The 444542-nt window shown below is 37.5% G+C and overlaps 12 protein-coding genes, 3 long non-coding RNA genes and 1 other non-coding gene across 36 annotated transcripts; 7 read left to right on the plus strand and 9 right to left on the minus strand.

Annotated features, from left to right (window-relative positions):
• Nucleotides 1–4148: 4148 nt before the first annotated feature.
• Nucleotides 4149–6903, minus strand: LOC101739597 (BPTI/Kunitz domain-containing protein). Of its 2 annotated transcripts, none has more exons than XM_021348935.3 (5): nucleotides 6484–6903; nucleotides 6330–6420; nucleotides 6145–6254; nucleotides 5382–5472; nucleotides 4149–4359 (listed from the first exon to the last, which is right to left on the minus strand). In XM_021348935.3, the coding sequence occupies exons 1-5, from the start codon at nucleotides 6674–6676 to the stop codon at nucleotides 4236–4238; spliced, it is 609 nt and encodes a 202-aa protein (XP_021204610.1). In that variant the 5' UTR covers nucleotides 6677–6903; the 3' UTR covers nucleotides 4149–4235. The 2 variants fall into 2 exon arrangements, with proteins under 2 accessions (XP_021204610.1, XP_021204611.1); XM_021348936.3 differs by having other exon boundaries at nucleotides 6330–6408; nucleotides 6484–6902.
• Nucleotides 6904–13485: 6582 nt separating this feature from the next.
• On the minus strand, nucleotides 13486–40189 carry LOC101739310 (ubiquitin carboxyl-terminal hydrolase 7). 7 transcript variants are annotated; one of them, XM_062673320.1, is made up of 23 exons: nucleotides 39741–40189; nucleotides 39517–39646; nucleotides 37643–37758; nucleotides 35210–35538; nucleotides 33758–33921; nucleotides 33214–33331; nucleotides 31472–31613; nucleotides 29214–29388; nucleotides 28165–28357; nucleotides 27357–27510; nucleotides 26045–26181; nucleotides 25284–25380; nucleotides 24412–24648; nucleotides 23825–24098; nucleotides 23061–23152; nucleotides 22112–22257; nucleotides 21566–21673; nucleotides 21023–21185; nucleotides 20589–20710; nucleotides 19606–19741; nucleotides 18718–18876; nucleotides 17697–17790; nucleotides 13486–17547 (listed from the first exon to the last, which is right to left on the minus strand). In XM_062673320.1, the coding sequence occupies exons 2-23, from the start codon at nucleotides 39593–39595 to the stop codon at nucleotides 17447–17449; spliced, it is 3336 nt and encodes a 1111-aa protein (XP_062529304.1). In that variant the 5' UTR covers nucleotides 39596–39646; nucleotides 39741–40189; the 3' UTR covers nucleotides 13486–17446. The 7 variants fall into 7 exon arrangements, with proteins under 7 accessions (XP_062529304.1, XP_062529303.1, XP_012547028.1 ...); XM_062673319.1 differs by having other exon boundaries at nucleotides 13486–17562; XM_012691574.4 differs by having other exon boundaries at nucleotides 13486–17562; nucleotides 21023–21188.
• A 3799-nt stretch (nucleotides 40190–43988) lies between these two features.
• Nucleotides 43989–44848, minus strand: LOC134200427 (uncharacterized). Its single transcript, XR_009975351.1, has 2 exons — nucleotides 44708–44848; nucleotides 43989–44275 (listed from the first exon to the last, which is right to left on the minus strand). It is a non-coding gene; the product is annotated as an uncharacterized LOC134200427 (long non-coding RNA).
• A 78-nt stretch (nucleotides 44849–44926) lies between these two features.
• On the plus strand, nucleotides 44927–57177 carry LOC101739738 (protein asunder). Its single transcript, XM_038016930.2, has 13 exons — nucleotides 44927–45341; nucleotides 46037–46111; nucleotides 46847–46992; nucleotides 47070–47219; nucleotides 47754–47844; nucleotides 48125–48253; nucleotides 48695–48805; nucleotides 49594–49754; nucleotides 50868–51008; nucleotides 51720–51870; nucleotides 52620–52762; nucleotides 53676–53827; nucleotides 55517–57177. Exons 1-13 carry the CDS (start codon nucleotides 45117–45119, stop codon nucleotides 55756–55758), a joined length of 1917 nt encoding a protein of 638 aa, XP_037872858.1. The 5' UTR covers nucleotides 44927–45116; the 3' UTR covers nucleotides 55759–57177.
• A 1082-nt stretch (nucleotides 57178–58259) lies between these two features.
• Nucleotides 58260–73523, minus strand: LOC101735385 (uncharacterized). 2 transcript variants are annotated; one of them, XM_012691552.4, is made up of 6 exons: nucleotides 72757–73523; nucleotides 70388–70484; nucleotides 66342–66653; nucleotides 65652–65841; nucleotides 60485–60647; nucleotides 58260–59355 (listed from the first exon to the last, which is right to left on the minus strand). In XM_012691552.4, exons 1-6 carry the CDS (start codon nucleotides 72903–72905, stop codon nucleotides 59253–59255), a joined length of 1014 nt encoding a protein of 337 aa, XP_012547006.1. In that variant the 5' UTR covers nucleotides 72906–73523; the 3' UTR covers nucleotides 58260–59252. The 2 variants fall into 2 exon arrangements, with proteins under 2 accessions (XP_012547006.1, XP_004927592.1); XM_004927535.5 differs by having other exon boundaries at nucleotides 65658–65841; nucleotides 72757–73521.
• A 7978-nt stretch (nucleotides 73524–81501) lies between these two features.
• On the plus strand, nucleotides 81502–121642 carry LOC101735608 (mitochondrial uncoupling protein 4). 8 transcript variants are annotated; one of them, XM_038016962.2, is made up of 7 exons: nucleotides 81502–81623; nucleotides 110152–110296; nucleotides 113517–113593; nucleotides 114655–114850; nucleotides 117176–117352; nucleotides 118408–118630; nucleotides 119864–121642. In XM_038016962.2, the coding sequence occupies exons 2-7, from the start codon at nucleotides 110194–110196 to the stop codon at nucleotides 120036–120038; spliced, it is 951 nt and encodes a 316-aa protein (XP_037872890.1). In that variant the 5' UTR covers nucleotides 81502–81623; nucleotides 110152–110193; the 3' UTR covers nucleotides 120039–121642. The 8 variants fall into 8 exon arrangements, with proteins under 8 accessions (XP_037872890.1, XP_062529312.1, XP_037872885.1 ...); XM_062673328.1 differs by lacking the exon at nucleotides 81502–81623 and adding an exon at nucleotides 81781–81894; XM_038016957.2 differs by lacking the exon at nucleotides 81502–81623 and adding an exon at nucleotides 94788–95054.
• A 2735-nt stretch (nucleotides 121643–124377) lies between these two features.
• DRK (protein) lies at nucleotides 124378–147587 on the minus strand. Its single transcript, NM_001256991.1, has 6 exons — nucleotides 147510–147587; nucleotides 147334–147431; nucleotides 145831–145950; nucleotides 130512–130677; nucleotides 125365–125475; nucleotides 124378–124443 (listed from the first exon to the last, which is right to left on the minus strand). The coding sequence occupies exons 1-6, from the start codon at nucleotides 147585–147587 to the stop codon at nucleotides 124378–124380; spliced, it is 639 nt and encodes a 212-aa protein (NP_001243920.1).
• A 1990-nt stretch (nucleotides 147588–149577) lies between these two features.
• On the plus strand, nucleotides 149578–153289 carry RpSA (ribosomal protein SA). Of its 2 annotated transcripts, none has more exons than XM_021348876.2 (7): nucleotides 149578–149695; nucleotides 149780–149907; nucleotides 150094–150327; nucleotides 150890–151054; nucleotides 151427–151588; nucleotides 152193–152357; nucleotides 153157–153289. In XM_021348876.2, the coding sequence occupies exons 2-7, from the start codon at nucleotides 149809–149811 to the stop codon at nucleotides 153250–153252; spliced, it is 921 nt and encodes a 306-aa protein (XP_021204551.1). In that variant the 5' UTR covers nucleotides 149578–149695; nucleotides 149780–149808; the 3' UTR covers nucleotides 153253–153289.
• Nucleotides 153290–154191: 902 nt separating this feature from the next.
• On the minus strand, nucleotides 154192–172427 carry LOC105841842 (sperm-associated antigen 4 protein). Its single transcript, XM_012691489.4, has 8 exons — nucleotides 172170–172427; nucleotides 161002–161232; nucleotides 160087–160167; nucleotides 159796–159886; nucleotides 157498–157550; nucleotides 156237–156420; nucleotides 155043–155160; nucleotides 154192–154422 (listed from the first exon to the last, which is right to left on the minus strand). Exons 1-8 carry the CDS (start codon nucleotides 172261–172263, stop codon nucleotides 154228–154230), a joined length of 1047 nt encoding a protein of 348 aa, XP_012546943.2. The 5' UTR covers nucleotides 172264–172427; the 3' UTR covers nucleotides 154192–154227.
• A 1601-nt stretch (nucleotides 172428–174028) lies between these two features.
• Nucleotides 174029–174990, plus strand: LOC692581 (vitelline membrane associated protein P30). The gene is given in 1 exon segment (NM_001043564.1): nucleotides 174029–174990. A coding segment is annotated over 1 exon segment (819 nt). The 5' UTR covers nucleotides 174029–174056; the 3' UTR covers nucleotides 174876–174990.
• Nucleotides 174991–189072: 14082 nt separating this feature from the next.
• LOC101738568 (inactive rhomboid protein 1) lies at nucleotides 189073–366014 on the plus strand. 4 transcript variants are annotated; one of them, XM_038016742.2, is made up of 12 exons: nucleotides 189073–190138; nucleotides 327722–328105; nucleotides 334959–335133; nucleotides 342063–342241; nucleotides 346044–346208; nucleotides 352390–352603; nucleotides 355488–355694; nucleotides 356362–356382; nucleotides 356458–356546; nucleotides 356848–357103; nucleotides 359368–359622; nucleotides 360049–366014. In XM_038016742.2, exons 1-12 carry the CDS (start codon nucleotides 189633–189635, stop codon nucleotides 360478–360480), a joined length of 2883 nt encoding a protein of 960 aa, XP_037872670.1. In that variant the 5' UTR covers nucleotides 189073–189632; the 3' UTR covers nucleotides 360481–366014. The 4 variants fall into 4 exon arrangements, with proteins under 4 accessions (XP_037872670.1, XP_037872671.1, XP_062529314.1 ...); XM_062673330.1 differs by lacking the exon at nucleotides 189073–190138 and adding an exon at nucleotides 192610–192772; XM_038016743.2 differs by lacking the exon at nucleotides 356362–356382.
• Nucleotides 195324–195458, minus strand: Mir3212 (microRNA mir-3212). Its single transcript, NR_107496.1, has one exon. It is a non-coding gene; the product is annotated as a microRNA mir-3212 (primary transcript).
• Nucleotides 239674–240773, minus strand: LOC134200518 (uncharacterized). The gene is made up of 2 exons (XR_009975473.1): nucleotides 240642–240773; nucleotides 239674–240171 (listed from the first exon to the last, which is right to left on the minus strand). It is a non-coding gene; the product is annotated as an uncharacterized LOC134200518 (long non-coding RNA).
• Nucleotides 325822–327097, minus strand: LOC134200431 (uncharacterized). Its single transcript, XR_009975355.1, has 2 exons — nucleotides 326113–327097; nucleotides 325822–326033 (listed from the first exon to the last, which is right to left on the minus strand). It is a non-coding gene; the product is annotated as an uncharacterized LOC134200431 (long non-coding RNA).
• Nucleotides 366015–369444: 3430 nt separating the features above from the next.
• LOC101744119 (putative inorganic phosphate cotransporter) lies at nucleotides 369445–405530 on the plus strand. 2 transcript variants are annotated; one of them, XM_012690135.4, is made up of 9 exons: nucleotides 369445–369786; nucleotides 395440–395486; nucleotides 401061–401281; nucleotides 402985–403221; nucleotides 403479–403685; nucleotides 403784–403957; nucleotides 404204–404420; nucleotides 404646–404884; nucleotides 405221–405530. In XM_012690135.4, exons 2-9 carry the CDS (start codon nucleotides 395453–395455, stop codon nucleotides 405437–405439), a joined length of 1548 nt encoding a protein of 515 aa, XP_012545589.1. In that variant the 5' UTR covers nucleotides 369445–369786; nucleotides 395440–395452; the 3' UTR covers nucleotides 405440–405530. The 2 variants fall into 2 exon arrangements, with proteins under 2 accessions (XP_012545589.1, XP_012545590.1); XM_012690136.4 differs by lacking the exon at nucleotides 369445–369786 and adding an exon at nucleotides 391007–391331.
• A 9660-nt stretch (nucleotides 405531–415190) lies between these two features.
• Nucleotides 415191–436753, plus strand: LOC101738703 (putative inorganic phosphate cotransporter). Its single transcript, XM_004925842.5, has 8 exons — nucleotides 415191–415429; nucleotides 416023–416243; nucleotides 416482–416721; nucleotides 426830–427039; nucleotides 427623–427790; nucleotides 428376–428592; nucleotides 429248–429486; nucleotides 436495–436753. Exons 1-8 carry the CDS (start codon nucleotides 415393–415395, stop codon nucleotides 436723–436725), a joined length of 1563 nt encoding a protein of 520 aa, XP_004925899.1. The 5' UTR covers nucleotides 415191–415392; the 3' UTR covers nucleotides 436726–436753.
• The last annotated feature ends 7789 nt before the right edge of the window (nucleotides 436754–444542 follow it).

Here is a 444542-nt window from a genome sequence, read left to right on the forward strand (position 1 = left end):
CTCAATTGAATGAATGAATAGAACGTTATATTTTCCCGCGATAAAGGACTCTTCGGTCCATAAATTACCAGGCGATTTGTAGCCCCGCTGATACGTAAACCCCCGAAACAGCGAGAGCGCACTGTCGTGTTTACATAGATATATCTGTTACAATAATAAATACTATGGTAACCTATAGTAAATACTATTATTGGTACATAAAGGTACTATAATAACTTTAAGTACCAACTCAATGCAGTCTCACTTCCAGTAAGCCTTTAAGAAAGATTAGATATTATTATTATAAGATATTTTGTCTACATTCTGTCAGGTTACGGTTTTGTTACTAACACTGGCTTAAACAAAGTTTGAGTTAAAATGGCTGCGATCTGAACAATTGAATTTATATTCAATGTTCAATGCGACAAAAACTGGCGGACGCACCAAGTTCTCTGTCATATGAAATAATCTATTTTTAATTTGTAGTACATTGCGTGTTGTTTAAAAATCGTTAGGTAGAAATAATTTTTCGAATGCAAATTCTTAAGCAGTGTAACATCAGGTTTTACTCGGTCAAGCCATCAACGTTATCTCGTCTTCGTTTCCAAGTAGTAGGCAGCGGCTTGGCTCTGCTCCTGGCATTGCTGAAGTCTATGGGCGACGGTAACCACTTACCATCAGGTGATCCGTACGCTCGTCTGCCTACAAAGGCAATAAAAATATCCCATACAATTTATTATTTATAAGTATTTTTCAAATCGATAGCATAGACATCAATAAAGAGTCTTCGAAGTGCTTAATGTCCAAAATATTTTATAAATATTACATAAAGCTATTGTAACGTGACCGATGAAAATATTACAATAACATTAGTCCACCAATTAATTATATTACGCAATTACTCGTCGAGTGCTCTCGAATTCATGCTCAACTTTCAAGCTCAATGAAAATGAATTACAGTCAAGCAAAGCACGCGACGAACGATCCAAATATTCGAAACCAGCCCATTACCTTTAAACGACACCCGCTCAATTATTAATCTACACAAATGAACCTCATATTTCTTTTTTTTTTATCCGGCCAAAGCCGTTTAGTTATTTTGTTAAAAAATAACCTCGCTTTATCCCTGGGCTATAAATCTCGAGTGGACGGCCCATGTATTAATGTCCGCTCACTGAATACGCACAGTATTGTGTTGATAAGCCATTGTTTACGTTTACACAACAAACGTTTTGAACTCGTGAGTATGTTTTTAATATAATTCAGGTGAAAATTTATTAAGTTTAAAATTTATATTTAAAAAAAACAAGCAGGAAACGCGGTTAATATTCTTATTAGTGAACCTATCAATCATTTGTATAATAGATGCTTTATACCATAGATAATGCACATAAATTAGTTATAGATAGGCAACTCAAGAATTCAACAAAAATGTTTTTTATTTATTTATTGATGCACAAAACAAATTACAATAATTACAGTCCCTCCTCCTCCGTGCGTCGTATTCCTCAGTTCTGAGGGTAATAATTACAGTACATATTAGCTAAATCGTACAAGTAGTTTATGTTTATGGGCGTCGGCCACTAGATGGCTTCGCTTCCATTTTATTTTTAATGAAGGATTTCGTATACTTTCAGAAACCACAAATTGTTAAATTTAATCAATTTGTCTATAACAAATAGATTTGTAAGTTTTTTTCTGTGTTTATTTAAACACAGAAAAAAATGAAATGCCTTAACTTTAACAGCATATAAGTTTAGGGGCATCTGCTACAAGATCTCGCTAGTTTCCGTACAAAAAATATTTGTCTTAAAGTATCGCAGTTTCAGAGCCCTGCTTTATAACCCTCGTAACCATACCGTATGAACAAGATGCAGTTTTGTAAGTAGGTAAAGCACATCAAAATATAACTTTCTTTTTTGGTTTGCCCATCGCTTTTTGTATTATTATATCTATAAAATATTTTAAATATTCCTAACAGAAAAATACTGAGAGAACCCTGTTGTTAAACCTACGTTAAAATTAGATAAATAATGTCCACTACCATTTCCATACACCTCCTAGTCACGTGCATCTTCTCTACGCATCACATGTCCATACCGCGCTAACCGTCCGCTCTTTAATTTGTCAATCACCTGGGCTACTTTCACACTTCCTCTAATATACTTATTCCTTATCTTGTCCATTCTTGTCACTCCACAAATCCATCTCAACATTCGCATCTCTGCCACATGCATTCCTCTTTCATGCTTTACTTTCGTCGCCCAACATTCAGATCCATACAGAACGACAGGTATAATGATCGTTTTGTAAATTTTCCCCTTGAGCTTAAGGGGCATTCTACGATCGCAAAATGTTGCATAAACCTGTCGCCATTTCACGCAACCAGGTTTATTCGGCTCGCTACGTCACTGTCTATGTTGCCATCGTTCTGGAGTATAGAGCCGAAGTGCAGACTGGCAGGGACACCATATAAGACGATTGGCGTCAAATCAAAAAAACTGCTCTGAGGAATTGTTCGAGATGATACCGGCATCTCGCTTTTACCATCGCACCGCCCGCCACCGGAGTGGAGTTCATCTATACTACCTGGAGCCACTGCGGTCATCCACAGTGCGTTTCCAGAGATCTTTTTTGCCACGTACCATCCGGCTATGAAATGAGCTCCCCTCCACGGTGTTTCCCGAGCGCTAAGACATGTCCTTCTTCAAACGAGGCTTGTAGAGAGTATTAACAATGTCGTCGGCGAACATTTGCGGCGAACGTTTCCATTTTATGTCTTGCAAACATTCCATTATTATCCTTCGTTTCTTACTTACATCCACTTTTTCTCTTGCCCTTCCAGTCATCGTCCCTACATTCCAACTAGCATACCTCATTCTTACTTCACGAACTCTCTTCTTACGTCGTACCCGTCCCTGATGCGACAACCCTAGCCCGTTTCCCACAGATACTGGGTGCTGCACGTGCGCGACGTCTGCGTGGTACGCCCCAGTAGGTACTATCGCTTTCATCATATTTTATGGTCTCTTATTCATCGCTGTGATGCCTGCCTTAACGTCAACTGTCGTTGGAAATGCTTTTGTTGGTAGATTACCCGCTACCAGTCGGGTAAGGCGCTAGATTTTTGCGCTTAAATCTCCGTCACCTTTTATGACACACCTGGGAAGATAAGGGGGCGAAACTATTCTTAGCCGGATCCGCACGCATAAGTGACAATAATTGACCAATATAATATTTGTCTATTTTTTGTGTTGTTAGCGTTAATTATGTGCGGAAAAATGTATCGAGCATCGGAATACTACTAAAAATAGTCCGGGAAAAAGACAATAAAACAGAATATGTACTGAAGTTCAGACTGGCACTAAATCTCTAGATCCCAGCTAATGAATCCAGAAGCTGCGCTATTAATTAGGAGAGGTTTTTCTTTGTCAGGACGAGGATCAGTCGCACGAGATTCTATGTGCTTAAGCTACTTTTTATTATTACTTTACGATACTATAAATTTTCTTGGCACTTTTTTATTTCTGAGTAATATACTGTTGTAAAGTAATTGTAATCTAGAGCCAGTAAGTTATGAGAATATTATTTATTGTCTATAAATCTTCGCAAAATACTGCTAGTTCGACTAGCACAGTTAATTTAGGGTATTCAAATGTTATTCCTTGGGCCCGCGGCTGGCTCCAAGCAATAGATCGTCAAGTACCACATACCACGTGTAATCCCTAGGTTAGATATTTATTTGATAACGTGAATCGCCAGAACAACACTGACATTGGAATTTCTTCTTCTTTGTCGTTTCCTCATTACTGAGGGTCGTGACCACCTTGGTCCAGTTTTTGCACCAGCTTCCTCCAATGTTGCCTGCATTCGGCCTGCTTAATGGCGCCCGGGACGCTGGTGTTTGTGGCCTCCTTGATAATGTCCGTCCACCGGGTTGGCAATCTTCCTCGACTTCTCTTTCCTTCGATAATTTGTTCGATGTACGATTTAGACAGAAACCCATTTTTATTTTTATATGATTTGGTATACGAAATTTAACTGGGTAATCCATTTATTCCATCCATTTCAATGTTACCTGTGTCATCAATGAAACTAATAAAACATTCGCATTACAATTTTTGTAAATACAATTTGATTATACTCTGTACACCGTAAAAGAAAAAAAGTTTTATGTTTGAAAAATATTTATTAAAATGTTAATTTACACTTATGGGGAGATAAACTATGTTAGAAGTATCCTATACGGGAACGAGTCACTCAAAGTTAGTCTGACACTCTCGCGAGCACTTTCTCATAGTTTCAAAGTTATTTTGGTTGCCGCCGCAGCCTCCGTACGTGAATTCTTTACATGTTGCTTCGTTAACATCATAGTAATATCTTAAAAGAGTTAAAAACTATATTAATTTTACGTTAAAAATATTATGGTAGGTTTTTATAACCATTTGTCCAAAAATACCGAAATGTTTTACAACCTAAAACTTAATATCAGAATCTGACTAAATCTTACAAATTTTAATTATTTACAAGTAAGTCTCGTCTTAAAACAAAAAAAAAAGGTTTTTTTAATCTCTCCTTCCGCCTTTTGTGTACGTTATGTGAAACGTCATGTTTGTAGCAGAAAAAAGCAGCTTAGCCAAATTATTATTAGATATGAAGTCTTTTTTTAGTGGCTTCATTTTTGATCTGACGTTGGTCAGGTCTTTGTATTGTGGTAACCTCACGACCAATTTATTTTTATTTATTTATGTACACACAAAAAAGAATTCATAGTACAGAGTAATAGGAAAAATATGTACAAAGGCACTGCTTATTTCTTCAAGAAATCTCTTCCAGCAGACCTGCGAGAGGAATAAGCGAACAATAATTAAAAGTGATGAGTGTGTGTAGAACAGCTAAAATAACAAATACAATATGAGGATTATAGTAATGCACATACACATAGCAAATATTGTTAAACTTGAATACAAAATATTATAAGTAACACAGTATATACGAAGAGTATAGAACAATGACCATTCGGTTGATGAGAGATAGAATTGTTTGACCTTGTATTTTAAAACAGAAACAGACTTGCAAACTCGGATGTCAGCCGGCAATGAATTCCACAGTCTGACCGCGTGCACAGTAAAGGAATGAGAATAGAAATTTATCTCAATTGGTTGCAAAAAAAAACTCAAACCACGACATCTATTGGCTAATCCGGAACCACTTAAAACCTAGTAGGCCTCACGCCTCACATCGAGTGCAATAAATCAAAATTAATAAAACGTAGTAGATAATGAGCGTCATATTTCTTATTTCCGCTACGACACGGGCCCGTTCAATGCGACATCTCAATATATTCTGACTTTGACATCAGCTACTTTTTACTTCCGGAACATCGATTAGTTATAACTCACCTCCGTAGCAGCCCCAAGCAATATCCAGCATTTACTTGCAGAGAACAATATGTGATCGGAGCACTTTCTCTGATCATCATCAAAGATGCTCCTGTAACATAATTACTATATTTTTTTCGCCTTCCTGGAGCTTATAAAAGTTAAGCAAACACTAGGTAACTTTTTTAAGTCGTCGTGGCCTAAAGGATAAGACGTCCGGTGCATTCGTATGTAGCGATGCACCGGTGTTCGAATCCCGCAGGCGGGTACCAATTTTTCTAATCAAATACGTACTCAACAAATGTTCACGATTGACTTCCACGGTGAAGGAATAACATTGTATAATAAAAATCAAACCCGCAAAAATTATAATTTACGTAATCACTGGTGGTAGGACCTATTGGGAGTCCGCACGGGTAGGTACCACCACCCCGCCTATTTCCGCCGTGAAGCAGTAATGCGTTTCGGTTCGAAGTGTGGGGCAGCCGTTGTAACTATACTGAGACCTTAGAACGAGGTGGGTGGCGCATTTACGTTGTAGATGTCTATGGGCTCCAGTAACCACTTAACACCAGGTAGGCTGTGAGCTCGTCCATCCACCTAAGCAATAAAAAATATATATATACATATATTTACAAACCAGAATCAACTGTCATATGATAGACTTACGTTCGTAATTGTCGAGGCTAGTGTTAGTATGAGCCCCAAGGAAACTTTTCATAGTATTAACGTTAATTATCCTACCCAGATCGGTTTCACTAATTTTCAACTTCAATATACGAACCTTTACATCGCCCCTCGCAATCTGCTTGCGTATGAAATTTATTTAAATTACCCTGACATCCAGTGTATTCGAACGTTAAACACTGATCTAAATCCGCGTTATAATAATATCTGCAAGAAAGCAAAGTCTGTATCATTAGTTTCAGAATTTAAAATCAATTCCGGATCATGAAATAATACGCTCACTTCAGTACGTTCTCAGAACAATTTCCTTTTTTGGGCTGTAATTGACACCAAATATCCCAATCCCACAGAGTCGGACCACCTAAAATTTTAACTTTGATTTTACGTCTATATAGCCATCATCAAGTCTGATTAGGTATGATTATGTATTACCAACTTCTTCTCGCGTTATGAATTATATTTTTGCTATGAATCGTGTTACTGCTCTCATTATAAATCCTTCGATAGATCACCGTTGGCTTAGCAGATGTACTGGCACGTATTGTTGCAGTAGTTAATGTTGTTTCGCTACCTCCGTTACTGGGCAATGAAATAAACATTGAGACTAATAGCATAAACAATTTGAGCATTTCAAATTTTCTCGTAAAGCCCTCAACGAACAACACTGACCGCGAATATAATAAAAATTTACAATATAAACTTTACAACACCATAAAAGTTACGACCATTCAAATTCAAGAATTTACGTTTCGCTCAACGTTATTCCTACTGCTTTATGAAAAATTCGATGTGATAAAATTTTACAGGATTTTATTTCAAAGAGCTATCAACTCGTTTGAAAACAGTTTATATGTGAGAAAAAAAATTTCTGTCTATTCTCATAACAAAAGTTTGAGAAAAAAGTATTTGCTCAGATGTATAAGTAACGGTAATTCCGATTTGCATCTAAATTTCTAATCTTGCTCATATGCGAGATATATGCATACGCGTGCCGAAAGATCGAATGGATGGAATGTTCTAGTGCTGAACTGTGCTCCAATGCCCGAATCGGATTAATGCTAACGACGCAGCATTCTACACGGACACTGCAGATAGCCGCATTCTCGCTCTGTATACCGCACAGACAGTTAACAGAGACGGAACTGTTAATTATTTACAAAATAATATTTATGTCTTATTATAGATTTTCCTGTCTTTTTTATTGCCCGTGTAGGCAGATGAGCATAAGGCCGACCTGATGGTCGTCGCCCGTGGACGCCAGCAATGGCAGGGGTAGAGCCAAGCCGCTGCCTTAGTCTTAAATGCCACTTCATTTGAGAAACCAATATAGGTTTATAGTTTATACCATAAGAAATTTATAGTTTATATCAATACAGGTTATAAAGAATTTCACAATATCATCTAGTTATTGAGATACCTAGTAATGATGATATATAAGTAAGAACTAAACGATGGAAAACTATCAACGTACAAAATTTCCATCCCCGAGAGACATCTAATCAGAAACGTTATTCCGAGGAAGGGAATAATAGCTCTTTACAAAGCTTTTTAAATGTACAATTCCAAGCTGCAGCATTAATTACTAGTTTTTGTTTTTATTTATTCCGTCTAGCCGCTCGTCGAGCGACAGAAGCCGGAGATTATAAGGATTCTGCCGAGCTCGATAAATAATTAATTGACATCGTGGTTATGCCCGCTAAGCCAATTGCATTTTAATTGGTAAGCGAAGGAAAATAAACAGTAAACCTCGTTGTCGACGAACGAAACAAAACTTAATTATCCGTCCGCATTCTCTTTGAGAACAGACGTTAAATGTAAGCAATAAGTAAAATAAAAGCGAAATATCTTGGCAGCATAAAAATTCAATCATTTCAAAAGCTTCCAAGATTTGTAGGCTGGGGGAATGAAATTACGCCATTGTTTCGATGACGAATGAACTTGGCGTATGAATTTACATATTATTATTACCTATTATATATTTTTATGGTAAATCTTAATTTTTTTTTCCTTTTACTTTTGGTGTTATTTCGTCTTAAGGTGGAATTAATTTTATTAAGAATTAGCATGTTTAAGAGTAATAATGATAATGAAAAGACATTAAACAGCATTTTAATGGGGCTAGGCGCATTTTTATTGCCCTTGTGGGCAGCCGAGCCTACGGCTCACCCTATGGTGAGTGCTTACCGTCGCTAATAGGCACAGCCAAGCATTTAAAATTAGACTTATATTGGATGGCGGTGTTCATTTTATTTTAACACGTTTTTATTAGCTTAGTCTGTAGATATCTACGTCTATTTACGGAATCTTTAAACGTGATTTTCACCCACCTTAAAGTATCGGATTGAATTGAATATTCACACACTTATCAAGGACCAATAATAATACAGTAAATTATTATTATTATTATATAATTACTATTACATAAATATAATAATTATTATTATTATTATATATAAAACTATACATACAATTGACCAATTATCTTAATCAGTAATGTATTGATAATTGAAAAACGGGAGTGTCTTGCATCACGTACTAAGACAAACCCTCTTGCCTTCCTTGCATAAGATAAACATTTCTCAGCCTAAGTCCGGGACCGAAGCCTAATTCCACCATAGAATTTCTAAAATTTTATTTTTTATTTTTTAGATAGGTGGACGAGTTCATAACCCACCTGGTGTTAAGTGGTTACTGGAGCCTATAGACCTCTACAACGTAAATGCGCCACCGACCTTGAGATATAAGTTCTAAGGTCTCAAGTATAGTTACAACGGCTGCCCCACACTTCAAACTGAAACGCATAACTGCTTCACGGCAGAAATAGGCGGGGTGATGGTACCTACCCGTGCGGACTTACAAAAGGTCTTACGCACCAGTAATTACGCAAATTATAATTTTGCGGGTTTGATTTTTATTACACGATGTTATTCCTTCACCGTGGAAGTCAATGGTGAACATTTGTTAAGTACGTATTTCATTAGAAAAATTGGTACCCGCCTGCGGGATTCAAACACTGTTGCATCTCTAGATACGAATGCATCGGACGTCTTATCCTTTAGGGCACGACTACAATAAATGGTACAATGGTGAATTTAGGAGTCTGCTTACAAACATGTTTCTTTTAAATACCTTTTTTCAGTAGACGGCCCATCTGATCACCGTTATTTGTGGAGGTCAGAGGTGACAAGTACACAAACGCACTTAACCACGACAATTTAACAATTTCGACGATAACCACTCACCATCAGGTGGGCCGTATGATAGTCTGCATACAAGGGCAATAAAAAAAAAACGCACACACACAGGCATTACTTGGTACAACCAAGCTGCTACTTACCCCTGAGTACTTTTTTTATGAAAGAAGAATTACTAGTGGTCCGGAGGCCTTTCCAGTTTCACCTGGACTGGTACACAGACTAACGTGTGAGTTATGTTGCACGTCGAACTTTTTGCAGAGTTGGACCAGTAAAGTTACCAGAGTTCCTAAGCCTGCTCCTAGTGTTTGAGCTAAAGGTATCTAATGCAAGAGTTATTGGATCGGATCCGTAAAGACGTGTCTAGGGCGCCGAGGGTGACTGGTTTCTGCGTGAGCAGGAGTCAAGGAGTAGTCAGTGGCGGCAACGATAAGGCGATTATCATGACGCATAGGCTTACCGAAGTAGCGTTAAGAACTATCCTCTAGCATCGTTTGAAGGACATGTTATAGGCTTCCCGTGGAGGGATGTTTATTCCGAAGCTACTGTAGCACTGGTTTCTATGTTAAAAGTTCTAGAAAGCGATGTTAAATAGGAAATGACGGAACATCTCAAACAATTCCTCAGAGCATAGAGCATCCAATGTCAAAACAAGCTTTAATTAATAGTAAACATTCATATAATAGTATAGCAATAATCGTATATATAGTAACAGTAAACATAGTTTTAAAAGGTTTTTTTACTCATGCATCTTTAAAGAAAAACACATGTCGGACACAGATATTAAGAGACTGTCGTATCGAGTATTGCAATACGAATATTATGAAATTCCCTTATCAAAAATCAATTTTAATATGAAGCCTTCTAGACTACAATATCATTCTATAAAAAACAACACCCTTATAAGTATGTATGAAAAAGATGTAACATGCTTTCAAGACACGAGAAACAAGTACGAACTTGAACCAACCATATAAAACTTTTTTCATCAGTCTCAAAACAAGACAATAATGGACATCGTGTTTCCTACAATATCACATTATTGATGGCTGAAACTAGATACAACTACATACGGTCCACATTGTAAAAGATTTATTTTTACAAGCAGCAACAGCTCCATAGCTACATAAACCAATCGCAATGTTATAACACCAGATAAAATCGTGTGAGCAATAATTATGTATTAATATGAATAATAATTTATATATTGGCTGAAAATATCGAAGAATAATTCTGGAATCATCTACAGACTTGTCAATTATCAATTCAACTGCGTTCGCCCGGTGCATTCGTATGTAGCGATGCACCGGTGTTCGAATCCCGCAGGCGGGTACCAATTTTTCTAATGAAATACGTACTCAACAAATGTTCACGATTGACTTCCACGGTGAAGGAATAACATCGTGTAATAAAAATCAAACCCGCAAAATTATAATTTGCGTAATCACTGGTGGTAGGACCTCTTGTGAGTCCGCATGGGTAGGTACCACCACTCCGCCTATTTCCGCCCTGAAGCAGTAATGCGTTTCGGTCTGAAGGGTAAGGGCAACCGTTGTAACTGTACTGAGATCTTAGAACTTATATCTCAAGGTGGGTGGCGCGTTTACGTCGTAGATGTCTATGGGCTCCAGTAACCACTTAACATCAGGTGGGCTGTGAGCTCGTCCATCCATATAAGCAATAAAAAAAAAAACGCTTTACCAAACAAGCATTAACGCTATCATCCGCGAGATTCAAGAAGGATAAGAAAATGTCAAGTACTGTTCTTTGCTAAAAATTTTAGTACAAAAGGTGAAATTATATTAAAATTTACATTTATATACAGGAAAAGTTTAGTAACAAAATGAAGTTTAATTTTAATATTTTGTCCGGGGTTCGCAAAGGCTTTAAATGGCGCCTTAACAACAAATTTCGTCTTGTTTAACAAGGAATAGACAAATAACCATATTTATCTATTCCGTGTTGTTTAACCTGACATGATATTTTATATTTCATTCTCTCACAGGCTTAATTAAATCACAGGCACTAAAAAGAAAGATTTATAGCTTAGCTTTGTTTTTAGTGGCATTTCCGGTTCGTCGAAATGCGTCGTTTCCGTTTCTAATTTCAAATTACTGCCATGATAATGTTTTTACTACAAAAGACAAGCCAACAGCTATGCACTATTTTGAATGAGGTCACTTTTATTGGTGACACTCATTCCACTTAAATTCCGAAGCGTTTGGATTGATTTTGAATAAGGAACTCTTTTGCAATCTCAAATTTATTTTACGCGCACGTCTTACATAACATGTACCATAGTACAATAGCAGATACAAAAGACAGATCTGAGTTTATATCTCCGGTTATGCTCAACCGACAGCGATTTTTAAACTTCTGTAAATTTTAAAAATGACTATGTTCAATACCAATTTTGTGACGTTTTCAATACAAACTTATACACAGTATTGGAATCTTTCCCTGTGGGGTCATTAGGACTTACGTATGCACAACGCTTGAGTACATATTATTGGTGGTAGGGAGTCTTGTGAGCTCGACGGAGTAGGTACCACCACTCTGCCTATTTTTAACGTGATGCTTTTTGGTTTGAAGGATGAGACAGTCGTTGCACTGTAAACTGAATCCGAGACCTAATGTCTCAAGGTGGTTGGCGGCATTTACATTGTTGATGCCTATGGGCTGCAGTAACCAATTTACTCCATGTGGGCCTTGAGCTCGTCGACCCATCTAAGCAATAGAAAAAACTTGTTTTGGTCGCATTGAACCAGGACTTTAAATAGGCATAGTAAATTTAATATTGACTAGTATGCGTTTCAACCCATCGTCGCGAAAATGCTGGCATCCCTATACAACGGTAATCACTTCCTATTACTATTTAAGCAAAATAAGTAAAAGATTCTTACTTAAAATTTAGTGCCTGTGTATTATGAGAGTAAAACGAGTAGGTACAGTGTGCTGGGTGCACAGATAACCCCCAATAGATTCCGCATACAGAGCCAGAAATGTTCACAGCACATTAGTGATTTAGCTAATATATGAAGTGACGCTAAGAATCACGAAATCAGTGTCGACCAAGCTTAAGACCCGTAAACACGCCGAGTTCTTGCCAATATTTAAATATAGTTTTAAATTCAAATAATATTATAAATGGCTTCCTGCGCAATAAAATGGTGTGACAAGTCATCTTGGGGGTTATCTGTGCCTTAGTGCGAGTCTTTTAACGTTCTCGATAGCGTAAAAGTTAACTCAAATTTACATGCAGTTGGAACAGCGCCCCTAGCGGCAAACGCAGGCAAACGTTCCAACTCCATACAAATTAGAGTTAACTTTTACGCTATCGATAACGTTAGAAAACTCGCATTAAGCACACTGTACTTACTATACGACTAAAGAAGATAGACAGATTTGAAGTCGTCGTGGCCTAAAGGATAAGACGTCCGGTGCATTCGTATGAAGCGATGCACCAGTGTTCGAATCCCGCAGGCGGGTACCAATTTTTCTAATGAAATACGTACTCAACAAATGTTCACGATTTACTTCCACGGTGAAGGAATAACATCGTGTAATAACAATCAAACCCGCAAAATTATAATTTGCGTAATCACTGGTGGTAGGACCTCTTGGGAGTCCGCACGGGCAGGTACCACCACCCTGCCTATTTCCGCCGTGAAGCAGTAATGCGTTTCGGTTCGAAGGGTAGGGTAGCCGTTGTAACTATACTGAGACCTTAAAACTTATATCTCGAGGTGGGTGGCGCATTTACGTTGTAGATGTCTATGGGCTCCAGTAACCACTTAACATCAGGTGGGCTGTGAGCTCGTCCATCCATCTAAGCAATAAAAAAAAAAAAAAAAAAAAAAACATAGTATGTGGTGCTCATAAAATTTGTGCAAATTTCAAAGTTATCAAAGCAGTCTTCATGTGAACGAAGGTCGCGTTTATTATTCATTTTATAAACATAACATTAGAATCGAAACATTTTTTGATGGGTGGACGAGCTCACAACATAAGTTCTAAGGTCTCAATGCAGTTACAACGGCTGCCCCCTTACTCCAAAACGAAATGCCTTACTGCTTCACGGCAGAAATAGACAGGGCGGTGGTACCTACCCGTGCGGACTCACAAGACGTCCTACCACCGGTAAGAGGTATCCTAGGAATCGTATCGTAGTCGCAGGAATCGAGTATCGCAATCGTATAAAACTGATCCATTGGCGAAGGTTGCGTGCACAAAACAAACTAATATAACAAATATAGGATTATATTCAGAGAAACATTCAAATCCAAGATAACAGTGGAAACGACATGTGTTCGCGCAAGCTGTGTACAATATTTTGGGCCCCCGGAGGGTTGCTGCGCTGATTCGGATATATTTATTCAGGTAAATCAACTAATAGACTATATAATCCCATTTGCCACAATTTTGCATCGTGTATTTTACTATAAACTAATGTTCCTAAATATCTCAAATAACCACAAAACATGTTAATGATAATAAGTTCAATCGACACACAATGTTAAATAAACAGAGTTAAACAAAATTATAGTAGGTAGTAGATATTTTAAATGTGTGTTTGAAATCAATTAAATAAATAAAAGTTCTTCCGTCGACAATAAATAAATCAGTTACTGCGTTATATTATTAAACAGCAATAAATGAGAAGAAGAACAGGTGCAAACTATATTAAAATAAAAATACTCGCGTCGGTTCTCATTAGGTTTACACGTCTAAGGCATCGCGTTACGAAAGCTTATTGTATCTCCTTTCCTTAATTTAAATACATCATATATACACAAATATATAATATAAATATACATAATTTCGGAAAAAAAAAAACACGTTTATTTGAATTACAAAGAAACATCCTTCGAGTATAAGTGTAAAACAATGACCCTTATAAACGATTCCAAATCGACAGGGCTTTAAGCCAGATTCATTTAACAATAAGTTTACATCTATTTAGTGCAATCAAAACCGTTTGTGTATATTCGAAGCGAAGCGAAGCGGACATCAACCGTTAGAGTACTCGAGGGACTCCGCTTCAAACATTACACGTTTTGGTAATTCGACAATCTTTCAAACATCAACAAAGTCTTGTATTAATTCTATTAATCAATAGAGATATATTCAATTAAGATTTGTAATCAATGTTCATGTATAAATATATTCACTAATTAGTACTTCAAGTCTACGTATTATAATTTGATTAAGACCTCCCCCGAATCCATTCAATATGTACAAACCTCACTATATTTTATTTGACTATCACATTTCAATTGTATTTTTATCCATCTCATTTCCTAACGTTGAATTTAAAAATTACCGTTTATTATTTACCTTCCATTTACAAAAAAAAATTAAAATTAATATACCTACACATTTTTTTTTTTTTAATATTATTAAGTAACGCCTTTAAGTAAGTCTCTAATTAAACTTACGATTTAATCATCAAATCAAATTTACGAAATGCAATGAATATAATGCAAGTAAAAATGTGATCCGAAAAAAAATATACAACCAAAATTACAGTGAGATAAAGGCGGGTAGTTTTTAATTAAGTTCGTATTGGCTTATGGCTTTTTGACAGATTTAACATCTAATAGTTAATTTACCTGTTTTTTTTATTTATTTCAATGCAAAATATGTAATCTTTTTATTATCATTATTACATAGGCCACTTAAACAAACAAGCGTCCTTGACAGGCACATTCGATTGTACAGAATTATAACGTCTATTTTTTTTTTTTTTTAATATATATATTTATCTCATACATTTCTTTAGTAAAACTAATTGATTACGATGAAAATGTTTAACTCATGCCGAATCACCAAAAACGAATTATTTCTAACAGGTTGGCACAGCACGGGGCGTGTACGTAAGTTAGTTAAACTCAGTTTAGTTAGAAACTGAAAGCTAACCAGAGACAGAAAGTCAACTGAGAATGCGTAAAAAAGACACTGCTAAAACAAACAAAAAAAAAACAAATCGGTTCTAATGGTCTTTGCAAATGAAAATATATCCTATATACAATAAGAATTGAGTGAATATGTTAATAAACAATTATTATACTTCTTTATCTTCACAAAATCTGAAGCGTTCTGTGTGCTTAGTGCGAGTTTTTTAACGTTCTCTCGATAGCGTAAAAGTTAAGCCAATTTTGTATGCAATTGGAACAGCGCCCCTAGCGGCAAACGCACGCAAACGATCCCATTCCATACAAATATGAGCTAACTTTTACGCTATAGAAAAAGTTTAAAAAATTCGCACTAAGCACAATGATGTCACGGAGAGCTTACACGTCCGCAGTCCGGTAGCGATTCAACGCATCACCGCAAATACCATTTCAAATAACAATGAACAACTTATGATTTATTCATTTCACACCAGCACAGAAATAACAAGAGTATATTAATAATATTATTAATTCATTAAATCATTACTCATTTTTCGTACGAAAACTACTATTCAGAATTGAGAAACATAACCACAATCAATTATTACGTTCTGTATGTACAAATTTGATAAGATAAAAATTAGTAGCTACTAATGTAAAATTTAAGATGTTTTAACATGTTCACATTCCTAGTAGACGCAAATTTTGACAATAAACTTACAGGGGGGTCAATCAAGTTTGTCGGGAGCACAATCAAAAGTCAGTTTGCTAAATTTTAACTCTATAATTGACTATTATTGAGAAATTGTGCCAAAAATATTTCTCAGCAAAATTATGAAAAAAATCAACAATTTTCTGTAAAACAGTGTTATAGGTCGCACACAATCCCACAAATTACATTTAACGACCTCACAAAACGAAAGTGCGTTGCGTATAGAAAACGGAATACGGACATTTAAAACATCTTAGGTTTAAAAAAAAAGCTACAGACCAGCAGCAGAGTTCCTTTACAAACATATTACTCAATTGTTGTTTTTGCAAGAAGAAACAAGGTAACTAAAAATTAAAATATGTTGCCATACTAACTAATCGAAACTTTTATTTCAAAAATAGAATTAACATGCAAAAAATATTTTTAGTGTCTGGCAATATACGAATGAATATGCTACTTCATATTTACAAATCATTATGATTTTTACTCTTCTTTTTTTTTCCTTCAAAATATCACATCACAAATGCTGGTGCAAATATTAGAACATTGGAACATGAATTGTACTAGCTGAACCTACTACTTGAAAAATCAATAAACATTTACATGTACGACGGCACGGTTAGGAAATACAATTGATGTTGACGTAAATACATAGGACTATTTATTGATCTCATGCCCGACAGTAACGCGGTATCACACTACGTAATCCAATACAATTACATCCAAATATGATATAGTATTCAGGACACAAAATACTTAACGTTTTTTATTCCGTTCCCATCATTGAAAGTCTGCATGCGACAATCAAATCACAGTCGTGGTCTACATAGCGCGGCTAGGATCTTTATGAAAACAAATGCAATTTTTGAGGAAGGCGAATACATATATCTTTAAGTTTAATATAATATTTAACTTATTTGTATTATGTAAAATGCAGAGAGCCTAATCTACTCAAGAAATCAATAATTAATCGACTAAAATACATTAACTTCAATCATTGCAGTCGATATATTATTATTTAGTTATTTTACAACAGAAAACTTAATATGCTCCGCTGCATTTGTGATAATGCAGAATATCTATATTTTAGATCATTGTGGCACTGTATATTTCATTTAAGATACCACATCTTACATTACAGTGAAATAAATGAGTATCTCAATATTTTTCATGAAGTTTTTGGCATTTAAACGAACGTGAGTTTACTTACTGGCGGTAAGGACCTCTTGTGAGTCCTCGCACGGATAGGTACCACCACCCTGCCGTGAAGCAGTAATGCGTTTCGGTTTGAAGGATAGGAGCGACCGTTGTAAGTATACTGAGACCCTAGAACTCACATCTCAAGGTAGATTGCATTTACGTTGTAAATGTCTATGGGCTCCGGTAACCATTTAACGCCAGGTGGGCTGTGAGCTCGTCCACCCGTCTATGCAATCAAAAATAAAAAGTGTTTCACAAAATTACAGCGCGTACTCGTTTCAGCCGCGTTCATAATGATCCTGGTCGCTTTACAAGTGAATATGGGCGGTGCCGTGTCCCGGGCTGTGAGCGGAGTAGGTGCGGCGTTACGGCGGGGAGACGCGGCGCGCGGCGACCGGCTCAGTTGTATATTTTGATGGCCTTCTCCAAGTAGTTGACGCGGGATCGCTTCGGCGTCTTGTTGATGTGCTCGAGCCCGAACCAGGGCCGCGCCGTTGCGTCTGGGTGCGACAGATCTATATTAAATTTCAGTACGAATTCTTTTTAGAATACGGTTCTATGCCTTCAAAAATTTTATAATCATAAAGTAAAATATTTTCGGGTAAATTCTTTCAGTGGTCGATTTTGATACAAAAAAAAACATACTCACTCGTATTACTACTTAGTCTGAAATCGTTGATATTCACTGTCGCTCCTTCGCTTATGTAATTAGGTCTGCCGTTTGTCACTACAGCAAAGTTGTACTGAAACAAAGACGTCTAGCTGTTACGAACATTGTATTAATTTATATTTACAATTTAAGTAGCACCTGATATTATTTTGTCATTTTTAAATTTTCATAAATAATCTTTGGGTTAACTCATTTTTATGGGAACCAAATGATTATTTTATTTTGTAAACTGTCAACGTATCTTCTTATATGTGAATATTGAAATAAAGCACAATCTAATCGTAGATGGTTAATGCAGAACGATTAGCTACATGTGACAGCCTGTATTGTCATTCGTTTTTATGCTTGATGTCAAAGACAGATAACAAACATTCGAATTATTGAGATTAATTTTATTTGAAATGTACTTTCCAAAAGTGCGATATAAATTTTATATAATAATATGTATTTAATAATCATCCTACCATTTTTATATAATTTTTTTTTTATTGCTTAGATGGTTGGACGAGCTCACAGCCCACCTGGTGTTAAGTGGTTACCGGAGCCCATAGACATCCACAACGGCTGCCCCACCCTTCAAACCGAAACGCATTACTGCTTCACGGCAGAAACAGGCAGGGTGGTGGTACCCACCCGCGCGGACTCACAAGAGGTCCTACCACCAGTAATTACGCAAATTATAATTTTGCGGGTTTATTTTTATTATACGATGTTATTCCTTCACCGTGGAAGTCAATCGTGAACATTTGTTGAGTACGTATTTCATTAGAAAAATTGGTACCCGCCTGCGGGATTCGAACACCGGTGCATCGCTTAAACACGAATGCACCGGACGTCTTATCCGTTAGGCCACGACGACTACGATTATATAAAATGATTAGAGATACCCACCTACTAATTTCCAAAATTACTCAAATTACACAGTTAAAGCAATCACACTAGGTTAAACGTAGAACATTTTTTCAATGGTGTTACAAAGTCAGCACTTAAGCTGCATTACCTTTTCCCATTCTTTGTCGGGTATGTCGAGTTTCTTCTGTAGGCGATCTTTGACAGCTTCGAACGGTTCGTTGTGTTTGAAACGCGCGTAAAACGGAATTCCGAACGTCGCGTATACTTGCTTGTAGAAATGCGCACACGGAACCAGCATCTCATCCTCCTGTTTAGAATAATTACAAAAATTAAAAAAAATAATGTAAAATTAGATGTTATTGGAGAGAAGTATTCTTCTATATCGTTCCCTCAGTGTTCGGTCATGGGTGGCATGGACCGCATAATACAAAATACCACCAAGTGCTTGCCTTACTAGATCTGACCATCTGGCTGCCCACGGCGCGCTTGCCCTCTATGTGACCCGAAGTATTAGAAGAGCTTTTTTTTTTTAAGATTTCTTACTAATCACCCGTGTCCTCGATTACACAATATGAATTTAACATATACAAATTGACTACATATTGCATGAACAAATCCAATTTTTTTATTAATCTTACATCTTACAATGGCTTCGAATGACAACATTCAGAAGCCCTTAAGCTCATCATTTACTGGTGGTAGGACTTCATGTGAGTCCGCGCGGGTAGGTACCACCGCCCTGCCTATTTCTGCCGTGAAACAGTAATGCTTTTCGGTTTGAAGGGTGGGGCAGCTGTTGTAACTATACTAAGATTTTATTACTCATACCTCATGGTGGGTGGCGGCATTTACATCGTAATGTCTATAGGTTCCAGTAACTACTTAACACCAGGTGAGCTGCGAGCTCGTCCACCCATCTAAGCAATAAAAAAAAGCTCAATCGCTAACTCCTGCTTTTCTTCAATATTTGAATGTAAATCTGTCAGGCACCTTAATGTGAGAGTGGTTAATTGGTAAAAAATACGATCATTCTTACTTGTAAATTCAGTTCGTCTCTAGGTATCTCCTCTATTCTGTAGAGTCTGGGCGGCGATATGGTGACCTGGTCGAGTGTGAGCTCGGGGTCCGGACCCGGTAGCACTTTGTGACACGACACCTCCACGATCCTTAGCCTGGGGACAGAATTTTATCATGTCAATTGAAGCTTTTTGACTTTTTTAATAGAGAGGTCATTGACCAGATGGTGTTAAAAGAACATCGCTGGTCATTGACACTTGCTATTCCAGGGGCACATTCAAACCGCTTTTCCGAGTTATCTTATCTATACATACTATTCTAATTAAGATCGTTTCTACTTTTCTACAAGCCTTTTTGGAATAAACTTCCTATGTAATTGAGATTCGTATTCATCGAGCATAAACTGTGGAGAAATTAATTATAAAATAATCCAACAATTTATATTTTAAATGGATATATGGAAGAACAAATCCCGGATGCATTATGGTGACAACTGAAACAGATTTAGGTGATTTAAATGTAGTGGATTTAGATTCCTTTTCATTATATTATTATGTCTGTATGTTTGTACAGTTCTAAGGCACTGTATGTTATTCTTGCCAATTACATTCCAATGACATCTCTAAACGAGGTTACAGATAATTATAGTAGTCAATGAACAGAACTTATTATACATAATTGAAGACTTGAGTGGATGAAGGGGTTAAGTACCATTTTTAAGATTTTTTTTAGTTTTTACATTGAATGAAGGTGTTATGTGCCTTTAAGCCATATTAGACCTTAAAACTTTAGGTTTAAAGGCTATTTTTAGAAATTGCATGTGATGAAGGGGTTATCTGCGAAGAAAAAGTACAAGTAACAAAAGTTTGTTGCCTGTTTTCTCAAAATTAACAAATTGTATCATATCCCCTTTATCCACTCATGTATTCAATTACGAATTCAATGATTATTTACACTGTTATTATGAAAATGATTAAATGTAAGATTGAAAACAATACAAACCTGCCTGAGCCCTCGGTTGACATCTCGACTACTTTAGCTGCCTCTTCTAAAATGTCCGACACTTTACCACCTTTATTTGGATACAAAATTAATTCTTTATCCTCTTTGTAATTTGGACCAACCTAAAAATAAACAAAATAATTACTACACCTATTATTTTTACTGAATATTTGCATTCCATAGCAATCCGAAGTTGAATAATTAAATATTTAATTTTTATGTGTAATTTCAAGGCATTAAAATAGGTTGTGTTTTTTTTATTACGTTGGGAGGGAGATATACAATACTTAGAGACCACCACTGCCCATTCTCCAGTGAATCCCTTAGTCACGTTTTACCTCACCCACGGGGCGGGTAGGGCGATGCAGTAATAACCCGACAGACAGTCAAACATTAAAATCCTGTCACAATAAATGTCCTTAATAAACACTTACCCATAGACATTTGAATTGCTTCTTGTTGTCCAATTCGTTTACTTTAATAGATAATATCTGATAGAATAATTTCTTAGGGCATTTTGGTTTGCAGTACACTAATAAGTCCTTAAGTATTCCGTCGTATGAGTATCTCAAAGGTAGTCCTGGGGTGTCCTTGTAGCTACAACAAGTGGACACGAAATATGACATTCAGTAGTAAATCAGACAAACGAAATAATGTCACCCTTAGAAATCATATCACATTAAGAATTGTAATATTACTTTTTTATTATTATTTTTGTAGTCATGTAATTAAACTTAATCGTCTTCAACGAATTGCCTAAATGGGATTGAGTGAATACTGCAAAAAGATATTTAATAGTACAATTACATAGTTCAATTTTAATAAAGAATCACTTTTGTTGTATGTTTACAATATTGCCAAGGTGACGTTACGGAGCCAAGCGAGTCTGCACTGATTGTCTGATTATTTGTAGTTGTTATTATATTAAGTTAATTATTTACTAGTGGGCATTCAGTAGTTGTTACATCGATACTTACTTTTGACACTTAAAGAACTGTATTAAGTAAGGGTCCACGTTGAGCCTCTGGCCGACCGCCCGCGCCATCTGATCATAACGCATTTGCATCGATAGCTCCATTGTGAATCTGTTGAAAATTTATCAAGAAGCTTTTAATAATCAGGCCATGCAGTTACACGACCCTAGCATTGAAATTCAACATTATTCTTAGAATACTCAAAAACCTTTTTTTTTTTTATTGCTTAAGACGGGTGGACGAGCTCACAGCCCACCTGGTGTTAAGTGGTTAATATAGCCCATAGACATCCACAACGTAAATGCGCCACCCACCTTGAGATATAAGTTCTAAGGTCTCAAGTATAGTTACAACGGCTGCCCCACCCTTCAAACCAAAACGCATTACTGCTTCACGTCAGAAATAGGGATGGTGGTGGAACCCACCCGCGCGGACTCACAAGACGTCCTACCACCAGTGAACCGTTTTGTCCTTGAACTTTGAGTCGCTATGTGAGCCCCTAAATTTTGTGCGTGATCAAATGTAGTTGTGGATCAGAAACGAACTCACCCCGGATCATTGGGCACCGTTTTATCGACGAACTGCACCTCGACCTTGTAGAAGATGTACTTGAAGTAGTCCTGGCAGGTGGGCAGCTCCAGCTCGTCGTGTCGGTTGTCGGCACGTTCGAACACAATGATGTCGCCGTCCATCAGCTCGTCCAATACCTGGTCGCGTGCACACGACTCAATCCGAGGGTAGGCCGGGCCGCTCAGGGCCGACACGGTCCGATACCTTGCACAAACACACACCGATCTGTGTGTTCGTGCATTGTACTTAATGGCCCAATGTCTATGTCGGATTTGGTACTGATAGTAAGCTAAAAGTCCTGATATGAATGAAAAGCTGGTACTAAGGGAGAGTGGTGAAATCGCTGGGTTCCATTCCAGACTATTTACCCCGCATGAAACAAGACATGTCAGTGATGGGATCTAAGAAAATTTATTCTAGAGCTTAACAATACATGGTAAAAACGGTCTCTGGGAATTTACTATAGATGGTGCAGTGGAAATACAATTAAAACCTTCTCTTTTTCATTTAACAAACACTATCTGAGACTACTCATCTATAAATAAAATAAGTATGTATTACAAAAATGATAAATGATATAATTCTAAAACAAAGTCATGTAAGATACCAAACAATTGCATTCTTTCTTGGAAGAAAAATGCTTAACAAATTATGCATTTCCATTTCATTAAACCAATTTTAATTTAGCTTATTGATTTGGCTATGTCTATGGTTAGCTTATAAATACCTATCAGTTAACACATAGAATCATTTTATAATATAAAAAATGTACTATTAATTTAATATCATTTATGTATTCATGTTCATGGAAATGGTACTTTATAAATTATAATCATTCTGTAATATTGGAAAAAGTTTGGTTCTTACATCAGTTCTAATTCAATTTATCAAATTTGATGAATTGTAATAAAAAACTAATAAATAATACCTTTTCTAGAGGTTCGTTGTAATTACTGATTTTTTCAACAAAGTCTGGTTTGATTTCTTCATACAGAACTAGTGGAGTGTCTGGTGGGAATCCTGAAAAATATGGTTAATTTTAGATTAATTGTATGCTTGTGCTTTTAGCTTCTTACAGATAAAAATACAGATGTAGATAATATTGCTAATAAAAGTATTATAATATGCCTAGGAAAACAGTGTTAGAATTTAAGCTAGAAAACAGATTATGATTCTGAACATTATCATGTCAGTCTGATTATATTAACAACATGAGATAGCTAGATTTAGAAACCCATCAGTCGACCCATTAACTATTGTTATCTTTATATAATGTAACTCTCTTCTGAATCCGACTTTGATGTAATTGAAATTCTATTTATAAAAGAATGAAAGATGAAAGGATTACTATACTAAGTTCTCTAATGCTGACATGTTTTGTTTGTCACTTGTAGCTTATAGAAAGGCTATTTTGGAATATTTATTCTTGGTGATTTAGTCCGATGTGTATTATTAAATTTTGTAGTGTAAGTTGATGTGTGTGAGAATAATATGTGCGTATTGTGTTGCTTTTTTTTGTTTTTTTTTTTGTGTAAACTTAAATATCTAAATTTCTCTCTTTTTTTCTTTTTTTCACTCTCTATTTAAATGTTATTTGGATGGTGGAAACATGTTTGGTTATTGTTTTGCTATTTTTTTAAATATATGTTTATTTTCCCAAATAAATAAATAAATAACAAATACGATTCATACCTGCACGTTGATTGAGTATAGGTAGAAGATCGGCAGGTTTGCTTGCGATGGGCAAATAATGGTGTCCGCAGTAGTGTATGCGCTTCTGTTTAGGATCATAATACTTAAAAAACAGGACCACGTCGTTCTTCTTATCGAACCAAGGCAATGATGTGAGACCAGAATCTGGAGGCAGCATCTCGAGGAATATGTTCCATGGGTTCATGTTCTCAGAAACGTCAGCTACAGTCTTGAGTTGATCGTTAAAAATGTCTAGGCAGGTCGGTCTGCATGTCTGAGAACAAAATATTTTATGCTTTATCTATTCCTTTACAATAAATTAACTTGTAAGCGTGTTGTATAATTAACATACATATGTGCCCATAATTATGAAAGCGATCAAAGTCATATATTTTTTGTGTCTAGATATTTAATAAATTGCATTGCATAAATAAATAAAAATATTAATGTCCTATACATTATATGACATTTTAATTTTTAATTTTGATATCTTTATAATATAGGTTTTAATATATCATTTTCCAAAGGTTTGTGTGTAAAATGTCATAAATTCACAGTTGCAGATCTATTTACAAACTATACGTTACCTGATTAGAGCGTGCGCTAAATGGCCAGGGTCGGAGCTGCTGCAGTGGATACTTAAAGTTCTCTGACAATATCTCCATGAGTTCAGAGACGGTGGCCTGCTTCCTGACGCGGAACACGCGGTAGTGCGCGCGCTCCGGGTCGTACAGATCGTTCCCTTGATGACCGTCGAAAGCTTCCTCCAATACTACATTCACGTTCATATACAGGTGGGCTTCGTTCCGCTCTTTGCGACGAATCTGGAAAGCGAAGAATAATAACTTGAGGAATATTGTAGGACCGCATTGTAAAAACTTGCCTACTAATTGCGATTTGATTACACAATAATTACACCAATTATTACTTTTTTTTTATCCTACCTAAGCTGATAGCCTGGAGAGGCTATTTCAGCGTAACCTTAACTAGTAGATGAGCTCACGGGGCTCAAACCGGAGTGATGCTAACACTGACCCTAGCAAGAGCCGTGCTTCGCAGAATCTACCACCGGATCGGAAACGCGACCCACTGAGAAGATCGGACGAGAAACTCAGTGCGCTGTGTCTATGGGTTAATTCGCTCGTCGAACCCTTCGTCGCAAGCGACGGGTTCGACGAGGACGGTGACCGGAATTATTACTGTAAGGCAGTTGATATTACAGCCTCATGTTTTAGGCGAGGACTTGCATGTTGCGATGTGTATGAACTTCAGTAATCGATTGCTTGTGCGTTCGTTCGCCTAACGATAGATCGTAGGCCAATAAATAAATAAAAAAAAATAAGAAATACCGTAAAAGATATTCGCTTTAGATTTAAAATTTTAATTTATTTATGAATAGTGAAAAGGATTTTTTTTTCGATAGAATAACTTTGTAGATTAAATAAGACAAAATATTTACGGTTTCGATTCTCTTCTCTTCAGCTAATCTCTCACTCAACTCAGTAGGTATGTCTGCTTGTGTTACTTCTTGTAGAACAGTCTTCAACTGTGAATCCCTACAAATTGACCAAAATGACGTCTAATTTAATCCTTCATAGACAACCTTCAAGGTAGAACCTTCATTTACAAATGGTTTCATTAACGAAAATTTAAAAACATCTGTTTAACTATATAGCTAAACTGCATTTGTATAGTTAATAAATGTAATCCTGTAATATTTTATTGTTTTTCTATTATAACTAAAACGTTTGAACTTATTTATATTTTAATATTATTTCTAAACTATAACATAAATATTTTCAAGCTTGATAACAAAATTTATCATCTATTTGGTCTCATCAGTCAAACCACCCTCGAACCTTAAATGTCATGTCTGTCAATAGGTTTTCATGAAATTTCTGTGAACCAAATTCATTTCATGACCTCAAAGTTATCAGTGTCAGGATTGGAAGGAGAAAGCCCTGAATAAAGCAGTCTGGAGAGACATACTGGACCAGGCTAAAGCCCACTGGGCTGTAAGGCCTATGAACATGATGAAATTCATTTCATAAGTTTTAAGTACTGTCCTTACATTACTCATTACCCCAGTGGTTTAGCTTAAAACAGTAATGCAAGTTATTAATTTTCCACGCTCAGTTCTAATGTGTAAAGAACTAAAATTCAAAAATTTTATTAAGTTCTTACTAGGAGTTATTAGCGATTACAATGTGCATATAGTACCTGATATAAACCAACATATAGGCGTTAGTGCAGTGGCGAACGGTCAACGTCATGTCCTCGTCGTGACCGCCGTAGTTGTATTCGATGGCCTCCTGTTTCGTGCACCGGGACACCACGTCGTCGTCGAACTTACACCACTGAACAAAACCAATAATAATTAAATTATTTAAGGGATTTTATGACCTGGTAACTAAGACCTTTAAGTCATGTCTTATTTTAATTTATTTTCTAATTTTTATGAAAAATGATAAAATGAAATCAAGATGATTAATTTGAGACATTAATCAACTGGGATGAAATCAAATGAAATGAGATGAGATGATATGGGATGAAATATAATCTCAGTAAAATTGTGGTCATCTACTGAGACTTTTTCATTGGACTTTTTGGAGGATCCCCAGAAGTGATGTCCAACGGCTTTGTTTCATTTTCCCACATTTGTGCACTTTCACACATATTAAAAGGTGAATAAACCACCATTATTACACATTTAAACCTGAAGAATCACTAAATAGACAAAATAAAACAAATCACACAACTTTACTCCTCGCGTTCCCGCCAAAAAGTCCATAATAATTAAATATTGCCTTCACTGCAACTGCCGTCAGTTGTATGCATGAGACGCACTGGTTGAAGCGCCACCTTGTGTAAGGTGATGGTACTGAGACAGACGAATGAAAAAAAAACCTGCTAAAACTACTTCAATCGAACGAACAATACGATAAGTCAAGCGAATTATTATTTTATAGCTTCATAACTAAGTTCCATTGTTTTTAACGAATACCTTTATAGTTTATCTGACAATTATATCAAATTTGCTTAAAGCTACCTTTCTAAAGAGTCGTAACGACAAACAGTCAAAAGCATCATGTTTTAAGCAAAAACATGTTATGTATATTTAAAGACACACAAACCATTTTAAATTCGTGAAACTAAAGTTAGTCTAGTGTGTATTTTCCAAGGCTATCAAAAAGAAAATAAATTAATGTTTTGTTTCATTCATTAACAAACAACAGAAAAATATCATCATTTGAATTGAATTGAATTTGTTTGTAAAAACAGCGTCGAGATCAGTTTTAAAATGATTACATCAGCGATTAGTTTACAGAGAAAGAAAAGTGAATAGGTAGAGAACATATCACTATCTCTTTTGTACACCCACACCTTAACGACAGTGATGTCACCTAAAAAATATGTCTATAAGCTATATTATTTATTCATTATTTAATAAAAAAAAGTACGAAAAAATAAGACAACATTCTTTTGAAACAGTGAACATTTTCTTTCTTTATCAATATGATTTGCATCATACCTTTCCGTCACCTTTCGGATTGATAAAGACCACATAATGCCCCCCGTGGTTGTCTCCCGAGTGAACTAATACCGCATGGAGGGTGTAGTCAGCCGGTGTTTCTGGTTTCTCCTGTAGATATGCATCTAAATTGATACGTTCGTAGAATTCAAATCTAAAAACCAAAATACAATTTTCATCAAGTAATTGTAAATTATTTCAACTAATAAAAAAAGTGCTATCATATAAGTTATAAGTAATATCAAGTAACATAAGTACTATCAATAGTAAGTAAAGTACTTTAAAGTACTGTAAAAATAACTTCATATTTAAAAATATTAAAATTGAATTAAATTGTTCTGTATTAGGCATTACATGCAGAGTCAAAATTTGTGGGTACTTTTATGTGTTTATATCACAGATATGAGTCAATTCTGGATATTTTTTTGTCCTTCTTTGTGTAGTTTTAACTTCTTTTTTTTTATTGCCCTTGTAGGCAGACGAGCATACGGCCCACCTGATGGTGAGTGGTTACCGTCGCCCATGTACTTCAGCAATGCCAGGGGCAGAGCCAAGCCGCTTAATACTCTCCACAAGCCTCGTTTGAAGAAGGACATGTCATAGCGCTCGGGAAACACCGTGGAAGGGAGCTCATTCCATAACCGGATGGTACGTGGCAAAAAAGACCTCTGGAAACGCACTGTCGATGACCGCAGTGGCTCCAGGTAGTATGGATGAACTCTACTCCGGTGGCGGGCGGTGCGATGGTAAAAACGAAATGCCGGTATCATCTCGAACAATTCCTCAGAATGTAGGACTTTGGACTAACCTGTCATTAAACTTGACCGAACTGTCGGTAATGGGATCGTATTGGAATCTCATCAAGTGTAAATGTAACACGGGCGGGAACGTGGCAAATATGACGCCTTTCTCGGCTTCCTGGAGACCGTGCTCGCCAGCGTCGTACTTATTCTCGCCGTCTAGCGTTTCTGTGCTTATGTAATCTTTGAACGATTCGTAGACTGTAAAATATATCGTGTTAGGATACTTCACTCATATGTACACTTTAAATCAATTTAATAGCTATTGTTAACAACTAATTTCAAAAATTTGGTATATATAGAATTATAGTTAATTAGGTTATAAAATTCAGACTATGATTATGAAGCTGATGAGCTTATAGTCCACCCGATGGTGAGTGATTGTAGTTGCTCGTGGAAATCTTGCTATAGATACTATCATAATCTTCTTTTAATACTAGTACCTTATAATTAATAGCCTTATTCTACTTATTTCCATTTCTATACAAAATTGTCGTTTTATGTTGGTATTCAAATTATCCCTGCTCCTCTAAAAAGCGCTACAGTTCTTTTGGCGTTAGATTGTTGGTAGGGGCAAGATGTTATTTTCCAGTGGCTCAATTGGACACCGAATAATTTAAGTAACGTCAATAGTTTTTTTACTTGGTTATTACATATTATACAAAATTTATACGTTTGCATTTCGTTAAATTTCGATATCAATAATTATAAAATCCCATCTAAGTATTTTAGATGCTAGACGTCACGTCTTGGTTTTTGATCAATTTTAATTGAATATGCAATTTCGAAAAGGGCACATCTCTGAAAATGTAAAATGTTCAGGAAATGAAAAAAAAAACTGAATATTTTCTAAAGTAGTGTAAAATTTAAAATATTAACTTTTGAGATATATTTTAGTGTTAATTAGCAATTGAAAATTACTGGAATTATTATAAAATGAGTGTAGGTAAGCCTCAAAGCTACATGTATATGAAAAAACGTATTTGACCGAATATGCGACATGTGCCCTTTTCGAAATTGCACATTTAATTAGAAAATCAATATTATAAACACTCACTATTTTTCTTCCCTTTTATATTGAGTTGGATATCGTAGAATGTTTCCACTCGGGTACTTGAAACGTTAACGTTCTTACACTTAATGTATGATGTCATCTTGCCCTCGAACAGTCGAGGAACCGTGCCCTCCACGCATGTGCCCTTCATTTTACTTTCTAATTTATCCAATAAAACCTGTGCATCAAAAAAACAAAATTATTATTTAATTTCATGATTTAAATTTACTTTACTTAATTAGTAAAGTAAAATAAAATAAATTGGTTTACTAAGAAACCCGTAATCTGGGTGAAGTACTTTTTTTTCATTATTAAATTTTCCATTAACGTTAGTGTTGACATCACGAGTTAAACGAAAACTAGATATAAATATCTAATTGTTAGCTTCGTAGTCGACGACAATAGGTACTCCAGAATGACGAAACTGATTGGTAATTAATGTTATATGTGTTATTGAAATGTATCACTTGATAAGACTCTTGTACCTTTGTTGAAATCAAGAACAATTCTTAAGACACAAATTCTTGAAAGAACATGACTCTGGTTTAATAATTGTTGAAACTGAGATATTTATACCAAACAGGTCATAAATCATTTCGAGTTTCAATGAATAGTTTAAAAGTTAGAAGGTAAAAAAATCAGGATGCAATAAAAAAAAGTTTTAAACCAACTTCAGAAAAAGTAGGAGAATATCAATTTGACTGGTTTTTTATGCGTGTTATAATAGCCGGCAAACTTCTTGAGCATTTGTTGACGTAGTGGGGGTAAGTTTGCGCATGGTACACTCACGTGCAAAAACATTATTTACTCTGCGTCATAATGCAATTAAATTATTAAAATCAACATATGTATTTATTTATATATTTATTAGAACATCAACAAAAAATATAGGTTAATAATTGTAATAATTTAATCTTGGGGTAAAATAGATATTCCTTCTATTAAGTCAAAACTAGAGCTGTTGCCAGGTCTTCGTTCAGTTGAAGCGAAGCTGGTATTTGTAATTTTTTTTTCGTTATCATAATCTTGATAATTATCATCATCACTGTTTTCATCACCCGAGTCGCCATCATCGTGATAAGTCGACATAGGGCTCATCGGTGTAGTTTACGACTCGGTCGGTTCGATCTTCTTTTTTGTCTATAATTAATTATTTTTTGAAGATATTCGATTCGTAGTAATAGAACGTTACTTTTTTCAATTACCAGCTTCCGATTATTTTCTGTTTTTTTTTTCCATCTGAAGCCTAGCTCTTTCATAATTCGTCGTAACCTTCATTCCGAGCCATTAAAATGTATATCTTCTTTGAATTTTTCGAAGCCTTTCTACGATACGGAGTTTCGCTGCTTGTTATGTAGTTATTATGATTACGTATTTTTATTACAGATTGAACGAAACTATCCATTCCGGTAACTTTCTTCTTCCCTGATCTTTTCTTACCCGGAGTCCCAAACACGGCCAGCAAGCCAGAGCCTTTAGCTTCGTTAATAATGGACCTAACAGTGCCCAATGATGTTTTTGTTGCTTCCGAAGTCTGTTTTACTTTTTCAATATCATTTTTCCCCTGTTTTATAATGAAGCAATATACGTCGTACACAATTTTTCTACCCTTTCTTTTGAATACTACACCAGTTTGTCGCGGCATAGTGTATTTTTTATAAAAAATCAACAAACTCTCAACAAATAGCAATGGCAACAAAGTCAACAAGCAATTATAACAAATAACTTAACGATTAATAACGATAGACTTTTCACTGTACGCAAGCGTACTTTTGGGAGCAAGCGGAACGAGGGCGCGGTGCGGGACGCAAGGTTCGACTGATCTACCAATAACGCGCTCGATACGATTTCCCCTGCCGTCGCGCCTCACCCTCACCACCAAAGTGATCTAAAATTCGGTTCTGCGCAGTCAAGGTCATTTGCTCACGATGTTTGCCGGTTACTATACCTAATAACTGTTTTCTTGGACCCCGACTATGAGGATTCTTTTTTATGTATGAAATGTTATCAAAATATGACCAGTAGTTTTTAGTCAATCAAATCAAATCAAAAAATTTTTATTCAACATAAATGAAAGTACATACTTGTTGAACGTCAAAAAAACTACCTACTACTACTAGTATCGTTATTAATGCATATTTAATGGACATATCTACATAAATATCCTCATTTTGTTTGTTCTTTATTTTATTGAAGTAGGTTTTATTTTCTGGTTTATATACTCTTTAAATTAGTTTACTAAAAAAACTATAATTTCTTACCCTAAGGAACTCTTGTACGTCGTGTTGCATGAAAGAATCAAGGGTTTCCCAACCAAAGCTCTTGGTCAACTTCTTTGTACCAACTGGTTTATCACAGAACTGTAACTCGTAGAATACTCTTTGCAAAGCCAAAGCCACCGATCTACAAAGGAATGTTTCTGTTATATTGTTACCAATCTTGTTTTAATATTAATATTTTTTTTTTCATTTCATGAACGCAAATTCATTGCTTAAGCATGTGTGTGTAAAACAACACTTATATTATTTATTTGAATGCTTCGTTTCAAATGCTTCATTTTTCTTAAATACGGGTGAATAGGTTTTGAAAATAATAGTTTTATTTGATATCTTCGAAGTAATGGGTCATTGAACTGCTCATACCTAGATACTGAGTAAACGTTTGAAAATAAATTTAATTGGAACGTGCCTTATTTAAGTCATTAAAATATTTTAACATTTCCTTCACATGTATTGTGTTTATTATTGTAATTTTAAAGTCCTAAGATATTACAATGTTAGGTGCAGTCAGATTTACATCATATACAAAAATAAACAAGACACTCTTCAACTCGACATTCAACGACCTGAAGTTAATGTTTTCTCAAGTGATATGTTAACTGAAAGGTCACATAACCTAAGCCCTGGAAACGATATATATGCCGCAAAGATGCTGGCTATGGCCAACTATCAAACATGGACCTTGTGATATAGTTTCACGAATCACTTGCTAAATGATGCAGTAAAAGCTTCATTAATTTAGAATTTACTTTTGATCGTTTCCAATTAGATAACACTTTATGAATTCTAGCATGCTTAAAAAAAATTGGTCTTTTGATCTCGGAATCGTAAAAACTACATCGGTAATTGAATTTCCTCAATACCATTTAAGATTAAATCAATGCTAAGACTACCTAAAATGGAAGCAATGTTAATCTGAGTGTCAATGCTAATTCATATTAATTTTCAATGCAAAACAACAACACATACTGCTCAGCCCCGATACAGTACAACCGTTAGCTATATACACATAATGCTTGTATTACAAATACTAAAAATGTTTACACAATATTTTTATTGTATAGATTGTCGCATTTTATTTGCTTACGACAAACAATGCGCTGGTTACAGATGCATTGCATGTTCGAAACAAGAACTCAGTAAAATATAATTTCATAATTTTAAGAGGCTATTTATGCGACACTTTCATTCACTGTCACTTATATCTCACACTTATATCACTTATATGACAGTGAGTCATTTAATTATGTACATAACACAGTAATCCCTATAACACGGTAGATTGGTTCCACGTTCTAGGAAACGCGTTGTAAGAATATTCTCGCATAACGTGCTTTGTACATAACGCGTTATATGACCCATATAACGCGTTATGTAAATATACATTACATACGTAACACAAAATAACATTTTTTTTACAATTCAAATACTAGGAGCACAAATTTAATAAATTATTTAATTTAATTAATTTCATAACAACACAATTGACATAATGTGCACAGGTGCGCGAAATCAATTATGAACGGTACAAATCATTATAAATTGCACAGTAGTACGGAAATATAACGTATGAAATCCCCGCGTTATATGGGGGAATACCCGTGTTATACGAGGGACTGACATCGCGTAGTATGAAAATGCGCTATAAGAGGAATTACTGTACCTTGCAATAGTTTTAATTTAATTTAAAAATATTGTTTAAATAGCAATATCTTTTTACTAACCTAGTACTATCGTCCGATTCTGTAGGCATCTTGTACACAGCTTTGCGGAGTTGATTCGTGAAATAAAGTGTTTGAAGTAACGAGTTCATATAACAAGTTGCACCTTGATTCTTCAGACCTGAATACATTTAAAATGCATCTATAAAACAAACTAAGTAGTTTATGTAGGCATATTTAAATCATTACGTATGAAGTACTATAAAATACTTGTGTTTTGGTGTATTGTGAGATTCCAGGTATACTTGTGAAGTATAATGAAATGAAAATACACACCCTGTATCTAATACAATGTAGAATTCGACCTCTTCTCTCAAAGTGAGTGCGAGCATTTACCTTTCTACATTGTCATTTCTATAAACTCCAAAAACGAATTGTAACTAACACGAGTATTAGCAAGTAATTTTTTTTTATGAGTGTGAAATTTATTGTGTTATTTGACGTTTTCATTCAGGACAGCGATTACCCATGAATATTTAAAGTATCCTCAATAGCACAACTGAGAGTTCCACTTTAATTTTCCTACAGTGACACTGTTATGTCTTACCAACATATCCTGTATGCTTCTTAGAATCCCAAGATACGCCGTGGGGTGCTTCGGCGGTGACGTGAACTTCCAGAGTGATCGCGTCGTCTTTAATGTAGCCCTTCTCGGGGTCTAACACGTCGTTCCACGTCATGAAGTGAGAAAAGCCCCAGTCGTTTTCTTTGCTGATAACAATAAATAAAAAAAATTAAGCTTATTTTCCTCATATTTTTCTTATTTTCCTTTTAAGCTTATTCTCCTTATATCATCATAATCATCATCTCAGCCTGTCCACTGCTAAACATAGACCTTTCCAAGTGATCTCCAGTGCGGCCGGTCCGTTGCATCCAATGTGACCCAGCGATTCTAGGTTGCCGGTAGGTGGCCGTCCCACACTTAAATATATAGAATCCTAATAAGCTATATATTAATATGTGAAGCAAAAACTTTGTATAGCCCTTTTTAAGAAAATTGCGCAGACGGACGCGTATTAAATTTGCCACACTTATAGAGAATATAGAGGAGTGCAGAATTTTATATTTTTTTAAATGATCGTAAAACCTATGATGTACGTATATGGCAACTTTGGCAACCACTCAAGACTAAGCAGTTGGGAGCACGTTCAACCAGTGAAAACAAAGATAAGCAGGCCTTATTGTAGGTACCCCTTCGTCCTTACTCTGTGTAACGAGTCTAGCATTCGAAAGCTAGATAAGATGACGTAGTATATACGTCATTATTTAGCTTCATTTGTTTTTTCAAGGAGTATAAGCATTCGACTTTGTTTATATTTAAAATGGGCGAGGCAAGGTTTTGCTATACTACTAAATCATTTACTGTGGTTTTATATCTATAATAACCATGATAAATGAGATAGTTTGTATATTACGCTAACATCTTAACTACTCCATAGATCATCATAAAGTTTTGCATATATCTTTCAGAGGTACAGAAAGAGATGCCAAACCCAAAGAATATTATGATGTTTCCTTAGTATATTGACGTCAGCAGTGCCACATGTACTAATTAATAAGTGTCAAGTTGTAGAATTTTTCCGTACTTAGTATAACTTTAGTGTTTTTTTCTATCTTGAAAATTTTATAGTCATGTTTTGACGCGAGCCCGAACCTAGACTTTATTTACAGTAAATATAAGTTCCAAAGAAAACGCAATAACATATCTATAGATAAGTTTTTTTTTACTGCTTAGATGGGTGAACGACCTCACAGCCCAACTGATTTTAAGTGGTTACTGGAGCCCATAGACATCTACAACGTAAATGCGACACCCACCTTGAGATATAAGTTCTAAGGTCTCAAGTATAGTTACGACGGCTGCCCCACCCTTCAAACCGAAACGAATTATTGCCTCACGCCAGAAATAGGTAGGGCAGTGGTACCTACCCGCGTGGACTCACAAGAGGTCCTACCACCTTAAAAAGTAACATCTAGTAGTAGTTCCAATAGCACAAACCTGTAAAATAAATGTTGAATTTTCCTTAGGAAAGGTTCGGTGTCCGGCTTGTGGGATATGAGTCTCAGTTCCGCCATCGCATAACAAGACCAGCTGGATGATTCACTTTCCCCGTTGCACTGTAGGAAGAAGCCCAGAGACTTTTGCTGTTGCCGATCGGGCGAAGGCGCTTGCCGCGGCATAACCATTATCTTCCACGGCAGATTGCGCACGTAGCACGGCGGCGACAGCATCGAGTCTTTCAAATTCTTAAAGTTGTGGACCGTGAATCGGAACGTTGCCTCTGAACGCGCTTCGTCGTCTTCCATTTCAGCGTCAAGACAGGCGAGCTATGAATGTTAAAAACAATGTCATATGAAATTTATTTCGAAAATAAAGTTTACATTTTCTTCGTAATATAATTTAAGGATTTGCTGTCAACGACAAGAAATAACCAAAATCAATAGCAACAACAATAGTACTACAATGCAACATGGTACCGGTCATCGCTCTCGTCGAACCCGTCGCTTGCGACGAAGGGCTCGACGAGTAAATTAACCCTCAGACACAGCCCACTGAGTTTCTCACCAGCTCTGCTCAGTGGGTGGCGTTTCCGGTCCGGTGGTAGATTCTGCGAAGCACGGCTCTTGCTAGGATTCGTGATAGAAAGGTCGTCAGGTTTGAGCCCCGTGAGCTCACCTACTAGTTAAGGTTAAGCTGAAACAGCCTCTCAAGGCTTTAAACAAGCTTAGGTACGAAAAAAAAAAAGAAACATGGTTTCATCCAGACATCATTATGGCTACAAAGAGTTTTTGCACGAATTCCCCTCCAGATTTCCCGACATACGCTCTTTTTTTTAAAGAAATTTGACGTCCTTTACAATAAACCGAGACTTGGCTACGCTCCTCATCTAGGCTTTATTTTATTGTTTAGATGGGAGAACCTCTTAAACGCTGAGTACAAGTGGTTACTACGTGAGTTTAGTCTCAATTCCATACTATAACTAAACCAGAGCGCATCACTGCTTCGCGACATAATTAGGCAGAATGGTGGTACCGACCCGTGCGAGCTCATAAGACACCCTACAACCAGTACCAGAGATTACATTCATTCCAAAACACATCATTTAATACTTTTCCTATTTTGTAATTATAAGCTGATCTTTATTATAGCGTAAATTTATTTTGGGAGTATCAACAAATTGTTTTGAAAAAGTCTTCACAGATTTATTTAGTGTGAGACAAAGAAAAAGATCAATAAATATAGACATCTTTGTTGCCTTATCTGACGTCTCGGATTCAAAGTATTGTTTATGATTGGAACTTAATGCAGTGTATAATGGTTATAAGGTATGGAATATAGACAACTCAACATTAATAAATATTAGATATTGGATTCATAGATGTTCATGAGCTTCAGATGAACATAATTTACTTGCTTAATGTGCTTTTAAAATACAGAAGGGTATGTCGGACAACAGACAACAAAGTGTTATGATGTCAACATTTGTTTTAGAAGTTCATTTTCTAATTTAATCTCAAAACTAGTCCACAAAATTTATTGAACCCTACTTTTGTTGAAAACTTTCTTTGTTTATATCTATTAATTTCAGTTTTATTCTTTGACATGATTTTTATTCAAAAATAAGATTTTTTATCTATTTAAGTAAAAAATTTACTTTTGTAGTCTGTAAACATGTCCAAATAGCTTTTTGCTGTCAATTAATAGATTTCCAATAAATCAAAGTTACATTTCAAAACCTATAAATTTGCATTCGTGCAAATAATAATAATATCGAAACTACCTATTAATGCTAAAAAATCACTATTCAGCAAAAGGTTCGTGATGTGACACACTTTATTTGTAAATATAATAAGATTTACAACTGAAAATATTTTATCTCCTGTCAACTAATTTATCATATGATTTTATCTGATAAAAAAAGGAATGCTACTTTTTATGCTTTTACCTAGTCTCACTTTTAGTATCCTCGTGTCTATCTTAGGACTTTATAAATAGCGGGCAAGAATCAGAAGGGAGAAGTACAATGCACTGGACAGACCAGATCAATCTCAACATCAGTCACAAAGTGGTATCTCTTGCTGAAAATCTGAATCAATAGAGGAATACTGTTAGGGATAAATTGATGCCCTAATAGGCCATGACACCCAGAAGTGTGGAATACACCCATGGAAGAGGACTTTACACTCTTTTATAAATATCGGGATAATATCAACTAAATGTGTATTCAACATAAGTATTTGTTGTTTAAAATATCAAATAATAACAAGACATGACTCTTACAAAGCTTTCAATTAAGCTCTGTATTCATTTTAATTTTATAATTTCTGTAACTATTATGACATACCATGATATCACAGATCACATTAAAAAAATTAAGGATTGCAACCTAACTCTACATATTGTGGGTATTTTACTTATTGTGTAACTTACGGGCATCTCAGCTGAGGCAGTCTCCTGTGTCTTCATAACATCAGCCATGACAACCTCACCATTAGGACCCTTCATCATTTCTTCATTCCAGGTTTTTTCAGTGGTAATTGTTTCAACTGGAACCCAATACTTAACTATTTAATATCTGTACAAAGAATTAACCAAAAAATATAGGGAGTTGAATAAATTTTAACATTTCAAAAGTATTATGTTGACTTATTGTCATTTGTCATTCAATCATTTATAAAAATGACTACACAATTCATAAAAATATTATTCTCTCAATATTTCTAACTAATTTTGTAGTGTTGGTTTAGTAATGGCATTTTGAAATGTTTATTCAAAAACTTATTCACACATTTCTAAGCACTTTAATTTTTCTATTTGCTTAGAACTTGCTTGCTTATTTACCTAGTAACAAAATAATATATATAAATCACCTGAATAAATTTTATGGAACAAGAAAAATGGTTTGACATTTGTTGTCAAAATGTCAGATACTAAAATAGGAATTTGTAATGATACCATTCTTCAAAAAGTTTTTAGATACATATAATTTAAAAGAAAAAGAGGGAAATTTGGAGATCCTTAAAGACAATATCTTAATGTTCAGCAATATCATTAACTCAAATTATAAGGAGTCTACATAGTACCTAGTATTGATCTTTATTACCACCTCTTACTTTTAATACATTTATGAACATTACTGCAATTTTGAGTATTTGACTGACTTGTTCATTGATTTTGTGTTTTATATATTTTTAATTTTGTATGTTATTGGGACACAGATAACATTAACATTTTTATATTGAACTTGATTCTTAAAAACCCTTCCCACTTATATAATATTAATTGTGTAAAGGGGATGGTAGCTCCTCTCAGAGCTTTTGTGTAAATAATTTTCTTTGACCAGTAATCACTTATCCAATTGTTCTCATCACATCACAAAGGATAATGGTTGACTTTTGCAATTGATATTGTTTTAAACTTGTACCGATATAGTATTATTATGGTTCCAGCATTAGTTGGTTGATAAAAATGATTCTGTATAATAATTTAAGTTTATTGCCTGAGTGATTTTAATTCTATAGGAAACCTAATACTAACACTTGCGTTTTCTATTAAAATAACATTTTAAAAGTGGTTCAAATTAGTTCTTTTCAAAGATAATGCACCATTTGTAAGTTGCTATTTTAATGCATTGCATACTTTAAAAATGCAATAATCTCATTGTAATATTCATTGACATGATACAATAGCATTTTTCTTGATAATTTAAAATGAATAAAAACTTGTAATTCACAAGAAATATATAACATATACATTGACCTTGAGATTTTATTTCTTATGTCTCATTATGCCAGTAAACACCTAACCATCTTATTTAATATTTTAATGTTACAAATTTACAGAAAACTTTCCACTTTCCAATATTGTAATTAAAACAGAAGATAAAAATGTTAAATATCAATACTTTTAAATGCATTCAATTTTAGTTCTATATTTAGAGAATGCAATATTAACAACTTGCACTTTTAGAACAAAGAAAATATGTAAAATATTATTGAACTTATTGAATGCACAATATAATAAGTTTAGTACATATTCGTTTATTGTCTGCTATGACAGGTATTTTAAAATAAACTAACATCTAATAGTTAAAAAACAATAACAATTTCATTTATAGGTTACTTTACATTGTCAGTCTGTACTTTACCACTACATAATATACACTTAGTAATATATTATTATTTCTAACACGACAGTACTTAATAGAATGCTAATAATCATTTTTATAAAATCCATTTCAAAGCAAAAAATTTTCGAATGATATTTTAATTGGGCGAAAAGGTTATTGTGATGTCATCACTTACCGTCCTGAGTCTCCATCTCCACGACCTGGTTAACATTGGAGTCGTGCTGCTGCCTGTCAGGTGCAGGCGTGTGATTCATGTTAGCCGGGCGCGCCACGGGGGACTTTCGCCCAAAGCTCTTCGATATTTCCTAAACAAACCGTTCACCTTAGCAATATTTTGACATGACCTTCTAAGCCAAAATCACAACTTCACGTTATCCACAATCAAATCACTTCACATACCTTTAAAGCCAAGGGATTACTCCCTTTACACTTGCCGAAAATTCGTTGAACGAATTTCAACGAACCTTTCTCATCGACGCGATTACCCTGGGCGTTAGGGATTTTGTTTTTCTTCGAAGGTTGGGAGTTAATTTTCAAAGAATGTTTACTAGCGGCGCGGCCGATGTCTGCAAATTTCAATACAAGGGCCGACAACGAATGAGTACGCTAATAGCACATTCCTAATCCTACAATCATTGCCAGAATCGCTTTGTCACTACGAAGGATGGTGGCAGGCGAATATATTATAATTTAGCCGGGTACAGTCGTATAAACGCGAAAATAAACAAAATGGTGGATGTTAATTTAATTTCTGACTTCGGATGTATGGCCCGGTTTGATCGACGAATGCACCATTTTATCATTCTTTCACATTTGCCCACATTCACCCTAGTGTTGATGGTTTACTGAAGGTTCCGGTTTATTACAACCCAACATAGTTTCAAAATCCACTAAAAACGAAATTCATTATCACTAAAAAAATTGATTCAGTAACAGGATAAATCCCAACAATAACCAACACTTAGAATAAAATGAGTTTACATTTTTATAGTTTTTAATGTCATCATTAATATAAAATCTTGAAATATTTACACTAAAATGGGACCTATTCCTGTAACTAAATCCTTTTAAGCTGCAACTTCCAACCAAAAATGCTTGAATTTTTCTTATAATAAGAGTTCCGCTATCAAAAATTGACAGTAAAATTAAATAAAAATCGACTAAAACATCGGTTTTCGAAAATTTCAAACCTTGTTCGATATAGAACACTGAAAAGACTCTTAAGATGCTTCGCCTAAGACTTAAATACTTTCTATTTTATGCAATGCTCAAACTGCGAAAAAAAATTCTCAACTAATATGCATTGGAAAAAATTTCAACAGGCAATCCCCAACAAATGATAAGTAGTAAAATTATTATCTTGGAAGAATGGTAAAAAGATATATCAGAAGGGCGCGAGGCATAATTAATCTGAGATACACTGATGATTGCACAGCCTGAGAAGTCATGGAAAATCTACTGACTCATCTAGAAACTACCGGCCTTAAATTCGGATATAATGTTAACCGAGACCAAGCGAAGATGATAATAATTGATCGGCCTGAATGAAATGTCACCGACGTACAAAATATAATAAAACTGTGAACTATCTCGAGCACTGGAGGATGTGGTGACGAAATCACACGACGGTGCATCATCACCAGGTCGGCCGTAGAACGATTGGGAAAGATTTGAAAGGCTTCAAAGTTCTTTGGTCACATATCTACATAAAAAGACTCGATGGAGGGAGTAGTGGTTTAAGGTCAGGTGGAAGACAAGAAATCACGCGGCCAATCACCAACATACACTAACAATGGAACCCTTTTGTCGACATTTCTTGATAGCGATGACATCGCGGCTTTCTTGTAACGACACAGTTCAAAGATGTCCGTCACATAAATTTACTCATACAGTAAGCGTGAATTAATATATGTCATTTACTTCATCGAACGCACAAAAACCACGACCACTGCTCGCGGTGGTGGCGCTTAGCCCTGCGTCACCACTACACGCTACACCACCCCGTAGTTAAACATCCAGACTCTAAATTTTACACTCGCGCTTTTTTAGACTAGCCATCAATGCCTCATGGTACGTGAACAAAGATTGTCATGAAATGTCTATAGGAACGCCTAATTCAATCGTAATGTAATTTTAAAAATACATCAACATGTCAGTCGCTGATACTATTTTAATAATAGCCTAAAGAGTCTGTGTGAAATGAAACAATTACAATAATATTTCTCTGAGCCCTTTTGTACCAACCACATAAAGAATTAAATCGTCGGTCAGTGTTGGCAAAATCGATTGAAAATAGATTTTATAACACAATTGTTTTATATTATTCTCGATTTTTTTCGATGTAGCACCCCAGCTTGTCTGAATCATATGTTGGTGATTATCTATGCTTGAGTATGACATTTCATGACAGGACTTTTGGCGGGAACGCGAGGAGTGAAGTTGTGTGATTTGTTTTATTTTGTCTATTTAGTGTTTCTTCAGGTTTAAATTTGTAATAACGGTGGTTTATTAACTGTTTAATATCTGTGAAAGTGTATAAATGTGGGAAAATCACACAAAGACGCTTGACGGAACTTCTCGGGATCCTCCAAAAAGTCCATTGAAAAAATCTTAGTAAATGATAACCATTTTACTGAGATTATATTTCATCCCATAACATCTCATCTCATTTTATTTAATTTCATCCCAGTTGATTAATGTGTCAAGTTAATCATCTTCATTTGAGTTAATTTCACTATGATTATCATTTTTCATAAAAATAAGAATATTAATAAAAAAAGGTATGACTTAAAAGTTTTAGTTACCAGGTCATAAAATCCCTTATTTTTTTTTATGAGAACTTTGATTAAAGCAGATTATATTAACTTTGTACCAGTGGTCTCGAACCTACCGATTTTTCGGTATTTCTACCGATATGGGCTCTGTCTAACGAAACACCGAAATTACACGATTTTTCTACGATTTCAGAGTAAACATGGAAATTCTCCCGATTTTACACTTTCAGACATCATTGATACAAAAAATGTTCAAATTGGCAAGACTGCGTCGACAGTTCATAAGAGTAGGCTCTTTCCCAATATTGTTCAGAGCAATGATTGCCAGGAAATTGATACAGAGTGGCGCATTTTAAGAAATTGTGAACAAATCAAAACATTTCCTGATGATTTTTTTTTTATTGCTTAGTTCGGTGGACAATCTCACAGCCCACCTGGTGTTAAGTAGTTACTGGAACCCATAGACATCTACAACGTAAATGCGCCACCCACCTTGAGATATAAGTTCTAAGGTCTCAGTATAGTTACAACGGTTGCCCCACCTTTCAAGCCGTAACGCATTACTGCTTCACGGCAGAAATAGGCGGGGTGGTGGTACCTACCCGTGCGGACTCATAAGAGGTCCTACCACCAGTGATTACACAAATAATAATTTTGCGGGTTTCATTTTTATTACACGATGTTATTCCTTCACCGTGGAAATCAATTGTGCACATTTGTTAAGTACGTATTTCATCAGAAAAATTTATACTCGCCTGCGGGATTCGAACACCGGTACATCGCTGCATACGAATGCACCGGACGTCTTATCCTTTAGGCCACGACGACTTCTAAATGTAGATGTCTTCTTGATGATATAGAACTTTTGGGATGAAGTAACTTTACTAAAGCGTGGCGATGAAACTCAAATGTTTCCTTTGTTGTCTAATTTCATTTTTAATATTTTATCACTTCCCCATTCATCCACTAACGTTGAACACATATTTTCACATATTAATCTTTTGAAAACAAAACAGCGAAATAGGCTGTCTACTGAACCAATCACTGGTCTATTACATGTAAAACTACAGCAAATTGTTATAATTTTGAAATTAATTCGAAGATGACTGCGGCTATGGCCAAAAAAAATTGGTATAAAAAATAATTATTCTTAAATATGATTGTTATAAATTACCCTGTAATTTTTTTTTTCAATAAATAAACGAATTTGATTGAATATTGTATTTTTTTGTCAAAAACCGATTTTGGGTACCTACAAATAAATGTACCGATTTTAGCTGGCAATTCTACCGATCTCGTTGACGTTCGAGATTACTGCTTGCTTTGTACAATATTGTACCGTACAATGGGGTAAATAGGGACAAAATCGACCTTCAGATTGAATTTTAAAATAGTTCCAATTAAATAGTCACTGCTCAACCAAAGAAATAAGTTGAGTCTTGAACGTACCTAGGTGATAAAAACCGTTACATAATTTTAATTATTCATTTTAAAGAAATAATCGGTAAAATAATGGCCGTCCCAATTTACCCAGCGTCCGGGGTAAATTGACACGGTTAAGGGTTAAATTGGGATATTTGTAAGGGTTGTCAACTCGCAGTACTGCGATATATAGGTAGGTGCCATATAATTATTTATATGGACCGAAATGATGAATACAATCCATAATTTAAGCACAATACACAACATAGTGTAAATTAAGCTGGTTTCTATTCCGAAGCGATGTGACGTGAATGATAATCAACAATACAATGATCAAAAAAGTATGTGCATGTTATATTTTAGAAAATTATTCTTTAATTTCCTTAAAAATCACAACTCTGAAACAAAATGATAAAATAGAATAAAAAATAGAAAACAAAAGGACTGGAAATGCAATAATACAATTTTATTTAATCAACATTTTCAAAATAATCTTTGAGCAAGAGTAAGATATCAGGTGAATAAGATAAAAAAACAGCTTTATCTGATTACTGCCAATAATAACAAAAATAAAAGAAATTCTTTCTAAGCTAAATAACTAAACTCAATTAATTCACTCACTCATAATTGGATATCTCGGATTTTTAATTAATGTTACATTTAAAATCTGAGGCCTGTTTTTATTTGTGTGTGCGTTTTGAATGTTAACAAAATCATGATTCGACGCGTGAATAGATTCTGAAATAACAAAAGTTTTGATTCGTTTGAGTTCTTTTAACTTTTAATTTTTTTTATTGCTATAAAGAACATACGACCGGGCAGATATTACAAGGTAAATGTCGCGAAAAAAAAGTAATTATATATATACTTTTCTTTTACCTATAATACTTACATAAACTAACTGATAAACACATTAACCTTCTTTACATCACGCAATTAAGTGATAGTATAGGCTAAAAAATCTATTATAAGATATCAGTGACAACCCTAACAAGCCATCCCTATTTTGTCTTTTGGCGTTCCAATTTTGTGTTTTCTCGTCCCTAATTTTTCCAGTCTCGTTCCCAATTACCCTACATACGTCCCAATTTTCCCCAAAAAGAAAGGAAAAAATATACATTTTTTATTTTGTCGAAATATTGTATTTAAAATAAGAATATTGCAACTTACCGTTTGTTGTGGTATTTCCAGGTGTATTAAAAACTTATATAAACTGTGATCTTATTGAAAAAACAACGATAATATTACTTTTTTTAAAAGTTCTTTAAGCTGTTTTAAAACGCACTTTTCAACCACTATTTTCAATTTAATTTGACGAATTTTTGGGACCAACTTAACTCATATTTAGTACTTCCATAGTTAACTTGGTTTTTCTTCTATGCATTGATAAATATTAACATAAACAAAATTAGGTAGATTCCGTGCTACAGGTACTTTGAGAATCTTTCGCAGGTTTGTCCCAATTTACCCCAGGATCCCAATTTACCCCATGTCATGGTACACAAAACTGAGAATTTAAGATGTAAACATTGTTGTGGGTTATGCATAATTATCCAAAAATCTTTTTGACGCATTCATAATGAATTCCCTTTTCCCTGTAAATCATAAAACAATATTTGTTCTTGATCACACACCGTACTTTGGAATATCTTCAGAATACCCAATAGATTTTGATGTATCGAAAGGCCGAGGTACCGGTCAGGTTCCTTTACCTCCAATCTGTAAATCATTGTGGACTTGCAGTGTGGAAGCTGCGGTAGAGTACTGTCGTATAGTGTGGGATTTATTTCCTGAAAGCAAATTAGTGAGTATTGAATTTAGATAATGAAATGATATTATTTTGATCCCTGGACTTGGAAGCACATGGACATGGACATGGTCAATAATAAATATTAGTAGTTGTTAGCGCTACTGTTAACTATTATAATATAGGCGATTTTAAGGTATGCTGTGTTTTGTCTGACCAAAACTTGAACTTAATTTAATTTTTTTATGATCAATTGTGATAAAAGAGATTAATTGGTCTTTTCTAAAACCAAATAAGCCACAAATCATAAAGAACATTCAAATAATTCATGACATAATAATTCATGACAATTTTCAAGTACTCTTTTAGCGTTAATATTCATTATATTTACAATAATTTTACATATCTGTATAATTATTATAAATTAATAATTATATTGCATAACAAAAAACACTAAATAATGATAAATAACAATAATGTTTTTATTAATTTCAATAAAACAGCCAGTCTTAATTAAAATAAGAATACACAATACAATTAAATATAATTGAGAATTTACCTTCTATCTTAATGAGGGTAGCAGAAACTTAGTTTGAGATAGCCTGTGACCTTTTTCACTTATCATTAAATTATTAAAATACCTAAATCTGATCTATTTTGTTATTGGAACAAATAAAAAATTTAACAACTAACAACAACAATTAAACACAAACAAACAATTAAATTTATGACTAACTTTAAAATTATTCCAGGTGAAATTTGTAGTGAGTGATTCTGTAGCGCATATATTAAACACTTGGGCGGCATTACAACAAAATTTAACTCATGTGAGTATTTTATTATATTGTAAATTACTAGTAGTGTAAGTAAATCGTGTAATTAATAATTATATCATATTTTTTTTATCAAATAGAGTTAATCACATCATTAACTTCAAATGCATATTTGTTTTGTAAGTCATATTTATATGTTGGTTTTGGAGGTGGGTGTTTAAATCGATTCTCTTGATTGCAATAATATGATTCAGTTTGAACCTCTGATCCTTGATGAATATCAAATGAAATCTACAAAATCTCAAACTTGCATAGGCAAATCATTGCAAGTTCAAGATGTTTAATCAATTAAACTTGCATCATAAGTTGCAAGTCTAATTCTGCAAACATAAAAAAAAAAAGTATATAGCAATAGAGATGTTTGGCTTAGAATAATCGAAAATATATTGATTGTTGAGTAAGAGTGGAAGATAATTCTGGAATTGCAGTTTTACATGTATTTTCATTATCCTGAACTCACTCACTCACTCAGCAACTGTTTACTAGATGAAAAAGATCTCCTACCCTTGGTATTTCCATCTTTAACTCATATCGTCTCAGTTAAGCTTAAATTTAGATTACAATTTTTTTTTTATTGCCCTTGTAGGCATACGAGCATACGGCCCTCCTGATAGTGAGTGGTTACCGTCGCCCATGGACTTCAGCAATGCCAGGGGCAGAGCCAAGCCGCTGCCTACCTTAGTAAGGATCTGATAAAGTTAAGTTAATAGTAAAACAATAAAATTTTAGGTCCTGAATGGGTTGTGTCTTGTTGGACCAGTACGTCGTGGTGCTGGAGGGGATGTTGTCGGACTCTGTGCAGCCATCGAAGCACTGGGTGAAGCATCACCAGAGCAGATATCACGCACATCAACCGATAGACATTTTCAAAATAGGTATGACTTATACATTATTATTTTCTTTCAATATTCTCCCAATTAGATAACCATATATGTAAAATTGATATTTCCAGAGGACGGATAATATGTATTACAAGTGCAAGAGATGATGATTCAATAAGGAGCTTAGCAGAAATAGCTTTAAACACTTTGATTCAACAAAACAAAAAAGCTTCCATAGTCCAACCAAACAGCAGTAGAGATTCTCCTAATGCAACACCTCAGTGAGTATTTCAGACACAAAAAAAAATGTTTTTGGTGAACAGATGTTTTTTCTCAATATTTCTTAATTCTTTTAATGTTTTTTTGGGTAGTTATAGTCGGTAAGCAGCGGCTTGGCTCTGCCCTTGCCATTGCTCAAGTAACTGTTCGCCATCATTGAAATGGGTACTTAAACTAGTAGGTCCTATGACTTTTCTCTAAACAAATGAGGTTGTAATCTATTAAACAAATAAAATATTAGATCTTAAAACTTTTAAACATTTAGAAAATATTGTTGGGTAATTTTTTTTCAATCTTTACACTTAAATTCTTATGATATACCACACAGAACTATATTATTATGAAATTTCCAAACTTTAGTTGGGTTGCAGTATCGTATAGTTGTATTCTAAATGATGTTAAAGGCTTCAAAATGTTTTTGTATAGTACATGTGTACTGTTGAGTTTGATTTGCACAATTGTAAATGTATGATATTAAATGATTATATACTCAAATATGTTAAGATATCCCTATATAACTGAAATTACACTTACAGATTATTAGTAACACATTACTGCCATCTAATCATCATAAATGTCACACCAGAGAAAGCTGAAACCAGAGTTAACAATCAACAGCTCACAGAGGTTAGTGTAGTTTGTCTATATTTTACCTAAGAGGTGCCTAATGTCTATGAAAAGTATTCAATACTTCAATTGTCCAATATTTATTTATTTAGGTTTTTCAACCAAGGATATATTGCTGTTGTTGCATTCCTAGGGTACCCTACTGGTACATAGGGCCCTCATAAGTTGTCTTCACTCAGCGGGTCGCGATTCCGATCCGGTAGTAGATTGATTCGCGAAGCAGCTACTTAAAATATATAGTCCACGCTCATTTACCACAACGCATCATTGTTTTCAACAGATGGGCGGTGGTCTGATGGGCGTCGAAGTAATAGTATCACGAGCTAGCGCATTAGCTAGCTTGTTGGGTCGTCTGGTACTACCGCATTACAAATTATCAACTACCACAGTTACTGGAATTCCCATGAAGGTAATGTCATTTTGTCGATGCTACCAAGCCAGTAAACTCGCCGGAGATAACAACAGAAACTGTATAAAGTATCAAATTATTTAGTTTTAAAGCTTGTAACATTCAGAAAAAAATCAAAAGATATATTTAATACTAGCTGTACCCGACTGCTTCGCTGAGCATTTAAAATTAACATTATTATTTCTCACCCCCACAAACATTCTCATCATTACCTAACGGCCCCGCAACTGGGGCAGGGAGTCCAACACTCATATAAATATTAGCTTATCCATTAAGTAAATGTATTTTCTACATAGATACCAAGTTTCAAGTCAATCGGATGCATGGTTCAGTAGTTATAACGGAGCATCCGTAAAAGCCACTCTAAATTTATATATTAGTATAGATATGAAAATGAACATCAATAAATACAGAATTTTAACTTGTCTTTATCGTTTTCAGGAAGAACAAAACGCTAGTTCCAGTGCTAATTACGATGTAGAAATTGTCCATTCCATCGATGCTCATGCTGGCTTGCGAGCTTCACAAACTGCTGCCGAAGCCGCTGAGTCTGTTAGTATAGTAGCTTATTGTAATAGCTAGTACTAGCTAATGCTTCAACCATACTAAATGTACCATGAGAATTTATTGCGTTAAGTGAATAGACGAACTTACAGTTTCTCATGTTTAACCGGAGCCCAAAGACATCTCGAGAGATGAGGTCATAGACTCAATTGTAAACTAAAACAGCTGTCTCAACCTTTAAATTGGAACCTATGTACGTACTTCGCGGCAAATAAACGTTTGATGATGACACCTACTCGTTTGGTCTCAGACTACGATAACTTTTTTCCCTACCTAAGCTGATGGTCTTGAGAAACCATTTCATCGTAACCCTAACAAGTAGGGTTACGTTAGGTTCACGGGGCTCAAACCTAACGACATTGTTAACACTAACCCTAGCAAGAGGTTTCGCAGAATTATATTACTGGTGGTAGGACGTTTTGTGAGTCCGCACGGGTAGGTATCACCACTGCCTGTTTCTGCCGTGAAGCAGTAATGCGTTTCGGTTTGAAGGGCGAGGCAGCAGTTGTACTGTTAAAAGTGAGACCTTACAACTCATGTCTCGAGGTGGGTGGCGGCATTTACGTTGTAAATGTCTATGTGCTCCGGTAACAACTTAACACCATGGGGCCGTGAGCTTATCAAAAAAATGTTTATCATCGGATCGGAAACGCGACCCACTGAGAAGATCCAGCGAGAAACTCAGTGGGCTGTGTCTGTGGGTTAATTTACTCGCCGAGTCCTTCGTCGCAACGGGTTCGACGAGAACGATGGAGTAAGTTGTATCGGTATTGCAGGTGGTGCTACGTTGGTGGACGCCGCGCGGCGCGGAGGGGGGCGCGGGCGGCTGCACGGGTCCGCTGTGGCGCGTCACGCCCGCCGACGTCGCCAGCCGCCCCTCCGCCTGTCTCGTCAACTTCCTGCTCAACGGGCGGTCGGTCACGCTCGAAGTGCCCAGGTTACTACAACTTACTACTTACTAACTTACTACTATTACTACTACCTTACTACTTACTACTATTACTACTAACTTACTACTTATACTAGCGACATGACCGCGCTCTACTGAGTCATTCGAGAAACAGTTACTCTTGAGTTGTTAGGTCTCCTTTGGAGGCGCTCGGGTAGCTGTTAGCAAATTTAATCCCGCCCCTTCTGGTCGAGCCCTTGCTCTCCCACCTGTCCTGGTGAAACTGGAAAGGTTACTGAAAGCATCGTTATACCATATAGAATATTAAATACATTTGTCGGTAGCATGTGTACCATAAAATGCCAACTTAACTTCTCAATTGCTGCGCAAACTTTCCATTACTTGAACTGAACCTTGGTGTGTGACGTCATTTGGGGCCAAAATAAGCAAAGCGCTAACAATAGACCGTACACGAATACGTAACGATTTATAAAAAAATATTATAACGTCGTGTGTTTGGATTGATGTTTAAAATATTTTAATTAGTAGGTTGTGTTACTAACAAAACCGCTCATGTATATTTGATTAATGTAATTGAAGACATGAGTGAATGAAGGGGATATGATACAAAATGTTAATTTTGAGAAAACGGACAACAAACTTTTGTTACTTGTACTTTTTCTTCGTACATAACTCCTTCATTACATGCAATTTCTAAAAATAGCCTTTAAGCCCGGAGTTTTAAGATCTAATATGGTTTATAGGCATAACATAAACCTTCATTCAATGTAAAAACTCAAAAATCTTAAAAATAGTACTTAACCTTTTTATCTACTCATGTATTCAATTAAATCAGACTTGCTTTGCCTCGCTCGATTCGAAGCGCTAAATAGATGAAAAGTCCTCATAAGTTAAAATGATTGAGCCATTCACTGTCAAATATAATATTACTATATCAGTAACAGAATAGTTCCAATAACCACTCTCGCTGGGTCGAATGCATGACATATGAACAAAAGCCTAATAGATATATGTATATAAATTAAATATTAGTTTCTAATCCTCCTTAAGCTCTTAGCTCCTACTAATTGGCCGAAAAATATAGCCTTCCCTTTGAATTTATAATTGAAAAAAATATTGACTTGGATGTAATTTGAATAGGAAAGGTGGGGGTAGATCAGCGTCGCACGTGCTGGCGGCCCAGGGGGGCGAGCTGTGGATCGGCGCCCTGGGGGGTCGGACCACGTACGACGATCCCCCCGCGCTCTCCGAGGGAGCCGGTGGACGCGTCACAGACTACAGGCGAGCACACAATTCAATCCATATTTATAAATAACTAGCTGACCCGGCACATTTTGTAGTGCCTCGATCGATAAATAAAAGACCTGTACTTTTGTATAAAATAAACTTAAAACGACGAGGGACACATCAAAGGAAAATCAAAATTGTTATTTTTATTTAATTCTGAGCATTTCTATATTTATCTTACCTTTTAAACCGTCTCTGGACTTCCACAAATAATTTAAGACCAAAATTAGCCAAATCGGTCCAGCCGTTCTCGAGTTTTAGCGAGACTAACGAACAGCAAACCATTTTTATATATATAGATAATAGATAATTCATAGACCATAATTAACTTAAATTATAATTTGCGTAATTACTGGTGATAGGACCTCATGTGAGTCCGCACGGGTAGGTACTATCGTCCTACCTATTTCTGCCGTGAAGCAGTTATGCGTTTCGGTTTAAAGGGTTCACAACACCATGCAGATCGTTGAGTCACACATACGCGCTTAAGGGGCGCGCGTGGACCTCGTAGGAGGTTCGGCCCCCGGCCCGAAAAATGTAACTATACTGAGACCTTAGAACTCATATCTCAAGGTGGATGGCGGCGTTTACGTTGTAGATATCTATGGGCTCCGGTAACCATTTAACACCAGGTGGGCTGTGAGCTCGTCCACCCATCTAAGCAATTAAAAAAAAAACGCTATGTTCGTTTTTATTAATTTACAGAATAAAAGAGTTTGGCGCACTGATGCAGCAAAATAAGCTGCACCCACTCCGCGGGGCGGGGTCCAACGCACGCGCGAGGTCTCGGCTGCAAAGGCACACGACATATTGGCCCCTGACGATATCCTCAACGCTCATATTCAATTTAGGATCAGTAAGTCGAATGCGTATTAATATCACTCGTGTCATTGTTAAAGAAGTCGTCGTGGTCTAAAGGATAAGACGCCTGGTGTACTGATGCGATAGTGCCTGTGTTCGAATCCCGCAAACGATCAACAATATTTTTTGTGTAATTTTTTAACGTACTTCAATCATGTTCGCAATTGATTTCCACGGTGAAGGAATAAGTTCGGGTAATATAATTTTCGTAATACCTCGTGATAGGTACCACCACCAACCCGTTGTATTTTGAACAAGCAGCAATGCGTTCCGGTTTGAAGGGTTGGACAACTGTTGTACTATCGAATTGAGACTTAGAACGCTTTTTTCAAGGTGGATGGCGGTATATACGTTGTTGATATCTATGGGTTCCGTGGGGAGGCGTGAGCTTCATCAATCTTAAACCTGCTTAAATTTTTATCAGCAATATTTAAGCTAACCGGTTCAACTCTAATAGCTTCTTACTGCTATTGTTAACCTAACACTATCAATGATGTGTCATGAAGTCGATTGTTATGTAACACCAACCAGTGATCTTCTCAGTGGGTCGCGTTTCCGATCCGGTGCCAGATTCTGCGAAGCACTGCTCTTGCTAGGCCCAGTGTTAGCAGCACTCCGGTTTGAGTCCCGTGAGCTCACCTACACGTTAGGGTGAAGCTGAAACAGCCTCTCAAGGCTATCAGCGTAGGTAGGGAAAAAAACAGTGACCCTACAAAGATTTGTCATAATTTTGTGATTTTGAAGGTGATGGAACCGTTAACGAGGCTGGTCGTGCAAGAATCATTAACTGACGAAGAGGTGGATCAGTGTCGTAGCGTCCTGCTGTCGTTATTAAGTATGGAATCTCGCCATGAATTCCCGGCCGCGCAGCTGCCTTCGAATCTAAGGTAATGTTTAAACTATAAAACCTTTTCATATACCGTTGAAGCTAATAATAATAATTTGATTGGTTTATTGGTGGTACGACGACTTGTGAGTCCGCACGGGTAGGTACCACCACTCTGCCTATTTCTGCCGTGAAGCAGTAATGCGTTTCGGTTTGAAGGGTGGGGCATACTTGAGACCTTAGAACTTATATCTCTACGTTGTAGATGTCTATGGGCTCCAGTGACCATTTAACACCAGGTGGGCTGTGAGCTCGACCACCCATCTAAGCAATAAAAAATAAAAAAATGTCTGCCGTCCCATCCTTTATATGAGAGTCCGGTAGAACCTACCGAGTAACTCCTTGTTCTATCCGTACGGCTATGCGATTCGAAATACCTGTATTTTGTACCGTATGTTCCATGGGGAGTGCTCTGAGAAAAAAAAGGTGGGTGGCGCATTTACGTTGTAGATGTCTATGGGCTCCAGTAACCACTTAACACCAGGTGGGCTGTGAGCTCGTCCATCCATGTAAGCAATAAAAAAAAAAAAAACTCGTTTTTACCATCGCACCGCCCGCCACCGGAGTAGAGTTCATTGATACTACCTGGAGCCACTGCGGTCATCGACAGTGCGTTTCCAGAGGTCTTTTTTGCCACGTACCATCCGGCTATGGAATGGGCTCCCAGCGGTAGGCAGCGGCTTGGCTCTGCCCCTGGTATTGCTGAAGTCCATGGGCGACGGTAACCCCTCACCATCAAGTGGGCCGTGTGCTCGTCTGCCTATAAGGGTAATAAAAAAAACCATCTTCGGCCTCCTACAATTCCCGTTAGCAAAGGATAGTGATGTTAGTCTCTTATCGACTGTAACGACAATTCATGTTTAACTTAATTATTAATTTAGTTTATTTTAATTTAATTATTATTGTTATAAAAGGGGCAAATCGAGCGGTCGTCGCGAAGAACAATGGCGTCAAGTTTGGGGTGAATTGGAAGCGTTATTACGAGCGTATTCGAACTCCTCCGCCCATAGAACGCTACTGAGAGTCCTGCTAGAATGTCGGGCACACAATAACCACGGCGCAGACGGTGAGTCACATCAATCAGAATACAGGGTTTTTTATATATTTTTTTATTGCTAAGATGGGTGGACGAGCCACAGCCCACCTGGTGTTAAGTGGTTACTGGAGCCCAATAGACATCTACGACGTAAATGCACCACCCACCTTGAGATATAAGTTCTAAGGTCTCAAGTATAGTTACAGCGGCTGCCCCACCCTTCAGGCCGAAACGCATTACTGCTTCACGGCAGAAATAGGCAGGGTGGTGGTACCCACCCGCGCGGACTCACAAAAGATCCTACCACCAGTATTGTCGGGCATGCCATCGTCCGGGTGACATATTATTTCTGGCTGTTCTCGTTTTGCTAATGGCGAGTGGCTAGGAATATCCATCAACAACTTGCTCTGAAATATGGTTCTCTTGATTCTGCTGTAATTACGCAAATTATAATTTTGCGAGTTTGATTTTTATTACACATTATCCTTCACCGTGGAAATCAATCGTGAACATTTTGTTGGGTACGTATTTCATTAGAAAAATTGGTACCCGCCTGAGATTCGAACACCGGTGCATCGCTCAACGCGAATGCACCGGACGTCTTATCCGTTAGGCCACGACGACTTCAAAGGGTGGAAATATAATTACCAAAATCGAAACGATAATAAAAAAACTGTCAGTCATAATGCAATATCCACCTATAAATAAATAGGCAAAGACCAAACAGTTGAGTACCATCATCTTTATAAACAAAATCGTGTTCTTCTATCACGACGAAAGTTTGACAAGCGCATATAAGAAGCGCTCGCGTATTATTAAATAAATTCATTGTTCTCGAAGTTGAAACCGCAATAGTTACTCATAACATTATTTTACTTTTTTATAAATATACTAGCGGTCCCGACAGACATTGTCCTGCAAAAATTTATTTAAGTCAGTCCAGCCGCTTAGGAGTTCAGTGACATACACACGTACAGTAGAATTATATTTTAAATATATATACATATATACATCTTGTTTGGTAAAATAATAATAGTATATCGGATGATTTTCGAGTTTTTAGGAAATACTAGTGGTCCCCCGGTAGTCGAATTTCGACTATAATTAATTGAAATTATAAGCTTGGACATTATTATGGCTCTACTGTCAAAGACTATTATACTTCTATAATCACAGATTTCGCCAAGACTACACTATAGACAAATAATATTAAAGATAAACAATATTAACCTATTTTCAATTTGATCACAGAATATAAGAAATAAGAAAAGTTTGACAATAAACAAATAGTATGCATGCGTGTGTGTGTCAAATACATGGTAGTGTGTATGATGTTTTTTTTAATGATTTAATGTATTATTAATGCATGATATAAAAAAAATATTAACATTCTGCACTCCTTCTCTATATTCTCTATAAGTGATAATAATAGCTAAAGCTCTTTCTTCGAATATCAAATAAAAATGAGAACAATTACGAATAAATAGTATAGTGAACGTTGTAGGAAATTTTAGGCCCGGTAGTTGGATCACAGGTAGAATGTAATTTTTCTTAGCTCATCAACAATGCGGTTAAAGTTAACAAAGAATCCCAGAGACATATCTGGTGGATATCGGATATCTAATTATCGAATCTCAGTTGCATGAATTACTATTATTTATTGTATGCACCTATTGTATTGTGTGAGAATAATTATATCTTTATTGATTAATTATGTAGGTGAATCTCGAGCAACGGTGATCCGAGCGACCACCGACTCCCCACTGTCGCCGGTGGGCGCAGGTAATGGCAGCGCCAGTAGTGCAAGTGGAGACGTCTGGGCTCCCAGGAACGTTCTGGACGCGTTACTGGGGGCGCCGCGTCCCGCGCGCAGACTCGACTTCGCCGGCAGGATGGCGGCCGGAAACAGGGTGGCCATCTTGTACCCGCAGCTGCAGCAGGACGTGGAAACCCAACACTGATTGTGAGCGGCGAAAAGTAATTGGAATCTGAACCTTATGATGAAACGTTATAAGTTCCATTTTGTGCGTTGTGAATGTTGATGACGATGTTTTTTTTTAACTTGTTTTGTATGAGTTCATAGATAGGCGTACAGTAATAAAGTGTTATATTCACTAGAAATAATTATATTTGCAGAAACTGATATCCTTTTTTTTTTCATGTGAAGCTCAGAGGGAGGACCTGAATTTTAAGTTTAAAGGACAATGCCCAAAAGTGGGCCAACTTTGTGTCAAAATTATTTGTACTTGAAAAACTATGCCTTATTTGTTCACGTTTTTTAGTTTATGTTTCAACATTTCTTTCACCCTGGCATTGTTTTACAAAAAAATAAATTACTTATATGATAACATCCGAAAACTGAGTACATCATTCATAGTTTTTAAATTCGCCAATAGGCAGACAAAGGGCTTAGCCCATACAGCCTTATAGTAAACCTAAATGCTGCTAAACGAAAGAGTTGTCTGTGATTTGAATAACAAATAAAAAAAAAAATGTTAATGGTTATAATTCACAGACTTTTTTAGTTTATTTTTGTTCGATTCAATATTTATATATTGTAATAATAATTATTACTTAAAACCATGAATTAATTAATATTTTTAGACATTAATGATTCCATTAGTAAAAATCTCAATGGCCCACCATTACTTATTCTTATTATCTATGGTCAGAGAGTTTTGGCAGCAACCCGAGTGAAGCGTCACTTGAAGTTTTATTTTAATGTTTTTTTAATATTTTATTGTGATATATAAAGTGGGTGTTGTTTTGTGTATTAAACGTCACTGAATAAAACTATGGCTAACATAGCAGTGACTGTTTTGTTCGTAAAAAGAGATACCCCGGCTTTTTATTGACATGAAAATAATATAACTACGACAGACTAGGCTGTATAGACTACGCTCTTTGCCTGCCTATTGACGAATTTAAAAACCAAACAACAACAATATCGTTGCCGGCTTCCGGATTTTCATTTCCGAAAGAAGGGTCAATGAAGTCAATGAATATTAATATTATGAGGATATAATTATAATAAAATGTACATAAGGGCTTATTTCTAGCAACATTAACCACAATTAACTTATTTAACACTGTAACTAATTATGAGAGCGATTATTGATTTCGAAGAAAACAATTAACCACTTAATTTTAGCTGCAGAAAAAAAACAGATTTCTTTTGAACCTGGGTGAGAATATACAAATCGTTTTCTGAATATGAAACGATATTTCTTTGTCTATCAAATTAAGTTAAAACCATCATGTAACGATAATTTTTTTAGGGGCCCAAACGCCCAAAGAAAATGGGCATTGTCCTTTAGATATTTAATATCAATGTAACGATATTATTTTAAAATTACATATTTTTATATGCAAAATTTAAATGGATTCTTATTTATTATTTTCCTTTACATATTTTTTATTGCTATTTGGGTGGACGAGTTTACGGCCCAACTCGTGTTAAATGGTCACCAGAGCCAACATTAACAACGTAAATGCCACCTTGGGACATGAGTTTTATCTCAGTTTTAACAGTACAACGGCTGCCCCACCCTTCAAACCGAAACGCATTACTGCTTCACGGCAGAAATAGGCAGGGTGGTGGTACCTACCCACGCGGACTCACAAGACGTCGTATACGGCTAAAATATTTTGTTACGACACTCGAATCTGGATATGTAATTGTGGTATTGTTTTTTATCAGATTTATGTACTGATGCCAGTGAGACAACTAAAATTGATATATTGGGATATCATGGCCAGTTCGTCCGAAAATATCGACACTGTCCATGAAGTTTGAATGTTTTTTGCAAACCATTGAAGTACTGACTTATGTTATTATTACTCTAGCACAATATCTTGGTTATTTTCCTAACAAATTTCCTGCTGGTTATTATTTTCTCATATGTAATAATCATTGAGAATTTTGAAAACTCTAATGGATATATCAGCATTTTTCTTTTTTTTTTGCCGCGAAGCCACCGTGGGAAAGCGGTTCTATTATGGCAATTAAGAGCTGGGCTGGGTGGCAAGTTTCTTACTGTAGCGTCATAACAATATCGGTAACCAATTAATTCACAATTATAACATATATTTATACATAATTATAATTTTATACATAATTATAACATATATTTATATATGAGTCGTCTATTATCAAAGGTGGCAATCTGTGCATTTGGACAAAAATCTTTTATTGATATTTCAATACAGATTGATTTGAATATAATCGCCTCCTTCAAAGAATACGGTTCAAAATCTGCATTAAAGGTTAATACTTAACCTGTTATTTATCTAACATGTCGTTCAGAAGAGTTTTGTGACTGCCAATGGAATACAAAGTCAATAATTCGTTTTTCTGATTTACCAATAATTATCCAAAAGTCACATTGCCGGCTTTGATACTAGTCGACTCATATATTATATACAAAGCAAGGGAAGGGATACGTGTAAATAAAAATGCGACTTTATAAAATTAATATCTTATATTTGTTCATTAAAAACTACATTGTGGGCCCGTGTGCCCGGGACCCGGGTAACACGACCTTTGTATTCTCTTGTTGCATATAAACTCTGCGGGCAGACTGTGTCATAAGGCAATGGTGTGAGTGTGACGACCTTCTGGTCGATTAGGCTTCCTGACCTCGGATGGAGTCGCCAATCTTACGGCCATCTACATAAGGACGGTTCTTGAATACCAGCAATCGAGAATATCGGGGTTAATTTTATTTGAAATACCCTTTATATGATAAAAAAAAAACAGCGTATTGGCTGATTGTCTTAAAATTTATTCACCGCGTTCATCAGCGTTTTCACATTAGAGGAGGGCAGACTATTGAATAATGACGTCACTATTTACGTGCCCTACATAAATTGATCGTGTTGAGCAAAAATATTCTCGCTCTGCTCGTATTCTAGTAACTTTTCATGTGAATTATAGTCTTATAAAGTACTAGGACCGTGCTTGCTTCCAAAAAATATATGAACCTTTTCGATAGAAACTGAAGATTGACGAGACCATTCGAACACAAACCGGAACTCGGTAACGGCGGAGGACCCTCGCCGCCGAAATATCACTTTTACAATTAGTGGAATGTCTCGCGCGTTACGAACTTTTCATACATTCAAAAAAAAAAACGAAACATTACAAACGTAAACTAACGCTGGGCTCTCAGTCGCGAGCCACGACTACACTCACGTCTTTATAATATATTGTACAATCTCATACTCTCGAAGGAGACGCCCGACGAGCCATCGAAACACATCCGAAAAACATTTAATTAGTATTCAATTAATCAATTATCAATTAATACCCTATAAAACTTACAAAAACCGACCGGTATTCGTTAACTTAGTTCTAAGTTAAAATTTAACGGAATCGAAAATAAATTACCTAGGTACAATATTTAAGTCTATGAAGTTATTTACGAGGGGTTTGGTGGGGGACCGCGCGCGGGTGTCAGTGTGTGGCTTTCCTTAGTTTCTTTGCGATGTTAGGTAGCGTGGCCTCAGACGAGTCTCCCAGTGAGTTTTCTTCCGCCGAACTACCTTCCTCCAATTGTCTGGAACAATGCAATCGATGTGTAAGTTAATCACACGTTTTTTATTTTTTATTGCTTACATGGGTAGACGAGCTCACGGCCCACCTTTTTTTTGTTTTTATTTTTATTTTTTATTGCTTGTATGGGTGGACGAGCTCGCAGCCCCCTGGTGTTAAGTGGTTACTGGAGCTCATAGACATCTAAAATGTGTAAATGCGTCACCCACCTTGAGATATAAGTTCTAAGGTCTCAGTATAGTTACAAAGCCCCACCCTTCAAACCGAATGAAGAATAGTACTAACCGTTCAAGGAACTCTATAAGGAGTCTTTGTATCCTCCAATAAATAAATACATATCGTATCGTTGTCAAACCAAAATCTGCTATGTGCACTTTTTGAGATTTTTACTTTTTGACCTTTTCGTATAGTTCACAGCTCTATCTGTATCTACTGTATAAAATAAACTTATGTGTCATAGCTTTAATATTTATGTATAGCTTTCATTTGATATAGTTCTTAAAAATTCACCTTCATATAAAATTTTATAAGAAAATGTTTTTACTTGTTAGTTCAAAATAGAGTTTTTGCACATAGCAGATTTTGGTTTCATAGCGATGATATATCGTTTTTTTTTACTTTTGTTCTGGTAGCGTTCTAAAATAGTCGCTTCTGTTGTGTAACAACAACATACAACTTCGTCTGGGTGTTTATTATCTATATATGTATAAATTTAAACGAATATAAGTATGTATGTCAGTCTCTGGTACCCATAACACAAGGACTCCTAAATTGGGGCCGGATGACCGTGCGTGATTCGTTTCCAGTCATTTATTTATTTACTAACTGACCCGGCAGACTTCGTAGTGCCTCAATCGATAAATAAAAGGTTTAAAATTTTGTATAAAATAAACTTAAAACAATCAAAAGGAATCCGTCCGACGGGGGACACATCAAAGGAAAAACAAAATTGTAATTTTTATTTAATTCCGAGCATTTTTATATTTATCTACCTTTTAAGCCTTCTCTGGATTTCCACAAATAACTCAAGACCAAAATTAGCCAAATCGGTCCAGCCGTTCTCGAATTTTAGCGAGACTAACGAACAGCAATTCATTTTTATATATAGAGATTACATTATGGAAGAAATGTACCTTTTAGTTCGTGGCGTGCTGACTGCAGAGTCTGAGTTGTCTGAGGGTGACGCTGGAGTGGCAGGGGTAGCGGGGGTGGAGGGTGATGCGGCTTTCGCGTCCATCGAGTCTTCTGTGCACGACGTCGTGGTATCCTCATTCACGCAGTCCGTTACGAGTTTACCTGTAACAAAGATAACGGCATTATGTCTTAGGCATACAACAGGAATTAGGTATTTTACAAAAGGCATTGAAACTTAGGGTTGTCACCTTTTGTGTTCTAAGTTCGCAGTAATAAATATTATATTCGTACTTTCATGTACTTTATAAACAGCTTGGTAAAGACCTTAAGGCCAGTCACTGATTTCATATACCGTATATAAGTCAACTGAATTCATAAAAATTGTAACGTACCTAATAAGTTATGACAAAGGTATACGGTAAGCCTAAACGAGTAGAAACTACCGTCCTGTTTATTTTTTCCATATTATAGTCACGTTTTCCCCTTTGACAGTTACCTATATCTATACTAATATATAAATCTACAGTGGTTGTTACGGACGTTCCGTTATAACTACTGAACCATGCATCCTATTGATTTGAAACTTGGTATCCATGTAGAAAATACATGTACTTAATGGATAGGCCAATATTTATATGAGTGTTGGTTTCCCTACACCAGTTGGGGGGGCTTTAATGATGAGAATGTTTGTGGGGGTGAGAAATAATAATGTTAATTTTAAATGCCCAGCGAAGCGGTCGGGTACAGCTAATACTATGTACAATTGAAACATTGGTCGCTTTCATATTGCGGTATCTTTGTCACCGCTTTTTTATGCAATAAAATGTGGGCATACAACCGATTGTACAACCAAGTGTGCAATTGTGCAACAAAGGTGCATTGACCTGGTCAAAATAGCTGGTAGGGATTGGATGGGAACGGCAAGAGACCGAAAAGAATGGAGTGCGTATAAAGAGACCTACATTCAGCATTGGGTGGTCACAGGTTGAAGAAGAGAAGAAAAAATGCAGAAAAAAAATTAAAACTGGTAAAGTTTTAGTGATTTCAGGTGTTTTTTTTAAAATTTTACTTGAATAAGGTTCTTTGGACTACACGCAATGTAAAGGTTATAGGTCAGTGACACCATTTTAACGTGACTGATAAACATGTGACAGGGATAATTTACTTTACATCGCCGGTTCACGATACCTCGTGAAGAGATTAAGATTTAGCAAATGAATGTCGTTTTTTTATTACGTTACTTTATTTTGTACAGTTTTAAATTCTATTGTATCTGATTTTTATGTGTTTGTGGTCTGCTGGAAGAAAACTCAGATCTGATTGTGATTTAAGTTTGCTACACTTTTTCGTTCTACACGCAGTAATATACAGAATTCGCATAGTTAAATTTATTCCAATGTCTCACAAGTTGTCATTTATAAGAGTAAATGTTTTTTTTTTTTTTTTTTTTTTTTTTTTTTTTTTTTTTTTTTTTTTTTTTTTTTTTTTTTTTTTTTTTTTTTATTGCTTAGATGTGTGGACGAGCTCACAGCCCACCTGATGTTAAGTGGTTACTGGAGCCCATAGACATCTACAACGCAAATGCGCCACACACCTTGAGATATAGTTCTAAGGTCTCAGTATAGTCACAACGGCTGCCCCACCCTTCAAACCGAAACGCATTACTGCTTCACGGCAGAAATAGGCGGAGCGGTGGTACCTACCCGTGCGGACTCACAAGAGGTCCTACCACCAGTAATTTATTGCTTAGATGTGTGGACGAGCTCACAGCCCACCTGATGTTAAGTGGTTACTGGAGCCCATAGACATCTACAACGCAAATGCGCCACACACCTTGAGATATAGTTCTAAGGTCTCAGTATAGTCACAACGGCTGCCCCACCCTTCAAACCGAAACGCATTACTGCTTCACGGCAGAAATAGGCGGAGCGGTGGTACCTACCCGTGCGGACTCACAAGAGGTCCTACCACCAGTAAAAATGTTTGTAAGCTACCATTTATAATAATAAATCGGCGCTTCGAAGAGTAAATACGGACGTTTTTCTTGTATGTCGTACTATTTGTCCATCATTTGTTATATACGGAATATAGGAATTGTTTGGGATTACCAATAACTGAGTAAAAACACTCCAATAAATTTTCATAACATTTCCGTATTTTGATTTTCTTGTTTAAGAACTATCCATGATGATACAACGGGAAATGACTATCAGAAATAAAATCTTCAACTAGTAGTTAGTTAAATGTTAAAACATAAAATTCTGCTGTGAGCGTTTCTTCAGTTATCATATCGTAAATCGCGTCTCATGAAGTAACGAGAAAGCACATCACAACTCAATCATAGGCAGAGGCGTAATTTCGCTTCTCGCCTTAAAAATTTTACTTCAAAAATACGTTCACAAAATTACTTATCGTTTAATATCAGTCTTTGAACGTATTCTGTTACTTGACTTTAAACCATAATTAAGTGACATTAAAGAAGTAAATAATAATATTTGTAATATAATGACATAACTCTTTGATGGTTAAAGGACTAATAACTAGGTTTAGAGTTAGGTCAGTACCGTCACTCTAGCGCGCTGGCACCAGGAGGACGGGACGGCGCGTCGGCGGCTGCGGACTGCGATGCGGTCCGCATTTTCGTCGTCGCTGTCGTCGCCGAACATACTGTTGAAGAGCAACCCGGTCGGCGGTGTATCGCGTTCCGACCCGGCAGGCTGGTTCTGGCCCAGCGGGGTATCCCGGAACACCAGCGGCACCGCCCGGGCGGCCTGGTAGGGCCGCCGTACCGCGGAGACCGACGTCGTTGGTCGTCGACTATCGCCTCGACGACCCGTCGGTCGGGCGTCCTCGGGGTGGCGCCGCGTGTCTGGTTGTAGTGTTGACCGCGGGAACCCCCCTACTCTGAACGGGTTCTGACCCCGGACGGAGATCGGACGTCGGGTGTAAGAGTGCAGGGGAGTCGTTTAGTGGGTGGGCCCTAAAATCCTTGGGCCCGCGATCTGCTCTCAACACCTGCAGATCGTTGAGTCTCACATACCCCGCGCGCCCCCTAGGCGCGGGGACCTCGTAGGAGGTTCGGCCCCCGGCCCGAAAAAAAAAAAAAAAAAAAAAAAAAAAAAGTGCTGATTCTTGTTATGTATATTTTCACTATTTATCTTGTTCTTTGGTATTCAATATGTTTAGCAATCAGCGAAAAACCTATGCAGTGACGTCACGCGAGAAAGCCCCGTACAAAATAGAAAAAAATAAGGAAAGTTCACAATGCACTATTGAAAGACGAATTACTGAGTTTTTCGATGTTAAGGCATTATTGTGATTCGAAGTCGTCGTGGCCTAAAGGATAAGACGTCCGGTGCATTCGTGTTGAGCGACGAAGCGGTCTTCAAATCCCACAGGCGGGTACCATTTTTTCTAATGAAATACGTACTCAACAGATGTTCACGATTGACTTCCACGGTGAAGGAATAACATCGTCTAATAAAAATCATACCCGCAAAATTATAATTTGCGTAATTACTGGTGGTAGGACCTCTTGTGAGTCCGCGCGGGTAGGTATCACCACTCTGACTGTTTCTGCCGTGAAGCAGTAATGCGTTTCGGTTTGAAGGGTGGGGCAGCCGTTGTAACTATACTTGAAGCCTTAGACCTTATATCTCAAGGTGGGTGGCGCATTTACGTTGTAAATGTCTATGGGCTCCAGTAAGCACTTAACACCAGGTGGGCTGTGTTAAGCGATTATAAAAACCTATTTATAAAGTATCTATAGTAATTAACATGTTTGTATAAGCTCGAAGTGAAAACATTGTAGTAAGCGATAACTTTATTTGTCCTAGGTATAAGCTTAAATGTTAGTAAATTCAGTTTGCATACAAAGGCGCGTCCTTGACCTAGTTTAGAGTCGGGAACACAGTTCGTGAACTGGGTGACCTGTATCAACTAGCGCGCAATTCCATAGTTTTTATCATGATCCTTAGTAACCAATTTTTCTGATAGGCTAAAGAGAAGAACTGTCTGTTTGTTGTATAAGTTAATAAATGCAACATATATTTTTTTTATTGGATAAATGTGTGGACGAGCTCACAGCTCGCCTGGTGTTAAGTGGTCACCGGAGCCCATAGACATCTACAACGTAAATGCCGCCACCCACCTTGAGATATGAGTTCTAAGGTCTCAGCATAGTTACAATAGATTACAATACAATAGATATTGCAGAACTAGAGATACGTAGGGATCATTTTAGGTGCTTTTAGCTTCACGCACTGATCTCCGTCCTCGTCGAACTCAGAGATTACGACGAAGAGTTCGACGAGCTAACTAACCCATAGACAACCCACTGAGTTTCTCGCCCGATCTTCTCAGTGAGTCGCGATTCCGATCCGGTGGTAGATTCAGCGAAGCACCGCTCTTGTTAGGGCTAGTGTTAGCAAATTCTCTCAGGTTGTGCCCGTGAGTTCGCCTACCTGTCCGCGCGTAGCTGGAATAGTCCCTTAGGCTACCAGTGAATAGGTAGGGATTTTTTTTTCCTACCTAAGCTGATGGTCTAGAGAGACCATATCAGCGTAAGCTTAACTAGTAGGTGAGCTCACGGGGCTCAAACCTGATGCTGCTTTGAACTTTAGCAAGAACCGTGCTTCGCAGAATCTACTAACGGATCGGAAACGTGACCGACTGAGAAGATCCGGCGAGAAACTCAGTGGGCTGTATCTATAGGTTATTTTACTCGTCGAGCCCTTCGTCGCAAATGACGGGTTCGACGAGAACGATGACCGGTAGGTAAGGATAAAAGGTCACTCGAATATAATTTACAGCGTTTTAGAACGCAGAACAATCAACAGCGCAATTCAATTTCCCAATAGAACTAGTTTTATTGCGTGCTTTTGTGTCGTGAATGGCCGCTAATTGTGAAAATCTCGACTGCACGCTTTGTGAGCAACATTGTTTTAACATTCCCGATACAACCTTAAAATAATGTCAACCTTAACCGTTTGTGTTTAGCGTACAATTTTCACAGACATGTAAAGAGCATTTTGTACTGTTTGTACCGCCAATTGTACTTTTTTGTATTTAATGTATCGAATTGTTTATTTATTTTTTTGGTGTACAATAAAGAATACTCTCCCTCTCCCTCTCTCTCTCTCTCTCTCACTCATTTTCGTAACTTATCGTTACCGTTTGTCGCTGGGGGCTCTAAGTTGCTCTCGTCACTGGGAAGGGGGGAGCCGCCGTTTGCAGCCGGACGGTTGTTGGGCTCTTTCCCTAATAACTGTGGTTGTAAGTCCGATACAATGTTGTGCGTCCAGAGGGCCAGCTCTACCATGTGTGGAAACCATTTCTTGCCGCAGCCGTTTTGTTCCTACAAAATACAGAAGGTTTAGGGATCCGCGGCGGTAGATTCGTTGAAGCACTGCTCTAGCTAAGTCTAGTTGTAGCGCGTCCTCCCAGGGTGAGCCCCGTGTAGTCGGAATAGCCACTCGGACTACCAATAATTAATAAGGGAAAAAACACGGCTTTGACTATAATTAATTTAAAAACTACTCATCATCAACTATATACGATTTGAACTGAACTTGGGCTCATATATGAAATTCATTTGAAATCAACACTTAACGGATAACGGATAACTACGCACGGGTAGGTACCACCACCCCGCCTATTTCCCCCGTGAAGCAGTAATGCGTTTCGGTTCGAAGGGTGGGGTAGACGTTGTAACTATACTGAGACCTTAGAACTTATATCTCAAGGTGGGTGGCGCATTTACGTTGTAGATGTCTATGGGCTCAAGTAACCACTTAACACCAGGTGGGCTGTGAGCTCGACCACCCATCTAAGCAATAAAAAAAAAAAGAAACTCACCTCGTTTAACCTATCACAGACGTTTCGTATGTGGCTTACGAAATTGAGGTATTCCCTTGCTGTGTAATCGCTGCCTTCCATTTCGGGGATCGCCTGGACGCATTCGTCAGCCATAAACGGTGCTATTTCTGGACTAGCGGCAGCTAATAACGCTGATGCTGTGGCCGTTCCCACGCCTTTGAGATTGCTTAGAGCGGTCATCGCGGATTCGATATTGGGCAGTTTGCGGAAGGCCTTTTTCGTCTCTTGCATCACAGCTCGTGGCGTGTTCACTTTTATCAGATACGACAACTGCGGGTAGAATTTTCCTCTCTGCGAAAAGAAATTTTGATTTACAAGGCATTGTTCGCGCTTTAATTATACCTCGTATTGTCTGCGCGTTGTTTATTATATACTACTGGCCCGAGTGCATGTTATTACAACATTCATGTTTCGTGTTCTGGCAACGTGACTTGAGAAATTTGTGGTGAACAAATTTTCAAAGGAAATTATGTGACTGCATTTGTCCTCTATACTAATATATAAATCTACAGTGGTTTTTACGGATGTTCCGTTATAACTACTGAACCATGCATCCGATTGGCTTGAAACTTGGTATCCATGTAGAAAATACATGTACTGGATAGGCTAATATTTATATGAGTGTTGGACTCCCTACACCAGTTGCGGGGGCGTTAATGATGAGAATTTTTTGAGAAATAATAATGTTAATTTTAAATGCTTAGCGAAGCGGACGGGTAGGTACCTACAGCTAGTTAATATTATAAAAGTTGTTTTATGTGACTTGTACCACGGAGTCCCGCCGGCTTTGGTTCCCCGTCTTTGTCAATATCTTTGGTAAAGAAAATAATTATTCGAGGTCTGGCTTTAGGTAACCTACTCTTGTATGCGTGTGTCCGTTACTAATAATTTACAAGAATGTTTAAGTTTAGGGCCGCTTATAGTGAATCTTTTAAAAACATACTTTAATATATTATACATTATTGTTTGAATTATCTTTGATGATCTCAAGTTACTATTTGTTCGTTTTATGTGAAATTAATAGTAAAAGTCTAGAAATATTTTTTTATAGAAAAATAGAGGGTAGTTATTACAATATTCAAATGACCACGAAAACAAGAAAAGTATTCGAAACATTAGAATTAACAAAAGCAAAAATAGTTTTAACTATACTATATTTAAGTTCTGCAAAAAAGGTAGATATTCTATTTGTGCAAGTCGCTCGTATACTTTATTTTTTCTAATTAATCATGGTCACGCTCCGGGCTGAGATTATCGCTAATATGAAAACAATCGATTTCATGGGTCCACTCGCGCGCCACCTACCGTACGTTAATGATACTAAAATATAAACCTTCCTCGGAGGGTCATGTATCCAGTTTTAGCATAATTGGATGTTGGCAATTCCAATATTTTAGTATGGAAAAAAAATCATATGACTGGCAACATTGTTGGTGTCCTTTTCTTTTTTTTTTTACTTTTCACCGCAAGCTGACGTGTTTATTATATTCATAAAGTGTCAAATGTTTTAACATAGAAATATACATTTACTACATTACTGTAATTACTGTAATACATTTACATGTATTACAGCACAAGTTTTCTTTATCATCAGCAACCGGGCCATACAGCCCGCACTAAATAAAACATCGGATAAATCGACTTTGGTTTTTTTCGTACCTATACTGATAGCTTTGAGAGCCTATATCAGCTTCGCCCTAACGTGTAGGTGAGCTCACGGGGCTCAAACCGGAGTGGTACTAACACTGGCCCTAGCAAGAGCAGTGCTTCGCAGAATCTACTACCGGATCGGAAACGCGACCAACTGAGAAGATCTGGCGAGAAACTCAGTGGGCTGTGACTGTGGGTTTCGACTTAGGAACGCACAGAGCCCAATATACAATTATTTGTATGTAGTTTTACAAATTAACTACTTAAGCATAAAAAAGTGTTAAAAGGTCATTATGTATTTGTTCCACTTTGCTCGAAGATTCTTAGTAACGAATTTACTAGTCAAACGTTTAGTACGTTTGACTAGTAAATTCGTACAGTAGTTTACCGTCGCTTCTATTCCTAACACAATACGCGTGTTTTTGTAAACGTTGCGAATTGTATTCATCGATCGATATACAATTAACAATTGTGATGGAGTTGTATCGCAATTGCTGATTTCATTATTAAAAAATCTTTTGATTAAGTATCTTAATAGAATGTTAGGAATGAGATTAACATTACAGTGATTCTTTTGCGAATCCTACATTGAACATTTTATATGCATCGTAGAATCAAAATTGAATACTTTTTGTCCAAAAACGTTTGAGTGTGCGATGGTATTAAAGAGAAACAGCGTTTTGAAATAACTCCGAAACGATTTGTACGTATTTTCAGTTTTTTTATTAGCTAATCGTTACTAGGCTAATGGTCTATTCTAGCTGCGGACGTACTAGTAAGTGAAGTCACGGGCTCAACGAGAGGACTTTACTAATACTAGCCCTAATCAGAGAAGTGTTTGGCAAAATCTACCACCGGAGCCGACCCACTGAGAAGATCCGGCGAGAAACTCAGTAGGCTGTGTCTATGGGCTAGTTCGTATGTCGAATTCTTTATTGATATGAAAATAGCATTGTCATATAACATTTGTTTTGAATTGTACCTGATCCATGGGCGAATTTATACCACACCCATGCCTTAAAAGGTTTTCGTCGTTCCCGATGTTTGAAACTCTAACCTTGTTTGTGATCGTTAATTTCATTAAATAAATAAAATAAATAGTCTTTCTGTATTGGTATTTTCAAGTTGATCACGTGACTGAACACGTTTCAAATTTTATCTGTGTAAAATGCATATAATTATATCTAGTAGTAGTACTACTAATTTAAATTAAGAACCACAATCAAAATGAACTGCAAAAAAAAAAGAATCGTAAGTTTTTAGTTTTAAATAAAACCTCATTAGCATAATGGTAATTAATTGTGTGTGAATAAAAAGGTGAACCCGATATAGGTATAACAAGTATCGTAAGAGCTTAATTTAAATTCGTCCACATTGAAAAGTGAGAACAGAAAAAATGTTGCATAATTTCGGAATTTGTACGGAATTCAAAATAGTTAATGAATAATTTAAATTATAGTTAACAAATAGTGGATTGTGCAATAATTAGTCTTCCATTTTCTTAGCGAACTTGAAACAGCGGTGGCGGAATAATAAAGGGATGTGGTCGGACCAAATAGCGGAGGAACTGAAAATACCTGTCAGCGATGCACTCCAGCAAGCTACAGAACGGGATCGATGGAGTCTGCTAGTTAACAGAATCGGACGGAGTCACGATCCTCAGCAATGAGGGACCGATTGAAGAGACAAAGAGAGAGAATGGCCGGTCCACATTTATGCGAGATTCGCCCGCGTACTATCAACTTTTTTATTTCTACCTATACTGATAACCTTGAGAGGCTATTTCACCTTCGCCCTAACATGTAGGTGAGCTCACGGGGCTCAAACCGGAAGTGTTGCTAACATTGGCCCTAGCAAGAGCAGTGCTTCGCAGAATCTACCACCGTATCGGAAACGCGACCCACTGAGAAGATCCGGCGAGAAACTCAGTGGGCAATATCAATAATATCATTTTTATTGTTGTTCGGTTGCCTATTCGACGATTTCTTTGAGTTTACGTTCGAGGGAATTCTCAGACGAACACCGTAATCTTAAATCACTTTAAGCCTAAATTATATTTAAATCGTTTTTTTTTACAATTCTTATATATCGACGAATTATTTATCAATAGCGGTTGTGTGTGTGTGTGTGTGTGAGCGTATGTATGTATGTACATATATATAGTAATATATATGGTACACAAGGTATTTAGGCATCTGTTCAGTTGTTATATTAAATATTTATACTTGTAATTTCTATGATTGTAATTTATTTTGTGCATCAATAAAGGAAAAAAACAAAATAGAGAATGTCAACAACAGAGCGTTTACTCGCTATCGAGTATTATCGATTAGTATAGATATCTTATCGTTTTTATCGAACCGTGATATACTTACGGCCTGTTTCCATTTCATGAGCTGGACAAGTTCTTCGTGGATCATGTGCGCATCTTTACCCCGCGATTTGATCTTCTTGGGAAGTTCATTTTGATACCTGAAAAATAAATCGTTTTTCTTTATATATGATAAGTCAGTCTATGAATTCACCATGTTTGATGTTAATCAAATTTAAATTTTGAAATCATTGATCTTAATCTTCCTAGAAGTTTAATGAACGCTTATACATTCTTCGAATTAAATACACCTTAAAGACGTCCCTTTGTGATGTTAATCTTGTACTTTCTTAATCAATTGTCTGAAGTCGTCGTCGCCTAAAGGATCAGACGCCTGATTTACTCGCATCAAGCGATACCAGTGCTCGAATTCAACAGACAACCACGATGAAGTAATAACAGTAATTTGTGCAATTACTGCTGATACGGGCTATTGTAAGCCGGTAGGTACTACCGCCCTGCATATTTTTAGCGCGAAGTATTAAGGTACAGCCGTTCTAGTATACAATTAGAAATTAGGCATCATGCTTCAAGTTGAGAGGCATTCATGATGCCTATGTGCTTCGGAAGTCAACTAAATCCAAGTGTACTATGCGAAAGTTGATCCATCTATGAAATAAACAAAAACCCGTGCTTAACGATTCGAAGTAAATATTGAACAAGTGCAAGAGCATTTACAACATTATTTACATTATATAGTACAACATTATCCCGCCTTAGCACATGTATGTACCTAGAGGCACGAAACATCTGGTGTTTTAACGCAGTATAGCGACAATGTGTCTTTTAATACACAGTTTTAACAGACTTGCAAGAGTTCTGAATACGGACAGTCTGTTTTTATTATTTAGTAATTCTGTTCAGCTCTCCGTGTTTATTTATTGAGGTCCTTCATTAATTTCGATGTATAGAAAAAATATTTGCACGTGTGTGAATAAACTTTATAGTCTTTACTTCAAATATGCTCTGATTAAAATTACCTGCCTGATGATCTATCTATATAAGGCAATCTTTTAATGTAGTTTTTTCCAGCTTTAAGAAATCCGATAAACTTGGAAATTTGCACGCGTAATAAGGACTGATGATATTACAATAATTTTATAACATTGTTCTAATATTTTGATAATTAATAATTGTTTGATTGTTGCTTTTTAGTTTAATTTTAAATGGGGTTTTTTTAAACTAATAATAATATTAAAATTGTGAATTTTTTTTCTTTATGGCAATAGTTTTAAATTTAAGCCGGTTTCAACTAAAAAAAATTTGTGATTTGGTATTTGGTGAATTCGTTGTTCCATTCGAACTTTAAAATCAAATCAAAATTTAAATAAGTTCTTTTCAGAACAATCCATAACTAAAAAATATAAATTTTTTGGGTAACTTAATAAAAAGGAGCAATGCAAATTTAAATGAAGCTCTTTGGTGCTAATTTATAAAATGTACCTAATTAAATATCCATGCAGTAATTTTTGGCAAAGCTATAAATTATATTAAAATTCCTGACTAGTAAAACATGAATCTGGTAGGATATAATCTTATTTATGGTTTTATTGGTATTATATTATTAATCCATTATGGTTGACGATCGTTTAGCGTCCAGTAAACCATATGAAGTTATTAAAGGTTAGTTTTAAAAAAATTAAAAAATTGTCATGTTAATTGCACACAGAAAAAGGTCCTGTCATTACATAAACCAAATTATGTTTTTTATTAATTAAACAATGATAGGCTTGCAGTTTTCTGTAAATAGCTTAAGTTATGCTTCAATGAGTCATTTGTTTCTGAATGACGCTTAAACTTTTTAAATTAAATACTAACATTATGTATGAAAACATGGTAAAGTATCATTATTGAAATTTCAGACAGTCCCTTAAATATATTATAGTCAAAAATCATTAATAAAGCTAACAAAGTTAAAAGCAAGTCACCATTTTGAACGGATGTGACTTGTTCAGTAGTTAACAAAGCATTGTAATTATCAGTAGAATTTTGAGTGTTTATTTTTCGTAGTATTCACATTATAACGAATGCTATTTAATAAGAGAATTTAAACGTATTATTGAGAAAACGCTCGTAAACGTGATCGTAAATGCATTAAAACGAGTCATGAAACGTAAAGGACAGCCACCATTTTATAACGCCTGAGCGCGGCGATAATTTCCCCCACACTGGCTTCAGGAAAAACGATCGTGTCAATTTGACATCGATCCCACGTGACGCAGTGGTTTTAATGAGCCGTCCGCGGACTAGAGATGCAGTCCGCGAGGGAGGTAGCTATCAAATCAGTTTGCACGGATACACATTACACACACAATACAAGTTCATTGACACGCCACGGCCGCATTTTCTCCTTTCAAAGACGTTTGTACTTACCAATTGTCCAATTTTATGAGCTCATCTGGTCTTTTTGTTTTACGTTCAGCTTTTAGTTTAATCGCCTGAGGATACAACTTTAATACACTATCGAATTCTTTTGCATTTGCCTCCAGAAAGAAAGTAGACGTGTCTTTCGCGGTAGCCATTGTGAACGTTCTAAATGTACAACACTGCGTATTTAGTTTGACTACAGCGCCGAACTCGACGCGGCGGCAGCACCTGGCCAACTGGGCGCCCTCTCCCCACTCGCCGCCATCTTGTCGACTGAACCTCGCTATGACGTTCAATAATAATATTCGAAATACGCTTGGGACCGATATATTTGACCAAAATGTACGAATTTACAACAGATATAACTGATTATTTAATGATAAATCTAATTTTAATTTGCGTTTACACTGTTTTTGCATTCATGACGTTCGAGTATTAGTACAAAAAATATACTCACTTGGCGTCACAAGGTTATGTCGGTCGCGTGGCGTGTTGAACATCGGACATTTGTCTGGCCTCCACCCACAAGGAGGAACGGGATGGGATAAAATAAATTTCATTTTGATTGTAAATCACAGCACCACACTTAAATACGAATTAGAGAAATGAAAATTTAATCACAAATGAACACAAGAAGCGAAAATGTTAGTCACGTCGACCTCGGCGCACTATCAATTTCCTTAAACGTGACGCAACACACGACACCGTTCTACCGAAACGACTTTGGTAAACACGCATATTTTCCGTTGCATTGCAGTACACACTGAGCTCAGAGTAGTCATGAAGTAGTAACTAGCGGTGTACATAAGGCATTTAGGTAGTAGGACGTACATATCACCGGGGTGAAACGTCACACCAATCGGCTTTGTTGTTTTGATAGATAGATCGCCTTGTGCTCTGATCCCTCTTAAATTTAGGTGTATTTTTGTATACTGTGTAGAAATTGTAAGTTTGGCGCCGTCATTATCGCCGCAGATCGCTATAGATTTATTACAAATTATTTACTATGTTCTATAGCATTCTCTGTTGAAAAATCGATGCCTATCCCGATCGATTTAGGGTTATTACGTTTGGTTAAAGACACTATTAATTAGGTAATAGAGTATTCCGGATTCTAATATTGATATTAAATTACCTAATATTCAATTTCGATTTATTGGTCTTTTACTTTTATTACCAGGTGCTTAACCACGTAGGTACCTCATTGTGGTATTTTAAATCGATCAGAAAAGACTTATTTTTTCTTCTAGCTTTTCTGTTAGCCTATTCTTTCCCAAAATACGTGATCCCGTATTGGACTGTTGTAAGTAAACAATTAGACACCAAAGTAGTACAGACCGCTTCTACATTTATTTATTCTACTATACATTAAAAACCTATTTATAGTAAAGCAACAATTTGACCATTGCCGATGTCCGTGGGCCGCCGGAGTCACTCTTTACTGTATGAGTTCGTCTAAATTTATTGACAACAACAAAATATTTCTACTACCAGTACAGTATTAAACATTACTACTAGGTTTTCCAAACCGAAGGCTAATTATCAATTGGTGTCTACGTTATAAGCACACAATATGTAGGTTTATGAAAAAAATAAAGGGAAATTCTAACTATCTTGGGCATCAAGACCTTACAGACGTCATTTTCCTTCAGCTTTATCTATTTATACATCATTAATTAATTACAAAACTAGATGAATAACAAAAATAAGTGCATTAGTTAACTATTTACATCGTAGAGATACTTATAAACGACCCAGTTATAAATATAATAATAGTTACATTTTTCATCAGTAGGTAGTTAAATCGAGATTAATCTGGGTAAATAACGAAAGGAACTTAATTTTAATCTTTTTTTTTTTATTGCTTAGATGGATGGACGAGCTCACAGCCCACCTGGTGTTAAGTGGTTACTGGAGCCCATAGACATCTACAACGTAAATGCGCCACCCACCTTGAGATATAAGTTCTAAGATCTCAGTATGGTTACAACGAATACCCTACCCTTCAGACCGAAACGCATTACTGCTTCACGGCAGAAATAGGCAGGGCGGTGGTACCTACCCGCGCGGACTCACAAGAGGTTCTACCACCAGTAGAATCTTTGAAGACTTTTTTGAAAACAAATCCGTTTCTAGATGAATTCGATAATTACGATGAGATAATTTATGAGTATATACAATAGTTAAATGTTATTTGAATTATATCAATAAACATAATATAACCAATGCTGTCTTGATTTAGAAAGTTTTATAAATTGTAAATAAATAGTTTTTTTTTAATCTGTTTTGATGCTACAGACAAAGAATGGAAAGAGCGCGGACTAGGTACCATGAAGTTGCTTATGCACAAAGAAAATACCCAAAGAGTATGATTACTAATGAGACGAGAACAAACTATGATGAAAGAATGTTGCAAAATTTAGTAACAAAATTTATGATATTCCAAAAAAATGCAGAATATAGAGAAAGCAGTTACGTGGTGCGCTAAAGACTTTTCAGAAGGGAGAACTGATAACACAAACATTTATACAACTAACCTTTTTGTGTCTGAGGGCTATAATATCATTTATTAATATAATATACTAGCCGTACTCGCCCGCTTCCCTAGACATTTAAAATTAACATTATTATTTATTGTCATTATTATTAGGAAGTCCAACACTCATATAAATATTAGCCTATCCATTAAGTACATGTATTTTCTACATGGATTCCAAGTTTCAAGTCAATCGGATGCATGGTTCAGTAGTTATATATAAGTATATTAGTTAGAACATCCGTAAAAACCACTGTAGATTTATATAAGTATAGATATAAATTAAACGTATATATTACTACATATATCAAACTTTCGTAATACAGGGAAAAATTAGTTTAGGGCCAAATAGGCGTGTGTGATTGGTCCTCTATTAGGTATATATCATATATTTTTGCGACATATTTATGAGTGAAGAAGGGCAGTGATCAAAACCTACACTATAGCGGCTGCCGGATCCTACAGACACCCAACATTAATGATCACACACGTATTCGAAGTCTCAACACACATATTGTTCGGCGGTAATTGTACACCGCATGCGACACAATGAGCGATATTATATTCTATTAAATTAGACAACAATAATGTCGCCCGACGTCTAATGAAGATCGAAGATGAGACAGTTCGAGAAGATACTTGCCGTCTGTAATTAATCTACAATTATAATGGTACAAAAGCATTCGGGTTCAAGAGGAACCCTACCTTAATTACTTTAGATGAAAATTAGGGAAAGATTTTTAAGAAATTTAGTTGTGGTAATACTACAGCCGACTGTCGATATTTTAAAACTCAAGGGACCGCGGCGAAAATTTTTAAATTACCAAGAGTTCAAAAAAAACCGTGTTTGAAATAAACAAGAGGGAAGGAGGAATAAAATTAATTCGACCAGTGTTTATTGCATGTTGACGGGCAACATTGTTGCTTCAACCTCTAATTATCGAGGAGACCAATGGATATTGATTTTGTTAAATTTAACGACAATTTTAATGGGACCCCGAAAACCTATAGGCTTACGGGAAATTCAAATTAACTCGCGTCAAATTATTGAGAGTCGACTGTAATACTCGTACGTGGGAACGGAGTAGAAGTCGGGACGCATCTCCGTTTGCTGACTAATGTCATAACGAAAGGTCCTCTGGCTCGAAATCAAGAAGGCCTTTTATAATCACAGCTAGTGTATAATAATACCCAGATAGTGTATAATAATACCCCAAAGATAATAATAAGCAATCTATCAACTGAAATAATGTGTAAATATAAATTGACTATGCCTACATGTTCAGTTATAGCAGATATGAGAATAACGTTATGATCCAGGTTATTGAACCCTTATGTATCCGTCCGTCAGGATATCAGGTTTCTGGGTCATGAGAGCGACCTCCGTTTTAAATGGGTCAAGGCGATTAGTTCGTGTCATCTCAAATAGGTCATTCATATTGACCTAAATAGGTATGCAGGTCTCATAAAAGTGATCCTAGTTCATTGACGTATAGTTAATACAAAGAACTACCACCAGCTCGGTCAGGTATTAATTTCAAATTTAAAATGGCAATAAAACTGAATCCCTATTGTGGGATTGCTTCACCAGTAGGCACTATTTGATTTGAATTTGAAACGTCCGTAAGGGGTAAGACATCTGATATTCTCGCGACAGATGATATGGCTATTCCATACCCCAAATCCTGTGGGCAGGGCAGGGATCATCTTCTAAATGCAAATTTTTACTTGATATGCATTCGCTAATTACTTCCACGATGAAGGAAATTATTCCTTTTGACATCTATTAAGATGCAAAAAAAAAGTAAGTCGATAAGTTCCAGAAATCTTTATTTATCGTGATAGTAATTATTGGAATAAGCTATGTGCCTTACTGGTGACAGCGTCAAGGAGGAATTCCTTGACCTATTTTACGGTAGAGACCGGCCGAACCATTATACAATCCGGAAATCTTCTATAGACGGATGTATTGTTTATAATGTTGGTATCAGGAACTCCTTGATTTGTATATTGCTGATTGTAATCTGATATATTTGATATTAATTCGAAAAAAATACTTCCGAAAAAATTAATTGAGAATATTATTATTTCCTCCTCGAATTACAAAATGAGATGTTTGAAAAATAAGCTTGCTCAACTAAGGGTGGATAGTGAATTAAAGTTTTTTTTTTATAATTATTCTTACGTAATAATATGACGAGCTCTTCATATTATTATTACTATTATACGAGATATTATTTAGATACTTATTAAATATACCCTTAAAAATTAGTAGAAAAATCATTACAAAGTAAAAAGGAACAGCAGTAAATAATTTATTTCGGTTTGGAGTTAAGTTAGTCTAAAATAATTTCTGATTTCTGACATACAGATACAAGGTACCTAGTTATCAATTTAAAAAGGTCTAAAGGGTAGTGTAGATATACGGAATTTTAAATCGAAATTCGTATTTAACTAAGACACAATACGAAATAAACGAACAGAACAGAACAAAAACCTTAAATCATTCACGAAACAAAAACACATTGTTCGTAGTTAATAATTCGCAGATAACGTAACAGTCTCGGTCCGTATTTGTTTTGCTCTGCTCACAAACGAAGCGATAACGAGTAACGTTCTATAGTTCCCGTTTACGACGTTAAATTTCCAACAGAAAATACATAATATAATAGGGTGCCAGTTGTTGAATGCGGACAGGGCCCTGAGTTAGGTTGTTCCGAGGGATCGTAACACAAAAACGAAGGGAACAAGCACCGCGAGGGTTCGGGTTTAATTTTTTTTACGTCAGTGCCGGGCGGGGATGTTCGTTGGTGCTTATAGAACACGTCCGTCGGTTAAGGTGAATTTACATTACGAAATTAGTGGCATGAAATTAATTTCGTGACATTAGTTTTACCAACAGTTTCACGTGTAATTTAATACTTTCGTAATGCATTGCTTTAATTTCATGCATGCAATTTAGTTTCGTGCCTTGCGCGATTTTTTGGTGAAATTAGTGTCATGCAACTAATTTCAGTGTAGACGCGACCTTAGTCCCGCAGGCAAAAATGTATGTTGATGATGGCTGACGCGCATAGGGGCCTGCTCAATTCCATCGTTTTTATTTTACGATATAAGGTACAACTTCACCAGCAATGATGACATACGTATTTTTTTAATTTGAAATTAAAATATATAATCTATGTTCGTTTAGATTTTTTTTAAATATGTAACGATATGGTATCGTTTAATAAAATGAATGATAGATATTCTAAATAAGAGATAAAACAAAAAAAATCGTAATCACAATCATACGAAGTTACATTCTGTAATTCATATTAGCGCATAGCGCACTGCTAATTATATGATTAATTTGATGTATTTTAGCTTACAGAAAGTCTGGTGCGTTGTTACAGGAGGTCGTATGAAAAACAATATATTATTATGTAGGTATTTTTATTTATTTCACTCAACTGTGAATTCGTTTGTTGAATGCCAAAATATTAGATTTAAGGCAATGGTTCCAAAATGAAGATGATCTTGAAAAGAGCTGGCGAATTAAACTCAAAGGGCTTTTGTTTATCAAGCGAAACTTTCTTTAGCTGCCTTGTGATTAGAAGTTTGATGAAACGAAAAAGCGACACTAAAAAGAGACAAAGAATTAGCTTACGAGTGAGAATAAAAGGGTTCGCTTCTGCACATGTTTTTTATTACCGTCGCGTTTGTTTTTTGTTACAATCATAAATGTTATGTTACTACTATTCAGTTATAAAAAATATTACGTAAACAAAAACGTTGAAATATTTTGGAGACACGCTCATAATTTTTATACATAATGAGACTTCGGAAACTTCAAACATGTTATTTGTACTGTGAAATGATAGCCTAAGTTATACCACATTTGTTATAGGTATTATTAAGGCTAGTGTATTTTAAATAAATAAAAAAATCAGAAATTGTACGAAGTTAAATTAAATTTAAATACCTACGTAAAGCAGTCTTACCTTTTTTTTATTTGGGTTAATTAGAATTCAACGCGCTCATGGCATAGCGGCATAAAGCGTGGCTCGCGTACTAGAAGGTCACAGAATCGACATCGTATATGTCCCTGTATATTTTTGTGTTTGTGTATCATACTATCAATGTAATGTGAAATATGTTATTGAGCATACCAAGTTTTATCTTTCATTATCATTATCGTACAATTCAATATTATCATCGGTGTAAGGACATTTTTTTACGTACCTAATCCCCGGTAGCGTAGTGGGACTGTTCCGATTTCACCGGGTCAGTAAGCAAGCTCACGGGGCTCAGTCTGAGCGAAATCGCTAATCTACCCCCAACAAAAGCAGTGCTTCGATGGATCTAAGACCGGATCGGAATCGTGACCAACTGAAGAGATCCGGCGAGAAACTCAGTGGGTGGCACAATGCGATCGCTAACCGGTAATTGTGGTAGGGGTATTGTTAGCACATACTGTACCAAGACCTACCTATTTCTGTGGCAAAACCTAAATGCATCCCATTTAGGGCGGAGCAGTAGTTAGATAGAGACAAGCTTATGTTTCAATGTGGGTGGCGGCATTTTCATTGTAATGTCTATGGGATCGAGAGGCCACTGAATACAAATGAGTAGGGCCGCGAATTCTTCTAAAAAAAAAAAGACGAACCGCCAAACTTAAAATTAAATATTGAGCTATTTAGCTTGTGCCTATATAGGGTAACGTACAATCCATTTTGTACAAGCAATTTAGTACTGATGTGCTTTTTTTTTTGGTCGCATTATAATATTTTGTTGTTTGTAATTTCGCGAGGAGCAGTTCTATTTTAAGCGCGTTCTACGTCGCGACAAAGTCTCGTATTTAATTATTTTTTTAACGATTTTATTAATAAATGAAAGTATTATTTATACGAACTTAGTTTGCGACAACTAAACAAACATAGAACGATGAATTGCGGGTAATGAAATGCGGCCCGCGGTGCGGTGCGTCACTATGAATGTGTTGACAAGGTTTCTCGGAAAGCGCGGTGAATGTTATCCAGTCACCTGGCAGTGCGGGTTTCGTTTCGACATTGCATTTCGTGCTCAACTTTGAAAAGCACGTGTTATTAAGTCTATTATAATGAATTAGCTTATGCTAAGCTTAATGTTCGCGCACACACCTGAAATGTTTACATAATAATTCAGTACGAAGCGTTTTATTATAATAAAAACTATTGGTGGCGTTACTCGAAATTGGCTATTATAATTCTTTGATATTATTAGAAGTTTGCACACTATTATGATTATATTGTCAAAGACTATTTTTACTATTATAGTTCTATAATCACAGACTTCGCCAAGACTACACTTAGACATATATTAATAAAGACAAACAATATTTAATCTATTCTCAATTTGACCACAGATTTTATGCAATAAGAAAAGTTTGACAATAAATAAATAGTATTCATGCGTATGTGTGTCAAATAGTTGGTGGTGTGTATAATGATTTTTTTTTAATCGATTTAATGTATTTTTTATGCATAATAAAAAAAAATAGCGTTCTGCACTCCTTCACTATATTCTCTATATTATATACCTAATAAGTATGGGAAATTTTATAATCCTCCGTCCGCGCAATTTTCGTAAAATGGGGTGCAAAGTTTTTGCTTCACGTATTAATAGGTACCTATATAGATAAAAAAGCTTTTCTTTCCAATGTCGTCGTCGCTCCAAAGCAAAAATCTTTAGGATGCATTCATAAATATCAATGTCATATTTCGTATTAAGATTGTACTATACACTTCTTTAGAATCTATGTACCGTGATGTAATAAATAATAAAGAGTATATTATCTATCTATCTGACTAGTTTAATATAGTCGAAGTAGAATAAAGTCGAAGTTTCCATTGTTTTGTAGCGGCATATCCGATTTACAAATCCGTAACGCAGCTATGCCTCAAATTAATAACTAAACCCTTATAGCAATAAAATATCATTCGAATAAAGATAATAAAAAAGCTAAAACCCAATTTGCGTATAAAACTAAACTTCTAAGAACGTGCTTCGCCTTATTAATATGGACGAAGTTAGAAAAAACCCGCACTTGGAATTAGTATCGTTTCTCCTTTTTGCCTCAAGGTCAGTGAGTTGTGATAATCACAGAGCTCTCGGGCCTCGGCCGAGCGATACGAAGAAGCACGACGATATTTTTAAAACAGAATGCGTCCGTACCACTAGCGACATCTATCGTTCCTTAATCGAACTATAGAGTTGTTCCAAGCAGGTATAATTTTGTGTGCAGAATTATTTCGGGTCTATTTTTCTTTTATCGTTTATTTTTGCCCGTCACATAATATAACCTGATATTTGAAAGGTAAGCTGGCCTCAATTTAGATGAAGACAACAGATTTAGCGGTAGGCTCGGGGAATTATATTTTAAATTATTCAATACAAAACTGGTACAGATACTACAGACTTAGGAAATAATGATAAAAATAACACAATGTCTGCTAATAGACAACCGATATTCTTTTTGTAAATCTTCTAAATGTATAAACTAAGTATCATTTTGCCGTCGAAGTATATTTGCGTCCATTTTATTATCATTATAAATCGCAGTTTTTTATTCATATAAAATTTTTAAGGTAATTTGTTATTTAAGTATACGAAAGCATAAAGCCAGTGTTGGTTACTTACGTTTCTGCTCTACCTGCTCATGAATCATGCTTTTTTTTTTTAATTTATTTATTTAAGGTCGCTTTTTAACAACTAGGGTCATTAACGACCACAGTTTACAGTATCATTTTAAGTTACATTGACTTCGAAATCATACTAAATTATACAAACCAATGATCTTTAAAAAACTAAGGGTCTGCTTATACCCATCTTGAGTCAGACAGTCTGTTAAATTATCAGGGAGTTTACAAAATTGTCTTTCTATGTCATATGCTTTACATTCAATTAACAAGTGTACCACAGTTTGATCCAAACCACACTTACATTTGTTTTTATCTGTTTTGGTAATAAGATGTATGTGAGTTAAATTTGTGTGTCCAATCCGCAATCTTGTAAGAACCACTTGGTCTTTTCTTTTAGTTAAGGAAAAGGAAAGCTTATCAAAAATTGAATTTCTAATTTTAAATAAAAATGATGTGTTCTCAAATTTCCAGTGATGATCCCAAAGAGTTTTAATTTTGAACTTGAGATGTTTTTGAACATCTGATGCAGTGGAAATGATTAGCTGTACCTCTTCAAAATCACTTGTTGCATTTTTGGCTTCCTGGTCAGCCTTTTCATTACCGGCTATTCCTTGGTGACTTGGAATCCATATAATTTCAAATTTGTAACCATCTTTTAATAGATCTACCATTTTTTGTTTAATTTCTAAAATAAGATTATTTAAGTTGTTTAGGTTTTTTAACGCTGTCAAACATGATTTCGAATCAGTGTATATTATGTATTTGTCTGTATTAGGTTGACTGTGTATTAATTCTAAGGCCTTAAGGATAGCTATTCCCTCACAACTGAATATAGAATTAAAATTTACTAGTCTATACCTGTAGTAATTATTAGCAGATACTACTGAACAACCTGAATGTCCATCTTTTACAGAACCATCTGTGTAATAAATTTTGTAACCTCTATATCTATCATTAATTTCACAAAATAAGTTTTTATATATACACTGAGGGGTATCACCTTTTTTATAGTTGGCTAATTCAAGGTTAACTGGCAATTCTAAGTTTTCCCATGGACCAGAAGTAAGTAGTTTTTTTGTAAATAATTTTGGAATTTTAAGATTCAATTCATCTAAGTATTTGACTGCTCTGATTCGTAAGGGTTGAGGTAAATTAGGTTTGAGTTCATATTCAGTGTCAACTGCTGTTACTTTAGTGTAATAATGGTAGGTGGGATTTTCAGGTTGAGTTAATATATTTGTTACATATGTAAGTATAAGTTGTTTCCTTCTCAATTCTAATGGCATTTCACCAGCTTCAACTAGGATACATTTAATGGGGCTTGTTCTAAAACCACCAATACTTAGACGAAGAGCAGTATTTTGGATACTTTCTAAGGAATTTAGTGTTCGTTTTTTGGCGGAATCATAAATAATGCAGCCATAATCTATTTTCTGCCTGATCAGAGTACGATATATATTAATTAAGCAACTTTTTTCTGACCCCCATCCAGTGGATGATAAGGACTTTATTATGTTTAGTCTTTTATAACATTCTGATTTAAGGTTATTTATGTGTGTATTCCATGACAGTTTTTTATCAAATATCAAACCTAAAATTTTTAAATTGCTTACTTCTTTAATTCTATGATTATTTAAGGTTAATTGTGTGTTTCTAAATACTTTTCTTTTATTTGTAAATATCATAAATTCCGTTTTTGTTTTAGAAAATTTAAATCCAACTCTTTCTGACCATTCCTGTAAATTATTAAGTGTATTTTGAATAAGCTTCAAGGTAGGGCATAATGTTCCGCCACTACAAATTATTGTAAGGTCATCGGCAAATAGGAAACCCTTCACTGGTTTTTCAATATTATTAAGAACGTCATTTATGGCCACTAAAAATAAAATAACACTTAGTACTGAACCTTGGGGTAGTCCATTTTCTATAGGGACAGGATCAGACATGTAGTCGTTAATTCTGACTTTCATCGTTCTACTTGAGAGAAAGTTCCTGATAAAAGCTAAAGTATTGCCAACAATGTTAATATTCTGTAATAACTTCAGAACTCTGTGCTTCCACACCATTTCATATGCCTTTTCGATATCTAAGGCTACTACCACTGAATAATTACTATTTGCAAAACTATCGAGTATTTCACTTTCAATATTGATCAAATAGTCAGTTGTTGATCTGTATTGCCGAAAACCATACTGAAACGCTGAAAGATATTTATTGGTTTCCACATACCACCTGATTCTTTTGCTGATTATTTTTTCCAGTATTTTACACATATTGCATGTCAAAGATATGGGTCTATAGCTGGATTGCAAACTTGGTATTTTGCCTGGTTTTAAAATTGGAATAACCAAAGCTTCTCTCCAACTGTCTGGGAATACTTGTTTTTTATATACAAAATTATAAAGTTGAAGTAAATATTCTAATGCCCTCGCAGGTAAATGCTTAATTATAATGTTTGGTATATTATCTGGTCCAGGGCTGGAGTTTTTGGATTGAGTAATTACTTGTATCAATTCATGTAACGTTATGTCATCATTAATTGGGTTAGAGTTTTCAGTAATATTAAAGTTTGAATATGTCTCTTGATAGTTTTTGTTATCAAGGAATTTTGGATCATAATTTTCAGAGCTAGAATTTGTAGCAAATGTTTTCGCCAATAAGTTAGAAATTTCCACAGGATTAGATGTAAATGATCCATTATTTTTTTCTAGAACTATATTATTAAATTTAGTGTTTCGATGACTAAGTTTTTGTATCTTTTTCCATATATCACCCACAAGAGTATTATTATTTATAGATGAGACCCAATTTTCCCAATATTTTTTTCTATTTTCTTTAACTAGTCTTCTGCAATAAGCTCGTTTTTTTTTATAATCAATTTTGTAATTTGAATTAGGTTCATTTCTGGCATATCGCTTAAACAGTTTAAATGCTTTTTTAGTTTCTTTAGTTGCAGTTTTACATTCATCTGTCCACCAAGGTAAGTTATTTTTTCTTAATATCCCGAACGTTTTAGGTATAGATTTTTGTGCTGCTTTAAGAATAACTTCAGTAAATTTTTCAAGGTATTCATTGACAGAATATTTAGGCGTATCTATATTTAAAGCAGGTAATTCTGTAATATATTTATTAATCTCTTCACTAAACATAATCCAATTGGCTTTATCAGTCTTCCATTTTTGTGGTACTTTCATATTTTCTGGGACATTATCATTAGAGATTTGAGATTTAATTAAAATTGGAAAATGGTCACTATCATATAAATCATCTAAGGCATTCCATTCAAAATATGACATTATATTTTGTGAAGCCATTGAGAGGTCTATATTACTAGTGCGACCAGTATTACTATCAAAATGGGTGGGTTGTCCATTATTTAATAAAGCAACATTATCATTTTCATCGAGCCATTCTGCTATTATTTTACCTCTACTATCACATTTGTTCGAGCCCCAATAAAAATGATGGCTGTTAAAATCACCTAAAATTATATAGGGTTTTGGTAGTTGCTCAATGAGCTTATTAAATTCTTGTTTATCTAATCGATGACTATTCGGTATATATATGTTACACATTGTAATTGAAAATGGAAATTTAATTTTTATTGCTATTGCTTCAAGGTTTGTGTTTAATTTTATTTCCTCAGGAATTGTATGAGGTTTAATATAAATGACTACTCCACCACTAGCCCTACCACTCTGTGTTCGATTTCTATAAAACTTTTCATATCCTGACATAAAAGCGCAATAGTTGGAGCTAAAATTAGTTTCTTGAAAACAGATACATGTTGGCCATGTATGATTTACCAATAATTTAATATTTTCAAGTCTCTTGAAATAGCCATTGATATTCCACTGCAAAATATCCATTCTAATCAGATATAGAAATTTATATTAATTATTTTAGTATATAGTTTGTTATAGTGTGTATAAATATATATTGTTGTTGTGTGTATAAATTATTTCCTATTTGTGTGAAAATAAAGTTTTTTATTCGTCTCTGTCTGACATCAAGATAGGGTTAGGGTTTAGCAATTCATGTAGTTTCCTAGATAGGCGTGAACATCTATTTTTCAAACTTTTGTTCATTTTACTATGTAGTTTGTTGCACATTTTTATGAGATCTTTAACATTATCTGTATATGAAAATACTAATTCTCTAACATTTTGTTTTCCACTTGAGTTTTCTAATAAACTGATAAATTGGTCTAAATTGATAGGGAAGGAATTTTCTTTAATTAAATCTGTCATATTTTCACGAATATTGTCCCAAATTTCCTCATTAGTCCGGGTGTCAGTTTTCTTTAATTTTTTTTGTGTTTTCTTGTTTATGTCAACATTATCTTCTATTGAGATATTGCTTCCTGTTTCATCAGTCTCAAATTCCATCTTATCTGATTCATCATTTTGTAGTTCTTCATTGATTCCAGTTTTTGAAGATTCGGTTATGGTAGGTGAGTGAATTCGTTTTTTTCCTTTTAATGGGGTCGGTAAGGAGAAACCTTGTAACTCATTGAAAGATTCAGTTATTTCATTGTCAGTTTCTTTTTCTAAGTTTTGTTCATTTTGTGTGCAATTCTTGGCTAAATGACCTAATGAATTACAAGAAAAACATTTCAAAGCATCGGTAGAAGTATAAATCCAATAGTTGGTTCCTTCGAATGTTACTTGAAAAGATTCTGGCAGGTGAATTTCGTCCTCGGGACTAATAAAAAGTTGTCGCCTAAAACTCAAAATGTGTGAGAAGCCTGGGTCACTCACACCAATTTTCATGAAGGTTATAGGTGACATAATCTTTATGCGTAGTTCTTCAAATTTTTGTTCTATAATATGATTAGGAATGACTGGACAGACGTTAGATAGGACGATTCTTTTATTTCTTGTAATTAACGGTTTTATTTCGAGTGCGTTGGATTTTATGTTAACTTTTACTTTTTTATCGATTAAGTTGTCGGCCGTTTTCTTAGAGTCTAAATAAATGCATATTCTAGCATTCGATATGCGTGATATAAAACGAATGTTTGCGGCTGGTGTTATAGCTGATAAGGCAACAAGATACTCTTTAAGGGTTATTCCGTCAATAGAATCCAATATTATGGCTTGATCTTTTTTTGGAAAACATGTTGAAGACGTTACGTTGGCATAACTTGATGGTTTGGGTGTTGATGGCATCATTGTGGGTTGTGACGTTGTTGGTTTTTGGGACGTTGGGTGACTAAACATTATTTTTGTAGGGGCTCCTGTTTCCAGGAGTAGCCCTATTTAAATACACTATGATCACAATTAATGTAGGGTACTTCACTAACTCGTAAGTAGACAAAACACGACTCCGACTGAACGACGTGCGGCACGCGCATCCACTGTGACTACTCGAATGAGACTGCCGAATCATGCTTTTGTTTAACTTTGAAGTTGAGAAATGAATGTTATTTTTCTTATCGACATTGTATTTAGTTACGGAAGAGTATTTTTTGAAATAAAACTACATAATAAGTTGCTATTTCATCTTAAGGCCATTGCTTATTTTCTTTGAGTTTGGGTTTTTGTTGGGTGATTAAGAACAGTAGTCAATCATATGCTTTTTGGTAGTAAAATATATGTATTTATTTTAACATAGACTCATCTGTATATTTCCTATTAGGACCGTTGCGAGAAGAGCAACTTAGACAAAATCAAGAAGTGGGTTGCCCACAGATTCTCGCCGAATCTTCTCAGTGGGTCGCGATTCCGATCCTGTGGTAGATTCAGCGAAGCATCGCTCTAGCTTGAGCACATCTTAGCAAAGTTTTTCAGCTCGCCCATCAGTCCCGATGAAGCCAGAGGAGCTTCCACGCTTGAAATCAGATCTACTTTTACGAAAGCTCCCTGCTTTAGAAAATGTGTTAGTGCATTTTCATTATATTACTTAGGTATACATACTTAAATTTTGTATGATGTATGTAAGACCTTTTTTTTCTATATTTTATGTGACTTTAGGAGTTATTTTAGTAGTGGCCAATAATAGTTCAGGGCGTTGTCGGAAGTGAGATAATTAAATAACACAACTGGTTAATCGAAGCGTTTATTCACGACTGAACTTAAAAAGTAAAAAGCAAAGAAACTTACGGGCGCACCCGCATGTTATGACTACGAACAATTTTGTTTACATAACAAACTGTGTCCCTTACGTTAGACGGTGAGCTTGGTTAATGTTCCACTGAATTCGATCTTCATTAGTTAGGTCGTTTGGGTGTTCAAGGGTGGAACAGCTGGAATACGCTTCGGTTGCGACTTCGGCCTCATGTCTCAAGGAAGGTTTTTTTTTAATTTTTTATTGCATAAGTGGAGGGACGTTCGCACGGCCCACCTGGTGTTAAGTGGTTACTGGAGCCCATAGACATCTACAACGTAAATGCCGTCACTTACCTTGAGATATGAGTTCTAAGATCTCAGTATAGTGCAACGGCTGCCCCACCCTTCAAACCGAAACGCATTACTGCTTCACGGCAGAAATAGGCAGGGCGGTGGTACCCACCCGCGCGGACTCACAAGACGTCCTATTAGTGTTTAGGCTGTGAGTTAAACGTTTGACACCGAATCAACCACGACATCGTCGGTAAACATATACAAACAAAAAACATGACAATTTTATTTGATTTAGACTCTCCGATTCGTACGTAAAATGTACCGTTCGTTTCTTAATAAAGACGATAGTCTTTTCATTGAATTGTACAATTACTGAATACTAAAATCATGAACACACAATGCTATGCGATGTATTGTATGTAAAACAACACTATTTATGTTTCACAAAACGGTTCACAAAACCTCTTTAGAAGTACAAGAGGTGACAACTAAATTAAAAAAAAAACACATTTCTCGATACTACTCGAAAAGAGGTCGGGTAATAAAAGTTTGTAATATTAAACGTAAGTAGGATGTATAATAACCGGCAAACTTCTTGAGCATTTGTTGACGTAGTGGGGGTAAGTTTGCGCATGGTACACTCACGTGCAAAAACATTACTTACTCTGCGTCATAATGCTATTAAATTATTAAAATCAACATATGTATTTATTTATATATTTATTAGAACATCAACAAAACATATAGGTTAATAATTGTAATATTTTAATCTTGGGGTAAAATAGATATTCCTTCTATTAAGTCAAAACTAGAGCTGTTGCCAGGTCTTGGTTCAGTTAAAGCGAAGCTGGTATTTGTAATTTTTTTTTCGTTATCATAATCTTGACCATCATCATCATCACTGTTTTCATCACCCGAGTCGCTATCATCGTGACGAGTCGACATAGGGCTCATCGGCGTAGTTTACAACTCTGTCGATTCGGTCTTCTTTTTTGTCTATAATTAATTATTTTTTGAAGATATTCGATTCGTAGTAATCGAATGTTACTTTTTTCATTTACCAGCTTCCGATTATTTTGTGTTCTTTTTTTCCATCTGAAGCCTAGCTCTTTCATAATTCGTCGTAAGCTTCATTCCGAGCCATTAAAATGTATATCTTCTTTAAATTCTTCGAAGCCTTTCTACGGTACGGAGTTTCGCTGCTTGTTATGTAGTTATTATGATTACATCTTTTTATTACAGATTGAACGAAACTATCCATTCCGGTAACTTTCTTCTTCCCTGATCTTTTCTTACCCGGAGTCCGAAACACTGCGAGCAAGCCAGAGCCTTTAGCTTCGTTAATAATGCACCTAACAGTACTCACTGATGTTTTTGTTGCTTCCGAAGTCTGTTTTAATTTTTCCATATCATTCTTCCCCTGTTTTATAATGAAGCAATATACGTCGTACACAAATTTTCTACCCTTTCTTTTAAGTACTACACCAGTTTGTCACGGCATAGTGTATGTTTTATAAAAAATCAACAAACACTCAACAAATAGCAATGGCAACAAAGTCCACAAGCAATTATAACAAATAACTTAACGATTAATAACGATAGACTTTCCACTGTACGCAAGCGTACTTTTGGGAGCAAGCGGAATGAGGGCGCGGTGCGGGACGCAAGGTTCGACTGATCTACCAATAACGCGCTCGATACGATTTCCCCTGCCGTCGCGCCTCACCCTCACCACCAAAGTGACCTAAAATTCGGTTCTGCGCAGTCAAGGTCATTTGCTCAAGAAGTTTGCCGATTACTATACTGTTAGAAGATGATGATGACATTGGAGGCGTGGCCTAAGTGACGTCAAGGATGGTGTGATGTCGGGAGGGCGCGTGGCGAGATGTTGTTGGAGGGGCGCGTTTGTGCTCGAGGCGCGTTGGCGCAAGGCATCGCTCTCTTTTGCTTGCGACAGTCGGGACGGACGGACGTTCACATCGTTGCACAATCGTTGTATTTTATTATTCAAAGTTATTATTGTCAAAGTTTAGTTGTTGTCAAGATTTAGTTGCATTTTGTTAACCTTAGTTAATTTACATTGTTGGTTACAATTAAAGTGATTTCTGTCTAGGTTATATCGTTTATATTTTTTTTAATAGTAAAGTTAGTGTGTTGATAATATCAGAAGTGGGATACGCATAAAGTTTTCATATCTTTGTGTGTATCCTTAAGCCTACTGTGTGCTATTCTGAAACATTGTTCTAAAACAAAGTCGAAATGTCAAAGTCAAGTACAGGTAGAGGTAAAAATAATAAAACCACGTGATTTTGAAATATGACGGGACGTCGATCTTGAAATCTAGCGTGATCATTCTCATCGACGCTGTCATGACCGCTCGAATTCTCGATTTAGGAGTGTGTTGCATTAATCATCGTCGCGATCGTGCTGTGTGTAGGAAGAGCAAGACACCTACGCCGCAGGATGTCTCCTGGCATAGTTCCGTGGAACCGTTGTTTAGAACATAATTGTACTCGTGAGATCGTGAGATTAATGACCACTTTACCGGTACCGTCTAATCGCAATACGCTGTCGCACTCTTGTACCGAACGCCACGCGCAGTTATTTTTGCCACCAGCAGCAATGGTTTCCGTCGAAGGGGGTGACTCATGTGCACCTGAGTACCCTGGAACAGCGTCATGCAAATCGGCGGGTGTGTGTAGCAGTGCTGGTCAGCAGATGGACGGCGTGACGAACAGGATTATTGGAGCATTGCAGGTGCTATCTAAACTTTGACAATGGAAGCGCCTTCTGTCTGATTTGTTCACAGACGCAGGGCGTTGTCGCTGACGTGTGAGGTCACTAGCGAGTCGGCGCCGTGCTCCAGCAGGAGAGCGCAGAGCCGTGCAGACTGCACGTGTTGCTCGCGTGCCGCTGCCTGCGCGCGTTCGCCTACTTCTGGCGTGCAGACTGCGCGCACTGCTCGCGTACCGCTGGCTGCGCGCGCTCGCCTGCTTCAGACGTGCATACTGCACGTGTTGCTCGCGTGCCGCTGCATGCGCGCGCTCACCTACTTCTGACGTGCATACCGCACGTGTGGCTCGCATGCCGCCGACTGCACGGTGCTGTACGACTGGCAGTGACGCAGAGGGCGATGTCGCTTAGTCTGCGGCCTGCTGCTGCGGACTACCCAACGGATTATCTATCAGGACGGTCGAGCGGGACGCCCGCCACACGTGGTGCAGCCTCGCATCGTGGGAGCAGACTGGAGCTGGGACGGCTGCCCTGCTTCCACATCATCCTTACGAGTGGACCCCGGTGACATGCAGCCTTTTCTTCGAAATTAATATGTGAAGGTCGAGGTGGGCACTTCGGTGCTTTACTTCCCATTTTTGAGGTTGAGGTGGGCACGACGGTGCTTTACTTCCCGTTTATTTTTTGAGCAGTATGGTTAGATGCGGATTCGGCCGGATGTGTGCACCGCATTTTTCGAGTGTGAGCATAATTTGTAACAGTAATTGGGTTTGTTTCTTTTTGTCATTTAACTGGCATAAATGAAGCCGGTCTTTACTACTTGTTGGTCATCCTGAGGGCTCTGACAACTGTTTTATTTTGAGATATACTGCGGTCACTGTCTCGGGCAACCTGAGGGCTCTGCCACTGTATACAATAAGACATTAACTTATTTTGAGATATACTGCGGTCACTGTCTCGGGCAACCTGAGGGCTCTGCCACTGCATAAATTAACTTATTTTGAGATATACTGCGGTCACTGTCTCGGGCAACCTGAGGGCTCTGCCACTGGAAGAATTTGTGAAGACATGCTACGGAAATTGTCACTGAACAACAACTTCCCAACGGTCAGCAACATAATATTGCATTTCTGTGTGTCATTTTTAATGCAAACAATCTATTTTTAGGTGATGAGAATAGCTCTGAGGAAGGTATTGTCGCCGGTCCATCACACCACCATGACGACATAGTACCTCTAGACGGACCTATTAATGCGGGCGAGGACGCTCCGCCGTCAGGAGAGGCCGTGTTAGAAGATGATGATGACATTGGAGGCGTGGCCTAAGTGACGTCAAGGATGGTGTGATGTCGGGAGGGCGCGTGGCGAGATGTTGTTGGAGGGGCGCGTTTGTGCTCGAGGCGCGTTGGCGCAAGGCATCGCTCTCTTTTGCTTGCGACAGTCGGGACGGACGGACGTTCACATCGTTGCACAATCGTTGTATTTTATTATTCAAAGTTATTATTGTCAAAGTTTAGTTGTTGTCAAGATTTAGTTGCATTTTGTTAACCTTAGTTAATTTACATTGTTGGTTACAATTAAAGTGATTTCTGTCTAGGTTATATCGTTTATATTTTTTTTAATAGTAAAGTTAGTGTGTTGATAATAATACCTACTTAAACAAAAGGTACTCGAGTGTTCCCAGAATTTATTTTTGAGGATCCTGTGGTTAGGTTAAAGGGTATAATTATATGGGCTATAATATATTAGGGTATCTATATATTAATACGTGAAGCAAAAACTTTGTATCCCTTTTTACGAAAATTGCGCGGACGGAGGCGGCTGAAATTTTCCACACTTACTCATAGAGAATATAGAGAAGGAGTGCACAATGCTAATATTTTTTTAAAATAATGCATAAAAGATACATTAAATCAATAAAGAAAACATTACACACACCACATACCATGTATTTGAGGCACACACGCATGCATACTATTTATTGTCAAACTTTTGTTCTTGACGTCTGTGGTCAAATTGAGAATAGATTAAATATTGTTTGTTTTTATTAATATTTTTTTATAGTGCAGCCTTGGCGAAATTTGAGATTATAGTATGTGTACAAACTTAGAATTCCAATTAATTATAGTCGAATTTCGACTACTGTGGGACCTCTAGTATACATAATTGTACAACCAGAGGGCTACGGTAGAGGACAAATAACTCTATAAATAATTTTTTTATTAAGGATTATCAAAGTTAAAGGCTGATCACATAAACGTTTCTTGACGACTTTAAAACAATTTTTTAGAGAGTTTAACACTCGAATAAATATATATTTGACTTCATTGTGTGCTGACTATTGTATTATTATTATTTTATGGATTTTTTCTGAAATAAATGTTTTTATTATTATTATTATTTTACAGTAACAAAATTCAGCAGATTTATTTAAGGGAAATTATTATTATTATTTATTTATTTTATTGCATAGATAGGCGGACGAGCTCACAACCCACCTAGTGTTAAGTGGTTACCGAAGCCCATAGACACGTATGACGTAAATGCCGTCACCCACCTTGAGATATGAGTTCTAAGATCTCAATATAGTTACAACGGCTGCCCCCACCCTTCAAACCGAAACGTATTATTGTTAAAATCGATTTAACTTATTTGAAATCATTACATCCAAATCTATGTTTATCTTTCGTTCCGTTGATTACAGTGGACCATATGATAGTCATCACAATGTGAATGCCGCTACTCATATTAAAACAGGACAGTTAATAGAATCGAATTAAAAAAATATATATATCGATATTTACTGTGATATAACACGTTTCTTTTAAAAGATATAAACTAACATTTACATTCCAGCGTTGTGAATTCGATTATGCAGGTAAACTGTAATAGGTGGGTGTGTGTGTTCATTGAAGTTTTCACTGTACCGGTTCTTGAATGGCGTGACGTCACGACGTAGTACGTACACCGTTGCTATACATTCCAGCCGTTTGTATACATAACTTATATAGATCATTGGGTCTTTCTTTTACGTCAGCTGATGCCCGGAGGTCAATTCTGCATAAATAAGTTAATATATATATTTTTTTAAGAAGTCGTTAAATTTTCAGTTATCACTTTGCCATTTAAACAGTAAATACTTTGTAAAATTGAACCACGTGATAATAAAACTAAATGAGATTTAGTTTGAATGTGATAGGAAGTAATATGTAATATCTATGTAATTAGTGAAATTTCAATGGACCGAAGTATCTAATATTTCACGAATATATAATTAATACTGCTTTAAAAAATTAACTTATCGTCGGAAATAACTTGATGATAAAAAACACTCGAGATACGATTTACGTACTTCTTCTTCTTCCAGTGCCTCTTCAATCCTGAAGGTTGGCCGTTAGCTTTCTGTATTCCTTTCTGTCAGTAGCCAGCCGGAACAGCTGTGCGATGGAGGCAATACCGGTCCACTCCCGGATATTCCGGAGCCATGACTTTTTTCTTCGCCCAGCACGTCTCTTTCCGTCCACTTTACCATTTACGTACAAATCGTGGGAAAAAAAGCGCGTATGGACTTCACGATCGTAACTGTTATTCGAATCTCAATCCCAGTACATACAATTTGAATATGTATTTATATTTTAAGAACAATTTAATTGTTCAATTATTTGTAGTTCAAAATAACAAAAGAATGTTAAACGTACAATAATAATTGTCTCCAAGAATAACCCTGTTGGGAAACAGCAAGAGCAGAGCATTCAGAATAACATAGTCACAACTCGGTAGCGATGTGAGACGGACGCAAACCCTCTTTCGCTACTCGCCTCTAGACTCACCAAACCGCGAACCGCGAATTTGGGGCAGCTCTAATCCAACCGTCTCTTTTACGCTAATCAGGAAACGCATGCGTCCCTTTCTAACGCGTTCGCTCACTGCAGTTTCTACATATTCAATGTTTACATTCTGCTATCAGGTGATGAATGAAAACATTAGCAGTTGCTTTGATAACTCATTCGTGTCGCACGTGTGCTGTTAGGTGAGATTATTTTAATGTAAACTCTCCGTTAACTTCGTTCGTTTATATTAATTGGACAATAACGATTTTTTATGTCATTCAAGTCTTTTTTTTCACTTCGTAATAAAACTAAAAGAGTTGATTACTTTTTTCTGCTTTCACTCATATCAATTTATCAAGATAACTTGTTACATATATACCTACCGAATATGCGTTATACTTAAATCATTTAATTACTCTGCTTATGTCACGATGGAGATATTTAAATGCTATATGGATTATATATTATACACGCTTATAAAACCTAGCATTGAATAATTTCCGAAAATTCATTATGACAAGTCATAGTCAAGGTAGAATCGTGTGGACTTTGGCCAATTGTTTATTAAATTTGTATGCGCGTTTATATGGTTGGACAAAAATAATAATTTCGCGTGGATTTTTTTTGTTCTTTATATGATAACTAGGTCACGGCCAATCCAATGTCAAGTAGCTACTGGATCTTATAGAAATCATGTCGTGAGTCTCGTCATGTATCTTGAGATATGAGGTCGATGTCTCAATGTGTAATGGGCTTTCCCGCCCTATTAACCGAACCGAATGACTGCTTCGTGGTTAGAATGAGCAGGACGATGGTACTGACCCGCGCGGACTCGCATGTCTCCTAGTATAAAATCACACAAAACATTTTATAGTCAATTAAAAATTACTTTCTAACCAATTTATAGACATTATACCTAACTGAAAATATTTTCAGTCTGCAACAAAATGCACGTTGTACCAGAAATATATGTATTCGTAAAAGTATTCCTAAAATTTACCCAAACAATAGTATAATAAAAATTAAATGTAACTACTGCAATATAGTTTCGCATTGGTACGGAATAATTCGGTCATCACACACAATCCACCACATGCAACAATAATTGAAAGATACATACAAGATCCACAACTCAAAGAGACACACTCAAAATCACTGTGAAGGAAGTTATCGCGTCTGTGTATTTAAAAAAAAAAATTATACCTCAGACGTTTAATTAGATATCAAGCTTCATAAAACAGTTTTGATTTGTGGTTGTCATCTTCCTTAATAGTCCAGAAATAAAGAGCGTAGTTTAAAATTTGAAATACGCGCTTATATTTTTTATTTATTGCCCGTGTAGGCAGACGAGTATGCGGCCCACCTGATGGTGAGTGATTACTGTCGGTCATGGACATCAGCAATACCAGAGGCAGAGCCAAGCCGCTGCCTACCGTCAGTAACTTGCTTAAATAGCAAATTGCACTAACAATTAATGGTACCTTTTTATATCTTATTGATACTAATCGTATTAAAGATATTATCGTATTGTAGTAGTAGTTGCATGCAGCAGAGATGCGAATGTTGCGATGGATGTGTGGAGTAACGAAAATTAATAGAATACGGAATCAATACGTTGTAGAAAGTCTGAAAGTGGCACCTGTGACAGAGAAGCTGAGAAGTGCGCTTTGAAATGGTATGGACATGTGATGAGACTAAATGAAAATGAGGTTATTATGAGAGTGTTAACCATGAATGTAGAAGGATACAGAGGAAGAGGTAGACCTAAGAAGAAATGGATGGATTGCGTGAAAGATATAGGTAAGAGGGGAGTGAGCGAAGAAATGGTATATGATTGAAGAGTATGGAAGGAGAAAACATGTTGCGCCGACCCCAGGTGACTGGGAGAAGGGCATGAGAATGATGATGATAGTATTTTAGTAGTATATTATAGTATTGACCTCGGTCTTTGATACGTGTTGAATTTTTTCAAGTCAATCGGGATGTCTTGTAATGGATAAAAATTACATTCAATAATTCCGTTTCAAATATACGTCATACTTACCTACATGCATAAATACAAAGTTAGAAACAGTGTGTTAAAAATTAGTGTAGGTACTTTATTACACAATGTTACAAATTCAACAACAATACAGCAGACAACCTTGCTTGACCTTGTTCTTGTTTGACCTACAAATATCGATCTCAGCTTCGAGTTTTTTTTTTGGAAAAGTGTCTCAATATTACATAACATTGAGCGAGGCCTAAAAGAGTGGACATTCGTATTCACTAAAAGGGTACAATTCTAAGTAAAATTCGGATCGTAAAAATGAGTATTTTAGGTAATAATAGTATTACTAGAGACGTCTATTATTATATTATACTATATGGTATTTTGCTTTAACTACAAACTAGATGATGACCGAGCTTTGCTCTTTTTTTTTTTATAGCGCCCTCTTGTTGTGTCTTTAAAGCGGTTAGTTGCCCTCAATTAGTAAAATTGTATTATTATTCGTCAATAGATGTCGGGATGAGTTGATTATTGAAAACACGAATAAAACAACATTTTCTGAAAACAAATCGTAGCCAAACCGATTTATCGCCCCCGAAATCCCCTGTATACTAAATTTTATGAAAATCGTTGGAGCCGTTTCCGAGATTCAGATGATATATATATTAATATACAAGAATTGCTCGTTTAAAGGTATAAGATACAGACTACGACACTGATATTGTAAGACTAATCGAAAATACATCGGCCTCGACTCAGTCGAGGGAGGATACATTTAAGATCTCCTCAAGAATCTTTCAAATATGTTCATAATATTATTTCGATGGTCGGTTGTACTCGACTTTATGGCTAAGCATTTGCTAGCCCAGTTGTCCTGGTAAAACTGGAAAAGTCTCCGGGCAACCAGTAATTCTTCCTATAAAAAAAAATTGAATTTTTCATTTAAACCCTTGAGAAAATATTTCTACTGCTACATACGAAAAGAGAACCACTTATTTTAAAAGAGCTATGATGAACAAGAAAATAATAACGTAACGTTTCCTCTTACACCATGAAGTACGTTTCGAAGTACCTTGAGTTTGACAATTCCTCACCGCGACTGAAGAAAAATATCAATCGGTGCCAAGTCAAACATTTTTTTTGTAACTAAGAGAACTGATTTCCTTAAATTTGGTCGAGCGGGTCGAGCAAATTTCGAGGTACTAGAAAACTGGTATGAGAGAGTGGGTTGACCGCTTTCTCGATAGTTATAATAATATGTTCAAGCAACATATACTTGTTCTGTAACATGCATTCTAGCGTCAGTATCATATATTTTTTTAGCAGAAAATCAAAATAAGTTTGAGTTATGGTTTGGCAAAGGATGTAAGCGTCGTTGTGCCAAGTTTGGTTAATGGAACCCTGACTGAAACCGACGGGCATGAAGAGACCCTTTTTTTATTCTGTACCTTTTACCAGTATAATAATTGGATTGTGAATTTGAATTTTAAAAAAATATTCCGTCTAGATTTTTCGCGTGTCCTAAAACATATAATTCCCGGTGTATTCTTATTAAGTGATGCGGTTGTGATAGTGTCCAAATTCAGTAGGACATTTTTTAAAAAAGAAATAACTACTTAGCTTACTTAATGTATTGGTGAACTTTCGCGATGAAAGAATCAAACATAGTGTAATAAAAAACGAACGTGAAAAATGTAATTACGGGTAAGTCGTAATGAAAATCTTTAGGGCACCAGATCATGCATTTTTCTGATGAGGGCATGCGTCTTGAAGAACGAGACAAGCCGTCAAATATTACTTCGGCCCACTATCTCAATGCCGATGTCGGCTTTGACCACCTAAAGTCAGGATAGTGTTTCCATAGACAGCCTACTTATAATAATAATATTTTCCTCGGTTTTCACGAGTCGTAGAAATAATGAAAATTATTTTCACGGATAAATCTCGTGATTTTTTATTCTCGCATTAAATTATTTCCGAAGTTTCGAATACTTTAGACCTCTGTATTAATATAGAACCGTAAAGAATAGTATCAATTATGTATGTACTTATCATCATTTTACATAAATGCAAAAGTTTTACGTCTACTAAATACTCAATATTCACATACAACAACAATGTAAATACCGCTAATCCTGGAGGCATGCATAAAGAACATATGATTATTTACATTCATTATCTAAGCCTAAACAACAGTGGAATATCTGCGTTTCCAGACTTAAATTAGGAACGCGTTATTGCTTGCCAAAGAAACGGCAGTACCAAATCGAAACACAATAATTAAAAAATAAACAAGTAACATAACCCTGCGTTTTCGTCATTCAGCTTTGAAAGGCTTCAATTGATTACAAGGCGGTTGCTCTTCCTAAGAAGTCGTTCCTTCGAACACAATGAATAATTTTGAAAATTCTGCTTTAACTTGACCATGTATTCTGTGATTCCAAACGAAAATCTATATATATAAACATGAATTGCTGTTCGTTAGTCTCGCTAAAACTCGAGAACGGCTGGTCCGATTTGGCTAATTTTGGTATTAAATTATTTGTGGAAGTCCAGAGAAGGTTTAAAAGGTAGATATTTATGAAAATGCTCGGAATTAAATAAAAATAACAATTTTGTTTTCCTTCGATGTGTGCCCCGTCGGACGGATTCCTTTTGTTTGTTTTAAGTTTATTATATACAAAAGCTTAGGTCTTTTATTTATCGATTGAGGCACTACGAAGTCTGCCGGGTCAGCAAGTCATATATAAATTTACCATGATGCAAATTTTAAGATTCAATATTTCATTTACTCAGAAGACGGGAGTCGCCATGTTTGAAAACAAAAACAACTCGTTTTCTATTCTGTAGTTGGGTGAAAGAGCCCACGGTCTACCTGATGGTATAAGATTACCGCAGCCCATAGATATTATATCGTGAATGCAGCCACCCACCTTGAAAGATTATATTGAAGTCTCGTATAACAACTCTCCCACCTTTTAATACAGAACGCATGACTGGTTCGCCGGGCCCACCCTTGCGAGCTTACAATACTTCTTAAGGTCAATATTCCGGCGAAGCATTCATGCGATTTGCTTGTAAATTAAAACAGTAAAGTAATAGTCATTGTGGTCTATATAACGAACCGAATAGGTCGTGAGCCCGTCTTTTCGTTTACAGCAAAAGTCCAAATGCAAGTAAAATCATTATTAATCCCGAAAAAATGTTGATTAGACTTGTTTGCTTAGTGCGAGTTTTTTAACGTTCTCGATGGCGTAAAAGTTAGCTCATTTTTTTTTAATTGCCTTTGTAGGCAGAGGAGCATATGGCCCACCTGATGGTGAGTGGTTACCGTCGCCCATGGACTCCAGCAATGCCAGGGGCAGAGCCAAGCCGCTGCCTACCACTTAATACTCTCCACAAGCCTCATTTGAAGAAGAACATTTCATAGCGCTCGGGAAACACCCTGGAGGGGAGCTCATTCCATAGCCGGATGGTATGTGGCAAAAAAGGCTACTGGAAACCCATATTCCTATGGGATGGGATCGTTTGCCGTTAGGGACGCTGTTCCGACTGCATGTTACTGGTGGTAGGACCTCTTGTGAGTCCGCACGGGTAGGTACCACCGCCCCGCTTATTTCTGCCGTGAAGCAGTAATGCGTTTCGGTTTGAAGGGTGGGGCAGCCGTTGTGACTATACTGAGACCTTAGAAGTTATATCTCAAGGTGTGTGGCGCATTTACGTTGTAGATGTCTATGGGCTCCAGTAACCACTTAACACCAGGTGGGCTGTGAGCTCGTCCACACATCTAAGCAATAAAAAAAAAAATACAAAATTGGGTTAACTTTTACGCTATCGAGAACGCTAAAAAAACTCACTCGCACTAAATACACAATTGATCACAATCATAAAACTCATTACTCGTATTACCGAAACGCTTACCCGTATCTCGAAACTAGTTGAAATTTTCACGGCTTTTTGTGGTGCGTGCCGCGTACATAAGGAATTAATTTAACGAGCTCTATGTGTTCATTTCGTTAAACGTGACCATTCAATTTGGGAGTGTGGCTAAATGAATTGTTACACACATAACTGTTCGGATCGCCCTCGCCGTTTCGTTTTGTTCTGTTACTGAGTTGATTTTTTTTTTGTTTCTCATCTCTTCAAGTTTTGTGAGTACAAATTTTTACGTTAATATTGTAAAAGTGTTTTTTTTTTGTAAGTAAAAATACATGTATTTTTTTTTGCGTATCGTATATCATAAAAGGGTTAATAATGATTAACTAATATAAATAAATATTAGCTAAGTTATTGAAAGTAATGTAAATATAATCAAATGAGAAAACGCTATGTTTTTACTCAATTATTGTTTTAATAAAATATACAATCTTTAACTTTCTTCTTTTAACTATAATAGTTTTTGAGTTTTCTCAGAGAATTACATTGAAATTCGTTTAAAAATAATTTCTAATAAATTAATGATTTCAAGATAGAAAATATAAAACGTGTTGCCGGATTTTAACTAGTCAAATAAATTAAAAGATTATTTCTTCTTCCTATTCGTACACTCTTGACAGAGTGGTCGTGGTCATGCATCAGGTCATGCAAAAGATTATTTACCGGAGTTTAAACTGTCACAGAAATCTTGACCTTAGAATCTGTATTGGCTAAATCAAAAAAAAATGAAGGCCAAAACCAGCCTGAGCGCAAAGTGCAGTATAAATTATATCGATTGAGTGCAAGTATCAAATTCCAAAGTTCATATGAGTCGCCATTTCAATACTTGCTTTACGAAGCGACTTTGCTCGTGAAATAAAATAAACATTAAATATAGTTGTTTCAATTCAGTTAAGATCACATAGTATTATTATGGACAAAGTAGTAATTCTTCATCAGTTCTGAGGTACGTTATTGAATTGGAATAGTCAATAAAATCCAACCAAAAAAAACCGGTGTTTTATTGCTACTATGATAATGATACATACAGGTCGTACTAATATAATATTAGTTATCAATGTTACGGAATAAAAATTTGAAGCTAAGAATTTACATAGTATACATATACTACATGTTTATTATTTCTCAATCAAAAATGACTTTATGCCGGGAACGCGATGAGTGAAGTTGTGTGATTTGTTTTATTTTGTCTATTTAGTGTATCTTCAGGTTTAAATGTGAAATAATGGTGGTTTATTAACTGTTTAATATCTGTGAAAGTGCACAAATCTGGGAAAATTAAACAAACCAGCCGCTGGATGTAACTTTTCGGGATCCTCCAAAAGTCCACTGAAAAAATCTTAGTAAATGACCACCATTTTACTGAGATTATATTTCATCCCATATCATCTCATTTCATTTCATTTAATTTCATCCCAGTTGTTTAATGTCTCAAATTAATCATCTTCATTTCATTTCACTCCATAATATCATTTTCCATAAAAATATGAATGTAAATTAAAATAAGACATGACTTAAAGGTCTCAGTTACCATGCCATAAAATCTCTTAAAAAAATCAATCAATAATATGATCAATCAATCAATAAATGAATAAAAATGTTATTCACTCACTTCGAAAAAAAAGCAGTCTTGTAGATGGCGCGTATTTCAACAATGCAATAAATACTATATATGATGCATGACTGTGTTCCTTAATCATAGATTCAATCATAGAACCCTCACGTTTTCGGGTGTTCAAGACTGGGTTCTCATCGTCCCTTCATGCTCCCCTAAGGAATTCGTCGATAAGAGATGGCCTCAATCATTCGACCCTAATAATTCATAACAGAATATCAGTAGCAGGAGTTTTAAGTTAGGAGAAGTTTAGAAAATAGTAGTTCTATTTTCCTCTTCAACAATACTTATAACTGAGCTATGAATCGTAATTTTGTCAATACATTATTATACTTTGATGTATTAAAAACCTTATATGTCCCATCGGTATTATTACATTTGTCTTGTGAGTATGTTTCAATTGGCCAATATCTAAATAAAAAAATATTGTGTAATTTTTTCCTTATTTTTAATTAAAAATATTTTTTTGTTCTAAAATTACAAAAAAAAAGTAGTACATAGTGTTTAAAAAAAACAACAATCACAATATCTTTTTAAAATTGTAGAGGGATAATAATTAAAAAAGATCAAGAATGCAGTGGTTTGTGACGTTTTAAGTTTGCGCGCGAGTGAAAGAGATAGCGCATTATTATATACACTTATACAGTTGTCCGTTACGCAATTAATTTAGATTCTGTTATCAAAGTCACATTTATTATAATATTAAATGCGGTTAAGAAATCTTAACCAAACGAAATAAAAGACATTCGCTGTCTGACTTTTCTTATAATTATTTCGGTTTATTTATCAGAAGTGGTTATCGGAGCCTATAAAAATCATCATCACATCGTTTTCACGCAACTATACACCTTATGACATGAGGATGAAGTATGAATTGTATTTTTACCACGACTGTATCACTTTCCAACCAGAATGCTTTGCGGCAGAAACAGATAGAGGATGACAGTACCTAAAACTGAGAATCTAGTAAAATAGAACTCACTACCTAGAATCAATCTACCTAGCACTACCTAGAACCTAGAATGAAACGTAGAAAGCATTATTTTCAATTGTAGCAAAATATTTCTTCTTTTTTTTCTCCACCTTATCCCACTAGGTGGGGTCGGCACAGCAAATTTTTCTCTTCCATTCTCTTCTATCAGCCGTCATCTCAACACTCACTCCTCTCTCTCTCTCTCATATCGTCATTCACACACTCCAGTCATGTCTTCTTCGGTCGACCTCTTCCCCCTCTACGTTGCACTACCATTTCCATACATCTCCTAGTCACATGTATTTTTTATCTACGCATCACATGTCCATACCACGCTAGCCGTCCAGTCTTTAATTTGTTGCTTACCGAGGCTACTTTCACACTTCCAAAAATATAAAAAAATTGATAATTGCAACGAACAAACAGATAACTACACGTACGTGTGTATGTTGACTTGCGTTTTGCATTAATATGCGTGATTTATCAGCAATTCAGTAGCGTTTCATTCTTCACCTGACGCGGACTTAAATCGTGATAAATTGTATAAGGTGAGCAGTATAGCAATGTAATTAAGATAACAAGATTAATTGACCGATATTGTTTCTAAAAAAAAATTCTTGTCGATATTTATAGTAGCACACGTTAATGCAACGTCATTTTGTTCACATTTTTTTTGTTCTTTTACAAATTTTTAGTTAGTGTGTACTTTTAGTGTTTACACTAAGGAATCGTTAAAGATGATCTTGGAAAATCAGTTTTATCGCCGAATCCGCTATCAGACCAAACTCTATCCTGCTGGAAGATGTCGTTCTTCAAACGAGGTTTTAGAACCATGTCCAAGAAATGGCCATGAGCATCGGTTACCATTCACCCTCAGATTAGCTCTATATTTAGCTGCCTGACTGAGGCAATAAAAAATATCATCAATTGTCAACAGTACAATATCGCTTATATAATATTATCTTATAGAAATTAGTTAATTAAACATTCTGATTATAATACATTAAGTTATTCATGAGTTTTCCTTAACAAAAAATAACGAATATCCTTTATGATTCATTGACGGGTTCGAGATTGGAAACATACCTTAAGTTATCCCTTTTTCAAAGCCACTCGCTCATCTGACGTTTAATAACTAAAATAATAAAAAGCGAAATTATTTTTAACTCTGTATACAAAGTCTGGTAACATATCGACGCTTGAAAGGCAAACGTGACTAAGCGACAATGCGTGAACTTTACAGTAGACTAATTTAAAGTTGAAATACCTGAAAAAAAATCTATTTTAACGAATCTAGCTGTAGGATTGAAATGATTTTAATAAGCCTAGAAATATATTTTTTTTTGCGCATCGAATATGGTTATTGCCTATCATTTATGTACAAAGCAGTTATTGTTGCTTAGTCACGTTTGCCTTTCAAGCGTCGATATACATATAGGCATTAATAATCTCAAAATACACGATTTCGCCAACAACTTTATATGTGTACATATCTAGACGTTGGAAATATGATTGGCTGAATTCCAAAATACGTTTCCTTCCTCCAGCATTCCCGTGCCAGTATATCTATGAACATTTTCAATTATTTTCATTTTGGATCATTACAAAAACGCTTCGCCTTATTTATCTAGTTGGTTAGTTACGCTTACTACATATTTTAAAATATAGTGTGTGCTATATGTAATAAAAAATAGTGATCTGCATTCAATTTAAAAGACAATAAAGAAATCAAATAAAGATTCTAATGATCAAACCAGTATGCAATTCGGTTTATTTTGCCCGATGAATACGGAAAAATATTACGTGTATTTTGAGCGTATGTACCTATATTAATATTATGTTTTTTTTTTATTGCTTAGAATTAATTATGTATGGGTATACGAGCTCACAGCCCACCTGGTGTTAAGTGGTTACTGGAGCCCATAGACATCTACGACGTAAATGCGCCACCTTGAGATATAAGTTCTAAGGTCTCAGTATAGTTACAACGGCTACCCCACCCTTCAAACCGAAACGCATTACCGCTTCACGGCAGAAATAGGTGGGATGGTGGTACCTACCCGTGCGGACTCACAAGAGGTCCTACCACCAGTAATTACACAAATTATAATTTTGCGGGTTTGATTTTTATTACACGATGTTATTCCTTCACCGTGAAAGTCAATCGTGAACACTTGTTAAGTACGTATTTCATTAGAAAAATTGGTACCCGCCTGCGGGATTCGAACACCGTAGCATCGCTCGATACGACTGCACCGGACGTCTTATCCTTTAGGCCACGACGACTTCAGTCAGTATGTGCGTCTATTTTTGGTTACGTACTCTCTGTACTCCCAATGGAGTCTCCTAATATTGAGAGTTCGCACGGTTAAATGACAATCCTGCTTATATTTGCCATAATACTTGCCTATTTCTGCCGTGGAGCAGTAACGTATTTCGGTTTGAAGTGTGAGGCAGCCGTTGTAAAAACTGAGACCTTAGAACTCATGTTTCGAGGTGGGTGGCAGCATTTACATACGTTGTAGGTGTCTATGGGCTCCAGTAACCACTCAACACCAGGTGGGTCATGAGCTCGTCCACCCATCTAAGCCATAAAAAGTTTGTAGTCTAGTCTGATTGTATGACATTCATATTAAAGTCAGCAGCTCAATAAGGACATAAAAGGCAAAAAAACATTTGAATTTTGATTTAATAACCCATATTGTTAGATTTGCCTTAATTTTAATATGGGAAGGAAGTAGTAGTGTCCTCGTAAATTATTAAATCAATATCGCATTTGACATTTTGAAAATAATAATACAAAAAATGCGCTCCTAATTTAAAATGCTTGCTACTTTTTTATTGATTGCCGTTAAAAAAATGCAGGTCACGTATTTTCTTTGTCGCGCATTTAAATTCTGCTGTTCAAATAAATCACTACTGATTGACGTTACAAACGTGTAATAGTTTGATAACACAAAATACGTTTTAAACGATAAGACCGTTCCAAGCAATTAATATGTACTACACTAGTCATCATTTAATTATTAGTAATGAGCATTTCAATAACAATCTATTTCCGGAAATTCGCAACAGCATAAAAATAGTAATAAAAAAAACAATATGCAAGTGAAATTTATAATCTCTAAAATATTCGTAATTTTTTTAATAGATATTCGTTTAATTTAAATCTATTAACGGTTTAATGTCACAACAAAAAAAAACCTTATTATATTATTTCAGACTTTTCATATACTGCACAGTTTTCGTGGGCGTGGCGTACTATAATTTCCAATTTTAGGCAATCAATAAATGTTATAAATTTGAGATTTTCAAACTAAAATTTATAAAATACGATAATTTTCACAGAAGATAAACATTAACGACTTTTACCGTCTCGTTTAGATATTTTAAAAGGCTCACGGGTGACCCTCATGGCCCGAATGGTTTAGTACGATAAGGCTCACCGTTGAGCATTGTTGCCTGAATGAAAACACGCGATTTTCCATATGGCGATCAATGTATTAATGTCGTTATAATAACAACTGATCGATTTTTAATTTCAAACTATCATTACATTCAAAGCTATACATGAAACAAGCAGATTCCATCATAGACAATGTTATATGTGAGTTAGTAATTTCGAGAATATTAAGTACCATCGTGTGTTCATGTCGTTACGTAACTTCATGGAAACTTTATCGATCTTTAAACGGCTCGTCTTTCTAGACTGTTGCCAAGAATATATCACAGCACACGTGTCCAATAGGAAGTCCAAGTTCGTAGTAAGACTAGCATGTTAGTGTTTTTCATTACGAATACAGTTCGAAATTGGTTTTATTAAATGGCGTTGGTCTATGGTCGATCGACGCGCCTTTGAAATTAATTGTGGTTATTTTGCTGTAGCGTTTGTTTGTTATCGTTTGTGTCTATGGATCGATGTGAGTTTGATTGTGTTTCATGTTTAAAATTATTATTTTTTTTGTAATAAATTTCATAAACAAATTAAGATTACTAGGAATAAAATGCCATGAATATTTTCTATTTTCTATCTTAATTTTACACTAGTGACCTATTTTCATTAAGATTATTTAACAAGAAAATGTAAGTATCGTTATTATGGTAAATCTTATAATTTCGTCGTGATCTAATGAATAAGACACCCGTTTTATTCGTATCGAGCAATGCGACTTTTCGAATCCCACAAACAGGAATCATTTTTTTCCAAATGAAATACGTACGTAACTCATGTTGGTTGTCTTGGCTGATTTTTACGATGAAAGAATCATTTTTTTTTTATTGCTTAGATGAGTGGACGAGCTCATAGCCCACCTGGTGTTAAGTGGTTACTGGAGCCCATAGAAATCTACAACGTAAATGCGCCACCCACCTTGAGATACAAGTTCTAAAGTCTCAGTATAGTTACAACGGCTGCCCCACCCTTCAAACCGAAACGCAATACTGCTTCACGGCAGAAATAGGCAGGGCGGTGGTACCTACCCGCGCGGACTCACAAGTGGTCCTACCACCAGTAAATAATATTGTAATAAAAATCAAACTCGCGAAAATTATAATCATTGAACGTAAGCCGTCTTGTGAACCGAGCGCAGTGTGATCTAGTTCAAATGTTTAAGCGTTAAAAAAACTCATAATAATATAAACAATTTTGAAATAAGTGTGCATTTAAAAATACTTATATTTATCATGGCTGATAAACTTCAATATGAAAGCGGTGCACCACATATTTCTATTTTTGTTATAAGCTATAGGCATGTAATGTTTATAATCTTTGATATTTGTACCTTGATCTTCTGTTTATCAGTCAATACGATAATAAAACATTTATGGACATTTACTTGTTGCTACTCTATATCATATTACATACAATAAGATTTTATAAAAATAAAAAAACGGGTTACTTAGATAAGAACCGAATATTAATGCGCTTTAAGTTTTTGGTCGGCATTGAGAACGGAATACTGTCTCTTTTCAACAAATCCACTGATTACGGAATTCTCGTAGACCGCACTAATATTTGGGTCATATGTGACTATAGTGCTATCCTTTTCTAACGAACCATAACAATGCCTATCACTTGTTACTGAAGTGTTTCAAATGTTTGTTTCCTTTATGCGGTTCCATTTGTAGACTGTATTTTTTTAGATCCCATATATAAATATGGGCTATCGTTATTTTGACGTTTTATTTACCAATCGATCGCGTTTATAATATTGAGGTGAGTAGATACTGCGCCACATGCCTTATCTCTATTTTTATGGGTTCTGTAATATCTTATACCTTTAAATATATAATCTGAATCTCGGAAACGGCTCCAATGATTTTCATAAAATTTAGTATACAGGGGATTTCGGGGGCGATAAATCGATCTAGCTACGATTTATTTTCAGAAAATGTTGTTTTATTCCTGTTTTCAATAATCAACTTTATCGATAATCAACTTTATGACTCTTCCCGACATCTATTGGTGAATAATAACACTATTTTTCTTAATTGAGGGCAACTAACCGCTTTAAAGAAACAACAAGGTGACGTTATAAAAAAAAAAAAACGAGCTAAGCTCGGTCATCATCTAGTTACAAAATAATATATACTAGTGCCCAGGGTGCCAATTTAAAATACCTACATAAGTAAAAGCCATTTTATAGCCCTGAATGTTTTCGTTTCCGGCCTATGTTTATAGATGGAATGCGGACAATATTTTATCTCGGGATTTCACGTAATATATGTGATTGCTAAGTACATTACTGATGACCTTTTATGATTATCAGTCAATGAGATTTTATTGGTATTTTACTTCCGTTACAATCGCAAATAGATGTAAACATTAACAGTACAGATGTTACTCCTACTTCCATATTTCCAGTTAACTCTAATAATGACAACGCGCCTCCACAATGAAACCGTTTATAGTAATGGCGAACGCTAATTAAAATGATGTAAATTGTGTACATATTTTTCCTGTAATTGGTATAAGGCATATGTATGTAACTGTTTCAGAAAAATTATTCGTTACATAGCGGACGAAAGATGGCCGTCATATACTACATAGTTTCGAAGGTTATGTCATTCTAAACTGAACGTTTAGTCTGAGGTTTTAGTTCTGTTATTCGATTATAACAATATAGAGGCCGCTCCATTAGAACATCGTTTTCTTAGGCAACCAAACCTTAACCGATTGCCTAATGGCCGAAAAGCTAGGCAATCATTATTTTTGTAACAGTGTTAGATGTTTTTCAGTTTTTGCGTTACATTCCCGATCTTGCGGACCGAATGGAAAGCAGCCGACGTCACCCAAAGCACGTCATTTCGGATCCTCCCGATCCACTAACGGTGCTATTAGGTACCTCAAGCACCGGTCATCGTTTTCGTCGAACCTGTCGCTTGCTCGAAGGGCTCGACAATTAAATTAACCCACAGACACAGCCCACTGAGTTTCTCGCCGGATCTTCTCAGTGGATCGCGTTTCCGATCCGGTGGTAGATTCTGCGAAGCACGGCTCTCGCTAGGGTTCGTGTTAGCAACGTCGTCAGGCTTGAGCCCCGTGAGCTCACCTACAAGCTCAGCGAATCTAGAATAACCCCTCGAGGTTACTAGAATAGATAGGATAATATATAAAAAATGGCGTTATTTTAGTGAACAAAAAAAAACTATGACTACAGTGATCGTTTTGTGGATAATTAGATCCTGGTAATTTTATTTACTTTGCCACTGCCTTACGTTCTAGTTATAATGCATAATATCGTTAATGTCTACTATATTTTCAATTCACGGTTTTTTCATTAGGCATGCAGAATATAGTCACGTACAGGTGACAAGTCCTCCACGATGCCTGTACTACGCAATGCTGATCATCCCGCTGTCAAAACACCTGACTCAGTGGCAGCGAGGTATGCGGTCGCTGTGCTCGGGTCGTGGGCGGCCGAAACTGGTATGACATAATACTATTATATTTAAAACAACGATTTTTCTTTCAGGTAATTCTAAAATAAATAAAAACCTCGGATATCGCTTAGGTGGATTCTTAACAATCTAACCGGTCACGGTTGTTGTCGACTTCGTCAATTAACCCGAGCTGTAACCTAGCCCAGAGATACAAAACCCGGTTCGTCGCCGGATTTTCTCAGTAGGTAGCAATTCCGATCCGGTGGTAGATTCCGCGAAGCACTGCTCTTGCTAGGGCTTGTGTTAGCCGGTCTTCCGTGGATAAGCCCCGTGAAATCGTAGATAGAATAGCCCCTTAGGCTACCAATGATTAGGTATGCTATTTGTAAATTTTTTTCCATTCATTATTTCCACAGTCAAAATGAGTAAAGTATATTGATACTGTATATGACTGTGATTACTTGTATCGATCCAGGTTTCCACGAACCTATCAGAATGAGTCACTGATTACTAATATCGTTGTAAGGGAAATCAAACGGTAAGATAAAATTTAATGTTAGGTTGCTTTAAAGTAGCTTTTCCCAAAGTGGGCGATAGCAGCCCCTTGTGGGTGCTGCAGGCTTAGTTGGCCACTGCCAGGGTCGATAAAAGACCCAGAAAAAAAATGGCGGCCTTGTGTAGAAGCTTGGCAGGCGATTTTTAATTTCATTTAGGAAGACTCTTAGACACCGACTGAGCTCTCGCTATAGTGGATTTTAAGTAGGTGAAAAAATGGGGACGCTAAAAAAATATTTATTCTCAAAGTAGGTAGTAGACAAAATAGGTTTGGGAGCCCTGCTTTAAAGTATAAAGTAATAGAACGCGATATGTTTTAATTGGAAGAAATCCGTTTTTAGGAAAACATTTCGATGAAAGATCTGTTAAGACTTCGTTAAAGCATACGATTAAAAATCCGTATAAATGTAATTGTGTATTTGAAAAATCTGGAGTATCAAAGACAATCAAATAATTACCTAAAGAAATTCCTAATTTTCAATCAAGTAGGTATTTCAATTAATTTCTATTTTCAAAAATTTCTACGACTGGATATCCGTACATTTTTTGTTTATAGAATAAATCGGTGAACTAGCTCAAGACCAAACTGATGTTGAGTGATTACTAGAGTTCATAGACGTCGTCACAACGTAAATGCGGTAACCTTCCTCCAGACACCAAATCGAAGTCTCAATTGTTTTGTTTACTTCACTTCGTGGCAGCAAAAGGCGGCATGGTAGTGCCTGCCCGTTCAAGCTTACAATAAGGTCTTAGGGCCTGTGCACACCACGTTTCCAAAACGCGCGTCGACGCGACGGCGCGCTTTTATCCTACAGAGCGGTTTGTTGTCGTCTGTATCGATACAAACACGATGTTAACGCGCATGTGTATCGATACAAATGCGCGTTAGCATCGCGTCTGTATCGCTACAAACACGCGTCGACGACGCGTTTTTATCCCACAGAATGGTTTCTTGTCGTTTGTATCGATACAAACGCGCGTTAGCATCGCGTCTGAATCGATTCAAACGCGTATTTGAATTTATACAGGTGTGCAAAGGTCTACAGGCTGCGTCTGATAGGAGTGGGTAATATCGGTTTTGCCGCGTATCGAATCGTATCTATATATCGACTATCAATATCGGATATTGAATCTATATATTTTCTGAATCTATATATTGATGGATGCTAGTAGATTTTCTTGATTCATGATATTTGAGATTTGAAACGATACGCTGATATAATATCGTAGTAGATATAGATTTAAGTCAACGTTATACGGTTGGTTTTCTGATATCAACTTATAATATGATTTTAAAGTAACTAGAGGTCCCGCAGTAGTCGAAATTCGACTATAATTAATTGGGATTGTAAGTTTGTACACTATTATGATTGTATTTTATACTTCTATAATCACAAATTTCGCCAAGACTACATTATAAAAAATATAAACAAAGGCAAACAATATTTAATCTATTCTCAATTTGACAACAGACGTCAAGAACAAAAGTTTGACAATAAATAGTAGGCATGCGTGTGTGCGTCAAATACATGGTATGTAGTGTGTGTAATGTTTTCTTTATTGATTTAATGTATCTTTTATGCATTATTTTAAAAAAATATTAGCATTGTGCACTTCTTCTCTATATTCTCTATAAGTGTGGAAAATTTCATACTCCTCCGTCCGCGCAATTTTCGTAAAAAGGAATACAAAGTTTTTGCTTCACGTATTAATATATAAAGTAATAAAAAGAACATGAAAATAAAAATATCAAAAAAACTTTCCTTCATGCTTTTATCATTAGCTTAGGCCTAGCTTAGGCTTAGAACTGGCTACATTATTTTCAGTTTTTAGTATTTTGTGTCTTAATTTTAAATTACAAAATATACCAAAAGAGTGTAGATTTCAAAAGTTTAATACAAACACAAGAAATAAACACAATTATTTGGATTCAACTAAAAATAGAAAAATGTGTACTTTAAAAATCAAACACAAAAAACTTTTAAGTATTTATAAACACTTGTCAAAAAATTCTAGTTCAAGGTCAAAGCGCGTGAAATTAAATTCAACGATGCAAATAGGCTATACTGCATTCAAGTTAGGGTCGAAAGTTGAAACTTCTTTCCTAAATTGTATCCTGCTGATACGCTAAGAATAATCTACAGACATATGGACTTAAATATAAGGTTTTCAATTGTATGGATAATGCCTGTTTCTGTTTCATTCATCACATGATATCCCTATCGTGCGCTCACTCACTCGCTCGCTCACTCACTCTGGCCGATTCGATACGAACCAAACGAATATTGCTGATATTTACGAATCGGTCGATATGCTGATGCGCATCACATCGAGCAATATCGTGTATCGGCTGATATCGAAATATAGATTTCGATTCACGAATCGGTACGATATGCCGATGCGCATCACATCGAGCAATATCGTGTATCGGCTGATATCGATATATAGATTTCGTGCGGGGCGATATCGGATTCAACGATATTGCTGCGATATATAGATATTGAATCTAGATACGATTTATATCACCCACTCCTAGCGTCTGACTTGCGTGCGTATCGCGTCTGTATCGCTACGAACACGCGTCGACGGCGCATTTAAAAAACGTGGTGTGCACAGACCCTAAATAATGATGTTAATAACCAACATACTTAGCTGTTAGTTGTAAATATACAATGTTCACGCTAATCTTGTACATTTAAAACTGTTTCCAGCGACATACCCGTTCGACTTGACCAAGACAAGGCTACAAATACAATCGGAAGTGGCAGCCGCTAAACACGGTTACAAGGTGACCATCAGCACACATTCTTGTGTTCTATTTTACTTTGTTTATTTCAAAATTAACTTTTCTTATATGTATTCCTAAAGCGTTCAAAGTCGAACGTGATTGACAACAAACTCGTGTTTGAAGTTTTTTTTTTTTGTATTGCTTATATGGGTGGACGAGACCACCTGGTGTTAAGTGGTTACTGGAGCCCATAAACATCTACGACGTAAATGCGCTACCCACCTTGAGATATAAGTTCTAAGGTCTCAAGTATAGTTACAACGGCTGCCCCACCCTTCAAACCGAAACGCGTTACTGCTTTACGGCAGAAAAGGCGGGGTGGTGGTACCCACCCGCGCGGACTCGCAAGAGGTCCTACCACCACTAATAAAAGTTTTTTTTGGTATTGTATTGGTTACGAAATTAAATAGTATTTTTTTATAATATGGTATCAATGGTAATCATAGTCTCAAAACATAATGCCACCACCCACATGGACAAATAAAGTTGAAGTCTTTAATTGCATTGAACACAACTATCTACACAGCCCTTCAAATTGAAACGCATAACTTCAGCAATGCGTATTATTTGAAAAAAGACGATTTCGTATAAGTTAGACTATAACACTATGCAGAAGTAGGTATACGAGTAATGCTTCGAGGTAGAAATATGCAGGATTAAGTGGGCTTATAATACCATGCCCTTACCATCAATAACTAGGCAAATTATAAATTGCCGCATGACTTTTGCGTACATAAAAAAGAAAGAAAAAATTGATAAATTTGAATTAAAAATAGTGTAAGAAAAAATGATTTTATTGTAAAAAATCGTGGGGTGCTTTTCAGGTTATTATCAAAATAACCCTTCTACTCATATCTGTTCATAAAATATTTATAACTACTGATACCATGTTTTTTCTTTAATATTGAATTGTCATCGGTCCTTAATAAGTATACCAAATTTCGAGTTAATCCGACGTTTTGAAGGGGGTCAAAATCATGCTCAAACATTCCGTTACAAACATACTAACACACATACATCTGAAGCTAATAAAAGCGTATTAAAAACCAATATTTTTTTAGCTGGAAAATCACGGTATGATCAAAACAGCAGTGGGTATCGCCAAACAAGAGGGAATTCTGAAATTATGGAGCGGTCTCATGCCGATGTTCCAACGGCACGCGATTTACTCCGGATGCCGTCTCATCTTCTACGAACATTTCCGGAACATGATGAAAGATGAAAACGGAAAGGCTTCCCTGGGTGCTGCTTCATTGGGTGAGAACTATTTAAAGTTGAACCAGAAAACTGTTGGCACATGATACTGTCTTAACAATACCACCAGCTTGGATATTGCTGTATTTATTTAAAACCACCCAACCCACGCTTCGCTGTGGCTATCACTAATTCTATAAAAAACTTATCGTGGTTTAACAACAAAATATTTTAAGCAAACCTTCAGCTGTTCACGAACGCAACGAAAAATAAATTAGCTAAGCCGGTCGAGCTGTTCTCGAGTCGCTTCGTACACGAGCCATTGTCACTGTCAAATAAATATAAGAACTTGACTCCGGGTCTCTTGATTTTAATACGCTTTTATTAGCTTCAGACGTATGTATGTTTGTAACGGAATCTTTGAACATGATTTTGACCCCCTTCAAAACGTTCGATTATCTCGAAATTCGGTATACTTATTAAGAACCGATGACAATTCAAATATAAAAAAATATTGAAAAAATTGAAATTCGACTAAAAAATGAAAAATAAATAATAGTTTAAAAAAACTAACAAAATACGCTTTTATAGAAAATCCATCTAAAAAACAGAAAATAAATTTTAATAAATTTTAGTTATTAGTGTAAGAAAAAAATATTTTATTGTAAAAAAAGCATGGGGTGCATGGTATCAGTAGTTATAAATATTTTATGAACAGATATGAGTAGAAGGGTTATTTTGATAGTATCCTGAAAAGCACCCCACGCTTTTTTTAGTTTTTTTAAACTATTATTTATTTAGTATTTGACATAGCGCATAGCTACTTGAAATTCAATTTAAATATCTGTCAGGAATTAACAGCTTCGTTGTTGAAGTATTTAGAAATACAGGGTGTTTCGAACATACATTCAGTATTGTATTCTTTTTTTTTAGTACACGATCTAATGTCGAGACCTTGCCCAACACCTTGACCTATCATAGATATCGACATGGGCGTCGCTGAGTCATAGCGTGAAGAAATGCCCTTTGTTCATAAATAGAATTTCCTACTATGATAAAATTATTTGTTTCGAAGCAGCGTCATTACCTAATGACATCGTTACAAGAATCATTATTAGGTCCTTCTCTATTACATTTTATCTATATTTGAGGCAAGCAGGTCCCGCAGTAGTCACCATCGCGGGAATGGTTGAAGGTTAAGATACATAGTATCATAATAATACTATTTCATATCGCTAACTCTAATAAATATCGTGTAATAGAAAAAATATTTAGCAAATAATAAATATTAAATATTAGCCTATCCATTAAGTACATGTATTTTCTACATGGATACCAAGTTTCAAGTCAATCGGATGCATGGTTCAGTAGTTATAACGGAACATCCGTAAAAACCACTGTAGATTTATATATTAGTATAGATATAGATTTGATAAGTGGAAACGTAAAAACTACTTGATATGTGCCCCGTCGTCCTTATTACTTAGCTTAAATAAATCCTAAAATTGATCATATTATTTCTAACGCAAACACAAATATAGTCGTAATACGTCACCCACTGTGCGTGAAATACAATTAGAGCAATAAATTTCACGCGAACAACTCAGAAAGGAAATTGTTCATTGTGTTCATTAATTAAATTCTGCAGTACATTTCGCTACACTGTTTTTCTACCAAGGACTTTACTAAATCATATTGGAACCGGTCCAGCGTAGAAGCACAATAAGATGTTAATTCCCTTTGTTAGTTAATTTTTAATGGGATAACAGAATTTCGGATGTGCTTTTAAGATGGAATCTTATTAAATTATAATAATATGATCAATTACACAAATCGCAAAGGGTGGACGTAACCGAAGGGAATGGCAATACCAAAATTAGTTACAATATTTATAAAATATCAAAGTGTTGCTAGGTATTATGAGCTATTTTTGTAAAAGTGCAACATGACAGATGAAGTTTTTTTTTTTTTTTTTCTTTATTAGAGCCTAACCTATTAGGTTAAGTTTAAATCAAAAAATCAAAATGAGTTATCGGAGATTAATAAGACTGAAAATACCTAAATGTTCATAACCTCACTCATTATGAACTTTAAATTACTCAATAATAGTGATGAGCTACAATTTTCCTTGCGTTGTATAATACCTATATAAAATAGTATATAAAATAATATTTACGACGCTACGTCATTAATCTGCATGATAGGTAATTGACCTGTCTCACTCACGACAGAATGCCAATCTTAATCTACAATCCGACATTGGTCTACATTTAAAAAGTATCATAATCTGAATAATACCGATTGCCAGTGGAAATTACCATCAACTTATGTCAGTCAACGTGTTCAATTTGTATAATGACATAACGTAATCGTCTCGAAGTCCGGCAGGTGGTTTGGCGGCTGGTTCGCTGGCACAGCTGATCGCTTCCCCCACGGATCTCGTCAAGGTGCAAATGCAAGCCGAAGGCAGAAACGTATTGCAGGGTAAAACGCCACGTTTCAAGAACTGTAGACAAGTTTACGCAATGCTGTATGCTGAAAGCGGGATTTTGGGATTCTGGAGAGGTACGTTTTTACTGGTGGTAGGACCACTTGTGAGGCCGCGCGGATAGGTACCACCGCCCTGCCTATTTCTGCCGTGAAGCAGTAATGCGTTTCGGTTTGAAGGGTGGGGCAGCCGTTGTAACTATACTGAGACTTTAGAACTTGTATCTCAATGTGGGTGGGCGCATTTACGTTGTAGATGTCTATGGGCTCCAGTAACCACTTAACACCAGGTGGGCTGTGAGCTCGTCCACCCATCTAAGCAATAATAAAAAAAAAACGTGTCTAAAGTCAGTTTTAGCCCCCTGAGTTTTTCGCTGGATCTTCTCAGTGGGTCGCGATTCCAATCCGGTGGTAGATTCTGCGAAGCACTACTCTTGCTAAGACTAGTGCTAGCATATTCTCTCAGGTTGATCCCGTGAGCTCACCTACCCGTCCGGGCGTAGCTTAGAATAAATTACCGGAGTTAATAGATATCAATAACGTTAAGCCGGCACCCATCTTGAGACACGAGTTCTAAATGTCAGTTTTATAGTACAACGGCTGTTCCACCCTTCAAACCGAAACGCATTACTACAACCTATCCCTGCGGGTTCACAAGACGCCATACAAACACTAAATAAAATTGTGTACTCAATGTCTATTTCAACTAATAGATCACGTACTATGAAGTAGTTCATAACGCCCATAAGCAGTACAAAATGAATAGCTTCGTTCAATTTCAAACACAAGGCGTATCTTAATTGTGTATGGCTCTGACGAAATTTACTCTACGAACCTCAGACATTTAGGTCTTTCCGCTACTCGTGCTGAGTCACTATAATTTCACAATTATCTACCAGTAATTAGGTACGCATTTATGTTTACACTTAAATTATCTTTTTAGGCTTTAAACTTAGTGTTTTCACGAAGTATCTGACCTCATTTTATTATTTGTTAAATGCATCACTTACTTTGCTACACTTACTTATAAAAGTTTTAGGTATACAAAATTGTTTAATAATATTAAAGTACAGTTATTAGGCATATTATATATTCAGAATTATAGTAATAAAAATTTATGAATATATATATAGGTGCAATACCAAACGTACAACGCGCAGCATTGGTCAATATGGGAGATTTAGCATCATACGACTATACCAAGCAGTTCCTAATGCGTGAATTCGGCATGGCTGACACCATGCTGGTGCACGCGGCGGCTGCCTTCAATGCGGGATTTGTGGCAGCCGTTCTAGGAACACCTGCCGACGTACTTAAAACTCGATTGATGAATCAACCCGTTGGGCCGGATGGAAGGTTGGTATTTTTGAAGTTGTATACTGATACATATGACAGTGCATTTTGTTCATGTGGTCTTCATATTTAACAACGCTATGTCGCCTAGTGTTCATCTATCTATCTATATAGATAAAAATGAATTGCCGTTCGTTAGTCACGCTAAAACTCGAGAACGGATGGACCGATTTGGCTAATTTTGGTCTTGAATTATTTGTGGAAGTCCAGAGAAGGTTTAAAGGGTAGATAAATGAGAAAATGCTCGGAATTAAATAAAAATAACAATTTAGTTTTCCCCTTGATGTGTCCCCCGTTGGACAGATTCCTTTTGTTTGTTTTAAGTTTATTTTATACAAAAGTTTAGGTCTTTTATTTATCGATTGCGGCACTACAAAATCAGCCAGGTCAGCTAGTTTAAAATAAAAGAGCGTTTTTGTATATTAACAAATACGGAATGTTTTCCAAATTAATGTAGCTTAGTTACGTTAGCAGTATTAACTGTTTATGTTTCTTTCGAATATTTCAGTATTAGTAAATATAGTAGAAAATTGATGAAGATAATACCTATACAATACCCAGTAATATTAACTAGCTTTTAAATATGTAATTAAATAGATCTGTGCGAAATTTGTAACCATTTGAAAAGATTAACTACCTACAAATAAAGTGTGCAGTATTATGCGTATTGTCTATGGCGTGATTTCACTTGCATTCAAATGTCATATTAGTGAGACGTCATTTTATTTCCCTTTAGAGAAAATAAAATTAGCGTGGCACTATCGCGATTCCCACCATCAACTTTGTCGTTTTGTCTATGGATTCCATCAACCGCTTTAGTTTAGCCTGTAAATGAGACTCAAATATTTACAAAAAAACGTTTCTCTATACATTCTTAACAACAAAGTAGATTAGGTACTAATTCCAACTTTCTTATAATGACGTAATTCTATGGTAGAAGGGGCCTTGCCTCTGACTGTCTTCAAGAAATATTATGATTTCGCTAAACATTATGAACTTATCAAAACGAAAATTTATGCTCTGGCTTTATTAATACTTACTTACTTAATTACTGTATTCAGTAATATTTTTAATCACAGTCATTAAAGCAGTTTAATTCTATTAGAAAAGGAAACAGTCGCCCTCCACCTTCAGAATTTTAAGAATTCCATCAGCCTTCAAATGTCATTAAATTATGAATTGAATTTGGAACGTAAAATTAATAATGTTTAATAATATGAAATGTTTTCATTACAGAGGAACGCTGTATCGTGGTATGATTGATTGTCTCCAACAGTCTGTGAGAAACGAAGGGGTGCTATCACTGTACAAAGGGTTCTTACCCCTGTGGATGCGACTCGGCCCTTGGGCGCTTATAAATTGGATTGCGTTTGAAAACATCATGCTTGCTATAGGAGGAAAAACGTTCTAGAACGTTCGTTTATCTTATGTTCCGTGCACTATATTTTAAATTGAAATAGTGACGTAGGTGCTTTGTTTATTAGATGTGTAGTATAGCTAATTAGCCAATGCTTAGCTAACCTTAAATTACTTGAGGTTAGGGAAAAGGACTTAATATGCCATTTTACCTTGAGAAAATGGTTATTTATTCGATCCGATGTTTCTTTTTTATATTCGCTCCGAAATTCGGAATCTTTGTATTTTAGGAAAAAAAATTAGGGCAGATCTCGCCATTAGAGGTTTGTCTTGTGATATTGTCGTCGGTTTTAATTTATTATAAACACATATTCGATATTTTATAGGATATGTTTTTATTTATTTATTGTCTTGTTGAACGAGCTTACGAAGCATCCGGTGTTAAATGTTTATCGAATTCAATGGACATCACAACGTAATGACACTTCTCACCTTGAGAAATGAGGACATTTATGTCATTTATAACATAAATTTGATTAAAACAGGTGAGATTTATATAATATTTAATTACGATTCAATTTTGAAAACAAAATTTTACATATTTTTTCTTTACCTCCTCTGCAATGTTCAGTAATATAAACAAAAGGAAGGAATTTATCATGACAATATCAATTTTGTATGAATATTAAATACATTGTTAAAAGAAATTTAATTAATCACATAGATTGCTTTGTATGCATAGATATTATTCACATGATATGTCGTTTTTGGCAATATTTTTCTTGTATACCTTTATTAAAAAACAAATATTCACACAGTTTATTGGAGTCGTTGTCGTAAACGAAGCTTGCCATTCCAACTATAAAGCGACGTTCGGAAAATTGTACCAGATTAATTTCATTACTATTTTTCACACTGCACGCAATGTAACACAAACAAGTCAAGTGTCGCACATGACTCGGTCCTTTACGTTCCATTGCGGCTTTGCCAATCCGCTAAAGCGGTTAAATCTTTGAATGAATGAATACTTTTTTTTACGTTGTATTTTATAGTAATAACTACTATACTACAAATCATGTTTTATATCCAATTCTATGAATTTTCATATTTTGAACTTCAAACAAAACAAACGGGCAAACGGGCCACTAGTTGGTAAATCGACGCCGATAATGGACATTAGCAATGCCAGGAACCAAATTACTATCAATATTATTTCTATATACATACATGTTACTTTATATTATAAAGCAATCGATTGTTACCAAAGATTTTGAATATGTTGTTTCGTGAATTTTTAACATCGAATCAAAAATAATGGTGCTAAAATATATAATTAAATTTGTTGATTACGCCTTAAACAATTTATTTTTACGAACCGAATTTTGTTAATTTCAATAAAAAAATTAATAAAAATTACAATAATAGGTACTAGCGAAAGATTTACTATTATACATTTTATACATTAACAGTGCTTTTAGCAATTATATTTACACAAATACAAACTGTGATTCAATCATTGTTGATGATAGCGTATCGTTTATTTAGTTGTAAGCAGATATATTTTATTTATAGACATTTAGGTCAGTGGTAATTGTTGAAATGTTTACGTTCAAGAGCTGTAATGGTTAAATAAATGTTCAAATAAACTATTAATATAGATTCCGTATTTCATTTTCCTGGAAAACCAAAACCAAATCAACATACGGATACAATCGAATCGACGAGAGGAACTATTGCGGGGATAAAATAAAACAACAAAACTACAATATTAAATTTATTAGTAAAAAATATTATACATCTTCCACAATATTGGAGAAACGATAACTTAAATTCTTTGAATATTTCTGATTATAGATTACACAGCGCTCCCGATATAATGAATAATCGCCACAAACTCGCAATACGTGTCACTACAGCGAACAAGCATATTAAAGTTATAAAATTCTCACTCGATTTCATATCGAGATGCGTTCCCTATTTTTTTTTTTAATACACACATAAATGCTTCGTGGGACATTTAAAATGATAAGAAATAAAAATAAAAACATATTCTCGACATCAGTGCCAAAAGACTCGGTTCCTCGGGCTTTTCAAATCACATTAGACGCTGAATTGAATAAATTATGAAATAAATATTTATAGATATGTAATAAATTGGGGTTATTAAAAAAAAATTACCAGTACAAAAAATGTTTTTTTTTTAAACATGCAAGCTATCTTTTGGCACTGACGTCGAGACATTACGTTACGGATAATAATCGAGATGTCGCTCTTACACCTAACGATCACCTAATTCGTTCGATTACTATTTTAAAAAATAAAAGAAAAGGAAAATCTAATTCAATTACGCCTCTATAAATATATGTATTAGATATATAGTAATTTTGGGTACATTACAATAACAAAAATAATTATCTACATTGGATCAACGGGCGCTCTCATTTCCTCTTCTCGAGTCTTGACTAAATGTTTACATACGCTAACTAAGTACAAAGCTGTATTAGCCCGAAAATGTTTGTCGACCCCATCGTTAGGACATTATCAATCCTGGCTCCACAGATAGACATAATGTACCGAGCGCTCAGATATTCACTATCGGAAGATATATATACTTTTTTTAATTAATATATCGACGCTTGAAAGGCAAACGTGACTAAGCGACAATGCGTGAACTTTACGGTAGACTAATTTAAAGTTGAAATACCTGAAAAAAATTATATTTTAACGAATCTAGCTGTAGGATTGAAATGATTTTAATAGACCTAGAATTTTTTTTTTTGCGCGTCGTTTATGCTTATTGCCTATCATTTATGTACAAAGCAGTTATTGTAGCTTAGTCACGTTTGCCTTTCAAGCGTCGATATACATTATTTTAATTAATATATATATTTATATTATGTATTTTTCTCGTCAACATTAGTCGTTCTACCAACTATCTTAGTTTCGTTACCTTACGATTAGAATCTGAATTATATTTATGTTTAACATTTTATATGTAATATATTTTTAATAAATTTTTTTTAATTTAAATTTCCGTTTGACAAATAAAAAACCAAAAACAGGTAACGAACCCGCATCGAGCATTGAAAGCGATAAAAAGCTTGGTGTTACTTTTTTCATTTTCATTTATCATTAAAATTATTATCGTGTCATTGGACAATCCATTCCGTCACAATCCGTCAATTAATAAAATAATCGAATTAAAATAATATGTATATTCATATATATATAATTGTAAATATTAAAACGTAATGTGGGAGTATTATAATTTTGTGCGTAAACAGAAAACGTATAGAGCCGATTTATACTTAGTACATTCGGACATTGTCAATTGCTAAAGCTGAACTAATATAAAAGTAGCAGTACAAAATATTTTACGTAATTCAAAATAAAACATACATTTAAAATCGATAAAGCGAAACTAACAATTAAATCGCCCATCTAAATTACAAACGATAAATATTTTTTTTTTTTAATGAACATTAGAAACTAATAATGGTTAAATAGCGTCGAAACATTTAAAATCACATCGAATTAAACATAATAAAAATTAAAAGAAATCTACATTACATACGCGGATGGGGAGACACCAGCAATAACTGGGTAGCATTAGCTCCCTATTATTATATTTCTATTACTAAAAAAAATACATTTCAAAAAACTACAAAATAACATAATTCTGGCACGTTACCGAGGATATAAAAATCACTCTAATATTATTATTTTGTAAATTGTCAAAATCAGATTTAAAAAAAAAAAAGTTACCGAATACATTAAAATCGATACGAAACACGACACAAAAATACCAATAAACTTTTTGTACTACCGAATTATTCTTACACTGCGATGCAAGAAATTATATAAATAAGGCAGCTTACTCTCTCTTTTCAAAAAACACGATTAAAAAACAATGGACCGACGACGTAAATCTCTCGCAAAATTACTATTACAAAATACGCATTAAAAAAATTTTATTCATAATTTTCACGATACGCTGTAGAGTACACGAAAGCACCAAAATACTCACGAAATATTACACAAAAACCGAAATCTCTCTTGAGGGGGCCGGGGGGTTGGGGGGCGGGACACCGGCGCCGTCCCCGTCACTTCGGGCGGTCTTTCCCCGTTCGCAGCTCAAACATATCCGATTTTAGTATGACTAATATTTAAAAAAAACGCACGTTTCTAATAATATTTCGATGTAATAATAATATCTGAATCGGCCGACGAACGATACGATACAATGTACTTACTAGATACAGCAGTGGACGTTGTTTAGCGGGCGTCGATGTGCGGCCTTCGTACGTGCCTGGGTCCGGTCCGACGGGTGTGAGGGAACGCGGGGCGGCGGCGGCGGTAGAGAGGCGGGGGGAGGGGGATGAGGCGCGCGCCCACTATGACGAGTGGTACGCCGTCACGTACGAAGCCGGGAACAACCCGCGGCGGTGAGCTATCTCGCCCTGCGACAAACGAAATCAACGCTTTGTAATTATTATTTTTCCTACATATTCTAGTAACATCAAGGGGTTATTCTAGATTCACAGAACTAGTAGGTGAGCTCGCGGGGCTCAACCCTGAAGTGTTGCTAACACTGGCGCTAGCAAGAGTCGTGCTTCGCAGAATCTACCACCGGATCGGAAACGCGACCCACTGAGAAGGTCCCGCGTCATCTGTTGTAACAACGAACAAAGCTACGCTAATGAGTCTGAAATACATTAGCTTTTTATTTATTGCTTAGATGGGTGGATGAGCTCACAGCCCACCTGGCGTAAATGCCACTAACCACCTTGAGATATGAGTTCTAACGTCTCAGTAGTTACAACGGCTTCCCCACCCGTCAAACCGAAACGCATTAAGCCGCTGTCAGACTACGCTACAATATAATAGCATATAGTTTATAGCTCATAGCACAACAATATCGCACATCATACATTGCTATGGACACGTTCACACTGTACTATACTATAAATTATTGGCTAACTATAGGCTGCTAAACTATATGGCACTATACCGTAGTCTGAAAGCAGCTTTACTGCTTCACGGCAGAAATAGGCAGGTTGGTGGTACCTACCCGTACGGATTCAGAAGACGTCCTACCACCCGTCACAGACACAGCCTACTGAATTTCTCGCCGGATCTTGTCAATGGGTCGCGTTTCCGATCCGCGGTAGATTCTGCGAAGCACATCTCTTGCTAGGGTTCGTGTTAGCAACGTCGTCAGGTTTGAGCCCCGTGAGCTCACTTACTAGTAAAGGTTACGCTGAAATAGCCTCTTAAGCCCCTCAGCTAAGTAGGAAAAAAAACCTACCACCAGTAAATTTGGCTCGATAAGTAAAATCAAATAATCTCTGGCCTTAAATTGTAATGTGTTTTCACTTTACCTGCCACCAGTGCTGGTCGGAGCGATCTGTCACGGTTATGACGTCACCGCGTCTAAACTCCAACTCGCCAGCCTCTTGTGGGGTGAAGTCGTATAGAGCCTGCACCAACATCTGAAATCAAATCGTATTACAAATTAAAATGTGAAACAATTTCATTCGTTATTGTTAATAGTAGGTTACATCTACATCTGTTACCGTAGATTGGGGGTAATCGGGACCCAACACAAATTTTCAATGTTTTTTTCTTAGGGTAATACCAATAAAATTGAGATTATATCATTATACATGTTCATTAGAAAACAAACACAAAAACTGAAAAAAAACTAGCTTGACCCGATTCACTTTGACTTTGGGGTGAATCAGCTTACGTATGGGGACAATAGTTTTTTGATAGGGGTGGCATTATTAGTTGTTAGGTAGGTACTTAACTTTAGGTAATTAACTTTTTAATATCTTTAATGAGTTACAAAACTTTGATGACTAATTTAAACTATTTAATATTATTAAACACTAAATAAAAGTCATTTTCAGTTCAACTGCCTATTTCTGCCGTGAAGCAGTAATGCGTTTCGGTTTGAAGGGTGGGGCAGCCGTTGTAACTATACTGAGATCTTAGAACTTATATCTCAAGGTGGGTGGCGCATTTACGTCGTAGATGTCTATGGGCTCCAGTAACCACTTAACACCAGGTGGGCTGTGAGCTCGTCCACCCATCTAAGCAATAAAAAAAAATAAAAAAACTAAGTTTAATCTAACAACTAAACAAAAGTATTGTTGTGACATGCCAGATTTGTCCCTATTCTAATTCTAGTCTCTATTCCCTCCAATATACTGTACTACTATTTATTTATTATACAAATTTTTGTTTTATATTCAGCAATTTTAAATGGGACAAATAAATATCGGCTGTAAAAGGAGCAGCATAAGGATAATTAATTATATTATATATATTTAAACTTTTCGAATTGTGCTCTTCAAGATACAGTAACTGGTTCGTCGATTATTTTATTCAATTTTTTTTAGGGTAGTCTTTCACGAAATTGATGATCTAAAAAGTGATTACGAGGGCGGCACTGAAAATTTCGGGAATTAACAAAGTGACACAACATTACTATTTAAAAATGTATTTATTGCTTTTCGAAGTATTCTCCGCGAAATTTGACACATTTTTCCATACGATGGAACCAATCATTGAAGCAACCATTCCATTCGGAAGTTGGGGTCTCCAAAATGGCCGTTTTGTAGGCGTTCACAGCTTCTTCAGGTGATGAAAATCTCCGTCCACGCAATTTATTCTTTATTTTAGGGAAAGTATAGAAATCATTAGGGCTTAGGTCGGGGTTGTACGACGGATGGTCTAATAATTCTATGTTTTCTTGCTCTAAAAACTCTTTTGTTCTGTGCGCGGTGTGAGAACTCGCATTGTCGTGATGGAGGATGATGCGGCGGTTGCAGTTCTCTTTACGGCGTTCAGAAACGACCTGTGGCAAACAAATGCTAGCATACCATTCTGCATTAACCGTTCTTTGTCCCTTAAGAGGAATAGTCGTAACATGGCCGGTTTTGGAGACAAACGTGGCCACCATTTTTTTTTGCAACACTCCGTGAACGAACAATTTTTGTTGGCTTTAACTCATTTTCGAACACCCAAACTCGTGACTTGTTTTTTGTTTCGGGTTCGTACGCGTATATCCAGGATTCGTCACCTGATACAATGTTGTATACAGCATTTGAGGATCCTGCGTGGAATCTTTCGAGAGTTCTGACGCACCAAGTAACGCAAGCCGCTTTTTGCTCTTCACAGAGCGAATGCGGTATCCATCGGGAAAACAACTTTTTTACACCTAATTGTTCATGCAAGATTATTTGTATTTGACTCATGCCAATCTAAAGTTACCTGAATTTCGCGGTATGTCACATGTCGATCTTCCTCAATCAGCTTACGCACAGCATCAACGTTTTCTTGGGTGACTGCAGTTTTTGGACGACCTTGACGGGGATCATCACTGAACTTGACACGTCCACGTTGAAACTCAGCAAACCAGCGATAAATTGTGATTTTGGATGCGGCTTCATCACCAAATGCAGAAATCATCCGGTCAACACACTGTTTTTGTGTTAAACCACTTCGAAAGTCATAATAAATCATCGCTCTTGAATTTTCTTGAGTCAATTCCATTTTCTCAACGACTAAACAAGTTTGACAAAACCTCGTGACAAGACCGAGAATCTTTTTTTAAATAAATAAATGGTATTCGATTTTTAAAACCAAGGAGTTTTCAATTAAAAAGATTTTAATATGACAGGAACAGTTGAAATATTTCAATTCCCGATAATTTTAGTGCAGCCTAGTAAATAAATTTATTTGTTTATTCACTACTACACGAAGCAATAACTTCGTTTTAAAAATTGTTTGTATAAACTTTATAGATACGTATCTCTTTATTTTTTTTATTGCCCTTGTAGGCAGACGAGCATACGGCCCACCTGATGGTGAGTGGTTACCGTCGCCCATGGACTTCAGCAATGCCAGGGGCAGAGCCAAGCCGCTGCCTACCGTTATGTTATGTATGTTACATATATATAGATATATTGGTAATCGCTATTAGGATTTCTGATACTATAGTTACATCATTGCATATACACCGAGCGTCAAATTTATATATAAAAATAAAACACAGCGTAAACTAACGTAACGAAACTCATCAGAATATTAATTTGAATGTTCAATAGAATAAATTCCCTATATGCCAGTATCGAGTTTACCAATTCAGAATTCTACATTGTTAATTTTATTTCATAATTATTCTATACTGCTGCTCTTCTCACACTTCTCTCTTCTTTCTTTCTCTTCTCGTTTTCTCTTTCGTTCTCTTCACATTCTTAAAATTTGTATTTCTAAAATGGCAAAGGAGTTATAATTTCGGACGAAAGATTGTTTGCGTCAGTGACCACCGATTAAATTGAAAGAATATAAAAATCCAACTATTACATTTTGACATATTTATTATATATAGTAGTTAGTTTTGATTTGTAAATACATACTTTAAAAAAAGAACACGAATCTAGTTATATCGATAATCTATTCAGTTCTATCTGTTATTGTGAAGGAAAACCAAGAATAGTACACGCACACACATAATTCTGTATAAATCGCTCAATACCAAACAATTACATCATATTGTGAGTTTTACTTTCAATACGATCGTGTCACGGTATCGTCCTGTTATTCAAACCAGAAACTCAATGATGGCGGCATTATTTTCATAATTTATTGAAACATCGCGTTTCACACCATAAAAAAATCGAATTGCCTTTCGTTTCATTAATCAATCGTTAATTTTAACAAGATAATATAATTTGATGCAAGTAATGTGTGTGTGTGTGTGTGCTGCACACCAACCGTAGTTTATAGGAATACAATACTGACCGGGTTATTTTTGTTGGTTCATCAGGGTCAGAGCGCGGCCCGAATATTTACGCGAACACGCCTATGAGGAGTACACACGGAATGTAATAAGTACCTAACACGTTTTTCAGGAGTTTACGACATTACGTAACAGTGAAGCCTACTACTATCGTTGTGACTAAATACGAACTATATTCTGTGGTCACTGAACAAACAGTATTAATGATTTTACTAAATAATTTTAATAATCAGTCGATTAGGATCGAGCTTTAAGGTTTCATTAACTTTATTCGTGAATTTTACTTGAAAATACTCAACCTCTAATCTTCACGTTGAATGAAATTTGTTTAAAATTTATATTGTTCATATTTTTAAAGTTATTATTATTTATTTGAAGAACTTCCCTAAAATACTAAAAACAGCACAAAGCGAACGCTTAGCAAACAAAACGAACAAAATTCTACACATATTAGTTTTATATAGACAGAATAAAAAAAAAAAAAGAAACTGAACCCAGCCAAACGCGTTCAAAAGAATGCTTCATTTAATTTTCCGGAGCTCATTATAATAAGCAATGAACACGAAACCGCAGATATGAAAATTTAATTTATAAACAAAATTCGTCATTCCAAGCAGTTTTCATTTAATTATTATAACACAAAATTTGAAATGAGAATACAAAAAAAAAAATACTCATAATCCAAATTTACTTGATTTACGTTGTCAGATTAAAATCTAGAACGTCAAAAGAGGTCAGAAGTTCGTGTGTCCAAAATAAAACGAAATTACTTTTTCGTTTCGGGTTATCGACTTTAAAAAGAAGACTTCATTAATTATTTTGATTATAATTGAGTTTGATGATGATCCTTCTATGCTGACGTAGATACTAATTTAGTTAAAAATGGCAGAGCAGCTGATTAATGAAGTATATATTTTTTAAAGCTTACGACGGATAGAGTTCATAGGGGCCCACAAAAGAGAAAACAAAATTTATGTCGCCACACATATTGATATAATTAAGTTGAAGTTTCGTTTGCAATGTCATTATAACTATCCCGTCGGTCTGAATAAAACGGGTGGTCACTTCGGGGTTAAAAGGTCTTACGCCCCTAAGACACGAGGGGATGGGAGTTCAAGGTCATAAACGTCTAATACTGGATCTGATTAAAACTCGGACACACATTATTAGAAGTGCCTTGTGGTCCTCTGACGTCCTCCTCCTCGCGTCGTTTCCTTCCTCACTGCTGAGGGTCGTGACCATTATATGTCGACAGGATTTTGCTCCTTGTAATGTCCCGCCAACGCCTCCGATCATTGGCCGCATGAAGGGCGTCATGGAATGGGATCTCTAGTGTGGTGCAGATTTGTTCGAACCACCTTGTCGGACTGCGCCCGCGCGGTCTCTTTCCCTCGATCTTCCCTGTCACGAATAGTCTCTCTAAGCTATCCGGTGTTTTCCGAGCAATATGATCGAAGTACTCGAGTGCGCGGCGAAAGCAGAGAGTGGACAGTCTAGTCTTGATCTGCAGTTGATCTAAGATAGACAGATTGCTTCTCTTCACTGTCCAAGGTATTCGGAGCATTCTTCTCCAGCAAGCACCACATCTCAAAAGCATCCATGCGTTTGCGATCAGCCGCTGTAAGGGTTCAGGTCTCCGCTCCGTATAGAAAAATGGAAAAGACCAGAGTTGAGACCTCTGATGTTGGTGATAAGAAATAAAGATAGCACGGTACTTACTTCTTCGGGGACGACGTCGCGCAGTTTAACGTCTTGAAGGCGACTGACAGACGCGGTACGATGATAATCAACTAGTTCGTTGAGCGAATTGAACTTGACGACCCAAAGGAAGAACTTGCTCGAGGCGTCTCTTAATACTTTGAAGTGCTGGACACCGTCCGGACATCTGAAGAGAACGATAAACACACATTCATTATTTTTTTTTTTTTTTTATTGCTTAGATGGTTGGACGAGCTCACAACCCACTTGGTGTTAAGTCGTTACTGGAGCCCATAGACATCTACAACGTAAATGCGCCACCCACCTTGAGATATAAGTTCTAAGGTCTCAAGTATAGTTACAACGGCTGCCTAACCCTTCAAACCGAAACGCATTACTGCTTCACGGCAGAAATAGGCGGGGTGGTGATATCTACCCGCGCGGACTCACAAGTGGTCCTACCACCAGTAATTACGCAAATTATAATTTTGCGGGTTTGATTTTTATTACACGATGTTATTCCTTCATCGTGGAAGTCAATCGTGAACATTTGGTGAGTACGTATTTCATTAGAAAAATTGGTACCCGCCTGGGATTCGAACACCGGTGCAATACGAATGCGCCGGACGTCTTATCCTTTAGGCCACGACGATTTCAAGTTGCAGAGTATTTTAGTTATAATAGCCGGCAAACTTCTTGAGCATTTGTTGACGTAGTGGGGGTAAGTTTGCGCATGGTACACTCACGTGCAAAAACATTATTTACTCTGCGTCATAATGCAATTAAATTATTAAAATCAACATATGTATTTATTTATATATTTATTAGAACATCAACAAAAAATATAGGTTAATAATTCTAATAATTTAATCTTGGGGTAAAATAGATATTCCTTCTATTAAGTCAAAACTAGAGCTGTTGCCAGGTCTTCGTTCAGTTGAAGCGAAGCTGGTATTTGTAATTTTTTTTCGTTATCATAATCTTGACCATTATCATCATCCTGTTTTCATCACCCGAGTCGCCATCATCGTGATAACTCGACATAGGGCTCATCGGTGTAGTTTACGACTCGGTCGGTTCGATCTTCTTTTTTGTCTATAATTAATTATTTTTTGAAGATATTCGATTCGTAGTAATCGAATGTTACTTTTTTCAATTACCAGCTTCCGATTATTTTCTGTTTTTTTTTTTCATCTGAAGCCTAGCTCTTTCATAATTCGTCGTAAACTTCATTCCGAGCCATTAAAATGTATATCTTCTTTAAAATTTTCGAAGCCTTTCTACGGTACGGAGTTTCGCTGCTTGTTATGTAGTTATTATGATTACATCTTTTTATTACAGATTGAACGAAACTATCCATTCCGGTAACTTTCTTCTTCCCTGATCTTTTCTTACCCGGAGTCCCAAGCACGATGAGCAAGCCAGAGCCTTTAGCTTCGTTAATAATGCACCTAACAGTACTCACTGATGTTTTTGTTGCTTCCGAAGTCTGTTTTACTTTTTCCATAATATCATTCTTCCCCTGTTTTATAATGAAGCAATATACGTCGTACACAATTTTTCTACCCTTTCTTTTGAATACTACACCAGTTTGTCGCGGCATAGTGTATTTTTTATAAAAAATCAACAAACACTCAACAAATAGCAATGGCAACAAAGTCAACAAGCAATTATAACAAAATATAACTTAATGATTAATAACGATAGACTTTTCACTGTACGCAAGCGTACTTTTGGGAGCAAGCGGAACGAAGGCGCGGTGCGGGACGCAAGGTTCGACTGATCTACCAATAACGCGCTCGATACGATTTCCCCTGCCGTCGCGCCTCACCCTCACCACCAAAGTGATCTAAAATTCGGTTCTGCGCAGTCAAGGTCATTTGCTCACGATGTTTGCCGGTTACTATACAGAGACCGATATCCGAGACCCACATCGGGTAGCCGTGATGCCGACGGCATTGTGTTTATACAAAATAGTGGCATGCGATATTGCGGTATGAATAATGTGTTTTAATCTGTATTGATAAGGGTGATTTATGCTGAAAAAATAATAAAACGTTATTGAAATAACAACGACGCCATTAACAAGGTCAACGGAATACACCTCACGGTAAAAACATATAAGTAGAAAGGTCTAGATCTTCTCAATCTGCCCAACAGATCTATGCAATAATACCCGAGACTTTAGGCCTAGTTCAATGAAAAATAGCGAATTACACATAACTTTTCGGTAAAAGTATAAGTTATATTTGTGGACCGCGAAGTGGTATACGTATTCCCTCGGCCAGATGGAGCGACGATTTACAAAAGACCGGAAAGTGGAGAACGGGAACGTGGCTAAGGGAGCAAACTTGAAGCCTATGTCCAGCAGTGGACGAGTGTGGGCTAATGATGATCACGATCGAAAACGCGTAAAAGCCCATTTCTAGAAGCTCATAGTGAATGTTTGGTTAAGTTTATCGAAAATAATAAAAAAAATTCAAAATAAAGACTATCGTTTGGTACTGAAGTCAGAGACAGTCAATTTGAAAACTTATATTATAACATGTATTATGTAGGTTTTTTGAGCAAAGCATTGAACAAATAGCTCTATACATTCGAGTTCGTCGGGTTTTTGTTCGTTTATTTCAAGGAGAAAACGAACCACGAGTGACTAATATATTTTTTTATTGATTTACTAGCTGACCCGGCAGACTTCGACCTAAAGCGATAAAAGACCTAAACTTTTGTATAAAATAAACTTAAAACAAAAAAAAGACGGGGGACACATCAAAGGAAAAACAAAATTGTTATTTTTATTTAATTCCGAGCATTTTATTATTTATTTACCTTTTAAACCTTCTCTGGACTTCCACAAATAATTAAAGACCAAAATTAGCCAAATCGATCCAGCCGTTCTCGAGTTTTAGCGAGACTAACGAACAGCAATTCATTTTTATATATAGAGATTCGAGTTAAAGGAGCTCAAAATTCACACGGCGTTAACTGGTTATCGGAGTCTATGGACATCACAACATGAATGCCGTCTCCCATCTTGAGACATGAGGTCGAACTCTGTGTTTGTTCAACGGCTGTTCCTTCTCTACAAAGCAAAATGTTCTCTTTCGCTACAGAAAAAGGTCGGATCGTAGTACCTACCCGTGAATGATTAAAATACGACCCACCACCGGTAAATCCTTTAGACGCCTATTAAAACTTCCACGGAAAGAGATAAGGCGGTGCTGTCGTATATACGACGTACACAATATATTCAGATCATCAAATATTTATTGGAATATATACACATCAGAACGAGGTTTTCTGACGAAACATTTTCCTTTTCGCCCGTACCGTTAAAAGTTATAGTTTGAATAAATACATTTGAAATGAAGTGAGGTTCGTACAATTAATTAGATTAGAAACGCTTGTAAGCCCAATCTAACAAGTGGATGTCTTACAATTAATTACAAAATACAAAATATTCTTATTAATTAAAGAAAGCAAAACAATTGTTCACTACAAAAGTATACGGAAGACGATTATAATGAATGGTATTATAATAATATATACAACAATTGCATCATTTAGTAAATTTCTAGATCATTAACGATCGAAAATAGGTAAAATTTAAAATAAATAAAATATAATTTATTTATCCATTGCATAGTACAAGAAAACAATAATTTTATTAAGGTGTATATTTATTAGAGCATTTAACATATTAACAGAATGAATAATATAATTATCATTTCTCACTGACAGATATTTAATTAATAAATATATGTTAATAGAAAACTTCAAATCTTAATTTTACTTTACACATAAATTCGCATTTTTTACTGATTATATTGAATTGCAAATTAAGTTATTTTAATTTGCTTACTTTTATTAACAGTTAGGGTATGTGGTACATACTTTTAAAATCAATTAAGTTAATCTCTAGCACTAGCGAATAATTATAACGTTTTCAAACAGAAATGAGGCCCCGACAATATCTATATCTTGAAACTGGTTTCGGTACGATCTTCTTACATTCTGATTCATACATTTCGAAGGAACTGGTTCGCATTATCCAAAAGCAATAAAGCAACGAATGCAAGTGTCAAAGTTCTATACAACGAGCGCTGCGGGTAATTGGATTCGAAGCGACGAAACATTATATAATAGCTTCTAGTGTTAACAAACTTGCATTTCAAGGGTAAGTCTAAGTTTAATACTTCGTCAATCATCAACATGATATACGAAAATCGCACTTAAATCAATGTACTTTAGATAATATTTGAGATACAAGGGAACTAACAAACGACTCCAAAACTGGCACTCTCATATTAAACAGAAAATCGAACATATATTCGTAACAGCATTTGTTCAACCATTAAATGACTAATATCCGTAGGACTCAAATATTTGGTAAGACGGCTGGCGAGTTATTAATCGTTATGAACCGATTTCAATCAATTCTATGAATCACAACTAAGATCCAGTGCGAGAATCTAAAGAAATATTAACAACGATCAGAAGAGACAAATGTTAATGAACTTTAATATATTATAATGAGCGAATAACAACACTATAGTCACACGATAATATTTATATTAAATTTACGATGTTATCATTAATTTCTAGTACTATCTATCGTCTTTGGTCAATTTAGGATATACTACTAAACATTATTTATCCAGTGTGAATAAACAAAGGTGTGTAATAAAATCAAGTACACAATATTAATTTATATCGTGATAGAACGCATTTAACTTGCATGGATGGGAATCACAGTCTTGCCTATTTTTGCCGCGAACCATTCATACGTTGTAAAGGTTGAAATTGCCTTTGTACAGTGCAATACAATTTCGAGACTTCGATAGGTGACAGTTTTTATGTAGTGATGTGTAATCGGTAAACATTCAATACCCGATAAGCCGTAAAACTTAACTGTATACATATATACATTTAGAAAACATTAAAAAACCAAATAGCTCATAAAATTTCGCACACGTAGCGATATAACGTTTAATAATAATGAAAATAAAATTATCGGTCACACAATTCCTCAGAGAGAGGGACAAATAAAAATAAAAAAATTAAGCTGTTACAAGAGTGAATCACACAGCGCTTCGAGATGATTTTTATTCTTTATTAACAATGTAAGTACCAATTTAAACCCATGCAATGTTGTTGGGTGTTTCATTGCTGACTTATATGGCATCCGACAATTTAGTTATCGATTATACGTAATATATATGCTGTTAGGGAATTTGATTTAAGAATAATTAAATTACGAGGTGATGTCATCGGAATTCGTTTTCATGTCACATTCATTGCGTGCTAATTTCTGTTAGTTAATGATTTAAGTAAGTAAAACAGAGTTTTTATATTTTAGGAATTTGATCAGTACATACGTGTGTGTACTTTGAATTCATAATTTAACAAGCCACAAAATAAAATTAAAATAGTAAACTTGAAACGGCAAAAGTAGTGTTTAATTATATTTACGACTTGCGAAAATCGAAGAAAATATATTTCCAATTTTTCTTTCCTCCACGATGCCTCCAATTTCGTTGTATTATTACACGCAATCCTTGTTTAAACGAAGTTTTAAAAGTTTTATTAGCAATAAACAATGACTGCTCATGAGTGACAGTGACCATTTCGGATCAGCAGACTAGACGTCTTTGGCGGTACTAAAATATATATTTTTTCAATTTTCTGAGATAATTTAATGGTGTTTAAATTATTTATATCTGATGGTGCGATGTGTATTGCGGTTTTCCCTGCGTGATATTCAATTCAATTTTCAATGTATATTTAAATTTGGTGCTACGTTTTGTGTAATTTTCCGTCCAAGTTATCTAATTTTTCTTTAGCGAAAAGTTGATTCAGAAAACTAGCTAAAACATTTACAGAACTGGTCTCAAGGGACGCGATTTCCAACGAATGGCAAATTGATTTGATTTCTATGAAGATAGATTCGATAATAAATAGGTCTATGTAATAAATTGATGCGTATGATTTTACGAAGTGTCAATCAACGGTCAACAACGAACAGAAAATCGTCAATCTGTTGCTACGCGAGACAAGTGCTACCTACTATTAAGCAATAAACACACTTTCACATTTGACTTATTGTCGTTCTGATTATAATTTTAGTAGCGAAACGAAAAACTTTTAAAACACGCACGTATTTATTAAACACATTGATTATTATTTATATAGTTTACTACATTAAACTAAGCTTTATTTTTAGTAAGCGCGCTCTCAAGGCAGCTTTACTAAGATAAAGTGGATGAGCTCGGCGACTCAGCCAGGAGGGACTATTATAATGATTGCCCATTCGAAAAGTCGCTGAATGGAGACTGGGCACGTATCACACTTTTTATTTCATATAAATTTTATTTATTTATCTATGCGTCACTAGATGTACATTGTCGAACTCATTGACCGCGTGACGTAAAGCGGTTACCGGAGCTTGAGAACACGGAAATCCGAATGCCCATCTTGAGACCTGTGTGCTTAGTGAGAGTCGAGCTTGTTGTTCGGAAGAGTTAGAAGAGTTAGAGAAGTTAACCATTATTCAATCGCGACCTCAGTGCGCTTAGTGCGAGTTCTTTAACGTTCTCGATAGCGTAAAAGTTAACTCAAATTTGTATGGAGTGGGAACAGCGCCTCTAGCGGCAAAACGTAGGCAAACGTTCCAACTCCATACAAATTTCAATTAACTGTTACGCTATCGAGAACGTTAAAGAACTCGCACTAAGCGCACTGAGGTCGCGATTGAATAATGGTTAACTTCTCTAACTCTTCTAACTCTTCCGAACAACAAGCTCGACTGCTTCGGACCGCAAATAGTCTTATTAAATTCAAATACTACAATTACTTCGAATTTTAGTGACGGTAGCGCGTTTTGTGAGGCCGCAGGGGTAGTTACCGCCACGCGACCCACTGAGAAGATCCGGCGAGAAACTCAGTGAAAGTAAACGGGTAAACTCGCGTCCTGTCTGGTGTGTAATTGGTTACTGGAATTCATAGAAATTAAACAACGGGAATACTGCCTTTTAAAGACATGCAATTCAAGGCCCAATTGTACCAATCAATCAATCAATCAAAAAATTTTTATTCAACATAAATGAAAGTACATACTTGTTGAACGTCAAAAGAACTACCGCCAATTCACAAGAACTAGCCTCCGTCCTGAGAAGAATTGGCAAGAAACTCAGCGGGCATGTCTTTTTTTTTTTACATATAAAATTATTATTTATTTATTTTTTAATATTTTTTTTTTTTTTTTATAATGAATTTTTTACACTGAGTATTATAACGTAACAATTACTACAATATTGAAATGCCTGGAGCGAGCAACTCATTCCCACTTTGTGCAATCTTCTAGATAATCATTGACTTTATAGTAAGCTTTATTGCACAGATGTTCTTTAATAGTTTTCTTAAACCTATGTATATGTAGGTTCTGAACATCATGTGGGATTTTGTTGTACAGGCGCACAGACAAACACCCGAATGAATTTCGTATCTTATGTAACCTACTCATCGGCACAACAAGCTTGTGTTTGTTCCTAGTATTTCTATTATGTATGTCCGACTGTTTAGGAAACTCCTCAATATGTTTACGAACATACATCAAATTTTCAAAAATGTACTGGGATGGCATAGTGAGAACTTTAATTTCTTTAAATTTCTCCCTCAGGGATTCCCTTGAGTGCATGTTATAAATAGCACGTATAGCTCTTTTCTGCAGAATAAATATCATTTCTACATCGGCCGCATTGCCCCATAGCAAAATGCCATAGGACATGACACTGTGGAAGTAACTAAAGTAAACTAAACGAGCCGTGTCCGCGTTTGTTAACATTCTAATTTTTTTTTTTGCGTATGCTGCAGAGCTGAGCTTACTCGCCAATTTATGAATATGAGGTCCCCACTGCAGTTTGGAGTCCACTGTTATACCAAGAAATACGGTTGACTCAACAAGCTCCAATGATTCCTCAGAAACAATTACATCACTATCCACTTGTCTCACATTTAAAGATGGTTTAATACATTTTAAAGTAAATTTAATACATTTAGTTTTCTTACTATTCAATAATAGGTTATTGATACGGAACCAATGAACCACACACGAAATCGCATCATTCACTTCGTCATAGACTTGTAGTTGTCGTTTAATTTTAAATAATAAAGATGTATCATCTGCGAATAATACGACCTCGTGTCGGGACTCAATAAAACTAGGTAAATCGTTTATATATATTAGAAATAAAAAAGGACCCAAAATGGAACCCTGAGGTACACCCATTTTCAACAAGGTGCCTGAAGATCTATTACCTTTCACATCTACTGTTTGTATCCGTCCTGATAAATAGGAAGTAATAAGTTCCAATGCACCATCCCTAATACCATAGTGATGTAGTTTCCTCACCAATGTTTCATGTTCAACACAGTCAAATGCTTTGGATAAGTCACAGAAAATTCCAAGACAATCATGCGATTCCTCCCAAGATTTAAAAATATTTTTGACTAGATAAGCACCTGCATCAGTTGTAGAGCGACCCCTGGTAAACCCGAATTGTTTATTATGAAGCAGGTTATTTGAATTAAAATGTTCTAAAAGTTGGGTCAAAATAATTTTTTCAAAAATTTTACTCAACGTAGGGAGTACTGAAATAGGTCTATAGTTAGAGGGGTCATCAGTACTACCAGATTTAAAAAGAGGAATCACTTTACTATGTTTCATTAAGTCAGGAAATACACCACACCTAATACAATCATTAAAAATACTAACAAGATGAGGAGCAATAATGTCTATTACAGACTTCAAAATCTTTACTGATATTCCCCACAAGTCAGCTGTATTTTTTACATTAAGGCTATTAAAACTTTTTATTACACTGCTTGAATTAATTTCCTTAAATTTAAAAATTTCATTACATTTGTTGACATGTTTATGCAATAATATTTCAGCTGCTGTGGGGGATGAATTTAGAGAAGTGGTAGTTGAAACTGGAATGTCAGAGAAAATTAGCGGCTATTCCACCCTTGCAACCGGAATGCATTACTGCTTCACGGCAGAAATAGGCGGGGCGGTGGTACCTACCCGTGCGGACTCACAAGCGGTTCTACCACCAGTAATTACGCAAATTATAATTTTGCGGGTTTGATTTTTATTGCATGATGTTATTCCTTAACCGTGGAAGTCAATCGTGAGCATTTGTTAAGTACGTATTTCATTAGAAAAATTGTTACCCGCCTGCGGGATTCGAACACCGGTGCAACACGAATGCACCGGACGTCTTATCCTTTAGGCCACGACGACTTCTTAATTATTACGACGGATGAAAGGCTATTTGCTTTAAACGACATTTTTGTTAATACGCGACATTTATATTTGTAATTAAAGGTCCGATTTATTCTGTATCAGTATCAACAATTCGGTGTTTTTAACAGAACTTCAATTATGTTTACAACATTCACATAGCCGAAGAAGTTTTTTTGTCATGTATTTTTTCCAAATTTTAAACTTTAAGTGTCTCTCCTGCAAAGTTGCAAAAATATTGCTTGAATCCAAATAGCTTTTCACCTGTCCATTACTTTATGCTAACAGGCCTACAAGTGGTTGATTTTCCGAGTAACCAGCCACTTACCGATTTCAACAATGCCAAGAGAATGTAACATATGAGAAAACGCGAATGGTACATAGATACCAATTATTATGAACAAGTCTCGGTGCGTGTTCAATTGAAAACCCACGAGCCCGTGATTACAAGGCGCGCGTGTGACTGCCAGGCCACGAGCACGGTAAAACGTGAGGGTCCAATGTTCCACATTTAAGGCGCTGTTCAATCACAGTCTGAAATAAGTTTTGTAGCGACTAACCGGCATTAAAACAAAGAAGTTCGCACTTCATATTTGATGATATCGGAAATTGTATTGGATCTTAATGGTTCGTTGTTGTTATGGAAATTAATGGTACCTAATCTACAAATTCATTTTAAAAATTAAGTGACTTCAATCTTAAAGTATTAAATAAACAAAAATATTTTTATTCCATATTATCACTACATATAGTGGCAGCGGCTTGGCTCTGCTCCTGGCATTGCTGAAGTCCATGGGCGACGGTAACCACTTACCATCAGGTGGGCCGTAAGCTCGTCTGCCTACAAAGACAATAAAAAAAAAAAGAAAAAACATAGTATAAAACAAAATCGCTTTCTCTGTCCCTATATATATATATATATATTTTTTTTTTTTATTGCTTATATGGGTGGACGAGCTCACAGCCCACCTGGTGTTAACTGGTTACTTGAGCCCATGTACATCTACAACGTAAATGCGCCACCCACCTTGAGATATAAGTTCTAAGGTCTCAGTATAGTTACAACCGCTACCCCACCCTTCAAACCGAAACGCATTACTGTGTACTGTACTATATCCCTATGTATGCTTAAATCTTTAAAACTACGCAACGGATTTTGATGCGATTTTTTTTAATAGATAGAGTGATTGAATGGGAAGGTTTATATGTATAATAACATCCATTAAATAGTGGAGAAATCAATAATAAATTACAGTTTCCGAAGCGAAGCGAGGGCGGGTCGCTAGTTACTAATAATCTTCACTACCCGTAATATTTTTCCAATTAACTATGTAACTTCGTCACATAAATCGAAGCCATCTTAAATACTTGTTTCGTTAATTTCGTGACAGAATAGTGCTCTATCAGGTTAGTTAGTTTATAGTTTACACGTAACATAGACCAGTTACTATTTAATGGATCTTCGCCAGGGCTGCAAGGATGCATCGAATTGCCTGAAGTGGTACGTGTGGCCTGTGGCCATCGAATAATTGAAATGCCGTTAGGAGTGCGCTAATATAGCCTCATAAAATTATATAATAAAATCGATATGTTATGGTTAATTAACTTAAAAAAAAGTTTGATATCGTAGCGCCGATAAGGACATTTTTTGCAAAAATACGGCACTTGACGTTTTAATCAGGTCTCCCAACCATCACTAGCAGTCGCTAGGTTGAGCCCGTGAGCTCACCTAACCGTTCGCGTGAAACTGGAATAGCTTCTTAGGCTACTAGAGAATTCCCCGCGGCCCGAAAAAAAACTAGCGAATAAGCGGTAATAAGTTGCAGTTGTAGTTACTGGCAGCGCGGATTGGAAACCTTTTTTTTATTGCTTAGATGGGTGGACGAGCTCACAGCCCAACTGGTGATAAGTGGTTACTGGAGCCCATAGACATCTACGACGTAAATGCGCCACCCACTTTGAGATATCAGTTCTAAGGTTAGTTACAACGGCTGCCCCGCTCTTCAAACCGAAACGCATTACTGCTTCACGGCAGAAATAGGCAGGGTGGTGGGTACCTACCCGCGCGGACTCACAAGAGGTCCTACCACCAGTAATTATTCAGGGGAATTGTTGCTTTCTGCCGCTTAACAGGTGTGTTTTTTTTTTATTGCTCTTGTAGGCAGACGAGCATACGGCCCACCTGATGGTGAGTGGTTACCGTCTCCCATGGACTTCAGCAATGCCAGGGGCAGAGCCAAGCCGCTGCCTACCGCTGACCTACCTACCGTGTGTGCTTTTGCTTTGTTCGAAAAGTGGGACTTACATGCTTCATGTCTCAACTTGACAGAATTAGCTTTATGATGTCATGTGGACTCCGATAATCACTTAACCCTGAGTGGACCCGCCTGCGTATCAAGAGCAAATACACTGACATATTGATTGATTGTTACATAGTTAACACAAATTACATATTGTGTAAAAATATGACTAAGATATTAACAGCGTGGACATGAATCAATTTCGTATTTCTTAGAAATATTTATTGCAATATTGCATGAGAAAAGTTCGACAAAAGAAATTACAAGTTCTTTTTCAGTAAGGATTAAACTTCTTCTTATCAGCCCATGGACGTCCACTGATGGACATAGGCCTCCCCAAGCCTCGCCACAAAGACCGGTCCTGCGCTGATGTATAAACTGATGTACAATAATAGACTAAATACATGGATTGATTCAGTTCTCTAAACTAAATTTCCAGACGAAATCTAAACAATTTCGAGGCAGCTTCAGCACGTGTTGATGCAATAACGTATCGTGGGTGTGAAATTGTAAACGGTATGTACCGCCACCGATACAGGTGTGCAAAATTATTCTTAATACTACTTGTTTGGAAATATTTATGTATCCATTTGATCAGAAGATACACTGATCATTATTAGAAACAACTTTTTTGGCAGCCAATTGGCAAAAAAAACGTGGCTTTTATTATTTCGTCATGTCTGTCTGCATTTAATAGCAATTTTGTTCGGCAACTACTACACATTTTACGTGGACTAAGTATAGTAAGGCCAAATACAAAAACATAAAATGAACATTGAATAAAGTTTATAAAACATGTAAGTTTCAAACAAAATGATAGTAGATAGTGCCTGAAAATTTGACATTTATCTCCAAAATTTACTCAAAAATGACATCTTGTGAATAGATATTAATATACGTTAATTAATAGTGATCATATATTTAAAGGAACTAGAGGTCCCACAGTAGTCGAAATTCGACTATAATTAACTGGAATTGTAAGTTTGTACACATACTATAATCATAAACTTCGCCAAGGCTACACTATAAAAAAATATTAATAAAGACAAACAATATTTAATCTATTCTCAATTTGAATTTTGAAGTCGTTGTGGCCTAAAGGATAAGACGTCCGGTGCATTCGTATGTAGCGATGCACCGGTGTTCGAATCCCGCAGGCGGGTACCAATTTTTCTAATGAAATACGTACTCAACAAATGTTCACGATTGACTTCCACGGTGAAGGAATAACATCGTGTAATAAAAATCAAACCCGCAAAATTATAATTTGCGTAATCACTGGTGGTAGGACCTCTTGGGAGTCCGCACGGGTAGGTACCACCACCCCGCCTATTTCCGCCGTGAAGCAGCAATGCGTTTCGGTTCGAGGGGTGGGGTAGCCGTTGTAACTATACTGAGATCTTAGAACTTATATCTCGAGGTGGGTGGCGCATTTACGTTGTAGATGTCTATGGGCTCCAGTAACCACTTAACACCAGGTGGCCTGTGAGCTCGTCCATCCATCAAAAAGCAATAAAAAAAAATAAAAAAATTTGACCAAAGACGTCAAGAACAAAAGTTTGACAATATAGTATGCATGCGTGTGTGCGTCAAATACATGGTATGTGGTGTGTGTAATGTTTTCTTTATTGATTTAATGTATCTTTTATGCATTAGTTTTAAAAAATATTAGCATTGTGCACTTCTTCTCTATATTCTCTATAAGTGTGGATAATTTCAGTCTCCTCCGTCAGCGCAATTTTCGTAAAAAGGGATACAAAATTTTTGCTTCACGTATTAATATATAGATAATGTGATGTAAAGGCAAACTGCCTGAAAAATTGCAATGTTTTCATTGCTGTAGTAGATAAGTAGGAATTCGTAACTTAGCGTAGATTTTTTACTTTCGAAATTAGTTTCCATTAATATAAAAGCCGAGTTTAGAAATTTGCGACTTGTAAACGATTACATGCTATTGTATTTACTTTATACTTTATAGGTAGATCGTCACTCATGGATGTCAGCAATGCCAGGAGCATTTTATCAGTCGTCGTGGCCTAAAAGATAAGACGTCCGGTGCATTCGTGTTGACCGATGCACCGGTGTTCGAATCTCAGGCGGGTACCAAGTTTTCTAATGAAATACGTACTCAACAAATGTTCACGATTGACTTCCACGGTGAAGGAATAACATCGTGTAATAAAAATCAAACCCGCAAAATTATAATTTGCGTAATTACTGGTGGTACAACCCCTTGTGAGCCCGCGCGGGTAGATACCACCACCCCACCAATTTCTGCCGTGAAGCAGCGAGGCGTTTCGGTTTGAAGGGTGGGGCAGCCGTTGTAACTGTACTTGAGACCTTAGAAACTCTTGTCTCGAGGTGAGTGGGGGGGCATTTACGTTGTAGATGTCTATGGGCTCTGGTAACCACTTAACTCTAGGAGGGCTGTGAGTTCGTCCATGCAAATAAACAATAAATATCCATCTCCATAGCACACACAGTACAAACACAGAAAGAGCCGTCTATCCAAATGGATCTGTGACATAATTTTAAAACAATTATTTATTACAACAACAATTTATTTTAGCTGAACAGATGGGTGAACAGATTCACGGCCCATCTGGTGTTAAGTGATTACAGAAGCCTACAGAAACTCAACAGAACTAGTTCACATGATGAATATGAGGTAAATTTTACAGCTTTACAAGTAAAATGAGTAGTATTGTATTTGTCATAGTTTGTTTTTTTTCTTTATTGTTGACTGTAGAAGGAAATAAAGTTTAGTCATTCTAGAAAATTTGATAAGGATGGAATGTATTTATTTGTACGTATTTCAGATGGTGTATTTTTCTTATTATTGAGATAAGAAAAATTCTGAATTTATCAAGTTCTCTATCTATCTTATGACCAACCTTCCATGAATAGATAAAATGTTTTAATATTCACTCAGTTTTAGAATTCGCACACATGGTTAAAACTACATTTACAAAGTATTTATTTACACATTACATTTTCTGACGTCCTAAATACATTTATCTTATAATGGTTTTTCAATGTTAAATTGCATAAGACTATAGATGGTTCTTTTTACTCTTCATTTACTTTATTTATACTGCAGTGACCCGTGGATGCAAATGCTGGTCATTCACCTGAACTTAAAATGTAAATGTTATTGTGATTCCAATATATATTTTTAGATAGCATTGCTATAATGTATTTTTCTGTTAAGACAAAGACAATTTTCCCTTAGTTATAAGCTGTAATATACTATATACATACAATATTAGTTTTATAAGTATTACATAAGGGAGCTTTTTATTTTATTACTAATAGACTCTATTGATAAAACATTTAGAGAAACACTAAGTTATTTACATGCAAACATACAGAAAACATTCCATCCAGATAAAATTGTTTATTTAAATAATAATAATGAACGGTCTTCTGTTGGAATGATAACTACTGATATCTACTTAAATGATAACACCTAATGATCTCTCAACACTTAGTCTGCGACATCTGTTCATGACTTAACCTAGCCTAATCTATCCTAAGAAGCAGGGAGCCTGGAGATCAGTAATACAGGTCTTTGAACCTAGTACAGACTGCAGTTCTTTCAAAGGCTAACAAAATAAATTGTAAGGTTAATCTCTATTTGTATTTGTACTATAACTTTAAAAGAGAAATAATAAATAATGATTATTATTACTGTGAAAAATAATAAACATTACATGTAAAAATACAAAGGACTTACTTGACTGATAAGGAGAAGTCGCCAGGGCTTGATTCGCTGATCCTTATCAAGAAGCCACCTTCAGGTTTGTTTGCTAAGAGTTTTTCTGCATCTGCTCTTGTAATACGCCCATAATACCAACTGAAAAAGAGAGGTTATGTAGGCACACCTTTAAAATACAAATACTTACTATTTTCAAATTAATAATTACTTAAAAATTATGGTTTTTTTTTAATATGTCCCAAGACAGTTTTTAATCCTTAAAACTGGTGGATAGTGAGAATTTACACCGTAATATCTATAAGCTCCTGTAACTACTTGACACAAGGTGGTTTGTGACCTCATTCTGACATCCAATTCATTAAGTCGATGCACTGGATGTGCTTAGATTTCTCTTCCAGTCTAGCTGATACAATATACACCACACAATACACCAGTAAGGTATAAACAAAAAATAAGTAAATGTTCTACAAATATTTAGAATTTTTATTACTATTATTACTAATAGTAGTTTTTGGTGGTCAGGTATGCTGTAAGCATACACTGTATGTGTGTCTCTGTATACCATATTTGTCTTGCAGCAATTGTGCCTTTAGGTTTGAACCTTAGGACAGTTATTATCACAATGCAATTGATACTGCATCTCACATCTCAAATTAGGTGGTCATGGTAGTATGTTCTGCATTCATATTATAGTACTACTCAACACTATGAATTAAAGGAGCATTTGTATCACTTCAGGCATAGCCTTCACATTAATTTTATTGCTTGGCAAAGCATTAGCACTTACAAAATCAACAGGTTTATTTCTGATGTATAATCAGATTCTAGTTGAAGAGACCATTCTCTTTAATATATGTTTAATAACTACCTTCTATCTATTCAAATCTTTTCTCATTGAGAATCATGAAATAAAGTTTAGTACTCAAATAAAAAAAGCACTTTTCGTAATTCTTAATTGTGTAATAAAAAATACACCAAATTTATAATTTACTTTGAAATCAAATATTGTTTTCTCCTTTCAAAATACACTTCATATGTTTAAAGACACTTTGGCTTTTATTATTACAATTGGTAATGTAAACAAACATTTGTTGATTAGTTTAGTGGCAGCTGGTAAGTTACATGAAATTTCTGTTGTGTATCTATAAATAACATTCATTTTGTATGTTCTTCTTCTAAAGAATAATGAAATGACTTTGTAGATTAGGTTTGGCAACACTCTCCGGATACCATAGTAGTTAAATGTAAATAAAAATGAGTAGACCAGCCCAAGTTTAATTATAAACAAACAATGTTTACATTATCAGTTTTCTTCAGCAAATGTTTGGAATGAAATGAAAACATTCTTTTTCTAAATTTTATCTGAGATCTCTACATAGCTACACAAGAGCAATATCTTCTTGCTTTCACAAATAAAACCTAAGTCAAAAATAAACTGGTTATTTTAATTAAGAATATTTTAAAATCGTTATAAGTATCAGTTATAATTTTAAGACTAGAAATATTAGATATCCCACTTACCTGTGATTTTTCATTTGTATGTAATTACTAGGAATGAGCCCTTCTTTCCCGTCTAATTCAGCTCTGTACCAGTTCATATCGTCCTCCATGTTTAGAATCTGCAATAGGAACCATTCTAGAAAGAACTATCGCTAGGTATTAAACAAAACAAAAAGTTAAATAAATATTTAACTTACTTTTAATACTTGATTTTTTCTAAAACTGAGCTCATCATCTGCGGTTGCAGTAAAATCGTGTTTTGCTAGAGCCTCCATGATCAAATTAGGCACTTCACTGAAATGTCACCGAATTCTTAAAAATAACTCTTAAAGTACACAAACTTTCCAAAATGTCTAATGTCAAGGAAGTAAAATAATCATAATGCACGTATTGTCTCACAATGTTGAATAAAAAAGATGCGTTTTAGTTACAAATTTAGAAAAACCCAATCGGAATCCGTCTGTACTCAACACATCACTCACTTTACAAATTGACAAAAAAATCAAAATGTTGCCACTTTGCAGCTGTGTTTTTAGCTCGAAAATTTACTTGCATTCATGTGTGTTTTTGATACTGGCAAGGAACATAACATCAACTTTACCTGTAAAGACTAAAAACAAATTCATTCTACATTTGAATTGGATCTCACTTATAAGAATCGTCTACTATAAGGATTCGTAAAACATGTAGATGAATTTAAAAACCTAATTCATTATGAAAATATTGAAATTGACTAAAAGATTTAGATTCAGACGCCCCAACTAAGTTTAAGAGACGAATTGCCATCAAAACTTAGGTCTAAATTTAAACTTTTCAGCAGAATGTAGACTAGAAGGACGACTATGGACGAAGGACGACTTGCCATTAAAGACCACAAAATGATATTGCCTGAATGGTAACTTGGCTAATTTTTTTTCACTTTCAGCATATACATATTTCTCATTAAGGAAGACCGAGAGTGAGAAAATAGACAGAGCGTCTCATGAACCACTCGACCGTGGAGAGAGGGAAAGGACAAAGTGAGCTAGATAGTTTATCTTATATATAGCATTCCTTATTAATGGGGAAATTTGATTTAAAGATGAAAAATGAAGAAAACCACAATACTACACACCACAAAAGAAGTTTCCCTTTTTTCACGTGCACCAAGTTGTACACGCACCATATTTTTTTTAAATATTGTGGTTGTGATGAAATATTCTTTAACTTCATCGATATTATCTTACAAATAATCACTATTTTACATTTCGTTACTGTTGTGTTTATTTTTGCTATTTATTTGCTTGAACGCGTGAGCGAGATCAAAGCCCGCCTAGTTTGATGTGGTTACCGAAGCTCATAGACATCAAAACATGAATGCCAAATTATGACATGAGGTTCAAACTAGCAATTGGATTCTAGTAATAACTGCCTTTGCCTTTCTAGCCGGCATCAAGTTTAATATGATACAAAAGTTCCGATACGTGAAATAATTACCACTTAAATGGAGGACTATAATCAGTAAATTGTAACATATTTTTGCCAAACAGAAACAGTTTATTGCTATCCAAAAAAATAAGGGCAATAGCATGTACTTAATTTTATTTACAACTGCAAAATTAATTTTGAAAAATTCATAATAAAAAATCTGCTTACAAAAATACAATTTTGCTAATTCTCCTTTCTTAATTTGAAAGCAAATAAATACATAAAACCAAAAAAATGTATAATAAAATTAGAAAAGTTTGATTAAAAATATAATAACGTTATATTACGCAGCTGACATTCTTTAAAATAAATTGATTTTAAAAGATAACTATGTACATAATTTGGGAAACAAAAAATCGCAAGCTAAGTCATTTCTACTTATTTTCCGTTAAAGTAAAAATAAAACTAAGTTAAAATAGTAAACTATTATTTTATTTATTGAAGTATAATTTCAAAAATTCGTTTATCTGGGATACATAACACGTCAAACGTACACGTTGTATTTTATCTTTTAACCTCCTCAACCTCTCTTCTTTTTTGTGTATTATTACTATCAAACTTTATGGACATTACAATAAGAATTCAGACGACAAATTAATTAATTTCAATTAAACGATAACCTTTGAAAATCCATGATATTATTATTCATAATCTGAAGGAAAGCTAATTTAGACAAAATTCTTTAGTTTTTGCTGAAGAGGTATGGCTTCGATTTTTGTGTATAGTATAAGCTTTATTTTCTTTGCTTGTTTGAATTCTAGTCCAAGGACAACTTTGACAACTAGTTTTCATTGACATATTTGACACTTCTTTAAGTCCATTTCGCCTCCCAGTGGCATTATACGCGTAAGTAATAAATCGAAAAATTGTTTTTACATCGTTTAATAGAACTTTTAATGTGTTGTGTGATCAAAATGTATGTTTAATAAACAAGAGTAAATTATCAGTATTTGATCACTGAATACGAACATTGTCAATTAATCGTGTGGTGATTTTTCAGGTTTAGTCGTAACTCAAATAAGCGCAACGATGTCGGGAGGATTAGACGTGCTCGCCCTCAACGAGGAAGATGTCACCAAAATGCTTGCTGCAACCACCCATCTTGGGGCAGAAAATGTTAACTTCCAGGTAAATACATACAAAAATATTCAAATCTGTTATAAACATAACCTAACAAAACCATGATGATAAGAGAATCCGTTCCATTTTATTCTGATTATTGTATGACGATTAATTCTCCCAACTGAGCTTCAATTACTTAATAATAAGCTCTGCTTTAAATGAGTGGTATTTGAAGAAAATGTTGCAAAACAGATGGAGACCTATGTCTACAAACGACGTGCTGATGGTACCCATGTGATCAACTTGCGTCGTACCTGGGAAAAACTTGTTCTGGCTGCTCGTGCTGTCGTAGCCATCGAGAACCCCGCTGATGTGTTCGTCATCTCATCACGGCCCTTCGGTCAGCGTGCTGTACTGAAGTTTGCCGCGCACACCGGTGCTACGCCTATTGCGGGACGTTTCACACCAGGTGCTTTTACTAACCAGGTAATAAACCATTAAACTATTTGTTACTATGTAATGACATTTAATTATTTATTGAGTGTACTTCATCTACAACCCAAGTATGTTAGGTTTTCATGAGTCAAATGGGAATATTAAGTAAATTATAATATTGATACATTTATTTTTATAATTATTTCTTAAAAAATAATGTGACACATTGAAAGTAACTAGAAATTAATAAATAGAAAAACATATGTATTAAGGTCTTTGTAGTTTTGTAAGGTTGTTACTTGGCAGATGCTGCCTTTAGAGTGAATTATCGTTTTTTTTTTTTGTGTGATATGTAAATTGCCACCTTTTTAAAGTAGATTAGGTACTGTACAAGCTGTTAGGCACACATTTTAATTCTCAATACATTGATCTGTTTTCATGTATTAAACACATATAAACTTACTATATTATGATGACAAACAAACTAAGGAACCACTGATTGCATTAATGCAAGCATGATTAAATTATTTCTGAAATCTTGGAAAGTAGATCTTAGCAATCTAAATTAGTTTACTCTTGAATTTACCCCCATTCATTTGAATTTTCTCAACAGATCCAAGCTGCATTCCGTGAACCTCGTCTCTTGATTGTATTGGACCCTGCACAAGACCATCAACCCATTACTGAAGCTTCATATGTCAACATTCCTGTGATTGCTTTGTGCAACACAGACTCCCCACTAAGATTTGTGGACATTGCTATCCCATGCAACACCAAGGTAATTTTTTTATCAACTACAAATCAAGCAAGGTTTATTTTTTCAAATGTATTTTGCTATAATGACAGATCTAATCAGAACTGGTAGTAGCACATCTTGTGAGTCTGCACCAGTAGCTACCACCTCCCTTCCTATTTCTGCCATGAAGCAGTAATGCATTTCGGTTTGAAGGCTGGGTGGGGCAGCCATTGTACTGTAAAACCTGAGACTTAGAACTCACGTCTCAAGGTGCGTGGCAGCATTTACGTAGATGTCTATGGGCTCTGGTAACCACTTAACACTAGGTGGGCCGTGAGCTTGTCCTCCCATCGAGGCAACCAAAATAAAATCATAGTTTTCAACTGAGTTTTGCAATATTTGGTTTATTTTTAGTCTTCCCACTCTATTGGTTTGATGTGGTGGTTGTTGGCACGTGAAGTGCTGAGGCTTCGTGGTGTGCTTCCCCGTGACCAGCGCTGGGATGTTGTGGTTGATTTGTTCTTCTACCGTGACCCTGAAGAAAGTGAAAAGGATGAACAACAAGCCAAGGAACAGGTACAACAATTTTCTTGTTAATAATGACCTTATGAATTTAAATGACTTATGTTATCCTTTATCTTGGAATTGGCAAGGGGTGCCATAAGCAACTCATCAGTCACTAACCTCCAAATACTAATTCTTTGTCCAGCTCTAATTCTGCATAAACTAGACTTCTACATATCTTTGAATAGATTTTCTTAACTTAAGGTCAGGGTCTGCTCAGTGAAGAGAAAATCATTTGTTGCATAAGTATATGGATAAACAGTTATTGTATGGTGATTGGTTTCTTTTGGATATGATATGCAAACTGGATAGTTGTAAATACTGAGCTTGTATATATGTGCTTATGCAACTTAGTGTCTTATTAGGGCTGTTACTCGAGCTGTGCTGCTGACCTTGCGGAATAAGATTGATGTTTCAATTGCAGTGCTTATTTAGTACATGAACAATATTTCATGATATTAATGAATTTTTTGTTAGAAACATGGGCAAACAGAGTTCAATCAAAGAAATGTTGAGGAGTAATCTTACTATAATTTTTATTTCATTCCCTTATTGAGTCTAATAGGTTTTGTCCATAAAATGCCAATGTAAAACTGAAGTACAATAAATTTTCCAGGCTGTGGTACCAGCTAAACCAGAAGTAGTTGCTCCTGTCCATGAAGACTGGAATGAAACACTGGAGCCAGTGGCTTCATGGGCTGAAGATACCGCCCCGCCTGCTGCACCCGCTGCAGCTCCTGCTTTTGGAGCACCCCCTGCTCAAGAAGAATGGTCTGCCCAGGTAATTAACTTATCTCGTAAAAAAATATATTTATTCATTTCAAAGGTTTACGATAAAGGGAAGATCTTCCACTGAGCGGTTGTAATTGCTCGGTAGACCAACGGACTGAATATTGTTGTTCGGGAATTTTATATATGCAAACTTATCTTGAAATTGTCGTAAGCGAGACCCAGGCATCTGTAAATATCTTGTTTTGCAAGGTGGTGTCCCGCCACATTCATTTATTAAATAGGTGGTGATCTTGTGGTAGTGATGAAATATCAGGAATTCTATACTGAAAATTTTGCAGTCACTAAACATTTTATATAACTTTATATCTGTTACACCTTCTATAAGGACTTCATTTCATTTTAAGGTTCCAGTATTCACAAGTAATGAGATTGTCAACATGTAGTATTTCATTTAGATCAGCCTTTCCCAAAGTGGGCGATAACGCCCCCTTGTGGTCGTTGCAGGCATAAAGGGTGACGGTAAGAGACCCAGAAAAAAGATGGGGCGTTGTGTAGAGGCTTGGAGACAATTTGTAATTTTATCTAGGAAGTCTTGACACTGACTGAGGTCTCGCTATTGTGGTTTTTAAGTAGGTGAAAAAATGGGGGCCCAAAAAGAATTTATCATTTAAAGTGGGCAGCAGACAAAATAAGTTTGGGAACCCCTGTTTTAGATATATAAAATAAACTACATAAAAAATGCGTTTTTTTTCTTTAGCTTTAACTTTAGTTAAAATATTAAATATTATTGCTCTTTGCCGCAAAACTTCTAAAACATTAGTTAAATATGAAATGTTTTTTTTTCACAGGTACAAGATGAGTGGAGCACAACTGCCGCCGCACCAGCCGCCGCCACCGCAGCGCCCTCGTGGGGTGGATCCGCTCAAGACTGGAGTGCTGCATAAATACTCTGCACTGGTTAATAATATTACATGAAAGCCATTTGTTTTGTTTTATTTAAACAAATTCCTCACAATGAAATATAATTTATTTACCTAAAACATAAAATTAAGACTATTGAAGAGCCACAAGATTGCTCGTTCACTGACAGTTTCAAATATTCAGGGAGAAGTTGCACAATCCTGTACTTTTGCTTTAGTAAAATTCGACGTTGAAATGAGTCAATTATTTAGTGCTGCAGCTGTCCCCCTTATCAAACTGGAATGAAGGTCCACTTCGCAACTCAAATAGGTGGTACCTACCTTACCATAATTAAATCACAGTTAAAGATTGCAGCTTGACGCCGTTTAATTATTTTTATTGCTTAGATGGCTGGACGAGCTCGCAGCCCACATGATGTTAAGTGGTTATTGGAGCTCAAAGACATCTACAACGTAACTAAATGCGCCACCAACCTTGAGATATAAGTTCTAAGGTAATGTATAGTTACAACGGCTACCCCACCCTTCAAACCGAAACGCATTACTGCTTCACGGCAGAAATAGGCAGGGCGGTGGTACACCTACTCGTGCGAACTTACAAGAGCTCTTACCACCAGTGATTACGCAAATTATAATTTTGCGGATTTTATTTTTAATACACGATGCTATTTCTTCACCGTGGAAGTCAATCGTGAACATTTGTTAAGTAGGTACGTATTTCATTAGAAAAATTGGTACCCGCCTGCGGGATTTGAACACCGCTGCATCGCTGGATACAAATGCACCGGACGTCTTATCCTTTACGCCAGGACCACTTGTAAAGAGCTGGGGTGGCGCCATTCTAGGACAGTTTTTTTTTAAATTATATGTAATTGGTATCAGGACCTCGGCAGGTGTATTATATGCTTAATGAAAACCTTTAGTGTAAACATTTATGCTGATTTTTTTTAAAATAAAATAATAGATATTTTAAATTTTTATTAGAAGTAAAGTTTGAAATTAAGATCTTTTGTAACTGTACAAGTGCACCCTATAAATACATGTATACTTTGGATTTCCGTGATTACTGCTAACTTGGAAAATTACTCTTTTTACTTGTACATTTTTCTTGACATGGAAAAATTGTTTTGCTGCTCCACTGCTCCTGTATTCGTCGCGTAACATTACAGTCCAAGTATCGTTATGTTGGATACCCTGCGTAGAACTGCGCTTTAATATGGGCTTATTATATAACATTTTCAGAAAACAAGTAAGCATATTTGATTCTTATTTATATCTCAACATGAAAACAAATATAGCTTTGTACAGGTACATACCATCTCTATATTGGAGGAATGTTACAATTTAGATTTTATAAGCGATTTTATTTTAAGTTATATCACAATATTAGCGATTGAATGATCGTTTTAATGCTATCTACATTAAAACCATCAAACCCTTTAATATTTTAATTTAAAGCCGATATTTTTGTCTGTAAAACGATATAATTAAAGTCAATTACTACATATTTATAGATTCGTGTTATTTTGATGCAAACAAAGAAATATTCTATATGTAGGTACTTTATGAAGGTCATATAATATTGGGTAATATTTTTATATTGTACAGCTATCAGTGGGCAGACGTTACATAGAATTAGAGCCAATGTTGGCAGCGGGATCACCTATACGAGCTATACCTAGCTCTAGCCTGTTTAAAGTGTAAGCCACATGATAAAAGGTCCTATTTACTATGGTGATGGTAAATAAGCTTAGTTTTCTAAAAAGGCATTCATTTAAAAAATAGAATCCATGGCTCTAAAGAAATTCACTCACGTATACAACGAAATGCTTTGGTGCACTTCGAGCGATGTCAGGCCGGACGTGCTCGATGCTCAAACGATCAACCCATTGTGTATGCGCTAAGTGTATCTCTACTTCGCCCTCAGATCCGCTGAAAGTGTACAATTCAGTGCGTGTCGGAGTCATTAACTCCTTTCGAAGATTTTTAACTTCGTAGTGTTATATTCTAAATGTCTCGCTCCTCATGATAGACATCACAACGAAAGTGCACAGTTTTCCAATTTAAGACTCAATTGCGATTATAAGGTTGGTAGGATGGCGGTACCGACCATAGGCCCCGCCGCCACAGTATCACGAGTAAAAATGTACATGTTGCTAACTAGCTAGCTAGGTACTAATTGGAATTGTGGAGGTGTGATGCCAAGTGAGTGTTAGATGCACATAATAAAATAACACAAAAAGCAAAGGTTTCATATTTAGACCCAAGCTAAGATTTCCTGTTTTATGGGTGTTGAAAACATACTAAGCAAATATCTTAATAAAGAAACTGACTAATCGGAAAAATAACATAAAATGGGGTCACAATTACAGTATCGGAATAAACTTTTGTCCATGGTACTAAGGCAGATCCGTTTTAAAACGTGGCTTGAGAACATTACACTCCGGAAGGCGACGGTTTGGTTCTACTGTCGTCCATGAGCGATGGTTACTGCTCACCATTTGGTAGGTTGGGTACTAAATGCTAATGCAAATGCATTAGAAATATCAGCGAGGTGATCACTAAATCTTTTTTGTTATTACTGAAATGGGTGGACGACCCTCCTGGTGTTTACCGCCATTCACCTAGACATGTAACTTTTAAGTCTCGATTTTACAGTACAAAGGCTGTTCCATCTTTCAAATCGACATCCATTACTACTTCAGGGCAGAAATAGGCAGAGTGGTGGTACCTACCTACTCGCGCGCACTTAGACACCCCTACCACCAGTTATTACGCAAATTATAATTTTTGCGGGCTTAATTTTTACTTCACGATGTTATTCCTTCACCATAGAAGTTTTCGTGATCATTTTTTAAGTACGTATTTCATCAGAAAAGTTGATAGCTGTCTGCAGGATTCGAACACCGGGACAGCCGCATCGCTAGATACGAACGCACTGGGCGTCTTACCCTTTAGGGCAGGACGACTGAAACGAAATATTAAATAAAAATAGTGTATTGAATTACCTAAATGGCCAACAGTCAGATGGCATTACTTTTCGTAATGCCAGTATAGTACCTGGCGGTGGCGACGCTCGCCATAGAGGTATTACACCCCAGAGAGCAATCCTACCCCCCCATTCTTCAGTCTTACTGCCTTTTGTTACTGTTGCCCCTTCAATCTGGTTCAAACTACTGTCAATATGCATTTCTGTATGAAAATAAAATGTTCAGTAGGAAAAAAAAGGTAGGTACTTGTGCGGCCAAGTAACATACAGAGATCTTTAAGTATAAGCGAAATACCACCAGTGTCTCACGAGATGTCCGTCATATAGATTCAATTTTGTAAATATATTAATTATGTGATTACTATCCAGATAGGATTTTTCATTTACCATATCATACATAATAAGACTGCATACGCAAAAGCTGTCATGTTAACGTATACTCTAGGATCGGTAGTTTATGGACCAGATTGGTGGTATTACTAGTAGTAGTAGTAGTAGTAGTCTATGACACAAGAAACTCTTTATACTGGGAAAAATGAATCGTTTTGGATTCTTTTTGAACATTGATATACAAAATTTCTGAATAACTAATTTAGCGTGGGGCAAGCCGCGGGGCGTATCTATTCATGTATTTAAAAGACATATTATTTCAAATTGGCTTAAGGTGAAAGTTCAATAAACGCAGTAACAAATACCCAATAATATAAAAATAAAATAAAATAAAATAAGTTATGGGTGAATGGTTATCCGCAAATGATTGGAAGCTCGGAAATTCCTTGTGGAATGGCTTTAATAAAAGGAAATTCGTAGGTTAATTTTAGTACCGTTTTAAAAATGTATAACTTTATTTATTGAGGTACTTATAAAAATAACACGTTTTGCTAAGAGGTTGACTTGTGCTAATAAGACTTGCAACAATAATTGTCTCTCAGTTTTTATTTGTTTTTGTATCTTTGTTGCTCTATGTATCTTTACTTTTTGTATATTTTATTCTATGTATCTTTTATGCAATCATGGGCTCCGTCAAACTGCAAAATGAGCAAAAGTTGGTCGGTAAGCAGCGGCTTGGCTTTGCCCCTGGCATTGCTGAAGTCCATGGGCGACGTTAACTACTCACCATGAGGTGGGCCGTATGCTCGTCTGCCTACACGGGCATTAAAAAAAACACTAAAGAAAAACTGCTTTTAAAAATCTTTCCACCTTTAATCAATTAATTTAAATTTATTATTTAATCATAATCCCTAGACTTAGTGAAGGGCATGAAATATAATCGTACTCACCTTCAATAGATCTCGACGTCAACATTAAATTATAACGTATTCGATGCAAAGCCCTGTAAATGTAGACGAATTTAAATTGTTTGATTGTAGATATACATATACAATGCCATATGACAAAAATAATAATTATTTTAAATTCATCGAATGAACCAATTGAATACGAAATAATATTCTCATTAATTTTGATTTGATTTGATTTGATTTGAAGGGTGAGCCCGTGCCTATGAATTTGCTAGCAACTATCTGAGCATCTCCAAAGGAGACCTAACAATTCAATCTATTACCGGACTGAAATCGCGACTTGCTCAGAAGATCCGGCGAGAAATTCAGCGGGCTAATGCTTAGGTTAGGTTGGGCGTCGATCTCTTTGTCGAGTTCGACGAGTATGATTAGGTTATCAGAGTGCCTAATTCCGCTCCTAGTGCTAGAGCTGAAGGAGTCTAATGCAACAGTTATAGGATCTGATGGATCCGTAAGGACGTACCTAGGGCGTCGACGGTGACTGGCATTAAGTGCATAAATGTAATTGTTATGTTAGTCTTTTTCATACATATTATGAAAACCGAATAAAAATATATACATATAAAATACACAGAACAAATATATACATATATCTATATATTAATACGTGAAGCAAAAACTTTGTATCCCTTTTTACGAAAATTGCGCGGACGGAGGATTATGAAATTTTCCACACTTATAGAGAATATGGAGAAGAAGTGCACAATGCTAATTTTTTTTAAATAATGCATAAAAGATACATTAAATTAATAAAGAAAACATTACACACACTACATACCATGTATTTGACGCACACACATATGCATACTATTTATTGTCAAAATTTTGTTCTTGAAGTCTGTTGTCAAATTGAGATTAAATATTGTTTGTCTTTGTTAATATTTTTTATAGTATAGTCTTGGCGAAATTTGGGATTGTAGAAGTATAAAATACAATCATAATAGTGTACAAACTTACAATTCCAATCATTTATAGTCGAATTTCGACTACTGCGGGACCACTAGAAATGCTATCCTAAGTAAAATTTAATAATAATGATTTCTTTACCCAAATCATTTAAAGTAATTTACGGGTGCCTTGTTGTGCGCAACGCGATAATAACATAAAAAAATATGATAAGGATTTCCAAGGCTTTCTTATTTGAACTTTCGAAATGCCTCTAAGATAGTTTCGAATTTTTATTAGTTTGCCGGGTACTATAGAGCGTGCTTTAGGAAGTACTTATGCGAATAAAAATGCAAATACATATTTACATACAAGTAAATGTACAAAAGTTATGAAGAATTTTTTTATTTATTGCTTAAATGGGTGGACGAGCTCACATCCCACCTGGTGTTAAGTGGAGCTGGAGCCCATAGACATCTACGACATAAATGCGTCATAAAAGTGGGTACCTTGAGATATAAGTTCTAGGGTCTCAAGTATAGTTTCAGCGGCTGCCCCACCCTTCAAACCGAAATGCATTACTGCTTCACGGCAGAAATACGCAAGGTGGTGGTACCTACCCGTGTGGACTCACAAGAGGTCCTACCACCAGTAAGTAAGGAGGACAATATTGTGAAATATTATTATCGGATATTTGGCGACCACTCACTTCTGTTACTATGAGCCCTATTGTAACCAGTACTGATCATACGACAATTCAGAACTTGAGGTTGACGGAAAGAGATCTTGGATCCCGTAACGAATTTAATCAGAAAGCTTGAAAATTTTCTGGATTGATTCTATGGAAGTTTCTAGCAATTGCCTCAAGATCTGTATAATAAATGACATCAGATTCGATGTCGTTCTTAAACAAGGTTTTAACATATCAACGCGATCATCCTGCCGGAGATTGCATTCTCACAGGATGGGATGAGCTGTCTGCTCGTATTTATGCGCGTGTTATTGAACAATCTCAGAACGGTGACATTAAATTTCAGTGGAAAAAAAAATTGAGAGACTGTGATCTCACTGTGATTATAGATTTTATTTTGAAACACTAAATAAAATCTAGTATTTCTAACGTTTTTTAATTCCAATCACAACGCATTGTGTTAAATGTGGCTAAATAGCCATCATCATCATTGTAGTGTCTATAGTAGTAGTTGTAGTCTATGGTTAACTCTTTGCTTATTTTGGACAGGAATGACGTCACACGCTCAACCGTGTTTTGTACAGTTTGCGCGGCAAAGATTTGTACGAACTGTTAATCATTTAAGATTTAAATTTAAAAAAAAAACGCTTGAGATCTTTATAAAGAAAGAAGGTTATGAATACCAATTATCTTTATTTTACCTGACCGAATTTTCTGATTTGGACAGTTCCTTGGTTAAGTACTTTAGTCTGTTGCAGCACTCTTCATTTACTGTAGCTGAGCACAATCCATCTAGATACATAATTATGTTTTCATTAATTTAATTCATTGATAGACAGATGACCTAATAGTTCATATATTAACTATGTACTATCAAAACATTTACACCTTCATTAAGGAATAATATTTAAAAAATTAACTGATTGTATAGCTTGTTAGTCAATTTTCACCTTAAAAACCATAGTTGATGTACGCAAATGAGTGTTACTCACGTAATGTCATGAACTTCGTTCTCGGTACAACCCCAGTAATTAAGTCCGCTTTCAGCATCTCATTAGGCATCCAGAGAGACACTGAAATAGAGTCAATTAAACTTCCTCAAGTAATCAAACGAGAGAGTATTAATCCACTTTGTCACAAGGCTTGTCCGTCTTTAAGCATATACATAAATATAAAAAAAAATCAAGATAATCTTTATCAAGGTACTGATTGTCTTAATAATGTTCTATAGCTATAGTTTCTATATAAATCGGCGCTTAACTCAGGGTCTATTTTATTTAAAATATATTGTAATCTTAATATTAACAGTACAAAAATAGATGATCATAATGTTAAAATACATGTGAGCTTTGCATTCACCGTAAAAGTGACTTCCAGAAAAATCTATTTTATTCTCGCGCGTGTTAACTTATACAATACATGTTTATTATCTTTTTCTATTTTAGTATCATTTCCGTTTCATTGAATTTTCTCATTTCTGGTATCAATGCTTCCATTTCCTAGTAATTATTAAAAAAAAGATGCGTGGTGTCGTGGGACACCGGATAGGAACGAAGTTCCTTATTATAAAAATATTAATTTTAAGTTCTATTCGAGGTATAAAGAAAATAAAACTGGAGGTTTCGCAACAACCCACGGTCATTCGGTAACGTGCGAACTTATTGTGGTACACTTCATTCACGGTCGTAAGAGTTAGTGTATTGCGCAAACGTACGCTCCGAGATCGTGGTCAATGAATGATAAAAAAATGTTATTACATTTTTTGTACGTTATTACAAAGTTAAGTCGTACACTGTGTGCATTACTAATAAAAATCTTACGTCACGGACGTTTTTCTCCGGTTAGGGTACCCCTCCGCGTCGTCCCATAAGGAACTTCGTTATAAAAAAAAAAAAACATAGACTAACCCAAAAATCCCAAGCAGATAGATATCACCATAATAACTCCAATAGCTGTATTACAGCGATACCTCACCAGCGATTCACGTTTGCTAGTCTTTACTTTAGTACGTTTCAACTTCTCATTGTTATTCTCATACAGATACTCGTATTTCCAGATGTTTCCCCGTTCAGGATACGTTGAACGTATTTCCCTGTTCGTGGAAACTCGCCTCGGTTTCCTCCTTTCGCAAACTTTTCCTGCGGAAATGTGGGGTGAATTGGCGTTACCCGAGTAATCTAATTTGCTTAGCTTGTGTAACGCTGTTGCAGTTAATTAATGATGTTAACGCCGAGGGTGACTATAGTAGAATTAGGAAGAACTTTCACAATAACCTATTTTCGGAGTATGTGAGGAACTATAACATTATTAGCGCGACATTTTACTTATTTCGGTAAACCAAAAAAAGTCATTGGTAGCATCATGCTACGGTTTTCAGATAACGTGGAATGTTATAGTAAAATCTGCTTTTAGTCTTGTGAAAATTTCAGCACCATGTACCATGCCTATAATTCATGAATGTATAAAAAGATAATATTAATATAAAGAAAGCATAAAACAACTTTTACTGGTGGTAGGACCTCTTGTGAGTCCGCACGAGTAGGTACCACCACCCCGCCTATTTCTGCCGTGAAGCAGAAATGCGTTTCGGTTTGAAGGATGGGGCAGCCGTTGTAACTATACTTGAAACCTTAGAACTTCAGCCCGCTGAGTTTCTCGCCGGATCTCAGGGGGTCGCGATTCCGATCCGGTAGTAGATTCATTCGCGAAGCAGTTGCTCTTGAGTTGTACTCGCCTCGAGCGAAACGAGTAGGCCGGTGCTAAAATCGTCAGTCAGCTACCACTTTTTGTAATAAAATATGTTTTCAATAGATGTTAACGAATGTCTTCACGATTAAGGAATGACGTCATGTAATTTAAGAAAATCAAACTCATAAAATTTGTAAGTTAGCGTAATTGTTAAAGGTAGAGCGTATTGTAATCCGTTATACTTATATAGAATCCACCGTGGGTTCAGATTTATGACAAATTTGAGGATCTGATAATCATTTAGCACCGTGTGTTCTATACGGTGAAGTGTACCCATGTAATCCAGTTAAAACAGATAGACTTACAAAAATCTAGAATAAAATATAGTGGCCGTATGAGACAACACTAAAACTACAAACGAATTTGTATGAAAGTGATTTTTTCAAATAGTAGTAGATCTGTCCGTTTCTAATGCCGAGATTTTAGTTTCTATATTTATGTTACATATTTTTAGGGTTGACGTTATTGAAATTATTAAATCATATTTTATAATCAATAGCCAAAGATTGAACGAAACGATTTATTTGGTGTCGTAAATATGTCATACTAGCCGTACTCGCCCACTTCGCTGGGCATTCCGATAGAGGCACCCGTCACGCGCGGACGTGCTCATCGACCACTCGATCGCCCGGCCTTTGTTCGCCCGGCTTTTGTTAGCCCGGCCATTGTTCGCGCGGCCTGTGTTCGTGGTACATCTGCCGACTAAGTGCTCTTCCTGGAAGTTTTTATTTGTTTTGTTTCCTTTTGTTATTTCTGTGTTCGTGGTACATCTGCCGACAAACTGTCTTCCTGGAAGTGTTTAATTGGTTTGTTTCTTTTTGCTATTTCCGTTTTGTTGTGATTTTTCTTTGTCCTGCAGTAATCGTGCCGCATCGCCACCTGTGTTCAATAGAACCGCTCAGGTCCGAGAAGTTGGGGCCTCGCCGCAAGGCGAGTGTTTTCTAAGACCCAGGGTAGCCCCACCTGGGCACGTAGACATCATGGACGCTGTATTTGCGGAATTTCTCCGGCTTCGCTACCCAAAGCTCACTTCCGAGTTTCAGGCCTTCAAGGCCGATCACACTGCGAGCCCTCTCGTGGACTCCACCGAGCTCGCTGCTCCTGCGTCGCCTGTACCTGCGTGCAAAGCTTCTGCATCGAGCACCGCAGCCTCCGTCGTGCCTGCCGTTCCCGCGTCGCCTATACTGGCGAGTAAAACTGCTGCGTCGTCCGCCGTGGTCACCGTTCCAGCAGCGCGATCATCCGCTGCCTCCGTCGCGCCGTCCAAAACACCTACTCGTAGGTCACCTGCGCCCGCCTCCTCGTCCTCCGACTCTGACTCGGAGATGGAGGTCGACCTCGCTCCCGCCTCATCGACGGATGGATTCACCCTAGTGCAAAAGGGTAAGAAGCGTGCCGCGGAGTCTCGAGCTCCCGCGGCCGCTAAAATTAGCAAAGCCGCGAACGCGTCGCGCCCCCGCCCTCAGACTCCCGTTGCGCCTCCAGCCCGTGCCACTCCGTCGCCGCGTCCGGTGGCACAAAATAAAGCCCAGACCCCTCCCCCGGTAATCCTTCAAGAGAAGGCAGCTTGGGAACGAGTTTCCCTGGCCCTTAAGGCCAAAAATATCAATTTTACGAATGCCCGTAACCTCGCGAACGGCATTCAAATTAAGGTTCGAACATCCGACGACCATAGGGCCCTCTCTTCTTACCTCCGTAAGGAGCGTATAAGTTTCCACACATATACGCTCCAGGAGGAGCGCGAACTCCGTGCCGTTATACGTGGCATCCCTAAAGAGTTGGATGCCGAGCTCGTCAAGGCCGACCTTCTCGAACAAGGCCTACCGGTTAACTCCGTACACCGCATGCACACAGGCCGCGGAAGGGAGCCATATAATATGGTTCTCGTCGCCCTCCAGCCTACCCCCGAGGGTAAGCAAATATTCAACATCCGAACGGTCTGTAGCCTTTCCGGAATCGCAGTCGAAACCCCACACAAGAAAGGCACACCTAGCCAGTGCCATAACTGCCAATTATACGGGCATTCTTCCCGTAACTGTCACGCGCGCCCCCGATGCGTCAAGTGCTTAGGCGATCACGCCACGGCCCTATGCACTCGCGATCAAAAAACCGCGACAGAACCGCCTAGCTGCGTCCTGTGTCGAACACAGGGTCACCCCGCAAATTACCGCGGATGCCCCCGAGCCCCGAAAATAAATCGCCGTGTCGCCCGCCAAAACCGCCTCCGAGCTTCCGGCCCAGACATCAAAGCCTCGGCACCCTCTGTGTCGCAGGCTAAGCCAGCGTTCGTTCCGGCGCCGGTGCCCAGTGTCTCGGCCTGGGCGAAACCGCTGCCGTACATGAACACGGCTACAACTCCCTCCTCCGCGATTCGTCCCGCCCCCGCGACTCGTCCCTCTCCCGCGACTTGCCCTCCGACCGCGTCCGACAATCTCGCTTTAGCGATCGACTTCTTTCAGTCGATCAACTTTGAGCGCGTTAACGCTTTGGGCGACGCCATTCGCTCTGCCTCCACTGCACAACACTTTATCGCCGTTGTGCAAGAATACGCCGACGTATACGCGTCATTAAATACGTACGTCCTCCCCTCACTCCGCCGGTAATCAATGGCGTATATAAGTAGAATAAAGCCCCTATCCGTAACGATAGGATTTTTTAACGCTTACGGTCTCGCAAATCAGCGTGATCAGGTTTCTGACTTTTTGCGTGACCATCAAATTGATATCTTTTTAGTGCAGGAGACCCTACTTAAGCCCGCGCGCCGTGACCCTAAAATCGCGAACTATAACATGGTCAGGAACGACAGGCTCTCTGCTCGTGGTGGTGGTACCGTCATTTACTATAGAAGAGCCCTGCATTGCGTCCCGCTCGATCCTCCCGCGCTCGCTAATATCGAAGCATCAGTGTGCCGAATCTCACTGACGGGACACGCGCCGATCGTTATCGCGTCCGTTTATCTTCCACCGGATAAGATCGTTCTAAGCAGTGATATCGAGGCGCTGCTCGGCATAGGGAGCTCTGTCATTCTGGCGGGCGACCTAAATTGTAAACACATCAGGTGGAACTCACACACCACAACCCCGAATGGCAGGCGGCTTGACGCGTTAGTCGATAATCTCGCCTTCGATATCGTCGCTCCGCTAATCCCGACTCACTACCCGCTAAATATCGCGCATCGCCCGGATATACTCGACATAGCGTTATTAAAAAACGTAACTCTGCGCTTACACTCGATCGAAGTAGTTTCAGAGTTAGATTCAGACCACCGTCCCGTCGTTATGAAGCTCGGTCGCGCTCCCGATTCCGTTCCCGTCACGAGGACTGTGGTGGATTGGCACACGCTGGGCATCAGCCTGGCTGAATCTGATCCACCATCGCTACCGTTTAGCCCGGACTCTACCCCGTCTCCTCAGGATACCGCTGAAGCCATAGACATCTTAACGTCACACATCACCTCGACAATAGATAGGTCATCGAAACAAGTTGTAGCGGAGGACTTCCTTCACCGCTTCAAATTGTCCGACGATATTAGGGAACTCCTTAGAGCTAAGAACGCCTCGATACGCGCCTACGACAGGTATCCTACCGCGGAAAATCGTATTCGAATGCGTGCCCTACAACGCGACGTAAAGTCTCGCATCGCCGAAGTCCGAGATGCCAGATGGTCTGATTTCTTAGAAGGACTCGCGCCCTCCCAAAGGTCTTACTACCGCTTAGCTCGTACTCTCAAATCGGATACGGTAGTAACTATGCCCCCCCTCGTAGGCCCCTCAGGCCGACTCACGGCGTTCGATGATGACGAAAAAGCAGAGCTGCTGGCCGATACATTGCAAACCCAGTGCACGCCCAGCACTCAATCCGTGGACCCTGTGCATGTAGAATTAGTAGACAGTGAGGTAGAACGCAGAGCCTCCTTGCCACCCTCTGATGTGTTACCACCCGTCACCCCGATGGAAGTTAAAGACTTGATCAAAGACCTACGTCCTCGCAAGGCTCCCGGTTCCGACGGTATATCCAACCGCGTTATTAAACTTCTACCCGTCCAACTCATCGTGATGTTGGCATCTATTTTCAATGCCGCTATGGCGAACTGTATCTTTCCCGCGGTGTGGAAAGAAGCGGACGTTATCGGCATACATAAACCCGGTAAACCAAAAAATCATCCGACGAGCTACCGCCCGATTAGCCTCCTCATGTCTCTAGGCAAACTGTATGAGCGTCTGCTCTACAAACGCCTCAGAGACTTCGTCTCATCCAAGGGCATTCTCATCGATGAACAATTCGGATTCCGTACAAATCACTCATGCGTTCAACAGGTGCACCGCCTCACGGAGCACATTCTTGTGGGGCTTAATCGACCAAAACCGTTATACACGGGAGCTCTCTTCTTCGACGTCGCAAAAGCGTTCGACAAAGTCTGGCACAACGGTTTGATTTTCAAACTATTCAACATGGGTGTGCCGGATAGTCTCGTGCTCATCATACGGGACTTCTTGTCGAACCGCTCTTTTCGATATCGAGTCGAGGGAACCCGCTCCTCCCCACGACCTCTCACAGCTGGAGTCCCGCAAGGCTCTGTCCTCTCACCCCTCCTATTTAGCTTATTCGTTAACGATATTCCCCGGTCGCCGCCGACCCATTTAGCTTTATTCGCCGACGACACGACTGTTTACTATTCCAGTAGAAACAAGTCCCTAATCGCGAAGAAGCTTCAGAGCGCAGCCCTAGCCCTAGGACAGTGGTTCCGAAAATGGCGCATAGACATCAACCCAGCGAAAAGTACTACGGTGCTCTTTCAGAGGGGAAGCTCCACACGGATTTCCTCCCGTATTAGGAGGAGGAATCTCACACCCCCGATTACTCTCTTTAGTCAATCCATACCCTGGGCCAGGAAGGTCAAGTACCTGGGCGTTACCCTGGATGCATCGATGACATTCCGCCCGCATATAAAATCAGTCCGTGACCGTGCCGCGTTTATTCTCGGTAGACTCTACCCCATGATTTGTAAGCGGAGTAAAATGTCCCTTCGGAACAAGGTGACACTTTACAAAACTTGCATAAGGCCCGTCATGACTTACGCGAGTGTGGTGTTCGCTCACGCGGCCCGCACGCACATAGACACCCTTCAATCTCTACAATCCCGCTTTTGCAGGTTAGCCGTCGGAGCTCCGTGGTTCGTGAGGAACGTTGACCTACACGACGACCTGGGCCTCGAATCTATACAGAAATACATGAAGTCAGCGTCGGAACGGTACTTCGATAAGGCTATGCGTCATGATAATCGCCTTATCGTAGCCGCCGCTGACTACTCCCCGAATCCTGATCATGCAGGAGCCAGTCACCGTCGACGCCCTAGACACGTCCTTACGGATCCATCAGATCCAATAACCTTCGCACTAGACGCCTTCAGCTCTAGGAGCAGGCTTAGGGACCTCGGTAACCGTACTCGTCGAACTCGACAAAGAGTTCGCCGTGCAACCTAACCCATGAATCAGCTCGCTGAGTTTCTCGCCGGATCTTCTCAGCGGGTCGCGATTCCGATCCGGTAGTAGATTCATTCGCGAAACAGCTGCTCTTGAGCTGTTAGGTCTCCTTCGGAGGCGCTCGGGTAGCTGTTAGCAAATCCCACCCCTCCTGGCTGAGCCTTTGCTCGCCCACCTGTCCTGGTGAAACTGGAAAGGCCTCCGGGCCACCAGTAATCCTTCAATCATAAAAAAAAAAAAAAAAAAAAAAAAAACTTCGCTGGGCATTCAAAATTAACATTATTATTTATTGTCATTATTATTAGGGAGCCCAACACTCATATAAATGGCGTCTGGTGTAGTGGTAAGTGACATGGTCACTACACAAGGGGGTCGCGGGTTCGAATCCCGCCAAGGGAAGATATTTGTATGATAAATATAAATGTCTTTTCCAGGGTTATGGATGTATATTAAATATATGTACGTGTATAATAAAAATCTTACATTTATTTCCGTTATCTGGTACCTGTAACACAAGTTCTGTACGAACTTAGCACGGGACCAGTTAACGTGGCGTGATTGTTATTAAATATTTATTAAAAAAAAATATATATATATATATATATTAGCCTATCCATTAAGTACATGTATTTTCTACATGGATACCAAGTTTCAAGTCAATTGGATGCATGGTTCAGTAGTTATAACGGAACAACCGTAAAAAACACTAGATTTATCTATTAGTGTAGAAGTATAGATAGATATACTAAGATAGATAGATATACTAGAAGATAGATATACTAAGACAAACTGTTGTTGATTCATATAAAATAAATTAGAAGAAAAGCGAAAACGTATTGTAATTTAGAACACGCTTACGTAGCTAGAATACAACATTCAACAATAATAGTAATATAGTTATAAAATGAAATGTAACTATACTTAACTATACTTAATGTAACTATACTTGAGACCTTAGAACTTATATCTCAAGGTGGATGGCGCATTTACATCGTGGATGTTTATGGGCTCCAGTAACCACTTAACACCAGGTGAGCTGTGAGCTAGTCCACCCATCTAGGTAATAAAAAAAAATTAAATTAAAAAGCGCGCAACATTAAAACCCAGGTATTTTTTATTAGGCCTAATAAAAATTAACATTCGCAATAATGTGTTTGTTAGGTTGAGCCTGAACCGCAGTAGTCTTAGAAAATGCAGCTCCCTCGAGATATTGCTTCTCCAACATTTTAATCACAGTAACATCTCATACAATTCATACTATAATAATTTGTTACCTAAACATACCCAAGAGTAGATAAAGTACTTGCGTAACGCGAGCCTAGTTCAAAGTAATCATTAGCTCTAGTTTGAAATATGGCGTAGTTGATAGGCAAATATAATGGAGATTTCAATCTTATATCTCAAAGTAGACAGCGTAGCGTAGGAGTGTAGGCGTTTGCGCAATGCTGCACATGGGCTTCAGTATCAATTTAATAATACGATGCGTGCCTGTAAGGTTATTTACCCTCTGCGCCCAAAATCAAATGAAGATCATAAGTCAAAAGAAAGTGATAGTTGTAATCCAAATGTACATTCAATTTTCGTAAAATAGCTTTTCAAAATTGAAGCCGTATTTGCTTTCCCGACTAAAGATAAAAAAGTTTGAGGCTCGTTTTTCATTGGAGTATCTATTTGTCTGATAAGTCGGTGTTTGTATTTTATTTCGCAGTTGTTAATTCACTTTTTTTTTCAGAAAGACAATAAAAGTATATTTCTCAGAATTGTAAGACTATTCAGTAAACAGTTTAGGTAATTTCAATGAATTTATTTTCCTTGTTTGTGAAACTTATATTTTTGTAAGTGAAAACCTTACTCATTTTATACAGCTTTGATATTTAAACGGTAAGAATATGAAGCGTAATTTGTTGAGGGATAAATAGACTTGTGTTAAGAAATCTAGACTATGTTACAGCTTAATGACGAATATAATCTTCGATTAACAAAACAGTATAGGCAAAGTTTCGGCTAAGGTGCGTAGTGCATGGCACCGGATCCATCAGATCCAATAACCCTTGCATTAGACGCCTTCAGCTCTAACATTAGTGTTAGAACCTACATAATAATTATTTTTGATATAACAGTATTCAGAATGAAGTAGAAATTAATGTTAATAAGATTAGAATATAAGTCTTTCGGCGCTCGTGCATGGACGCATACTATCATTTTTTGGACATGTCCGGCGAGGAAATGACTCCATAGAGCGCCTTGTCGTTCAGGGCAAAGGCACCAGACCGCGTGGAAGTTTGCCCATGCGATGGACCGACCAGATCAAGTCGGCACTCGGCGGCTGTTTGCATGAGTGTACCAGGCTCACCACAAACCGGGAGGAGTGGCGATTGCTCGTGAGGCGCATAACATCTGCCCACAGCAATGATGCTGAATAAAGACCACGACCGCTCTGACAAGAGTGACACGACAAAGGAAAGGAAGAACCTCCCTAAGAACCTCCCTATAATCGCACTCTCAAAGTTAGACTACTTTTATCTGATTGCCTTAATATATATGTATCCATCTATCTTTTAGCCCACAGATGTTCATTGCTGGACTTAGGTCCCCCCAAGTCTGGCCTCAACGACCGGTTCTGCGCTGCTTGCAACCAGCGTATTCCTGCAACCTTCAACAGGTCGTCAGTCTGCCTACCCCGACTACGTTTTTCGATATGCGGTGGTCACTCGAGCACTTCTCGGCGCTAGGGCCATCTTTCCTACAAGCCGTAGCGTGCCGTAAAAGCGTTTACGTTATATTACTGGTGGTAGGACCTCTTTGCTGGTGGTAGGACCTCTTGTGAGTTCGCACGGGTAGGTACAACCACCCTGCCTATTTCTGCCGTGAATCAGTAATGCGTTTCGGTTTTGTAACTATACTGAGACCTTAGAACTTATAGCTCAAGGTGGGTTGCGCATTTACGTTGTAGATGTCTATGGGCTCCAGTAACCACTTAACACCAGGTGGGCTGTGAGCTCGTCCAACCATCTAAGCAATAAAAAAAAAGATGTTATACATTTCCATTTTTGATTTAGTATAATGAAAATTTTCAGCCATTGCAATAATAACAGTTGGCGTCAAAATAATTAATAACACGAATATTTACCAAGTAACTGTTACTTAGTCAGTCAATAACTGTAATAGGAGTCGTTATCACCACATGCTCATTTACCAGGCTAAAGTAGACCACCCTGAAGTATATGCGGTTATTTTATTCATCCGAAACCAACGATTTTAACAACATAACAACGTTTGAAATAATATAATAACATTAAAATACGTGAGATAAATCGAAAAAGTAAGAAGAGATGGGCAAGGCGCCAGTCTTTACAACTGCTGCTATAGTGTTTTCTGAAATAAACTAAACCAGTGTACGCTAAGTCAATTTCTTATTTCCAAATTCCTCTCACCCACCTCCCTAATTTTACATCTACATTTGAAACGTGATCACATTTAGAACAGCACTATAAAGTTTTGGAATGAGGTAAACATTTGGGTTATTATTCACTTTAATGTCGGTGGGGAGAGCCACTAATTTCGTAGCGTAACGAAATTTTGGTACCTATTATCCAAATTTTAGGTAATTACATTACGAAAATATACACAAAGGTATACAGATGCATAAACTTTATGTTGTATCAAATTATTTAACGTTAAACTTGTATATATATATTCGTATACATTAGATTTTATACGGTTCGATGTATCGTATCGTTTTATGTAGGGACGTGTCTCGAAATAAATATCATATCGATTTATTGTCACTCAGCTGTATCTGCCGTTTAGCAGGTTCTCTCATAATATTAATGTTGTATGTGGCTTATATAATGCTGAGAAAATTACCATAACCCGTTCTATGATATGCAATATATAACTTTTAACATTAAATAGCACTACTAATTGTCGCCGTTACGTAGTGATTGTCGCTAAATTTACAAAAAAAAATACGCCCCTTCGTTGAAACTATTTGCCGACTACCCCTGCTATACATCCTTGAATAGCCGTCAACAAACATGGGAAGCTTAAACTTAATTTGTTAGAGGGCATGCCAATGCATGAAACAAAAAAGCAAAGAAACGGATTGAAGAAGTCTCTATACAGCTATATCGTATTTACCGTGTTTTATAACAAATAAACCACAATTTATTTTTGGCAAAAGAAAATACATATAGAACAAAAATAATCAATTGCTATCTGAGATATGCATGACGCCATGGGTGTGTCGATGCATGGTCCTTACATAGCGACAATTTCCAGATCTGATATCTTCAGGCTGAGCAAAAAACTATAGCGATGTATTATTTTATTATTACTTTTATCTGTTTACTTGCGATACGTAATCATTATTAGTATTAAGCTAGGATTGTAATGAAATAAAAACAATAAAAAAAAGTCTGTTAAACTTTTTCAACGGAACATTAAAACAGCATGTTGGTATTAATTTCAAAATGTGTATATTATTTTTTTATGTTAAAATCAGTCGTCATGGAATATCTAAGGTTTTGAAATAATTTATAACGTTGCGTGGGAAATTTAGAGACGAATGATTTCTTAAAAAAATACTACTTTTTGAATTTTAAAATGGCTTCGATAACGTTTTTTTTCTACATACTTAAAACAATGTGTTGTTTTTAAGACGGATCATTCAAATATCAATCGCAGGAGCTATTATTACATATTTATGTATGCGAATAAATGAATTTCAAAAAACACATGAAACCATTTTAATAGGTTTGATTTTACAATTCTTGTCGTCGTGATTTCGGTTTTATTACTAAAAGTACATAACTATTTTTATCATAAGACCAAACAAGACTTACGTGAAGAACACCAAGGTAGTCTAATTCTTTTCTGAGAAACTTCACTGTCACTGAGGCTTTCTTGTAAGCGCTTGTGAGCATTAACATATGCCATTTCGGATATTTCAAATTCCAACAAAATTGTTTAGTTGCCAACTTTTCCTATTAAATATTTCAGTAAACACTGCACCGGCGTGTTTGGAGCATAGATGATACAATATACGAAGATGTTTTGAGCTATAATGTGATTTTCCCGCCAGATTGCCAAAATATTGTTTTGTTTCATTTGTTCAGTTAGATAGGCAAAGGGGACATAGTCACTACAGGCAAATTCTTTTGTAACAAAAGACCGTGGCCAATTTACACAGAATGGAATAGAATTACTTGAATTTGGTAATGAAATGAAATGAAATAAAAGATTCAGAAGTATGGGCAGCTGATATTCTCGGAGTATTAAACCACCATACTTTGATTGCTCATCGGTGTTCAGACTTGTGCACTTACATAGATCCTGACACGTTAATAAGACTCAATTACTATATGTTTAAATCTGAAGAAACATTGAGCTGAATAAAAATGTTTGATTGCCATTTAATTTAATATTAAAATCAAACTTCGACTTCATAGGCGGGCACAAGGCAGGTGATGGCATTAAATTTCTAATTTGTATGGGCTCTAATTACAATTTAATATCAAGTACTTAAGTTTGTTTACGTAACGAGTGCAATAAAAATAGCATTGAATTGTTACATTTTATGTCACTCAGTTCTTATTAACATTTTGTTAATAACTGTCGGCGAACGTATCTAGGCTCCGATTTATGAAAGTATGAGTGAATAAATTACAGGTAGACTATATGAGATACTATGGTTTTCTGTTAAAAGGTCGCAAAAGCGTGCTCCATTTTCTTTGAGGTTGTCGTAAAAATGTAACAATAGCAACGTAAAAAAGGGACTCCGATTATTATCTCGTTCTAAAAATGAAATGACCTGATGTCCCTTGGTACCGTTGTTTCAATTACACAGATAATTATTTACGGCCGCATATTAAATCTTGAAATTATAATTTCACGCGCGAAGTTTTAAATAAAACAAAACGGTTGAAGTGGAACAGTTCATAAACTATGTTTGTGGTATTCGGTATTCTTTTTATTGTTTCACAATTTCGTGTCGGTGCTCAAGACCAGAGGATGAGTGCAGTTGCTACAGAACCACCACCACTACCGTTTCTCGACTTATTTGCTGGAGCGTCACACAATTACCCGGAGCCAATTCGAAAGACATATTCAGATTCGAACTACTATGTTTCGTGCCCAAAGTCTGATGCTCTTTCGTCGTTCGCAAATGTATTGGGAAGCGCCGCCAAGATTATGTTGTCGGGTGCAGTTATTGTCACACTAAAACTGTTAGCAGGAAAACTAGTTTTGTTACCGATCCTTTTCATTCTATTCGTTAAATTAGGCTTAAAAGCTTTTCTTCTTTGGCCTATGATATCGAAAATGATGAAATATATGAAAAAGAAAAAACGACACACTTCGAGAACGATAAGCGATTGCTCGCAAAGAATAGCTTGTGTGATACAAAGGGCGTCACGGAGCTGGAGCAGTAATATAGGAGCTGCGGCGGCATTCTCGCTAATCGATGACCTGGAAGAAGATAGCTCATTCGCCAAAAGTATGTTGACTATTTTCGCCGGCGATAAAGTGGCGCGGTGTATGTCACTAGATTGCAATTCCGGTATCGATATAAGCTGACGTTCTAATGTTTAGTAACATCTGCGTATGTAGGACAATCTTGGTCGTTTGCCGTGGCCTAGTTATTATTGCGAATCTTGCAATTAGGATTTTCTTTTTATAAACACATGTCATGTACGACTTTATTCATAATCATAATTACGGTATAATGAAAAATGGAACTGCTCTGTAAGGTTGTGCTGTTGTGTGTGTCAGTAAAACTGATAGATTGCGTGACAGGCGATCCATTTCAAGTGAATATGGGTTATCAGCCGATACAGGGGCGAACTTCGAACACTTTCCCGGTCATGGCTCAGTTTCCGACCTACAGGAATTTCATACCAAAGGAGACAAATCAACCTTTGTTACATATCGCAAATGGACCCAACACAAATTCAAACGCTATGCCAGAGAACAGGCAAACAAGTGGCAACGAGCTGACCTTTGACGACTTTTTGGATACATGGGACGATCACTTTCTGGATGATCGTGAACAGTTTCGCGCGGCGGCTGGTCGAGATGAACAAACGTATCCATATCCAAACCCACCTGCATACGGCTACCCGTCTGGACATAATTATGGACCTTCGAAGCCGACAGCCTATACACATCCAGCGAATTCAGCCACACCGAAAATCTCTTTATTGAAGCCAGACCTTACAGAACTAGTAAGACCTGTTACCTCAAAAGTGATAAGCAAAGTGAACGGCTTGCTTGGTTTTATATTGGCATTATTATCAGGAACCGTTCCACAAGGTCTCCAATTACAAGGGATGAAAGATTTGCTCATAAACGGCGTCCTACAACCCTTGTTGGCTGCGAAGATTGGTATAAAATCTTTGATTGCAAAATTAATAGTTCCAGTTATAGCTTTGATATTGATTAACGTGGAAGTACTCGTCACTGTTTGGTGGTTGTGGGAGGAATGTCCACAGAGTCCACCACCCGCTCAAGAGACCCAAACTAAACCTCCTCAGTATAACTCATATAGATAGAAACAGGAACGTCAACATTGGCCCAGTTTTTAATTTAAGTTATTATTAAATGTGATTTTAGTACTATTTATTAGTTAATGTAAGTAAGACTGTATACAATGATTAAAGAGTAAATGAAAAAAATTACTATTGTAAAATTTTTTGTTTCATTTCAAATGATTCTACGAATATGTCATTTTAAGTATTAATCATTCGATAAACAATAGTAAAAAGAAACTATTTTGATTAGATAGATTACTTATTTATTCTATTTAAATTTTGTAATAAATTTTTTAGCATCTAAATATAATCAAATCAGATAAAAGTATCGTCTTCAAACGAAATTGTTCCAGCCATTCAAGTGAGATCTTAAATTTTACTCATTATTTTATAGGAACGGTACTTACAGTAGGTACTTTTTTACGTTCGTTATCTTTACTAAATCTGAGGGATTTTTACGAATGGATTATAGCTGCTTTTTTATGAGTGTTCAAATTGATATCATTATAGCGCATTCTCTTCGGGTTTTGCGAGTCGTAGGTAATAATATAATTAAACCTACTATTACAGTTTATAGATTTATTTATTGCTTAGATGGATGGACGAGCTCACAGCCCACCTGGTGTTAAGTGGTTACTGGAGCCCATAGACGTCTACAACGTAAATGCGCCACCCACCTTGAGATATAAGTTCTAAAGATCTCAGTATAGTTACAACGGCTGCCCTACCCTTCAGACCGAAACGCATTACTGCTTCACGGCAGAAATAGGTAGGGCGGTGGTACCTACCCGCGCGGACTCACAAGAGGTCCTACCACCAGTAAGAAATCGTCCATAATGGACGGTAGTGAGCATAATATTGAAATGCCGACGCATCAGTCGCCCGTGACCACGAAAACTCAAAAGTATTCGAAGCGTCCAAAATACTACATATGTTTTTAGCTAAGCGGGATTACGCTTGCCTCTCGTGCGACAGGTCCCAATAGTGTGTTCTCTAGTGATCACGGTAGTTAATTTTAGGGTGCGTTCCACTAAGCGCCCACAACGGTCAAAATACTCCTTTAGTCGTTCCACATAACGACCGCGGTCGTTGTGGTCGCGGCGAAAACGTCACTTATGACGTCATGACTTATGCTCACGCGAAGCCCACGACGACCCATCTAAAAAGGTGGGTCGAAGTTATCGTTGAGAAAATTAGCGGCGTTTTCAAAATTCAAAGCATCAAAAATGGCGACCGTTAAGCTTACGTTATTTTATGCGGAAAGAGATACTATCTGACATAAAAGACATTTTAATTACATTTGAACGTAAATTAATTAAATACACCACTAATATTAAATATAAAAGATTAAATTATAAATGTTTTCAACAATAATTAAATAAGTTTATTTTCAAGGCTTACAGATTATAACCTAACTCGCCGTTTGTATTATTTACCTCCACGCTAAAAACGCTCTATAAATCCATTCCACTTGAGTTTACGACAGTAACGCTCACAAGCAAGTGGAACTGGAAAAATTGCGGTCGTGAGCGTGATCGTTGTGAACGCTTAGTGGAACGCACCCTTATAAGGTTGTTAATGACTTGTATGACAGTTGCGTTTAAATTGCTTGCTCATCTCTAATAACAAAGACCATTCCTATAACCCCACCTGGCTGAGCCCTTGCTCGCCTACCTGTCCTGGTAAAACTGTAAAGGCACCACCAGTAATCTCTCAAACATAAAAAAAAAACATTCCTCTGACCTATTAAAAACATATTATATGTATCATGTATTAATATTATTTAAACGATTGATTGTGTTAATTGATTGAACTTGTATATTTGTAAACTTATCTTGAAGATGTCGTTAGTGAGATTCAGGCATATGTTAAATATCTTGTGTTCTATGATGGCTACCCGCAACATCGGTAGGCAGCGGCTTGGCTCTGCCCCTGGCATTGCTGAAGTCCATGGGCGACGGTAACCACTCACCATCAGGTGGGCCGTATGCTCGTCTGCCTACAAGGGCAATAAAAAAAAAAAACATCAAGTTTAAAAAAAAACGACCGTGAGTTCATCTGAACGTTTGTATCAGGAGAAAACAAAAATCGCCATTATTTTATCTTATACCTTTAAACGAGCAATTCTTGTATATTAATATATAATTATATAATCTGAATCTCGGAAACGGATCCAACGATTTTCATAAAATTTAGTATACAGTACAGTGTACAGCGCGCTGCATGACGCCGTGGACAGGGGAAAGTGGAAAAAGATCCTAAGATTGAAGCTCATGGGTGATGGTGGTCACGACCCTCAGACATGAGGAACACGACTCGAGGAGGAGGAGTATACAGGGGATTTCGGGGGCGATAAATCGATCTAGCTACGATTTATTTTCAGAAAATGTTGTTTTATTCGTGTTCTCAATAATCAACTCTTCCCGACATCTATTGGTGAATAATAATACTATTTTTTTTGTTAATTGAGGGCAACTAACCGCTTTAAAGACACAACAAGATGGCGTTATCAAAAAAAAACCGGTCATCGTCTAGTAATATTTCTAACTATGAACATACCCTTTGGAAAATACAGTCAAAACTGATGAAATTACACGTGTCGCCTCGTTAATACCTCCCCCGTTTCAGAGCTTCATTAACATTATCTAATTGTTCGGACTTGGACCGGCTTTTGTTCATGTTCATTAGTCTCGCATTTGTTTTATTGTTTTTCAAATAATCAGGGGCTTATATACTCTCAAATAGATAGGGATTTATTAGGCGTGAGATTAAAACTTCAGCACGTAATTGTAGATCAAACGGGGTAACCGGTCGTTGGACTCTCTGGGCAAGTGAACTCTGATTTGTGAAACACGATCAGCGAATTTTCGAGTTGAATAAAATCTGTAAAACGAAAACGTAGTACCTAATTATTTTGAAAATTTCTCACCTGCGAAATTATTGTGAGAGCGGTCGATAAAAACTTAATATTTAAACTCTATATTGTTTCGAGAAAAAGTATGATTAAATGAAAATATAATTTAGCAATTCTGTAAGTTTAATGTGACTTGATCGTTATTAATGAGATATTTAGCACGAAGTGAAAGCATGAGAATCTATTTCGATTAATCCGCACGGCTTACGAGAAACTATGGTAATCGACCGTTTTCGGGTCAATTATTTCAAGTATTTGATGAATAGAACAATGAGATGTCGACCATCGAGCTATGCGCAAGCAAATTGCTTTTTATTAACATTTTAAAGGGCGGTATTTGAAAGCTTCTCCCAATTATACTATCTAGGGAAAAAACTGGTCTTTGAAATTTAGAATTCATTCGCAAAGTAAAATTTAGGGTTGTTTAATTTGGTTCTTTGCGGGATTACCTTAGTGAAACTTTCCACTGTGAATTTTTCCATAGAATTCGGAAGGAAAAACTAACTACGTTAATTTGATGTTCAGCGGTTATTGTAACCTCAAACCACACGACTTAATACCACTCTGCCAATTTCTGCCGCGAAACTGTAGTGCATGAACACCTATCTAGTAGGTGTTTTAAATTTTGGTACCTGAATAAGCGAATGGAACCCTGGAACAGTCTATTTGTTTGATGCGTGTACACCGGAGATCTTATTCTTTAGGCCACGAGGGCTTCTTTTGTGGGGTGAAAAATTATGATATATATTTTAATAAGCGAAACAGATATAATTTTAAATTATACTTAATGTTAATTTTTGATTTAGCCACCCTTCTACGTTGTGAGACTTCTTGAATATATTATAACATAAAGGATAATGAAGTCGGTATTCTAAAGCACCTATTGTAAACTCAATTAAACTGGAAGCCAGCTACTATAAAATACATGAACTTTTTATAATTCAATGAGAATTTCGTGTATGATGGTCTGCTTATTCAAAACAGTAACAAAAACGTATTTTTATTTTAAATAATTGCGGGTTGTCAGGTTTCAATTTTAATATCGGTACTGAAAACTTTTTTATTCTTTTTTTTATAATAATAAATAAATATTTACTAACAATCACGCCACGTTAACTGGTCCCGTGATAAGTTCGTAAAGAACTTGTGTTACAGGTACCAGATAACGGATATAAATGTAAGATTTTTATTATACACATACATATATTTAATATACATCCATAACCCTGGAAGAGACATTTATATTTATCATACAAATATCTTCCCTTGGCGGGATTCGAACCCGCGACCCCCTTGTGTAGTCACCATGTCACTTACCACTACACCAGACGGCCGCAAAACTTGATAATGCTAAAATTGTTTCTAACGCCCTGATGTTCAATCTATCCTATTTAGACTAGAACTCTGTCCGTGATCTGAATTTGTTTATCAAATTCGGTTTTCGATGGTAAAGTAACAAAGCCACTTAACTAACAAGGACGACGGTCAATGAAAACGTTTAAGACATTCACGAACTTCCGCAAACTTAGTTGGATCTTTCGGAATATATCTGGAAGTTAACAAGTTAAACCTCGAAGAATGAAAAAATAATAATTGTGAAATGTGTAAAAAATATTTCACAATACAGTACTTAACACATTCACTGCCATGTAGGTCACCGGTGACCAACGCGGCGCACTGAAGTAATTATGTCGATTTCTGTTACTAAGCGCCTGGATTGCCTAACCTCACCTTCTTTTGTTTGTTAATGTATGTTTTAGTCTTTTAGGTCTGTTAGAAATAGATTCATTGTCAGTATCGTTCGGATTCGTCTTCCCCAGAGTCTACTAGATATTCGGACGCCTTAGTAAGAAGAACAAAGAGATAAATCGACATAGTTACTTCAGTGCGCCGCGTAGGGCACCGGTGAACTACGTGGCAGTCAACGTGTTAAGTAAAAATTTAAGTTTTAAGAAAATTAAAAAAAATGTCATTTCCGCTAATTTCTTTTTGTTTAACTTGCTAACTATGTTTGTTTCTATGAAGTTTTGTAAGCTAAATTAGACCAAATTTCTCATATAAGTAAACTCAATTAAGGGGCACATAGCTTCGAACACTTAAGCGAAGGTTTTTTTTTTATTGCTTAGATGGTTGGACGAGCTCACAGCCCACCTGGTGTTAAATGGTTACTGGAGCCCATAGACATCCACAACGTAAATGCGCCACGACTTTGCGCCGAGTTCTAAGGGTCTCAAGTATAGGTGTCGTGGTGAGGACTGAGTTCCATCAGGCTGTATCAAATATGACGGTACGGTTCGATCAGGGTATCGGAGCGAGCTCATTGTATTATTACCTCTTACTTTTCTAAACGAAGCTTGGAGTGGATCGGCGGATTCGGTCTCATTCTTTTTGAACTAGTCCGTAATAAATTAACGTAAATTAGGTGAATTACAGACTTCGAAAGATGTTGAGCGGTCACTATAAAATAAATTCATGGCCAAGACACATTTTTAAAGATTTTTTTTTTGTGTTGCTTAGATGCGTGGACGAGCTCACATCCCACCTGGTGTTAAGTAGTTACTGGAGCCCATAGACATCTACAACGTAAATGCGCCACCCACCTTGAGATGTAAGTTCTAAGGTCTCAGTATAGTTACGACGGCTGCCCCACCCTTCAAACCGAAACGCATAACTGCTTCGCGGCAGAAATAGGCAGGGTGGTGGTACCTACCCGTGCGGACTCACAAGAGGTCCTACCACCAGTAAAGCTCCATCAACAAGTTCTTATTATAAATGCTAGTTAAAATCAAAACAAAAATGTAACTTCATAAAACGTCAAATAAATTCTTCGCGCGAGATATAACTATGTATGTAAATGAACTAGAATAAAATGTATAAACTTGTGATAAGCAATATACACACACAAATAATATCTATTTTTAACAAGAAAGAAAACTGAGCTTGACAAAATAAAATCAGATATCATCTATGTATTCGAGGTCAATGAAATAAGCTTTATTAAGGTTATTATTAATTCTTTTTAATTAAAAAACTACTGGTCGGATCTCGTTAAAATTTGCATGGGACCACACGAGAATCACCTTTCAAAATAAAAATTCATCAAAATTGGTTCACCTAGAAAAAAGCTTACTAAGCACACATAAAAAAGTCGAGTTAAGAACCTTTTTATTTTTAAAAGTCAGTTTAAAACAAATGTGTGTTTTTTATTAATTTTTCAAGTCATCTGGCTCCAAATTATGAATCCCTGTGTCATGGGTACCAGAGACTGACATACAGGCTTATATATCTTATTTTAGGCAGCAGCTTGTCTCTGCCCCTGGCATTGCTGAAGTCCATGGGCGACGGTAACTACTCACCATCAGGTGGGCCGTATGCTCGTCTGCCTACAAGGGCAATAAAAAAACAACGTTTTAAATATGTACATATGTAATGAGTACTTCAGAATGAATAAGCAATAAAATACTTAATTGCGTTTTCTGTTATACTCGTATGATAAGAAAACAACATTTAAATCCTTTAAATCTCTTTTAAAATTAATATTAAAAACTTAATAGTAAACAGTATTATTAATAAACTACACAAAATTGAACTCTCTTTTTACTGAATGACAGACTTCACTGAATGACAGACTTCACTGAATGACACTGAAGAAAAAAAATCTTTTTTAAAAACTGAAGAGTTCTAAATAATAAAGCTAAAAAGGTTTTTCTTTACACATCTACCTATATATATTAATACGTGAAGCAAAAACTTTGTACCCCTTTTTACGAAAATTGCGCGGTCGGAGGAGTATGAAATTTCCAACATTTATAGAGAATATATAGAAGGAGTGCAGAATGCTAATATTTTTTTTTAATTATGCATACTTAATATATTAAATCAGTAAAAAGAAGATTACACAGACAACCAAGTATTTGACACATACACACACATACAACCAAGTATTTGACACACACACACACACACACACATTATAATATTAATATTAATTATAGTCGAATTTCGTCTACTGCGGGACCACTAGTATATACCTAGTCAGATCATAAATTCTGTCACATGTTTAATGTAAAATAATTGAAACAAGTTTATTCATTATGTAACCATTCATATACCAAAATGAACTTAACAAAACATAGATTCTTATGACACTAAAGTTTATTCAAAATGACCTCCGTGATTTTGAATACAAGCCTTCAATCTGCGCGGCCAGTCGTCTATCGCAGCACGAACGAGGTCCATGTCAATATCGGCGGCTGCCTTAATCAAGGATGTCTTGAGTGACTCCAAATTGGGATGAGGCTTTGAGCACGCCTTTTCCTCCAAGTGTTGCCATATCTTGTAATCTAACGGATTCAAATCTGGACTGGAGGAGGGCCAGTCTTCGTGCCGGATGAAGTCGATTTCACGCGCCGCCAGCCAGTCTTGTGTGCTCTTCGCTCTATGAGCTGGCGCCGAATCTTGTTGGAATACCCAGTGCCTGTTATTGAACATGGTATGAGAAACAGGTTCCATAAGGTTCGTCAGGACAGTATTTTGATACACAACTGCATTTGTTTTCACACCTTTCTTACAAAAATGTACCTCTGTTAAGCCCCAATAAGAAACTCCCAACCATACCATGAGCGAGGATGGAAAATGACCTCGTTGGACACGCGGAATACGGTTGCTCGCTTCTTCACTACTGTGTGCGTACACCTTATCATTTTGTTTGTTGTAGCTCTCTTCTACGGTAAAAATTTTTTCATCCGAAAAAAGAATTTCCCAATATTTTTTTCACGCGCACCGCTTCAACAAAGCGCGGCATCTCTTCATTCTCAGGTCCATTAGACGACCATTCAAACGATGTCCTGTTTTTCTTCGATATGCCCGAAGCCCTAAGTCTTCATTTAACACCCTACCCCATCTGAAGGGCCAACAGTTTCTGCTTACGTTTGGGATTTCTTTGAATTCGCGCCTTCACAGCTTTTATCACTGCTGGAGTCCTAACAGACCGAGAGCGACCACTTCTTGACTTGTCATCTACACTAGAGTCTTCATTGTATCGTTTGATGGTACGATAAACGAATCTTTTGGTTATATTCAAATTTTTCAGTATGTTAAAAAATTGAATTGGCGCGTAACCGCAACGATGCAACGCAATAACTGCAACACGGTCTTCTTTAAGCGTCCACTCCATATTTAAAAATGAATAAAATTATAAAAGTATACATTTTTATTTTCATGAACAATTCGAAATTCGAATTCAATAAACTTTTTTGTGGCCAGCATTCTAAAAGAAAAGTTTTTACTGTGTGACAATACTTATGACCTGACTAGGTAGTTATTAAACACCTAGATAAAGAGCAAACAAACTTGTCCATCGCACAATGTTTGGCGAATGCGGGAATCGAACCCACGACCCTCGGCGCTAACGACTGCACCACCGAGCCAGTGAGTATGTAATAATAGGGAAAAAGTCTTTCGCTTTATAGTATGTATGAACTTGTAATAAAATCGCTTTGGCTATACTATTTCTACCTGGCTCGTTTTGGTATCATTAAAAGGTTAAATTTTAAAGAAGATAATTCAAAATTTAAATTAGGAAAATGTGTGATTTTTATTTATTTTTCGTACTGTCAAGATTAGTGAATCGAATGAAGAAATTCGATACATTTTCAAATTTTTCACTACAAAAAAGGTAAAAATGCAACGCAAGCCGCGAAAAAAATGCTTATGGATCTAGTGAACCATGTACTCATTTGTGAGTCTTTACTACGACGTAATGAAACCGAACCATTTTTGAAGACGCTGATAACTGGTGATGAAAATGGATCACATACGACAAGAACGTGCGAAAAAGGTCGTGGTCAAAGGCCGGTCAGGCTTCACAGATTTTTTTTTTCTTTTTTTTTATTGCTTAGATGGGTGGACGAGCTCACAGCCCACCTGGTCTTAAGTGGTTACTGGAGCCCATAGACGTCTACGACGTAAATGCGCAACCCACCTTGAGATATAAGTTCTAAGGTCTCAGTATAGTTACGACGGCTGCCCTACCCTTCAAACCGAAACGAACTCAAACAACTCACAAAACGTCCTACCACCAGTAAACTGTGGTAGGACGACCTGTGTTAACCAGACTGCGGCAAAACCCAGGTTAACTCGCAACAAGGTAATGCTGTGTGTGTGGTGGAATTGGAAGGGCATTATTCATTATGAGCTGCTACCCATAGGCAGGACCATCGATTCTGAACTCTACTGCGAACAACTGATGAGATTAAAGCAAGAAGTTGAAAACCGTCTTCACCGACGGGTTGTCGCTTGGAACGAAGGTCTCGACGAGTAAATTAACCCATAGACAGAGTCCATTAAGTTTCTCGCCTGATCTTCTCAGCTACTGGTGGTTGATTCTGCGAAGCACTGTTCTTGCCAGGACCAGTGTTAGCAACACTCCGGTTTGAGCCCCGTGAGCTCACCTACACGTTAAGAAGCTGAAATGGCCTCTCAAGGCTATCAGCATAGGTAGGAAAAAAGAAAAAGCTACCACCAACAAATAATAGAAAGTATGTCAATTTGTTGTCTATATACATGGATTGAAGAGGTTGTAATATCCGAGTGGTTATCTTGAGATTGCCGCACCTTCATGCGGCACATTTCTCATCTCAGTCAGACTTCGATGCGGAGACGCGTTCTCGAACAAGTTCTGAATAATACATAACACGTTTGCATAGCAAGTGAGGTGTTTGTTAGGTTATTGCCTAACGAGATTTTACTTTATATAATAAAGTATATGTTCCCTTTGGTAATTTTCCATTGTTCATATTTGAATGCTTTGTCAGAATTAATTTAAGAAATAAATATTTTAAAGTTCAAGCGAGAAAAGGGAAAAGACGGTATTAAAAGGCTTTTTTTTATTGCTGTCTCAGTATAGTTACAACGGCTGCCCCACCCTTCAAACCGAAACGCATTACTGCTTCACGGCAGAAATAGGCAAGGCGGTGGTACCTACTCGCGCGGACTCACAAGAGGTCCTACCACCAGGCTAACATATTATTAAATTAATACACCAAAAATTGGCCATATAAAGTAGAGAAGTATAATAAGAAAGTACATTTTTATTATTTAGTTCAAATTTAAAGAGGGCAGAATCGCAGGAGGCTTTTGGTTTCAAATAAAATCGTCTAAGCATTTATTGCTGAAAGCATCGGTATAATAAATAAATTAAATAATAATGGAAAGGTTCTCAAATATTAGGATATAGTTTGCTAAATTTTGATTAATTTTGCTATTAAATCTCAATAAAATAAACCAACCCTCACGATATCATTGTGTAACTTAAATATTTCTTATTTTACATAGGGCTCAAAAACGGAGCGATTTAAGTAAACATAAAAGAATTTATGTTTATTTTGGGAGAAGCCTCGCGTTTTTGTCTTACAAAATAGTATATTTTTAGAGTCATAGGGATGTTTCCAAAGATTGGTTCCAAACTTAGAAACTTGCACACATATCGAGGATCGATGACAATACATTAATTTAATTACTTTAGCCTAATATCTTGATCAGAAAAAAAACGTATACTTTAATTTTTATTTCGGGTTGCTGAAACTAAAACTGTAATACTATTATGATAGAAAACAGTTTTGGATTTTTATTTAGTAGCTGGGTTTGTGTAAATCTAATTATTATGTTTCTATAGGCGATAGTGTCTAGTTCAAAACTAAACAATGCACTTACTTACGTTATGCAGAGTGTGTTAAAAGACACTTGCATAAGTTGTAATAATAAATAATAGTTAATAATAATAAAATCCTATAACCTCTCTTACTCAATGCTAAGCTTATAAATAGCTCTGGAATGTACTTTCCCTACTGTGGGAGTGTTACAATGTTTCTTCTTTCTAGAGAGGCTTAGGAAAATTACTGTACAGTTTTGAAAATAATAAAAGACGTTTTCGAGGATTTTTCTTTTCTGGAAATTTGTATAACATTTAGTTTATATATTATAGCATGCAAGCTAATATCTTTGTTTTTGTTTGACCCGTAAACTTCTGTAGGCTCGACAGCCCTGTCGAACTCGGCGGCGCCTAATAAGTGAAGACAATTTTTTTATATTATGTTCTTTACTATCTAATTTAAAACATAAAAACATAAACTGTTCTAAGCTACGGTCTCGAAGGAAGTTAGTGGGCGGCATCTAGCTGCTGCTATGGTATTAGGGATTCACGATTTTTATGCCCTTGAAGACAGACGATCATACGGACACCTGATACTAAGTGATTAGCGTTGCTCATGGACCTTACATATGTCAGGGGCACAGCCAAGCTTCTGCCGTCGGCTCAACGCTCACTGCAATCCTCGTTTGAAAAATGACATGACATAGCGCTCAAGATACACCATGGAAGGAAGTTTATTACAATGGCAGATAGTGCTGTTTTTTACTAGTGGTAGGACCTCTTGTGATTTCGCACGGTTAGGTACCACCACCCTGCCTATTTCTGCCATGAAGCAGTAATGCGTTTCGGTTTAAAGGGTGGGGAAGCCGTTGTAACTATATTGAGACCTAAGAACTTACACCTCAAGATGGGTGGCGCATTTACGCTGTAGATGTCTATGGGCTCCAGTAACCACTTAACACCAGGTGAGCTGTGAGCTCGTCCACCCATGCAAGCGATAAAAAGAAAATAGTGCAAATTATCTCTTGAAATGGATGTATGGACTATGGATGAACGCAGTGGTTCTATTTTTTTATTTTTTTTTTATTTAATTTACTTCAGATTTTACATCCATATTACATGTCTTCATTTCATTTCTATGTAATATGGTAATTTACTAAAAATACGAGTATTATGATTAGCCAAGTGAATCGATAATGTTTTCCGTTCACATTAGGCCTAGAGTTTTTTTCTGTATCGACTTAGATCCGGTGCAAGAAAAAAATTCAATCCTACCAAAAAAATCCATAATAATTTAGCTGCGAAACTCTCAAACGCCGTCTATAAAATAACATAGCATATCGTAGCATAAACTATTTAAATACGTGAAAGTTATTTAAAGACTGTGGTTTCAGCACTATGCTGTCATGAAAATTCGATGAGCCTAGTTTTTATAATAGAAACGTTCTACTTAAGTAAAATTGGGTCAATATTCATGGATAAACAGAGGGTGCACGAACAGTTTATCCCAAAAACTGTGTAATGGTACGGAATAGGTCCTTAACCTATTTCGATGGAGATACAGCGTTCAGGGGACGACGACAACCGTTTTAACCCTTCGATAATATTAAAAAACAGATTGTAAGAAAATTAAATAATAATATTCGAGGTTTTTAGTCTTAGACTTTAATCTTTTTAAGATCTATTTTATTGCTTTTACAAGATCGCTTTTGTTTTCAAGAACGACTAAGTTTTTTTTTTACTAAATGAATTCGAGCATCGCGTCAATGAGTGCTTTTAATAATAATATGTTTAGGTTTCTTCGTACTGAAATAAGAACAATGGACTTCGCTTAGTCGTCGTGGCCAGTACAAGATATCGAGCGATGACATTTCGCTAGGATACAAATAGCGGTTCCAAATTTTTTTATTTAAGTCATAGATTCCTAGTGTTCACAGAGATCACGACGAAACAATAAAATTTCTTTAAAATTAATTAATTGGCGTGGTTACTGTTGTGATGTATTTTGAGGACCACAGAGGTATCAGAACTCTGCCTATTTTTGCATTGAAGTATTTGAAAAGACAGCCGAGAGAAATTGAAAGCGAGACTCGACTAGACTCGATTAGTTCCGGTAAACATTTAACACTAATTGGGTCAAGAACTCTGCGCCCATCAAGTTTTATAAATAAATAAAAAATGTGTGGTGTCGTGAGACACCGGATAGGAACGAAGTTCCTTATTATAAAAATATTAATTTTAAGTTCTATTGGAGGTATAAATAAAATAAAACTGGAGGTTTCGCAACAACCCACGGTCATTCGGTAACGTGCGAACTTATTGTGGTACACTTCATTTGCGGTTGTTTGCATAAGAGCTAGTGTATTGCGCAAACGAACGCTCTGAGATCGTGGTCAATGAATGATAAAAAAATATGTAATTTTTTGTACGTTATTACAAAGTTAAGTTGTACACTGTGTGCATTACTAATAAAAATCTTACGTTACGGACGTTTTTTCCCGGTTAGGGTACCCTCCGCATCGTCCCATAAGGAACTTCGTTCCAAAAAGAATTCTGCTCATTACTGCCTATTCCTGTAACGAAGAATCTCTAAGGATTTGTATGATGGGACAGTTATATAACACAATTGAGACTTGGATTTCGTGTCTCAAGACGGTTGGCGGCATTGAAGCTGTGACACTGTGATTTTGCAGTACCTGAAGTATTACCACGCTAGTTGATTTGGTGGTATTACCCGTTACCAGCCAACTAGGTCGGAGTTTGAGCGCTGGAGTCTTCTGGTCAGGGGATTAATTCAATTGATTACACCCTAATTCGTGTGCTACGAATTTGGGTTCGATTCTAATTCTAGTTGTCTTCACAACATCTTTGTTTATGAAATCTAGTTTTATGTCTAGTAATGTATTTCCAGTAGCCCTAACATAAGAGAAACCTAGGGATTCTTGAATATTGCAAAGAGGAATGAAATTGCAAAGTTTTTTTAAATTTAAACAGTAGTTTAGTTCAGCTCCGATATTTAGCGAATGCCAGTTCTTACGACGTCTGCTCGTCCACTGCAAGACGCTCTAGGGTACTGCAAGGTTAGGGGAATCCTGTACTAATGTTGTATTAGGTATAAGCTGTACTATCAAATACGAATCTGAAGGTATCTCAATCAAGAAAAAAAAATTATGAAAATAAGAACTTGTTGTAGCATGTTGTTTTATCCTACTCGATTGTAATTATTTAATTGTAGCAGTCGTAGGCGTTAAGTTATTACCTCTATTTTAATTAACCTATAATCAATAAACCCTAAAGTATTTAAGCAGTCTATTAATAATGATGCTCTTCACATATAAATTGTGTAAGTCACTGGTGAAATACATAAAGCCTCCTGAAAACGAGCGATGATTTTTACGAGTTTCGAGTTCACTGCCAAATTGGATATTGAGGTTATTTCAATAAAATTCAACCAAATTATGGCTTTGTGTGAACAGGATGCTGAAGGTAAAAGTGGGCTATATGTGCGGTTCGTTTTGCAGTATTATGCTTGTGTTTGTACGTTGTGAAGGCAGATACAGGAAGGGTGAGCGAGCAGAAGGCGCAGCGGGTCGGCGTCGATCGGCGCACTGGTCTGACGTAGGCGCGGGCCGGCGCACTCAGCACCACTTCTGCCCCGTGACGGAGCGCCGCCGCGACGCACGTCACCCTCGCAACCCTTCAACACTCGTATTGATATCTACAACACGAACGAATATTTACAAACTGCATAGTGACTGTTCAAAGTGCAAACGTTTTTAAAGTTAAAGTGTCATGCGGACATATTTAAATTAAAAAACTCTTGAATATAAACACATAACGGGGAGAATTAGCGCAGGCGCGCCTTCACGCGGACATGTCTACAGCGGCCATCTTGACAGAGGACGCACTTTCGCCTCGCCCTAGCTCAAGATTTTGATCTAAAGCCCCTGAAATTACACAGGGTACAAAGGATGCGTAACGTTCGAAGTTTTACAGCGGGCGCCCTGTGAGGCTGCAGCGCGCCGGTATCGATCCGGTGGCGTTATGGCGTTCGCGAAGTGAATGCGGATATCGGGACCTCGCAGTATCCCTCGTGAGCGAGAGGAGCGTCGGGCCAGTGACAGTGCTAGAGTGGTCGAACGGTATGTGAGAAAGAGTGTCAGCGCGGCTGGGAGCGCGGCCGGGCGGCGGCGGGCCAGGCTGACCGCACGCCATGGGCGAGGAGTACGCGCGCTCTCCGTGCGAACGCTTCCCGACGGCGGGCGCGTTCAGCGTGGCGCCGCCGGAGCGTCTGAGCCCGCCGCCGCCCGCGCCGCTGCCGGACCGATTCTCGGCTTCACCCCGGCGAGTGCGCCGGTGTGCGGAAGCAGAGCGCGCGCGAAGACCGCGTTACGTGCCACCAGCGGCACACGTGCCCGTCGAGAGATACGTACCAAGGCCGCCGGCTCCGCTGCGTCCGCCGCCACCGGTCTACTGCGGGCTGGCGTGTCGGCCTCCGCCACCAACGACCAGAAAGTGTTGTGGGCCCGTGTGTCGCGAAGATATCGCCGGTTCACCACCACCATCACGATACGTGGAATACGTTGGAGCGGCTGCAGCGCGAAGACTAGCGTGCACACCTCCGCCTCCACCGCCCCCGGCTCTTCAGTTGCCGTGCGAGCCTCAAGAGCCACCGTGCTGCGTGCAGGCTCGCAGGCGACCCCAACCACCACATGATTGGTAAGTGATATGTTTTTAAGTACCTTATCAAATTATTCTAACATTAGTCCCTAATGGATTTTTCAGACATTAATCTAGTGGTGAAATATACAATTATAAATTAATTTAATCAAGTCTTCTTTCACTATCATACTTTGATGATTTGGAATATATTAACATTTCAGACCAAATTTAAATACAGAACTTAACTCAAAATTATTATAATATATTGGCCATAAAAATCGCATAATTTAGTTAGTTTTAACCACGAATTAGCGCGATTTGATTGAATTGAAGCGTATGGTTATGTATAACTCCTTTTCTATTATTAGCGACACGGGTGGCCGATTCTAAAAGGGTTTTTAATAATTCACGGCGGAGCCTAAAGGCTATCGTTATAATTGGTTAATGCCTACATGTATTGTGGATGGAATTGATATCGTGTGATTGATGGAGGTTCAGCTAACGATGGCGTAACGGGTTCGCGTTACGTGCGAACTGATTAGTTTGTACATGTTAGCGATGTTCCCAAATAAATGCTGCCTTAACATTTAGTTGTAATATTTGAGAATGATTTTTAACTGATTTAAGAAAGGACGACATCCTCATTTCGACTATATTTTTTGTATGTTAACTCAGAAACTTATCAAGATCTGATCAGAAGTTTTTTGTGTTATTACTACATAGTATAAAACAAAGTCGCTTTCTCTGTACCTACATCTGTCTGTCCCTATGTATGCTTAAATCTTTAAAACTACGTAACGGATTTTGATGCGGTTTTTTTTAATAGATAGAGTGATTAACGATGAAGGTTTATATTATCTATAATAACATCCATTAAATAGTGGAAAAATCAATAGTAAATTACAGTTTCCGAAGCGAAGCGACGACTGGTCGCTAGTCCTAAATATATTAATTAACTTCGACTACATTTATCATATTATCATTTTATTTTGCAGATATCAGTATCATTTTTTGTTAAATATTGTATTATTCAGTTTCTAAATATCATTTATTTAATTAACTAGAACACTGATTTTACTGTCTGATTCATTAAAAATATTATAATTTTACGGAATAAATCCACTTTTCAATCGATCTCTTTGTGTCTATAAACTAATTAAGAACATTTTGAGTCAGGCAAGGTCATAGTTTAATTTGGGAGACCAACCGGATAATTATATTTAATTCTATTTACGATTCGTAAAAACTTTTTAAGTACCTATGTATAATACTACTTTAACTAGTTTAGTTATTGAATGTAGGACTTCGACTTGGACTCAAAGACGGAAGCACTCACATTGTGATGTCTATGAGCTTTTTTATTAGTTTTTAGAGGAAAATGATAAAGACATTGTGTTTTCTCGTGCGAATTCTCAAATGATTAAAGCAGCTCTCAGCAATCGATCATTCAAGTATTCGGACTTCAAATCATTTGTTCCCCAATGGTCTTGTGGTAAACTCAAATTGGCATTGCATGTTCATGGCACATAATACATACGACTCTTCTTAATGGCTCATATCGATACGATAATTTTGTTTAGTAAAATTTTCTCCTCGCGTCGTTTCCTCACTGCTGAGGGTCGTGACCATTATACGTTGACAGGATTTTGCTCTTTGTAATGTCCCGCCAGCGCCTCCGATCATTGGCCGCATGAAGGGTGTCATGGAATGGGATCTCTAGTGTGGTGCGGATTTGGTCGAACCACCTTGTCAGACTGCGCCCGCGCGGTCTCTTTCCCACGATCTTATCTGTCACGAATAGTCTCTCTAAGCTATCCGGAGTAAAATTTATGAGTACCTTATTTCTCACGTGATCAGGGTACTACTTCTAATCATCATCGTCATCATCATCAGCCTATAGCAATCCACTGGTAGACACAGGCCTCTCTAATTGCACGTCACTTAGCACGACCCTCGGCTTTTCTCATCCAGCTCTTAACAGCCACCTTACTAATAGACTACATTAAATTCTGACTTGGTTTTATACGAAGTTAAAATCTCAGTAGATTTTTTTATAGCTTAGATGGGTGGATGACCTCACAGCCCACCTAGTGTTAAGTGGTTACTAGAGCCCATAGACATTTACAACGTAAATGCGCTACCCGCCTTGAGATATAAGTTCTAAGGTCTCAGTATAGTTACAACGGCTGCCCCACTCTTTAAACCGAAACGCATTACTGCTTCACGGCAGAAAATAGCCAGTGTGGTGATACCTTCCCGTGCAGACTCAGAAGAGGTCCTACAACCAGTAAAAAAAAATAATAATGTAATTAGTATATGGGCTCCAGTTTTTACCCATAATTACCAAACTTAAAGTAGGCCGCTAGCTCCTCAAACTATCCACGTAAATGAAAATATCTGTGTTAGATCAATAAGGCATTAAGACTGTTGTTAACAATAGTAACGTCTCTTATCACTGATGTAAATTCCCCCGTAATCGCGTATCGCTCTGATAAGAAACAGGCTTGGTCACTGAATTGATTCACAATGTATAATAGTTCCGCGGTTGTTAAGTCACTACTAAAAATTATGTGGTTTTTCGGTATCAAAACGTGTGGTTATTGTTTTTGATTTTGAGTGGTTTAAGTGTTCTTTGTTCAGTGTTTTTGTTTGTTAGTAATTTCGTTGTGCTATGGAGAAAATACATAAAAAGTAAGTCAGATATCCGTTGATTGAGTCATTAAATTTTCACATAGTTAATGCTTCAAATAGCACTTACCTTGACCTACTGTTTCCTATCGTATTCATAAAAAGTACTTTTGTTTCGTAAATTATGGTCCTAATCTAGTTTCGGGGAACGAAAATTAAATACCTTATCAAACTACTTTTACGGTTCCATCTCGCATTTTTTATTGTCATATTATTTCCCAAGTTTCGAATACATTATAGTTTTCGTAGTCGCGGTTACGAGTAAGGTAAACGAGAACAGTAAAGTATTTTTAATTACTAGTGGTCGCCCGGTAGTCGAGATTAGACTATAATTAATTGAAATTATAAGTTTGTACACTATTATGATTCTATTTTCAAAGATTTACACTTCTATAATCACAAATTTCGCCAAGACTACACTATAGAAAAATGGCACCTGATAGTGGCACCTGTGACAGAGAAGCTGAGGAGTGTGCGTTTGGGATGGTATGGACATGTGATGAGACGAAATGAAAATGAGGTTGGTAAGAGAGTGTTAACTATGAATGTGGAAGGATATAGAGGAAGAGGTAGACCTAAGAAGAAATGGATGGATTGTGTGAAAGACGATATGGGTAAGAGGGGAGTGAGCGAAGAAATGGTATATGATAGAAGAGTATGGAAGAAGAAAACATGTTGCGCCGACCCCTGGTGATTGGGAGAAGGGCAGGATAATGATGACTACACTATAGAAAAATATTAATAAAGACAAACAATATTTAATCTAATCTCAATTTGACCACATACTTCAAGAATAAAAGTTTGACAATAAATAAATAGTATGCATGCGTTTGTGCGTTAAATACATGGTAGTGTGTGTAATCTTTATTGATGTATTGTATATATTATGCATTATTTAAAAAAAAAAAATAGCTTTGGCACTTCTTCTCTATATTCTCTATAAGTATGGAAAATTTCATACTCTTCCGTCCGCGAAATTTTCATAAAAAGGGATACAAAGTTTTTGCTTCACGTATTAATATAACTCGTCAGGTCATAAGTATTGTCACACAGTAAAAACTTTTCTTTTAGAATGCTGGCCACAAAAAAGTTTATTGAATTCGAATTTCGAATTGTTCATGAAAATAAAAATGTATACTTTTAGAATTTTACTCATTTTTAAATATGGAGTGGACGCTTAAAGAAGACCGTGTTGCAGTTATTGCGTTGCATCGTTGCGGTTACGCGCCAATTCAATTTTTTAACATACTGAAAATTTTGAATATAACCAAAAGATTCGTTTATCGTACCATCAAACGATACAATGAAGACTCTAGTGTAGATGACAGGTCAAGAAGTGGTCGCCCTCGGTCTGTTAGGACTCCAGCAGTGATAAAAGCTGTGAAGGCGCGAATTCAAAGAAATCCCAAACGTAAGCAGAAACTGTTGGCCCTTCAGATGGGGTTAAGCAGAACCACGGTGAAAAGGGTGTTAAATGAAGACTTAGGGCTTCGGGCATATCGAAGAAAAACAGGACATCGTTTGAATGCTCGTCTAATGGACCTGAGACTGAAGAGATGCCGCGCTTTGTTGAAGCGGTACGCGGGAAAAAAATATCGGGAAATTCTTTTTTCGGATGAAAACATTTTTACCGTAGAAGAGAGCTACAACAAACAAAATGATAAGGTGTACGCACACAGTAGTGAAGAAGCGAGCAACCGTATTTCGCGTGTCCAACGAGGTCATTTTCCATCCTCGCTCATGGTATGGTTGGGAGTTTCTTATTGGGGCTTAACAGAGGTACATTTTTGTGAGAAAGGTGTAAAAACGAATGCAGTTGTGTATCAAAATACAGTCCTGACGAACCTTGTGGAACCTGTTTCTCATACCGTGTTCATTAACAGGCACTGGGTATTCCAACAAAATTCGGCGCCAGCTCATAGAGCGAAGAGCACACAAGACTGGCTGGCGGCGCGTGAAATCAACTTCATCCGGCACGAAGACTGGCCCTCCTCCAGTCCAGATTTGAATCCGTTAGATTACAAGATATGGCAACACTTGGAGGAAAAGGCGTGCTCAAAGCCTCATCCCAATTTGGAGTCACTCAAGACATCCTTGATTAAGGCAGCCGCCGATATTGACATGGACCTCGTTCGTACTGCGATAGACGACTGGCCGCGCAGATTGAAGGCCTGTATTCAAAATCACGGAGGTCATTTTGAATAAACTTTAGTGTCATAAGAATCTATGTTTTGTTAAGTTCATTTTGGTATATGAATGGTTACATAATGAATAAACTTGTTTCAATTATTTTACATTAAACATGTGACAGAATTTATGACCTGACTAGGTATAGATATCTACGGCCCACGAAATCGAAGATAATATTACTATAAAAGCTGTTATTAGTTTCTCCACAGTCACTAAATAGCAATGATAGTATGAACATATACATATTTGATACGCATATAAAAGTTTACCAAATAATAATGTTATGCATACAGTTGGTTCTATAAAGATGTTCAAGATACCATCTGCAGTAGACTATGAGTAACATGGAATTAGTAAATAAGGAATCAGAACATAAAAAAATACTTAAAAAGTACCTTAAGAAAGACAGTGAAATAAATTAAAATAACTTTCATTTTTTTATTCGATGCGATCTCTTTCAAAGACAAAAGACATTTTCATGAACGAAGAGTGACCTGAATTTCAAGTCAAATCTTTTGGTCATTTAGTGCTTAGTGAAAGTTTAGGGATAGTTGCGAGTTTTTTTGACATTTTCCATTACACTAAGGAATTTGGGTTCCCGACGATAGTGGGTCGAAAAGTTCCATGCAAAATTGTTCCTTCCCAGAAGGTATTTTCGTAAACTAGATAACTTAGTTCGACTGTGCTGTGTTCATGATTTTTTGTTACGTTTATCTGTCAGAAGAAGTTTACTTTTGCTTGTTTGTACGATCGTTTTTTTTTGAGTCCTTAATTTTGCTACATAATAAGTAACGGCAATGTGGAGTTTCTGTTTTATTGTGGAGCTAAATTATCACGTGGATATTAAAAGAATTAATAGCTGTAATAGCTGTTATGAATTTGTAGATTTCAACATCGGTTTTCTTGTACACAACCTTTTAAATTTTACATAATTATCCTTTTATATTGTTCGACGAGCAGGTTATTATTATTAGTGATCGTCGTAGGTTATTATTAGTGAATACATGTACACAGTATGTTGTACAAACGCAATTTATTCCTTCTTAAAACTTTGGGGATTTTAACTTTATCAAACGATGTTACTATTAAATTGCGGAGTTTGCTAATGAACACCCGTTGGGTACGTATTATCTGGAGAAAATTGGTACTCGCGAGATTTGAGCCTTAGAAGTGTGGCATCGCTCGATACATACATATATACAGGGTGTCTTATTCATTAGCCCATGTGCGATTCGAAAATTAATTCATTTCAATCCAAAATAACAGTGATATAAATTAGGTAATAAATATTCGAGGTGTCTATAAAAATACAAATGGCTTTTCGGACAAAAGAGGTCTTGGAGGTTAAAGAAATTATCCTTATCCAGGTAAGGAGGCAAAGTGCGTGATTTATTGATAATCGTACTGAAAATGTAGCTCCGTAGCAGAACAAGCGAATAAGGAAGATAAATGAATTACTCACATTTTCATCCATTTGTGTTGAACGTTAACTGAGCGTTTCTTTGGTCGTTGCTTAAAGCGTTGTTACTTTAGTAATAATTCTTTTTTAGCGCTGCGATACACACATACGATAGAAGCGTTCAATGAATTTTGATATTTCTAATAATCTAAGCACATCACGTGTTGTATCGAATGAAATACTTTTAACTTTGTAATTCACAAATCTTATAATTGCAATAAGAGAGAAGTCACACACATTCATCCCGTCCCAAACTAGGACAACCAGTGCTTTGGAAACCAGAGACTGAAATACGATTAAAGAAATACATATTTAGATATTAATTAACCAGATTAACACCGAGACAAAGAGCAATCAGACTTGTTTATCACACGAATGTTTTGCCCGATTTGGGAAATAAACTTACGACTCTAGCCCAGAAGAAATAGGCAGGTATTTTGTGCGCCAGTGGCGAGACACGCTGTAAAGTTGGGGACGACTTCATGCAAGTCGTCTCACTTTAGGTCTGGATACTATGCGTGCGTTTGAAGGTTGGGACTGCCGAGTGTCGATATCCATGCCCCTGGCGCTATTGATGTCCATGAACCGCGGTCATTATTTAGCATCGGGTGTGCCGTGTGTTCCTACTCTTTTTAAGTTTATAATAAAAGTCTGACTTGTCACAAGCCACATTCACTGGTACCTACATATATTCGCATAGTCCAGAGTTTTGTGATTCAGACTGCAGGTCCAGTTTCGATTTCTGGTCGGAGGTAGTAACTTACTGGAACATATTTGATATTTAGATATTGCTGATAATGTTCTGACACCCTTATCAAAGATGGAGAAAATTCTACCCTGGGCTAAAAATAATATGACAAGCATTAAAGCATTATTATGCTAGCGAAAATGGAAGAAAAATGTAAGATGAACTAAATAAATTTGTAATAACACAACGTTGTTGCCTACAAGTCTAAGAAATTGGAGTAGAAGAAAATAGGACACATTTATCGCCTAGGTCACAGTGGGGCCTTACCTTTATAATAAGATTGCTTAAGGATGTAAACGACCGCGCTTCGGTAAGCGATAAAAATGTTAGATTATATATGATATTGACTCGTATAAGTTTATTCATGTTTTGAATGAATTATGGCAACATTTTCGAAAAATATTTTTTTTTGTAATCATTTTGTATTCCTGTCACACTTTACGATTGAATTTTCACTTTAATAGAATAATATCGTATCGTATTAAATAACCAAACATATTTTAAATTCACATAATTACTTGACACGTAGGATGTACTGTGGACGGATAGGTACTACCATCCAATCAATTTTCGATGCGAATCACTGTTCCGGCTTGAAAAGTAATCATTGAAATGCATCTGAGATATAATTGATATGAGATTTAATTGAAAATATATTTTAAATTCAAAAATCAAAAAGAATTATAGTCATTTATTTGATGTCTCCAACATGACTAGGGACATTTTCACACCATGAAAATCTTGGTATAGATCCTCGTCCGAAGTATTCAAAACTTTTTAACTTTTTACAATGAGAGCTCGAACGAAGAATTTAAAGTACAAAATACTTTCCGTCATGATAATCGCCTTATCGTTGCCGCCGCTGACTGCTCCCCGAATCCCGATCACGCAGAAGCCAGTCATCGTCGTCGCCCTAGACACGTCCTTACGAATCCATCGGATTCAATAACCTTTGCATTAGACGCCTTCAGTTCTAACACTAGGAGCAGGCTAAGGGACCCCGGTAACCGTACTGGTCGAGCTCGGCAAAGAGTTCGACGTGCAACCTAACCCATGCATCAGCCCGCTGAGTTTCTCCCCGGATCTTCTCGGCGAGTCGCGATTCCGAATTTGTAGTAGATTCATTCGCGAAGCAGCTGCTCTTGAGTTGTTAGGGCGACGGTAACCACTCACCATCAGGTGGGCCGTAAGCTCGTGTGCCTACAAGGACAATAAAAAAAATTACTTAAATTATTGGTTCAAAATTTAAAATATTTCCAAAATTATAGCTTCTCTTTAGGTAAGGCTGTGGTAATTTTCTTTTTCTCTGTTACGTTAGTTTTTGCCAAAAGAAATGAGAGTATACGGGCGGGTAATTAAGTTAGGTCAGATATTGATCTTGGATCTTGTGTGTTTGTTATTTGGGCTGGGTTGTAGGGCTTATTAGACTTTCTAAGCTTCAATACAATGATAATAAGAGGTTCAGTGAGACATTAAATCGGAAGACTTAAAAGATAGTAAATTGATTAGACTGTTAGACCATTTTTCGAATGCTTTCACAGATACAGTAGATAGTTTAGGTTTTAATTTAATTTTGAAAATGAAATAGTATTTTTTAAGTTTTTTAATTTGAAATCATAGTTAAGTCTCTAATGTCGAGGAATTATTTATTCTCTTTAGAATTCTACGCATCACAAATATTTTTATTAACAATAGAGACACCTATAATATAATTCTGTTCGTCTATTAAAAAATTGCGTATGATTTTAATGCGCCAAACTTTGTATGGTGTAGACCAAGTTATTGGCATGTTATGTCTCAATGTTCTACAATGTTCTTTTATACCAAAAAATATTCACAAACGTTTTTAACAAAGATACTGTAAATAGCAGCTTGGCAAAGTTGATATGAGCGACAGTGAAATTACTCATCGTATGGGTCGGTTGTTAGTTTACCGTAGACAACAAAAATAAACCGTTAATTTTATTTTTTTATGGCAGAATACCTTGTCATAAGTAGCTTTACTGGCTTATGGAAATCAGAAGTGCCAGAAACAGCGAAGGTTTTCTTTACCCTCCGGGACTTTTTCTAACCTCGTTTCACATGTCAAAGCAGTTTAATACAATGGAAGAGGGTATATCTTACATAGTTGTTAAAAACATAAAATCTTCTTCTTCTTCTTAGTCGAATACTTCATTGCTGAAGGTCGTGTCCTTGAAAGCCCTTCGTGGCTCTTTGTACCCTCAGCTTCTATTTGCTTCGGTTTTCGGCTTCTCTCAGGGCGTTCGCAACAGAGAGTCCAGTGAGCGCAGTTATCTGATCCGACCAACGGTTTGGTGGCCGGCCGGCGGGTCTTTTCCCTTCTACCTTGCCCACCACAATCAATCTTTCAAGGTTGTCAGGTGGCCGCCGAGCAATACGACCAAAGTAACCCAGAACCTTCTGGTAGCAAATCGTTGACAGTCTCGTTTCTATACGAAGTTGCTCGAGGACAGATTTGTTTGTTCTCTTGGCGGTCCACGGTATGCGGAAACATAAAATCAATTATATCGAATTGATTCAGCTCCGATAATGATGTGAAAAAAGTTACTGAGACAGTAAATTAAATTAGGAATCATATTACGACCGTAATAGTAATGCTTTGAAGCATTCTGAATCGAAATCCACCTGAACTATGCATGACACTGCTATTATAGAAATGTATATGGAATAGATATATGTTATGGTCCATTATAAGCGCTTAGACGGAGAATACAAAGCCAAATGGGACGGCTTGTATGTCAGGTACTCGGTAATTTGGCCTGTTGTGTGAGATACCAATGTGTGCTTCGATTAATATTGAATGTACTGAAGAAGTTTTGTATAAGGAAAATAGTTTCATAGTGTTAACGCCTACGAAATTTTACTGAGCAATATTGAAATTTTATTTATGTTCACCGACACAATTTTAAGACACTTCAAAATGGCCGTGCCAAGCTAACTTGTTCGCAACGTATTAAATTAACAAAAACCTGTATAAAGGAAATACAAGCACAAAATCGATTGTGGAAGTTTTATTGAAGAAACCCAAGCGTCCAACACATAGATATTTTTTTGTGAATTAGCAATGTAAAAAGTACAAAATTTTTAAGTCAAGAATTTACTTAGTCAACCTCATATTTACCGAATAAATGCGCTTTAAGCTTGTTTTTAGGATATGTAAATATAGTCTGTATATATACATATGTAATGCTTAGTCTAATTTTAAGTACTTTCAGTAGTTTTATATTCGTATTCGCGAGTATAAGACATAATAAAAACTACTTTTACGGCTTAATCTCGCTTTTATTAACATTTTATTATTTCCGACTTGTCGATGGCTTGATACTTTAGGAATACTTTACTAACAAACTAATAACTCGTATATTACTAGAGAGCGTTCGTGCAACGAATGAAAAGCAACCGTTAATCACTGATTCTCGAATATTTTATTTTATTTGAGTCGACTAGTATGAAAGCCGGCAATGTGACTTTTGGACAATTATTGGTAAATCAGAAAAAACGAATTATTGACTTTGTATTCCATTGGCAGCCACAAAACTCTTCTGAACGACATCTTAGATAAATAACAGGTTAAGTATTAACCTTTATTTAATGCAGGTTTTGAACCGTATTCTTTGAAGAAGACGATTATATTCAAATCAATCTGTATTGACATATCAATAACATTTTTTTGTTCAAATGCACAGATTGCCACCTTTCATTTTATGTGTTATATCTTCACCTTTGACATGTTGAATAAAAAACATCAATATTTCCAACAAATTAGTTGAAAATTCACGTTAATACCTCCTTCTTTCACAAGGTGGACCGACGACCTATTGAGGTTTGCGAAAATCCGCTGGATTCAAGCAACGCAGGACCAATCGTTGTGGCGAAGCTTGGGAGTGGCCTATGTCTAGCAGTGGACGTCTGTGGGCTGATAGATAGACAGTATGAAACAAAACAGAACAAAATATCGTTTGATAAACAGAGTAGAAATAGGTACTAAATATTTTGTCTTTGCCTTTTTAAGCTATATGCTACTATTATTTCTTTTTTCAAAAAAGCGTTTTAAAAAGTTAATGCACGTCATTTAATCTCTTAGATTATTGTTTTTAATCGGATGATTAGCGATGGATCGCTCTTAGCGATAAGACCGCTTTCATGCTTTGTATGTTTTGTATTTATTTTTGTTTTTTAACCGACTCCAAAAAAGGAGGAGGTTCTCAATTCGATTGTGTTTTTTTTAATGTTTGTTACCTCATAACTTTTGACTGGGTGAATAGATTTTGATGATTCTTTTTTTGTTAGAAAGCTGACGCTTCCCGTGGGGTTTTAATTAAATTAGTCCAGTTCTGATAATGACATCCACGAAAAAACCACATAAGTCTTAAATTTGCATTAAGTACGTTTTATTTTTATTCCTTAGATGGGTGGACGAGCTCACAGGCCACCTGGTGTTAAGTGGTTACTGGAGCCCATATACATCTACAACATAAATGCGCCACCCACCTTGAGATATAAGTTCTAAGGTCTCAGTATAGTTACAACGGCTGCCCGACCCTTCAAACCGAAACGCATTACTGCTTCACGGCATAAATAGGCGGGGTGGTGGCGCCTACCCGTGCGGATTCACAAGAGCTCCTCTACCAACAGTAAAAGTTTATAAGTTTTATTAGTTATCGGGTCTAATACTACATTTTAAGCAAATTTTCATCATCTCGTACATTTAAAACATCTAAGCATCGAATTTTGTGAATATCTTCAATCAAACTTACATTTAATTAACAATATTTTACATTTTCGTTAGAGCATTGCGCAGTTTGGTACCGACCGCGAACTCCGTAACATGACGTATTTCCATATTTGAAGTGGTCTAGTGAATTTCATGAGGTTAAACGTTACAAATGAAACCACTTAATCTGATTACAGTTGATTTATTACGATTGTATTGTGGTTGGGTCGAATTCGTAAAATAAAACTAAAATAATTTGATCCAAGATGGCGATGAAAAGGAACGTTTTGCGTAAATTTTGACCTTACTAAATTAAAGTACAATATATAATTCATTAATCGATTTTTTAAATGGATCTCAACTATAACCTGTTTTACCTACTTTTTACAGTCTGCTTGCAGCTTTGGCTACATAGAAACATTCGCTATCAACTACTCAGAATCACAAGATTATCACTTAACATGATCGTTGTCATCAGAATGTGTATGATTTCAATAAAAATGTCTGTCTTACAATTCGTTTTTTATTGCACAGACGGGTGAAAGAGCCAACGAACTACCTGGTATTATGTGGTTACCGGAGATTCCAGGCTCAGTTTGAGCTTGCCCACCCGTTCTGCGGAAACAGGCCGCCAGAATTCTCGCCATGCAAAAAAGGATCGTTAAATCAAGAACGCCGCAGAAATAGGCAGGATGGGGGGGGGGGTATCTACCCGTGAGGGATCACGATTTGAACTATCAGTAAATGCGATCTCATTATGCTGGATCTGAGTATTAGTAAATACTCGCTCCTGCCCTTTCTCCGATTAATCCTGCGAATCCTTGGTTGTCTTTTTGGAAGAGACGAGCTGATGCTATTTTACGCGGACACTAAGGTCTGGTACATTTTAAGCCGACACCAATCGGTCAATTTAAAAAAAAAAGATTAGCAGTTACCCGATATGTTGAGATAAGGTTCGTTCACTTTTTCATTATCATCATAATTATACGTGACATGAAGCGATATTGAAGCCCGACATTGACAAATTATCAACACATCCACCCCGAGCCATTACCAAATTGATCGTCATTTCTCAAATGCCCATGGATGTTGTCCGCTTGCTGTCAGATTACCTTCTTCACGAGGTACAAAAATTACTCCAAATGTTTATAGAGATGTTTTTAAATCTCCGATAACATTAAAACTTTCAACAATAACGTAATCAATTATTGTGTAATAAATTAGCGTTTAGTAAAAGGTTTATACATAGGTTTGGCTTCAATTTAGAAATAGGCAGCAATATACCATGGACGGATTACTTTCAATTATATGATTGCAAATGAAAATGGAACGGAAATTGAATTTGGGTAGCGAAACAGTGAAAATAAAACGTTATGAAAACGATAAAATTGCTCTTTATTTATAGAATTAACTTTATGAAATATATATTTCTGAAGTAATGGTTATTCACTAGTAATTAATTTACAATGACGCCCACGGAAACAAAACTTCTCAGAAATACGCATTGTTAAATGTACTTGTACCCATTTCTTTTTAATTATTGTTCAGTTCAATTATTGTTGTATGAAGCTATTTTCAGAATTCGCCTAATATGCCGAACATGCACGAGTACATTAGAGTTCTGTATTTTTTTCTAAATTAAATAATTGACATTTGAGAATAATAACATGTAATCGTACTAGTGGTCCCCCGTAGTCGAAATTCGGCTATAATTAACTGAAATTATAACTTTGTATATTATTATGGTTCTATTGTCAAATACTATATATTATGCTTCTATAATCACAGATTTCGCCAAGACTACACTTTAGACAAATAATATTAAAGACAAACAATATTGGTCTTTTTTTTTTTTATGACCTGGTGACAGAGACCTTTAGGTCATATCTTATTTGGAAAATGTTCATTTCTTTGGGGTCACTACACTTCACTTCACTAAATTTTGTCATTTAAATTGACAAACAATATTGGTCTATTCTCAATTTGACCACTGACTATAAACAATAAGAAAAGTTTGACAATAAACAAAGAGTATGCGTGTGTGTGTCAAAACTTTAATAACGACATTGAATTTACAAAGCAGCCGATAGTGTGAGGCTTTCAACGAATCACAATGTGCTCCACTCCATCCAACCTTACCAAAGAATTGTTACGTGTCTCCGAGCGTTACGCGTTTTTCTTGGTGCCCCACTCCCAAGGGTTCCTCTGACCCTTTCAAGATGTCGTTCAAGGCTATTTTCGTAAAAGGTTTCCCTCTTCTCGACAGCTTCCTGTATATAAATAGCGTTTGAACTGAACTGGTGTAACTAAGTTCGTTTAAGATTGTACTTAAAGCAAATTGGAGCACGATCTTCCAGTTTACTTTGGACAAGATGTTAATGTTTCGTTTCTGCAAAAAAAAAAAATTTTTTATTCAAACGATAGTCGAAATCGAATTAAGCAGGGCGAATGCAGGCAGCATTGGAGGAAGCTGATGCAAAAACTGGACCAAGGTGGTCACGACCCTCAGTAATGAGGGAAAGACAAAGAAGAAGAAGAAGACGAAGTCGGCAAATATCGTTTTATTACAACTATTTCCCATTGTTATTGTGAGTGTAATTCAGAAAGATTCCGTTTGAACCGAACTTTTTCATTCGCAAAGAGAAACGGTTAAAATATATATACATCGTTGAAGTCAAGCTATAGAAGTATATGAAGTTGAAGTCAATTACAATATAATAACATTATGAGAAAAAAAATCTAAATTTCTAAAGCGGCTTTTTTTTCCTACCTATGCTGATAGCCTTGAGAGGCTATATCAGCTTCGCCCTAACGTGTAGGCGAGCTCACGGTGCTCAAACCGGAGTGGTGCTAAGACTGGCCTTACCAAGAGCAGTGCTTCGGAGAATCTACCATCGGATCAGAAACACGACCCACTGAGAAGATCCGGCGAGAAACTCAGGGGGCTGTGTCTGTGGGAAAAGCAGCTATAAACTTGATACAGTTAGTGCTTACTAATCTACTTAGTGAGTTGGACTACAATATATGAAATGCAATTAAACTCAGATTCGGATAGGACGCTGCGTCTGCCACATTAGTTTAACTGAGCTCTGTCCCGGTTTATTTAATTTAGGTCAGTACTTTCTTGTGTTGTAAATAAACTTGTAACAAGGCAAATGAACAATGGACTTAAATAAATGCATAATCTAACAGTATCGTATTATTTACTTACAGTTAATAGCATGAAGTGCCAATATGAAAATGTAGTCGTGGGAGTAAAGAATATATCTTATACTAGCCTAGCCTACTACTACCACTAGTATAAATAAGATATTTTCTTTAGAGTATGAAGGATTGATCGCCACAGCGAATATCAAACAGGTCTTTACTATATACACAATTTTTTTTCTATTTTGGTGAGGCGTGTGGTGTAATAAGATTTAAGACAGAAATAAATAAGTATTTGAATATCAAACACGTCTTTACTATTCAAATACTTATTTATTTCTGTCTTAAATCTTATTACACCACAAGAGGTGGTAGAGAAAGTTGTGAGAGCTCGTCTGTATTTATAGAGCAATAAAAGAAAATATCGGTAGTATTGAATGTGGTTCATAGTATTATTTACAATACGAGAAAAATCATTTGTTTTACAAACATTAGCGAAAAATGTTAATGTTACTTGAACTCCTTAAGTTGCAGAGTCTACTGAGCTGTAATTTATGCCAGTTGGAGTATTAATAATTTTAAATTTACTTGAGTAAACTCAAGCAAGTTTCCAAGTAGCATCTTAGAGAACTGGTGGGTTAGAAATATGGATAAATATTCGTGACAAACTAGAACCACGCTCAAGTCATACCTACTACCTATCCCAGTAAATTAATATTTTTGCCATTAGAATGACAAAATGTTTGATGTATTTTTTAATTGAGTATTTTAATTACGTTAAAATTAATTCTACTCTTTGTAAACGATATTTTTCAGATGAATTTATTTTTTAAATTGAAGAAATCTTATTAAGTTTTTTCCTAAAATTTTTAGAAATTTTAGCGACTTGAGCCTCCGAAGAACTTTATTTTTTTTTAAATATAAATTATTACCTTAAATATTGATTAAATAAACAGCATTCATCGCCCAATAAGTATTTTGTTTGATTGATGAGAATATAATATATTTATCGAATAAAGCGCCTATAACTAAATTCGAACTCTTTGGTATGTATTCAATTTCCCAAGTAGTGTAGTTAAATATGAATCTTTCCATGTCACAGGACACGAACACTAAAATCATGTAGGAAGGATTAAGCGAAACCGAACAAAAAAAATGCTTAAAAATAGTAAAATCAATCCCTCTACTTTTGTTGCAGTAAGTGTATCAATTATCACCTAAATTACTCCTTTCTCTGTACACTAACTCTTTACCTCAATATGCAGTACATACTTTGTTATTTAACTAATTTTATTTTTGAAGTTATGAGAAACAAAGCAGCCCTGTTGGCGTTTTTTTTTTGTCATTAATATTCTCTATCTCCTAATCTTCTCGGTCATTCATTATCAAGGAAATGACAGTTGGTCTTCTCTTCACAGCTGACGGGTCGCGAAATGACGCTCTCTTCGTATCATTGTTTTTGAAGGTCTTACAGTATTTTGATCTCATATAAAAACATATTATGTATATACAATACAATTTACTAGTTCTTTACTTTGATAGAAGATTTATTTGTTATTATTTTAGAACTTCACGCAACAGAAAAAGCATGAATGTATGCAGATGTATGTAGTGGTTCCGCCCATATCTCTGTAATTCAAAGTTTTTAAACACTTTTCTTCGTCGAGCTCATTATCTTTTTGAGTTTCTCCGTTATTGCTTCAACTTTCAAATTTATGGTGCAGTGTTTTCGTATGATTGTTTGATGTCATGTTTTTTACATTACAGAGTATACCATACAATTATTAAAAGCTTTCTATAATTACACCTAACAAGTTGTAAAAATAACGTCGATTGAAACATTAAGTTTTACATTCAAAACGAACAAATCACGAGGTAATTAATTCAAATTACAATATTGAAATGTAAATGGGGTTCTTGAATAAAAAAACTGATTAAAATCAGTGCTCTTTTGGCTGTGTCGTGTTGTCAGCGTTCTTCAAAAGCGGAGGAAGGGTTCAAGGGAGATGAGTGTTGCGAGACAGATGGAATAACGAATATTCTGCGCATTCAGTGAAAATTAAAATTTTGCGAAACCCACGTTCTGCTATCAAGGATGATAATATAATTATTTTACCTTTGTGATTTTAATACATATTAGTTAACTAATAAATGGTCTTAGAATCAGTGAAAGTTTTGATTTGTATTTTATAACATATTTATTTGGAGGGGAGTGTCGTAAATCGTGCATGGCCCTCCCCAGCCACAGAAAAGATTGTAGTTTTACTTAAGGTCTTATTAAGGCAGCGGGGTTTTCTTAGAACTAAAATTTTATTCAATTTACAGATTTATTCCTCACCTACGTGGGTTGTAAAGAAGAGTGACTCTGTAAAATAATTACAACTCAACACAGTGACTGTGTTATCAAAGACAGATTGCTTGTACTATCCGTTTTACAAATAATCTTAGGGACACTCAATTAGGACACTTTCATTATGGCCCGTCATCATGATAACTGACAACCCCGAGACAGAAAGCTTTTAGCTTATATTAACATAAATTGTAATGTTGGAAATATATATAATTGCCCAAGAAAAACTCCTATTTGCTTTTGTTATCATATTTATCAGTCACTATACATACTAAATCCGAAGTTCGAAGTAATCCTGAAATAATTCGCTCATTAGTAATTATGTTACTGTTTATTTTGCGTATCAAGCCGAAATATAGTAATGAACAAAAGAAAACCTCTTACTTAATTAACAGTCAAAAATTTTTTCATTGATTTATTCCTGGCAACCCTAATCGGAGGCCTATGTATTTTTCTAATTCCCAACAGATGCTTAAGAAGGCAACGTTTACTTTAAAATGGCGCACATAATTTCCATGAAATTTAATTTCCATAATATTCAGCTGTAAGTATTTAATTTTTTCTCTTGCATCTGAGATAGTGAATCAAATTATTAGAATGCATTGGTGAGTTCATTTATTTATAAGCTTTTTTAAACTCGAGGACACTTGAAAATTAATCTTGCTCTCACTTCGACACTTTTTTACTAGCTCATTCGTGAGATCATAGTATTTCTTTGTGATATTTATGTTTATTTGTTTCTCACGGAACAGTAAACTCTGCTAATACTGTATGTCTGATTTTCCTAGAAATGTCAAATATGTTCGATTTGGAATACAAAACTCCGGCATCTGCGAGTATTCTATAGTTTAGGATTTTAATACAATAATTTTATTAATGAAAATTAAAACAAAAAGTTAAAAAAGCTACGGCTACAGTAAATGTGTACGACACAAATCAATTACCTTATTCATTATTAATATTATTATTGTTATATTACGAAGTTATTTAAAAACACACTTAATTGTACGTAAGTTTAAAACAAAACCCGTTACAAAATGAATTTTGGCAAGCGAAAAACCCCTTTCAGCTTAATATTACTGTCTCGAACATTAACCTTCATATTCTGCTGGAGCAGTTAAAATTATTGCATAGTCGTTACGTAGAATATCTTAAGACTTCTTTCCACGTCCTACGATAAACTCTCGGCTTTGTCGAGTGTTTGGCTTTTGCCCAAATCGCCTTGTGCCCTTGGCAGCTGTCTCACCGTTTAACAATGACGTATACTTGACCCAAGACGTGATTATTACCAAATACTTAGTGTGAATACACTGTCCGTATTTTTTAATATGAGTATTGCTCCTAAAGCTAAAGTATCTTTATTCTAAAAACCGGAACGATAATGTACTAATACTTTAACTGGTAAAACATTAAAAAGAATTTATTCACAAAAAAAAAGTTAGGGTGTCGTTTTATTATGTTTTTATATTACGTAAACCCGTAATGAATATCGAAGTTAGCTTGCGGATGTTCGCTGGTACACTGGTGTTCTATTGAGATCGATAATCTCGCGCATTAGCTGATTTAATGCTGAGATTGAAGACGTCGTGGCCTAAAGTATAAATTATGTTATCGAAGGAAAAAACATATTTAATACGTGTTTACAAATTAATTTTACAACGAAGCGATATCGCTGTGTAAAAAATCAAACACGCAAAATTGCTAAGTATTATTTTATTGCTTAGATGAGTGGACGAGCTCACAGCCCACCTAATGTTAAGTGGTTAGTGGAACCCATAGACATCTATAACGTAATACCGCCACCCACCTTGAGATATGAGTTCTAAGGTCTCAGTATAGTTACAACGGCTACCCCACTCCTCAAACCGAAACGCATTACTGCTTCACGGCAGAAATAGGCGGGGTGGTGGTACCTACCCGTGCGGACTCACAAGAGGTCCTACCACTAGGTTCTAAGTGCCTACTGCAATGTCTATTAATTAATGAAAGAGAAATATTATTTGTAAAATTATAATATACGTAAACATGTTTAGTTGAACATATTCCATATTCTTCAGATGAAAACAAAAAAAAAAATTTGAATTAGTCATGACATTATCATATTTCTATTAATTACTATTTGTTTACTTTTTAATTGAGAACTGTTCTCTTATATTCCATTAGATTAATATTAATTTCATGTTTGTGGGAGGTTATTAAACAGCCTGCTTAATAATTTAAAACATTATATTACATTGTAGGGTTGAAAAAGTTTATTTTGACAACATGTGCACGCTTAATTACGTCCTACTTAAAATTTATTCAAGAACTAATGAAATGCTTCACGAAATTAGTATATGTAATGGTAACTAACATATTTTTTCGACATCAAGTTTGGATATTAAACTTTTTTTTATATGATACATTTTTAATTTGGTTCTAATTTCTGCTAAAGAATAATAGACGTCCTCGCAAAGTTTTTATAATGATAATTTTTTTGTTGCTTATATGGGTGGACGAGCTGACAGCCCACCTGGTGTTAAGTGGTTACTGGAGCCCATAGACATCTACAACGTAATGCCGCCACCCACCTTGAGATATAAGTTCTAAGGTCTCAAGTATAGTTACAACGGCTGCCCCACCCTTCAAAACGAAACGCATTACTGCTTCACGGCAGAAATAGGCAGGGTGGTGGTACCTACCCGTGCGGACTCACAAGAGGTCCTACCACCAGTGGTACGCCCAAGTGGTACATCGCGACTTTACCGATGTTAAATTTCTTATTCGGTAAGAATGAAAAACTTTGCATTTTCCCGACATAGACAGTAATTTACGTCATATATAAAACTACTAGTCGCAGTGGATCCGTTGGTATACAAAATCACGAACCAACGAACTAGCTTTATCGTATTTATTAAAGCAATTATGCCCGGCGTTGCTCGGGTCGTGTTATGGTAAGCCATGATAAAAAAATATAGACCAGTATATATTATGTATTTCTCTTTAAATAATTCATTTAAGAAATGTAGATTGGAGGTCGTGTCCCTGAGAGAAAGATAACAAACCACACACGTATATTATGGGTTACGTATCTTTGTATGAATTAGATCGAATTTTAAAGTTTTCTATCTTGGATATATGCGTATATATCATGTATATATTTAATACGTACATATGTAATCCAGTCTCTTAGCGTTAGCTGTGGTACGTGGAGAGTTCACATAGAGATCACAACGAATGTTTTTTTCCGAGCCGGGGCCTATTATTCACTCCTATGCCACTACCTTGAGACAAGAGGTCAAACTCAATGTCAATTGTATTATATACCACTTGTCCTACCTTTTAAGCCGGAACGTATGACTCGCGGCAGAATTTGGTAGCAAGGTGGAATTAGCAAGCTCACAATACGCATTAGCACCAGTAATATATTTATGTAATAGCTAGTACTAGTGGTCCCGCAGTAGTCGAAGTCCGACTATAATTAATTGAAATTATAACTTTGAACATTATTAAGGTTCTATTGTCAAAGACTATTATTATATTTCTATAATCACAGAATTCGCTAAGACTACGCTATAAACAAATAATATTAAAGACAAACAATACTAATTTATTTTCAATTTGACCACAGACTTTAAACAATAACCAAAGTTTGACAATAAACAAAAGAGTATAAATGCGTGTATGTATGTGTGTGTATCAAATACATGATAGTGTGTGTAATGTTTTTGTAATGATTTAAAGTATTTTTATGCATAATTAAAAATATATTAGCATTCTGCACTCCTTCTCTATATTCTCTGTAAGTGTGAGAAATTTCCTACTCCTCCGTTCGCGCAATTTTCGTAAAAAGGAGTACAAAGTTTTTGCTTCACGTATTAATAACTAGTATACCCGGTCACGCCTCGGTTTGATTGGCTAATTATGTGAAACACAAAGATTTCTTGAAAATATTCACTCGCCATCTATTATACCTTGATGTTACTATGATGAAAACCTTCCTTGAGGCGCCAACCAATAATACCGTTTTGGAACTTAGAGATGACGAACATTTCTATTGTAGCATAGATCAAACATATAGTCTTTCAATACAATGCCATGTGTTAGATACATACCCAACCCGGACACTATGGAAGCATATCGATAAGCTAACTAGCACCGTTACCTGTTAGAAACATTGACAGCTAACAGATATGTAGTTAATAACCCTTTGTCATAATTTAAACATAATTTGCAATTAAAAAAAAAATATATATATTCAGATAAAAACTACGCCGTCTTTAAAATTGAAACAAGACACATATTTTAAGAAAAAAACATTTAAATGGGATAGTTATTTTGGGGGCTCATCCCGGACATTAATCGTGATATTTGATATTATAGATTAATAAAGGGATATGATATGGCCAAAAGATAACAATTTCTCCTGTGTTATGGTTGCTGGAATCACATAAAATACAAGCTGCAAAACAAAAACTGGTTTAGTCTGTCCCCGAAAAACCAAATGTCGACCCCAATTTAGCTTGTATTGATTTGAATTCATATTGTATATATAAAGGAGCTATGACTAAACTCACTAGGATATGGAAAGACCGCAATATATTCCGTAAAACCAAAGTGAGGATGGTACGTACATTGGTCTTCTTAAATTTTATTTATGGCGCCGAATCCTGGAAGATAAGACAAAGTGAGAGGGCAAAGATCGACGCTTTTGTAATGTGATGTTGGAGACGGATGTTGCGAATTCCATGGAAAGCACGCCGGACCAACCTGTCCATTCTGAAGGAGCTCGGTATAGCAACAAGGCTGTCCGCTATCTGCTTCTAACGTATTCTCGCGTACTTCGGCCAAATCGCTCGTAGAGACCCCGATAACTTGGAGAAGCTGATGGGAGTTGATCAGGCTGACGGGACAAGATCACGCGGACGCTCACCTACCCGCTGGTCTGATCTGCTTAAGACGCTCACCGGACTGCCAACAACAGAGGCTATAAAGACCGCCGAGGACAGTAAGACGTGGGGAAGCATTGTGCATCGAGTGGTCCACATTTCAGATTAGACACGACCTTCAGCAATGAAGAGACCGACTCAGAAGAAGACTTGTATTCGAGACAGTTTGATTTCAATCTTAACTTAGGTCTCAGCTTTGATTTGAGTTTAACTTGTGCTGAGGTTTTTGCGGTTTCAATTTTAATTGAGACAGTTCAAGGTTAAATTTAAATGAAAGTCAACAATTGCGTTCGTTTATAATTTGAACTTGAAGAAGTTCTGAAACGATTTGTCAAAAGGTCACATTGAATAATTTTCTTAGGTAGGTTCGCGGTTCAATCCACGGTTCATTTGATTTTAAGTGATTCCCAGAGTCCATAAACAAGATATATGAATGCAGAGTTATAATTAAAATAAAATAGTGTCATAAAATCATGGCTATGCGTATTCGAATAAAAGCATCTTGATTTTAGAATTTCCTTCGGGTTTCGCGAATCGTAGACATAATAATTAAAAAAGGGTGCGTGTACTTATGTACGCGCGTAAGAAGCTATACTTTATTTTTATTAAATTTATTTCTTTTTTTATTTAAATATGAAATAATTAATAATTTAATAATATTTAGTATGAATTATATTAAATAATAATTTTGTCATCTATATTACTAAAAAATGAATGCTAATAACACTTTTTTTTATACGAGTGTACATGCGCGAAAGTTCACCTTCGGCTATATTCAGACTCGCCAAGTTACGTCGGTCGTATTGTAATGAGCGATTTAGTGGGCAACTTCATTCTGTTAATTTTGTGTCACAGTGCGCGCGCATCGTAAAATTTCACTCTCATCAATTTTTCATAACGCGCCTAAAGAAGTATAACTTCAAAAACTTTATACTTTTACAGTTTACACAAAAAACTGCAAAGAGTACGAAACGTCGCAAATCTATACTAATATTATAAAGAGGAAAGATTTGTTTGTTTGTTTGTTTCGAATAGACTCCGAAACTACTGGACCGATTTGAAAAATTCTTTTTCCATTAGAAGCCGACATTGTCCCTGATGAACATAGGCTACTTTTTTTTTTTTTTTTTATTATTTTTTTTTTGTTTCATATTTGTTTTAATATTTCCGAAGCGAAGCGAGGGCGGGTCGCTAGTAATATAATATAGCGAAAAAACGCGAGATAAAACCGTAAAAGTATTTTCAATTTTAGTTTTGATTGATATCATGCAATTGAATCTTCTATGTCATGTATCAAGGCAGGATTCGCAGATATGTAAAAAAAAGGATTGACGGTATGTAGTCTATAAGTGTCAATAACCACTTAACACTAGGTTGCTGCAGCTGTTTAACTATTGCAACATTTTTTTATTTTCTTTAGTATTTTAAACGTTAAAAATCTGACCTTTACTTTCTTTGGTGAGTTGGGCTGCGGCATTCATGTTATCAATTTTTTTCATAGCCCTTTAGCTCTTGGTAGACCGCGAATTATCTCCATAAAATCTAAGAACTAAACTTTATCTTTAAATATACTTCATAAATACCCCAGTCACCATCTGTCTAGGCAAAAGGACTTAATACTACCCGAATCAAATCTCTAAGCTCATTGTGGAACTAAAAGCAGCTTAGTCTAATCTAAAGACTGAGAGCGAATAATATCAAAGTACAGGAAACTAAGAGAGCTTTCAACTGGACATTGTATTGAAATAGTACAGATTGAAGAGTAAAATTTATCTAATAGTGGGTGATAGTTGTCTAGTTGTTAGACCAAGTTTGTGTCTATGAAGTTTAATGTATTAACATTTTGATGTTGATTTTCATTTATTGTAGCTGTTTATGTAAATATTTAATTGAAATGTTATACCTTTTAATGGGCTTTGATGGACCAATGAACATAACAAGACCGGGCTTTTTATAATGAGACTTTTTTAACATTTAAAAATTGTATAAGTAGTTTGAACTTTTTGCTGTTGTCCGTCGTAATCACGATTACTAATAAGAGCTCGAAGTGTGGAAAACAATAAGTTTAAAGTAATAAACACGAGACTAAGCCGTAAACCTTGAGATTAATTAAATGTGCGTCTCCTTAAAACCCACCTGAACCCGAGAGAAACAATACGCAAATATTGCAAAATGCAACGTCTTTCACTCCAATCAATAACAAATTAGAGACGAAGCTGCGGGTAGTTACAATATAAAATTAATTTTAAAAAAAAATCGGTTGTCTGTAAAGTCGGTTTACTGACGATAGTTGAACGTGACAACGTCATAAGAAAATACTGATGGAATGGTTTCATTTTTCAAAAGAAAATTTTAATTTTATTTGTTTGATAGATATTTTGTATGGACAATTGACACCACATTCACTTTTCACTGAACTTCATACTTGACGAAAACATGTTAAATGTATTATTGTATAGCAGCTGTCCACGCGGATGCATCACTCACTCAAGTAGGAGAGAGACAGATGTCGAACGCTGCCGAACGCGGAGGCCGATTGTGCCTCTTTGTCGCTCTCTTGCGCGCTCTCTCTTGCACTTCAAGCCTTAAATGGAACGCCTCAATGAGTCATGTTTTTTCGTGCGTGCAGCCGGCTCCATCGAATTATAAGACGTTGTCACGTCAAAATGTTTTAAAAAAAATAATGCTATATATTAATTTGGTCTAATTAACTACCGCTAGCTACATAATGAATAAATAATAGACTTCAATCATAGTTCAGAAAGATGTGCATAAAACGGAAGCATCCACAATAGTGAATGTTCATTTTCAAAGTTTTTATGCACTAGTGCGGAACCTGCAGGAATTTCTTTTGTCGTTAAACTTCATGAGCCCTTAAACTTCAGTCATTTACAGTTTTCGCGTTGGGTTTACATAGAGAGGTTTTAATTCTATTTTAGTACTTCATTTCAGGTGTGTTAGATTTTGTGTGTTTTCACTAATATAAATTATTTGACCGAATTAGCTCCTTTCGATAAAAGATGGTGTATGCTCTGAATGATGATGTACCATACATTAAATGATTTTTTTTTATTTCTTCATTGGCTTAGTAATTAGTAATTCTGACTTATGTATCACTGCATTGGAGTCAATCCTTTATTGACATTTGATATTCGGTGGCCTGATGTATTTGTTGTTGCCATGTGTATGCTTCCAAAGAAAATCCTAGTCGCTTAATCTGGATAAAAAAAAAAGACAGTATCCGCTCATTCGAGTGCAGAGAATCTTGCAGGGGTTATCAATAAAGGAGTCGGTTAAGCGTAAGATTTCAAAATTTCTCGAGCTGCAACTGAAATTTCTCCATTGTTTTTTCATATGTAATGGTGTTTTTAATGATTTTTTTCCTAATTTGCATTCGATTCGAAGTGTTACGAATTCAAAGGAGATAGTACCATCGTCTTTTTCTTTTGATGCAGCGACTAGCTGTTATTGTAATTCCGACTATGACTTTGCAGACATTAGTCTGTCAACGGCTAATTAACATTATTGTGTGAAAGGGTTCTCATAACAACAGATAGGAGACGGCTCTCAGTGGCCTGGTTGCGTCAGGCTTTGTCCCGGGATGAGTTAAAAATTGCATTAAATATAGGGCTGGTGCCGAAAATGAATTAACCGAATGGAACTTTAGAGAAAAAACGAACTGCCTGTCCATTACAATACTGAAAACAGATCTTAAGATCAAGGTAATTTGTTCAATTTCTTATGGTATTAATTAATGAAAGGTGAATACTGTTATTATTGTTATCTGTATATTAATACGTGAAGCAAAAACTTTATACCCCTTTTTACGAAAATTGGGCGGACGCAGGAGTATGAAATTTCCCACACTTATAGAGAACATAGAGAAGAAGTGCATGATGCTAATCTTTTTTTTAAATTATGCATAAAAAATACATTAAATCAATAAAGAAAACGTTACACACACTACCATGCATTTGACAGAACACATACGTATAAATATACTCTTTGTATATTGTCAATTGTGAAACTTTTGTTATTGTTTAAAGTCTGTGGTCAATTCGAGAATATATTAATATTGTTTGTCTTTATTAATATTTATCTACAGTGTAGTTTTGGCGAAATCTGTATTATATAGAATATATTAATATCTGTATTATTTTAGAAGTATAATAGTGTTTGACAATACAACCATAATAATGTTTAAACTTTTAATTTAAATTAACTATAGTCGAATTTCAACTACTGCGGGGACCACTAGTTGAAATAAAAATGCATCGGTTGTTATTTTATTCGTACATTTCTCGATCTATTTCAAGCTGTAAATAGCACTTAGAGGCGATATTTGGTTAACGGTCAGTCGTCTTCGAATTAATATCTGAAAATCTTGTATACTTAAAGAGGAATTAGAGCTCGCTGACAAAAGCGGATAGTATTACGGTCGTCCAAATCTAAAACTTTTGATACACATAAATGATGAAAGACGCATTTCTCAGTAGGCTCAAATTCAAGTTTCCCGAATGAATTCCTTTGCTAGTGACACACCGTTTTAGGTCGAGAGTTGACCCAGTTGGTTGCAGCCTACGTCGATATGCTGTCACAGCATTTTATGTATTACTTTTGTATATCAACTCTACGTTATTGGAATAAAGAATAGTGTTGCTTGACAAACACTTCTGTATTTCTAAACTGGTCACCGGAGTCGCGTGTCCAGTTTTAACAATTTGACGCTTATGTTGCATTTCCGTGTTGCTCGTAAAAATTGCAGCGCCAGATGTTTTATGTGACCTCAATACCGTGTATTAGAATATTTATGTATATGATGCAGAATTACATCCACCTTTTCGACGTCATAACTATTAAATGGGTGTTTTCCGGGCGCTATGACCAAACGAGGCTTGTGGAGAGTGTTAAGCGGTAGGCAGCGGCTTGGCTCTGCTCCTGGCATTGCTGAAGTCCATGGGCGACGGTAACCACTCACCATCAGGTGGGCCACATGCTCGTCTGCTTATAAGGGCAAAAAATAGGAAAAAATACATGAAATTATGGAATTATAAGTAAAAGTCAATTTAAGCGAAAGCATGGTCAGATTTCTGATTTTAAATGTTTCATAAATTAACGATTCCAATGTTCCAGAAAATAAATGAGATTTATGACTTGGTGTCTGTGAGTTTTGGAAATTGATTGATATTTGGGCCGTGAGAGACAGAGAAAAAAAGAGAGAGAGAATATTTTATTGTACACCAAAACATAATTATGTATGTTAGGTATGATTGTAAAATAGGCAGTTTTATCGTTAAAAACGATCTCTTCCAGACGACTGTTTTATATAGAGCAATTCTGAGAAAAATACAGCAGGTATGTTGCGGGGTGCACTATTATTAACAATATTTAGATAGATAGAACAAACATTTACGCACATTTTTGAAGAAAATACATATCGAGGGGTGAAAGACTATTTATTCGGCTTAAGCGACATTTCGCTTAATACGCGATATTTATCTTTTGTAATTAAAGGTTCGTTTTATGAAATTCAATTAAGTTTAACCTATTCAAATAGCTGAAGAAGTTTTTTGTTATTATATTTATTCCAAATTTTAAACTTTAAATGTCTCTCCTGTAATTTTGAAAACATGTCGCCTAAGCCAAATAACCTTTTACCCCTCAATATTATCAATAAATATATAATATCAACAATATGCATAATATGAATAGCCCAATATATGATCACTATCAATATATGATTTACATATCAATATACTTAAATATACAGAGTAAATCAGTAGTATGGAAAATTGAGCTTGTTTGCCGATCATCTATATTAATCTCTTTATAATTTTATCATATATCCATAGACTGAATTTTTGTCGCTCAATCACCCCAAAAATCTCATGATGTTAATTTTCACTCAAACAATGTTGATAAATTGTAGTAAAAAATATGATATTTACATGGTAAATTAGACGTGCTGGCAACGCTGGGTTTATCTGGTGTAATAACTACGACAGAGTATACGCTGTTTCGTAATTTTACGTAAGATTGGTAGGTAGTCTATGAGCCAGTGTGAATGATATAAGCAATTTTTTACTCCGAAAAAATTCAACATGTTTCATTATTTCTGAAGTACTAATAACGCGGGTGAAATTAGGGCTCTGGTTAGTAGGTAATAAATAATCCAATAGAGTACTCGACTGATGTTTATACCTATATAGTATACTAGTTATTAAAATTACGATTAATTTGGTAAATTTAATACGTTTTTTGAGAAAATAAATTAAATGAGTAAATGAGTAAATGATTAAATGAGTCATGGTATGTATGTACCCTGTAAATCAATGTATGTAACCGATTACATTTTTGTGGGGATTAAAATGGCACATTCAATGCGTGACGTCATGTTTGACAACAATGCTCTCTCTCTCTCTCTAATGTAAAATTGAAGTTTGAAATAAATTTTCGATCTCTTAATGCGTTATGGTTAAATAACAAACTTGGACACCATCGATGTTAATGCCATGTGCCATCAATATCTACTTACCACATACATACACACCACAGTGTGGTGTAGATACAATGGGTTTATAAAATAATAAAATTAATTATATGTATTACTAAAGAAAGGTATAATTTTATTCAATATTATAAAATACACAAATACGCAGAGATACCACTAATTAATCGATATATTTAATTGAGATACATATATTTAAGACAGTGATTTTTTCTGTTCCGATCTACTTCGTAATATATTATTTATTGTTAGAATGATTATTAGAGAGTACAAATCAGTCAACTATTCTGAGCTGTCATCCTAGAGCTTACTTAAAATTATAAAGAAAATATATTTTAATATGCATATACTCGTACATGCATTTTATCATATAGGTATATATGCATGTATACTTATAAGATGGGACTCAATTTAAAATCACTCAGGAGAGTCATAGCGCCTAACACGAAGATCGTGATATGCGCTCGTTTAGCGAGCTTTTGGCGATCGCCCAGAAAATAGTCTTACAGGTATATGTGGATCATATTATCATGTTTTTTTAATGCTTAGATTGGTGGATAAGCTCACAGCCCCCCTGGTGTTAAGTGGTTACTGGAGCCCATAGACATCTACAACGTAAATGCGCCACCCACCTTGAGATATAAGTTCTAAGGTTTCATGTATAGTTACAACGGCTGCCGCGCCCTTCAAACCGAAACGCATTACTGCTTCACGGCAGAAATACGCAGGGTGGTGGTACCTATCCGCGCGGACTCACAAGAGGTCCTACCACCGGTAATTACGCAAATTATAATTTTGCGGGTTTGATTTTTATTACACGATGTTATTCCTTCATCGTGGAAGTCAATCGTGAACATTTATTGAGTACGTATTTCATTACAAAAATTTGACTTCATGTCACTAATATGTGTTATTTTTGATAGTGTAGGTACGTTAATAAGTTAGACCTACGTTCGTTGTTTTAATTATCAAAATTTATTCAGAAATTTGACATGTAATGTTTCATGAGGAATTGAGAGGTTTGAGAGAATTGAGAACTCTTTGAGGAATTGTTTGAGATAATCCTATCATCTAGATTTTATCATTGCACCGCCTGCCACTGGAGTAGAGTTCATCGACACTATTCGCTTAGGTAGGTAGTATCCACAGTGCATATCCAGTGTTTCCCGAGCGCTACGATATGCCCTTCTTCAAACGAGGCTTGTGAAGAGTGCTTAACGGCAGGCTTAACGGCAGGCTTGGTTTTTTTTCTGGTACTGTTGACGTCCATGGATGACGGTAACCATCATCAGGTAGACTGTATGCTCGTTAACCTACAAGGGAAATAAAAAAGGAAATTTTGGAAATTAACCACGAAGGTTTCACTGGTCTCAATGTTACTTTATGCTTTCTGATATCTTTTTTCTTTCGGAACGGCACACTTCAGAAACTTCCATGGAAATACGTATTTAATATGTTCTCCTCCTAATTTCCATGTTGAAGGAATATTGGATGTCGTGTAATGAAATGAAATTTTCGTAATTACTGGTGGTAGGACGTAGCGACGCGGATGGGTGTCTATTTCTGATGCGAAGCACTTGTACGTTCCGAGTTTAAATCTAGGACAGCTGTTATTTATTAAAATAGTAATTTTGAGTTTCTATTGCATTAAATAAATAAAACAAGTCACACTATCCTGTCTATATCTTAGTACAGATTCGTTATATTGCTAACGGGCTTCCAATTATAATTTTTTATTGTAATAGACGGGAAGGCCAGCTATTTAATTTTAATAATTAGTTACCTAAGATCATTTTATTGCCCGCCTGTAGATCTGCTTCTTCTCCGTATGCTACATTATGTGGGGTCGGCGTCGCATATCCTCTTTTTCCACCCAGATCTGTCATATGTCATTTCTAGACTAACACCCTTTTCTCTCATATCCTGTTTCTCCAAATTCAAGATGCAGATGGGAAATATTGAGGAATTGCTACCACCAGCTAATTGCTATCACCAGCTAAATTAGGGATACAATTTAGGGTGTTAATAGATTATTTACGACTAGTTGTCGTTACACGATCAAACCATCAATGCAATCCAAACTAAATAGCAGGAGCTGCAGCCCATCTAAGCAAAATTAAAAAATATATTCACTTAGTTGAATCGGAAGTTCGCACAACGCTGAAGTTCATAATGATGCGACAATTCGTATTAAAAAAACTGTCTTATAGGACAAGACAAGCTACGAAAATAATTTAAATTATTGGGGACCAAAATTGTTCAATCATGCAATGTCTATATTAAAAACAAACAGTCGAGTGCGGATTCGTGTTTGACTTTTATTCAATTTTGATATGGATGGAATCCACTTTCAGAGATGAGGTCAAATTGTATTGGCTTTTTTACCGCCATCAAGTAGATACAGGTGCTTGGAGGCTAGAAGTATCAGAAGCACAACTAAGAAATTGCATAGCATATTTAAATGTCATTTGAAAATGTTATGTCATATTTTGAACGTCGACTTGTTCTAATAGTCTCAGATTAGTTGTGTAAGATACAAGTTGACATAATCACAGTGCGTAAGTAATATTGTAACGCGCTGGGTTTCGGGATAAATAAAATTCCACCAAAGTACAACTAAAACTGTATTCAACACTTAGAACACTTAAAACACTTCACAAACACTTTGAAATTCTCAATTCGGTTCTTCCGCTTCGCTTCAGGTGATTCGTTCGCTGTTTCGCTTCGAGTAGATCCGATTACTAACTAACTGCGTGCCATCTCTGCAACGGTTTTATAGCCGATACCACATCCTTAGAATTATCGAGAATATTTCACACATTTCTAGTATTGTGTTTCCGCTATCTGAAAATAGATGGCGTTGTACTTCTCGAGCGTTCTAGGTGCTACTAGATCCTTCGAGACTCGTTCGGCTATTCGGCGATAGATGGCGTTACTCTTACCGTCGTAAAATATCATCGCTGGGCTTGATTGTATTAATTTAATAATTTAAATTTACCACACATAATTTGTGTATGCCTGAGACATGTCATGTCATTTCATGTCAGGTCATCTTACGCACATACAATAACAAATAACTACGTATAATGCAGATTTTAATACAAGAGGGGAGCGACCACTTCGCTTAACACTAAAAAATGATTTTTTATTTCACAGTAATTATACAAATTAATGAACTTGATCAATTCAATTTTTTTAGATATTCCTTCGAATTGGAAATCGTTCGTCGAGTCGGGTCGAGTCGTCGAGTCGGTCGAGAGCTATCTTAATACACTAATTATCTCAGATTCAAATCTTCGTATAATGGCCCATGTACGATCACAGCAGATGTCTTACTTATTGAGCCAAGGATTCCATGCTTGAAACATTTCATTAAGGCTAAATATGTAGCGCCGCTTGCAAAATAGCTGATCAGCTAATGTTTGATTCAACGTGAACGGTGTTTAATGTTTGGAACAAAAAGGCTCGCAGACATGTGCTAACTTGTTCAGCACACATGCCGGGTAACATTGGATCACTTAAATATCGATCGCGTGTAACTAACTGCCTTCTGATTTAGCGAGCAGCTTGGAGTGTACGAATCAGTCTTATACTCAGCATTGTTTGAGTTTTGCTAAATCTAAAGGAATTATTTTTGGTCGTTGTGCTGTTTTTACACGTTTTAATAACTTGGTATCTATGTATACATTGCACGGAACGATGGTAGCAATCTCGAGAGGCTCATCGTGACTGGTAATATAGATGGGAAAAGACCTCGGGGGCGCAGCCCAATACGTTGGTCCGACCAGATCCACACCGCTCTTGATTCCACGTTTCACAACGCCCTCCACACCGCCAGAGACAAGAATGGACGGAGAAAGATCGTGCGTGCGAAGGTGATATAAAAGTGTGGTCACGACCCTCAGCAATGAGGAATACGACACAAGGAGGAGGATCTATGTATATTTGTTTATATGTAATGGAATCTTTGAATGTAATTTTGACCGACTTGAAGACGCCATATTAACTTGGAAATTTATATAACTCTAATATCCTCGACCAGTAGTATCAATAGGATAAAAAAGAATTACTTACATTAATTATTAATTCGGTTTGCTATTTCAGTATATTTTTTAGTCCTTGAACTTAAAATATACTTCATAATATATTGATAATGTTTTCGATATTATTATTATTCTGAGCCTCTTTATTAATGTATAACTATAATTATTGTTAAATAATAAGTGTATTCATAAGAATTAATTTACTTCCACCTGGGAAAGTTTTTCTTTTTTAATTCTAGTTTCTTTATGAAAGTGTATAATTTTTTGGTACCATTAAAAAGCTCTTTAGCTTACTTACGTTAAAACTTTCTATAAATCAAATTTGCCTCTTATAGTAAAAGTTGCTTTGTAACATAATTGCTATTATCCACCTTCATACAAAATCAATATCTTAATCGTATTATGTAACGGCTGTTTGAGTTGTTAAGCGCATGAAGGCTCACACTACGCTCAATAAAATATTATTTCTTCATCACGAATGTGACTCGTGAACACCAATTGATTATTTAGCAACATAAATGCGTTTTAGTTACAAAAAACTCTCCTAATACAACATTATCTACGATATAAGATTTTGATTTCTCGGTCGAAATAAAAATACATTCGATAAGTTAAGTTTATTTCAATTGACTGATGAATACAAACTTATCTCATCAAAACTTAGGTTATACCCGTAAATCAATAGATTTCTATTTAAAAAGAAAGGGAGAGTATAAACAAGTCATGAAGGCAATTAAAAGTTTTCAAATTTATTTAAAGTTTTCATAAATACAATCTGAATCGTTTTGAGGTAAAAATAGCTTATAAATAAGGTAAGATAAATATGACTATATATAAGATCTCTTTGAAAATAATAATTGAATGAAGAGTACGACTTTGTACTTTGAAATATTTTATAATAAATACATTTATGTATACAAAAACGTTCAGAACGCGAACTTATAATATCTTTGCTTGTTTTATTTAAAAGTAGCAGTTTTAAAAACAAGTCTGTTGTATATTTCAATATTTTCAATATTTCAATGGAAACTGCTACATTTATTACTACGCTAGCGGCCCTTTATTATATTTTTGAATCGCTTCCAGACGTCGCTTAAGTCGATTTTGTCAGTGTCTTGTATTTAAAATCAGTTATCATCAAGGATTTTTACAACCAACGAACAGTCCTTGTTGACCGTAGACCACTCAGCCCTCGTCGCCGATAACACGGTCGTTTACTACTCTAGTAGGAATAGAAGGGACTAATGGCGCGATGGCCAAGAAACTTCAGACCGCAGCCTCAATTCTCGGACATTGGTCAGGAGAACGTAGTAGATCGAGATCATCTGCAAAATGCACAGCCTTGCTCTTCGATTCGAATCTCATCTCTATATAGACGTAAGAATTTAAGCCCATCACCCTTTTAATAGTCTATATGGTCCTGAAGGGTCAAATATCTGGCAGTCATCCGACACAGTTACATGAATTTCCGTCCTAGGTCTATCTGTGGCCACGCCGCGTTTTTCCTCTGCGGACTTTATCTCATGATCGGCAAGCGGAGTAAGCTGTGCCTTCGTAAGCATACTTGTCGAACCCGTCGAAGAGACGTAATTCGTAGCTCGCGTAAGCCCGTTGAGTTTCTTGTCGGATATTATCAACGGATTCCGATTCGGTCGTAGATGCATTCGCGAAGCAGTTAATTTTGAGCTGGTTCTTTCTCCCGTCTCCATTAGAGATGCTCACGCAGCTGTTGGCAAATCTTACCTCTCCTGGCTTAGCCTGCGCTCGTTTACCTGGTGAAACTGGAAAAGCCTTCGCGCCACAAGTAATCCATTCTTCTTAAAAAATACTCTTGCAGCCGTCCAATGTATTTTTATTCTAGGTTTTATTTTAAAAGCATATACGAGTAGCTATTTCGTGACACTAGAGAATTAAGGTCGGTCTCGATTTCAATTTTTAAAATTGAATTCTTGCGCCAATCCACTATCCTCCGTTTTAAGTGGGTTTCATGCGTTATATCTAAAAAAGCAGGATTGTCTCATATATTGTTAATGGTAGCCGTTTTTCATCATTCAATCATTTTTCGCAGATTCGAGTTGATTATAAACCTTAGTGCGATTTCAGCATTTCACTTTCGAACAGGTGATACGTTTTAATCAGTTATTTTATATTGGTTATTTTGTTTTTAAAACGGTTCATACAATACGCGATAATTTTGAAAGTGCTCACTGATTATATTTAAATATGTAGCGGTCTAAGATATGCTAATTTTTTGTGTAAGAATTATTAATGAAGGATAAAGATGGTACTTACATTGAACATTTTATGTTCGACACGACCAAACTCAGGACAAATTGTTTTTAAATAATCGACATGAAGATTAGCTTATAATATAGAAACCAATAACCAATCTATAAAATTAGATGCTTAAGTTATGCATCCACTTTCCGTGCTCGCTTTCGTGCATCAGGGATAAATTTTAGATCAATCGGTAGAAAAAATTATCGCCTTATGCAATTCAGAGCATTTAAGATAAAAATAGGAAAAATAAAATTAAATAAGCAAAAAATTAGAATCTGACATTGACAACAAGCCCAGTGGAAGGTTTTAAGAACCACCTACGTCATCGCAAATGTGTATTGACACTGCTAACAAGCTATGGGACACTAACGACTGTCATCTTACGTGAGTAGGTAGTTTTGCGTTACAATAGCAAATGAATTGTCAACTACTTGATTGATATGTATCAGAGGTTTATGAATCTTTTATTTATTTAAATTTATTAGAAAACACATTATACTTACTTGTAAATAAATAGCTAATCGGATTATGTAGATATCATAATTTGAATTCGGCTCTTTTGCGTTCGCTCAGTTTTGGCCCACGAAGTCTTGATAGTTAAATATTCAAACACTAAAGCCACTTTAGTGTGCCACATCCTACGCTAATTTAGTCTTGTTTTGTGCCTTCTGGGAGCATATATAAAAGAGGCAAGAACAAGTTAGTGCTCTTAAAGCCCAAATGCCAAAATTCGATATTAGAGGCAAATATCTCATATCGGTCCCAGGTCTGGGTGTGCTTGTTTGTGTGTATTGGTGCTTCTACTACCTCTATCAAATGAAAGCATCCTGGTCCTTAAATGTGAAATGCAAGGAAGAGTGTATACATATCAGATGCGGTAGAAGCGAAACCTCGAGAATTCTATATCATTCTCCTTTTCTGTCTAATTATCTCGCAAGCTTAATCCTATAGATGTTTTTGTCCCTTTTTAGTGCCGCTTTTTCATTTCATATGCTTAATTTACTACTATACTTGTAATTTAATGAAATACTAGAGGTCCCGCAGTAGTCGAAATTCCACTATAATTAATTGGTATTGTAAGTTTGTACACTACTATGATTGTATTTTATACTTCTATAATCACAAATTTCGCCAAGACTACACTATAAAAAATATTAACAAACACAAACAATATTTAATCTATTCTCAATTTGACAACAGACGTCAAGAACAAAAGTTTGACAATAAATAGTATGCATGCGTGTGTGCGTCAAATACATGGTATGTAGTGTGTGTAATGTTTTCTTTATTGATTTAATGTATCTTTTATGCATTATTTAAAAAAAAAATTAGCATTGTGCACTTCTTCTCTATATTCTCTATAAGTGTGGAAAATTTCATACTCCTCCGTCCGCGCAATTTTCATAAAAAGGGATACAAACTTTTTGCTTCACGTATTAATATATAGATGACTTATTTATGACTAAAACACGACGCACCATAGGATTTAAAGAAAAACAAACCTGTAATAGAAGTCGTATCAGTCAAGATAATAATGTTCTGCTTTCCTCATTAGCGTATTTTGCAGCTAAATTCGATATTAATTCTATTATGTGCTCATTATTTCGTTTTTAATGATGACTGTTTGTATTAGAAAATAATGATAGATTTTAATTAGAAGTCTGGTATATTATATGCATTTTCGGAATAAGTTATGTCAATTTATTTTTATTGACGCATCATCAATTCTCTGTGACTGCAAATGTTAAAATAAATGTGGTTTTTAAGCAAAGAATTTCAAATATCTTTCTTCGATAAATGTTGTATGGACAAATAAAAAATATATATTTTAAGGCGCAGGTTTGATACAGTATGGAGGGATTCCCTGAAGGCGGAATAGCCACTGTGAATATACCGGAAGGGTCGATACAGGTTTCCCTGACCTGAATTGTTTAGTGGGTTCAATTCCTACATACCTACTCGGTAGTCTCAATATAAAGAAAGATACGGCAATTCAAAATTCTACTCAAAAAATATTTGTCGTGTACTCAAATGAAGCACCAATAAAATATTTGTCTTTTGGCACGTACTCTAAGTACACTCTCAATTTAGTTTACGTGAATGCGTTCTTTGTTGACAAAAGTCTGCACTTTGAATTTTAAAAAAACCTTTGCACATTCATCGGTCTCAACTTACGATCTGTTTCGATAGATGGTAGAAAGGAATGAGAGAATAGAACCCGACATCCTCGAAATTAAAATAAGAAGAAATAATTTAAAATCACTTAAGAACGAACAGGGTCAACGAACTCGCGTGAGTGTCCGTCAGCTGTTTACGCTTTATATTGAGAGTTTACGAAGTATGAACTTGTAACTCAACTATGATAGTACTCTTTTATATTCATACAGAAACAAATTATATTTCCACTTCTGGAAATATTTGCTTACAATTTATTCTAGTAATACTTAAAACTCATTTTAGCCGAGCTTAAAAGCCAGCGGATGATAGTGGCTCATTAAATCGAAAATAGGATATTTTACCCTTTACGCATCAGTATGGTGGTGGTAAGTTGTGTTCAGTTTGCTTATGTTTTTATTATTTACCTTGATTGAATGAAATATTTTAGTAAAACTCGCCAATTAAATTTGTTTAATAGTCTATTATAGTAGCTAGTAAAAGGCCCCCACACAACGTGGTCTCGCCTTGTCGCGGCGGTGGGGCTTAAGTGTGCACCCCGATACCGTGGAGCAGCGTTGTCTGCACAGGGGTGCCGCGAACTAAGAAGACTGCACACGGTGTTCCCTTTTCCCACCTTTGCTGGACAAAGGGTGCGTGAAGCGGGAGAGGGCTCCCTTCTGGAGACCTCTTGGACGCTAGGCCATGTCCCCGGCAGCTCTTTGGCTGCTAAAGGGGAAGGCCCTCCAGAGGAGGGTACCGGTACGCCGGCGTGGCCACGTCGTGGTCAGACGTGTGGGTCTGTCAGTAATGGTAGACCCCACGTGGATGAGAAGTGAACCGGAGGGCACTCCCTTCCGGTCGCTGGTTGCCATGTCCCCGGCTGCCTCTTGGCGGCTACAGGGGAAGGCCCTCCAGAGGGGGGTACCGGATTACCGGCGTGGCTTCGTAGAAGCATACCGTAATCCCTACCGAGTAGGGGACGGGGGCCGCTGCCTAGCAGGGGCCGCGAGGATGTGTACCTCTATAAAAAATGCCCTAATCTTAAGCCTGTGACGTGCCCGGTGATGAGATGAGTGGCTGGAGGGAGTCCAGTCGTAAGGGCCGTCCCAGGGGACCGACCCCTGGTTAAATAACAAAGGACCAAAAAAAAATGATGGCACACTTTAAAACAAAATTACCCCAGGAGGGTACCACCCTAGGTGGAGAATCCCTCCGTGCTTCCACCTCGGTGGAAGCATGCTGCCCCGCGTATTCTGGGGGGGGCAAAGCATGCCACGGTGAAGGGGGCTGTGCGACGGGCAGCGGAAAACCCGTCGAACCGAGGTGTGACAGCGCTGGCTCGACGCGCTCTGCGCTCGTCAGCGAAGGCGAGGCGGCAGGTCCGAAAGGGACAACCGCCAAGAAGATGAGGCGGAAGAGGAAGTCTTGGCGAGCTTCCTCTCGTGAGGGGGTAGGGGAGCCAGCGTCATCCTCTGGCGCAGATGCCCCGCCGGAAAAGGTGTTGGTAATCTCCGATGCAGCCTCTGCTGCGGAGGAGATGCCGCCCCCTAGAGGGAGACCCGCCCGGAAAAGGGGCGCGCCGTCACCGGCGCCATCATCAGTCTCAATGTCTGTCGCCTCGTTGGATGGGCAGACGACAGAGGAGGAAGAGAGCGGCCTTCAGGATCCTGCCATGGTCATAGACAGGGCCATGAAGACCGTGAAATCATACGCGGCCAATGGCACCAAGACCAAAGTCGCTGGCCGTAAACTGCGAGAAGTGGTCTCGCAGGTCTCGAAAGTTCTGCCATCAGTTGCTTCTGCCAATGACCGGGTGGTACAGCTGATGGCGGAGAATTCGAGACTTCGAGCACAGCTCCAAGCTCGGCAACGGCCCGATGATGGAGCAGCGACGTCCTGGGTCGCTGGAGCCCCTCGGAGCTCCCGTCTCCCGGCGCTGACTGGTGATCAGTGGCCTGTGCTGCCACCACCGCGTGCGGCACAGGAGCGTCCGCGTCTCCCGTCGCCGCGCTCTAGAGAGACGACCGCCGCCGAGCGGCAGCAAGCACTCGCGGGGCCACGGATGCTGGCTCCGCCAGAACCGAAGGCCTTCAGCCTGGACGAGGTCATCAACCGCACCGTCCAGGCTGTAGTAGAAAAGCTGGGCGGCAGGCTAGCGGCTCTCGAGGCGAGAGTGACTGCTTCGGCCGACGTTAGACAACCGGCGGTGTCGGGTGCTTTGGCCACCCGTTCCGCTCCCGTACGGGCTCCGGCCACCAGGTCGGGCCCGGGACGAGATCGAACCAAACAAGGGGGTGGCGCTAACGCGAAGCCTCCATCACAAGCACCCCAGTCCCGTCCGCTGCCTCCGCCCCCGTCAAACATGGACGAGGGGTGGAACGTGGTGGCCCGGCGGGGTGCCAAAAAGGCTTCACTGGGAGCTCCCCAAATGGGTAGAGCGTTAGTGGCCATGGCGGCTCAGGCTGCACCCCAACAGGGTCGAGCACCTGTAGCCGTCAAGAAAAAGAAAAAAACTAAAAAAGGGAAGAAGTCGCCGCGGGCGCCGCGATCAGCGGCAGTGGTTATAACTTTACTGCCTGCCGCTGAGGCCAAGGGCATGACATATAATAATGTGATGGCCCGGGCGCGTGAAGCAATCAACCTGGACGAGATTGGGGCGGAGGAAGGCCTCCGCAGCAGGCAGACGGCCAATGGGGCCAAGCTGTTAGAATGTCCCGGTGCCGATAGTCCCGGCATCGCGGAGCGTCTGGCGGCGAAGCTCCGTATGGTCTTGCCTGAGGAGGAGGTGCGGGTGCACAGGCCGGTAAAAATGGCGGAATTAAGAGTGACCGGCCTGGACGACTGCACCACCAGGGATGAGGTGAGAGCAGCCGTCGCTACCCAGGGCAACTGTGCACCGGAGAATGTGACCGTGGGTGAGCTGCGCCGTGGTTATACCGGGGCCAGCTCAGTGTGGGTGCGTTGCCCGTTGGAGACGGCTGCCTCCCTGGCTGCTCCTCCGCCCGGGGGACCGTCGGGGAATCCAGGCAGGCTGCGCGTGGGCTGGATGGCGGCCCATGTGCGCCTGCTTGAACCACGCGCCTGGCGATGCCTCCGGTGCTTTAGCACCGGACACGGTCTCGCCAGGTGCACTAGCTCGGTTGACCGCAGCGATCTGTGTTTCCGCTGCGGCCAGCCGGGCCATAAAGCGGCGTCCTGCGCGGCCGCCCCGCACTGCGCTTTGTGCGCTGCGGCCGGGCGCGGGGCTAACCACCGAGCGGGAGGAAAGGCGTGCCTCCCGTCCGGTGATAACACCGAACGCAACCGGCACCGGAAGTCAAAGCGCCGGCAGAAGAGAAAGTTGGCCAGAGGAGCACTGGCCAACGCTGTAATCCCCGCTGCGGCGCCGGTGCCGGAGGGTGGGGGCAGCGGTGAAGGGGAGGGAGCGATGGATGTGGTCCAACAGTAATGGACCGCACCTATCGCTTCCTCCAAGGAAACCTGAACCACTCCGCCAGAGCTCAGGACATGCTGTCTCAGAGTATGGCGGAGTGGTCTATAGATGTGGCTGTGGTCGCCGAGCCATATTTCGTTCCCCCGGCAAATGATTGCTGGTTCGGGGACGATGGCGGCCTGGCGGCCATAGCCATAAGAAGAGACGCGGCGATCCCCCCCCTGGCGATGGTGACCAGGGGCCAAGGGTTCGTCGCGGTGCAGTTGGAAGGGACCGTCGTGATCGGGGCGTACTTCTCTCCGAACAGGCCTACTGTCGAGTTCGGGCATTTCCTGGGCGGGATCGGGGCGATTGCTCGCCGCCTCGCTCCCCGTCCAGTGATTCTCGCGGGGGATCTCAACGCGAAGTCTGTCGCATGGGGCTCCCCCCGCTCGGACGCTCGTGGTAGGCTACTGGAGAGGTGGGCGAACGCGGCCGGCCTCTGTTTGTTGAATAGAGGTTCGGTTGCGACGTGCGTGCGGTGGCAGGGCGAGTCTATTGTGGACGTTACGTTCGCGAGTCCAGCCATCGCGCGCCGTATCTGCGACTGGAAGGTTTTGGAGGGGGCGGAGACGCTGTCAGATCACCGATATATTCGGTTTGATCTCTCCGCCCGCTCCACAGTCGCAGACGTCCACGGGGACCACCCCCGTAGTGCGTCTCGGTCATTCCCCAAGTGGGCACTGAAGCGCCTGAATAAGGAGCTCCTGATGGAAGCCTCTATAGTGGCGGCGTGGGCGCCCATGCGTCCACACCCGGTCGAGGTCGAGAGCGAGGCGGGGTGGTTCCGGGACACGATGCGTCGCATTTGTGATGCGTCGATGCCCCGGATCGGCCCTCGACTTCCTAATCGCCAGGCGTACTGGTGGTCGCCCGAAATTGCGCAACTCCGCGTGGAGTGCGTTCGGGCGAGGCGCGAGTGCGCCAGACATCGCCGCCGCCGCCTGCCGCGGCGCAACGATCCGGTTGCGTTCGCGGCAGCAGAGGCCCGGCTGCACGGCGCATTTCGCGTCGCGCAGAGGGCATTGCAGCTGGCCATCAGAAGAGCCAAGAACCAACACATGGAGGGTCTCTTGGAGACGCTGGATGAGGATCCGTGGGGGCGGCCCTATCATATGGTGCGCAATAAAATGCGCCCATGGGCCCCCCCGATCACGGAGCGTCTCCAGCCTCAGCAGCTGCGGGACATCGTCTCGGCGCTGTTCCCGCAGGAGCGGGAGGGATTTGTCGCTCCCGCTATGGACGCGCCGCCGGACTACGACGGCGAAGCCCCTGCTGAGGTGCCCCGTATAACGGGGGCGGAGCTCCGTGTGGCCGTTCGCAAAATGTGCGCGAAGGACACTGCACCCGGCCCGGATGGTGTCCATGGCCGGGTTTGGGCCTTGGCTCTTGGTGCCCTAGGGGACCGACTCTTGAGACTTTACAACTCCTGCCTCGAGTCGGGACGGTTTCCTTCATCGTGGAGGACGGGCAGACTCGTGCTGTTGAGAAAGGAGGGGCGCCCGGCGGATACTGCCGCCGGGTACCGTCCCATCGTGTTGCTGGATGAGGTGGGCAAGCTGCTGGAACGCATTCTGGCAGCCCGCATCATCCAGCATCTAGTCGGGGTGGGACCCGATCTGTCGGCGGAGCAGTATGGCTTCCGAGAGGGCCGCTCAACGGTAGACGCGATCCTTCGCGTGCGGGCCCTCTCGGAGGAGGCCGTCTCCAGGGGTGGGGTGGCTTTGGCGGTGTCGCTCGATATCGCCAATGCGTTTAACACCCTGCCCTGGTCCGTGATAGGGGGGGCGCTGGAACGACATAGAGTGCCCCCCTACCTTCGCCGGCTGGTGGGTTCCTACTTAGAGGACAGATCGGTCACGTGTACCGGACACGGTGGGATCCTGCACCGGTTCCCGGTCGTGCGCGGTGTTCCACAGGGGTCGGTGCTCGGCCCCCTTTTGTGGAATATCGGGTATGACTGGGTGCTGAGAGGTGCCCTCCTCCCGGGCCTGAGCGTTATCTGTTACGCAGACGACACGTTGGTCGTGGCCCGGGGGGGGAGTTTTGCTGAGTCTGCCCGTCTTGCTACGGCTGGGGTGGCGCATGTCGTCGGCAAAATTAGGAGATTGGGCCTCGACGTGGCGCTCAGTAAATCCGAGGCCATGTGGTTCCACAGGCCCCGGAGAGTGCCACCTGTCGATGCCCATATCGTGGTTGGAGGCGTCCATATCGGGGTCGGGGTGCAGTTGAAGTACCTCGGCCTCATTCTGGACAGTCGTTGGACCTTCCGTGCTCACTTTCAGAACCTGGTCCCTCGTTTGTTGGGGGTGGCCGGCGCGTTAAGCCGGCTTCTGCCCAACGTCGGGGGGCCTGACCAGGTGACGCGCCGTCTCTATACGGGGGTGGTGCGATCAATGGCCCTATACGGGGCGCCCGTGTGGGGCCAGTCCCTGGCCGTGGGGGTGGCGAAGCTGCTGCAACGGCCGCAACGCACCATCGCGGTCAGGGTCATCCGTGGTTATCGCACCATCTCCTTTGAGGCGGCGTGTGTACTGGCTGGGACGCCGCCTTGGGTTCTGGAAGCGGAGGCGCTCGCCGCTGACTATAAGTGGCGGGCTGACCTTCGTGCCCGGGGCGTGGCGCGTCCCAGCCCCAGTGTGGTCAGAGCGCGGAGGGGCCAATCTCGGCGGTCCGTGCTGGAGTCATGGTCCAGACGGCTGGCCGATCCTTCGGCTGGTCGTAGGACCGTCGAGGCGATTCGCCCGGTCCTTGTGGATTGGGTGAATCGTGACAGAGGACGCCTCACTTTCCGGCTCACGCAGGTGCTCACTGGGCATGGTTGTTTCGGTGAGTTCCTGCACCGGATCGGAGCCGAGCCGACGGCAGAGTGCCACCATTGTGGTTGCGACTTGGACACGGCAGAGCATACGCTCGTCGCCTGCCCCGCATGGGAGGGGTGGCGCCGTGTCCTCGTCGCAAAAATAGGAACCGACTTGTCGTTGCCGAGTGTTGTGGCATCGATGCTCGGCGACGACGAGTCGTGGAAGGCGATGCTCGACTTCTGCGAGTGCACCATCTCGCAGAAGGAGGCGGCGGGGCGCGTGAGAGACGCACAATCCCGCCGCCGTCGAGCGGGGGCCAGGGAGGCGGATCTCGCCCAAGCCCTGGCCCTCTAAGTGTTTCGGGTCCCCCTCACATGTCGGTCTGGGGACCGGCGAGGGGGGCCTAAGAAGACGACGTGCAAGCTGCTCTGCACGCGTTTTACGCAAGAGCATCCGGGTGATGGAAGGCCGGCTATCCTCGACCCATGCTGGTTCTGGCCCAGCGGGGTATTCCGTAGGGTAACCCACTCTAACCGGCGCCATCTAGGCGGGCTTCGGACAGTCTGCCGACCGAGAGGGCTGGTGGTCGTGGCGCCGACGACCGCCAGTCCGGCGTCCCGAGGGGGAGGGTGATGGGAGAGATGTGCTCCGCACTAAACACTTCACTTTCCCCCCTTTGCCTTTTCATGAGTTCTGTCTCATGCGAGGTTTGGACGTTGGTTGTTGAGCGACAGGAGGTTTTAGTCAGTTCGACTCTGACATACCCCGCCCAGTATCCCCAGAAAAGGGCGGAAGTCCGGCGATTTCCTCCTGACCAAAAAAAAAAAAAAAAAAGCTAGTAAAAGGCATGTTTTCATTTAAGGCGATACCGTCGTCCTCGTCGTGTATAATTCATAAGAAATCAAATATTGTATGTCCGGCCGTAGGTCCGGAATCCCTATTTAAAATTTATTGGCTATAGTCATTTTAAAAAGAGAATCGAATAGATAAAAGCCGTTACATACTAACTTGTAAGATTTCATACAATGTAAGTGACTAGTGCGCAATTTAATGTAAGACGCAATATATTTTTATCACATTCTATTGCGAAGAGCAGCTCTAGCTGATAGGGATCAATCACTCGATGCCGGTAGCCGCGTTACGTTACCACTAATTGTGATCCCGTTTCTAACAAAGTAAAGCTCCTTCGCCTCTCCCCGCGTGTATCGATCGAGTGTGTTGCCAGGGTATCTCCAAAATAAATTAAATCGGGAAAACGTCAAAATAAGCTTGATGAAAGAAGCATAATGATTCGAAGTGAATGTGCAGAGTCACCATCTTGGTTTTATTCCTACGGGATATTGTGTCGTTATTTTGTTATTGTAAATGCATTGTTTTTTTACCATCATTGACATATCTATATTATTATATATATATATATAATATTATAAAGAGAAAAGATTTGTTTGTTTGTTTGTATTGAATAGGCTCCGAAACTACTGAACCGATTTAAAAAAATCTTTCACTGTTGGAAAGCTACGCTATCCCCGGGTGACATAGGCTATATTTATTATATTTTCAAAAAAATTAGGGATCCTTACTGAAACTCCAATAATGTAACCCAACGTGTAAAAAAATTACCTAAAATTCTTTACATCGCGTGCGCTATTTCCCAAGCGAAGCCGGGGCGAGCCGCTAGTAATAAAATAATTTGAATACTTTTACTCGAAATATTTCCGGAAACACACAGCGAAAGCCAATACGATTCGTTCTCTTCAGAGTTTTACATTGAAGTGAAAATTCTCTCGCAGCTGGCGTCGCTTGTCACGAACGCCGTAATAGTGACGGTGCTTTGCCAAAGTCCCCACGCGGTAGGGTTGCGGGAAAAGATCCGGAAAGTAGGTCGCCTCCCCCCGAGTGACTCCAAATACATCTGATTGAGATAAACCCTAATTATATTGTTCTGAATTCGCATTTTTCATTAAGTTTTTTTAATAAAATTCACTGTTTTTTGCGGATACACAATCTATTTTTAACGAAAAACGCTTTTTAGTTTGAAGGGGCTGCGTTTGATTTGAATTCTAGGTAAGAGCACCTCCCGGCGTCCCTTAGAGAATAAATTTATCGTAATATGAAACAATTGATATTTGGGCTTCCTGACTCAAAATGGATCACTTCAATAAAAAATAAATAGTGGATATCCAAAAATAATTTTCAGAAGATACTTACGTATCGTCGTATCTATAGGTCTTACATAATTCTCCGTTTATGACTGAAACCTTGATACCAAGTAAAGCCTAGGATCACCTAAATCGGATCCTAGACACATTCGCGTTCACAATGTAGATAAGAATATTTCGGAGACGTTTCCGATGTGAGGCTTACTCAAGTAATATTGTTTGAAGGCGGATTTTGCGTGAAGAAATTTTCTCTTCTTACATTATTATGAACTGGCTGGAGCGAAAAATGGTTTTCTAATCTATATGGTAGAAGAACAGTTTTTTGAAATTGTGTTACATACATTCCCTCACAAATTCAATATTTGGACCATTTATAGGGTCCTAATTTACTCTTCTTTTTACCGGTATATATTACGAGTATTAAGATAACCGCCTATATATATTATGAATATAAATCAATGAGATCCGCATTTATTAAATTAACTATAGTGCTATCTATCTTATAGAAAAGCTTGAAGTCTTGTCTCGTTAAAAAAATCATTACTAATCTGTTTCAATAATAAAATCAACTTTAGTGCATCCAAGTTGTTTGATTGATAAGAGTAATGACACAATGTATTACTTCTTCTGTTATTTATTTTTGACGTGACAACGTCTTATAATTCGATGATGCCGGCTGAACGCACGAAAAGACATGACTCATTGAGGCGTTCCATTTAAGGCTTGAAGTGCAAGCGAGAGCGCGCAAGAGAGCGACAAAGAGGCACAATCGGCCTCCGCGTTCGGCAGCGTTCGACATCTGTCTCTCTCCTACTTGAGTGAGCGATGCATCCGCGTGGACAGCTGCTATACAATAATACATTTAAATGTTTTCGTCAAATATGAAGTTCAGTGAAAAGTGAATGTGGTGTTAATTGTTTATAGCAACGATAATTGCGATAATTGAAAAATGAAACCATTCCATCAGTATTTTCTTATGACGTCGTCACGTTCAACTATCGTTAGTAAACTGGCTTTACAGACAACCGATTTTATTTATTTATTATCCTTATAGGCAGACGAACACCATCTGATGGTGAGTGGCAGAGCCAAACCGCTACGTACCACGGAAATACTTCGATATTCGTAATATGTGATAATTGTGACAATCATAATGTCGATCAGATGTAATTCAAATTAACTGCGAGTACGTCGCAAAAGGAAACAAAAATAATATATGTAATGTCGTATTCACGCACTCAAAAACGAAATACATTTTCCTTTAAAGTAAAATAGCGGAGTGGTATTAAATTTATATGAGAAAATGTAACTGTTTCGATGCTTCATATAACCGAGTAACGACTTCCGTTTTTATGTGTACTTAGTTGTATGGGTTGCGTCAATGTCCCGGTTTTGTTGGATCAGAATATCTAATGCATTGGTCGTACAAGTGTTTTGTTTAAAGGCATAGGAATACTTAGGAGCAGCCTACTGAGTTTCTCGCCGGATCTTCTCAGTGGGTCGTGATATTGATCAAGTGGTAGTTTTTTTTTTATTGCTTAGATGGGTGGACGAGCTTACAACCCACCTGGTGTTAAGTGGTTACTGGAGCCCATAGACATCTACAACGTAAATGCGCCACTACCTTGATATATAAGTTCGAAGGTCTCAAGTATAGTTACAATGGCTGCTCCACCTTCAAACCGAAACGCATTACTGCTTCGCGGCAGAAATAGGCAGGGCGGTGGTACCTACCCGCGTGGACTCACAAGAAGTCCTACCACCAGTAAACAAGAGGACCTCAGTAAGGAGATTCTGCGAAGCACCGCTCTTGCTAGGGCTAATGTTAGCAAATTCTCTCAGGTTGAACCTGTGAACTCACCTACACATCCGGTCGTAGCTAGCATAGCCCCTCAGGCTACCAGCGAATAGGTAGGAAAGAAATATTCAGGAATTTAAATTGTAGTTTTTTAGCATTTAATTTTTGTCCTTAGTTGACAAATTAAATAAAGTTTTAAATACTAAAGAAAAGGTATAATCGATGTGGGTTTGAAACTGTAATCAACTCATTTAGCTATGAAATAATACTAGAGGTCCCGCAGTAGTCGAAATTCGACTATAATTAATTGGAATTGTAAGTTTGTACACTATTATGATTGTATTTTATACTTACTTCTATAATCACAAATTTCGCCAAGGCTACACTATAAAAAAATATTAATAAAGACACACACTATTTAATCTATTCTCAATTTGACCACAAACGTCAAGAACAAAAGTTTAACAATAAATAGTATGCATGCGTGTGTGCGTCAAATACATGGTATGTAGTGTGTGTAATGTTTTCTTTATTGATTTAATGTATCTTTTATGCATTATTTTAAGAAAATATTAGCATTATGCACTTCTTCTCTATATTCTCTATAAGTGTGGAAAATTTTATACTCCTCCGTCCGCGCAATTTTCATAAAAAGGGATACAAAGTTTTTGCTTCACGTATTAATATATACATAAGGGCTTCGTATTCAAAATTAAATAAGCAATACGAATTTATTTAGTACGCCTCGCTGTTTGCACAATAAACACAATATAATTAATTTAAAACAAATTAAGACGAAAAGATGGGATATTCCGCAGTAGTGTTGTGACTCAAACATTAATCGTGAATTCGTGACGTACCAAGCACATCCTCCATTTTAAACATGTATGCTTCATTCAACTCATTTTACATGTAATTATTGTCCTCGCTTTCTGAACGTGACCAGAGGCTGAGTCTTTTTGTTCGTTCTTTTTGTCACTTTTGTCACTTAAGTATCTTATTTACTATGTTTTTGTGCCGTTAATTAATCTAGGTTTCTTCCTGCTATTCGTAGGGAAATGTATATGGCCAATGCCATTGTTGTCAAGTAATGTAGGCTAGGTAATAAGAACGGCTTTGTAACAAAGAGACGAAGTGATTTCTTTGGAATCGATAGGGATTGCGTTATCATGGAGCAATAATGGTGAGGATCGATTCACGAGTCGGGGCTGCTTCACTGTAAGTTTTGCTGTCATTGTTCGGAGTTCGGCACAGTAGATATTTGCCGTTATTGCTTGACCAGATCGGAGAAAGCTATAGTCAATAACACCATGCTGAGACCACCAAACAGTTACCATTACCTTTTTATTGGTCAGCTTTGCTTTAGGACACTGTTGCGGCGTTTGATCTAGGGTCAGCCATTGCATTTTCCGCTTACGATTATCGTAAAGAATCCATTTTTCATCTCATGTCACAATTTGACCCAATATTCCTACATTTCTGCATCGATTCAACAAAGCAACTCAAGTTTCAACGAGCGTTTCTTTCTGCAGATCAGTCAAATTATGAGGCACCCATTTTTCATATTTTTTTATTTTATTGTTTTGACGCAAATGAATCAATATTGTTGGTAACGTAATGTTAAACCATGCCGCTAATTTCTGGGTAGTTTGGCTCGGATCGGCTTCCACCATCTCTTTCAATTCACTTTTATTCACATGTGTGGGCAGTCCTCCACGTGGTTCGTTCTTGAAATCAAAATTTCCATCACGAAATCGTTTAAACCAAAATCGCACGGTGCGTTCATTAGCAGTCCCCTCTCCAAGCGCAACATTGATATTGCGAGCTGATCCTGCAGAATTAGTCCCGCAATGGAATTCGTATGCAAAAATCACTCGAATTTTCGAAGTATTTATTTTTCTTGTCTAAGCTGAACAAAAAAAACCCAACTGAAAGTCGATAATCGAATGTTGCAAATTTTTTAAAAGAAGAACCTCATAGGTACCATTTAAAAAAAGTTTCACTCGAAAATCTCAAACTATGAAGGTTCTATGTCAACTCGAAGTACCTTTTACAATAAAATGGCAATTTCATACTTTAATCCCTATTATTAATCCTGTCTATATGGCTTCATAAAATAAAATACCTTGTAGAAGGTAGGTTTTTATTTGGTCATTACATAGAAAAGGATTTTAAAGCCTTTTTTGTAGTTAATAATGCTCTGCATTCTATTAACGTATCATTTGTTAACTTCAAAGGAACCCTCTCCGGCCTCGTTAGAGCAAAAAATACAAATTCAATGAACAATGCACAAACATAATGTCGAGTACCAGGGAGAGGGGAGTAGGGAGAGAAATGGGCTCGATGTTAGGGTTGTACGATGAAAGAGATGGGAATACTTGATTATATAAAAAATGAATTTGAATTTATTGGATTTTTCGGTATTAAGTACTGATATTTTTAACGTTATATCTTCTTTTTTTAAAGTTTTAACTGGACTTCTCAAATTATTCCCTCTTTTTATTTTGAAACGTACCACTGCTTAATGGTAGATATAAGTAGGATGGTGCGATTAATGTTCATAGCTTGCGAAACCTGTTAAAGCTTTACCTAAAAAAGACTAAAGTCCAGTTTATCGACTGTTCCTGTAAAGTAGACAACCCTGAATTAATTGTGACATGGACTAAGTTAGAAGTCAGGTTGAATTTACTAAGCCTGTTCAAAGCTCAAAAACAATTAAGTCGATTCGTTTTGGATTCGGAAGATAGAGTCCATTGAAATGTCGATTGAAATCAGTTAATATTTTAAGTACACCTCACGTATTTTTCACTATAAATTTGAAAAAAATCTCTTCCTCACTTCTTCTTTCATTTATAATTTCTAAAGTTATTTCTATAGTATCGGCCTTTGTGTTTTTTTCATCCAATTTAGTTGAGATTTTGGGGAAAATTTCTTATTGACTTCGATAGTAGACGTGCTTACAGCCCCCTGCTGTTAGTTTGTAAGTGGGTACCATCGCTCATGAACATCAGTAATATCAGGGACACAGTTTAGCTCTTGGCTATCATTCTTTGCCAATAACGTTCCAATAAGCAGAATTAGAAGTCACACTCACCGGTAAATGCTATAAGAAGTTCATTACACAGCAAAATATAGGTATCTCTGCAAAACCTAGCATAGAGCAATTACGTGGTGCAACGATATTAAAAAGAATTTTATTGGTGAACTTCAGATGGCGAATGACAACCTGCTGGAAATGACGTTTATGACAACGCAGACATTTGCTGACGTAGTCACTGAACTTTCATAAAGTCTAGACGAATTTTATCATTTCGCTATCAGAGTAGAACGAATGAATTTCATTTATATTGTAAAATTTACGAGTATGTAGAAACAAATATCATGAGTTCGAACGAGATCATGAGATGGAATGAGCTCACGGTTCACCTGGTGAGTCGTTACCGGAGCCCATAGATATCACCACCCGAATACTGTACCCATATTTAGACATGAGACATAAGTCTCAGTCGTATATAATGACTGTCCAAAAATTTTACAATTGAGCAACATTTTAACAAACAAACTGACCGTATTTATGCTCAAAGCTCTAAGGAAGCTTCCCAATCAGTCGACAGAGTGCAACGTGGGCACTATCCGACTTCAGTGATGGTTTGGTATTAGCTATGAAGGAGTGACTGAGCCATACTTTTGTGAAAAAGGTATCAAAACATCGGCACAAGTGTATCAAGATACCATTCTTGAGAAGGTAGTGAAGCCCCTTAACAACACCATGTTCAATAATTAAGAATGGTCCTTCCAGCAAGACTCGGCGCCAGGTTATAAAGCAGGGTCTACGCAGTCTTGATTGGAAACGAACGTTTCGGACTTCATCAGAGCTGAAGACTGGCCGTCGTCTAGTCCCGATATTAATCCGCTGGATTTTGATTTATGGTCAGTTTTAGAGAGTACGGCTTGCTCTAAACGCCATGATAATTTGAAGTCCCTAAAACAATCCGTATGATTGGCAGTGAAACAATTTTCCCATGGAAAGAGTGCGTGCTTCTATTGATAACTGGCCTCAACGTTTAAAGGACTGTATTGCAGCCAATGGAGACCACTTCGAATAAGCTTTTTGTACTTTAAATTGTTTAATATTTATGTATTAAACTAACACATTGTAAAAGTGATAAATCTTATTTGCCATAGATTTTTTTTTTGTTTTCCTTTGTAACAGTATTTATGGCCAGACTAAGTATTTGTCATGTCTGATTGAAAAAATTGTTTCTGTGAAATATTCCATAGCCTCTACACATTAATATTATAGATCAGCATAGAAAGAAGATGCAGGTGGTATGCATAGCGATATTAGAACGAAATGCGGCACTATTCACGCGTTTGTTGCCCTTAGAACTTCAGGGATGAGGGTGCAACGACCTCACAAAGCTACAGTCGAATACATAAGTATTTTCTTTACTCGAGAGCTGAGCATCGCGAATATCAAGACAAAACCTTTTCATGCTAAGGGCTTTATTTTTATAGTCATTTGCTTATTTCTAGTTCGTTACAAAAGACGGTTCAATTTTTCCAGAATAACAATAAATTCATTTCCATTGTTGTAGTCTCGTCGAATTTAAATGTCGTATATACATATTATTCGATAGATGGTATTGCGAAGGTATTGGTAGAAGGTATTGAAAGAAGGTTTTAATTGTAAGGGATTTCTGTTAAATGTTATTTGTTATATTTTTTTCTTCGGTTTTCGCAAATCGGTTTTAATCTATCTATCTATATATAAATGAATTGCTGTTCGTTAGTCTCGCTAAAACTCGAGAACGGCTGGACCGATTTGGGTAATTTTTGGTCTTGAATTATTTGTCGAAGTCCAGAGAAGGTTTAAAAGATATATAAATATGAAAATGCTTGGAATTGAATAAAAATAACATATTTGTTTTTTCTTTAATGCGTCCCCCGTCGGACGGATTCTTTTTGTTTGTTTTAAGTTTATTTTATACAAAAGTTTAGGTTATTTATCGATTGAGGCACTACGAAGTCTGTCGGGTCAGCTAGTTATACATAAAAATTATTACATAAAACATGACATTGGACACATTTGTAAGATCTAGTTTCAACAATCGCTTTCGTATTCAAACAATTCTTGTTAATTTTATGCTGCGTTTAAACAACAAACTCGCGTTCATGCAAATTTGCTTGTTCTCTCGATTCTATGTCAGCAGTGCGTTATGAAGTGCTAATTAAATGTCAAACGAAAGTTTGTCAGCATGATAATAGTGAGGTTGACTCGACAGCATATTCTTATTTAAATATGCCAGCGTTTCTATTCCTCTGCTGAACATTAAATTTATTCATATTTGATGTTTAGCCTGCATATAAAAAAAATAAAAATAGTCATTTTACTTTGCTCAGAATTCATTAATGTGGTCGATTAACGATTACAAAGGATAACTCAAAACGTCGTCTCAAAACTCTCGTCGGTCAGAGCTTGATGAAATTAAAATGGGATTATATAAGAAGCACCAACTTTTAAATTAAAAAACTAATGGCACTCGGGGACTGCCGCGGTAAAGCTATTGCATAGCATTTTTATCAACTTATGCAATTATAATTAAACAATAATAGTTTAATATTAAAACAATAATAAAATAAGACCACGCTTTATTTATAAATATTAACAAAAGCAAAACATTAACTGTCCCCTTCACACTCATAAGCTAGACCCCGCTAGAGGGAGATGGGCAGACTTTTCATGATGCGGATGCAGTGCGACGTCACGCCATGCGCAACATGTGAATGTATTGAACGCGAGCTATATGGTAGGCGGAGTGGGGAGTGTTAAATTTTATTTTCGTTACGGAATTTCTGAATTCGGTCGCCACGCTCAAAGCCCGCGATAAAAGCTATGCAATAGCTTAAAACATAATCATCATCGGTTCATCTAGAAAAAGTTCTGAGATAACACACAAAAAAATGTGAGAACCTAATTTTGAAATCGGTTGGCTGATACATTAGATTATCTTTGAAATTAGTTTTAATTAAAAAAGCAAATTTCGATGATGTGAGTTGCTGGGAGGGCAAAAAAAATTAATCTTTGCTAATAATTGGAGAGCGTTGAGAAGGGCTATCAATTAAAAAAATAATTGTATTTCTTCGAAGCGCCTTACTAATTTTTTTTCGCTTTTTTCTTTACAAATACATGTTGCTCTATAAGTTTGAAAGGTGCCCTTTTGAGCCCTTGGTTGCTTTCAGAAATTTAGTTCAGATATTCTCAAGCAGATGCTTTAAAAAAAAGTTCCACTTTAAAGTTGAAGAGGCAAAAACAAGAATCAACGTACCTAATCGGCTCATAGTATGTTCTATGGTTTTTTGCGGATCATAGACATAATTAAAAGTACTTTTACGGCTTAATTTCGTTTTTTTATCGTCATAATGTTATTTATAACTTTTCGAATACTTTATAGCTTTCTTGTCGTGAAGATAAAACCCAAATCAAACGAACTGCACGACCACAATATACTGTTACATCGTTTTGTTTGAAATGAAACGAAAAGTTTAGATTTTTTTCTAAATAATATACGGCGGTACTTAGTACAATATTCAAATGTCGATGCATAACACTTTAGTTATCCTTGAAAACGAAAACTGTAAAGTAACGGCCCACTTGGTGTAAAGTGGTTACTGGAGCCTATAGACATCTACAACGTAAATGCGCCACCCATCTTGAGATATATTATAAGTTGTAAGGTCTCAGTATGGTTACAACGGCTGCCCCGCCCTTCATACTGAAACGCATTACTGTTTCACGGCAGAAATAGGCAGGGTGGTGGCACCTACCCGTGCGGACTCACAAGAGGACCTACCACCGGTAAATCGTTACTTACCAAGTTATAACCGAGAAATGAAAAGAAATACTTCAAAAAAATGGGAACAATTTATTTCGGTTTCAGAGTCGTCTCCTTTTTGGAAGTCGAATAAAAAGTGATTTTGAATTCAATCATATTCTTATTACCATTGTATCAATTACTGGCGACCCGCAATCGCTTCGCTTCGGAAACTGTAATTTATTATTGATTTCTCGACTATTTAATGGATGTTATTATACATATAAACCTTCCTCTTCAATCACTCTATCTATTAAAAAAAACCGCATCAAAATCCGTTGCGTAGTTTTAAAGATTTAAGCATACATAGTGATATAGGGACAGAGAAAGCGACTTTGTTTTATACTATGTAGTGGTTTTTTAAATTCATTCAAGTCGCTTAAGTCTGTTTAAAATGTCTATTAAAATAGTTTCGTAAATTGTATGACCGCGAAAGACGGTTTCACGCCTTAAATGACCAAGGTACGGATCCATTAACCTTTTTGACTTTCACTTTAGTGACGAAGTTGACAAATTACATTTAGAACTACCTGAGTGAACTCGCCCATGTTAATGCAATGACGTACACAATTGATTAACTATGAAGTATGTTAAAGTTGTTGTGTATCCGATCTCGGGTTCTCAAACTTTGACCGCGGAAGGACTAAATGACCCATCTATTTGTGAGTGTTATCAGCACAAAATCTATGCATTTGCGTAATTATATAGCAACTAGCTTTTGCCCGCGACTTCGTCCGCGTGGAATAGTTACTTTGGCGTAACTCTAAATTTTACCCGCCTCTTCATTTACGTAGAAAGTGAAAATATTTTTGAATAATAGAACGTTAAAGAGTTATTTAGGTACCAAAATCATGATTTTTAACCGAGTTTAAAAGAGACTCTCATACATTAGACCAGTGATTCTCAACCTTTTTTTTGTTGCGGCACATATTTAACGATTTCAAAATTTGGCGGCCCACAAAAAAAAAAGAAAAATTATTTACTTACTACAACACACTGCATAAATAGTTTATCAAAAAATTTTAATGTACGAAATAAGCTAAAATATACTATAATTTTTTTTTGTGGATTTAAATATATATTCATGTTTAAAATATTTTTCTTTTCAAATGATATAATTTAATGATATTAACATTATATATTCGCAAAATTTTTCTTCACACTTTTGAAATTTAGCGGCACACAAAAGTGCCGCGGAACAGTGGTTGAGAATCACTGCATTAGACAGATACAGATACAGAGAAGACTCTCATACATGACTTTAGCGAAACTTGAACCGTTTCCGCAGCGTACGCAGTAGAAGCTCTCAAACCTCAGGGATTAAAACCCTGATTTTCAAACATTCTTTATTGGTGCTTCGCTTGCATTGGTCTTAGCGTGATGTTGTATAGCCTTCCTCGATAAATGGGCTATCTAACACTGAAAGATTTTTTAAATCGGACCAGTAGTTCCTGAGATTACTCTTCAGCTTTATAATATTAGTATAGATTAGAATGTATTGTGAGCTTAGACAGAAGCCTAGACGCGTTCCGGTTTGAAGGGCGGGGCGGTTATTATACTATAGAACTGAGATTTCGATCCCATGTCTGAAGAGGGCGTTATTCGTACTGTGATATCAGTGGTCTCCTATAACTAGGAAAGGGTTAAGAAAAAGTTTTATTGAAAGTCCAGAAGATATTTGGTCCATTTTCGTTTGAAACAAATCATAAATGAACTCTGAACGAGATAGGTCACCAGATATAAATACAAAAAAATTAAATTACTTGATCTCAACGTAAATTATCTGTTCGGCTGTTAATCTTAATATTAGCGGGCTAGCTTTGACGCCAGCATCGTTGATAAGCAATAGCAAGCAAGCACCCTTAAATCGATCGATGTTCGTCTGTGTCCAAAAGCAACAAAAAAAGCTACGGGCCGCTAATGGCATGCTCTTTTTTGAGATACGTTCGTTATGCTGTGACTGTAATAAGCAATCGTGCGTTTTTGTTTGATAAGTAGAATGGCACTTGTACAAATACAATTAAGACTTAATTTTATATAGGCAGCGGCATAATATTCTTATTTCTATGGGCTCCGGTACCGGTCTACACAAATTTGTAACTATTTTATTTTTACTTTTATTGCTTAGGTGGGTGGACGAGCTCACGGCCCACCTGGTGTTAAGTAGTTACCGGAGCCCATAGACATTTACAACGTGAATACCGCCACCCACCTCGAGACATGAGTTCTTAAGTTTCAGTTTTTACAGTACAACGGCTTGGGTGGGCCTTCAAACCGAAACGCATTACCGCTTCACGGCAGAAATAGGTAGGGTGGTGGAACCTACCCAATACGCCCTACCAACAGTAAAAAAATAACCAGTAACTAATTGCCTTACACATAAAGTTTAAATTTGACAAAGATAAACCAAATAATAGCTTGAAACGTTAAATAGAAGTCTGGAACATTTATTAGAAAAAAAGATAATCGGACAATTGACTAGGAAAAGGTCACAGTAAATACGGTAATACGCAGATAAGTAACGTAAGTATATCAAAGTTCAAACAGACAGTATCAAGAATACAAGAACCTTAACCATTTCGTTTCATATTAAATTAAGATAAGACAGCCTTATTAAATTTAAACACTTAATTTTCACTAGATGATGACCGAGCTTTGCTTGTTTTTTTTTTGATAACGCCATCTTGTTGTGTCTTTAAAGCGGTTAGTTGCCCTCAATTAAGAAAAATAGTATTATTATTCGCCAATAGATGTCGGGAAGAGTTGATTATTGAAAACACGAATAAAACAACATTTTCGGAAAATAAATCGTAGCTAGATCGATTTATCGCCCCCGAAATCCCCGTTTATGAAAATCGTTGGAGCCGTTTCCGAGATTCAGATTATATACATATATATTAATATACAAGAGTTGCTCGTTTCAAGGTATAAGATAATAATCTGTATTAGTTCGTCTCGTTTTACTGAGCTCAAAAGCCTTTTTATTTTCGTACAGAACACAGCCGCAATTTTGTGCCCGTTGATGTTGTTGTTGTTGTTGTTGTTGTAGTCCTAGGGTACCCCGCTGGTACATAGAGCGCTCACAAGTTGTCTCCACTTGACCTTGATATCAATCTAGGTCATGACGGCAGTCCTCATCTTTTGTACCAGAACACGATTGAAATTATTGTGCATAACCAGAAACATCAAGACGTCCTATATAGTTTCAAAATGAAGTTTTATTTCATACTAGCTGACCCGGCAGACTTCATAGTGCCTTAGTCTATAAATAAAATACCTAACTTTTGTATAAAATAAACTTAAAACAAACAAAAGGAATCCGTCCGATGGGGGACACATCAAAGGGAAAACAAAACTGTTATTATTATTTAATTCTGAGCATTTTCATATTTATTCAAGGCCAAAATTAGCCAAATCGGTCCAGCCGTTCTCTAGTTTTAGCGAGACTAAAGAATAGCAATTCATTTTTAAGTTAAGTATAGATATGTACAGAACTCACATGCTGCCTACGAGATCCATAGACAACACAGAATGTATTCCACCGCCCAAAATGAGTCACGAGTTATTCTCAATAACTTTGTAGTAATGACTGTAATAAACTGCATGACTTATTCGCGAATTGAGGTTTCATTGAGTTATGATTGGGATTTATGTCCACTTGGATTTCGAACTCCTTATAAACGTGTTTGGATTGATGTCAATAATAATGATAATGACTATATTAGGTGGGCGTACGATTAAAAAAAGTTCTAAATTTTCGTGCCGAGACGCAAAAAAATCTCTGGTTTTCTTTTCTTCTTCTGAGTCGGTCTCTTCATTGATGAAAGTCGTGTCTAATCTAAAATATGGACCATTTGATGCGCAATGCTTCCCCACGTCTGTATGCAGATGTGGGGAGCGTAGAAATAAACAAATATAAAATAAAGTAATAAGAAAAAAATAAACAAAAGAAACAAAACTAATAAATCTATTGCTATTTCTAGATTTTAATTAAGTTTTCTGTATCCACATACATACTTGTAGTTCAATGTTAATTTTAGTTAATTTTAAAACTAAAGAATGGAAATTGCGTTTATGAAACCCCACTAAGAAAATTTAAGAAAAACGGCTTTACTGTTCGTTTTCATTTAAAATGAATATTAAATTTAAATCATTATAGACGCAGTGAATATTTTTAACCTCTTTTATGAATTATTAACGTACTTTAAGCACATGATATCTATTTGGTATGCAGAATCACGCGCGTCGCGCGATTTAAATTGAGCATTGATGTGTTTTCTCATTAATTTTTTCATCATGTCTTTTATGATCCCTTTTACGCTTGTATTTTATTTTCTTTAAACGTACATCGTTAAGAGCGAACGCATTGTAAGAAGATCTAAGATTAGTCCCGTGTTTTTATGTAAAGTATTCGCTGAATTAATTCCAAAGTAATGAGCTTTATTACTCTTAAACAAAATCACCAGAGATTAAGCTTTAGAGCTATAAGCTACACTAACATTAAAATTTGTATTAAATTATACTAAATAATAATATGTTGGCTGTCTGAAAATTTCAGAGTAAAAATATTTTAATAGGATTCTGATTTCTTTTATAAGACGATTTAAAAGATAAATTATCTTTTTGACAGCGAAACGTTAAAATAGCCGCATGAGCCGCAGAACTCGTTTTCTCGGAAAAATATCTGACATTTAATTATCTTAAGGATTCGTTTATTTATTTGCCATTTAAAAATAATCTAATAACAGTTTTAAAAAGACATCATACATGCCCGAAAAACGTATTTTCTTTTGCGATGGAAATACATTTTTTTTTCTTAACTCACACTGAGAGCCCAGTAATTTACTTTGGGTATCTTGAATAAGCCCAATCAAATCCTTTGCTCCAAAAACGTCGAGTAAATATGTTAAATACGACAAATGTCCTTACAGCGAATCCTTGTATCAAGTACTTAATACTGACATATTTCGTATTGTCGTTTCCAATAAATTAAAGAGTAAGGCAAGTGATCTGTTATGTCACGTGATTTACTGAGCATTATCCGTAGACGTTTCTCGATAAAACGCTATATTATGTACTCGGCGCATGTCGTGATCCTGTCATAAAAAAATGTAACAAACAAAACGGTAAACAATATTTTACGTCTCCCGAAGAAATATCGGGACATACTTAATGTAATGTTATTTCTTAATTTCAAAGTTGGACGAGCTCACAGCCCACCTGATGTTAAGTGGTTACTGGAGCCCATAGACATCTACGACGTAAATGCGCCACCCACTTGAGATATAAGTTCTAAGGTATCAAGTATAGTTACAACGGCTGCCCCACCCTTCAAACCGAAACGCATTACTGCTTCACGGCAGAAATAGGCAGGGCGGTGGTACCCACCCGCGCGGACTCACAAGAGGTCCTACCACCAGTAATTACGCAAATTATAATTTTGCGGGTTTCATTTTTATTACACGATATTAATTCCTTCACCGTGGAAGTCAATCGTGAACATTTCATTAGAAAAATTGGTACCCGCCTGAGATTCGAACACCGGTGCATCGCTCAACACGAATGCACCGGACGTCTTATCCCTTAGGCCACGACGACTTCATCGACTATCTCTGAATGTAAACCATAAACACATTTAGTTTGAATGGCAATTACACGTAATTTATCAATCATTAATGTCCGGTATTGAAAGTGAATTAAGAATATCTACAGTTTCAACTGAAACAAATAAAAGATGCGTCAGTGCCGTAGAACGGATACAAGCATTCTACCTATCAGAATTTTTAATAAATTTATTGTTAGAAAATACAAACGAAAATTGTCTTTGAAATATTTTTAGCGCTCAAAACATTGTAGTACAATGAAAGTTGTTTAAAAAAAAACACCCTGAGACATTTATTTAATTAACATCACAATCAAAATTAACATCAACAACTATCTGATGAGTCTGTCTCCATTTTTGAATTATTTTGGAGCTTTGGAACCTTTAATACCTCATATCGACATTTACAATCATTATCATCAGCCCACAGATGTCCATGACACAGGTCTCTCCAAGGTTCGCCATAATGATCGATCCGGCGCAGCCTAATCCGACGTATTTTCGGAGCCTTTAGTAGGTCGTAGGTTAATTTTGTGGGAGTTCTACTCATACTTACATCTTCCGATCACCACTCGAGAACTTTTGTGCTCTACCCCCTATCACTTCAATCTGGCAAACATTCTATGATGCGCTATGTCAGTTACCTTGGTTCTTTTGTGAATCTCCTCATACCTGATCCGATTTGGCACCGTAACTCCGAGCATAGCCCTCTGCATTGCTCTTTTAGTGACCTTGAGCCTTTTGATAAGGCCAATTTTCAGTGAGCACGTCTCGTTGCCGTATGTCATCACTGACAAGAGACACGATATCGACATTAAAATAATTAAAATATTAAATGTTACTCCATCATAATAGTGTTTAAACCTGAAAGTAAAAGAGAAAGGGTTGAGAAAAACTTTTATTGAAAGTCTTAGAAGAAAGAAATATTTGGTCCATGTTCGTTTGAAACAAATCATAAATTAATACTTTGAACGAGATAGGTCACCAGATATTGAGCAGACTGACCTAAAAAAAGGAAAGGTTTTAACGGATTTTTGGAATTGTAGGATCGTTTCGAAGTCTGGGATCTCGCTACGTCTCCGTTTTTATATAATTCGGGCAATCCATCTTAGTTCCGACAGTGGCCCAAGTAATTGCCTGCTAAAACTTTTCTCCAGCAAGTTGAGTCGCGTGAAATCGATAAAGCATTTCTGTAGATTTATTGCAACTTATTTTAGATGATATCAGTTGGAGACCTTACATTGCGATTCTTATTGCAGCTGAGCTAAGATGATGTTTGGTGTAATAAACTAATTGGATGATTATACTGAATTAACTTTAATTATAAACATTGGAGTATTATAGATGAAATGGTACAGGTGGCTTCTTAAGCGCTGCCTAAGTTAGACTCAGTTGCCAATATTTTTTCCCAAAAAATCGATCTAGTTCTATTAGGTTTCCATTCGAACAGAAGAACTCGAACGCTAAGGATGATGCATACTACCCGTACTATGTAAACTCTGTCCACAAGAATAGCTATGTAGATAGAACGTTACACAAACACACTTGATCTCCCTTTGTAATTCACTTCATTTCGCACTATTATATTTTCGGCTTAAAGCGCGTGTTGTTGTATATTTGCCGAGTATAGTCACGATTATGATACTATAGTCCATGATACTATGATGCTATATAGTCACGATTATATGGTGTAGGTAGTCAGAATTCTTCTTTCGTATATCCTATCTTAGCATCCATATTAGATGCAATTGGCTGATCTTTTTGTGACGTTCTTAATGGTGTGGGTTTGCTTAATAAGAATATCAAGCTGAATGTAAGTGCAGTAAAAAGTTTGATAGAGAGATTACAGAGACAGAGAAATTATTGGAATATCAAAAGGAGAATTGTTTACTGTTCGTAGAATGTTTTTAAATTGGGGGTCACTATTATTTCAAAAAGACCGAGAAGAACCAAGAAATGGCTCGATAAACCAGTGGTGAATATCTGTTGTCTCGAAATTATTTTTTGACACACTGTGGAGAAATGCTACTCAGAAGAATGTCTTTGAAAATTAGACACATTGTTCAGTATTCACTGAATATTTAAAGGACCACTGTATAATATGTACAGTGTAGTATGAAATGCGAGATTTAATATTCTGTTATATTGCCAATTTAGCTGATTGATGGATTTTTCCATTCAACGCTGCTGCCTTACGATATCTTGCTTTTCAATTAAATTATACTCGTACTAAAATTGTTTGTGCTTGAATTGTGTTCTTTTTGTGTTTTAGTGAGCAAAAAAAATGTATTGTATTCTAATCTGTATTTTAAAGAAGAATTGACGAAGCATGTTGCGGATAATAACATGTACTTTTAGGTTAGGAATATTGTGTTCTTTTTTTTATAATAAATAAATGGAATATTTTTAACAAGCATTAATTAAAAAGATTCATAGTGTAGAATTTATAGAATAACTGATTGAAGTTTTTTATCACTTTTAATAACAAATTGATTTTGAATGTACTAACCAATTTGGCAATAAATTTTAAAGACTAGTCGTCCAACTCTCTAGAACTTTTCGAATTTGTTAATTTTATTGTATTTATTGGGTGAACGACCTCATGGCTTTCTTGGTGCTAAGTGACACATCATCACACGTTATTGCAATCACCCACTTGTGACATGAGGTCAAATACGCAATTGTAGTTTATGCTGACAGTACCATCCTTGAAATCTGAATGCTTTTCAATTTCGCGGCAGAAAAAGAAAGATACAGATAGCTACCCAGGCATACAATACGCCCAACTATTACTAAAAAATCCTAGAAAGAAAGAAGAGATTATTTAACGGTAGGCAGCGGCTTGGCTCTGCCCCTGGCTTTGCTGAAGTCCATGAGTCACGGTAATCACTCTCACCATGAGATGGGCCGTATGTATGCTCGTCTGCCTACAAGGGCAATAAAAAAAATAGCAATATAGGGTTATATGTAATTTATATCAACGACTACTCCCAAACTTGACTCAAATTGTTCCTACAGGCTTCAAATAAAGTATCGATACCATTAATACTTAGATTGGCTATTTCGAATCACAAATTGAAGAACACTTTACAACATATCTTTTTTGAACTTTGGGAACCTCTAATTTGTGTTTAAACGAAGTAAGACTTTAGAAAGCATAATAAGTTTTTGAACAAAACCTCTTCGAAATAATAAAAATTCTTTTTACACTTTCTATATTTTGAAGTAAAAATGTATGTCGCTACGAAATATGTGCGCACAAATAACGTCACAAGAGTCGAGACGAAATAAAAGAGCGAGTTGAATGAACACAAACAAGCCTTTGGATTCTTTGAAGGCAGTTTTGGATTTCTTAGAAATGTCGCATTGAAATAAAATCATTTCCCAAATTAACGACTTCTGGTATGGAGTAGGTGGAACCCGATTTGGCTTGCTGATGTTATTTGTGATGTAATAATTTTGTTGACACTACTAATTAAGTTTTAATTGAATTTTATATTTTCCAAAAGTGCTAACATAATTGGCGATTTATAGTTTAGGTATATAAATTGATAAAAGTGAATGTTAGAATGATATTTCTCAAATATTATATTATTATAATAACCTTAAATGATTAATTTATTTATTCATTCAACTTTTTATATTATACTTTATAATCATTTATTGTTTTTAAGATTATGAAAGACATAAGTTGTGGTTTATTTTTATTTTTTCTATTGTCACTTTCCTCCTAAATCGGAAATATGTGCTGATGAAATATCTCACATAACACATTCCTAATTAAAATAATAATGATTGAAATTAACATATATAAAGAATAAATTATTTTAAACATGACTTTCTTTCAATTACATTGCCCATTGGCCCAATTCCCGAAGGTCCCATTTTTTCCATGAAAAATTTCGTACCAGCAATTATGCAAATTATTTTGACTGTTCACTGATGACTGTGATTTTAATTAAAGAAAATAATTGTGTTTTCTTTTTTGCAGGTACGTATAACGAGATTAGACCAGAAAAGGTGGTATGGCAGCTAGATAATATAAATGTATTGTATATTCGATATCTGAGAAAGTATTTAGTTAGATTATATCTTTAGTAATGTAGAAAGGTGAAAAAAACGCTTGTTTGTGAATATTTTATGTATCATTTCTCAGTTGGAGGGATTTATCTCCTCTTGAAAGATTTATATCGAGTGAGATCTCGAGAATTTACGGTCGGCGTTTAAATGTCCCAATATATTTCTAGAGACGGTATGCAATATTTACGCGAGTGCATTGCGAGCTTGCGGGATAAAATCTGAATCTGGCGAGCGATGAGCTGGCACGAAACCCTCCAATCGGCAAACACTTCAATATTTACGGTGTATGCAAATCCCTCCATATTTACGTATGGTAGACGAAAAATTTACTGGTAGGGCTATTTTTTTTTCCTACCTATTTTAGTAACTTCGAGGGGTTATTCTAGATTCACCGAATTAGTATGTGATTTCACGGGACTCAAACCTGACGACGTTGCTAACATTAACCGTAGTAAGAGCAGTGCTTCGCAGAATCTACTACCGGATCGGAAACGGGACCCACTGATAAGATCCGGCGAGAAACGGCTGAGAAGATCAGTGGGCTGTGTCTGTGGGTTAATTTACTCGCCGAGTCCTTCGTCGCAAGTGGCGGGTTCGACGAGAACGATGATTGGTGCTAGAGGTACCTAAAAGCACTTTTAGTGGATCGGGACTATTCGGGACGATCTGAAATGATGTGTTTTGGGCGACGTCGACTGTTTACCATTGCACTGATGCCGATTGTTATAGTACTTACTGATGGATTTTCGACATGGAGGTCCGAGTTCCTTACGTATCACGGAGCTCCGATGGCCATCTTGACAAAAACAGGATTATCTGATTTGAAGGGGTTTCAAGATAGTGCGCGTGAGCGATCACTACAATTTGCTAAGGTTTTGACCGGACGTATGCAAGTTTTGTAGGATGTCACCTTATTACGAAGGACGATTTATTTCCCATAAGTACTTAAGTGCTTGACCGTTGAGGCCCACGGTATGGGCTGGTCAAATATAGTGATGGGCCGAATGGCGGAGGTGTTTACGCGCCTATTAGGGAGAAAGCTGCTCGAAGTAGTATTCGAAGGGCTACCACTTTTGAAGAGCACTGCTGTGCTTTTCATGGGATTGATGTCGATACGCCACTTCCGGAACCATTGCCCCATAGTGCCAGACAGGCAGTTGTGCCAGACTTCGTTGAACGTTTTCGCGATATCGAAGAAGAGGGCTCGGGTCGGTCGGGATGGGTTTCCGCCTATTCAGCCCTTTTAAGATTTGGGCTATTACTGGTACCACTGCTATTTATGTCATAAAGCATCTATACAGCTAGATTAAAACGCCCCAAGGATTCTAATTTTTCTGAAAAATGGTAAATGAATCACATTATACGTATCAGACAAAATGGTTATTGGAAAATACCTTTTATAGATTTGGATTTTAAATAATATATTTTTTTGATATATTTTTATCTATTATATAAGAAATAAGCTTGTTTCACTCAAAGGAATGATTTAACCAACATCAAAGGCAACAAGCAGCAGGTTAAGAATTAAAAGAAAGATATAAAATTTGTTTTTTCGAAGACTTCGAGAAAGTCATCTAAATTATATTTACATTATTTGGCATCGAACGTCGAACAAAAATAGAAACAAACTTAGTTGTTAATTCCCTGATTATCTATTGAACTATTTATCAAGCAAATACAATATTGATTCTTTCTTGGTATGTTTACATTCGTGTATATTCGTTCATAACACTAATACCAAGGATACGAGGCGACGTTCCAACTGTCTGGTTATTTGATTAGCCCCTAATATCGGATTGGTGTGTGTGTGTGTGCACCGTGTTAATGAAATATATGGTGTTCTGTTTGTTTACTAATACAACTAAATGATTGCTTTATCAAATCAAAATAATGTGCCGGTGTTACGAAACATCGTAATACGTTTTAGTTCTATAAGTGCCCAGTTTATTATTACATTTTTGTAGGTGACATATTTTTATTTACTAGAGGTCCCGCAGTAGTCAAAATTCGACTATAGTTAATTGGAATTGTAAGTTTGTACACTATTATGATTGTATTTTATACTTATATAATCACAAATTTCGCAAAGACGACACTATAAAAATATTAACAAAGACAAACAATATTTAATCTATATTTATAAAATATAAAATATATTAGCATTGTGCACTTCTTCTCTATATTCTCAATAAGTGTGGAAAATTTCATACTCCTCCGTCCGCGCAATTTTCGTAAAAAGGGATACAAAGTTTTTGCTTCACGTATTAATATATAGATTTACGTAATGTACCAAAATCTAGGTGCGGCACAGTACTAGGAATACAATTCAACTCACTAATGCTAATAGGTTTTAATTTCAATTTAACGTTAACTACTATTTTGACTGATGTCTCTAAGAATAAAGTCCACTGATCTTACTTAGTGTCTATTAAGGCTAAACACTTTATTCATGTATTCTTTAATTACGTTACTATCACTGTAACACTATTTCGAATTAACACTACATGATGACAAATGATGAGTATTCTCAGGATTTTCTAAGCTGATTTAATATACGTTATACGTTGAAGCCTGTAGGTACCTTTACAATATGTATTACGATCATCATTAACCTGCCCTTCTCCCAGTTACCTGGGGTCGGCGCAACATGTTTTCTCCTTCCATACTCTTCTATCATAGTCCATTTCTTCGCTCACTCCCCTCTTACCCATATCGTCTTTCACGCAATCCGTCCATTTCTTCTTAGGTCTACCTCTTCCTCTATATCCTTCCATATTCCATTACGACCTAAAATCGACATTCACGTGTATTGGAAAAAGTATGAATGTGAAAATTTCTCTTTTCGCTTTTGAGAATCGACTAATACAGGAGCGACCTTTATTCGAAACTCCGATGAAGAAACTGCCTAAAACGTTAGGGTGTGACATTAAGTGAGAACTTAATTATCTAGTAAAAGTAGAATTATGTTAATTGCCAGGGACGTTCTGCTCTAAAGGTGCCTCACGTGAAAGATGAAATTATTAAATTCGCTGACCTATTTTGGAGGCAACCGAGCCTCGTCTCACCGTGTGCCTTTAATATTTAATGTCCATTTTTAATGTAAATATTTATAATAGATTTTATTAGATGTACTATTTTATACATCTACCAACTACTGCTAATCAGATACTATTTTATAGACTCACCAATATAAAGTACAAAACTCCTTCTTTCTTCGCATTTCAGTTCATTCGTCAACAGATTCTGATGAATGCTAAATAAATTCAAGTCGAATCTTATCAAGAATTCTGGTTAATAACAATTACGAATTTCCACAGTATACAAAAAAGCGAGTAAGTAAAACATGTTAAAATTTGACCTAAAATCGGTTGCTCGAAATTTAATTTGTTTTTCAAATTTGGAATTCGTTATTGGTTTTTGTTTTTCAAATTTGGAATTCGTTGGTGTTGTCTCGTTATTGACAGTTACTGTTGTTCTTCATAGTCTTTTTTGTTGTCAAAGATAGACGAATAGAATGAAGACGAACAGATCGCACCGAATAAAAAATATACAATTTGACGATAGCCGATATTAGTGATTACGAGTTTATCCAGATAACATGTTATTTGAATACAACAACATGTTTATATGTTATTGAGGTGGTATTTACACAGTGTATCTATAAAATCTGCGACTCCACTAAGCTTTTCTTTGAACTTTTGAATATTGATTATGTATCATTGAAATTATTGTGTGACGTCGTTAGAAACATATTATATTTGCTGAAATTATTCTCACAAATCTGTACAATTTTGATGATGATTTGTCAAACCTTAAAGGTGCCTATACCACTATAGGTACCTCAAAGGTTTGATTTGTTTCATGTTTCAAATCGAGCTGGTAAACGATTCGCGAATGTATGTTAGACGATCAAACAGATGCTCTATTTTTTATATGATACAAATAGGAAATTGTAAAGTGGATATTATGTTCCCATTAAGAATGGAATAGAATGTCCAGTGAGAATATCATAATCTTTGTTGTCCGTTGATATAAAAAATAGGTTACATGAGTCGATCCAGAGACGTTGATAAATCGACTGTTTCATTTGCGGTATCGAAGAGTTCTACTGAAATTAGAATGTTTTCCAGAACCATGCCGTCAGGTCGAGACCTTAAGAACTCTGTCATTATATTCCTGTAATGAATTTCGCGAAGTTCGCAAGCGGGCTCAACGCAACTTTCCCCATATCTGTAATGGGTTTTGACAATGACAACGCGTTGTTCTTTTGTTGTTCATTCCATTTCCAATAATCCGAACAATTATAGAAGACAGTTGTCAAATTTTAGAATTGTCATGTACACTCAAAAAGAAATAAATAAAATTGAAATGTTGTCCTTTTATAGTGATTTATTGTATGGTATAATCAATAAAACAGATGCTGTACTTCCGAAGAATGTTAGAGATGGGTGGCGGCGTTTATGTTGTGAAAATTTTAAGCTATTGCATAGATTTTATCGCGGGCCTTGAGTGCGGCTTGAGAGCGGAATCATGAAATTCCGTAACGAAAAAAACCTTCCACCCCTCACTACGCCTACTATGTAGCTCGCGTTCAACACATTCACACGTTGCGCTTGTGTAGTGTTTAAAGTAAGAAGTCTAAACACCGAATTATGTACTTTCAAAATATGTGATATAATTTCGTGGGTAACACAACGATATCGCGATTCAGCTTTTGCGTCAAGCGCCATCTATCGACGACAAACGGAATTATAAAATAGAAAATTATATCACATTACAATACGTTGGGCGTGTCATTTTCTATCGCTTAGTCGAAGAATTTTATTACTACTCCTACTACTCATTCAGTGATTAGAGTGGCATTAAAAATAAATTAGCTAAGCCATTGATTCTGGGCGAATGTGTAGCGCCCTCTAGTGAGTGCGCGGTCAAAATGGAATACTCACGATGTAGCAGATTCATTGAAAGTTAGCCCACTGAGTTTCTCGCCGGATCTTATTTTATTGTTGTTTTAATATTAAATTATTATTGTCGATTTATAATTGCATAAGTTGATAAAAAATGCTATGCAATAGCTTTACCGCGGCAGTCTCCGAGTGCCACACGTCTTTTCCTATCTATTCTAGTAACCTCGAGGGGTTATTCTAGATTCGCCCAAACGGTGCTCAAGCCGGGAATGTTGCTAACACTGGCCCTAGCAAGAGCAGTGCTTCGCAGAATCTACCACCGGATCGTAAACGCGACTCACTGAGAAGATACAGCGAGAAACTCAGTGGGCCGTGTCTATGGGTCAATTTACTCGTCGAGCTCTTCGTCGCAAGCGACGGGCTCGGCGAGGACCGTGACTGCTGTTTGCGGTACCTAAAGCCACCGTTAATGGATCGGGAGGATCCGTAATGACGTGTTTAAGGCGACGTCGACTGTTTACCATTCGGTCCACAGGATCGGGTATGTAATTACCGTGATATCTATGGGCCATTTTATACTTTATACCAGAGAGGCCGTAAGTTTATATTCTAAAAAAAAAGGAAGTTGCTCGAACAGGCTCGAATCCGTATTCCGTGATTTGGGATTTGGATATTTTCGTGTTCACCATGATTAAGCAGTTGAGTTTCAACGTAAAATTAACTCACACGCACACAATCACTTTTCATTTTTGAAATGTACCGAATTGAAAACACACACACAGAGTCGTGACTTGATTCTAAGTTCTGTATTTGCGTTGTGTTGAACTAGAATTTCTTTTGTTCATTGTTGCATGTTACAAAGTTGAGATTAAATTAAATTTTTTTTTTTTGGAATTTCTTTTACAGACTATAAATATTAAAAGTAGTGAAATGAATTAAAGCTAATGCCGGCAAGGCTTAAAAATATTTGAAACGTAAAGGTTTATCAACTTTTTGGAACCGAATGTTGTTTCGCCTTTTGGTATGTCAGCGGAAGTATGCTTCCCATCGTAATAGCTAACTCAATTTAACACCACGCTTTAATAAATAATAGTCTATGAAAATAATATAAGAGTAGGTAGATTTAAAACTTAAAAAAAAAACTTAAAAAACGTACCGAACTAACAATTAATTTCAGCTTTACTTATCCTGCTGGTACTGGTATCCAGCAGTGGACGACTGTGGGCTGTTGATGATGATGATGATGATGATGATGATATGTTATTTTTTTATTGCCTTTGTAGGCAGACGAGCATACGGCCCACCTGATGGTAAGTGGTCACCGTCGCTCATGCACGTCAGCAATGCCAGGGGCAGAGCCAAGCTGCTGCCTACCATAAGGCAACGGTACATACTTAAGTACATACATATATATGTATAATACACAATATATTAAAAAGGAATGCGTTCCTGAACCATACATTCGATTGTAATGAAACTTGGTACAGGTGTTGTTTGCATTCTGCGGAAAGTTATAGTACAATAAATGTATGATAGTTGGGAGCGCAATTTAGTTATACGGTTAAAATATTTATACTGGAAACTTTATTTTATACTTTGCGTTATCACTAGCGTACATATCTTTTTCTTTTTATTGCTACGATGGATGGACGAGCTCACGGCCCACCTGGTGTTAAGTGTTCTTCTTAGTCCATATACATAAACCAAGTTAATACCGCCACCCACCTTGAGACATGAGTTTTAAATCTCAGTTTTTACAGTACAACGGCTGCCTCATTTTTCAAACCGAAACTCATTCCTGCTTCACGACAAAAATAAGCAGGAGGGTGGTACCTACCCGTGCGGGCTCACAAGACGCCCTGCCATCAGTCATTACGTATATTATAATTTTTCTGGGTTGATTTTTGTTACCCGATGCTATTCCTTCACCATGATCATTTGTTAAGTACGTATTTCATTAGAAAAATTGGTACCTGTCTGCGGGATTCGAACACCGACAGACCGTCGCATCGTTTGAGACGAATGCACCGGGCGCCTTATCTTTTAAGCTATGTCAACTCAATATTTCTATAGTATTCCAACTGCGATGCAAACACGGGTTCAATGTTTACAGGCGGAATAGCTGTTTTTCTACTACTATTGAGACGTCCATCTTTCATCGATATTTGACGTTAGGTATGTATTCGCTTAGATAAGGTAAAAGCTCCTAATACGGCGGTAGTCAAAATCGCTTCCTATTACGGTGGTATTTCTATTTTCGAGATTTATTCTTGTTTTATTCAGTTTAAACTCACCAAAACGGAATCTATTTATTCTAAATCTATTACTTCATAACTTAACTGATGTTGTCAAGTGTAGCATATAAACAACACTACAAGATATATCAGTTTGTATCACGGCATCAACGTGAGAGTAGTTTCCATACAAACGCGGAACAAAAAAATAAGTACACTAATATTTAGAAACTAAGTTTTTTGTATTAATAAGTCGTTCAACTTTGTTAATGTGTTATTTATAGCATTTTCCTACTATTATACTTACTTTTTAAATAACTTGTTTCATATATGTAACTCATTTTTTACTCAAAAAATAAGAAACAAAATACCGCCGTAATACGGTACGAATTTTATAGATTAATCCTAATACGGTGGTATAACTCCGAAATAGGGAATATACTGGGCATATTTAATTGTTTATAACTTTCAATTTATTAACTTATTGAATTAGTTCCAAGTTCAGTTGGAATAATTATTAATCTTGTAAATTAGAAACCATATTCTGCGGTATGTATTGTTCATTAAAAATCTAGTTAAATATGAAAACTGTCGAGTGCAAAATGTTGGTTTCTTAGAAGGGGTCAAAATAGGAAGGTGTATTTTAATTAATCACAAATCATTTGTTTTGTATAACTGTTGACTTGAGTTTTACACATCTGTGCCAAAAAACTGTTATCGTTTGATTAAGTATTTACATTCTTTGTTTATCGAAATTTTGATGGGTCAGAATTAGGATTAAAAAATACGAGTAGTTTTCCTATTACGGTGGCAGTTATTTCCAGGTAACTCTGTGTTAGGTTCTATGATCTTCTATTACGGTCATATTCATAGAACATAAAATTACAAGTTTTAGGATGCCATAGAAATAATAGAAAGGTTATTTGTTTATACTTATTTTACACAAAAAGATAATACAATAAAAACAGATTTAAAGAATGTCTAAATACTATGTACAAAGGCGAGCTTAACTCTTCATGAGTTTTCTTCCAGCAAACCCTTTTCAGAGAGAAATACGACGTATAAGAGGGGAATAGTGTACAAGTGAAAGGTTATTAAAATATATTAAATACAGTGGATTTCATTAATAACGACCTCGGTTACAGCGACGTCAAACTTATGTCCCTTGAATTTAAAGCATACTTTCCTAAGAAATTCATTCGGTAAGAGCGACTTTGGATACTATAGCGTCAATTTCGGGTAGGTATAGCGATTTGTTTTTATGAACCATTTATGACAGATTCCCAGAAATCCCGTACGGATATTTCTATTGAGTCAGCAAAGGCACAAAGACTCATTCATAAAACTATTAAACTTTCTTATCTTTTGTTTACATTCACAGATGGTCAAGCAAATGCTTTGTTTGTTTGTTCCTAAGCAGTCCTCAATAAATTTACCATTAAGTAATTCTATTTTGTTCATCTTAAATATGTATAGCTCTATTCAGACAGCAGTGGCAGCGGCCACCGCATCAGCCACCGAACAGTTTTATCCTTTCAAGCGATACTGCTCTATAAAACAATGTAGATAAAGCTTAAAATTCTTTCAAAGCTGAAAGTGCCCTTCGCACCTTTTTTTTCTCCTACCAATGCTGATAGCCTTGGCAGGCTATTTCAGCTTCCCCTTGACGTGTGACTCAAACCGGAGAGTTGCTAACACTGACCCTAGCAAGAGCAGTGCTTCGAAGAATCTACCACTGGATCGGAAACGCGACCAACTGAAAAGATCCGGTGAGAAACTCAGTGGGCTGCGTCTATAGGTTGATTTCTTCTTCGAGTTCTTCATCGCAAGCGACGGGTTCAGGACGGTAACCGGTGCTTGAAGTACCTAAAAGCACTGTTAATGGATCGGGAAGATCCGTAATGACGTGCTTAGGGCGACGTCGACTGTTTACCATTCGGTCTACAAGATCGGGTAGGCCTTCGCATCGCTGCCGGCCGTTGCCACCGATGTCTGAATTGAGCCGAAAACTTCACTTACCTTAAGTTTAAGTCTAAAAAACCTTAGTTACTCCTTATATCATCAGCTATCTATTAGTGAACGTCTCGTCAAAATCGGTCCAGTCGTTCCAGAGATTAGCCGGAACAAACAGACAGACAGACAAAAATTGTAAAAAATGTTATTTTGGTGTATGTACCGTATATATATTTATATGCATGTGGTAAAAAGCGGTTATTTCAATATTACAAACAGACACTCCAATTTTATTTATGTGTATAATTCTCATGTTAAAATACAATCCAAATCACTTTTAAACGCGGTAAAAATGTACTCTTCTTTCCGAGCCGATCTGTGTGAATGCACGGTTATATTACATTTGTATTATAAATTTCATTATATGTGGTCAATTAATGCAAAACTTACAATTTAAGTTCTTCACATTATATTATTTACTTAATAAATATATATACTATATTATAAAATAATGTTCGGAACTTAATAAATATAATTTCTGACCCTCTGTATTAGGAACCGTCTACCGCAGTAATAGGCTCTGACCTCAATCATACCTCCGTATTAGGGAAAATCGACCCGGCTATTTAAAACATTTTTTAAAATAAGTAATTTCTAGAAAAGAAACATAGACTCAACAGTAATACGAAATTTAAATTCCATTTTTGACGATGAAAATTTTTTCCACCTTTAGAAATACTTACAAATGCTTATTTTTCTTTCTTACTTTCAAATTTTGCGAAATACCTCCGTAATAGGTGCTTTTACCTTAACTTAGTTGAATTATAAGTTTATTTACTCTCATCTAAGTTAACAAAGATCTTGGTTGTCTGATGTGGTTGCAACAACTGATCGACATCGTCATCGGAACTTATTGCTTTTTTTCCAGATGTTGCTTTCGCCATCTTACAATTTTATTTAGGTAGGTACTAATGAATTTACAAATTAATTTGTTTAAAACACAATTTACGAATTAGTAGAATGTTATAAAATACGAATAATCAAACAACAAATATTAAAAGAAATTCTACCAAGTAAAATTGTAACACAAAACAATATTAATTATTAATTAATTAATATTCGAAGACAATACTATGGTTAAAAACTATTTAATCCGACAAAATTACATTGATATAGAAAAGAAGTTGGAACGCGATCTGAATTTAAAATTTATTCGTGAGTACGAAAATCTTGGTGGACACAAGAGCCACGTAGGCGCGGTACAAAACGTGGATTCGATATTTATCATCCCGCATCTTTGTATTTTGTGGCTTTCTAGTACAAAAGCCCCTATCCGTAACGATAGGATTTTTTAACGCTTACGGTCTCGCAAATCAACGTGATCAGGTTTCTGACTTTTTGCGTGACCACCAAATTGATATCTTTTTAGTGCAGGAGACCCTACTTAAGCCCGCGCGCCGTGACCCTAAAATCGCGAACTATAACATGGTCAGGAACGACAGGCTCTCTGCCCGTGGTGGTGGTACCGTCATTTACTATAGAAGAGCCCTGCATTGCGTCCCGCTCGATCCTCCCGCGCTCGCTAATATCGAAGCATCAGTGTGCCGAATCTCACTGACGGGACACGCGCCGATCGTTATCGCGTCCGTTTATCTTCCACCGGATAAGATCGTTCTAAGCAGTGATATCGAGGCACTGCTCGGTATGGGGAGCTCTGTCATTCTGGCGGGCGACCTAAATTGTAAACACATCAGGTGGAACTCACACACCACAACCCCGAATGGCAGGCGGCTTGACGCGTTAGTCGATGATCTCGCCTTCGATATCGTCGCTCCGCTAACCCCGACTCACTACCCGCTAAATATCGCGCATCGCCCGGATATACTCGACATAGCGTTATTAAAAAACGTAACTCTGCGCTTACACTCGATCGAAGTAGTTTCAGAGTTAGATTCAGACCACCGTCCCGTCGTTATGAAGCTCGGTCGCGCTCCCGATTCCGTTCCCGTCACGAGGACTGTGGTGGATTGGCACACGCTGGGCATCAGCCTGGCTGAATCTGATCCACCATCGCTCCCGTTTAACCCGGACTCTATCCCGTCTCCTCAGGATACCGCTGAAGCCATAGACATCTTAACGTCACACATCACCTCGACATTAGATAGGTCATCGAAACAAGTTGTAGCGGAGGACTTCCTTCACCGCTTCAAATTGTCCGACGATATTAGGGAACTCCTTAGAGCTAAGAACGCCTCGATACGCGCCTACGACAGGTATCCTACCGCGGAAAATCGTATTCGAATGCGTGCCCTACAACGCGACGTAAAGTCTCGCATCGCCGAAGTCCGAGATGCCAGATGGTCTGATTTCTTAGAAGGACTCGCGCCCTCCCAAAGGTCTTACTACCGCTTAGCTCGTACTCTCAAATCGGATACGGTAGTAACTATGCCCCCCCTCGTAGGCCCCTCAGGTCGACTCGCGGCGTTCGATGATGACGAAAAAGCAGAGCTGCTGGCCGATACATTGCAAACCCAGTGCACGCCCAGCACTCAATCCGTGGACCCTGTTCATGTAGAATTAGTAGACAGTGAGGTAGAACGCAGAGCCTCCTTGCCACCCTCTGATGCGTTACCACCCGTCACCCCGATGGAAGTTAAAGACTTGATCAAAGACCTACGTCCTCGCAAGGCTCCCGGTTCCGACGGTATATCCAACCGCGTTATTAAACTTCTACCCGTCCAACTCATCGTGATGTTGGCATCTATTTTCAATGCCGCTATGGCGAACTGTATCTTTCCCGCGGTGTGGAAAGAAGCGGACGTTATCGGCATACATAAACCCGGTAAACCAAAAAATCATCCGACGAGCTACCGCCCGATTAGCCTCCTCATGTCTCTAGGCAAACTGTATGAGCGTCTGCTCTACAAACGCCTCAGAGACTTCGTCTCATCCAAGGGCATTCTTTATTCGCTCAGATAACATCTTAACAATAGTTGAGTCATAAGTTCATTTACTATCTATCATTCAAGTTCATAAAGACTCTTAACAATTATTCAATTCATTATGATTTGTATATTCAATTTAAAGCTATGAATTGTGGAATTCAAATACAAGACAGTAAAATGTATCTTACAATAAAACGGTAAGGTATGAATTCGCATGAAATTGTATATTAAATTTTCCGAGCCTTGACTAATAAGACTATTAACCTTTATGCTATCACTCCCATCTGCTGGGGACCAAACTGAAATTACACTAATTGTCGTTTTTGTAACACTTTTGTGATACAAATCTAGAACAATATGTGGCTGTTTCAAATTAATTGTAATCATTTAATAAATTTTGTAATCGTGAAAGTGATTTATTTGCTACATTTTCTTGAAATATTTCATGTTAAGGCTAGTTATTGTTCATTTTTAGGGATCTGTAGCTTGATGGAAAAAAATTATAACAATAACTAATAACTAGAAACAAATCACACACGATCATCCGATCCCAAATTAGGATTCCCTTTATGTGTACTAAAGGCTGTCATACATAATTATATATGTTTAAATATATACATACATAGATAATAAGCACTCAAGAGCAAACAATCCTGTTCATCACGCGAATGTGTGCTCAGTGTGGGAATCGAACTCACGACCCTCGGCGCAATATTTAATCCTTTACAACAATAATTAATTACTGTACCACCGAATCAGTCAAAAGAAAGACTTATAGTTTGTACCTATATTCTCTACCTATGTCTACCACTATATTATATAACATGTCGTCTATTATAATAAATAAGTTTGAGTTTATAAGAACTATGTAAATTTTACTCGAACCGTGTGGGCCTTCTGTGAACTACTATAGAGATTGTGTATCGAATTTGAAAAAAAAAAACCAAGAAATGATGAAATTAGATCTCCGATAAACACTTATGATCAGGTGGGCTTGTTACCCATCAATAACAAAAGAAAAGTATTCTCCTTACGTACATTTTTATTCAACACAGTGTTAATAAATACGTTAATGTTAATATTAAATTTTAGCTACAGACTTACGAAAATTACGTTATTGGAGCATAATGGGGCTGCGGGACGGAGCTTAGCGAAAGCTCTCCGGTGTTCATTTTCACTAAGCAGCGCCAGCGGTTTCACTTGCTCTAAATTTAATTGTTATAAAAATGAAATAGATACACAGATAAAAACGTAGCTTATTTTACTCTCCAAGTATGAATAAGATGTCTATTCGCAAAATTTATGTTATTATTGCTGTTGCAAGGTAATACTTATGTATTGTCACATTGACATTCTGTTGTTGACAAATATTTTTCCAGTGTATGTATGATTTGTTTATATCACGTTTTTATTAATTTAGTACGTAGGTATGTTTGTTTGTATGTAATATAGAGTTTTTGAATGTTATTTTCACCAACTTCAAGATTTTTCGGTAAATTTGTACATACATTAAGAACCGATGACAGTACAATTATTTCAATAATATCCTGACCAGTCTCATTAATAGGATAAAAAAGGTGATGTTCTTTTTAGTTTTTAAACTACATATATTTATTGCGAAATAAGTGTCGTACATAGTTAGTGGATCATCTGTTGCCAGCGACTCGAAAGATCAACTGTGTGCTTAGCTTAGTGCGAGTTTTTTAACGTTCTCGATAACGTAAAAGTTAACTCAAATTTGTTCGCAATTGGAACAGCGCCCTTAGCGACAAACGTTCCAATTCCATACAAATTTGAGTTAACTTTTACGCTATCGAGAACGTTAGAAAACTCGCACTAAGCACACTGATTGTAATGAATGATTTGATGCGAACAGCCCGAGTCATGTAAATGGATACATTATACAATGTTGTTGTGATACAAAGGCACGTCACTCGGCAAAGCGTTCGTGGAGTGGTCTGCGGGAGTCGGAGCTATCGATTTTCCGCAGTGTGAGGGTCGCGGGAGGGGGATCTCAGCTGGCAGCCTTCCCCCGCCCCCTGTAAACATAAACACAGTCCCAGTCTCCGCAGATCGACATCCGCCGAGGTGAAATAACGACACTGAATATTTATGAAGCCCTCGTATCAGGGATTAAGATTCGACTTTTCTAGGTCATCAATTCCAAAAGGTATCCGAGCCGGGACGAATTTACGTTTTCCGTTATTATTTTTGATACAATCTAAAATATTAAAGGGAGCTTCGTTTGGATTTTAGCTTAAATAGTGTTCCGGGACAAAGCTCTAATCAGTTTAAGCAAGACTTCATTAGCTTCAATTGTAAGCAAATCTTCGAAGTCAATTTTATGGTACTAAAAATTCGTAGTATCTATTGGAGCGTTTGTAATATAGATATTGATATTATAAAACCGTATCATAAGCATAAAGTTTTATGAATCACACGAATAAGCTACATAGTCTACATAGAATAGTTTAGAATTTAGAAATAGAGCTCATTAGCTCATTAGCATTGGGGATTGTCTTTACGAGTAACATTCACAAGAATCGATTATCTAAGTTTTATAAATTATTCCATGGGCATAGCGCATGTCAGAGTGCCATAAATTTAAATATTTTTTGACATAACTAGAACTATTACTATTTAATCCAGCGTTGGTTGTATTCATTTTATTATTCACGACGTTTTGAGTATTTGACTTTATGTGTTTATTACGAAAACTGTAAAAGCAGCATTAGGTAAAATCTATCGCCAAAGTTTGGGAAAATTCTATATTTTCAAAAAAAAGAATACTACACAGTTTTTGTTATTATAATATTTCATTTAAACTGAACGAAACGAAGTTGAATGTCTACATCACTCTTTGTTTAAGTTACTTCACTACATAGTATAAAACAAAGTCGCTTTCTCTGTCCCTATATCTGTCTGTCCCTATGTATGCTTAAATCTTTAAAATTACGCAACTAATTTTGATGCGGTTTTTTTTAATAGATAGAGTGATTAAAGAGGAAGGTTCATATGTATAATAACATCCATTAAATAGTAGAGAACTCAATAATAAATTACAGTTTCCGAAGCGAAGCGAGGGCGGGTCGCTAGTATTGTATATTTCAAATGCTAACATATTCACTTACAACGACAAAAGTTGTTCGCTTCAACGAAAAAATGATACGGCTCTTATGAGCCCGAACAATACGACTGTGTGAGAAAGGTCCATTTTGTTTGTAAATGTAATTGTCGTTATTTATTCAGTGCCGAGACTCTTCCCGGAAAACTTTACCTAGTCAGAGGCTGGATAAAAATTTCAAAGATGAAACAACTCGTACATAATTTCAGAGCAATCTGGTGGATTGAATGCGCGTTCTTTTTCTTTTATCCATCCATCCGAAGTTCCGATAACTGAATGACAATAATTCCCATCGAACGCGAGAACGAATTTTAATTAGAACTGTCATGCTGTCACTTTGATTCGAGTATGGAGTGTGCGAATAATGAAACGTCACAATTGATATGTCGATATTTAATTTGAAAGCATCTTCGAATTGTGATTATAAAAGCGCTGAAAGATTGTTTTGACAAGATAGATCGAGTGTACTTTTGATTGCTTCCTTTAATTTTAACTAGTGGTCCCACAGTAGTCGAAATTCGATTATTATTAATTGAAAATATAAGTTTGTACATTATTATGGCACTATTTTTAAAGACTATTAAACTTCTATAAACACAGATTTCGCCAAGACCACACTATAGACAAATAATATTAAAGACAAACAATATTAATCTATTCTCAATTTGACCACAGACTATAAACAATAAGAGCATAATAATATGCGTGTGCGTGTCAAATACATGGTAGTGTGCGTAATGTTTTTTTTATCGATTTATTGTGTCAATAATGCATAATTAAAAACAATTTTAACATTCTACACTCCTCTATATTCTCTATAAGTGTGGGAAGTTTCACACTCCTCCGTCAGCGCAATTTTCGTAAAAAGGGGTACAAAGTTTTTGCTTCACGTATTAATATATAGATATGAAAAATGAGATAGCCTTTTTTTTAAAGTTTATTCGTAAGGCCTTTAATCTAGTATTTTATTCGGTTCCCGTGAGTTGTAGCTGTAATTAATACTGCTTTTACGATTAAATTAACTACGAGAAAAAAGTCTAGCCGTTGTTTACCTAAGCCGAGGTAACTGCCGGTAACAGATTATCATCATAAGAGCCCATTTGTTTTGTAGGTAAATAAAAAAAAAACACAACCACACCTTATTTATATGCCAACAAGAGATATTTATTATCCACGGCCTAAAAACACATGACAGCGAGTGGATTCGTCACTTATCTTCATTACACTAGGATAGTTGAATGTTCGTCACAAATTGTATGCTGCAACTGATAAATGCAAGCCTTATAAATCAATGTAGCTTTTCATGAAATAAATAAATAAATATTTATTAACAATCACGCCACGTTAACTGGTCCCGTGATAAGTTCGTAAAGAACTTGTGTTACAGGTACCAGATAACGGAAATAAATGTAAGATTTTTATTATACACATACATATATTTAATATACATCCATAACCCTGGAAAAGTCATTTATATTTATCATAAAAATATCTTCCCTTGGCGGGATTCGAACCCGCGACCCCCTTATGTAGGGACAATGTCACTTACCACTACACCAGACGGCCGTTATTAAAATGACAAAGACGCCCTTAAATCTTCTTCATTCATATCATTCTTCTTATCAGCTATATGCTGACGCTTGTCTCTTCGCATCATAGTATAACGTTAACAAATTTTGTTAACGGTTTTGAAAGAACACAATTTTGTGGGTTGTTGTCGTGGCTGGGACTTTCTTCTGGAAATTGTATGTCAACAATAACAAGCTCGTTAAAATGACACGATGGCTCCATAGTAGACAATCAAAGTTCATAGCGAACTCAGAGCAACTTTTCCGACTAATTAGTTACTTGATTTTTAATTTATCAACGAGAATGGAATGGTTCAGTTGATTTTTCATAAGATTTATACACTAGTTATTGTTTATTACAATAGAAAATAATTCGTGTAATTAAATCGCAGAGTGAAAAAAGTCATAAGAATAGTGAAAAGAAAGTCTATGGTCTCTTTAATCAAGCAATCCTATGATTAAATGTATAAAAAATGGTGTCGTTTTTTATTGCCTTTTAAGGCAGACGAGCGTACGACCCTCCTGACGGTAAGTGGTTACCGTCGCCCATGGACTTCAGCAATGCCAGGAGCAGAGCCAAGCCGCTGCCTACCGCAAATATATATTATGAATAGTAAGCAAAACATTCAAAGTAATAAATTTTATACTACAAAGTAAAGTCAAGCCTTTGTTATTTTTTGGTAGGTATATAGATAATATAATCTGTAGATATGATTCCCCCCATGTGAGATGATTTCACAAGGAATCATATTTCTCGGTGAATAATTTTGCCTTTTGAAAGTAACGACGAGTGATAACTTCATTTCAGAATATTAGCTCCCATGTAACAGATTTGGGAAAACTTCGAAGTGTTACGACCAAGTTTCACCTCTAGGACCAAAGGCTGTTCAAGGAAAATCCTGCTTTATATTCTGAAGAAAGGTCAGACATCAAATTTCGTAAAGAAAATACTTTGTCAGAGTTTTTCTAAAGGATTTTTTTCACGCGATTTGAAGTGTACTTGATAAAATTTTAACTCGACTAAAAGAATAAGGTAGCGATAGAATTTTGAAACACCTAATTTTGTTCAGAATCTGTTATTTTTTTTGTTGAAGGCGTGCTGAATTTTTTTATTATATTAGCACAAAAAATGTATTAGGCGTTGATTCAGAGAAGGAATGAAAATAAAGTTAACTTAAAACTTGTTTTCTAGATCCAGACGAAAGCGACCCACCTGGGCTTAATTTGTTTCCGAAAGACTTATACGTATATATAATTTACGTTTCAATAGAATTGTGTAAGGGTAGTGTCAACCTTCGAACTCATGACTGCTTAGCGAGAGAAACAGGCAGAGTACATGCACGGATTCTTCATAAGCTAAACCACTAAATACTAAAACTTATTATTTTTGAGTGATTGATTTTTTGGCCACTTCATTTGACTCAAAACTCGAAAAAACACGGTGAGCCAAGTACTAAACTAAGCAAAACTAAATTAAGTATGTTATATGCGTTTTACGAAAGATTTGACATCTCGTCATTTAGCAAAAACTTCACCAATCCAATTTTCAATTTGGGTTTTACAGTTTTGTTCAACGTTTCTTATGTTTTCACACGAAAATGTATATGAGATACTATTCAAGTTGCAGAACATTTCAGTGGATTGCGTTGCCAAGACAAAACCGCTGTGCTATCCTTATGACGCCCATATAAATGGAAATTGTTGCGATTTAAGTTCTCCGGACTCTAGTATCGCGAACTGCTTTCGGAAATGACAGACGAGACAGCTAAGCGTGTCTCTGGAGCTTCATTTTCATTGCTTGTTTCTGTTCATTACGTTTCCTTAATACCGGATTCATGTTTGGATTAAATATTTGAATTATTTTATTTATTTATTCAACTGTATGCACAAAGTTTAAGATTTCATACCATAATAACGTTATTATTTATCAGTAAACTAAGGATACTGTTTTAATTGTATTAATGATAAATTCTTTAATTCATTAATCGATAAATGGTGCGTAAGTTTTTTCAATAACATATTTATGTTGTGACCAACCATCATTTGCATGAATGATATACAATTGTGAAATTACGGGGATAATTTTATAATTAATTAACGACTATATTCGGAAAAACAAACTTGTTATTGTATAACAACTGATTCACTCTTAGAATCACTCTTAGATTCGTTATAGAAACGGGTAAGAAGTTGGTATTATGCCTTGTGGAAGCTCACCATACACTTTTTATGAGTATTTAAATTAGTTTAGTATTTATTTAGAATAAAAACAAGTCCGTCTTTGTCGCTGCTGCTATCAAATAAAGCCTCTACACTGCATCGCCCGACAGGAATTTTTTCAAAATCTTGTTCACTAATCACTACATAGTATAAAACAAAGTCGCTTTCTCTGTCCCTATGTATGCTTAAATCTTTAAAACTACGCAACGGATTTCAATGCGGTTTTTTTTAATAGATAGAGTGATTGAAGAGGAAGGTTTATATGTTTAATAAAATCCATTAAATAGTGGAGAAATCAATAATAAATTACAGTTTCCGAAGCGAAACGAGGGCGGGTCACTAGTACTTAATGTAGCAGAAATATTTTAATACTCCAATTTAAATGCTCGGACTTTGGTTGGAAACAAGGCATGGCGGAGCAGCGTCGCGACACACAAAGTTCGCGATGGGTTGGATGACAATTTCGCAAGTGCATTGAGCTCGGTTGTTCTGCTAGAGTTTGTACCGCATTATTTATTGTTTTGAATTTTAATAACACGGAAATGAAACCATAAATACTTGAATGAAGATCTATGTTCTTTGAGATTAGGGCTGTGCCAGTGCACTGCTTGGTTATTGTTTGTGATCTTGTAGGGAAGCACATTATTCTGAGTGTTTTATTTACGAATGTATGAATTACATCAAGTTTTTTAATAGGTCTTTCTCACGTAATTCATTTCCGCATAAAAAATTATGAAATTTCATATATATAGTGGCCGCATTAAGCTTCCGACCGCTGATATAGCCTCTCAAGGCTATCAGCTTAGGTAGGGAAAAAAAAAATTTCCTAAATGAAATTTCCGGGTTGCAATAAACAATGCCTAGGAGCTCGAAAGATTCTTATGACACTAAAGTTTATTCAAAACGACCTCCGTGATTTTGAATACAGGCCTTTCAATCTGCGCGGCCAGTCGTCTATCGCAGCACGAACGAGGTCCATGTCAATATCGGCGGCTGCCTTAATCAAGGATGTCTTGAGTGACTCCAAATTGGGATGAGGCTTTGAGTACGCCTTTTCCTCCAAGTGTTGCCATATCTTGTAATCTAACGGATTCAAATCTGGACTGGAGGAGGGCCAGTCTTCGTGCCGGATGAAGTCGATTTCACGCGCCGCCAGCCAGTCTTGTGTGCTCTTCGCTCTATGAGCTGGCGCCGAATCTTGTTGGAATACCCAGTGCCTGTTATTGAACATGGTATGAGAAACAGGTTCCACAAGGTTCGTCAGGGCTGTATTTTGATACACAACTGCATTCGTTTTTACACCTTTCTCACAAAAATGTACCTCTGTTAAGCCCCAATAAGAAACTCCCAACCATACCATGAGCGAGGATGGAAAATGACCTCGTTGGACACGCGGAATACAGTTGCTCGCTTCTTCACTACTGTGTGCGTACACCGTAGTGAAGAAGCGAGCGTTTTGTTTGTTGTAGCTCTCTTCTACGGTAAAAATTTTTTCATCCGAAAAACGAATTTCCCGATATTTTTTTCCCGCGTACCGCTTCAACAAAGCGCGGCATCTCTTCAGTCTCAGGTCCATTAGACGAGCATTCAAACGATGTCCTGTTTTTCTTCGATATGCCCGAAGCCCCAAGTCTTCATTTAACACCCTTTTCACCGTGGTTCTGCTTAACCCCATCTGAAGGGCCAACAGTTTCTGCTTACGTTTGGGATTTCTTTGAATTCGCGCCTTCACAGCTTTTATCAGTGCTGAAGTCCTAACAGACCGAGGGCGACCACTTCTTGACCTGTCATCTACACTAGAGTCTTCATTGTATCGTTTGATGGTACGATAAACGAATCTTTTGGTTATATTCAAATTTTTCGTATGTTAAAAATTTGAATTGGCGCGTAACCGCAACGATGCAACGTAATAACTGCAACACGGTCTTCTTTAAGCGTCCACTCCATATTTAAAAATGAGTAAAATTCTAAAAGTATACATTTTTATTTTCATGAACAATTCGAAATTCGAATTCAATAAACTTTTTTGTGGCCAGCATTCTAAAAGAAAAGTTTTTACTGTGTGACAATACTTATGACCTGACTAGTTATATTAATATACAGGAATTGCTGGTTTAAAGGTATAAGATAAGATACCTTTAGGAAGCAACCGCATGCTGATAAAAACCACACGCTTGTCTGTCAGCGTTAAGTAATAAAACTATACCGAACTGTAAACACAGTGGGGTACTTCAATAAGCTAAGTGAAAAAGAAATGAAATCAAACATTTTGTCACGATAAGTTGATATTTCATCACGTTAAAAACTTTGATATTTCTTTTAATTTACTACATTACTTTCAGTAATGACTGTGTTGAGGGGTTAAAAAGTGTTTCGTGTTAAGGACGTTGTACTACTGAAATTGAGATGGCAATATTATGTCTATTTCAGGTGTACAGTAAAAGTTATCTAGTTGTACCTGTGGACTATCCTAACTGCTTAAGACTAGCAGAGCAAACCAAAGTCACGCCTTGTTGTTTAAACGAATTATAAAAAAAAACAATTTAGGTATACAGTTTTTTGGTACTCCCGTCTTAAATTAGGAGTTGCATACTTACTTCAGTTAAATGTGGGCAGTGGGACCAGTCCCAGTCAGCTCAATCAATGAATTCCGCTTTGCTTAATAACAATGAAAAACAACGAATAAAAGAATTTGACGAGGTTTTTATAAAACTTAAGTTAATGCAAACTTACTAACATACCATTGAAACTCGAAAATTCACGAGGTACGTCGCTTATTTTACAGCGGTGTAAGATAAATTCGTGACGGTCGTAAGAGTCTCATTTACATTGTGAACAGTTTATGTACTTTGTCCAAGGCCCAGAGTCCCTCGGGCCCCCATTTGCATGGTATAACAATTAGTTTTTACAAGTTCACTAATTTTCTCTGGAAAGACAAATTGGAGGCTTGTGCCGTTCAAAATATTTGAGAGCACATTGAGTGTTTGTTTTGAGTGGACATTTCATCTTTTTATCTATGGCGCTTCCTGAACGTTTCAAGATGTTTTGCTGTAAGCCTAAATGAATTAGAGATACATATTAGATTGCCTCGTTAGTATTGTAATAGGTGAAAGCGGCCTCAGTTTAACGGAACCCGGGTACGGATATTTATCGAAGTTAGTAATGTCTGTATTAAAGACTAGCGACCCGCCCTCGCTTCGCTTCGGAAACATTAAAACACACATGAAACCAAAAAAAAAATTAAAAAAAAATTAAAAAAAGTAGCCTATGTTCATCAGGGACAATGTCGGCTTCTAATGGAAAAAGAATTTTTCAAATCGGTCCAGTAGTTTCGGAGCCTATTCGAAACAAACAAACAAACAAATCTTTCCTCTTTATAATATTAGTATAGATTAGTATAGATATTGGGTAATAGTAGTCAGGGAATCGTTGCTGTTGATCTTTCTGAGCTTTGGTAGACAGCCATTCAAAATTATTTAAAAATCAATTTCAGTCGTTATTGAGAATTCATTCGGACTTTTTCGCGGGAACGCGAAGAGTGAAGTTGTATGATTTGTTTTATTTTGTCTATTTAGTGTTTTTTCACGTTTAAATGTGTAATAACGGTGGTTTATTAACTGTTTAATATCTGTGAAAGTGCACAAATGTGGGAGAATGAAACGAAGTCGCTGGACGTAGCTTCTAGGAATCCTCCAAAAAGTCCACTGAAAAAGTCTCAGTAAATAACCACCATTTTACTAAGAATATGTTTCATCCTATTATTTCATTTCATTTAATTGGATGCGGAAGGCGGAGGACCGCATTATGTGGAAGGCATTGGGGAAGGCCTATGTCCAGCAGTGGGCAGACAAAGGCTGGTGATGATGATGATGATGATGATGATGATGTATCTCAGTTGATTAATTTGGGTTTCCTTCGTTTTTTATTATTCAAAACTGTAAATAATTAAACGACGAATTATAAAAATCTTATTTCTTGACGCTGGCTAATGCACAAACCGTGCCGGTGCCAAAATATAAAGAAGAAGAAGAGAATTCATTCACTGGCGTTAATTTAAAAACATATTGGTGCATTTTTTCATTGTTATACGACTAATAGTCTCACAGTCTCAAAGGTAAAACTTAATTATGTGAAAGACTTTGTTATTTTGGTTATACGAGTATGTATAAACAATTGCGATAGCGTGGACGAAGATTACGCTTAGACCTTGTTCACCAGCTTACGTATTGTCTAAGCTGCATTTAAATATTTAATATAAAAACAATTTTCAAATACATAAATATGAAGCAATATTTGTAGTTGTAAATAAGGTAGGTGGCGAATTTACGTTGTGGATGTCTATGGGCTCCAGTAACCACTTAACACCAGGTGGGCTGTGAGCTCGTCCATCCATCTAAGCAACGAAAAAAGAAACACAGACCTCTTTGCCCTTTTTTTTTTTTTTTTTAACTCTGGGGAATCCATTTACGGATACCCGGTCCGGGGGGTAACGAACCGGGTTATGTCGGACTCCGGCGCCTCCTGAGAGGAAGAGGGGGACGAGAAGGTCCTCCACCTCCCCGAATTCCTCGCAAGAGACTACGCCTTGAAAAAGGCGCGCGAAGCACTTGCCCCGCAGAACCACTACCGACTAAACCCCATCGAGCTCCACCACACCGGCTACACCAGACATACGGTACCGCAGTGCGCGCCGAAAGTCTGCCTTCGCCGGTACCCGTCCTGATGATAAAACGGGATTTCATCTCCGGGAAAATCCCGAAGAGACCTCTTTGCCCTAACGTTTGTTCTACAGCTATCCGTTTATGATATTTCAGATATTTAGCCTCCATATTTTTTTATTTTTTTATAACTTCATATTCTAAAAAGTATAAAGGCGGACTTAATACATAAACATATAAGTATGATGAAATTTTAGATACATATACTCCAAAACTGGTGTTTAATTCACGGAAAAGATAAGATTCATCTTTTATAGGGAATCAAAAGGTAAACGTAATTAGAGTAGCTTCCATACGAAATAGATATTAAAGGATCTGTTAACATATCGAAAAGGTTTATTTAATTTTATTCTCAGTTAAATATGTTATGTCGATTAGGGATTAATCACATGCTTTGAATGAATTCAATGGTTTCTTCCTGTATTCCTGTAAGTTACGTATTACATGAACTCGAAAAAAAGTAAATAGTCTCTCACTCTATACTTAAAATTAGTATTCTATACTAATATTATAAAGAGGAAAGATTTGTTTGTTTGTTTCGAATAGGCTCCGAAACTACTGGACCGATTTGAAAAATTCTTTTTCCATTAGAAGCCGACATTAGCCCTGATGAACATAGGCTACTTTTTTTAAAATTTTTTTTTTTGGTTTCATGTGTGTTTTAATGTTTCCGAAGCGAAGCGAGGGCGGGTCGCTAGTAATTAATAATGTAGTGCGTGATGTCTTTTAAGTAATCTTGACAAATTCGGAATGCAGCTTAATCACTGGGAATAATTGACAAGAAAGGTATTACCGAATGTAGGATTGAACGACGCTTCCAAAGTTACTGCGCAGTGTGACCATACTAAGTTCTACAGTATTTTGGTTACATAGCGCGTTTTTATTCTTTATTTTTTTTATTGCTTAGATGAGTGGACGAGCTCACAGCCCAACTGGTGTTAAGTGGTTACTGGAGCCCATAGGCATCCACAACTAAGTTCTAAGGTTTCAGTATAGTTACAACGGCTGCCCAACTCTTCAAACCGAAACGCATTACTGGTTTACGGCAGAAATAGGAAGGGTGATGGTACCTGCCCGTGCGGACTCACAAGAGGTCCTACCAGCAGTAAAGTTGTTTACTGGTGGTAGGACCTCGGTTTTATTATTATCTATTTTCTATCCGCTTTGAAATATCAGGTCGAAGCCTTCATTTTTTCTGCGTAACGGTCTCATCCATCAACCGGGACACAAAAATGCTTTGCGGTGAAAACAAGCAGGATGCCAGTAATTGCCCACACTGACTTCTTTGCCCTAACATTTGTTCTACAGCTATCCGTTTATGATATTTCAGATATTTATACTCCGTATTTGTATCGCCTACTCTTAATTTATAAACTTATTTAATAATAACCTCCTTTTAGTCACTAAAAACAATTTTATATGTGACGAAGCGCACCGCGTAATTGTCAGTAGGGTTCTAGATAAACCGTTTTGTTAGGCGCCTTCAGCAAAAGGTACGTACATACAAAATGTAGAATTTAGGTCGCTACCTGCCACTAAGGTCGTCGAAGGACGGCCGCCCTTTGGAATGGCTAGGCTTATTCGTTCTAAATCGAAATTTTATAGTTGACTTAAAACAAAAAGGTAGACTAATGTATCACCAAAACTATTGTTATAATTGTTTTTTTTGGACTAACAAGAACTAACTAACTAACAAGAATGGCATTTATTTTATTTCTGTTCTAATTACGGCGCCAAGGTGGATAGTTCAGGAAATAATCGATGCTAAGTACTGTTTGGAGTGTATTAAAAATAATCGCGAATTTCAAAGGGAACGAATTATGGTTTTGGGATAGAAATTGTGTAATCGTGCCTACCAGTACTGACGCAGACCAATTAGATGGGGAGACACAGAAAAATAAATGGAAGAAACAACCTTAGTAGCTATAATTCTCGTTGATATTTTTTTGCCTAATCAATTTAATTAAAAATGAGGTCAAAACAAAATATAGGTCGTGAGTTCACCAATAAATGTAGATTAATTCAAATTCAGAATTCTTGTCCTGATTACGTAATTAAGTTAATATTAAATAAAATTGATTTAGATCTGTTTTTTTGGGTTAAATAATATTTAATCATTAAATTGAAATATATACATATATATTACATATTAGTACTGGTAGCCTAATCTTGCGTTTCGATGTATTTATAATCAGTTGGAACGAAATCAGCGTAGGTTCAATCTCACGAGAAGTACTGCTCATATTTCTGGGTCGGGGATCCTAAGTACCGATTACCTTCTATTTTACTGCATACAGAGAAGGAATGAAATTACCTATAGTCTGAATGGCACGAAACCCCAGTTTAGAGCGTTTAAGTCGACGTAGATATTTTGGTCGATGCATTGATTTACAATGAATTTCCATAGCACATTTTTGATATGATGAGCTCTAGAATATGTGCCTTTACTCCCGTTAAGGTTCACATTATACTTTTCCAATAATAAAAACGATTCTCTTACCTGGTATACCAATCATCTAAGTACAATTCGTTTACCATCGAATCATTTTCAATGCGTTACAAATTGATATTTCGGTTTCGTTTATATTATACTAGCGACCCGCCCTCGCTTCGCTTCGGAAACTGTAATTTATTATTGATTTCTACAGTATTTAATGGATGTTATTATACATATAAACCTTTTTCTTCAATCACTCTGTGGCGGGTAGCCATCATACAACGCAAGATAATTGACAGATGCCTGAATCTCGCTTACGACATTTTCAAGATAAGCTTGCATATATACAAGTTCCGAACAACAACATTTGGACCGTCGGTCTACCGAGCAATATCACCCGCTCGGTGGAAGATCTTCCCTTTGTCGTATATCTCTCCAACTATTAAAAAAAACCGCATCAAAATCCGTTGGGTAGTTTTAAAGATATAAGCATACATAGAGATATAGGGTCAGAGAAAGCGACTTTGTTTTATACTATGTAGTGATGAGTGACAGGCGACAACGACAAGCCAACTGCGTAAGGTAACATCAACTTTCTCATCAACTCATGTTCGAAGGCTCTTATTGAAAAACTTGCTTGTGTAAGTGTCGGTCGTTTCTGGGTCGGGGGATCTTTAGCGTAACTTTCGAAATGACAAACTTTTCCTTTGTGATTTAGATGGAAGGCTGTTGACTTACACTTTAAAAGGCAGGAAATTGTGCTGGGGCAGACGCTGGTGAGTTTTGAATTGTTTTTTTTTTTTTTTGCTCATTTGAGCTCGTGCATTACCTGATGTTTTTTTTTTTTTTTTGCTTATATGGATGGACGATCTTACAGCCCGCCTGGTGTTAAGTGGTTAGTGGAGCTCATAGACATTTACAACATAAATGCGCCACCCACTTTGAGATATAAGTTCTAAGGTCTCAGTATAGTTACAGCAGCTGCCTCACCCTTCAAACCGAAACGCATTACTGCTTCACGGCAGAAATAGGCAGGGTGGTGGTACCTACCCGTGCGGACTCACATTACCCATGGAATTGCTGACTTCCAGCGACGACGGTAACCACTCACCAATTGGCGGGTCGTGTGCTTGTCTGTCTACAAGGGCAAATAAAAAAACCTGATGCCCAATATATAAGTCAAACCTGGATAAGCGAGAGTTCAAGGGAGCACAATCTCATTCTCGCTTATAGAGGTTTCTCACTAACCCGAGTTTCTCGCTAGTGCACCCTCTGAATTTCATTTCGCGATTCAAACGCATTTACTATTTTAAGTTTATCACTTAATGACAGTTTTTTAATTTTCGGTTTTGACATGATGCAGAACAGAACTTTCTTTCGCAATTGATTAACGATAAACTGAGTAAGTCCCACAAACAGGACGGTACACAGGGACACGTGTCCATTCGAAAAGAATGCGATAAAATAACAACGTTATTTAGTTCCACGAAATAGAATAGGTTCAATATTGACGAGAAAACAATACAAAAACAATGGTAGGAAGTTCCACGAAAGTTAAGAATGAGTCATAAAATAGCAGATGTTAAATTTGTAATTTGTTTTGTCATTTGTTCCTCCTAAATAATATAAATAAATAAAGCTCGACTGTTACTTTTAGAGGTATAAAGTAGCAGTCTCACTTACGGAGGTCCATGAGGGAAAAACGATTCTCTCTTACAGAGGTTTCTGTTTCTCGCTAATAGAGGTTTTGGGAGCTTAAAATGACGGGTCCTGGCTATTACTCTCACTTATAGAGTTTTCTCACTTAACCAGGTTTGACTGTAGTTAGATCCCATAATAATAAAATAATGACAATGTTGTCGGCTATATGTTTACCATACTTCAAATTGACTGGCATAATGAGATAAGGAAGATACATCTACCCACACAAATCAACGAATAGATCTTTTATACCTTGAGCTCTTGTATGAGGATGGATGCCATATGTTGTGATGTTTAGGTGATATAGAGTAAATTGTTAGCTAAGTGTGTCTCTATAGAGCAACTAGCCGCACCCGCCCGCTTCGCTGGGTATTTCAAATTAACATTATTATTTATTGTCAGTATTATTAAGGAGCCCAACACTCATATAAATATTAGCCTATCCATTAAGTACATGTATTTTCTACATGGATACCAAGTTTCAAGTCAATCGAATGCATGGTTCAGTAGCTATAACAGAACATCCTTAAAAACCACTGTAGATATTTATATATTAGTATAGATTAGTAGCATCAAGAATAATAAAAAAACCCGATAAACGGATTGGGTGTGAGATCTTTGGGTATTTTATTTTTAATTACCTTTTAGAATTAATTATTATACCAATGAGATTGAAAATGACATTAAGCATTCGATCGATTGATCTAGACAATGCTATAGCTACAAAATTATTAATTAGTAAAGTTTGTACGCACGACGGATTGACAATCTACGAATAAATAATTAGATTCGTAGTTGACAATATAAATATTAATATGACCGTTAAATGTATTACGTAATTGGTTTCTCTCAACTACGTTAACCTTTATGTAGCCTTTAAAATAAAATTGTCAGTGAAACTTCATTTTATTAAAAAGTAATTCTCAAGATAATTAAAGTCTCAGTGCTGACGCTTAGTACGGCTTAAAGAAAACGAAGTTTTATAACAACTTTGATTGCTTTTGAATCCTGCAGTCCAGTACTTAAATCTCTGTTAAGTTTGATCTTGAGTTCAAACCATATTTCTAGTTACGTTCGTTTTAACTTTAACAGAAAGCTGAATCGTTTAGTTAATTTAAAAATATAGAAAACAAAAAAATAATTTAGTCATTATAAATTATGATCTCTATACTCTGTCAAATTTAGGATGATCATTTTGACAGATCATTCTCAAAATGAAGTTTCATATTGTATTTGTAAGATGCGAAATCGTCTTTGATGAAGGGGTTTTATGGTCATGTTAAGAAATTATTAATTTAATAGAAAAAAATAATAATATTATGTTTTGTACTATAATCTAACAATACAGCTCAATCATGCAACTATCGATTTGTTCTAATAATGTTATCGGTCTAATAGGTTCTAAGACGTTCATTAACAATTATAAAATATCTCATCCTTATTGTATGCTGAAAGAATTATCATACTAAAACGTGGTAAAATTTAATCCACAACAAAAAATCGGAATAAATTTTTTACCTGTAATTAGTCTCAATAGATTAATGCTGAAATTTAGAATGGACTCGTGCAAAAAGAAATACAGTTGTTCTTTTTATTTCATATAAAATAAATGTGTTCACGGTCAATCTAGTGTTAAGTGGGTACCGGAGCCTATAGACAAAATAACATGAATGCGATTATCTACCTTGAAAGATTAACTCAAAATGTACGAACTTTTCACGCGAGATTAGATTAAAAATAGTCACTTTGTACATTGTTATGCAAATGTACATTCGTTTGGTTCACGTTGTACATTTTATAACATTTAAAAAAGTATACTCATGACTCTTTTCCGTTTTTTAATTGTTAGTAATTAAAGCTTAAAAAGATGGATGACGAAAGAGCGCGTGGATGTGCCGCCCAGTGAAGGTCACAGGGCGACCTGATGGGGTTGAGATCTTGCGGCGCGCTACCAGCACTGTAGCTCACTGCCATGGAGTAATTAATATTTTCTAGATTAAAAGAACAACCGGTTGGCGGTGTTTCGTGCCCCACCCGGCAGGCTAGTTCTGTTCCAGCGGGGTATTCCGGGACACCAGCGGCATCGTCTGGGCCGCCCGACGGGCTGCCGTACCGAGACAGCTGACGTTTCAGAACCTTCGAATCGTCTTGAAGGCTCCGTCAACCCGGTGTCCTTGGGATGAGCTGCGCCGTCTGGTTGTAGTGAACGCGGTAACCCCTTTACCTCATCCGGGTTCCGACCTCGGAGGGGAACAAAAAAAATAAACGAGCGCATGACTATCCTAAGCACTTGGAAGCTAGGTATCGGAATCCAGAAGAACTAGAGTTTAAAAATCAAATTAACCTAACAATGTACTTATTTAGTTTGGAAATTCAAATAGATAATCTAAAAGAGATAGAAATAAAAATCTATTCACACAGTGACGTGTTTAGTACATAATCGCGAAAGCAGGTACAAACAAAAAAAAATCATAAAAAGGAAAATATGCTTCTAGTGTTGGTCGGGGCAGGATAACTCGAGCCCCCGGGGCGGCTTTAATAAAGATGGCTAGCACATTTTTATGATTTCCTCGTGTACACTCGCTGTATCCTTATAATCCGATACTTGTTTTTGTTTAGCTTTTGTAACGAGGTCAGTTGTTAAAATACTTGTTGATGAAAAATTCAATAACAGACCTACGGATAGATCTCTACTAATACGGATTAGTATTTCGAGCAGGAACAGTAAGTAAGTAGGCCTTAATTAAAAAAAAAGTTATATAAAATTTAAGAAACAATTTACTATCAATATTTTCTATGAGTCGTTAAGACGATACGCACAATATCTCTCTTTAACGCGATTATTAGAAGTGATAGAAGTGAACCAATTATATGTAAGATTTCTTACAGCCTCACTTTCTCGCAAGAGTTTCATAATTTATACGCATAGAGTATCACTAAAATATATTTTGTAGTTGCGAGCGTAAAAGTAAACTTATTCTTTTTTTTAATAAGTGCATTTTCCCTTGGTTGTCTTTTTCCATCGAATTAGAGGTAGACTGGCTGAATACTAGGTTTGTTAATTTCGTTTTCTCTTAGATAATATTTTGTGAAATGCGAGTGTGATCAGTGTTTGGACTCAGACTCAGGAGCTGATGCGGGGTCACCGACCTGCGTATTTTAGCTATGAATCAATAATATTGCGTTTCAGTTAATACAGCTGGTATACGGAACAATTGAGACTTAGACCTCATGTCCCACGGTGGACGGCCATATTCACGTTTACACAGTCTATGGGATCCGGCAGTACGTAACTTCAGGTGGACAGTGAGCTTCCTTAACCCGTATATGCCAAAAAAAAGTAACGGAGTTTATCAGAGAAGAAACAAATGTGATAATATTTATTTCGATAAAAGTAATATATCTCTTTTACTTTTCTCTAAGCACGTATAATATCTGAAATGTTTTAAACATACAATTTTTAAATTCAAATCAACGTAACTGAAAACACGAGAGTGTGCGAACTAATTCCTCTCAAACTTTTTTTTTTTTTTTTTTTTTTTTTCGGGGGGAAATCCTCATGGACTACCTTCGCCTAGGGAAAAGCGAAGGGGCGTGCCGGACTCCTACCGGCTAAAACCACCCCGGTGTCCACCCACACGTGCGCGCAGGGCCGCGGGAATCCAAAATTCTTCCGCAGCCCCACACCAGTGCTGGCCCGGTCTATCCAGGCCTCGTCTCCTGCACGGAGTAGTGAGGCGTTCAGCTACTCCGTGCATCGCCTCAGAGGCACGCGCCGACACCCGCATGCGCCTCCGTCTCAGGTCCATCGAATAGGGGGCGAGGGCTTTCCCAAGTCCCTCGCCCCTGGACCCATTCATGGGGGGCGGAAAAGGGCATTGTCCGCCCTTGTCCTGCGCCCGGTGCGCCTTCTGCGGCCGGGAAAGGGAGTCGAGATCTCCCTCTCCCGTTCTGCAGTTTCCTTCTGCGACATCACGTCCTCGCAGAAGGACACCACCGCGTCCCACGACTCTGCGCTGCCGACCATCCTCCGCACTACGGCCGGCAGCGACAGATCGCTTCCTACTTCATTTGTGAGGACACGGCGCTGCTCCTCCCAAGCTACACACTCGGCGAGCGTGTGTTGCGCCGTGTCCTCCCCGCAGTGGACGCAGTGGTGGCACCGAGCGTCCGGCTCCCTGTCTATGCGGCACAGGTACTTGCCGAAGCAACCGTGCCCCGACAGCACCTGTGTCACCCTAAACGACAGGGATCCGTGCCTTCTCCCGAGCCAGTCGTCGAGTACTGGCCGGATCGCCTCGACGGTTGCGAGGCCGGCGGTAGGGCGCAGAAGCCTTTGCCGCCATTCCGCCACCAAGGCCAGACGGAGCTCCTCTCGGCGCAGCGCGATCTGCCGCTGCACCAGCCTCGAGCCCCGTGCCCGCTCTTCCTCGCGCCATCGATATAATGACGCGAGTACTTTCGCCTCTAGGTCCCAGGGCGGGGATCCGGCCAGGACGCAAGCCGCCTCGTAGGAAATCGTGCGGTACCCGCGGATGACTCTGACGGCCATCACCCTCTGCGGCTTACGCAGAATGGCGAGTATTCCTCTCAAACTTACCTCAACGTTTCTTGAAACGAGATAAGAGCTATAAAGTGAAACTAGATGATTTTTTTTGATAACGCCATCTTGTTGTGTTTTTAAAGCGGTTAGTTGCCCTCAATTAAGAAAAATAGTATTATTATTCGCCAATAGATGTCGGGACTAGTTGATTATTAAAAACACGAATAAAACAACATTTTCTGAAAATAAATCGTAGCTAGATCGATTTATCGCCCCCGAAATTCCCTGTATACTAAATTTTATGAAAATCGTTGGAGCCGTTTCCGAGATTCAGATTATATATATACAAGAATTGTTCGTTTAAAGGTATAAGATAAGATTAAATGGCAAGCTTACGTTACATATTTTAAATTAAATCGAATAGATCTCCATTGTAACTGTGGTGTCCTAGATATTACGTCTCCAACATTAAGTTATGAACTGATTGCGACCGGGAAAGAGGACGAGTTACGCACGCACCGCTCCCAGAGCACTGTTAACGTGGTCATTATAAATTTTAATTTAGTCGTGTAATACCGTGGCGGCACCGTCCAGGTACAGTCTAATTTCACGGCGGATTTTTACTTAATCTTTTCAAGGCTGCGTCTATTAAATGTGCCGTTGATTAAATTGGAAACAAGATTTTTACAGAAAACGGACTTTTTAAGGTGACTTTTTCGTTAATGATATTTTGATTGAAGTTTTTGCGTTCACTGCTTAGATATTGGATTTTCAGTAATACTTTCCTGTGCCTGTATCTACCGTGAACCAGTCATGTTTATTGAAGAAAGGGTTCACTCGGTATACAAATCTGGATAACTTTACTTTTTACTTTTTTACTGGTGGTAGGATCTATTGTGAGTTCGCACGGGTAAGTACCACCGCCCTGACTATTTCTACCGTGAAGCAGTAATGCGTTTCGGTTTGAAGGGCGGGGCAGCCGTTGTAACTATACTGAGACCTTAGAACTCATATCTCAAGGTGGGTGGAGGCATTTACTTTGTAGTTGGGCTTCGGTAACCACTTAACACCATGTGGGCTGTGAGCTCGTTCACTCATCTATGCAATAAATAAATAAAAACTTTCTAGGGAATTTAATAGTATTAATCATATATACCACGTCTTAATTTCGCGATTTCTATAGGTTCCGATAAATGCTACAGATATTATTTTGTAACTACGCCAAGATTTTGAAATTAACAGTTTTATAAGTTGAATAATAAAAGCCTAAGTATACGGGCACGAAATTTGCGATGGCTGAGCGATGGCGGCAGCGGGGCGACGCGACACGGAGCGGGTAGGCAGCGATATCTCGCGCGGGCACGAAACAAGCTGGCGGGCAGTAGCGCTTGAGCAGTGTTGTGCGAATCATGAGTTTACGTCGAAGAGAACTATTGGAGCCTAGTCTCCTATTGAGAGAATTATTATTACCTAGAGATGGTGTTCATCCAATAAATCAACGAAGACGCAATTTGGGAGAATTTTCTACGCTTTATTACGAGCTAAGGTGTCATTCAATGAAATTTTAAATTCCTTGTTAAATTATAAATTCCTCATTATCAATTTCCATTACTAAAATAATAACTGAACACAACACTGTGTACCCGCGCAAGCGACGAAACCAAAGTAGTTTGTTCTCGTCGCTTCCGCGTCGCCGTCGCCCCATCATCGCCCGTACATCGCTCGATCGCCCCGCTCCGCCATCGCCCGTTTCGTGCCCGTCCCCATACTGTGCAATGCTTTTGTATACATCGCCGTCGCGCCGCTGTCGCCATCGCTCGGCCATCGCAAGCCTCGTGTCCGTAGACTTAAATGCATTACCTGAGAACGGGTGAACATATTTAATTTTAGTTTTAAGAATTTGTATCTATGTTAGAATCACATTTATTTTGCAAAAAAACAAAAGTTGGAAGACATCCCAAAAATTAATAGAAAGCGTTATTGTAATTCGACCAACAAACTAGTCATTACCAAATTTTTTTTTTACCTGAATTTCGTAATGGCCTTATGAAAATATCGAATTATTTCATTAATCCATCAAAGGTTGCTTGCGTACAACCGACCTAGATAGTGACAGCATTAAGAATATGTTACGGCGGGTAATAAACTCAATTTAATCGCAAAATGAATATCCTCGGTGATGCTGACCTAAATTTTCTCCTTCTGACGGAAATATAGCTATTAAGATGACAATTTGTGAATGTATTTTATGTACCTATTTCGAAAAAATAAAAGATAATTAATTCGGTCCTAAAACTATTATTAATTTAGATCACTTGTTTTTTATTGAATTGTAAAATCGCACAATGCGATAGATTAGGCTTGTGCCTAAGTATAGTACTCGAATAAGTGTGACACTATAATCAGACTACAGAACTCTGGTTTGAAACTAAATCGATATTATTTTGTAAAAGAAATTGTTGACGTAAAATTGTTAAAATCATCTTTAAAAGATTCATTTGCATACATTTGTGGGCGTGTTTATGATATGTGAAAATTGATATCAGCTAAAGTTTGAAAAGTCATTAATGTTTCATAAACGATCGAGTGTATAATCACATGTCCCGAACTGGCTAATGAAAATCATTTCACACGCAACGTATGCATTTTTTTTTTACTATTTTTTATTTTTATTTTTTTTATATTGTTTAGATATTAGATGCAAATAAAAGTATATGCTTAGATAGTGAGATATCAATTCTAATCTATGAATTATTATAGCTTTTAGATAGTAATTTAACGTCGGTAAAAACTGCGTTACACGGCATTATTAATAGTTATTATTGAAATTTGAAAAAAGATGTGTGGTGTCGTGAGACACCGGATAGGAACAAAGTTCCTTATTATAAAAATGTTAATTTTAAGTTCTATTCGAGGTATAAACAAAATAATTATTCGGGTATACATTTTTATTATGATTTTTTATCGATAAAAAAAATTAAAAAAATACTTTACAAAGTTATCAACTTTATTTTATTCACAATGATTTATAAAAAATATATTATAATAAAAATATGTTATTTTTTGTACGTTATTACAAAGCTAAGTCGTACACTGTGTGCATTACTAATAAAAATCTTACGTTACGGACGTTTTTTCCCGGTTAGGGTACCCCTCCGCATCGTCCCATAAGGAACTTCGTTCCAAAACTTCCTTCCAAAAATAATAAATATGAAAAAGAAATTCAATTGAATAGTTTTAATCGAAAGCCCGATTTATTTACTGAACAAATGAGCCGCGATCATTGCGCGTAGCACGTTCGACAGGAAATGCAGAAATCGAATCGAGAATCGAATCGATGAGACGAAGTAGCGATAGTCATCTGCTTCCTGCGACGTTCCAGAATACGAGATATCGTTCATTTCCTTACTTATTTTTGCTTTGATCATTTCAACGATTATTATTTTTAATATTTAAACGAAAAAATATAACTTTGTAGTCGTTCGTCAAAGCGGTATTTAAACATACATCCGTCTATCTATAAATTACAGGCTAATTCAAATAGGTATTAAAGGTATCGTATTTAAAGCCGTTTTTGTTTGAAGAAAGCTATTTAAACGTTTTTCGATCGATATCGCTATGCAATTATGCGATAATTTTATTCTATTGTTTCCTAAAGGTAGGTAATTTGAATATGAATATATTTCTGTAGTTATTTCGAATGATTCACGCGAAACCACCATTTATATGTATACATTAGAATATGTAGTTCTTGACATAAGTACTATCGACTCGTATCGATTTTTTAATGTTTTTTTTTTATTGCTTAGATGGATGGACGAACTCACAGCCCACCTGGTGTTAAGTGGTTACTGGAGCCCATAGACATCTACAACGTAAATGCGCCACCCACCTCGAGATATAAGTTCTAAGACCTCAGTATAGTTACAACGGCTACCCCACCCTTCGAACCGAAACGCATAACTGCTTCACGGCGGAAATAGGCGGGGTGGTGGTACCTACCCGTGCGGACTCCCAAGAGGTCCTACCACCAGTGATTACGCAAATAATAATTTTGCGGGTTTGATTTTTATTACACGATGTTATTCCTTCACCGTGGAAGTCAATCGTGAACATTTGTTGAGTACGTATTTCATTAGAAAAATTGGTACCCGTCTGCGGGATTCGAACACCGGTGCATCGCTACATACGAATGCACCGGACGTTTTATCCTTTAGGCCACAACGACTTCAAAATCATTAATATTCCATAAAAGTTATGTTTGGATGGCGGTTCTATTATTCGTGTGCAGTTGCCTGTTTTCGCGTTAAAACATTGCAAACTAAAAACAAAACAATCGATGCTCGTAAGCTATTCCGAGTACTTTGCCTGTACATAGTGTTTTTGGGATAGAATTACATAAAAAGACACAACAAGTCTAATAAGATACCGTCCTAAGACGATCTCGTGAAAAATTCAACAAAAGAACCCTAATACATACCACTTTAGGTGGAGGTGAACTTCATCACTCATTACGAATATGGAACAAGGACGATGTGACATAAAAATTCGGAAAGAATATTTTTTCCGCCTCACATGTTTTCTCAGGAGCATTTCATTTTATAATAAACGATTGCTATTTCACTCTCAGTAAGATTAATAGGCGTATCTTGTTGCAATAATCGGGTTGTGGTCGTAATGATTAATCTATATATGTATATAAAAATGAATTGTTGTTCATTAGTCTCGCTAAAACTCTAGAACGGCTGGACCGATTTGGCTAGTTTTGGTCTTGAATTATTTGTGGAAGTCCAGAGAAGGTTTAAAAGGTAGACAAATATGAAAATGTTCGGAATTAAATAAAAATAACAATTTTGTTTTCCCTTTGATGTCTCCCCCGTCGGACGGATTCCTTTTGTTTGTTTCAACTTTATTTTATACAAAAGTTTAGGTCTTTTATTTATCGATTGAAGCAGGCACTACGAAGTCTGCCGGGTCAGCTAGTTATTAATATATTATTAACTACCTTTTGCCCGCGACTTCGTCCGCGTGGAATAGTTGCTTTGGCATAGCTTTTTTTATAAAAGAGCATGATATAGACTTTTCTAAAACTTTTAAAGGGGAATAATAATTTTTTCATACATTATTTTAGCGTAACTTTAACCGTTTCCGCAGCGTACGCAGCGGAAGCTCTCAAAAGGGAAAAATTCCCCGATTTTAAAACATTATTTATTGGTGCTCCGCTTGCATTGGTCTTAGCGTGATGTTATATAGTCTTTAGCCTTCCTCAATAAATGAGCTATCGGACCTTGAAATCTTTTTTTAAATCGGACCAGTAGTTCCTGAGATTAGCGCGTTCAAACAAACAAACTCTTCAGCTTTATAATATTAGTATAGATATCGTTTAATTATTAATTATTGAGCGCACCTTTCATTATCATTATTAATGAGTTGAATTCAGAGTTGGTTACGGTAATAACTCGCATAGCTGCTGATTCTTAAATGACTACTACCACGTCTTCTTCGTAATCTGTCTATATAATACTAACTAACTCGATTCGCAGCCGCGAAACAATTGTGTGATACGTTCTGAATTTAAGTGGAACTGAAACTTTAACCAAATTCTTTTGTTTAGCGGTAGGCAGCGGACGTCAGCAATGGCTGAACCCTTGGCATTGCTGACGTCCATGAGCGACGATAACCACTCAAAATCAAGTGGTCCATTTGCTCGTTTATCAGCTATACGGGCAATAAAACAAAAAAGTGTTTCGTTATTATAATACGAGCCAGCAATTCCTCCATCCAAAAAAATCGCTGTTAACCACTTATATCTGCAGCAACGGAAAAATTGTCTTTTAATTTGCTTTAATCACGTACGTAGTATGAACATATCGAAAGTCAGCAGAGGTGACGGTATAAAGCTTCACAACGCATGAAATATGAGTGTTATTTATTTATTTATTTATCGTATGGCATTCGTTTACACTGCGTGGTTATAATTTAAATTTACAGTTTGTGAAATAATCGATAGCTTCTTCTGTTAAATTTTTGAGATCTTCCACTTGGCCTGCGAATTTCGTTAGTGGGCATTTCATGACAATGTGGCGCATAGTTTGCTCTGGGCATCCGCATTCACAGCTTTCGTTTTCCGTCCAGCCCCATCTCTAGGCATCATCTAGGCAGCGGACGTCAGCAATGGCTGTACCCTTAGCATTGCTGACGTCCATGAGCGACGATAACCACTCAAACTCAAGTGGTCCATTTGCTCGTTTATCAGCTATACGGGCAATAAAACAAAAAAGTGTTTCGTTATTATAATACGAGCCAGCAATTCCTCCATCCGAAAAAATCGCTGTTAACCACTTATATCTGCAGCAACGGAAAAATTGTCTTTTAATTTGCTTTAATCACGTACGTAGTATGAACATATGGAAAGTCAGCAGAGGTGACGGTATAAAGCTTCGCAACGCATGAAATATGAGTGTTATTTGTTTATTTATTTATCGTATGGCATTCGTTTACACTGCGTGGTTATAATTTAAATTTACAGTTTGTGAAATAATCGATAGCTTCTTCTGTTAAATTTTTGAGATCTTCCACTTGGCCTGCGAATTTCGTTAGTGGGCATTTCATGACAATGTGGCGCATAGTTTGCTCTGGGCATCCGCATTCACAGCTTTCGTTTTCCGTCCAGCCCCATCTCTTCCGCAGCTGGTTACAGTGACCAACTCCCGTTCTCAGGTGGTTAAGCATGCACCAGATTGGGCGTTTTTCTCTGAAACCAGGTGGGCGGGAGTGTGGAGAGTGTAATCAAATATGATTCGTTTGGTTGCGAGGGTCACAGGTCTTACGTCGGCATCATCCTGGAATATGAAATTTTAATGATCATGTTTTCACGCAAACAGCTTTAGAACTGAGATGTTTTATATTAATCAATTTGTAGTCCAGGGATATTCGATTTAACTGTACGTCCGAATGTTGAGCTGAAGATGCGGGTCTCCGGATCCAAACCCTTTGAGTTTTTCCTATCATTTCCCCATTATTTTACCAAAACAATCTCAAGTTTTTATTTATTTATTGCGTCGATGGATGGACGATCTCACAGCCCACCTGGTGGTAAGTGGTTACTGGAGTCCATAGACATCTACAACGTAAATGCGCCACCCACCTTGAGATATAAGTTTTAAGATCTCAGTATGGTTACAACGGCTGCCCTACCCTTCAAACCGAAACGCATTACTGCTTCACGGCAGAAATAGGCAGGGCGGTGGAACCTACCCACGCGGACTCACAAGAGTTCCTACCACCAGTAATTATATTACTAATACTCGTACGCTTGGAACGTCAACGTGTCTATATAAATTTCAAATAACAGTTTGTTATGAGTCATCGTTCCATTTACATCCGCAAACGCGGTCGTTTCTATTTACGACAAGAGTAATTAAATTCTCGTCTGTCTTTATCTTTGGAGAAAATGATCGCAAAAATTCGGTGTTCTCAACTTTTATTAGATTATCTTTTTCCGTGATTTTCAACATATTTGTGATATTATTTCTTGTTTTAATAATGACAAATACAAAATGAAAATACGGAATACGTAATACTTCAATATATTTCCTGAATCATGAAATAGATTTTTTAATATTAAATTAAAAATTAAATACTAAATTAATGATATGAAAATGATATTAATAATATTAAATAAAAAATAATAAAAATAATAATTTAATAACTAAAATATATTATTAAAAGGTCCCTTTAGGCAAGGTTTCGAAGATACTGGCAGCGTTCCCCCTTTGAATAGCTAGACTAATTATTATTCTTTGTCCAAGGTAGCTGCCAGCTCTTCGGTCTCCTGTGGTGTCGACTAACCTTTTTGCTATTTCCTTAAAAAGCCTTATAGCGCTAGAACCCCACGGACCAAGGGTCTCGACACCGAATGGTTTTTTTTAATAATTTTACGACTTTAATTGGTTTGATTTTTATTATACTTCCGCATTATCGTAGAAGTCGAAAGTCGGGATATCGATGAATATATTTTTGTATTTTCTTAGGAAAATTAGTGCTTGCCTGTGGGATGTTCACATAGTTGCATCGCTTGAGAGGAGCGAACCGGGTATTTTTTCCTAAGTCGTAAAATTTCAAAATTAATTTGAAATAATAAAATTGACGAAGAACAACATTGAATGTCGTCCGAACTGCATTTTACATAGGAATTTTAGGTTATCTGAGTATTAGTCAGGCCTAGAACTTCTACCCAGTAGAAGTTCGGGCCGCGAAAGATTACGATTTTCTTTTCTTTATTTTCTTTTCGTCTACCCGTTGATAGTAGTCTCGAGGGGTTATGCTGGCTTCACACAATATGTAGGCGAGCTCACGGGCTCAGCCTCGAAGACTTTGCTAACATCTAACCTAGCAAGAGCGATGATTCGCTGAATCTACCAGCGGATGGAGTTGCGACCTGCTAAGAAGATTCGGTGAGAAGCTCAGTGGGCTGTGTCTATGGGTTAAGTTGCACGACAAGCCCTTTGTCACATACGAATGCTTAAAAGCAGCGAGAGCGGATGGATAGGATACGAAATGACATGCTTAGAGCGACGGCGACAGTTTATTATTTGGTCGTCTGGATAGAGTATGTAATTTGAGGCGGTCACCATAATAGCGTTATCGTGTCACGCCGCTTTTTCGAAGAAGCTAAGATTACGAGAGCTGCTTCCGTAGCCTTCTGTAGAGCTTTGAAGTCGTCGTGGCCTGAAAGATAAGACATCCGGTGCATTCGTATCTAGTGATGCACCGGTGTTCGAATCCCGCAGGCGGGTACCAATTATTCTAATGAAATACGTACTCAACAAATGTTCACGATTGACGTCCGCGGTGAAGGAATAAAATCATGTAATAGAAATCAAACCCGCAAAATTATAAATTGCGTTATTACTGGTGGTAGGACCTCTTGTGAGCCCGCACGGGTAGGTACCACCGCCCTGCTTATTTCTGCCGGGAAACAGTAATGCGTTTCGGTTTGAAGGGTGGGGCAGTCGTTGTAACTAACTAGACTTGAGAACCTAGTACTTATACTTCAAGGTGTATTGCCAAGAGAATGCTTAGTGAGTGCCTACTTCTACACTATCTACTGTCGTCTAGGTATGTCGATTTGTTTTTTCCGCCAGTCAAAATAAAAAGCGATTTCTGTATTGAGTGTTACATTTGAAAAAGCAATTGCTTGCTGTGTGTTGCTTGCAAGTGCGTGTGAAACTAGTTAAAAAAATTCAGGTTGTCGGATATCTAATTCTCTTTATATGTATTATTCAATCATCCTAATGTGAAGCTGATCTTTTTTTTTTTTTTATAACAATCACGCCACGTTAACTGGTCCCGTGCTAAGTTCGTAAAGAACTTGTGTTACAAGTACCAGATAACGGAAATAAATATAATATTTTTATTATACACATACATATATTTAATATACACCCATAACCCTGGAAAGACATTTATATTTATCATACAAATATCTTCCCTTGGCGGGATTCGAACCCGCGATCCCCTTGTGTAGTGACCATGTCACTTACCACTACACCAGACGGCCGTTATAATTTTGAATACTTTATAACGGCAACAAACAACGATACGAGTTGAAAAATATAAAAATATCGGTTAGTATTGCGTAGTTAATATGGATTACTAAAATTCTTCAAGACAGACAGAAAGAATTACATGAAAGAATATCGATTCACTCCTAATAGTTATGTAGCCTTGTTTTCTCGAAAAAATAAAACTCTAGATACAAAGGCTCTGTAAGTTAATTAGTTGCAATTAGCATCAGTGTCTTATCGTTTGCTATCGGGAGACTTAAGCCTTCAGTTTGTGTTTTCTTAATACGGAATTTTCGGAGACTTTCACGTATCTCTGGTCTACAAAGGCCGTTATGAGCGATTCCATTTCTTTCTATTAACTTGTTTTATCGGATGCGATGTTATCTGAGCACTGTTAAACTAAAATCTACCTCTGTCGTGTTTTTTTCATTGCTTAGGTGGGTGGACGAGCTCACAGCCCACCTGGTATTAAGTGCTTACTGGAGCCCATAAACAAACCCTTCAAACCGAAACGCATTACTGCTTCACGGCTGAAATAGACAGGGCGGTGGTACCTATCCGTGCGGACTCACAAGAGGTCCTACTACACGTAATTACGCAAAATTCTTCTGATAGTTCACTTAATTCCCAGACTACTGTTGTGCTTCCCGCGCTCTGAGATATTCTTCTTTAAACTAGGCTTGTAGAGAATACTTTACGGTAGGCAGCAGTTTGACTCTGCCCCTGGTATTGTTGACGTCTATTGTGGCGGTAGCTAGTCACCATCAAGTGGACCGTGTACTAATCTGCCAACTATAAAAAAAACTATAAAAAAACTTGGACAGTCAGCTCATCCAACCATATATGTAATAAAAAATGGTTCAAAGTGTCAGTTGCATAATACAATCTGCCTTATCCTTAAAACTGGAACGCAAGACTTCATTGTAGCAACAAGAAGTTGTTTACTGCCCACGCTTATAGTAGTTTTTACCACGAGTTTCTTATTCCAACATCAACGATATCTTTACAACGGAGATAGGCCGTATCGTTAATGTGTTGTGTATTATTAATACTCTAGATGTCTTAATGGAAATAGTTGCAGATGTTCAGCAAAAATAAGCAAGGGCAAAAGTGAAATTGCCCTGGGATCTAAACGTAGGCGGGTGAGATCTAATTACTAAACGTTATTAACTAGAACAGAACTTGTTTGTTCAGTGTTGTAAAATTTAATATTTTCTTACGGTGCGCACGCAACTTATTATTTTGTGAAAGTATTTTGGGAGAGAGAGAGAATTTATAAGCTAAGCTTCGTTTTTTGCATCACACAAGCTATAATATCAAAGGATTCAATAATAACTCCAGGGAAATAACGTGATTGAGAGAGACTAAAACAGTATGGCTTTGTAACAATCTAAGTGTGACCCGAGTTAATAATACAAAAAAAATATATTTATCTTCGAAGGATTTAACCTTTGCCGTTTTTATTATGTTTGAATCTCCATAATAAACGATCTTACAATTTACCAGTTGTTCTTCAGTAAGAGCAGACTGAAGAATTCAAATTGGTACAAGTTAAAGTATTTGTGCAAAGCCTACATTCATTCATCTGAACTATACAATACAGCGTATTTACTTCGACAGGAAAATAAATCATATTTAATTATTAAATGCCTAGCCTCCCGTCTAGACTAGTTTGGCAAAGAGCCCGTGAAATTATTGTTTTGTGTTCTTACAGCCGAACGTACTGTTCGTTTTTGAATAGCTCATTCAGATAAAGTAACTATTATTTTCCTACGAACAAACTTTGCAAGTAAATTGAGAATTAATGTAGAATTTATGGGAACAAATAATATGATTGTATTGATTTGTTAAAGCCATACAATATTCAGGCTGAATTCAGAGGTGATCACACCCAGTGGTAATACCTAGAATAAAGGTAATTTTTACATAAAATAATATAAAAATTCTTTAATTTTATTTTAATAATTACTGATTAACAAAAATCCACATGGAGTTAAAAATCAACACGACGTCGTCGATCGTGAAATAAAAACAGTTGCGGTTTGTTGTTTCAAAATCATTTTGCTTATTAACAGGCCTTAACGCATCTTCATCTGTATATGTATAGTAAATACAAAATACCCGCTGTAATTTATTTATTTTAAGAGCAAGCAGGAGTTTCGATGCTAATATTTTTATTGCCTCTGTAGGCAGACAAGCATACGGCCCACCTGATAATGAGTGCTTACGCTAGCAATACGAGGGTCAGATCCCAGCCGCTACGTTTTCTTCTACAAGCCTTCTATAGTCTGCTATAAAAAAATGTCTGTTTTACAAATTACGATTTATTAATATTTCATACTAGCGACCCGCCCGCGCTTCGCTTCGGCAACATTAAATTTTATTATTGACTAGCTGACCCGGCAGACTTCGTAGTGCCTCAATCGATAAATAAAAGACCTAAACTTTAGTATAAAATAGACTTAAAATAAACAAAAGGAATCCGACGGGCGGGGGACACATCAAATGGAAAACAAAATTGTTATTTTTATTTAATTCCGAGCATTTTCTTATTTATCCACCTTTTAAACCCTCTCTAGACTTCCACAAATAATTCAAGACCAAAATTAGCCAAATCAGTCTAGCCGTTCTCGAGTTTTAGCGAGACTAACGAACAGCAATTCATTTTTATGTATAGATATTAAGTCTAGCCCACTTTGCTCGTTGATATTTGAATTGAATTTGATCGGATCGCTGCTAAGCTTGACAAGATTATTCGCTGGATTAATCTAAAGATTTTCTGAAGATTTCATCGAAATCTGTCTAGCCTGTTCGAAGTCTATATAACATACACACATCGAATTTTATATTATTGTTGTGAACTGTGTGAACTTGTGATCTTTGTTGCTCGGTGATTCTTTCTATTTATATATCTTATACATTTAAACGAGGAATTCTTGTATATGAACTTATATATACATATAATCTGAATCTCGGAAACGGCTCCAACGATTTTCATAAAATTTAGTATACAGGGGATTTCGGGGGCGATAAATCGATCTAGCTACGATTTATTTTCAGAAAATGTTGTTTTATTCGTGTTTTCAATAATAAACTCTTCCTGACATCTATTGGCGAATAATAATACTATTTTTCTTAATTGAGGGCAACTAACCGCTTTAAAAACACAACAAGATGGTGTTATCAAAAAAAAAAAAAACTGAGCAAAGCTCGGTCATCATCTAGTCAATTGTAAATGCCTAAATGTTCACTTTAGATCTTATTTTTCAACTTTTGTTTTGAAATCAGATGGCTTGGTTTGTTTGATCACATCGTGGGGTGAAAAGCTATTTATTATAGTTTAAGCGATATTTTAGCAACCGTATAGGAGAGCCACTTTAAGTTTAAAATTTGGTAAAAAATGTCATAACAAAAAAACTTTTTCAGCTATTTCAATGCAGTAAACTTAATTGAAGTTCAACTAAAAACATCGAACTGTTGATGCTAATACCAAATAAAACACACCTTTAATTACAAAGATAAATGTCGCGTTGAAAACGAAATATCGCTTAAACAATAATGCTTTGAACCTATCGATGTTATTATTACTTTTTCTTTTCACAAGAAAACACTAAAAAGTGTATGTGTGTCGCCTTCATTGTTCCTATTTCTGACTCCCGATCCACTAACGGTGCTTTTAGGCACCTCAAGCACCGGTCACCGTTCTCGTCGAACCCGTCGCTTGCAACGAAGGGCTCGACGAGTAAATTAACCGTCAGAAACAGCCCACTGAGTTTCTCGCCGAATCTTCTCAGTGGGTCGCGTTTCCGATCTGGTGGTAGATTCTGCGAAGCACGGCTCTTGCTAGGGTTCGTGTTAGCAACGTCGTCAGGTTTGAGCCCCGTGAGCTCACCTATTAGTTAAGGTTCCGCTGATATAGCCTCTCAAGGCTATCAGCTTAGGTAGAGAAAAAAAAAGTTCCTATTTTGAAAATTTTTTTTTAGCTTTTTTTTAACTAATACCTTTGCATATTATATGACAGTGTGACAGTAAATTATTCCATTAATTGGCAGCGTTTCGTGACGAGCCCTCCGTTCTCGATTTTGGATACGAAGCGAGATCGGCAAATGACTCCGATCAGAATTTAGATTGAACGCATTACGGAAATCATGATGTGAAATGTGAAAATCCAAATTGACTATTAACGTTTTACATATTTGTTTGAATTTGCTTTTACTTCTACTAACTACATACTCACTTGAGCTATACAATTTTATTCTCACTTTATCGAAACAAAATTTTTTTTAGTTCGTACTCGAAATCCAAAAATCTCATTATTATCTTATACCTTTAAACGAGCAATTCTTGTATATAATATAATAATATAATCTGAATCTCGGAAACGGCTCCAACGATTTTTATAAAATTTAGTATACAGGGGATTTCGGGAGCGATAAATCGATCTAGCTACGATTTATTTTCAGAAAATTTTGTTTTATCCGTGTTTTCAGTAATCAACTTTATCGATAATCAACTTAAACATCAACTTTTTTTTTATTGACAGAAAATAACAAATAATATAATAGAATATCAATATGTAATTAGTATTTAAATAGAATTTCTAAAAAACACAATTTATCAAAAAAGAAAAATACCGAGCAAAGCTCGGTCATCCTCTAGTACATACCTATACAATATGTATTGCTTGTTATTTCACAGTCTTGGGTTTCTACATGCTGCTCATAACATTATAGGACATTGAACTCTCACTCACAAAGATAAAGATAAAGAAGCCATTATTAACAACCTTAATTCATATTTAGGTACATATTATTCTTTTTTTTTTCTTTAAATTTAATTTTATCTTTTATTTAACAGAGAAGTAGTAGAGTACGAGTACCTTTGAAAATGTTTATTCATTGTACAGCATTAAGTGTTAACTGAATAAAAAAGTGTGTATTTTCTCTAAAAAAACTGCAATTCTATTTCAATTTCTAAGAAACAAAGTGCCTCACTGCGAGCTATAATGTTCTAAATTAACACATCAAATGCTCAATGACCTTTATTGGGGTGAATTATGTATAAAGTCTGGTCAGACGTTCTTACAACCTATTTCACGTTTTGGTGGAGATCAAAGGAAAGGAGAGCCATGGTTTCCTTTGAATTTGAAGGATATAGTTCACATACACCATAAAACAGTACAACTACATAAAGCTGTTAAACCTTTCAAATATTTTTCACTTAGCCCAGCAAGTTATGGCTGTTTTTTGTTTGTTTGACGGATATGGGCATGAAGAGCACGGGCACAATATTTTCACTTATAATTTAGGAAAGCTCTCTGCCCACACATTTGCGTTATATTGCGCTGTTTATCGGAACTATAATTAGCAAGTCTTAGTGTCTCCGTTATTTTAGGAAATATTGCATCATTTTTACTGTTGCTTTCTTTGTATGCCTATTTTGAGTATTGAATGGACCCCTTATTAAAAACTGCGTTATGTAATACACAACTACGAATAGTTAATGTATTATAATTATAAGTACTTTTACGGTTTAATCTCTTGTGTATTATTTGAAACGATCTCGATGACTATAGGCGTTATTTAATGAAGAATATTACTAACTAATGAAAACATCGGGTATACCTTTTTTTTTTTTTAACGCTGGGGAATCCATTTACGGATACCCGGTCGAGAGGGGTAATAGACCGGGTTATGTCGGACTCCGGCGCCTCCAGAGAAGAACAGGGAGAAGAAGAAGGGTCCTCCTCTTCTCCCAATCCCTGCCGGGAGACTACGCCTTGAGAAAGGCGCGCGAGGCACTGCACGGCGTCAGCCACCAAGAGCTACCCCGCAAAACCGACTACCAACTAAACCCCATCGAGCCCCACCACTCCAACTCCACGAAACCCACGGTACCGCACAGTGCGCGCCGAAGGCATCGGGTATACCTAGTAAAATGAAAATCAGAATAAACAGCAAAACTAGTTTTAATTATGTGTACCATTCTTGAAATCAAGAATTCAAGTGAATTCAAGCGCTAAGGAATAAGTAAGTACTCTTAGTCTTTAGTCTCTAGGGGCCCAGGGGTATTTGAGTACCTGTAAAATAACAATTCGAAAAGCATTAATGAGAAGATTGCCTTTTCCGTGAATTCTTGAGCTAAGGTCTAAAATACTGCTCGTCGGTTGGAAAGTAACTGGATAGATTTTTAGAATTCTTGTTATTAATAAGATTTTTACAGAAACATCAATTCACAATGATCACTAAAGCTTGGACAGGGCAATTTCGGTATAGTCAGCTGGTTAATACATACAAACTTTAATCTTATCTCGAATTAATTTAGAGTAATATTCTATCAACACTGCGGCACTCATAATACCTTGACTTATAGCCGTAGCTGACATTAAAACGGGTCCTTATGGCGTCGTAAATCCTTCCTGGCACTTACGAGTTATGATTAGCGCAAGTAAGTAGGATATACGTTTTATATTTATGTAATTGTTGTTTTATTATGACGTGTTTTATGTCTACCGGGGGGAGGGGGGTGACTTTGTACCATAATTCCGTATGTTTCGCCGTTTTCAGCTGGAATGGAACACTGCCGTAATTGTAGGGTGATTTTGTTGTCCCACACGCATTTATTTTGAGTAGATAATAATAGTTGATTCAGTTAGAGGGTGCGGTAAGACCACACGCGCTACCTAGAGCGTTATTTAATTATAATAAACTTAATTTGTTTTAATGCTCTGTGATTCTCCGCAGTTCTCAACGCATTACGCATTTTTACTGATGGTAGGAACTCTTGTGAGTCCGCACGGGTAGGTACCACCTACCTGCTTATTTTGCCGTGAAGCAGTAACGCGTTTCGGTTCGAAGGTTAGGGTAGCCGTTGTAACTATACTGAAACCTTAGAAGTTATATCTCAAGGTAGGTGCCGGTTACGTTGTACATGTCTATGTGCTCCAGTAACAGCTTAATACCAGGTGGGCCGTGAGCTCAACCACCCACCTAAGCAATAAATAAAAAAAAGTTCACCTGTTTTACTTTTAACTGGACGTGCCTAGTGGTGACCAAAAATAATGAAATACGTTGCATTTTGTCAAGATAAAGAAATGATTGTGTCGAGCTCTGTTCCATAAGCTATCATTCGATTGGTAGATTCGTTTGTACGTAAATTCCATAACCAGTGAAAACACTGTCGCATTATAGCAATATGTATACCCGATGTAGCCAGTAAGTCATGTCTTTAACCATAAAAAAGAATCAAATTATTAGAATGAAAAACAAAAAATTGAGCTGTATTAAAAAAATTGTATTTTGTTGATAGATTTACAAAAAAAGAGAAAGATCTAACTAATTTTGTCGTCGTCGTGGCCTAAAGGATAAGACGTCCGGTGCATTCGTATCTAGCGATGCACCGGTGTTCGAATCCCGCAGGCGGGTACCAATTTTTCTAATGAAATACGTACTTAACAAAATGTTCACGATTGACTTCCACAGTGAAGGAATAGCATCGTGTAATAAAAATCAAAACCCGCAAAATTATAATTTGCGTAATTACTGGTGGTAGGACCTCTTGTGAGTCCCCACGGGTAGGTACCACCGCCCCGCCTATTTCTGGCGTGAAGCAATAATGCGTTTCGGTTTGAAGGGTGGGGCAGCCGTTGTAATTATACTGAGATCTTAGAACTTATATCTCAATGTGTGTGGCGCATTTACGCTGTAGATGTCTATGGGCTCCACTAACCACTTAACACCAGGTGGGCTGTGAGCTCGTCCACATATCTAAGCAATAAAAAAATTAACAAAAAATTTGCTTAATTTGCTAGTATAACATTGTATTTGAAAGAAACATTCACTTTTAAATCAATCGAGTGCTCATCTTTTAATAGTTTACATCTGCTAGACAGTACCGCGATCTTCGTCAGTTTGGGTATCATAGATTAATTAATACGTGAAACTCCTTAGCTATCCTGTTAACTATAACAATCCCGTTAGTGTCAGATGGCTTCCATACACCGCTCGTTATTGGCAGCATGTCTCCGTTGATGAACTTGGCTAGTTTAAGCTAACTACCTAACGAAGATTTCATGGTTAATTTTAGGTATGATAACATTAATCTAGGACTTGTGTTTTTGTGAAAATATATATTTTTATTGTTTTATGTAATCGATGGAATTTACAGACAGACAGATCTTAATACTATAATATATGATGATATTAAAGTTCGTTCATACTTGTTAATTTAAAAAAAAAAGATGTGTTGTGTCGTGGGACACCGGATAGGAACGAAGTTCCTTATTATAAAAATATTAATTTTAAGTTCTATTCGAGGTATAAAGAAAATAATTATTCGGGTATACAGTTCTTATTATGATTTTTTGTTGATAAAAAAAAACTACTTTACAAAGTTATCAACTTTATTTTATTCACAATGATTTATAAAAAAATACATTATAATAATATACAAAGAAACAGTTATTTATATGAATAATAAAAATAACCGTCATCACGTAAACTATACATTGGACACTGTATAGCCATCATTCTAAGACTACATAAATAATAAAAATCTTACGTTACGGACGTTTTTTTACATGTACTTAATGTATAGGTTAATATTTATATGAGTGTTGGACTCCATACACCAATTTCGGGCATTAATGATGAGAATCTTTGTGGGGGTGAGAAATAATACTGTTAATTTGAAATGCCCAGCGAAGCGGACGGGTACACCTAGTACTATATGAATGTGACTTCGACCACGTGTTTCAAGGTAAGCAGCGACATTACAAGCTGACGCCGATCGTTCGAATTCACCTGGGCTGTGACCGAATTAATATTATTTCGTTTCCAAGTCTCAAATATTGGCAGCGAAATCTTTTAGTGTCTTTAAAATTTAGAAAACTGTGACTTGCTTACAATATGTCTTTTTTTACGTTTAGTTCATCAAATGAAAAGTTTTTTTAATTAAAATTTTTATTATTTTATTGATGCTTTAGCACATAACGTACAAGCATAGCTGTGCGCAAATCAGTACAAGATTTAGTTTCAGAAATAATTTCGCCATCCCCTATCCTCTATCATCATATTTATCGCTTCCTCTATTATTAGATAGAATATATGGTGTGTCAAGCGACATACTATTACTAACTTTCTCACTTGACTGTCAGTTCAAGTGAAATACTAAACTTCGTTATACTGTCCAAGTTTATGTGTCATGCACTTCAGACATGCCAGGGGTTTGTGCATCGCTTTCTGGCGACTCGGAGACTGCGACACACTTAGAAACTCTTAGCAGGGTTGAAAGGCTTTGTTACAGAGAAATAAATGATTTGTGATTATGTAAGTTGCTGCCTCACAAGCTATATGTGAGCGTGGCGTCAGTGTGATGAAAAGTGGTTAACTCCACACGCAGCAAACTAATAAAGTAAATATTTTGTTTCCAGGAAAAAAATACAGTTCAGTGAAATCTATCTATATATAAGTATATAAAAATGAATTGCTGTTCGTTAGTCTCGCTAAAACTCAAGAACGGCGGTACCGATTTGGCTAATTTTGGTCTTGAATTATTTGTGGAAGTCCAGAGAAGGTTTAAAAGGTAGATAAATATGAAAATGCTTGGAATTAAATAAAAATAACAATTTTGTTTTTCCTTTGATGTGTCCCCCCCCGTCGGACGGATTTCTTTTGTTTGTTTTAAGTTTATACAAAACTTTAGGTCTTTCATTTATCGATTGAGGCACTACGAAGTCTGCCGGGCAGCTAGTTGTTTATAAAATACATAATATTTTTTTATTCGCTCGTTTTATAAGTCACATAAATTAAATGGGATGGCCCATCTCATATATGCAGCGGTGTTCGTATTTATATCTCGTATATCCGTCACGTATAAGGCGAACGTTTGTCGATCGGTCGGGAATTACCACGTTCAAGCGAGGGAGGAGCCAAAAGACTTCATAGACGTAAAGCATAGTCTACATTCGAAGATTTTTTTAAACGTGTCAAGGCATATACAATATTTCATTATAGTGCAACGGTCTCAATTATTTCTACTTGGGTATTGTACTTAATAATTGTAAAAATGTCTGATGAAATTATCTGAAAATCACGCTAGATGTGGGAAAATTTCAGGTTAGTAGTAGTCCCGCAGTAGTCGAAATTCGACTATAATGAATTGAAATTATAAGTTTGAACATTACTAAGGTTCCATTGTCAAAGACTAATGGTACTTCTATAATCACAGATTTCGCCAAAACTACACTATAGATAAATAATATTAAAGATAAACAATATTAACTTATTCTCAATTTGACGACAGACTTTAAGCAATAACCAAGTTTGACAATAAACAAATAGTATGCATGCGTGTGTGTGTCAAACACATGGTAGTGTGTGTAATGTTTTCTTTATTGATTTAATCTATTTTTTATGCATTATTTAAAAAAAATGTTAGCATTGTGCACTGCTTCTCTATATTCTCTAGAAGTGTGGAAAATGTCATACTCCTCCGTCCGCGCAATTTTCGTAAAAAAGGGTACAAAGTTTTTGCTTCACGTATTAATATATAGATAAATAAAGTTATACTTTAAAATGATATTTTCATTTTCTAGTTAAGTTTCCAACAACTGTGAATCGATAGTAATTTCATGTGGAACCGCGTGCGTGTTTCAATGAGAGAACTACATTGTTTCAATTGAAATATTAATCACGACGTAAATCCTTCAGTGAGATTTCGTTTAAAACGTTTCAAACTATTCTGTGTGTACCGGTTGAGTCTCGCCTCGCTCCGCTTCGAGCTACTGAATTATTAATGTGCTCGCGCATAGACATGATACTTTGCGATATCGGCGCGTTCATCTAACTGTATATGTATACATATACATATTATTATGTATACGACTATACGAGCCAAAATATCTTTGATACATTAATTTTACTTCAATTACAACACTGAAAGTATTTAATTTTTTACCAACCTATTCCATTTAGTATGTTTATCGACGTTACAAAATATGATTTATAATAGATAGGCCCACGATAAGGCCTAAAGGATAGGACGTCCGGTGCATTCGTATATAATGATGCAACGGTGTTCGAATCCGGCAGGCGGGTACCAATTTTTCTAATGAAATACGTACTTAACAATTGATCACGATTAACTTCCACGGTGAAGGAATAACATCGTGTAATAAAAATCAAACCCGCAAAATTATAATTTGCGTAATTACTCGTGGTAGGATCTCTTGTGAGTCCGCACGGGTAGATACCACCACCTTGCCTATTTCTGCCGTGAAGCAGTAATGCGTTTCGGTTTGAAGGGTGGGGCAGCCGTTGTAACTATACTGAGAGACCTTAGAACTTATATCTCAAGGTGTGTGGCGCATTTACGTTGTAGATGTCTATGGGTTCCAGTAACCACTTAACACCAGGTGGGCAGTGAACACGCCCACACATCTAGGTAATAAAATAAAAAATAAAATAATATTTTCTATTGAAAAGAAAATAGAAATAATACAGTTATTTAAGAAAACACACATAAGCAAAACTGGTTATCTCATTATAAGCGATTTCTTCCAGATAATTTAACAGTTGTGGCGTACCAAGATTTGTATTTTTTTCCTTTTCTGTATCATTAACGAATCTCAATATTGAAAATCGTTTAAATTTAATTTGATGGTAAAATTTAGTTGTTATCCCGAGATTAGAGCATTTTTTGCAACATTGCATCACACTTGAGAATTTTATAGAATATTTTTTATTATTGTCTGAAGAAGTACAAGCCAAATGTTCGTATAGAAAAACAGAAGAAAATTTAAAATATAATCCGCATGGGCTCGCTGAAGGCCGTAATAACCCTTTAATTAAATAATAAACCTTTGAATTATAATTTTCGACGGGTTCACTAAATTATGACTCAAAACAAAATATAAAAAAAAACGTGAAGATCCGAATTATCATATTCTTATCTCCAAACGTTACTAACTGTCGTTAAAAGTTTACGAATAATACTCGGAAAAGATAAGGAATATTTTCAAAACTTCACTCACTCACTAACCGCACGGCTTAAGAGACGAAAGTTTGTGTTTGGTAAACATGAGACGGTTCACTTCGGGTGGAATGATGCCGCGATAAGCCAGCCCTCAGGTAGATTGCAGCGTGACACGCCAAATCACGCTAACGTGGAATTCGAAGCAATCGAGTGTGCTTTATAAAGCTTATTATTCAATCAAGCGGATTTTTTTTCATTAACTATATTGTAACATTTAATCCCAAAAGCTAATCTTATGAATGTTTTTTTTTTCATCGAAACTATTAATATGGAACTATGAAATTCATACAATGTACATGTTGGAAACCCAACAAATTGGTATAAAACCTTTTTTATTGTTGTCGTTGTGGTTTTTGACATTACATTTGAATTTTGAATTTTGGAATGTCTTAGTTTTGTCATTCTCTTTTTTCCGTGTTATTGTACGCGAATTATAAAATTTCTAATATATGCAAATTTTATACGTACAATCCTCGCGAGTTTATTTATCAAGTTCCTTGCCCATCCTAATCATACAGTCCACTACAGTACTTAATTTTACGTAATTTTTAATATCCTTACGTTTTCTAGGAACGGCTTTTATTTTTTGATTTTCCGTACTTGCAGTGAAATAACTAAGGCAAGAGCGCGATTTTTCTTCACATAATGAGCAATATGGTGGAGACTATCATTCTGTGTTTGCATTGTTCTTGGCCATGTTGAGAGATGCTCAGTAAAATTCCAATTTTATTTTGTAAGAGGAATTTTGATGTACAGTTTTCTCTGAAAAATATATTATTGTAAATAGTTCTAAAACAGAAATAAAATCATATTTTCGAAAATGAGAAAGTTACAAAATTTTAAAGTAAAAAATCTCGTATTGCCTTGAGTATTATCAAATAATAAAAAAAGATGCACTCAGCATGACGTCAATGACACGACATGATTTGAAGCCTAAAGAACGTCCTAAGACGTCCAGTGAACTCATATTAAGCGATGCGACACATACATATGTAAATATTAAAATGTGTAATTTTTATCTATGAAATACGTAATTAACACATTTTGACGAAATACTTCCAAGATAAAAGAATAACATCGTGTAATAAAAAAAGTTTACGATTCGTTGGTAGATTCTGTGACGCACTGCTCTTGCTAGGGTTAGTGTTCGCAACGTCATCAGGCTGATTCCCCGTGAGCTCACCTACTAGTTCGGTGAATCTAGAATAACTTCTCGAGGTTACTAGAATAGGTAGAAAAAACATAATTAACCCTATAAAATTATAATTTGTATCACCACCCTGCCTATTTTTACCTCCAAGCAGTGAGTGGATCCGGTTAGAAAACCCTTAAATTTGTAATTTCTACGTATTATATGTATATACTTATCTCAATTTAGAGAACATTGACTTGTACTGTAGATGGGCTTCTAATTCCATTTAGTATGATGATCTAGCGTGGTCCATTTACGCATCAAGCAATAAAAATATATCAATCATCATCATCAATCATCAACAGTCCACAGTCGTCCACTGCTGGACATAGGCCTCTCCCAATCCACACCACTGAGCCCGGTCTGCGGCTCTCCTCATCCACTTCTTGCCGGCCACCGTGCGGAGGTCATCGCACCACCTAGCCAAGTATATATCCACCATATATCCGCATGTCAAATTTTAAACTTAGTTTAACGCGTTGTTAATTTATGTCGAACGTTGAACTGTGTTTAAACTGAATGACTTACCCCAAATATCTTCTAATTTTTGGGGTTGGTTAGACGTTCTCGACGTTCGATAATGTTCGAGGGTACTCGTTTTAAGTGTTCTCCAAAATGAGAAGATTCGAGGTAAGAATTCCTTAAATAGGTAAGATTAGTCTTGGAATTCAAGCCCCTTCTTGTTCTGTAGTCAACAGTGCAATAAAATCGGAAGTATTTCGTTCAGCTTAGATAAAACAGAGCGTTGGATCTGTGTCGGGGTTTTGTAAAGACTTAAGTGTCGGCGTGTGTTGGGTGTGTTTTTTGATCTTTCAGAGTTTTTAAGTGTAGCCCGATATGAAGACTTTCAATGTAATGTCGCCCCTTTAGAACATGAAACTAAATTGTCAATTACTTTATAAAATATGAGATGCTCAGATTCATTAGACACAGAGGATACATTAATATATTCATTTCAATATTTTTTGTTAATTGTTATATTTTTAAGCTCCCTATTGTCACTTTTAAGCAATCCATGAATTTCAGTTAAATTTTTGTCTATTAATTTTCTATTTTTGTATATCTGAAGGAAAGCTGTTGTATTATTTGAGATACAGGTTTTATCATCTAGTTCAAGCATATATGCAAATCTTCTATGTTAACGATAATAAAAAAAAGGTCCTCGAACTGAAATTGATGATCGCTTCCCGAAAGAAATAGGTACATTCAAGGTACTAGCCCAAAGTGGGGATCAATATTCCGTTGGTGATGGGAAGAGATGTGTAGCACAATAAACACTTTTTCCTTCCGATAGGGTGCGGACCCGACTTTTTGAATAAGAGAAGGCTTTAGTCTATTGAACTTCAACATACCTCTCGCCAATTTCAGTGCTAGAGCGTTGTGTCGACATATTGGATATAATTTTTTTGAAAACGCAGTGAGTATGTTTTCGTGTTGGCAGGAAAATTGTATTGTATTCCCTGCTAAGCCAGGGGAGTATTGAATCCAACTCATTAGGCGTTGTTACCATCGCTCAAGGACATTGACAATACTGTGGGTACAGCGAAGTTATTGCTTACCTATAAGAACTCATTTTAGTATAAAATTTATTTTATTCAATTCGTGTTTTGACACAAAGTTTAAAGTACTTATAATCTAACCTCCTTAAACTCGCCCAATGTAACTGTGTATTCAAAACGTCTGTGATAATTTTACGACAAAAATAAGAAACGCGAGATTACGCTGTAAAAGTTTTTTCGAATGTAATGAAGGATAATTTTGAAAGATAAATAAAAATGTTTAGAAACCAAAGAACCATATCTACATCATATCATAGCAAGCAAAATTAAACTTAGAATAATATTTTAATATAAGTACCAAAGATTGTTGTTTGTCATCGGTCCGTGTCGAAATTTTCAATGTAATCGATTGAATGAGAAACACGATAAAAAAATCCGTTTACATAGATATGTATTTCTCAACAAATCAAACTAAAAAAAAGCAGAGATTAAAAAAATGACCACGTAATGAAAGAGCTCAGAATACCGCGATTGTTATTACATTTTAATCACCTTTGTTACGATAATTGTTAATTAAACGAAGTAATCTTACTTTGCATACTGTACATTAATGAATGGGCTCATCATATAATTTCCCTGCTGGGGTAGGCGTAACATGTGAATAATTAATATTTCGACGGCGCTGACTTCGCGTTGGTGACGGAATTCTGTTTATATTATACCTTCTTTTTTTTTTAAATGTTAAATCAAAAACTTGTTATGGAGCGTATTACAAGCATATTATTGGCTATTTCTGCCGCAAAGCATTCACTACCATTTGAACAGTGGGGGAACAGGGCAGATACCAGTTGAGACTTTAATCTCGTGTTCCCAGATGGTTAGTAGTATTCACGTTGTGATACCTATGAGTTTCGAAAACGAGATGCACCATTAAAGCTTTCTGTCCATTCAGAGATAAATATACTTTTTAATAACACCAGTGATTATTAAAGTTATAAATGTGGGTGGGTGGTGTGGTGGGCTGAAGCTTTGGAGAGCAAGGGCGAGGCTCTTGCTGTGAGCCTTGATATTGCGAAGGCCTTCGACAGGGTCTGGCATAGGGCACTTCTGTCGAAGCTACTATCTTACGGAATCCCCGAGGGTCTCTGCAAGTGGATCGCTAGCTTTTTGGATGGGCGGAGCATCACGGTCGTTGTAGACGGTGACTGTTCTGATACCATGACCATTAACGCTGGCGTTCCACAAGGTTCGGTGCTCTCCCCCACGCTTTTCATCCTGTATATCAATGACATGCTGTCTATTGATGGCATGCATTGTTATGCGGATGACAGCACGGGGGATGCGCGATATATCGGCCATCAGAGTCTCTCTCGGAGCGTGGTGCAAGAGAGACGATCAAAACTTGTGTCTGAAGTGGAGAACTCTCTGGGGCGAGTCTCCAAATGGGGTGAATTGAACTTGGTTCAATTCAACCCGTTAAAGACACAAGTTTGCGAGTTCACTGCGAAGAAGGACCCCTTTGTCATGGCGCCGCAATTCCAAGGAGTATCCCTGCAACCTTCCGAGAGTATCGGGATACTTGGGGTCGACATTTCGAGCGATGTCCAGTTTCGGAGTCATTTGGAAGGCAAAGCCAAGTTGGCGTCCAAAATGCTGGGAGTCCTCAACAGAGCGAAGCGGTACTTCACGCCTGGACAACGGCTTTTGCTTTATAAAGCACAAGTCCGGCCTCGCGTGGAGTACTGCTCCCATCTCTGGGCCGGGGCTCCCAAATACCAGCCTCTTCCATTTGACTCCATACAGAGGAGGGCCGTTCGGATTGTCGATAATTCTCACGGATCGTTTGGAACCTCTGGGTCTACGGAGGGACTTCGGTTCCCTCTGTATTTTGTACCGTATGTTCCATGGGGAGTGCTCTGAGGAATTATTCGAGATGATACCGGCATCTCGTTTTTACCATCGCACCGCCCGCCACTGGAGTAGAGTTCATCCATACTACCTGGAGCCACTGCGGTCATCCACAGTGCGTTTTCAGAGATCTTTTTTGCCACGTACCATCCGGCTATGGAATGAGCTCCCCTCCACGGAGTTTCCCGAGCGCTATGACATGTCTTCAAACGAGGCTTGTGGAGAGTATTAAGCGGTAGGCAGCGGCTTGGCTCTGCCCCTGGCATTGCTGAAGTCTATGGGCGACGGTAACCACTCACCATCAGGTGGGCCGTATGCTCGTCTGCATACAAGGGCAATAAAAAAAAAAATTGTGATTTTGATTTATATTACACGGTGTTGTAATTTCATTGAGAAAGACGCTTGCAAACACGTGTAAAGTGTTATAATAATTCCTAATAAAATAAAATAAATAAAATAAAGAATAATGTGTTTCTTTAGAAAACGTGGTACCTACGTGGTACTTACAGAATGAATATCGAAGTTGTCGCATTTCCTGATAAAAGTAGACCGGCCGTCCGGGTATGTAATTTTGATGAAACATCTCAAGAGTAATTAATTAATATGAGGTAGAATGCGAAGCTCAAATTTTTTTTTAAATATGACTTTAAATAATTTTTTTCTCTGTTAAATAGTAATTATAATTTAGATTCCTGTAATTTTTTTTGTAATGTTAATTAGAAAACGTTGTGATGTAAATACTATATAAACGTATCGGGTGCAACCACAGTATGCAGAATAATGTCGTAAAAACCCACGTTATTTATCACGACTTTATAATAAGTTCTCGTGCTTCCAGTCCGGTAGAGCTTGAGTTATTTAGCTCGAGTCGCGCATTACAAATTAGGGTGCTACGGCGTAGCACGTTCGTAGATGTCTACGGTAAATAAGTCGAAAAAGTTACTCAAGTTTATTTCCATTGTTACTCTATATTCGGCTACAAATAATTCTGGTTTTTAATTTTCTGTTTTAAGTCAATAATCTCAATAAACCGCTTTTGATAGATTAAACTTTTTTCGTCGTTATAACAGTAAGCCTTTTGCTATAGATAGGCTGAAGAGCTGATAAACGTCACTTGGTATTGGATATTATAACATGAATGCCATCATCGTCAACTTCGGAATAGGATATCAAACTTTTTATTAAAATGGAGATGAATGTCAAAGTGAAAATATTTGAGCAGATTTATTTAAAAAAAAACTTATTATGAGATTTAGGACGGCTTAACTAAAATATTATATAATGTATTACATTAGACTTCTTAAGCTGATAAGTATTTATTCTGATACTTAAAATTACTTATTACGTTTTTTTATGTTTTTTTTTGTCTGTGTGTTGGTTTTCAGGAAGTTTTCACATTAACCTCCCTTTGTACTTTCGCCTAAGTTTATTTCTCTTAATCCAATATACAAATATCTCTAATAAAGACCTTTGGACTAAATGTGACCAAAATCCCATCGCGCAAGACATTGCTCATCGGAAATGGCGTTGGATAGGACACACTACGGCGCAGCGGAGTCAACGCAGCATCAATCGCGTTTGAGTGGCAACCGCTTGGCAGGAGAAGACCTGGTCGCCCTGTACACACTTGGCGACGCACCGTAGAGAGTGCGATGAGGACTGCCAACGTGACCTGGAGTGATGTCAGGAGCAAGCGCAAGACAGGGTAAAGTGGAGACAACTTGTGAGGGCCTTATGTACCAGCAGGGTACCCTAGGACTACAACAACAACAAAACAAAGAACAACAAATCCAATATACTTGTATATGACGGAGAAACGAAAGCTTAATACAACAAGAAATTACATTTAAATAGAGTTATTACAATTATCCTCCTTTTCGAAGGCCGTTAGGCGAAGATTCTAACTTCCAATAGTAATTAAGATTAGGATGTCATTCCTACGGGAATTACGTTGATTACATGTATCCCGGAAACACTCAATATTCCCTAACTTAAAGTGATCACTTGTAGTTTGGGTTTCTGAGTAACGTTTATCTGAATTATATTATTTTGTTGTTACGGAAAGTTTTATTTGGTTTGATTTTCTGATCTTTATCCGTATTTTTTGAGCTGTTACAGTAAAAGCTGAGTTCGCTTTATCTGCTCAGTTTTGATTAATGACAGGACAGATAATTATCTCAATTAAAATATATTTTTTACTTATAATTTTCCATTAGGAGTTTTGATTTGGATTTCAATATTAAGGCCAGCTGCTTGATTCATGTTATTTGTTCATAGAAATGGTAGGTTTAGACATAAATCTGTATTAGAATAGGGGTAGGGTTCATGCCTTTTGTTGCTATGACGCAATCACGCGTTCCGCTTTCAAGATTTGGGGCCATTGGCGTTGTCATATTTATGTGCTCGGATAAATAGTAGACCATGAGCTCATCTGACTGTTCAGACAAAAAACGGAAAAAAGTTCACTTTAGAACATAACGTATTACGACCCATTACATAAGTCTATTGTATGTAATCACAAATATTGAGTTTTAGATTAGATTATTAGACAAATTTTTTGTAAGGATTTATGTTTTAATAAAACCCTAAATAAGGTAGGTAATAGCATTTTTTTCATTAGTGCTTAAAGCAATAAATAAAACAGCACGCAAAATAGTCGTAATTTAATATGATTTACGGAACACGAGATAGCTTTACATGTAAATGTGTTATTTTTAAGTTATTATATGTAATATCTTTTTTAAGTCCTTGTACAAGGGCTATCTGTTCTCTGATATTAGAATCTACGATAGGAAAAATAAAATGAATTAAACAAGTGTTAGTCAGTTCATATTCTGGGAATCGGAAATGTAACATAAAACAGCTTGTACACGCACCCCGCGCTCTAACAAGACCGTATGTTTCGTGCGTCAGTTTGACTTTTGTTGTTTTACATTTTTTATTTCTTAGATGGGTGGACGAGATCCATAGACCCAGAGAGATCCCATAGACTTCTATAACAAGTTCTAAGGTCTCAGTATAGTTAAAACGGCTGCCCCACCCTTCAAACAGAAACGCATTACTGCTTCACGACAGAAATAGGCGGGGCGGTGGTACCTACCCGCGCGGACTCGCAAGAGGTCCCACCACCAGTAAAACATATTACATTGAACATACTTGAAATTGATTTAGTAAATAATGAGTTTTAGATATTTATTTTATTTATATTGTATTCGCCCAACAGCCTGTATTCGTTTGAGGTATCTTCAGATACACCCTGTATATGAGCTTGTCACTCATACAGTTTTGCTACGGACTAACGCTCAAGTTCGTTCACGGGCTTAGTTATATGCGAGTAAAATTCGTCTCTGTCACATACTGTTTTTACTCAGAATCATGCAATATTTAGGATTCCCAAAATTTATCATTTCATGGCGTTGCTAAGGTGGTGGTTAGTGATTGATTACGGACCTGAATTCAATCCCTGGTGTAACTAATCGGATTTCTGACTGTCTGTGCGCGTTTTCTGTGTACAATAATTTCTGGTAGGACAAAATACAAAAACGAAATATTTTTTCCTTATTCATGGCATTCACTACAAAAAATGCATTTTTTTTCTAATTCAAGGCATTCGCGACAAATGAGCTAATTTAAAAATCGATCGCTGTCGTTTTTTTTATTAGCGAATGAGTAAATTAGCCAATTTGAGGTTAAGTTACCGGGGCTTAATATTACAGAACCATCAAATCTTCTTTCAGCTTGTGGTGTTTAGTTGAAAATTGAAGACTATGTAGTTCTGCTACAAAATAATACAGACAATGGTGTTATTATTAGTATGTAATGAAGGTATCATAATACTCATACAAATCCTACAGTCGATACTCATATCAAATGAATTAAAGCATTAAATTAATTAAAATTTCCTCAAGTAGTGCTCCTTTAGTTTGAGAGTTGTGACCACGCGCATCCGTCTCATCTTGTCTTCGGTTACTTGGAGAGCATCGTAGATGGTGTAATCAAGGGTGGTGCTGATCTAGTTGGATTAAGGCGTTGGGCTGCGCTCCCGGGATCTTTTCTTTTCACTTTAACAGTTTTTCAAGTTTGCTTCCTTTCCTAGCAATGTGTCCAAAGTACTCTAGTGAATCGAATGAAATTCTAGAAAACATTGTTTTGATTTTGGACCTTTGCGAGTATCGATGCGTTGGTCCGATATACAGTTCACGTATAATATACTATCCAACGAAAAATACAGTCGAGAGCACTTGATTACCCTTTTACAAAAACGACGGTGAATATTAACTAATAGCCCTGAAAACGTATTCACCAGTATGTCTGAAACCCAATGAAACTTATGTACACGGGGTATTACAAGTTTCTAGGTCAAACAGCTCACAGAGGTCAGCGCCTTAACACCTTATGAATCCACGTAATATTAAAATAAAGTGAACAATGTTCACAAGGTTGTAAATAAGTGTAGAGCATCTACTAAGTAACTTTCTTATTTATTACTAAATAGTGTAGTCGAAATTCGACCATAAACACTGATAATTTAGATTTCATTTTTCATTTCTTTTGTTTTGTCGTTGTTATGTTTTTCTTGTAGTTATACTACACGAACCAGATAATAATATACAAACTTATTATATTACATAGAAACAAATACACAATATCTCAAATATATTCTATACTTATTATTTTTTTAAGCGATATTTTGTGATTTATAGTTAATTATACAGCTGTTTTCTATGTTACGGCGCTCGTCGGTTTAAGTTTCTATAAAAGAGATTGTTTGGATAGCGATGTCATTGCTCTAAAAAGGTTATAGGTAAAATTAGAATTTTTTTAACATTTCTCCATCATCCTCAATAAGAGGTAAAATTGATAAAATGCCTTATATTATATATGAAACTTTTTCAACGTACAAAGTATCTTACAGTGGTGGTAAGAGTAGTAATGTAAATTTATACAATTTACCTGGACTCGAAACCTAAAAATGTTCTTATACCTTTTACTTGTTAATAAACTAATAATAGTAATATTAATAATAAAAAGTTAATAAAAAAATAAAAAATATAATAGTTGAGAAGATCCAAAATATTGTAAGCGGAATTAAATTTAGTCGGTTTAATCAATTAATAATTCGAGAACACGTAATTTGTGTACATTATATATATGTATATGTACATACATATATACACATAATGCCCATACACTTAACTTCCAAATCATACGAGGTCATCGACTGGCGCACTGATCGTTTGGTTCTTAATTGTCATACATTGTGTGGATTTTCGAAACATGATTAAAATTTGTTTTTCAATTGTAATCTATTAAAAACATCACTAGTACTCAGGCGTCTTTGCTTTCGAAGATGGCGCCCCGCATAAGGCAATAATAAACTAAATAACCAACCTAATGCACATTCACATGTTTTGAAAGAAGAAATTGACTATAATTTTTTATTATGTCATCTAAAGAAAATTCTTTTAAAATATACTCAGAGCGTACAGTCTTCTTATAATTTGAATTTCTCACTTATACCCAACGATATTGCACAAGTGTTAAGAATAGTAATCAGTTTCTAGCCCGGATAGCAACTAAGTATCCGTATTATTGATAGGATTACGTGAGGAAATATCTAACGGAAAATTATTATGTTTATGAAAGTACTTTTGACGTGTCGTGAATTTATTTTTAGATTTAAATATAAAATAACTACCAGGAAGGTAGGGCGTTAAAGCTAAGAAAATATTAGTAAAGAAATTGTATCACCATCTTGCCTATTTCTGCCGCGAAGTAGTCATTTGTTCAGGTTTGATAGATGAGACAGACGTTAAACGATTCAATGGAGTCTTCGACCTCATGTCTCAAGGTAGGTGACGGCGTTCACGCTATGATATCTGTGGTCTCCGATAGCCACTTCGTAACACACGAGCTCGTTTCATAAGGACCTAATTTACAACCCCAATCAGGTTTTTTTTTTTATACTTAGTTGGGTGGACGAGCTCACAGCCCACCTGGTGTTACGTGGTTACTGGAGCCCATAGACATCTACAATGTAAATGCGCCACCCACCTTGAGATATAAGTTCTAAGGTCTCAGTATAGTTACAACGCCTACCCCACCCTTCAAACCGAAATGCATTACTGCTTCACGGCAGAAATAGGCGGGGTGGTGGTACCTAACCGTGCGGACATTTAGACAATCACATTCGAAAATTTTGTGAATTGCTTTTAAAAAATTGATAGTACACATTATAATTATAATTAGACTAATACCTTACTAAGAAATTCTTTCCGTCAATGTTGGCCTGTTATTAATCGTAAAACTTAAAACTATGTCAGTTAAACATTACGTATGTATTAACAATAACAAAGGTCAAACACTGCACGAGATGTTTAAGCAAGCCACGTTCTTCGCACGCGACATAATAATAAAGAATATTTGTCAAAGACATTGCTTAGTACGGAGCGTTATATCATGATTTACGTACAGACTGCGCTGCGTGCAAATTACAGCGCGCTCGCATTACCACCTGTGACTCGAGATCTAGCACAATACAATGCTGCGACAATCTATGACGACTATTATTAATAGCTTTGCTTAAGAGGCAACTGGGATCGCGTTTAGTACATACGACATATTCATCAGTTTCTTTTTTAAGGCAAATTATTTTTTTTATACCGCACGATTTATTTCTGTCGTCTACTAATCGTCGTCTTGCGACTGATTACGGAAATCACCTATTAAACCTAAGGTTTTAAGAATTTCTGTAGTATTTTTTTCTATGTACCCTTTATTTTTTTAAATGAAGTATCTATATTAAGTACTTACGTATTCTTATTTAAATTAAGTAAAACAATTCTTGAGAAGGTATGTCATTTATTTCAAAAACTTACCTTTACCTAGGAGTTTTGTTTAACCAATCAGCATGCATTTTGCGTTTCGTTATACGCAAAAACACAATCTGCCGGCTGGTCATGGTAAATTTATAAACCTACGAAAATGTAAGCGTCAGATTGTACATTTAAGTGACGGTTTACAATCTGTTGACACTTTATAATCTCACTAGATTAATTATATAATAAGTTAACGGTTCGTACAATTATCCGGTGACACATACAACGATCCTACTTTATGAGTAAAGTAAAACATAAAGTCATAAAAATGCATTTTTAAATTTAGTTTTCTGATTTCATTAAGGAAAGTTAAGGAAACGTATTCCTTCAGTTTTGGGGATGAGGAGTCAATGAAATAACATTCGTTCATTTCGATGAAAATTCGACGTAGTAATAACAAATAAAACAATTAGTTAATTGTAGTTTTTTAGATACTGTGTTGTAAACATTGATGGGTTGTAATTATTTTTAAATTGTGTCGTATTACTTTATTAGTCTCATATACTAATTTTCCTGTTTCCTATTTGAGTTGCCTTTTGAGTTGAGCCCTTTTTTATCTCTAAATATTTTAATTAAGTATTTAATAATAATTGTAGTTACTTAGTTATTAGTAGTTATTAGTAATTACTTATTTTCTGGAAGAGCCTTTCCTTCAGTTCCAAGTTTTGTGTTATAATAATTGTAATTGTAATATTATTCGTCTTTGATTCAAGTAAAACTATTATCTATTGTAATCTTCAAATTTTTCGGCACCTGCGATTGCTTAAAGTACGTTGTGGGCCTTGATTGAACTGGCAACGATCAGTAAATTAAAAGTTTTGGTTTATAGCAAATAGATAATTTAATTTAATTATTTTCTTTAGCATATCCCATTCTACTCTATTCAAGTGACTTTATCAGCCCTTTTACAGTAATTAAAAATAGCTTTCCAACCAATATTAAAGCGAACGAGTTCATGTTTCACGTGAATATATTAGAAACCCAAGGCATTAGAGAGGTAATTTGAGAAATTTTCGTTAAATTTCGTAGCGCTTGATTTCAGATAACATTTGATCTAGATAACGTAGATCTGAGAATTTATTGAGGTACGCAAATCAAAGGTCCAATTTTAGATAGTCTTTGTAAAATACTTGAATTTACAAGTCGTAAATTGAATTCCATAACACTTACATAGTAAATAAGACGCACTTCGTATAGTAAATATTGGTTGTTAAAATTTGAATAATGTATTATTTAAATTTAAATTATTTTAGTTCTTCTTCTTCTTAGTCGAATACTTCATTGCTGAAGGTCGTGTCCTTGAAAGCCCTTCGTGGCTCTTTGTACCCTCAGCGTCCATTTGCTTCGGTTTTCGGCTTCTCTCAGGGCGTTCGTAACAGAGAGTCTAGTGAGCGCAGTTATCTGATCCTACTAACGGTTTGGTGGCCGGCCGGCGGGTCTTTTCCCTTCTACCTTGCCCACCACAATCAATCTTTCAAGGTTGTCTGGTGGCCGCCGAGCAATATGACCAAAGTAACCAAGAACCTTCTGGTAGCAAATCGTCGACAGTCTCGTTTCTATACGAAGTTGCTCGAGGACAGATATGTTTCTTCTCTTGGCGGTCCACGGTATGCGGAGCATTCTTCGCCATTATTTTAGTTAGGAAGGTAATAAATTAATATGTACATATTATGACAAAATACAAATTTTTTAAATGAAATTACTTGGAAGATTTATTTTTCAAATTTATCTTATGCGATATATTTCACGCATACAAAATTTGTCTCTGCTACAAAAGCAATTGCTTCATTCAATGATTCTACTTATTGTGCAGTAAAACAATCGCATGCTCGCATTTACAATAACAATTAGATTAATTCGTGCCAGAATTCAACTGCCGAATGTTTTCAATAGCAAACTAACCGAGTGTAGATAGATCAATTTGCAACGGAATTGCAACGGGAAATGCCGAATCAATCCGGCCAATTTGCCGATGACTGTCCGGCTCGGGGACTTTGAATTCCGTAGCTTCTCATTTGTTAGACGCCATCGGCTATGTTGTTCGGTAGGCATTCCGTTTGGTATTTAGGCGGGTGCCAGTTTTAAAGGTATGTTTGATATGAAGTGTAATAGTGTTTTCATAAAAAAAATACTTACAAAAGCGACCAGTGATTATTAATAAAAATAATAATTGTATGGTATTATAGTAATTTGGGTACATTATGGACTTGTTTCGTCGTGAATTGTGGAGAATCGAACGAAAATTTTACTTCGACCCGGTTGTTTGCTTATTATTATTATATATTATTTATAGTACCTAGAAACAGATTCTTGCACTAGACTAATTGGGAAAAAAATCTCGTATTTACCTTTTTATTTATTTATTGCTTAGATATGTGAACGAGCTCACACCCCACCTGTTGTTAAGTGGTTACTGGAGCCCATAGACATCTACGACGTAAATGCGCCACCCAGCTTGATATATAAGTTCTAAAGTCTCAACTATAGTTAGTTACAACGGCTGTCCCACCCTTCAAACCGAAACGCATTACTGCTTCACGGCAGAAGTAGGCAGGGTGGTGGTACCTACCCGCGTGGATTCCAAAGAAGGTCCTACCACCAGTAATAAACCTCTCTCGAGGCACTGGTAGATAAGTAGGCATAAAAAGTATTTATTACAGACATTGTGAAATTATTACTGATTTTTAGCATTGATTGACATGAGATAATGCAACTTAGCAGATTCTTCTTCTTCTTTTTCTCCACCTTATCTCACTAGGTGGGGTCGGCACAGCTAATTTTTCTCTTCCATTCTCTTCTATCAGCCGTCAACACTCACTCCTCTCTCTCTCATATCGTCATTCACACACTCCATCCATGTCTTCCTCGGTCGACCTCTTCCCCCTCTACCTTGCACTACCATTTCCATACATCTTCTAGTCACATGCATCTTCTCTCTACGCATCACATGATGATGAGAACGATAGGACTAGGGCGTACCCTGTAGGCGACGCGCAGGTGCAGCACCCGGCACCTGTGGGAAATGGGTTAGGGTTGTCGCATCAGGAACGGGTGCGACGTAAGACGCGAGTTTGTGAAGTAAGAATGAGGTATGCTAGTTGGAATGTAGGGACGATGACTGGAAGAGCAAGAGAAATAGCGGATGTATGTAAGAAACGAAGGATAAATGTGGCGTGTTTGCAAGAGACGAAATGGAAAGGAACACGAGCTAGAGAGATTAGTGAAGGATGTAAACTCTTATATAGTGGGAGTGGTGGAAGAAAGAATGGAGTTGGAATTGTGCCAGATAGTGAGTTGAAAAAATATGTGACGGGTGTAAGACGAGTGAATGATAGGCTGATGCTAGTGAAATTAATAAAAGATGATTTCATTATTAATGTTGTTAGTGCATATGCCCCACAATCTGGATGTGATAGAAGTATGAAAAAGAAGTTTTGGGTTGAATTTGACTTGCTGATGATGGATATTCCTGACTCAGAAGAGATATATGTGGGTGCAGACTTCGATGAGCATGTAGGACAAAGGAATGATAGATATGAAAGAGTGCATGGAGGATATGGGTTTGGTACTAGAAATGAGGAAGGTGAAATGTTGTTGGAAGCTGCTTTGGTGTTTGATCTAGCAATAGCTAACACATTTTTCACTAAACGCAAGGAACATCTTATAACATACAAAAGTGGAAACTGCAACACCCAGGTGGATTATTTTTTGATCCGACGACATAAAATTACTTCTGTTAAAAACTGCGAAATTATCCCGGGTGAATCCTTAGCTCCTCAACACCGTTTATTAGTATTGGACTCTAAGCATTACATACGCAAACAAACAAGCAATTCCAAACCGGTCCCGAGAATAAAATGGCATATGATTGGGAACACAGAATGTGGTGAAAATTTTTGAAAACAAGTAGTAGATAAAATGATAGAAATGAAAGATTTGAGTGGACGAACGGTGAATGAATGTTGGAATGAAATGGCTGAGTGCATAAGGAATCTGGCAAAAAGTGTGTTTGGAATGTCAACGGGAAAGAAAATTAAAGATAAAGAAACTTGGTGGTGGAGCGACGACGTTCAAAAAGCGCTTAAAGAAAAGAAAAAGACCTTTAAGGAATTCCAGAACACAGATTTCCCAGATTTGGTGACGAAAGAGAAGTTAAAAACAGCATATAAAGAGTGCAAGAAGGCAGCAGGCTGTAGCTATTGTCAGGGCCAAGGCACAGGATGCATTGTATGAGTCACTAGAAAGACCTGAAGGACAAAAACACATTTATAGGATAGCCAAAGCAAGAGAGAAGGATGGAAGAGATTTTAACCACATTAAGTGCGTGAAAGATAGTGCTGGAAGAGTGTTAACAAATGATGAGGAAATAAGAGATAGATGGAAGAGGTATTTTGAAAGGTTGATGAATGAAGAGAATTACTGGAGTGGTGAACTGCAAAATGTTCCGATAAATACTGGTGTAGTAAGGGAAATAAGTATGCAAGAAGTACGAAAGGCTGTACAAGATATGAAGAATGGAAAATCTACTGCACCAGATGGTATTCCAATAGAAGTGTGGAAACTTCTGAAAGCGGATGGATGCACGTGGCTGACTTTATTCTTCAATAAATTGTTTCAAGAAGAGGCCATGCCTGACGAGTGGTGCAAAAGTTCACTCGTGCCTGTATTTAAGAGCAAATGTGACATACAGGTATGCGAAAATTATAGAGGAATAAAGCTCATGTCACATAGTATGAAAGCTTGGGAAAAAGTGCTAGCGAGAAGAATGAGAGATGAGAGTGAGGTATCACAGAACTAATTCGGGTTCATGCCGGGACGCAGTACAACGGACGCCATTTTTTCCCTGCGCCAATTGTGCGAAAAATATCGGCGTGCAAGTAAAAATGTGCACATGGTGTTTGTTGATTTAGAAAAAGCGTATGATAGGGTTCCCCGTAAGGTTTTGTGGTGGAGCATGAAAGTGAAAGGAGTGCCAGGGAAATACCAACGGCTTGTTCGAGCTATGTACGGTAGAGCTAGTACGTACGTACGCTCCGCAGCTGGCGATAGCGACGAGTTCAGTGTGGCGGTAGGCTTACACCAGGGATCAGCTTTAAGCCCTTACCTGTTCATCCTAATAATGGATGCCCTAACATCGGACATACAGGAAGAGGCGCCTTGGTGTATGCTGTTCGCCGACGACATTGTTCTCGTTGGAGAGGAAGGGCCTGAGATACAGAGGAGATTGGCAAAATGGAAAGAAAGGTTGGAAAACGTGGGTTTGAAGATCAGTCGACAAACCGAGCACATGTTTTGTGATTTTGGTGGTTCTTCAGACTTCACGCAAATCGCCTTAGATGGTGTATCCCTGCCAGTCTGCTCCGACTTCAAGTACCTCGGCTCTATACTCCAGAACGACGGCAACATAGACCGGGACGTCACAAATCGATTAAAGGCTGGTTGGATGAAATGGCGACAGGTCTCTGCAACAGCATGTGATCGTAGAATGCCCCTTCAGCTCAAGGGAAAAATTTACAAAACGATCATTAGACCTGTCGTGCTGTATGGATCTGAGTGTTGGATTATTGCAACTTAGCAGATTATTATATTAAATAAGAGACAGAATATAAATAATAATGAAATTAGAAATACTGAACCGTAAATTTATTAATTCAATGAAACCGTCTAGAATTGAAAACACGCATAGCAGTATTTGATTAAAATGAGTCAATATCGCCCACAAAACCCTGTGAATGCCACTAAATTTATACTTTTTTTGTATTCGTATAGAGCAAGAGCCCGCGACAGCCAGACCTTCGTTATTTTATAAAAGCTGAAAGTTTCTCTGTGTATGTCTCCAGCACAGGTAAGAACGACCCCCGACTATAGAGTTCCGATTGTGGTTACTTGGGCAGGTAACAGGCAGTAAAGGTATATAAAATAGTACCTTAAATTCGTTAAAGTATAAAGTTATTTTTTTTTATTAATTACTCCAGAATATCTTTAGAAATCACGATATCTATTGCCGGACACTTTTTACAGTTGCTACCCCCTGCCGGACACCCCTAAACTTTAATAAATTTTAATTATACTTTCGTTATACTATAAAAGCTGAATTTTATATATGTTACTTAGGGACTTATAAAAATATGTTACCCCAATAGCCAGACAGTTTTAATGGTTCTTACATCTTGCCGGACACATTGAGAGCCCGCTGTGCGAGCGCGAGGTAGCAACTGTTCATGCGGGTGTGAGTGAGATAGAGTGCTTAGTCTATTGTGATCTTTTAAGATAGCCAATAAAAAATAATTTTATTACGTTCATAGCAATGTTATAGAAAGTAAAAAATGTTATTTTAATATTATAAAGTACAAACAAAATATTATTACATGTCAAAGAAAAATATTTAATCGTTCTTATAATTTTCCTCATTGTCGTCGATATTTTCGTTATCTTCATCGTCGCTACTACAGTTACTCTAGTCTATTGTCACCAATATCCAATACCTTATCCATCAGTTCCTAAAAAAAATTAAGAAAAAGTATACAATTTGAATAATTAAAAAATTATGTGCAATAATTTGTCATAATAATTACATACCTGATTGAGTTTTGAGCGAATCTCCAACATAACTTGGTATTTGTCATCTTTCAATACCCTGCCATTATTATCCGGGTTGATATGAGGTTGGATTTTTTAGATGAGCACTATTCCAAATTTTATATATATAATTTGATCGCAAAAATTGCTGCAATAGCTCGCTTTTACAAGTTGGTAGATTGCTAACGTAAAAAATTCGCAATTTCTTTCGGTCAAAAGCTTCGTTTACATCAGAGACTGTATACGAGTCGATGAATATTTGAAGTCGAGCAGCATCAACATCAATTACATTACGGACATTGTAAACATTGCATATAAATCTGAATGATATTATAGATGTTTTGTTGTTGATCTAAATTTTCAATTGATTCGCTGTTACGGAAATTCTTGAAAGCTTCCTGGTACTTTGGATATTTTTTTAATGTTTTACTTGGTTTTAATTTTCCTTTCCTGAAGAATGCACGATAAATCCCAGAAATGACAGCTGATGTGCAGTAAAAGATCACAATAGACTAAGCACTCTGTCTCACTCACACCCGCATGAACAGTTGCTACCTCGCGCTCGCACAGCGGGCTCTCAATGTGTCCGGCAAGATGTAAGAACCATTAAAACTGTCTGGCTATTGGGGTAACATATTTTTATAAGTCCCTAAGTAATATATATAAAATTCAGCTTTTATAGTTTAACGAAAGTATAATTAAAACTTATTAAAGTTTAGGGGTGTCCGGCAGGGGGTAGCAACTGTAAAAAGTGTCCGGCAATGGATATCGTGATTTCTAAAGATATTCTGGAGTAATTAATAAAAAAAAATAACTTTATACTTTAACGAATTTAAGGTACTATTTTATATACCTTTACTGCCTGTTACCTGCCCAAGCAACCACAATCGGAACTCTATAGTCGGGGGTCGTTCTTACCTGTGCTGGAGACATACACAGAGAAACTTTCAGCTTTTATAAAATAACGAAGGTCTGGCTGTCGCGGGCTCTTGCTCTATAATGTAATGGGTCGATCGCGCTTTGAAGGTTCCACAACATTATTATTTTTATAAGTGTACCAACGAATATATTTTGTTTCAACTCAACCGAATAGACCAGACGAGAATATTGCGAATGCGTAATTTTTTAAAAATTTTTTTTATTGCTTTAATGGGTGGACGAGCTCACAGCCCACCTGGTGTTAAGTGGTTACTGGAGCCCATATATATCCACAACGTAAATGCGCCAACCACCTTAAGATATAAGTTCTAAGGTCTCAAGTATAGTTACAACGGCTGCCCCACCCTTCAAACCGAAACGCATTACTGCTTCACGGCAGAAATAGGCAGGGTGGTGGTTCCTACCCCATGCCAAGAGGTCCTACTACCAGTAATTACGCAAATTATAATTTTGCGGGTTTGATTTTTATTACACGATGTTATTCCTTCACCGTGGAAGTCAATCGTGAACATTTGTTGAGTACGTATTTCATTAGAAAAAATTGGTAACCGCCTGGGATTCGAACACCGGTCCATCGCTCAACACGAATGCACCGGACGTCTTATCCTTTCCCTTAGGCCACGACGACGTCGAGAGAGAGAACTATAATTTTTCTTTTTCTTTGTTTTAGGCGATCGAGTACAGGGTTGCTGGCTCCGCAGTTAACGTGTCAATCGTCAGCGGCGGCGACTGCAGCGGCTACAGCACCCCACCCAGCGCCAGCCTCGCCACCGCGCGTGGTCTCCGCGCCCCCCGTACCTATCGTTCAACCTCCACCCGAACCATTACCACCGCCCACTCAAGACGATGGCGTCAGATTGCGAAGAGTTCACACTGTCGCTGTACGGGATTACCTTAAGAGAGAAACGCAAACGTTTTTTGGCGTACAAAGAGATAATGAGAGGGAGCAAAGAAGGCTGTGGTTTGAAAGGCGGAGGAGGCACGCGGCGCGGGCGCTGGGTGACCTCCGGCTTGACCTACCACCGGACCATCATCCTGATGACGATGATATTAGGTAAGTAATATTATTATATTTAAAAAGAATATTATCCGTATTAGAATATTCAGAAAGAAAGATTTCGTGGAAGAATGTTTTATAGTTTTGTTTACATAACTGAAACATGAAAAATCTAGACTGGCCATTTGTTAGTTAGTTATTTTTTACTCTTTCGTTAAAACGCGAACTAAGTTCAACGAACTCATATAATGGAGTCTATTATTCAATGCATATAAATGGAGCTTAATTTTTGCCATTCTAGTTCTTTGAAAAATTATTCGTACTTAAACTATACGATTAACGTCTCACTGAATTTCAGATTCAAGCTTCGTTTTGTTTTAATGTTTGTCAATTGATTTAATTTATTATTTAATTGTGAACTTAGCGATGGTCCGTTTCGGATTTTGTATTTCTTTTTGAGTTAGAATTGTGCTTTATTTCGAAAAAGAGTATCTTTGATTATTGAAACATACATTATTGAATTATTAGAATTAATGATATGAATTTTACTATACGACTTAGCTTACTTATCGGTTCGAGTTTACATTACGTCCCATAATTAGGAACTATTCAATAAATAAAATTTGGACTGTCCGATTTTTATAACACGATGCATTTCTTCATCGTAATTCAAGATCAATTTCGATAAGGTAATTCTAAAGGTAGGCTAGGGCAGGGTACCCTCAAAAGCCCCATTACATACTCCGATATTATCCAGTCATATGAAAATGCATCAAAGCATTCATATCTGCATGAACAAATCTTATCAAAAATGTTAATATAAGTTTTATACTTTTTCGTATGCAGATATAGACGAGAACAGATTTCAAATAATCGCTGAATGGTATATAAGAAGTGAGCGTAGCTTGCTCGTGATAAACTTGTGTAACAATAAAGAAAGATACGACGATACAATGAAACAAACAGAATTAAAATAACCGCATTTACAAAGCAACGGAATAGTTAATTAGAATAATTAAAATTAGCACTGTTTACCCAATGGACCCATTTATGATGTGGACATTGGAAATTCGATTTCTGGTAGTCGTGGTAGTCAATCATAATAAAGTATGACGTCACGGAATATTGCAAGAATTTTTCGTTGATTATTATTAAGCTTGTTGTATTCGAACCCTGTTCGTTTAATAGAAATGCATACAGGTATGTAAGGTTTATGATTATTTATATTAATATGATTATATAAAGTCCTATAGATATCAAGAATTATTATTAATTATGAGATTTGTATTGCAAATCATTTAAATATTATTGTTTATTAGTTGCTCAATTGACTGCTTTTAAAGTCACGTGACTAAGCCACGTGACCAGTCAAGAGGGGATAGCCGGCTGAGACATATTTAAAAGAGAATGCAGGCGGTCAGAACACATTCGATGACGATGACAAGGCAGAGTTGCTGGCCGATGCACTGCAAGAGCAGTGCACCACCAGCACTCAATACGCGGACCCCGAACACTCCGAGGCAGTCGACAGGGAGGTCGAGCGCAGAGCTTCCCTGCCACCCTCGGACGCGTTACCCCCCATTACCTCTGACGAAGTTAGAGAAGTAATAGATAACCTTCAACCTAAGAAGGCACCCGGCTCCGACGGCATCCGCAACCGCGCGTTAAAACTCTTACCAGTCCAACTGATAACAATGTTGGCTACCATCTTAAATGCCGCTATGACGCACTGCATCTTTCCGGCGGTATGGAAAGAAGCGGACGTTATCGGTATACACAAGCCGGGCAAACCGAATAATGAAACCGCTAGTTACCGTCCGATTAGTCTCCTCCCAGCGATAGGCAAAATTTACGAACGACTCCTTCGGAAACGCCTCTGAGACTTCGTTACCGCGAATAAAATTCTAATAGACGAGCAGTTTGGATTCCGCGCCAAACACTCGTGCGTACAACAAGTGCACCGCCTCACGGAGCACATCTTAATAGGGCTAAATAGGCGTAAACAAATCCCGACCGGCGCCCTCTTCTTCGATGTAGCGAAGGCGTTCGACAAAGTCTGGCACAACGGTTTGATCTACAAACTGTACAACATGGGAGTGCCAGACAGACTCGTGCTCATCATACGAGACTTCTTGTCGAACCGTTCGTTTCGATATCGAGTAGAGGGAACTCGTTCTCGTCCCCGTCATCTGACTGCCGGAGTCCCGCAAGGCTCCGCACTCTCCCCGTTACTATTTAGTTTGTATATCAACGATATACCTCGGTCTCCGGAGACCCATCTAGCGCTCTTCGCCGATGACACGGCTATCTACTACTCGTGTAGGAAGATGTCGTTGCTTCATCGGCGACTCCAGACCGCAGTAACCACCATGGGACAGTGGTTCCGGAAGTGGCGAATTGACATCAACCCCACGAAAAGCACAGCGGTGCTATTCAAAAGGGGTCGCCCTCCGAATACCACTTCGAGCACCCCACTCCCCAATAGGCGCGTAAACACCTCCGCCGTTAGCCCCATCACTCTCTTTGACCAGCCCATACCGTGGGCCTCGAAGGTCAAATACCTAGGCGTCACCCTCGACAGAGGGATGACATTCCGTCCCCACGTAAAAACGGTACGCGATCGCGCCGCGTTTATACTAGGACGACTCTACCCAATGCTTTGTAGACGAAGCAAACTGTCCCTCCGTAACAAGGTAACCCTCTACAAAACTTGCATACGCCCCGTCATGACGTATGCAAGCGTAGTGTTCGCTCACGCGGCCCGCACCAACTTGAAACCCCTTCAGGTTATACAATCCCGATTCTGCAGGATAGCCGTCGGAGCACCATGGTTCCAGAGGAACGTGGACCTCCACGATGACCTGGAGTTCGACCCCGTCAGTAAGTATCTACAGTCGGCATCGCTGCGCCACTTTGAGAAGGCGGCACGACATGAGAACCCTCTTGTCGTGGCCGCCGGAAACTACATACCCGATCCTGTAGACCGTTTGGTAAACCGTCGACGTCGCCCAAAGCACGTCATCACGGATCCTCCTGATCCATTAACGGTGCTTTTAGGCAACACAAGCACCGGTCACCGTCCTCGCCGAACCCGTCGCTTGCGACGAAGGGCTCAACGAGCGAATTAACCCACAGACACAGCCCACTGAGTTTCTCGCCGGATCTTCTCAGTGGGTCGCGCTTCCGATCCGGTGGTAGATTCTGCGAAGCACTGCTCTTGCTAGGGCGGTGTTAGCAATTCTCCGGTTTGAGCCCCGCGAGCTCACCTACACAAGCTAGGGTACGCTGAAATAGCCTCTCAAGGCTATCAGCATAGGTAGGATAAAAAAAAAAGTCAGAACACAGTATTTGAATAAGACGCATCAATGTAAAATTGGCAGATTAAATCAGAGTGTGAATAGAGTTAGTCTGTTTAATTTATATGTCTGAGACCCAAAAGGTAGTAAATGTTGTTGTTATAATGTCTCCGGGATTTCACAGCCGAATGATCCTATAAGGGTTTTGCCTCAAAAAAAGGCTAGCCCATTAAATAAACGCATCATACATGGAAAAAAAACGAACGGAAAATCTAGGCTCACTAGAAAGTGTCGATATCAAGGATCATACCTGTTACTGCGTATTCGGCGACAGTATCATGATCGCTCAGTGGTTAACGCTATTCGTTGTAGGCGATTTTGTCTATGTTTTCCTATCAGACCATAGGATAATCTGTGGGTTGTTGTTGCCTAAACTATTTTCATTACGTCATATTGTTACGCGCTGGGGTTCGGGATAAAGAAAATTCTACCGAATTACAAGCTAGCACTGTATTTATCACTTAAAACACTTCACAAACGCTTTAAAATTCTCATATCGCTTCTTACGCTTCGCTTCAGATGATCCGTTCGGTGTTTCGAATCGAGTAGTTCCGATTACTAACTGACTACGCGCCATCTCTGCAACACTTTTATAGTCGAGACAAAATCCCTAGAATCCTCGAGAATATTCCACAAAAGTCGAGTATTGTGTGTTTCCGCTATCTGAAAATAGATGGCGTTGTACTCCTCCGTTCTACATGTTACTAGATCCGATATTCGTTCGGCTATTCGACGATAGACGGTGTTACTCTTACCGGCGTAACAATATTTTATTTAGCTGAAGTCTCCGTCGCAGAGTAAGTGTGTTACGTGATGACACTGTGCCGGTCTACTTACAGATGGTCACAACCAATTTCCACGATAAAAAAATAATGTGTAGTAGAAATTGTAAATTGTATTCAGCGTTGATAGGGCCTAATGTAAGCCGCACCGGTAGATACCAACCATTATTTTTTATAGTTCCAGTTTTTTTTAATGTTCATTTATGTATGTATATGTATGTTGTAAATGTTTAGTAATTTAAACAGTCTTCAATTAATAGGTGTTACGGTAATTCTTCACAAAACATATATCCAAGTTGCAACTAACTACGTCATATGACATTAAGTTGTTTGCTCGCATACCCACAGAACACGTTGGCAGACCCGTTTATCTACCGGTAATTCCAGACAGAAGACTTAACGAGTTTGTCGTGTGGAGTACTAACTATTAACTCGATGTACCTACGACTTAATTACTAATGTATTAGTTTATTAGATTTGACTTGAAGTGGGTTATGGATATGGTATTTGGGTCATAACGTTAAGTATTTGAAGGTTGTTATATTAAGGTGAAGGTTCGTGAAAATGGCTTGAATATCGTGTTTCTTGATATTGAGATAAAGATCGTTAAGTTTTAAGTAGAATTTTAAAAAATTGGTCCGAAATTTTACAAAGATATTTTTTTTCTTGGAAAAATTAGGTCGTCTTCATTTAATTAAAACATAATGTCGTAATAAGAATTTTATATTAGCACTGAGTCGTAGTTAAAAAAAACATGGACGAATAATTAATTTAAGTAAAGTTGTTTATTTAAATTTAGATTGATATACTTTTATTAGTATCTAGTATGTCATAAAATTATTTAAATGTCGGAACGTTTCAGGTAGGTCAAATCTCTATGAAAATAGAGCGATCGATCGATAGAAGATAACTTTTTCTAACACACTGACTTAAAATAAAACTAGTCAAATTTAAAAGTGAAGTGCCTATATGTACTTGCGTACTTTTGGATTATAATATGGAATGTCCGAATGTTTACTTAAAAACTCAAACAATTATATCTACTTTTTGAAGATATCTGCGCTAACAAACACATTTTTTTTTTATAAAAAATCGAAATGGAAATCAACAAAATATTCGTACAATTGTTTTTTTTGTTTGCAAACTTTTAACTGTAACCAGAATTTACAAGCACACTGTACAAAACACGGGCACCGAACCGCAAAAGCAAGCTGTGTTTGTTTCAAATTTGTTTCCAGCTGCCGATTCTGAATATTTATTCAATGGTGTGTGATATTTACGATCGAATTCAGTTTTTTTTAGCACGTGCTTGTGTAGGAAATTTTGTGATGAAGCGACATAGATGGACTTTACGAACTACCGTAATATGTGCACTATTGAAAAATAAAAATGTTAATAGTTTTATAGCTTCTTTAGTGCAATGAGTTTTTGTTGAAATAAATTTATGTAAAATGCATTTCGTTCTATCCCACATATTTTATATTTCATTATTCCCAGTGTGTTTTTTAAAAGTCATTTTTATATTATGTAACTTTAGAATCAGGTTGCACGAGTATGATTTAAATAATTTCTTTTTTTTTACCAAAAACAAACTGCTTTCTATCAAAATAAAATCAAAATATCAGCAAAATTGTCGATGTTAATTAAATATACATCAGTAAGAACAATTGAAAAACGTGCTGTAACATCTTAATAATATTTAAATGGAACCATCTTAGAAGCACTACAGTAAAATATCATCAAAATAGGTTCGCTTAGAAAAAAGTTCAGAGGAAAATAAAATAATGATAATCCCCTCTTTTTTAGAAGTCGGTTAAAATATTGGAACATGTCATGTAAATTGGTTAACACGAAAAGAGAGCCGTTTTTGTTTATAATCATGCTTAAGTTCTTATGTACTCTATTGCACATGTTTCAAAATTAGTTTTAAAGCGATTTTGTTAGCTTTAACTTCAACTATGAATTACAGTTAGATCTTGGAAGTGAATTAACCTACTTTTAAGAATCGAATCAGTTTGGAACTTTGAACAGTAATATGGTATTGAGTTGGTATTGAGTTGGTATCGGGATAGTGGAGACGAGTAACAGAAACTTAAATAAAACAGCTAATTGCTGGTAAGCTCATTGATATGGCTCATTTAACCTGTACCAACGAGTATTTTTTTATTTCTTAGACGGGTGGACCAGCTTACAGCCCACAGTGTTAAGTGGTTACTGGATTCCACAGACGTCTACAACGTAAATGCGCCACCCACCTTGAGATATGAGTTTTAAGATCTCAGTATAGTTACAACGGCTACCCTACCCTTCAAACCGAAATGCATTACTGCTTCGCGTTAGAAATAGGCAGGCTGGTGGCACCCACCCGTGCGGACTCACAAGAGGTCCTACCACCAGTAATTACGTAAATTATCTTATACCTTTAAACGAGCAATTCTTGTATATATATAATCTGGATCTCGGAAACGGCTACAACGATTTTCATAAAATTTAGTATACAGGGGATTTCGGGGGCGATAAATCGATCTAGCTACGATTTATTTTCAGAAAATGTTGTTTTATTCATGTTTTCAATAATCAACTTTATGACTCTTCCCGACATCTATTGGCGAATTATAATACTATTTTTACTGCTTTAAAGATACAACAAGATGGCGTTATAAAAAAAAACCCGAGCAAAGCTCGGTTATCGTCTAGTAACAATTAATCTAAAGTATTAATGATAGGTTATGTTGTTAGCTATTTAAACTGAATAATCCTATATAATTGCAGTATGTATGGAGCGTCAGGCGCGGCACCAAGGGAGGCACGGGGGCGCGTGCAGGAGCGGCCCGACGTCTTACCCGCGCCGGCGCCGCTCGAGGAGCCAGCGACACCCCCCCTGCCCTGCCCCGGCAAGGACAGTGTCGCGAGACTCACGCTCACAGGACTGTCCCTTGTTGTTAGTGTAAGTATCATTTATAATGTTATTTTTTTTTTTTTTTTTTATCCTACCTTTGCTGATAGCCTTGAGAGGCTATTTCAGCTTCGCCCTAACGTGTGTAGGCGAGCTCACGGGGCTCAAACCGGAGTGTTGCTAACACTGACCCTAGCAAGAGCAGTGCTTCGCAGAATCTACCATCGGATCGGAAACGCGACCCACTGAGAAGACCCGGCGAGAAACTCAGTGGGCTGTGTCTGTCGGCTAATTCGCTCGTTGAGCCCTTCGTTGCAAGCGACGGGTTCGACCAGGATAGTGACCGGTGCTTGTGGTGCCTAAAAGCAACTAATGTTACTAGCGTCCCGCCCTCGCTTCGCTTCGGAAACTGTAATTTACTATCGATTTCTCCACTATTGAATGGATGTTATTATACATATAAACCTACCTCTTCAATCACTCTATCTATTAAAAAAAACCGCATCAAAATTCGATGCGTAGTTATAAAGATTTAAGCATACATAGGGATATAGAGACAGAGAAAGCGACTTTGTTTTATACTACGTGATACTGGCCGATTTCGTCTCAGTCGTATGCACTCTTGGCAGAGGGGCCGTGGTCATTAACGGTCATGAACATCTAACGGTCGTCTGGTGTAGTGGTAAGTGACATGGTCACTACACAAGGGGGTCGCGGGCTCGAATCCCGCCAAGGGAAGATATTTGAATGATAAATATAAAATTTATTTTCCAGGGTTATGGATATATATTAAATATATATGTATGTGTATAATAAAAATCTTACATTTATTTCCGTTATCTGGTACCTGTAATACAAGTTCTTTACGAACTTAGCACGGGACCAGTTAACGTGGCGTGATTTTTAGTAAACATTTATTTCTTTATTATTATTTCGGGTGGTCTTTATTATTATTTCGGGTGGTTCGCCATTCCTCGTGTACCGTGGTCCTTCTTGTGCGCTCGTCGACGGGACCGTTTAGAGCTGCCTTTGTCCGTCCAAGCTGGCCGAATAGAAATGCTTTATTACTGTTATCGGTATCTATTGGAGCTTACACATAGATTAATATATCTTGAGGTAACAAAAAAAAACATTAGAACCTTAAAATAGCAATTTACGTTAGGCAGCGGCTTGGTTCTGCATGCTGAAGTCCATGGGCGACGGTAACCACTCACTATCAGGTGGGCCGTATGCTCGTCTGCTTGGAAGGGTAATAAAAAACTAATAAATAAAAATTCTTACAATTAACGGCTACAATAGGTTAGAGTATTTTTTCTATTACACAGAAATGACTCCTCAGCCGAAGAAATGACGGCATTTTAATGTATGACTGCTATCCCACTTTCCGATCACCCAACCCACCATCAAATTAATAGTAATAGAAACATGTAGAACAATGCTGCACTAATACGTCATACAAATATTCGCCAAGTAGTCGAAATACGACCATAATCACTGACACCTTACGGCTTAAATTCTCTTTCCCTTTTGTTTTACTATTGCTATTATTTCTTATAATAGTGGAACAAAAAAAGTAGTCCTGATTTATTATTTGATAACTGAGGTACATATTGCTGAGGTGAAATTGTAGACTTTGACTCCTACTGTTAGAATAGATCATGGCATTCTTCCTTGAACTTTTTAATGAGAAAACTCTGATCATATTCAATACAAAAATAAATTACTGATTAGTAAGAGGTGACTTCTTCACCAATAGGTCTGAGTTCCATTCCCTATTGAAGTCTGGACTCGGTGTCTTAGCACTTGTTATTTCCGGCACGAAAAATACAAGAAAAAATCTTTTATTAGATATTCAATAAATGTAGACAGTTTGGTTTATTAGTTTCCTATGTAACTTAAATAATAATTCTAGTTCTAGCTTAACTAATTCTTCAATACATTGTATATAATGTACCACTCCTCTAAAGGAAGCTCCCTAATGGCACATTGTTCCTAGAAAGTATCTGATGCAACAATATTTCGCTAGCGGAGTTTCTGCTAAGGCCACAGGTGGCATAGTTAACTACTAACCTAGTTTTACCTGTTAAACATTTAAAAGTTTGGTAAATATCCGTCGGAGTTTGGATGTTTTAGCCAGGCTAAAAGCGCTCGCCCCTTGAAATCCTGAACCATTTGACGTGGTGCTAATGGGCAGGCCTGCGTTCCCCCAGAGAGCAATAAATACACCACTCTGCTATATTTAAAACTTTCTGACATTTTCTCACTAATTCTGAGTTTTAGGTTAATGTGGTGCTCAAATACTAAGGACAGCGTCCTAGGTGTCTCTGCTAATGGATTTAACTCGCTTTTAAGTTAACGACGCATATTTATTACAGTTTTTTAGATAAAAGGTTTTTTTATACATACAGAAAAACCTTTATTATTAAAAACTCTTTAGCTTTTAAAAAGGATTTTTCTTCAGTTTAATTCAGCGTCATGGAGTGAAGTCTGTCGTTGAGTAAAAAGAGAGTTCTGTTTTTTATAGTTTATTAGTAATGTTTATTTCTACCGTGAAACAGTAATGCGTTTCGGTTGAAAGCGTGGGGCAACCGTTCTAACTATACTGAGACCTTTGAACTTATATCTCAAGTTGGATGGCGGCATTTACGTTGTAGATGTTTATGGGCTCCGGTAACCGTTTGAAACCAGGTGGGCTCATGAGCTCGTCCACTCGTCCACAAACTTAGGCAATAAAAAATGTGCATTGTTTACCCTTTTTGTCATAAGAAAGGAAATAAATAAATTGAAAGTCTTTACGAACTGTAGGTCCCAGTAGGGAAATGGTATAGCAATGAAAACACAACGCATTTTAAAGTTTGCCGGCTATGTCATGCAATTTTAAATCATATAAGGAGTTTATAAGTTGAGCTGTGGCTTAGAAACTGCGGTGACGTACACGCTCAACTTGCTCTATAAGTAATGGGATTGTGGCTTGACTTGTTCGAAAATAGACTTCTGAGCTAAATATAAATATCGTATTCAAAATATAGGATTTTAATTTAATAGATTATCTTTGCTTATTAGATTAATAAAAGTTGTTTGTTTTACGTGGATTTTAACAAAGGGACAAATCCTATATTGCTCTTTATCAATTATTGATTTATTTAACATTTTTTTAAATCAAGTAATGAATTTTTATCGCCTGATATGCATGATATTGGTGAATTTCTGTACCACAAGATTTGAAGTAGATTTCTAGTCGGAGTCCGATGTTTTTGTTAAAGATATTTGATATTAGGTGTCTAGGCGTAGAAATTTGTTCTTGTGTCGTATGTATTTTTCGATACTCCTAACATTGGGAAAAAAAAAATTAGATTTTGAAACTATTAAATTTGGCCCGTGTTATATAGTAAAGCCTCCTCTGCACTAAGGTACACAGTAAGGCCTAAGAACAATATTTTAGAATTGACATTGTCAGTGCTTGAGAGCGATGATATATGGGACGTAGCTAAATTTATGTCAGATGAATAGCATGCAAATTGACACAAAAAAAGGAGTACAATTAAAAAAAAAAATGATATTGCAGAAATTGAAACTGTTATTTTATTGTTATTTTTTCAAATTGTAGACGTGTACAATTTTATAGTTGACGTGCGGATCGATCTTATAATATTATCTACGTAGATATGACTCAACATTAGACACATAAAAGCTTAATTTAAATAACCATAAAAACCTTAAATCGTCGTAAACAAATTGAAAGTTTTTTTAATTATACATTTTATTTTATATTTATATTTTATATTTATATTTTATATTATACTAACAATCACACCACGCTAACTGATCCCGTGATAAGTTCGTAAAGAGCTTGTGTTACAGGTACCAGATAACGGAAATAAATGTAAGATTTTTATTATACATATACATATATTTAAGATACATCCATAACCCTGGAAAAGACATTTATATTTATCATACAAATACCTTCCCTTGGCGGGATTCGAACCCGCGACCCCCTTGTGTAGTGACCATGTCACTTACCACTACACCAGACGGCCGTTAAAAATACATGAATTCACTTTATCGCCTTTTTTCTTTTTAACTTGACGAGTACCGCTTGAATAGCGTTGAAACTCGCAAATTGAACACGAAATATTTGGCTTTCGGGCGCTTAACCGACTTAGATAAAACGAATCACGTTATTTGATTGATGAGTTACCTTCGTGTGACGCGTTTAACCCCAAATTCATGTAATAAAACGGGATGAATTAGGCCACGATATTTCCTTCCTATAAATTATAAAAGTGATGTCTTTCGGGATCGAGTCGACCGTTATGGCGTCGTAAATAATAGAGGAACGCGCTTCGGGTTCTGCCAGCAATATCCAAGAAAGAAAAGCGGCCCGCTGCGGTAAAATAAAAATGTATTCTCTTTATTAAAGCAATCATCGATTTTGTTTCTAAAATTAGGTATTTAAAAGGAAATTACATTTTGGAACGAAGTTCCTTATGGGACGATGCGGACGGGTACCCTAACCGGGAAAAAACGTCCGTAACGTAAGACTTTTATGCACACAGTGTACGACTTAACTTTGTAATAACGTACAAAAAAAGAATATATTTTTATTATATATTTTTTATAAATCATTGTGAATAAAATAGTTGATAACTTTGTAAAGTAGTTTTTATTTTATTTTTATCAATAAAAAAATCGTAATAATAAATGTATACCCGAATAATTATTTTCTTTATACCTCGAATAGAACTTAAAATTAATATTTTTATAATAAAGAACTTCGTTCCTATCCGGTGTCCCACGACACCACACATCTTTTTTTTCGATGAAGCAAAAAAGACTTCGTCGAAATAAATTAACGAAACACAGTGTTAGAAATTAGTGATGTTTTTCTTTATGTTGCTTAAATAAATTGTTTGAACATGATTTGTTTAATGTCAGCTTAAGCTTGTCAACCAAGAAATCATTTGCTTATAATTGGTCAATCCCGGTCCACTTTGCTGGTCGATATTTGTTTTGACTTTGATCCGTTCGGATTCGTAGAATTACGTGATCGAGATTAATCTGGATATTTCCTGGAAATTTTCTGGAAATCGGTCCAGATAGATTTCGGAGTCTATAGGGAACATACGTATAACTGTATCTACATAGACATTAATATTATTCATAATTTATTCTGTTAAACACATTATGTAATTATTATTATTTTTTCCTTAAAGATTCGCTCGACTGTTCTGTTTTTTTTTTATTGCTTAGATGGTTGGACGAGCTCACAGCCCACCCACTTGTTAAGTGGTTACTGGAACCCATAGACATCCACAACGTAAATGCGCCACCCACCTTTAGATATAAGTTCTAAGGTCTCAGTATAGTTACAACGGCTACCCCACCCTTCAAGCCGAAACGTATTGCTGCTTCACGGGAGAAATAGGCGGGGTGGTGGTACCTTACCGCGCGGACTCATAAGAGGTCCTACCACCAGTAATTTAATTTTGTATTGTGTACATACTGTAAAAAATATTAATTTGAAATGAATTTTAGTGCTTTTTTGTTGCGCAAATAGCGTGTAATTCTGCGTAAATACGTTCATCAAATAAAATTAAATTTTAAATTAGTCCACCATACCATAAATACGAATCATTAATATAACAACAAAATTAATTTCATTTTTTTATTACAGTTCAGAAAAATCAGTGATTTAAGATCGCTATTTTGTATTAAGTGTTTATTATGAAGTTTGAGTTTCAAAATAGTAGTTTGAAGTTTTAGGCAGTTTGTTCAATTTTAGGTAGTACTAAAGATATTTAGTATTTTTAATACAGTATCATGTTTTTATCATATGCGTCACCCGCGGCACATTTGAAAATCATACTTTGGGGTCATTGACTGTTGAGTGTTTTTTGACTCTTTTTTAAAATCCTGTACTGTATAGGGTAGTTCATCGTTGGCGCAATAGTGTTTGTGAACTTCCAGATGGCTCACGAAATTGTATGCTCATTTTAAAAATAAAATGTATAATTTACTGGTGGTAGAACCTCTTGTGAGTCCGCACGGATAGGTACCACCACCCCGCCTATTTCTGCCATGAAGCAGTAATGCGTTTCGGTTTGAAGGGTGGGACAGCCGTTGTAACTATACATGAGACCTTAGAACTTGTATCTTAAGGTGGGTGGCGCATTTACGTTGTGGATGTCTATGGGCTCCAGTAACCACTTAACACTAGGTGGGCTGTGAGCTCGTCCACCCATCTAAGCAATAAAAATAAAATATATTATTAAAAGGAGTCCCCTTAGGCAAGGTTCCGAAGATACTGGTAGCGTTCCCTCTTTGAGTAGCTAGACTAATTTTTTGTCCGAGGTAACCAGCTCTTCGGTCTCCTGTGATGTCGATTAACCTTTTTGCTATTTCCTGAAAAAGCTTTATAGCGCTAGGAGCCCACGGACCAAGGGTCTCAACACCGAATGGGACAAAATCATATATATCATCAATATCTTTTAAGGTTTTTGAAACGAAGTTCCTTATGGGACGATACGGAGGGGTACCCTAAACGGGAAAAAATGTCCGTAACGTAAGATTTTTATTAGTAATGCACACAGTGTACGACTTAACTTTGTAATAACGTACAAAAAAGAGCATATTTTTTTATCATTCATTGACTACGATCTCAGAGCGTTCGTTTGCGCAATACACTAACTCTTTTGCAAACAACCGTGAATGAAGTGTACCACAATAAGTTCGCACGTTACCGAATGACCGTGGGTTGTTGCGAAACTTCCAGTTTTATTTCCTTTATACCTCGAATAGAACTTAAAATTTATATTTTTATAATAAGGAACTTCGTTTCTATCCGGTGTCCCACGACACCATACGTCTTTTTTTAGTTTTAGGTTCATTGTTCTAGTATTTATATTTTTTTCTGTATAAATAAATAAATTTTACTATTAGGCTGTTAAATATATAATCCAATTATTTAATTGAATCAGGCGGTGACACGTCGATCCCGGCAGTCGACCTCAGCTCAATGGTCGCGTTCGTTTCGTAACAGCGGGGCCGCCCAGCAAGAAGAAACCGAAGTTGAAGATACGTTCTTCACGCCGCAGTCTTCGGTGACACCTCTCACTCAGCACATTGACGACGTTGAGTCAATTGAAGGAAACAAAAGGTACGTATATTGTAGGGTGCGGTGTGTCGCCCGAGACGAGGTTCTACGGGATTTTCCCGGGGATGAAATCCCGTCTTAACATTAGTACGGGTACCGCCTAAGGTGAGACTTTCGGCGCACATCACGGTACCGTAAGTTTCGTGTAGTCGGTGTGGTGGGGCTCGATGGGGTTTAGTCGGTAGTCGTTCTGCGGGGCAAGTGCTTCGCGCGCCTTTTTCAAGGCGTAGTCTCCTGTGAGAAATTGGGGGAGGTGAAGGACCTCCGCCCTTCTCTTCTCCCCTTCTTCCTCTCAGGAGGCGCCGGAGTCCGACATAACCCGGTCCGTTACCCCCTCGACCGGGTATCCGTAAATGGATTCCCCAGCGTTAAAAAAAAAAAAGGGTGCGGTGTGAGTTTCTTGGCACGTCCGGAAAAATAAGGATGTGGAGAGGTTTTTTGGTGAGCCAAATATTCTGGGGGAGATGAAGGCACGGAGGCTCGGATGGCTCGGGCATGTAGTACGTATGGAGCAGGATCGGGCTGTGAAACGGGTGTACGCGGCTGTACCGGAGGGACGCCGCCCCGTAGGGAGGCCCAAGTACCGCTGGTCTGACGCTGTGGAAGGAAATTTACGTGAGCTCCAAGTGTCGGATTGGCAAGGTGTTGCGCAGCGCCGGGATGAATGGCAAAGCTTATTGTCGGAGGCCAAGACCCACTTCGGGGTCATAGCGCCAGCTCAGTAGTAGTGTGAGCTTGTTATTTAAAGATTGTGTTGCTTAAAAATGTTTATTGTTAAAATATAAAGTAAATCAATTGAACGTTAATGTTATGAATGCACCCGGGTGACGCGGTTTTTATGGAAATAACGCGTCACGCGAATTATGCTGACAATGGTGTTCGGTGATATATCACCGAACATATATATTATTTTATTACTGTAATTGGATCGACAAAACTTATAGCTTAGTTTGACCTTGAGATGTAAGATTGGAATCGCGATTGTGTTATCTAAAGGGTGTCTCTAATTTCAAATTGCAATGAGTGATTTCTTCCCAGCAGAAATAGGCTTGATGTCTCAAACAACATAGCACAAAAAATGCTTATGCATATTTTCTAATATATAAGAAAATGCGCACACTACCTTCAGAAATTGCCTAGACTGTGCACTGAAATCTAGTATCAGACGCCCTTCATCATCCTATAAAACTTACTCCATCTAAAGCACTAACTTTACGACGTAATCAAATTTCATGTACCGAACCTTTAGTATTTGATAAAACTTTATTGTAACTAAAACTGTAGTAGAATAGTTTTCTCATTGTCAATGGAATACCTACCACCTACACGTTGCCGTAAGTTTCTCATTTTATCAGCTAAAACGAGGGTAGCTAGGAATCCTTTTAACAAAAGACAAGCTACATTCAAAAGCTCTACAGATTCCGTCTTTTGTTATGAGTACGGAAACAAATATTTGCTCAAGCATTATAATTAGTATTCCTGTGTCTTTTAATGATCTGTAGTTCAACCATAAATAACAAATTACTGTACATGATTTGTAAATCTATTGGTTTTGGAGCGGCTTATTTTCCCCTCCAAATTTTTAAGCAACAATTAAAACAAGATGGACCCGACTCCAAATATAGATTCTTGTGATAGCAACCTTTAGGATCGTTATAAATAATTATGATTTTCTTGATACTATTTCATTGTCATTGATTGCATACAACTCTCCTTATGGCCTTCAAAATAACACTGAAACTTTTTAAAAGGGTACACATTTTTTTTTAAATCAGTCAATAGAGCCCTGAGTCCAGCCGTTGTTAATTGTTAGGGGTAGTCTCTGCAAATCTCAACTGAATTTTCGACCCCAAACGGTGAAAACCCAGATGATTTAACCTATAATAGTGGGCCCAAAAAGCCCTACCATCGGTTCGTTATCTACTAAATTCACTAAAATGTCAAAACAGGAAATAAATAAAAGCACTACATCACCGTGTCCGCTTTGTTAAGTTATCTCACTGAGATATCTGTTACCCAAATCTTTGTGACATGGGTTCCGTGGAGTAGCAGATTTAATCTCAGTATCACGCAACATACATTTTTGATAGCTCCCTGAATATAGACCAAGAAATAACACGTAAGAGCTCTCTATTTAGAAATATTACTTCGAAGCCGATATTTGTAAGAATGAGAAATGAGTAATGTATTTTTTGTGATATTATTCTGTATAAAAATGTTTGTCAATATTTTTAATGCAGTACACGTGTATCACGAGTCTGGCCATTTTATGTTAATTACAATTGGTGTTAATTTGATTACTATACCTGGTTTTTTTAATGAAAAGATTTTGAAGCTATTTAAGTGCTCACGAATTCGTGGATTTGTGTTTTAAGCGTCATTTTAAGACGTATGTTGAATACAGCAGTTAAGCGTATGAGAGGAGAGTGAGAGAAAATGATTGAGTGAGTGCTATCGTCTAACGCACCATCTTTAAGCAAGTGATCATAGAGACGATAGCGTAGCAGTGACTTTAATAGAAAGCGTTTAACGGTGAATGGTGATAGTTCAACTCTGGTTTCACTGCCGGGCCGACCATGCATTGCTGCTTTAAGATCTGCGCATTAAAACGCATGAACTTCAATTAATACTCATATTATACAAAGTGAGAAAATTAGGTTAAATCGTTACAGCTTCGAATCGGACTATAAAAGCTTGGAAAGATAAAAAGCTTAATAATAATCGATTCAGTTGCTTATTAGCTATGTATATCCAAAAAAACAAACATATGATCAAAAATCAAACAAATAATATTTTTACATGACGATCTTCGAAGGTGACCTTAATTTGAAAGTCATTAGATTACAATATTACGTCCGCAGTTCCACAAATTAGTTTTTCATTGCGGATTGAAAAAACTTACCAAACTTTGGTGATTGATTTTTATCAGGAAAACGGTTACGGTTGAGGTCGCCTTAACAACAGTCGGTTCTATTTTAGTTATGATTTATGAATCAGTCTTGTATGAATCTCATATTTTTAGTTGCACAATAGTAAAGACAGTAAAAAAGAAATATTTGTGACCCTATTTTTAAATTACTATTTGGGTTTATTCATTTTCTTTTACTTACGAGTATTATATAACAAATATGGCACGATTTTAGTAAAGAACAGGGAAAGCTTCGTTACTCGTTGAGAATGGTGGGCTTGGGATTGTCAAACCAGGAATGAGACTGAATGCTTCTGTAGGTTTCTCTTATGTCACATGTGTATTGAACATATTGAGGGGTGCAAGGCTATTTAAGCAAACTTTTTTTCAACATTACACCAGAGCCATTTAAAGAATAAAATTTGAAAAAAATATTCTAACAAAAAAACTTCTTCAACTATTTGAATGGAGTAAAACTTAATTGAAGTTCATTTAAAAACATCGAACACTTTTAATTACAAAAATAAATGACGGGCTTTAAACCAAATGTCGCTTAAAGCCTTTCACCCTTCGATATGTTATTATTTTACTGGTTGTAGGACCTCTTGTGAGTCCGCACGGGTAGGTACCACCGCCCCGCCTATTTATGCCGTGAAGCAGTAATGCGTTTCGGTTTGAAGGGTGGAGCAGCCGTTGTTTCTATACGAAACCTTAGAACTTATATGTCAAGGTGGGTGGCGCATTTACATCGTAGATGTCTATGGGCTCCAGTAACCACTTAACACCAGGTAGGCTCACCAGGTGAGCTCGTCCACAGATCTAAGCAATAAAAAAAAATGTTGGTAATCGTTGTTAGATGTGCGTAAAAGACTGTTTCTTCAGCCATTCTATCCGCAGGGCGCGTTCTCCGGTAACTTCTGGCGGAGTTGAGTACCGAAGGCCGGAGAGAAGTGTGTCGTGGGGCGCTGGCGGAGCACGAATACACACGCCGATACTAGAACCCTTGGCCGACAACTCGAACAGAAGACAATACGGTATGGGCGTCGTTGGAAGATTTTTCCGGTGAGTTGATCCGTAATAATTAATTAATTCGATTTGCTCGAGTCAAAATCAAAATCAAAATCAAAAAAAATTATTCAACATAAATGAAAGTACGTACTTGTTGAACGTCAAAAAGAACTACCGCCAATTCACAAAAACTAGCCTCCGTCCTGAGAAGAACTGGCAAGAAACTCAGCGGGCAAGTCTTTTTTTTTTTTAAATATAATTTTTTTTTTAATATTCATTTTTACAATGAGTATTTTAACGTAACAATTATTGCAATATTGAAATGCCCGAAGCGAGCAACTCATTCCCACTTTGTGCAATCTTCTAGCTAGATAATCATTGACTTTATAGTAAGCTTTATTGCACAGATGTTCTTTAATAGTTTTCTTAAACCTATGTATATGAACATCTTGTGGGATTTTGTTGTACAGACGACAGTCGAATCTCTTTAATGTGAATTCGGTGATTCTGAGCTAACTGTTTATAATTAATTTCAATTTTATATTTCCTCGTGAGTAGAGGTGTGATTAGAAGCGTTGATTTTGGAATCTATTACGTAGTTTTAGAAATCAACGCCTCAGGAATCATGTTGAAAATTTCATTAAACAACTATTAGTTGAATGGTTTTTTTTATTGTTCTAAGTCGGCACCTAAGCTTACTTACCTGATGCTAAGTGAATGCCAGTCTAAGTTTCAACTGTCTAAAGCTGTCAAACTGAAACGGCTTTGAATTCAGAAATAAGCATCAAAAACTAATACTATGACAAAAAAAAAATACGCGGTATTTGTACCGTAAAAGTATTTTTACGTATCACTACATAGTTTAAAACAAAGTCGCTTTCTCTGTCCCTATATCTGTCTGTCCCTATGTATGCTTAAATCTTTAAAACTACGCAACGGATTTTGATGCGGTTTTTTTTAATAGATAGAGTGATTAAAGAGGAAGGTTTATATGTAAAATAACATCCATTAAATAGTGGAGAAATCAATAATAAATTACAGTTTCCGAAGCGAAGCGAGGGCGGGTCGCGCTAGTTATTTAATAACTTGTTTTAGCTTCTGTGTGTGTTCATTAAGGAGTATTTTAATTCAATTTTCACTCCGTTTCAATATGAAAGCTGGTATTTTTTATTATTGAAGTAGCTATGGAAAACGGGGTTGAATTGAATGGCTCGTAACAAATAACAAATTTGGGCTCTTGTTACTTTGTTTGAGGTACATTTTGTTGAGCAATGAGTGCAAAAATAAAATAAAATTAATGCGTGAAATTCTATTTCGTTCGCGTAATAATATGAACTATATATATAGAATTTTGAAAAATATTATCATCGTCATCAGCCCACAGTCCTCCATTGCTGGACGTAGGCCTCACCCAATCACAAAAACATTATGAAACGGCTTAAAAATTTAAGAAAGTTTGAAAACCTTTAGGTAGGAAAATAATTACAATATTTTTAAGACTATTGTAAGGTTTTACATGATTCATAAATTCCGAATAATGTAGTAAAGCACTCAAAGATATTTTATGCGCACCGTCAAATGTCATATACAATTTTCAATGTGATATTAAGGTTAGCGAAGGAGTACCAGGGGACCGGTCGATATCGCGATTAGACTAAGCGAGTACCTATCGTACTTTTTTATTTTTTTATTTTACCTATGCTGATATCATTGAGAGGCTATATCAGCGTTACCTTAGCGTGTAGGTGAGCTCTCGGGGCTCAAACCAGAGATGTTGCTAACACTGGCCCTAGTAAGAGCTTCGCAGAATCTACCACCGGATCGGAAACGCGACCCACTAAGAAGATCCGGCGAGAAACTCAGTGGGCTTTTTTATTTATTTTTTATTGCTTAAATGGATGGACGAGCTCACAAGCCCACCTGATGTTAAGTGGTTACTGGAGCCCATAGACATCTACAACGTAAATGGGCCACCCACTCTACAACGTAAATGCGCCACGTGTCTATGGGTTTATTTACTTGCCGAGCCTTGCGTCGCAAGTGCACAAGTACACAAATTTTCTTTGTTTCATATACGTCATAATCGATTTTTTATTAAAAATCGATGAATTCATCTGAATAATACATCAAAGCTTTAATTATCGCCTACTAATGTTTCACATAGAAGCATATTAAATTCGAACTAACGTTTAAAACGTCGATTCAGTCAGGTCATCGAACTCGTTTTGATCGCAAATATTGGTATACACGTTCGAACTTTAGAAATGATTATAGTCATAGGAGAAATTACTTAAACAGTGATTGCCTAGTCAATTTCGTCACTTGTTATACATATTTTCGTTATTGTTGTACGTCCTGTATGTACAAATTGTATTTAGTATTTACTGTTAGTATTAGTAGTAATTTAGTACTTCCGTTTATTGGTAGTAAGTAGGGCATGTTGTAATCTCGCATTCATGCATTATTTCTGCCGCGTACCGATATTAAGCTTCAGTTTGAAGGTCGAGACAGCTGTTAAGGCAATGAATATTTCGATCTCATAACTCAAGGTGACCTGGGCTTTCACGTCGTGAAAATCTATGGGCTTCAATAACCACTACACTGTGACTACGCCAGGTGGGCTTTAAATTCGTTCCTTCGTCTACGCAATAAAAAAATATGTAATAATAAAAACACCATCGGACCTACTTTTGTTGAGTTCAGAAAACACATTTACAAAGTCGCTCTCAATAAAACGATTTAACACCGACACTCAAAACTGTAACATAATGCCGAGCCATTTAAATCATAATACCGAAACCTTTCATTTTGCGTAGCTAATTACCGAACGAAACGACTTCATTCACGTCGTGCCAATTATATTGCCTAATTGGGTGCCAAATTAAATTTACAATGAACAATTCCGTGTACTTGTATTACGGAAGCCGTAGGTAACTTGAACTTTTCATTTCGTCGCCTGCAATGACTTCTTGCAAACAAACAGCAGTAATACAATTGCCTGAGAGTGTTGAATGTTTCAAAATATTCCTCCCGTGCAGTGCAATATGGATTCATTTTTGACAAATTAATCAAAATTTGTTAAATCAAGCGTTTTGGCATTATCGGTAATTTTCGTGATGCATTCGTATTGTGTGATGTGATTATGCTGAGGTAAGCAAATACGTGCCTCAAACGAGTTCACGAATGACTTTCATAGCTTGTACATAGCTTAATAACTGATAATGAGTCAAACACGGTCACCTGGCTCCAAAAAAGAATTCTCAGGTTCGTTATGGGAGCCAGAGATATACATACTTATATATATACACATGTAACTACATTCATACATACTTATATAGTTATTAAAAACCCAGATGAGGAGCAAACGAACCTGTTTATACCTCTAATAATAAATAGCCCTTTAAGAGAGTCGAAGCCCAGACTCCGCTCTACTCCGACTATTGCATAGTATTTTTACAATAATAAAATAAGACCACGCTATATTTATAAACATCAACAAAAGCAACACATTAACTGTCCCCTTCACACTCATAAGCTAGACCGCACGAGAGAGAGATGGGCAGACTTTTTATGATGCGCATGCAGTGCGACGTCACGCCGCGCGCTTATTCACAAACACTACACAAGCGCAGCGTGTGGATGTGTTGAACGCGAGCTAAATGGTAGGCGGAGTGGGGGCTGTTAAATTTTATTTTCGTTACGGAATTTCTTGATTCGGTCGCCGCGATCAAAGCCCGCGATAAAAGCTATGTAATAGCTTAAAAACACTTTAAACTTAAAAAGAGCAATAACGTCGTTCAGTACTAACATATAAATATTTAGTGCCTGTTCTCCCAGTTATCCGAGTTCGTTGATCTTGTTCAAAGGAGAAATGTTATGATAAATTACTTGTCATTTTGCTAGCGCTTACCCTACGTCTACATGAGAATGGTAACAGATGTATGCGAACAATGCTAGACGATGACCATCGGTCGACGACACGGCTTTGTGACAATATCGACCCGTCGCGTAATTGTTGGATAGCCCGCTGAACAGGAATTCTTTGAGTGCCCTCCTCGATAGAACTTGCATATTCATGATTGTTTTATTCATGTCTTATGCCAACTATTATGCAGTACAGTTGAGATGCATTTGTCTTATCCTTTGAACTGAGGCGTATGAACGCTTCGAGGTATAAATAGACAAGATGTAGGTACCTACTTACCCTTGAATACTCAGAATACGCGCTACCACCAGGAAATTTAATACACAGTGTCATTATTTTACATATTATTTAGCATAGCTTATTATAGCTTAGTTTCGCTTATATACAATTACACACAAAATAGTCAACTATTTTGCAATATGTATCTAAATTCGAATGCAAATAAAAATCGATACAATTCTAAGAGCTTTTTAAAAATATAAATTTTTAAATGTTTCGGAACAAAATACTCTGAGTAAGAGTGATTTATTCATAAAGCATTAAAAACCCTTTTTAATTTAACAACTCATTGTCAAGATGTAGCCAAGTAAGGGTGAAGAAATACCAACTTTTTTCATTAACGCTACCAGAATATAATAGAGTCTTACTTACCACAGAGGTAGGATTAAAGATAGCGCCGCAAAATAACGGGACCAGCTTGATTCTGTACTTCACCTGCGTCCCCTATATATCTTGTTTACGAGAACTTCCATTTTAAACTTGCCGTAATGGGTTTTTGAATTAATACCCCGTGGATATGACGAGGGATGTAATTTATGATGCGACGCGTTATTTACCGATTTCCCTCTGAACATTCATGCCTTTGTGGGCGTTCAGTTTCATTAATGCTTTGTTTGGAATTCGGTGTTTAATTATATTAATAAATAGTGGTTTCTACACGAACTGACTGTATTGGTATTTTTAAAATATATTAAACATTCAATAGAAAATAACAACAAAACAAGCATCTATATATTAATACGTGAAGCAAAAACTTTGTATCCCTTTTTACGAAAATTGCGCGGACGGAGGAGTATGAAATTTTCCACACTTATAGAGAATATAGAGAAGAAGTGCACAATGATAATTTTTTTTTTAAATAATGCCTAAAAGATACATTAAATCAATAAAGAAAACATTACACACACTACATACCATGTCTTTGATGCACACACGCATGCATACTATTTATTGTCAAACTTTTGTTCTTGACGTCTGTTGTCAAATTGAGAGTAGATTAAATATTGTTTGTCTTTGTTATTCTTTTTTATAGTGTAGTCTTGGTGAAATTTGTGATTATAGAAGTATAAAATACAATCATAATGGCATACAAACTTACAGTTCCAATTAATTATAGTCGAATTTCCACTACTGTGGGACCACTAGTTCTTATTGTTTTTTGAATATTTAGTTTGGGATGTGAAAAACTCTCCCGGTTCTATTGAAATGGAATTTCGAAACCTGTTACGCTTGTTAATGGATTTCTTTTAAATAAACAAAAAAAGTATATTATTTTTTAGCGTTTTTGCTATTTTCAAATATAAAGAGTGATGCTCGAACTAAGTCAAAAGTATTTTACCAAGATATATTTTACTTCTGAGAATATTCTGCAAGAAACTTTCTCTTTTTCGTATCTTAAATTTTCAGAAAATTTAAAATACAGCAATGAATATGTTAAAATCGGCCATAAAATGACCAAATTTGCTGTATTGATCATAATTTCAGCAGGAAAGTTAAAGAAAGAAGATCTCCCCGTTGGAGATGAAACCTTCAAAACTAATATTGTTTTTTTTAAATACCGATTCGATGTCCGTAGTTTGAATATAAATTTCACGCTACCTCGGTTTTATTAAAAGTTAAATCCGAAATCGAAAAAGCAACTTAACGCTAAAACTTATTTTGAATTATCTTTATATTTTGAAACGCTAAAACAATGGATTATAGTATTTACAGAAGGGTCATTGAGAACATTTACGATGATTCCCTTTTGTGTTATGTAAAATCTGCTACTGAATTAACGTTCTACACGATATGCTCTCATAACCATAAAATAGCTGATTATAGTAATTGAAAATTTTGATTATCAAGCCAAATAGCTAAGTTTAAAACGTTATATTTTGTAGACTTCTTTAGACAGATTTCACATTTAGTTTCAAATTTAGCACCGATTCATGATTAAACGAAGACTACATATTTTTCGGGAGTTCATCTAAGGTCAGAAGGTAAAGACGATTTTGGCAGAATAAAAAAAAAAGATCTAACACATTTCAGACGATCCCTTCGCAAATCAATGACGCATCATGAAGAAGTGGCTCGACAACTAGACGAATTAACCGACTACCGGCCTTACTTCACGTGGTGGGTGAGCACAGTGCAGACCCTGGTCTTGTTGCTGTCATTGCTGTGTTATGGTTTCGGGCCAGTCGGCTTCGGAAGGCACACGCACTCTGGACAGGTGCTGGTCAAGAGTTTGAGTTTACAGCAGGTGAGTGAGATTATTTAATCTCTATATATAAAAATGAATTGCTGTTCGTTAGTCTCGCTAAAACTCGAGAACGGCTCAACCGATTTGACTAATTTTGGTCTTGAATTATTAGTGGAAGTCCAGAGAAGGTTTAAAGGGTAGAATATGAAAATGCTCGGAATTAAATAAAAATAACAGTTTTGTTTTTCCTTTGATGTGTCCCCCGTCAAACGGATTCCTTTTGTTTGTTTTAAGTTTATTTTATAAAAAAGCTTAGGTCTTTTGACCTTATCGATTGAGGCACTACGAAGTCTGCCGGGTCAGCTAGTTTAGAGATAAAAATGTTATTAATACTTTGCATACCTTACGGAGTCCTTTGCGTCTATGGACTTTTCTATTCATGCAACTTATTCTGTATATAGCATCTGTTAAATATCTACTACCAAATTAGCGATCTAAAGTATATATTCTCTAGGTTCCCAATTGGTTTCAGTTAGCAATTCACAGTATAGTTAATGGCATTAGCGATTGTTCCAATTTTGCTTGGTGTACCTACTTATTTGAATATTTCTTTTCCGTTATTCGTTTAGTTTCTGGGATATACACTAACTTCGCTCTAAGGATTTGGTTTCCAAAACATTTGCAATAAATTGAGCATACTTTTGTTACACTTCACTAAGTATTCGTCGGTGAATAAAAACATCTTTAGCTATACCTTCAGCCCGCTGCTCGGCGTTTACGACTTGGAAAAATCATTTCAAAGTTTGTTCAGTGAGTTCAGATCAATAAATAAGAATGGCTTGGGTTTAACACAAATTTTCATTATACATACTAGACGGAAAATTTGTTCAAACCTTTAATAATGTTTTTTTAATTTATTTATTGCTTAGATGGGTGGACGAGCTCACAGCCCTCCTAGTGTTAGGTAGTTACTGGAGCCCATAGACATCTACAACGTAAATGCGCCACCCACCTTGAGATTTAAGTTCTAAGGTCTCAAGTATAGTTACAACGGCTGCCTTACCCTTCAAACCGAAACGCATTACTGCTTCATGGCAGAAATAGGCAGGTTGGTGGTACCTACCCGTGCGGACTCACAAGAGGTCCTACCACCAGTAAAACCAGTAATGTATAATAGTAAGCTTTGAGTTTTAAGATGCTTAATAATAGAGAGTACTGGTATGGGTACTTACAAATGTAGTTTATTTCGATTACTTCTTAAAAAATATTATTATATTATTAATGCCAGAGGGAAATGAAATAAATCATCTGTAGACTAAAGGCACAGACATACTTGTATCAATCCGATTATGTGGAAGTTTGAATTCTGGGTAGGTGCCAATATTTTTTTGGAAAATATTATACATAAAATATGTATGTATTTACGAAGGTCTTCCATTATGAAGGAATAACAAGATAAAATAAAATCAACAAATTTTGCGCAATGGTTATATTGTATTGGTATTGGATGCCGGTATAGTAGATACCGCTATCGCACCTATTTTCTTTTGTTGAACACCAACGCGTTTGGACTCAACGGTTAGAATAGTCTACAAGGCTCTGAAACAAAAATAGAGACATTTACCTCACATCTCGAGATGTTCATTTCAGGTGATTTCATGAGAATACATAAAATATCTTCTCGTGTTTTTATATTTGTATCTTAGTTCGCTAATTTAATTTTTATAATAGTATTGCCGTCTTCTATAGAGAAGATCACTTCGCGTACGTTCTTTGATGTGGCAAAGCTTTCAGACGAAACACGTTTGTCCAGATTTAATGTCTGGGTAAGCGCTCGGGACTCGAGTTTACACCTTCAGAGATTTATGTGAATCTATAACTTGATAGAAAACCACAGTTACTTTCCTATCTCTTAGCTGAAAAACAAATTAAAATATAGTTTTTTGTTTTATTATTAAAAAAATTATACTTTGTTATTACAAAAAGAATGTAAATTGGGCAATAACTAAGATATAGATTGCTAGATAATAAAATAATGAAAACCATAGAAGCACATTCTAACCTACCCAATACCTATTTATTACAGCATATAATAAATAGGAAATGATGACGCAGACTGGTAATTACGAAACATGGAATTGCAATAGTGTGCTAGAATCTCTGCACAAAATAAGAGTATTAGCGGACCGCGATGTAGGTCACATAGGCTTTGTGGGTCGTTCCTTTGTCTTGTTTTTGCTGCTTAGCGGAGTCTTTCGTAATGTCCCATCTTTTAGAAACGAATGACCGCAAAAGGTTCGCCTACTCATGTTATTTTGAGGTCAACGCTCTTTTACGACTTCTATTGACTTTTAGAAGGGTATTTACTCCGTGTTTCGAGCTGATAAATGACTAAGTCTTGTGTTTGGGTGCGTATCTATTTTAATGTTAAATCTTGTGGTTGTCTGAAATGTTGGTATTGTCCTTTTTGCGTTAGATTTATATGTCTATAATGTAATATTAAAATTGCTTTCAGCTTTCGTGCTGTATGCCATTGTGCTTACATCACGAAAAACTACTGGGTAGGTTTCGGTCTTCTTTTTTCTAGTTTTAATTCCTCAAATCAAGTTATAGATTTAATTGATGATATTTAAATGAACAAATATACGGTTATGAAGGTGAGTTTCTTTGTTTGTTTTTGGTGGTGAGCGTATCATTGGTCTGTTATGCAAAAAAACCGTTTGGCTTGGCAAAATCGATTTAAATCAATCGATAATATCATCATCAGTGTACAGACGTCCACTAATAGATATAGGTGTTTCCCAAAGCTTACCATAACGACTGATTCTATGCTGCCTGTAATCGACAAGTCATCCATCCAACTTTGCCGTAAACTCCGTAAGCTCCGTCTTCCAACGTGCGGTCACCTAGAGCATCAAAAATAACCCGCAATAATCAATTCCAGGTTGAATGGGAAGAGCCAGCTTCGTTCTGGTTGGGGCCAAGGGCAGCGGACTTGATACACTTGGGGGCGAAGTTTGCTCCGTGCATGAGGCGAGATGCAAGGATAGCAAGGGCCATAGCAGCATCGGCGAGAAGAGAACGGGACACTGCGTGTTGCATACGTAACGATGATTCAGGCTGTGTCCAATCATCAAAGGCTGACTGTTCGGTAAGATTTTGAAGTTGCAAAGTATAGTATCTATAAGCGTAAGGACAATTTCGGTTAGCTATTTTTGCTTGATTTAGAGAAAGTATAAAAAGTTGATGTCAGCTGAAGTCATCCCATTTTCTTTTTTGAAAAGGTCCTGGTCGTGTTTGCCAAGGTAAAGTGATTAATTCATAAAAAATACAATCGATATAACTTTTTCACGGTATACGGAAACGAAGTTAACAGTAAAAAAATTTTTGGCAGTTCATGGTTAGTTCAAAGATACCTTAACATTTATATTAATATAAGTCCAACTAAAACGATGATCATCAAACAAAAATAATAAAAAAAAAACATATTATTCTAATTATGGTGATTTTCACTTATGTCCGCTCTCAAACTCAGGTTGTGACTTATATCTTCCAGTACGCAAGAAGCTGGAATAACGGGAAAACTAATATAGCATTATTTTATAGCAACTATCTAATCACAATAAAAATTAAATATGATTACTGCAATTGTTAAAAAGTAATATAACTTATGTTTTAAAATTCAATACTTTAGCTTGTATTTACTGAAATATTGTTCAGGGTTCGCGCTTATTAAAAATATAATATTACTTACGTACGTTTATTTCATGATTAAGTTCTGAATTAATAATTTATATTTTATACATGCTAATAACCAGATAAGAGGATTAATACCAAAGGTAAGGAATTAATTTGTAACGCGGCTTATTCATTTCGAATCTGACACGTTTTAACGTAATTAAATTTCATTTCAGAATACAATATCTACATGGAAAAAATGGTCTTCGGGAGAATCGGGACCCGGGGGACGGATATCAGGGTCCGTTTGTGGTTTAGATCCAAAGTAAGTAAATTCATTCGATTTTTTTATTTTTCATTGCTTAGGTGGGTGAACGAACTCACAGTCCACTTGGTGTTAAGTGGTTACTGGAGCCCATACACATCTACAACGTAAATGCGCCATCCACCTTGAGATATAAGTTCTAAGGTCTCAGTATAATTACAACGGCTGCCCCGCCCTTCAAACCCAAACGCATTACTGCTTCACGGCAGAAATAGGCGGGGTGGTGGCACCTACGCGGACTCACAAGAGGTCCTACCACCAGTAATCACCATTAATTCTTACAATGTTTTAATGTTTTCAGATTTTGCGAGGCCCCTCGGTCGATAGCACCTCACGAATGGCCAGATGACATCACGAAATGGCCGATTTGTCGCAAGTCGGTGCTGGACGGATCGGCGGCAGCTGGACGGGCCGGACACGCGGCGGAGCACATGGCTTGCGAGGTCATAGGTCATCCGTGTTGTATAGGAGTGCACGGACAATGCGTGATCACGACTAGGGAGCATTGCGACTTTGTCAAGGGATATTTTCACGAAGAGGCCTCACTTTGCTCGCAGGTTTGGTTTTTACCATCAATAACTCTTTGTTAGGTATCTTATAAAAGCGTTTCTCAAATTTGTATCCTAAGGATTTGTAAGACGAAGAGGCCTCACTTTGCTCACAGGTTTGTTTTTTACCATCGATAGCTCTTTGTTAGGTATCTTACTTATAAAAGCGTTTCTCAAATTTGTATCCTAAGGATTTGTAAGACGAAGAGGCCTCACTTTGCTCACAGGTTTGTTTTTTACCATCGATAGCTCTTTGTTAGGTATCTTACTTATAAAAGCGTTTCTCAAATTTGTATCCTAAGGATTTGTAAGACGAAGAGGCCTCACTTTGCTCACAGGTTTGTTTTTTACCATCGATAGCTCTTTGTTATGTATCTTACTTATAAAAGCGTTTCTCAAATTTGTATCCTAAGGATTTGTAAGACGAAGAGGCCTCACTTTGCTCACAGGTTTGTTTTTTACCATCGATAGCTCTTTGTTAGGTATCTTACTTATAAAAGCGTTTCTCAAATTTGTATCCTAAGGATTTGTAAGACGAAGAGGCCTCACTTTGCTCACAGGTTTGTTTTTTACCATCGATAGCTCTTTGTTAGGTATCTTACTTATAAAAGCGTTTCTCAAATTTGTATCTTAAGGATTTGTAAGACGAAGAGGCCTCACTTTGCTCACAGGTTTGTTTTTTACCATCGATAGCTCTTTGTTAGGTATCTTACTTATAAAAGCGTTTCTCAAATTTGTATCCTAAGGATTTGTAAGACGAAGAGGCCTCACTTTGCTCACAGGTTTGTTTTTTACCATCGATAGCTCTTTGTTAGGTATCTTACTTATAAAAGCGTTTCTCAAATTTGTATCCTAAGGATTTGTAAGACGAAGAGGCCTCACTTTGCTCACAGGTTTGTTTTTTACCATCGATAGCTCTTTGTTAGGTATCTTACTTATAAAAGCGTTTCTCAAATTTGTATCCTAAGGATTTGTAAGACGAAGAGGCCTCACTTTGCTCACAGGTTTGTTTTTTACCATCGATAGCTCTTTGTTAGGTATCTTACTTATAAAAGCGTTTCTCAAATTTGTATCCTAAGGATTTGTAAGACGAAGAGGCCTCACTTTGCTCACAGGTTTGTTTTTTACCATCGATAACTCTTTGTTAGGTATCTTATAAAAGCGTTTTTCAAATTTGTATCCTAAGGGTTTGTGAGAAATACTTTTCATATGTGTTAGCTATTTCTAGATTTATTGGAAGCCTTTCTGGAGTAATAGATGATTTTAGCAAAAATACCTTCAATCAACTATTACACAATATGCTTTAATAGTTCTTTCTGTGTTCAAACAGTTACATGTGAGTTTAATAATTAGTTGTCATAAGATAGCAAGTAATAATTACTTGTTTACATTATTTCTAGAGATAGATAGACGAGTTCATAGCTGATATGGAGAAGTGGCTACTTCCCAGAGGTATAGTGGGAATACCGTTAATATATTAAGACTTTAGGTCGAAGTCTCACTTGTATTGTAATAATAGCTGTTACTATTATTCCATTTCAAGCTGTATCGCATTATTGCTTCACGGTAAAAACAGGAAAGGCAGTGATACTCAACGACACGGTTTGATACCAATAACTAAGCAAATCGATTAAAAACAGGTTTGACTTTTACTCTACGATGTAATTCATTCATTGTGGAAGCCGGTCATCAAGACGTGTTTGGTACGTATTTATTTAGAACAAACCGGTACCTGCCATTAGATTTTGTATTCGATAAGAGTATATCCAAATACTTTACTTAGTAGGCTACAAATACAATAGTTAGGCAAGAAAATCCCCGTTAATAGTAACTAACATCTATCATGCTACACAAAAAATCGCGCAATGGTTAATTAATGGTTAATTTTCGTTATTCGTAAAATATACTTTTAAGGCTTTATTCGGCGCAAGAGATGATGACTAATACGAGGCTAATTGGTTGGAAAACTAGTGTTGCCGTGAAAACATCTCAATAGTATTGTAGCGTACGAATCTTCTACCCCTATTACCGAAACACATGAATAATTTGGGACAGAAGATGGTGGAGTCAACTGATGCGGGCTGATTCTAGGCCCAACTACTAGCAAAATTAAAGATACTTGAGGAGAGGATGTTGGTGCTATGGTAATGCAATGGCAGTTACTATAGGTGACCCGAGTGGCTAACTCGTATGACCCGATAGACAGCCGATTAGATTTATCAGCATTGTATCTTCAAAACTCTGCTTAATGCATAAAATTGTAAATATTTCAGGTATCGTGCCTCGACGATGTTTGTGGAATGTTACCGTTCATGAGAAGGAGACGTCCAGATCAACTGTATAGAGCGTGGACGTCTTTATTCGTACATGCTGGTCTCTTACATTTGGCTGCGACGCTGGCGTTGCAGTGGCTCTTCATGAGGGACATGGAGAAAATGGCTGGCCCTGTTCGGATGGCTGTGATATATTTGGGCAGTGGCGTTGCTGGGAACATGGCCTCAGCGATATTTGAACCGTATAGAGCAGAGGTAGGGATTAAACCGTTAAAGCGCTATCTAATCGCGACTTGCGAGGAGTTTTGCATCTGCATTAGGTTTATTGTAAATTTGAAAGCTGCATAAAATATTTAACTTCGATAGTGCTCCTGAAGAGATTATTGAATTCACCAAAAACTACATGTATCGTTTAAAAAACTCATTGTTAGTAGAATATTAAAGTATGTGTCTGTTATCCATTCTCTCCCTACAAAAAACTGTTTTGGGCTCAATTGTTAAATCTTCGTTACTTAGTCCTATGCGTTTTCTTTATCTTCTCATTAGACAGCGCATACATAGCGCATCTCACATAAATTTAAGTGAAATCCGTAATGTACGTAGTATTAATATAGTTCTGATAAATTAGACAACAATAAACTGATTGAATTAAAACTTATTAAGTTTTGCTTTTCATTGCAGGTGGGGCCTGCTGGGTCCCATTTCGGGCTGTTGGCATGTTTAATAGTAGAAGTTATCGGAGCTTGGCCAATACTCAAACATCCCAGGCGGGCTCTGCTCAAATTAATGGGACTCGCGTTTGCGTTGTTTCTATTAGGACTTCTGCCATGGATAGACAATTTCGCTCACGTTTTCGGTTTCGTGTTCGGATTCCTGCTAGCGTACGCCTTATTACCGTTCATAATATTCGGTCCGTACGAGCGGAGAAGGAAAATAGTGTTGGTGTGGGTGTGTCTTATATCGGCGGCGGCTATGCTGTGCGCTTTGGTGGCTTTGTTCTACGCGGCGCCGGCGTACGAGTGCGCGGCGTGCGCTTACTTCACGTGTCTCCCGTTCGCGCCGGACATGTGCGCGTCGCAGGATGTGCGCGTGCGTCAGATGGACGGGGTATGACGGCGGTCGGCCCGGGCGCCCCTGCCGCCGCCGCCCCCCCGCCCCGCCGCCGCGCCCTGCCCCGCCCCGCACTGCGCTGCGTCCACGCCTCGCGCACACATACACACATCCCACGAAATATGTAAACTGAAATATCAATTTTCGCACTGACATTACTCGTGGGCAAACAGACGTCGTTCTCCGCGGTCATCTTTGAAAGACTTCACTGATCCAGAGCACCTTAACACGAGTGCATATTGTACGTCCGCGCTTGTCCATGTTTAGATGTATATATGTATTATCTTTATTACTCTCATGTCAGATCAGACTATGCGATCGGTGGAATTCCAATTTCATGTGTTTAGTACATAAAAATAGTATGTCTACCTAGATGACTCTCCGATATGCGTTGATAACTTAGCCAAACGTCATGGACGTGCAATATGCGCCAGAGCTTACAACGTTTTTCAACGAGTGACGAATCATTATCCCAATAAAATATTGTGCGTTTGTCAAATCACGTGTGATAGTCGCTCGTGAAAAAAATGCTCTAAGCTCAGGTGCTCACTGTGCGTGTTTCGTACCACGGCTGCTAATTATCACGGAGAATAATGACAAATAAGCGGCGTGACATCAAAGTGAAATAAAACTATCACAAAACGTACGTCACATCGCGTCTTTGTTAAAAAGTCAATGCTTTTGGATTCGTTACCGCAATATGTGGTGTCGAAAAACATTCATAAATTTAATATTCCCATTTTTTTTATTTATTTCAACCTACCCTCGTTTCGTATTTTTGCAATAACGTTATTAGTGGCACTTTTTAAGCTCGTTTTGGTCACCATTTGTGACATTTTAAATCCTCTCACTAGTAAAAACCTATGCAAATATTTTATACAATACATCAGGGGGTCTTTCACGAATTTTATACGTGCGTGATTGACTTTAGCTGCATGATTATTACATCGTTAGAGAGTACAAGTACTGTATGTAGTTCGGAAACAAATTTTAAAGTACTACTACTACATTGATAAATTCAATTATCGTGAGGCATGAAAGAAAATGTATCGATAACATAACTGGTGTGAGCTGAAATCGAATAAAAAATGTATGATGTTGCGTGTTTCAATTTATAATATATCACAATCGCATTCGTGTGAGTGAGCTAGTCGTGATCTATTATTCAATTATTAAACGATTGATTAAATCGATATTTGTGAAATGATTTGATATTATGTATTTTTAATGTGCTAAATCAACCTTGAGTAATGTATTTATTTAGCGGATGCGACGATTATAATATTGTAAATATTCTGTAATATAAACGAGAAAAGTATTTAACATTTATAAGTGAGTTTGTATTTACGTATGTGTAAGTAATGATTGCGTAAATTACGTTGCACGTTTTGTGACACTAAAAACGGGTAAAAGGAATACAAAGAATAGAGATTATTATTTAAAATAATAATAATTAGTACACTAATATAAGCGGTCCGTTAAATAGCCTTAAATTTCTTGAATTCAGCATTAAAATTGGTTATGAAAATACTGAGAAAATAACATTTTACAGATTAATGGAAAAGTCGGTGCGTATAAAAAAAGGATTGTGTGTTTTTATGAAACCACGGTAAAAGTGAAACTTTTTTTCACATTATAGACATTTAACTCTGACAAACAACATTTACATTAAACACTGACAAAAACAAACAAAATAGTATGGAGCACTGGCACAAATGAGTAATAGTCTATACACTACACGGTCAGTCACGGACGAGCGCCTTTCACTTTATCCCTACTCAGCGGCCGACCGTCACGCGACATGCAACATACAAACGAAAAAGTTTGAGACGATGTAATAAAAGTTTCACTTTAATAAATTACTTGTTATCTCTTTTGCACCGTCTCAAGGTCTCAAGCCTCATTGTGCCTATTATTTTCAATAAGCAACCATCCCATGATCATCTTTAAAACATTTCGAACATAGTAATTAATGGATTTATAACTTTCATAAAAAATATATATATATATATATATATTTTTATACAAGGAGATAGTAGATACAATGTGTTCAGAAAGGTTTATTACAGTTCAACGATTGAGAAGTTCGTATATCCAAATCTTTTCAGAAACACATCTATTACTAAGAATAAGCATTTTCTGTTTTGCATTGCCATCAAATTTAAAGAAGGGAACTTTTTATTTGGTGACGTCATATCGTCATGGTTAAGACCAACGGTGTATTCGTATCGAGCGATGCGGTTGCGCCAGTGATTAAGTCCGATTTTTTTTCATACCTAAGTCTTGAGAGGCTATGTCAGCGTCACCGGGCGATTTAGCTCACGGGGCTCAAACTTGACGTTGTTGCTAACACGAACCCTAGCAAGAGCCGTGCTTCGCAGAATCTACCACCGCATCGGAAACGCGACCCACTGAGAAGATCCGGCGAGAAACTCAGTGGGCTGTGTCTGTGGGCTAGTTTACTCGCCGAGCACTTCGTCGCAAGCGACGGGTTCGACGAGAACGATGACCGGTGAAAATCCGAGACGAAATTACCGACATTTTTAAGAAAACATTTACCTACGCGTGTTCACGAATGACTTCCTCGACGAAGAATTAATATAGTGCAATAAAAATAAAACAAAGAAAAAACATTTTTTTTCTTTTAACTTATTGATAGTTAAATATTGTGAGATTGTATCGTTAGTATCACCAACCTCCGTATTTCTGTCGTTACAGCATACAGCTGACACTTAAACTACATTAACCTATAGCTTCTTATAACATAGAATATTTCTTCATATCTTTATTGCACTAGATATGTGTAAATTAGAACGCGAATGACGTCACCTATCACAGGCATGACATACTTTGAAACCAGAAGGCATGGCGGCTTCGTGTGGGCTCGCAATACCTACGCCTTAACAAAATAAGTGACATTGACTAATGCAAAGGGAATTTGTTTCAGGCAGCGAACTTTTTTAAATATGCTTTAATAAACAGGCCCATAATACATCCTTGATTGATTAGGGAAAGAACCTAGTATGTGTTGCTGTGTTTTATATACTGCGTATTTTAAATGCAGAATTTCCATTTATACCGTGTTTTGTGTCACAATATGTTCACGTAAAAGTGTCAAATATTAGTTTATTACTAATAATGTATATAGCATGATAAACAAATATATTTTCACGTATTATGTTCAGAGTATATTATGAACGAATTCATTCTTATGTATAAGTAACATTTGATAATTTGATTTCGTCAATTTATATTATATTCTAGCTATTATCATCAAGTCTGCGTAGTATTATATGATTATATTATTTTATAATATGCTAGTTGTAATCTAAAAAATAAATAAAGTTAGGTATGTTTATTTTATTACAGAACGTTAGGGCGGTTTTTCGTGGTTTATAACGAATTTAAAGTAATAGTCGCATGCGTATTATGTATTATCATCATTGTTACGATAAAGAAATGTAAATATACTAAAAAAAAATATATCGAAATACATTTGTAAATTTTACTTTCGGAAGAGAAGGTTAATCGAGAACCAATTTTGAATCTTTCACATGTTAAGAGTTTGAAATTTGATGACACCGTCGTGATGAATTCAACAGAAATAAATTGTACCAGTATGGTAAAAACTGTTTGGTCGTGAAAAAAAAATGGATGACTAAAAAGTATAAAATATATTAATATTTGCAAGAAAAAAAAACTGTATTCTTTACATTACATTTGCGAAGAACCAATCATATAATATAACAATAAGAAATATATTTTAGCATTTTATTCGGTGTTTGGGAGTCGTAGACTTTATTAAAACTATTTTTGTGATTTAATTCATCGTTAATTTTTTTGTTGGGAATGTTTCGAAATATCGTAAATAATAAATTGGGAAATAATGAAACCGAAATTATTGTTATCTTGATAATTTTTATTTTTTTTAATATTCAATCGTGTTTTTTTAACTATTTCAGTAATAAAGCTTTGAGAGATATTAAGATTAATGGAGGTAAATTTAGATAATTTACTCTCTCGTTGTCACAATCCAAGTACAAAATAATTGTTTGTTGTAAACAAAATTGGATGATGGGTGTATTAGTTTTATATTGTATTATATCATCAATAATCATCACATAAAATTGAAGCTCAAACACAACTGTTAATATTATTCTATTATGTTTAAGATGAGTATTTTAATTTCAATTAAGAAATTGTAATAATTATGATTGTTGAAATTATATTTTGTGAGTAATATGAAGAGAGTGAGAATGAACGTGTCAAATGCAAAAAAATCTCACAATTGTTCGAGGTCAAGTGAGAGATACCCGCTGTAGCTGTCCACGGGCTCTGGTAATGTAATTGCTATGAAGTAATGCCAACACCAATTAGTAATAGGCTCAAATGTTGTTTACCTCAATTTCTACTCATATCATTAGTACGATCGCACCTCCCGCCACCAGAGCAGAGTTCATCCATACTAACTAGAACGGCTACGTTTATCCACAATGTGTTTCTGGAGATTCTTTTTTGCCACAAACCACTCGGCTCTAGAATTAATTTCTCAAGTGTTATAAAAAGTCCTATATAAAGCGAGGGCTTAACAATGGAGATTAACTCAGCGACAGCAGAGATTTGTCTTGACTTGACATTGCTAATGTCTATGAGGTACAGCAACCACGCATCACTAGGTCCTGCGAATGCTCGTATATATACGAAATCAAAAAAAAAAGATAAAGCGATTGTAAATTGTATTGGACTTGATATTTTCCGAGAAAATGACCTCAATCGCGCATTATTCAGACAAAGATACATTTAATGTTCACAAAATAAAGTTCACTACATATTGCGTTATTATTCCATTTAGAATTGTACACTTTTTTGTTAGGATACATTTTTTAATGTTATTTAATTGTAATACAATTAAATAACATTACAAATTAATTGTAATACAATTAAATACAATTAAATACAATACCAAAATTAACGCATGTTTGTAACCAATATAAATAATTACATATTAAATAAACTTAATATTTGATAGAAATACTATTTATGATTTACTCATGAAAAAAAACGAATAAAGCTTTGGTGGCGATTTTTTTACAGCGGTAATAAAATGCGACACGGTCACCCTGCGACTTTAGAACTTAAATTCAATTCAAAATTCAAATTGAATGTTGTTGAATGTCACTTGTTGAATGTGAAAATATAAATAACAATGCTAACTCTATCACCGGTTCCAAAAAAAGCCACAGTTCTGGGAAGAACCGGCGAAACAAACTCAGCGGAGTTAAGTTAAACGTTTTCAGCAGTGAAATGACTAGTTTCAAAGATTGTGTCTCGATTAATGATTCTTTGAAGTCCAGTGAAGTTTTTCTCGAAGTGCCCTTGCGGCCGGCGGCCCGGCGGACTGTCAGAATTTAAATCTAAGACAAAATTAACATAAATGTACATTGTGAACATACAACTTATTATAACACTTAATATTAAGGTAAAGTAATCTTATTGTAACTAGCATTAATCGAACAAGAAACCTTATTATCATAATATCAAGGTGTTTTATTTAGTACTAGCTGACCCGGCAGACTTCGTAGTGCCTAATCGATAAATAAAAGTCCTAAGCTTTTGTATAAAATAAACTTAAAACAAACAAAAGGAGTCCGTCCGACGGGGGACACATTAAAGGAAAAACAAAACTGTTATTTTTATTTAATTCCGAGCATTTTCATATATTTATCTACCTTTTAAACCTCCCCGGGACTTCTACAAATAATTCAAGACCAAAATTAGCCAAATCGGTCCAGCGGTTCTCGAGTTTTAGCGAGACTAACGAACAGCAATTCATTTTTTTATATAGAGATTTCAGTAAAATCATCTCTTAGCTAAAACATCTCCATTCGCTTTTTCTCTACATGTTCAGGCATTTTCTTTATTGGCAATAACTGTGAGACATGGTTTCGGTCCAACTAACGTTAAGATTATACAGACACATTGACAAAGATCAAATCGTAATTGCGATCTTATACCTTGAGATATAAGGTCGACTTCATACGAAATAACAGTTTTTCGAACGCAAAGTAAATCCTCTGCTAAAAGACTTGAAAGGAATATGAGAAAAGTAGAAGAGATAAAATACTTAAAAAGTGTCCACAGCGGTGACTCAGCTGTAATTCTGGGATTGCTGACGTCCATCTAGGTAAGCTTACATAGGCACTTTTAAATCATCATGATTTTATCATCATTTCGGAATTCAGCTTAACCACTGAGATGAAGTATTCTTATTCAAACACTAGCGACCCGCCCTCGCTTCGCTTCGGAAACATTAAAACACACATGAAACCAAAAAAATAAATACAAAAAAAATAAAAAAAAGTAGCCTATGTTCATCAGGGACAATGTCGGCTTCTAATGGAAAAAGAATTTTTCAAATCGGTCCAATAGTTTCGGAGCCTATTCGAAACAAACAAACAAACAAATCTTTCCTCTTTATAATATTAGTATAGATATAGACAACAATTATATAGCACTTTTAAAAAAGATAAGTAGAATCTAAAAGAAACTGCTGGTAGGACTTTTTGTGAGTCCGAACGGGTAAGTACCATTGTCTGTACCTGCTTATTTCTGCCCTGAAGCAGTAATGCGTTTGGTTTGAAGTGTAGGGTCGCCGTTGTAACTATACTGAGACCTTAAAACTCATATCTCAAGGTGGGTGGCGGCATTGACGTTTTAGATGTCTATGGGCTTCGGTAAACACTTAAGCCGTGAACTCGTCTAGCTATCTATAGAAAATAAAAACCGGCTTGGATTATCGAGTATTGTGTACCTATTATTATATTAGTAATATTAATTTGACTTAAGCATCAATTAAAACTGTATGCTATCTGGAGAGTGGTAGAAGTAGCTGTCGACAATCTTCGCTTGGGCTGCTGCTTCACGATGTATAAAATTATGTAAACTATATCGACGCTTGAAAGGCAAACGTGACTAAGCGACAATGCGTGAACTTTACAGTAGACTAATTTAAAGTTGAAATACCTGAAAACAAAATTTATTTTAACGAATCTAGCTAGTAGTTGTAGGATTGAAATGATTTTAATAGACCGAGATATATATATTTTTTGCGCATCGAATATGGTTATTGTCTATCATTTATGTACAAAGTAGTTATTGTCGCTTAGTCATGTTTGCCTTTCAAGCGTCGATATGTGCTTGACTTATCAAATGAATGTGGTTTTCGATTTATTTAGGCATTTAGTTTTACATCCCGATTTCTGTGTACATCAGGGCAGTATTTGTTCACATGAAAACTGATGTTTCAAAAAGCAGACTCTTGTAAGACACGTAAATGATAAACCGCATGATGCTGTTAGTAAATTCATTATCGTGCCCGAAACACAGTGATTCGACCAAATGCCAACCAATTTTTTACTGGTGGTAGGACCTCTTGTGAGTCCGCGCGGGTAGGTACCACCGCCCTGCCTATTTCTGCCGTGAAGCAGTAATGCGGTTCGGTCTGAAGGGTAGGGTAGCCGTTGTAACTATACTGAGATCTTTGAACTTATATCTCAAGGTGGGTGGCGCATTTACGTTGTAGATGTCTATGGGCTCCAGTAACCACTTAACAACAGGTGGGCTGTGAGCTCGTCCATCCATATAAGCAATAAATAAAAAAAAATGCATCTTTTCATGCGGAAACATAGGTCACGTTACAGTGACTACGCTTGTATGGTACTTGTAAATATCTGATAATAAACATTTTATGTTTCCCACAATCTTATCAAGGTCTTATTGTATTGAAACGGCATCTTTATCGGAGTATAGATCGAACGGTATAACACGAAACGACGGTAAATTATTGAAGTACCCTATAATCCATGGATGAGAGCCCAATGAAAATACTTATATGTGAGACCCCACCGATCAAGGATCTTTTTAGATATAATTTTTTGCAAAATCCCATTTACCTGCTTATTTTTATTTTGTACATAACAGTAACAGTCACAGTCACAGTAGGTACTTCGACCATATTATTATGTCTCATGTTGCTCAATATGATACACTTAAATAAACTCGATCAAGATAGTAAAACGTGTTGATCTGATTGTGAGGTTTTAAAGTAGCTAATCGGAATTAGTTTTACATAATAATAATATTACCATAAAATTATTAAGTTACTATACTGCATTCGCGCTAATAATGACGTAAACGATGAAAAGATTATCACAAATCGTTCATATCTTGACAGCATCTTTAGAACACTTGTTTTGAAGTTCCGAGTGGCATTGGAGTTAAATTTTTTATTTACTTTATGGTATTTTTTTAAGTGCCACCACATACCAAGCTTTTAAAGTCTTTTAGGTTAAACCCCCAGTCATATTTAGTAGCGCAGCTACATCGTGTTTCAAACTATGAGGCGGCTTTTAATGATCAAGAAAATTTGGATATCGTTTTTTTTTTATTGCTTAGGTGGGTGGACGAGCTCACGGCCCACCTGGTGTTAAGTGGTAACCGGAGCCCATAGACATCTACAAACCCAAATGCATTACTGCTTTACGGCAGAAATAGGAAGGATGCTGGTACCTACCCGTGCGGACTCACAAGAGGTCCTACCACCACTAATAACGCAAATCATAATTTTGCGGGTTTGGTTTTTATTACACCATGTTATTCCTTCACCGTGAAAGTCAATCGTGAACATTTGTTAAGTACGTATTTAATTAGAAAATCTGGTACCCGCGCCGGCGGGATTCGAACACCTGTAACGCACCGGACGTCTTATCCTTTAGGCCACGACGACTCCGGTAGTGAAATGTAATCTGAAAAAAAAAATTCAAGTCGTATTTATGTATTGACGTAATATATCAAGCAGGAAAACGACGGCAGCATTGACTAAGAAGTATCACCAAGAATATCACAATCGAACCAAGGTCGACGTTTAAGTTTTAAAAAACAGACGTATATGCCACATTATTTATACAGGGTTTGATAAAGATGTCAATTGAAAACCAAAATGAAATAAATTCAATAAGCTAGAAACAACAAAGTATCGTTCCAATAAGTTTGCACAACAGGGAAGACTCTTGTGTAGTATCATCAAGGTACGATAGATGGCAGACACATTGTTTCAAGCAATTGTAGTCCTAAAAACAATGCTTCCACGCGGAAAAGCACCCAGAGGAATTGATAACGTCAATCATTATCACGATAGTAATGTATCTCAGAGAAAATATCAGACTTGGAATTTTTGCCAGTTAACCAGTTTTGCACCGAACTCAAAAGGGTTAAACACATTCATTAAACGAAAATCAACTTCAAAAAAAAGTGAGTATTAAAACAATTAAATATTCGAACTAGTATTAATTATTAAATTTATATTTACTATTTAAATTAATCATATAGATAACAGACGATCTGAATTAAAAATAACAATAATTTTATCTTAAATTAATTAAATGAAGATAGTTCATTTTGTACTGTTTTTAAATATATCATTTGTATATTTTTTTTGCTTTTATCAAATATAGCAAATAGGATAATGTAAGATCACGTTTTACAAACTTGAATCGATTTAGAAAATGATTAGTTTTTTATGTATCATTAAAGCACATCATTAATTCAAATAAAATAATTCATTGGGTATACGTTTAATAATAATTAGTTTTACGTCATAAGTTTAATCTCCGTTATAATGTACCTACCTACCTAGTAAATTCTAAATATTATTTGGTTTTTAAAATATCCAGTTTTTATTTTGTCCGCATTCATTTGTACGGTCATTCGTATGATTTATAAAGTACAGGTAACCCTAATACGGTGGATAAGTTTCTAGAAAGTCCCGTATTGTGCGAAAACGTGTTGTATGAGACTTGAAGCCAGTACAAAAAAGGGGGTAATTTTTCTGAATGAAGAAGTATTTCAATTGTGCCTGTATGTATTTTTATTTATATATAAACATAAGCCGTCAAATTTCGGTCGTATTATAAAAGGGTTTTGGGGAAGTTTCCTCTTCGTATTAGAGTGGAACTCTGTTTATTTATTTATTTATTTAATCAACAATGTTTCAACAGCATTTAACTAGACACAGGGTACAGAGGATGTTTTCCCAAAGATGAGCCAATTAAAGAAACACATTATGTTTCCAAAAAATGTTGACATAATTAATGAACACAGGTAGTCCAACTAAGGTAAAGGTAAAGGTAAAATGAATTTTGTCGAATGATAACTTGCATAATAAGTTTGAATCTGATTGTGTTGTGTCGATGTGTGTAAGTGCGTGTTGTAAAATATCGTGTTATGGGATAGCTACCTGTATATCAAATCGAGAGAGCTTATTATGTCTAAAAAATGCATTATATATAATTGAACCAATGGAATTAATTGCTGCCAATCAAATACTTATTATTTTTATTATATTATACAACCTATCATTGTAAGTTACAAAAGTAAAAATATGTGTTTTTCTTCCTTAGACGGATCAACGATCTCTTGGTCTTCCTGGTGTTAAATGGTTACCGGAGCCCACAGATAACTTGGGTAACTTGGTGTAAATGCCACCATGCACTTTTAGCCCTGCGTTGTTTGCTTCAGTTTTTATAGTACAACGGCTACGCCACCCTTCAAGCTGAAACGCATTACTGCTTTACGGCCAAAATAAACAGAGTGACGGTACCTTCACCTGCATACTCACAAGACATCCTATGTTCGTTAATTACACAAAATATATATTTTGAACCCCATCATAGAAGTCAGTCATCGAAAGGGTCGTCGTACTCTCTTACGTGGCCACGGAGCTGCCAACGGGACGAACCCTTCTTCTTTGAACCCAATCGTGAGCTCTGTGCTCCTCGAGTAGAGCTAGTAATTTAAGTAGGGGTGTCTTAGAGGGATATGTATGCTTGTGTGGTAGCAAACCATCGACATAACATTAATACTTATATTTAATATGGGGTTTTGTGTGATGGCAGGGCAGTAATGAGGTTACAAGGTCATAATAGGGATACGGCACTGAGTTGGAACTTATTCGCCTGGCTTCCCCTAACGTGACAACCTGGGCTGGGGTGGAATCGAATGCACTTCTCAGACGAGGGAGTGAACCGCCCTCGGGAGTGGTTAAAGAATGGGTCTCCTGAAAGTGGTACCCCACACGATATGATGGGAATAACGGGGGATGGTGGACAACATTATTGGTCGGCTATTAGGGTTGTTGGTGTAGAGAGCGTCGAGTATCGGTGATAGGATACTTCCCTGGGGAACTCCGACCGTGATTGGATGCACCGACGATTTGTAGCTCTCGACTGCGACAGGGATATTCACTTAGGCGTGCTGGAGGTCTGTGTTTCCGCAACAGCTTGTAGATCAGTCTCGCGTGCCAGATAAGGTTGAAGGCTTTCTCGATATCGAGAAAGACGGCAGCCGTGTACTGATGGGCGTTAGACCGATCCGCCAAGTGGTGCATAACGCGGACTAATTGCAGCGTTGTCGAGTGACCTCTACGAAACCTGAATTGCTCGGGGCTGAGAAAGATGTGCGGCGACACCCTTCTCACCAGCAAGTTATTCGAGCAGCTGCTGCTGAAAAGGAGTCGCCGCACATCCTTCTCATCAGCAGCCGTCTGAACAACTTGAACACATGCGACAACAGGGTGATCGGAGGATAACTAGAGGGCTTTTTCCTATCCTTACCGAGCCTAGGCAGGGTCCTTAAGCAGGCTTAGGCCTTGCCCAATTTCCAAATTTCCGGGAAGTACCCTCTGGACAAAATGGAATTGAACAGCCGCGTCATATAAGATACGACTAGGTCAGGTAAGTGAAAATATGCTTAGGGGAGGGATATCGTCCTAACCGGCGGCTTTCGCCTTTTCATCCGCTTGATGGAGAGGTGCTATTTGGTGGGAGTGATGAATTCATCATCTCCCAACGGTAGCATTGGGGAGGAGAGTAGACTTGCTACGTTCACATCTACCGATTGGTGGAATGCGGCCTTTGAGGATGCAGAGTCATTTGGAACGAACTGCTGTTCCAGTGTTTCGTCCAGATTATCGGCGTGGACCTGAGCTGAGAAGCTTCAGTTGCTTCTCTCATCCACGAGTGAAGAATAAGGGGCAGGCCGATTCGAGAGCTGACAACAAAGCCGGTAGAGGGATACCGAGAATGGATCCTAGCGAACCTTCTCGATTCGCTCCTCCCAGGAATAGCCCCTAAGCCTAAAGGAGCTTATCTACGTCGACAGCTCTGCTTTCAGCTCATTAAGCTCGCACTTAATCCTGGGACAAAACGAGTTATCGCTCAGAGCCTCATCAAGCTGCTCTTCCGCTGAACAGTCGCCTTTAGATGTGCCGGGAGTCTCTCTGGGAGCTTGCCGTTGAGCACAAGGTTCGTCACCTTGTCGATGGCTCCCTTTATGGATTCGACAAGGCGGAATGTCGTATCGTCGACTTCATGAGAGGTTGCGGGTTCCTGAATTACGGGAAGGTCTACTAGGTGTCTCCTAAAGAGCTCCCAGTCGACTCTTGGCCGAAGGGGCGAAGTCGGAACCTAAGTAAGCCCCATTTCCAGAGTAACCAGAATAGTGCGGGATACCGAGGTCGTACAGTGCCTCGATCGTTACGGGGCACCGTTGCCTCTTGTGAACACACACATCTGACACATAACATTGGCCTGAGCTCGGCGCGGCGGCTGGGATGTGAGTGGGTTTGTCCGGTCCGCCCACGTTGTACTCGCCCTTATAAGACTGATGAGAACTACAGTGAAAGATTTATTTAATTTAATTTTCTCGTAATAGCATAGAGCAGTCGTGCCCCAATTCGTAAAACAAACTAATGAGCGCGCCCAATTGCATGCATTACTAGCACCGAGAGGAAACGATAAGATTAAGTGACTGCTATTTTTTAAATAAACAGTGCGATAATAGTTCTGTACATAAATAAAGTAGTGACATATTTGCTAAAGTTCGTTTTATCATTATTTGCACATTAACGTTTTTATAATATAAGACAAGCACGAAAACATAGAAAAGGATAGCCAAATTGTTTTACACTGCTTTATTACTGCCGTATTATTTTTAAATAAGACTGTGAACATTATTAATTTATTTTAGGAGATAATTTTGATACATTCTTTTATAACCATAACTTATCAAAATTTTATATTTTGTTAACTTTGAGCCTCTTCCGTCTAATCTGTGTAAATATTGTAAATGTGGAGAAGGCTTATTATGTTTTATTATTTCGCAATTTTTATTATATCCTTATTATTTTAAATATCATTCTCAAAATTAGAGGAATATGTTCAGATATCCATGCATGCATGCAACTATTTAAATTCAACATTACAAATTGAAATCGGTTCTAATCTATTAGATTTATTTAGTAAATTTGCAATTGCTGGAGGATTTTTTTTAAATAAACAATCTAATTAATAATTGTGGTTCCAAAAGAAACATATGTATCAATGTCAAATCGTAAAAACGTATTAATGACAAAATCTGTTGTTCGGAATAAGTAACCTCGAATTATTCCTGATCACTGGTGTCAAAATATTTCCGACGCTTAGGCCGATTTCGTTCCGATGAAATTTTCATTAAAATTAATTTAACAGTCCTCTAGATGACTACTATCCTAATAGGACGTAACGTAATTCTATAAGCCAAAAGGAAGCAGTGCTTACAAGGAGAGGAGAGGAGACAAGGCAAACAATTTTTTTTTGAATCCGTAATTAATGAGGAGCAATAAGTAATAACTCGTCGGTTTCGTCAAGACCCATAAAATACATTAAGGGCGAATAAAAAATACCAATTATAATATTTTATTATTATTTGATTAGAAACTAGGCAACACCTATTTTTGGTTTCAGTGAGCAGTTTCAATACACGTTTTAATTGCACGAACCACTATCGTGCTAATATCGGTTACGAAATATTCACGGGATGTCTGTAATTGACTTGGACTTCATGACTCATAGTGGTCGTCGTCATTTACATTCTGTCGGGGACGCATCTATAAAAACTAGAGGTCCCGCAGTATTCGAAATTCGACTATAATTAAATGGAACTGTAAGTTTGTACACTATTATGATTGTATTTTCAACGCCAAGATTAGCTTACAGAAAAATAATAATAAAGACAAACAATATTTAATCTATTCTCAATTTGACCACAGACGTCAAGAACAAAAGTTTGACAATAAATAAATAGTATGCATGCGTGTGTGTGTCAAATACATGGTAGTGTGTGTAATGTTTTCTTTATTGATTTAATGTATCTTTTATGCATTATTTAAAAAAAATATTAACATTGTGCATGTCGGCGTTACACCAGGATTTACACACATAAGTTCTTTTACAATGAAAATACAATACAATTCTATAAAACTTTAACATTACTTGTTTACAACAAAAAGCCACGCCTGACTTATTCAGTGGTTTTTACACAATTAGCCATTTTGTGTTGGTTATAGCAACTACAACTTCTTTTATACAAACAAATGTAATTACTGCGAAACAATTCACAAAACATAGCTTAATATTCAAAATACATATTTTAGTGATTTTACATGACTCACATTTAATTTATTTTACATTAATTACTTTTAATTAATATTAACTAACATTGTTATTATCCAGCCTAATAATAGATGGCGCCAACAACATCATTGCATAACAATTACAATACTTAATTAAATTATTAGTACTGTTAATTATAATATAAATTATTATTAATATTTATGCTTTATTCATATTTAATCATTTATAGTCATTTGTGTTTTTAAACAATAATATAAACATTAAACATATTCTGAACATTTTCACATCAAAACAGTGTCTGCTAATAATTAAATATGGTAGAATAACAGTTTTGTTGCTAATAATAAATAAATATTAACATAGAATAAACTAAACTATATATTATTACGTTAATTATTGCCAACAGTGGCATTTGCGCCCATACGGCCATACTGATTCCAGCGCGTCCCTTGCGCTGTTTTAGCATTTCACATAACAGTAAACAAGGCATATCCCCTACTGGGATCTACCCAACACACAAAGCATCACTCATACAGGTCTAGTTAACTCGCAAGCCATCACCCTTACAGGATCTAGCCAACTTACCAGGCATCACCCTTACGGGATCTAGCCAACACACTCGGCATCACCCATACGGGATCTAGCCAACTCACAAGGCATCACCCACTTGGGATCTAGCCAACCCACAAGGCATCACCCTCTCGGGATCTAGCCAACCCTCAAGGCATCACCCATACGGGATCTAGCCAACTCATAAGGCATCACCCATTCGGGATCTAGCCAACTCATAAGGCATCACCCATGCGGGGTCTAGCCAACTCATAAGGCATCACCCATTCGGGATCTAGCCAACTCATAAGGCATCACCCATTCGGGATCTAGCCAACTCATAAGGCATCACCCATTCGGGATCTAGCCAACTCATAAGGCATCACCCATTCGGGATCTAGCCAACTCATAAGGCATCACCCATTCGGGATCTAGCCAACTCATAAGGCATCACCCATTCGGGATCTAGCCAACTCATAAGGCATCACCCATTCGGGATCTAGCCAACTCATAAGGCATCACCCATTCGGGATCTAGCCAACTCATAAGGCATCACCCATTCGGGATCTAGCCAACTCATAAGGCATCACCCATTCGGGATCTAGCCAACTCATAAGGCATCACCCATTCGGGATCTAGCCAACTCATAAGGCATCACCCATTCGGGATCTAGCCAACTCATAAGGCATCACCCATTCGGGATCTAGCCAACTCATAAGGCATCACCCATTCGGGATCTAGCCAACTCATAAGGCATCACCCATTCGGGATCTAGCCAACTCATAAGGCATCACCCATTCGGGATCTAGCCAACTCATAAGGCATCACCCATTCGGGATCTAGCCAACTCATAAGGCATCACCCATTCGGGATCTAGCCAACTCATAAGGCATCACCCATTCGGGATCTAGCCAACTCATAAGGCATCACCCATTCGGGATCTAGCCAACTCATAAGGCATCACCCATTCGGGATCTAGCCAACTCATAAGGCATCACCCATTCGGGATCTAGCCAACTCATAAGGCATCACCCATTCGGGATCTAGCCAACTCATAAGGCATCACCCATACGGGATCTAGCCAACAAGACCAGGATTAAGGATTCGCATGGTGGCCGGCCAGCGTTTTAGGAAGGATAATTGGATAGGAAAATAAAAGTAGATACCATAACGAATTATAAATCATTTTACAGCAGAACAAATCTCTCTGCCCATACGGTCAATTTGTCAGTTATCATAATCCTCTGACATTAAGAGGATAGATTTACCTATATCAAACCGTTACCATTACCAAACCTTTACCTTTACCTTTACCAAAACACATTAGATGACAGAGACCGCTCGTCCATCCATTTTTTACCAGCTGATTCAACTTCCCCTAATTCATCATTCAGCGGACCATTTCCAATTTGCTTTATTTTAATGGCAGGTAGGGAACATCATCCTCCTAATGCCTCTGCATTTTTATTTTATTTTTGTGCTGTAGCTTTTAATCAACTGTAAATCTTAAAGCTGCCTGTTAGAGCTTATTAAATTATATTTTACAAACATGTGACATTTATGACCCATCAATAGTTCAGCATGCCTGTTGACCATGCTCGTTCTCTTTGCAATAATGTGGTACTGAATTTCATACTGTTCACAAGTTTTTGAAACTTCTGAATTATCTTTTATCTTGGTGATTTTTATAAAAGTGACAGGGTTCCAAAAATGTAACTAAGAATTTTAAAGCAGAAATCAATACAGAGATCTGTGCAATCCTTTTTCTTGACTAATAATAAAGTGGCATCCCCACTAGAAACCTAGGGTGCAGAGAGTTAATGACCCACTCATCCAAAAATAAATAATTATGAAAGGAAAAGTAATAATATGGAGCTACTGAACAGGGATGAGCTGTCTCTTATTATGACATTTTATTACAAGTTTATTTTTATTGTAATATGCTTGAACTCCTCACAATAAACAGGAGACATACAGTATGTACAGCGTTGTACTATCCTATCCAAATTAATTATTTCAAATCCAACTTTTATCTGCCTGATCACCATCTATGAGACATGATTTGCAAAAGTTACATGATGATTGAATAATGACTCCAAACTTGAGCGTTCACTGGATAGAAACTTATAAAAATAGATAAGTTCTCTTCAAAGAGTGCAACACTGAGAAGTTATTTTTAAAAGATTAAAACCTATTAGGATGTCAGCAAGACTGTCAGTATTACCATATGATTATGATTACCATATGAAATTCTATAATAGTTCTAGTATTTTTCTCCATTAAAAGTCACAATGCTTTGTTTTGAAATCAGTTGACCCCTTATGCTCAAAAACTTTACATGAAGTTGTTTAGCTTACTAAACTATATCTGCAATGATTTGTCTTATTTGTGGTGATACCAGGTGATACGTTTGTCCTCTTGACGGCGGTAACAAGTTTTCTCGAAATGACGCAAGTGACGCAGTAACCACATTTAAAACCTTAGTGTTACTAAAAGTGCCACGAAGACTGAGGGAATCATTATGTGATTTTGATAAAACTGAATTATGTTTAGATTATTAACATTAAATTAACTGTATTTTCAATATGACGCTTTCGGAACGTTTTTAGAATCGATATTATTTAGGAAGCGAAATACATACCACAGCGTATTTCTCAATAACTTGGATCGAATAAATTTAAGATAAATACCTGAAATCAGTATTTTTACCATCTCAGCGTCAGTAGTTTTTCCAAAACATCCACGGTCTAGAACTCATTTTAAATATCCACATCCTTACTGAATGCATGGATCAGTTCTTCCCTCGCTTGCTCCAATGCGGTTCAATACAAAGACCAGATATCGGCTTATGTCTTGCTTGCTCTTTTGAACTCGATGTTCATGCGATAAAACAATTAGCTTCGTGATAGTTTCGTCCACATTTCCGCATCGGTCTTGATGTCACGCCCTCATCGGAGTTGAACGGCGGCAAATAAAAGTTATAATGCCACCACAAGGGTACAGCATTTGCAGCTATCATCACTTTTCGCCTTTTTAACACAGGTTGAGAGACCCATCACTTCTTCAACAGTGGGTTACTTCATTCGGGGGCTTACGATTAATTTTGGGGCTGTGATCCCACTTCTGATGTCGGCGTTACACCAGGATTTACACACATAAGTTCTTTTACAATGAAAATACAATACAATTCTATAAAACTTTAACATTACTTGTTTACAACAAAAAGCCACGCCTGACTTATTCAGTGGTTTTTACACAATTAGCCATTTTGTGTTGGTTATAGCAACTACAACTTCTTTTATACAAACAAATGTAATTACTGCGAAACAATTCACAAAACATAGCTTAATATTCAAAATACATATTTTAGTGATTTTACATGACTCACATTTAATTTATTTTACATTAATTACTTTTAATTAATATTAACTAACATTGTTATTATCCAGCCTAATAATAGATGGCGCCAACAACATCATTGCATAACAATTACAATACTTAATTAAATTATTAGTACTGTTAATTATAATATAAATTATTATTAATATTTATGCTTTATTCATATTTAATCATTTATAGTCATTTGTGTTTTTAAACAATAATATAAACATTAAACATATTCTGAACATTTTCACATCAAAACAGTGTCTGCTAATAATTAAATATGGTAGAATAACAGTTTTGTTGCTAATAATAAATAAATATTAACATAGAATAAACTAAACTATATATTATTACGTTAATTATTGCCAACAGTGGCATTTGCGCCCATATGCACTTCTTCTGTATATTCTCTATAAGTGTGGGAAATTTCATACTCCTCCGTCCGCACAATTTTCGTAAAAAGTGATACAAAGTTTTTCCTTCACGTATTAATATATAGATAAAAAGGGATTCTTCCGTTTTAAAATTGAACCGATTGTATAACCGATTGTATAATGTTGTTTCTAAACCAACCTGTGATTATGGTTGGTACGGACGACGACACCGATGAGTATTACCTTGAAACATATTATGGAAATCTCATTTATTTTTATGATCAATGTTTTTGAAACATCTATAGTATTCTATAGCCGCATGTAAAACCAATTTCTGGCGTGGCGAAGCATGCCGTGGCGACGCGTCGCCACGCTATATGACGGTATATATATACAGTCTATATGCATTAGTGTGTACGGTGTGGCGACACGTCGCCATGCGCAATCGACTGTGCGATTCTCTCCCACTCGATCCGGCGTTAAGCCATCTCTGTCGCTACACTGAGCTCGGATACCTATAGTGTATACTCCGTAGTGTATACAGTGTTGTTTACTACAGTACACATAACCTGTGTTTTACTTGCAAACAAATTTTATTTTATCATTTATTTTATTTTATCATTATGACATATTTAGTTCCTATCACAATCTGTTCTTTTCTGCATATTACTTTTACAAAATAATGTCGATGTTTCACATCTGCCAGACGTCCCGTGACGGCTCACATTTTTTTTTTATCAAATAACTTTTCACTTCCGTTTGTATTCAGCGTACCTTTGCCTAAACTTAATGCCATCGACAGTCCACATCAGACCCCATGATTCAGTCAGAACCATAAATCAAACGAAGTAATCATTAGCGAATTAATGGAAAGCAAAAAAAAAGGAGTCTACAAATGTCATGGAATTTTTATATTATGTAAATTCACTGTTACGTGTGCTCGCGGTCGAGACACGTGAGAGGTGTCGAGATCACCGAGGTAGATAATCAATGAAGTAGGAAACCTATGGAAATGAAACGTCAACCAAAATTTCGTGCCACTGTGACGTCATCTGGCCACAAAACATGGCGGCTTTAGTGCTGTACAAAAGATTTCAATGTTATCAGGTTTTATCGATAAACGTTCTTGGCTCATTTTATTTTAAATATTGTTGAGTATTATTTATTTGTAGAATTTATACTTTAATGGGAAGTAAGTAGGTATATTGCTATGTGCAAATATGATATGATTTAGATGGGTGAAATCTAAGACAAGTTCGTCCTTCGAATTTGCCAAGTAAACGATATGATGATTTTTAAAAGTTGCTACACTGATTTTATAAAGTTGTCGTTTGTCGCAAAACATAAAGATATGGCGTAGTTCAAAGCCATCAGCCCATTTCTAGCATGCTAAATGTTATCGTATTTTGAGTACGTGTTTTTCTTAGACTATAACAATCTATTTTAATTGTTTTGCTGACTCTAAAGTCCGTAACATACTACCGCAGCGCACCCCAAGGAAGGTGCGCTGCACCATTTGAATCACTTTCGCTTGAGAGTGATTCAAATTTTAAACTTATCAAGGGACCGCGTGAAAAAAAAAACACCTACAGAACATTTATTCATTAATAATTACAAACGTCATTCCTTGTGACTTCCTCTCTAAAATCACTTAATTATTAAATATTTAACAAATTTACAATAGTGTTTTCCTCACTGCGGAATAAAACTATTTTATTTAAAATTTACGTACTCAACAAATGTTCACGATTGACTTCCATGGTGAAGGAATAACATCGTGCAATAAAAATCAAACCCGCAAAATTATAATTTGCGTAATTACTGGTGGTAGGACCTCTTGTGAGTCCGCACGGGTAGGTACCACCACCCTGCCTATTTCTGCCGTGAAGCAGTAATGCGTTTCGGTTTGAAGGGTGGGGCAGCCGTTGTAACTACGTTGTGGATCTCTATGGGCTCCAGTAACCACTTAACACCAGGTGGGCTGTGAGCTCGTGTTCCGAAGAGATTTTGTCGGTAGCCTTTTTCCCGAAATATCTAAACAGAATGTCTAAATATGTTTTGATGACATATTTTAAAGTGGTATTTATGATTAGTGTCATGATCAATAGATTCCGACCGAAAAATGGATTTTTCGGATGAGGGCTCCATAATGAATTTAAATACATATAGATAATAGTTTTAGGGCATCGACTTTCTTGAGATCCTATAAAATACGTTTTAATTATTATTTTTGTATGTTTTAAGCATGATAAATTATGAAATTTTATATAATCAATCATATTAAATCGATATCAAAGTCAATAAATAATGTACAACCCAAAACAGACGGCCGAACTGACGTGACAATGACATTTGGCGCGCTAAACATGGCGGATTTTCGGCCTCATTAGAAGGAGACGGAGATATTTACGTATATTCATGTTTCTTTTTATGTACGCACTGAAATACTGTTATATTGTTTTCCTGCGAGTTAAAGTGCTGAGTAAGAACGAGATAGATATATGTTTATGTATGTGCCTTCAAAATGGGTGCTATTTATATAAGCAATTGTACGTATAGAACAATATGTCGTGTCCCTATTATATAGGTCTATGTAGATAATAAATGAAGTGACAATGAAATATTATTTTTGATTGACAATACGTTTTCATTTCATTTGATTTTATTTATTTTATTTATACCTATTGTACACATAAGAAAATACATTAAAAACAGATTTAAAGAATGTCTAAATACTACTTAATACAAAGGCGAGCTTAACTCATTCATGAGTTTTCTTCCAGCAAACCATTAGCAGAGAAATTACGATGTATAAGAGGGGAAAAGTGTACAATATAAAGGTATTAAAGCATGATTATTAAACTAAGCTTTGAAAAAAAAAAGAAAAAAAAGAAAAAAAATCTAATATACAATGAAAAATACATATAAATAAACACACATAAAACAATAACTTAAATACAATTAAAGTGACAGGAAATGTTTCTTCATTTGAGTCTTAAAAACTTCTAGAGAGGAACTAGCACGAATAGGTTGAGGGAGAGAATTCCATAATCGCACTGCTTGTATTGTGAAAAAGCCACTATAGCGACTAGTAGTAGGTGATGTTAGTACTTTTTTTTTTAAATAATTTCAAAATGCTAAATTCATTGAGGTCACCTCCAAAAAGGTCACGCTATCATTAAACATATTTTTGTATTAGATCACGGTGTTAAAACTAGACCTAGTAACGTCAGCGATAAACTATTGCCAATTAAGTTCTTTGAGTCACCTAATTGGGGCTGCTCAACATACGAGGGCATTGAACCCATCACATTTCTTAAGGCGGAGACGTGTAATATTGTGGTAATAGTCGGAAGCATAAATTTTAAGATTTTTGCCAAAATTACAGTAAGTCTAAATACCTTAACTCGTAAAGTAGCCCCGATTTCACATACATTCATGAATGTATCGTGGTGCGTTATAGATGAGCTATTCTTGGCGGCAAATGTTCATGATTTCTGCCTAAGCGTTAGTCAGGATCAACATTTTTACCTATTGTTTGTTTGATAATGAAATTCGTTGCGGCTTCAACTCATACTAGATATGCCTTTAATCTAGTTAGTCTTTTCGTATGTTCGAAGCTATCCCGGATACAATGGTAGAAGGGACTGGCGCGGTCAATATCTAATAATTCTAATAATTCTATAATATTATAAAGAGGAAAGATTTGTTTGTTTTTTTTTTGTAATGAATAGGCTATGAAATTACTGAACCGATTTGAAAAATTTTTTCTGTGTTTGAAAGCTACACTTTTTTCGAGTACATAGGCTATAATATTTTTTGGAAAAAAAATTGGGATCCTTACTAAAACTCCAATAATGTAACCCAAGGTGTAAAAAAATTACTTAAATTATTCTTTACATCGCGTGCCTTGCGAAAACTATTGATGATAGAATAAAATAATGTTCGACTTTGTAGAACACATTATTGTTTACAAAAAGTGTCGCGACAGCATACGTCCAACTATTATAGTCATGCCACAATAAGTGTACTTTTATTTAAAAAATAAAACAACGTCAAATATCGTTGAAATTTTTGTTAAAGACCCTGAGCGGAGCCGGAGCGGGCCGCTAGTACTTAGTAACCGGCACTGCATTTCAATGACTAATTAAGCAGCGCTTTATTTTCTTTTTTATGGTTAACTGAATATAATTACATGAAAATACATTCATTTGTTGACAAGACTCGCTCATCTCAATGTCTGTACATAATCCCAGTTCGTCTGAATTAACAACAAACAGACCGATATTATTTTTTAAAATACATAGAACCTTGTCAAAGTTTTTCGGTCACGGTAATTCCACTATATATCGATTAAGTAGGTATCTGTGAAAATCCTGTTGAGTTAAAAAAATAAAAACCGTATTATGGTTCTTAGAACAAACCACTGTCAACAACGCTTCTTGAGTAAATAACGTAATACATAATATTTACTTTGTTCGTTATGTATTCCACGCTTTGTACGAACGTACGATTCACCAGAATTGTTTTTATGTACATATTTATCGCGTATTCTATGTTTGCGGTTATTGTTTAAATAACTCTAATTGCTACTCAAAAGTCGTTGCCTTTAAAAAAACGAGAATTGGTAAAATAAAACGAAAGATCTAGAGTTTTATTTTTACGTCCGTCTGGTGTAGTGGTAAGTCACATGGTCACTACACTAGGGGGTCGCGGGTTCGAATCCCGCCAAGGGAAGATATTTGTATGATGAATATAAATGTCTTTTCCAGGGTTATGGATGTATATTAAATATATGTATCGGTATGCGACGAACTCAAGGATATTTCTTATGGTTTCGGCATCAACATAGATAACATAAACATCTAACATTGAAAAAACAAATAATCCTTCTAAACTCTGCTATAGCAAACGTTTTTTTTTTGCCTATCTATTCCTGTAGCTTCAAGGGTCTATTCTGGATCGAACCGATCCTGAAATACCTAAAGTCAGCGTCGGAACGGTACTTCGATTAGGCTATGCGTCACGATAATCGCCATATTGTTGCCGCCGCTGATTACTCCCCGAATCCTGCCAGTCACCGTCGACGCCCTAAACATGTCCTTACGGATCTATCAGATCCAATAACTCTTGTACTAGACGCCTTCAGCTCTAGCACTAGGAGCAGACTTAGGGACTCTGATAACCGTACTCGTCGAACTCGGCAAAGAGTGCTACGTGCAACCTAATCCATACATCAGCCCGCTGAGTTTCTCGCCGGTTCTTCTCAGCGGGTCGCAACTCAGATCCGGTAGTAGATAAATTCGCGAGGCTGCCCTTGAGTTGTTAGGTCTCCTTCTGAGGCGCTCGGGCAGCTGTTAATAAATCCCAACTCTTATGGCTGAGCATTTGTTCGCCCACCAGTCCTGGTGAGACTAGTAATAATCCTAATAGTAATCGTTCTTTTCTAAACAGCCTCACCTCACCTATTTTAGCCTCACCCTGACTGGTGGGCGTGCTCAAGGGGCTCAGTCTGAAATAGTTTGCTAATCTTAAAAAGAACAGTGCTTCGTTGAATCTATCCCGGTTCGTAATCACGACCCACAGTGTAGACCCGGCGAGAAACTGAATAGGTTGTATCCGTTGGTGAACCGAACTCCAATGACGATGAGGAATCTAAACCTGTGTTAAACTAGCCAGAACCATTACACAAATGTGTTGATCAAAGAACTTTTTATTATATACAAAACATTGTTTCACGTATCGTCGATGTCATTGCTTTCAGGGAACTATTACTTACTTATTACAAAATAATGTGTTATTCACTATAGAATTTCAAATAAGTTATTGTGGTTAGAGTTGTTTGTACAAATTAATTCAAATAATTGTTGTGGAAAATGAACTGGTATTTCATCGATGGTTCATCGCTGCATAATAGGTAAGTACAGCAGTTGTGTTAGTGATTTTTATTTATTTAAATCAATTAATTAATGAAATAAAATAAATTAATTTAATTAATAAAATAATTAATTAATTAAATTAAATAAATTAATTAAGTCGTCGTGGCCTAACGGATAAGACGTCCGGTGCATTCGTGTTGAGCGATGCACCGATGTTCGAATCTCAGGCGGGTACCAATTTTTCTAATGAAATACGTACTCAACAAATGTTCACGATTGACTTCCACGGTGAAGGAATAACATCGTGTAATAAAAATAAAACCCGCAAAATTATAATTTGCGTAATTACTGGTGGTAGGACCTCTTGTGAGTCCGCGCGGATAGGTACCACCGCCCTGCCTATTTCTGCCGTGAAGCAGTAATGCGTTTCGGTTTGAAGGGTGGGGCAGCCGTTGTAACTATATTGAGACCTTAGAACTTATATCTCAAGGTGGATGGCGCATTTACGTTGTGGATGTCTATGGGCTCCAGTAACCACTTAACACCAGGTGGGCTGTGAGCTCGTCTACCCATCTAAGCAATAAAAAAATAAAAAATAATAATAATTTCTGGGCTGGTTTTTAGTTTTTAATATTTAGCTGATTGTTTTATATTAAGCCTCGAAGGAAGTCAGTTTGAATAAGATAATACAATAAATAGTCCACACTGGCTTACATATGCATTGTCCGCACTTAAAATCATTACGTATTATATATTTGAATAGCTTTTGTTATGAACATGAATAGATGTAAACATTTATTTGCGCCATAAAAGCCTGTTACTGATCCGATAGCGCAGTAGTTTGTATACTTGATTTTTGGGTTGAAGGCACACATACTACGTGTGACGAGCAGATATGTTTTCCTTATGCCTGGGTTACATTGTACAAGGAAGCTTAGTTTGGGGCCAATTAAACGTGTAAGGTTCGTAAAAAAAGCCTTAAACAAAAACTACTCTGAATTTTTTGTGCAATTATCAGCTATGCCTTTAATTGTAATTATTATATTATAAATTATAAAAAAAAAATCTGTAGCTTTAGTTAAAATTGACGACAATAGTTTGCTAACGCCCTGCCAGTATGCGTAATTGTTGGTGGTTTTTATTTCATAGTCAGGTGAATGAGCTCACTGCTCACATGATGTTTACGGGGTAACATGAGCTTATAGACACAACGTATGAGCCAAGGATCCGTGGCGTTAAATTTTACTGGAGCCTACAGGGAGTTACTTAAAAAACTCCACCCACCTTGATATGACGAGCCGCTATGGGCAATAAGGATGTTTTATTTTATTTCCATAAAGCAAGTAACTATAGATAAAAATGACAGTCAAAAATTATTTTTAAAATTTGCTCTGTATTGAGGAAACCAAATAGAAAGTCATACCATATAATGATGTCACACCTTGCGTGAGCCATAAACATTCACATTACGGGAAATGCATAGAATATTCTCTTTTAATCCTCGCCAAAAACTTAAGTACACTTCGGTTCAGTGTTAACCGATTTCCATTATAAATATATTTAATTTACAAAGATACAAATCTCATCGTTTTATTCATTGCGAAACCAGAGTCCCTATGTCATTGACATAACGACTATTTTACCACTAGCTTGGAGCATATGACAGCATCTCCGATGAACGGGCAATGCATTATTATCATAGTAAACAGAGATCATGTATCTTCAAAATACGCGAACCTGCTTTTTAAGCATTTCGCATACCAAATCATGTTTAACTTTATTGAATAAGGGGCCTAAGTTAGCTAAACACAATAATATTTGATCATTAAGCAAAATTTAAATTAATATGTTTTTGCATTTGTCACTGGAGTGTTGTTCAGTGATTTTTAGCGAATCAAATTTTACTTAAGCGGTTGTTTTCATAAGATTTTTTAATTAATTGTCATTTTAGCATCAATGAAAAGACAAACTATGGTTCGTCAAGTGGCTATTGGAGCTCGGCACGCAGGGTTGCCAATCCCAGCATCGTGCAAAACTGTAGATATGCTTAAAAAAATGTAGAAAACTGTAAATATAAAATCAAAAAACAGTAAATCTACATTTTTGTCTTTATGTTCTTTTTTTTTTTTTTTACTTTTGTCTTTATGTTATATTTTGTATAATTTAATGATAGTAAAAAATAGAATACATTGTAGGGAGGGCATCAATAACAAGAAAAATTGTGTAAAAATAAAGTTTTTAATCAAATTAAATGTCAAAATCTCAAAGTCGCAATTATTCCAGTGCCTGCATGTTAGATAGTACGAGTATTACTAGCTACTATTTCATTTTCAATTCGTAAGTCTTCTTGATTTTCTGTTTCATTTTTCTTTTGTTGAAAACATACATATTTTTATAGAATTTTTGGAAAATCATTTGTCTCGTTGAACTCGAACCAATTTTTGATTTCAGACTTTGTGTGCAAGGTATCTTTTATTGTGGTCGTAGAAAGTGTATTTCTTAGTTTCGTTAACTAATAAAATAGATGACGCTAGCATCTTACATAAAAACTGTAGATTTCGAGGTCTAAACTGGAAACTAAGAGAATTTCCGAAAAAAACTGTAGATCTACAGTTAAAACTGTAGGGTTGCCGACAGTGTCGACACGGCAATAAGTAAACGCTGCCGGCCACCACTCAATAAAAAAATATTTATGTTATTTGCAAGCAAGGCAGGTTAGAGAATACACTTTATTGCACACCAACACAATTTACATTCAAAAAAACAGTCAAAAGGCACATATGTACAATAGGCGGTCTTATCGCTAAAAGCGATCTCTTCCAGACAACCGTTTAATTTACAGAAATTCTGTAAAATATAAAACTATAGCAGGTATGTTGCGGTGTACCATAGACAATACATTATTATAGAAAATATATACGTACAATAAACAGTTATATACCGTTTACATATAATATATACCAATATACATACTTACATACAATACATACTAATATACTTACACACATAATAAATCAATAATACGGAAATGATAAATGATAATGATGCAACAAACAGCACTAAGCAGATAAGTAGTGTTCCTTCACCATTTTTTAAAACAGGTTACCCTCTATAGAAGATGGCTTCATTATACACAGAAACAGAGAAGACCGTAGTATCAATTTACAATGACACAAAACGCTCATAAGTAAGCCAATCGTGTAATATAAATGAACACGTGCAAAAATTCTAGTTTGCGTGGTACAACCACATGAGCACATATAGGTAGGTAATGACCCTGTCTAATTCTAACGCGAAGCAGTGATGCATTCCAGTTTGAAGGGTGGGGCAATCGATGCACTATATAACTGAGACATGAGGATTCATATCTCAAGGCCGGTGCCGGTATTAACGTTGTTCGTGCTTATGAGCCCCAGTAAGCCAATTGGGAGACTAAGACTCCCTGCCAACACTTATCTGTAAGGACCAATAACTGTCAAAATCGCATTCATACGAATATCTGCAGTTTTTTATCTGATTTTTATACCATTACCATGGTAGTATTCCATTTATAAGTCTTAGCAACTAGGTATATTTTGAAAAGTTGAAGGTTCAGTAGGTGTCATTGAACAAATTGCACCGTTAATGCCATTTAAAGATCGAAATCTTAAATAAGTCTTTAATAACTCGTACCCATTGTTTATGTTGTCTTTTTCGCAAAAATATGCAGTTGACTCACACTATGTCCCGGTAGGTACATTTCTTCTAAATTTATGTACAAATTATAGTACCATTAGGTTCATATCTCGCACAAAAGTCGCGTTCACGTAAAATACTGAATGCGTACCAAAGATTCTTCTTACCACGTGCCATGCGATTAAAACTCTTCGGCGATAAGCAGTGGCTGGCTTATGCCCTTGAAATTGCTGAAATCTCTGAGCGATAGTCACATATCTTCATGAGATGGGTTCCGTAACAACAAATTGTTTTTCCGGTACATTCGAAGTCACGCGCGACCACGTAACCTTCTGAAGATGATCAAGGCTCTTTTCACCTTCGATATGAATCTCGCATTGTTTATTTTAATAAGAGTATGTTATTTATAAAAGAGAAACAGAAAGTAGCAATAAAACAATAAATTCTACGACACGTCAACAATACGTATTTGTTCAAGTGTGTGTTTACGAAGTGAGAACACAAAAGGCAGTTTCATTATTTGAAACGTGAATGTACGTCTAAATCTTTTGTGGGACAATGTAACTGAAGCCCGAAAGGCACTGCCGTTATCTGGTTTAAATTTTATTTTATGTATTCTGAGAAAAATGCATAGCTTATTGGTTATAAGGAAGTCGTATGCTGTACAAAGATCGATTTAGTTTAAAACAGTACTATTATACAAATTATGTTTCCAGTGGCACGCGATTTTGATACACATTTATAGAAATTGTTCACCGCCGCCCGTGGACATCGGCAGTATCAATGGCAAGATCACGTCGTTATGTACCTTGGGACTTAACACTTCTTATATGGTCTCGTTTGAAGACAGGCATATATATATATAATAGCGTGCCGTGAATACTTCAAGTTATTTCCACAGTTTTTGGTTTCATAAAATCAGATAAAACTTACGTTTCTTTGGATTTACGGTTACATAAGTTCACCTGGTCTTAAGTGCTTATTCAGGCAAATCCGCATTAATACCAAGGTCAGAGTTTGAAATTTCAATTGTACTTTATAGTGTCCCAATTTTCAAATTGGTACGAATGGGTAATTCGTAGCAAAAACAAGCATGGTGGCGGTACCTTCCCATTCGGGCTCACAATGTCCTCACCACCGGTAATTAATTTGCGATAAAAAAAATGTGCTTTTTTATATTCATTTAACGATGTCATTCCTTTATCGCGGAAGTAGTTCGTGAATATATGTAAAGTACATGTTTGTATAGAGAAAATAATACCTTCCTCCAGGTTTTTAGCATAGGCGTAATTGCTTCACTTGAAGCGAGTACACCGGGCGTCTTATTATTTAGACCACAAATTAAAAAAATTAAAATATTTTGTTTTCGTACGTCAAGTCTAGACTACTATATAAAGAGATTTCAGGGTGAGTTCAGTAACTCTAGCGCGCTGCACGGAAGCAGTTCTACGGTACTACTCTGCAAAAGCAACCGGTAGGCGGTGTATCGCCTTCCGACCTGGCAATCTGGTTCTGTTCCAGCGAGGTATTTCTGGACGCTAGCGGCACTATCTGGGATGACCTGACGGATTTCTGTGTCCAGACGGCCGACGTCGGGTCGTCGACTATTGCCTCGATGACCCATCCGTCGGGCGTCCTAGGTGTGGCACTGCAAGTTTGGTTGTAGTGCTGATCGCGGAAACAGGATGCGAACAGGATTCGAACTCTGCTCAAGAGTACAAAGCCTGGGCGGAGATCGGACTTCGGTTAAAAGAGTTCAAGGGGAGTTGTTTGGTCGCTAGGGCCGTAAAAACATCTTTGGGCCCGCGGTCTGCTTCCAATATTCGCAATGTGTCGCAATTCGCAGTGTTTCTGGCAATTATGTAGAATGTTGAAATGCGGTAAACTCAGGCATTAAAATGGAATCAAAAGCTACTTACTTATGCTTTCAATTGGAACTATTAAATGAAATTATTAATAAAGAAAAGAATATTTCAGTCTTTGCCACATTAATCCACCATTATCCATTCATGTATTTATACTTTATTATCCCTAAAATTAATTGATTCTGAGTCTACTTTTGGGTAAGACGAAAACTGGAACCAACCCAAAATTCTTGTTGGACTGGTTCAAAAAACACGTGCGATCGAGATCAATACGTATATACCTAGTGTTTTTTTTTTATTCACATGTTTATTCAGAGATTTGTCGTTTTTACGTCAAATAAATAAATAAAAACGTACCATAAAAATATATTGCTTAAATACTGTCCGCTTCGTATAAGGCTCTCAGAATGTGATTGGTTTTATTGTGGGACGGAGTGGTGTTAGCGTGTGTTTAAATAATGTGTGTTTAAATAATACTTAAAAGTGAATAGTTCCTTATTAAAAAAAAAAAAATTATTTACTGATGTGTGCGGTACAATATCGTTTTTTTTTTTACATATAGTCCAATGTCAATCGAGGGAGTGTAGCGAGACGTCACGCATGACAAATTGGTTTTGATTTGTAAGTAGTAATTTAATAGCTGTTTTTTTTTATGTGGTCATTGTATAGCATGAATTCCGCCATTGCGTCTCTATTGAATTGAGGAAACCGAATTAAAACTTTTTTTTTTGTAATGAGTACATGACACTTGGAACACACTTGACGATTATCAGTTTTTACTGATGGTAGGACCTCTTGTGAGTCCGCACGGGTAGGTACCACCACCCTGTGTCTATTTCTGCCTTGAAGAAGTAATGCGTTTCGGTTCGAAGGGTGGGACAGCCGTTGTAACTATACTGAGACCTTAGAACTTATATCTCAAGGTGTGTGGCGCATTTACATTGTAGATGTCTATGGGCTCAAGTAACCACTTAACAACTATGGGGGCTGTGAGCTCATCCACCCACCTAAGCAATAAAAATTAAAAATTTTACAGGGCCTATAGAACCGGCGTATGAATACTGGTGCCCGGTTTGAGATATTAGATTGTAAAATTGTCTTAAGTTCTTTGTTGTAACGATTGTACTGTCTGTCATTTAGGTTTCTTTTGTTCCGGTCGAATTTTTCGCCATATAAATATACAGGATAGACAGTATGATTAGTGATTACGATATTTTATAAATAGTATATATTATATATATATCGTTCTTAAGCACCCTTTACGTATGTACTACCTGAAAAAAATACTGACACCCGCCTGCGGGATTTGAGCAACGGCATTGTCGCTTGGAACAATTTTATTATGAGTGGGTACACCAGGCGTTTTATTTTAGACAATAATTACTTCGTATAGTTTCAGGGTAACTGAAAACGGTACGTGTCTGACTCGGTCATGAGAGATATGCGTGATGCTACCGGGTCACGGGCACGTTCAATGAACACAACGTGTTTGACAACAATGATAACAGGATATAACATTATTCACGTTGTTTCACACTATTTCGGTCCGCGTGTGCTATTAGAAACTAGAATTTTGTAGTTGTGTTTATGTTCTCTCAATCGATTCAGCACAGATGATCGAAGGGCTCGACGAGCGAATTAACCCAAAGACACAGCCCACTTTTTACTGGTGGTAGGACATCTTGTGAGTCCGCGCGGGTGGGTACCACCACCCTGCCTATTTCTGCCGTGAAGCAGTAATGCGTTTCGGTTTGAAGGGTGGGGCAGCCGTTGTAACTATACTTGAGACCTTAGAACTTGTATCTCAAGGTGGGTGGCGCATTTACGTTGTGGATGTCTATGGGCTCCAGTAACCACTTAACACCAGGTGGGCTGTGAGCTCGTCCACCCATCAAAGCAATAAAAAAAAACTGAGTTTCTCGCCCGGATTTCTCAGTGGATCGCGTTTCCGATCTGGTGGTAGATTCTGCGAAGCACTGCTCTTGCTAGGGCCAATGTTAGCAACATTTCCGGTTTGAGCCCCGTGAGCTCACCTACATGTTTGGGTGAAATAGCCTCTTAAGGCTATCAGCATAAGTAAAAAGAAAAAAAGGATGATCGTTTCGCATATAACCTTAAGTTAGAGGCTAATTTCGATAAATTCGCCGAATAGTAAATCCATTAGTATTCTTGATACAAGATCGATTTTCAATCATGTATTTGAGTGAACTGAATACTGAAACAGTACTTCGTTTACTAAAAAAATTGAAATATTGAGTTTTTGTTGTTGATTATATCTTCGTGCTTGTTTTGCTTCAATTGTAGTTTACTGTTAGACTCATAGACGTTAATACGATATAAAGACTTCCTTCTTAATCTAATTAGACTTCACTCCTACGGACTATTTATAATAGACTTCCTTAGCTTGATGTAATTTAAGAGCAACTAAATTAGAACTGCTTTTCGTCAGAATACTCGTTCATAAATAACTTGTGGGTACCACCAACACGTTAGCTAATGAAAATTAAACTTCAAAATCATGAACACAGTCAATGAAAGTAATCCTACATTTTTTTTTTGTCTCAAATAATTTAAATCACTCAAACAACTCGGTCAACTATTGTAGTGATAGTAGAATTATTTTGAATATAATATTATAATTCCTTTTTTTTAGTCGACAGGTTTATGTATAGATACTCTTTTTTTATTTTGATTTCTGTACGACACAATGTGCGTTTTTAGATTTAATTCAATTTTTTTATTTTGCGTAAACATACGCAATTATCTTAGAAGGTACTTTTGAAATTTGCAAGGAAATTTAAAGCAAAAATCTGATATTACTGACAAGAACTTCAGATCTCATTAATTAATGTAATCAAACGAAATTTGTATTTTGATATCGTTAATTTTAAAGTTTAAAACGAATACTTTTCCTGTTGCCGTAAATCAAAGCATTACAACGTCGATCTAGTTAAAAAAAAATGCTAAAACGTAAAAGGAAAATTCACATTTAAAATTTTATCAATTTTAATTTGTAGCATATATTGCGGAAAGAAGCGATCTTATAATTTTAATAATGTCTATCCTTATTAGTATAAGTTTTAATGACAGCAGGAAAACTTTAAAGGATTGTGTTGTCAAAAAGTTTGACCCTTTTCCCGTTGGCAATTAAAGCTGAATTACCCTATACTTACATTTAATTGTTTCGTTTGAAGCATATTTTCGTAGTTTCTGCATAAATACTGCCCCACTCATCAGATCGGAACGCAATACTGCTTCGCAGTAGAAGTGGGCCGTGTAGTGGGATCTACCTGTATACGCCCTACAAATAATAGAAATATATAAAAATGAATTGCTGTTCGTTAGTCTCGCTAAAACTCGAAAACGGCTGGACCGATTTGTCTAATTTTAGTCTTGAGTTATTTGTGGAAGTCCAGAGTAGGTTTAAAAGGTAGATAAATATATAAATTCTCGGAATTAAATAAAATAGCAATTTTGTTTTTCCTTTGATGTGTCTTCCTTTTGTTTGTTTTAAGTTTATTTTATACAAAAGTTTAGGTTTTTTATTTATCGATTGAGGCACTACGAAGTCTGCCGGGTCGGCTAGTAGTAGAAATAATTGAGATAAAAATGTACAAACGAACTGAGATACGAAAACGAAAACTTTACTTAATATTGAGTCAAATATTTTAAACAGACCTCAAAAAAAAAATTGTATCATCACAATATGTGTTTCAATCAATGTATTCAAAACAGTTTTACGATTTTATAATTTGATGTACTACTTCGAATTTTAAAAATATTGAATGATGGAAGCTTTATGGTATTGCAATTCCTATCTGTCAGCATTTGCTGTCTTAAACAATTAAAACCATAATTTTTTACACGATAATTTATTAGGATAAAGTCAGTAATTGAGCGTTTGCTTTTTTTTATCAAGGTAGCCGCTAGTTGCTTGGGGCATTACTCTGATTGCTCATCATTTTTTACCTTATAAGATAGACCTGATAGGCAGCTGAACATCGTTTTAAATAAAATAAAATCATAATTTTTTTTTTATAATCGATAATTTCTTTCTACCTCACGAGTTTTCGTGCTCACGAAATGCTACACTGTAACCAAAATTTACGAACGTTCCTTTTAACTAAAACAAAAAAAAAAACCTATGAGTTCATAAAATCTAAACACCTATTTGATTACTCAATAGCGTGGTTTGTGTTATAATTTCGTGTAAATATTTCATTGTATAGTCAATTGGAAGCAATCATAATGTTGGATTCGTCATACAAGTAATTATATTATGTTTATATAAATACAGGGCGTCAAATAATTCGAGCCATTTAGCAGTTGTGATGCGTCCAAAGAAAACGTTTTGACCCTTTTTTGAACATACATTTATGATTTAAATGATATTAAGTTTTGTTAAAACAATGGATTGACTCTGGTATTTCGACATTAATCTGTTTTGAAGATAATTCACAAGTGAATTCTGGAACAGCGAACCCGTCTATCTGTGTCTGGGAAGTACCTCAATACGTTTCACGGAGATATTATAATAACCTTGAATCTATTAATCCGGTAGTACTGTTTGAATGAAAACATCGTACCTGACGATTGTAGTACATTTTCCTGAATAGTTCATTAAGCGACTCGGACGTGTCACTGTGTCAATCCGCAAAGGCTTTCAGTGCGAATATAACTGTTAAGTTGTTGTGAACGTTGTAATGAGTGATCGGTTTTTCTTTTAAAGGTAATTCGACAAAATGTTGACGGGATGGAAGCTTGCGCTATCGAAACGTAAGTAACAATTTTTTTTTACACACATACAGCTTATCGTTTGAGAAATTCAGAAAATGTTTTTTTATGTCGTAGCTGACGAAATATTATAATCGAAAAAATCATGAGTGAAATCAGGATTAATCAGGATTAAAAATATTATGTGGAGCGTTTTATAGTTAATTGTTATTTATTTGATATTCTATTCGTAAATTAATTAAAGACGGGCAAAGGTGTTGGTTATCTGAGATTTTCATTTTAAAAAAAGCCTGACCTTTAGTCTTGTCAGCCGTAAGCGTACATAGTGTGTTAACCGTTAGAAAATTTAAATGTAATAGAAAAAATCACCTGATTAAACTGAGAGAGAAATGAAAAATTAACAAATTTTTGAGTATATGTACATTTATGTACACATATTTACACATATATGTACATATATATTTAATTGAACGACAATTAGGTCGTGTGATAAAATTCCGGTGGTGAGGCGGCGCAAGGTAGCTCCTGTGCACCGCTCACGGTGTGTCTCCGAGACGACGTCCTGCGGGATTTTCCCGGGGATGGAGTGCCGTCCTATTAACAGGATGGGTACCGGCGACGGCGAGCCTTCGGCGCGCACTGTGCGGTACCGTGGGTTTCGTGGAGTCGGAGTGGTGGGGCTCGATGGGGTTTAGTCGGTAGTCGTTCTGCGGGGCAAGTGCTTCGCGCGCCTTTTTCAAGGCGTAGTCTCCTGTGAGAAATTGGGGGAGGTGAAGGACCTCGGCTCTTCTCTTCTCCCCTTCTTCCTCTCAGGAGGCGCCGGAGTCCGACATAACCCGGTCCGTTACCCCCCTCGACCGGGTATCCGTAAATGGATTCCCCAGCGTTAAAAAAAAAAAAAAAGGTCGTGTGATAAAATACTTTTTTTTTTTTTTTTTTTTTTTTTTTTTTTATGATTGAAGGATTACTGGTGGCCCGGAGGCCTTTCCAGTTTCACCAGGACAGGTGGGCGAGCAAAGGCTCAGCCAGGAGGGGTGGGATTTGCTAACAGCTACCCGAGCGCCTCCGAAGGAGACCTAACAGCTCAAGAGCAGCTGCTTCGCGAATGAATCTACTACCGGATCGGAATCGCGACCCGCTGAGAAGATCCGGCGAGAAACTCAGCGAGCTGATTCATGGGTTAGGTTGCACGGCGAACTCTTTGTCGAGTTCGACGAGTACGGTTACCGAGGTCCCTAAGCCTGCTCCTAGAGCTGAAGGCGTCTAGTGCGAAGGTTATTGGATCTGATGGATCCGTAAGGACGTGTCTAGGGCGTCGACGGTGACTGGCTCCTGCATGATCAGGATTCGGTGAGTAGTCAGCGGCGGCTACGATAAGGCGATTATCATGACGCATAGCCTTATCGAAGTACCGTTCCGACGCTGACTTCATGTATTTCTGTATAGATTCGAGGCCCAGGTCGTCGTGTAGGTCAACGTTCCTCACGAACCACGGAGCTCCGACGGCTAACCTGCAAAAGCGGGATTGTAGAGATTGAAGGGTGTCTATGTGCGTGCGGGCCGCGTGAGCGAACACCACACTCGCGTAAGTCATGACGGGCCTTATGCAAGTTTTGTAAAGTGTCACCTTGTTCCGAAGGGACATTTTACTCCGCTTACAAATCATGGGGTAGAGTCTACCGAGAATAAACGCGGCACGGTCACGGACTGATTTTATATGCGGGCGGAATGTCATCGATGCATCCAGGGTAACGCCCAGGTACTTGACCTTCCTGGCCCAGGGTATGGATTGACTAAAGAGAGTAATCGGGGGTGTGAGATTCCTCCTCCTAATACGGGAGGAAATCCGTGTGGAGCTTCCCCTCTGAAAGAGCACCGCAGTACTTTTCGCTGGGTTGATGTCTATGCGCCATTTTCGGAACCACTGTCCTAGGGCTAGGGCTGCGCTCTGAAGCTTCTTCGCGATTAGGGACTTGTTTCTACTGGAATAGTAAACAGTCGTGTCGTCGGCGAATAAAGCTAAATGGGTCGGCGGCGACCGGGGAATATCGTTAACGAATAAGCTAAATAGGAGGGGTGAGAGGACAGAGCCTTGCGGGACTCCAGCTGTGAGAGGTCGTGGGGAGGAGCGGGTTCCCTCGACTCGATATCGAAAAGAGCGGTTCGACAAGAAGTCCCGTATGATGAGCACGAGACTATCCGGCACACCCATGTTGAATAGTTTGAAAATCAAACCGTTGTGCCAGACTTTGTCGAACGCTTTTGCGACGTCGAAGAAGAGAGCTCCCGTGTATAACGGTTTTAGTCGATTAAGCCCCACAAGAATGTGCTCCGTGAGGCGGTGCACCTGTTGAACGCATGAGTGATTTGTACGGAATCCGAATTGTTCATCGATGAGAATGCCCTTGGATGAGACGAAGTCTCTGAGGCGTTTGTAGAGCAGACGCTCATACAGTTTGCCTAGAGACATGAGGAGGCTAATCGGGCGGTAGCTCGTCGGATGATTTTTTGGTTTACCGGGTTTATGTATGCCGATAACGTCCGCTTCTTTCCACACCGCGGGAAAGATACAGTTCGCCATAGCGGCATTGAAAATAGATGCCAACATCACGATGAGTTGGACGGGTAGAAGTTTAATAACGCGGTTGGATATACCGTCGGAACCGGGAGCCTTGCGAGGACGTAGGTCTTTGATCAAGTCTTTAACTTCCATCGGGGTGACGGGTGGTAACACATCAGAGGGTGGCAAGGAGGCTCTGCGTTCTACCTCACTGTCTACTAATTCTACATGCACAGGGTCCACGGATTGAGTGCTGGGCGTGCACTGGGTTTGCAACGTATCGGCCAGCAGCTCTGCTTTTTCGTCATCATCGAACGCCGTGAGTCGGCCTGAGGGGCCTACGAGGGGGGGCATAGTTACTACCGTATCCGATTTGAGAGTACGAGCTAAGCGGTAGTAAGACCTTTGGGAGGGCGCGAGTCCTTCTAAGAAATCAGACCATCTGGCATCTCGGACTTCGGCGATGCGAGACTTTACGTCGCGTTGTAGGGCACGCATTCGAATACGATTTTCCGCGGTAGGATACCTGTCGTAGGCGCGTATCGAGGCGTTCTTAGCTCTAAGGAGTTCCCTAATATCGTCGGACAATTTGAAGCGGTGAAGGAAGTCCTCCGCTACAACTTGTTTCGATGACCTATCTAATGTCGAGGTGATGTGTGACGTTAAGATGTCTATGGCTTCAGCGGTATCCTGAGGAGACGGGGTAGAGTCCGGGCTAAACGGTAGCGATGGTGGATCAGATTCAGCCAGGCTGATGCCCAGCGTGTGCCAATCCACCACAGTCCTCGTGACGGGAACGGAATCGGGAGCGCGACCGAGCTTCATAACGACGGGACGGTGGTCTGAATCTAACTCTGAAACTACTTCGATCGAGTGTAAGCGCAGAGTTACGTTTTTTAATAACGCTATGTCGAGTATATCCGGGCGATGCGCGATATTTAGCGGGTAGTGAGTCGGGATTAGCGGAGCGACGATATCGAAGGCGAGATTATCGACTAACGCGTCAAGCCGCCTGCCATTCGGGGTTGTGGTGTGTGAGTTCCACCTAATGTGTTTACAATTTAGGTCGCCCGCCAGAATGACAGAGCTCCCCATGCCGAGCAGCGCCTCGATATCACTGCTTAGAACGATCTTATCCGGTGGAAGATAAACGGACGCGATAACGATCGGCGCGTGTCCCGTCAGTGAGATTCGGCACACTGATGCTTCGATATTAGCGAGCGCGGGAGGATCGAGTGGGAATAAAATACTATCACAAGTTCATCGTCTTACCTATTTGAAATAATGTAAAATAGAACGGTAGGACAGAAATATCAACAATTTATTTGAAAGAAATGTAAATATTTCAAATTCACAAAAAAAAATAACCTCAATGCCTACTTTCTATAAAATGTGATAACGCTTTTGTTATCGGTTGTACATAAGAAAGGCATTTCTTTTAATATTTCTTCATTAAAATTAACCGTAATGAATGTACAAAATGAATTGTTTTAAATTGAAAAACAAGATTGTCTACATACGTGCCCAATATAATGAAAAATATACGAAAATGAAAACATGTTTAAATGTAATTTGGGTCATTGGTTTTATTTACGAGTTGTTAGTATGTTAAACTATTGTGCTAAGTCCTCGGCCTTAACACAATAATTCGGGCAAGCATTCGTGTGACGAATAGCTTCATTCGATCTGTATTTAGATGTTTACTATATACATACATATGTTTAAACGTAAATAATTATTTATATCAATCACTGTCTCAGAGTACAGGGAATCCTAACTTAGGATGACCGTGTGTGTGATGTTTGCTTGATTTTTTATTTACATTTATTTGATATTTATTATAATAGATCGGTTTTGGTAAGCTTAGAGTCTATGGTTTTGAACATGTCCATTGAGTAATTTCTGATCACGAATATTAATCGTCGAAGATTATGAATGAACTGTACATTTTAAATAAAATAAATAAACATTGGGTTGTAGCCTAAGAGTTTACACGGGTTTTTGAAGTGAAACTTCTTTAAGTGCGTTGAGAGTAAAATTTAACTCGCGACAAATTCGTTACAAGAAAGAGAGAAAAGATACAATTTAGGACGAGCGAGAGTAAGAAAATAGACAGAGCGTCTCGAGAGTCACTCCACCTTGAAGAGAGGGAGAAAGCGAGCTATGTCGTTTCTCTTATATACATTTTGTTTACGGGCGTTGGCCACTAGATGGCTTGTTATTAGCTTCTCATTGCTCCTGTAGACGACAGTAACATATTAACTGTTATATTTATTTTTCTATATATAACTTAAAATATATATAAATATTAAAGAGGTCGTTTCTCTTATACACAGAACTGTATATAACAAGAAAAAAAATATTTAAGGATAAAAAATTAAAACCACAATACCATACATCGTAAAAGAAGCTTAACTTCTTGCACGTGCACCAAGTTACACGCGCACCATTTCTTTATCACTTGTCGAACCCGATAGGAAAATACCACAAAGCAAAATCAGGATATTAATAAACTTAATTACAAATGGTACCTGCCTAAGGCAGATGAATTCATGTATGACATAAGTAACCACGAACGTCATAGCTCACTTTAACGTTAAGTCTTATTTCTAAATAGGACATGGGACATACTTCTTAAATGGCGTTTTGGCTATCGATAAGTGAGATTGAGATTAAATTTTTAAGATCATGTCACGCTTAAGCTCTTTTCTTTACATGAGAGAGAAGAGGATGTAGAGAGGTAGATACAGTTATTAATTTCAGAGGCGTATACACAATGATACAAAGAGATTCACAATAATCGCCAGTAAATTGGCGGTAATCAAAAAGCTGGCATAAGGCATAAGCCATTTTGTTAAAAAAAACGAATTCTCACGCCCAAATATATAAATTGTATAGAGATAAAAACGTGAAAAATTACTTTCTATTCTCTATGTGTAACTTAAAAATTTAAATACTAAAAATTAATTTGTAAAGGGAGACTAACTAATAACGAAATTCTCTTGAAATGTTGAAAACAATAATAGATAAAGCATTAATTTATTACTTTGTTTCAGTATTCATAATCCCACAGCGCTATGTGTTAGCGGTGATGGGACTATTGGCAATAGCGAATGCTTACACGATGCGTGTATGCCTCAACTTAGCTATCACTCAGATGGTGAAGAAAAACGTTGCAGTTGAAGGGGACGAGCATTACGATCCTAATGCGTGTCCTGATTTAAATATTGTAGCAAACGCTACGAGTCCTGTTTTAGCATATTACAGAGCAGATGATGTGAGTATAATATACACAGTATAATGACAGGACGGAGAATGACAAGAAACTACGAAAGGAATTACGTACAGATTTATTTTTATATTTTATTGCGGTTTTTATATTTATTACAAGTTATATACCTCGGCCCAGTATAATCCGGTCCGGTATAATCTGGTCCAGAAAAGCTACCAATAGAGAATAATGAAAGCAGCTGACAGAGGCCTATGTGTCACAGGACACGCTGATCACTGAACCGGAAAATCCGATGTATTAGATTTAAGTTAAAAGAATTTGCTACTGTATGTAAAATCATTGTTTAGTATCAGCAATAAGGGCTATATAAAAAATATACGTCGGGGAAGTCACTCGTGAACGGGCTTAAATGTGTATTTCGTTACAAAAATTGGTACCCGCCTGCGGGATTTCTACACCGGCACAGTCACATCGCTTACATAGTGCAAGTAAACTAGACGTCCTATGGTTTAGATCACAATGTTCTCAAAATACAAATCTTTAAAAATAAAGATACAAATGGGTTGTTATCGACGTAAAAATTTCGAAAACAATAATAAAAAAAAAGAAAATGAAAATAATAAAATAATTGATTATTTTCTGAGATTTAGAAATAGAAAGCCAATGCTACGTCCTAAGGTAGAAATAACTAAGTTGATTATGTATTATTGCCTGCTATATACGATCTCGAATCACACCAATCGAATTATAAACTTTTAGGTCTTTTGTCAAGTACCCGATGGCAAAAGAAGTCAGATGATCAGGACCATAATCAAATGAATAACAATTGAGGTATAATACTAATAATAATACGTGATTTAGACTCAGGGAGTCCTTTAGCGATCGTTGCTCCTCTACAATAGACAAACTCTTGTAGTAATTTTTCAAGTATAGACATTGGATATTTGAATTGATAAAATTTTACAATTTTCTGTTTTACGGTCTTCGGGAGTCTTAGACATAATTAAGGATTACGTTTAGGATTCAATCTCACGTTTTTATTGTCGATATACTATTACCGAAGTTTCAACAGTTTTAGTGCTTTCACAAAATGGCTTGTTGCCTTTTCTTAATTTTTTGAATTCAAAAAACTCTAACTAATTCTTGAAGCATCAATATCTAATCTGCGGAAAATACAATTCAGATCGCTTCCATTGTTAGGAGTTATCACGAACTTGGAAGTATTTCTAAGGCTACGCTGGTTACGTTATCTAAACCCTAGATAAATATCGCTTTCGATACAATCTTCAACTTAAAGATAATACTGAATTGCTTGTTTACATAATATGACATAGAATGCTCGGTTCTCGTAATTTTAAGTTAAGGTTACCGTACTTTTCTGATTGTATTATGGATAATCTTGACATAATTTTTGTTTCCGGTATTATTAACAGAAACACAATACTTTACATTTTTGTTTCCGGTAATGATAAATAAGTCACTTTTTATTCTGGAATATAATAATCTTCAGTATTTTTGTTTAATTGTTTTATTGTATAGATAACTGAACGAGATCATGGTCCTTCTAGTTTTAAGTGGTTATTGGAGCACATAGATATCACAAAATGAACCCACCTTGAGACGAGAGATCCATCCAATGTCAATGGGCTCATTTATGATAAATATGTTTGAAATGTCCTGATTTGATTCGAAGTGGTATTTAAGTTTTGAAATAATTTAATTATATAAAATTTTGTCGTTGCTTACAGGCGGTACTATTCGAATGGAGCGAAGCGACACAGGGATTGATTCTCGGTTCTTTTTATTATGGTTACGTACTAACACATATTCCTGGGGGAATGTTAGCTGAACGATTCGGAGGAAAATGGGTTCTGGGATTAGGTTTACTATCGACAGCTATCTGCACATTTATAACACCAATTACAGTTAAAATGGGTGGCGCTACTGCTCTTTTCATTCTTCGAGTGTTAGAGGGTCTCGGTGAAGTAAGTATCACAATATTAATTATAATTCGGTGTCATTTTTTGTTTCATCTCTTAAGAAATTAAAATCTGTTTTACCCATTTTTAGTCATGTTGCCATATTTTTGACAAATTTGACATCTGAATAAACAAGGCATTTAGATTCAGGTTGAATAGCAATTCGATTTAAGTTAAATAACTTACTTGCTAATATTTTATGTAATATTCATAATTAGAGACAAAGTTAAAAATAAATCGGCGTTCATTACTTTTTCATTCAGGGTCCAACTATGCCTGGTCTTATGGCCATGTTATCGAAATGGGCACCAAAAGCTGAACGTGCCAGATTTGGTGCTATTGTCTTCGGTGGTGCTCAAATCGGTAATATTGCTGGGTCCTACTTATCCGGTTTGATTATGCACGAAGGAAGTTGGGAAAATGTTTTCTATATGTTCGGAGGACTTGGATTCTTATGGTTCTTGTTTTGGGTACGTGATATTATAGTATGAATAAATTTAAATATATAAATTTATCATACCAAGATTCCAATTTAAAATTAAACAATATGAATTTTTACGTGTTTCAGACTGTTTTGTGCTACAGTACACCAAACACACATCCATATATATCGGACGAAGAAAAAAAGTTCCTAAACCAAAACGTAGATGCGCTTATTCACAGTAAGAAGCAGGCTTTAGACCCCATCCCATGGAAGGGTCTTCTGCGATCTGTACCTTTGTGGGCTCTCATTATCGCTGGAGTAAGTTCTATTTAATTTTATTACCTCTTCAATTATTTACTTTACTTGGTATAATTCTATCGCAATTATGATTTCAAGTTTAACAATCAGATAATTTCAATATCCTTCGGGTGGATGTTGATAATATAAATCGCTATCTCACAGTTCAATACTTGAAAGATTTTGATCGATCAGAGAAGAAGATTCGAAATCGCGGTCGAGTGGATTCATGTGATTGCAGAAATTTAACAATTATTTTACCTTCAGATTGGACACGACTGGGGATACTTCACGATGGTAACTGATTTACCAAAATACATGACAGATGTTCTGAAATTTAATATTAAATCTACTGGGATTTTATCAGCCCTGCCGTATGTAGCGATGTGGATCGCTTCGTTCTTCTTCGGTTTGGTTTGTGACTTCTGTATTAAAAGAGGTTACCACAGTATTCAAAATGCAAGAAAAATTTACACTACCATCGGTAAGCTATGGTTATCTTAATTTTGAACCTAATTTAATTAAATAAGATTTTACACCCGAACTAGACAAAGGTCTAGCTTTATATGGACTGTTTCTGTATAAGACTGAACAATTTATAAAAAATAGTAGATATGAATGTAAAAAGTAGTAGCATTTATCAAATACATATTTTTCATTTCAACCCAATGCTTGGTACTTAGTTGTTCATTATTTTTTGTCTTTATAGCTGCGACTGGTCCTGGAATTTGTATTATTCTGGCCTCATATTCTGGTTGTGATACCACACTGGCTGTGTTTTGGTTCGTGTTTGCAATGACTCTCATGGGTGCCTACTACAGTGGTATGAAAATCAATCCACTTGATATTTCTCCCAACTATGCTGGTACCACTACGGCTATGGTCAACGGTATTGCAGCAATTTCCGGAATCGTCTCACCATATTTGATTGGGCTTTTAACTCCAGAAGTAAGCGCTTATTGAATTTATCTTCCTATTTTAATGGTTTAAAAAGTAGATTTTAAAAGTTGGTTTTAAAAGTAGAAATATAGAATAAAAAATATCTTCCTCTTTTCCTTTACATTAATTGGTACAGGTAAAGTGAAAAATTTAATCTTGTAGTAAAATTAATATTATAATTAACTTTAAGCATAACCTAAATACTTATAACATTAAAAGTTAATTAAAAAAAAAAGACACGATTATGAAATTTATTTTTTTACACAATATAATAACAATTTAAATTGAGCTATTGAACAAATTGCACAAAATACGTTCATTGATTTTTATAATTTTCCTTCACAGTCCACACTGAAACAATGGCGTGTGGCGTTTTGGGTGTGTCTCGGCGTATTAGTGGTGACAAATGTAGTTTATCTTATGTTCGCGAAAGGTGAACAACTTTGGTGGGACGACGTCAGGAAACATGGCTATCCCGCGAATTGGAAGCATGGACCTTTGCCGTCGAGAACAGTTGACTCGGAGGAACAAAAAGAGAAAACAGACGATAAGGACGTTAAATAAAGCACGTGTCAGTGCTCTCTTGCGGCTGTGTTGTATATAATCGTAATTAAGTTAACAATAATAATTGTAATAAACTATTTATTAAACTAAATTTGTTTTATTCTATATACGTTTAGTAACAAGGTCAGTGGAAAAATCAACGAAACGATAAAATTTAATGTTAATGAAGAAGTATTTTACAGATACATTGTAAAGTAAGCACCAAAGAAAACATGAAATTAACCCAGTATCATACAGATAGTATTGTGAAGGCTTAGTGCAAATTATTTCTGAAATGTGAGCATTTATTAACAGAGTAAAGCAACGAAGTGCAATCAAATATTAGTCAGTCGTACTAGCAACCAAAATTAAAAACTCATCAGCAATTGTGTAGAAAATCATGAAGTTGTTATGGCCTAAAAAGTCTGTTCTGGTGTACTCGTGTATAAGCATTGCGACCAAGCCAGTGCTCAAATCCCGCATGCAGGTTCCAATATTTCCAAGAAAGTCAGTACTGAATTAACGGTCATAAATGACTTCCATCATGAACGAATAAAGGTGTGTCAAAAAAAATCTAGTAAAATTATAATTAGCATAATTACCAAACTGGGACGTAGATCTCAAGTCTCAAAGTTAGTGGTAAGATTCACGATGCAATGTCTATGAGCTCCGGTAACCCCTTAAACCTCAGATGAACCCTGAGTGAAGGAATTGGGGGAAAAAATCGACAACCCGATATCGATACCCACATCAGATTTCCAAAAATCTTTTACTTAGATTTAAATAAATTCATCTATTTAAATTAAAGTTGCAATCCTATCAGGACCGATGGAATCTAGATATTTTTTTTTGTCCTTTGTTGTTGGTGAATAAAATCTGACATCTCATGGGTTTGTGAATAAAATCTGACATCTCAAGCTTTTCTTAGAGTTTAGAGTTACTTAGAGTTTATAAACCAAATTAGTGGCTCTGTTCACTTCGAGACATTCGGAAGTAGAGCACTGGATTAACACTAAGCATGGTAAATGGTGTAAAGTGCTAAAAATGTATGGAAGCTTGACTTCCACGGTGAAGGAATAACATATATACTAATATTATAAAAAGGAAAGATTTGTTTGTTTGTTTCGAATAGGCTCCGAAACTACTGGACCGATTTGAAAAATTATTTTTCCATTAGAAGCCGACATTGTCCCTGATGAACATAGGCTACTTTTTTAATTTTTTTTTTAATTTTTTTTTTTTGGTTTCATGTGTGTTTTAATGTTTTCGAAGCGAAGCGAGGGCGGGTCGCTAGTCGGGTAATAAAAATCAACCCCGCAAAATTATAATTTACATAATTAGTGGCGGTTGGACCTCTTGTGAGTCCCCACGGGTAGGTACCACCACCCTGTCTATTTCTGCCGTGAAGCAGTAATGCGTTTCGGTTGGAAGGGTAGGGCAGCTGTTGTAACTATACTGAGCTGTTGTACCTTAGAACTCATGGTGGGTGGCGTCATTTACGTTGTAGATTTGTCTATTTGCTCCGGTCACCAATTAACACCAGATGGGCTATGAGCTCGTTCAACCATCTATGCAATTAAAAAACTAACTCAATTTAAATTGCAGTTACTTTAAGAAACAAGAATGAACTTAGTCTCTGTAATATTTAGCGTGAAGAAGTAGTAGTGAAAACAGGTAGACTAAGCTAGGGTTTTTTCTTTATGTTTTGTATTAAAAATTTTGTTTATCGGGCGCGTGCCGGAATTAAAGAAGTTCACGTGAATCTTCTACTTGAAAATGACGTCTCAACATAATTCTTATCAGTTATGTAACAAAAAACTTTGTGGTTAAATGTCACTTACTGCTTTATCATCATTGATGTACTATCTCTCATATCTAATAAAGTTTACCTAAAATCTTCACATATCTGTTGTAACAGGCTGAAATGTGTTCGTTAACAGATGAACAGACGAATAATATATTTTAATCGCAACCACCACACGTAATAATTGAAAATGTTTTTCGAGATCTAATGAAGACGGTCTATTACGGTTACGGTCTTACGGTAGTAATACTAATTACAATCTGAAACACATGTAAAAAGATGTAGTGGATGGATGGGTTAGTATCCGAATGTAATAGAATTATAATTAAGATAAAGGCAAACAATTTTGTCGGAAGATACAAAAACTTGTAATTGAGGAGTACTAGTAGTAAAGTGTTTGGTCCCTTCAGGGTCCGTGACGCAGTTCAAGCATACATTGCAGACAAACAGAAGGACCATCACATGGGAATTACTAGCGCACAGTTCTTGTTTCGCTTGGTATAAGTTTACTTCTTGTTTTTTCTTTCTCCATCGCTCCCTCATTACTGAGGATCGTGACTCCGTTTCAGCTTGTCGACTACCAGCCTCCATCGGTTCCGGTCAGTTGTCTGGTGTAGTGCACTTAATTCATGAATAGTCCTTAGTTATCTATTAAGTGGACCCTTGTGGACCTTATGATGAAGAAGTTGGAAGCTCAGTCTACTGTAAGACGTTCTGCATATGTAATGTGATATCTAAGATGAGACACTGGTGGTAGGACATCTTGTGAGTCCGTGCGGGTAGGTACTACCGTCCTGCCTATTTCTGCCGTGAAGCAGTAATGCGCTTCGGTTTGAAAGTATACTTGAGACCTTAGAAATTATATCTCAAGGTGGGTGGCGCATTTACGTCGTAGATGTCTATGGGCTCCAGTAACCACTTAACACCAGGTGGGCTGTGAGCTCGTCCACCCATCTACCAATAAAAAAAAAATCTTTGAAGGGAAAAAGATAAAAAAACTGCATTTTTTCAGCAAACACAGTACTAGAAATGAATAAAAAGTCAGTAAGTACACATACTTTGTAACCTTGAAGAAATTTACGTGTTTAGGCACGACTTAAAATCCAATTTAACGATTGTATTTATTAGTATCCTCATAGTCTTGTAGGTAATTTGAGTTTGAAATGTGAACAAAACCTATCATAAAGCATTGTTCAGGAAGTAATAATTGGTTTCTCAATAAATCACGTAGACATACTGTATTGCTAAAATTAGATTGTGTTTGACGCAACTTATTTAAATCGCCACGTGATTTTGGTTGTAATTAGTAATTGAAAAGTAAATTACGTAATTTCCTCCTGCTTTTTACGTTTGGGAAACCAATTTACGGATATTTTTTTTATTGCTTAGATGGGTGGACGAGCTCACAGCCCACCTGGTGTAGTTACTGGAGCACATAAACATCTACAACGTAAAATGCGCCACCTAGGTACCTTGAGATATAAGTTCTAAGGTATAGTATAGTTACAACGGCTGCCCCAACCTTCAAACCGAAATGCATTACTGCTTCACGGCTGAAATAGACAGGGAGGTGGTACCTACCCGTGCGGACTCACAAGAGGTCCTACCACCAGTAATTACGCAAATTATAATTTTGCGGATTTGATTTTTATTACACGATGTTATTCCTTCACCGTGGAAGTCAATCGTGAACATTTGTTAAGTACGTATTTTATTAGAAAAATTGGATTCGAACACCGTTGCATCGCTAGATACGAATGCACCGGACGTCTTATCCTTTAGGCCACGATGATTAGACAAAATATCCGGATATCCGGTCGATGGATATTCCGAAATAATTAGTGCCTCCGAGGAGATTAAGGTTTGAAAAAGGCTCGCGCGGGCTGCTACAGACCGACCAAATCCCATTAGTCACTTTTTCCCAGTGCTAAATCCTCACCCAAAACAGAACTTGGGATAAGGAAGGAAGGAGGAAAACTCCCTTTTTTGCAATCCAATACCTTCTTTTTTAAGTAGCGCTGTTAAGGTATTCGTACCTTTTATTAGTTTCCTAATTTTTGCCGTCATTCTCACTTGAAGAGCTAGACGTCCGTTGTACCAATTGGATTTCTGCATTTATCTATTAAAATTGACAGCTTCACGTTGTGTGTTAACAGTCCTCATTCTAAAACAACAGAATGATCTGTTTAATATCGGATCGGATCGGATACCGGACGTTTAGTTGACAGAATCTGGGGAGTCTTTTAGTGGATAGGACTCTAAATACTATCCTTGGACCCGCGGTCCGCTCCCAAGACCTGTAGACTGTTCAGTCCCATATATTCTGAGCGACCTCTAGGCGTAGGAAACTCTAGAAGGTTCGACTCCCAGCCCAAAAAAAGTAAAAAGACTAAAAAAAGCCTTATTAGATTTATCATAGAACGTCATTCCAACAAAATCAACTCAACCAACCTTGACTAAGAGTGAATAAACCATTCGTCTTCGGGGCCTCGAACAACGGGACCTGTCCCTCTTGTGGCTGCGCGTAGATCACGGGGGTCGTAGCCAAATCTACGCGTGCCTGTGCAGGTCCCACAGCAGTGATGCAGGTTCAGCTCTGTTTGAGCATGTGCAAGAGGGGACTAACCGCGTGCTTGAGCAGTACCCATCTGCGGAGGTGGTGGTTCTTGGAGACTTTAACGCTCACCACCAAGAGTGGTTGGGGTCCAGAACCACTGACCTCCCGGGTCGGACTGCCTACGATTTCGCCTTGGCCTACGGCTTCTCCCAGCTGGTGACACAGCCCACCCGTGTCCCAGATATCGAGGGGCACGAACCTTCTTTGTTGGACCTTCTGCTGACCACAGATCCGGCCGGATACAGTGTGATGGTCGACGCTCCGCTTGGATCGTCTGATCACTGCCTCATTCGTGCTGCCGTACCACTCTCTCGTCCTGATCGTCGAACGACGACCCGGTATCGAAGAGTTTGGCTGTATATGTCAGCAGATTGGGATGGATTGCGTGAATTTTACGCATCCTACCCATGGGGGCGGTTCTGCTTTTCCTCTGCTGATCCTGACCTCTGTGCGGACCGTCTTAAAGACGTGGTGCTCCAGGGGATGGAATTGTTTATTCCCTCCTCTGAAGTGCCCGTTGGGGGTCGCAGCAGACCCTGGTATAACAATGCCAGCAGGGATGCTGCACACCTCAAGCGGTCCGCATACGTGGCATGGGATAATGCCAGGAGACGACGGGATCCTAACATCTCAGGGGAAAGGCGGAAATATAACGCCGCTTCCAGGTCCTACAAGAAGATAATTGCCAAGGCGAAGTCGGAGCACGTTGCTAGAGTTGGCGAGCGATTGAAGAGCTATCCCTCCGGGAGCCGTGCTTTTTGGTCGCTCACCAAAGCTGCAGAAGGAAACTTTTGCAGGTCTAGTCTCCCACCACTGCGCAAGTCCGATGACAGTCTGGCCCACAGCGCGAAAGAGAAGGCTGACCTTCTGGTCAAACTCTTCGCCTCGAACTCGACTGTGGACGATGGGGGTGCCACACCACCGAACATCCCCCGGTGTGATAGCTCCCTGCCGGATATCTGCTTCACACAGTGTGTAGTCAGGCGGGAGCTCCGACTCCTGGACGTCCATAAGTCGAGTGGGCCAGACGGCATCCCCGCAGTGGTTTTGAAAACGTGCGCCCCTGAGCTGACACCTGCGCTAACGCGTTTGTATCGCCTCTCTTATTGCACTAACAGGGTTCCGTCTTCGTGGAAGACCGCCCACGTCCACCCTATCCCCAAGAAGGGTGACCGGTCGGACCCATCGAGCTACAGGCCTATCGCGATAACTTCCTTGCTTTCCAAGGTGATGGAGCGAATTATAAATACACAACTCCTGAAGTATCTTGAAGATCGCCAGCTGATCAGTGACCGACAGTACGGTTTCCGTCACGGTCGCTCAGCTGGCGATCTTCTTGTATACCTTACTCACAGGTGGGCTGAAGCCTTGGAGAGCAAGGGCGAGGCTCTTGCTGTGAGCCTTGATATCGCGAAGGCCTTCGACAGGGTCTGGCATAGGGCACTTCTGTCGAAGTTACCATCTTACGGAATCCCCGAGGGTCTCTGCAAGTGGATCGCTAGCTTTTTGGATGGGCGGAACATCACGGTCGTTGTGGACGGTGATTGTTCTGATACCATGACCATTAACGCTGGCGTTCCACAAGGTTCGGTGCTCTCCCCCACGCTTTTCATCCTGTATATCAATGACATGCTGTCTATTGATGGCATGCATTGCTATGCAGATGATAGCACAGGGGATGCGCGATATATCGGCCATCAGAGTCTCTCTCGGAGCGTGGTGCAAGAGAGACGATCAAAACTTGTGTCTGAAGTGGAGAACTCTCTGGGGCGAACCTCCGAGTGGGGTGAATTGAATTTGGTTCAATTCAACCCGTTGAAGACACAGGTTTGCGCGTTCACTGCGAAGAAGGACCCCTTTGTCATGGCGCCGCAATTCCAAGGAGTATCCCTGCAACCTTCCGAGAGTATCGGGATACTTGGGGTCGACATTTCGAGCGATGTCCAGTTTCGGAGTCATTTGGAAGGCAAAGCCAAGTTGGCGTCCAAAATGCTGGGAGTCCTCAACAGAGCGAAGCGGTACTTCACGCCTGGACAAAGACTTTTGCTTTATAAAGCACAAGTCCGGCCTCGCATGGAGTACTGCTCCCATCTCTGGGCCGGGGCTCCCAAATACCAGCTTCTTCCATTTGACTCCATACAGAGGAGGGCCGTTCGGATTGTCGATAATCCCATTCTCTCGGATCGTTTGGAGCCTCTGGGTTTGCGGAGGGACTTCGGTTCCCTCTGTATTTTATACCGTATGTTCCATGGGGAATGCTCTGAGGAATTGTTCGAGATGATACCAGCATCTCGTTTTTACCATCGCACCGCCCGCCACCGGAGTAGAGTTCATCCATACTACCTGGAGCCACTGCGGTCATCCACAGTGCGTTTCCAGAGATCTTTTTTGCCACGTACCATCCGGCTATGGAATGAGCTCCCCTCCACGGTGTTTCCCGAGCGCTATGACATGTCCTTCTTCAAACGAGGCTTGTGGAGAGTATTAAGCGGTAGGCAGCGGCTTGGCTCTGCCCCTGGCATTGCTGAAGTCCATGGGCGACGGTAACCACTCACCATCAGGTGGGCCGTATGCCCGTCTGCCTACAAAGGCAATAAAAATAAAATAAAAAAAAAGAATAAAAATTCGTAGCTCCAATTGACATTAACGTCTGTTAAGTGTTATGCAACTAATCGATTATGTTGTTTTTAATAAATTTATAAGTTAGTTAATTTGTTTTTTAAGTTTTCTTAGGTTATTCGTAAAATTTAATAGGTAGGTAGGTAACTGTATTTTTTTTATTTTTATACTTATTGTACACAAAAAGAAAATACAATAAAAACAGATTTAAAGAATGTCTAAATACTATGTACAAAGGCGAGCTTAACTCATTCATGAGTTTTCTTCCAGCAAACCATTATCAGAGAGAAATACGATGTATAAGAGGGGAATAGTGTACAATATAAGAGCTATTAAAGCATGATTTATAAACTAAGCATTAAAAAAAAAAAAAACTACCATTAAATGAAAAATACATATAAATAAAAATACATAAAACAATAACTTAAATACGATTAAAGTGACAGGAAATGTTTCTTCATTTGACTCTTAAAAACTTCTAGAGAGGAACTAGCACGAATAGGTTGAGGGAGAGAATTCCATAATCGCACTGCTTGTATTGTGAAAGAGCCACTATAGCGACTAGAGCTGTGTATGGGAGTTTTTAAAAGAAGAGAAGTAGCTTGTCGACTAACTTTGCCGTCAGGAATCAGATATTCAAAGCGTTCACGGAGATAGATAGGGGCATCAGGATTGCGAAGAATAGAATAGAGAAAAGAGAGAATGTGGCAATCTCGACGTCGCCTAATCGGCAGCCACCCCAGCTCAGCCCGGAAATCAGAGACATGGTCATACTTCCGGAGACCAAAAATGAAGCGGATGCACAAATTCTGCAGACGTTCGAGTTTATCTAAAAGCAATTCAGAAGCATCTAGAAAACAGATATCAGCATAATCGAGAAGAGGAATCAAAAGCGTTTGGGCAAGATAAATTTTAGTGCGAAGAGGTAAGAATTTTTGAAGGCGTTTCAGAGACTGACGTTTTTCCATTACAAAGTAACTGCGGCACTACACATTCCATTGGTAATGATTTTACTGCTTCAAATCGTGAAGCACTGTTTATTTCTTTTACAAATGATGCGCTATTTAAGTAAATAAAAGTTTATATTTTACAACGACATTTAGCTTTCTATTAGAGGAACAATTTTATAATAATTGATAGCCTAGTTCAGAATTAATTCTAGAGATTGTCAACTTTGTGCAAAAAAAACAAGTTACAAAATGTACAGCAAAACTATAATAATTAAAACCCATGTTGATGTTTCTCCATGAAGGTGATTGCATTGAATGAATAACAAAAGATGTTGATCTCTATTTCAAGTTTTAAAGCATCAAGGCATTAAGATACTGCCAAGTATCGTGGTGCACACAAAAGTAAATTTATGGAACTGTCATTAACATTATCTTTTGTTCATTTGTTTCACTTAATTGGAGGATGATACAAAAACTAAAAGTATTTGTAATATAATGGAGAAAAAAATGTGACATTTTGTGAAATGATTATTGAGATGATACTTTTGAACGGGTTTATGTTTGACCCAAAAGTTGGTTTAAATCTCGAGTATCATTTTCAAATTCAAGGTATATACTGAATGGTTTTTATACACTGCATATGTCGCGTATAAATATATGTAATTATTGTATTCGCATTTCTATTGTAAGAATGTCATCACAAACCCTGTTGTTGAATGTAACTTAATGCTCCACACTTGGCAGATTCTGTACACAAAAACGGCCAATATATAGATTCGAATATTTGATTAAATTTTCAAGGATTTTTTCGCCATACACTAAGAGATGTATTAGGCATTTTTACATATGAAGTATTTGATCAAAATTACGTTTTTTTTTGATCGCTTAGATGGGTGGACGAGCTCACAGTCCATCCGGTCTTAAGAGGTTACTGAAGCCCATAGACATCTACAACGTAAATGCGCCACCCATCTTGACACATAAGTTCTAAGGTCTCAGGTATAGTTACAATGACTGCCCAACCTTAAAGCCGAAACGCATTACTGTTTCACGGCAGAAATAAGCAGGGTGGTGGTACCTACTCTTGCCGATTCTCAAGAGGTCCTACCACCAGTAATGGTGGTAAACCTTTTATTAATCTAGCTTAGATATATAATATTTGGGTTTTAAGAAATATATTTACTAAAAATGATATACTCGTGCAAGTAAATATCACTATTGTACTTATTTCTGCAGCAAAGCTGTCATTCCTTTGGGTTTGAAGGATGAGACCGCTGTGACACATTAAGGTTGAGATTTTGAGAATCTGAACGCATATCTTTGGGTTTTTCATATTTGAATTAAAACCCTTACCACACATTAGATATCAGCAGTGCTAGGGGAACAATATCATCGCTACCTGCTGTGGTACCAGCTTTGCAGAAAACCGTGCTTTGAGAGCATTTTTAAAACCGGACCGATGGGCTTGGGTATGTTCTACTGTGTTTTGGGTTTGGCTGAAAGTGAAATGCGTTGATAGTGCTTATGGATCCTAATAGTTTGCCAACATCAACTAATCAAAAAAAATCAGACAAGGAAAAGTACAGTGTTTTAAATTTAATTTTATCGAAATTATCCGACCGTTAACCACAAGGCATCTTAATCTTGAGATTTTTATAAGCGTACAGTTTTCAAACAATAAAACACAATGATTTTTCTTTTAATCTTTTGAGCTTGTTCAAACTTATCATTTGATATCAACCTTCTTAACTTTATATTATATCTGATGACAGCTTGAGAGAGTTTTATCTGATCTCCTAACGAAGATACCATATCTATTATATTTGAAGTCATGTTTTGTCAGCTCAATGTAGTATTTTTTTTTCGTTCTCAGAATGTATGACGTATGTAATGTTTATCTATAACATATATCCATAAAGTTGTGAACTGTCTTCAGTACTGATGTTATTGATTTTTAATTGTGCAATATTGGAATTCATTTAAGATGACTTTAACGGGATGGCGTCGAATATTAAACAGAGGTAAGCGTTAAGTGTTTTACATCCTGGACCGAAAATTAAAAAAGCCTTAAATATATATGGATATTGCAACAAGTTCAAGTTCTAGCAAACTTCATTTTCTCAATTTGAACTACCATTGCAGCATGCAGCTTGCGCTCAGTAACGATTGCAAGATGTCAGTATATTGCTATCATTTTCATTATTTCAATTATTACGTTAGATTAACACTTTCAGTTTGTGAAAACATATTTATTGTTTGTTAGCCCGGTCTCTAAGTTCAGTCCTTTCGTGTTTGATGCTACTAGGCCGTTTAGAATCTATCCATAATGGTACAAGGGCTTAGATTGGTGCAATCAGTAATAATCTAAACTTACCCCAATACACATTGAGATTACTTAGGTAAGGTTTTTTATACAGTTTAAATTCTCAAGGTTACATCAAACTGTGTTGTTTTGTTTTTTTAGTTTCTAATAATATAAATAATAAGGTATCTCAGTGTATTATTTAAACGTAACTTTTTACAATTATTGAAAAGCTAGGACGGTGTTCTTTGTTTTAATTATTCATTAAAATTAATGAATTTTATAATAATAATATCATTTTGGTTTTCCCAGTTATCTACATACCGCAAAGGTATGTGTTGGGTGTGCTGGGTTTATTCGCTTTAGCGAATTCCTTCACGATGCGAGTATGTTTGAGCATGACCATAACTCAGATGGTCGTCCAAAGTCAATCATCAGAACACATTATTGGAGAAACATGCCCTGACCCCTCTCTCAATTCTACTACAGAAGTCGCAGAAAGTATCAGTAATGAAACAATGATTATTCACCGAGTAAGTATAGTTTTTAAAATAATCAATCTATAAGGTATTTAAATGTATTCTATTGACTACAGTAGAAAATTCCAACTTCCACGAAGTTTTGTAAGTTTTGTATGGGCAAAAGTATATAGTAAGCAAAGCTTACGGCCAACTAACTGTATGGTAAGATTTACGAGTAGTACTGAAATTTTAAACTTTGCTTGTCTATATAATGTTTAAGCGTTTTTTATCATTTTGTTTTTATAAATAGGGGCGAGATCGATACGACTGGGATGAAGCAACACAAGGCTTCCTACTTAGTGCTTTCTACTACGGATACGTACTAACTCATTTGCCTGGAGGTCTTTTAGCTGAAAAGTTTGGAGGAAAATGGACGCTCGGTTTGGGACTATTGCTAACTTCAGTGGCGACCGCTTTGACTCCGTTAGCGGTTGATTATGGAGGTGCCACTGGGCTATTTATAATACGAGTCATTGAAGGTTTTGGCGAGGTACAATAAGCAATTATTATTATTAATATTACAGTTTTATCACTAGGATATTTCATTTCAAAAAAAAACTTAAATCTCAAATATTAAGATGTTATTTGCTTTTAGTATTCATCCTGCATTACTGGTATCTAGTAACAAAGTATCAATTGGTTAATGAGCTAGTTGGCTATCAATAATAATTAAAAACCATGATAATAATAGCTACGATTTACTACACATTTAATCTATATTAATTATTTTTTGTAAAAAAAAATCCTACGTCACTAGGAGATTGCTTAAATTTCTTCTTGCTTTAAAAATCATTATATCATCAGCGCGACGGACATACCCAGGCTTCTAGTGCCCTTTAAAACATACAAGGGCGGGATGATAAGTAACTAGCCTAATAATAAAACACTTAACTTTCGGTGATAATATTAATTTTATTTTTCGACCTAGTCTCCGTGAACCTCTACGCACTTATTCCATCTTCGTTCTAAAGCAGTAATGCCTTCCATAAAATAATTTCTTTCGAGGCCTGTAAAATACTCCTCTACAGCGGCTATGACTTCATCATTTGTGGCAAATTTCTGTCCGCCCAAAAAAGTTTTGAGCTTAGGGAATAAGTGGAAGTCTGATGGCGCTAGATCAGGCGAATAAGGTAGGTGGGGCAGCAAATCTTAATTCAATTCGTTGATTTTTGCCATAGCTTTAACACATGTGTGACCCTTTTTTTTTTTTTTTTTTTTTTTTTCGGGTAGAGGGCCGAACCTCCTACGAGGTCCCCGCGCAAAAGGGGCGCGCGGGGTATGTGAGACTCAACGATCTGCATGGTGTTGTGAGCAGACCGCGGGCCCAAGGATTTTAGAGCCCACCCATTAAACGACTCCTCTGCACTCTTACACCCGACGTCCGATCCCCTCCGAGGTCAGAACCCGGATGAGGTAGGGGGGCTACCGCGGTCAACACTACAACCAGACGGCCGGCTCACCCCAAGGACGCCCAGCCGACGGAGCCTTCGAGGCGAATCGAAGGCTCTAAAACGTCGGCCGTCTCGGTACGGCAGCCCGTCGGGCCGCCCAGACGGTGCCGCTGGTGTCCCGGAATACCCCGCTGGACCAGAACCAGCCTGCCGGGTCGGGACGCGATACACCGTCGACCGGTCGCTCTATTCACTCCACGGCAGCGTGCTAGAGTGCTGGTAGCGCGCCGCGCGGCCTCACCCCCTCAGGTCGCCCCTTGACCTTCACCGGGGGGAGGCCGCCACCTACAGGGGCCGGGACGTACGGGCGTATTCCCGCCTCCGGCCCCCGGCTCGACGGCGACGGATCGGTGCAGAAAGGGAAGAGCTCTCCCTCTCTCGCTCCGCCGCCTCCTTCTGCGAGATGGTGGACTCGCAGAAGTCGAGCATCGCCTTCCAGGACGCGTCGCTGCCGAGCATCGTAGCCACGACGCGCGGCAGCGAGAGGTCCTCTCCAATGACCGCGACGAGGGCGGCGCGTTGCTCGTCGAATCCAGAGCAACGCGCCAGCGTGTGTTCCGCTGTGTCTTCCTCGTCGCGGTCCGCGCAGTGGTGGCACTGCGCCGTCGGTTCCCTTCCGGCTATCTTAAAGAGGTACCGGCCAAAACACCCATGGCCGGTCAACATCTGCGTCAGCCGGAAGCTGAGGCCTCCGCGGTCGCGGCCCACCCAGTCCGCGAGGACCGGACGGACCGCCTCGACGGTACGGAGGCCGGCCGACGGGTCCGCCAAGCGGCGAGACCACGCCTCCAGCACGGACCGCCGAGATTGGAGCCTCCGCGCTCGAACTACTCCTTCGCTGGGGCGCCCTTCCCCCCTAGAGCGGAGGTCGCTACGCCACCGGTAATCGGCAGCGAGCGCCTCCGCCTCCAGGTCCCAGGGTGGCGCCCCGGCAACACATGTGTGACCCTTTTTTTTTTTTTTTTTTTTCGGGTAGAGGGCCGAACCTCCTACGAGGTCCCCGCGCAAATGGGGCGCGCGGGGTATGTGAGACTCAACGATCTGCATGGTGTTGTGAGCAGACCGCGGGCCCAAGGATTTTAGAGCCCACCCACTAAACGACTCCCCTGCACTCTTACACCCGACGTCCGATCCCCTCCGAGGTCAGAACCCGGATGAGGTAGGGGGGCTACCGCGGTCAACACTACAACCAGACGGCGCGGCTCACCCCAAGGACGCCCAGCCGACGGAGCCTTCGAGGCGAATCGAAGGCTCTGAAACGTCGGCCGTCTCGGTACGGCAGCCCGTCGGGCCGCCCAGACGGTGCCGCTGGTGTCCCGGAATACCCCGCTGGACCAGAACCAGCCTGCCGGGTCGGGACGCGATACACCGTCGACCGGTCGCTCTATTCACTCCACGGCAGCGCGCTAGAGTGCTGGTAGCGCGCCGCGCGGCCTCACCCCCTCAGGTCGCCCCTTGACCTTCACCGGGGGGAGGCCGCCACCTACAGGGGCCGGGACGTACGGGCGTATTCCCGCCTCCGGCCCCCGGCTCGACGGCGACGGATCGGTGCGGAAAGGGAAGAGCTCTCCCTCTCTCGCTCCGCCGCCTCCTTCTGCGATATGGTGGACTCGCAGAAGTCGAGCATCGCCTTCCAGGACGCGTCGCTGCCGAGCATCGTAGCCACGACGCGCGGCAGCGAGAGGTCCTCTCCAATGACCGCGACGAGGGCGGCGCGCTGCTCGTCAAATCCAGAGCAACGCGCCAGCGTGTGTTCCGCTGTGTCATCCTCGTCGCGGTCTGCGCAGTGGTGGCACTGCGCCGTCGGTTCCCTTCCGGCTATCTTGTGCAAGTACCGGCCGAAACAACCATGGCCGGTAAGCATCTGCGTTAGCCGGAAGGTGAGGCATCCGCGGTCGCGGCCCACCCAGTCCGCGAGAACCGGGCGGACCGCCTCGACGGTTCGGAGGCCGGCCGACGGGTCCGCCAAGCGGCGAGACCACGCCTCCAGCACGGACCGCCGAGATTGGAGCCTCCGCGCTCGAACTACTCCTTCGCCGGGGCGCCCTTCCCCCCTAGAGCGGAGGTCGCTACGCCACCGGTAATCGGCAGCGAGCGCCTCCGCCTCCAGGTCCCAGGGTGGCGCCCCGGCGAGCAAGCACGCCGCCTCGAAGGAGACGGTGCGGTATCCTCGGATCGCCCTGACCGCGATCGCGCGCTGCGGACGTCGCAGCGCGGCGACGTTCTGGCGGGTCAGGGCGTGGCACCATACGGGCGCGCCGTATAGTGCCATCGACCGCACCACCCCCATGTAGAGGCGGCGCGCCACCTGATCGGGACCCCCGACGTTTGGAAGGAGCCGGCTCAAAGAGCCGGCCGTTGCCATCAGCCGAGGGCCCAACTTCTCAAAGTGAGCGCGGAAGTTCCACCGACCGTCCAGTTCGAGGCCGAGATACCGAAGACCGGTCACCCCGACCCCGACGCGGACGCCTCCGATCACGAGGTGGGCACCCACAGGCGGCGCTCGTCCCGGCCCGTGAAACATCAGGGCCTGGGTTTTGTCGAGCGCCACCTCGAGCCCCAACCGTCGGATTCTAGTGACGACGTGTGCCACGCCTGCGCACGCCAGACGGGCAGACTCCCGGTAGTCCCTCCCCGGAGCCACGACCAACGTGTCGTCGGCGTAACAGATTACGCTCAGCCCGGGGAGGGGTCCCCGAATGACGCCCCGCAGGACCCAGTCGTAGCCGATGTTCCACAGCAGGGGTTCCAGGACGGACCCCTGCGGAACACCGCGCTCGACGGGGAAGCGGTACATCGCCCCACCGTGTCCGATGCACTGGATCGACCTGCCCTCGAGATAGGAGCCGATCAGTCGGCGGAGGTATGCGGGGACGCCGTGATACTCCAGCGCCCCCGCGATCACCGACCAGGGCAGGGTGTTGAAGGCGTTCCTTACATCTAAGGATAACGCCATCGCCACCCCGCCCCGGGATACGGCTTCATCGGAGAGGGCCCGCACGCGCAGAATTGCGTCGATAGTCGAGCGGCCCTCTCTGAAGCCGTATTGCTCCGCCGAAAGATCGGGACCCGTCTCGGTCAGGTGCCGGACGATGCGGGCCGCGACGATCCTCTCGAGCATCTTGCCCGCTTCGTCCAGCAACACGATGGGGCGATAGCCCGCGGGTGAGTCCGCGGGGCGCCCGTCCTTCCGCAGAAGGACCAGTCTGCCCGTCTTCCATTTCGACGGGAACCGTCCCGACTCGAGGCACGCTTCGAAAAGCCCCCCGAGCCGGTCCCCTAGGGCCTCGAAGGCCAAGCTCCAGACCCGGCCGTGAACGCCGTCAGGGCCGGGGGCCGTGTCCTTCGCTCTCATTTTGGACACGGCCGCATGGATCTCCGCCCCCGTGATAGGGGGAGGGGGCTCCTCAGCAGCGGGAACGCTGGGGCGACGCGGAGGCGTGCCCCACGTGGCGTCCATCTGGGGGGGCTCAAAGTCCCCCCCCGCTGCCGGCGGGAAAAGCGCAGAAACTATTTCCCGCAGCTGCCGAGGCTGGAGCCGCTCGGTCACCGGGAGCGCCCACGGCTGCAGTTTCCTGCGAACCATCTTGTATGGGCGCCCCCAGGGATCTTCGTCGAGCGACTCCAGGAGAGTCTTCATGCTCTGCTTCTTGGCCTCGCCGATGGCCAGCTGCAGCGCCGTCTGCTTTTGACGACAGTCAGCGTGCAGCCGGGCCGCCGTCTCCGCGAACGTAGCGTCGCGACGACGGCGGCGGCGGTGACGTGCGCTCCGGCGGCGCGCCCTCACGCACTCCTCGCGGAGTCTTGCGATCTCGGGCGACCACCAGAACGCACCCCCACGTGGTGCTCGGGGGCCGACCCGGGGCATGGCGGCATCACAAATGTTTGCCATGGTGCCCCGGAACCAGTCGACCTCCGCATCCACGTCCGCGAGCCGCGCGGGTTTTGGCGCCCACGCAGCAACAGCGGCCGCCTCCATCAGCAACTCCTTGTTCATTCGTTTCAAGGCCCACCTGGGGAACGAACGGGGCGCACCTTGCGGGAGCTCCTCCTCGCCGCGGGCGCCCGCGGCTGACGCCGAAGACAATGTCGACGACGTTGACGACGCAGAGGAGGCGGAGAGCTCAAATCGGACATATCTGTGGTCCGAGAGCGTCTCCGCCCCCTCGAGTACGCGCCAGCCGCGGGTGCGGCGCACGGTGGACGGGGACGCGAACGTCACGTCCACGTGAGATTGCCCGTTCCACCGCACGCAAGTCGCGACCGTGCCTCTGTTTAGGAGACAGAGGCCGGTCGCGATCGCCCACTCCGAAAGGGCCTCGCCTCGCGAATCCGTGCGGGGGGAGCCCCAAGCCGTACACTTGGCATTGAGGTCCCCCGCGACGATGACTGGGCGGGACCCGAGGCGGTGTAAAAGCGCCTCAAGCCCGCCCAGAAACCGTTCGAATTCAGCGAGGCTCCTGTTCGGAGAAAAGTACGCCCCGATTACGACGGTCCCGTCGATCCTAGCCGCGACGTACCCGGGTCCCCTGGCCACCATTTCCAAGGGGGGTAACGCCGCGGACTGTCTTAGTACGATGGCCACGGAGCCGTCGACGTCCCCCATCCAGCAGTCCTGGTCGGTGGGGACGAAGTACGGCTCCGCGGCGACAGCGACGTCGATTGACCACTCCGCCATGGTGTGGACGAGGAGATCCTGTGCCCTGGCGGAGTGGTTCAAATTGCACTGGAGGAAGCGGTGGACGCAACCCATTACGGGGCTACGTCCATCGCTCCCTCGTCTGTCCCGCCCTGCGGCTCGACAATAGCCGCGACGGGAACTGACTCGCCGGCTGCCCTTGTTGCAGCCGGCCTCTCCTTATTCTTTTTATTTTTCTTTCCGCCCCTCCTCGTTTTGGTAGAGGAGGGGGCGGATTTACACGCCGGGCCCCCGGCCCGGTGGTCGGCCTTCCTTTTAGCCGCGTCGCACAAGACGCAGTGCGGCGCGGCTGTGGTGCAGGAGGCTGCCTTGTGTCCCGGTTGGCCGCAGCGGAAACACAGGTCGCTGCGGTCCACGGTCGAGGGGCACTTGGCGAGGCCGTGGCCGGTGCCGAAGCACCGAAGACAACGCCACGGCCTGCTCTCCTGCAGTTGCACGTGGGCCACTACCCAGCCCACGCGCAGCCTTCCTGGGCTGTCGGAAGGCCGCCCCTGTGGAGGGGTGGCCAGGAGGGTCGCCGTTGCAATCGGGCAACGCGCCCACGCCGTCCGGGTTCCGGAATATGTCACCCGGAGCTCTCCGACTTTGACGTCGGCGAGGGCGCAGTTGCCCTGCGACGCGATGGCCGCGGCGACCTCCTCTTTCGTGGCGCACTCGTCGAGGCCCGTGATTTTTACTTCTCCCATCTTCACGGGCCGCGCGATGCGCACCACCTCGGGGTCCGGCAGGATCTCCCTCAGCCGGGCCGCCAATTTTTCGGCCGCGGCGTTTGTGTTGGGGCCGGGGCACTCTATAAGACGAGCCCCGTTGGCCGTCTGCCGGACCTTGATGCCCCCCTCCACGCCGAGGGCGTCCACATTCACGCCGCCGCGCGCCTGGGTCATCACCTCGTGGTAGGTGATGCCCTTTTCTTTGCCGGCCGGCAGCAGCTCCACTACCACTGCAGCCGACCGCGGGGCGCGCGGCCTCCTTCTTCCAGTTCGGCCCCTCGGCTCCGCTCGACCCTCTTGGCGGGGAGCGGCGGCCGCAGGGGCGGGCTTGGGGCGCGGCGCAGGAGGCGCCGCCACCTTTTTGGGCCCTCGCCGCACCACTGTCGTCCAGGCCTCGTTCATGTTTACCGGGGCCGGGGGCAGTGGGCGGGGCTGGGGGGTCGGTGCCGGTTTGGCTGCATTGGTCCGCCCCTTCTTCTTGGTCCGGCTCCTGCCGGGCCCCGCCTTCGGAGGCTGGGACGGCGCAGGAGCAGTCTTCTGCGTCTCACGCTGGCCGGTGACTTGTGCTCCTGCGGGGGCGGGTTTTGGTGCCCCCGTATCTTTTTGGGTCCCCGAAGCGGCCGGACGTGCCGCGGGTGTCGCGCCCTTTTTAGGGCCGCTATACGTTCTAGCGGCCACAGTCCTGCGGGGTGCCGGTGTAGGAGCTCCGTTTTTAACCTCATGAGCGAGGGGCGGTCTTGCGCGCTCAACGGTCGAGCTCCTTGCCTCCTGTATAAGGAGCTGCCGCCTCAGCTCCTCGACTTCATTGAGGCCTTCTGCTTCGGGCGAAGGAGGGACAGGGGCTGAGCTGCGTTGCCGCTCGATGAGATCGGCAACCATTGTTCGTAGCTCGGCCATGTCGACGCGGAGCTGTCCGTTCTCCGCCCGAAGTTGCCCATTCTCTTCCGCCAGTTGTTCAAGGCGGACGTGCTGCAGGGCCACTTCTTGCCGCAAGCCCGCCGTCTCCGCGGTTGTGGTGCGGTCCACAACGTCCTGCAGCCTTTCCTCGAGTGTGGCGGCCGCCGATTTCATGGCCGACACTTCTGAGCCCTTGAGGCCTCCATTGGATTTAGCCGCAATGGTCGCGACTATCTTCCCGACTATTTTACAAGCTCGGAGGGGGTCAGAGGGACCCACCTCCGTCAGGGATCGCTGTAAGCGCTCGACCTCTTCTTGTTTCCTATTTTTATTTTTATTTTTCGCCTCACGGCAGGCGGCCCTGAACTGCGCCGAGGAGGCAGCGTCCAGTCCGCAAGACGATGGTTTCTCAAAATCAGTGACGGGCGGCGCCGCAGCAGCCGCCGGCCCTTCCGCCAACGCCATGTACTTGGCGCTAGCAGGCTCTCCTTCCGAGGAGTCGGACGGAGGGACAGATGCCGGCTGACGAGCCGACTTCCTCTTCCGTCTAGTGCGCTGTCGAGCACTGTCCACGAACAGCGCTGGCGTCTCCCGCCCACTGGACGCGTCGCCCCTTGCGGAGCTCCGCGCCGAGTAGAGCGAGATCAGGCTCTCGCAGCGTTCGAGGCGCACGGTGGGGACTCTGTCCCTTACGCGACCCGTGCTGTCGCCCCCTTCGTCGTGGCAATGTTTGCCCCCCCCAGAAACGGTGGGGCAGCGTGCGGCCGATTGCTCGACCGCACGGAGGGATTCTCCCCCCGCGGAGCGGGAGGTACCCTCCTGGGGTAATGAACTTTTTACATGTGCCATAATTTCCATTAGTTCCTTTTTTATTAACCAGGGGTCGGTCCCCTGGGGTCTGGTTGGTACCCTCGGGACTGGACTCCCTCCAGCCATTCATCCCATCGCCGGGCACCAGAGCTTAGGATTGGGGCATTTTTTAAAGAGGTTTACGTCCTCGCGGCCCCGTGCCTCGCGGCAGCGGCCCCCGTCCCCCACGCAGTGAGGATTACGGGTTGGCCGGCGGCCCGCCGAGTGCAACGAGCAGCACGGCACACCACCGCCCGACGCTCAAAAGAGCAACAACGACGAAGCCACGCCGGTATACCGGTACCCCCCTCTGGAGGGCGTGCCCCTGTAGCCGAAGCCGGGGACATGGCGACCAGCGGCCGGAAGATGCGTAAGCAACGCCGGCTCACTTCTCCATCAAAAGGCAGGCCAAAAGTGACCCACCATCTCCCATGGGTTACATCCGAAACGGGTCGGACGTGACCCGAAGAAAACAAAAAAGGGGGAAGAAAGGGGAAAAGAGAGGGAGCCCGAGCGTCTCCAGGAGGAACACCCTTCAGCGAGTGAAGGGCGTGGAGAGCCCGCAACTCCCCCTGCTGGTTTTGGTCCGCGTCATCCGATCTCTTTCGTTGCAAAGCCTAACTAGGCTACCCTACTCCTACACCTAGCCTACCTACCTAACACCTAGAAATCCTTGCAACGAAAAAGACCGGACGATACCCCTGGGAGTGGGACTGTTCCCAGAGGATCCCGTTATCCGCCACCTACGGACGCGCCCGGTGGAAGTCCAGCAAAACTCCCCCACAGACGGAGCCCCCGGCCACGCAGAGTGCGCGCCGGGGGGCCCGCCCAGGTCCCTCGGGAACACATGTGTGACCCTAGGGTGGAAGATGTTTTTTTTTTCGCCAAGCCTGGTCGTTTTTACTGAATACATTGATGAAGATTATCTAGAAGATTAGCGTAATTGTTTGACCTTTAGGAAGGTAATCTATCATCAAGATCCCATCTACATCCCAAAAGACGGAAGCCATGACTTATCCAGCCGACTTTACAGCCATGACCTTTGTTGGAGCCGACCATCCCGATTGCATCCACTGTTTTGATTGAATTGTTGATTCTGACGTGTAATAATGAACCCATGTTTCATCTGTTATTACAAATTGACGTAAAAAATCGGTTTTATTACTCTGAAATGGTCCAAACATTCTTTTGAGTTTTGCACCTCAATCATTTTTTGATCGTGCGTAAGCAATCGCGGCACCCAACGGGCCGATAACTTTTTCATATTTAATTCTTCACTTAGGATATGATGTACCCGTTCTTTTGAGATACCTGTAGTGTCAGCTATTTCAGATAACTTCAATCGTCGATCTGTTAAAATCATATCATGTACTTTCACGACCATTTCCGGTGTCGTGACGCTTTTTGGACGTCCGGGGTGGGCTTCATCTTGGACACATGTACGACCGCGCTTAAACTAATCCACCCAGTTTTTTACTGTGGCATAAGAAGGAGCACATTCACCCAAAATATTCTTTAACTCGTCATAGATATCTTTCCCCTTCATGCCCTACAAATGAAAAAACTTTATCACCGATCTTTGTTCAAATTTATCCATTTTGAAAACACTTGACGAAATATATTTTCAAATGACAAAAAATCAATAAAATTTTCACGCCACCAAATTGAAATTTAGAACACAGGTGGCCAGAGAGACGAATTTACAAATGACATATATATTTTTTGAATTTTAACTTTTTAAATAGCAGAGGCTAGTTACTTATCATCCCACCCTCGTAGTAAGAAGAAGAACATAATAATATCAGTGTTAGGATGATTATTTTTCTGGTAAAATTTTCTGGATCTAGTAAAAACCACTAAATTTTTTTTAAAAAATAATCGAACACTGAAAATTTCTTTAATTAGTAATTGTTTAATTAGTAATTTTGGTTAGCTCTCGTAGAATTAACTCCAAATGGTACCAGTTTCAGAAATCGCTTTTAATGCTTTTAGGGACCAGTGACACCAGCGTTCGTATTACTAATGGCAAGATGGGTTCCTCCATCGGAGAGATCACGGTTCGGAGCTATGATATTCGGTGGCGCACAAATTGGAAATATATTTGGGCCGTATGTTTCCGGCTTACTCTTAAGTGACGGAGGGGATTGGGCGAATGTATTTTATGTTTTTGGCGGTCTCGGAATTATATGGTTTCTGTTTTGGGTGAGTTACTGCAATGACTGAATGTTTCAGTTTTTTATTGTTTTGATCGCTGTGTTGGTAAACTGGTTTAACCAGTGACTTGAATAAATACGTCATCTGAATGTTCTTATCCTGGATTCGTTCGTGATACCTATGTTATAAGAAAAAAGTACTATGACAGCTCGAAATTGAAAGTCGCTTCGACGACTCCAGTGGCCAGCCATCCGTGGGGTGAGCCGCGCCTTTGGTTTTAAGCTTAACCGCGGTAACTCATTCTTGTCTCGGACGGTGATTAGACGTTCCAGTGAAATCACAGGGTAGCCCTTTAAAGGATGGCTGCTGCACACTTACATGCCCCCACGTCCCCTCGGCGCGGGGATCTCGAGTTGAGATTCAGCTCCGGATCTAATAAAAGTGTTTGTTGATTTTGGGACGTTAAAAATTTACCTCATACCAAATTCCTTCAAAACCAGTGTAATGGTTTGTCCTTGAAAACCGAACAGACAGACAAATATACTTTGGTACGAAAATATTCCAAATATGGATAGTACATTCACAATTGAACAAAAACAAAAATATCGAACTGTTTCCATTTTTATTACAGGTTTTACTGTGTTACAGCACTCCTAATTCTCATCCGTTCATTTCTGATGAGGAAAAAGAATATTTGAATAAGAATGTAGCGGCTTCTGGACTTCACAAAAAATTGGACCCAGTACCATTTAAGGCTATATTGCGATCGGCGCCATTGTGGGTGCTAGTTATGGCTGCTGTAAGTTACTTTCTCAATTTCATTAGCATATTTATCAATTACATTGTTTAAAATATTGATTGCAACTATATGTATTATGTAGGTTAATTTCCAATCGTTAATTATATTGAAATAGATATATGGAGTTGAAGTAGTCGTGGCCTTCTGACCGTCATGAATAATAAGCCCAGTGTACTGGTATCAAGTGATGTGACTATGCAGGTGTTCAAAATAGATATGCAGTTACCAATTTTTCTAAAAAGAAATATGTACGTACGTAATATTTGTCCACGAGTGATTTCTAAGTTGAAAGAATAACATAGTTTTTAAAATAAGTAAAAAAATTCAAAATTTATATTTTTTGTTGATAAGGCTAATAATGTAAGGCCTCACAGGTAGATCACTATCCTGCTTATTTCTGCCGCGAGGCAGATATGCATTCCTATTTGAAAAGTGCGACAGCAAGTATACAATTAAATTCAAACTTGAACCTCAAGATTTAAGAGCTCATAGGGTCAGCGATTATTATTGATATTGATTGACAGATGAATTTTAAGTTCTTACCATATAAAAAAAGTTGCAAAAACTAACATATTGAACTTTCAGATTGGCCACGACTGGGGCTATTTTACAATGATAACTGACCTTCCAAAATACTTTTCGGATGTACTGAAATTTAATATTAAAGAAACTGGACTCATGTCTGCTTTACCTTACATAGCCATGTACATTTGTTCGTTCATTTTTGCTGGTTTATGCGACTTATGTGTTCGAAAGAAATGGCATAGCATCGGCACTGGCCGTAAAATTTATACAACAGTTTGTGAGTAACATTAACATTCAATAACACTTTTACTTTTTGCTTTTTCACAAAATACGAAACTGATTTAAAGGAATCAAATGCTTTTTGTTATTTAACGTCTTGTTGTCTTTTCTATATGAGATGTGTCATATATACATATTATATTACTAGTGGTAGGACCTCTTGAGAGTCCGCGCGGGTAGGTACCACCACCCTGCCTATTTCTGCCGTGAAGCAGTAATGCGTTTCGGTTTGAAGGGTGGGGTAGCCGTTGCAACTATACTTGAGACCTTAGAACTTATATCTCAAGGTGGGTGGCGCATTTACCTTGTACATGTCTATGGGCTCCAGTAACCACTTAACACCAGGTGGGCTGTGAGCTCGTCCACCCATCTAAGCAATAAAAAAAAAAGATTTGAACTTCATGACTCAAACTTATGGACGAGCTTTTTAGTAAATTTAGAGTCAAAAAAGCTTTCGTAAAAATCTTCAAACAACTTGTATTGGTTTTGCCAAGGTTTCAATACCACTAACGAAATTCGTTCCTTCCGCAAATATTTTCCTTTGTATTGTTTCTAATCTATATCCGATTGAATGGTTTCCTATAATCCTATTATTGATTCATTATTCAATACCATCACGACCCGGTCACGGTTAACATATTTTTTGTCCGTAGCGTCTTCCGTGCCGGCTGTTTTTATTATTCTGGCCTCGTATTCGGGTTGCAACCGTGCGGCGGCCGTCGGCCTTTTCATAGCCTCGATGGCTTTCATGGGCGGCTTCTACAGTAGCGTGAAGATCAATGCCATGGACATCGCACCGAATTATGCGGGCACATGTTCTGCTTTCGTTAATGGTATCGCAGCCATTTCTGGAATAATAACTCCTTATCTGGTTGGACTTTTAACACCTGATGTAAGTTGATGTTCATTATTAAGATATTCTTGTTAAGTTAGTACTAATTTTATTTAACAGAAGAACTAAAGCATACGACAAGCGGCAACCAGCTAGCTATATATTTATTTTTAAAGAACTAACGGTTAATATTTTTGTCGTATGAATTCATATTATGTAGGTTCCGTTATAGAAACCCGGTTATACGGTTTTATGAGTAGAGCTAGAACGTGAGATTGTTTTACATAAATCTTAAAATTTGCAAACATATAATATATTTATAGTAACTAAAATAGAACTAGCTTATAGAGAAAACTAACATATTTTTCTAATTTTATACACTATCCCAATGTTTTTGGTGGACTTTTCCGTATAACTAGCCAATCCAACATTTCGAAGTTTAAAGCCGGTTCAAATGGCAGTTTGAAGCTGACGAAAAAAAAACAAATAAATGTTAAATTAATTCATTTTAGATAATTTTTGTGGGCGATACGTTGGATGATTGAATACGATTTATAATTTTGTGTCTGTCCAATCGTGTTTTGTTTGAAAGGCGACTTTTAATTGACCCGTCATAGTACTTTTTTCTAATAACATAGGTATCAGGAACGAATCCAGGCTAAGAACATTCAGATACCCAATACCAAAAGTTCACAAAAATATCTATTCTCGTGAACAGAGCCTTTTACAGAGACTTTACAGAGACTTTGAGACTTGACTTGACAGAGACTTTTACCTTTTTCGTAGGTACCAAATCGTTTCCCTTTTATGTTTATGACGTTGACGTGTATACGAAATGGCCTTAAAATGTCTATGTTCTGTGAATTATAAATTGCACAGAGCGAAGTCAAGTGCCTGTCGGAAATATATCGTACGAATACTTTTGAGCAATGTTGCAATAAAACACCGTAGTTATTTTTCGGAGCAGGCTGCTTCTTCAAAATTTATAGCCAATTTATTTTTTGGTTGCCACGTTACATTTAATGGTACTGATGGAAGCGATGCTTAAACGGAATTGAAATTCATGTTGCGTATTTAAAACCTTTCGAACTAAATATTAAGTTTGCTATTCTAGGTTTATTTTTATGCCAATAAATTAATTGAATTGGTTTTTATTTCTGATTTAAATTAAATTCGAACCATATTATTAAGTACGCCAGTTTTATAGTACGCCCCAAAGATGGCTGTTCTAGGTTGGACTTGATGAGCTTGGTTGGGCTTGATGAGCTTGGTTGGTTGGGTTGGGCTTGATGAGCCGTAGTTTTTATGCGAGGCCCCCCTCTGTTCCATTTTCTATCGGTTTTGCGACATGTTTATCGAATAACCACTTGCTGATTTTAAGAGCCACATTAATCATTCTCATTGTCCGATGCACAGAAACGATCGTGTGTTTTGATTTGAAGAGCAACACATTGATCTTCTTCTCAGTCGAACACTCCCGTCAGGGGCCGTGTTTGCGCTGACGCTGTATGTGCAGAAGGAACCGTTAGGTAGCCTATGCTCCCGAGGACCGCCCTCCAGGCACTGCGCTTCCAGGCCTGACATTAATACATCTGTCGATATAAAATAATTGAGATATCGGCCTCATGTCGGCTTAAAGGCTTTGAATGGGCTCACGTGTACAATACGCCCACAGTGTATGTTAAAAAAATGCCTTGGAATTAATTAATGTAATTTACAAAATTAGTACGAATATCACGATATGAAACGATGATCATGCTTGTTTACGTAGAAAATTCTATATATTTTTTGTTGTTCTGTGAAGTAACGAGTTAATGAATAAAGTCAAGAAGTACTGACTGGCACGGCTGACTGAACTAATGCGGAATAACGTACAAGAGATAGATTAAATCGACCGAAACATTACTTTTTTTTTTGATTAGCATTCCATGAGGTTTTTTTTTGATAAGGAAGTTAACAATTTTTAGGAGCACTGAATGGAATAATTCAAATTATTTATGTAATTATAAATTGAAAAAAAATCTCTACTATTTTTATCTATGCGATCAACTGATGCTCTGTACACTGTGCTATGTGTAATATAATCTATACTAATATATAAATCTACAGTGGTTTTTACGGATGTTCCGTTATAACTACTGAACCATGCATCCGATTGATTTGAAACTTGGTATCCATGTAGAAAATACCTGTACTTAATGGATAGGCTAATATTTATATGAGTGTTTGACTCCCTAATAATAATGACAATAAATAATAAAGTTAATTTTAAATTCCCAGCGAAGCGGGCGAGTACGGCTAGTATAATAATAATATGTGCGGATGATAATATTTGAAAAGAGAAGCCATTGAAGTTAATTTGATGACAAAAGACAATACCATTATAGTAAAACATAAATGTATTATTAAAGTTAACTCATTTTAGTTTATTTCCCTTTTTCTGACCGTTTTGCTGTTTTTTAGAAGCCAATGGTACTCTTACTTGATAGGTAGTGATTATACAATTACATCTTAGAGCAGCTATTATTTTAGCCAAAATTTAATGTACACAAGGCCTGTCTGTCGAACTAATATCTTAAACAAGTTGTTCGATTGGTATTTAAAATTACCTATACCAAAAGGGTTATTAAAAAGGTACAAAACGTACCAAGCCGAGACATAACACAAATAAACTAATTCATTGAGACCATTTTGAATATTATGCTAATTCTAACATTGTGTATGAAATTTAAGATTTTGTTTTGTTTATTTTAAGGTTTTGTTTATAAAATTATAACAATAACAAACGGGTTTTATGTGTTAGTCTTATACCAGTGTGTGCGGTACTCAATCAACAACTCTTAATAGGGTATAGGTAGCTACTTAATAGGTAACTCGTAATAGGGTAATTCTAACTTTTTTTTTTATTGCTTACATGGGTGGACGAGCTCACAGCCCACCTGGTGTTAAGTGGTTACTGGAGCCCATAGACATCCACAACGTAAATGCGCCACCCACCTTGAGATATAAGTTCTAAGGTCTCAAGTTAGTTAACTGGTAACAAAACAATCTAAACAATCTAATCGGGAAACAGTCTAACGGGTAATTCTAGAAAGCGTCTTAATAGACGAAGGTATTCACGTAGGTGCTGTTGGTATTATCAGATCAGGTATTTTCAGCTCTGTAAGTTAAAATACAGCCGAAGTTAAATTTCAACATACTCACCAGATGAAGACTGATTCTCTTTATGCTTTGTGCTGTTTCGATAATTTTGTCATCTTCATTTACTACATGTCAAGTCTTAGTTTCTATAGAGAGCTTCAAATTTTTTATACAATGAGATTTTTTTAAACAGAATTTTTGCAAAGTACGATTTTTTTGTAGTGAATTCTAAACTGAATTTTCTGGCCCTTTTTAAACTAGATTATAAATTAGTCTGCTACAATTTGGCTATGACCTCTATATTTCTATTGTCCAAGAGTATTAAGGTGATTATTAGACATTATGTCATTGTGGCTGTACAGCATAATATGGTTGCTTACGTAAGACAAGCAAAAATTGATTTACCTATTGCTATTACTTATTATACCTGCTATACCCGATTTCTTCAAGTTGAAAATTAAGGGAGGATCGATTTTACCATATAATTCTTTAAAATAAACCATTTTACTGTCTTCATAAATAATACAAAAAAAAAAACATTCAAAAAGTATTCAGCATTTGTACAAAAGCAATAGAAGTTGTTGACCTTATAGCTATAATTATAATTATCAGTATCTAACAAATGATCATTGTGACAGAGAAACCTTACCAATTCCGCATAATTTAGAAACAATAGAATTTCGACATAAATTTTCTAATTATTGTTAAAGGAAGACAATCGATGCTTCGTGATTTAAGTAAATGTCATTGTGAGCGTTCATAATAACGGTAGTTAGCAAATAATGCTTAAATTAAGATGCACTTTTGGATTATTATTATTTTGTTATTTAGTTCGTAGACAAATAACCAAACGTCCCTTTTAATAGTAGGTAAATTTCGCTCATGGATGTCATGTATTATTATACGAGGGGCATAGATAAATCCCTGCCTATCCTCTCCCCAAGCACGTTTGAAGAGAGATAGGTCGTAGTGCTCAAGAAACATCATGGAGTTTATTCCTAAGCTGGATATACATGGCAAAATAGATCTCTAGAAATGCATTGTGGATGAACGCAGTGGTTCTAAGTAGTCACGTCATTATGGATCCTTCCGATCCATTAACGGTGCTTATGGGTATCTCAAGCACCGGTCACCGTCCTCGCCGAACCCGTTGCACTTTATGTATGTTACAGGGACATATTAATAGTAAATTAAATAGTCTAATTGCTTAATTTATATTGTGTGTAAAATTATTACCTTATATTATAAGTTAGATTGGTTCTCGTTGTAGTGTTGTTTTGTCCAGGAGTGGTAAGGAGCTTTGTGTACACACTCAGAAAATTTGCCTTGCTTAGTCATGCGCATATGACTTATGTTATAAGTCAGTTTTTTTTTACTTGTTTTTACTTATTGTGTATCTTTTTCGCTTGTAATGTGTATTGTGTGTCTAATCTATATCTATATATATAAAAATGAATTGCTGTTCGTTAGTCTCGCTAAAACTCGAGAATGGCTGGACCGATTTGGCTAATTTTGGTCTGGAATTATTTGTGGAAGTCCAGAGAAGGTTTGAAAGGTAGACAAATATGAAAATGCTCGGAATGAAATAAAAATAACAATTTTGTTTTTCCTTTGTAGTGTCCCCCGTTCGACGGATTCCTTTTGTTTGTTTTAAGTTTATTTTATACAAAAGTTTAGGTCTTTTATTTATCGTTTGAGGCACTACGAAGTCTGCCGGGTCAGCTAGTAAATAAATAAATAAATCATGATCATGTAACTTATAAAGGTGTTAAGTTAGTAATATTACGAGTTCTTAGACGCTGAATACCGTGAATACCGTAATTTGAGTATGAAATTATAATTTCAATAATATTGTAATTACGATTTTCTCACTACAAATAGAAAAGGACGAATATAATTTGCGGTAGAGATAAAAGATTTTATTATACGGTGTTAGCATACAACAAATTAAAGAGTGGACGGTTAGCGTGGTATGGACATGTGATGCGTAGACAGAAGATGCATGTGACTAGGAGATGTATGGAAATGGTAATGCATGGTAGAGGGGGAAGAGGTCGACCGAAGAAGACATGGCTGGAGTGTGTGAATGACGATATGAGAGAGAGAGGAGTAAGTGTTGAGATGATGGCTGATAGAAGAGAATGAAAGAGAAAAATTAGCTGAGCCGACCCTATCTAGTGGGGTAAGGTGGAGAAAAAGAAGAGTTATTCCTAAATCGTCTAAGTTGTGTAAGTGAATTCGTATTAAGTAGCTACTTCCTTAGCAAAATGAATGGTATGTATCCCGAGGTGAAACGAGGTGAACGCTTGCGGTAGGCAGCGGCTTGGCTCTGCCCCTGGCATTGCTGAAGTCCATGGGCGACGGTAACCACTCACCATCAGGTGGGCCGTATGCTCGTCTGCCTACAAGGGCAATAAAAAAAGAAAAGAAACGAAGCATAGAGATCGAAAAACTTCTTCACTATGAAAATAATCAATTTAAAACAGTTACTATTTTTCACATATTTAGCATTATAGTAACCTCGTCGTGGATACATCTCTATTCAATATAAGTTTGTTGGCGATTTGCATTTCATTTTAGTCGCAGCATTGCAATAGGAGTTGTTTTTTTAACTGAACAAAGTACAAAATTACAAATATAAGTAAACAAGGATGCTAAGCAAACCAAAAAACATGCATCGTAGATATAATCAGATCATGTTTTGTGTCTTTCGAGGTGGAACGACCAATTTTCAAAACCAGAATGAATTTTAATTTAGAGATACGAGGAAAATCAGACACTGGAATTGCGAGTTCTTACTCATAATGATGCAGCAGACACCAGTCAGTCATCTCACATATCGCCAGTCATTTCACGAAAAGCTTGGAATCTGTGCGTATGCGTGTGCGTGTGCGTGTGCGTGTGCGTGTGCGTGTGCGTGTGCGTGTGCGTGCGTGCGTGCGTGCGTGCGTGCGTGCGTGCGTGCGTGCGTGCGTGCGTGCGTGCGTGCATGTGTGTGTGTGTGTGTGTGTGTGTGTCTACGAAACATTTATTCTGCTCGATGTGCTTTAACCTATTTCATAAAGTATAATATTTTCGACCGTAATTGTTTGGTTGGACTCGATTCGACTTTTACAGATACCATTTACCGATTTTTCGACTTATTATTTGTGGTTGGACTTTAACTTTGTATTTATTGGAAGTTCTATTTTTAAGCAATCTGCTCCAAGGTATTTCTTAATTCCTATGAAATGTTCCATTTCGTTTGTAAAGAGTATTCAGGGGTTGTTAAGTGTGCTATGCGTCTGATACGCTGATGTCCATGAGTAACAGTGGTCACCAACCATCAGGTAGGTCTTATACCTTCACGAAGTCAAACAAAAGAGATCGTCTGTCTATTTACAATAACTAGTGGTCCCGCAGTTGTCGAACTTCGACTATAATTAATTGAAATCATAAGTTTGAACATTATTATGGTTCTATTGTCAAAGACTATTATTTTTCTATAGTGACAGATTTCGCCAAGAAAGTTAAACAATATTAACTTATTCTCAATTTGACTACAGACTTTAAGCAATAACAAAAGTTTGACAATAAACAAAGACTGTGTGTGTGTGTGTCAAATACATGGTAGTGTGTGTAATGTTTTCTTTATTGATTTAATGTATTTGAATGCATAATTTTAAAAAATATTAGCATTCTGCACTTCTTCTCTATATTCTCTACTAGCGGCCCGCACCGGCCCCGCTCGGGTCTTTAACAAAAATTTCAACGATATTTGAAGTTGTTTTTTTTTTTTTTAAATAAAAGAACACTTGTTGCGGCATAACTATAATAGTTAGACATATGCTGCCTCGACTCTTTTTGTAAAAAATAATGTGTTCTATAAGTCAATAGTTATAGTAGTAAATTTAAAATACTTTGTAACTATTAATAAATATTTTACAGCAAACCATCGGTCAATGGCGCGTTGCATTTTGGACCGTATTTGCAGTGTTAGTTGGAACGAACATTGTGTATCTCGTATGGGGCTCTGGAGAGCAGCAGTGGTGGGATGACGTCGACAAGCATGGTTACCCTCCGGGCTGGAAACATGGACCTCTCAAGAAACGACAAGTCGACAAAGAAAAAAAGATTGTATATCCAAAACACGACCATTCACCTTTGTCCACGGATTGAAATGAAATACAGAATAATTAATTCTAAAGATGTTTGTATTTTATTAAGAAATTTCTGGTTTTGTATTGTCTGATTAAAGGTTACAAAGTTTATACGGATAGATCACGAGTCCAAGGTTGAAATTAACGTATCGTCGCAACGCTAAGTTTGTTTACCTATCGAAACAGTTTCACGTCAATTTTTAAGACGGACAGAGGAGATTATTTAGTCCATTTGGTGCTCCTAAACTGATACTGTATCCTGTAAACATCACAGCGGGACAAATTTGAAATGTCTATTATACAAAGGCCGTCAAACTTCATGATTGCATCGTAGTAGAAATAGATGGGAATGTGGTACCCGTTCTTAAGGGTTTACGATATCCCCTATCACAGGTATTAAAAAATAACTGAATTTATCGAGACCACAAACATAATATTTTCTAAAGTCGTACATTATTGAATGCGTAAACGATATAAATATAGTTTCTTATTTGTAATTTGCACGGAATGACAACGTTTAGTATTAATTTATTAGAATATGTTCGGTGTCCTCGTCTTTATCTACAGCGTGTGGCCTTTGAACGACACACAATTCGATTTTAGATGAAACCTATGTACTCATTTTATATAGAAATTTGGGGGAGGTTGGACGTTGGACGAAAGTTGGCTAAGTTGGACGAAAACACAGTTCGAATTGAAAAACTCTTCTTTATTGAATTTGTCTATGTCTTCATTTTATATAGAAATTTGGAGGACCTTGGACGAAAGTAGGACAAGTTGGACGCAAACACAGTCTTCCTTATTGAATTTAGCTAAATCGTTAAGAGGAACCATCCTCAACTGCAACGAATAAAATAAAATATAATAGTTATTAGCTGAGGTTCAAAAAGGCCGGGATCGTAAACACATAGTGCCCTATAAACTTTTGGACATACTTTAATTAATAAGTTCCTCTGACCATTTACTTATACTAGAAATGAAAAATATGGCAACAGAATATAAATACCATAGAATATATCAGGTGAGTTTTACTTGTGCACTCTCATTGACTAAGTTTTACTACGACAGTAATGTCTGAACATTGAATTGAACATCAGAAAATACGAGATTAATCATAAAAATAAAGTTAAAGATTTTCCAATTCTTGTGGTCTCGATCTCTAGATATTTAGGTAATTCTTCAAATAGTCGCAATATTAGAACGGAATACATTTTGAGTGCTCAGAACAGTAAATTTGAATTTGATATCTGAATTTATGTTTCTAATGCCAAGAATTAGTTTGTCTGCGTTATACGTATTATGAAAATTGAAGATCATCTAAAGTTCTAAACCATTGCCAGCTTAATGCTTTATTGCATAAAGCTCTAATTCTCTGACTAAAAGACGGTGAAATGAAATAAACAAAGATGAACTTGCAACACTCGCTTTGAGTGTGTCTAAAACAACGAAATCAGAATAATTAGCTCGTATATTCAAACACTTATTCACTTTCTAGCCCTTATCCGATATTACGTGGGGTCGTCGCACCATGTCATCTGATCATGCTGCATAGGGATTTAGTTTTACGAACGGCCTCCAGCCTGACATCAACGCTACTTGGGTTATATCTTCAAATATTTTTATTATTGGTGGTAGGACCTCTTGTGAGTCCGCGCGGGTGGGTACCACCGCCCTACCTGTTTCTGCCGTGAAGCAGTAATGCGTTTCGGTTTGAAGGGTGGGGCAGCCGTTGTAACTATACTGAGATCTTAGAACTTATATCTCAAAGTGGGTGGCACATTTGCGTTGTAGATGTCTATGGGCTCCAGTAACCACTTAACACCAGGTGGGCTGTGAGCTCCTCCACCCATTTGAAAGCAATAAAAAAAAAATTAGTTCTTAAATTACAAAACGCGACTTCTATTAATTCGTTTATTTCTAAAATATATTCAAAACTATCAGCCATAAGTCGTCACAATAAGCCTCTGATTCGTGCTTCAGTATTCTTTTGTAAAGCAAAAAAAAATATCCAAAAACTTGTTTCCTTTGCTTAAATTACCTTATGAATTTTCAATTGAAAAGTAACGCGAATTATCAGAGTCATTCACAAAAAAAAAAAATGAGCAGCTGCCAAATCTTGTGTTGACTTTACAATTAACACGATCACCAATCATAATACTGATACCAAACAAATATTTATTTTGAAGCTCATAACTTCAGCATATCTTAAAAACATGTTAATTCGAATCGAAAACAAGTTCGGTAAAATAACATTGAATCGAGAAAATAATTATTTAGTCTAATAAAATCGATCTGCATCCGTCACAAGTTTTAAGACGTTTTGATGTCAACCAGTATTACAGCTTTTTTTGCGCGCGGAATCAGTCCACAGTCTTGTTATATAGTATTTTTTGTTACGTTTCCATGAGTGTCCGCTGTGATATCAAGTAAAATAAACATGAGATTAATCTATTCAAGCGCTCACTGATTGAGTTCACTATCATTTTCCATTACAGCAAAGTATCTAATAACGTCCTTTTGTTTCTGTTGAAATTCATAGTTACTACTACCTATATAGTTTTTGATCACGACCATCCTCATAATCATATTTAAATGGCGAAATGCTGTTGATATAGTCCGCTAAATATTTTTTCACTCAAAAAATAGTCTTAAGAATTTGTAATTATGTATGTAGTAGGTAGTGCTATGTGCGATACATTTTTCATTTATGAAGTCGTCGTGGCCAAAAGGATAAGATGCGTTGTGCATTCGTATCGAGCGATGCCGCTGTTCGAATCCCGCAGGCAGTTACCAATTTTTTCAATGAAATAAGGCCTAATGTCTTCATGAATGACTTTCGCGATGAAAGAATAATATTGTGGAATAAAAAGTAAGCCCGCAAAAATTTTAATTTGGGTTATTATTGGGTCTAAGGCGTCTTGTGAGCCCGCACGGGTATATACCACCATAATGTCTATTTCTGCCGTGAAGTAGTAATCTGTTTCGGTTTGAAGGGTCCTCACCCTTTGCAGTGTTAAACTGAGACCTAGAACTCATGTCTTAAATTAGCAGCGTTCATATTTTGTAATGTAAAAAAAATATCGTAACAAAATATTACTAAAAAAGTGGTGAATGAAAATTTGAGAAATCATGGTACTATAATTTATTCTTATGATTCTATTTGGTAAAAACACCTGGAGAAAAACAGAGGTTGTTTGACGCAAACGCTTTTAAATGGGTTTGTGTCAGGGGTTTCAATATAAATATGTTGAAACTTCAAAAAATGAAAATACTACATAATAATAGAGAATGATTTATTCGATGAAGATTTTTTTAATTCTTTGGCCAAATTTGCATGACTGAGGCATTGAAACTCAATGGTATTAAAATGGTTCAGTAATTTCCAAACGTTGCGCACATTTACAATTTTTTTCTTTTCATCTTTAGATCTAACGTACGTCGTTACAGAACGTATTATTAGGTAATAGTTAAAAACAAATTTAGACTTTACAAAAGAGCTTAGGGATTCACCACTTCCAAAAGCAGGTCATGTTTTCTTTAAAATTTGTACCGGCAAAGTTTTTTCGTCAGTCGACCATTGGATCCATTGCACTGTCCCTTTTTCACCAGAGTTCGATTACACCACGGACGACATAAAATTCGTAAACGACAAAGCAAATAGTTAAGGAATATTTTTAAGGATAGGAATAGGGATTTATTGTTAGGGATATTTTTAAAAAACACTCCGCCTCAAAAATCTTACTATACCTATTTTTTATATGGAAGTAGTTAGTAATGATACCACTTAATATTTATTTCGAAACATCTTTGAGATAATTCAATTCACACACTTAAATCAATACTTTCTCAGTTAAATAAATAATGCGTTGATACCCATCATAAGTACCACCTTAAGGACACTGCACCTGGCCCGGACGGCATCCATGGCCGGGTTTGGGCCTTGGCTCTTGGTGCCCTAGGGGACCGACTCTTGAGGCTTTATAACTCCTGCCTCGAGTCGGGACGGTTTCCTTCATCGTGGAGGACGGGCAGACTTGTGCTGTTGAGAAAGGAGGGACGCCCGGCGGATACTGCCGCCGGGTACCGTCCCATCGTGTTGTTGGATGAGGTGGGCAAACTGCTGGAACGCATTCTGGCAGCCCGCATCATCCAGCATCTGATCGGGGTGGGACCCGATCTGTCGGCGGAGCAGTATGGCTTCCGAGAGGGCCGCTCAACGGTGGACGCGATCCTTCGCGTGCGAGCCCTCTCGGAGGAGGCCGTCTGTGGGGGTGGGGTGGCCTTGGCGGTGTCGCTCGACATCGCCAATGCGTTTAACACCCTGCCCTGGTCCGTGATAGGGGGGGCGCTGGAAAGACACGGAGTGCCCCTCTACCTTCGCCGGCTGGTCGGCTCCTACTTGGAGGACAGATCGGTCACGTGTACCGGACACGGTGGGGTCGTACATCGGTTCCCGGTCGTGCGCGGTGTTCCACAGGGGTCGGTACTCGGCCCTCTTTTGTGGAATATCGGGTATGACTGGGTGCTGAGGGGTGCCCTCCTCCCGGGCCTAAGCGTAATATGTTACGCAGACGACACGCTGGTCGTGGCCCGGGGAGGGAGCTTTGCTGAGTCTGCTCGTCTTGCCACCGCTGGGGTAGCGCATGTCGTCGGCAAAATCAGGAGATTGGGCCTCGACGTGGCGCTCAGTAAATCCGAGGCCATGTGGTTCCACAGGCCCCGGAGAGTGCCACCTGTCGATGCCCATATCGTGGTTGGAGGCGTCCGGATCGGGGTCGGGGTGCAGTTAAAGTACCTCGGCCTCATTCTGGACAGTCGTTGGACCTTCCGTGCTCACTTTCAGCACCTGGTCCCTCGTTTGTTGGGGGTGGCCGGCGCGTTAAGCCGGCTTCTTCCCAACATCGGGGGGCCTGACCAGGTGACGCGCCGTCTCTATACGGGGGTGGTGCGGTCAATGGCCTTATACGGGGCACCCGTGTGGGGCCAGTCCCTGGCCGTGGGGGTAGCGAAGTTGCTGCAACGGCCGCAACGCACCATCGCGGTCAGGGTCATCCGTGGTTATCGCACCATCTTTTTTGAGGCGGCGTGTGTACTGGCTGGGACGCCGCCTTGGGTCCTGGAGGCGGAGGCGCTCGCCGCTGACTATCAGTGGCGGGCTAACCTTCGTGCACGGGGCGTGGCGCGTCCCAGCCCCAGTGTGGTCAGAGCGCGGAGGGCCCAATCTCGGCGGTCCGTGCTGGAGTCATGGTCCAGGCGGCTGGCCGATCCTTCGGCTGGTCGTAGGACCGTCGAGGCGATTCGCCCGATTCTTGTGGATTGGGTGAATCGTGACAGAGGACGCCTCACTTTCCGGCTCACGCAGGTGCTCACTGGGCATGGTTGCTTCGGTGAGTTCCTGCACCGGATCGGAGCCGAGCCGACGGCAGAGTGTTACCATTGTGGTTGCGACTTGGACACGGCGGAGCACACGCTCGTTGCCTGCCCCGCATGGGAGGGGTGGCGCCGTGTCCTTGTCGCAAAAATAGGAAACGACTTGTCGTTGCCGAGTGTTGTGGCATCGATGCTCGGCAACGACGAGTCGTGGAAGGCGATGCTCGACTTCTGCGAGTGCACCATCTCGCAGAAGGAGGCGGCGGGGCGCGTGAGAGACGCACAAGCCCGCCGCCGTCGAGCGGGGGCCAGGGAGGCGGATCTCGCCCTAGCCCTGGCCCTCTAAGTGTTTCGGGTCCCCCTCATATGTCGGTCTGGGGCCCGGCGAAGGGGGCCTAAGAAGACGACGTGCAAGCTGCTCTGCACGCGTTTTACGCAAGAGCATCCGGGTGATGGAAGGCCGGCTATCCTCGACCCACGCTGGTTCTGACCCAGCGGGGTATTTCGTAGGATAACCTATTCAAACCGGCGCCATCTAGGCGGGCTTCGGACAGCCTGCCGACCGAGAGGGCTGGTGGTCGTGGCGCCGACGATCGCTGGCCCGGCGTCCCGAGGGGGAGGGTGATGGGAGAGATGTGCTCCGCACTAAACGCTTCACTCTCCTCCCCTTGCCTTTTCATGAGTTCTGTCTCATGCGAGGGTTGGACGTTGGTTGTTGAGCGACAGGAGGTTTTAGTCGGTTCGACTCCGACATGCCCCACCCTCCATCCCCAGTGGAGGGTGGGAGTCCGGCGATTTCCTCCTGACAAAAAAAAAAAAAAAAAAAAAAAAAAAAAAAAAAAAAAAAAAAAAAAAAAAAAAAAAAAAAAAAAAAAAAAAAAAAAAAAAAAAAAAAAAAATGTCCCGTCAAAATTGATCGAGCTGTTTCGGAAATTAGTCGGAACAAACAGAATTACAGTAAAAAATATATATTAGAAATTAATTATATTATTATTATTTTATATGTGTTTATTGAAAAGCTGTCATTTTTACATTATACACAGAAAGAAATACTTCAGTTTTACATATTTATTTGTATAAATTTCTTTTCATTGTTAAACAAACAAAGTGACCATGGCCTAAAGATAAAATGGCAATTTTACTAAATAGGTAATTGTGAAGTTACTGATTATTTTTTCGCATATTTTTACATAGCTGGGTGGACGAGCTCACGGCCCGCCTGATGCTAAGTGGTTACCGGAGCCCATAAACAACCCATCTACAACGTAAATGCCGCCACCTACCTTGAGATAAGAATTCTAAGGCTCAATTTGTACAGTACAACGGCTACTCCACCTTTCAAACCGGGTGGTGGTACCTACCCGTGCGAACGCACAAGACGTCCCACCACAAGTATAATTGCTGTGGTTATTTGGACTCTATCACCTCTAATAGTGGTAAGTATCACCAGCTTGCCTATTTCAATTCCAATGTATTTGAGACTACAAGCCCTATGTTTGAAGAACGATGCTCACGCAGTTATTTCAAAGTAAAGTAAATAAGGCGATTTGTAATATTTTAAAATTGAGGACGCTTTAAGTGTTCTCATATCTGCACTTAACCTATCGATGAATGTGAATGAAGTAACGTTATCTGACCTATATTAACTAGTTCTATTTATTTTATTGTTAAAAAAAATTGTTGATTATTACTTTATGAATATTTGTGGAAGCATATGGCCAAATTTATAAATGGTACTATGGTTGAGTTCAATGACACTGGTGATTTCTGCCACTGGGTTCCAGTTTGAAGCGGCAAAGCGATAAAGCAGTTGTGACATTTCAAAATTCTTGAATTCAGAAATTTAACATTTTTAATTTCATTTAAAAAAATATCGGATTTTTTGTTTACATTCTTTTGTCGTAATCATCCATTCCAACAACAAAATTTTCACTCTGCTCTTTCAATGATGACAGTTAGAGTAGACGTGTTCCAAAATAATTGAGACAACAACCTGATGTTTTAAGGGAACATTCATATATTGTTGTCAAGAGGTTAGAAGAACCAAGTAGAAAGAATAGTTTTAAATAACAGATTGAATAAAGTTGAATGAAAATCAAAATTGAATGGAATGCAAGAAATATCAATTTATGTAAAAGATATTAGATACACGTATTTGTAAATGAAAATGTGCATTGTACGAATATTATTAGTTTTATACATTTTGATTACTTATTATGATCAAAACACAATACACAGTTAATTTATATTCAAAGAACCAGACGCATGCACAGGTGATTTTATTAATGGAATTTTGTTTACGCTATACAAAGAATAGAATGTGGATAAAGTCATCGCGTTATACCCAAGATATAGTTGCTTTCCAGAAGACACTCTGGTATGATGAATTCATTTTGTTAATGAAAACGAATTTTATCATCTAAATTAATTCTATATTTACATTTAAGTTGTTTCCAAAAAATATGT

Source organism: Bombyx mori, chromosome 17 (assembly GCF_030269925.1).
Source record: "Bombyx mori chromosome 17, ASM3026992v2".
Classification (NCBI taxonomy): domain Eukaryota; kingdom Metazoa; phylum Arthropoda; class Insecta; order Lepidoptera; family Bombycidae; genus Bombyx; species Bombyx mori.

What these genes read in the sequence shown, in the direction of transcription:
- LOC101739597 (XM_021348935.3), bottom strand. Translation starts at nt 6,676, where the DNA reads ATGCTCAAATTGTTTATGCTATTAGTCTCAATGTTTATTTCATTGCCC. An exon ending in AATTCATAACGCGAGAAGAA is followed by an intron (nt 6,421 to 6,483) that starts GTTGGTAATACA and finishes GTAAAATCAAAG; the next exon opens with TTAAAATTTTAGGTGGTCCG. An exon ending in TGCTTGGGGCTGCTACGGAG is followed by an intron (nt 4,360 to 5,381) that starts GTGAGTTATAAC and finishes AACTCTTTTAAG; the next exon opens with ATATTACTATGATGTTAACG.
- LOC101739310 (XM_012691572.4), bottom strand. Translation starts at nt 39,595, where the DNA reads ATGAATCACACGCCTGCACCTGACAGGCAGCAGCACGACTCCAATGTT. An exon ending in TCAACCGAGGGCTCAGGCAG is followed by an intron (nt 19,742 to 20,588) that starts GTTTGTATTGTT and finishes TTCTGTCCCCAG; the next exon opens with GCTAAGGATCGTGGAGGTGT. An exon ending in CAGACTAAGTAGTAATACGA is followed by an intron (nt 17,563 to 17,696) that starts GTGAGTATGTTT and finishes AATTTAATATAG; the next exon opens with ATCTGTCGCACCCAGACGCA.
- LOC101739738 (XM_038016930.2), top strand. Translation starts at nt 45,117, where the DNA reads ATGAATTCCCTTTTCCCTGTAAATCATAAAACAATATTTGTTCTTGAT. An exon ending in TATTTCCTGAAAGCAAATTA is followed by an intron (nt 45,342 to 46,036) that starts GTGAGTATTGAA and finishes AAATTATTCCAG; the next exon opens with GTGAAATTTGTAGTGAGTGA. An exon ending in TCATATTCAATTTAGGATCA is followed by an intron (nt 51,871 to 52,619) that starts GTAAGTCGAATG and finishes GTGATTTTGAAG; the next exon opens with GTGATGGAACCGTTAACGAG.
- LOC101735385 (XM_012691552.4), bottom strand. Translation starts at nt 72,905, where the DNA reads ATGGCTACCGCGAAAGACACGTCTACTTTCTTTCTGGAGGCAAATGCA. An exon ending in TCATGAAATGGAAACAGGCC is followed by an intron (nt 66,654 to 70,387) that starts GTAAGTATATCA and finishes TTCTTTTCGCAG; the next exon opens with AGAGGAAAATTCTACCCGCA. An exon ending in AGCACGCCACGAACTAAAAG is followed by an intron (nt 59,356 to 60,484) that starts GTACATTTCTTC and finishes GCATTGTTCCAG; the next exon opens with ACAATTGGAGGAAGGTAGTT.
- LOC101735608 (XM_038016962.2), top strand. Translation starts at nt 110,194, where the DNA reads ATGCCTGTACTACGCAATGCTGATCATCCCGCTGTCAAAACACCTGAC. An exon ending in GTCGTGGGCGGCCGAAACTG is followed by an intron (nt 110,297 to 113,516) that starts GTATGACATAAT and finishes AACTGTTTCCAG; the next exon opens with CGACATACCCGTTCGACTTG. An exon ending in CCCGTTGGGCCGGATGGAAG is followed by an intron (nt 118,631 to 119,863) that starts GTTGGTATTTTT and finishes TTTTCATTACAG; the next exon opens with AGGAACGCTGTATCGTGGTA.
- DRK (NM_001256991.1), bottom strand. Translation starts at nt 147,587, where the DNA reads ATGGAGGCTCTAGCAAAACACGATTTTACTGCAACCGCAGATGATGAG. An exon ending in GCGACGTCGTCCCCGAAGAA is followed by an intron (nt 125,476 to 130,511) that starts GTAAGTACCGTG and finishes ATTTGATTTCAG; the next exon opens with ATGTTGGTGCAGGCTCTATA. An exon ending in CCGACCAGCACTGGTGGCAG is followed by an intron (nt 124,444 to 125,364) that starts GTAAAGTGAAAA and finishes CGTTTGTCGCAG; the next exon opens with GGCGAGATAGCTCACCGCCG.
- RpSA (XM_021348876.2), top strand. Translation starts at nt 149,809, where the DNA reads ATGTCGGGAGGATTAGACGTGCTCGCCCTCAACGAGGAAGATGTCACC. An exon ending in CAGGTGCTTTTACTAACCAG is followed by an intron (nt 150,328 to 150,889) that starts GTAATAAACCAT and finishes TTTTCTCAACAG; the next exon opens with ATCCAAGCTGCATTCCGTGA. An exon ending in AACAACAAGCCAAGGAACAG is followed by an intron (nt 151,589 to 152,192) that starts GTACAACAATTT and finishes TAAATTTTCCAG; the next exon opens with GCTGTGGTACCAGCTAAACC.
- LOC105841842 (XM_012691489.4), bottom strand. Translation starts at nt 172,263, where the DNA reads ATGGCATATGTTAATGCTCACAAGCGCTTACAAGAAAGCCTCAGTGAC. An exon ending in TATCTGCTTGGGATTTTTGG is followed by an intron (nt 160,168 to 161,001) that starts GTTAGTCTATGT and finishes ACTCTATTTCAG; the next exon opens with TGTCTCTCTGGATGCCTAAT. An exon ending in AAATCAGAAAATTCGGTCAG is followed by an intron (nt 157,551 to 159,795) that starts GTAAAATAAAGA and finishes CTACATTTACAG; the next exon opens with GGCTTTGCATCGAATACGTT.
- LOC101738568 (XM_038016742.2), top strand. Translation starts at nt 189,633, where the DNA reads ATGGGCGAGGAGTACGCGCGCTCTCCGTGCGAACGCTTCCCGACGGCG. An exon ending in TCAATTGAAGGAAACAAAAG is followed by an intron (nt 342,242 to 346,043) that starts GTACGTATATTG and finishes TTCTATCCGCAG; the next exon opens with GGCGCGTTCTCCGGTAACTT. An exon ending in AGGCCTCACTTTGCTCGCAG is followed by an intron (nt 357,104 to 359,367) that starts GTTTGGTTTTTA and finishes TAAATATTTCAG; the next exon opens with GTATCGTGCCTCGACGATGT.
- LOC101744119 (XM_012690135.4), top strand. Translation starts at nt 395,453, where the DNA reads ATGTTGACGGGATGGAAGCTTGCGCTATCGAAAC. An exon ending in AAAAATTTACACTACCATCG is followed by an intron (nt 404,421 to 404,645) that starts GTAAGCTATGGT and finishes TTGTCTTTATAG; the next exon opens with CTGCGACTGGTCCTGGAATT. An exon ending in TTGGGCTTTTAACTCCAGAA is followed by an intron (nt 404,885 to 405,220) that starts GTAAGCGCTTAT and finishes TTTCCTTCACAG; the next exon opens with TCCACACTGAAACAATGGCG.
- LOC101738703 (XM_004925842.5), top strand. Translation starts at nt 415,393, where the DNA reads ATGACTTTAACGGGATGGCGTCGAATATTAAACAGAG. An exon ending in AAACAATGATTATTCACCGA is followed by an intron (nt 416,244 to 416,481) that starts GTAAGTATAGTT and finishes TTTTATAAATAG; the next exon opens with GGGCGAGATCGATACGACTG. An exon ending in TTATATGGTTTCTGTTTTGG is followed by an intron (nt 427,040 to 427,622) that starts GTGAGTTACTGC and finishes TTTTTATTACAG; the next exon opens with GTTTTACTGTGTTACAGCAC.